A 576716-nucleotide genomic window follows, 5' to 3' on the forward strand; every position below is an offset into this window, starting at 1 on the left:
ATTTATTGGAAAACTTTTAAGTATGTTTGGAAGAACTTGGTATGTGAATCAACTTCAAATGTAAATTTTATGAAATCTATAGCTCGAGTATTTCTAATGAAAATTTAGCATGCACTTTGAGATGTAAGTGCAAAATACGTGCTGGAATTCAAAGACTTAGTATGAAAACAACGTATATATCTCAGTACTTTTATATTGATTAAATGTTGAAATGATAATATTTTGGGTTACATAAAATAAATTAATTTCACCTTTTTGTTTTTTTTACTTTTTATATTGTAGTTTCCAGGAAATTTAAAGTTACATATATAGCCCACATTAAATTTCTACTTAGTAGTGTTGTTAGGGTATATCACTAATATTAGAAAAGTAAGATTGTAAGATGTATGCATTTTCAACTTTACTAGATGATGCCAAATTGTTTTCCAAAGTAATCATACCAATTTATACTTTCATGGCAAAGTATGAGTATACCTGTTGCTTCACATTTCTGTCAACATGTGGTATTATTAAACTTAAAAAAACTTTTTTGCCAATCTGGTAGTGTGAAATACTACTAATTGTAATTTAATTTGAATTTCTATGATAATCAATGAAGTTGATCATCTTTTTAAATGTCTATGCAATGACTTGTTTCTTATTCTGGGAAATGATCGTTTATGCCTTTGTTCATTTTCTTCTTGGGTTATTTTTCTCATTGATTTATAGAAATTCTTTATGTATTCTGGATACTATTTTTTTATTTGTTATACAGTGTTAAATATATTTTCTCAGTTTGTGGCTTGTTTCTTCCTCCCTCTATAATGTTTTGACCAACAGAAGATCTCTTTTTTAATCTAAAGGAATTCACCAGCCTTTTTCTTCCCTGGGTCATAAATATATTCTCCTTCACATTTAAGTGTGAGATAGAGAACCAAAATCATTTTTGCAATAAACTTAACCAATTGTCTCCAACATCATTCATTGAGTATTATCTATTTCCCCTTACATAGTCACTGCCAGCTCTATCATTTATCACATTGCATGACAGTTTATTTGTGAGCTCTCTGTTTCATGGCCTTATTTATCCCTGTGCCAACGCCATAATATTTTAACTAAAATAGCTTTAGAATAAATCTTTATATCTGTTAGGGATAGTATCCTACCTTGTTCTTCTTCTGCATTGTTTTGGCTATTCTTGGACTTTAGCTCCTCTATTAAATTTTAGAATCAGTTTGTCATGCTCCATGAGTTACCCTTTTGGGATTTTGATTGAATTTACCTGAAATCTCTATTTTGGTTTGGGAATCATTAACATATGGAGTCCTTCTATCCATGAACATGGTTTATCTCTAAATTTATATAGTCCTTCAATAAGATTTCATAATTTGCTCTTCATAAAATTTTATAATTTGTACACAAATGTCTTACACATATTTTTGTTGTTATTTCTAGGTACCTGTTATAGACTGAATGTTTGTGTACCCCCAAAATTAATATTTTGAAGTTCTAACATCCAATGTAATGGTATTGAGAAATGGGGCCTTTAATACGTGGGTGAGGCCCTCATAAAAAAGACTACAGAGAACTCCCTCATTCTTTTCACCACGTGAGGACACAGTAAGAAGTCATTTGTTTGCAACCTGTGAGAAGGCTCTCACAAGAATTTGACCATGCTGGTACCCTGATCTTAGATTTTCAGCCTCCAGAACTGTGAGAAATAAATTTCTTTTGTTTATAAGCTACCTAGTTTATGTTACTTTGTTATAGCAGCCTTAACTGACTAAGACAGTACCTATATTTCTATTGATACTATAAATGGTGTATTTTCTTAACATTTCTGTTTCTTGGCAGCATATAGAAAAGCAATTGATTTATTGCATTGCTCTTATATTCAGTAACCTTTTAGGCTTTTTGGTATTTGTAATATTTTATAGATTCTTCTGTGTTTTGTTTTTTTTTTGTGTGTGTGTGTGTGTGTGTGTGTGGTAATCATATCTTTGACAAATAACTATTTGTCAAATCTTTCCAATCCTCATTCTTTCTGTGTCTTTTAGTCTCAATGTGTTGGCTAGAATTTCCAGAACCATGAGATTAAAAGTCATTAAAGTGGGAATCTCTGTCTTTATCCACATTTGAAAGGGTATAATTTTAATATACTATTAAATATGATGTTTCCTATAAATTTTTCATAGTTGTAATTTATCAAGTTAAGGATATTTCCTTCTATTCCTAGTTTGCTAAAAGATATGCATGAATTAAATTTAACAAATGCATTTTATTTTTACAGCTATTGGGTTGATCTTATGGTTTTCTCCTTTAACCTGTCAAAATGGCGAATAACACAATATATTTCCTGGAACAAACCTTACTTCAACATAATATATATTATCCTTTTTATACTTGCCTTCACTTTGTGTGTTAATTTCCTATGACTGCTGTAACAAATTTACACAAACATGATATTTTTTAAAACCCAGGAATTTATTCTCTCACAGTTCTGGAGGCCATATGTCTGAAATCGATCACTGGGCTGCTATCAAGGTGTCAGTAGGGCCACACTTCCTCTGAATGCTCTTGGGAAGAATTCATTTCTTGCTTCTTACAGCTTCTGGTGGCTGTCATCATTTCTTGGTTGTAGCCACACACTCCAAACCTTTAAGGCCAAATCTCTGCTCTGTCTTCACATTGCCTTCTGTCTATATGTCAAATCTCCCTCTGTCTCCCTTTTATAAGGAAACTTGTGATTGCCTTATGGCCCACCTAGAAAAATCCAGGTTACTCTCCTTAATTTAACCACATCTGCAAAGACCTCTTTTCTAAGGTAACATTTACAGTTTCCCAAGAATTAGGCCCTAATATCATGTTTTTGTGGGGTAGAGGCACATGATTCTAAGATCGATCATATATATTTTTTTTCCTAGAAAATTTTCCATTTTACCGAGGCTTTCTAAATTACTGTTCCCAAGTCAACCGTTCCAAAGATTTTTCACTTAAACTTCTCAAAGAATCTTATGTTAGCTTTCTTAAGTCTCTTCATTGTATTTTTATTTTTTATTTTATTAATTGATGCTCTTAATTTTTATTATTTTCTTCATTCTATGTTCTCTGGGTTTAATTTCTTCCTTTTCCCCAACTTCTATATAATTATTGAATAAAAATACACCCCAATATTTATTCCTGATGAAAAATCTTGGCAAACTAGGAGAAGGAATTGCCCCAACTTGATGAAAAGCATTATAAAATATATACAGCTACTATCACACTTAATGATGGAGGACGGAATGCTTTCCTCTAACATCAAGAACAAAGTAAGGATGTCTCATCACATCTATTCAACTTTATATGGGAAGGCCTAGCCTACTCAGTAAGTGAAGAATGAAGTTTAAATGCACACGGTTATAAAAGGAGGAAATAAAACTGCCTGTTAGCATATGACAGGATTGTATATGTAGAAACTCCCAAAGAATGTACAAAGACAATCTATGAGGAATAACTGGGTTTCAATATACAAGATCAATACACAAAAATCTATTGTATTTCTATGAATTAGTTGTGAACATTGAGAATGGTAATTAAAAACAACAGTATAAAAAAACGAAATACTTAGGGATAAATCTCACAAAAGGTATGCAAGACCTATACATTGAAAATTGCAAAGCACTTCTGAGAAAAATGAGACCTAACTAAACGGAGAGATATGCTATATTCAGGGGTCAGAAGACAACATTGATAAGATTTTAATTCTCCCCAAATTTATCTATAAATTTCACATAATCCCAATCAAGATACCAGGAGCCTATTTTATTTTTCTGGTAGAATTTGACAGATACTAAATTTGATGTGGAAATGCAAAGGGAGAAAACAGTATGGGTAAAGACAGTTTTTAGGTTTATGAGTGTTTGAATGTGTCGCTCCAGAGAAAGAAGCCCAAGGGAAGGAAAAGGGGGTAAAAGAAAGATGTGAGAAAAGATGCTGGGCATAATTGAAAAGTAACAAAGTTGGAGAACTAAAACTATGTAATTTCAAGAATTATTATACAACCTCAGTAATCAAGACACTGTGGTACTGGCATAAGGGTAGACAAATAGATCAAGAGAACAGACTACAGAGTCCATTAACTCACACATATATGGTCAACTGATTTTTCACTAAAGGTGCAAATGCAATTCAATGAAGAAAGGATAGTATTTTCAACAAACAGAGCCAGAATAATTGTTAAAAAAACCCTCGATCTATATCTGATATCACATACAAAAATGAAACATAGACCTAAATATAAAATCTAAATGTAGAAAACTCCTAGAAAAGTACATAGGAGAATATGTTTGTGACCTTGCAGTAGGCAACATTGCTTATATACTACATCAAAAGCATGGTCCATAAAAGCAACATTGACAAATTGGACTCAGGGATTTCATCTTTAAAAGACACTATTAGTAAAAAAATAAAAGAAAAAAGAAAAAAAGAAAAGAAAAAAAAATAAAAGAAGACAAGCACAGAATGGGAAAAATTTTTTTCATATCACCTATCTGATAAAGTTGTATTTAAAATACATAAGAATACTCAAAACACAGACCACTCAATTTTTAAAATATGGGCAAAATGAACTACCAAAGAAGACATACTGAGTGCAAATAAGCTCTTGGAAAGATGCTCAAAATCATGAGTCATTATGAAAGCCCAAATTAAAACGATAATGAGATACTATTCTACACCCTTTTGAATAGCTAAATTTAAAAAGATTGACAATATTAAGTGTTGCTAAAGATGTGGAGCAATTGAAAATATCATATACTGCCTGTGGGAATATAAAATAGTATATTTATGTTTTAAAAGTTTGTAGTGTATTTAAAAAATGACCCAGCCATTTGGCCACATGACCCAGCCATTCCAAACCCAGGTGTTTATCCAAAAGAAACAAAACATATATTCAAAAGTTACAAATAAATACACGAATGTTCATAGCAGCTTTATTTGTAATAACCCCAAACCTGAAATAACCCAAATGCCCAACCCATGGAAAAACACTCAAGCAATAAAAAGGAATGGACTATGTATATATGCAAGAATGTGGATGAATCTCAAAATAATTATGCTGGGTGAAAGAAGACAGAAGAAAGTAGATATTGTATGATTCCACTTATATAAAATTCTTTTAAAATGAAAAATAATCTATAGTAACAAAGCAGATTGGTGGGGGTGGGGCAAAGAGGGGTGTGTGGGAGTGAAAACTTTTGGGGGTGATGGGTAAATTCATTGTTGATTGTGATGGTTTCACGGGAGTTCATGTATATTAAAACATACTTTAAAAATACACATTCTATTGTATGGCAATTACACCTCAGTTGAAGCTATTAGAAGCAAACACTGTGTTACTGTTGCTAGCTGTGGGGAGTTGGAACTCCGGTAAATCTACTTGGTGAATGAGAAAGTACATGTAACCATTTAGCACTTCTGAAACTACCAAAGAACTTCCTCTGAGTTAATTTTGTTAACCTGACTTATTTCGTTGCATTCTATCTGAGACTAAAGTACAGCATTGCGTTAATTGTTTGGGGGTCTATTCGATATATTATTTAAGCTCTTTTTTAATTCCTTTGTATTTCTCTTGGCCAATAAACCCCTCTTCCAAAAAATGTTCAGTGGAAACAAAAGGAACTAGAATTCAAAACAATCTATGTTTCTTTTTATTAATAGTTATTTGATAAAAACTCAGTTGTGAACAAATGAAAACTATTGATTAAAATTAGATATCAATCAAATATATGGTGATGGAAGGAGAACTGACTCTGGGTGGTGAACACACAATGAGATTTATAGATGATGTAATACAGAATTGTACACCTGAAATCTGTGTAATTTTAAATTAGATATCAAAATTGGCAATAGATTTTAATTTTTCTTTGTGTCCAAATCACTCAGTAGCACATGTGATTTATTTCTCTAAAACTTGATTAATTCCGATATTAAAGTGAAAGATATTAACATAAAATTGGAATTTGTAACCCATAGTAAGGAGAAATCGTCATTTGAGCTCAATGTTACCTCAAAACAGTCAAATATCATGCAAATAATGTAAGTTCTAAAAAAAAACCTGTAGCTGGCCATGGAAAGTTAAAAAAAGTTGCAACCTATGAACTTCTCATTTACTACCTACCTGTCTGGTTCGAAAGACTTGTGCTCGCTCAATCTTAGAGATGACTTGCTGTGTTGTGTCTGGGATCTCAAGTGTAGAGACCATTGACTGGGCTATTCTGAACATGATGGGATCCATAACTTCATTTTCTGATTCAGATTCATCGTCTGTCTCATTTTGCATTTTGGTAAATATTTTGAAAAGTTGAGTGATTTTCTTTTATTTCTTCTTTTCACAGAATATAAGCAAATGCTAACAAATGTGTAGAAAAAAGCTAGAAGAGGTTTTTTCTGCTTCCAGGGGTTGTGATTTACCCTGCTACTAATTGGTTGCTAACCATGGTGTTCCATTCCTGGTGATGTCATAATAGGCCCAATTGTGACATTATTGTTGACTCAAACATTTAAAGAGTGCTTAGTATATGCAGAGAACTAGGCATTCTATATGCTGTGATGGTAGAAGGGTGAAGGGGGGAGGGTGGGTGGGAAAAGACTAGACAAGAGGAACGATAAAAGAAATAGAAGAAATAGCCCTGCTTACATGAGCTTAAAATCTAGCTGTTAGAATTCAAGATCCAGTGTATCAAATGTAACTCCCGGTTCTTCTCTCTTCTTCAAGTTTTACTTAAGAATTTTTCAGCCTGTAATGGAATACTTGTGTTACAACTTCCTCAGCTGCCCTTCAACTTTTGCTAGACATGCTGTAACTTGGAAGGTGTTCTTTGAACGATTATCATGCTCTTTGCACTACCTAGTTACCTGTTTTTTCAAGGAACCTGACTGAAGAGGCTTTGAAGTTCCATAGTTGGCTCCAGAAATTGAAGGGAATGCTAGGGCTGCTTTCTAACTGAAAGAGGAGTACTTTGGGCAGCTTCCTTGATTGCAGAGGACGTGAAAGGATTTAGGAGATTGGAGGAATTCAAGGACAGGGTAGTTTTGTTGGCTGTGTAGCTTAAGTTTTAATTTATAAATATATAAAAAATGACGTGTAGCATATATACATATATATATATATATGTATATATATATATATATATATATACACACTATAACATATAGCCATGTGTCTATCACCTGGAATGAATATTAACATTTTTGTCATATGTGCCTCAGATATTTTTAAATAAAAGAAAGCATTAGAGATAAAATTGAAGACCCCTTTGGTGTTCTCCCCAAATTCCTTCCTTCCCCTTTACCCTTTTTAGAGGCAATGACAATCATGAATTGGATGTATTTATGTCTAGTCTATATTTATATGGTTTTACTACAGGTATATGTATTCATAAAGTATATAGTATCATTTTGTAGGTTTTAGATTTTATACAAGTTTTGGATGTTCTCTACAAGAACTTCCTATATTTGTACTTATTGTGAATTTAGTCCTATGTTGAGTCCATGTTGTAAACTTGTAAAGTTAAACAATATATATGTTTCAGGCCTACAGAGAAAGGGAGGCAGAAGATCACCAAGTAGTTGTCTTTTAAAAATACCAGTATATTTAGCGAGAGCAAATTAGATCTTTTTCCTTCTCTTTAATTAAATCCTTTGTCTAAGTTACTCCCTCCTCTGTGTTTCCAAATCACTTTGTAAACTTTCTATTATAGTACTTAACTCATTGAAGTGTAACTATTCTTTGTCTCTATCTACTAGTTGGTGAACTTCTCAAAACCAGATGCTGTACTTAGTTTTCTTTTTCTAACAGTTTGTATATTCTTCCTCAGTTCCTCAACAGAAACTGTCTAACATTTGGATATCCATTATAGTTTCAGATTCTTCTTACGGAAACTTTTCTAAGCCCCAGAATACTTCCTTGTATTGTTAGGCCCACTCTGCCCCTAGTCATAAAATATTACTCCCCCCTTTCCTGTAAATCACAATTAAGTCTATTCAAGGAACTTCATGTTTTCTGAAAGGACGACAATTAAGGAGAATTATTTATTTTTATAAATGTGAGGTTTGATTAAAATACCCATCATTGTCCGGCATTTCTTGAGATTATCAATTAATCCATTTAAGTACTTTGTTGATAATATTAGATTGTGAGACGCTTAAATAACTTTCATTTCTCTTGATTTCTTTACATTGGTTACTCCAATAGGCATTCACAAAGCTGTCTACATGCTTGTCAACTAAACTAATTTAGCATTATTGTGCTCTCTCTTTCTCTCATATTGTTTATGCATCATGGAATTTGTCAGCAACTGGAAATGAAGACTTTTTAAAGCAAATTTAAAATCTCTCTCCCTCCCTTTCAATTTGACAAGCATTTGTTGAGACACTACTATGTGGCTACCATCATCCTAGACTGAAGAATATGATACGGTACTTGTGATGCAACTAGAAAACAAACAAAAACGGAAAATGATTTAAGATAGGATATAATATTATATTCAAGTGCTAACAAGGGACATGAAGAAGAGATCTGTGGGGAGCACAGTCTTTGGGAAAACCTCATGGAGAGAGAAGGTTGATTGACAAATGAAGCCATTCCAGATAGGGAAGACCCTTTGAGCCATGGCTTTGGAGGTGAGTGCTGAGTTTGTACTTCAGGGGAAAAGTGAGGAGATTGGTTTAATTGAGATGAAGTAATGTTGAGTTTCCTGGGGATCAGATTAGGGAGAGTATGAGACACAAATACCAGCAATTTCATGTGGGAATTAATTTGGTACCTAAGTGAAAAAGTAAGGAGATTCATTTGAACTAAAGTAAGGTAGATCATGTGGGATCAGAATGGTCTTGAAAGCAAATAACAGCAGTTTTGGTGAAAGTGAAACCTTCGATTTAGGAAGATTTTTGAAATAATAGAATGGAGAAAAAATCCATTGGAGAAGATCAAGACATGATTATTTCTAAAGATGAGGGTCTGAACTGGGATATAGAAGTGAGGCTGACAAGGGAGGGATAAATCCTACTGGGTATTGTTAAAGATAAGGAATTTGGATCATCTAACAGAAAATTATAAATACAACGAAATTTTAAAAATTGTATTTCATTTGAATTGATGGCAGAACACCAAGAAGAGGCTAGCCAGACTAAGTATTATTAAGTAGCGTTATATTAAGCAGAGATGTGGGCACCCGATCCAAGCGAACGTGGGGCAAAGTTCTTTAAAGGTGTGTCTAGGAGAAACCTGCCCTTCTAGAGGACTTCTGTAACTGATAAAATGGGGATAACAGTATATATTGCACATGATTGTTTTCAGACTAATTCATGTAAAATACTTAGAATGCCAAACACATAGTAAGCATTTAATATACAGCAGCTGCTATGGATATATTTACTACTAGGGCTTTTTTTTCTTCTCTTTTTTTCTGTTATCCACCACCTTTTCGGCAGCGTTGGGCGTTCCTTGAGAACACTTCGCACAAACTCGGCTCTTCCTCAGATCTAGATTTTGAGCTATGAAAACCACGAAATTATTAGTTATCTGTTTGGCAATGGATCAAAGGCAGTACGACTTTTACACCCCCCCCCCCCCCGTCGCACAGAATGGTGCCTTCCTCCGGTCGCTTCCCTCCTCCTCCCAGGGAAGATGATAGTACTTTCCATGCTGCTGCGGGAAAAGGTGATGCAAAAGTTGAGCAAGCCGAAGATTGTCTCTCCTCCCGGAAGCAATTGTTCTTTAGAACCGGAAACAGTTGCTGTTTCAAGGGAGGTGGGACTGGGCGGGTCGGGCCGCAGCGGCTGACGGCGGGGGAGGAGCCGGGTCCACTGCCGGGTGGAGGGGCCAGGCGAGTGTCCTTATCCTGGCGTTTGGGGCTCGGGCCTGTGCAGTTGGAGTAGCAGCGGCGAGAAGGATTGGGCCGAAAGGGGGAAGACATGTTGCTCTTCGTGGAGGTGAGTGGACTCGGTAATCTCGTCCTGCTCCGAGGGGCGCAAGAGTGTGCAGACGCCGGCCGGTCCCACCGCCATGTGACTTTCCAGGCCGTACACGCCGCGGAGCCGGCAGATAGGCTGACACAGCACCTGGGCCGTGCAGGCCTGCGGCTCCACTTTGCACTCTCACAACACTTTCCGAAGCTGTGGGATGTGAGGGTCGGCGTCGGGGAACATCGAAGGGGGAGAATCGAGGCTTGTCGGGTGTGGGGTGAGGATCAGAGGAAGGGGGAAGTGTCCCATATGGACCTCCTAAAGGAGGCAAGCGGGCGGGGGAGGGGGAGAGGGAGGGGGAGGGGGAGGGGCGGGGGCGGAGACAAGGGTAATCAGGTGGGCGCGTGCAGGGGGGTGAAGCGAGGCCTCGCGGGGCCCTCTGGGAGGGAGGCGAGCAACATGTGGGGCGCGCGGGGACGACGCTGGCATTCGGTGGAAGTGTTTTGAAAAGAAAGTTGAAAGCCTCTTTTTAGCAACCCTCACCAAATTTTGTTTGGTCGCAGTCCCTCGGCCTCTGGAACGTTCTGTGGGCGGAAAGTAAGTTACTGTGAACGGAGGAGAAGCCAATAGGGTTTGGAAGCCTTGAAAGGCACCGCTTTGACCTTTTGTAAAAGTTACTCAAGCAGCGGCTGGGCGGGGGGGGGGGTGAGGAGTTGGTTTTATGAACCGACGAAAGCCCTTTACAAGGAAAATTCCAAGAATGAGAGAAACCTAGTCTGCGGGAAGATTGTTTTTTGTATTGTTGTTAAACAACAGAAATACTTGTATTACTTTAAGGAACTCTGTTGGTAGCCTAGTTTGATTTTAAAAGTAGTGGATACCTGCCTTACACAAATACGAGGTTTTTAATTTCTCTTATTTCTGTCTTTCTCTTGTGTGCAGTGAGCATCAGCTGACTGCCTGGCTAATGCTTTGAGTAGATTCCAGATCATATTGTTCTTGCATTGTGAAAACGTCAAACCAGCAAAGCTGCAACTTCGCAACTCGGCACTTGTTAACTATGCCCATAAAAAGAATCTTTTCAATGAGGGAAGGAATTTACAGGTTGCGTATCATGGATCGGGGAGCTGGGGCCAGTCTATGGCTTTTTTCGGAGGAAGGGAGGGATCTTATTCCGTAATATTACGGCGTAAAGTAAATACTTGCTCTCACTTTAAAAATCTAATCAGTGTTACTGGTAAATGTGAGATCTTTAAATTGGGTTTTAAATTGACACAGCTACCTTAGAGTATGTCCAACATTGATAATAAACATTCATTGTAACATTCCAACTAAGTCATAAAAAGACTTAAAATTACTGAGCCCTTCTGTTTACCGATTGTATCCTCACTGTTGTTTTCCTTTAGGCAGAAATAAGAAATCAGATATGATTTTAAGCAGTGCCAGTTTGTGTTAGGAATGTTATGCCGTGCAAATGCTGCAGGTTTTAAGTGTGTATGTGTTTTGCAAGGCAAAAGAAAGCCTGTGAAACTATTTATATCGATATGAATTTCAAAATAAAGTTTTGAGTTCCAAATTGATTCCTTTGGCTTTGTTAAAATGTGAACTTTAATAGTAGCTTCATTTATTGAGTGTTTAAGATCTCTTGTTTCTAAAACAGCAATGCAATGTTTTACAGGTGAAAAAACTGAAGTGGAGAGGTTAAGTAACTTAGTAAAAGTAAAGTAGTGGAATTGAGATTTAGATACAGGTCATTCTATATGCCAAATCATGGCTCTCACTAAACTGTTACATAAAATCAATGTTTCCGTGAATCACTTTTTTGTTTTGTGAATCAGTAAGTGGTTTAAAATTTTTCTTATAATGAGTTTTATAAAAAATTAACAATGTTACTAAATACTTGGGACTGAATATATATTAAAAACAGTAAAAAAAAAAATCCCACTGGTTATTGGCATTTTGTTAACTATTATTTGATCTTTATAACCTCATGGTATAGGAATTATTTTTAAACGTGTGGACCCAAGCTCAGAAGTTTGATGTCTAAGGTCATTCAGGTGTGAATAATGTGAGGACTAAAGTCTGAAGTCTGGCTTCTAGAACATAAGTCTCTGGTTCCAAAATTTATTTTTTACACTTTTCCTCTAAACCAGGGGTTTTTACTCTGGGTTCCTAGATAGAATTGAGGAAGTCCATGAACTTGGTTGAGGAAAAAAAAGTTGCCTGTTTATTTTCACTAGCATCTGATTGAAATCTAGAATTGAAAATTCTTGAAATTTTAATGAATGCCACAAGAGAAATATTTCTATATATAATACAGTTTTTGCAGATAATGTTGAAATATTGTTTATGCTCGTTACTCTTAAAAATGTTATTTAATGTATTAGTAAAACACATTTGTTACTAAATTTAAAAATATCTTGATGACTATAATATATAATTGGCTTATTTTGTGCTCCTGTGTATTATTTCATATATTTAAAAACATTCTGAGAAGAGATCCATAGGTTAATTGGACTATTAAAGAGGTCCATAGTACAGAGAGGTTAAGAACCACTTTACTATAAACCAAATTACTTTGGTAGGATCGCTCTGATCTGGGATCTGTGAGTCCTCTGCAGTTGTGTTCAGAATCTTTTACTTGGAGTACATTTTTAGGCATAACCCAGCTTAACTAGGGATAGATAATAGCACTGATAACAGTAATGCTATAAGAATAATGGTATACGCACGTATTGCGCTTACTATGTATCAAGCTTGTTTTAAGTGTTTCTGCATGTATGCATGTATATACATCTACTCAAGCCTACTTAGGAGGTTAAGTAGCATTATTTTAGAGATACAGAAACTAAGGCACAGAGAATTTTAAAAACTTGCCCAAGATTAAAAGCTAGTGAATGTTTAAGCTGGAATTAGAACTCTATAAATTACTTAGCTATACTGCACTAGAAATCTGCAGGCAGACAAGGAATCCTATTTTAAGTAATACTTAGATGTCACTTTTTTTAACTTGGTCTTACGGACATACGGCTATATTGACTTCAGTAGTTTATTGTCTTTTTCTCACCTCTTCTGAAGGAGACACAATGTCTGGCTTTCTGGAAAGAGGTAAATTTATGTTTGGATAATTCACAAAATTGTGAAACATGTCCCAACATAAATTTTATTAAAACTAATTCTATACGTTTGAAACAGCTTTCTTCTTCTGGCTGCTAGTGAGTTATTTAAATCTTTGAGCACCAAGGAGACAGGTTGCAATTTTTTCATGTTTTTTATGGTTGCTGACATCTTATTCATTTTTCAGATCATTTTCTCCCCTCTAATATTTTCAGCCAGTTATATCTGCTCTAGTTGTTTGGCTCTGTGTGTGTGTGTGTGTGTGTGTGTGTGTGTGTGTGTGTGTTTTAATTGGGTTTCTGTCTCTGAGTTTTTCCCTGAAAATGAATACTTGCAACCACTTATTTAGGTAGCAATGACTTTTATGCATCTTAAGATGCTTTAATAACTCATGCACTAGAATTGTACACCTGAAATCTATGTAACTTTACTAACAATTGTCACCCCAGTAAACTTTAATAAAAAAAGACTAAGAGAAAAACTCATACTTTTAAAAATTGTTTAATTGATCAAATATATGGTGATGGAAGGAGAACTGACTCTGGGTGGTGAACACACAATGGGATTTATTGATGATTTAATACGGAATTGTACACCTGAAATTATGTAATTTCATTAACAATTGTCACCCCAATAAATAAATTAAAAAAAAATGAAAAAAAAATTGTTTTTAATTATGGTCAAATACTCATAACAAAAGTTATCATCTTAAGCATACGGTTCAGTGGTAATAAGTACATTTACATAGTTGTGCAGCCATCCCCACCGTCCATCTCCAGAACTGTTCATCTTGCAAAACTGAAACTGTACACATTAAATAACTCCCCAGTGCCCCCTCCCAGATCTTACATAATTTTAAAAAACAAGTTATCTGATTTCCTAGGTTTTTTGCTTTTTTTAGGTGATAACATTTTACATTTTAGGTTAGCCTTAGTCTGAAAATAGTGGGATATTTGCCTAGATAATTTTTCATTAATTTTATATTACAGTAATCATAGATTACCACCTTTCACTTCAAGCACAGAACTCAGTTTTTAATCCCATTAACTTAAATAATCACTTATAAACAGCTATTGGATATTACTGATTGGAAATTGTTTTTTAATTAAACAATTGTTAGTAAAGTTACATAGATTTTAGGTGTACAATTCTGTAATACATTATCTATATCTCACATTATGTGTTCACCACCCAAAGTCAGTTCTCTTTCCGTCACCATACATTAGAGGAAATGATTTTTTTTAAGTGACTTAGAAAAGAAGAAACTGTCTAAACAAATTGTGAAATGATTGCCAAGAAGAATTATAAATGAGTATAGCTGAGTGGTTTTTAAGCAATTTATTGGAACTTGATGCAGAATTTAAAAATGAATAAAAACATTTTCAAATAAAATATTTTTAGATATAATGGACTGAAAGTGAAGTAGAAGTTATTTTTGAAGTGTGAAAAGTGGAATAAAATGCTCAGAAGTGAACATAAAGATATAAAAGTACTCTATTGGTGCTTTAAAGTACACTATGTGAAAAACCAGTAACTAGAAATATGGGTACTCAACTAATTTGTATCAATTTGGGTTTGTTCAGGGGGAAGTGAACCTTAACACTAGACATGAATGTTTCAAATCATAATTTCTTTTGACAGAGTTGGGTTGTGTTTGTGGTGCTTATGTATTAAGCCTTGTAACAATGTAGGTGGGCAAGGGTTTGACAGACACTATCACAGGATCGTCACAGTAACTATTGTGATGTAATTTGTCCAGTATGTAAGTAGTTGCCTTCAAAAATGACTGAAATTTGTGCTTTATATATTAAATATGTTTGGAAATTATCCAAACTACATGATAATAGCACTGGTGATTGCTATAACAAGTGAGATAGCACTGATTTAAGAGATGTGTAAGTTTTTGAGTACTTATTCCAGCCTTGTTACTAATTTGCTCTGATTCTAGGTAAGCCAAACAGGGTAATAACCTTATTAAAAAAATTTTTTTGAAGATTAAGAGTATCGTTTCAATTAGACAAATAAAACTTTTAAAATAAGGATAAAGATTGCAGTAATATTAAAATAGACTCATTTACATGCAAAAATTAAAAGAATATAAATTATAAAATGCAAATAGGACCTTTATATTTGCTCTTTTGGGAAAAAAATGTCTTTTCCTAATATATAAACATAAGTAGATGTAAGAAAAAGGAACTTTTGAATATCACTTACTCATATTTCCTCCCTTGTCTGTTGCCTTGTCAAACCGTTTGAACCGATCTTTGGTTCAGGAAATACTTCAGTATTTATAAATGACGGGCTCTAAACCAAAGACAAAGGAATACCTTACATAAATATGACTAAGGGTAGGGTATGAGCTGTTGGCAAAAGCTAGACTCCAAGGATGAGGAGTTAAGTGTTGTTTGGTTTCTAGATTATTGAGAGAAGAGAAAAGCATTTTCTGTGTCAGGGCAGAAACATCAGGAGTAATCAGTGTTTTTGTAGCACATAATTGGCCAGTATTATATCACTAGACACCACAAACTACACAACAGGTGTAGTTTGGTCCTAGACAGTCACAGTGCATACCTATTTTGTGGAACAGATGTCTCACCCTGTTTCATCTTGAAAATGTCCTAGTTTGTATGATAATTTTTAATTTTTCAGAAGAGATCAGATTCACTGTGTATTTATTGGCAGTTTTTTTCCATCGTTAACAAAGCGACACAGTGTACATAAGTTGGTACTAAAATATTTGTTGCTGAATTGGCTATGGGAAATGCAAATTTATAGGATTTACAAAAATTTGTAGTCGAGCAAAGTAAGAAAAATAGGATTATCCTAGCCTTTTGAGTTGGGGGAAGGAAAAAAAAAACAAAAGAGCAGTGGTTGAGTAATAATGATAAGACATTTATACACAAGGTTGTATAAAAGTGTGGTTAAGAACGTGGACTCTGGGGCCAGGCTGCCTGCTCAGGCTGGGCCACTTTCTAATTATATATGACCTTGGGCAAGTTGTTTAACCTGTTTCTCAGTTTCCTTATTTGTAAATTGAGGATAATACTAATATATGGGGATAATATTACTATCTATCTCATGGTTGCTAAGAGAATTTACAGTTAATGTAAAGCACTTAGAATAGTATCTGATACATAAACACTGTATATGAGCTGCTGCTTTCATATATACTTATGAAAGATAACTCATCTCAGTTTTGTGGTCATTTTCATTTGAAAGTAACATAGTTTGCTGATTTGACTACACACGCTAGGAATTAAAAGGTGCCCTTTTCTGGAAAGGATTATTTTGTTTTTTAATGTTGATATTAGTGAGATTTTTTAGTTCATTTGTATAGTTAGCCATTTGCTTTATCAGATACCCATTTTGGAGTAAAATGGCTCAGTATTTTGAGGACTAATTAAATTATTTAAATGATAAATATCTACTAATAGGGTTCTTAATCTTTAATAAGGGGGCTCTTAAATCTCATGTAGAACTTTCTAGGGAGAAGTCTTAAGTTTTGATTATATTTTCATTGCAATCTATGACCCCCTAAGTTAAGCCACTAATCAAGAGAGGTCTTAGTTTTGTTTTATTTTTTAAGCAATTGTCAGATGCCATCTACTTGTAGTAATGGGAATTTGGGGATAAGTAATGGATATATGTCTTGTCTTTGCCTCTGAAACTAGAGGACCAGCAGTAATATCTTTTTTGATGAATAAACTTCAGATTTTCTTCCACAGTGGAGAGTAAGTGAATTCTGATTCTTGACAACTTGGAGAGCTTGGGGGAAATGACGTAGGGTGGTCCAGTTACCTTGCTAGGTGTTCAGAGTGGGAGCCCCAGATCAGCAGCAAACTTTCTTCCTCTTCCGCTTCCTCCCGCCCTCCAGGTCAAGCTGTTGTTTCTCAGTCTAGTGTAGGACACAGCTCCCCCGCCCATGCTGGTGTTATTCTCAGTAACTCGCTGGTTGCCAGCTGCTCACGATGGCTGCCGGCCACTCACGCTGGCCACTCATGGCAGCGCACCGTAGCCCACGGCAGCACATAGCATCTCAATGCCGGCCACTCATGGTGTCACATGGTAGCCCACAGGAGCTGGCTGCTGGCCACTCACGGCGACACACCGTAGCCACGGTAGCCCACAGCAGCACACGCCAACCTCTGGCTGCTCACGGCAGCCCAGCTCCAGGGAGAGCTGTTGTTCACAGTCTTAGCTGTAGGGGGTGCAGCTCACTGGCCCATGTGGGAATTGAACCAGGGCCTTCTCCATTAGGAGCCCGGTGCTCTAACCGCCTGGGCCACCAGGCAGGCCCAGCAAACTTTCTTTATCCAGGGGTTTGTTAGAATACAAACCTTCTGGCCCTGTGTCTGGATGCTGAATTGGAATCTGCATTTTATCAAGATCCCTAGATGATTCTTATGCACAGTAAAGTTTGAGAAATGCTCATATAGCATATGTTAATATGTTAATTCATTCTACAGATTTTATTGTTGGCCTTCTGCATGCTAGTCATTGTTTAAGGACTAAAGAGCAGTGACCATGAACAAGGTCACTGCCATTGGGTAGGTTGCAGATGAAACAGTTCAGGTTAGGATAAATGCTTTGTGCTAGAGGGTACTTTTTTTTTTTTTTTTACATAAACTACCATGAATGTTATCTTTTTTTTATTTTTTATTTTTAAACTGAAAATTAACTGTACCTTGGCCCTGCAAAGCTGAATTGACTTCTGCCCTGGGGACCCTACATAGTTCTTATCTGGTGGCTGTTTTCTGTATCTATTTCTTCTGGATTATTAGCCACTCTAGGCGGAGCTGGGACCAGGGACCATTTGGCTTGGTGAGGAGATTTATAATACTCCTTAAGTGTATGTAACTAGTGGTTTTAAAACTTTTCTCTAAGGCAACTGTGATATAGTGGCTAAGAGCCACTGTAGCATATTATTCTCCAGACTGCCAAAGCTCAAATCCTGGCTCTGTCTTACTAGCCAGATGACCTTCGGGCAAAGTAACTTTTTCCTTATCTGCAAAATGTGGATGATAATGGTATTTAACTGAAGTTGTTATGGAGCTGAAATAAGTGTTTCCTAAATGTTTGTTATTATCCTCTGTCAGAATGGGTGAAAATTTCCCAGTTTCATTTTCATTTTTACTTTCCATAAAATACTCCTAAGCATCTTTTGTTAGGACCCTGAAGTTTTATACTGGATAAAATGACAGGTGTTTGTTTTGTGTCTGTCTGTCTGTTTTTTTTAAGTGCTTGTAATTTAGTGGTCCTCTCAATATTGGAGATATCAAAATTAAACTTGGATGATCGATCTGCCATGAAGCAAATAAGTTTAATCAATTTATACACTTTGTTTCTGTTTTTCAGCATTTTTAGGGTGAAGTAGCATGAGATTTCTGTTTTTGATAGTAAATAGGTAAATAAAACAAATACGGTTATGTATATGATCAAAGAGATGGCTTCACCACATTTATGGTGATTTTCCCCTAATTCTTGGTTCTGATAATTTGAAGGTTTTTTTTTTTTGAGAATGCCTAAGTGTTTGCATACTGTGTGTGTGTTGGCAGGTAGTTTCAGTAATCACTTGGACAGTTTTCATTCTTTAATAGATATTTTCTGTAGCTTCAAGGGCTTCTAGTTCTGTGGAAGAGATAAAGATTTTCATGGAGTTCTTTATTAAACTTTAGACAAAAGATGAGTCAAACGTGGTTATCTAGAGTTTAAATGAAAAAATAAGCCTCTGTTCTAATTAAATTGACAGATTCATTATGGTGTCATTTTAAAGTATTTGTTACAGAAAAACATCAACTTTTTTTTGATGGACATTTTTAGTTTTCAGTTTTTCTTTATGTTGAGTAATTTTATAAAGGACACTCTTGTGTATAAAGCCCTTAGGCTAAAATTCACTGTAGTGGGTCAGAGTGAACATTTTTTTAAGTTTTTCATGTCAATATTGACAAATTACTTTCCAAAAGTGTTAATGACAGTTTGTACTGTTGCCCAATTTACTGTATCTCTTTCAGCATCAGACATTCTCATTTATGAAAATTCACTATGTAGATTAAAATGAAATAATTTATTTTGTGATTCTTCAATGACTAGTGTAATTGGACATTTTTCCATGTTTATTAGTTTTTGGGATACTTTTTGCTGTGAATTCTTTTTGCTTGTTTGTGCTTTTCTTATCAGCTGGTAGGTTCTATAAGCTTTCTTCTTTGAAGACAATAGTGTTTTATGTCACTTGCCAAGAGTGATTTTACCAGTTGATATGTCTTTTATTTGGATCTTAAATGTTTCATGATATATTTTCTGATTGTAGTAATAGATGTTAATTGTAAAAAAATACAGAAGAGCAAAAAATGAAAATAAAAATGCTGCTGCCCAGAAGTAATCAGTGATAACACTGATTTTTAGTTTCTCCAGTCTTTTCTGTTTGTACATCGTTTCACAAAATTAAATCATTTTTGTAATAGGATAGGAATTTTTTATTTTTCCCCCCCAAAGTTTCTGTGAACATTTCCATGTCTACTATAATATTTAAAAACTTTATTTTGAAACAATTATAGATTCTCAAGAAGTTGGCCCCCAAAATATACAGGGTGGTCCTATGTACTTTTTACCCATGGACACCTTGCATAACTGTCGTATGATGTAAAGACCAGCAAATTGATATTGGTACAGTCCACAGAACTTATTCAGATTTCACCAGTTTTATATACTGGTGAAGTTAGATACCAGTCTAGTTTTAAGGATATTCTTCAAATGGCTGGACTAAAGTTAGTGAACAAATCCTCTGCAGTTGGGGTCTTAGACCATTTGGGGCTGCTCTAACAGTATCACACTCTGTGTAGCTTATAAACATTGGAAATTGATTTCTGGGAAGTCCAGGATCATGGTGCCAGCAGATTTGGTGTTTGGTGAGGACTTTTGGTTCATAGCTGGTACCTTTTCTCTGTTCTCACAGGGTGAAAGGTGCTAGGGAGCTCTAGGGTTCTCAGAAGGGCAGTAGTGCAATCCGATTTGTGAGTGTTCCACTCCCATACCTTAAGCACCTCCCAATGGGCATCAGAATTTCAACATGAATTTGGGGGGTATGCAAACATTCACATTCTAACAGTTGGATGTTTCTAATTTTCCACTATTATAAAATTAGTGTCGTGAACATTCTTACATATTTTTGTGTATCGTTTGAGCAGACTTTCTGATAAGTAGAATTTCTAGACCAAAATATGTATATTTTTAAGGCTTTTGATAAAAATTGCCAACTCTTAGAAAAGTTGTGTGATTTACAGTGGTGAACTGATTGTTTCTTTTTATAGTTGTGAAAATGGCTTTAAGTAGTTCAATAAGTAGTTCAATAGGTAAAAATGATACTTTGTAATTAGCTATTCTTGCTTGTCCTTTGTACATATTCCCTGTAATTAGCTATTCTTGCTTGTCCTTTATAGTTTTCCCCTGCTTGGCAAATAGCTTAGTAATTTGTAGTTCTGTTGTTTATAAGTTGGTCTTGGAACCTGCCAGACCTTTTCTGCTTTTGCATACCAATAATTTATCTGTACGGTGATTTTATGTGTTTGTTAACATAAATGATAAAACAAAGTACTTAACTATTTTGCAACTTGATTTTTTTCTTTTCACTGAGGAACATGCATTAAAACACTTTTCATATGAGTGTATGTTGGCTTTTACTCTTACCTAGGCTAGTGAAAATATAAACATGCCTAGGGGCGCTGCTTGTCTATATGCCATAGACCACGCGCTTTGATTATTGGCGCTACTAGCAAGGGACACATCATATTTCTGGATAGTATGCTGCTAAAAATCATCTAGTTAATTATTTTGTTGATTATTAAGTGCTTAATGGAATAATACATCCCATCAGTAAAAGGTAACTTTTTTTATCATACTCCCCCACTATTTGGGTATTTATTTATAAATTAAGTATATATGGCATAATATATTTTGTATGTTCAATATTAGCCTTAATCTCTTTTAGTGAATATTTGTCATATTTGGGGCCTCCCAATTTTGGAGCAGATTTCTACATTTGCAGAAGTGCCATGTTATGAGCCAGGGCTGTCTAGGGTACATACTAATCAAAACTCAAATTTCCAGATTGTCGTTTACTATCTAGGGAGATGAAACATGTTACCTCAGACCCGCTAGTCACACACCTACAGATGACTTCTGTTTGAAAATTCACAATGGAAGGAAAAAAGTGTTCTAGTCAAGACTTAATTTTGCAGGCAGGAGAGGCAGTGGAGGTGGTCAGTTTGCTGTGGAGTTACTAGTTGCAAGGTTCTCCAGTGGAGAAGTGGCTTTGGTACTGGCAGTGGTGAAGGTTGTAATGGAATTGAATTTTGATGGTTAGTGTTTGGTGGTGCCAGGGATAGTGATTTCCTCATCAAGCTGTTTCTGCAACATTATTTTGGGTGATGTTATCTTTCCATCAGTTGTTTTCTTTTCCCCCAGCACTTCTAGTGACAGTGACACTATCCTTTAATAAATTACCTTTCTCTAATTTAGCCAGAGTGGATCTTGAATACTGACTGATAAAAATCCTTGATAAGATCCTTTTGATACAGTACACATTGTTCGCATGTCTGCATAGTGACAAATACAAACATGACTTGCTTTCTAAAATTGCTCTGTAGAGATTTTTAAATAGTACCTGGTACCTGTCCTGGCAGGGCTGCCTGGTGATACTATAAGAAAACTAGTTGGTTTCTTCCTAGAGCTAATTCTGATATGAGGTGATTGTGAATTAACATCTATAAGCTGAGATTTTGATGTGATTATTCAAATGATGCTACTTCAAAGGTACTTCTGATCCCCTGCAAAGTTTGGCATTTTATTACTGGTTTTGATGTTATTGTAAAAGTTTTTAGCAGCTCTGACACAAAAAGCCAAGAAGCACTGTGACATAAGACTTCCATTTTAAACACAGATCACTTTAAAAAAAGGAAATGTGCATCAAGTTTGATGGTCTGGCGTGCTAGAAAGGTAATTACAGTTACTAAACATTAATTCACTTTTTTTGCGCATATGCCTATACTATTTTATTCAAATAGACAGTTGGAGATCTACCCTCGCCTGATTTAATAACTGAAATAGAAGAGGAAGACCTAAAGTCTGCCTTCCTGAGCCTACTGCCTACCGTGTTTCCCTGAAAATGAGACCTGGCCAGACAATCAGCTCTAATGCGTCTTTTGCAGCAAAATTTAGAAGTCTTCTTATATTAATTTTTGCTCCAAAAGACGCATTAGAGCTGATTGTCTGGCCAGGTCTTATTTTCAGGGAAACACGGTAGTTGTAAAGAACACATATTTAAATGAACTATTACAGAAACCAAATGGAGGTTCTATACAAATGGCAAGAGGGAAGAAGGAAGTAGTGACCCAAACAAATGAAGCTAGGTGCACAAGGTGTGTTGAAACTATAAGGAGTTTTGGTAGAGTAGGCATTATGTTTTGTAAAATGGGAAAACGGGGGCCAATAATTCCATAATTCCTGGGTGGCAAAATAAAGTTGTATTTTTTTCTGCCATACCATAGTTGCCTCTCAATTGTTGGAATTATACTTCAAGTTAGCTTTATTAAGACAATATTGGTACTTTTTTTAGATATATTATGAATTAGATATTCTTGAAAACTGTTAGGCACGGCCAGAGGAATGAGTTGCTGGAGACCAAAATTGGTCTATTAGAATTTATTTGGCGTGTTTGAGTGGCAGGAGGTCAGGCTAGAAAAGCCTTAACCTCCCTGAGCAAAGAGGTATATGGTTTTTTATAGGAGGAGGTGAACGAGGCTGTTCCCCCCCTTCAGTGCTTCAGGGGGTTTTCGTTGACCGAGGGCTTCAGGGCGTGACCAAGCCCTCCAGCTCCACACCTTGGCCCCAGGTCCCCTGTTGGACCAGGCTGCTCACAGGCCCCTAGCAGATAAAACAAGACAGGATCAAGACAAGATGGCTTTTAAGATAAGGTTTCTGCTCCTGGCCTAAATATGGCTTAACAAAAACAAAATGTTTGTTAAAATATTTTCAAAACATTTTTAAAGGAGAGCTTAAAGCTGGTAAGTAAGCAAATGAAATCTTCAAACCAAAAACATCAAAATACTGATCCAGAGAGATAAGCAGGCGATAAACCCAAGGGCTACCCATCTGTTGATCCTTAAAGACGCAGAGCGCAGAACAGAAGGTAAACTTGGTGGGGGGGAGGGGAGAGCTTTCCCAGAGAAAAGGAAACTTGTCACTTTTAGCCTTGGCTCTGGGTTGCTGGGGAGAGGACTTCCCTAATAATCCACAAATCCTTTGTTGCTAAAGTAGGGCAAAATTCACACTACCTGTTGTTCCCCAAAAAACCCATCTTGAAAATTTAAAGGGATACCAGATTGGTAGTTTTCCTACTACGCAGTCATCTACCATAAAGAAAACGTCCTCTTGTGAAGAGCACAGTTTAAACGTAATGTTTAAAATTCCCACAAATGAAGTTCCAAGGAAAATGGGCTTACACTGTAAAATCATAAAGCATGTAAATAATCGTGAGCATGGTGTAGCAGAAACAACCAATCAAAACCCTCAAAGATTGCAGATAATTGGAATTATCAAATATAGGCTATAAGAATGCTTAATGTGCTTAAAGGAAGGACGATACTGAGGACAAAACATTGTGATTAGATTTGTTTGAGAAAAGAACCAAGAGGAACTTTAGAAAACCAAATATATAAAAAGAGAACTTAGAAACTTACTGGACAAGTTGAACACGTCTTAGAAACAGCTGAAGAGAAAATTAATGAACTGAAAGAAAGATCTTAAATTGCTCAGAATGCAATTTCTTAGAAAGGCAAAGAGATTGAATATGGGGAAGAAATTAGTACAAAAAGATGTGGAACATGGGATCGAGAAGGTATAAAATATTTTATTGGGGTTCCAGAAGGAAGTAATAGAGCAGTTGATGGAAAGGCGGTATTTGAAGGGATAATGACTGAGAATATTACAGAATTGATGAAAAATGCGTCAGATAAAAGAGTTCAGTGAATCTCAAGTAGAATAAATTAAAAAGTTTCACACGTAGACTTATGATTATAAAACTGCAAAACACTTGGCAGAGATTAAGCAACTAGAGATAAAAGAGATTAGGAATGACAGCTAGACTGATTTCTACAAACCATAGGGCAGTGCAGATGTCTGTTAATGGGCTGAGAGGGAATCTGTGCCTAACAAGAATTCTGTATACAGCAGTGGTAGAGGGTGAAAATAAAGGTATTCTCAGATAAATCACAATTTGAGAGTTTACTTAAAAAAAATCGATCAGTGATGTTTTGGGGGAAGAAGGAAAATGATTCCAGAAGAAAGGTCTGAAATGCAAGAAAGAATGATGATCATAGGAAATAGTCAACATTTATGTAAATTTAAATAAATAGTAACTGGTATAAAACTAAAATAATGGTATACACACTCAGAGGCACAAAAGGCACAACATATTTGATTTTAATATAGTAAACTGTCACATTTATGCTGTGATTTGAAAAATTCTTAATAGATGTAATATGCTTTTTTTAAGTTTCTTTTTTTTTTATTGGGGAAGGGGAACAGGATTGTATTGGGGAACAGCGTGTATTTCCAGGACTTTTTCCCAAGCCAAGCTGTTGTCCTTTCAATCTTAGTTGTGGAGGGAGCCTTTCAGCTTCAAGTCGTTGTCCTTTCAGTCTTAGTTGTGGAGGGCGCAGCTCAGCTCCAGGTCCAGTTGCCGTTGTTAGTTGCAGGGGGCTCTGCCCACCATCCCTTGTGGGACTGGAGGAGTTGAACTGGCAACCCTGTGGTTGACAGCCCACTGGCCCATGTGGGAATCGAACTGGCAGCCTTTGGAGTTAGGAGCACGGAGCTCCAACCACCTGAGCCACCGGGCCGGCCAAGTTTCATATTTTTATGACTAAAACTTGCAGCAGTATTTTAATAGAATGCTTTATTAATGAAATGCTTTACAAGGGAGAGAAGTCTCTGATCTGGTTATTGTAGCAGATCATGTTGTTCTTTTCTAGCTCATATCCACGTGTTTATGTACTTTTTGTAGTTGTAATAATTTATGAGTTGTGATCATTGTATGGTAAATACTGACTTCATATTTAAACTCTACATGTCTTTAGTTGGTTATATTATTTCTCATAGGATAACCTGTAAAAGGGAGATACTAGTACATACGGTTTTTGTTTTTGTTTTAAGGAGATGAGAAATGTAAAGCATTCAGCACAGTGCCTGGCCCAGAGCATTGCTTAACACATTTGCTTTTGTTATGGTGGTTATGGGGTTTTTTCACTATGTTGTGTGAAAGTATTTACCATTTTGATGTGTTTCATATTTCATCAACCCTAAAAGATGCACATTGTAACTTCTGAAAATTGAGATACATCTTAAAATATTTGGTGTGTCAGTTTAACAAATGATTTTTTTCCGACATATTAGTGTCCTTTTAGATTTTATGAAATGCGGTAATGTATCTTTATAATTTTTCATGGCTGTGTAGTACTTTACCAGTGAGTGTCATAATTTCCTTTGTCCTCATCTGACTTTGGCTTAATTCCATATCTTGGCTCTTACATTGTTAATATGTAGGAATGAGTTGCACTATTTTATACAATCTCCAGTAAAGAATGAGTTTGCAAATTTTATGCCAACATAGGAATTATTTTTAAGTGCTTTGCTAATTTGATAAATGCAAAATGGTATTTTATTTTCATATTTGTGTACATATGTATGTATTTTTCCTAGAATTTTATTTTACTAGGCTCATTTTTAGTTTTTTGTTGGTTTTATATTCTCTAGTCACCCACCTATCTTTTGTGATTTGCGTGTTTCTTCAAAGCTAATTTTCTATGACATAATAGTTTTTCTATGACATAACTTTTAACTTCACCTTGCAGTTATTTTGATAGAATGCAGTAGTGTTTGTGTAGTGAGGCAGCCGAATTACCTCCTATTCAAAACCAACATGCTTTGTAAAAAAAGATACAGGGTATTTATAATGAGTGTTAATTGCCTTTCAAGTATTAGTACAATTTAGTTCTTAAAGTAAGGAATTCTTACCTCAGTTTACAGCTGAGGTACAGCCGTAACTCAGATGACAGATGAGTTAAGAAATTTTCTCACTGTCATACAATTGTTAATGTTAGAGCTGGGTTTTGAATTCAAGTGGGATTCTAGAGCCTCAACCATTATATGTTTAGGTAATAATTATTAACTACCTTGAAATAATTCCTATTTTACTTTACTAAAGCCACATACTACTCTGCATAACAATTCTATAAGTTAGGAGTATTTCTAGTAGGTATATGGTTCCTTCTCTGTATCTTTTTAATGCATAGATTTTATTCATTTAATGAGTTTTTTTACTTTTTCATTGTATTTATCAAGATTCAGAAGTTCGATTTTTTTTTTTTGAGAGTTGTAGTCTTTATTATTTGCCATTTTCTTAGGTAGAAAAAAACTGGTATTCTCAGAATTAAGGAAAGTGAGAGAGAGGGTAAGTAGTTACATAGATTTTCTTCTATTAAAATGCTTAATATCAAATTAAATGCTGTTTACATGGCAGAAGGCTAGGCTATCACAATGTCTTCAGGGTTTTTTTGGCTATCAGTCAGAAATTAAGCTGTACCTACCTTCCCAAATCGCCTCACTTCTAAAGGCCAAGTGGGGGTACGCTGTGGTGAAGGCAGAAAAGGGGTGTATTGTCGATAGAGCATTTAAAAGTAATAAATGGACTAAAAGGCTATGTTGTTACTATCCTGTATCTGCCAGTTCTAAACAGTGTCAGCGATAGATAAAATACTGCCACTACCATCACCATTTCAGCATGTGTGCTGCTGAAGTAAGCACTCCCACCCCCATTTCAGTCCCAGCCTTGCTCCCAAAATGTGAATGAACCTTGACATGGATTTCAGTTGATGAGCAATCAAAAAATAATGGCAAGCTGTAAAGTGTAACTAAACAATGTTTCATTGGTTCATACATTTAAGTCATGTTAGTCATAGTAGTTGCACAGTATGGAAACTCAAGTAAAAAATGCTTTATTAGATTAAAAGGTTAATAGAGGAATTTCATAGGACATAATTGCATGAAGTACAGTTAGGCCTCCCAGAGTCTTCTCCGCAACCCTGGGGACTGCAGTTCTGCCTACTCAGAGTCCTGCTTTCGTTTGCCATATTTGGGTGTTGGTGATACCTTAAAGGCTGATTTTTTTGTTTTTACCCCACGAGCCAGTGTCAGTTGTAAGAACTCCCTCCATGTCCGCAGAATTTATAACTACCTCCTGGTAAATGGCTCAGTGTGGACCAGTTATTTTTCACGAAAGCTGAATCCCTAGGATTTGCAGGTCATAAGCTTGAATAATTAATTCCTTACCCTTTGCATCCACCCTCTGGTGCCTGCCATCGGGGGAGGAGCCTGTGGCTAAGACGGCAGTTAAAAGTAACTTTCTGGGAAGGGAGTAAACTCTTTTTGAAGGATCAACCCCTGTTTGCTTGAATGAGGTGAGAGAAGTATGTTTTTGTATCCTGTTTTCTTCCTCTCTCCATCTTTTGAATACTCTTCTCCCCACTCTCCATATTATAAGCCATTTCTACTTTTCACCTGTGTCTGTGATTAGATGATGTATGCAAAAGATCACTTTAGACGGTAATACGGTATGTTACATAGTCTTGTTGTGGACATTAAGGATATACAATTTCAGGACAAATGGAAAAGCCATTCTAATGTAAGGCAAACTGATGTTTTTGACTTGGGAAGAAATTTCCAGTGATAGAATCATTCATCCTCACGAGATCTCTGTCACAGCGTGGATGGCAATAAAGAGTATATACTTTGGAAAATCACTCTGGATAATTCAAAAATCTGCTCTAGGTACCCAAACACACTAAAGTCAAAGATATGTGAAAGTTTGAATAAGTTTTATGACATTTGCGAGCAGGTCGATGTAAAAGCGGTATTTCTACATTAACAGTATTTTATAGAGAAGTTTTTTTATTGGTAGGTAGTTAAATTTTATATAGACATTTCAAGTTCATCTACTTAAAAAGACATATTTTCAAGTTGAGCTTAAAACAAAATATTTAATATTTAATCATTATTAAATTACTTAATATTGGAGGTTTTCTTCACATTTAAGTGATGGAAAAGTCTTATATCTAAATTTGTACTTTTAGAGCACTGCCTTTTAAAATTTACAAATAGATCCTTTGATTATTTAGCAGGTAACATCTAAAGGAACTGGTTTAAATCCTAATGCCAAAGTATGGCAAGAAATTCCTCCTGGAAATACTGATGCCACCCCAGTAACTCATGGAACTGAAAGCTCTTGGCATGAAACAGCAGCCACATCAGGGTCCCATCCTGAGGGTAAGTCCGAAATATTTTATCAGAACAAATCACATTTTGGTTAAACATGTGGCCAAACCAGTTTATAGAACTTTGGGTACATCCTTTGATTATTTCATTAAATATATTTATAAGTATTTAACATGTAGTTTGTATACAGTTCTCATATCTAGTATGAATGAATTGTCACTAATTTCAAATCATAGCTGTACTCGTATCTTTGGGTCCAGCATTTAGCTCATTTATAATGTGGTATTTATAAATTAGTTTTGATCTCGCATCATTGGCAATGCTATTTACTCACTCTTTGACCTTTGGCAAATGACTTCTCCATCCTGTGTCCTTCATGTGTAAAACAATACTAATAATAATAACTTTTGCCATAGGATTTCGTGAGAATTAAATGAATAAAGTTCACGAATCTGTCTGATACGTAGATAGTGCTATATAAGTTTATATTATTAATCATTTTAGTTTATCCATAATCATCAAAATATATCTCCCTTGGGAAGAGACATTTTAACTTAAAACCATGTAGACATTTTCCCAACTAGTAGAATTCCTTGAATTCTTGTTACAGAGTTCCTAAAGATAGGATTTGAAGAATTCCTATTTATTTTCACTATGTTTTCTTTCGTACAGGTAATACAGAGCTTTCAGATGATATGTGTAAGGAATATGAAGTAATGTATTCATCTTGTGAAACCACAAGAAATTCTACAGGCATTGAAGAATCAACTGATGGAATGATTTTAGGGCCAGAAGATCTGAGTTACCAAATATATGACGTTTCTGGTAAACTTTATGGTTTTATTGATAAAATGAGAAAGCAGTGTGCAAGTCTTCTTATCATTGTTCTAATAAACCTATGCCGTTGATCATTTTATTTTCTTATTTGGAAAGAAGTTTATGTTAATGAAATATTAGGTGATTGCTATAAATACTGTTTTCAGATGACCTAACAAAAACATTGTAATTGAAAAAGAATATTTACTTTAAATATCCTATTAAAGGAAAGTGTAAATTAAAGTAAAAGGGAAAAAATAGTCAAAATAGTTAAAAGGGACCTAAATTGCAATCTTCCATAGGGTCCAAGTTTCTTGGTCTGTTAGTTGTGAGCATTGTAAAGTTCTATCAATTTTCCCATCACTTTCGTCAGTGTGAAATGCATTTATAAATGTGGGATTGTGGGGATTAATTTTAAGGAAAAGGCTGTGTTAAAAACACGGTCCTATTATAATTCAACTTGTGAATTATATTTTTCTTGCATTCATTTAATTGACAGGGATTAGTATTTGATTGGATTTAAATGTATGGAATTTAAAAGAAACTAAAAATGGACCACAGACCTTAACTGCTTAACTTTATTTTTTTAATTTCTAAAGGGTCTGGAAAATAAATATAACGGGATGGAGAAGTTAGGCATTTCTATCACTGCTTAGTTCTGACTTCTGTGAAGGCATATAAACCTTTAACTTCAATTTCCTTATTTATTATAAATACTTGGACTAGATTTCTAAGGTCTGTTGGCTTGTAATTTGATTTCTGAAGTGGAATGGGGTGGTATTTCCATATGATAATTTAAGGTGATCGGTTCTACTCCCTACTTATGGTCATAATATACCTAACTACTGGCTATTGAACAATTAGTTTAACTGATGTGGCAACCAGTTGGTATTTTAATAATTTTGCTATAATGACATTGAGAAGTTAAATGAAGTTATTGCTCATTTAGCTAGCATTTGGGTGGATGAAGTTTATTTAATACATAGAAATAGATGCTTCTTATGTTCATTTTAATGAAATTAGTTTAATATCTTATATCACTTTGAATCTTGAGTAATAAGATAAGGTAGTGGTAAAATCATGTACAAAACTTATCTTTACATATACATCCTATTCTCTCTGTACTTAAAATAAATTATTAATGCTATTTAAGAATAGGACAGATTATATACTTTGAGTCTAATGTTTTGTGTGAGAGTTTAATAAGAGAGTGATGGTTTTCCAGGCTTGAGTCGTGGAAAAAAAGTCTGAAAAAAAGTCTCATGTTCTGGGTTAAATAATAGAAAGCATAGAGGACTATTACAGAGTTGGTCCGATCCTTTAGGATGTTTGAGTGCTTTAAATATTCCCAATGAGCTCTAAAATTAAGGAATGGAAAGAATATTAAGAGATAGAAGTTTAAAGAATGTGACTAACACCAAGTTTACTACCAATAACATGAATATGTGTGTGAGTCGCTCTCTATACACACACGTATGTTTATACATATATATATATATATATATATATATATATCCCACTTTGTTTAACTAGTTACTGTGTTCAAGTTTAGATTACTGTTACTTTTTTTGTTTTTTGTTTTTCTTTTGGGCCTCGATCAGAAGGACTTGGGCCCGCCACCAGTGGCGCTGAGGTAGATTACTGTTACTTTTGTTCTTTGAGTTTTCATCAAAGAAATAGTTTTCACATTTTTGAGGTATTGTAGTATTTTATAATATGCTAGCCAAGTATGTTAGTATAAATGGTGCTTTGTTAATTATTTGATAAAATTGTTATTAAACTTATGTGAAATCTATCTAAAGAATGAAAGACAGGTTGAAAGAAATTTAGACTTTGAGCTATCTAAATTCTAAAAATAATTAATTATACAGCTGTGATGAGTTTAATTTATGCATATTTTGAAACTTATTCTCAGTTCAACAATGGGTAATGTTTACCACCTTGGTAATTTGGTAGTAACTTTTTCCCTCTTGTTTACTACCACCAGGAGAAAGCAATTCAGCAATTTCTACAGAAGACCTAAAAGAATGTCTGAAGAAACAATTAGAATTCTGTTTTTCACGGTACACTATCATTTTGTTTATTTATTTATTGAACAGTGTGTTTTTCCAGAACCCATCAGCTCCATGTCAAGTCGTTTTCAATCTAGTTGTGGAGGGCGCAGCTCACTGGTCCATGTGGGAATTGAACCGGCAGCCTTGGTGTTATGAGCACTGCTCTCTAACCACTGAGCAACCAGCCACCCTCACTATCATTTTTTTAATTGATAGTTTTCCTTTTTTGAATTGTTTGGTTAGTAAATGTAAAATATCTGTGAAATAGAGTGGAAGAATGATGGTTTTATTTCCTTCAGTGATGTATTTTATATCATTCTTCAGTATACGTGAATGTCTTAAACTAGATTTCAGGATGTCCAAGATGAACTTGCAAAGGATCTATTCTCAGTAGAAAGATAATGAAATTTCTCTTGGAGACTTTTCCTATGAACATACTCAGGTTTAGGGTTCTCAAAACAGTGATTATCTCTTAATTTATATTTTTTCTAGTTGGCTTTTATAACCTTGGATCATAGTTATTTTTAGCAAGGTAGGTGGATAAGCACGGAATTTATATTACCAATGTCTTCTATTAAATAAGGAGTTCTTTCAGGCAAACCTTTTAAGGTGTCGTATAAGACATATAGATATATTTATAGCTTAGGTGTCATAAAACTTCAATATGTAAAACTGCCCCTTCCAAAACAGAGGTTTGGATATGCATGCAAATGTAATGCTTTCTATTTTTCCTATATCTGGTGACAGGTAGTGAACCAGTTTTTCAAGCTAGAAACCTGCATTTTATTAGACTTCATATATTTACACATAATACACCCGTGACAGATTTAATTGATTCTTCATCCTGCATATCTCCCTTTCTTTCCCCTCCTTTTTATTCTTTGTCTTCTTAGTCTAGTACAGGCCGTAGAATAAAAGCAAGAACCTTCTGGCTTTTCTTTTCTCTAGTCAGGTATGCCTATGACACAATTCATTTTCTGTAACATAATTGTAATAGGTATTTTAAAATCTGTGCCCACTAACTGAATCATTTTGTGTCTGCTTATATTCAGAGTTTTTTCTCTTGATTCTCTGTCATAATTTCCTGCCTTTTTGCATATCTTATAAATTTTGATTATATGCTGGACATTACATATAAAAGAAGCTAGAAACTGCAAGTGACAATTTTTCCCTCAAGAAAAGATTTGAACTTTCTTCTGGTAGGCAGAAGCAAATTGATTGCTTCAATTTAGTCAGGAATTAATCTGGGTCAGGGCTGAGCAGCCATTTTAATTAGACTCCGTCCACCTTTAATTTATGTCTGTTCTTCAGGCATGACCTTTTCAGGCTTTTGATTTAGAAGTTGGCAGTTTTCTATTACCTCAGTCCTGAAACACCAAGGGAGATTTAGTTGTGTTCTTCAGAGGTTTTAGATTAGCTCTTTAGCCTCTTATTCCATACAGCTTCAAATATGGCAAATGTTTTGTGGCAGAGACCTATCTATCTTATGTTTGATGCAAGGCTCCTCCTTCCACTGGAACTTCCACACGACCACAGAGATTTTACTCTGCTTTTTAAACCTGGCTCCCGATCTTTCATCATCTTTCTTAAAGTAAACAGTTGTGTGTTGGGGGCTCCTTTAGTTTCCAATTCATAATGCCAGTACTTTGCAACTCCTGAAAGTTCTGCTGGTTTCCCTCTGGTCCAGGATCTGCAAATGCCCTCTGGAAAAAAAGATCATCTTTCTGGAATTTCATTTTGTCCTCGTAGCTTCCACAGCTCTCCTTTATCATTGAAAACATGACTTTTGTAATTTAAACTTTTTTGATTGTTGCAGTGGGAGCTCTTGCTTATCAGGATCAACTACATTCTATTCAAAGCTGTGATACAGTTCAAACCAGCTGGGTAATTGACATTTGTAGCTCAGCAAAATTGCCATTACTACCTGTCAGATATTAGTCATGAATATTCACACTTAGATGTTACATCAATTAATTTGACTTCTGTGAGGTACTGTTTCTTTAAGGATTTTGCACACAGTTTTATTAAGAATAGACCTGCTGAAAGCCAGAGTTGATTTAGGATATAACTTTTTAGTTATGCAAATATTATATTTACAGTTGTCTTATTTTCAAGTTCTTCAAGAATATCTTATTGATTAGGGTGATATTAGCATGTTCCTTCTTTGGTGCTAAAGTGAGTTTAACCTTTACTAGTGTCTTCTTTATTCTTATTTTTCCTTACCAAAACAAATAACCACCACCTGTTGACAATTCTAACCTTAAAAAAGTAACTACTACTCTATTTTAATAAAATTTGAATGGAAGGGCCTTTGACCTTACTCTGCCAATCACTAGGGCTTTGAAACACATTTTTGAACAACAAAGATCCTTCATGGAACCTGTGTTCTGTTCTGGCTGGGAGAACCAAAACAATAAACATAGTAAGTAAGGGAACCAAAACAATAAGCATATTAAGTAATCAACTTAGAAATGTGTTAAGTGATAAGCACTATGGAAAAAAATAGAGCAGTGTAAACAGGGGAAGAGGAATCAGTAGTGCTTAGGTGGTTTCAGTTTGAATAGGGTGGTCACTGAGAAGGTGGCTTTTAGGCAGACTTCCAGCTATTTATAATCAGACTGCTTCAAAGATTTGATGTGAATAAGATATGAATTTGATTTTACTTCAGTTTGTTAAATATGGTTTTATGGGTAAGTTAGAAGTGTTCGTATCTTAAAGAATTTTGTCTTAATTTTAAATGTTGTAAATTTATTATTTAAATTTAAATAAAAAATGAAGCGTGTTTATTAAATCTCCCTCCGCCTTCCTCCTCCAGTTCAAGCCGTTGTTTCCCAGTCTAGTTGTGTAGGACACAGCTCCCTGGCCCATGCTGGTATCATGAGCCTTGCGTTCCCTCTGGCTGAGGCAGTTGGTCGCCGGTTGTCAATTGTCAGTTGGTGGGCCGCTCACAGCAGCCCTGCCGGCTGCTGGCCACTCACAGCAACACACAGCAGCCCAAGGCAGCTCATGGCAGCACTCATCAGCCCACGTTCACAATCTTAGCTGTAGAGGGCGCCGCTCACTGACCCATGTGGGAATTTGAACCGGCGTTAGGAGCATGGCGCTCCAACCACCTGAGCCACCAGGCCTGCCCCAGCTCATGGTTTAAACTGCATATTCTAACATCAATGATAAAGTATTTATTTATAAGCTGGAACTATACCATATATAATATTTTGTAACATACTTTTAAATGTAATACTAAGTTTCTTTCCATATCAGTATAATTCCATAAAACCCCTTATTCAGAACTGTTGAGCCCAATGTATTTGGGGATTGAAAAACTTTCTGGAAGTTGTTAGAATATATCTGTTATATATTATGTGTTTTCATAGTTCACTATCTTATTTCTGATCGCATAATTTTGGTTTCCTAGACTTAATGACAAAAGTGAATAAGGCACTGTTTTAGGGGTGCTTTTAAGAAATTGTTTGTTTTATAGGACTGTTGCTTCTGTTTATTTTTTTCAGAGAAAATTTGTCAAAGGATCTTTACCTGATATCTCAAATGGACAGTGATCAATTTATCCCAATTTGGACTGTTGCCAACATGGAAGAAATAAAAAAGCTAACCACAGACCCTGATCTAATTCTCGAAGTGTTGAGATGTATGTAAATCATACCTTTTAGCTTATTTCAAGTCAAAAAGTTAAATATTCTTTTGATTACTGATCATACAGGGAATTGTTTTTAACTCCCTATTTTTTGCTATTCTATTTCGATAATTTATTTTTAATGACTGGTATATAGCTTCTGTGTCAATTCGACACCTTGGTTGTTCATCTTGATACCCAGTCACACATATTAGCAATTAAATCTGTTTTCTGAGCTATTAGAAAGCTTTGTGTGTCATTTTCACACCCTCTAAAGCAATCTATTTCAAACATTTGAACCCAAGAAGAAGTATATTATACATGGAGGTTCAGTTCGTATATACCACATACGCCACACAACCACACACAACTGAAATGTTAGTTACACAGATTAATATTAAATGCTTGCAGTGAACTCATTTCTTTTATTCTAAATTTATTTTACAACCTACTAAAGAGTTGTAACCTACAGTTTCACAAAACTGCTCTAAAATTTGGTAAAGAATTTATAGTTTCAGGTTGAGTTTCTAAGAATTTTTACTGGTGTTTGTATCTTTTATCAGTATTTCTTGGTAACCGCTCTTATGTGGGTTTTGTTAACTGCTTGATTGAATAAAGGCACATCTTCACTTTTATATGAAATATGTTCTTGGAAATATTTAAAAGTTAAATATAGCAAGTCTAATAATAGACTTACTATATGGGGGTAGAGGGTTTCCATTCTCAGAATGCTAAACACATTTATGAAATATCTGATTGGTTTGTACAGACATTTCTTAAAATGACCCAATCTTCTCAACATAAAAAAATTGGCCGAGACGAGCAGAACCCCTCACCTCTAAGGGCTGGAACCTAGCACTAATACCCAAGCCATTTTTTTTTTTTTTTAACTACTTCCTTTTTCTTTGTACTTGCCTGTTGAGGGACATGTAGCATATTTGTCTTTCTGAAGGGACTGGAAATATTAGGTTGGTGCAAAAGTAATTGTGGTTTTTGTAATTATTTTTAACCTTTTAAACCGCAGTTACTTTTGTATGAACCTAATAAAAGTTTTGACTATATAGTATTGTCTTCAGTATTTCCTCAAAATTGGCATCTAAAAGATGGCTTCTGGGTCTCTGTTGTAGTAAGTAAGTAAATATGTTAAAATCAAGGAAAGATTATAATCATTTGTACATAATTCTTGGTTTAAGTGCTTCTTAAATTATAATTTTTAAAAGAATTTCTTGACATGTTAGAGCTGTTTACATTTCCTAGAGTACGGGTTGGCTAATGCAAGTACACTGGTTTTTGTTCTCTCTTGAAGTAAGGAATTTGGAAATTGTATATAGGGAAATTGCCCTATTAGATAGGTGTTGTATGCTCCCTGAAGGGTTTCTTCCAACTCCAACCTAGTGCCAAGTCACAAAGTAGGTACTCTGAATATTCAAAGAATAGCATTTGACAATGTTTTTTGCATATTAATCTCAAAATATTTTATTGTAACTAATCTTTGATACTACAACTTAATTTCTTTAGGATATTAGCCTCTGCTAATTTATTCAGTTGGAAATAGAAGTGAGCTTTTTAATGGCACTAATGTCTCTATTTGTCACTTTTGAATTAAACCCTTTTTTAAATTTCAGCTTCTCCCATGGTACAAGTTGATGAGAAGGGAGAGAAAGTGAGACCAAGTCATAAGCGTTGCATTGTGATTCTTAGAGAGATTCCTGAAACAACACCAATAGAGGTAGGTAAATCATTAAGCATTGTTAAAGCTAAATATCCTTTACCTTTTAAATTGGAGAAGCTAAACAGCAAAGTATCTCAATGCCCTCATTTCTATTACTGTGACTAGGATAAATACGAATTTGTTGTGTAAATTTTGCAGTACTTGAAGAATGGTGCAGAGGAAGGGAGAAAATGTAATTCTGTGTTCTAAGGAGGGAAGACTGAGTACTGCAGTGGGAGTAACTTTCAAGTTACTGATTCGACTGAATGGCAGTTAAAATATAAATAGGCTCTTTGGGGAATTTGAGGATTCGTCGGAAAGAACAGACTGAGGAATGAAGAAGAAAAATAGGAATAAGGACTAATGGGCCAGGACTAACCCTACTGGTTAGCAAATATAAAGCAAGGCTATAGTTATAAAGATAAAATAGTACAGGTACAAAAATAAAATAATATTTAAATGACACAATATAATCCAGAAATAGGCCCTTTTCTGCAATAATGTGTGTATACCAACATTGTTTAATAAATAGATTCTACTTAGTATTGTGCAACGTACTTTAGTTGTTTAAAGCCTAAGGTTTTATTGCCTGTTTTACAAAGTTAACAGCCATAGGATGGTTAAATAACTTGCCTAAGGACACATGGGCTGATAAAAGGACAGAGTCTGGATTTGAACTTGATCTCTCTGGTTCCAAAGCCTATGTTTCTTAACTACCAAGCCACATAGCTTCACACTAAGTTGTCATGTTAAGGCTTAATAGATTAGACATGGGAAGTATTACTTAGTAACTGGTATATGGTAATTGATTAACCATTTTTAAAAAATTTAGACTCTTGCTACCTAACAAATTTGACACATTAGAAGTTAATATTTTTGTCCAGTATTATATCTCCAGAATGAGTTTCCTAAACTTAGAAACAGTAAGAGAAATTAGAAAAGAAACTCTCTAATTAGATAGAGCTTTCATTTAAAATTATGAATTATATGTCCACAGCAACAAACTGAACGGAAGAGTGCAGAATGGTAAGAGTATTTGCAATATTAAGAAACAATGTAGAGTATACGAGCCTGAACTCTACAACCAAACTGCCTGGATTTGAACTCCAGCTTTTTTTATTTGCTAGTTCTATGACCTTGGATAAGTTATTTAACAAATCTCATCTGTTAAATGGAATAATAGTAATATGGGACCATAAAATTGTTGTGAGAATTGAGTTAGTATATAAAGAGCTTAGAGCAGTATGTTGCATATAAAATACTCCAAGATTAGCCATTATCATTTTTATAATTATTGTAATTCATAGTCTGATTTCTTAAGGAGCTCAGCCACATGAAAAACAGTAAATAAAAGAACGAAATCATCAACATAATGTTCATTTAAAAAAAGTAAAGGAAGTGCAAATGACTAGCTAGGCAGTAATCACTGAAATTGAAATGAAAATGAACGGATTTGGGTTTTGACCTTAAAGGTTCTTCACAAGTGGAATAAATTGTTGATTACTTTAGATCCAGACTTCTTATATTTGGGAAAATAAATCTATGAGCATACCTCTTCCTAAAGAAAAATGATAAAAGCTGCAAATAAGGTTTTAACTAAGATTTCAATAAATTAATTCATTATACATTTTAAGGGAATTACAAATATTTGGAGAATATCTATGGATTTTTGAAAGGTAGAGATTAATTGGTGGCAGACAGTCTAATAGTTCTGTAGATAGTGCTCCAAAAATGTAAATCTGGAGTGGATGGGAATTTTATTAACTGAACTTGGTGTTATTTTAACACTTTCATTAAATGTCACAAAACTCAGCTAGTTGATCACTTATTTCAAATAGTATTTGACTTAAGAAATTTCATCCCGAGTAGAGACGGTGAGTTCAACATTTGAGGGAGTTAGAATACAGGTTAGGCTTCACTGTTGTCATGTTGATTGTCCGATCAGCTTAATAATTGTCTTTTTTTTTTAATTGATACCTAATGGTATTTTGTGGGACAGTTTAACCAAATCAGATTCTTTTGATATTTGGGAATTATTGGTTACTACTAAATTTCTTGAACTCAAATAGGTGTTAGACAAAATGGAGTTTGGAGACATACAAAGCTGGGTTTGAGTTCACTTTGTGGTAGTTGTGGGTAGGTTAAACAGTCTGAGCCACCATTTCCTCAACTGGAAAAGGGAGATGATAAAATCTTGAACACAGGGTTGTTTTCAGGAATAAATAAGTGTCTTACCCTGGATGGTATTTCAGCAGATACTGTTTCCTTTTCTTCTCTAATGTTTTAGGGATTCTTAATGTTCACTTCCAGTTTTTTTCTTTTCTTTTATAAACTTCAAGTTATTAACTGTTAATTATTTCTGAATTTTGGTAACTATCTTTTTCCTAATCCATATATTTGTTGGAATTTTATTTAGTTCAGTTACAAAAATTATGGAAAAGAGAAGACATTTCTGCACAAGAGTTCATGCCTATGAATCAATCTGATGTAGACAAAGCACCTGGATTGAATGAGAATACATGAAAATAGCACCTAGAAAATGTTAATGGAAGGCATACCTTTTTTTTTGATAATGGCAAGACTGGAGAAATTTTACTCTAAGGCAAATGCCCCTAGGAGTGAAATGCTTCAGCTTTGCTGATTATAAAATAAGATTCCATTGCTAAATCACATACAAAATTTATTCTATAACTATATTGTATGTTTTTGTTCCAGAACATCATCTGCTCTCAATAGAAAGATGGGCAGAAGGCATAAACAGTTAACAAGTAACGAAAAAGAAAGGCCCAAATGATATGAAATGAAAAATACAGCCATCGATATATCTTTTAGATAACTAAAGTTTTTCTTTTTCAGGAAGTGAAAGCTTTGTTCAAAAATGAAAACTGTCCCAAGGTGATAAGTTGTGAGTTTGCACACAATAGCAACTGGTATATCACTTTCCAGTCAGACACAGATGCACAAGAGGTGAGGAAAAAAATTTCTCTCTGATTTCAAGTCCTGCTAGTAAAAGAAGTAGTGGTATATTTTGATTGAGAAAATGTGTGCCTTCAGTACTGTTTGTAAAGATTGTTGAGCACTTTGTTCACCTTTTTGGTTTTGTTTATTAATTGGTTTCCTTTCCGATCATCTTCCTAAAGCCTTTTCAGTTTCAATTTAAGAACAGTTTGTTTTCTATCAATAAAAAAGTTAACATAGTTTTAAAATTAATGTGGGAATTGGGAATCATGTATTCAGTAGTTAATATTTCTGATACATATTAGGCCCTCAATATACAACTTCCTTTCTGATTCTTAGAATTTTGATACAGTGATTTTACTTTTAATTTTTATCATGTTCCACTTAAAGATAAGTAGTATTACTTTGAAACAAAAACCTATCTAATGGCATTTTAAAACCACTCACTTTTTTTTTTTTTAATTTTTATTTATTTTAAGTGTGTTTTTCCAGGACCCATCAGCTCAAGTCAAGTAGTTGTTTCAATCTAGTTGTGGAGGGCGCAGCTCACAGTGGCCCATGTGGGGATCGAACTGGCAACCTTGTTAAGAGCACCCGCTCTAACCAGCTGAGCTAACCGGCTGCATCACCCCTCCTTTTTTTTCCCCAGTGCTTCATCTAGGAAAGCTGTCTGAAGCATTTTTAAATTGATATGTAGTGACATTTTGGTTTTGTTTTGAATTTTGTGCGTTTTCAATAATCCATAGTAGGTAATCTACAGTCAATTTTTACTTTTCCATTCCTTATCACCTGCATAATGGAATCACCTTCAGAATTTTTCGTTGTTTAGTTTAGAGAGAGTTGCTAATACCAAACTCTCTTGATAAAATAAAGGTGGCTTTAGTGAAATGTTTGAATGCTAATGAAAATTCCTTTCTGCTTTGTTAATAGGCTTTTAAATACTTGAGAGAAGAAGTGAAAACATTTCAGGGCAAGCCAATCATGGTAAGAAACATTTGTAAGTAAGGCCAGTATGAAACAAAGCTTTTTGTTGTTTGTGTGTTTGAGAATTCAAAAGCACAGATGGGTAATATGTTATAAAACCTGTAATGGTTTTAAAGAAATTTATGGCTCATATGATGTGCTACTTCAGAAAATTAGTTGATGGAACATCAAAATACTTTCTATACAGCAGGTTTTTTTCCGAAGGCAAAACTTCAAACAACATGAAGTTTTAGTTAGGTTCTGATTACAAACATGTAAGATAATTCCAGATCTCAAAATGAGGAGCAGAGATAAGTTTTTAGTAACAAGATGGAAAACATTTCCCGTATTTTTCAACCTCATCTCAATTCACTGCATCATCACATTAACAATCAAACATTTGGGAAACTTGGGAATTGTCATTGGTGTCACTTGCTCTCTGTCTTTACTTGTCTAATCTGTCCTCAGATCCCATGAAATCTGCCTTCAAAACTTCTTTCACTCATTATTACCAGTGCTTAGCCTTGAAAAATTAAAATAGCCATTTAACTGTTAAGCTTTCAGCTTTTTCCCCCTTAGTCTATTCTCCACATTCCTACCAGAGCTACTATCTAAATAGAATACTAAACATGCGCTTACTTTACCATGCTCCTCATTCTGGATGTAATATAATAACAATTATTTTTTGTAAATGCAATGCATTATTCTTACTAACTCTCACTGAGCTCTTATTGAATATCAGTTGCTGTTTTAAGCACTTTATATTGAGAGAGTCATTTAATTCTTATAAGAACCTAATAAGGTAGGTACCCCTATTTTCTCTTACATTAAGGAAAGTGAGGCATGAGCGTCAGCTACCCAGTTTTACACAACTAGTAAGTGGAAGAACCAGGATGAGAGAAGCTTACATTTATTAAAAGGTTATATGTCAGACAGTGTTCTAAGAACTTCACTTATTTAAATCTCATTATTGCTGTGTGGTAGGTGGTATTATTTCCATATTACATATGACAATATCTGCCAGTTGTCATTTTATTTCCTCTGCCTGTAATGCTCTTCTCCATATTCTCTCCTTTCCCTACTTGAGGCTATAAAAATATTCTCCTAGGTCTTTTAATAACTTTAAGGTTTCATATGTTGGATTTCATTTAAGGTTTCATATGTTGGTCTTTGAAACATCTGGAATTAATCTGATGTATAGTATGAGATAGGGATCTAATTTCATTTTTCCCCTTATATGGAAAGGTAGTTATCTCAACACTTTCTTGTAGAGTGGTCTGCCCTTCCACGAATTGTAATGCTGCATATATGAGCTCTGTTTTTGGTTCTCTGCTCTGTTAGATAGGTGCAAAAGTAATTGCGTTTTAAAAGGTTAAAAATAATTGCAAAAAACCGAATTACTTTTGCACCAACCTATTATCAATCTCTACTGATCCAACATTACTGTTTTAATTACTGTAGTTTTATAATATCCTTGTCTTTGTATGCAAGTTCTCCCTTTTTAGTTTTTAGGACTGTCGTGGTTATTCTTAGACCATTACTTTTCCATGTGAATTTTAGAATGTCTAATACCAACAACTAAACAAAAACCATATATTGGAATAAATGGGATTGCATTAATTTATTGCTTACATTGGGGACAATAGACAGTTTTACCCTACATTATTCAATATTGTGGTAATGTTTTTATGATATATTTGTCTATTAATGCAGGTCTTTTGTGTTTTATAACTACTTCCTTAGAGTAATTTTTGTTGCTTCCCCCCACCCCCCATCTCAGTGTTACTGTATGCAACAACCTTACCTAGCTCCTTTGTTATATCTAATGCTCTGTTAGGTCTTTGGATTATCTGCCTGAGAGATCATATCATCTACAAGTAATTACTATTTTGATAATTCTTTATACCTCCCATTTCTTATATCTTACTGCTTTTGCTGAGATTTCAGGTATAGTGCTAAAAGTATGTGTAACTATATACATGTATTTATACATGTATTTCATTATAAGTATTTTTCTCTGCCGTTTTTGTTTATGGTTCTTTTGATTAGCTATCACATAGCAATGTTCTTGCTAGGACAGTCACAGATTCACATTAATTTTTATATTATTCGTTAAAACCAAATGACCTAGCACCCAGCAAGACAGATGCAGGAGCCAGAAATCCTATATTACAGATCTCGATGCCTCAAGATCTTTGATTTTAGGAGTGTCAAGTTCCCTCTAAGGTCTTGATTTATTTCTTTGAAGTGTTCATGCTTTTTTCATTTCTGAAGTTCTGTGAGGCAATACCAGTGATCTTGGAGGACAAAAAGATTAAGTGAATAATGTTTGTTTACCTGTTTCTTCATGTGTTGCTAATTTCATCCTGTTTCAGCTGGCTTTTTATAACTTAATACTAAGTTTTATCTGGGTTTCGTAGAAATGGTACATGTCACGTAGAATAAATATTTATTTCTCTGTATATTTATTATTTCAGAATTTTAAGTGTGAAAGAAGTAGTAGCTGCATGTGTTAAGAAATTCAAACAATATTAAATAAATAATTAAATCTCCGTCTGCTAGATTCCTTCAGTCCTCCTCCCCAGAGGTGATGAGAGAGCGGTTTTTTTCTGTGTCCATCTGGGAATTTTCTGTCTTTACTTAAATGGGAGTGTATATTAGACACTCATCTGCTCCTTTCACTTAATAGGGCTTCAAGATTTTTTTCACTCACCATTGTTTCAAGTATACATACGACATTGTTCATGTGCATCGTGATTTAATTACTCATTTCTCTCCATGTACCTTGTTTCTTTGTTTACAAGTAATAATATTGCAGTGAACATCATTTTTAATGCTTTAAGTTTTTTATTGTAAAATAAAACATACATACAATTCACCATTTTTAAGTTATAACCCAGTGGCATTTAGTACATCACGTTGCTGTGCAACCATCACAAATAATTATTTCCAGAACTTATGCATCATCCAAAGCAGAAAATCTGTACCCATGAAGCAATACTTCCCATTCTCCTAACCCATAGCAACCTCTGCTCTACTCTCTGTCTTTATGAATTTGCCTGTTTTAGATACCGCATACAAATTTAATCATGCAATGTTTGTCCTTTTGTGTCTGGCTTATTTCACTTAGCATAATGTTTGCAAAGTTCATCCGTGTAGCATGTGTCAGAATTTTATTACTTTTCAGTTGTTTCCACCTTTTGACAGTTATGAATAATGCTGTACAACTATCTGTTCGAGTCCCTGCTTTCAATTCTTTGGGGTATATAACTAGCTAGGCATTACTGTCTAACATAATTCTGTGTTTAACATTTTGAAGGGCATGAAGCTTTTCATCAGCAACTGCACCATTTTACATTCCCAGCAATACAGAAGGATTCAGATTTTTCCACATCCTTATCAACACTGGTTATTTTCTGCTTTTTTGCTGAAAGCCATCCTAATGGGTATAAAGTGGCATCTCATGTTTTGGGGATTCATTTCCCTAATGGCTAATAATGTTAAGTATCTTTCCATGTGCTTATTTGCCATTTGTTTATCTTTTGGAGAAATGTTTTATTCAACTCCTTTGTCCATTTTTATATATTTTAATTTTTTTTAGTTTTAAGACTTTATTTTAAGTAAATATTTTAAATATTTACTTTTCAGCTGCTTGTTTTTAGTGATTCAGACTGCACTGAGATTTATTTTTATGAGTTATTCTGGAAATTTACATAAAATCTGAGTCTATGAATTTTTAATTTTCAATTATAGTTGGCATTCAGTATTATATTAGTTTCATAGTGGTTAGACATTTATGTAACTTACGAAGTGATCCTCCTGTTTACTACTCACCTGGCACCATATGTAGTTATTACAGTATTATTGACTATTCCCTATGCTGTACTTTACATCCCCATGACTATTTTGTAACTACTAGTTTGTACTTCTTACTCTCTACCTTTTTCACCCACCCTCCGAACACCCCTCCCATCTGAAAACCATCAGATTGTTCTCTGTATCTATGAGTGAGTTTGTTTTTTAGATTCTGTGTATAAGTGAAATCATGGCATTTGTCTTTCTCTGACTTATTTAACTTAGCTTAATATCCTCTAGGTTCATCCGTTTTGTCGCAGATGGTAAGATTTCATTCTTTGTTGTGGCTGAGATAAATCATATTTAATTGTATATACGTATGTATCACTTCTTTATTCAATAGTCTGCCGGTGGGCACTTAGGTTGCTTCCATATCTTGGCTATTATAAATATAGCTGTGATGAACGTAGGGACACATATATCTTTTTGAATTAGTGTTTTGGATTTCTTCAGATAAATACCCGGAAGTAGAATTTCTGGGTCATAAGATAGTTCTATTTTTAATTTTTTGAGGAACCTCCATACTGTTTTGCATAGTGGCTGTACCAATTTGCAATCACCAGCAGTGCACGAAAATTTCCCTGTTCTCCAACATCCTTGCCAACACTTGTTTTTTGTTGATTTTTTTGATGCTAGCCATTATGACAGGTGTGAGATGATATCTCATTGTGATTTTAATTTGCATTTCTGTGATAATTAGTAATGTTGAGCATCTTTTCATATGTCTGTTGGCCATCTGTATGGTCCTTTTTAGAAAAATGTCCATTCAGGTCCTCTGCCCATTTTTTAATTGGGTTGTTTATGAGTTCTTTATGAATTTTGGATATTAAGCCATTATTAGATGTATCATTGGTGAATATCTTCTCCCATTTGGTAGGTTGTCTTTTCGTTTTGTTGATGGTTTCCTTTGCTGTGCAAAATCTTTTTAGTTTGATATGGTTCCATTTGTTTAGTTTTTCTTTTGTTTGCCTTGCCTGAGGAGATATGTCCCCCAAAAATATTACTAAGTTTATTGCCTATGGTTTCTTTTAGGAGTTTTATGGTTTCAGGTCTTACATTTAAGTCTTCAGTCCATTTTGAGTTTGTTCTTGTATATGGTATAAGATCTACATGATCTACATGATAATATATGATCTAGTTTTATATTTTTACATGAATCTGTTTAGTTCTTCCAACATCATTTATCGAAGAGACTGTCTTTACCACATTGTACATTCTTGCCTCTTTTGTCATAGATTAAATGACTGTATAGGCATGGGTTTATTTCTAGGCGCTCTATTCTGTTCCACTGATCTGTGTGTCTTTTTATGCCAGTGCCATGCTGTTTTGATTGCTACAGCCTTGTAGGATAGTTTTATCAGGTAGCATAACTCCAACTTTGTTCTTCTTTCTCAAGATTGGTGTGCCCATCAAGGGTCTTTTGTGGTTTCATACAAATTTTAGGATTATTTCTTCTAGTTCCGTGAAAAATGGCATTGGTATTTTGATAGGGATTGTATTGACTCTATAGATTGCTTTGGGTAGTATGGACATTTTAGCAATGTTAATTCTTCCTATCCAAGAGCACAGTATATCCTTTTGTTTATTTGAATTTTCTTTACTTTCTTTCTTCAATGTCTTGCAATTTCCTTGAGTATAGGTCTTTTACCTATTAAATGTATTCCTAGGTATTTTGTTTTTTTGAAGCAATTATAAATGAGATTCTTTTAATTCCTCACTCTAACAGTTCATTATTGGTGTATAAAAATGCAAATGATTTCTGAATATTTACTGAATTCATTTTTTGGTTCTAATAGTTCTTTGGGGAAATTTTGGGGGTTCTCTCTAGTATCATGTCATCTACAGATAATGACAGTTTTACTTCTTCCTTAGTTGGATGCATTCTATTTCTTTTCATTGTCTGACTTCTGTGGCTAAGACTTCCAATACTACTATGTTAAATAAAAGTGGTGATGGTGTACATCTTGTTTTATTTCTGATCTTAAAGAAAAAGCTTTCAGTTTTTCATCATTGAATATGATGTTTGCTGTAGGTTTGTCATATGTAGGCTTTACTATGTCAACGTAGGTTCTCTCCATCCACATTTTGTTGAGAGTTTTTATGATAATTAGATGTTGGATTCTGTCAAATGCTTTTTCTGCATCTATTGACATCATGTATGATTTTCATCCTTCATTTATGTTGTATTGCATGTTCATTGATTTATAGCTATTAAACCAACCTTGCATCCCAGGAATGAATCTCACTTGGGCATGGTGTATGATAGGGGTGTCCAAACTTTTTTGAATGTTTTTCACCAAGGGCCATACGCGGTAAAATACACAAACAGCCGGGCCACTCACTCGAGGTGAAGTACGTATTGTCTCACCTGGTTTATTTAAGTAAACTAAATACATTTTTGGAATTTGCTGCGGGCCAATAAAAAAATGGATCGCCAGCGGGCTGCAGTTTGGACACCCCTGGTATATGATCTAGTTAATGTATTGCTGAATTCAGTTTGCTAATATTTTGTTGCATGTGTGTTCATTGGGGTACTGGCATATAATATTTTTTTGTTTGTAGTATTTTTATCTTGTTTAGGTATCAAGGTAATACTGGCTTCATAAAATGAGTTTGGGAACCTTGTTTCCTCTTTAGTTTTTTGCAATAGTTTGAGAAGGATAGGCATATTAATTCTTTGATATTTGGTAAAATTCACCTGTGAAGCTATCTGATCCAGGACTTTGGTTTGTTGGGAGTTTTTTGACTATTGATTTGATTTCATTAGTCAGTTCAGGTTTTCTGTTTCTTCTTGATTCAATCTTAAAAGATTGTATGTTTCTGGGAATTGAGCCAATTCTTCTAGGTTGTCCAATTTGTTGACTCATACTCGTTCGTAGTATTTTCTTGTACTCCTTTGTATTTCCATGGTATTAGTTGTCACTTTTCTTTCATTTCTAATTTTATTTGGGTACTCTGCTTTTCACTTGAGTCTGGCTAGCAGTTTGTCAGTTTTGTTCATCTTTTCGAAGAACCAACTCTTGGCTTCATTTCCCTTTTTCTTTTCTCTGTTTCATTTATTTCTGCTCTGATCTTTATTATTTCCTTCCTTCTACTCACTTTGGGTTTTTTGTTCTTCTTTTTCTAGTTCCTTTAGGTGTAAGGTTTGATTGTTTATTTGAGGTTTTTGTTTGTTAAGGTGGGCCTGTATTGCTATGAATTTCCTCCTTAGAACTGCTTTGACTGTGCCCCATAGATTTTTGGGGTCGTTGTGTTTTCATTTTCATTTCTCACAAGGTATCTTTTGATTTCCTCCTTGATCTCAGAGTTAACCCACTCATTTAGTGGCATGTTATTTAGCCTCCAGGTATTTGTGTGTTTTTCAGTTTTCTTCTTGTAATGGATTTCTAGTATTATACTATTGTGATCAAAGAAGATGCTTGATATGCTTTCAGTATTCATAAATTTATTGAGACTTGTTTTGTGGCTGAACACATGTTCTATCATTTAAAATGTTCCATGAGCACTTAAGAAAGATGTATATTCTACTGCTGTTGGGTGAAATGTCCTAAAAATATCAATTAAGTCCATCTGGTCTAATGTGTCCTTTAAGGCCACTTTTTCCTTGTTGATTTTCTGTCCGGATGATCCATTGATGTCAGTGGGGTGTTAAAGTCCCCTACTATTGTGTTATCGATCTCTCCCTCATATCTGTCAAAATTTGCTGTATATATTTATGCTCCTATGTTGGGTGTATAGATGTTTACAAGAGTTATATCCTCTTGTTGATGATCCCTTTATCATAACGAAATGCCCTTCTTTGTCTGATGTAAGTTTTGCTACCCCTGCTTTTTCCTTCCTTTTGCATGAAATATCTTTTTCCATCCCTTTAAATCTGTGTGTCTTTCAGTCTACATTGGGTCTCTTGTAAGCATGTATAAGTCTTTTTTTTTTAAACCATTCTACCACCGTATGTCTTTTCTTTCTTTCTTTTTTTTTTTTAATGTGAAGCTTCCATTCTTAGCCCAGATATTTAGGGTCTCAAGGTTACCCAACATTTCAAAGTAGTGGAGAAGCCAGGAAAGGAAATCATATATTTCCTTTTTTCTTTTTCTTTTTTTAAAAATTTTATTGGGAAACGTTGGGTTACATTGTGTTTCTCCAAGGCCCATCAGCTCCAAGTCCAGTTGCTGTTTTCAATCTTTAGTTGCAGGGGGCGCTGCCCACCATCCCTGCAGGAATTGAACCGGCAGCCTTGTTGTTGAGAGCTCACGCTCTAACCAACTGAGCCATCCGGCCGCCCCTCCGGAAGCTCAGCGGCAGCTCGTTGTCTTCAATCTAGTTGTGGAGGGTGCAGCTCACTGACCCCCATGTGGTAATCGAACCAGCAACTCTGTTGTTCAGAGCTCGCGCTCTAACCACTGAGCCATTCGGCCACCCCCACCATGTGTCTTTTGGTTGGAGTATTTTGTCTATTTATATTAAAGTCCTTATTGATAGGTATATAGTTATTGCCATTTTATTGTTTCCAGTTTGTTTTTGTAGTTCTTCTTTGTTTCTTATTCTTTTGCTTTCTGGTTTGTTGATGACTTTCTTACAGTGTTATGTTTAGACTCCTTTCTCTTTATGTCTTGTATATCTCTTACAGATTTTTGGTTTGTGGTTAACACGTTGCTTCATTTATACCAAGCTATATTTATAGCAGTCATTTTAAGTTGATGGTTGCTTAAGTTTGATCACATTCTAAAATCACTACAATTTTAACTCATCCCTTCCACATTTATATTTTTGTGATTATTTTTTTACTTCTTTTGTGTGTGTATTTGTGTGTATCCCTTAATTTATTGTTGTAATTACACATGATCTTACTACTTTTGTCTTTTGAGCTTTGTACTAGCTTTACAAATGGTTGATCCACTGTTCAACCACTTTACTTGAACTGTTTGCGTTTTACTGTTTTACTGTTTGCTTTTACTGTTTGCGTTTTACTGTTACTGTTTGCTTTTACTGTTTGCATTTGTCAGTGAGGTTTTTTCTTTCCTATTTTTTTATTTATGTTTTTTATTTTTTCTACCTAAAGAAGTCCCTTTAACATTTCTTGTAAAACTGGTTTTGTGTTGATGAACTACTTTAGCTTTTGCTTGTCTGGAATCAAGTTATTTTATAATTTTCCTTGTGATTTCTTCTTAGACCCGTTGGTTAAGAACCTGTGTTAATATCCGCATATTTGTGAATTTTCCGAACCTGTGTTAATATCCGCATATTTGTGAATTTTCCAGTTTTCCTTCTGTTACTGATTTTGTTCCATTGTGGTCACAGAAGATACTTTGTATGATTTCAGTCTTTCTAAATTTATTAAAAAACATAGTCTATCATAGGTAATGTTCTATGTACACTTGAGAAAAATGCATATTCTAGTGTTTGGAGTAGTTCTTTTAGGTCAAATTGATTTATAGTGTTGTTCAAGTTCTCTATTTCTTTATTGCTCTCCTGTCTCATTATTGAAGGGGGTTAATGAAGTCAGTTGTCATTTCTCATTCCAATTCTGTCAGTGTTTTCTTTATATATGTTGTGGCTCTGTTGGCATATGCATATATGTTTACAATTGCTTTAGCCTTTTGCTGGATTTAACCTTTTATTTAATATAAAATGTCCTTTGTCTTTTGTAATCTTTTTTGACTTAAAGTCTACTTTGCCTAATAATAATATAGCCATCTTAGCTGTATTTTGATTATTATTTTCTTGCATTTTGTTATTCAATGTCTTTGAATCTAAAATGAGTCTCTTATAGATAGCATATAGATGGATCCTGTATATTTTTAATTCATTCTGCCACTCTGCCTTTTAATAGGAAAGTTTAAGCCATTTATATTTGAAGTAATTACTGATAAGGAAAGATACTTCTGCCATTTAGGGTTTTTATTGTGTTTTTTTAGTGGTTCTCTGGTGGGTTACAATTAACATCTTAAATTTATAACAACCTGAGTTGAATAGTGTCATATTCTTATTGTCACAGATTATATCTATATACGTTTATGCCCATTGGCATCGATTTATATTGTTTTAGTTTCCCTTTTAAATCACATGTGGAAAATGTTATATGCCAAAAGTACAATAATTTTCTTTTGTATTTACCTAAGTAATTATCCTTAGTAATGTTCCTTATTTCTTCTTTTGGCTTTGAGTTACTGTCTGGCATCTTTTTATTTCACCCTGAAGAACTCCCGCTAGCATTTCTTGTAGGGTAGGCATACTGATTTTTTTTCTTTTAGCATTTTGTTCATACATCATTTTCCTGATTACCCTTAGGTTTGTGCATAGTTTCCATTAGGTTATTGGGCACATTTAAGATAGTTAATTTAACATCTTTGACCAGTAATTCCAATGTCTGGCATTCTTCAGTATGGCTTTTATCAAATTCTTTTTTCCCCACAAATGGATCATAGTTTCCTGTTTCTTTATATGTTCTTTAATATTTTTGTTGGGCCGGCCTGATGGCTCAGGTGGTTGGAGCACCGTGCTCCTAACACCAAGGTTACTGGTTCGATTCCCACATGGGCCAATGAGCTGCACCCTTTACAGCTAAGATTGTGAATAATAGCTCCCCTGGAACCGGGTTGCTGTGAGCAGCTAGAGGTTGGTGTGGGCTGCTGTGTGCCACCGCAGGCTACCGTGTGCTGCCATGTGTTGCCATGAGCGCCGGTAGCCAGCATGAGTGGCTGGCAGCCATCGTGAGCAGCTGGCAGCTGGCGAGAGCTGCTGTGACTTGCTGTGACCTGCCGACCTCCAACCGGTGACCGACTGCCTCAGCCCGGGGAGCGCAAGGCTCATAACACCAGCATGGGCCAGGGAGCTGTGTCCTACACAACTAGACTGAGAAACAACAGCTTGAACCGGAGTGGCGGGGAGGTGGAAGAAGGGGAAGAAAGAAAAAAAATTTTTTTAAATATATTTTTTTGTTGAGAACTGGACATTCTGAGTATTACAAAGTGTTAACTCTAGAAATCTGAATCTCCCACTGCGCAGATATTACTAATACTTTTGCTTGTTGAGAGCTGTGGCTGTCTGTGACTTTTCTAAACTGTTTTTGCAAAGTGTATATTCCTTGTTGTTTGTGGTCACTGAAATTTTTGTTCCATTATCTCTGCATTCAGCTTGTGACCTGACAAAGATTACTATAATTGTCTGGCTCCAAATAGGGTAGTGATGGTGGTGAAGGGTTTTGGCCTTTTAAGTCTTCTGATAGATGTCACCAAAGGAACCTGCTCCTGCAACGAGGATCAAAACTGAGGCAAGCATCAGCACTGATCCTTCAGGGATCCCCCACACCAACCACAACACACCCCCAATTTTTGAAGGACAAAGTCCCCACTACCTGCTTTGGTACCAGCCAGCCACTCCTGGGACACACACCACTGAGGAATGGCAACAGTAGCTACTTTTTTTCTCACTTAGAAAAGATCAGCAGCCTTCCCTCTATCAAGCACTCCCCTGATTGTCGTGAGTGTCCAAGTACTCTTTTCTCCTCAAGTATTAATTCATTGGAAGTACTTACCCCTAGAGCCTAGCCTGCATTTTCTACTGTTTAAGTTTTTGTTTATATTATATATGCAAATACAATCATGTGCCACTTAGCAGGGATAAAAAAAAAAGAACAAGTCAGAAGTGAAGAATGGAAGAATGCAATAACTGAAATGAAGAATGCATTTGATGGAATCTCATTAGTTTTGGTTTGCATTTCCTCCATGATTAGTGATGTTGAGCATCTTTTCTTGTGCTTATTGGCCATTCGTATATCCTATTTGGAGAAATATCTGTTTAAGTCCTTGCCCATCTTTGAATTGGCTAGTTATGTGTTTGAGTGTAGGTTAACATGATCCTCTGTCCCGTGTTTCATGCAAATTGGTAGCTAGGTGTAGAGGCTTGAACAGAATTGGATTTGATTTCAAAGCCATGGAAAGAGAGAACAACAGCACATAAAATATGTCTTTGTGTCTCTTTTATGCTAGCTGTTACTGATCATTGACTAAATCTATTAATTCATTAAGGGTTACCAAGTGGTACTATTTCTATGCTATCTTTCTTCCACTTATTAGTTGAATACTTTTACAAAGAGAAGCTTGCCCTCATTTTCATTGCCCTGAGGTACAGCTCACAGGTGAAATGCGTGATAAGTTTGTTCCAGCTTTTATTAACAGATTTTGAAAATAATGTGTTGATTACTTAGCAACTTTCAAAATGACTGTTAAGATGTTGGTTTGTTTTGGGGTTTTTTTGTTTTGTTTTTGAGTATTTGAACATTTGGTGTGTTTATTTTCCCTGTTTATTGATGAAGTCTGGTCTTTTTGAGTTAACTCATGAGTCCTTTTGTCAAGTCCCTATTAGTTTTCAGTGGTTTGCTTGGTCTTTACTGTGATAAGATGGTCCAGGCTTTTGTACATTTTGTGTCAAAAGCCTGGGGTAACTCTCCAAAGCCCCCATGATACTTTTATGGGGAAATGATACTTTGCAGTCCACTGACTAGGCACAAGGAGTGCTTGTGATGACTGGTTTGGTCATTGTTTCTAAGCTTTTTTATTGAACAGAGCTATGAAATAGGTGTTTTGATTTGATGTATCCCGTAATCACATACAAAATATCAGAATAATACCAATAGCAATATAATTTTGTAAATAAATTAAGAAATTTTCCATACTTTTCCTTGTGGTTTATTCTTAAGGAACATTCATAACAGTTGATTTTATTGTGGTTCGAATTCACTTAGGATTTCTCTGTTATATTATTAATTGGATGCACATTTAGGTTTATTTTGCTTTTACAAATTAGTTTTTTAAAATTTTATTTTCAATATGGTTTAAAAGTAAAATATCTAAAACAGTATATTCACACACATATATGTGTGGATGCAAGTATATTCATATCCCCATCTCACTTAGCTAAAGAATAACGTATAATACAAACTCTTCTCCTTGCTGTCCCTCTTAAAAAATACTCTGTATATTCTGGAAATCACTTCATAATAGTATTTAGAGCAGTTCCTCAGTTGTTCTTACATCTGCGTGTTACTCAGTTGTGTGCATGTACTGTGGTATATTCAACCATTAATGGACTGTCACGTGTGTGTGTGTGTGTTGGGGAGAGTTTTTGTCCCCTTCCCTATTACACTTAGTGTCAGTAAGTAGCTCTGTGCGTCCTTTAAAAACAAAAACCATTTGGTCAGTATATCTTTTGGATAGATTTCTAGAAGTGGGATTGATGAGAATATGGTAAATGTATTTGTAGTTCGGAAGATATTGCTAACTTTCCTTGCTTGCCCATCATCAGTATATTAGAATGCCTGTCTTGCCACAGTCTTACCAACAGAATATGTTGTCAATGTTTTGGACTTTTGCTAATCTTATACATGAGAAATTTTAATTCATTTTAAATTGCATTTCTCTTCTGAGCGGGGTTTAGCATCTTTTCAAATGTTTAAGAGCCATTTGTCCTTTTTATTCTGTGAACTCTGTTCATTTCTCTCATTTTTATATAGGCTCATTGGGCTTTTTAATGTCTTTTTAGAATTTATAAGGAATATTAGCCCCCTTGTCAGTGATAAGTTGCAGTTAGTTTTACTGTGTTTAGATTTTTTTGGTTTTAGTTTGTTTTTTGTGATATTTGCCATGCAGAGATTTCTTTCATCAAAGCTATCATTTCCTTTTCTTTTACTCTGCTGATTCCATAATAGGCAGAAATAATGTAGTCATGTAAAATATGTTAGAAATTTAAATTATATTTATAAAAATATATACACTTAGTATTTTGTGACGATAATGTATTCCTCTTGCTTCTAGGCAAGGATAAAAGCCATCAATACGTTTTTTGCTAAGAATGGTTATCGATTAATGGATTCTAGTATGTATAGTCAGCCCATTCAAAGCCAAGCGCAGTATGCCTCACCGGTCTTTATGCAGCCTGTATATAACCCTCACCAACAGTACTCAGTCTACAGCATCGTGCCTCAGTCTTGGTCTCCAAATCCTGCACCTTACTTTGAAACACCACTGGTAAGTGAGATTCTTCTAAATAATACAATTTTTCACGTAAGCTGAAATGCAAAGCAATCAGCTAGAGTAGTTCCTTTTTTTGTTGTTGTTTTTAACGTGTTGATATTGGTTCTTTTCAGGCTATTTTAAGTAGTGATACGCAAATGTATGCATATGACTAAGCATTGAGCTATTGGTTCCTATAATGTTTATTTAGATTTTGCTGAGTGAATTAAGTTAGAGACTGGATAAATCCTGAATGATTTTAATTGCTTTTAGTTTTGTGAAACTTTTTCAGAGAAAAGTGTCCTTTATTAAGTAACGAACTAGTGATTTCTTGTTCTGTAAATCAAATGATACTTGAAGTAAGTATTGCAAAAGTGTATAAAAGTAGCAAATTATGTTTGGCTTGTAAAAGAAATTGATGCTAGGTTAGGTCATCAGAAATTTCTTAATGACCTTCACACCAGATTTTGCCTTTACCATTAATTGTTTTTAAACATTAAAATTTTCTTTTAGGCTCCCTTTCCCAATGGTAGTTTTGTGAATGGCTTTAATTCACCAGGATCTTATAAAACAAATGTTGCTGCTGTGAATATGGGTCGACCATTCCAAAAAAGTCGGTAAGATAAAAATCATGGCTGGAATTCATTGTAAATAATTCCCAGTAGTTCTTATAGAGTAACTGTGTGCATAGGAATGCTTACCTGCAGACTCATTAAGAGGGGTTGTTTCTTCTTCTTTTTCTTTTTCTTCTCCTTCTCCTTCTCCTTCTCCTTCTTCTTTTACAAACATGTGAATGATTTAATGTAGAATTCCTGAACACACTTTGACCTTAGAGTTGATAATGGGTATAAAAATGAGATTGTGCACAATACATACTGTTGGTTTTTTTTAAATAATAGAATTGAAAAAATATTTCATGGCAGTAACATAAAAATCTGGTGTCTAAATGCCATTTAGTGTGTTAAGTAGGTAACATTTTAGAGAACAAGGTTTTTTTTGAGGATAGAAATGTTAAGTGAACTGAGTGATAAATGCTAGGAATGTGAATTATTTGGGATTTTTAAGAATTGAATTTTTGAAATAATTTCCATGAACTATAGTGTAAAAACAGGTAATAGCTAACAGTTATTGGGCGTTTAATGTCTGAAGCTCTGTTTTATGGGCTTTACATATTTATCACAGTTAATTTTCATAACCCTATAAGATAGATAGTGCCTATATCTATTTAAAAATGAAGAAATTGAGACATACAAGATTAAATATCGTGTATCTACAGGCACATAGCTAGTAGCTGGCAGAGCCAATATTTGAGCCCAGGTAGTTTGACTCCAAAGCCTACACTTACAACATGCTGTTCTAAACAAACTATTGACAACTCTGGAAATTTTTGTTATATCATGTAGTGTATTGATATGTCTCTTAAGTAGTATTCTTTACATAAACAACCGATAATCTCAATAACTTGGTGTATATTATGGCTTTTGACAGTATGAGAGTAACCAAAGAAAAAAGACACTATTTATTTAATAGTGTCACGTTTGTTATTTTTTGTTTGCTTATTTTGTGAGCCTTCTGGGTTTTGTTTTTGTTTTTATAAAATTATTTCTTTTCAGTGGCCGTTTCTCTTGACAGATCTTGTTTTCCCAGTTGATTCTTTTTGGCAAGGAGACCACATAATAGGGTTTGTGGTCTAGAAAAACCACATAATGTTTTTCGAAGATGACTTCTAGGAACTTAATCCTTTTTGTAAGGTTTTTCTGAAACATGCCTCACTGGAGAAAGAAGCCTTTCAGTATTAAAAAATGATCTTCTCAGTGGATTCTGGAAGCATTCATATATACTATCCTCTAATAGTCACAATTTTCATTTTTTTAAATTTTTTTTATTAGTTTTAGTTACACGAGACAAAGTAATACTTAGACGTTTATCTTTTATATCCCTCACATTGTGTGAACCCCCCTCCCCCCATCCACTATACCTCTGACATCGCACAGAGCCATTACATTTCCACTGTCTCTATTCCTAATGTTGTACTCCACCTCTTGTAAGTATAATAGTCACAATTTTTGTACTCAACTTTAACTGACACAATTGGTTAAAACATATAAAGATCATTTTTAAGTGTTAGGAAAATTTTACCAGATAAAATTATTTTGCTTTATGAAGTTTCAAATGAGATCTCTTCATATTGTAACAATGAAAGGTTTTTCTATAAGCAAAGGATTATTTGTGCTCTTATCGATGACTCTTGTTTGGTAATACACTAGCAATTAACTGTGAAATTCAAGTATTACTCTCAGTGAAGGGTAAGTACAGTGAACCTTAATTATACACATCCTATTGTTCAAAAAAAGATTATTTCGTTAGAGACAAGGATGTTTATATTTGGAAAGACCAGATTGTTACCATATAGTTTGTTTTTTTTAAGATTTTATTGGGGGCAGGGGTACAGGACTTTATTGGGGAACAGTGTGTACTTCCAGGATTTTTTTTTTTCCAAGTCAAGTTGTGTCCTTTCAATCTCAGTTGTGGAGGGTGCCATTTAGCTTCAAGTTGTTGTCCTTTCAGTCTTAGTTGTGGAGGGCGCAGCTCAGCTCCAGGTCCAGTTGCCGTTGCTAGTTGCAGGGGGTGCAGCCCACTATCCCTTGCAGGAGTCGAACCGGCAACCTTGTGGTTGAGAGCCCACGCTCCAACTAACTGAGCCATCGGGGAGGCAGCTCAGCTCAAGGTGCCGTGTTCAATCTTATTTGCAGGGGTCGCTGCCCATCATCCCTTGCGGGAGTCAAGGAATTGAACTGGCAACCTTGTGGTTGAGAGCCCACTGGCCCATGTGGGAATCGAACCGGCAGCCTTCGGTGTTAGGAGCACGGAGCTCTAACCGCCTGAGCCACTGGGCCGGCCCCGTTACCATATAGTTTTAACTCATTTTGCAGATGAAGAAAGTAAAAGTTGAAGAGGACAAACATCTTACTAGGGTTACATTACTAGTTATCAGTGTAACTGAGATTTAGAACATTTCCTTTTCCTCTACCATAGCTGGTAAAGTTTCTTTAAAAATAATTAAATTAGCGTAAATGACAATTTGCAGTTTTCCTTGTTTGGAGATACAGATTTCTCATGATTAGACATAGTAGCTCTATAAAATACATATATATGATTTCACATTTCTTTAAATGGGTAAAGTTTGCTTTAAATTGTTAATAGAATAGACATCTTTGTTATGAGGTTAGACTAAAAGCAATTTTTAACTAATAGTTAAAAATACTGATGTTTTCAGGTGTTTGACTTAAAAATACATTGTGTTCACTGTGTTCCTTTATTGTCACATGTCTTTGTCTGCTGTGCTTTCTTGGCAAAGGCTGTGAGATTACAATAAGAAAGCCCAGAATGACAGTCAAGCTATCATTGCTTTTATGGAGGTGTACCTATGGTTTTGAAGATACAGGGCAGGTTTATTATAATTTTTCTTATTCAAAACCATTTGTATACAGTTATTTTCCATATTTAACCAATACCGGTTGTTAATTTTTACAGAAATAGTACGTGAATACTTTCTTATAAAAATGCAAATATTACAGATGAAACTAAAAAAGCCTTTTGACCCTCAACCCAAATCCATGTTTCCTCCTTAAGAAGTGACCACTGCCAGACCCTCCTTTTTACTTACTTATCAGTCAAGGAGAAAGTTTGACAGTTACTGTATTAACCGTCTAACAGTTTAACCTTATAACAGCCCTATGATGATCAGTCGACCTACTTAGAGAGAATAGGACTAACTTTCAGAAGTCCGGGCATTTTTCTACCTTACTTCTTCTGTCACTTTACTTCTTCTGTCACTTTACTTCTTCCTTTCTATCTTTTACCACTCCTTTCTTTCTTTTGCCCGGACTGAGATTGTAAGTCCCTCTCAGTGAAGGGTAAGATTATGAGATCTGAGGGCTGTTTAAACCTAGTAACTTGTCCATTAGGTGTTTTGAAATGCAATGAGAAAATTTAGGTGAAACTTTATGAATAGATCATGGAAGCAGCATATCTATTTAATGAGGTCATTTTTCAGATGTGATGGATAATATATTTTGAAAATTATTTTGTGTTAGTTGACATATGGTAATTTTCATTGCTACTAAAATCTATTTTGTGACAGAAAGTAATTAACTGGAAAAGAATCATATTAAACTCAGCTCAACTTTGTAGCCTGAGTTTTAGTTTTAAGTTTTAATAATAGTAACCTAAGTTTTTGTGTTCTGTAAAGAGTAAAGTAGGAGAGCTGGAGATCCTGTTGGAATTAATGATTAATTGTTGGGCTTACAATTACGAGGTTTTAAATCCGTGTTTAGAGAGCCAGGAATTGGCAATGTGTTATTAATATTATGAATTTGTAACTATGAAAACAGACTGTAAAAATGAACTATATAAACTGCTAACAAGGGACCAAATATAAATCTCATACTTCCTTGTTTAATCTTCTGTAGAGCCAAGATCCTCAGTTGCTTGGACTTTAGATGTTTTCACTATTGATTACACTGCATCCTCTCGCCTTCATCCTACCCTGGCTTCATCTGCTTACAGATTGTTAGAGTTGGATGCTTATACACGTCATCCAAGATAGAAGCTACTTTTCTTAGAAGTATGCCATGCCTTAATTCATGAAGTTATTCATGAATCATTTTCATGAATAAAAATACATTATTTTCATTGTATTTTTTTAGTTTTTTTTGTCCAATGTATGGATCTTTGTTTGAACAACAAATTTTATTTGGTGAGGGATGTTTATTAAGAAGCTGGGGTTTTAATATATTCCACCTTTTCTTAGTGTTTTTTCATTGTCACCGCCTAAAAGAGCCTTTGTAGACTTTTTTTTCCTAACATCCCCCTATGAAAATTTAATAGTAGAGATTATGGCATATCTATTTATGTAATGTATGTATATCTGTGCTTTATACATGAAATGAGGAAGAATAAGATTCCCCTCTCCCCCCAAGGAACCAATATTTACTCCCATTTGGGAGTGATGTTGCCCAATTGAGAAAGCATGGCCTAGAATCATTAAGTTTAAAGCCTGCCTGATTTAGATGTGTCAAATCTGCAGCTTGTGTCAAAGAAAACAGCTAAAATCCTAGTTATATTCTGAATGTTGATGTCGGAGTAGTTTTATCTTGAAGAACTTTGGCTCTTCCCCCAAGTCCCTCCAAATGACTTTGTAACGTAAGAATTCTTTGCCTTTTAAAAATAATACATCTGGGACAGAAAAGGGTTTACATGACAGTTTTATGTTTAACTTAATTAATGGGAAATTAGGATGTGATAGGAAGCAATTTTTAACTTGGTCTATTAAGAGTTTCTACATTACGAGGAAAGATTTTTCTGTCTGGCTTACCTTTTATGTATGTAATCTTGTATTTCTTATAGTGTGAAGCCTCATTTTAGGTCATCAGGTGGTTCAGAACACTCAACAGAGGTCTCTGTGTCATTGGGGGATGGACCATTAAACAGAACTGGTTCAAGGAACTTTGCAGCCGAACGGCATAATCCTGCAGTGACAGCGCATCAGGAGCAGAACTACCTGCCAAAAGAGACCCCCACTTTGCAGATTGAACAGAATGGGGACTATGGTAGGGGCAGGTAAGGAAATACGGTAATATATAGGGAAATGAGGTATATGAAAATTCTTTGATCATAATGTGAACTTCTGAAAACTATGATCTAATGTGGGTTTTTTAGACTTACTTATAGGTGTATGCTAAATAAATAGTGTTACATCATACAGATTAGTAGTTTTTTATAATTATTAAGAAATTTAAGAATGTCCACATAGAATATAGCTGTGAGTCAGAGGTTTATAAAGTTATTCTGAAGTCCTTTGAGTTCACTGAGGAAAGAATGGCTTAGAGAGAGAAAATCCCATCTGCGTTATAATTTTAATTTCTCATAACTTCTAAACTGTGGGAATGGGGTTATATATTCCTACCCTGCCTAAACAAAACAAAAAAACTGAACCCTAATATGCTTCTGGTGTGGAAAGAACACTTCTAATAAAAATGTGCCCACCATATGTGGTGGTGGTGGTGGTGGTGGTGGTGGTTGAAGTTTTTGGTAGATTAGCGCAAGATCCCTTCAGAAGACTGTATATTTATTTTTTAACAATAACGGAGATTTAGAAAGTTTAGATACTTTAGACATTCACCCATCTTTGACAGAATGTATAAATTTGAAGAAATTTATGAATTGTCCCTCCCACCACCCCCTTTTTTTATCGTTGTTAAAAGGAGAACTCTTTTCAGAGGTCGAAGACGACGAGAGGATGACAGAATCCCAGTAAGTGGTTTTTACTTTTAATTACTTTTATTCAATTTCTTTTTTTTTTTTCCTCCTTTTTGTAATTTACTATGGCATTGACTTGGGGTCTACCTGTCTGGGTTTTTGTTTTATTGCTTATAGTATTCAGCAAAGATAAATAGAGCCTGTGCTTAACCCTGAAATATATACCCCTACCATACCCACCCTCCCACCCTTTAAAGGACATACATAGTTAGGGATTTGGCCTGTGTTGCTCACTTTTTAAAAAAAATTACTTGAATACCTAATATTTTATATTTGGTTTAAAAATTAAAAATATGAACAGTTTAACTTTTTACTAATGGACATTTAAGTCATTTGAATATTTTGATCTTACAAACAGTGCAACAATAACCTTATACAACCATCAGTTCCTATGTGTACAATAATATCTGAAGGAGAATCTCTAGAAGTTGGATTTCTGGGTCACAATTTAATATGTTGCTGCCAAATAGCTTTCTGTAGGGATTGTGCCGATTTTCACTCCAACAGATAGTGAACAGAAGTCCCTGTTTATCCATAGCCTTGCAGAGTATATGATTTTTTTTGCTCATCTGATAGGGCATATCATTCACTTTTAAAGCTCTGTTGGATGGTGTTAATACTATTTATTAATCGTTATTTGAAGGCAATTTTTATGTACTGTTTATTATATCCACTAACCTTATAAAACAGCTTAAAGAAAATTTGTTATGGTTCTAGACATATTCTTATTTGAATCTTAACTTACCTAGCTTCAAATTCGTATTTTGATTTTTTTTTTTTGTGGTTTGTTCATGGTGACTATTTACCATCTTTTAACTGAGACCAAAAGGAGTTGAGAATAAAAATGGTGTAGAAAGATACGGAGATCTCAGGAAAACCTTGCCTAGAATTTACAGACATATCATAAATGTGTAATATAATGCTTATTTTACATGCATAAGTAGTGAATTATATACCTGTATAAGTAATATACATGTAGTTTACTAGCTGGTATACATATAATATACAGATAAATGTAAATATATCACATAAGTAGTGAAAACATACACATTTTCAAAGAAGTAAACGTATTACATTATAATAAAGAATAGTCTTAGGTCAAACTGTGAACTCTTTAAAACAAAGTTATTTTTTCATGTATAGCTTTCTATACCATAGGCATAGGCAGCCATGAATCTTGAGGCAACAGTTTTTAAGGATACCATTTTAGCAGGCCACGTCAATCCTCAAGTGATTCTAAACAATTGAGGAGACTTGATATCGGCTTGAATTCTGTTTAATACATTGAAACTGTCTGGATTGAGGACTGAAGGTTGAGATGAAGAAAAAGAAGATAGGCATGCTTTCCAGTAGGAAGGGCAGGGGTGCAGATGCCCTTGTGCAGGATGGAGATCTTAGCTAGAGATAAAATTTGAATTTGTAAGCTGACGCGTAGAGATTGAAGTCATAAGAGTAGACAAGGACATGGCAGGGGACTCTGTAAGAGAGTGAATGATTTTTTTTATGAAGGCCAAGAATGGAGCGTGGTAGGCCAAGGATGGGGGCATAGTCGTTTTGGACTATAAAATAAGATTATTCATTAATGTTCGAAGTATTTAAGCAAAATCTGAGTGAAGATGGCTGATAGGCTAATGGACGACTGGGTGTCAGGTGAAGGTCTGGGCTGAAAATATTTAAAGTGTGCAACTTAATGATTTTTGGTAAATTTTCAGAGTTGTTAAGTCAAAAGACCACCAGAAAGTGAACAAGATTGTTTTAAGTGTTGTTCCCATATACATAGTAGTTGAAGTCATGGATAATGGATATCACACAGGGAGAGTATGGAAAGTGAGAGAGGTAGTAACCATATAGAAACCAAAAAACCATCAAAAGAAGTGGGCAGGGAAAGAAAAGCACATTATTGTCAGACTTGAGAATCAGGAGAAATAGCGGTATCACAGAAGCTAAGGGAAAAATGAGCTCCTAAAGGAAAAGAATGTGTACCATGCCAAACGTTATAGTGAGGTCGGGAGGGAAAAAGAATGTCAGCTTTTGCATTGTGGAAGGCATTGGTGACTTGTCAAAGCGGTTTTAGTGAAGTGATGAGTACAGAGGTGAAGAAGTGGGAGAGGCGGTAGAACAAGTGAGAGGTTTGTCGGGATATATAGGATGGTAGGTGAAAGGGAAAGATGAGATTTTCATGGAAGGATATTCTCTCTTTAGACTATGTGGAAGGAGAAAAGATGATGGCCAATTTACTTGAGGTAGGGTTTTTTGTTTTTATTTTGTTACGAAAGGAGGTATAGTAAATACAGAAAGGAACAAATAGTGGAGATTGATTAGAAGGCTTAGGAGTGGGGCAAAGGTTGCAAAAGAAACAGCTGACTAAAGATAAAGTAGGATGGTTAAAGACTAATGAGAGTTCGACTGAGATGAGAAGCCAGGAATTTATAGGGGAACAATTCTGTGCATTAGGGTAGAGGTTGTTTTTTGAAACTTTCACCTTCTGTGGTGCAGGATTAGAGACTGAGACAGACACATGACCTGTTTTATGATTTGTGTCTTTTAGAGACCCCATCCTTCAACAGCTGAAGCTAAGGCTCCAACACCAAAGTTTGACTTACTAGCCTCAAATTTTCCTCCTTTGCCTGGGAGTTCATCAAGAACACCAGGTGGACTTGTTTTGGAGAGTAGGATGTCTGATGTTGTTAAAGGTGTCTGCAAAGAAAAGGTAAACACTGAAACGCCTTATGGGACTATGTTAACCTATGTTTTCAAGGTTATTATTAAAGTTTTATTTGTACTTAAGTATTTCTAACAGTTTTTATTCATGAGATTTTCGGCATGCTTTGAGTATTATAAAAAGATTTATGATAAAGCTACACAAGTTTCAATAAAATGTTTCTTCACTTTTGTATGTCTTTGTATCAGTCACTCAATTTGGTAGAACTGATGACTGGGAGCTGAATGGAAAGGCATTTCCACTTAAGTGCCTATAATTCACCAGTGCCGTAAATGAATTCTAAGCTCGTTTGGTAAACTCAGTCTTATTTTAATAGTACTTATACATAGTAGATCTAGGCTTAGAATGAAAATAGTAGTCTCCTGCAACAACTTTCAACTCGAGCTTTTTCTCCTGACATCTCTCCCTGTATTTCTAATTAACATGGTTACACTGCTGTTTCTTGACTTTTCAGTTTTAGATGTTGCCTATGAACTTTACATTCTAGAAGCTAAGGATTGAGCTCTCTGAAACCAACATACTTGGCTCATCCTTGCAGTACATTGTACTTCATCAGATCTAGGACACCATCAATTATAAGATGCCCCATTATTTTAGTATCACTAAAAAAGTGAAAATCAGTGCCAGTTAGACTACGACATACCCTCATTTATAAGTCACATCTCAATATTACATATTTTCTTCCTAACTGAGCCTCACAGTCTATGATTAGTATGTCTCCTGTCCTACACTCGGTGACCTGCGTACTGCTGTGTTCCTGGGACTTCACCGTCATCCTGGGAATTTTCCTTATTCTCCTTCATTGGATCCCCTCTTTTTCTGACTCTTGTTTTACTTTCCCATATTGGTGGGTCACGTCTTCCCAAGTTTACTGAATAAATGGCTTTTAGTATTTTATCAGCACCACTCTCTAACTAACTGAGCTAACCAGCTACCCTGGCTTTTAGTATTTTAGATGTTAATTTCTAGGGCTCTTTTCTTGTTTTCCTTGTTTCAATTGTGGTAAAACACATATAACATAAAATTTACCATCTTACCATTGTTAAGTGTGTATACTTCAGTAGTGTTAAATACATTCACATTGTTGTGCAACCATCTCCAGAACTCTCTTCATCTTACAGAACTAAAATGTGCTACCCATTAAACAGCAACTTCATTCTTGCTTCCCTCAGCCCCTGACAACCATAGTTCTACTTTGTTCTATGAATTTGACAGTTCTAGGTACCTCACATAAGTAGAATCATGGAGTATTTTGTCTTTTTGTGACTGGCTTGTTTCACATAACATATTGCTTTTGAGATCCATCCATTGTTGTAGCTTGTGTCAGTTATTCATTCCTTGCATCATGCAATAATATTCCATTGTATGTATGCAGTAGGTCCCCTCCTACATGCAATTTCACTTTCCATGGTTTCATTTACCCACATCAATCACACTTCAAAAATATTAAATGAAAAATTCCAGAAATAAACAAATCGTATGTGTTAAATTGTGTGCCATTCTGAGTAGCGTTCCTCCGATGTGAATCACCCTTTGTCCAGTGTATCCACGCTGTATATGCTCCGTGGCCGTTGGTCACTCTCGGTTATCAGACTAACTGGCACAGTATCACGGTGTTTGTGTTCAAGTAACCCTTATTTTACTTAGTAATGGCCCCAAAGTGCTAGAATAGTGATGCTAACAACGTAGACCAAAGAGAAGCTGTAAACTGCTTTCTTTAAGTGAAGTGGTAAGTACAGTACAATAAGATATTTTGCAAGACAGACCACATTCACAAAATTTTCATTACAGTATATTATTATAATTGTTATATTTTATTATTAGTTCTTGTTATTAATCTTTTACTGGGCCAAATTTATAAATTAAAAAATCATATACATATAAAATAACAAATTGTATATAGGGTTCAGTACTATCTGCAGTTTCAGGCATCCACTGGGGATATTGGAATATAGCCCCTGTCGGTAAGGGGGAGACCACTGTTCTACATTTTATTTATCCATTCACCAGTTGATGAGTGTGTAGGTTGTTCCCACTTTTTGGCTATTATGAATAATGCTACTATGAACATTTGTGTATAGGTTTTTTGTGCAGACATGTTTTCTCTCTTGTTTGCGTTCCCAGGAGTGGGATTTGCTAGGTCTTATGGTAACTACATCTAATTTTTTGAGGAACTGCCAGGCTATTTTCCAAAGGGGCTGTACCATTTTACATTGCCACCCTCAATGTATGAGAGTTCCAATATCATCACTAACATTTGTTATTGTCTGGCTTATTGATTTATAGCCATTCTAGTGAGTGTGAAGTGATGTTTCTTTGTGGTTTTGTTTTGCATTTCCCTGCTGTTTAATAATGTTGAGCATCTTTAATATATGCTTGTTGGCCCTTTGTATATCTTATTTGAAGAAGTATTTATGTAAGTGCAATTTTTAAAAAAAGCTTAATATTTCAATTACAGTTAACATTCAATATTATATTAGTTTCAGGTGAACAGCATAGTGGTTAGACATTTATATAACTTACAAAGTGATCGTCCCCCCCTCTCCAATAAGCCTAGTACCCACCTGGCACCATACATTCTTATTATAATATTATGTTCTTTATCCTGTACTTTCAGTGCAATTTTTAAATCTGCTTTTACTTTAAGGATAATGAAGAGTTGAGAGTTAGTTGTCCAGTGCCTGCAGAGGATGAACAGACAGATTGTATCTCTGCCCAGCAACTCAGTATGAGTACCAGTCCTCCCTGTACAGCTGAGCCTCCTGCATTAAGGTACAGCTTTCAGTATATGACTGAGGACTTTTTCTTCTGATCATTTGCTCACCTGTCTCTGTGTGCTATGCTAAGTCTGATGTCAGCTCTTTTTTTCCTTAGCACAACTCAGCAAGAAAAGGATTTACTAGAGGATTCCACTGTTCAGAAGGATGTTCTCACCCAGACGACAGTATCAGTTTCTTCCCCAAGTACTGCAAAGCCATCAAGGACAAATACTGCTTCCCCCTGTAATAGTAACGTAAATGTAGCTGTAACTGTGGCCCTGCAGGTAACCTGATGAATTTAGTTTTATGTAAGGAAAAAAAAAAAATAGGGTAAATAATGAGAAGTTATTCTTTTCCCGTAACTCTTTGCTAGTGCAGAGTCACTTGGAAATAGCCCAAATTGGGTCTCCTGAAGCTAAAGGAGTTTAAAGTCACTGTGAAGAAATGAATTTTTAGCCATGTTGAGGGAGTGAAGAAGTTAACTATTCATTCTGTTTCTTTTGATTGCTTTTTCTCTGATCATATTATGGTTAAGTGAAGCTTCTTATGTTGTGTATATCCTTTTTGGGCTAGTGTAAAGGTGCCTTGAGCCTCTTGAAATTTTTTTGTATAATGATTAAATCTATGGAACCCATGAGGGACCACTCATTTTTATTCACTTTCCAGAATTATTTTTATAATTAGGAAAATACAGAAAAGCGGGTGTGGGCGGAACCCACAAAATTTACCTATACACCTTTTATTCACTGATACAATAGTAGCATTTTGGTGTACAGCTCTTTATTTTTTTTAGGTTAAGAATATTTTATCTTGTCATTTAATATAATAGTGTAAAATAACAGCTACCAATTATTAATTGCCTACTGTATTCCAGGACCACTGCTAAAGACCTTTTACATACCTGATCCCATTCTGGAGGACCCCGTTGTCCTCCTTTTTCAGATGAGGTGGTTAGGACTTTTAATTAGTCTCCTATTAATATATGATTGGTTTCCAGCAGCTCTGCTGAGATTCTTGTGGAATCCTTTTCAGGGTTCTTTGTAGCCAGGGAAGAGAGAATGAAGCCATTTCATTTTGTCATATAAATGGACCGTTACTAGTTTAATCTGTCCTTCTTTGTTAGACATTTAGGTTGTATTTCCAGTTTTTTTCATCACTATAAATAATGTGACATGAACATCCTTCAAATACATTCCTTAAGTAAAATTATTGTTCTGTACATAAATTACTAATGTTTTTATCATTTTTCAACAAATGTATTTTTTTAAAAAGATTGTACTGATACACTTGGATAGCATTGTATATTAGTGTGCCTTACTGATTTGCTTGTGGTTAATACTATCCTTTTTGTATTTTAGTACTTAGAGAATGTGTACCATAAATCTTTTTGTTCCTTATCTTCACTTGAAAGGAACCCCGAAAGCTAAGTTACGCTGAAGTGTGCCAGAAGCCCCCTAAAGAGCCATCTCCAGTTCCTGTGCAGCCACTACGAGAACTCCGCTCCAATGTAGTGTCTCCCACCAAAAATGAAGAGAATGGAGCTCCTGAGAAGTCCATTGAGAAACCACATGAGAAGCCAGAAGCAAGGGCTAGTAAGGATTATTCTGGCTTCCGAGGCAATACCATTCCTAGGGGAGCAGCTGGAAAAATCAGGGAACAGAGACGCCAGTTTGGCCATAGGGCTATACCTCAGGGAGTGACTCGACGTAACGGCAAAGAGCAATATGTGCCACCCAGATCACCAAAGTAAAAAACAAACAAACAAACAAAAAACTATTCAAAAACTTCTCTCTTCCCATTAAACTTGGGCCGCCGTGGCTGTACTGAACTGTTTTGGAGGGGAGCGGGTAGCCAGGAAGGAAACAGGAGAAAGTCTGTCCTTAAATCATTATGGATTTTGGAGTTGTGAGCAGTAGAATCCCAAAATTCATCTCTAAAGTGATTTTAAAGTGCTGGAGGAGTCCAATCAGTATAAATATATATATATATATATATACATATATAAAAATATAATTTTTCTATTTTGTTTTTGATTTTAATTTGCAGAGATCTTCTGCCTGGAATCAATTTTGAGGGTTCAGATTTAGCTTGGGGAAAAACATATTACACATCCTTCAGTATAAGAGATGAGGGAGTGAGAGAAAATATTTTTTGAAGAAACATTTCTGTAAAATTAGAAATTACTTTTTTTAATCTATTTAAAGTTTGGCTTGGAGAATGCCATCTCTGCCTATATGGCCTTGTGTTGCAAAGCAGATCAGTGGCTGGGGTGCCTGTTGCGGTGTGTGTGTGTGCACGAGTGATTGGAGCCAAATCTGTTGTCATGTTAGTAAATGATTTGAAAATTGAATGTAATACGTACTTGAGTAGATTTTTTTTTCAGTTTGAAATGTAATCTCTTTTTGACCTTACTAATGTTTCATGCAACATGAAGCTGTTAAAACTCTGATTGTACTTGGAGATGACTACCAATCAGTTTAATACTCAAGGAAAGAATGGGGGTTATTCAGAAAATTGAAAATCTGTCTTAGAGTGGATAGGTCGAATGGACTTTAGAAGTTTAAACTGCTCTGTGATTTTTTCCCCCCTAAAATAGGAAACAACTTTTTTTGTTACTTCATTTGTCAGTGTCTGTTCTTTGACTACCAACCCCCAAAAGCAAAATAACCAAACACCTATGTAATTGTATGTTTCTAACTGCCTTGACCAGTCAAATCTCATAACTGTTCTAGATTTCTGAATTGAACAGTGAAGTATTTTACTCTTCTATTCAAGTATTTAGAACTTTAGATCCCAGAACGGTAGGGCAGACTGACCCTACAGTAATTTATTTGTGTTAGAGCTAAAGATGAAACATTGTAATTGAGTCTCTTACAGTGTTAAATAGTATAGAAGTAAAAATAATTTTTTTAAAGACTTAATTTGGGGGTAACTTTTTGTATTTACAGTGTATTTATCGCCTTTCTTCCTTCCCTTTCTCCAAAAAAAGAAAATAAAAAAATAAAAAAAATACAGTTTGGAATTCACAGAAACAGAACCAGCAAGTCATGAGATTTTTGAGTTAAGTTGAGAAAGATAGTTGAAGAAAATTAATACATAATTTCTCAGTGAATAAAGTTGTAGCTCTCATATTAAATAGGCAAGTTTACATGCTGGTATTTAGAAAATGGCTAAAATGTTAAAAACCATGTTACATTAATCTGTTTTAAGTCATACCATTTTCAGAGTTCTGTGTAAAGTGGGTTTTTTTTTTTTTTAAGGGATAGTTTGTAATAGTAATAACTGTCCCTTATATTAGTGAATTACATATGTACAAATTGAAACTGTAAATTGTGAACACTGGAAAGCACCATTGTGACATAGAGTAAACATCTTAGTAATATATTAAAATGAATGTAAATGGAAGTTAAAATTACATTACTGTGAAACTCATCTTCCAACTCTTAAGTTAAGCTTTGGAGATTTGTATTAGTACGTAACTGTTCAAAGCTTTGAAAACACTGCACATTTATGTACACGCCAGAATTACCATTTCTTTGTAACTTATTCAGCTTGGCAATTGCTTCTGATTTGGTGGATTGATAATGTGGTGTAATATATTTAAGTAGTTTGGAACTATTCATTTCTACACACTATTTTTTTAAAATCATCTAGATGAAACATACAATTAAACTGCCTGTGCTAAACATTTGGGGGAAGTTTAGGTTCTTTTTTAAAAAAGTATTAGTAATCATTGACTACATCTATGATAAAACTGCTTATTTTGGTTTACTTAGATAATAATGCTGCAGTTGGTGGAAACGATAAACATTTAAAGTGTTAACACTCTGTGAATGCATTGGATTTAAGAGAATAAACATTTTATAAAAATCACTTGGCAAGGATTATAAACTTAATTATTGCACTTGAAACAAAACATTTTTTTACAACATGTCACAGAAGTGGGCTTGTATTATTTGTATGCTTGTGTGACTTACCCAACTTCTAAAAACTAAATATTCTAATTGAAACACAATAAAAGAGTCTTCTTTTTGAAGAAAGCAAGTTTGTTCTTGCTTTTTCCCAAATGTTATTGAAAGTAGAAATTTAATTTAAAGACATGACCTTTTAAAATTTCTTATAAAATATATAGTTTTAATTTAATTTGCATCATTACAGCTAATAGCTCCCATTTTGATGGGATGTATAGGGCAGAATTTGTGTGTGTGTGTGTGTGTGTGTGCGCATGTGTGTACAGAAAATATATATATTCACAATATGTATTTAGCATTTATTTTATTACAGCAGATTTCAGGTTTGTATCTAAATGATGCCTATGAGTTGTGTGAAACTGTTGGCTTTTTTCCCTGCATTACTCTGTAACTGATAAGGGTTGGCCATTCATTGTAGTTCAGCTATTTATTTGGTGGTTCTTTAGAAGGAAGAATTTATATGTCAAATTTTTCTCTTCATCCTTTTGGCTTAACACTTCTTGGGTTGTTGAAGGCTAAAAGTATATGCAAATGATACTGATTGTATGGTACATTGATCTTCTGCCATAGGTCTTATTGCATGAAGAGAAGAGTCACAGAAGTTCTCCGCCTTGCACTTCATAGAGGTGTATAGAGAGATTGCAAAATTATCTCCATTTCCTCTCCTGATTATTAAGGTTTTCATGATATCTAGGGCCTATCTCTAATCTGAATAACTTCGTTTTTGCAAATGTAGACACTGGCATTCAAAAGAGTGATCCGTCTAAATTTTTTTCAACTGGATTTTGGGAGAAGATAAAATCTTTCAGTAATAGGGTTTATTGTTGTTGTCATCTTATGTGCTTAATTTGCATGTGATCAAATGACATGCAGTTTTTAATTTATTTTTGGTTCCTAAAATTAAGGTAGCTTAAATATTGTTTCACATTCCTTTTTCTTTTTTAAATAAGCAGGTTGGCTTTGCAGAAAGCTTAATGATTGAGTATTAGCATCTGCTGGAACAGAAAATAGTATTTAAAAGTTACCGAATACTTTCTCTAGTTTTAGTAGTTATGGCCTTAATATTTGGTCTTTTGGCTTACATGTCCACTGGTTTCACTTTGACAGTTGAACAGCACTGGGGTAAAAGTCTGATGTTTGTGTTGGCCATGTATGTTAAGCATATTTTAAAAGTATCCAGTTTGTTTTTACAGAGACGATAAAATGCAAAAGAGGACAATATATATTCCTTTTGAGGGATTTTTATAAATTCTTAACTATATAATGGGGGATTTTTTTCTAATTTTTTATATTTCCTTACAATTTGGTGGCTGTTAATTTAACTTTAGGCTTTTGGTGTATGCTAATTTAGCTAATCCGAGCTTCTAACAAGATATATAGACATTTCAGTTCTCATTAGCTGACTGAGGACATTTTAGAAAGTTGAAAGAAAATTTGTTTTCAAGTTGAGAGTAAATTCTATTTCAAAATACACCTAATTATTAAAGTTTTTTTTAAAGCTGAGAACTTATAAATTGTCGAGTAGACGATTCCTAAAAGTACAGCTCAGATACCAACAAGCTGTGTATAAAATAAAATGGTTTTCAATTTTGCAGCACAAAACACTGATTGATTAGCATATAGTGGAAGAAACATCCACATTAATTTTTTTTTCTCATTCAGGTGTCCCTTGAGTGACATCTCTTAAACATTTGCCTTGGGGGTGGTCAGAACCAGTTATCTGGCTCTGTTTTGTCCATTACTTAGGTATGTTCCTGTTGTCAAAACCATCCCCCCCAAAAATGGTGTAACACATGCTATTATGTTAAAATGAGTACATCCTTGTTATTTGTATTTTTGTTTTCAACATTGCCAAGGTGCTATGGGAAATTAAAGTAACAAAAATTAGAAAAAATAAAATTATTTAAAAGCAGAACTGGTTTCCTTTTCTCCAGGTGGTTTGTATCTAATGACTTCTTGTTATTTACTTTTCGATAATTTTATATGTTGCCCACTCTCTCTTTCTAGTTCCATTACTATCCTGGTCTCAGTTGGTGTTTTGTTTTTGGGAGGGGGGGAAGCAGGATGTGTGATATTTCATGTGTAAAGTGAGGGCAGAGAGCTAGAAGATTCAGCATTGATTCTGGGTTTTCTTAAGTTGTTTTTGTGTCAGAAGCAGTTATTGAAAGGGAAAACAATTATATGGCAATACACAGCTTAAGGATTTTGCCTTCATTGGGCAGGCAGATTTTGGGCTGACTTGAGTATGTAAATTCTGGGCTTTTAAAACTTTCATTTCCAAGAGAAAACCATTTAGGTTATCTTCTTCAACCACGTCTTGCTTTGATGGTATTAAACCCTTCAGCTTTAGCTGAAGGTTTTGGGTAGCTTTTTAAAGGAAAAGTTCACTGGGAAATGTAAGTAGGTCTGTTAAGCTTTTTAAAACTATGTAAGGCAAATATGGAAAAGCTTAGTAAATCCCTAGCTTTTTAACAGCTGGTATCTAAATGTGACAGCTCAACTTTTATCGAAAATAATACAGTAGCCCCCTCTTACCCACAGCTTTGCTTTCTGTGGTTTCAGTTAGATGTGGCACTCACGTTCAAGAAATATTAAATGGAAAGTTCCAGAAATAAACAATTTATAAGTTTTAAATTGCATGCCATTCTGAGTAGCGTGCCTGTGATATGGATCATCCCTTTGTCCAGCGTATCCACGCTGTATATACTACCCACCCATTGGTCACTCTCGGTTATCAGGTCGACTATAGCCGTATCACAGCGCTTGTGTTCAGGTAACCCTTATGTTACTTATAATGGCCCCGTAGCGCAAGAGTAGTGATGCTGGCAGTTGGAGTATGCCAGAGAGAAGCCATAAAGCGCTTCCTTTAAGTGAAATGGTGAGGACAGTACAGTAAGATATTTTGAGTGTTATTCTATCTGTATGTGGTTCATTAGTAGCATTGACCTTTAAACAGTTAAGACCTTTAATTTGCTAATGAACAGTTGATTATTTCAATGAGATAGTTAATATTGGTGAGCAACATGACAGGTGTACAAGTGTTACGTGCTAACAAAGCTTTAGTGCCTTGTGTCAGTGTGTTCGTTTATTTGGCCAAGAGAGGGGGATACATTACTTAAATTTCTTTATCATATTAAGAACACAATGTAATTGTGTATTTTTAGTGGACTAATAACCGAATCGGTAAACTTAATTTTATGTAGGCTTTTGTGTTGTATTTAAAATGAATAGGTTTATCAAGATTCTCATTACTGAGGTTCCTAATATATTTAGAAAATACTAACCTAAGTATGTCTCCAAGTTTAAATTTCAGTTATATACCTGGCAGTTTTTATGAAAAGTTTAACATTACTACTATAGGATTGTGAATTTCCTTAAAAGTCTCTGGAATAAAAACTGTCAAGAGTGTCTTTAGGTTGTATAAGAATTTAAGGGAATTGGGATGTTTTCACTTTCTTCATAATGCTCCCAAATAACGACCTTCATTTTCTTCTGGTGTTGTGTAAAGGAGCAAGCTATCTATCTTTTCAAATTCATGTTTTGCTAGCTGTTACGCATATCTTTGAAGCTGCTTTCCTTCTCCTGTTTCCTTTGTATACCTAAAGTATCGGACTTACTAAACCATAGTAGGACCCCAGCATCCCTTTAATATTATGTAGGCTGTTACTTATCTTTACACACTTGTATTTTTGAGTGATGCATCTAAGTTCTAATTTTGATTTTTTTGCATTCCAAAGTTTGCCTTTATAAGTATCAATGACCTTGTCAAACTGAGGGTTTTCACTTAATCATTGAAGCTAATCGTGGTGGGTGAAGTATTCATTCAGCCAATATTTGTTGCTGTTATATTCCAGGCAGTGTGCTAGGCAGCAATGGATTCCTGCCCTTACGGTGCTTAGCATGAAACAGTCATAATTACAAAATTAGACCAGTAGTAAAGATGAAAGCTGGAATTAGAATCTATGCAGTTGGAGTGGGGGATGAATCAGGGGTAGAATGCTTCTCCAAGAAACAGGACAGATACCTGAAGGAGTAGTAAGTTAAGGAAGCAGGTATTCCAGATGAGGGAACAACCTGTACATGCCACCTGTGAGGCACTGGAAGAATTGTAGGGTCCTATGGATTCAGCGTGGGGAACACTGTTCCATCTTCCAAGCTGAGGCTGAAGAAAGTAAGAGTCAGACTACTGAGATTTTTAATTTGTGCATTATGGAGAAAAGATGAGAGACTGGTTAGGTTATACCTGAAGATACAGTTGGAGCGAAGTAGAATATTTGAGAAGCTTTTTAGGAATAGGACTTGAATGTATTAGATACGGAGAAAGAGAGGAAGGCATCAGAATCATAAATTTGTGGTTTTGGGACTGGATGGAAGTTTGTGCCGTTCACCATAATTGGAAACATTGGTAACCTTTTGTGGGGAGGGAGATAGGAGTATAGTTTTGAGATGGTTATGCTTGTTCTTTTAAGTCCCAAAGACATAGTTTATCTCTAGCATAGGGTGGTTTTCATTAGATTACGTTTTCTTTGAGGTAATTTTAAAAGTGTTAGGGACAGGGCGAAAAATTACTTGATTTGTATCTGCCTTTGTTTCCCTCAATTGTTTCCTTAATTCCAGTCATCATCCTCTCTCCCATCTGGACAGTCTCCAGGCCACCAACTATTGTCATAAGCACTTGACACGATTTTATTCAAGACGTAATGTTTTCAGTCCTCACCAGTAAGGTCTGTGATGTACTGGGGAGGAATAAAATGCATTTAGTTTGTCATTACTGTTAATTACCTCTAAACGTTTTGTTACAGAGTTGCCATTTGCCTAAAAGACACAATTCAAGCATGCCTCCACCAACCGGTTTCGAAGAAATAATGTAACACCCATAAACATGGCTTGAAGGTTATAGAATTTGAATGTGTATCAAACTTGCCCCTCCACCTTGATTGAATGAAATTATAGGCTTTCCATAGGTATAGCCAACTCTGCTACTAATCTTAGTGTTTTTAGACCAGTCATGTAATTCTCTCAGCTTGGTTACTTAGCCGCAGAATTGGGGAGTAAAAGGAAATACTCTTCGAAGGTTCCAGATGTAAACTTAATATAAAATTAAGTTTTTTTATCCTTCCACTGTATTATTTTCTTGTGGATATATAACTATTTGTGCAGCATTCCAGTTTTCATTAGTATTCAACCCTTCAGAAAATACCCACAAACTAACTTTCTGTGATCTTAATTGTTCCACTTATGACCATTTTGATCTTACATATCTATTCTAAAGGTACTAAGTGCACAGAATGCTAAAATTAGGAAATTCCTACCCTTAATAATTTTAGAGTCACGCGTTACAAGCCAAAATATTGCTATAAAGTGTTTTGAATTAGGAATACACAGGAAATAGTGGCCAGCCCTCCTGGTGGGAGAGGGCATTAACTCGCACGTTGAGTCTTGATCGGTATGTGTTGGCTAGGTAGGCAAAGGAAGAATGGCTGGCATGCTGGAAAAGAATGCAGGTTAAGAAAGGCAAGGAGGCGTGACAGTGTGGCAAATTCAGCATAATAGTTTGGAGTGAGTGGAGTGTAGATTTCCATAGAGTGGCAAGAGAGAAGTTGAATTTCATTTGTAGTTAAATCGTGACCAATCGTATGCTAAGAAAATGAGTTTTCACTTGATTCTGTAGGGATTGTTAACCACTGAAAGTCTTTAAGCAGAGAATTATGGTTAGATTTGAAATTGAGAACACAGTGCTGGTGGTGATGTAACTATTGGGGAATTTTCAAGTGAGAGATGTTTTGAATTAAGGGGGCAGCAGTTAAGATGGTGTGATGGGATGAGTAATTCCCACAAAGATGTCCACATCCTAATCCCCAGAAGCTGTGAAAGTTACTTTACATAGCAAAAGGGGTTTTGCAGATGTGATTAGGGATCTTGAAATGGGGACATTATCTTGGATTATCCACATGGGTCCAATATAATCAAAAAAGTCATGTAAGCAGGAGGCAGGAGGTCCGAGTCAGTACATGTGACAAAGGCAGATTCAAGTGATGCACCCGTGAGCCAAGAGATGTGGCAGCCTCGGAGTCGGAGGAGGAAAGGAAGAGATTCTGTCCCGAATCCCCCAGAAGGCACCAGCCCAGGCAACAGCTTCGTTTCGGCTCCATCAGTCATTTCAGATTTCTGACCTCCAGAACTGTACGAGAATAAATAAACCTATGTTGTTTTACTACTAAATTTGTGGTAATTTGTTATAGGAGCAATAGGACACTAATCAGATGGAGAGAAAGGGGCAGATCTATCATTTTAAGGAAGTAGAATGGACAGGAACTGGTATCTGGTTGGATGTGAGAGTGAGGGACAGATTTTAGGGTGTCCGTGAGACATGTCTAGTAAGGAGCCTGACGAGTCACAAATGAATAAGAATAGGACTAGGTTACAGAAACTTGGCCCCCCAAATTTAAATATCAGTGCCATTTTGGCAAGGGTGGGAGGAAACAACAGTTCTTGTTTACTGCTATAGGAGTATAAATTGATAAAACAATTTTGGAGAGCAAGTTGGCTGTATTTAGAGAAAGGAATAAGCATACCTTACACTGTCAGGATTTCACTTCAAGTTATATACCCTGGAAAATGACTGGACTACAGAACGTTGCAGCTTTAAAACAACAACAAAAAATAAGCTGAAAACAATGACCATCAATAAAAAATTATATTTTGTGATGGAATAGTATATATCACTCGAATGAACTGGAACACTGCTATGTGTCAAAGTGTCAAACGTTGAAAGAGCAAATTAGATTGATGTACCTTTTTTATTTAAAAGGTTTAACACCTTTCTAGTTTTAAAATTACATTGTTTATGTATACCTCTAGTCAAAGTATACGAATGTTTGCGAATAATACCAGCTGCAACATGGTGGATACCTTTTAAATAACCGTCTTTGGGGAAGGAGGAAGGAAAGTGAATAACGGTAGTGATGCTTATATAATAGGGTCTTCAAATGTGTCAATGTCTCTAAAGGTCTGAAGCAGATACAGGTTGTGAGGTGGGTCCACAGGTATAATTCTCTACACTTGGAAATGTTTTTGAAATGAAAACACATTTTAAAAATGTGAAAGGTAGAGGCAAAGAATTTCCCAAACTATACCCAAACTATTCTGGCATTAAAAGTTTGGGCAAGAGAAGCAGGAGAAAAGTATTCAGGAAATTGAAGGAGAAAGTTTCAATATATAAGACGTTCAAAATAAATGCCACATGAGAGAGATGACGGAAGAGTCCATTGTATTTGACAATGGGGCCGTTACTGATAACCGTTACCAAACTGATTGAATAGACTGAGTGGAAGCCTGATAATAGAGGGTGGGAAAGAGGTTGGACAAGAAGTAGAGGGATGCCAGTGGCCTACTTTAAAGCGCCAACCGGGAGCTGGGTCCGAGCGCGTAATCTTACACTAGCCCTTAGGTCTCTTTTCTCCCCTCACCGCTCTGCCCCACTTTCTCCTACCATGGCTAGTCTACTAGCAGTACGGTGGCTTGTTTCTCAAGTGGGCTCTCTCCATATGACAGGAAAGATTAGCTAATAGCATGTTTACCTAGTCCTTGCAGCAACTTCCAGATGATACAAGATTCTCTTACCCAGTATTCATATAGCAAATCTTTCACACAACAGGATAAATCACCCTCAGGAGTTCTTTTTATGATCTCACAGCTTATGATCTCCAGAGATCAAAAGATGAGATACTCCCAGCATCTATATATCTAGATATAGTGTGTCTGTTATTGCTAAAATTGTATTTCCTTGATTTCTGGTGAGTTTTTAAATGTTTTCATATGTTTTTGGGCCATTTGTTACTTTTTTTTTCATTAAGTTGTCATTTTTTGTTGTTTACTGGTAGAGCTTTTCTATGTTCTGATATTTCATTGTTAAATATACTAGAAATATGTTCTTATCCATAATTTTAAAAATTTTAACTTCTATATGACGTCTTATATTTTTAATTGTTTTTGAGGCCACATCTATCAACCTTTTTCTGTACGACTTGCTTAGGAAAGCTTCCCCTATCCTGAAGTTATTAAATATTTTCTCTCTAGCTTCTAGTACTTGAATCATTTTGGTTTTTAAATTTTAGTTTTTAAAAGCATTATTTTGAGTCAGCGCCTCTTGAGCCTTGCCTTTGCTCGGGGCCCGCTCCACACTCTTTGGAGTATACTATCTCTTCTAATAAACTACTCTTTCACTGCTTTAAAAATAAAAAAAATAAAAATATGGGCCGGCCCGGTGGCTCAGGCGGTTGGAGCTCCATGCTCCAAAGGCCAAAGGCTGCTGGTTTGATTCCCACATGGACCAGTGGGCTCTCAACCACAAGGTTGCCCATTTGACTCCTTGACTCCCGCAAGGATGGTGGGCTGCGCCCCCTGCAACTAACAATGGCAACTGGACCTGGAGCTGAGCTGCGCCCTCCACAACTAAGACTGAAAGGACAACAGCTTGACTTGGAAAAAAAAACACAAGTCCTGGAAGTACACACTGTTCCCCAATAAAGTCCTGTTCCTCTTCCCCAATAAAGTTTTAAAAAAATAAATAAAAAATAAAAAAATAATAATAAAAATAAAACATTGTTTGGGGAGGTACATTATGAAAAGTATTTAACTTATTTTTTCTGAATAGTCATTTGTTTGAAAATAATCTTTTGTTGAATATTTGATCTTCTTGATTTGATGTGCCACCTTTTTCATAAAAGAAATTATACATGAGTCTGTTCCTTCAAATATGGATCAAATTCCTTTTATTCTATTCCTGCACTAACAACACCTTGTTTTAACTTCTTTAGCTTTTAGTATATCTTGTTATTTGAAACGGCAAATTGTTCCCATGACCTTTTTGTTGTTGTTTAAAATGCCTAGCTATTCTTGCAATTTTTTTCCTTTAATATGAATTGTACAATCACCTAACAAATTTTGTTTAAAGAATCCTGTTGGGTTTTTTTATGGATATTGCATTGCACTTACAGAAAATTTTGGGAGAACTGACTCTACAAAAAATTGAGTTTTGCCACCAAAGAATATGCGTGTTTGGCTTCTCTTTCATCATGTAGACTTAATTTTTACATAGATCAATCAGTGTTCCTTCATGACTTTGGTTTTGAGGCTTGTAATTTTTTTTATTATGTTTTGATATCTGGTCAGGCAAATACCCCTTTTAAATTTTTTATTTTTAATTTTTCTTGATTTCTTTGGAACATTTTATCTTATATTTAAGCTTTAGAATCAGTTTGTCAAGTTATGATTTAGAAAGTTACAATTAGATTTTGATAGATTGCATTGATTTTTATAAATTATTTTCTGTGGATTGATACCTTCGTGATATTGAGGCTTTCTGGGAATAGGTAACTATTATTGGGTTACTTATTATTATAGGTAACTATCATCATTGTCGTCTTTTTTTCCTATTTAGGTCTTCTTTTAGATCATTCAGTTAGCTATTACAGTTTTCTTCATTTAAGTCTTGTACATTTCTTGCTAGGTTTATTACCACTTGTATTTTGTTGTAACTGTGAATGGATTCTTCTTTCAATTGACTGTTGCTATAAGACAGGAAAGTTACTTATATGTTGACTTAACCTTAGCCACTTTATAAAAACTCTCATAACTATTCTGATAGACTGTAAGCTCTATAAGAGTATGGACCTTTTTCAAACACTGTATCCCTAGCACTCTAAACTCAATATGTTTGAATGAATGAATGATGGTATTTTAGTTGATTCTTTTAGACTTTTGGGTAGACAGTATTTCCAATTTTTCAACTATTACAATTCTGAGACTTTAAGATTGCTCTGTAGGTTCATGTTTTGAAGTACCTTTTCTCCTATATACACATTGATATTAGATAAAATAGAGATTACAAAACTATGACCTTATGGAGAAACAAATATTTATGCTTAAAAAATGTTTTGTTATGAAAAGTTTTAAATATATAAATAAGTAGAATAGTATAACCAACCTGCATACTCCTGGCACCCAATTTCTGTTAGGAGCTCAGCCAGTGTTGTTTCATTTATACCTCTAACTTCTTTTCATTCCACCCCTAGTGGGTTATGAAACAAATCTTGGGCATACCATTTAATCCATAAATATTTGAGTATGTTTTCCCTTTGGAAATTACTCTTTCAAAAATATATAATCACAATGCCATTACCATATGTAAAAATATAACAATAATTCCTAAATAGCGTTTAAATTTTCTTTTTTCTCACAAATGTTTCTTTTTAAATCTCTGATTTATAGGCCCCACTTTCATCTGTTTATTTTCTTGGTAACTCATTTATGATTTATGAACTTTAAATGTAGAAAAAGCTAAAACAGCATAGAACCAAAGTTTTTGTCCTGGGGATTTGGTGGCCAAGAACAGGCCAAATAGGCCGAGTTTAGATCCAGCAGGGTAATAAGAACTAAAGTTCTGCATGAAGGAGAGAAGAATCAAGCACCAGGCTCATTGCTTGAGATGGGGTTGTAGTCAGACTCCCAGGTATGAATAATGGCAAAAAAACAAACAAAAACAACACTACCATCAACAACCAAAAAGCCGCAACAGCCTGCTGCCACCTGAAGAGTTGTCTTCAGTGAAGCTGTAAGCATGAGAAAGTGGAAAGAAGATGGCGTGGGTTTGAGAAAGGGAGCTGAATCAAGCCTCTTTCTCTAAGCCTGGGGACTACTTTGGCTATATCGCCGATATTATCATGGCAAGTCCTTTGAATAACCAGTTTAAGACATGGTGCTAAATGGGCTCCAGGAGTCTGGATGAAGGCAAGTAAGATTGTTAGGGAGTGGCTCATTCACAAGAAGTGAGCTTATAATCCAATTTTCCAAAACACGTTACAATCAGAATGGCAGAATATGAACCTCTGTAAATCCACTCCTCCATAAGAGCTAGTTTATTTTGTTATTGCTTGCCAGAATTTCACTTAAGATAAGAAAAGATGCCTTTTAAAGCACACCTCAGCCTCCCCCCAGTAATATGTCAAAACACATTTAGGAGAACCTTCTTCCTAATATTTTCCCAAACCTTCCTAAGTTGAAGAGAGCCTATTGTATACCTTCTGTTTTCCCTATGGTGTCAGATGGGCATAAGAGCAATGAAAATCACATTAATCACGTGATTTTGGTTCATCTCACAAAAACCTTTTCATTTGTGCAATGTCTTCCAGTTTATACAGGACTTTCTTACATGGTTTCAATTCTAGGTAGGTTTTATGTAACCTAAATTTCCCCAGTATTCAGTTTAGGGGTACAGGTAAGAACTTATTACATGAATGCAAAAATTCTATTGCTTTTGCCTGTAAGTGACAGACTCCCTGACAAGATTCTTCACCCATCTTAGGCATCTTTGAGTTTCCCAGGAGGTCGATTGTTCCAGGCTGCCGCCTTCTGCCACCACCTTCAGGATTCTGTGGCTGTTCCTCTGTTCCAAGCTTTTGTTTGCTAGCCTTGACACTGCCACTCTCTTCTGAAAGTATAATTAATTACCCAAAAATCTAGCAGAGTTCCCAGGATTCCCTTCATATGTCTCCCTTATCAGGGAGGAACATCTTTCCCAGAATCCTGCTCCCTCTCTCCCCAAAAAGACTTACTTCCCTTTAAGTCTCTTAGCCAGGTTGGGGTGATATATGCTAATACCTCAGCCGCAAAGGAGGCTGACTATCGGGGATTTTCAGCCTCTATGGTGGTAGGTAGGCTCTCTAGACAAAATAGAAAGGAGAGGGAATGACCTTTGGGTAGACAGCTTACAGCCTCTGCCCACAGCCTCTGCCACAGCCCACTCAATTCTGGCAAACTTTTATTCCATTATACACAGTTTAAAATGCGTATGATTCACTTACATGAAATCTCATCGCCTCCCTCAAAGGGAACAATCCCAAATATCATGCAACTACCTCCTCCAGATCCAAGTCCAGGAACTGGGACTATGCAACCTTCTGGTCTAGAGAAGATTTCTCACAAACCAGCAACCTGGAGTCACAAAACAAGTTAATTGTCTCCAACACATCCAACAGACAAATATTTCTTGAAGGGTGTGGTTCTCACACCAGTAGTGTCAGCGTCACCATGGAACTTGTTAGAAATGTAAATTATTGGGCCACATCCAAAACCTACGAAATCAGGAATTCTGGGTTGGGCCCAGCAATTTGTGTTTTAATAACCTTTCCATGTGATTCTGATGTGTGCTAATCTGGGAAAACCATGGCAAAAGACAATGCTGGATAAGGAAGTGTAAGTACAATAAGGCTCTCATTCTGAAAAGGAAATATGCAGTAGACACTGTTCCTGAGCAGATATCATACCCTGTTTTTATCGACTTGCTGTGTAACAAACCCACAAACTTAGCAGCCTAAAATGGCAACCATTTTTTTGCTCATGGACATGGACCATTTGTGCTGGGCTCTCATTCATGGACCTATGATCACTGGGCAGTCTACGGCCTCAGTCACATACTTCACAGTTGTTTGGGTTTTGCCTTGAGCGATGAGGGTAACTGGGCCATATCTCTCCTCATCTAGTAGTCTAGCTCACGCTCACTCACAATACAGTGGTCTCGGTTTCCAAAAGCAAGCCCCAATGCCTAAGCACTTTCCAAGTCCCCATGCCATGTTTTCTACTGTTTCATTGGCCAAGGCGAGTCATATGATCAAACCCAATGTATAGGAGGGGTCTAATAAGTGAATACAGTAGTGGTGGAGGGTGGGAAGGAGGGTGTTATTGCAGCCATTTTTGCAAAGAGTCTACCACACTGCCTGACAGAACTAGGGGGGATGCCTTACCTTAGCAAATGGAGTACATGTGTTAGTTAGCTAGTCTGGTGGCCTCTAATCTTGGTCTCTGGGAGTGTCTTAGTTATCCATTCTCCTTCATTGGCCTGCCTAGGATGAGCGTTAGGTGTATGTCCTTCTTGGGGGCTGTAGAGTTTTGGCAGTTTTCCTTGGGGGCTGTTTTCCTATAGCTGGGAGTTGGGAATTCAGGAATAGCTTTAAGTGTTGAAAAATGAGAGGTAAAGTCAGATTTGGCGAGTCTTTGGCAAAACGTTTGCTACAAAAACTTGGTGGGCTTCTAGACTAATCGTGTGCTAATAAAGCAAGGAAAGATTGGGTCTAGACCTGAGCTGCCCAGTATGGTAGCGACTAGTCACAAGTAGTTATTGGACACTTGAAATGTAGCCGGTCTGAATTGAGATGTGCTGTTCCTTTTTACTTTTTTTTTAATTTAATTTTTTTTATTGGGGAAGGGGAACAGGATTTTATTGGGGAACGGTCTGTGCTTCTAGGCCTTTTTTCCAAGTCAAGTTGTTGTCCTTTCAATCTTAGTTGTGGAGGGCGCAGCTCAGCTCCAGGTCCAGTTGCCGTTAGTTGCAGGGGGCACAGCCCACCATCCTGAACCGGCAACCTTGTGGTTGAGAGCCCACTGGCCCATGTGGGAATCGAACCGGCAGCCTTCGGAGTTAGGAGCATGGAGCTCTAACCACCTGAGCCCCCGGGCCGGCCCCCTTTTTACTTTTTAAGGTAGCTACTAGGAAATGTAACCTTACTTACACATGTGGCTCACACTGGATTTCTATTGGACAGCACTGGTCAGTCGTAAAGCCTGAGAACGTTTACCTCACAGCTCTTGTCCCTCTACTCAGCGAATACTTCTTTCAAGATTTCTTCCCTAAGACAATTTGAAATGAATGACCTCAGGGGAAGAATACCTCCCTAAATCTATTTTTTTTTCTGCCAGGCTTGCATTTTTTCCCTCAATTTACCCCCTTCCTATGACAAAGACTGTTCAATGAAAGGTCTTGAGGTCCTTCAGAGATCTACAGCCCCAATGTTTTCAATGTTATGACCTGTTAAATCTCTTATGTTTCTGCTTCTGTTCATCCTAGCTTTAATTTGGGCATTAAAGAAGTTGGCTTTCCCAGCCCAACAAACCTCCACTCTGTCATCTGTTAATATGGATTACAGCCTGAAAAGCTTCTAAGCAAAGCCAAATTTCCCCACCTGTCCTCGGGTGGGACATCTTCAGACTGTTTGTCTCTTAAGAATTTACTGAAAGCCACATCAAACAGTCAAATTCAGGATTTCTCCCCAAATCCTGAATTTTTCTGATAATTTCTCCTAGCAAAACAACCCCAGTCTACACATGATCTGTGTCATAATTGTTTACTAGACAATTTGCAACCGCACTCAGCCATTTCATAGTTGGCTCACCTGTAATAGCCCATTTTTGGTAACAAATTCAGTATCAGATGAGAAGCTTTGGGTTGTATCTAACAGAATATTCAACTAAAAAAGTTTTAAACCTCTTTTCTCACATAACAAACAAGAAGCAGCTCAGTATAGTTGGTTCTATGGTTTGTTATTTTATAATAACAGACCAAGTCTCTCAAGTTGTAGGCGAAGTGTCTATACTTCTCTTAGCTTTCCTCTATGGTTGCAAGGTGACTGCTGTGAACAGGACAACACCCAAAGACAGGAAGGAAATAAAGGAGCCGTTTCTCCTTGTGCATCCCTTATCAAGGAGGAAAATCTTCCCCAGAAGCTCCCCTCCCAATAGTTTCTTCACTGGATCACACACCTGCCAAGGAGGGTGGGAAAGTGAGTATTGGCATATTCAGCCTTAATAGGGGTTGGGGTGGTCTGCTGACAAGGAAAAAGGGGTAAAAGGCTGTTAGGAGGATAAACAAGAACACCTGCTAGAGCCCTTCTTGTGGTAGTCTGTTGCTGTAGCACAAACTATCCCAAACTTAGAGGCATAAAAGAAAGGGTGACCGTTTTGTTATGTTCACAGTCATTTGGACGGCATAATAAGGATAGGGTGTTTTTTTCCACATTGTTTGGGACCTCCGCTAGGAAGATTCAAATGTCCAGGGGCTGGAATCATCTGGAGGCTTCTTCACCACCCTGGGCTTGGATGCTTAGAAGGCTGGGCTTAGCTGAGACGTTGGGCAGAGCTGCTCACATGCCGTTCCATGTGGCAGCTCCCTGCATGCTGGGTTCTCAGCGAGTGTCCTAGGAGGGAGGATTCAGAGGGGTTTGCTGGAGTGGGAGTATTCCAACACAAAAAAGGGAAGCTGCATGGCCTTCTGGAACCGAGCCTTGGAAATCACATAGTATCACTTGTGCCATATTCTACCTGTCATAGCAATCAGAAGCCCCTTCAGATTCATGGAAGGAGACAAGGCCCTCGCTTTTTGATGGGAGGAATGTCAATGAATTTGCAGCCTTTTAAGAAAACTGCAGCAGCCCTCGTGTAAACCAGAGGACACACATACGTATATTACCACAAATTCTTACAGTGTTGCAGTTAAAAGGAATTTTCAAAGTTTACCTTCAGCCATGCTGTCACATTCTTCCTTTTTTCAAGCTGAAATTCTTTTCTCAACTTAAAAAAATTTTTTTCCTTCCATCCCATAAATGATACAAAATACTGTCTAGAAACTCCTAATGGATAGATGTTGGGGCCCGTTCTATTAAAGAACCACTTCTGGATCAGCATGGAAAGGAAGTAAAAACACTGGAATCCCCCAAATTGTGAAGGGGAGATTTGGCATTAAAAAAAAGATTCAATACTGTTATAGAAAGAATATGAATGACAATGTAAAGCATCTGCCTAGTAGTTCCTGGTAAAAGCACACAAATGTTTGGATCCTTTTTATATTGAATTAAACTATTAATATTTTTGGAGTACCTACTAAGTTATATACACTGAGGAGGATAAAAAGATAAAGAAGTGTAAGTTTACCTCTTGTAAGTCTTTAGAAGTCTAGTCAGAAGGAATCGGATTCTCCCTCCATTGTCTTAATTGATGGAATTTGAAACAGAAACAAAGAGCTCCTGGCAAGTGGAACCGGGGAATTCCCAAAAAAAGAAGGGGCCTGTGTTCAGGCCCTTTTAAATGGGTAGGTGTCAATTAGGGCAAAATGGAGTTAGGGAAAAGACAAAGGCATACACTACTAAGAGAAGAGAGGTGGAAAAAGTATGGCCTGGAGCTCCTGAAAACTCCTTCTACGTGAGTTTGTAAAAGGTTAAATTAAATGCTGCGTGTCCACCTCATCAACACCTTATGCGGGTCTTGTGCAGAATTCGGGATAGCGGGCTTGGGCTCGTCGTTTCACGAGTTTCCCAGTAGAGGGCGCCATAAACACGCGAGTCCTGAGTTTGACTTGGCAAAGGAGGCGGTGCGTCCTCGGCCGGGAGGCGGGGCCGGGGTGCTCACGTGACCCTCGCTCATGGCGGCAGCGGTAGCAGCGGCGCTGGCGGCGCTCGGCGGCCGGAGCCGGATCTTGTAGCCCGGGTGTGGACCCGCGTCAGTCCGTCCCTCCTTCGGCCCCCTCTCTTGTCTTCCGGAGTGTGGCTGGCGGAGCCGGGATGGCGGAGCGAGGCCTGGAGCCCGCGCCGGCCGCGGTGGCGGCGCTGCCGCCCGACGTGCGGGCGCAGCTGGCGGAGCTGGAGCTGGAGCTCTCGGAGGGTAGGAGCCGGGCGGGGGGGCGAGCGCCCGGGCGCCGCTGCGGTTCGCGGCGAGAGGGAGACCAGGTCCCTGCCGCGCGCCCTGGTGGCCGTGCGGGCGAGAGGGGAGGAGGGTGCCGGAAATCTGGCCCGGGCTCTGGAGGGTGTCTTCCCTCCTCTCCCACCCGGGGAAGTGGCTTTCCCGTGTGGGTGCATCGTGTTCTCTGGGAGGGGTCACGCGGGGGCTTGGGGGGAGAGAGGGCCTCCCCAGGCCCGGGCTGCTTCTGCGCTCCCTGCCCCCAAAACGCGAGACAAAGCTGCGCGCTCCGCTTCTGCCCGGGCGTCGGGGCTCGGTGGGGGTGGGGGTCAGGCTGCCAGCGGGGGGGCTGACAGCTTTTTCTGTGCTCTGCCCTTGTCGAGGGGAGGGCCCCACTCCTGTCCCTGTCCCCCTTAGCCCTTCGGAAGAGGAGAAAGACACAGAGGAAATCGGCAGCATTTCTTCTTCCTTCTTTAACAATGAGAGATGCCTCCCCAGTGACAGGAGTAAGACAGAAACTGGGTGGGCCCGTGAGGGTCTTCAAGGGATTAGAAGCAGAGGCATTAACCCAGAGAGAGACACACGGTGCTGCTGTGAGACCACCTTTGTCAGAAGGGTTTTCTCCTGGTGCGCGTGTTCCTGCTGAATTTTCCGCATCTGATCACCTTTTGGAGTCTTTGAAGGAGGGAGGAGAGGTTACATGCCAATCCTGGCCGGCACCCTCTTTCTTTTGACAATGGATTGGTACAGGGAGGGCTGGATTTATTTTGAAAATTAAAAGAATGGAATAAATCAAGCCACTGTTCTTAGAAAAGTCCCTGGGATAACAATGAAACAGTGCTGTGTCGCGGGCATGTGATCAGGCTCCTTGCGCAGTTGTGAGCAGTTCTCCACAAAGTTCCTGTTTTTATCACAAGCTGCCTCACACACAAAAGCAGTATTTTGTCCAAGCTTGATGTCAGGGCTGTGGTGGTGGCCCCAGAGTCGCATATTCTTAGTGAGTTCCTTGCCAAAGGCCCTCTTCCCTAGCATTTTTCAAGTGGATTCAAAATTGTTCATTGGAAAAGAAGAATGTGACACGTTCCCTGGAGAGTTCTGACTTTGTTCACTTATCGAGACATTATCTCCCCCACCCCCATCCTTTACAATGAAAAACCATAAGTACATTTGTGTTGTAAATCCAGTTGGGCATGGAAAGAAGTAATTATTAATAACGCTGTTAGGTTTTCCCAATGTATAGGGAAGTACTCTTTTCATTTGCACTTAATTACAGATATTATTTTTCAATTAATCAGTTGGGAAGTTATTCTTTGGCCAGTTCCCAAAATCAGTGGTAGTGGATGAGTTTGTTTCTGTGACGTGTTTAGGGCATTACCATCCTGTTCTGCCTGGCAACATACTTCAGTTTTCTCCTAAAGCATTGTCTTTCAATCTGTAATGACTTACATTCAGATCGACTTTTGAAACAGTTATTTTACAGTAACGAAGCAGCTATCTTTGATTAGCCAGAAAGCGAGAGGTTTGGCTGGCTGTTTGCGTCAGAAAGAGATTAAAAATAGGAGTTGATTGGTTTTACACCGAGAGGGAAATCCTGGAAGCTCCTTATTCTTGGTATTTCTGCTTCCAGCTGATTATTGTTTACTTCTCTGGGTGTTTCTAGAGATGATTGTGAGGAACTATTTCTAGGACTCACACTGATTAGCTCACCTCCCCTCCAGAGAAGTGTGTGAAACTCATACACTCTGAATGCCAAGGCTTAAACATTTCTAAGGACAAGTGCATGGTTTGTTTTCCAGTGCAGAATTGTTTTGGTTGGCATATGACTTAGTCCAAATTGGTTTCTTACAGATTTATACTACATTATCCTGTATTTCATCTCTTTTAGCAATGGATAACTAGAAAAACATACAGTTGGAAACCCTTGGGCCTGCAGTGTCAGCATCTTGGCCATCTGTTTTTCTCTGTTTTGCTCAGAGTACAGAGGATCATTGCGGAGAAGTAGATATTTTTAGGAATTCAAGTGAAGTTGAAACAACCCAACAGCCCCCAAGTCTATAGCATGGTGTTATTGGTGATAGCTGTAGCATATTTGGAACCAACCTTTGTTTGTTTGTTTTACATTTTCTCTACAGTGACTGCTCTGACCAAAGTACTTTTTTCTTCTTAAAAAAAAAAAAGAAGGCACTTTGAACTATGTGTTTACCGTGTGTGCTGGCTTTGGTGCACTCATTCCTTGATTTTATTCATTTTTTTTTTTCCAGGTTTAGGCCATTGTTGGTCATAATTATAGTGATAGTCTGAGTTGTCTACTGTTAAAGAATTTTCTTTGTGCTCGCCTGTATTTTCAGCTGCAGGCGTTGGTCATACATGAGCTGACTAACCCTGTGCTGAAATGCAGGTCTGTGCCCCCGGAGCCCGTTTGCCGCAGAGTGCTGTGCAGGGCTCCGGCTGGGGCTTTAGGCAGGTCACCGCGGACTTGCTGATGAAAGCCTCCCGCTTCTGCAGCAAGAGGCAGAGCCTGCAACTCCCTGGAGAATCACTGAAAATTGAAGTTACCGTAATCACGAGCTTTTCTATAGATGAATCGAATAGGTTGGAGTTTTCTTACAAGTATTCCGTGGTTGAAAATTTTTCATGATTCACATATATTCTCATATTTATTATATGTTTAACAGTAGGCTCTTTTGTCTGAACTTTATTCGTGTTTTAGTGAAGTATATGTACATAAAGAAGACTAGTGAGAATTATTTGTTTAAATCTGTGATAATATCTTATATTTGTGTATTGATCTTATGTATTATGTCATTTCACTTGACGATGACTGTGATTAGGTAGAATAGATATTACCACCTCTCCCATCTTTTCCTCTTTTTTTTTTTTTTGATTTGACAGAGGGGGAAAGTTAGACTCACAAGGGTTAAGTGTTTTGTCTAAAGTTGTGCATGTAATAAGTGCCATTATCCTAAGCTGCCATGTAATTATGGTATCTGTTATCACTGAAGGATGTAAATATGTTGACTGTTATTGCACAAGCTATTGACTCTCGATTTTATTCTAAGGAAACACCACAAAACAGTTGTATGCCACAATTCCAAATAGTCTGCTTGATTCTCTTTCTGAAATCTCTTTCAAATCTCTCATTCATGTATTTGATCCACACATTTATTTGGTGGCTACTGTGCGCTGGGGATACAGAGGTAGGCAGGGCACTCTATTGGCTTCCAAGGAGTGCCGCGTCTGGGAGGGAAACCGCTTAAAAATATCAACAAAATGTATGTACATGAGACCATGATGGAGTTTTGTACAGAGGCTGCCTTCTAAGAAAAGAGGAAACTATCTGCTTTGTTGTTGTGAAAAAGAAGCAACAGAGTACGATAAATAAGAGAGTGGATTGGGTAGCTAGTAGAGAGGCCTGTGATTTAGCTTGTGCAGTTCATTCCTAAGGGTGAAGGAAAGAAGGACATAAATTCCATACTTCTGTGGCATGTCGGAAGGAGTGCAAGCCTTCAGTGTCTGAGAACAGGCCAACGATGACAACTGGAGAGGTATTTAAGATAAAAGAATACTTACAGGAAGGGATCCTCCCTTTTCTTGTTTGAACACTTCTGAGCACAAACACAACAAACACAGGCACATCCTCCCTTTCTCCTGTTTCATCACCTCTTGCCGGTCCTTAGAGCTTGGTACTGGGTCCACCTTCAACGTGAGGGGGATAAGAGAGGGCCAAATCCTAGGAGTTGAAATAAATCCTCTTTAAGAGTGGGGCAGGGGTGGCCAGATGGCTCAGTTGGTTAGAGCGCAACTCTGAACAACAGGGTTGCTGGTTCAATTCCCACATGGGCCAGGGAGCTGCGCCCTTTACAACTAGAGTGAAGACTACGAGCTGCCGCTGGAGGGGCAGCCAGATTGCTCAGTTGGTTAGAACGGGAGCTCTCAGCAACAAAGTTGTCGGTTCGATGGGCTGCGCCCCCTGCAACTAAAGATTGAAAATGGCGACTGGACTTGGAGCTGAGCTGCGCCCTCCACAACTAGATTGAAGGACAATGACTTGGAGCTGATGGGCCCTGGAGAAACACACTGTTCCCCAATATTCCCCAATAAAAAAATTTTAAAAAGATGGGGAAGAGGTGAGGGAGTGGAAGAAGGAAAGGATAAGATGCTGAATAGAGAGGCTGACAACTCGAATTAAACCATCAGACAACTGGCAAAGCCCTCCTTTACCTATAACGGGAAGGTGGGCCACTTCCCCTAGCTCTGTAGTGTAGTCATGAATTCGTGGGATGTACCTTTATCAGAAAATGATATCGAAGCAGTTGTTATACCTGATGCTGGCAGCATTAAGGAAAGCAGGTGTGTGGACTTTTAAATAACCCAAAGTGGGCATTACCTAAGTGATCTACCTCCTAAAACTTGCATAAGTGTATTTTTTGGTGGGCTATACTTGTCTTATGTTGGGACTCATTTTTAGGAATTGCTGTCAGAGCCTGTGGCACATTCCTTTGAAAATCCTCATGGTGGCAAATTTTAATTCTCTGAGGGTGGAGTTTCATTTTATGGTTACTTGCAGACAAGTGGAGAAAAGCTGGTTGATGTTATTTGGAGTCCAAACTAATTGAGATTGAAAAAACTAGAGTGATTATAAACTGACTTTCATCATGACTGTCAAAAAATTAAAATGACTGTGAACTGGTTTTGAGGGCCATTCCCGAAGAGAAGTGACAGACAAGTTCTCTCTGTTGGAAGAATGATTTGCCTTAACTGTAGAGGAGAACGTTTATTTGGACACCTTAGTTCTCGTGTGTGTTTTGGAAAACTAATCTTGTAGCTTGACAGCCCCATGGCGTTGAGCTGGATTTCTGAATAAGAGAAATCATTAGCCCTTCACTCTTAGCCCAGCCCTTGGTGGATACTTTCTTTCCTGGCCTTTGGGAGGATTAGTATCTCAGGGTTGGTAGCTAAAAAGGGCCTTCCCACTATATTTGTATTGTAATTGCTATCGTTCTCCATGGTCTCCTTTCATGATTAATTCAGGAATGCTTTTTGAAACATTCCTTCCTGCTTGTGTGCAGTTTCTCACAATTTTTTAAGAGTTCATCTGAAGTACTACCTTTTTAATAAAGCTGACCCTGACCGCTGTGAGCTCTCGAGCTTCAAACCTCACAGCATTTACAGTTTATATCATTTTTGCCAATCATATATTTTTTAATTTAAATTGTTTTTCATTTCACCTCAATGTAAGCTCCTACAGAGGTCGTTTACGTCCTAAACTTCTTTAAATAATTCCCCAACTGTTTCTGTCTTGTATTGTTTCGGGAGTGTAATAAATTTCTGCTCACTTCAATTTGACTGGAATTGAAATACAAAGTCTCTGTCTTGGGGATTTGATTTGGCACCATGCGGGGTTGTGCAATCATTTGAGAGGCACAGATTTTGGCATCTGATGGGCCTGGGTCCAAGTCCTGGCCTGTCCCTTATTAGCTCTGTGACCTTGGACAGACTGCCTAACCTCCCTGGTTTTTGTGTCTTCAATTCTTAAAACAGGAATGACAACTTCATTAGAGTTGTGAGGAGTGTTAAAATGAGATCATAGGAGAAAAGCTGAGTGTAGTAGGTGGCATACACGTAATCCTAATTGTTTCTGGTGGTGAACCGATGCACACCGACTTGGCTGTTTTCAATATCGTGTGTAACTTAGGAATACGTGGTTATATACGAAGTGATGAATGGAATCAATTTGCGTATATATTTTTTAAAAGCAAGACTTTCCTCCGTCATCAGGTGCCCCTGTCGGCACCCTCTACCCTTAGCTCAACACGTGTTGGGTCACTGCAAGCAGTTGACGAGAGCTGAGAAGAGTAGCTGGTTTGTTTGATGCAGACATCTGGCATGTGTACATTTCTGAGCCTGTAGGTTCCGGCAAGTGGCTCTGAAATTTAAGCATGGTTTCTGAGACTCAAGCATATCCAAGTTATGAAAAAGCACATGTACCTTCCAGTACGTCTTTGTTCTTCCTTTTTTAGTCCTCCCTTTGTCCTTAGTGAACAAATCCTTTCGGTTCCTCCTTCAGAAGTTCTCTTGCATCCTCTTTTCCTTTGAGTAGCATTTACCACCAACCATTTACTGTCTTCTAGCTTTAGACTTCAGGGTCTGATTTTTGTCTCCCTTCACCTCTGGGTTGATCTTTCATCTTTTGAAAATACTGCTTTTATCTAAAGCCGTTGCTAAATCCAAGGCTTTGCCACTCATTGTCTTTAAATTCTACATTTTCTAAAGGCAGGGATGTTCTTCTATATCTTTTATCCCTGGAGAGTTTAAGATAGTTTTGTACACAAATAGTCCATCTCTTTTTGGTCATTGAGTATATTGTAGAGGTTTAAGTGAGAGGTGTTTTTTTAACCTTTGTGCTTCTAATGAATAAGTTGCTTTCCCCTGTGGATGCTCTTCTGTGAACAAGATCACTCCCGAAAGGCCATCTCTTTGGAATTCCATGGCCTTACAGATGACAGAATCTTTGGATACACGGGTTGGCTTCAGTGGAATCGGAGACGCTCTGAAATCACGTTCAGAATTTTGAGTGTTAGTGCCTTTTTGGGCGACAGAGTCTACAGCTTTCATCGGTTTCTAAAGAGGAGTATGAAGCAAAGTTACAAATCAGGTCTATCACCTTTCATTCTCACTAGCTTGTAAGGAAAGCCAAATTCCCTCAGCTTCCCTCCTCAACACTCACCAACTTAATCTCTATCAGTTCCCACCCTTATCCCCTTTCTTTTCTCAGAGGAGAAATCCCCCTTCTCTTCTACAGTGTATCCCTCTGGCTGTGTTCTCAGTCCCATCTTCTCCCCCTCTGGGATCTTGGGAGCTTCCTTCATTGATCTATTCAGTCATAGTCATTTGTCTTTGTTTCTTTTCTCATCTTTAGCCTCTCACTTAACACTTGGCTCTTGGCTCCTTCCCTTCAGCCTGTAATGAATATGCTGAAGAGTGTCCTATCTTAAAAGCAGCGGCTTCCCACAATCTCGTATTGGAATCTGCTTGCTCTCCTGTGCTTGTACTCTCCCTCTCATCCATCCTAGAAGCTGTGGCCTGCAGTTCCTTTATCTTACTCCTTACCTTTGCTTACTCCTCAGTCCGTTGCTTCTACCTCATCAAGTCTCAGAACCAACTGCCTGCAAGGCCACCAGTGACTTCTATCTGGCTGAGTGGTGGTGCCCACTGGATACGGCATCCTTCTCTGCAGCACTGGGTACCTTGGACCATTATCTTTATAAAACTCTCTCCTTCCTTAGCTTTTATGGCATCACTTCCTTCCGTCTCCCTAACTGCTCTCTTGGGTTTCCTTTTCTGTCTCTTCCTCCTGATGTGGGTGTTCCTGATACCTGTCATTAGCTTGCCTCTTTCTTCACAGACACTCGCTGAGTCATCTCATCCATGCCCCAGGCTCCAGCTGTCATGGCTGCGAGATGCCTCCCTGGTTGGTATCTCTCGAGCCCTGACTCTCCTCTGCTCCAGACACCCCCTTGGTTGCCCCGGGACAGCTGTAACTTAGCAATCCAAAACTGTACTCCTCGTTTCAGCCCACTCCACAAATACTCTCTACTTCAGCATGTTCATTCAGCCAGCTCAAACACGGGGGGGGGGGGGGGGGTTATCCTTACCTTCTAATGGATCACTGACTCCTGGTGATTCTCCTTCTTCCGCGCCGTTCACAACGCTGTGTTCAGGCTCTTATCTCTTGCTGAGACTATTACAGTCGTCTCCTAACTCGTTGGCCTGCCTTTAGTCTCTTCTTCCATTCCGTGATGGAATGATCATTCTGAAACAGATCTAATTGTGTCCTTTTCCCTGTTGAAAAGTTTCGTTGGCTTTCCTCATCCACAGGGTGAAGTGCAAGCATACTTTGTGTACCAACACCTGCTTGCCTTTTTAGCCTCATTTCTTGCTCCTTCCATGTTTTTTCTCCTTTCTAGCCATGCTGAATGACTTGTACTTCCCTGAATGTGCTGTGCTTTTTTCACTTCCATGCCTCTGTGCACGTGTTCTTTCTCTGAAAAATGCCCACTCTGGCATGTTTTTCCCCCGTTTTCTGTCTGGTTATCTTGTATTCCACTCAATTTCCTGTAAGAAGCCCGCCTATGCTAAGCTTTCTTAAGCAGTTAAGATCTCTGTATAAGTAGCCATCAATTATTGAGCGCTTATTATGTAACAGGCCCTGTGCTTAGCACTTTACATACCCTGCCTGGTCGGTAAGTAGGTGTTGAATAAATAGCTCCTGTTATCACAGTGATGAGAGGGCTGAGCTAGCGAAAAGCACCTGAGCATTGAGGGAAATGCAGTGTGTGCTGCTCTGTGACACGTGACCTGATCTTTCCCTTTTTCCTCACCAACAATAGTAACATTCTGAAACGAATGGCAAAGTGGAAAGAACACTGGACTTGAGTTATTTAGAACTGGGGACAAGTTCTGCTTCTGCTGTTTACTGTATGACTTTGGGCAAGTCTTTGAAATGTGCTTCTAATCCTAACAATTCCTCAAGATAGGTGTGTGATTTCCATTTTCTAGAGACTTGTTAAAGAACTTGAAGCCTGAAAGGACCTGTGCTGGTTTCAACCCAAGTCGGTTTGGCTCCAAATCCCATGGGGTTTCCACACTGCTATTCGCCTCCATCTTCCTGAGTCATGTTTCAAGTAGTTTTGGCAAAATTCTCTTCAATCTTAACTGTCGGCCCTCACTTTTCTTAAGATACAGCTTCCATCTTTGGAGTTTTGGAGGTAGAGCTCCCTGGAGGGAAAATAATTGGAATGTTCTATCCTGTTCTCAGAAAAATAGATGGGAATAGGAATGAGGTTGGTTGTTTCTGACCTTGCTTTGCCAGAACCAGTGGGGTTAGCACTCTAAAACATACTGGGAGAGTTTCCTTCTTGCCAGCCTAGCTTCCGGCAAGATGCGACTTCTCTATTTCTTAAAAGGACAAAAATTACTGGGTAAACTCTTATAAGATTATTTATAAAGTGAAAGATAATTTTATGTACTTACATTTTTATATGAAATTAAATTTTCTTCCCTGAGCTGAGATGGGGGTGATGAGAAACTGCAGGGGAAACTCAGGACGAAAATATTTTGGAGGCTACACAGGACAGCCCTAAATGGAAATCCACAGGGCGAGTAGCTCCTTTGGAAGGTCCTTGGTGTGCCCTAGACTTGAGCTTCTGGATCACAGACACAGAATTGTGGTCACATTCTGGCTCAGAAGGAGTTTGTAGTGGTGGTGGTGTTGTTTTTCCCTTAGGAAATTTAATGTTGAATTTTAAAATTAGTATAAATATTTCTGTAAATGACATGGTACTTAATGGATTTTTCTTGGAGTTATTTCTTTTGTGAAGGAATAGTGCTCTAATATCTCTTTCATTTCAGAGCACTATTGCTTTTAGGGATAAATTAAAGCATCAGTAGGGTTTTCTTTCTTTTTAAGGACCATGGAGTATGTTGTCTCAACTTATTCGTAGACTAGAACTTAGGTCAGGTCAAGCCCGAAGTCATAATGGTGCTGACCAGTCTTGTCATGGAATTTCCATTATAAAAATGAACCAGCAGGAATCATTAGGTAGATGCTTCTGATAATTTCTTGTTTTGTAAATCTGTGAGTGAGGCAAATCGGCTGTCTTAAACGTGTTTTTTTTTTTTTTTTTTTTTTTTGAGGTATGATTGACATCCAACGTTAGTTTCAGGTGTACAACATAATAATTCAATATTTATATATATTATGAAGTGATCACCACAAGTCTAGTTAACATCAGTCTGTCACCATACATAGCTTACACATTTTATTTTCCTGTCTTGAAGTTTTAAAGAGTTGTCATTCTTCCCTTAGTGCATGTCCTTTCTGGTTTGGAGAAACTTTTTTTAAATTGAACATGTAGAAAAATCATAAGTATAATTTTTTTTCCTCCCATAGCTCTTGGCTTATTTTTTTTCTTCAAGGAGACGAAGGAAAAAACTGGAAGATGAACTTCACGTTTAAAAAATTCAACTTCCTTGTTAGTTGGTTCTCAGAGCCCTGCTCTCCGATGTTACTCCTCTGTTACAGCTATTTTTCAAATTACCTTATTAAAGTTATGAGATTTTATTTGCATAAATATTCTTAGCTCCCTTTGTAAGCTGCTTGAGGGCAGCACACAGCGTCCTTCACATAAGTGCTGCTTAGTACTTACTCATCTCATGAATGAATGTAGACTGTCATGAACCTCCCGATCTGTTCATATTTCCTTACCAGTTTCTGACAGACTCTGCTGCTACAGTCTGACTGGTTTCCTTACTCTCTTTTTCCTAACAGGCTCATTTCCGCTGCTGTGCTTTGCAGTGACTGTTTTTGTTAGGACTGCCTTTTCTCCTATGAAAATGTACCCGTGTTTCACGGCCTATCTAATATCTCCTTCATCATAAAACCAGCTGACTGAGATAGTCCATACTAATCTCTTCTATTTTTAGGCTTTGTTGTATGCCGTTATCCAGTTTAACACTTAACTGACCACTGTTTATTTGTTTCATTTATGGGTTTTTGTTTTTCTGCCTCCTCAATTAGACTTTAGGTTTCTTGTGTAATGACAATGTCTTATATCTTTTGGAACTTTTAAGGTGCTGAATATATCAATAAAGATGTATTGAGCACATCTATTTACAAGGTCTATCGAGAAAATGAGAGATATATAGAAGGCAGTTACTCTGTTTTCAAGGAGCTTTCAATCTAGTAACTTTTCAACGAATAGCTGTCTGGGTTTTAAAGATATTAATTTAGGTAATTGTCTTTTGAGCACTTAGAAGCGTTTTTATTTTCGACTTGAGTGATAAGATATCATTTAATCCCAGTTGAAGTGATTCTGGGAAGATGGCAGTTGGAACATGTCTTTACCACTCTCTTTTTTGAACTCTGTTCAAATAAAATAACAACTTCAAAGCTTAGAAAATGCCAAGAATTGGAATGGGAACTCATGAAGGTAAAGTTATAGGACTTGGAGGATAGATCCAGAAAACCTAAAATGCAAACAATGAGAATTATTAGGAGAATTAAGTAATAAAACGCAGTTTTTCCTCAGCTGAAAAAAGATTGCAAATTGAGAAAGACTGCACATTGAATGAATTCTCTGTGTTCCAGGCAAGATTGATAAGAAAAGGCACAAATCTAGTCATATTCTGATAAAATTACTGAATTCAGTGATAAAGAAAAAAACCCAAAAAACACATAAGCTCCTAGATAGAAACAGTAAGTTAAAACAACAACAATACAGACTATTTGCAATAGTACAGCTTTGATGATGGTGTAAGAAACCATCAGAGAAAGGTCTACATTCCAAGAATCCTAGCTTCCAGATCTTATTCAGGGAAAAGAAAACTCTATGTTTTGTGAGTTTGCACGTGTTCAGAGATTATATCACCCATAGACTAACCTAAGCAATTACCCTAATCAAACAGATAATACAAATAGAGACCCCAAAATAGGAGTAGAGGAAACAGTGGTGGACATTGGACTTTGAAATATATACGTTATATATTATATATACTGTATATGTGTTATATATATAATCACATACATTGAGAGTGACAAGGAATATGTAATATAATGCCAAGTAAGGGTCTTTGAAATAGAAAAATACTGCAAGAGAAAACCTACTTGTCTGAATGAAATATTCTCAACGATTTCTGCAAAACTCAAACACTGTGGGACCGAATAGTGTGGGGGTAGGAGAGCATTCTTTGGTATCACTGGGATGTTGGCTGGGGGAAGTGTGGGAACGAACTGTGTTCGTGAGGAGAAAAATACTTTATTTATAATAGTCTTAAAAATGATAAAATACTTAAAGATCACAAGAAAGGCACAGGATCTGTATTAAAAAATTGTAAAATCTCAAGGATATAAAAGCAAGATCTGAAAAAATGGAAATACATGCCCTGTTCCTGGATGGGAAGACTAAATATCAGAAATTTAATGGAAATCAGTTACAGCTCCAACGGAGACTTCTTTTGGAGGTGGGGAATTAGATGAAATGATGTCAGCATTCATATGGAAGAATAAATGTTTTAGAATAGCCAGGTATTCTTTAGACACAGAATAGTGAGGTGATGCTTGCTTAACCATGTATTAAAACAAATCCTAAATTACTTAAAGCAGTATGTTATTAGCATTTTCCACATAAGGATGAACACACAGAATAAAGTGCCTCAATCCTTGTACATGGAGGAAAAATAATTATGAAAACGTGAAAATTTCATTAGCTTATATCAGCTGTTTATCCAAGTGTCTCAAATTAGAAAAGATCTTAACATAAGTTGACTAGTACCATAGGACATCAGAAATACTGAAAATTTTGATGTTCCATTTATCTCGCCAAGAGGAGCACATTGGAACCAGAAAGAAAAGTTCCTTCCTTTTGCAGCGTCTTTCCAGTGCCCTCTCTATATGGACAAAGCTTAACATCATGGCATGTGGCAAAGGAGAAATATTTAAAGGGCCCTAAATTGATAAGAGGAGGGCTGGGAAGTAATAAATTAAAGTATAACTGCCATACAATATCCTCTTCCTTCCAGTGTACGTCATAGTGAGTTGGTATTTATATGCAATGTGAAATGATCACGACAGAAAGTCTAGTTAACATCTATCACCTTGCAGAGCTGTCACAGTATTGTTTACTATATTCTCTATGCTGTACATTACATTCCTGTGACTTATTTATTTTATAACTGTAAGTTTGTACCTCTTAATCCCTTTCACCCATTTCACCTGTCCCCCCAATTTATTTCCCCCTTTGGTAACGACCACTTTGTTTCCTATATTTTTGAATATATTTCTGTTTTGTTTTGTTTTTTAGATTCCACATATATGTGAAATCATAAGGTATTTGTGTCTCTCTGCCTGACTTACTTCACTTAGCATTAATACCTTCTAGGTCTATCCATGTTGTCACAAATGGCAAGATTTCATTTTTTTATGACTGAGTAATATTCCATTATGTGTGTGCACACACACACACCACATTTTCTTTATCCATTTATGTCTTGGTTGTTGCCGTGTCTTGGCTATAGTAACATAGTGCTGCAGTGAACATTGGGGTGCAGATATCTCTTTGAATTAGTGTTTTTGTTTTCTTCGAATAAATACCCAGAAGTGCAGTTGCTGTATCATATGGTAATTCTATTTTTAATGTTTTGAGGAACCTTCATACTGTTGTCCATAGTGGCTGCACCAATTTACATTCCCATCAACAGAGCAGGAACATTCCCTTTTCTCTGCGTCCTTGTTACCTCTTGTTCGTTATTGTCTTTTTGGTATTAGCCATTCTGACAGGTGTGAGGTGTGAAATCTTTTTGTGGTGTTGATTGGTATTTCCCTGCTGATTAGTAATGTTGAGCATCTTTTCATGTACCCGCTGGCCGTCTGTCTGTCTTCTTTGGAGAATAAAAGGGTCCATCTTAATTTTCCCAGAGCCGGCTATGAAGGGTAGATTTGAATCTGAGAAGCAATCAATCGATAACTAATACATCCTTGATTCCTCTTTCTTTCAGTCCAACTCTCCATATCTAGTTCCTCAGTAAGTTTTTGGTGCTACCTAGAGAAATACCCTAAATCTGCGTCTGTGCATGAGTAATAACTGCTCATCGCCTCGTTACCTCATCTCTAGCCCCAAACCTAGTGTTCCTGTTTCCTTCTTTCTGATTGATTTTCCACATGGCAGCTACTGTCAGCTTTGCTAAACTACAATTAGATCATGTTGCTCCCCTGGCTTATGACCCTTCAGTGGATTCTCTTTGAAATTCAAGCTCCATTCCCTGGTCTCTTCAGTCCTGTCTCCTCATCTGGTCCCCGTCCCCACTGTGCTCAGCCACCCTGCCTGACTCTCCTTTCTCTCCTTCCTCTTTTCCTCCCTTTCGCCGTCCTTCTTTCCTTTTCTCCTTGCTTCCCTCCTTCCCTTCCCTTTTATTTGTTTAGCTGCTATTTATTGAGTGCCTACTATGTGCCATATAGATACAGGCAATACAGCAGTGGTTCAAGTAACAAATATCCCTGTCCTCAAGCGACTTACATTCTGTAGGAATAGACAGAAATATAAAAGAAATATATATTGCTTATTAGATGGTAAAAATTTCAGTGGAGAAAAATTGCAATGAGGAATACAGAATACTGGGGCTGTGTCACTGGATACAATGTAAAATTAGGGTATTCCGGGACACCCTCATCATAAGACTTGAACACACCTTAGGGTGTGAGGTGTTTCCTCTTCCTTGGGCTCGCCATGTTGTTCCTGCCTCCATGTCTGTTCCTTGCGATTCTTCTGCCTGGAACGCTCGGCTGCAAAGTCTGTGCTGGCCGACAGCTTGGCCTCCTTTCCTGGAGTTTTTGTTTAAATGAGCAAATCCCCCTTTTCTCCATCTCATCTTTCTTTTTACTTTCTTTCTTTCTGTTTTACATTTCCTACTTATTGCCACCATTTGAAATGATCTTGTTCATGTATTTATTTGTTTATTATCAGATTCTACCCCAATAAAAATGTTAATTCCGTGAGAGCAGAGATATCGCTGTCTTGTTTCCTGTTGGATGCCCCCGGCCGGCATAGAGGACTCTCAGGAGACACTTGTTCAGTGAACAGATGGATTTTGCAGGGAGAAGATTCCAACGGGATTCCTTAGAGGGGGGCAGCTTTATAGAAGAAAGATGTATGGGCTCTGTCCCCAAGGCCTCTGCCAGGAAGGAAAAGGGACTCAGGGGCTCAGGATGTTTCCTGGCATTTGGTTAGTTTCCAAAATATGTTAGTTTTTCCTTTGTTTCCCTTACCCATTTATCTGTGCCCTCTAACTTTCCATGTGACTTTTACAGCTGGATGATGTGTGACAACTCTATTTCATCAGCCTATCTGGCTACTTTGCTTATTCAATTCTGCTGATATTTATTATGCAAATGCTTACAGAAGAGAGGGCCTCAGGCCGGGAACAGTGCTTGTGTGGGAGCTGGAGCCTCACCGGCCTCAGAGCGCCTTCGCTCCCTGCTTGGCGGACGGACGTGTACCTCTTGTGTTGTGTTGTACTCTGCCCTCGCCTTGATTCCCTCTTTCCTCTACCTTAACCGGATGTATTACCCACGGGATCCGAGGCATAAGCCAAGTGGGTGGGTTTTTCTGTAGACCAGATATTGTAGGTAACCTTCATTTTGGTTTCACTGGTTGGTCCTGGTTGGGAAAAACCTATTTCCCAGGCCTGCTTTTCCAACATTTCTCTTGGCCACATTACGTTTTTTGGAAAATGTTGGAAAAACCAGGGAAACGAAATACTTAGCCACATGGTAAATACTGGGTTTGTTGAATTAAGTCAGACCTTTGATTTATCCTAGCATTTGCCAACACTGGGGCTGCCTACATTTCTGAGGACATTTACAGTCCACCCATAATATGCTTGACTATATACATACAACCTGTTGTTTTTCTCTCGGTGCCTGTTTGAGTACCTACATCCAAGATATTGTTCAGACACTAAATTTATTGTTATTTTGCACATAGGATAAATATAGTAAAATCTCAAATATTTCATTTGTTATTCTATAATGAACTTCAAGTTTATTTTTGTGGCTGAGCAATAGAACTTGTGAAACATCGTAGTTATGATTACTCTATCTAGATTAAAAGGAACTTGATTAAAATGATTATCATGTTGAAGACATGACTAGATGAGTATTAAATATTAATTAACAAAAAATCACCATTATCAGAAGTCAGTTGCTCAGAATTCTGAATTTCATTTGATTATCTTCTAACTTTTCCTTACAGGTGTAGAAAAGTTTTTCATTAGAGGTGGGTATTCTTTCCTGCCTTTTTTTTTTTGAAATCAGTTTTAGTTGTTTCAGTTTTCTTACCTGTAAAATGTGGATAATAATAATATTTACCTTACATGATTGATATGAGAAGTAAATCAGTTAATACATACAGTGATTAGTGCCTGGCGCATGGTAAACACTGTAAGTCTTTGTTATGCTACTGTGCTGCTGTGTTATTTTATATTTTCCAAACTTCCATCCATACTGTTATAATTAGTAAAGAGTAACAGAACTGGGTATATGAATCTAAATTTGTTTTCCAGCGTTATCTGAAACGGGATGATTCTTAAATCCTCAGGAATAGGTGAGTTCCCCCAGGAAAGAGGGCTTAAAGTGAATAGAGAGGAGTAGGCAGTCAGAACCCTGAGGAATGCTAACGTGGGCAGTGGAAATGAAAGTCTGCGAAGAAGACTAAGAAGTGGCTGGAGGGTTGGCAAGAAAGCTAGAGAAGGAAAATCAGGAGAGTTGCAGGGTCAGAAAGGCAAAAGAGGGAAAGATCAAATGTTGCTGCAAGTACAAGAATGGTAAGGATTAAGGTGGATTCATTGGTTTTAGCCACAAGTGGTTTATGAATTTAGTGAGAGTGGTTTTAACGCAATGGTAGGAATCGGAAGCCAGATCATAATGGGTTAAGGAATGAATGGGAGGAAATACAAGAATTTCAGAAACAAAACAAAACAACTTTCAGTAAGTTTGATGAGGTTAAGACGGACTAGACATGACTGTAGTTTTTTGTAGTTATTTGCAGAGATAAGATATTATAACCAGTATCTTTCTTGCATTACGTCATAAAGCATGCTTGTACAAATACTGAGGGTGCTTAGGTGGAAGACGTTAATGCCCCCTGACAGGACTACAGCCTGTGGAGTATTCTGGGCGGAGTCCCTGAAGTAGAATCACTTGGGCTCAGATTTTACAGTTGAATAGGAATTGGGGGGGCAGACAGACAAGGGAGGGGTGTACTTTGGGTTTGGAGAAAGGCATGGGTCTGTGACTCACTGTAGCATGTTTGAGGGATTATAATGACTTAGTCATCACTGGAGCAGGAAGTGTAAGCTTAGTAGGTCCAATAAGCCTGGGCAGGTGGGCAGGGCCGAGAGCATGGCAGGTGTGGGCCTTAGAATCTTAAATTGTGTCCTGTAGGTCCTTGCTTCCCAGCTGGGTTTGTACGGATGTGCGAGGGGTACTCAAAGCTCTAGATGATCATGGTATGTACATCTTGGAGTATGCACTGAATGCATACTGAATGCATTTCAATATGCATTGAATTTTAGGGAAATGACTGCTGTATTAAAAGATGAATATATTATAATGCGGGATTAGAATCTAGGATAAAATATCATCTTACATTATAAAATGAAAAAATAATACATTTTGCCCTAGTGGCTGGCTCCTGCAGCTGTGCTTCTCCTAGCTCCTCCATTTCCCAGAGCTTTTTTCAGGTGAGCGTTTAAAAAGCATCCACACAAGTCATGGGGAATCCTGGAAGAATTGTAAGCTGGAGTGGATGACATCTGTATTTGGTGGAGATCAGCCTACAGGGGGAAGATTTCAGGCTCCTGTGTCACATAACCAGGGGGTACCATACCCATAGGCTACAAAGTGAAGTAGCCCTAAATTGACAAGAGGAGGGCAAGATAGGAGGAGGAGACTTAGAAGGAGGCTACTGAAATGAGCTCGGGGGCTCTTGAGTAGTTTTAGGGAAGAGGGAATGAAAAGAGGTATTTAAGGAGACAGAATTGGTGAGACCAGTGTGGAGAAGGAGGAGGGCATATGATGTGATAGAAGAACCTAGATTGACTTCCAGATTTCTGGCTTAGCATCTTGAGAGGAATTCACACCATTTCCTAAAACAGGAAGTAGAGGAAGAAGAACCGTTTTGGCTATGGGAGGAGAGTTTCAGTGTTAGTGAATCTGAGGGGTCTTTGTGCCATGCGAGTGGAGACCCATGGCAGACAGTTGGCTCTGTGTGTGTGTGTAGCTCTTTAGAAAGGCCTGTCCTGAAGCTACACAGTCAGTATTCCTGAGTGGGCCTCACTGACAGTGGAAGCCCTGGGCATGGCTGAGGTTGTCTGAGGGGAACACGGGGAGTGTGAAGAGGCTAAACACAGAGCTCCAGAAGCACCGCCCCTTGGGGGGACGCAGAAGAAAAGGAACCTGAGGAAAAGTGCGCAGAGGTATGTGTGGCCAAAGAAGGAGAAAAGCAAAGCAGCAGAGAGTTTCAAGAAGTGCCTGTCGCTGCAGAGTTTAACTAAGGGTGGACTGAGGAACGCCGTTGAGGAGGCCCTTGGTGGAGACCTTTGCCTGGGCTGTTTTAGAGGTGTTGGGGGTGGGGTGAGAACCCAAGGTGGAAGAGGAGGTAGAGGCAGAGGCTGGCTGTGGTCAGGGAAGGGGAGAAAGGACAGTAGCTAGGGTGTTTATCTTTTCTTCCTTTCTTTCTCCACTAGAAAGTAAGGTTGCATGAAGGCAGGAATTTCCTTTTATTCACCACTCCGTCTTCAGGGTAGAAAAGAGCTCCTGGCATGTAGTACGTGCTCAAAAAGTGTTTGATGGCTGAATTAATGAATTATGTTAAGAAAGGAGAGACTTGAGCATGTTCATCTGTGGGGTGGAAGGCTGAGGGGCCTTGGAGAGCAGGGCTTGAAGGTCTAGAATAGAAAGGACCTGATGGAACATGTTCTCTGTGAATCAGGAAGGCTTGAGAATTCCAGCATCTCCAGGCCATCATCCCGGATACCAGGAGGAACTCCTTTTCTGCTGAAACAGAAGGAAAGGAGGAGAGGATGGGAGCAGAGACAGTTATTTATAGGCAGAAGAGGAAGTTGAGCGAGTTCTCTCCTGATGGTCTTACGAGTATTATCTGAGTTAAAAATAAATTAAGGCTGAGTATCATGTACATGTCCTTGAAAAACGCTTTGTGAAGACGTACAGAAGAGCCACCCCCATTTCAGCAGCTGTGCTCCCGTGGAAAGTTATAGACATCACTGTCGGCACACACAGCCGTGGGCAGTGACATAAAGGGTGGATGAGGTAAGGGTGCACCAGAGAGGATGAGTCAGCAGGTGAGACAGGAGGTCTCTAGTGTCAGGTGTAGACGTAGGGAGTGCCCATGAGCTGAGAGCAGGGAAGAAGCACCCGTGTGAACGCCGTTGCACGCTGCCCTGGACACGGCAGAAGATTGTGCTTGGGCTCTTAGGGAAGCAGGAGGAGGAAAGGCTGTGCAGAGGCTCGCTTTTTCCTCTTGGAGAGAAAATGAACAGAAACTGCAGCCTGGAGTGAAGTCGAGTTCCTCTTTGTTAGAAACAACTCTGGTTCTAACCAGTCTGGTTTTCCAGTGACTTATTTCTGATTCATTTGACAGGAAACGGCTTTCCCAACTTTTGACAACCTGTTATCTAAAATGATTTGTCTGTGTAGAAGCAGAGGTGGTAGTGAGAAAGAGGATGTGACTGTCATAGTGAGTGTTCAAGAAGCTGGAGCCATGTTTGTTTACGTTGTCAGCTTTTACTTAGAATTAAATAATATTACAGTGTCCTTGTTTTTCATTAGCAGTTATTTAATAAGTTCTCACTTGCTCAGAATTCTCTATTTTCAGTCTAGTCCAAGACTACAGATTTCTCAGGCACTTTCTGAAAGGGAAAATAGAGTAGTAAGGATGGGTTTGATAGAGTCTTCTAGAAGACGTTAGTTGGCATTAAAGAACCCAACCAAGCTGATATTTTTTCTTTTGCTCTTAACCTTAACATCCATTATTGCAAATCGACCTCTGACAGTTAAGGCAGAGATGGACTTGAGTTCCTGGCTGCTTTTGATTTTGCATTTCTCACACGTTAAGACATGTTCCCTGTAAGTGATCAGAAAGTCCCTTTAGAAAGGGCTCAGAATCTAAGGGTATAAATATGGGGTTTTGCTTAGAGCACATTGTGAATTCTAATCACTTACTTACCTGCTCTATCAGGGCAGACAAGCTCATAATGTAAAAAGCACCGATCATTCTTGGGAGATGGAGAGAAGTAACTTTCCTCCCCTCTTCTGACAGAAGGCGAAATCAGAAGTTGGCTAATACATGCTAACTGGAACTTGGTATCGTCAAAATTAGCTCACTACTTAGAATTCATTGTTTGTAAGCCATCCCACTTCTGCTAAGGAAAAACCCGTGCATTTCTACCTTACTCCCCAAAATACTAAGTTTTTTTCAGCTATAAGATGAATAGTTAGAACTCCACTTAGGCTTTTATTTGGGGGAAGAAAAATTACTTCATCAGCATTTTGGGGAGAACCTAGGGAACAAGAGAGTCTTTTGGTCAATATGTCATCAATAAGCTGAGGACGTATTTCTCATTTTTATGGAGAACTGAGTTGTAGCCAGATCCTTATTTTCCTGGAATTCATATTACATATGTGTGCGTGTGTCTGAGAGACCATGTACGAGACTTTTGAAAGAGACCTGATGTCTGGACCCTCTGCAGATTCTCATTTCTCTTGATTTTTATGTGAATCAATTGGGAAAGCATCCTGAGATGAGAGACGCACGTCAGAGGCAGTGAGTGAAGTGACATGGAAAAGATCACTGGGTTCAGGTTCCATTTCTGCTTTTTACAAGCTTTGTGATCCCAGGCAAGTTATTTAACCTTTTCTAGCCTCTGGGAAACGAGTGACTAGATGACAGAAACTCATTCTTTCCCGCTCTTAATTCCCAAGATGACTTGTGAGTATGTTTAATGAGAACATCTGAAAAGGATATTCCAATAGGAATTGGAAATTCATTGGGACAGTTACTATTGAAAGAAAATCCATGTAGAGTGAGAATCATCATCAATGCCCAATTCATAGTCAGTCAGTGAAAACCTATATATTGAATTTTCTTAAAGCAAAGTATACATTGTATTATTCAGGATGCGTACTGTGTTTTTTTGACCTAGTGTCGTGTGCTGCTTTTATGGAGATAAAGACAACAACGTTATAGCTGTGGAGAGATGAGGAGGATTAGATGAGGGAATACAGATGATTGCATTAGTCAGTTCCAGTCCCAGGGCTGAATCAGGCTACATTAAAAAGTGACGAGCACATAGAAACAATGAGTGTAGGCTTCTCATTTTCAAGTTGGGAAAAAGGAGTGAAAGAACAAAGGCAGATTCAAAGGAGTACTTACTTATTTTACTTCATTATTATTTTTTAATAATAGAGGCCTGGGGAGGCCTGTATATAGGCCTGGAAGAAAAGATTGAGTTGGCTAAGGAGGTTTGGACACAGATTAGAGCCCTGGAGAGTGTGTGAGGGTGAGTGAGAGCAGCATGGAGAGTGTGTGAGGGTGAGTGAGAGCAGCATGGAGAGTGTGAGGGTGAGTGAGAGCAGCATGGAGAGTGTGTGAGGGTGAGTGAGAGCAGCATGGAGAGTGTGTGAGGGTGAGTGAGAGCAGCATGGAGAGTGTGAGGGTGAGTGAGAGCAGCATGGAGAGTGTGTGAGGGTGAGTGAGAGCAGCATGGAGAGTGTGTGAGGGTGAGTGAGAGCAGCATGGAGAGTGTGTGAGGGTGAGTGAGAGCAGCATGGAGAGTGTCAGGGTGAGAGAGCAGCATGGAGAGTGTGAGGGTGAGTGTGAGCAGCATGGAGAGTATGAGGGTGAGTGTGAGCAGCATGGAGAGTGTGTGAGGGTGAGTGTGAGCACCATGGCAGGACTGCGGCCCTGCTGGAGTAGAGGGAGCAGCATCTCTCTGTCTGAGCTAGGAGGAAGGGTTTGGTTGAAAAAAATTGATTTGCAGAGAAGAGATTGGTGTGTGATTAAAGGGAAAAGATTCTTCAGAAAGAGGACAGCATGGGGTTTTGAGAAATGTGAAAAGAATTAGAGCAGCAACTGTAGGGGAGCTTGAGAGGGATTCATGAAACAATGAACGTGATGCCAGTGTGAGGCCAGAGCCAGTTTGGTCGGCATGCATTTGGAGTGGACACAGTTACGTGATGTTTTTGTAGAACTATGAGATCACCATGTCATACAGGTTATAGTGGGAATGTGGGTGGTCCCAAGGATGCCAACAGGACCTGGGGGCCAGAGGAGAGTAGAAGACAGGTCGTAAAGATGGGAGTATGTCCGAGTAGGGGTGGGCTGCAGGACCACAGCGCCCTTGGCCATCGGACTTCAAACTGTCCCACACTCCTGATCACTGAGCATTCCTGTATCACGTGTATGAAGCAGGGAAAAAGATGGTCTTACTTAAGGGTTTTGAGGTGGGAATAAGGTATGAGAATACTTGTAAGAATACTGTGTGTTTTTTCCTATTAATTAAAAATGAAAAGTGGCATGAGAACATGGTTGAAAAACTAAGTCAACTTTAGAAGGTGTCTTGATTCTCCGCCATGAAATTTACCCATTTCTAGTAGTTTTTTGCTTCTGAGATTTTGTAGTCATATTGTTCTTATATTATCAAAGTGAATAATGTTTATACTATTGTTTTGTGTAACAAGAAGTCGTCTTCATGCTATGCACCTAAATGTTTATATTCCACAAATACCGCTTTTGCAATATCATTATTAAATAAATAGTACTTACTTTAGAACCTAGGAGTGCTATTAGATATTTAGAGAAGGGATAGTAATGCTGTATCACCACAGCCCGTCCTCAAAGAGAATGAAGAGAATGGCACAAACAACAAGATCTTACTCAATCCTTTTTGAATTTCTTTTTAGCTTTCTAGGCTTCTTCTAGGTCTTACTCAGCTGCCATTGTTTCTCATACTTTAAGTTGTCATTTTTCTTGTCTTTTTAAAATTTGGAGTAGTTATTTTTAACCACTGTATGGGGTGCATGAGTATTAAACTTTTTAAATCCTTGCCTTTTAAAAGTATCTTTATAGCTCATTTGATTGTCATTTCTTTGAATGTGACCTATTTTTATACAGTCTGTGCACCACTTGACTGATACCTTCTGAGAAATGCATCCTTAGGCAATTGTGTCACTGTGAGAATGTCATAGAGTGCACGTACACAACCTAGATGGTACAGCCTACTACACACCTAGGCTGTATGGTACAGCCTGTTGCTCCTGAGCTACAAGCCTGTACAGCGTGGTACTGGACAAAACAACACGAGATTAAATCAAACACAAGAGGAATGATGCGACCAAGAGAATGCAGACGTGTGAGGCTGCTGCTGGTGTGACACGGTGTACTGTTTCACAGCAAACCTGAATAAGTAGAACATACATTCTACAACAAAAATATAGTACAGTAAATGCATAAGCCAGTCGCATCGTTGTTGGTTAGCAAGTATTATGTACTCTACATACTAGTATGAGCTATACTTTTATACAACTATCAGTGTGGTAGGATTGTGGCCACCAGCACGCCACAAACACGTGAGCAGTGCGCGGTGCTACTACGTTATGAAGTCTGCGAAGTCACTAGACGAGAGGAATGTTTCAGCTCCATTATATACTCTTCTGGGACCACCGAAATGTCATTATGCCATGCATGCCCATATTCTGGAAGTTTTTAGGATTTACTTTTTGTCCTTGGAGTTCTGAAATTTTATAGGATGTGTCTAGGTGTGTGTCTTCTTTTTCATACTGTTCGGCACTTCGTAGACTCTCAATTTGTCTTTATTGGCTGTTTTTCTGCAGCTTAGAGGGATTTTTGTTTTATTATTTCTCCCATGTGTCATATTTTTAACCTCTTTTGTGTTTGCTCTCTCTCTTTTTGAAATTTATCCTAATAGCAGTTTATTATTGATTTTTATGGACATGATAGCTTTTTGAATCTCTTAGCATGCTAACTACAATTTTTAAAGAGTTCTCTTCTAATTGAATATTTCATACAGCAGGTCCTTGCATACCATTGTTTCACTCAACATTAATTCATTATAATGTTGATGGGAAAATCAATTTCTGGCTGGGTCCACTATGCGGAGTGTGCACGTTCTCCCTGCGTCCCCGTGGGCTTTCTCCCAGGACTCCTGGTTTCCTCCTACATCCCAGAATTGTGCATGGTTAGGTGAATCTGCTTATCTGAATTGTCCTGGTCTGAGTGAGCGTGGGTGTGCGTGACGCACCTGCGCTGGAAGCACGTCCTGTCCAGGGTGAGTTCCCGCCTCGCACCGTGAGCTGCTGGAGTAGTTTCCATCCACCCGCAATCCTGAACTGAAATAAGTGGGTTAGAAAATCATTATCTTACTTGTTTTTATTAATGTTTCTTAAATGTACATATATAGCTCACGTTTATTTCAGTGTTTTCTATTATAAATGTTTTGGGTCTTTATTTAGAAGTTTGGCTATGTTTTTGTGACCAGAAGATGCTGTAGGAACTTAACTCTTTTTTATTTTATTTTTTTTAAATTGGGGATATTGGGGAACCGTGTGTTTCTCCAGGGTCCATCAGCTCTAAGTCGTTGTCGTTCGATCTAGTTGTGGAGGGCGCAGCTCAGCTCCAAGTCCAGTCGCCATCTTCAATCTTTAGTTACAGAGGGCACAGCCCACCATCCCATGCGGGCATTGAACCTGCAACCTAGTTGTTGAGAGCTCGCACTCTAACCAACTGAGCCATCCGGCCGCCCCTCTGGAAGCTCAGCGGCAGCTCGTTGTCTTCAATCTAGTTGTGGAGGGCGCAGCTCACTGTCCTATGTGGGAATCGAACCAGCAACCGTGTTCAGAGTTCACGCTCTAACCAACTGAGCCATCCGGCTGCTCCAGTAACTTAACTCTTGTTTATATCAATTAGCCTATGGCAAAATTGGTTTGTTTTTTTTAAATTGGTTTTATTACACATCATTTTGCTTGAAGTCACAGTTTCCAAGAACTTATTGATGACATTAAGTGAGGACTTACTGTATTTCCTTTGGTGCAAGTTCTTCCAGTGGTCCATCTTGGCCTATTTATTTCTGTTCTGTTTGGTTTCCTCAGGTGTCATGTAATTTGTGGTTGTTCATGGTTAATGTGAGTGACTCTGTGGATTAATATAGTTAGTTGGTGTGGTTTTCTTCTGGAGTGGAATTGTGCTTACTAGGTATTTAAATTTTTAGCATGGAATATCACATACAAAAGAATATATACAGTTGACCCTTGAACAACATGGATTTGAAATGCATGGGTCCACTTATTCATAGATTTTTTTTTCAATAAATACCTGTATTGTTCTTGATCCACATTTGAGAGCCTACGAATGCGGAGGGCTGGCTGTATTCATTGATCTACGCTATTTTATATGGGAGACTTAAGCAGCCTCGGATTTCAGTATCTGCAGAGGTCCTGGAACTGGTCCCCTGAGGATACTGAGGGACAGTTTAAGTTTTGGGGGAGTTAAAAGTTGTACATGTATTTTTCGATTACAGGAGTTGGTGCCTCTAACCCCCGTGTTGTTCAAGGGTCAACTATATTATGTGTATGTACAGTTTAAGAAAGTGTAATAGGGGGCGGCCGGTTAGCTCAGTTGGTTAGAGCGCAGTGTACTTAAGAACAAGGTTGCCGGTTCGATCCCCACATGGGCCACTGTGAGCTGCGTGCGCCCTCCACAACTAGATTGGAGCACTACTTGACGTGGAGCTGATGGGTCCTGGAAAAACACATTTAAATAAAAAAAGTTAAAAGAAAAAAAAGAAAGAATAAAAAAGTGTAATAAACTGTCCAGGATTTATTTAAAACCTTAAAATTCTTCTGAAGGCCTTATGGGCTGATTACTCTCAGTTTGCCCTCAAATATAACCATGATCCAGAATTTTGTTACTCCCTAATTTTGCTTTATAGTTTGTGTTTATCACTAACAGAATATTTAGTTTTGTAAGTTTCTGAATTTACGAGTGAATCGTGCTGTATTATTTGTTGACCTTAAACAAATAGCCAGGTATTTTTTCACAAATGGGTTTATTCAGGAACAACAAACAATTGCAATTTGGGACATGTGATTGGTCTAATGGTGAACCAGGAGCAAGTCCAGAGAAACAACAAAGGAGAGGAACGCCCTTTTATAGACTTGGGAGGAGCTATTGTAAACGAAGAGTCTATTGGAGGAAACTGAAAGTTCAAACTATAGTGACTTTTCATTGGCTGGGCTGTTACTGGGCAAAGAGGAATCTTCTCTTCCTTTTGCTGAGGTGGTAATGCAGTATCACCTCCTGTCAGGGATGTAAGGTGCATCTCTTCCTGTTGGGGTCAGTACTATGCATTGAGTGACATGTGTGGGTGGGATTCTTTCTTCTAGCTTTCACAACCCCATTTTAAATGGGGTTTCTGTTCGTTAATTTTCACATACTCTTTTGTGACTTGCTTCTTTTTGCTGAACATTGAGATTCATTCTTGTTGATACAAGTTATTGTAGTTTGTTTGTTTTCCTGCTCTAGCATTCTGTTGCATGGATTCACCTCCGTTTATTCGTTCATTCACCAGTTGGCAGATACTATAGTGGTTCCCAGTTTTTGCTTTTTTTAAAGATTTTATTGGGGAAGAGGAACAGGACTTTATTGGGGAACAGTGTGTACTTCCAGGCCTTTTTTCCAAGTCCTTTCAATCTTAGTTGTGGAGGGTGCCGTTCAGCTTCAAGTTGTCCTTTCACTCTTAGTTGTGGAGGGCGCAGCTCAGCTCCAGGTCCAGTTGCTGTTGCTAGTTACAGGGGGCGCAGCCCACAATCCCTTGCGGGAGTCGAGGAATGAACCGGCAACCTTGTGGTTGAGAGCCCACTGGCCCATGTGGGAATCGAACCGGCACCTTTGGAGTTAGGAGCTCGGAGCTCCAACCGCCTGAGCCACTGGACCGGCCCAGTTCCCAGTTTTTTGCTATTGTAAACATCACTGCTATGAACATTCTCATATATGTCTTTTATTTTTAAATACACACACACACACACACACACACACACACACACACACACACACACCTACCTTTAGTCGTGGATTTTCGAATGAGTATTTAAAAGTCTAGAATGAACTAGAACAAAATCCCTAGGTAGGAAATTGTGAGAGTGATTAAAAATTATTTTACAAACTTCTTTGTATTTTCCATAGATCCTTAAATATCCTTGGTTTTAGGTTCTGGAATTAAAAAAAAACATACACACTTTTTCTTTTGGGGAATATAGAAAATGGTAAGGGTTAAATAAGATAAATTTGCATTAATAAATATGGAAAAGAATCAGTACAGCTGTCATGTGTTAACTACAGTTTTTTCAAGCTTAATGATTTTAAGGGAGCCATTGGCAATGCCATTTATATCAAATATGTCTATTTGTAAGTACTTCTAGGCTTAATGTTTCTGTCAAGTTTGTAACTTTTTAAACTTCTTTTCTGTATTTTCCTTTTAATCTACTATCAGTCATCAAGTTTCTTTTGTCAGCATTATGTAGAATAAGGAGACTCATCAAAAACTTTTACTATCTAAGGAAAAAGGACACTTTTTTTAAAGGAAAAAATATTTTTAAAGCATTTAAAATATTTAAGAGATTTATTATAGGTTAATTGGATTTTGGACTGTAAAGTTTTGGGTTTTAGTTTTGTTTTTAGTGTTGTGCTTTTGGTAATGATATTTGGTACTCTGCCTAAATTATATAGGCCTACTTGGGGTGACAATTTTTCTATACCTCGCTGACTCAGAGCTAAAGGTGATTGAGCAAACAGAGGCAGTCAGAGTAACTGATCACAGAGCTCAGGGAATTTATACTCAATTTTAATTGATAACAGAGCTGATAAATTGGCCTTAGATGTAAGGAGAAATCCATTTTAAATAGCTCTAAACTTTGTGGAACAGTTTTATTTCACCTTTATTTAAAGATCCGCCACCCCCCTGAACATCACTCATAGGCCTCTGGAGTTCTCTCTCTAAGGCAGGCATCGTCAAGTGTTTCCTGAAGTACAACGTGGCAATACATTTATTTAAATATATTATGGGAGTTGGTTGAAATTTTCTGATGATCACTATGGTAATTACATTTGGATAATGGAACTTGCTTGAACACGAGGAACAGTAAGCAGTTTTTCTCAATTTGGTTTATGAAAAGAATCTAAACCTCAGTTTTTGGAGGGATCCCAGAGGCCCTCCTCACTTAAACACCATCTCTGCAGCAACATGTACTGTACAGACTTGAGAAAAACTTGGCCATGATGCCAGTCTTAGTTCAGGAAAGTCAAGTTTCAGAGTTAGGGTGGATGCAGAAGGTTTCTTGATAATAGCTCAGACTTATGTATGGCTCAAGAGATTAAAAAGTAAAAATTGGGGTTGATGCAACAACAACCCACTTAACGTCCATAGTAACTCCTAAAATGTGAGCACTTCATTTCCTGTATCATCTCCTTTTCATATTTCACCAAACAAAATACTCAGGATCTTTCTGTGCCCTCCTGTGGGAAAGCCTTTTAGAGACTGTATTGTGGTCCTCGCTGACTTAAAAATAGTTGTGAGTATGTCATAGAGCAAGTTAGTTTTTCCCATACAGGATATAATGCTCTTATTCATTGCTTAGACCCATCCCTCTAACAAAATTTAGAGTCTGGAGGAAAAAATGGGGAGAAAATGACCCAAAATATTGTATTCAACTTTTTGTTACTTTTACCATGTACATGGTTTGAACACGAATCAAAACCCCTAAAAGTGCTTAGAGTGTTAGTAATGGTTGTAGTTCCAGTTTGAAATTTGCATCCCTGCAGCGTGAGGACTGAACTGCTAGACTTACAGTTGGAGGGAAACTTTTTTTAATCCATGGTCACAAATAACTTCTATTTGGAGAGCAGAGAAAGGCAGACTAAGAGAAATACAAACAGAAAATGTTACTGCTCTATTGTGGGTTACTGTAGCATTTTATATTCCCTTAAATTTTGGCCAAGACTTCTACCAGAATTCTATAAACTTGAGAGGTATGTGTGATTGCAAGTTGTCTCACCTTTCTAGGTTTGGAACTTTCTGGAATCTTAATTCCTTCTACTCTCTAATCTGTAGTGACCTGTAGTGTGGGAAAGTGACACACACACACACACACACACACACACACACACACAATTAGGGCAAGCTAGAAAATCTTACAAGTAGAATGGTAAAAAGCTGCAGTGGTCTTGGAATTCATAAACATGTTCAAAAACTAAGTTTCTTTCATTTTGTAGAAGTGTATTTTGGTAATAGTTTTTCCTCTCTTCATTTTCCCTTATGAAAGGAAAAAAATTGATATTCCTAAGTTATCAGTTTTGCCCAGATCTGTGCTATGTATAGTGTGTTATGTTCCTGTCCACACGACGGGAGGGTGTGACTGACTCAGAGGGATGTAAATGATCTTATTATACTAGAGCTGCAGCCACACCTAGAAACCCTGACAACAACAGGGCCTGTGTTTGATATCCTCACTTGTTAAATCCTGTCTGGATTTTAGTGTGTCATATGTGTGTTGTTCATCAGCAAAGTGGAACAGGTGCTAGAACAATTACAAAGCTTTAATCAGACTGATTACACCATTTCTCACTTTGGCCATACAAAGAAATTGAAACATAACCAAAACAAATTTCTAGTTGTTTCTTGTATTGTTGGTTTTCATTCAGTGGTTTCAATGCTTCAGATTCTCCACGGAGATACATTTCATAGATAATTCATTAAGGTTAAGATAATCTAAATGTCTGTGGCAAATTGTTAGTGTTTTTAAAATACCTTTTCCCCTCATTATAAAAATATATGCTGAATGGGGGAAAAAAGGAAACTAAAGAAGAAAATGAATATTTCCTTAAGCTTGACATCCAAATATAAACAGTAATACTATTTAAGAAAATTTCTTTCAGTCACTTTTATATTTAGATATCTTTTTTTCAAAAATTGAGGTAATACAGTAAATTCAGTTATATCAACTTAAAAAAAGCTATTCAGCACATTTCCTATTGCATTCTTTAAAATCATGCTAACTAATATTCCATTGCTTTGGATATACCACGTTTGAATATTCACCTACTGTTGGAATTATAGATAGCTTTCAATTTTTCTACAGTGAACTCTGTTAAAGTAAACTTTTAAATTGAAGTATAATTTAACATGCAAAAAAAGAGTCTACATAATAAAAATGTAGCTTAGTGAATCTGTAGTGAATTTTTGCAAAGTGAACACACCCATGAAACTACACCCAGGTGAATAAAGAGAACACGAATGACCAGCATCCAGAGGTGGTGCCCTTTCCCAGTTATCACTGCTCCAAAGTAAACCACTGCTCTAACTTCTGTCATCACTGAGTGGTTTTTTCTGTTTTTGAATTACACATAAATGGAGTCCTGTATGTTCTTGTTTGTGTCTGCCTGGCTTCTGGGCAACATTCTATCTGTGAAGTAACACCTATGTTGTTACTTATAGCAATAGCTAATTCTTTTTTATTCTGTACAGTGTTTAATTATATGACTGTGTCACAATTTATTTTTCATTCTGCTATTCATGGACATTTGGTTTGTTTTTTGGCTCTTACGAATGTTCTTATATACGTCTTTTGGTGCTCGTATGTTGGATATATACCTAGTAGTGGAATTGCTTGGTCATAGGTACTGGTATGTTGTTTTTTAAAATTAGTTTCAGGTGTATAAAACAAAGTAATAGACATTTCACCCCTCACAAAGTGATAACCCCCCAATTTGTTGCCCCCTGACGTCGTATATATCTATTACAATTCCATTGACTCTATTTCCTATGCTGTACTCCATATCCCACGACTATATATATATATTAAATGATAGCTGACGTACAATATTATTCAGCTCCAGCTTCAGGTGTACACTGCAATGGTCAGGCACCTACACTATCCCTGAAGTGGTCTCCCTAATAAGACAAGTGCCCATCTGACAACCTACAAAATCTTTACAACATTATTGATTATATTCCCCAAACTGTCTTTCATATCCCCGTGGCAATATTGTAGCTATCAATTTATGCTGTCTAATCCCTTCTCCTTCTCCCTCACCCCACCCCTTCCTTCTAGCAACCACCAGTTTTTCCTCTATATCTGAGACTATTTCTGTTTACTTTGCTCATTTATTCAGTTCTTTAGATTCCACATATAAGTGAGATCATATGGTATTTGTCTTTCTCTGACTGACTTATTTCACTTAGCGTAATGTTCTCTAGGTCCGTCCATATTGTTGCAAATTTTAAGATTTCATTCTTCTTTATAGCCGAGTAATACTCCATTGTATAAATGTACCACAGTTTCTTAATCCAGTCATCTACCGATGGGCATTTCAGTTATTTCCATGTCTCAGCTATTGTGTATATAGTGCTGCAATAAACATAGGAGTGCATAAATTTTTTCAAATTAGCATCTTGGATTTTTCTGAATAGATACCTAAGAGTGGAATTGCTGGTCATAAGGTAGTTCCATTGTCAGATTTTTGAGATACCGCCATACTAATTTCCAGAGTGGCTGCACCAACCTGCAATCCCACCAGCAGTGCATGAGGGTTCCCTTTTCTCCACATCCGCACCAGCACTTGTTTGTTGATTTATTGATGATTGCCATTTTGACTGGGGTGAGGTGGTATCTCATTGTGGTTTTTATTTGCATTTCTCTGACGATTAGTGAGGTTGAGCATTTTTTCATATGTCTGTTGGCCATCTGTTTGTCCTCTTTAGAGCAATGTCTCATGTTCTCTGCCCATTTTTTAATTGGGTTGTTTGTTTTTTGGTGTTGAGTTGAATGTTTTATAAATTTTGGATATTAATCCCTTATCAGATGTGTCATTGACAAATATGTCCTCCCATTCAGTATACTGCCTTTTTGTTTTATTGATGGTTTCCTTTGCTGTGAAACAGCTTTTAAGTTTGATGTAATCCCATGTTTGTATGTCCAGTTTTAATAGATATCATCAAACAGTTTTCCAAAGAGTTTATACTAGTTTACACTCCCATCAATGATGGAAGTGAGTTCCTTTTGCTCCTGTACTTACCAACACTTGGTATTGTTCTTTTCTTTTAACCATTCTAGTAAATATGTAGTACTAGTGGTATTAATTTGCATTTCCTTGATGCAAAATGTATTCTAATAACACTGAACATCTTTTTATATGTTTGTTGGCCTTTTGGGTATCCTCGTGGGAAGTACTTGTTCAAGTGTGTTGGCAGTTTTTAAATTGTGCATGTCTTTTTCTTACTGATTTGTACACCTAAGTTCTTTGGTTGTATGCATTGCAAATACCTTCTCTCTGTGACCTAACCTTTTATACTCTTAATGGTGTCTCTTGATCACACAGTAAACTTAAAAAAGTTGACAGTGTTATTTTGGAAAAGCTGTGCACACGTCATACCTAGCTAGAGGTCACTTGCTTGGGGAACAGTGCATAAGAGGATAATAAAATGTGGTCAGCTTTGCCCAGCATGGTCATGGTTTGCCTCCCCTGCAGTGCCAACTGTCTTACAAATAAACCTGGGACCTTGGTTGCAAGGGGAACCCGCCCAGCACGTGTATGGATCAGTGAAAAATTTTCCCTAACCCTGGGAGACTACTAAAAGCTCAATACCTGATTATATTGGCTTAGTAGAGTCATGTTTTATAAAGTATTGTACATACAAGTTAATGCTTAAATTGCCTGCAGTGGCTTAGGATCTCGGTATGTTTTAATCTATCCATTTAAAAAGAAGGGATTATATAAACAAGTAAAAATTGACTTTGTTTTTCTCCAGTTAGAATAAAATAAGACTTGCAAGCCAAAAGTTAAAAATACAGGTACTGAGGACAAAAAGACAGAAAGTATCATTTAGTGGTTAAGAACTCAGGTTCTGCAGTAAGTTGGAATTCTAGCTCTTCTGTTTGGCAATATAGGTATGTTATTTAGCCTCCTTAAGCTTTAGTTTCCTTATCTTTGAAATGTGCATACTAGTAAACCTACCTTGTAAGGTCTTTGTAAGGATTAAATGAGATAATTAATGATGTCTGACCCATAGTGAGAGCTTAGTAAGTGTTTACTATTATTAGGAAGTAAAGGATAAAAAACAAGATTAAAAACATTCATATATTTGTAAGGACAAACTGAATTTACATATGCTTTTGGGAAAACAGAACTTTTAAGGGAACTAGAATAAAAAAGATACTAATGATCCCAAAGGGTTAAAATTTTATATATTCAAAAACCGGTTTATCCCGCTTTTCTTCCTTTTGGGTTCAAACAAAGTCATATCTGGGTTTAAATTCCCTTTCCTGCTGTCTAAGCTTTTGTCCTCTGTGGGCAGCTCTTCCAATCAACATTTGGCAGTAGACACCAGGAATTCATTTTTTACAGCCCAACCACGTATACTTTTTTTTTTTTTTAAATAAATGATTAAAAATACGTAGTACTTGCCTTGTTTTTTTAAAAGGTTTTCTTTGCTGAAGTTTTTTTCTGTGATTTATTTGAAGGACAATGTGGTGATCCTAGAATTAGTTACCTTCTTTGAAGGCAGAGAAGTAACACATAGAGATTGTCTCCTGGTTAAGAATTCGTTCTGTTCTTTCTGTGATTTGAGGTTCCCAAAAGAAAACAAGTAATGTCTTACAAAACAACAAAGGGAACTAGGGACTAGTTAAGTGTTTCAATATTTCTTCTGCTATAGATTTCTAAATGAACAAAAGGAAGGAACAAGCTTCATGAAAATTGTTTTGTACTGTTACAGACTATCCAGATTAGTGCTTTAAAAAAACACACTTTTGATTATAAACTATTGCAAACATTCACAAAAGAGAAAATAGTATAACAGATCCCTGTGTACCCATCACCCAGTTTTACAGTTATCAGCTTATGACCAGACTTAATTTATTTTAAGTCTTAATTTATCCCTACCATCTTCAGCCTCACCCACATACTATTTTAAAGCAAATCCCTAACATATCATTTCATCCATATTTCAGTATGTATCTCTAAACAATAAAACAAAAACTGAAAAAAAAAAAAACCCTACTCTTAAAAACAAAACCAAAAAACAATACCATTATCACCAAAAAAAAAAAATAATCTGAATTTCCTCAAATGTTCAGGCATGTTTCTCAATTGGCTCATTCATTTTGTTCTCTTTTAAAATTTGTTCGAATTTGGGTGGATCAGTCCTTTTTTGGCTCTTGGGCCTTATTCCTGTTTGCAGTATGCTGTATTTGGTCATTGTATTTAATGTGTGGATATAAACCTAGGATTTTGAGTAGGGGACTAGCGGGGAGTATAAGAATCTTATATGAGGATACAAGTTAGTAGGCCAGTTTGTGTCTGATTTTTTGAACAGGAGAAAAGTTAGTTCAAATCGGGCAGGGGATAGCTGCCATTCTTTAAGTCTCACCCAAGGAGTCATCTGTCCTTGCTGTTGCCACCCTCTTATCTCCCATCCTCCATACTGTGCCTGCCTCTGCCTGCCCTACTTCCCTGGATAAGTTTACTGATATCTGAAATATTTTATGCTTTTGTTTTAAACCTTGTTCTGACCCCTATTCAGGTCTTTGCCTCACTGTATTGTAATTATCTATTATCTTTGCTTGCTTTTTCTCCTTATCTGAATGTAATCCCTTTGAGGGCAGTTACTTCTTTGTTTATAGTTAACAATCCCAGTACCTAACACAATTTAGATAGAGTTAGTATTTAGTAAATGTAGAATTATAAAGTAGGTTTTCTTTATTATTGTTATCATTTATGACAAGATTTCAGATTTATTATAACACTTATTTGTGTTAAAGGAAGTCATGATGACTAAAAAATCTTCTGTTAGGTATTGCCCTTGGCTCTTTACATGAATTTTCTCTAATCCCTACAATAACTCTACTGGGAAGATAGAATCCCCATTTTATTTTTGAGGAAACAAGCTCAAGTTTGGGGGGGGAGTAGGGGGTGGGGGGGGGAGTGATGTGAAACCTAGCCCATAGCCTTTGCCTCCTGAGAATAGTATTCAGTAAGGGGCGGACCAAGTTGGACGTCAGTTACCAGAAGGCTGTGTAAAGCAGTTTCCAGGAAGGAACTGGGGAGATAGGAAGTAGACCAGGAAATAAAGTGGGGGGGGGGTCCACGCAGGAAAAACTGCTTAGTTAGACATTAGACTGGAAGGACTGGAGCAGATAGGAGGCTGGAGAGGGCAAGATACAGGCAAGTCACAAACTAGTCTGGGTCAGATCTCACACACATGGAGTTCTAGCAGCTAGTCCCCTTAGTACAGTTTGATGTTACTTGCTGGGCTAGGGGTGGGTCCTCAAAGTGAAACAGCACACTGAACGGAGCGTGCGAGCCAGGAACCAGGAATGCCTAATTAATATTCTCAGCTGCATTTATGGTTCCTGTCACATAGTAGATACTTAATACAGGTTTTTAAGTCAATGATGAATTTATTTCTAATCTTTTAGAGTTGCTGACATGGAAGATATTCTGAGAACACTGTAATTTTGTAAAAATACATTTTATGTTCAACAGTGTTCAAAAAGGGAGAAAACAGGTCAGCTTGAGATTTGGGACAGAAATTTGGGAGAAATACTGAATTTCATATTTGGACTTTGCGAAGAAAGAAGGGGTAGGATAGCTGAAGTTAATGGCTTGGTACTTGGTTGCCCATATAATTAAATTCAATAAATGCCTTTTGAACACCTACTAAAGTGCCAAGACAGTGTGCCATATATTGTGCTATTCTAGTAATATAGAGATAAATTAGATAGCACCCTCTTTGGAAACTTACAGTGTAAACTAGAAGGAGACACAGAAAACAGTCACACTTATCATTGGTGCTATTGTGAGAATATACCAAAGGAAGTGCGGGAACACAGAGAAGTTCTATAGTAGTTAGAATTAGGTTCAGCTGAGATGGACAGAAAACCCAACTTCACGGTGGTTTAAATGAGGTAGAAGTTTGCTTCCCTCTTATGTAAATGTTCGGTTAGGTGGATAGGGGCTAGTAGGGTATTGGATGATGTTAGGCTCTCCGTGTTGTTGCTGTGCCATGTGTGGCCTCAACCTCATGGTCTGAGATGGCAGCCTTTTCATTCACTTAAGCAGCAGGTTGGGGAAAGGACTGAAGAAGGGGAGGCAAAGAGCTGTCTCTTAAAGAAGGTCCATGGAAACTTGTGCTTACACTACACTGGTGAGAGCTTAGTTGTCTGACTCCTGCCCCCTCTCCCCCTGCGTAGCTTGTCCAGGTGCTTCCCTGACTTAAGAGAAGGGGCGGATGAATTTTGCAGATCCACTGTCTCTGCCACGGTCCCATATTTTTCTTTTCTGAGAAGGTAAAATTGAGAACTGAGGATGGATGATCGGGGATTAGCCAGGTGAACAAATAAGGAAGGCAGAGGAGGCCTGGGGATGGATGGAAGAGAGATTGGCAATTCATGTAACTTCAGGTCTTAGGTTGGACTTCACCTTTGGGTCGGTAGAGGGGACTGGCCTCAGATGCCTCTACAGAATCATTGAGAGCTGGGTCTGTCACTTTCAGGAGTTGTATTTTATTTAGTAGTCAGTGAGAGTCATTGAAAAATGTTAAGCAAATCAGTGACATGGTGAAATTTCTATGTTAGAAAGGTAGCTCTTGTTATTTCAAAGACAGATTTTAGGCGTGGTGAGCACTCTTCAGCTTAAGGACCACTTAGACAGCTGTTGGAGTGGTCTAGGGAAGAAATGATGAGATGAATTGCGAAGTGATCACAACAAACTATTTTTAGTTCCCCAAGCATACCAAATGTTTCTTTTCTATTCTTTTGTCCCTCAATTTTTAAAAACCAAAGTTACATACCGTAAAATACACTGTTTTAAAATATACAAATCAGTGGTCTTTAATATATTCACAAAGTTGTTCAACCATCACCACTATCTAATTCCAGAACATTTTCATCACCTCATAAAAACACGTATACATTAGACTCACTCCCCATCCACCCCTCTACCCGGTCCCTGGCGACCAAACTTATTCTCTATGGATTTGCCTATTCTGGACATTTCATATACATGAGATCACAACAATATGTGGCCTTTCGTGTCTGGCTCCTTTCACTTCACGTTTTCAGTGTTCGTCCATGTTGTAGCGTGTAGCAGCACTTCATTCTTTTTTTGTCTGAATAATGTTCCATTTTATGGAAATACATTTTTTGTTTATCCATTCATCGGTGGATGAACATTTGGCTTGTTTCCTTTTTTGAGGGCCATTATGAATACTGCGTCTGTGAACATTCACTTATAAATTTTTGTGTGAACATATATTTTCAGTTCTCTTGTATATATACCCAAGAGCGGAATTGCGGGGTCATATGGGAAACTCTATGTTTAACTTTTTGAGGCACTGGTACTGTTTTCCAAAGTGGAAACAGTTCATGTTACCATTTCACATCCCCACCAGCAATGTATGAGGGTTCTAGATTCCCCACGTCCTTGCCAACACATTCCTATCTTTTTAATAATAGCCATCCTAGTAGGTGTGTAAATGGGTTATTTGCCTTTTTAATGTTGATATGTAAGTTTTTTATGTATTGTGGGTACTAAACCCTGTTTAGGTATATGGTTTGTGAATGTTTTCTCCCATTTTGTGGGTTCTTTCTTGATAGAACAAAGTTTTGAACACAAAAGCTTTTAATTTTGATGAAGTCCAATTTATCTACCTCTTTGGTTGCTTGTGCTTTGGGTGTGTTATCTAAGAAACTGTTGCCTAATCCAAGGTCACAAAGATTTACACCTGTTTTCTCCTAAGAATTTCATAGTTTGAGCTCTTAGACCTTTAGGTCTTTAATCCATTTTGAGTTATTTTTTGTGTATGGTGTGTGGTAGGGATACACACTTGTTCTTTTGCAGACAGATAGCCATTTGTCCCAGCACGTGTTTGTGAAAGACTCTTTTTTCCGCCATCAAATTGTCTTGGCACCCTTGCCAACAATTAGTTTTGAAATAGGAAAGTGAGAGTCCTCCAATTTTTGTTCTCCTTTTTCAAGATTGTTTTGGCAGCCAATCTGTTTCTTGCTTTCTAACTTTTTATTCTCTTTGTCTAGAAGACTTATTCTCCTCTTGTTTTCCTGGAGAATTTTACATGTCCTGCAAGATTCAAATCAGCACAACTTCTCTGTGAAGCATTTTGTTTTTGCCTTTGCTAAACTGATTGCCCTCTCCTTCAAGCCACCACTTTCTGTCTCTCTCTTTCCCGAAATGCAGGAACTGGCAGACCAGGGCCAGAGGCCAAATGCAGTCAATTACCTTTTTCCTTTAATGACCCAGGAGCTAAGAATGGTTTTTCAAATTAAAACAATTTTACATTTTAAATGGCTATGGGAGTACTTACTTAATAGCCTCTATTTTTTTCTTTTGGCCAGTAAAACCTAAAACATTTACTATCTGGCCCTTTAATAAGAAAACATTTGCCAATCCTGCAACCACCATACAAAGTATATGTAATATTTTACATGTCTCTCAATTAGGATTAGCTTGTTAAGGGGAAGCACTGAGTCTTGTTTATTTTTCTGTTGGTATTGCCTAGGAAAATACTTGGTATTATGGAGGGGATTCAGTAAATGTTTTTTGAATGAATGAATAGCATGACACAAAGTGGCATTTTTTAAATTTTTAATTTAATTAATTTTCTAATATCTTTTGCATTTCTTGCCTCATCTAACTAGTTATATTTTCTTTGTAATTATGAATTATGTAGATTTCAGAATGTCTTTATACCTTAAGCAAGACTTACAGGCTATTCTTGTGTAACATTTTATTTGTTTGTTTTTGTTTTTTTGTTTAAGGAGGGCGCAGCTCACAGTGGCCCATGAGGGGATCGAACCGGCAGCCTTGTTGTTAAGAGCACCGTGCTCTAACCAACTGAGCTAACCGGCCACCCCCAACATCTTTTAACAGAGAAAAATTAGAGTACAGGTAAAGCAAGATTTATGGAGAAACTGTATAGCAAGTTAGAAACAAAAGCAGAATTCCTCCTCTTGGCTTTGTGGTTCCTTCTGTGGAAAAGAGGAGGACAACTGAATAAAACTGTCAGGCCTGTCGACTTTGTGCCCACTCTGCGCAGATCCCGTTATCTTATCCTATCCTGGGCCAACTATATGTGCTTCCTTCCTCAGATAAGATGACGACAGTTCATTGTATATGCACACTGTGCAAACAGTGTGGTAAAAGTTGGTCCTGCCCTTCTGGAAATATCATTGACTCCTATTAAATGAGAGGCATCACAGCATACTGCGGGCATACTTTTTCCTTCCTGTCATTATAGTACCTGTTTCAGAGAATTCTGAGGCCACGCCCGAGATCACTGAATGACAGTGGCTGCTCTTGTTGGAGGAGAATGACATGTATGCCACCTGTGGCACCTGACTGATTTAGATATTTCCAACACTTATTTTTAGGCAAGTTATTTTGTTCCTTGGGAGTCTCAGTTTCCTCATTTGGGAAATGGTCCCAGTACTACCTCTTTGATGTACTTGTTGGGATTAAGTAGGGTAATGCATGTAAAGTACCTACCCAGTGCCTTGCAAATAATAGGAGCCTAGCAAGTGTTAGCTCTCAAATATTGATACTTGTAAGCCAAAAATAATTGTGTCTTGGCCCCCTGTCTCACTTTTGGGGGTAGTGGAAAAAGAAACATGAGATGTCTCTTTTGAATTTACAACCGGCTTTATGTATGGATAATTTAGAAATGCATTACTTACAAAACAACTTAAAAATATACCACTCTCCGTTTGGCTTTGTTTTCTACTTTACGGAAGCTTCTTAATCAAAGGTTAACAATTCACCTTGGCTTATTTTTACTCACTTCCTTTCCTCCTTGACGTTCACAGTCACCAACTTTGTTGGAGCCCTTTTATCCCTTAGCTTTAGTGAAAACACCACTTTCTAAGCAATCAATTTCACTCCTTTTTTGGGGGGGATGTTCTTTTTATAGAAGTGACAAGCTTATATATTTACCTTTAGCGATTGATTATCGATTCTATTGGTAAAGTTTGGCTTCAAAGGATGGAAGGTTTCTGGGAAGTAATAATTTTCCTGAGTAATTGAGTGATGACCATACAGCACTAGACAAGAATAATTTAAAAATACTTAATGGAAATATTAATTGGTATCATCTTTTTTAGAAGATAATTTGGTAGTAACTCAGAGCAGGGTTAATTTTGTATAACTTGGGACCGAACAATTGCACGTCTGTCAGTATCTCTCACAAAAATAATATCATGAATAGTAAAAATATATGTAGTGAGATGTTAATTGCAGCATTATTTGTAAGAGCAAAAGTGGGAAACAACCTAAATGCTTGTCAATGGAAAAATAGTGAAATTATGACTCATTTTTACTATTCATTTGTTTAAAAAAATGATCTCGATCTATATATGTCCTGAGCTCAAAACGCCTATGATACATTAAGTGAAAGTAATCAGGCCGTGACAGTTTGCATAGCACGATTGCATTTTTGTTTAAAAACAGTATATATGTGTTTAGTTTTTTTTTTATAAGTAAAGGAAAAAACACCTTAATCTTTTTTTTTAATTAATTAGATTTATTGGGATGACAATTGTTAGTAAATTTACATAGACTTCAGGTGTACAATTCTGTATTACATCATCTATAAATCCCATTGTGAAAAACACCTTAATCTTAATGCTGGTTTTTCTCTGGGATTGAGTTTAGAGAGGCAGAGGAAGGAGCTTTCACTTCTTATTAGACGTACTTCCAAAAACGGTGATAATTATTGGTGACTTATATTTTTATATGTACTTTTCTGTGATTTTTCAAATAAAACAATCTTAAGAAAAATAATTAATGGAGAGCAACACGGGGCAGATACATATCCAAATAGCGACTTTCTTTAAAATTGTAGATTTTTATATGCATACTCATGTATATACTTACGTGTATTTATATATACTTGCACACACACACACACACACACACACACACAGAGTGACTACAGTTGGATATTCAATTAAGCTACAAGATGCATTGCATTGATGTACATTTTAAAGTGCAAGATACAAGGACATGTTTTTTCACACATCACAGTGTACAATGATAGTTTTTATGTTCTTAAATTCTTCCAGAATTTGTTCTGGAGATGTACACACAGTTCTCTAGTGTTGCAGTAATATGAGTTCAAGTTTCTCTAATGCAGGTTACAGCTTGTTCACGTCTCCGAGTTAAAGTTTAAATTTTATGGTAATTAACCAACTACATGACCTTTGAAACAGCAAAGAAAGTATTCCAGAGCAGTGAAACTCAGGACAACTGCTCCGGGTTTGGACTGTAAATTGGAATTCCCTTCTACTGACCAAGTCAGGGATGAGCGTGGTGGCTGTTTAAAAAGCTGTGTGATTTTTGAATTTTATGGTAAAGAGGACATTGGTAGCCTGTTTAAATTCTTTTTTTTTTTAATTTATTTTATAATGATCTCATTTACATGTAGAAATATGTAGCTTACGTCTATGTGCTCTTCATTTCATTTCACTCTGAATAATTTTAAAGAATTGAATTTTAAGATGTGTTCTTTTTTAGATGTAGACATTTAAGCTCCTTACGTAATGAAGGAAAAGCCCTATTCCAAATTTAATAATCGAGGTACCTAGTTGTGTCAGATTTGGAAATTTTCTTAAACTTCCCTGCAGTGTCATTGGCAAGTTTAGATTTTCTAGGCCCTCTTCAGTTTGCAGGTTCTCCAGGCTTCAGTTTTCCTCCTTCTCCTCCCCACCTGCGGAATAGCAACTATTGGCTCTGTGTTAGTTCTTTGCCTAGTGAAGGAAAATGAGATTCCTAGAAACTGCGGGCTTTGTTTTTAGACCTGATTAGGTTTCTATGTAATGGATAACATTAGGTTTTCAAAATTTCCATGAGATCTCTTGGGTTTTCAATTTAGTGTTAATAACAGCGTACTCAGGGAACCAGCTTGCTTTTTGAGCCTAAGTTTTCTGCAGATTTGGACAGTTTCTTCATTGATTTTTTCCCCCATTCATGTTTTTCGTGAGACCATGACATTCACAAGTGAACTGAGAAATTGGAAGTACTCAGAATCTAACTGCTATGAATGTTTAATGAGAGACACCCAGTCTGAAAGAACGATTAGACTCTTAAGATATTAATTCATAATCATTAGTATTAATATATTAATAGCTCTATAAAAGTTTCCCATATTCCAGGGTTCCTGAGAGGAATGGTCTGCATACCTAACAGGCTTTTCCATCTCTCATGATTCATTTTACCTTATTGAAAACTTATTTTAACCACCTCACCCCAGTCAGAATGGCTATCATCAATAAATCAACAAACAAGTGCTGGCGCGGATGTGGAGAAAAGGGAACGCTTGTACACTGTTGGTGGGATTGCAGATTGATGCAGCCACTATGGAAATCAGTATGGCGGTATCTCAAAAATCTGACAACGGAACTACCTTATGACTCAGCAATTCCACTCCTAGGTATCTATCTGGAGAAATCCAAAACTCTAATTCGAAAAAATTTATGCACCCCTATGTTTATTGCAGCACATACACAATAGCCAAGACATGGAAACAACCAAAATGCCCATCGGTGATGACTGGATTAAGAAACTGTGGTACATTTATACAATGGAGTATCATGCAGCCATAAAGAAGAAAGAAATCTTACCATTTGCAACAATATGGATGGACCCAGAGAACGTTATGCTAAGTGAAATAAGTCAGACACAGAAAGACAAATACCATATGATCTCACTTATATGTGGAATCTAAAGAAAAGAATAAGTGAATGAACTAATCAGAAACAGTTTTGGAGACAGAGAGGAAAAACAGGGTTGCTAGATGGGCGGGCGGGGGGGATAAGGAGAAAGGTGAGGGGATTAGGAAACAGTAACCACAAGATGGTCATGGGGTTTTGAAAATTAATTTGGGGAACATAATCAATAATGTAAAGATTTTGTAGGGTATCCGATGCACACTTGTCCCGTTAGGGAGACCACCTCAGGGAAGATGGAGATGCCTGATCACTGCACTGGACACTTGAAGCTGAAGCTGAACAATAATGAATGTCAACACAATTTATATATATAGACATATATATGTATATATTTACAAGAGGTGGAGTACAACATTAGTAATAGAGACAGTGGAAATGGAATGGCTGTGTGCAATGTCAGAGGGATAGTGGATGGGGGAGAGGGGTTCACACAGTGTGAGGGATATAAAAGATAAACGTGTAAGTATTACTTTGTCTTGTGCACCTGAAACAAAAAAAAGAAAAGAAAACTTAAACAGAAGGAAATGTGTAGGCCTGGGTGCACCAGATTTTTCTAAAGAGTACTGCTTCAGTGGGAAGGGAGTGATTTGTCAATTAGTGCTTGTGACTGGCAAGCTGCAGGCAGCACGCTGGCTGACGTGTCTGCAGTTAGTAAACACCACTGTCCGGGCGACAAGTGCTGCTTGCACCCGTCTCAAAGCAAGTGACAAATTGTGATTTTTCTAGGGATTCCATTTGGCTACAAATTCAAGGCTTAGCAGTAGTGTTTTCAAAACAAAGTACTTTGACGACTAGACTTCTTTGTTTTGAAGTCTATGGTCAAAAGCAAATTACGTAATGTATATATTCATAATAGCTTCTATTTATTGAGTTCCTGCTTTGTGCCAGGCATTGTGCTAAGTGCCTTACGTATATTATTTCTGCAAAAACCCTGCATGGTAGCTATTGTTATTTTTATTTACACATGAGGATTAAGCATTGGACTTTTTATTAAATTTTTTTAAATAATAGTGTTATTGAGATATAATTCATATGCCATAAAATTCACACTTTTAAAGTAAGTGTACAATTTAGTGGTACTTACTGTATTTACAGAGTTGTGCAGTCATCACTGCTGTCTGATTTTAGAATATTTCCATCAGCCCATAAAGAAACCCAAACCCAATGAACAGTCCCTGTTCATTTCCCTCTCCCCCTGCCTTAGGCAACCACTAAACTACTTTCTGCCTCTTGTGGACTTGCTTATTCTGGATTTTTCATATTAATGAAATCATACAACAATATGTGGTCTTTTGTGACTCCTTTCACTTATCCCTTTTCTTTTTAAAGTATCAATCATACTTTACATCCGTCAGGGTAATTGATTCGAAAGAATGAAGCAATAATAATGTGGGAGTAATTCTTTTATTATTGTTGAGTAATGTGATATTTTGAGTATGTAGATTTCCCAGATGACTGATACCATCAAGTGCATTTTAAGAGCAAAAACTATTTAAATTTGAGTCATGGATGATGGAAGTCAACCTAAACTGTGTGACATATTTCTCTAATTTCTTAAGCATAGAATTAAACCCTTTACTGATAACTTGGGGTTCATTATTTTGAGTATTTATTGCCCTGTCCTGTATAACCGTGGTGTCCTAGGGCATTTGAGGTGTGGAAGACTGCTCTCCTCTCTACCGAATGGCTTCTGCTTGCTGTGCTTTAATAGTTTCTGATACTTCTGTTGGAGATCAGTTCATTTACTTTAGATTTGAATTTGATTGCATTTTTTTCTTAGTTTTTCCCACTTTGAGCAGTGCGGGCTCATAGTAGAAAAAATTAAAAATCATAGGTAAGCAAAAACAAGATGAAAAATTGCTCATGTATTCTACCACAGAGATAACCATTGTTAATATTTGGTGTGTATCCCTGAAGTCATGAGTATGTCACAGGTTGTCAGTTCTTAGGGCAGGGCTGCAGTCGCACTCATCTTTGTACCTCCCAGAGAACCTAGGACAGTGCCTTGTAAGCAGCCATAAATATTTACATTGAATTGATTCACGTGCCTCAGACGGCCTGTGTTATGCATTAGGCCTCTCTTCTCACAAATTTGCCTCTTACCACGTGTGTGCTTGCATCTCACCTAAGCCTTTTCTTTTTAATATATTTTTTATTGTGATTAAAAAAAAAGCATAAAATTTACCATCTTAACCATTTTTAAGTGTACAGTTCAGTAGTATTAAGTATATGCACACTTTGTGAAACAGTTGTCCAGAAGTTTTGCATCCTGCAAAACTGAAACTCTGGCCATCAAACAGCTCCCGTTTTCTCTTTCCTCCTGGTTCCAGTCCCTGGTAACCACCGTTCTACTTTCTGTCTCTGTGAATTTGACTACTATAGATACCTCTTGTAAGTGGAATCGTATAGTATTTGTCTTTTTGTGACTGGCTTATTTCATTTAACGTCATGTCCTCAAGGTTCTTCCATGTTGTAACATGTGATAGAATTTCCTTTCTTTTAAAATCCGAATAATAGTCCATTGTATGTATTATCATATCTTCTTTGTCCTTTCGTGTCTTGATAGACACAGGTTGCTTCTACCTCTTGGCTATTCTGAATCATACTACGATGAACGTGTGTGTGCCAAGAATTTTTTCAGACTCTGCTTTTTATTATTTTGGTTATATACCCAGAAACGAGATTGCTGTATCACATGTAGCTCTATTTTCAATTTTTTGAGGAATGGCCATACTATTTTCTGTAGCAGTTGCATCATTTTACATTCTCGTGAACACAAGGGTTTAAATTTCTCCATGTCCTCGCCAGCACTTGTTATTTTCTGTTTTTCTGACAGTAGCAATGCTGACGAGTGTGAGGTGATATCTCATGTTTTTTATTTGTACATTCCAGACTGTTAGTGATGCTGAGCATTGTTTTATACGCTTGTATTCATAGGCTCTGTCATCTTTAGAGAAATGTCTATTCAAGTCGTTTGCCCATTTTTTGATCAGGTTATTCATTTTGTTGTTGCTGCTGAGTTATAGTTCTTTTTATATTCTAGATATTGACTGCTTATCAGATATATGATTTGTAAACATTTTTTAATTTCAGCTTTATTGAGGTATAATTGACATATGAACTTGTAAGCTATTTAAAGTATACAAGTCCATCATAGTGATTTGATATACGTATACATTGTGAAAGGTTTCCCCATCTAGGTAATTACACACGTCTGTCTGTCTGTCTGTCTGTCTATCTATCTATATTTTTGGTGAGAACATTGAACTTCTACTCTTAGGTAATTTCAATTATACAATACAGTGTTATCAACTATAGTTACTATGTTTTACATTAGATCCTCAGACCTTATTTATCTTATAACTGAAAGTTTGTATCCTTTTACCAACCTCTCCCTATTTCCCTTACTCCCCCAACCCCTGGCAGCTACTTTTTAACTTTTTCTATGAGTTTGACTTTTTTATTTTTTAGATTTCACATATAAGTGATACACAGTGTTTGTTTTTCTTTGTCTGGCTTATTTTACTGATCATAATGCCCTCATGGTCCAATCATGTTCCAAATGAAGATTTGTAAATATTTTCTCCCATTCCTTAGGTTGCCATTTTACTCTGTTGATTGTGTCCTTTGTGGGAAAAAAAAAAAAAAAAAAAGCTTGATGTAGTCCCTATTTTTGCTTTTGTTTCCTGTGCTTTTGGTGTCATGTCTAAGAAATCATTGTCCATTCTAGTGTCATAAAGCTTTTTTCCTATGTTTTTTCTAAGAGTTTTATAGTTTTAGGTCTTACATTTAGGTTTTTAATCCATTTTGAGTTAATTTTTGCATATGGTGTGAGATAAGCGTCCAACTTCATTTTTCTGCATGTAGATACGTAGTTTTCCAGGCATCATTTGTTGAAGAGGCTGTACTTTCTTGGTTGAGTGATCTTGGCACCCTTTCACCTAAGCTAGTTTTTAAACTGTCATTTTATGTGTGTGATTGTTTCATTAAATCTCTCTCCCACTGTATTGAAGTACATACCAGGTTTCCCCGAAAATAAGACCTAACCGGACCATCAGCTCTAACACGTCTTTTGGAGCAAAAATTAATATAAGACCCGGTCTTAATATAATATAGGACTGGGTCTCGTATTAATTTTTGCTCCAAGTTCGGCTAGGTCTTATTTTCCGGGAAACACGGTACCATGAGGGCAGGGATTGTGTCTATTTTACTGACAGTTGTATTCCAACACCTAGCACAGGGCACTCCGGCACTCAGTATTCATTTATTGAGTAAGTGTTAAGCAATCCTGAATGTAACAAGAGACAAGCTTGTATGTTGCACGTATTTTGAGAAACATTGCCAGTGTGTTGTAAGGTAGGACTGAATTATGTGTCTAGTGGCACGATCAGTTTCTTCTAAATAGGAACGTTATTCTGACAGACAATATAAAGTCTTTTTAAAAATCTCCATAAACGAGGGCTTTTAATTCACTTCTGTTTTTCTTTATTCTGAAATTTTTATTGAATTTTATTGTATTGTAAATTTTTATTGTATTGAAGCTTTACATGCACATACTTTTTAAAGAGTTAAATGCATTTTCTAAGATTTCACCAGAAACAGTAGTCCTCTGCTCACCCCTTCCATGCAAGTTCTTCCTTCCCAGAGGTACCTACCTCTTTTAACTGGTTCTTTTAGGTTTTACCTTTAGACCTTTAAATAACATGCATTAATTACTTCTTGTTCTTCAGGTTTTTTTTGCATTACGTATTATTGGCTTCCCACCTCAGCCACCCACCCATACTTTCCATACCATCATCCTCTCCATATAATTATAGCATAATTTTAGTTAAATATTAGATTGATATTCATTATTTACATTATTGTGACTGGAAATGCTGTGGACAGCTAAATCATATGCTTTATCATGGTTATTTCTTTTGTGTTGACTGGAATTGTTAGGTGTTTTATTTGCTTATTTTCTATGTATTTGTCATTGCTGTCTGAGCTCTCTCCTGCTTGCATGAATCTCCGCTCTACATGATCATTCACATGAAGTATTCGGTCACGGCCTTCCTGGAGTCTCCTGATCTGTGCTGCTTTAGGTGGGTTGATCCTGGCTGTAGCACGACAGAATGGACCGCCCTTCTCTAGCTTCCTAGGGCTTTCCTTTGCTTTGTGTGTTGCTTCCTCTATTTTTGCACCCCATGTCTTCATCTTTTGGGGGGTGTACTCCTTCACTTTGGCTGAGTGCATCTCTGAAAGACATCTCTATGTGTCTCTCAGTTTTTCAATCTGGGGTCCTTTCCCTCAATTGTGCTTGGTGTCCCCATTCTAAAGACCTTCTGTTTTGCCTTCTAGATAATCTGTAGTCTTCTGCTAGGGGGAGGAAAGGGCATTCTCTTGGCTGCATGGAGAAAGGGAGAGGATCTGAGTCTAACTGTTCTTAAACTTTCAACAAATCTTCCTGTTTATGACTTACTTTTACCCCCATTTCGAGAGGGAACTGGTCCAACCCAGTCCTGAACCATTCATATATTCATAGTGTAAATCCCCCCCCCCCCCCCCAGTTATGTAGCTTTCTTGGGTCTGCTGTGAATCATCAATTATCCACCTGCTTTCCAAATTTCAGGATTTCGTTGCTACTGCCTCTTCAGTCCTTTTTTGTCCTTATGGGTTAATGCTTACTTTTTTCCTCTTTAGGGCTATTTAGTGAGGTGTGGGAAAGAACAGAGGCTGTGCACGTGTGCTGCCATCTCTGACTGGAAGTTCTGAACAGCCTGTTACCTCTACTCTGCCTCTCAGGCTGGTCTTCTAGTCACCTTTCATCTTCTTGTCGCCTCTGACTTCCCAGCTTTTACCATCATCTTGTTCCAACCCCAGATAGCTTTACTTATTTTTTCTAGCTTATTGGACCATTTGCCTCTCCTTGTTTCCTTTTACACCACACTCTTTGCCCCTCATGTTTTCTTTACTTCTAGGTGCCTCCACTAAGCAGAGTGACCCTTTTCTCCCTTTGCTTCTTGTCAGTTTCCCTGCTCCCCAGCATACAAATCACATGGATAGGTTCTAGCCATGTTTTGTTATCTCATCAAGAAACTATTCTGAACCATAGCAAAACACACACACAAATCTTTAGAAATTAAATCTTTGTTGATTTAGCACATGTCCTGACTTGGCTTTTCTCTCATTCTTGCTACCCTTTATCCTGTATCACGTCTCTTTGACTTCTCATCTTTATACTAACTACACATCTATTGATAGATCTTCCTCCTTGCAGGGTTTTGCAACTAGGAAGAAAGATAGTTAATCTTAAATAAAATAAACATTATGAGTAATAGAATAAACATTATATTAGGAGGGCTGAATTTATTGTCCTAAATGATATTATGCATTGTACGACTTTCTGAATTGCTAATTCTTGATCCTTTGTCTATAAAGTGGGGAAATAATCTCTTTCTCCTTTATAGGACTTTGCGAAGCAAATGGGATAGCTAAGCAAAAGTGTGTGGGAAACTGCGAAAGGATATGTAATTTGTGTGCCCTACTCATCTGCCTTCTGCAGGTGTCCCAGGCTGAGGTGTGGGAGAGACTTTCTCGTGTGTGGTGTAGGGACACACCAGTGGGACCAAGTAGATCCCCATGTGGCATGGTTGTGGCTTGGGGATCTCTCCACTTTTGGATGGAAGCCATCCCAGCTCTGTCCTCTTAGTGTGGCAGATCTGAAGCTCGGTTTTACCATTCCTGATAGGGACACAGGTGTTCTTACAACAGCGGCAGGGTCTTCCTAGGCAGAGAACATCTGTAAGGAGTGCATGACGGTGGCTTCTTCCTGCTGAGCTGGGGCCACAAGGCTACTTTGGGGGAGACATTCCCTTAGGGACTTGCTGGAGCCCGTGGCGGGCAAACACCAGCAGAAATTTTATTACCATTGTTGTGACCACATCTATATCCACGGACTGCTTAGCACGGGAAGAATGTAGGTTATATAAGCTCTGCGATTCTTTTTTTTTTTTTTTTAATTAAATTTATTGGGGTGACAATTGTTAGTAAATTTACATAGATTTCAGGTGTACAATTCTGTATTACATCACCACCCAGTGAACACACCCATTGTGTGTTCACCACCCAGAGTCAGTTCTCCTTCCATCACCATATATTTGATCCCCCTTACCCTCATCTCCCACCCCCTCCCCCCTTATCCTCTGGTAACCACTAAACTATTGTCTGTGTCTATGAGTTTTTCTTTCTCATTTGTTTGTCTTGTTCTTTTTGGTTTATATACCACATATCAGTGAAATCATAGGGTTCTCTGCTTTTTCTGTCTGACTTATTTCACTTAGCATTATACTCTCAAGATCCATCCATGTTGTCACAAATGCTCCTATATCATCTTTCCTTAACTCTGCGATTCTTAATCAATTGATGCTAGCGTTCTTTTTGTTTCTCCTGAGGTTGAGCTTGCTCCTCCGCCATATAATTGGCACTGCTGATTTGTTTAGCTAACCATTTCTTTAGATGGTCGTGTTATAGATAGTAAAAAGTGAACTTCAGCATAATCCAATATAGTCACAAATTTTAGGATTTATGGAGTTTTATTATATAAATTAACTCAATGTAGGTGAAAAAGTTTTTACGTATTGCATGGTTTCGATCAATCTCCTTGACTCTTAGGGGTAAAACAAATAATCCAAAAAATTAAATAGTTCTAGGAACAGCAGTGCTGGCTGAAGACATCAAGGTGATTTAAAAGTTGCTGTAGTAATTGAGGGTAGTAATTGAGAATCATGCACTCCTAGAATTGAAAGGAACCTTAGGAATTGTCTTTTCTGACATTTTTTATAGATGTGGAAATTGAAGTCCTTCAAGATGAAGTATTTGCTTGAGGGTGCACAATTGGCAGCACTGTATTTCTGAACTTGTTTTCTACCAACAAGGAATATCTCAAGTCACTGAGAGTGGAGATAGAGGACAGTTCAGGAAGCTTCCATTTAGAGATGGCGGCGTGAATACGCCTGATAGCTTCTGTTCTCTCTCATACTTCCTTTACTAAATGATGTAAAAGAAAGAAAGAAAAGTAATTCACAAGGGCAAAACAGAGCTGCGGAAAAGACTGCAGCCACAAAATCCTGAAATTTGGAAAGCAGGTGCATAATTGGTGACTCACAGCACACCTGAGAGAGCTGAATCCTAAGTGGAAATGGGGGAGCAAGGTGATTTATACTTTGGATATGAATATCCAAAAGGCTCAGAAATGGGCGAGACCAGTTCCCTCTGGAAATGGGGGGTAAAAGTAGGTTACACACAGAAAGATGCATTGAAAGTTGCTTCAGAAAGGTTAGAATCTCAGGTCTCTCCCTTCCTCCATGCAACCAGGAGAAGGCCCTTTCCTCACCCTAGCGGGAGACCACAGATTTATTTTCTAAAGAGGGTAAACTAGAGGGTCTCCAGAATGGAGGACACCAGGCAGCGTGGAGGGCAAAGAGAGCGTACTGTTAAAGCACTTCAAATTCGTATATCATTCTGTCCATACCCAGTATTATATATGAGGTTGATTTAGTTCCAGACTCAGAACGTGGGTGATTAGGAGGCCCCCAACCTGCACCCCTGCGAGAGACAGATTTCTTATTGACTGTTCTTTCACTGAATGACTCATTTACGTTTTTGGATAACATTTCAGTTTTCCTTTCCTTCCCTTTCCTGTAGTTTAGAAGTTAATCTTCAACAGAAAAGAGGAAGATGGTGTAATGAAGTTTAAAAGGTTGAAGGGTAAATGTTTTCTTGGGTATGATACCAGATGTACTCCAAGTGGACTAATCAGCAGTTGGTGCTTAAAAACAATGATTATTTTACTAATCCATAGATTTTTAGCACTTGCAAGGCATCTTAGACGTTTTGGCCAGGGTGGAGGGTGGAGGTGGACTACAAAGAAATCTGAGACATATTCTTTGCCTTTGTAGAAGGGATGTGATGTTCAGTCTTTCATTTTTCATGTACTTGTGTAAGATTGGGTAAAGAGTTCGTTAATGTCTATTAATCTTAGACATTCCATCTCAAAATGATTCAGTGGTTTAGTTTCTTCTTTTTGAGATTCATATGACATTAGGCAAGTGTCTGGTGAATAAACTGTTTTAACATTTTTATGGCTGAGTATTTCCTGAATTTATCCTATAGAATAAAACTTTAGGAAATAGCAATGCATATGAGAGCACATTCCTCTAACCCCCATGCAGATGAGGTTGGCAGGAGATCATATGTGAGTCATCAGCTTTTCCCCTGTATTTACTCAGTATAGATTGTTTAAGAAAAGTTAGACCCCCACCCACCGAGCTCCTTTTCTTTCTTCTGCTTAGCCAATGGACTTAATGTTGGTGAATATCTGAGATTTTATTTTTGTTGTTGTCCTTCATTAACTGTACTTAGGGGCCATCATTTTGAATTGGAGACATTCCCAGATTTTTAAAGAAAGCTGATGGGTGTGTTTTTATAATGTTTTGTCATAATATTTCCAGACATTAAAAGGTACAAGAATCTTCTGTAGATGTTTTCTAGTGCTTCCATATACAGACTTTTATTCATTATCTCCATCTCAACTTGTGGCTTTCACATAGGTAAATTTTTTTTTTTTTTTAAGAGAGCAACAAATCTGTCTTTTTTTTTTTTTTTTTTTGAAGAAAGCTACAAATAACTTCTGTGGAACTCTTCAGAGTAGAATAAGTTAAATTAGCACACCCATAAACTCATTGTGTCTAGATGACGGAATACCTTGATTTATGGAAGTGGTATTCCTGAGGGGTTGTCTGTAAAATAATTTTTGTATATGTAAATTTGTTGTGTAATTGGGAAATCAATTGACTCTAATGTAATACTATATAATCTTTTGTAATTAGTGGTCTGTTTCCCTTGGAGGTGTTCTTAATCTAGTCATAAGGGCCTATGCTTTTTTATCTGTGTATTGCTAGGGTCATTAAGTGCTTGTTGATTGAACTAAAGAGAGTAAATAATATAATGTCATAATTCAAATATTTAGAATCACTTTCCAAAGTGACATGTGAATTGTTTTAGTTATCTCTGTTATCTCTGACCTTGACTACCGGAAAAAGAGGTAGTGGAAGGAGGAGGAAGTGTCATAAGCTGTTCTTCCAGATCCGGGAGCAAGTCTTAAATGGTGGTTATCATACATGATTCTAGAATACAAAAGGCTGTGGGCCATGGTGAGGGAGCGTGTGTGGTAAGAGGGGGGCCGCACATGCTTAAAAGCATAGAGCAGCGCTTTCCCGTTCCTTTTCAGCAATGCTGTTTATGTATGTACAAGTTATGGAGTTAATTTTCTTTAAAAATATTCTCAGATATTTTTAATAGTCAGATTAACCTGTCACCTGAATACAGTTCATTACTATGACTTAATGGCCATTGTGTGTGCGATGCAGGGGAGAGGAACTGATTGTAATGCAATACTGAAATGTTAGCCAAATAAATACTTAGTCACATTGGTGCCAAGGGAATAATTTTAACGCCTATGGATCACCAACTCCATCTTAACTACCTTGTAAAATCAGTATCTCAGTTGACTTAGCTGCCACAAAGGAACCTATCAGGCTTTAATACAGTTAGCTGTGGAGGGATTGTTAACATTTTTAAGATTGTAAACCACAGCTTGACTTATTCAGGGAACCAACAGAAGACCATGGCATTAATTTTCATTCAGGTCATTTGTTTGGTCGCTGCTGGTGTTTGGCTTCAACATATGTTTATATTTTGTTGAGATGTAATTTCTTCCACTTTGTTTCCTATCATTTTTTTTCTAAGCTATTGTTCTGTGTACCTTAACTTCTTTGATTCCTAATTCTTGAAACTCTGACATGACGTGGTGAATTTATTTTTCAGTCCTTAGGTGGCGAGGATTGAGCTAATCATATATCTCAGATCACAGCACACCATCAGTGGGTCTGTGTAAGTCCTTTCTCTTAGCTTTTAAAATTCATTTCCTTTTTGCCTTCACTTCTCATTTCTCTTCCCAGTCCTCCACAGTTAACTGGTCTAATGTGTTTGATACATATCCTTGTATTTATATGTATTTTTGTGAATACATGCTGTTTTGTGGTTGTGTGTTATTAAATTGACCCAAAAGGCACTGTACTGTAGTTTTGGTTTTGCTGCTTATTCCGCCAACCGCCTTTACTGTTTCAGGGCTGTCTTTGTTGCTATGTATACGTCTAGTTCTTTGTTTCTAACTGCCGTCTACTGTTCTGTGAATGATTTGTTCTCTCAGTGATGGACACCCCGATTACCTTCAACTCCCCACTACCACACACAATGGGAGGAACAAACAGCCGTGCGCGTGTTCTGTTCTGGTCCTGCCGGAGCACTTCTCTGGCCTACGCACAGGAGCGGGTCCCCGGCTTAGTTTGATTAAGCTCTGCCAGGTTCGGGTCTCTGTCAGCGTGCTCAGAGGATCCGATTTCTCCATCTTCCTGCCAGCACTTGGCTTTATCCACCTTTCTCAGTTTTGCCTATCTGATAGGGTAAAGTGGTGTCTTCAGTTGTTTTAACTCGCATTCTCCCATTACTAATGAGTTGCAGCACCTCTTTGTAACCACCAGGGCCATTTAGAATACCCCTTCACTGAATTGCCTGTTCATATCCTTTGCCCATTTCTTTCATTTAGGGTTCCTGTTTTTCCCTGGTTGATTTACAGCTGTCTCTTGTCTAGTTTAGAATATTATTACCGTGGTGTTTGCCTCTTCCCAGTCTGTCATCATATCTTAATCCTGTCACTAGTGCCTTTTGTTGAACAGAGCTCACTTTGATGTAATCCCAAGTCTGTAATTTTTTACCTAATGGCTTTCTGGCCTTGTTAAATGTAATACAAATTTTCTGCATTTTTAATTGTATATTTCATAATTCAGCCTTTCACATTAGGTGTTTAATCCATGTGAGTCCATCATTGTACATGGCTTTGAATAGTAATCAAATTTTATTTTCTCTGTGTAGTGAGACAAAACAGTGAAACAATATTTTTTAAATGCTGAAAGAAAAGTACTGTTAATCCAGAATTCAAAATTCAGTGAGGATGTTCTTCAGGAAGAATGTGAAACAAAGATAAAGAAAGGCTAAAAGAATTTGTCAACAGCAGTGAGAACTTTTTGTATTTATCTTCACAATTTTCCTGTAAATCTAAACTTGTTCTAAAATAAAAATTTTATTCTTAATAATACATACAATTTAATTAGGATTAATTTGAGGGAGAAATGATATATTTTTAATATATATACCCTATGAGTTTTAAAGATAGCACAAAGCAGAATAATAAAAAGTTGGTACTAATGTGAGAAAAACCAAATATACCTGATAAAATAAACTAAAACTCTTACAGAGAGAGCCATGAAAATAAGAAACATGATATATAAAATAGAAGAACTCTGATACCACAAATTAATTCATGGGGTTAGGAAAAAAAGAAGAAACGAATGTTTGATCTATGTTATAATTACACTTTTAATGGATCTGTAATAAATCTTGAATTATATATATTAATGAAGATCACCAGTGTCTCAAAGCCATTTTTCCTTATTTATTAGTCAAGGAGAAAAGTATAGTGGTGAAGGTAGTTTAGATTTTAGTGAATGTGATCACTGTTTCTTATTTCTCCCAGGGTCTGCTAAATACTAAGTCCTTATTGTAGCTTATCCAATGGGGATGTTAATTGGTATGTTAATTACTGAGACAGTAAAGAGAGTTACTAAACATGTCATCTGTAAAGAAATTCTAGATCATGGGCCATTCTCTCCTCTCTACCCTCTACAGTGTAAAAGTAAATCTCTACTGTATATTGGGCTTTTGGGGAGAATTTTGTTTCATTGGGACATGTTAAATGGTATTTTGTTACTGAAAACCAAGACCATGTTATGTGGTTGGTAGTATCCTTGTCAGCCTACATTTGAAAGTGGGAGAGAATGTGCATGTGACGTCCATCCTCTGAACTGTTGGACCCCTTGTCTTGGCCTGCTGTTCTGTCACAGTTGTTTGGGCCCTAACGGAAGACTAAGGCTCTTAACTCCCGTATAGGTTATGAGAGGTTGCCTAGCCTCACGGTTGACTGTCAGGTTCTTTTTTGATTTCTCCGTATTACCTTTTACCAATTCGTGGCTAGAGATTCAGGTCTCTTTCCCAAAATTATACTCCACTTTTAAATGAACTATAGTGGTTGTTTTAAAAGTTACTACTATATGTCTATCAGATAAATGTTGGTTTCTTTCAAGATTTTGCCTTTACACTTGTTTTTCTAATTACTATTGTAAGAGTTCTATAAATATCAGATAAATACTGGTTTGTCAAAAGATTTTGTTTTTATATGTTTTTATATTTAAGTTTAAGAATCCTCCGAGAAGGAGTAACAACTGAGCTTCTGTGTTGACACCTGCCCCTAGTTGTTAAAGTTAGAAATCCTTTGCAGTTGGTTATAGAAACTTGTCACCTTTGTGAAGTCCTCTGATTCCTTAATGGGAGATTGAATAGTTTGGCTGGGTTTCTGCTGTGTCATGATTCCTTTGTCACTTCTGAAAATGAACTCATTTAGTAGAAGATTTTCCAAGTCCTGATTAAAAATGAGAATGTATCTGTTATTTAAAATCTTCAGTATCTTGAAAACAGATCTTGGAAATTTGTCTCTTATGTTCTGTAGTGGTGAATAGTATACATATTAATTCTCTCTCTCTCTAAATACATACATTTAAACACCCAGTGTGTTCTAGATGTATTAATTGGATCAATACATATTTGAGCACTTATTAATGCGTACATTGTTCTGCATGACACAGTTGCTGACATTCTAAGGTATAAAGGTAAAAGCAGACAATATGTGGATATTTGCAAAAACAAATCATGTTTTTAATACCTTGGGTTACTTGAAGCCTTCCTTTGAATGAGCAGCCTTCAATTTGTAAAACAGAAGTTTGGCTTCATTCTTTCAACCCAGCTTTTATCGACTGCTCACTGTTTAGTAGACACTGGGGACAGCACAATGGCCGTGACCTAGTTCCTGTCCACAGAGAGCTCACAGTCTAGTCAGGAACTGATTTATAGTAAAACAGAAATTAAAATTTGGTTATATGCTGAGGTAAATGGTAATAGAGATAGGAAAAGAATGCCATGGCAACAAAGGGGAAGAGTTGGGGAAGGATGGAGTTGCCAGGGAAAGCCTCACAGAGAGGCTTTTGTTGGCAGCCTCTCAACTTTGGCTGTAGGTGGATAGTAGTCAAATTCTCCGTAACCCTTGGAACCCAGGCCTTTTAATTATTCATATAACGTTACCGTACATCTAGGACTGAGGGTTTATTTGAAAGATGCATTTGTATTTCCAATTGAACCTTTAGTGTAACTAGCCCTTGAGAAAAAACTTTTATGGATGCAGCTGTATGACATTACTGATGTTTGCTCTTTAGTTTCTTACAACACAGCTACAATTTCACTGCTTTGCTTACGTTGCCTTTCCTTTTTAACACAAAATATTTCTTACTTTCTCATTTGTTTTCATTCAGTCTGTACAAAGCAAAACTTTTAAAAAAATCACAAACTTGGACCTACTGTTTTATCATCCTCACGTGTCTTCCTTTTCTCTTCAAAGCTGTCTGTCACATGCTGATTAAGTATTACCCCTAAACTAAGACCAGAGTTACCTCAAACTTTGCTGAGTAGATGGCTCCTTTTTAAAAAAATACACCTTTACAAAGGAGATTTTAAAAAATGTTTTAGTGTATGTATTTTGACATTGAGAGTATTTCTAGAAAAATATGTTGCCCTAAGCGGAACTGAAAGCATTTGTTAAGGGTTGCAGGCTTGTGGCATGCTGGGCTGGTGGGGTGCTGAGAGTGCTTTTGCAACAATTCGATTCAGCAAACATTTACTGAATGCTGTGACCCTCTGACAGATAAAAAGTGAACAAAACACAGGCTCTGTTTTGAAGGGCCTCCCACTATCTCTGAATCTCCTCTCTTCCATTCTCCAACTTTGCCATTTCCCAGAAAATAGAAATTAGAGCTCTAATTTATCAAGTCTGTAAGCTGAAACGTCTACAAAATTAGTTTGCTTAAAATATTGGTTGTTGATTCTTCTTTGTGCCACCAGAATTTAATATGATAGGAAACGTTTTGGTGCGCCAGGGCCTCCTTCCATAGATTCCCATTTGTGGAAGTGGCTGCTTTTCCTCGAGCATCTGGATCCAGCCCCTCTCGTGCTGTGACTCTCCATGGACATTATTACATCGGCTCTGAGCAGCACCAGGAAACAGCTGAGAGGTGGAGAATATGCCCAGTGTCAGCAGCTTGGCTAGGGGATGCTGTTGAAACAAAGAACGCTCCTGGCACCCAAAAACTGTTTAGACATGTGCCACCCTAAATGTGAGCTCTGGCAAGTAAAGACACATAGGGTATTCTGTGCTTCCATTTGTGCAGCACTAAATGGTTAAGCGTCCCTTCAGGCTTCCCCCTAAATCTACCGCACACGATTAGCACATAATCCAGAAGAAGTAAATTCCATAAAAATCTCCAAATCCAGCTGGTTATCCAGAAGCCAGAGTTCTGGCTTCATCAGCCACAACACTCAGTTCTGTTAAACAGATAACTACTTGAACATTGAGTGTGGGAAGCTTTGTGCTGGGTACTTCAGGGTGCAAAGAGAAGAGGAAGATAGAGTGCCTGTCAGGTAGCTGACGGACTTAGCAGAGCCCCCTCTTCTAGTTGGTCCACCTGCCATCCCATTGTTAAGTCCGTTTCTTCCTGGCCTACCTGGTCTGCAGCCGCCTACAACTCAGTGTTGTCTCACACTCGTGCAGTACGGTTGTTACAATCTGTGTAACCTTACCCTCATGTGCAGTAGGTGTTGGAAACAGTGGAGATGTACTTTGAGCCCTGGACAGTATCTGCTGTGATTCGCAGAGAAGACCATTGGAGGACTAATCACGTGTCATAGTTCATACAGGCAGAACCGAGATGGACTACAAAGAGTCCAGTTTCTACAGAATGTGTATTTTCCCTTCCTCAGACTGAAAATAGCACAATATGGTATATACCGTGTTTCCCCGAAAATAAGACCTAGCCGGACCATCAGCTGTAATGCGTTTTTTGGAGCAAAAATTAATGTAGGACCTGGTCTTATGTCACATAAGACCCGGTATTATATTATATTATATTGTATTGTATTGCATTATATTTATTATGTTATATCCTGGTCTTACGTTATATTATGTAAGACCTGGTCTTACATTAATTTTTGCTCCAAAAGACACATTAGAGCTGATGGTCCAGCTAGGTCTTATTTTCAAGGAAGCACGGTAATAAATAGTGTGGGCAGTATTTTGCATGAAATCACTTAATTTACTTATTCAAAAATTTGTCTTCTCAAGTATTTTAAAAGTGACCAGAGATAAATATTTATTAATTTTAAGTACTTGGAGGGCATACTGAAGATGTGTTTTTCTTAAGAATAGAATTGGGCTATGATTTCCTTGACTATGTTTGATGATATTAAGGGTTCTTGGAAATTTTTTCCAAAATCTTGCAATCTGAAAGTGGATAAAATGTTTGAAGTTAATTTCATCTATAATTATATCTTTAATGGCGGTAGTCTCTTGCTTGTTTCGTAATATAAACAAATGTGAAGTACAACATTCTCACTGTCAAAATACCTAAGATACTCTGTCTAAAAGGAAGATGAGAAGCTAATGTAACCTCTTTATAAGTCTCGAATTATTTTACCAGGATTATATTAGATTAATTAGATTAAGTTAGATTGGTGTTTATTTAAACCTGATGTTAGCATCTAGAAAGGAGGGAAGAGCAATAAATAGCACTTCTCTACCCAGTCCAGGTTTTGAGTAAATTAGAAAAAACTTAAAGGAATTATGAATAGCGGCCATGATATTGCTTTTATTATTGATAAAGGCAAAGTAAAGGAAGCAGTTTAGTATTAGAGCTAGATCGGCTTGCTAACTGAATTCCAGACATAGGCAGATCTACGCCCTGGATTGGGCATAGTAGTGCTGGATTGGAGAAGGCCTATGTGGTATACAAACCTTCCACCCAACCCAACTCCTGCTGGCAGCTTGAATGAGGGAGAAGGGTACAACTAGGTCGACTGTTTATTTTTCCCCTCAGACTAGTTGCTTCCCTTCCCAAGATAGAATCATCTCAGTGGCAAAGAAATGCCAGAGATGTTACACCTGGTGGACCTCCATTCGTGGAAGGAGACTTCAGAAGTGAATGTTCCCCTCTAGCTCTTGGTTCCTTCCTCTCTGCCTGATTTACATGAAGAATAGGTTGGTGCCATGGTAGGAAACAATAGCATAACTCAGCCAAGGAGTAAACCTTTATTTTGTGAAAGAGATCATATAACAATTGGCCTCTTGAAAATTACAGTGAAGTTTGTTTACCAGAATCATGGGAATTGCCTGTCCTTAGGCAGCCCTCACTGTCTTTCTGAAACGTCTGTGATTTAGCATTATCTCCTGGGTAATAAAGGTCCACAACTTTGTTTTCTGCTGTCCTTTAGCATTTAAAAATATACCTGCCTCTCTGTTCCTCTTTGATAGTTTTCTTCACAGATTCCTTTAGTTCTCTCCCACCCCCAACCCTAGTGTTTCCCATGATTGTAGCCAACTTTCTTTTCACTTGACACTCTTACCTTGGCTTTCAGCCACTTACACGGTTTTAACTGTTTTGTATCCTGATGATTTACAAATCTGTTTTCTACTCAACCCTCTGTTCTGAGCCCCACATTTATATATCCATCACTCTATTTAACAGTCCCAACTGGGCCATCTAAAACTAAATTTACCTTCTCCCCGCACCCTCTTCAACAACTCAAAAACCCTGCCTTTTCTTTTGTGTTCCTAGTCTTTGTGAGTGGTACGTAGGATGTCACCTCAGGCTCTACCTCCTTCCTTCTTTATTGCTTATCTCGCAGGTCAGGGGTCAGCAAGTGGCTACTGGGGTCAAATCAGACTAGAGACCTATGAGCCAAGAATGGCTTTTACATTTTTAAGCGGTTGTTTAAAACAAGCAAATATATGTATTTGTGGCAGAGACCCTATGTGCCGTGCAAAGCCTAAGTGTTTACTATCGCGTCCTTTACAGCAAAGTTCGGCTACTCTCGGTGCTAGGTCAGCAAGTCTGTCACGGTCAGCGAGTCCTATGAGTCCTACCTCCAAAGCATCCCTTGCAGTTGTTTCCTTCTTTTTGTCCCCACTGTCTCCCTAGATCTCACCTGCCCTGTTTTTAGCCTTGGACTAACAGGTAGCCTTCTAACTTGTCTCCTTCACCCCATTGTCAGCTTTATAAAACACAAATCTAATCATCTCTCGTTTAAAATCTCGCTGTGTATTTTGCCCCTTTCTCTATTTTCTGCCTGTAACAACTTCTTCACCCCTTAGTGCTCTGCCTAGTTGTTGCCTTTTCCATTAAGCCCACGTGTTTCCTATGGAGTTAGGCCTCCTTTCAGCTTTGTATGTGGTTCTGTTACTGCACATTCCCGACTGCATTCTGAGCACTCGTGTACCACTCCGCCATCCCTACTGCCCTGTGCACACCTGAGGGCAGGTGCCATGCCCAGTTCATTTTATATCCTCTTTACCTACCGTGTTTCCCCAAGAATAAGACCTAGCCGGACAATCAGCTCTAATGCGTTTTTTGGAGCAAAAATTAATATATGACCCGGTCTTATTATGTCATATCATATTAAAGACCCAGTCTTATTTTACTTATATCATATTTTGCCTACAGTAAAATAAGACTGGGTCTTTAATATAATATAATATAATATGATGTGATATGATAATATGATGTGATATGATATAATACTGGGTCTTATATTAATTTTTGCTCCAAAAGACACATTAGAACTGATTGTCTGGCTAGTCTTATTTTCGGGGAAACACGGTAGTGATATCTGCTATGTTGTAGAACTATACTAAGTTAACATTTATACTGGGCGCTTTGAGGAATAGTTTTTATTCCTAATATGAAAAACATTAGAAGTCTAAAGTTTGAGTTGATAGGCAGAATTTATAGCTTGTAGATTTTTGATACAATCATGCTACATTCTATTGATTTCTCTATTTCATAACTTTTAAATAGTAAATTATTTTTTATTTTGAGCTAATTGTACGCTTACATGCAGCTGTAAGAAATAATACAGAGCTCTCAGTTACCTTTTACCCAGTTCCCCCAGAGGTAACGTTGCAAAACTAGGACAATATCACAACCAGGGTATTGACATTGATAGAGTCAAGATCCAGAACATTTCCATCCCCCTCTCCTTGCCCTTTTATAGCCACATCCACTCCCCCTTCCACCTTTGCTCCTCCCACCCATCTCAGCCACCACTAACCTGTTCTCCATTCCTGTAATTTTGTCCATTTCAAGAATGTTATGTAAGTGGAATCAGAATATGTCAACTTCTGGGACTGAATTTTTTTCACTCAGCATAATTCTCTAGAGACCCATCCAGGTTGTTCTATGTATCAGTAGCTCATTTTCATGCTGAATTTTCATATCTTTTAAAAGATGAAGCAGTTCCCTATTTATATATCACTGCTTAAAAGGCTATTTAAAAATTTTACCTTGTGTTCTTTATCTACAGCAGTGATTTTCAAGCTTTGTACTCTTAAATTATTGAGACTGAAAGAGCTTTGGTTTATGTAGAATATAGCTATCATTATTTGCCATATTACAAATTAAAACTGAAGTAATTTGTAATATGTAATAAATGTTTTTAAAACATTTAATTCATTTAAATAATAAATCTATTATGTTATCATAAGTAACATACTTTGAGAAATAAAACTATATTTTCCAAAGCAAAAAATATTTTATGAAAAGAAAATATGAGAAGCACTATTTCACATTTTTGACTCTGATGTCTAGCTCATATCTCATATCTGTTTCTTCGTTTAAGCAGTTACGATAAATTGTTTTGGTTGAAGTATATGAAGAAAATCTGGCTTCACATAGCTATTATGTAGTTGGAAAAGTCAGGAGTATTTTAATAGTTTTATCAGATAACTTGATGTACTCATTTGATAATACACCCAAACTCAAGTGATAGTTTATTAAAGGTTAATTACAATTAACCATAGAGTTAACTTTTCAAACTATGTCATGTTAAAATCTATTTATCTGTCTTAACAGAATGGATCTGTTACCCATGTGTGATTTTGTTTTTTCATCATTCATTGGTCATTTGGAAAAAAATCGAATCACTGAGGTGTTCACATCTTCCAAATTATGACATATTTCATTATTAAGGATCAAAAATTATCTTTGTTGATATCATCTCCAATCTCATAAGAAAAGTGCTAAGTATTGGGAAGCTGTCAAGCTCAAATTTTCCAAAATTTTGATTTTTGCTTGAAATCACTCTCAGTTTGCTGAAATCTATTATTGTCATCAATGCTGCCAGTGACAAGCTCACTTTATTTGTTTCAAAGAAAATGTCCCCCAGATACATCTGAATAACCACAGTTTGTCTACCATTCGTTCTTTCAAGTAGAAATGGTGTTAAATAAAAGGGTAGCCAGTAAAGCTCACAAATTATTTATGCCCATACTTTTCATTGAGATACCAGAGAATTTTAAGAAGATGTGGACTCGAGGGTCAAGATGTAATGAAACCAGTAACTTCCTGTCAGTGCATGTCCTAGGTTGCCACCATCTTTATTTGTGCTAAGGCTCTAGCAGTTTTATTCACCATTGCATTTACACCACCCGTGCAAATAATTTGAGTGTAAAGTTTGAGATCCATTGTTATAGATAAAGTACAATAGGTAAAAATTTCAAATAGCCTTCCACACAGTAAAAAAGGCAAGTAATGTCTTTTTTTAAAGATTTTATTGGGGAAGGGGAACAGGACTTTGTTGGGGAACAGTGTGTACTTCTAGGATTTTTTCCAAGTCAAGTTGTCCTTTCAGTCTTAGTTATGGAGGGCGCAGCTCAGCTCCAGGTCCAGTTGCCGTTGCTAATGGCAGGGGGCGCAGCCCACCATCCCTTGTGGGAGTCGAACTGGCAACCTTGTGGTTGAGAGCCCACTGGCCCATGTGGGAATTGAATCGGCAGCCTTCAGCGTTAGGAGCATGGAGCTCCAACTGCTTGAGCCACAGGGCCGGCCCGCAAGTAATGTCTTAATATCATTATTAAAATATTTTTTACTTTGTGGGTTTCCTTAAGTTCTTGAGGGACCCACAGAAACCCATGGAGTAGATTTTGGAGAGAGGCTGATTTACAATAAAGTAATTTCTGACCTGACTTACTTCTTTCTCTCTAATTTCTTCTCTTTGCCTTTACTTTTGCTAAGTTAGAGCCTGTAGGACAGCTCATCTGGGTCAAATACCATTACTGGTCATATCTCTGCTCCCAAATGGCAGCCTCAGCACTGCACTAGACAAATGCTGGGAATGACCTTGGGCACAAAGGAGAAAACTGATTCCCAGCCTCACCTCTGCCTTGAGGGACAAAAGCAACAGGGAAAGGCTGCAAACCTGCCAGCCTTGTTGGTTTGCTCTGTGTGCAGTCAGAAATTGGTCACATCACATGGACCTGAGTCCGCAGGAGGACACTAACGATGAGTTAAGTGCTTTCCTTCGAAGGAGTCTGTCAGGCTCCAGGACGGGCGAGGTTGTCAGGCTAACACGGGCCGTCCATAGGTCTCTCAGACCTACACACTCCAGTCTCAAACCTTCTGAGTCATATCATAGTCTTCACATTCTGATTATCTCCAGGAAAGGGCCTCCAGTTTCCTGGCTGTAATAAACCTTAGGAGTTAAGAGGTGTTCCCTTGTGGGTCCTCTAGATGCTCCCTTTTGTAACTTAAGTTCATTTCCTTTAGTTTGTTTTTAGTAAATACAAGGAGCTGATAACATGGCTCCTTGTGTTAATACTTTCTATGTCAAAGACTTATTTTCTGTATCTACTTTGCCCTTTCTTTCCTCTATTTTTAACTCTATTCCTTTAGTCTACGGTTCTGAGCTGGGGCAATTCCCCATCTTCCTCCACTCCTGGGAGACATTTGGCAATATCCAGAGATGTTTTTGTCTGTCACAATTCGGGGGGATCTATCCCTACCTGCATCTAAGGGATAGAAGTCAGAGGTCTTGCCTTCATTTCAGCAAAATCACTCATTATGTTATTACAAGATTTTCACAGAATTTGTGTTCAAATGTTAGGAGCATCCTACAATGCACAAGACAGCCTCTAGCAGCAAGAAATTATTTAGCCCAAAACATCAATGGTACCAGTCTTAACGAACCTGCTTTCGTCCTTCCTTGTAGTTTCTTAGCTCTTTGTTAATGTTTTTTGCTGAATTAATAATTCAGTTTTACTTTGTATATTGTTGAGAATTGTGGTTTTATTTTGGAGAAACTATTTTGATTATATTCAGAATCACTAAAGACTTTGGAGGTAGGTCACTCTTTTGAATTACGACTTAGTGTGTACCTTTCATGGTTCTGCATCATTAGTTTCTAAACCTGAGTGAGTACCACTACCTGATGAATTTAAAAAATACAGGTTATTGGGCCCCAACTGAGTTTTTAAAAAACTCCTCCAGAAAGTCCTAAAATTAGCCAGATATGGAATCATTGAAACAGTTGTGTGTTCATAAGGTAAAACACTGATGGACTTTTCGGTCTGTTACTGCGAAGAGAAAGCGTTCTTTGCGGCTTTCAGAGATAATATACACCCTTCTGGGCAACCAGTTCTGTCAGTAAAACCAGTCAGGTAGCCCTCAGATTGGCAAGGCAATCGGATTTTGGTTCTTTCACGCCAAGTGGTTTCCAGTTCATCTTCTTTGCCACAGGTTTGGTTTTGGGGGGCAGTGGGGGGAGGTATGGAGTGAAAAGAGATGTGGGGAGGGGATGGAGAATTGCTAGTAGAATCAAAGAAATACTGCCCACCTTACATCCCGGGGGGATGACTCAGTGCTGATTTCTCCTCTGTAGCATCCACGTGCTACCCACATGCACCACAATGGTTAAGTGTCCTTAAAAGCCACTTCTGGTATAAATTAGCCTGATCAGAGCAGCGGGGACACTGGGAAGCACAGAGGCTGTCTGCTCCATTCCCGCTGTCAAGGGTGCTCTGGTCCCGGTCCTGCCTTTACTTCTTGTCAGCTAAAGGGGAAGTTGCTGAAGGTGAGCTTGTTGCAGTGGTTCCATGAGCTGTGGAAAGGACAACTTTGTTGAAGAAGGAATGAAAAGATAACTTTTATTTTACTTTTTCTTTTCTCTTTTGAGGCCAGAATGTTGCCTTAAATAGTGATGGAGGCAGAGCTTAGTGTGAGAACCAGGAGAGCCTGCGGCTGACCCCCAGCCAGGCACCCCGTACCCCCGTATCCCCCAGGCTGCATTGGACCGGAGCAGGCCTCCCACAGGAAGACCTGAGGTGTGGTGGGGCAGGCCTGGTTCTGAGAAAGCACAAGAGAGAAGGGGAGTAACTTTCGAAGCAGCAAATTTTATTTGGAAGGATAATAGCTTCTTTTCCCTATTAGTTGTTAAAGAAGCAAACTAGAATTTTGTGAAACTTTGGAATATTATTTTAAGTTTGTATTGGAAACATAAAATAAATATTGGTTCTATTTTAGGATTCTGGATTTATAAGAAAATATTGTTTTTACCTTTTTAAATGGAGATTTTGAAACATACCAGTGTAGAAAGACTAGTATATGGAATCTCTGTGTACCCATCACCCAATATCATCAATTACCAACACATGGCCAATTTAGTTTCGTCTATACTGCCACCCATTTTCTCCCTCCACCCCCCAATATTTTTAAAAATATCATATTCTGACTGTGATCTGTACCGTGTAGGTGGATGAAGCAGGCTAAGGGAGTGAAGGGAGCAACACTGTTCTACACAGTGGTCAGAGGACACCTTTGAACAAGGATTCCAGTGAAGGGAGAGCAAAGTGTTCTAGGCACAGGGAACAGCGGATGGGCCCCAGAGTTGGAGCAGGCTGGAGCCTTGGAAGACTAGTCAGCAGACATGGGGCCGCCGGAATGGGTGAGGAAGGGTAAGGAAGAGAGCCTGATTGCTTGAGGTCTCACAGGCCATGGTAAGGGGTTTGGTGTTTATTCTGCGTGTGGGAGCTTTGGAACAAGGTAGAGGCAGGATCTGATTTACATTTAAAAAGCATCATGCTGTCTGCTGTGTGGGAAAAAGTGCAGAGGCCAGTGAAGACACAGCGACTGCCCAGAAGTTGACTCCAATAATCTAGACCTGAGACGATGATGCCTTCGTAATTATCTTGGGTATTGACTTGCTTCTTTTCTAGAAATGTGTCTAGAAATAGAAGCTTTATGACGTCAGGGATCTTCTCTGTCTGTCCACTGCAGTTCCTGATAGCTAGCACAGTGCCTGGCCTTCAGTAAATATTTCTGAATGAATGAATAACCTCTGGCTTCCCACATAATCATGGCTTTCTGTGAGCCTGTGCATTCTGGATGTGGCCTGCTTACTGTGTCTCAGTGGGCTGCAGTCTTTTCTATGTGGGCTGTTCATTGAGGGAATCCAACTCAGGAAGTGACCTCTAAAGACTGCCAGCCTCATTGTGGGTGATCATGTACCCTGTTTCTGGTTTCACTGAAATGGTTTTAAAAAAAAAAATTGGAGAAGAGTTGATCATTTACATAAAAACAAACTAAGATTTGCATTTAAAAACTTATTTCAGCTACAGTCCTGAGTAGAATGACTTGGAGGAGGCTGGTGGGTGGATTCCATATTTAGAGAATGTAGAGAGACGGGCAAGTCCAGGCAGGAGCTGATGGTGGCCTGGGCTCAAGAGGTGACCAAAGAGATGAGGGAGAATGCCAAAGAAGTGTTGGGACTTTCCCAAACTTGCACAGAGCTGAGGCTGGAACCCAGACTTTGTAATCCAGCATTTTCATTCTACCACTTCTCTTGATACTTTAAAAAATATCTTAAAGAAGGCAGCTTCTTAAAAATGTTGTGGGCCGGCCCGCTAGCTCAGGTGGTTGGAGTGCTGTGCTACTAACGCGGAGGAGGCCGGTTCGATTCCACATGGGTCAGTGAGCTGCGCCCTCTACAGCTAAGATTGTGAACAATAGCTCTCCCTGGAGCTGGGCTGCCCTGGGCTGCTGAGTTGTGCGGGCTGCTGGAGGCGGGAGGGGAGGAAGCAAAAGAAGGGGGAGAAATTTTAAAAAAAAGTTGTAATGTGTGGATATGTGTGATGTCAGTGCGTTTAGTTAAAACAGATTGCTTTTTTTGGGGGGGGGAACAGGACTTTATTGGGGAACAGTTTGTACTTCCAGGACTTTTCCAAGCCAAGTTGTTGTCCTTTCAATCTTAGTTATGGAGGGCGCAGCTCAGCTCCAGGTTCAGTTGCCGTTACTAGCTGCAGTGGGGCGCAGCCCACCATCCCTTGCTGGACTCAAGGAATTGAACTGGCAACCTTGTGGTTGAGAGTCCACTGGCCCATGTAGGAATCGAACTGGCAGCCTTTGGAGTTAGGAGCAAGGAGCTCTAACTGCCTCAGCCACCAGACCGGCCCAGATTGCTTTTTAAAACAAAACAAAAAAAACCCCATCTTGCTTGCATGTCCATCTTTGGGCAAATTCTCTGGCAAGAACTTGACTAGAAAACAGGAGAGGGAATGATATTTTCACTGTATATACTCGTATATCCTTTTGTATCTTTGGATTTTGAACCATGGGTGAATGTATTATAAAATTAAGTAGTATGTTAATTAAAACTCAGGCTAGTCTGCTTTTAGGTGTCTCTGTCTTCCAGATGCAGCCACTTCAGTTTTACACCTGTGCACTTTCGGCAGGTGTCTTTCTTCACTTTGGAAGTGTATGTGGAGCCAGTTGGCATCTAGATAAAACCAGAGATTGACACAAAGTCGGGGGCCCCCTGTCTCTTCTCTTACCCTTTCCCTTATCCTTTTGTTCATTCATTTTGTTCAAGGTGTACAACATGATGATTTAATATTCGTATTTCCTTGTCCTCTTAGGTTCTGTGGGTACTCTGTTATTGACTCTGCCCAGGCTTTACACCACCCTCTTGTTTCACCCTTCCCTTGCTATATAGACTTATTAATTAGTCATTTACTTAATGACTAATTATTGCTGAATTACCTTTTTAAAGCCCCTCGTTCTTTTAGATACTTTCTCTGTTAGGGGCTATGGAGGTATCTTTGACGGATAGGGAATATTTTTCCTGAGGAAGTTTGGTAGCTTCTGTCTAAAACCATGGCTAAAATAAAACTAACATCTTATTTTAATTAATAGAGGTATGTAGAAATGACTTATGCCAGATTGTGATAGCCTAGGAATTTGCCAGTATTGTTCTACTAGTTCAGTTCTTGTCTCTCTGATTTCAGTTTTTTCTTCTCCTTAGGGTCTCTGTGCTTTTTAGATCTTATATGGAAACAACCCTAAAAATAGTCTAACCTTTTACCATTCATTTTTGCCTGCTGAAAAGCCACATATACTTTGCATGCCACCTGTGCTTCTCTTTCTGCTCTTGCCACTGGTTCCTTTAAGTTTTCCATTTACTTGTCAGATATTGCAAGTGTTCTGCCTACATTTCGGTTTGGGGGTCCGTCTCAGAGATTGAAAGGACACACTGTGTTATACTTTAAACTTTGTCCTGGTTGTGTTTGAAAACTAGGTATAGAAAAGAAATTTTAAAGAAAATTGTCTTTTGAAGATCATTTGCTTTTACAAAAATGTAATTTATAAGCTTAGGATTTATTTTGGTAGTTAGCTATAGAGTACTAATGGATGGAAGCAAAGCTAGACTTAAATGTTCAGTTACCCCGTCCTCCCAAAAAGAAAACCAACCTTGAAATAATATGTTGGTGAAATTTTGTTAGTACTTCTATTGTACTTACACAAGATTCAAAGTTCCCTCGTACATTTTTAAATGGGTGTACAGTAGATATTTCCTTAATAGTCACTCCACTGAAGATCGCGAGGACTTTTTTAGGGAATGCTATCTGAAAGATATCTTTCTATCCCCTGGATTACAAACCTCTAGTGGGTGGGGAATAGGCACCCCGTAGCAGGACCATGTTACCTAGAATTCCATTTTAACCCAGCTGTTGGGTTCTATGTTTATAGCCCATACTATCCAACTGGATTTCATACCTGTTTCTGTAGATCAATATAAGTTAATTGGGGATGGGGTCTGGTGAAGTGAAGGTAAGCATTAGGGTAAAACTTCTTATGTTCAGAACTTTGGTTTCCTCACCTTTACAGTCATTTGGTTGAATGAAGTGATTGCTAAGTGTTTTATTAATTTAAAACTGTGATAATCCTACTGGTTGCCTTAAAATGGCTGATTTTTCTTAGCAAGTAAATGCCATATTGTGTTATTTGCTGTTTTCAATAAAATAAGGTAAACTGGTGAATTAGAGAGTGCTGCTTTCTCTGGGGTAGTCAGGAACAAACAGCCTTTCTGAAGAGGTGACAATTAAACCTAGACCTAGAATGATGAGAGAGACCAATTCATGAGAAAGTCTGGGGAAAGTGTGTTTTAGGCACAGGAAATGATTGGTACATGATCCCAGAAGTTGATGTATTTGAGTGTGAAGTTTGTGAGTGAGAAGAATAGTGGGCAGTAGGGTCATAGGTATGAGGAAACGGGCGGCATATTGTAGGCTCTTGTGGGCCAGGGTATGTTCTTCATGTTACCTAAGTTTTTAACAATTGAGTGGTTTAAGCCATCGGGAAGAAAAGTTAGAAGAGGTGAAGAGGAGAAATTGAATATTACAGTGAAAATATATGCTAATCAGGAGCTAATTATCTTCCAAGATCCTCATGCTGCTTTCTTTCTCTTTTCTCTCTTCTCTACCTGGCAACTGGTGAAAATGAGGAGGTGGAGGAGATAGGCAGAATAAATTTACAGTGTTTCCTTCTCTCTTTAAAGATGTCACTTGTGGCGCCTGGTGGGGAAATGATTGTGGGTTCATAGTGGTGGCCCAAGGAGTGAATCGTGGGTTTGCTATCACACCTGTTACTTGATAATTATTGGGATCGTCACTTCCAGTGACAACATTTTCTTTTTTTTTTCTCCTGACCATTTATTTTTAAATTAAAGTTTATTGGGGTGACAAGTGTTAGTAAAGTTGCATAGGTTTCAAGTGCACAAATCTGTAATACATCATCTGTATATTATGTGTGTCTACCACCCAGAGTCAGTTCTCCTTCCATAACCAAAACATTTTCTTAAAAACAGGAATTTTTTACTTTAATATAAAATTATAGATTAATCAAGTTTTGATGTTATAAAACTTTAGCCTATTTTTGGACCAGAACCCAGATAGGAAACTACACGTACAAGTGAGGTATACCATCTTTTTAAAGAGTAGCAATTAAATACTTTGTCTCACTTCTCCATGTACTTTGAAGGCCAAGAAGCTGGGGGATAAATCTGATGCCCAGCTGTTGAACCTGACATTATTCTTAGTTTTTATTGATTTTTTTTCTTTTTGTTTATCCATCCAGTATGTGTTAAATTTTTTTTCTTTACTAGGCAGTTACATTTCAATCTGAACTAAACTTTTCTTTATACCTCTACAACCTTTCCTCATTATTTTCTGCACTTGCTGAAATTACACCCTGTAGACTAAGAGGAACTTATGTATGTCTCTAGACTTAACATCCTGGTATAAGACCAGAGCTGACTTTAGCCTTCTAGAACGTGTTGACTTTATGTTAAGCACAAAGCAGGAGCTCATTAATGATATGTTCCAACCTTGCAAATGATTCCACCCATTTTGCATATGAGACCTAAGGCCACAAATGGAGATGATATGTGGGCATTATCAGGAAATCTGTAGTTCCTGTTGGGAACACACCCTTGGTTTCATTCAACTATGAGGTGTTGGAGCCCAACCAACCCTTCTCTTCTGCCTCAGTCATTAGAGCTCAGAACCAAATGTCTTCCTTGGTTTGAATCTGAACCATGACATCTTTTGTTCTTTTCTCTTTGATCTGATTCCCATACCTATAAAGATAGTATTTAACCTCAAGGGATTTTGTGAGAATTAATTTATGCTTAATTTTTAATTCATGAGGCCTCTAGAAGAAAAGAAACTCTTTTTCATTTGGCTGATGTTTAGGCCAAATTTAGAACTTAGTAAAATTTTCTTCCAATTTGTGAAGTAAAGCCAATGTATATTAATGTGAAGCTTGGTACATGTATTACCTCGTCATGTGATACAGATTAAGACTTACATACTTAGCATAATGCTTTATGTTAAGTGTGAAGCAGCTTAATGATCAAATTATTAGTCTAGAGCTCAACATTAACTGTCAAATAGGAAAAGATAATCAGAAAGATTTAAATAATGTATTTAAAAAGGTCAGCCCAGTTCAAATATAATGTATATTAAATAAAGATATTTATAGTTTGATATGTGACAAAATGTTTTGCTTGTCTATCTTGGTATTATATCAATTTAGGTGTTTTGCTGTTTTTATTTTGACTGACTGGTTTTTAGATAAGATTATCTAGTTTATGTTAACATTATAAAATAACAGGGTCACCCCTCGTGTGTCTTGAATGACAAGTCTTAAAGGGCTTGTCTTTCGGTATCCGGATGCACTGTTGAGCGGTTAGCTGTAATGTAATTCTTTTGGTCTACTTTGACATTTTCTTTGTATTGAGAAGGAGGAGCTTTAATTTAAATAACATGATATATTTAAAAAATTACTTTCATAATACCGTTAAGTTAAATTGGCCATGTAAATGATCGTGGAGCTCAGGTTTAAGGTCTAAAGGCCGCTGTCCGCTCTAATGAGAGTATAACAGGGCCGGCGTTGGTTCTGTGTGTGAGCAAGCCACTGGGGCGCATCGCTGGTGGGTTTTCTGTCCCTTTGTGTATCGGAGAGTACATTTAGAACTGGAGAGTAAACCCGGAGGTTTTTAACAGAAAGCATCAAGTACACAAAGATTATACTCAATGTGGCCATTGAGGAGAATACTACAGCCATGTTGCTCAAGTATGTTTTTTCCTTACTTCGCGACCATTGAATTAACCAGAAGGCTGTATATTTACATTATAAAATAAGCCATTTATTCACAGGAGAAAAATCTCCAGATGGACTAAAGTAAAAATGTCTGAGAAAGAATCAAATAAGTGGTCTCTGGCACATGGCCTTCCGGGAATGTATGCAGAGCTCCTACCTCCTTCCCCTTCACTCTGACTTCCACCCTCAAAGAGGCGGACTCCAGTTCAGCTCCCAGAACATAGTTCTTTCCTGCTGTGTTTTAGGTATTTGCAGTGCTTGGTAAAGCTGAATAGTTTTGTAGCGCTCTGCCAATAGGTGCTACCATTTTACACAGAGTATGCCAGCTTGAGAGCGTCGTCGCTTTAAGACTGGTTCACTTAAAGAGAATTCAATCTCATTTATCAGGGTTTTATATAGCTTAGTACGGAAAAAGAGGCATTTGGCAGGGATAAAGTTGTTTTAGAAATATAAAATCATAAGTAGAAATGAAAAAGTGAAAAGTTGGGAGAGGGTCATAGAGACAAAGTTTTGACTGTCTGAGTTCTCTCTGTTTTGCATGATGGTGAAACAGGTTCACAAAAGCAGCCAATACGGGTAGCTGAAGGACAGTCATTACTATGCATGGCCAGTCTGGGGCTGTTGAATCTTAGAGCTTTGACATGTGTCCCAGACCAGGAAACTTGCAGTGTTGACTTGGTTTGGATGATCCGAAAAAAGTTTTCATTTGGAACTAGAATAGACGCAGGATTCAGTAACTAAGGAGTTGGTCAATACAGGGTATTTAGATAAATCTGATTTGCATGTTTTTTAAAAATAGCTATCACTTGTCTGTTTTATTTCTTTGAAACTTGGTTATTTTTACTTTTTGTGATAGAATAGGTAATACTTGTTTCAATATGGTCAGATATTTATATAAGATCAGTAAAAATTTCCACTAATCTCTTAAAAATTATCTAAGCTAGTTTTTTTTTGTTATATAGGTAGCTTAAAACTCACACATTCCTCCAGTCTTTTGTGACTCCTATTAACTTGCTCTTTAGGCAAAACTAGCATGTTACATACAGAGATGCCCTCTCTGTAAGCAGAGACTCCACTATTAAAACTCTTCTGCACTTTGTTTTTCGCTCAGTGTATCGTAGGGAGCTTTCCATAGCAACATATGTAGATTTACTTCATTCTTTTTAAGGGCTGAGTAATGCATATTAGAATGGGAAATCCATTACTTATTTGATAACATCATAAATCACTGTAAAAATTATTTTAATTTAAGCAAAAGTGTTTGAAAATCTGGCATCTTATTACATTGGAATGTTTGGATTCCTTGTCAGCATTATGGTATTTATATGGAGTCTCTGAAATTATCTGTTGTGCTCAGAGAGTAGCTATGTCACAATCTGGTTACTCTAGAGAGGGAAAAGGCTAAAAGTGAGAAGGGAAAGGGTTAATATAACAGTGTTAGGCAGTGCTGTGGTCTTCTGTGCTTGGAGGAGTGTTATTAAAAAATGAGCATTGCTTCTTTGAGTGGTGTTGGGATGGATGATGTCTGATAGAGAGTTTGAGAGGAGGGGGTGTCGTGAGAACTCATACTGGGAGTCAATGAGGGGCTTCTGGACCTTTCCTGAGCCGTCCTGGCCTTTGTCACAGATGACACAGTGTAATGAATGCTGACTCTTGTTTAGCTGAAATGGTAGGGTGCTTTAATAATATTTTAGAGCTTCTCTTTTATAATGATCTTTCCAGTCGTCTTTGTGAATATAAAATACATGTTATTTACAGTGAATGCTCACATTAAAGGAGAGAAGGTTGCAAACTGAATAGTAAAGTTCTTTGGTGGTTATACTCATTGGCTTAGTTTTTTTCAGCCCTTCAGAGTTTCCTTTATCACACTGGCAAGTATATTTTTCTACCTCCCACTGTCATGAAGTGAGCACTCTTGCAGAACATGGTCTCACTTAATTCCGACGGGTTGGGTCCAAAGCAGCCATGTGACTGACTGATGTAAGAATCAGAAATAACTCCAGTAATTTCTAGATAAGAGTTTTGTTTATTTTCCTTTCTCTGATATCATCAAGTCATCCACACCTGTGTATGTCGACATAATGAAGAAAGGACTGTTTCTTTTTTCTTTAAAGGAAGGACAAACTGGGAATCCTCATGATTTATAAAAACTGGGTAGTCTACTTAATTAAGGTGATGATGACGACAGTGTCTTGGGGACAGTGGCTAGAGCCTGCATCACAAGATGTGCTCTTCTTGAATTTAGTTTTGTTAAGTAGTCTTAATCCTGGATTTGCACACTTCAAGGGAATCTTAACACAAGTCCTTTTGTCACCGTGCTTCCTGTCCCTCCCACACAATACCTTTCTCCTCCACCCCTGCCCCCAACCCCTCTCTCCTTAGAGACTTTGAGAACCTATTATTTTACCTGGCTTTTCAGCTGCTTCTCACATTGCTTTAAAATGTATCCTTGTACAACTCCGGATTCTTCCTGAATGCCACTGCTTCATGTCTCTGGTCATCTATAAATGGATAATTTTACAAGACAGCCTGCTATCCTTTTCTCCGTTGTCTAGCAAGAATGAAAAATACCTCCTTTCCTCCTTTTATTCTTTCCTTCAGATGCAGCTTTGATGAGCCTTTACTAACATCTTTCAAAAGGTTTTCAGATGTATTACTTTACTTTGCACTCGCTCCCTCACGCCCTCCCCACGTCCCCACCCCACTGTGCGGAAGATAAGTTGGACATTCATATCTGTATTTTACAGGTGGGGACACTCACAGGGCTGGAAATGATTTTCTTGAAGTCACAGAGCTACTTGGGAATGGAACCATATCACGAACAGGATCATTTTGTTCCAAAACTAATGCTTTTAACACTGTACTATACTGTCTACCTTGTACAGTTAAAAATTTTTTTTCTAAACAAAGATGGTTCTTTTCTCCTAGAGGACTTCTTAGTAAATATCCTTTTTGCCAGATATATAATATTCCAAAATAATTTTTAAACTGTTCCTAGCTGTTGAACATTTAGATTTTTCAGTTTGTCACTATAAAAATAACATTGAGTGAACAAATTCTTGTCTTTTCTTTTGGGTAGATTCCTAGAAGATGTATTGGGTCAAAACACATAAACACATTTTAAAGACTCTTGAACCCTGCACAATTGTTTCCCCTGAGGGGTCGTTCTGATTTCGTTATTTCTTCAGATTAACCAGCTATCCATGTCACAGAAAGCTTGACAGGGTGTAATTATTGCCTTTGCCTAGGGAGATTGGAGTCACTGGTTGTTATTTATTAGTTTAACTGTTATCATCAACACCATTTCTACAGAAAGTACCTGTTTTCTGTGATGGCAGTAGGAGATTTTGAGATTATGATCTTTTGTATTGTTTTGCTCTTTTCCTGGTCGTGTAATTTATGACAGCAGTTCTGTAAGGACATCCGTATTTACGTTCACATTCAACTGCTTCCATTTCCTGCAGCTCAACTGAACAGGAAAAAAAATTGAAATATTGGGAACCTTTGTTTTTAATTAGCAGGCCGCCTCAAATGGCTGGAAGATGGTGTCAGTTTATAGAACCAGAAAGAGCTATTTGCACGGTGGTTAGTAATTAGCATTTACTTACTCGGGGTAGGAGACAAGTAAACACATTTCTGGCCCTCAGTGTTGTACATACAGCAAGGACAGTTCATTTAGTCATCTTTGGATGTTTCAAATGATTTCTAAAACCATTCTTTGGCCCCTGGTAGGTAGTATCTGATGAGGACAAACATATTTACTTAGAATTCACTGTTTTAATTATTAGCATTAATACTACAATAAGTTGATTGTTGTTTTCCACAGAAAAGCCTTAGTGGTAGTGTGTGTAAATGTGGGTGTTAAATAATACTTCACAAATGAGAAAACAAATCTCCCTGTTATGAGTCCCAAACTCGATGTGCTTCCTGTGCGCGGGAGCAGCCCGGTAACAGTGAGGTGGAGATGTGCTCCCTGGAAGCACAGGCTGCGACAGGCCTGACAGGAGCAGCGACACCGGGTCCTGTGGGCCCCGCCCGGCCGTGTTTGCTGCCCACAGGCGCACTTTTCCCCGCCTCACCCCCCACCCCCCAGTTGGGTCGTTCAGGACAACATTCACCCATCTGTGTAGATAACCATTTTGATTACTTTTTAAATCAGTGGCTTGCTTTGAGAAATGTTTCTATAAAACCCAGGCATTTCTATTTATCTTTTTTAACCCTCTCAGAAAATTATTTTCCAAAGATGGGCGAGTGTTTGAGAGAAGCCTGATGTTTGCTCTGGTGTTGAAGCTTTAAAACGTGTTTAAAATTTTCAATTCATTGATTTGCATAGCTGTTCCTCTTCCTGGAAGATTCCTATCAGAAGGCTCTACCCAAGGTATATGGCTGCCTTATTCAGGTTTTGCTCAACTCTCTCATTCTCAAATGAGTTCTGCCTGATTGTCCTATTTGCTACTACCTGCTGTCCCCTTCTGAATCCCTCCTTGCCCTGCTCGCCTTTTTCTTTTCCGTAGCAGTTTCCACCTTCTCCCATTCTACGTGATTTGTCTACTTACTATGATTATACTTTATTGCCTGTCTCTTCCTCCAAATATAAGCCCCACAAGGGAACCCTTGCTTGCTTTGGTCCCCCAAGTGCCTAGACCAAGGCCTGACTGCTGGTAGGCAATTATCACTGGCTGAAGGAGGGGCTCGTAACTCGTATGTGTGTGTGTGTGTGGCTAGGTGTACTCGTATTTATGTGGACCCGCAAAATGTGTGGAACAGCCTTCACTTTAAGTATGTTTGCTTTTGATATTTTATGTCAAATATATTATGTATTTGGCATTTACCTCTTAACCAGTTCAGCGAACACTTCTCTTGCTTCTTCGGTAGGCTGTTGTTAGTAAGTGACAGAGCCAGGAATTGAACCAAAGCATCTGGCTCCAGATTTGGGGCACTAACCATCGTGCCACGTTGCCTCACAGTAGGCTGTTTTGGTTGGCCTTGGTAATGTTTCTATACACTCTTACTATATCTCGCTTTATATTTAACCTGTTGTTTGTATCCTAGCACTTCAGTCTTACCCTGTCTCATGCCCAGTTTCTAAAGAACCCAGATCTGTTTGTACATGATTTTGGTGCTAGGCATCGTCGTCACCCGTGTTTTCCACTGTCCCGTCTTGGGACAGCTATTGCTCCTATTGTCTAATTCAGTGTTCTGATCCTGTGATCAGAGAGCCAAAATTCTCTCACTCTTGTTATTGGCCGCTCAGGGCTGGATCACAAAGAAGCTCTTGTGGTTCTGGAAATCCCCTTTGTCAGCCTTGAGCAGTTCATGTATTTTAAGCTTTAAGCTTGTATATTAATTTATTGAAGGAGTTTGTACCTTTTCCCTCTTAGGAATCCATTAGTAGAAAGAACAGAGGCAGAAACAGAGCGGGACTCCGCACACTCACAAATGCTATGGTAGTACCAAAGTTTATGTGATTTAATACATACGTATCTCAGCAGTATAATCAGTATCTAAGTTAAAATTCAATGTTTAATCGAGTGATGTCGATTTAAAGAAAAAAGCAGGCAAGATCATGCCTTTTTATAAATTACCAAAGAGTACAGTGTTGCCTTTGATATGTCCAGATCTGAAAAGAGAACTAGGCAGCATGGGGGGCTGGGCAGAGAGAATATCACGGCGCGAGAAGTGGGCACTTGGTTATGTCTCCATCTGACAACTGTCTAATAAAAAGCAAGTCATTGGGAATTGGGTCTTTTAAGACAGGATCAAGTCGTTCCGAGAAATTTAGCCTGGAAAGAAGAGGGGAGAGCTGTGACGTGGCGTACCGTGTTAGTGATGAGGAAGATTATTGGCTGTCTTCCGATTTTTAAGCTAGTTGGTTCCTCAGGCTGTTGAGCCTGGTTCCAGTTTTCTGCTAGGCGAGGGCCCAGTGGAGGTCGTTTCTCAGGAACTGCTCAAGGATAAATCCGCACGATGATAAAGCCGTGGCCTGGTCCCAGGCTTGGCCTGCTGCGTTAGAAGAACACTTTGGGGAAATGTTGACCTTGGCACTGACCAGGGCACCAAATTCTTTGCGTTGTTTTGCATCATGCAAGCTCCTGCTGTATTGTACTCTACCAAATAGTGAGAGTACACTGAATACTCGGCTAAATACAGAATAAACTTTTGAAATAATTAACTGCAGACGAAGTAGGCAAAAATTATTTATAGAACAAAAACCTTACTCCATGAATCCTTTACATAGCAATGTTTCTAGTGCTCCCAAATATGATTGATTATATACACCTTTGAGAAACAAATGTATTAACTATAACAAGGAACTCTCTTGGCAGTATACAAACATACACCCAACCTCACTCCGTTTCCTTGTGAACTAACATTATTAAATGGCAGTATACATGTATTACATGCACACTATATAATACAAGTAAATGGCACAGTAGTAAACTATTTTTTATGGCTGGCCTTTGAAATAGTTCTCTTTTATTGATTTATAACTTGATCGCGTTGTTGACAGATGAAGTGGACTGTATGATATCAGTTCTTCGATATTTTTATAATTTGCTTAATGGTCTGGTAGTGGTCAATTTTCATAAACGTTCTATTTGTTTAAAAAGAATATGTCTCAGTTAGAGTTCTACAAGAGATTTAAGTGCTACAGAAAAGTGAGTGCCTCTTCTCTGTTCTCCCAAGTGTGGTACATAGCTGGTATTATTTTAGATGTCCGGAAGTTAAGCTATCCATTGTGTGTAATGAGTAGAAAGAAATAAACATGATGAACTGCTAAAACTTCTTATAAATGACTTAGAAGTTTATATGCACATACCCACGAATGCAGTCTGTTTTCTAGATGACAGCATCGTTTGAATAGTTATGATTTGATTTATTACATTTTAGATACAGTGAGGTTTTTTTAAGAAGCTCCATTGAAATAAAATTCACATGCCATACAATTACCCATTTAAAGTATGCAATGTAATGTATTTTAGTAAGTTCACAGTGTTACGCAACCATCATTACAATCTACTTTTAGAACATTTTTATCACCCCCAAAAGAAACCCCATACCCGTTGGCAGGTACTTCCCATCTTCCTCCCCCCTCACCCCTAATCTATTTTTTGTCTCTATGGATTTGCCATAGAATAAAAATGGAATCATATGAAATGTGGTCTTTTGTGACTGGCTTCTTTCACTTAGTGTAATGTTTTCAAGGTTCACCCATGTTGTAGCATGTATCAGTACTCCATTCCTCTTTATTGCTGTATAATATTCCTATTTTGGATATACCATGTTTTGTTTATCCATGCGTCAGTTATGGGCATTTGGGTTGTTTCTACTTTTTGGTTATGAATAATGCTTCTAAACATACATGTATAAACTTTTTTCTGTGAACGTATATTTTCATCATGGAAGTGTTTTTAGCTGATTTTCAACATAAATATCACACACTGCAAAAAGGAATGCAGTCTACATGAAAACCCTTTCATTTGTAATTTGTTCTGAGAGTTTGATGGTTGGTGGTAGGGGCAGACTGGGTGGAGAGAGGAACTAGCATTTATTGAGGGTCCATGCTGGACTACTGCGCTCTGCTAGGAGCTTTATGTACATCGTCTCACGTAATCCTGTTAACAGTCCTGTGAGACAAGTTTGGGTTTCCTCATTTTATAGATGGAACAAACAAGGACCCAGGAACCTTAAATAACCTGTCCAAAGAGACATAGCCGATGAGTGATGAGCCCGGCTTACAGTATGGATGGATGGGTCTGGCTTCCAGCATCACATAGAAATGGAAGATCCATAAAATTTTAAACATTAAAAACATTTTTTTTTATGGCCAGCCTGGTGGCTCAGGCGGTTAGAGCTCCGTGCTCCTAACTCCGAAGGCTGCTGGTTCGATTCCCACATGGGCCAGTGGGCTCTCAACCACAAGGTTGCCGGTTCGATTCCTCGACTCCCGCAAGGGATGGTGGGCAGCGCCCCCTGCAGCTAACAGCAGCGGCTGGAGCTGGGCTGCGCCCTCCAGGGCTGGGATTGGGGGGGCAGCAACTTGACTTGGAGGAGGTCCTGGAACTGTGCACTGTTCCCCTCCCCCAATAAAATCTTTAAAATAAATTTTCTTTTAAAAAGTATAATCTTCTTTTACCAAATCAGCTTTTTCCAATGATTTATCTTTCTTTTTTCCTTTACCTGATGTTATTTTTTTCTATTACTGAAAAGAACATTTCTCTATACCTATTAGCCATATATTCAGTTGTGTTAAAACCTTTTGGCTAAGGTGAAGGGTTTTTTTCCCAAACAGAGTCTTATACTGAAGCATGATTGAGTATAATCAGTAAAAACAGCGTTGGTCTGGTCGAAGATTGGAGAATTTCCTGGAATTACTAATGGCTCTGGTACAGCAAGCTTTTAGTCTGAAAACAGAGGGAAAGCATCATTCCTCACACAGCTTGCTTATTTCCAGGCTGTAGTCCTTCAACAATTGGCAAATTAGTAATTGGAATTTGTGTTCACACATCTATTTTTAACTGATAGTTTACCTAGATAATATTTTGATGGTGGAACTCAGCATGTCAAATGGGTGCTGTTTAATTTCAAGAATAAAAATAAACGCAAGTACAATGTAGAAATGCCGTTTTGACTGTGCTAAAACCTTTCATGGAAACAGCATGTATCAGATGTATTAACACTAGCACAATGCATTGATGAATCCAGTTCAAGGCCATTGATGTCTGTGCTTTGATAATTTTATGTTAGTTTTAAGAGTTGCTTTGCAATATTCTGATTTCAAACAAATAAGCCAGATTTACTTTGTGAGAATTCAGCCTAGATCAAAATCTCATTGGTATAAGACTGGGTGTGAAAAAAGATTTATCAAGAAGATTAACAGTTAAAAGTTTATAAGGGTATATCTCACCTTGGTAACAGTTAAATTAGTTTTTTAAGCGTTTTAGTACCATCATTTGTGGTGCTGGTGGGGATACCAAGTGGCAAGGTGACTGGAAATCATCTCATTTACTGTTTATTTTTGGGGTTACGGTTTGACTACATGTAACAGAGACCCCAAATAACAGATACTTAAACAAGATAGAAGGTGATTTCTATGTCATTTAATAACCTGCACTAGTCTGGAATCTCTGTTTCATGAGGTCTTCGTGCTTCAGGATCTTTCTGTCTTGTTCCTTCACCATCCTTGGATCTTGGACCCAAGATGGCTGATTACCACAATCCCATTTCAGCCATCAGGCAGGGAGAAGAAGAGAGGACTTGCCCTTTTCCGGTAAGAGCAGGACCTGGAAGTTGCACGCATTCTTTCTGTCCAGACCACATTTGCTGGTTCTTAGTTATTTGACCACAACTAGCTGTGAGGGGATTGGGAAATGTGGTCTTTATCCTGAGTGGATGTTTTGCCCAGTCAAAAGTTTTATTATGGAAGACAAAAGAAGAGATGATGGGGAGACTTGTTTCTCCTTAAATCCCTTGGCACACAAACTGCTTATGCTTGGGGTTTTTTTCTTTATGCTTGGCTTTTATAATGATATTTCCTCATCTTTCATGTTTTGTTAAAACATTACAATTACATTCTTTAAAAAGCTTCATTCTGCAAAAACTGCATTACAAAACACTTGTTTCAAACGGGAAAGAGAATAAGAAAATAGTATTTCAAATTGACAAAGGCAAACTTTTTAATGCAAGAATTTTAATAATCAAGTTTTTAAATTTCTAAGTCGATAGCTATAACACCTAAATAAACATAACTGAATATATTTATCATTTGATTATTTGTAGCTTTTCTTCTTGAATAATGGCTTTTTTTTTACCAGTACTGTCATTATGAGGAATGTTTATTCTGCTTAATATTCACATTTCTGTATAGTGACAGCATTGAAAGTTTGTTATTTTTTCTATATTATATTTAGACATGTGGCGGTGTTTTGTCGTTGTTTGCGGGGTGAGGATGGGGACAGAATAGGGTGCTGGGTTTTCATTGTTACTGAGGGTAAGTAGCAGTAATGTTTTTTTCCTTTTAATTCCTAACTTTGATTGTGATTAGAACATTGAAGTACAGGAAATATCTGTTCAAACTCTGAAGTATTATTCCTCGCATTGTTGTCTTTGCTATTTTAGGAAGGAATTTGTTGTTCCTTTTTTTTCCCCCCTCCAAGTGAAACTGCAGGAAAGAAGTAGATCTTTAGGTAATGATATTGGAGATTTAAATATCTCTAGGGAACAGCAGACACACATCACTGAAAGAGCCAAACCGTACTACCTCAGCCAAACCAAAAGTTATATATAGCTCCTAAATGGTGGTGGATAGGTGTTTATAAAGTTACAAGGCATTTATAAGAATCCTTAGGCAGCTCATCATATTTCTTTCTTTAACTCTACTTTTTTTACCTGCTAAGGATATCAGCTCTTGGACACTACTGAAATGCCATGATCAGCTGTTACAAAGACCATTTTTATCCTTTTGCTCCTTTCCCCACCCTTGCTCAGGGAGCCTCTTTTCCTGAGTATTATTAACATTTAACATTTAACATTTATTCTTTTGCTGAGGCTGCATTGAGGGGCGTAGGTTGTTTTTATTTAATCTTTAAAAATAGAACCACCAGCTATTTTAAATTTGCAACCGTAAAAGAGGAACCGGCAACAGCATCTGGCTGTCTTTTATGAATGTCTGATCCAGGGTGTACCCTTTTGTGTTTAGGAACCCTCTTTTCCTTCCCACTTCTGCTGCTGACAGTTTTTTTCTCTCCCTCTTCCTCCCTCTGTCTTCTTCCCTAGTAATCCATTCCTTCAATCACTCTTTTACAGACCTGAGTCCCCCCTCAACTTCCATTACCAGGTACCCCAACGCTGTTCCCTGCACCAGCAAAGATCTCTTCATTTGTAGCCTCTGTCGCCACCCATGCTCCCCCCACACACCTTTAGGAAGAAATGCCCAAGAAATTTCAGTTTTTAAGTGTTTAAAATGTAAATTAATCTTCAGTTTTACCAATTCTTTATCACTTTTTCATGGCTTTTGTTTTTAATAGTTTCTGTTTGTTTGTTTGTTTTGGTCCTGAGTAGGTTCAAAGTGAGCAAAGAAGGGCAGGTATGGAAAGTAGAAGAGGAGAATTAGCTCAGCAGGAAAGCTTTATATAATACATCCTCCTGATCTCTTTTCCCCAATTCCTTTGACCTCTCCTTTTGGAATCCTGTTATTTCATCCTAAGGGTGGTTTGTTCTGCCATCCCAAGATGAATCTTGAGTGTACTTCCCATAGAAACTTTAAAAAGTTATAGAAGTTAGGTTGACAGCACTGCAAATCAGTATTCAACAAGTATTTATTATCGATTGATTCTTGATTAATTGACTTGCTAGCCTGGATCCCATCATCCTGCCTACCCTTATTTCCAATTAAACCCTACTTCTCAGTTATTCACACCATCAGCCTTTCCCCAGGGACTGCTGGAGAAAATCACAGAACTGGACATTGGTGCCACTAAACTTTCTGCCCTCCCATCTCCCTGAAGCCTCGGCAGTGCCCGACACCCTCCACATTTCTTTAGGTAACTCCCTCTTCCATTTGAGTAGCAGATGTCATTGAGTGACTGACTGCTAGAACTTTGCATGTGTTATCTCTTTAATCCTCGTAATAACGTGTAGGTTCTATTATGTTTGTCTTACAGTTGAGGAAATTGAGGCTTAGAGCGGTTAACTTTTTCAGACACAACTGGCTAACAACTGGCAGCGCTGGGACTGCCTTCTGTATCCGCTTCAGAGCACGGGCCTCCCCCCATTCCCCTCGGGCACTCGGTATCTTTCTTGAAACCCCCTCTTCTTCCGCCTCTTCAGTCCCTCTCAGCAGAGTCAAGGGCCTGGGACTGGAGGCAGCCCACCCGGTGTGAAGCCGGCTCTCCCTCAGACACTGTGTCCTGCGCAGGTCACTTATGCTTCCAGTGTCTCCCTCTCTCACCTGAAAACCGGGACCAATAATAATGCCACCCTGTGGGACTGTTTTGAACAGTAAGTGAGTTAATACATGTGAATGCTTTAGATGACTGGTGCCTGGCAGGAGATCAGTACTAAATGAACGTAGACGGGAAAATAGATGAAAAACCTTTAGTCTCCCTCCTGTGCAGAAAGAAATGGAGGGGTCATCCGGCCAGTGCCCTGCCCCTAGTGCTCGCCCAACATCAGCAGGTACTGACACGTTCTCGGCTCCTTCCTCAGAGAGAAAGGTATCAGTAAAGCCCTATAATACTTCCAACTTTTGATACATCTTGACAAACAGAAAAGAATATTTGTTCAATACAATGGGATAAAAGGGCTGTTGGTCCCTTCAGGTGACTGCCCCAGGGTTTCCAGGTCCTCTGAGCTCTGCCAGGCTGCTCCAAGGACCAAGAGTGAACCTTTCCACACCGGTAAAGCCGTCACAGATTAAGGGCACAAAGTGTTCTCAGAGTGGACTGGGGAGGCCAGGAACTAACCCCCTGAGGTAATCCATGCCCCTAGCTCTTGATCTCCTTCCTTCTCATCTTTCCAGGAACTACCTGGTTCCTTTGCTGGCTTTGATGGTGTTACTCTCCTGCTTAAAGCCCTTCAATGGCTGTCTCTTTCATTTAAAAATAGAATCCCAGCTCCTTCTGATGGGCTCCAGGGCGCTGTGGGATCTGGGCCCGCCCTCTCCCCGCCGCATGTCCACGCGCTGTGCTCCTGCCCAGGCCCACGCCACACCAAGTCATCACAGGGGATGTGCTTAGCCCACCCCTGCAGGCCCCCAGCCCCCGTCCCCGGCTTTTGTTTCAGTTTTCAAAATATTTGAACGTGTTCAATTCTTGTAGGACTCGGCTGAAATATCACCTCCTCAGAGTAACATCCCCCACCTGGCCAGACGAGGTCGTTTCCGAGGTCTGAGCCTGCCTGCAGGTTTACGCTGAGCAATGCACCTGCGGAATTCTCCGGGAAGCCCTCAGGCCTGGACAGCCCCTGTGTAGCCCTTATCAAACCTGTAATTGTCATTCATTGTATCATGGTTTGGGGATGTCTCTCTCTGCTGGAGGAGACCCTACACTTCATGACCACGAGGACAAATTCTGGGACCGTGTCCACCTTCTGTCCTACACCTCTGAATAGCGCTTTGCAAACAGGAGTTCTTAGTATTCATTGGTTGAAGCAGTGTTTCAGCCTCTTTCTGGTAGCTCTATGTAACATAAATATACGTCCATCTTTAAGAAAAGGGCAGAAAAGACTCACTCTCCTTGACCATGTAAACTTCCATAGCTACTGCGCCTGTCTCGCTCAATTTACAACAAGCATGTTATATGAAAGACATCTGTTACTCTCTCTCCACCTCTTATCCATTCCTCAGTGCTCTAAATCTTTTTCCTCTACTGTTCCTTAAAGCTGTTCTTAACTGGGCCACTGGTGATCTAGCTGCCAATTCTAGCAAGTAGTTTTCAATCCTTATGTCACATTTGTGACAGTGTACGTTATTCATCTTCTCCTTCTCTCTTTCCACTCCCTTCTCTCTCTCCACTCCCTTCTCTCTCATTCCTCCCATTTTTTCTTGGTCTTCCGCTGTGTCCCCGTATTATCTTTTTCCTCTGCCCAATCTTTAAATGTTAGTTTTCTCCAGGATTCCTTTTCTGGCCTTTTCTTCTCAGGCTGCATTCCTTCTGATGACGTCATTCACACCCAAGCCTTCAGCTGCCACCTCCTACACTGATAGTGAAAATCTCTGTCCTAGGCCTTATTTTTTCTATTGCCTGATGGATATCTTCCCTTGTTTTTGACTTGCCACACATAACAGTGCCAGGCCAAGTGACATTCATTAAACATGGACCAAAAGCAACCTTAGCGCTCATTTGATCCTCCTGCCTACCGATGAGGAAACTGAGGCCCAGAGAAGTACAGTGGCTTGCCTGGGAGCAGAGAGCTAGTTTGAAGCACAACCGGGGAGGGAAAACATGTCTCCTGACACCTGGAGTCTGAGGTTATTAATCTATGCCAAGCCCATAAAGATAATCAGTTTTCTGTCTCAGGGCCCTGTCTGTCCCAGGGCCCTTTCTACCCTGGCCTACCTGAGTTGCTTATTTTCTGATCCACATCCTGTAGCAGTGACAGTATTCTCCCTACTTACATTTAGCCATGTGCATCTTTGGTCTCCAGAGTAGTAGGATTCAGCTGCCAGCAAAAATCTTCATCTGTTTAAAAATTTTTACTTTATTCCTGCATTTGCAAGAGGGCATACTTAGATTTTTGATCACTTGTTAATTTTTTTCTACACCATTGATTAAGAATGCCTGGCACATGCACTGTCCAATTCATATTCAGTAATTGTTACTTATTGCCTAGTTTTTAAAAATTATTCTGATGAATGCCAGAATAAAGGCAGAATAATTGAATATGCCTTGCTGTTCTTGCAAGAAACAGTTTTCTAATTTTCTGAGGAAAATTAAAGATAGAAGTCGGTAGAAGCCATAAAGAAAATTACCTTTTTTCCTGACTTTTTTTTCCTGGGAGTTTTTCCCCTGAGCATTTGCGGTTCGCCCTAAATTAAAATAACAACGTCCATAGTTAGATGTGTGTGCTCCTGGTTCATGCAAAATGGTACTGTTTTATTCACGTACATTTACACACATTCATTCTAACTAATCTCTGCTCATTTCTGGTTGAGATATTTGTACCTCCTCTTTGATAGCACTTTTCCTTCTTTTAGAGTGTTAGCACCCAAAGGCACTAGCACAGCTCCCATTGGCTCTTACTGCTGAGGATTTAGCCCCCTAACGTGTCTTCAGAGACATGTAATGGAGTCTCTCCTCCTCCTCTTCTTTTTTTTAAAAATGAAAACCTACCAACTCAGAATTTTCTAAATAACCCTATTAAGGAGAAAGTTATTGTTAGGACGTAAGGGTGGGGCTGGGGCTGGAGGGGTGTCAACGAAAACTAGTTGAATGTGTGCTTTGTGCCAGGGACTTTTGCATTTATTCTCTCATTCAAGATTCATCCTAAGCACTCAAGGTAGGAGTTATTCCAGTTTTACCTATTATGAAACTGAGGCTGAGATGTTTAGTAACTTGTCAGGGAGCCAATAAATGGCAAACTCAGGGTCCCAACCCAGGTCTGCCTTCGGCTAGAATCTGGGCTTTTCCTACCAACTGGTCCATTCCGGGGATTCCTCCTGCTCTGTTTAAACATTCAGGTCATTTGTATAACAAATTTCTTATTTGCAGACATAGTTTTTCTAATGGACAGATGAACATACCTTTTGCATTAGATGGGTTGATTTAGCCAGCTGCCTGATGGTGTCGTCAGACTTAGAGTTCAGTTTCTCAGTGTTTCAAGTGTTTTACTCTGCTGCTTTTTATTTGTTTGAACTTGCTTGGTGCCTTAGGTGAAATACCATCTGTAAGAAGTCATATATATTTGACCTAGAAAACCGAACCGTGCAGCCAAAACAATTCTATGATTTGAGTTTTGGGAGAAAGCATTCTGGGCTTATTCTCAAGTTCTTGACGTGGAAAATGTGTAGTTATTGTTTTAAATGAGGTGAGAGGACATCTACTGAGGATGGAAATTTGAGTGTCCCGAAGTTAATTTCCTTGCAAGTCTTTCATAAGATTAGTAAGGTTGAGTTAAAAGAAGAGAAATTATAACTTTTATAGGCTGCCATTTGAAGATATTTAGAACCACTGGTGGGTTTTCTTCTCCAAAAGAAAAATTAGATAAAATGAAAATTTTCATTGTTTTTCAACAGATTGAAATATTTTAACAGGTTTATTTCTGGCTCAGCTAGCTATAAAAATATTGTCTCTTTTCACTCTCCTTTCAACACAAGAGTCATTCTACCTATATGTAGAAAGAAACTACAGAGAGTTTTTAAAAAAAATTCAAGGTTTTTAATTCTTTGTTGTCCTCTTGGCCACTTTCAGTTAAGATATGGCATGAAAAATAGGTAGGAAAAGACAAATGCCCCAATGCTTTGTCACTGGTTTCAGGGGTAAGGCCATCATTTCGTGTGACTGTGAGCCTTTATTTTGTATTTGTGAGCTTTTATTTATGTCACTTGTGGAAGGAGGAAGATTGGAGAATAGGTGTCTGGTACATGTAATTCATTGAATGGAATTACTGTTGTAAGGAGAACATGATAACATTTAATAATAAAAATTTTTCCTTGTCTTCTAGCCAGTGTCTCCTGGATTTGATCCAAATCCTCTGCCTTTTTCAGTTTTGCAAAGATTGACCTCATTCACACTCTCAGCTATACTCTTGGCTCTTTCTTTGTGTGTGTTCTTATATCCCCATGTACCAACAGCCATAACCCCAGCCCTACTCGCCGTCTCTGTCCATAGCCAACATGTACCACCTTCCTGGTTCAGGATTCGTATGCAGAGGATAGGTTTGTTCGGTAGACTTACAGATTTGAAGGTGATGAATATAGAACGTTTTCTTCTTCGTTTCATTTCTTTCCTTCCTAATGACTCCTTAACAAAAAGGAAAGGCCATATTGTCTGTGAGGTGAAGGTTAGTCATGATGTCTAATGACTTCTTGCTGACTATTTTATAACTGCCCTTGGATACAGTTGCCACAGCTGGCTGTCTCATTTAAAGGATGATTAAGAGATAATCCACACAGGGTCCTGTTGTGGGGTGGTGGGAGTTTTCATGCCTTCTAGAAGGTTGTCTGTATTTTGGAGTGAGTCATAAGAATTGTTTATCCCATGTTGTTCATTTTATGAACACTGGGTTAGTTTTATATTTTCATTGCATCTGATTAGGGGGTCACCTACAAATAAACAATGAACAAAGGACAGATAATAAGAGAATGCCAGAGACCCAGATTCTAGTCTAGCTGTGTATCCTTAAGCAAGACATTTATCTTTTCACATCCCAGTTTCTTGTTCTGTTGTAAAGGTAATATCTTTTGTTTATTGAAGAGGATTTTGAGGCAAATTAAACGAATGGATGTCAGAATATTTTGAAAAGTTAGAATGATGGTTGTGTTATATAGAGACATTTACCGAAGAGGGAAGAGGGCCGTAAACTGGTGGCCTATGGGATAAATATCAGCCCTAAATTCCAAGTGTCTGAAGATTCCATGTCAAGGCACAAAGAGTGGAGTCTCCTGTTTGGCTGGGCCAGCATCCTGTACGTCAGAGATTGAATTTACAGCTTTTATATCTTTCTCTTGGCCCCAGCATGCCACTCTCCCCACAGCTGAGGGTTCCAGAAACTGTCTTCGTCCTCACTGTCTGTCTCCTTGGATAGTCGTCCTTCAAGACTCAACCTAAGATCATCTTCTGTGAAGTTGTCTCAGTCTTTCTGAAGCCAAATTTGGAGCTCCTCTCTGAAAATGAATATAGGGTAGTTTTTAAGAAGAGGGGCCCTGGGGGCAGCCGGTTAGCTCAGTTGGTTAGAGCACGATGCTTGTAACACCAGGGTTGCCGGTTCGATCCCCACATGGGCCACTGTGAGCTGCACCCCCACAACTAGACTGAAACAACTACTTGACTTGGAGCTGATGGGTCCTGGAAAAACACACTTAAAATAAATAAAAGTCTAAGAAGAGGGGCCCGGAGCCAGGTCTGCGTGGATTCAAATCCTGATCATAGCAGTGACTAGGTATGACTGTGGCAAGTAGCTTCAACTTCCTGTGCCTCAGTAGCTTCACCTATATAATGGGAATGGTGATAATAACACCTTGTAGGGCTGTTGTGAGGCTCTTGGAACAGACACTGATACGTAGTAAGCCCTCAAGGTGTATTTATTCTTATTGAGTATTATATTTTATCTCCATTATTTTTGTACTCCCACTGGACTTTGCGCATAATCTCTAGTGTAAGGCTTGTCACTTTTTCTGTAATTATTTGTTTAGACCGGGACCTTCTTGAAGACACAGATACTATTGTATTCATCTTTGCTTAACACTGCATGTCATCCATTCAGTGCTCAAAACTACTTCTCATGGCATCTCCAAAGTCCCTAGCCGTTGCCACCTCTGACTGAATAGGTGTGGCTTTGAGGCAGGGCTGCAGTGGCACGTACCTTTTTATTTCAATTAGAGCAGAAAGAGTTTATGGCTGGAGCTGTAATCTTCGCTCTGTGTCCATCAAGTTCATATGTATAGAACCTGGTGACCCTCCAGAATTTCCCAAACCCTGTGTTTATTTAGCACCTAATCGCTCCAGGTGCTTGCTGCACAAGGTCATATATGAAAATTATTTAACATTGCCCTACCTCTCTCTGGGAGATAAGAATCCTAAAAGAACTACCAAGCATGGCCACATCCACACAGAGGAAAAACCAGTAAACCACTAAGTGACTGTATCATGGAGAGTTTATGTCATATTTCTGATATTGGAATGGAAGGCCAGACCCAAAGAAAAGGTCACCCCCTCTCTAAAACTTTTCTTTTCCTAGCCAGGCAGAGATCATGATGCTTTCTTCTGGGTTCCACATTGCATTTGCTGTGCATCTCTCCCATGGCACGCATGCAGTTTTAGTAATGCTTATTTGCCTCAGTCTCCTTTCTGGGGGCATAGTTCTGACTCCTACCCGCATCTGGCCAGTAGTGTAGGCTTAGTAGGCTTTCAGTAAAAGGTTGTTGATATTGGTACTTTCTGTAGCCCAGACTCCATACTACTAAGTCCTTTTAGTCACAATAAAAACTTTGCAAGGTAGATACTATTGCTCCCCATTTTACAGACATGGAAACCGAGACTTATCAACCGGTCAAGTAACACTAGAGTCAGAGCCAGGAAGTAGGAATGCTGTGCTCCAGATGTGGTCTGTCAAGCTCAGGCTCTTAAATTCTTCTCCGCAGCACAGTGCTGCTGCACTGACCAAATACACACTCGATGGCCACCTGATTCATGGGACTATTCCTCCTATGCCCGCTGACCTAGAGGCTTGGCTTGGCTGGGAGGCTCACACACACCTGCTCCCAGTCCCTGTCAGTCTGCTTGAAGATGATTTGTGGACTCCTTGTGCCAAGCTGCTTTCATTAATCCGCGGTGGTGAGGAGAGAAGTTGGGAAGACATTTCCTTTCTGTTCTGCCCCACACATGCATCTTTCCACATGCCTGCTATTGGCGATTCAAGATTGTGGTAGTGCCGAAGCAACGCTCTGAAGTCATGTGGGTCCCCGACTGCTCCCGGCTTGCCTCTGGGTCACTTCTTCTGAGGCTGGGTCCCTGCACACCTGCCAGGCACTGCAGACCCCTGGAAGCGAACACGTGGGTGGAGTGGAGAAATACGGTACCCTAGTGGGAGGGGAAGGCTAATCCTCCCTTTATTTGTTCAGTTCTCAAAAAAACTTGAACAACAGGTTTAACTTAGATCTGTGCCATTTAATGCAGATTTTATACAGGTACAGTGGTGGCACTCCTTTTCATTGAATGCCAGATGGCAAAACAAATCTGTTCTGAGGAAGAATGCCGTGGTGTGACTGGTGTCTGTGAGCTCCTGAGGTTCCCCTGCTCCCTCGCTCCCTGGAGCCTGTATCACCCACACAGCATTCTACCCCTCCTCTCTCTACCCTCCTCACATTAAGTCAGCAGAACCACCTGGCACACTCCACACAGGATTCTTTCTTGCAGCAATTTCCAAATGTGCCTGATTTTTAAGACTTATTGGAAGACATTTGTTAGAAATACAGGTATCTGGGTCTTAGTCCATCCAGACTTAGGGGGTCAGAATCTTCCTCGTAGGGGCCTGGGAATTTGTACTGACGAAGTGATTCTTAAAAATCGGGGCAAGGGGTGGCCGGATGGCTCAGTTGGTTAGAGTGTAAGCTCTCAACAACAGGGCTGCCGGTTCAATTCCCACATGGGAGGGTAGGCTGCACCCCCTGCAACTAAAGATTGAAAACAGTAACTCGACTTGGAGCTGAGCTGCGCCCTCCACAACTAGATTGAAGGACAACGACTTGGAGCTGATGGGCCCTGGAGAAAGACACTGTTCCCCAATACTCCCCAATTAAAAAAAAAAAGTTTAGAAAACATTGTTTTAGTCCAGCAAAAACTGCTTAACTGCAGGTGGTGAGAATGATACCAGCACAGACTACAGCTGGGCAGCGACAGAAATGTGGAAAAACAAATTCAGTTACGTGGGGAAACTAAATTCCTTCTGTTTGGTCTCACTCTCTGGCTGGAGGATACAGCGATCCCTCGTGGAGTTTTTTCAGCTGTTAGTGCCCAGCTGTGTGTGTACAGCTCCTCTCTGCGGGCAGGCTAAGTGTTGCTTGTCTGGCTACCTTTGAGGTCTAGCTGTCAAGTTTCAATAAACTTGGTTCCCTAAATTTCTCTCCCTGGGCCTTGCAGCAACTGCTAACGTAAAGACCTCCTTTTCTCTCATTTCCAGTTTTCCGCCCAAGTACACTTCTCTGTGACTTATTGTTCTCTCCCTGCCTCTATTTTATTCATTCATTCAGTCCTTGGTTCAACAAGTGTCCATTGTGCCAGGCTGTGGGCGGGCTACAGAGAGGAGCAAGGCACAGTCCCTGCCCTCCGGGCACAGTCTAGTAGGGACACAGACATGTAAACATAATTAAAATACCAGTGCTGTGCTAAGGGTTCTCATAGAAGTATGTGCAGCGTTGTAGGTCACCAGGAAGAAGTGACCCACACATGGTGGCAGGTATCACAGAGGAGGTGACCTGTGAGAAGGGCCTTGTAGTCAGAGAGAAGGGGGAGGGCATATTTAAGTTAGTAGATGGCTCCTCACCGCGGTCCTCATATTCTCGCTGTACTTCATCTTCTCCTATGTCTGCCTGCTGTCTTCGCTCAGTCCTGGGTCTAGGGGAGCTGACATGGCTTAGACTCTCTTGACTGAGATGGTTGATTAATGTCCAAGATACAAGGTGTAACCGTTTGTCCCACAGTCATTTATTGACAGTGAATGAGACTCGGCACTGAAGAAAGCTTTTAAAGGCCTTTCACTTTATCAGAAGTGTTCTGAGCCAGCAGAGCTGGTGTCTGTGTCCTCTAGGGAGTGGGTGTGTGTGGGGGTGTGGGGTGGTAGGGGAGCTTGTGACTGGGGAATAAGATAGGAGAATGCTCTATTGTTTCTTTTGCCAAAAACGGCATGATTTCCTGTTTCTAAGAAGGTTTCCTTGGTAGGTTCCCTCATCTCTGATAGTTGTGTGTATTGTTGGAACATTGTATCCCCCAAGGTTCTAATATCAAGCCTTGCACAGGGTATATAGTCTGTAAATACTTGCTGGATGAATAATGGAGTAAATAAATGAATAATGGTGGTATACCAACATATTTCAGTGAGGTCCTTATTTTATTTTCTGCATTATTCTTGGAAATTTCTCCCTATAAAACTAGTAGGTCAATGCAGTAACAGCCAATTTAAAATATCTTAATGAACAGATGGATGTAGTTTGCTAATTTGACAAGATTTGGTTTTTATTTCCAAGAAATGCACTGTGGATTTCTCTTATTTCACTAGAAATAAGAACAGAGATGAAGGGCCATTGTGATTAAATTTGTTCAGTCTAATAAATAGTCATGATTGCAGTTTAAAAATATTTATTGTTTCTTGAAATAATGGATGTTCGTTGTAGAAAAAATAGAAAATACAGGCAAGCAAAAAGGAGAAAAAGCTAAAACCAGTTGATAATCTTGCAAGCCGTAGCTAACCATTGTTAATATATTGGTGTGTAAAAATCCACATTTTTTCTATGCACATGTATGTAAAAATAGTTATTCTAAAAGTTGAATATACTGTATAGGCTATTTAGTATCTTGCCTTTTTTCTGTTACATACTGTGACCATCCTATCTTGTTAACAAATATATGTGTACAGAGCCATTCATTCTTAAACATATATGTTTGAGATTATACAAATCATTCAGGCTTCTTTATAAATCAACCTCTATTAAAGTATATAGAACAACTGAAACCCCATAATCCTGTCCCCCTAAGAATAAATATTAATTGTGTGTGTGTGTGTGTTTGTGTGTGTATAGTGTTCCAGATTGTTTTCTGTATATACACAAATATATCTATTACTATTTTTTTCTTTTTTACAAAATTAGACCCTATTATACCTGCTGTTTTGCAGTTTGCCTTTTACCCTTAACATGTTTTAGGCACCTTCCTGTGCCAAGGCATTTGAAATACCTGTCTGTTAATGTAGAATTGGGTGTCTCATTCTCAACACTACTGACATTTTGTGCTGGATAATCCTTTGTTATGGGACTGTCTAGTGCATTTCAGGATGCTTGGCAGCATCCCTGGCTTCTGTCTCTTAGATGCCAGTACCACCCCTTCCTCCGGTTGTGACAAAAATGTCTCCAGACATTGTGAGTTGTCCCCTGGGGAGCAAAAGTCACTCCTGCTGAAAGCCGCTGATACAGATGGTCTATAATATAAGTTAAGCATCTAGAGTCCTTCCAGTTTTTTCATTACAAAGAATGGGTCAGGGAATATTCTTATATTGATTTTTGTGCAGCTGTGTGAATATTATCATTGAATAAATTCCTGGAAATTTGTAGTTGCTGAATCGAAATTTTGATAGAAATTGCCAAGTTACTCCACAGAGATTGTATCAATTTACTTTTCAACTATATCCTGATGACTCCAAATCTATATCTCTGCTGAGTTGTACATCCATCCATCTAACTGTTAACTGAACATCTTATCTTGTGTGTCTCATAGGCCTTTCTTAAGCTCAACACTCATTTACTGCAGTACACTAATGTGGCTCTTGTTGCTGTATTTCTCTGTCAGAGAATATCACCACCATCGGCTTGGTTGCTCAAGCCCGAGAAAGCTTCTTCTCCACCTTATATCCAACCAGTCATCAAATCCTGTCCAGTTTTCCTCCCTAATGTCTCTTTTAATCCATTCACTTCTTTCCATCCCTTCTACCATTATCTTTAATTTAAGCTACTACTAACATGCCCCCATCACTAGTAGCATTGGGACAACAACTAATCTCTCTGGCTTCTACCCTCAGTCCCATTCTCCTCAGAAGGAGTGAACTTGCTGCACTCTGCAATTGTTACTCGCCTCTGAAGCCAGTCTACCATGCTACCTGTCCCCCATCTACTCCATCGGTCAGTTGCTGAGGCCAACAGCAACTGACATTCATCTCTCTCGATTTCAAATCTCTGTATCCATCAAAATATATGTTCCACCCCCCCGCTAATTGACTAATAAGTAAATGTTGTAAATTTCAATGTACAAATTGCTTTTTATACTAAATTTCTACTTTTAAATAGTTTTCTCTGACTAAAAGAATTATTTTTTGGAAAACGGTGTTCTATCATGTCACATTACCACGTGTGTATATATATATTCCTCCATCTTTGAATGGCCTCTTCTTTTCCTGCATTTCTCATTCCTTTTGATCCTGCTCTCTACCCATCCAGTTTCTACCCTTTCTTTGGTACCTAGCACATCTCTTGATACTTCAACCACACATTTTCTCCTCTAACAATTAGGTTATTCTTATTGCATTTGTTCTGTGTGTATTTTTTTGTGCTTCATGTATATTTTTTTATTTAACATGCATATAAAATAATACAGATCATGAACCAAGGGGAGAGGATGTAGGAGTTAGCCCCGGGTTCCCACACAGGTACTAGGGTACAGAAGGGCCTTTCAAATATCCCATCCCAGTGCCTGAACCTTGACTTCTCTCCTTAACTATGACTTTTGATTTTACGTGTATCTATACAGCAATAGAACTGAACTGCATTCATTTGGTCAAACAGAAACTTTGGAGAGAAGATCATTTATCTGCTGGCCTTGCAGCATTCCATTTTGGGGTATCTTAAATACCAAGGAAACGAGGGGTGCCTAGGAACTGGGAACCTCTGACACAGTATACAGCATATTGCTGTGCTAGATTAGTGTAGGGACAAGCTCTCCAATTTTCCACAAGAAGTCAGCTTCAAGCCTGTGGGAAATCACACACAGCAAAATGCCTGGCAAAGAACTATACATTTTTGTCCTGCTATCTATGTGGTAATTCTGTAACACTCTGTAATTAATTTTATTTTTGCAGTGAACAGCCACAGTGTAAGAATAATGCATAACCTATTTCTGTTTCTTGCCATTTTAGGGGACATCACACAGAAGGGATATGAAAAGAAAAGGTCAAAACTCCTGTCTCCTTACATCCCGCAGACACAAGGTAGGCAGCAAGAAGTGGTTTAAACCTTTTCCGTGTTTTTTCGCCAAAAAAATGCTGTTTTACAAGGAAATCTGTCTTTTGTTGGTTCCTGTTTTTTTTCCTCCCTTCTTCACCGTGGGAGAGGAAAAAACGGAAGGAAAGAAAGGAGGAAATGAATCTTAACTGAGCATCTGCTGTGTGCTAGGCACTTTTAAAATTCCCAAGGTCATCAAATCATTTACACAGAGCTTGGGTGGTAGTGTGTCTGTGCATAGCTGACATGATTCAGTGGTAGAGAATTCCAGGGCATGTAAAAACTGCATCTCATTTATGCCTGAGCATGGACTGTGATGGAGAGGAGCGCGGGGCAGCAAAGATTAGAGGGAAGGACAAATTCAGTACTGCAAGGCAACGCAGGGCTGCAGTACCTGGCGACTTTGGGTCAAGAACCCTAAGTACATTTTTAAATTAATTCACAGCCTGACTTATTCCTTCTGTAGAGAAACTGGCGTGTTCTTTACGTATCAGAAAGTCCTGAGTCACTTTTGTGCTTAATTCCAGAGGGGTTCCTGTAACCAGGCAAGGCTGTCTCTCTTACGTCATCATAGTTTTCACGTTACTCAGATTTCAGGATTTCCTTTGATAGCCTATTTCTGCTTTAATCACTTTTACTATAAGGAATTTTTTCTTTATTTCTAATCCTCCCCTCACCCCGCCTTCCCCCCCCACCCCCAATCACAGTCCATTTCCATAAGCCTGTTCTTTGTGGAGCTAATTGCTTTTGTTTCTGGATTATAAATGCCTTGAGGACTTTGCATCCCCCACAGTTCTAATACCAAACCTTGCACAGGGTATATAGTCTGTAGATATTTGTTGGATGAATAATGGAATAAGTAAAGGAATAACGGTGGTACACCAACATAGGTATTTGTTTTATTGCTGCATTACCCTTGGAAATTCCTCCCTGCAAAAACAAGTAGGTCAGTGTAGTGACAACCAGTTTAAAATACCTTAATGAACATGAATATAGAAATGAATTGAGAGAGAAGAGGTAGAAATTGGGCCAGGGACAGCTAATGAAAGCCAGCTTTGCTGAACAAGACATGACAGAGAAGGGCAGCGCTCAGAGCTTAGATGTGGCTCTCGCCCATGCCACCGAGGCCGGGAGATTGACTTTAGTCAAAAGCAGTCAGACGCTGGAAAAATAACTCTGTAAGAAATGTAACGATAAAAAGGACCATGACCTATCTGTAGTCAGGCTACAGAGAAACCACTGAGACATACTCAAGTGTGTGTGGTCAACACATTCTTGCCCTGGGGGAACCAAATCACAAATGGAAAGGTGCTTAGTGAGTATGATTTGACACGTCCGATGCTTCCTTGCAGTCGGTCCAGAGAATGTGATGTACCCACCTGACAGTAGGGGTGTTCTTGCCGATTACCTCATGGGTAATCAGAAGCCATTGGATGGTAGTTCCTGCAGCTTTCTGCTACCAGACTTCGCACTTGCCACATCTGTGCCCATCTTGTTTACCTTCTTCCTTCTGGTTAAAAACGTGATCAGCCCCTCTTAGCCAACGACAGTCCTTCCACTGTACTTTAAGTCCCATCCTCTCTCCCTCCTCAGAAACCTTGTGCTGTCACCCAGTGCCACCAAGGGTAGGGCAGTGAGAGTGGCCACCCTCAGTGCAGACGACAAGGTGTGCAGGATCTGGAGAAATTGGAAAAGTAGTACTAACACCAACAATGAGTTGTCTGCTTTGTTGTCACATGGTTGCAGTTCTGAACAGTCGATAGTAAAATGCTTGTCCTGCTGAGGCAGACAGTGCGTTGTCCCCTCGGGGTGCCGTCGCTGTCAGTGCCCCGTGGCTCTGAAGAGTCACTCTCTCGCTCCGAACCAGATTCTCCCCTTAGCAGCTCGTCATGCTCATCACTGTCCTGGTTTTAAAAGTCCTCCCTTGTCAGCCTCTTCCATCTCCACCGTCTGTCTCCCCTTTATGATCAAACTGCTCAGAACTATTCATACTTCCTCTGTTTTCTCCACTCCTACTCACTCCTCAACGCATTCCAGCCTTCTTGGAGCCATCAGAAGGGTACCGCAGTAGTATTTGCCATTCTACCTTTTGAAACTTTCCATGAGGAAAGAACACTTTCCTCATGTTCTTACTCCCCTGTCCCCAGTGGCTCTTAGTCACCCTTGCAGGCTTCTCCTCTTCTGTAGAGTGTTGGGGTTCTCAGGGCAAGGCGCCACGCCCTCCTGCCATCTCGCTCGCTCATATCAGTGCTTGTCACACTTAAGCCACGTCAGAATCACCGGAGGGCTTATTAATACACAGATTGCAGGACCCCATTCGGGGTGTCTGGTTCAGTGGAGTCAGGGTGGGCCCAAGAATTTGCATTTCTGTCAAGTTCCCAGGTGACGCTGAAGTTGCTGATCCAGGGACCTCCACACTCTGAGAACCAGCGCTCTGTTTGCCTAGAGTATTTCAGCCATACCCGTGGCTTTAATTATCGTTTAAAGACAGGTACCTCCCAGATGTGTATCTTCAACCCAGATCTCTCCTGAGCTCCTGATCCATAGATCCAACCGCAGACTTAGCATCTCTATTTATGTCTTAAAGGAGCGTCCATTTCAACACATCCAGACTAGCCATTAAATTTATGACTCGTGCACACCACCCCTCCACCACCACCAACCCCTCCCTACACGTACACACACATCAAACAAAAACTGAAAAACAAGAAACCAACTGAAACGACGGCCAGCCTGCTCCAGTTCTTCTCTTCTATAGTTGTTTCCTCCTTCTGAGTAAACAGAACTCACAGGCATAATAAGCCCAACAAGTGAGAGACTTAAGAATCATCCCTAGCATCTCCATCCCTTCTCTTGTCTGTCACCCAGTTCTGTCAGTTTTCTGTTTCTTCAAGAGCCAGTTTTGGTAAGTTTAATATTTTTAGGAAATTATCTATTTTGTTCAAGTTCTTAAATTTATTATTTTTGTTATTCACACTATTCTCTTTATTTTCAAAGCCTTTGCTTTGTTTATATTGTTTACTTGTATCCTTTTTTTTTCCCCTCTTGGTCAAGTCTTCTCAGAAGTTTGTCCTTTCGAAGCACAGGCTTTCGATTTTGTTGATTTTTTTTTCTTCAGTATGTCTTTATTTTCTGATTTATCATTTTCACCTCTGAAATATATATATATATATATATATATATATATTTTATTATATTCTTTTTGTTTACTGTTTAGTACTTTTTCTAAATTTCCTGAGTTGGATGCTGAGATTTTTTGTCATTTTTCCTAAGATAAGAGTTTCTTAATTTCACTGTGGTCAGAGAACATGCCTGTAACAAAATGAAGTCTTTGCTATTTGTTAAGACATGTCTAGCATTTGGCAAAATCTAGAACTCATCTGTTTGTGTTTTATTTGTTGAGTGGATGGTTCTGGTCCGTTAATTCAAAGTAGTTAATTGTGTTGTTCAGATCTTTTCTATTCTTGCTAACTTTTTGACAGTTTGAGGTATCAATTCTGATAGAGTATGTTGAAAAATCGGTATCATTACTGAGGGTTTGTCAGTTTTCCCTGTAGCTCTGTCAAGTTTCGCTTTATAGGTTTAAAGCTATGTTGCTAGGTACACACAAATTAAGAATTATTCTCTCTTTGTGAATTGTTCCTTTCATCATGAGTAACTCCCTTTGTCCCTGTAGTATTTTTATCCTAAGGCTTTTTCAAAAATCTAAACTGTCTAGAATTATTAGACATCTTAATTCTTCTCCAGAAGAACACAAGGACTTTAAAAATGCTTTAGTGTTGACACCATCACTGCCCAGCTTACATTTTAGTACCCCCTTGTGTATATACCCCCTCAATTATCAATTATTGTTTTATGTAGTTAACGGTAGTTAATACCATTTATTCACTATTCCTTTGTATATCTTACTCCTTCCTCTCAGTTCAGTCTATCTTATGGTAGTTGTATATTTTAGTGACGTCTCTTAATGGTAAATTCTCTCAATTCATGTTTATTACTTTCTTTGCTCACCTTTGTTCTTGAATCTATTCATGTCTTTCCCCAAAAGGGATTGGTAGTAGGCCTGCGTAATCTACATTCCATAGGTTCTGTAGCAAAAGAAGAGATTACCCCGTGGCCTATGTACCCCTTCCATCTTTGTAGATCTCAAAAAAAGACATTTAGTTTGATTTTTAAAATGGCATTGGAATGAAATTTGTAAACTTAATGAATTACATTAATGTCTGATATAGAATTAAATTAAATGAAAGTCAATTTTACCACGTTTGGTAGGAGTTTCCTACTCCTTACTTCTAGAGGGATTCAACCTCATCCAAACTCTTTCCATTACCTTGTTAGATTTCGTTCACTCCAGCTGGGAGACACTTCATGTGAGGGTGGCTATCTGAGTGTAGTGTATACAACAAGTAACATCCTCCACTATTCTCTTCTGAAGTAAAAAACTAACACTGCCTACAGCACTGTATTACTAGAACAATTATGTGCACATGCTTATCTAAAAATGTATATTGTCTAAACATTTTGTGAATGATTTTCTGTGTGGAATTGATTTGGAGTTATCTTGGGTTGCCTATTTATGTATATTTTAGATTTCTTTTCTCAAATGTTACACAAATATTTAAAATAGGACTTCAGAAAAAAATTAACAATGTAACAAGGAGAATGGGGAAATATGGCAGGGAACACAAGATTATAGAAAATACTTAGAAATTAGTGGGAATTGACTAAGGACAGTTTTGGTTAATAATAAGCGTAATGTAGTTCACTAGCATCACAGGGATTCGATTCCAAAACCACGGTATGACAAAAATCTGATGTATCAAAATTACCCTTGAAAATCACGTAAACCTCCCAACTTTGGAACTGATTGTTGTTTCTTTAGTTAAACAAAAACCCAACTTTATCTGGTAAAGGGTTATGCTATATGAAAAATTCCTATCTTGATAAAGGTTAAAATCATACTCAGCGCCTCAGGATGCTCGCTTATGAGAGGCTTGGGAGGAAAGAAAGTGTGGTGAGTTCACATCTCTTCATTCTGAGCCATATGCACTTTGAAAAGAATAGCCCATTGAACATCTTTCAGTAGTTGGAAGCTACTAGAGCCTGGGTATAAAGCTTCCCACATGCCTCAGTTAGCAGACTTAACGGGGAGAAGGAGCCAGAATGCAACTCTCCTTTTGGCATGGCCCAAAGAATAGAATTTTAAAACCCCACATATTCTAACTCCTCTGTAAATTAGTCACTCTTGGAAACCTTGGAGTTGCAGGAAAATGGAAGGTTTTGTGTTAAGGGAGGCGGCTCCCCTGGGCTGATCCCGTGATCTAATCTTTAAGATGCCACTTTGGATACAAGTAACTGATGATTCCAACTTGCTTTGATAGGAAAGAGTTGATGCCAATGATCACAGGAGTTACTGACAGAACCTCGGACTAACACGACACATTTACTACGTGCCCCCTGTGTCCCAGGTCCTGTTGAGACACTGGGAGGCAGACTGGCTAGTTTGCCCGAGACCCTCTGGCTGGCCTGGCCTCCTCAGCCTATTGGGCGGGGTGGGGGGTTGCTCAACTAGCACTTCCACACAGAAGCCTTCCTTGACTAGCCCTATGGAAAGAAGGCCCCACTCCCGTCATCTGAGGTGCATTTTTAGAAAGCTCTCTCTGTCCCATAGATTATAGTTTTGTTCTTGTATCTTACTCCCCCCTATTGAACTCTTACGGTCTTTAAAATCAGGAACATTCTTTTTCTATTATTATTTTTATAATTATTTTTCATGTCCCCAGTTTCTAGCATTAGGGCCTGGCATATAGTAGGTGTTCTACAAATGTTTGTGGAACTGAACAGAAAGAACATTTGGAATTTCCAGTACCTCCTTTCGTAAATATCTGTGAAGATGGAGGTGTCGGATAAGGAAAGAAGCAGATTACTGTACACATTGGGGAGTGATCGATTGGTCATGGCAGTTAGTTTCCACCCTCAAATAATCGTTTAGTTTAGATCTACTAAATTTCAAGAGACTATACAGAGTCTGGTGATTCTCATCTGAGATTTAACATTTCTCTTTATTTAATTTTTATTTTACAGTGAAATTAATCCATCTATTTTAAATAATCTAATGGCGTTAGGAGGTTTGTAACAACAACATTAAGCAGTGCCCTCTTCTTCCCTCGATGTATCTTCTTTCAGCTCTTTTAACTGTTCTGGCACTTACCTCTCTGTATAATCTAAGCAGCATTTTACCAGTATGTCTTGACTATTTTCAACTTGAGGCATTATTTATTCATTTCTTACTATAAAAAATTAGAGTTTTCCTCCCTTACATGTTCTTCCCTCAGCCACACAGGCCCCACACACTTCCTTTCCCTCTTTCCCCTTCCTTCACATCTCCCATCTTATACTCATTTTGGGCGGTATGTTCAATGTATTACTTTTTTTGTTGTGAAGTCAGCATTCAGTGTTTACATTGTTATGATTACATAAATATTGTTCAAAGCTAAGTCACTTGGCTTATTAGGATTACATTTCCATTCTTTTTTGCACAGTTAATCTATCAGTTTTTTATTATTTTCATAGAGACAACTCTTGGTGCCATCTCTCTTCCTGTATGTATTTGAGCCAGTTGTTTTCTTGCCCTTCTACAGGTCTTCCTGAACATTCTAGTGGCATTTTGGGAAGGAGTGCGGATAGATTAAAGGGCTCATTTTTAATCAGAATTCTTCATGCTACTATTTCTATGTAAGGGTTGTTCACAACGGTTTAAAGATAATTTCTATCAATCTAAAAGATCTCAACGACCTTAGTGCCCCATTTGGCAGTTCACCAGCAAGCTGATCATACATGGGGTCTCCACAACAGCCCATTAAGGTGTTGAAACTAGGAGGGGCTGAGAAAAGCCCTGCCTCAGCTCTTTTGCCACTCCTTCCCCTGGCTTAAAATTGCTCTTGAAGTTCATCAGTGGTATCTTATTTCTTGGACCCGCATCTTTTGCTTTATGACATTACTGAAGCTTCTGATTTTGATGGCATTGGGGTGAGCATTCCATTCTGTCTTTGACCTTTGTGTATTTGTTTTTTATCCTTTGACTTTGTTCTACTATCTTTCACTTAACTGTGTTTGTCTCCTGCTTCAGAGTAGAATCTCACCTTTTACATGTTCCTTCTTGGCCTAGTTTCCACATTATTTTTACCCCAGACCCTTATCTATTGCCCTTTTAGGGGCTAAGACACACCAGTTTATGAATATGGTTATGTGTTGACATTCTCTAGCTTGTCCTGGTAAGAAGTTCTGGAGACCCAACGTTTTCCCCAAACTTGGATTACTCTTGTGATTGCTGTTTATTCTGCTAGAGGGTATTTGTTCCCTAGTATTCCAGTATGTGTACACACACACACACACACACACACACACACACACACACACGCTGCTTTTGTTAGTTGTTCCACACCCCTTTCACCACAGTTCTTCTAAATTGAGTCCTGCCTTTGAGATTGTGTGTGTATATAACTGAGTTAAAATGAAACAAAAGAAAACCCTTGTGTTTTATCCTCTCTCTCTAAAGCCTCTGATAACTCCTCTCAAGGATAGAGACCTCTGAATGACCCCATGTAATTATATGAAAATTGTTAGAGACACAAATGTTTTTTGCATAAAACTTGTATGGTTTAAGATACACAGATAAATAGGCTTTTCACTTTAACATTTAACCACATCCTTTAAATTGGTATCTCTTCTTTTTTTTTTGGCCGTTGTTTTTCCTTGCTACTCACTACCATTGGTAGAAGTGAGGACACAGACAAGATCTTAATTGTTTATTTTAACCAAAATATTGGGTGCAGGCAATAAGACCCGGAGCCAATTACTGCCAGAGATAACAAGATGAATTGAGACCAGCCCCTAGCCTCAAGTTATTTATACTGTAGTGGGAGAGATAAGACAAGGTATGGTATACAAATCAGGATCATAAAAGATAAAGTAAAATAAGCATGTAAGAAAGTTCTAAACAAAGTATTGTGGAAATTCAAAGGGACATGAACTTAAAACCAGTTCTGGAAATCAGGAACAGCATTTTGGAATGCTGTAGAACATTTCCAACCATATACATATTAAATAGGCTGCGAGCCTCTGTGGTTGTGGGTGTGGAGTGCGGGTGGGGTCTATTTTATTTTATCCCTTTTTGATTTAAAAGTTCCTTCCCCAGTGAGGACCACAGCATAATGGAAAGAACGGGGAATGTTTTATTCCAGTTCTGCTCTTTCATTTGCTGGGTTTGGATAGTGTTATGGTCTCCGTGACCTGGAGTGCATGTTCCAGTCACATCTGTCCCCACGCGCCTTATCAGAAGGAAGTCCACTATCTTCTTCTGGGGGTTTCTCGTTCCTCCTGAATTGTCCAAGACTCCCTGGGATATAGATAGTGCAGAAGGAATGGTGGTCAGTACAGCTTCACACCCAAGATGGCTGCTGCTTCTCAGCACCTCACGGGGTGCTGTTGAAAATTGCTTCTTACCCTGTGACCCGTAATGCTGACCTACTGCTAAGCCCGCTTACTGCATCAGCCACTTGGCTGGCAGCTCAGCTGAGATAGCCACTTGGATTCTCAGGGCAGAGCTCTTGATCCTGTGCTCTTTTAGCCCCATGCACAGCCATTTTCCTGATGCCAGGTGGCCCAGGAAGCTCTGGGTCAGGATCTGTTCAGATGCCGGCCACTTCATAGACCCAGAACCCCCAACTTCTCTCCCTCTCAGAATCCACTCCTAGGAATCAGGCAGGTGGCCCCTTTTCCAGACTCTAAATGCAAACATTCTCATTCTTTCCTGCCTTTCCCCAGGGAGTGAGGTTAATCATCCATCCTTCTGAGGAATGCTCTCCTCAGTGACTCAGGGTGCTTTAGCTCCCAGGGCATAGTCTCTGAGTAATTCAGGGTACCCTCATCCACCCTTCTTGGGCGGGGTGGAAGTGGTGTGGAGGAGGTTCTATTTCTAATGATTCAAGGTGATTATTGACACATTCTCAATATAGAGAAACTAATAATTTAAAAAAGGAGAGGGAGACAAGGAATCTTAAAAAAGAAAAACAGATTTAATCTGTGGTAGGTGTCCCACTTCCTTACTGCTATCTATTAGATACTGTTATTGTGACGATAAAATGGGATGGTGTCATGAAAGTTAAAAGAGCCATAAAAATGTATTATCATTGTTATTCTGTCATTTCCTGTTTAAGTCCCTTCAAAGGCTACTCCTTTGGCTCATGATAAGTGACTTGACCCTGCTTTTTTTCTCCAGCCTCATTTTGTATCATTCTACCTCGTGTGTGTGCGTTTGCCCCACCCATCTTTCTTAGACATTTTGAGGTTTTTCTCCCTCACTGGACTTCTACAACTATTATGCTTTTGTATAAAGTGGCTTTTCCAATTCTGCTTGGTTAAAGCCTACATCAGTGTCTCTTTTTAACAGATCTTCTCTGAAACTCTAATACAGATTAAATTCCCCATTATGTGGCCTCAGAGAGCCTTGTTCTTTTCCCTTAATGCACATCTCACGATGTAAAAGATATACATGAATTGGTGATCACCTATTAATATATTTCTTCTCTGGACACCAGCACCAACCAAGAGCAGTGAGCATGTCTGCTCTGTTCGCTCTAAAAAGTTGAATTATTATGTTACTTGGTTCTCCGAGCACATCCTGTCTCACTATTACTCTTACAGGTGAGGCTGTCTTTTAAGTCATCAGCAGAGTTGAAAGATGAGAAGCTGAGGTTGGCTTTCTCCCATCTTCCTAAATGGAAATTTTGCATAGTTTTATACTTCTAAGTCGCAGCTTCTTTTTTTTTCGGTTATCATTATTATATTCAAACAATAGAATCATAGAAGACTCTCTACGTAAATTTTTTACATGTTTATCATGGAGAAAGAAGGCTTTGTGTTGTAGAAGAAATTAAAAATTCTGGGTTTTCTTAAACTTACTGTTAATAAATGTAACATCACTCTTTAAACATAATGGTGACCCCTAGTGGATATTTTGTATAAGAGACGGAAAGACCAGGAACACTGTGTAATCAGTGAGTAATCTTTTTCTTTGGATCACATGTATGTTTCACACTAGAATTTAGAAGTTTTGAAGAATACTTGATTTGTCAAGTTCACAAGTCTCGTTCCAGTACTTAATCTGTACTGAGTGCCTTTTAAAATTACTTTGATTTTATATATAACGTTCTGTAAACAAAACAATGAAATGGTAAAGAACTCCAGAGTACCTCATCATTCCAACTACTTAGGGGATTTTATGACCCATCTGATCCTCATAACTATATGTAAATCATTTTAACATGCATAGTTGTAATCATATACATAATATTTTATATTCTTGTATGACTCGATATCATTCCATTTAGACCTTTTCATGTGTCTGCATAGTCAACATATGTCTCATTTTTCATGGCATATACTATGGTAGTGAAAATATACACATCTTACTCAAAATAGAGAAATCTCTATTTTCGGGCCCCAGGTAATTCCTGAGATTTCCTTAGAGTGTGAAACCCTGGCCAGGGAATGATTCATCTTGAAGCAGCACTGTGCCTGCCCAGCTAACGCTGGGCATGCTGTTAGATAATGCCCTGCTGTGCCCCCCGCCTCATTGACCAGACCCCAGGTACACTGTTTCCTGCTCCCTTCCATGATAAACTGTTGTTGCCCTGGCAAGTAAGCTAAGGTGGGAATAAGGCTTCCAAAACTCCTTTAATCCAGGGAGGGCATCGTTTTCTCCCTCTCACCTCCAAATATGCATTGATTTGCCGATTGCTTTAGGGGAAAGAACAAGGAGCCAGCTGATTTTAGAAGACTGGAAAATCCTGCTCATGGTGTCATAATTTATCTAAGAAGCTGCAAACTGAATATTATTTTAATTTATTTTAGTAAGAATCTGTTCTATATGGTATGACCTTCAAATTAAGAAAATTCAATATTTTAATTTTCTTCTTTACACTTAACTATTATCTTGATGTTTTAAAATGAACATATATTTTATATTTGAAAAGAGAACTTTTCTAAATTACAGAAACTCAGTAAAGCCTATGGAAGAATATATAAATCATCCAAAATTTCATCACCTACAGAAATTGGTATTTACATTTTACTGTATTTGCTTCCAGTTTTTTCAGTGCATAGGTAAAATATATTTGTAAATCATATATTCCACAAAAGTAAACTCCAGTACATGGGGGAAATGTTTATAGGAGTGATTATTCACATTCAAAAAGATTAACTACAGGGCTTCATTATTAAGCTCCTCTGTTATACTTAAAATTCCTAGGAATTCATTTTACTCTGTTTTTTTCCTTTTAATTCTCTTTTAGGTAGCCTCTCTTGCACTTGAAGGAGGTGTAGTACATATTTGAACCAAAATTGTGGTGTCAGAAATCCGTGTTTTTGTGGCATTATGCTTTGGGTACCTGAGGAATGTGCACTGAGCAGCTTGTCAGCTGCTTATTGAAACTGCAAGTCGACCTTTTGGTTTCATTTCTGGCAAGCTCCCACAAAATGTTTGTCATGATTTTAGACCCCAGGTCTAAATAGACTCCAGGTCTATTTTCGGGTCCCAGGTCCTGGTCTGCTTGGAGGACTAAATTCCTGAAGGAACTAAGACAAACATTACAGAGCATCATCCGAATGTTGCTTGGTCAATAGCGTGTTGTGAGGCCTTTTTTTTTGGTACCAGTTCAGTAGATCTCTTGGCTAAGTAGCATCTGACTTTTCTCATCAGATGTCGGTATTTGTGTTACATTTCCTTGGGGTTTGATCTGTGGTAACCTCTAGATAATCTGAATGAAAATGTTCATTCTCTAATTCTTCTTCATACAAATGTATCAACTCCCAGTTCCCCTGTCATCTCCCTATTATTTCTTTGTGTCATTTTAAAAATTTTTTAGCCCACATTTTCTTCTTTCTCCTAATTTATTACATTGAACAACACAAAGTAAAATCCTAAGTGAGAGAGGAATGGTAAAAAATACACAAACTATGTCCATGCTTTGTGAAACGAGAATCCATATTCATTCCTTTCATACTTGGCATTACTAATGTCTAATTTGGAAGCACCATGTTTCTGAGCAGGGTGCTTTGGTCTATCCTAGCAAATCTGCTTATTTAATTTTTAAAAATCAGTTAGAGGTAATTTAGTTATATACATCAACTGTGACACTCCAAAAAGTAATACAAAGCTAGTGTTTTAAACTTAATGCTCTATCTGTTTAAGTCAAACCATTTTCTCTGTGCATATTTGCAAGCGAAGTAACTCATGTGTGCTAATGTGATTTCCTTCCTGTACGTATCATCTGACCATACAAATAAAAATAGCCCCTTTCTATTTTTTGTTCTCTATTTAAGGTTCATTGGAATATATTTTGAATAACTTCTCTAATGAATGGCTGAAAACTTTATTTGGAGGGGCTTTTTTGCAGACTCTTTCACATGAAGGCAGGTGATTAAAAAAAACCAAACTACTGTCTAGCTGCTGGGTGTAAATCCTGAAGCACTTAGATACTCCTGGTAAACTAAATTATTAATTCTGGTGGCTTTCCTCTTAAGAATCTGGGGACAGTTTTCATAACCCTTTTTATAACCTTTTCTGGTTGAAAATCGGTGGAGTTAGACAGACCTGGGTTTGGATCTTGGCTCTGTCATTCCTTGGCTCTGTGACTTTGGATAAAACAATGCACGTCTGTTCCTTTTTCTGTGACGAGTTGAGAGTAATAGTGATGGCTTTGTAGGGTTGTGGTGAGGACGAAGATAAAACGTGGAAACTTTCTGTGTGCTTCTAATAATACGTGTGCAGTGCCCCACACTTACATGTCAGCTTTTATTAGTATACACGGGGTGGGCGGGCTCTCTCTGCAGTGGGCCCAATCATAAGCCTTTCAGGCTTTGAGGACCAAGAGGTCTGTCGCCTTGACCAACTCTGTCTTTACCGTGCGAAAGCGTCTGTAGGCAGTATGTCAGCAGATGAGCATGGCTGCGTCCTGATCAAGCTATTCATAAAAACAGACAGGGGCTATAGTTTGTTGATTCTTGTTCCAGAGTAATAAAACTAACACATGCTACAAGGGTTGAAGATGTTAATAATTCAGTATAGTTCTCCTGTGAAATTGATTATCAAGATAATTTAGGTTGATTAAAAGCTTCAGTTTCCAACCCTAGAAATTACCTTTCAAAATCTCAGCGATAGCGGGCTGGCTGCTTAGCGCAGTTGGTTAGAGCGCGATGCTCATAACACCAAGGTTGCTGGTTCGATCCCCGCATGGGCCACTGTGAACTGTGCCCGCCACAACTGCATTGAAACAACTACTTGACTTGGAGATGATGGGTCCTGGAAAAACACAAAAAAACTCAGTGTTAAAACATGTTCAGGTCAGTTGATATATTTTATAATAAAAATCTCAGCTACCGGGAATCATCAAAAATAAACATGTCTAGATACATAAAAGCACATTAATGGAGAACATCCTAAAATACACTTTTTTGCCTTCTTAAAAACAGTGTATACAAAATAATCTAGCCATTTAAAAAAATAGAAATCGTTATGTGTTAAGATTTTGTGGGTCAAGGATTTGGCGGTGATTTTTACGCTCCACTTGGTGCCACCTCGGGTCCCTGGGTGCTTTTCACCTGGTGTGTGGGCTGGTTTGGAAGGTCCACCGTGGCTTCACTCATCCAGGTGCCTTGGCAGGGGCACATGGAAGGCTGGGCTCAGCTGGGATTGTCGACTAGAGCTCTTACACGTGGCCTCTCGCGCATGCTAATCGTTTCTTTTTTTTGAAGCGATATGACATTGTCTTTATGAGCCCCAGTTCCTATAGTATTGTGATACCCTCAGCCTTTACTGAGGTGTGTGGGACTGTCGCTTGCTCTCCCTAGACCACTGTGCTTTCGGTCTGCTTTTTTATTTTTGGGCTTTATAAGCTGATTTTCAGCTGTGGTCTGGAGCAGTACATTTGCTGTATAGGTGACATTCTCACTATAGTAGGCACTTAATTGCTATGTGTAAGCTGCCTTGCTGGACACAACTAAGTGCTATTAAAGAAGTTTACAATATGCCTTTAAAAAGAAGGAAATCCTGCCACACGTGACAACATGGGTGAACCTGGAGGACATGATGCTGAGTGAAATAAGCCAGTCACAGAAGGACAGATACTGTACCGGTTCCGCTTATATGAGGAATCTAAAATTGTCGCACTCATAGAAACAAAGTAGAATGTGGTTGCCAGGGGCCTGGGAGTGGTGCGGGGTGGGGACTGGGGAGTTGCTACTCTCATGAGTAAAACGTTTTCTCATACAAGATGAGTACGTTCTAGAGATCTACAGTACAGCATATGTCTATAATTAACAAGACCGTCTTGTGTGCTTAAAATGTGTTAAAAGGGCAGACCTCACGTTAAATGCTCTTACTACATTTAAGAACAGTTGTGTCTTAGGAGCTAATACCACTGGGGGGAAAAGGCAGTAAAATATCAGAACTTAAGGTGTTTTTTTCTTCTGCTTATTTTACCTGCTTATTTCTCCCTTCCCCATATTCTTGGTAAGACAGTAAATGTTGGGAGGGCAGAGAATGGGGACAGGCCAGGGACTGGAAAGGGACGGATTCGAGGCTGACTCCAGTCGGAAGAGGGACTAGTCGATATGATTTGAAGCTGTGTTTGCATAGTAAGCACCCCACTTTTGCTTAAATGATATGTTTATTTGGATTAACTTTTATTGTGGAAGCTAAAGTTCCCTAAGCTCTTCTCTGTACCACTGTGCCAGGTTAGGTGGTCATATATTTCCTCCGTCACCTCACCCCACCAGTTCTTGGAGTCTCTGGAATGGCTTATTCACTTTATATATATCTTTTTGCTGTTTCTCTCCTATTCACCTGTTTACAGTGATGGCTCTAAAATGACATTTTTTAGCCTGGTGTCTTTGTATCGTTTTTCTGTGTGTATATTAAAGCTTCTCTAACCCTTTACTGTAGATGGGGTAATAGTACCTACTTCAGAGTATTGTGGGAATGAAGTAAAGTACTCAGAAAATGTTGGGTAGTATTATCAGATAACCATCTTTCAAACTTCCTTTTTTAGAAACTGATTCAGCAGTACAGAAAGAACATAGAAACCAGACACCTGCTCCATCTGCAGCTCAAACTTCCGCTCCTTCTAAGTACCACCGAACTCGATCTGGGGGAGCCCGGGATGAACGGTACCGGTCAGGTGAGAAGCAACTGAAATGACCAGTGGAATCATTTTTACTGACAGTCTGAACTGTGTCTCCTGAGAGCTTCTAGTGTTTGTTTTGTTGTTTGTCCTTGAAGCACCAACAGGTCTGTTAGTTCATTCATCACTTGTTTATTGAGTGCCTATCGTATGCCAGGTAGAGCAGATACTCAATATTTGCTGGGGGTACAGCGTCAAATGAGCCATTTCTGCCCTCAAGGGCCGGGATGGGGAGCCAGACAAATACGATGTGAACAAATAACCGAGAAAGCAGAGGCCAGGGTTGCCTTGGGGGGTAAGCAGGGAGAGTTCAGTGGACTGCTTTGGAAGAGGCAGGTCCTTCTGTGTTTGTCAGAGCTGCTCATTTAGTCTTATCTGATGGAGCCGGAGAAAAGCTCAATAATGAAATTTCAAATTGGTGAACTCTTAACTTTATCTCTTCTGACCCAACTAGTACCCATGGGAAGGGAAAAGGCAGCATGCCGTGGCAGGCGGTGGGGAGCATGCTTCTGCAATAAATACCATGTCCAAGACTGATGAGCAGAGAAACGCATCCCAGGCGCTCGGGAGGGAGGACGTGTGGTGTAGCGAGCGCATCCCATGTCCATCTACTGCCCAGTATAGTCTCTGCGGCACATTTATTGTGCTGGAAGACAAACTGCAGTGAGATTTTTCTTTCTCTAGATTTTTGACTCCCTTGTACCAGCCAAGGTTACCTTAATCTTTTCTTGAGTTAAAAAACAGCATGTATATCACATCCCCAGAAACTGCTGTAGAGAAAACGAGGAAAAGGACATGGCTGCAGAGCTGTCTCAGCCATTTTGTGAGCTGATTTTATTAGCTGTATATTTTCACACACTAGTAGAAAAGAATGAGAAGAGTTCAATAAAAAAAACCTAGAGGTTTCACGCCACCCCAGAATTTCCCTTCGTACCTGACCGGGTCTTTAGTGATCCGGGGAGCTTCCTCAGAGAATAAGACATCTACACTGGTCGTGGCAGAGAGACAAAAGTTAGCCAGGTGCAAGAGGCACAGCATCAGAGAGTAGACCTGCAAATAGTTCATTAAGGCCAGAACGTAGACTGCAAGGACCCAGAAGGAAAGAGGTGGGAGAAGAGACTGGAAAGATTGCCAGGGACCAAATCTTGAGGAATCATGAACACCACGGAAGGATTTTCAGCAGAGCAGTAACACGATCAGATCTGTACGTTCCAGCAGCTCACTCCGGCTGCAGACCACGTGCTCTGCCGCAGCTGTGTCCAGGGCCTGGCGCAGGGCCTGACACAGATAAGAGCTAAGTGGATAATTGGGAGAAAGGGAGGAAAGCAGTAGTTGGGAGCTAAGGAATGGAGTTGAGGGAGGTAAGGATGGATGTAGAAAATCACCTCAGAAGCCCCTGTTTGTGGCCAGGCCCCAAGCCCCATTTCCCAGGCAACTCAGTGCTGCCTCTGCAGCGTGTTCTGACCCGTTGGTCCAGAGGGTTGTAGCCTTCACAGCTCTCATCCCTGGCCTTTGAGGAGTGTTTACCTTTTTTTTTCTTTGTTTTTACAGCATATAGTAAAAGAACTAGTAAAAAAACCAAAAGATGGTTCTCTATAGTCTATGACCAAACTGATCACGTATAGGAAAAGGCTTTAGTGAGCTCATTCACTAGTGTACAATTTTGACCTTCACCTAGTAAAACCCAACTGTGACCTCTAGCCCCAGTTTTTTAATACCAATTCTTTCAGGTTTACCCCAAATATCAGCAAGTGTAGTCTGTGGATCAGATACCAGTTGGCAGACTGCTCAGTATCTTGGTTAGGTGCAGGGCTATTGAAGAAGGTTTAATAGTCATGTTTGGAATGTTTGTCTCGCTGAGACCTGTTTTAAAACCCTGAAGATACTGAAAGCTATGAGAGTACTGCAATACTGTCATGAAGGGGAACAGGGAAGAGGAAGCATGCAAGCATGGATTTTGGTGAAAATCACATTTTTTCAATGTATTAGGAATTGTTCAACTAAATAGCAAAGGAAAGCTTAGCACATTCTGAGAATTGTGGCTTCCATGAATAAGAAGAACCAACAGTTGTAGCAGAAGAAGAGCAAGTAAGTTATAGAAATTGATGGGAGTTGAACTTCACCTCTTTGTCACTCCATTCATAGGAAGGGTTACATGTACAAGCCTCATGTAAAAATAGCTGAAGAACCTAGGGTATGTTTAGTGGAAATCACAAACATTCTGAGTAAAGTGGTGGGTACTCCAAGTATTTAATACTAGTGTCAGAAAGTTCAACTGGAAAATCCTCTCTTAATTGGTGGAGGCTTATTAGCACCTACAACATTTCAACCAATCAAATCTAAATAGACTTAGTGTTTCATGTTTCAGATTCGGTGTAAAGAGCTTATATTTATTCAGAGTTTAGATCATCTGACCTGATTCTACTCTCTGTGCTTAGCCAAGACGGTCTGACGTTTCACAGACACTGATTTAGTACTTCTTTTTCCTGCACATCAAGGCATGATGCACCTTTCTGCATACATGTGTTATGGTAACAAATAAAGAAAATACACAATTAATGCCTGAGATGCAAAGTGATGTGATTGTAAGCCATTCTAACAACTCCTATAATGTTAATCTTTTGAGCAATTAACCATATTAAAAAACAACAACAAAGGACATTAAAGGAGTATTTGTATCACTTTATTTAGCTGAAACATTAGTGATACCTAGAAAATGATGCCCAGCTCTAATTAGCGCTGGAAAATGATACCCAGCTCTCACATGCTTCTGGCAGAAATGTCCAAAGTCAGCCGTGTCTGGGGACTGAACTTGGGGAGTAATTTCTTTATCAGAGATCAAGGTGAATTGTATGCTGGTAAATGAGTCAAATCCAGTTAAGAGAGCTGCCTGTTCTTCTTAATAAGAGGCTTTGCTAATACAGTAACTGCGAAGATCACCTTTTGATGTGGGTGTATGGACCAGGGCTTATCGTGTTAGAAAATAGATAGGTGCTTCGATTTGTTCTGTGGTCTGATGCTGTGAGTCTTCGGGGCAGAGAACATGCTCCCTAATCCAGATGTCGTGGGCCTTCTGAAGCTTGTTTAATGTGAATAATTCCCTGGTTTTAGCAAGTTTGCTATCACATGTTAATTATCCTATGCAAAAATATACTTTCGGAAATGCATATTTAATTATTAAGTGTGAGCATTTGATTTGCTGTTGTTCTGTTGTTGAGAAAGTGCTTTGTCTCCGTGTAAGCAGTTAGTTATATCTTTTCCAAGACAGTTAAGAACCGTATTTCATGTAATGTAAGAAGGATGCTTTTCACATTTTAACAGATCTGGAATCAGAATATTCTTTATATAAGATGGCATCATAGATTCCATTAAATATCTTGATTCAACTAAGTAAACCTCAGGGACACTAACATAGTATAACAAATATCAATGCAGTAGAAAATGATTTCAGAGCCAGAAGTTAGTACTGTGCTCTGCAAAGTGGTAGCACACTTTGGCAACATCTTTTAAACTTTACATATATAGTCCCTTTGACCTAGAAATTCCACTTCTAGAACTTACTTTATATAAACGCCTACATATGTGCACAAAGATACACACGCGTGTACATACATACATACATACATACATACAGATATGTCTATATCTATCTCTGTATGTACATATACATATATAAAGATGTTTGTCATAGTATTGTTCATAATAATACAGCAGTTAAATAAGTTATAGTATGTTCACACTATGGAATTCCATGAAAGCTGATTTTTAAATTCCAGGCTCATAAAAAAAAATGAGGTAGATCTAGATATAGAAAGGTATACAAATACCAGATACTATGTAGCATATGATCCAGTTTTGTAAATATTAATAACAATAATTACATATTGTTATTACACAGACACAGAAACCTGGAAAAATACGTACCAAACTATTGAGGCAGTGGTGGGTCTAGGGAGAATTTTCACTTCAGCATTATATGTGTTTACATCTTTTGCCAATATGTATATGAATTCTTCCAGGTTTTTTTATTGTGGTGAAATACAAAATACATATAACGTAAAATTTATGTATATTAATTTTGAACAAAAGATAATTTTTAAAGTGATAGCCCGGGATAAATGATTTAAAGCCTCAAATCAATTATTGCTCTTCCTGATTTTGCTCTAAGTATGGACTCTTCTGACTTAAAGTTGGGAGAACAGTAACGCCCTCTGTCCCCCTAATTGAGAATTTCCTGTCTCTGTTCCAATCTGGTGTCTGCCTCCTGTCACATTGGCTAACAAGATGGTTGCCACTGGTGCCCCAGGACCATTTATGTCTATATTAATACACTTTCTCGTACCAAGGAAGGCAAATTGAGTTCAGTTCTGCAAGCATTTCTTGTAGACCTCCTATGAGTCCAGCACAGTTTAGATGCTAGAGAAACAGATGAAAATACAGGAATCCTTTATACAAGTTACAGAGGCGGCATAGAAGAGGGGTGACAGGGGAGGGAGCCTTGGCACTGTCAAGGGCAGGCTTCATGGAGGTGGTGAAGTCTGAGCCATTTTGAAGTATGAATAGCCGTTTGCTATATAGATATTCCAAGCTAACAAAAAGCATAATTTGTAAAGGCAGGGAAATGTGAAATGCAAAATTAAAATTGCATTGCCTCTCTCCATCAGCACAGAGTAGTGCCAAAATTAATGTAATATCCTAATGTTTCAGAACTTAATAGTTGGTGCCTCTGCCTTAATTGAAAATGTTAATGTGGTTGGTACCTTAGAAATCCATAAAAATGGCATGACTGTGTGTAGGCTTGCAGGTAACTCCTTGAACTGTACTTCCTTACTCTATGGCCTAACCTACCCGTGCATCTGCCTTCTTATCTGTCCATAGCTGTCTGTCTGTCTAAAGTAATGTCCTAACAGATAAGGTCGCTTGGGGGTGTCTGTTCTGCCCCTGGTCCCTGAAGCCCAGCTGTGCCACATACGTACTCTGTCGTAACTACTTCATAAAAGCACGCCAAGGGTAAAAGCAGCTGCTATAAAACTGCAATATAGCATTTTCCACTTATCTTTTTGGGGAAGATGGTAAAAATGGTTCAGTGTTGTCCATACATGTGGGGAAATGGACACTCTCCTACCCTGTTGGTAGAAATGTTATTTATTTTATTAATAATGAGATTGGACATTGGGGGATGTGTCTATTATCAATTTGTCCTTCTGTAAACTACCTATTCATTGCCTAACCCTATTATTTTAAAATTGGGTGGTTGATTTTTTTTCCTTATTTCTTCTCTTTAAATCCTAAGGATGCTAACATTCAATCTTATTAATTAATTATAGGTCTGTTCAGATTTTCTGTTTTGTCATGATTCAATTTTGGTAGGTTGTTTGTTTCTAGGAATTTGTGCATTTCTTTAGGTTATCCAATTAGTGGTATATAATTCATAATAGTCTCGTAATCTTTTTTACTTTTCTGGCATCCGTTGTAATGTTTTCTCTTTCATTTCTGATTTTACTTATTTGAGCCTTCTCTTTTTTTCTTGTTAGTCTAACTAAAGATTTGTCAATTTTGTTGATTTTTTCCAAAAAACCAACTCTTATTTTCATTGACTTTTTTTTCTATTTTTTTTTATTCTCTATTTTGTTTATTTGTGCTCTAATCCTTGATATTTCTTCCTTTTGCCAACTCTGGTTTTAGTTTTTTTTCTTTTTTAAGTTCCTTCAAGTAAAAAAAGGTTAAATTGTTAATTTGAGATCTTCCACTAAAAAAAACAAAAAAAACTTTCACAGGGCAATAAACCACCACAAACAACGTCAAAAGACAAATGACCGTATATTTGATCCGTTTACCCTCATCCACATATATGGTGATGGAAAGAGAACTGACTCTGGGTGGGGAACACACAATGTGAAATATAGATAATGTATTACAGAACATACACCTGAAACCTGTGTAACTTTACTAACCCTTTATTTCTGTTTATTGTCATCCCAATAAACTTTAATTTTTTTAAAAAGAAATCTATTAAAAAAGACAAATGACAAACTGAAAGAATTTCTAACATGTCTCAGAAATAAAGGGCTAATGTTTCTTACATAAGAACTCTTAAAAATTAAGGGAAAAAATAAACTCAGAAACCCTACTGAAAAATGGTCAAGTGATATGAACATTCACTTCACTTACAAGCAAACATTAAATGACCCTTAGATCCTCGTAAAGATGTTTAATCTCATTAATGATGAAAGAAATGCAAATTTAAAGTATACTGAGATATCATTTCTTAGCTACCAAACAAAGCTAGACAGTACACTCTGAAGGTGAGGCTACGGGGGAAAAAGACCCACCTATACATCGCTGACAGTACTGCAATAATATGATAAAACTGTTGGAGGAGAATTTGGCAAAATGTAACAAAATTAAAAATATATTTATTTGTTGATTTCGGAGTCTCACTTGTAGAAATTTACCCTAAAGATATACTCTTATCAGTATAAAATATATTTGCAAGGCTCTTTGTTGCATCATTATCTGTGATTGTAAAATACTGGAAACACGTCAATGCCCACACAGAGGATAGTAGTTGACTAAACAATGGAGTACAATGGAGTGCTCTGCAGCTATAAAAAAGAATGGCGATCTCTGGTATAGAATGATCTCCAGGATATGGTAAGTGAAAAAAGCATAGTGTAAAAATGCATATTTGTTATGCTGGCTTTTTGTGTGTGAAGTACAGGGAAATGAGAAAATACACACATATCTGCCTATTTTGCAAAAAGAAATATAAGAAGGATAAACCAATAACTGGAAGAAGATTGGTTACCTTAGAGGGTGGTTTGCATGTAGATTGGGCCCATTCCTTGAGAAAAGGAAATTGTTTCTTGGGAGCTAGGAAGCCATCTCAGTTGTTGTATCTACCTCAGGATTTTGTAAGAGTTAAAAATAAAAATAAAATAAAAACAGAATACAAAATACTGTGTACAGTATGATCTTATTTTGTAGGAATGTAGAGTGATTTTGGGGGTGGGGGTGGAAAACCAAGAGCTCTGTCTGGGTATGTTAATTTTGAGATTGTAATTAGACATTCAAGTGGAGAGCTGAATTCTTCTGTGGCCAAAGTGGTAAACAAGTAACGTCCGCCCTTACATTTTAACACAAATGATAAATAAAAATCACTGAAATGTTCCCTTTTCAACAGTTGAGGCTGTGATAGGTCAGCCCCCAGAAGTAAACATTTGAAGAGCCAGGAGCTAATAAATGCAAATGTTTAATCTTTCAGATATCCACACAGAAGCAGTTCAAGCTGCACTGGCAAAGCATAAAGAACAGAAAATGGCTTTGCCCATGCCAACCAAAAGGCGGTCCACATTTGTCCAGTCTCCTGCGGATGCCTGCACACCTCCCGGTAGGTTTATCAGAACCTTTCTCTCTGACAGTTGTTCCTGAAATAAGTTCTACTTTTTCTTTTCTGAGCTAGGAGCCGGAACTCTCTTCTCCTCATCAGAGGTGTATACATGTACACACTGAACGTGGCAGGTTTTGCTTGTTGCTCTGTAAATAACACACGACACAAAGAGGCCTTAAGAGTAAAGCTAAAGAATTTTTTTTCCTTCTGAATTTCCAGCATATCCTTGCTGTAACCCCAAACTTGTGTAATCATAAATAGATACAGGCTAAAGCTTAGGGTCTGAAAAAAAATCCTGCTGTGGTTAATAGCTATTTTCATTGACATCCAAAATATGACCCATAGTCATATATTTCTTTGTCAAATTTATACTCCTAAATCAGATGCTTTGTCTCTGCAACAGCCATACGAGTAAGTAGATTTGGGGCAAAATTTGGTATATCATTAAAGATAATAGGAGAGCAGTTATGCAAAGTTGTAATGGACCTGAAAAGTGTGTGTGTGTGTGTGTGTGTGTGTGTGTGTGTGTGTGTATGTGTATTGATATATTTTGTATACATTTATATATTTTTAAGAATCACTTTCTATAATGGGGTCATGAGATAGCAGGAACTAAGTGTCTTCGTCCCATCCACGTTCCCCAGACTTGGAATCCTTACTCCCTAATGTAAATGTAACAGTTATAACTTCATATTGGAGGGGCAGCTATAACAACTTTTAAGTTGTCTTATATCTATACAGAATCTTTCCCAAAGTTTTTAAAAACTTTTTAAAAAACCCGTTTTTAGGTGAAATCCCAGCCCAGATCTCAGTATAGGCCTGAGATTAGAGACAGTGAATTTATGTTAGAGCCTCCGTGTCGTGTCTGTGTCCCCATCGTCATGTTACTGCTAATGAAATCTCTGCGTAAAAACCTCCCCATGCTGTCTTAGTCTAAACTCCTTACTGTCTTTGGGGAGATTCCCAGGAAGGTTACATTGTTGTGGTTGAGCTGGCTTCACAGCTGTCAGGTTGAGCTATTCATACTTTTGTGATTCCCTGGTCCAGGTTCATATTAATAGTTTTCTCCTAGGTTTTAGCTAACTTCTGAGCGCATTTGGGTGGGCTGTGGGCTCATTAACTGTGTGTGCTTTTTGCTTTACATCTGTGGTGTCAATATGTTTCGAGAGAAATAGTTCTGTGGCTTCAAGTGTTTCTCAAAATGTAACACGGGCTACCTCTGGCAGACCATCGCAGTAAGACATTTTGTGTCTGTATTGAATGGTGCGTACTTCCAGCCCACTCATTCAGACTCTTGGATGGTTTCCCTTCGGCGTTCGTACAGCACCAGTTGGGTCCTCCCGGACAAAGGGGGCTCTCAGTGAGTAGCGATTCCTTGTTGGCAGCGTGTGCTACAGTGCAGCTGAGGATTCAGTTGCAGTAAATGGCAAAGGGTAGGGAGCAATATGACTGGAAGTCCTTAGAAACAATCCTCTCCAGAGCTGTATTAAAGAAATGCAGTTTCAGAGTAAATAGTCTGCTCTCATGGTTTCGGGTTAAATGTGAGACTGCAGCAAGGGATCTTGAGAATGCTGAGAAGGAATGGAAACCTTTTTCATCCCCTTTTACAAAAGTCAGTGCCTGAGGGGAATTCACGGACTCGAGAAACAAACCGTGGCTGTTCGTGGCTGAATGAGACCACAGTCCTTCGGAGTTCCCTACAAGGCCTCTGTATCTCTGAGCGCTGAGGTTCTACTCTGTCTGCAGCCTTAAGCATGTGGTGTAATGTTCTTCATCACTTACATGTTTTAATAATTTCATGGTTGTAAAGACTCGGTCCTCTCTCCTAGGATCTTCATTCAGCAGAGCAGAGTAATAAAAAGGTTTCATATCTATCTCCTGTTTTGGGGAGCTCTGAATCGTATCGGAGAAACCTGAATGTGCTCTTAGGGACATCAGTGTTGCTGAATAGAGGAGAAATTCTCTCCACCGTGGAGAGCACCCTCCCGGTGGTGTCTCACAGGGTCCCCACATGGAGCTACAGCCTAACGCTCTCGGTCAGCCGTTACACACATGCCTAGAAGTACTGTGAGGAAAGTGGGAAGAACTGTATCATTAGGTGTCTGTTAGCACCATTCATGTGGGGGGTGGAATTTGCTGTTCCCAAGTTAGGATTCGGAATCCATTCTCTCCAAGCTTCTGAGAGCCACCAGTTAGAGACTCAGTTGTCTCTGATTCCCACTGCAGTTTAAACCTATATCACTGTTTCCTAGAACCTCTTCCGGTCTAACCCAGGGATGGCAGGTAGGTTTTATCTTGCATATTTACTCTAATATCCCCTGAAACAAGGCTGCACTCAAAGGATGGGAACTAAGAGAATTGACACTAATTATTGCCTGTTAAAGACAGCTGTAAAAATGACCTTGCTGTGACTTTGTTTCTAGAAAAATTGTGCCACTCTTGCAGGGCAAAATTCACCTCGAATTTCACACTCTGGTCAAGGACGTTTGACTGGTCACGGCCCTCACTCTGCACGTGCGTCCAGGGTGAACCTAGTTCCTGGGATACCTGCTTGAGCACACTGGCCAGTCTGCTTCTGTGGGGGGCACTCAGCACATAATATAGAAATTACTAAATTGATGACAATTTAGAGCTATTTTTGGAGGGATTTAATAAAAATGATTTAAGGAGTAAAATATGTCATAAATCTTGGCTTCTTAATAGTATCATTTAGTCTGGAAACTATGGTAAATAGTTGGCATGGGAAATAATTTGTCTTGTTCATAAATCATGCTCAAGTAATAAAGTGTCAATCAACCTAAAATTTGCTTATTAATATATACACTGATTTCTATCTTATGGATTGAAAAATTTAAATTCTCCAAGTTGGTAGCAATCTGTGGTTCTTTTTGTGTCCGTGTCCTTTTTCAGAGTCTTTTAGACTGCTTGAATTACTGCCATCCAGTTCCCTTTATGTGCTGAAATCATTTACTAATGTCATGAGGCAATTACCTCAGCTCTCTCTTTGTGGGGGTTCTTTGTGTAACCCTATTATTCATTCATACGGATAAACACAATGCAAAAACTACAGCATACATTTTTCCCCCTCTAAGCTTTTTCTGTATCCGTGTGGACTTACTGTATTCTGAGGGTGCCTGAATGACCAAATAGACCACATAATGATCCCCAAGCACAGTAAGCTATTTCGACTGGCTTGGGTAGAATGAAACTTAAATTTAGATGTTTGTTTCACACAGGGCCCTGCTTGAAAATGACTGTAGTAGTAATTCATAGGGCCAGGAAGGAGAATTTTACCTCTCTGTATTCTGTGACACCTGTGGACAGACTGGGGTATCGTTATACTTTTAACATACTTTAATAATGCTTTATGGAATTACAGTATATTACAGTATGCAAAGGACTTTCACATACCCATGGCCGTCCGGCCTCACTTGCCCCTCGTAAGTGCTCTGTGAAGCAGGAAGGGCAGATTTCTTTAGAGATGAAGAAACAAACAGGTTCATACTCACTAAGTGGTTTGCCCCAGGTCAATTAGCAATTAGGGGTCAGACTTAAGTCTTCTTGATTTTGTTTTTCACTCTACTAACGCCCCATCTTTTTTTACTTACCAGATACTCATTGTGTGCATGGTACTGGAATGAGTATTATTCCAAACAAATTGAATAGCTGTTGCCTTCCGTGAGCATATAGCCCAAAACACGTAACAGTCAGTTAATTTGAACTTAAAAGAAGTTACCTGTCTGATTATTAACTTGGGGAGCTTTTCCTCAATATTCTAAACCACAAAGTAAACAGCTGGCAAATCAGACCTTTATAAATGTGCTCTAATTAATAGATTTGAATCATTTTAATAGAATACTTTCATTATTGGTATGGGTTATGAGCAGTGGTCCACAATTACTTGGGAGATTAGTAATATTCAATATTCTTTAAGCCAAAGCACAATATAAACCCACTTTATCAGATTAAATTTGATTGTTTTAATAGCTGGTTGTAAAATGTAAATTTTGCCAATAAAAGTAATTTCATAGTTACCATTCATTGAGTACCATTGAGTAGTACTTGTCAGAGGGCTACGTTCTTAACATATATTTTTTCATGTTTAGTTCTCTTGATAATCCTCTGTCCCATTTTACAGATGAGAAAACAGATTTAGAGAGCCTCAATAACTTGCTCAGACTTCTGTTTCTAGCCGTGTAGTCAACTAGAAAACCTGAAAATTCTCTCCTAGAAAGAGGGGAAAGAAAATTTCCCTTTAAAAATGTAGGTAAACTATAACCAGCTTTTTATTTTTTTTAAATAACATACAGGAATAAGAGAACATGATCACTGAAAATCAGAGTGGTGAGATGGGGTGCACTTTGGCTGCATCAGTAAATTAGAGACCCAAGTTTTATTTACCATAAGGGTAGAAAAGATAAAACCTTGGATATATATAAAGTTGGAAGCTTGGATTCGAGATCTCTGGAGAGGTTTATATCTTCAGCAGAAGAGTGAATTTGAAAAAAATTAAACTGCCAGCAGAAGAAGATGTCAAGAAATCTTGCCTTGTGTCTGGCTTTGGAATAATGGGGGCAGGGACTTCCCTAAGAATTTGTGGTCAGTGGGTACAAATTTTAAATTTCACTATTGCCCCTGGTAAAACCTTGTGTTAAAAAGTGAACTCACATAAAAGGCTGATGATAACCCTCGGGCACAAAGGATTTTTGGAAGGATATATCCTCAACCTAGGGACTTGGGATTCCCACAGATAAAGATCCACTGAGTAAAAGCAAACAGTCCCAAAATAGAAAACACTCACCATGAGAGAGAATCCCCCAAGGAACAGAATTAAGGTCCCCTAGGACTGACTAGCCCAACAGCTATCAGTTGCAGAGCTAAGATTGAAACTCACAGCAGTCAGACTTTTAGCCCATTCTCTAAGCTATTCGGCATGTTGCCTCTTGTTCTCCCATATTGTTAGTAAATATTTTCTGGAAATTTGGGAGTTCTAATAATTGCGTGTTTGCTCTAACTTTTCAAATAGGCAGTAAGTGTGGGGGGGGGAACCTCTCTTCTCACCCCATTATTATTTGTAATATTAATTAGTTTTGTAAACTGTTTTTTCATAGATGTGGGCAAATACCTAGAAAAACAGTTTTTGAAGATTCCTGATAGGTAGAGTGACCCGAGAGTAATTATTAATAGTGAGTGTTCTTTCTCCCAGAGGTACCCCAGTTTGGATGTTAATGGTCAGGCAGCTCATGGACCTCCTGCCAGTTGGATTCCACATAGTGATTTTCAGCCCCAGCTGCTCTCTGTACACAGATTATTATGGCATGCTTCCGAAAGTCTCCCTAACACTTGTCTGTTGAATCATTACCCACCCCAGCAGGGTTTGGTGCTAGATTAAGCATCTCAGAATTGTAGCCCAAGGTTGGCTTGCTTTCGGAACCAACCTTTCCATCTTCTCTTTCATATATGCTTTTATTCTTAGGCTGCCCCCTCTTGGGTCTCTAAAGATTCGTTTCCCTTAGCTTCAAACTTTTTCCTTGCCTACAGAGAAACGTCCTTTGTCTCACGTTCTGTTGACTGACTGCCAGGTGTTACTATCCTCTCTCTCACCGAGGCATCATTTTCACCCCCACAATTCTTTTTAAATTCATTTTTTTACAGCTTTATTGAATTCTAAATGCCACAAAATAAACAGCCCATATTGAAAGCGTATCTTTGCTAAGTTTTAACATAGCAAAACTGTGAAACCATCACCACAGTTAAGATCATGAACATATCTATCACCCCCAAAGTTTCCTCATAATCCCTTTGTGAGGAAGGGATTATATAAACCCACCTTTCCCTATCCCCATGAGATAGCCACTGGCCTGTTTTCTGTCACTATATGTTAGTTTGCATTTTATAGAATTTTATATAAGTAGAATCATGGTACTTCTTTTTTCAGAGAAGGGGGAAAGGTTTGGTTTGTTCCACTCAGTGTAATTATTTTGAGATTTTTCCACGTTGTTATGTGTATTAGTACTGTTGTTCATTCCTTTTTGTTGATGAATAGTATTCCATTGTATAGATATACCACAATTTATACATTGAGTTGTTAATGGATATTTGGGTTGTTGCCCATTGTTAGCTATTACAAATAAAGCTCCTATGAAGATTCATGTACAAGTCCTTGTGTAGCAATATGCTTTCATTTCTCAGCAGTGGAATGGACATGGTAGGTGTTTAAATTTAATTTATAAATTAAGTTTATTAATGAGTAAACATTTTCAGATATAATAAATGTATTTTCCACTATGAAGAGGGTAGTCATTTCCACACATGGCTAAAGACTAAAAGTGCTACAGCAGTTAAGAACAATTAGTAAATTCAGGACTTTTCTTTCTTTAAAATCAACAAGCTAATTGTTTGTGTTTCCACATTGGTTACAAATGGACTTTAGGCATCTGGTGATCAGTATTAAATAATGCTGTATTAAAATCACACCAGTCATAAGCTGAAGGGCAAACCATGTTTTCAGAATTATTTGCGGTTGTGTAGGCCTATTGTATTCATCATACACAAGAGCTTAGGCAAGGGCCTTTAGTTATGACAGGTAACAGTGTGCGTTTGTGTTCAACCAGAGCAGAATCAGTGGTAAAATGATAGCATTATTTCTATTAGTATTAATTTAATCTTGCCCAAATTTCTACTAATTCATAGCAATTTCCTGGGTGACAGTTACTTAAAAAAAAACACGCTACCAAATAAACATACAAGTATTTAAGGGAGCTTGGTTTTCTTTTTAAAAGGCTCTAATCCCAGAGCAATGCTTATATTTTGTGTGATCCTAACACATGATCAGCTGTAAGCTTTGCCCAACCACAGTTCTGCATCTGTGAGGTCACAGAGGGTGGGTTATTTAGGGAGGAGAAGGGGAACTCATGTCTATTGTTCACCTGCTGTGTGCTGGCACTGCTGGAGGTGCTGTACATTGCCCCGTTTGGTGGTTTCCTGCTGCGCTGAGCATAAAGGCAGGCTTCCTTAGCATGTCTGCCTCAGCCCTTAGCAGCCCAGCGCTGTCCACTTGTCCAGTCTTGTCTTTCATCACTAGTTTTGCATTCTGTGCTTCAGCTCATTTCTTTCAGATCTGCAAATGTGCCTTGTTTTCTGTCCCCCCCCAGCTTTCTCCCATGCCGTGCCCTCTGCCTGAATCTTCTCTCTGCCCCCTCTGTGCTCCTCGTAACTAATTCCTGCTTACCCTTCCGGCCTGGCTTTAGGTCTTCCTTGGGCCCCTACCTGCCCAGAACTCCAGTAAGACTTTAAAGAACAGGGACTCTGTGTTCTTGCTTACCCTTTCATTCCTATTGAACTAGTGTAGGGCTTAATAGTATCTGTTGACTGGCTGAACAAACAGCCAACCTTCTCAGATGGATGATCATTTTATCCCCAAATCACAAAGTTAGTAAGTGGTGGACCCCAGAGTTCAGATGGAAAACAGACACCAAGGCCATGTTTTTTCCACTACGCTCAGCCAACCGCCCCGGTTGCAGTTGCTGAATACTGAGGAGGACTGGCGGGCAAATGAGGTAATTGAATTGAAACAATACACCTAATTACATAATTGATCCAATATAGAAACATAATGAAGCCAATTTTCCATAAACCTAATCATCAAAACACTGCTTTTACTATCTTTTGAAAATTGGGTTATTCTGATTTTAGACTTACACAGATTAAAATAAATGATTCAATAAAGGCAGCCTGCAAATCTAGTGGAGTTTATGGGATCCAGAGATATACTACCCTGAAAATACATTATTTTTAGGATCAAATTCACCTGTCCCATGTCCCCCTCCCCCCCCCCCACAACACACTTTTCTTTAGCATATTTGCAAAGACAGAAATCTCTGTCTCCCCAGGTACAGCTGAAATGTTAGAATAATTTATGGAAAATATGCAGAACGCCTTCCTTAAATAAAAGGTTACAGATGCTGTTACTTTCTCTAAGTTTTCCTTTAGTCGCCCTCCTTTTGCATTATAGATCTCGTTCCGCTTTAAAGAACCTCGTTGGTTTATCCCTTGGGGTCTGGTCACTGTCTACCTGTCCAGCCTCATCTGTTGCCCCTTCCCTCCTCAAAGTCTGCTCCATCTCCATAGAAATGCTTGAACTCCCCAGGTAGATTGGTGCCCCAGGAATGAAATGAAACCCTCGCTTACCCTATTTCTTAGCATTCATTGTATTCTTGTGAAACACTCTGTGGGGTTAGTGTCCCCTGTACTAGACTGTAAGACTTTTTAGGGCACTTACTCTCTCATAAGAACTCATACAACTCAGAATCCCCAGAACCTCACATAGTTCCTGGTATGTGTTGTAGTTATGCAGTACTTAAAAAAAAAAAAAATCAGTCTTAGGCCTCAGATCTCCTTCAATATGAGATAATAAGTTGGAGGTAGTCCAGAGCAGGAAGCAAGGATAAACTTTCTCTCTTGCTTTGAACCTGCAAAATTTGACTTCTAGATTAAAGTAGTCTTTTGTGGTTCAAATTTGCATTGTCGGGTGCTACGTAGCAGTGTTATCTCTTTGGCTCTCTGAGCCAAAAGAGAGAGTGGACATACAGTTTCACCTGAGTTACAGGAACGTGTTCGGCAGGACTAACTACAGACTATTCAATTTTTTAAAAATTGAATGAAATTCAACCCATAGGCTATACATTATAACCCCCGAAATAAACTAAAAGGGTTTGTTTCACATCAGACCAAATGCGTCTTTAACTTGCATGGCGTCAGCTTAGAGCCCTGGAATGAATCCCTGACTTTTGCCTCCCTTGGCTATCCTATATTTGGTTGAACTTCTCTTTTTCTGTTTTTTGCAACATACTTTTCTAATTTAGGCCTTATTTTCCTGAAGTCAGAGCCAGGCCAAAATCAGACATCAGTGAATTTCTCATAATTCTCTGACTGGGAATTAAGAAGAGAAACACAGATCAGTGCCCTGTCCTGCCATCTTCAGAAAGCTTACCTGTGCCAAGCGACCAGCTGGCTTTTCCATAAAACCATGAATGTCTCCAAGCTGAGCGTTATTTCTTAGTGTACATCACTTCCCCAATACCTAGTTCACCGTTTGGCACTTAAATCGTTGGAGACAAAAAATAAGTTTTTTGTATCTCCCTATCAAGATCATTTCCTTTTAAGTAGACACGAACCAATGAATACTTGTCAAAATCAGTGTAGCAACCTATCACAAGCTTCTCCAAGTAAGAGATGGAGGAAGATACATAATAAGTACTTCAGAATTATTTGAACATAAATAAGTTAAGCCAACAGAACTAGATACGGATTCATCTCAGAACAGAAAAACAGTGAATGAAGTTTAAAAGTTCTAAGGATTTTCTTTTTTAATAACTTCAAATTACCTGTAGATTTAGACTGTTTGATTTTTGCAGACTTTAGTCCATAGACCTTTCCTTGAGATTTTGGAGAAACTTTACATACTAGTTTACCTTGAGAATGCGAATGTTTTGCTGGTGTCAAAATTGAATGTGTGATCAATGAGCAAGAACTGAAAGGTCTCTGTTCTAGGCAGGATCGAGAACAACTTTTTTTCTAATTCCACACAGACACGTCTTCGGCCTCCGAGGATGAGGGCTCTCTGAGACGCCAAGCTGCGCTCTCTGCTGCCTTGCAACAGAGCTTACAGAATGCTGAGTCCTGGATCAACCGTTCAATTCAGGGATCGTCCACTTCTTCATCCGCATCTTCTACGCTGTCCCATGGAGAGGTCAAAGGAACCAGTGGGTCTCTAGCTGATGTATTTGCCAATACTCGAATAGGTAGGAGCTGGATCTACCCAAGAAGCCCAAATTATGTTCCATTTGGCGCCCAGTATCCAGGAAAGAGTTTATGATTTGTATTAGGTTTTTCAGAATGGCCTAAAAGACAGGGTCAGAAAGATCACGACAGTTAATGGAGCAAAGAGGGAAACACCAGCAATACATTTGGAATGGTAGCTATCACCTGCATTACTGGTACCTAGTACTGCCCACCTGAAGCCATAGCTATTTCCATACGCAATACTCAAGCCGCAAGATATAACACCAGTCTTAGCGTGGGTTTATCCCTATTGGAGACTATTCCGTTAGAAGTGTTGAAATATGTAACATCTTAGGTTCTCCCAGGATTGTTGTCTATGTTATCTCAAACAGAAAACATTAAACCTGAGCAAATTCTGCACCAAGACAACATCAGTGAGGCCGTTTTTGTCGAGAGCATGAAGACTGGATTTATTGTCCTTGCTGCTGTGTTATTGCTACAACCAGAGTGTGCAGCCTGAGAATGTGGTCCTGAGCTGCTCCCGCGGCCGGTGCTCCTATGTGGGGTGTAGCTTTTGCTTGGCTCTGCTTTATGTTTGCGTGTGTGTGCGTGTTCAGAGGTTGTGACATCTGCAGATGAAGATACAGCTCGGATCTCGGCTTTGGCTTAATTGGTTGGTACACATTGCACTAAGTGATGTGTATGAACATCGTGTGTCTGTGATACTTTTCCCTTTTTTTTTTGACAATCGGTTGTATTTTGGTGCCTCAATTTTCATATCAGTGACCTTTCTAGACATCTTTATTTTATTTATTGGTTTCTGAAAAGAAACGCTTAGAGAATTTTCAATTCAAAGCCTATAGTTTTTAAAGAAAACAGCTACCTCGAGGGTATGATTGCCCACACTTAAAAGCCAAGTGCCACCAGCAGTGACTCATCCCGCACTCTTAACTCTACCCTGTGACTCACTGAACTTCCTAAAGCGGCCAAGGGGAGCATGCTCAGCACCTCTTCTGTTTGGGAGGAAGCAGCCACCTGTGGGTCAGGTGTGAGAGCAATTTCAGTTGTTAAAGATATTGTCTTGATACCCATTTAACTTTGTCTGAATTTTTGTTCACAAGATGATTTCATCTGACCTCATAGTTTTCTATTGCTTCTACTAGGTGAAAAGTCATTTATCCAGGTACTCACAAGAAACTATTTTATCCAACATTATTGGCTTTTGGATGTTTATTTTAAAAGAAGTAATTCATGTTTCTAATAGAAATTTTTGAAAATACAGATAAAATAAAAATAAAATAATCTATAAACTCACTTCCTATGGATAACACTTCAGTGCAGTCTAACACTTCTAGACTTTATTTGCATACACGAGTAAATATGTAGGGTTTTGGTTTTAGTTTTTGCAAAAATGAAATTGTACTAAACATAATGTTCATAACCTGCTTTTCTTAGCAGTGTATCACAAACATCTGTTTTATCATTAACATAGAATTATACTTTTTTTTTTATGGTTTCAGATTATGCCACTATATGGCTGTGCCCTGGTTTATTTAGCTATTCCCCTATTTTGGACATTCAAGTAGCATCCACTTTTTTGCTATTATAAAAACTGGTGAAATGAACATCCTGGAACATACAACTGTGCATTTGTCTGATTATTTCCTTAGGATGTATTTTTAAGTGGAATTGCTGGGTCAAATAAAAATGTCTGTTTTTAATGCTTTCTTACCACATTATCCTATAGAAGGGATATGCTGCAATATACTTGTGCTAGTAGTATATTCAAAACTTTAAAAACTATTAAACTAGGAATTACAGACTTTGGGGGCATAGAAACGTTACTTCCAAATTGAATTTAGGAATTGTTTATATTATGGTTTTTTCCTTTTTCATAGGAAAAGTTTTGAGTGGCCTTTTATTACTCTTGCGATATTTTTTTTTTTTTTTACTTCTCCAGATGTTTTCTTCTAAGTTTTTATAACATGTCCCTGTTTAACGGCTCTCTTTCAACTTACGTCATTCAGTTTCTCTGTGTTAAGAATCTCCCAATTTATATCGTGCAGTTTCTTTATATTAAGAATCCCTACATGAAGCCGATTACAAGAACACTAATCATGTTTAGAGCAAAGGAAGAACCTTGTCTGTCAAGTAGATCCAAGTTGTTATACCTCTGGGTAGTTTTTATAAATGTTAGAAGTAGACTTACCTGGTTTTCTTCATCTGGAAACTTGAGCAGTCTGACCCACTTCCAAGGCACGATTTCTGTCTTCAGTGGAAGAGAAACTATTACAGATAAACCAACATAAACATGAAGAAATGCTTAAGAGACTAGAATATTAATAGCCATATGATCATATTCATGTTAGTTTCATTTTGAAGTCACTTGCAATTTTTATTTTTTTATGATCATTTTTCTATAACATTGGATTTCTACCAGTCTTTCTGTGTAGAAAAGAATGTTTTTGAGAAACATAGGTCATGGGATTTGATCTTACTAAGGCTACTTGAGTTCTTGAAAATAATAATTTTGGAACACTGATAGCCCTAGCTTAACTTCTTGCTCTCTCATTATACCTTGCTAGTAGAATTTGATTTAAAAGGTTGTTTTACAAGAGCTCATGCCCTATTTGCATAGTTTTCTTGTTGAAAAACAAAAAAGGATTTAAACATTCTAATTTTTCTGCTAATGTGATACAATTCCAAATTTTGTTTTCTCCCCCTTAGAGAATTTCTCTGCTCCCCCTGATGTCACTACAACTACCTCCTCTTCATCATCATCTTCCTCAATCCGCCCAGCAAATATTGACCTGCCCCCCTCGGGGATAGTTAAAGGCATGCACAAAGGATCCAACAGGTCCAGCCTTATGGATACAGCTGATGGTAGGCGTTCCTTTTGGTAGCTAAGTAGGGGATATTAGCTGAACTGGAACAATTCAAATTAGAAACAGCAGCACCTGACCTGTCCAGTAGTTGCACAACGACACTGCTGTAAACCCACGAACACAAGTCACGTTTAGTGCCTTCTTCTCACCAGCCTGCACTGTAGCAGCACTGGACTTGTTCAGGCTTAGTCTGTACTGGCAAAAGATGCTTTGAACAAAAAAAATGGAGTATGGAAAAAGAAAAGAACACTGTAAGAGAAAAGGGGGAGTAGATGAAATCTGTAAGCAATGTATTAATAAAAGCACCATGTTTGTTCTCTCTTGTCATAAACTTGGTATGTACATATTTGTACCTATTTGTCCCACTTAAAATAGAATGAGATTGTGAGCAAAGGCCAAACATCAGTAGAAATAAAAGCTCCTAAGAGAATTGAGGACTTAAAATATCCCTGAAATCAATTAATTTTAACTTACCATTTTTTCCCATATAGGTGTTCCTGTCAGTAGCAGAGTATCCACAAAAATCCAGCAGCTTCTCAACACTCTGAAACGACCCAAAAGGCCTCCCTTAAAAGAATTTTTTGTGGATGACTCTGAAGAAATTGTGGAAGGTAGTAGTATTAATACCCAAAACACATATTTCGTAAACAGACATTTCTTAAGCAATTACTACATGTCAGGTACTGTAGGATTTAAGGATGAACAAGGTATCGTTTGGGGTTGAAAAAGTTCATAGTTCTCTGCTCTTTTCCGCTAAGGATCATTTATATTTTAGATCTCAGATGAAAAATACGGAGGGAGGGAAGGCAAAGAGATAACTATGGAGCATAGAACTATCCTTGGAAATATGCTTTTGAAATTACAAACTTTTCTAAATACCTAATTTTAAAAGTTACTTATATTTGACATTATCTTAGAATACAGATGTCAAACGTGACGTCAAAAGATTGCCCAATCATTTTTTATATAATTTATAACTTATTCCTTTTGTAAAAAAGTTTTGGTGAAAAAGTTCATAAAAATAGTCACTTTCTCTTCCTTGATATTGTTTGCAGTTTAGGCCAGTGCTAAAATGTATACATGTAAAAACAGATTTTAGCCCTTAAGTATGTATCAACTAATATGGGAAGTTGGAGAAGGGAAGAAATAGAGGAAGTAATAATGGTTAGGGATGCCTTCATAGAGAAAGGAGTAGTAATTGGTGATTATTCATTCAATAATTTAAAAAAAATTATGGATGAAATCGTGATGGCTAGAATTTAATAGGAAGGATTGAGAGGGGAACCCATCAGGGTATAGATGAAACAAGTGTGGCCATTGGATAATTACTGGAGCTAGGTGACAAATAAGATCTACCTGACAAAAGCTTTTGTCAAAAGACCTAAGCCTTGGTAGCTTTGCAGTGCATTTTTACATCCCGAGACGAGCAGGCTTTGATCACATCCGACCTGTTAACGGAACTGGACACATGAGTAGAGTAGATGTGGTGTTTGCCCTCTATGTGCAGTGGGAAGCACAAGCAACCTGACGTAGGAGGTTAAGATGAATTTCTCTTTCTTTGGGAGTGACTAAACTCATTAAGCTAAGGACATCTTTCTTGATACACTGATGTTCAAGGTGCTCATGCAGTAATAGCCTCGCCAGTCTTTTTAGCACTGTGTATTGCCCAGGTAAATGAAGGTCAAGGCTTAATAGGAATTATACTGGAACAATTTTCATTGTCAGAATAGAGCTAATAGCTTTTCACTAATTATAAATAGGCAACAGTTGTTGATGTGAATAATGATTACCTTTGGAAAGAGATACCCGTATGTCTTTGAAAGTCTGAAAGAGTGTGCCCAGGTTTTGCATCTGCCCAAATCTGCCATTAAATTGAGCTCTAAAATGCAATTTATTTCATATTTCATTGGCCCATCTAATACTTGCTGCTCATTCTGTCTGTTCTCCCTTCTGTGCTTCCTCTCTCACCTCCAGTTCACCTGGCTAATTCCTGCCTCTCCTTTAAGACTCAGCTCAGGTGTTACCTGCTCCATGTGGGGGACCCCACCCCCTAACCTGGGTGATGTGGCCCTCTTCTGCCTTTTCTCTACATATCTCTGTCGTGCCCTGCTCATGTTTACTTTGCTCTGTGTGTGAGTGTGTGTCCCCTTTGCATTCTAGATACTCCTGGAGGGCACATAGGCTCTGTATTCCTTGCATCAACATTATTAAAAACAGTAAATGTTCAAAAAGGATATGTGCACTATTTATTTTCTCCATGTTTATCACATCCTGTGCACATACTTGGCACTCAGTAATACTTGATTTTTATTCCATGTGTAAATTATGTTTCCTGCTGTGAAAATGTAGGACATTTTTGCTTTTTATTGTTTGGATACTTATTTATTGTAGAAAAATTAAGATGACTTTAATTTTCTCTATATGAAACAATATGAAATATTATTCACTTCCAGTTTCTGGAATGACCATGTTTATAACCTAGAAATTTTTTTTCCTCCCCCAAATTCAGTTCAATTTCATTAACATCAATCGAGCAACCATACATATTACGCACTAGAGGCAATAAAAGGAATAAGAACCATGCCTTCTCTCAAAAAGCTGTCAGTTGGAGGGAGAGAAAAACGTGTACAGTACCGAAGCTCTTGAGATCCTCAGTGCTTTAAAAAGCGTGGACTACCACATAGTGTAGGAGCGCTGAGGGAGGAATGGCTGGGATGGCTTCCTGGGCGTATGCTGGTGGAGCTGCATCCTGAGAAGGATGAGTACCAGCTCCCTGGGCAGCAAAGGGATTGGCCGTATGTGATGTGTGCCAGGGTACACAGACGTGGAAGCAACATTCGTGCCCATTACCGGTTTGAGTCTAATACTGACCCTGTGGTACAACTGTTACTGTCCCCATTTTACAGCTGAGGAGAAACGAGGCTCAGTTCACATGAGGTCACACTAGTAAAAAGGGAGTGTAAACTTGGGTTTTCTGACTCACACTTAAATGCTTTTGCATTAAACATAATCCTGGTGAAGTGGAACCTGGCTCTTGACATTGGACACAAACAAAAGATTGAAGAACAAATGTTCTAAAAACTGTAAAACTGCTGAAAGGAATTTATACTTTGTGCCTTTCTTTATGTTCAGTGATTTGCTTTGTCAGGGTCAGGATTTGTTTGTTGCATAAAATATATTAAATATGATTTTATAATTTTGTGGGGAAAATGAATCCATTTTGTGGATTACCATTTCTAATGATGTCTTTTCTCAGAGTGAGTTCAAACCAGATAAAGATGAAGGGAAAAGGAAACTATATTTGAGATTAGAGACCTAAATTGTGTTAGTTGGTCTTTGCACTTATTTCAGATTTTATTTTCATAACCCATTGGGGGTGTTTTTGGTACAGTACCTCAGCCAGACCCCAACCAGCCCAAGCCTGAGGGACGGCAGATGACCCCGGTGAAGGGCGAGCCCTTAGGAGTCATCTGTAACTGGCCACCTGCTCTGGAGTCTGCGCTTCAGCGCTGGGGCACGACTCAGGCAAAGTGCCCCTGTCTGACTGCACTGGATGTGACGGGGAAACCAGTTTACACTCTGACCTATGGTGAGTTGACGGGAATCCAGTTCCTTCCTTTCCTCCTACTACGTAGTTCTTCAGATTATCATGTGTGGTGTTTTAACCTTGATATGTAGTAGTTGCTGGTCCTTGTGTTTCAGTAGGTCTTTCCAGTTATTTTCATTTGCTAACGTGACATTTGCAAGCCAACGAATATTTAAAAGAGCAAAAAGAAGAAAGAGACTTTGTAGATCCACTGATGTTTTCACATTAGGAGAGGATTTTAGGAAGACATGTGGGTAGGATTAATGGTGTATGGTAAAAACCATATAGTTTTATCCAAAAATTACAATTGATTACTTTTTAGATCTGTGTCATTTACTCCATCCTGCCTCTTGCTTATGATTGGCACAAAATTCTATAATGAACAAAGAATCAGTACTTTTACATTTAGTTTTGCACCCCAGCTAAACTTTTCACTTTTCTTTTGTAAATAACTTTTTAAAGTAAGTTGTTTTTCTTTCATAAATCCTTTAAAAAATTAACTTCTCTCTTTAAAAAACAAATAACAAGGATGGATTTAAACTGGGCTGTGGGAATTTGTACTAATTTATTCAGATTCCTTTTTTCCTTTAAAAGTAGAACACATTGTCTATAAACCTAGATACTGAATAATTGTAGAGGGAAATTTGTTTTTATTTAAAGAATTGTGCAGATTGAAATGAGTTCAAACCCTAGATGCCCCTCTGAATGAGTTACATGTAAAACAAATATCTATTTTAAATAACATGATTTCTCTTATACTTTCTCCATAATCTAAAATAAGAATTTCTAAGGGTGGTTGAGGGAAGGGAGCAGGAAGAGGAGAAGCACAGGCTACCTTCCCCATCCCCGCAAAAAAAAGAAAATAGTTTTTAGCCTTCGTTTCAGAAGATGTATGTTAGTTTCATCCATATAACACTTAAGGAAAGCAGTCAGCTGACCCAGTCTTTGCATGTTTATTTAACATACTTCAGTATATCCACGTTTCACAGTTAATTACCATCTTATTGTCTGTTTTCACTGAAGTGCAGTAGTAGGAAATGCTTAATTATTCGAGTCACCCTTTTGCTTTGCAGTTACTTCAAGTATCTAATATGTAAGTGGTTCTTCAAAAAAAGCTTAGAATAATGTAGTCTTCTGATTTTCAGTCCTGTGATAAAAAATTGTGTCCTTCCTTTAAATGTGATCAGTTCACATCAAACTATTTCTAAAGATATTCAGATTACTTTAGAAAATAATTTGAAAAGTTATCTAAATGAGAATGAGCTTCCAGTGATGTTTTCTTTTTGTTTGGAGACAGGACTGGCTTTCCGTGAACTAGAGTGAATGTAGTTTTTTTGTAGGGGAGGCTCTCTGTGTTGGGGTGATTCCTGTCTAATGCATCATTTGGAAGTAGCCATTGTCTTACTAAATATGCTTAGGAACTGAGTGCCCTCTTGCTGAGGTAGGCCTGTGTTTTTCTATATGACTGTTTTCTTTTCTTTTTCCAGGAAAGTTGTGGAGCAGAAGTTTAAAGTTGGCCTACACACTGCTTAATAAACTGGGGACCAAAAATGAACCTGTATTAAAACCTGGAGACAGGGTAATTGGCTTTTTCATTTTAGGGAGGTGATGTTTTATTGCTTTCTAATATGCACATTCTGAATTTTTAATGTACAACACAATACAGCACGATTTCTATAAGTCATACTAGAAAATGAAAATGTTTAGGTTCCAACCCAGGTTAGCCCAGTGCCAGGTGATAATTCTTGCGTTCATAGATTGAAGGAAATTCACATGTCCCTTTCTGTAGCTGCTAATCAGTAAACTCTTGAGCTGCCAATACAAAGAGAAACCTAAGTCTTTCTGGAAATAAATATTTCAATATTCAGACAACAAAAACAGCAATAAGGTTTACTCTGATAATTTTCTTTAAAAAAGTGTCCCATAAAATTTTTAAAACAATTTTCTGTAGAAAGGAAGGGAGACTCATGCCAGTTCTAAGAAGAAACAAATTGACATCATTTAATTTCTTCTTTATTTGGAAGAGATATTTAAAAACGTGTGTATATATATATATATATATATATATATATATACACATATATATATATAGAAGGCTTTTTTTCCTGTTAATGACTTTCTAAATATAATTACCCCTACTATCAGACATTACTTTCATTTGGAATTTATAGAATGAAACACCAACTACACAACAGACTTCTTTTTAGGGGGCTTGTGATTACAGAGTCTCCTAAACTAGCCATTAAAAAACATTGTTGCATTGCCGAAGGACACCTGAAGGATGACTTCTCCTTAAAATGTGACACATGAGTGTTTCCTAGTCCTCACTGAACCCTAAGAAGGGACTTCCGTGTGGTCCAAACAGCATGGACATTTGTGTGAAGGAAGGAAATGGGTTGTCTAAGTGTCTTATGGAGTTTGTATTGTCTTAGAACTCGAGATGATTCAGAACTGAACTTACCTTGGGAGTGAGTTTAAGAGAATTTGAAAGCAAAAGAAGGGAAAACAAGAGTCTGGTGACATGATTAAGTTTCAAATGTTAATTTATAAATATCTAAGCAAAGTAACAAATTCCCCAATGATAGTGACTTCTGTGCTTTTGCATTGCTTGAGTAAATTAGGACGAGTCGGTTATCCCTATGATGTATCACAGGTTTTGAACATGTTACAGAGGTTTTACTATTGATCTTTTTTGTAAATGAATTAACTTTATATCCATAATGGTTTCTGCCAGTATTGCTTATACGTACTATCAAATGCCTTCACTAGAATACTTTCATTGTTGGCTTTGTGAGGGAGGGTTAATGCAATGAGTTTGTTGAAGAGTAAGAAATCTTAGGTTGGCCCTAGGATGGTAACTGGGTCACTCAATGCTTGTAGGCTTTTTGTGAGATAGAGATAAGGCTTATTCTTTAATATGCTAGCCTATCTAGAGAGATCCATTACATTTGTTTTATGGCTTTAGCCTGCACTGAAGTAAATTGCCTTAGGTTTTACAAGTAATTAACTTACTACATAAGGTGAGTTGTTTACTGCTAAATTACCAATAAAATTAAGTGAAGAATTCTTAATGATGATGATGAGTTACATTGTAGTTCCCAAAATGTATGTGGTATAATCATGGGAATGACAGAAGTGTTTTTAGATTTGTGCATCCTTCTGAATAACTTAATTTCCTTTAGGCTATTAAATAGTTTGATTTACTGTGTTCAAGATAGATGTTTCATATATAAATGTGTGTCTTAGAGAGTGACATTGAAAGCATTAGTCTGTTTTTATTTCTGTTATTAATGTCATTATGCATTTCAGGTAGCCCTGGTTTACCCCAACAATGATCCAATCATGTTCATGGTGGCTTTTTATGGATGTCTCCTGGCGGAAGTGATTCCAGTGCCTATAGAGGTACCTCTTACCAGAAAGGTAACATTGCTAAATTTAAGAGGAATGTAGCCTGATGTGACATGGCAGGCATCGGGTTCCTGGATCGATTGACTTGGTCATGACGTTAGAAACACTCTGTTTTCCTAAGTACTCAGCTTCGCTTTCGAAAAACATGCAAGTTATAGAAAATTATTTATTCATATTTATAACTTTTGTGAAAATAACATGGTTTTAACTAAGATAGAATATTTATCATATTACATAATCACTTAAATATCTTGGGGACATACTTGACTTTTCAACAATTATATTTTAACACCCTTGCTTCAGAGACTGTAGATAATCCACATTTACAATAGGTGAGCCTTTTGTAAAGGGAATTACTGTAACTATCGATACTACCTAGGATTTCCTTTAAGGCAAAGGGTGATTCACTAGGGTACAGGATTTTACTTTGTCAACACTCAACACATCAACCCTACTGAAGTGAAGTGTATGTAGCAAATTTCCAAGTTTAACCGAATGATTAATCCGTGAGCTGTTTGACCCTAATTTTCTCATGCAGTTTATTGTTGAAAGTTGATAAAGACAAATATGACTGGGGGTTTAGAAGAAAAAAGTTAATTTCTGAAAGGAATAAAAACAAATTGGTAACATCCTTGAAACTCTGGTTGATGGGATATAGTATCTTTGAATTGTTCAGGAAATCATGGAGTTGTTCTGATATTATTAAGTTGACAGTGTTTGCGTGGTTTCATAGTGATACTTTTAGGGTGACATTTTAATAGAAATACTTTAGACTGTATCTTTTGTTGTTTACTTAGATGTTGTTGTGAGGCTCAAATCTACCTTTTTAAAAACAGAATAATGAGCATATGGCTTTGGGAATAATCGTCCATTCAGTTTCATTATAAATTTGGACATTTGGTGTTGATTTACATTATTAATTTGTTCTGACCTGAGTTACTTTGCTTTTGGATTTGAGGGTGTGGCTAGGTTAAGACAACTTAACCATGTTTGCATTTATTTCGTTTGCCTGAAATTAATCTAAAAGAGGAGCATTGCTGACTTTGAATAAAATGGTCACATTTGGTTGGCAGAATTCATCATTAGCAATTATAAAATATTTAATTTTATAAATATTAAATTTTGTAATAAATTAATAAAATATTTGATTTGCACTCAGGAAATCATTGTATGGTAGAAATTATTTATAAGAACATATTGTCACTGGATTTTGACAATTGCCAGGTGTCAGTGGGGTTCCACGAATGTTGCCACACAAGTGCCAGAGCATTACCGAGTGTTAGATCTGGGGCCTGCGTGTGCTGCGTGTGCTCACGTTCACTCCCCGAAGGTGCTCATTATCTTTTCTCCACAGGATGCTGGAGGGCAGCAGATTGGCTTCTTGCTAGGAAGCTGTGGTATTGCCTTAGCTCTTACCAGTGAAGTTTGTTTAAAGGGGCTGCCAAAAACCCAGAATGGAGAAATTGTACAGTTTAAAGGTTAGTAATATCTGTACCTGAATTATCTGTTAAAAGCTAAAGCTGAGTGCTTTAATTTAATAATGGCTAATTACATATTTTCTTATTTAATTCTCACAATCTTATGAGTAGGTACCATTATTATCCCCATTTTACAGGTGAGAAAACAGACACAGAGAGGTTAAGTAACTTGCCCAAAGTCACAGCTAATAAATGGCAGAGCAGCGATTTGAACCCAAATCTGATTCCACAGCCCACACCCTTAACCTTTATGCTGATGGTTGGAAAAAGCTACCACTCTGTTCATTAAAGCTAAATGCTACATGTAGAGACAGAGAATAGACCACTAACCTCAGTGGACTTCCACTGCCAAATGGACCTCCCAATCCTGCTCATCACGTGATTCCCACATGACCGCCACATGATTGGCACATGATTCAAGGTAAAGTCAAGGCCTAGAATTTAGCATGTGGAACAATTGTACTTTTGAAAGAAGGTATAACTGTCTAGTGATTTATCACTAAAAGCTAATAAAAATAAAGTATTTTACTGATTATAAAATGACCTTGATTTGGTCTCTTCATATTTAAAATGACCAACTCAATGTGAATTCCTTCCCTTATGGCTTAGTCAATTCAATTTTTATTTTGGGTTTGATTTAGGTTGGCCCCGTCTCAAATGGGTTGTAACAGATTCCAAGTACCTTTCAAAGCCACCTAAAGACTGGCAGCCCCACATCTCACCTGCTGGCGTAGAACCAGCATACATTGAGGTAAGTGCTGAGACTAGAAAATATATTCTGGCTTTTCCTCTGGCTTCAGATGCTATCGTACAAAGTTTAAAACTAACATTTTGCAGTTTTAATGTTAGAAGATCCTCCTAGTTTGTTAGATTTCCATCTTTTGGCTTGTAAAATGCCTTGTAGTGATCGTCTATTCTAATTATTTTTTGACATAAATACACATTCAGGAGAAAGACAGCAAAGAAATTGATCTTTGCCATGTAAGAGAGTTAAAAAAGACTTAGAAAAGTACAAAGGTTTAAGAAATGATTTACTGGCAGAGAAACTGGCAAAGATATTTCTCTGCTGCTTGGTTGGTGGGTGAGAAGCAAGAGACTGGAGAAATGTGGAGGGAAAATAGCTGTGCTTAAAAAGAACAAATTTAACAGATGAAAGATAAAGAGCAAGAAGAAACAAGTGGCCAGAGGGTTTGGTATTGAAAGTCATGTAGGACCTTGATTGACTGCTTGCTTGATTGACGGCATGATCCTGTTGAGGGATGAAGTCCTATAGCATAGAGGCACCAGGCTCAGTGCTTTACATGCATCACCTCCGTCACTTCTCACAAGTGTCCTGTGAGCTGGAAGCTGGTATAAACCTGCTTTATAGATGAGGAGGCTAAGACTTAAACAAACTTGAGTAACCAACCAAAGGTCATGTGACTCAAAAATGGCAGAGCTCAGACTCAAACTCACATCTGTTTCATTCTGAAAGCTATGCCCTTGACTACTCTGCATCCTGCTTAAGACATACTAGTAAATGTTCACCAACTATTTGCTCAATTAATGAATAAACAAATCAATAAATTTTTTCAAAAAGGTTTGGGGAAAAATGTCCACCCAACCTTGAGCCCTGTGGTGATAACTTTGGCTATAATAGGGAAGATAGCGGGCGGTAGCTCTGAGAGGCGATGTCAGATGCAGGGAGGGTTGCTTTTAAAGATGGAGAGATCTGAGTATGTTTAAATGACAGACAAGTAAGCAGGCGATCAAAAGACCAAATTCGGCGATCAATTCATCCCCCATCATCTCTCGGTGATGTCGTGATTCATCATTCTATCCTCCTTAAAACTGCTCACTGGCTTCTCTGATTACTCTCCTCTGTCTCACTGACCACTGCTTTCGATCTTCTTTATTGGTTCTTCCTAAAAGATGAAGGGCCGTTCGTTACGTGGCCCCTGCTTAGCAATCTGGCATCATGCAGAACTGTCACCTTCTACATTTCTAGGCTTCTGCTATTCTGAATTAACTTACAGTTTTCACTTGGCACCCACAGGGCATTGTTCTGAGTTTAAAGTATCTGATGAGTAACAGAGTAGTCAGCAGCAGAGTGATCAGAATAAATGTGTTGTTAAAAGACTTATCTGGTTTGGTAGGGTTAAGAAAGGAAACAAGTGGATTATTAGCTTTCATAGCTGCTCAGGTGAGCTCAAGCTCCTCGAGGTGATGGAAATAGAGAAGTGTGGGTGGAGTTGACAGCCAGTAAGGATATAGAAGAGGCAGGACTTGGAGAGGGAGGAGGCAAGAAAGATTCGGGTTTCTTACCGGGGCATGTGGGTAGATGGTGGCACCCTTCACTAAAATAGAAAATATAGCCAGAAGAGATTTCACGGGTGAGGGTGAAGAGTGCAGTGTTGGAGCCACTGGATGTCACAGGACTCGGGGGTATTCAAGGGGAGCAGTTGACTCTATGAGTCTGGATCTCTCCAGAGAGGTCTGGATTGGAAATAGAGAATGGGGAGTCATCAGGAATACAGCACCCTGATTGAATAAAGTGAAAAGAAAAGAGGAAAAACAACTTTCAGGGAATGCCAACATTTAAGGGATGAGCACAGAAAGGGGAAGGAGAGGGTGGAGAGAGAGAATGAATATGAATAGGAGAGAGGAGTATCACAGAAGCCAAGGAAGAAGAAAGTGTGAAGAAGGGAAATGTCAAATGTTACAGAAAGGTCTCATAAACGATGCATTATGTCCTTGTGATTTAACGATCAGAAAGTTGCTGATCTTGGTAAAAATCAACTTGAATGGAGAATTGAGGTTAAAGCAAAATCATAGTCGATCGATTTGTAAGAGTGAATAGGCTATTTCTAGGTCGTCCCTTCCTAAACTGGTACCTTTAACTCTTCAGTGCTGTGCTAGCCCTGTGTTTGATACTGGGCTTCTGTTAATGCGGCTCAAGTCGCTTGTTTGTTTTAGCTTCTTTAACAGCCACTTCACACTGATGACTAATTACACTTTTAAGAATTTAACATATACTTTTGCTGAGCTTTGTCATCCCCAATCCTATCTTTGTGTGATTAGAGTTTGGGGCCCAAATACACAGCCTCAAATATTCATATGAAACATGTTAAATTGAGCCCATTATCATGACTTATCTGAGTTTCGTTTTAGGATTCTAGTTTTGTCATTTGAAATAAAACCCATTTCATTGTGTTTCTTATGTTTTTGTTTCTTTGTACTTTTTTTTCTTTTTCTAGTATAAAACAAGCAAAGAAGGGAGTGTGATGGGAGTTACAGTGTCCCGCCTTGCAATGTTGTCTCACTGCCAAGCTCTGTCCCAGGCCTGCAATTATTCTGAAGGTCAGACTTCATCCCATGACTGCCCTCATTGTGAGCTTCAGATATGTGTGACTATGAGCAGAGTGCTCAATGATTGGATTCCAGAGTGAAATGTTCTAAAGACACATTTTTGGCTCGCTTTTGCTTTCTTCTTTTTCACAAATATGCCGTAATTTAAAGGAACTGAAATTCTGGGCAAACCACATATGTGAAGTATGATTTCTAGAGTGCAGAAACAGAAAACTAATTAAAACCATGTGTTTATTATTAGCTGCGGAATGTCAGGTATCCATCTTCCATGTATTCAGAGCTGCCATGTGTTTAGAGTTGGAGTCAAAGAAATTCAGCTACCAACAAGCACAAATTAAAACACAAAAATGTATTCTGTAGAATGCTTAAAAGTGTATGTGTGTGTGTGTAGATAGGTAGATATATATGCCAATATTTTTTATTTTCTTTAGGAAGTATAATTTTTTCCATGTGTTTGTGAAACTTCCAAAGTTTCTAAAATAAGCACATGTTCCTTATATAATTAGGAAAAAAGTATTACTTGCTTAAGTCATAAGGAGTTTCAAACTCATTGTCTTTCCTGTGGTCATGTCACCCTGTGATCAGTCCCCAAGCAAATATGAGGAGATCCTCAAATAATCAAAAGACTGAGAGTTTTTAGTGATCTCTTTGAAAGTACCAACTCAGCTGTTTCATAGAGGCAAGGGACGTGATTTTGCTACTTAACACTGAAGATGATTTCCTTGATTTTTTCCCCCCTGTGTTTTCTATTTTAGGGGAAACAGTAGTAAATGTTTTAGACTTTAAGAAGGACGCGGGGCTGTGGCATGGCATGTTTGCGGTAAGTGACTCCGCATTACGGCCTTTCGGGTAAATGTGATTGTGATCCAGGTCAGTGCGCACGCTCTGTAACCACAGCATCTCTCGGTACTTGTTTGAAATTTAAGCCCCCCCCCAAAGATCGATAATATTTTCCAGAGGAATTTGATTTTGTAATGCAAGTGACAATCTTTTTGAAAGGAGAATGTAATTCTGTTTTTTCTTCATTGTGTGGTTGGGTATACCCCTCACATGATAGTGTGTGGGAGAATTTAGGATCAGTAATTTTTAACACATCTGCTCTGATGGCTTAAAGCCTAAAAGATTCTACAAACAACTATATATTTATGATTTTTAAAAGTATGTTTGAGATTTACCTCCTCTCCTTTCTGAAGAAAGGATTGCATAAGTATGTTAAGAACTTGACAACTGTGAGTAATAATATCTAACCTTTCTATTGGACAAAATGTATTGAATGACTCCATGCTACAATTAAATAGAATAACAAGGTAATAGGATTATTTTCAATAATAGAGGAAAAAGCAGCATGCAGTAAGACTTCGAGAAAGATGAGTTCTTCAAGGCTATTTTCATCAAAGAGGGGACAATTGAGTTGGATTTTGAAAAATGGGTAACATTTAGCCATATAGAGATGTTTTTGTGGTGAAGGTAGAGAGAGGGGACATTTCAAGTTGGAAAAGCTACACTATGGAGCTTGGCGATTAGGAGGGCAGAGAGAAGAGATACAGGGTCCTAGAGTTGAGAAGGGTCTTTGCGAGCATCTCCAATTTCCTTAATCATTACAGGAGTCTGAGAAAGAGTAGAAAATGAAGCAGGGGGAGGAGGAGGAGGAGGATCCCTTTTCACTCAGGACCCCTTTAATTAGTAAGAACTTTACTCCTTGAGTGTACATACCTTCTAGATCTTTTCTGAAGCCCTTCCCATTTTGTATTTTTATCAGAGGTTAAAAATCCCTTGCGAGGGGTTAAAGGGACGTGTGTGAAGAATTAGTTATAAACACCATTCTTTCCCTGACGTCCAAAAGTTTGTCACCATAGCTAGAAACTGGGGGGAGGGAAGAAAAAAAGGTTAACAATGGCGTCTTGGTTTCTTTGGACCACTTAGGTGGTGAGCAAAATGGCCAGCCTAACTACCAAGACTGAGTTACTCTGCCGGGCTGGGTCTCTTTGGGGACAGGAGGTCCTGGGTATGTTCATTTGGGTGGTAGAAGAGACACCGAATTGCCTGACCCCTTGACCCCTCAGCACACTCAGCTTTATCTACTCAAATACCCAACAGGTCCGGGCATGACCTCCTGTAAGCAGCAGGGAAACTTCGATTTCTTGTTTTGTAATACCCAACCCTTTGTGGTATGTGGCAAGCATGAGAGTGATGAAAGCACTTACTGGGTTGGAGGACTATTTGGCAGTACCTGTTAAATTTAGAAAACATATATACTATGACCCAGCAGTACCACTGCTCTGTATCTGCTCTAGAGAAACGCCTGTGCATGTACCCAGGGAACTGAGTATAAATATGTTCCTTGAAACATTGTTTGTAATAGCAAAATAATTGTCAATAATAAGGGCATGCCTAAATAAATTATGGTATAGTCTATAGTCTAATAAACTATGGAATACTATGCAGCCGTTCAAAAAGAATTAGGTAGATCTCGTATAGACATGCATAGAGTTAGCTCTAAAACAATTTAAGTGAAAAAAGGTACGTAGCAGATATGTGTACAGTATGACGCCTTTTATGTTAAAAATGCTTTCTGGGGGTCGGCCCGGTGGCTCAGGTGGTTGGAGTGCTGTCCTCCTAACGCTGAGGTTGCAGGTTCGATTCCCACATGGGCCAGTGAGCTGTGCCCTTTACAGCTGATTGTGCACAACAGCTCTCCCAGAGCTGGGCTGCCATGAGCAGCCAGAGGTTGGCGTGGGCTGCTGAGTGCTGCGGGCTGCTGAGTGCTGTTGTCGGCTACCATGTGCCACCAATAGCGGCCAGTGGCCAGCCTGAGCGGCCGGCAGCCGGCAAGAGCTGCCATGAGCTGCTGTGAGCAGCCGACCGACGACTGGTGACTGACTGCCTCAGCTGGGGGGAGCGCAAGGCTCATAACACCAGCATGGGCCAGGGAGTTGTGTCCTACACAACTAGACTGAGAAACCGGCTTGAACCAGAGTGGAAGGCGGAAGAAAGGGGGGGGAAAAAGCTTTCTGTTTCTATGGGGACAAATATATATGTGAATACATTTTTAAAAAGGACAGAAAGGATACATGTCAGATTCATAACAGTGAATCCTCTGAGGAGGAGAGGGAACCAGTTTTAAGGGTAGGTAGCAAAGGAGACTTCAACCTTATAGTTAATATTTCAGATTTTTTTCAAAGAACATATATTTGAGTATTTATTACACGTACGATTAAAATTGTTAACAAAATATCAGTTCAATTTTAAAATGCTATGTATGTATTCAGTATTGATTGCTTGTTTGTCTTTCTTTGCCTTTCAGAATGTAATGAATAAGATGCATACAATTAGTGTACCCTACTCTGTTATGAAGACTTGCCCTCTCTCTTGGGTCCAAAGAGTACATGCCCACAAAGGTAGTTAACCACAGCACCTAAGCTTTAATTATGTGACTGTTTGAACTAAGATTTCGGAGATTTTCAAATGGTCCTTCTAGAGACATAATTCTATACCTTGGTAGCTTGACAAGTTTTAGAGTTCAATTGCTAAAATTTTATCTTGTCAATTTCATCTTGCATGATATCCTTTCTTAAGAATTAAGACGAATTTGCCTGAATTTGAGTCCTGAATTAGATTTATTGAGTGCTTTGGTGTTCAAAGCTTCCTTGGCTAAGATATGTGGCTCCTACACGTCACAGTGAGCAAAACATTTGTGTGTCCAGTGGTGGCTACTGCTTCAGAGCACCTGGCATAATTTCTTTGAAATCTATCTTGTTTTCTCTTAGTAAAAATCCTGATCCCTAAAATAAGTAAAAATTAAATATCTACCAAATTGAGTGTGTATGTGTGTGTTAACTTGATCCCTTTTGTTTGTAGCTAAGGTGGCTTTAGTAAAATGTCGAGATTTGCACTGGGCTATGATGGCACATCGGGACCAAAGAGATGTGAGCTTGAGTTCCCTCCGGATGTTAATTGTGACGGATGGAGCGAATCCCTGTGAGTATTTCTAGAGTATGGTCTGGGACTATCCTTTCCTTTGGTAGGTTGAGGTTTTTGCTCCCTTTCTAGAAACAGTTTTTAAACATTTGTGTTGAGATGTATGTAATTCACATGCCACAAAACTCACCCATTTAAAGTGTACAGTTTAATAGTTTCAGTATATTCAGTTATGCAGCCATCACCATGATTACATCATTGTCCCAGAGAGAAACCCCATGCCCATTAGTAGTCACTCCCCACGCCTCCCTCTCTGTCCCCTAATCTTAGGCAACTTCTAATCTATTTCCTGTCTCTATAGCTTTACCTATTCTGGACATCTTATATAAATGCAATTGTACTATGTTGGTCTTTTGTGTCTTTTCTGTCACTCACATGTTTTTAAGGTTTGTCCACATTATGGCATGTGTCCTTACTCCATTCTTTTATATTGCCATATGATATTCCATTGTATAGATATATCACGTTTTATTTAGTCATTATTTGATGGATCCATACATTTTTAAATCTACTCCTTGCTTACTCATTTATATCCTTCTCCTATCATGTAACTAAAAGGAATGATAAGAAAGTGACTTGGTATAACCAAGTGTCTGGACTTTATGTAAGGTCCCCTAGCAGCAAATCGAGTTTGCAAAAGCTTTCAGAGATCTGCCGTGTTACCTGCTTTTCCCCACAAGCACAGACATCCCGAGTGTCCACACAGTAGGATCAGGTAAAACATTAGATACTATATACTCTTTGTCATAATGGATTTCTGTCAGTAGTCATGTTAATCATCCTGGTATAAAACACAGATGTGGGACTGACCTTAATAAGAAACAAGACAGAGAAAATCACATAGACGAGGGTGGAACCAAGCCCGAGTGTTAGTACTGCATTGGCTAAAATAGGTACTTCATGAAGAGTTAGTAGCTCCGTTCCAAACTGGCCACAGTGTGTCTCTGCTATTGATTGGCCGGTTTGGTAGGAGAGACTTTATTCCAAGTTGTAACTTTAAATAGTTTCAGTGACCTTTCATGGTCTGGATGAGCATTCATGTGTCCTTGAAATGTATCAACCGTCTTACGGGCACAGTAACATGTTTGGATGGAATTAATGCTGTACAATGAGAGTTCTCATGAGAAACAAATGCGTCAGCTTTTCACTCTTTACCAGTTTTCTGCAGTAATGCAATCATAATTTCAGCTTTCAAGTTGATCTGTTCCAACTCCTTAGGGTCTGTGTCGTCCTGTGATGCTTTTCTGAGTCTATTCCAGAGCCATGGGCTGAAACCTGAGGCTATCTGCCCGTGTGCTACTTCTGCTGAAGCCATGACTGTCGCAATCCGCAGGTATTGTTCAGAACATAGTGCTCTTGATGTGTGTTACACCTTTGATCAAATGTGCAGTATTTACCAGGCAGTGACGGGGTGTTAGCTAATTTTCTGCTTCATAAGCCTAAACGTGAAAATGACTTTGTGAAGCAGTTTGAAGCATCTCACTTATTTTTCCCACTCTTGCACTAAGTGGAACTGGTAAACTGAAAATTTAATTATTCTCATCTTGTATTTGTGAATTAGTTCTTTTTTTGTGTTGTCTTGCTTTTTAGAATCCTTAATTATCATCCTAGACTAGAAATAGGCTATTCTTAATTATATTAGTTAAATATAAGCATAAGTATAGAAAATACATGTATATGACAGTAGACTCCTATATACTTGTCATATAATAGCCCTAAGTGCTAAGTTGAAATAATATGCTCATATGTATTTATTTATCAACTCTAGACAATCCCTACTAATTCCCTGCTATGAAGAGGAAAATTTATCTCACCTATGTGATCTCCCTTTCTCTTACTCAAATCTTTGTTATATTATAGTTTGGGTTCTTCTTTTGGCTACCTTTGTATTTTTAAGTAACAAACGTGCCCCTGTTATGTTTTTAATCAACATTTCCCAATATCTTGCTTCAACTTAAAGAGAATTATTAAGTCTGTGCTTCATGACATCTTCTTTTTCTGTTTTTAATTCCTACCTTCTGTCAGCTATACTTTCCCTTTTTTTTTTTTTTTTTTTTTTTTAGTTTCAGGTGTACAAAGCAACATGATAGTTAGGCATTTACACCCCTCACGAAGTGATGACCTGCCTCCCTCAAGCTACTACCCCTCTGACATCCTTATATAACTGTTACAATACCATTGACTAGCTTTTTTATCTTACAACCACCTCCTGTGACTATACATATATGTACATATATATATATATACATATATATAAACACACGTATATATGTATATTTAATGATAGTTGACATATAATATTATTCTACTGCAACTTTAGGTGTACAGCATAGTGGTCAGGCGTCTACACAGCCTATGAGGTGATCCCCTTGATAAGTCCAGTGCACATATGGCATCCTAGATAATATTTACAACATTGTTAATTATACTCCCCATCTTGTATTTCAGATCCCCATGACTATATTCTATTTACTAATTTGCACTTTCTAATCCCTTCACTTTTATGTTGCAAAAGATACCAATGTTTATATTCTGCTCTGCAACCCAAACCAAGGCTTAGTGCATGGTTCACAGGTTGATTTTAGAGGTTAAAAATTGATAAAAAGAATTAATTTTATTATGATACCAGATGTGGTTTACAGCCATCCAACAGGTATACAGTGTTTGTTTTTTTGATTTTTACTAAATGCCTATAATGTGGCAGGCACTGTTTTAGGCACTGAAGATGTATCAATAAACAGAAAAGTTCAAAAAAAAAAAAAAAAAAAAAAAAAAGAAAATACATGTATAGTACGCCCTAGACCAATATAGTCTTGACAACTGACTAAAATTTACTTTTTCCACCTGAATGAAAGTTGACTATGCTTTGTATATGTGAATTTGATTAATTTGGTATGTTTTTGGTAGAGAAATTAAGATTTGTGTGTGTGTGTGTGTGTGTGTGTGTGTGTGGTAGCCAGAGTAAATTTACTTTCCTACATAGTCATACTTTTCTCTTGATATTTAATTTGCCAAATTTGATGAGTTTATTTTGTTTTCAGGCCTGGAGTTCCAGGAGCCCCTTTGCCGGGAAGAGCCATTCTCTCAATGAATGGACTGAGCTATGGGGTAATCCGGGTCAATACTGAAGATAAAAATTCAGCACTGACAGTCCAGGATGTAGGACATGTGATGCCTGGTGGTGAGTTCTCAGGAATACCATTTGGTTTTTCGCAAAGATTTGTCATTAGAGATGGTAGAGAATGATAAAATATGAGGAAAGAAACCAAGAATCCAAAATTTAGACTTCATCACTTAGTTTCTCAGAGGCTCTCTAATAGTTAAGTGATTAAAATTATAGTTACCTTTCAGCAGTATTGTGTAATTGAATTGTGAATGCTAATGACGGTTGTTCACATGGAAAGGTAAGTACTGAGTGACATCAGAGTCGTCTGGTTGTCTCTGTAACTGCCAAGCTAGTGGGACTGGCAGGAAGTCAGAGCACACTGGTTCCGTGACTATTTGAGTTTGATCTGCCTGGGGATAAATTAATTTAACCTGTTTCTTTGGACTTTGCAATCATTTTAATATGTCATTATCTTTAAACTCTTCAGTCTGCATCTGTTGTATGTTTTATTTTCTGAATGTTAAAAAATTGTTTATCATCAGAGTAAAAGATGGAAATTTCAAATATACCTATAGATTTTCTATTTTTAACATTCTTATTTGATGTTCTTACTTAATGCTACTCGGCGAATACGAAACTTTTCTGGGTTCACAAGGATGAAGCTGATATTTTGCAAAGGTTTTCCAGGATCTCCCCCTTCATTGTATTTTCTGTACACTAGGCATGATGTGTATTGTGAAACCCGATGGACCCCCCCAACTCTGCAAAACAGATGAAATTGGGGAAATCTGCGTCAGCTCCAGAACAGGAGGCATGATGTACTTTGGACTTGCTGGTGTGACCAAAAATACATTTGAGGTACATGATACTAAAATTTCACCTGGAAAATGTTTGGCGAGGGTGTCAGTAGGGCAGATGGGATGTATTTTCCATGGGATGATGGGAAATAGCATAATGTAGCCGCAGGCTGAGAGCATGCACTCTGGAGCTAGACTGCCTGAGTTCAAGTCCTAACTCTGCCACTCACGCATTGAACTGGGGTGAGTTGCTTAACCTCTCTGTGCCCCGGTTTCTTTATTTTTAACATGTGAGTAGTCACAGTACCTACCTTATAGGATTGTTGTGAGAACTAAATGAGTTGATGTTTATAAAATGCTTAGAACAGCACCTGACATCCAGGAAGTACTGTTGTTTATCTGTTGAATAAATAAAGAGTAAAAGGCCTCCTAAAAATTCCTCTGGTGAATATGCCATGATTTGAGTTCTATAAGTCCCAAAATTTAATTTTGAGAGTATACAGTGAGAATGGTTCCATCTGTCAAGCGTAGACTCAAGTTAACTGAGCTCGTAAAAATCTCATGTAAACCAGAATGCCAGGTTACTAATGAAAAATTAAGAACTGTCCTATCATAGGGGCAGACTACTCCCATAATTCAAACGTTCAGGCAGACAAGTATTAATTGAGCACCTTCTATGTATCTAGCACTGTTCTAGATGCTTGGGGTACATCAGGAGAACAAACGGAGCACCTCAAACAGCTCGTACTCTAGCATAACTAGCACATTGTCTTCCTGCAGGCAGCTCTGCACGTGAAGCCAGATTGTAATGAAAGTTTGCCTGGTGAGCCTGGTAGTCAGACAGGCGTAATGAATTTTCTGTATTTCATCATTGGGGTTAACTTGCCTCAGGGTACCTTTTAGGGAACAGATAACTCCGGTTTATGGGCCATGTCCCCCCTTCACACAAGCTAATATGACCACTGCCAATTTTCAGTTTCTTAAGCTTCCTTTTTCTGTAATCTAGACTAGTGGTTCAACGTGGCAGGGCACATCTGTCTACCATCCCATTTGAAAATCAGTGCATGTAATTATGTAATAACAGATGTAACTGGTGTTCCCTACATGAATGGTGTGGTATCTGAAAAAGGTTGAGAATTTGTAGGTTGACCATCAGTTGTGTTTACACACCCTGAAATGGTATAATATAAATTACTAAATGTCTATCTGTTACTGTCATCATCATTACTGTTACCGCTACATTCTCGCCCTTCCATCAAAGATTGTGACCAAGTCACCTAGATGGGAGCAGACAGTCATCAAATCTTCAAGCATATGTTTACTGCTAGGTTTACTCACAGGTGACTTAACTACCTCTGCTGAATGTGTATACATTTTACGTATTGAAATCTTGCCCTATTTCTCTTATTTGAAAGTGCTTGGACTACATATATTTCCAATACCTCAGTTTTTCTTTATTGCTGCATTTACCTTACTATAAACAAGATCCTTAAGTAATGGTTGAAGATACTGATAATATTTTATTATGATCCTTTTCTATGAGAACAGCTGCCTAATCAAAATTCTTAGATTTAATACCACACTGCTAGGTCCATAGTGATGAAGACATTTTGAAATCTGCAGTGTAAATGTAATGATACTAATGTAGAATAAAAATCCTAACCAAAAAGGGAGAAAACTGTTGCCTTGGTTTTGCAAATTAAAGTTTCTAAAAGTTTTCTTACTGGGTTCTTATTTTAAACCATGAGGGATAAGCTGAGAGATACAGAGAACATTTTAATAGTTGCCAGATGGGAGGGGGATTGAGGGGCAGGTTGAAAAGATGAAGGGATTAAGAAGTACAAATTGCTGGCTACAAAATAGTCATGGGGATGTAAAGTACAGCATAGGGAATATAGTCAGTGATATGGTAATAACTGTGTGTGGTGCCAGGTAGGTACTAAACCAGTTGGGGGAATCCCTTCTTAAGTTATATAAATATCTAACCGCTATGCTGTATACCTGAAATTAATATAAAATAATATTGAATGTCAACTATAATTTAAAAATTTAAAAAATGGGGGGAACGTGAGGGGAATAAGAGGTTCAAATCTCCAGGTATAAAACAAGTTATGGGGATGTAATGTACAGCATAGGGAATACAGTCAATAATATTGTGATAGCGTGGTACAGTGTCAGACGGTTGCTGGACTGATCATGGTGATCACTTCTTTAGGTATATAAATGTTGAATAACTGTGGTGTACCCCTGAAACTAATATAATATTGTATGTTAGCTATATTTTAATAAAAATCTTAAAAAACAAAACAAAACCCTGAGGAGTTTGCCAACATGATTAACATTTGACTAGGACAAAAGACCTAGTAATGACTGGTCATAAAATAAAAGTGGATTTTAAAAATAAGCCACTGGTGAGAAACACTTCCACACCACATGTAAGAGCAAAGAGCTAATTTTCCATTCCAAACTTACTATTTGGAATAGTAAATCGCTATTTAATTTGAAGCAAATGAAACTTTCTGTGCCTCACTTTCTCATCTGTAAAATGGAAGTAATAATCTTGTTTCATAGGCTTGTCTTGAGGATTAACTATAAAGCAGCTGGTCTTGTAGCTGGCACACAATAAGCATTTAATAAACGTTAGCTATTGTTATTTTTTTCCCGGTATAGAGAAAAAAGAAATCTTAAAAATTAAAGGGGAAAAAAAAACCCAATCAAATAGAACAAATAAACAGGAGACATGAACAGGCTGTTTATGAAAGATATACAAATGGCCAATACACAAACAAAATTCATTCACATTTCTAATAAAAAAATGCGATTCAAGTATCAGTGGATATTTTTTTTGCCTACCAGATTGGCAAAGTTTGGAAAAAATTGATAATACATAGTATGAGTCAGAGTATAGGAAGACACATTCTGATACGGTATTTGGGGGAGTGTAATTGATATAATAGTTTTGTAGAGTAGCCTGTTAAAATTGAAAAGACTCATACCTTATACAAATGCCCAAAAATATGTACAGGAGTATTCAGTAAAGCACTGTTTGTAATAGTGGAAAATTAGAATGACCTACACAGCCAAGAATACTGGCTACTTTATAATAGTTATTAATTCTAATAGTTTCCTGAATACTGATTCTGGGCCAGGCACTGTGCTTATGTCTGCAAATCTGTTTTACATTCCCTTAATCCTTACCCTAAGCCTGGGAGAGGCAGTGGGAGTTTCATTTCATGGCCAAAGAAACAGAGATTTAGAGAAGTCCAGGAACTTGCCCAAGGTCCACATACTAGTAAGCAGCAGAGCCAGCAATTGAACTTACGTTTGACTCTATGCTATCCTGTCCTCCATGCTATTTTTATGGTACAGAACTATTGTACAAAGGGAGCTAGAGAGTCTAGTACCAGCTTGTAAAGCTATCCAAGATAGATTCTATGAAAAGGCAAGTTGCAAAGCAGTATATATACTACGATCCCTTTCTCAAAAAAAAAAATCTTAACATGTTAATATATCATCGTAAAAAAGTCCAGAGAGATAAACAATAAATTATAAATATTTGTTATCTCTTAAAGGAGTAGGATTTCTAAACACAAAACAAAACAAATGAACAAACAAATAAATGGATAGGATTCCTGTATTCACTATTTATATAATTTTAGTTTTTCAACAAGTAAGTATTACTCGTTGTATATCATTTTTTAAAAGATATCTAAAATCAAATACATTTTTAAAGAAAAGGCTCAGATTTTCACTTTCTTCCTTCTGTCTTTTAGGTGATTCCAGTGAATTCTGCAGGCTCTCCTGTTGGGGATGTGCCATTCATCCGGTCAGGATTGCTGGGGTTTGTAGGGCCGGTAAGTGATGCTTTCATGTTTGTTTTGGTTCATCTGATCCAAACATTTGGACTTTAATTCACAGAGCAGAACAAAATTCTAATTAATCCAAGAGTGTTTAGGGCCTCTTAACTTATGTAGAGCAGTTCCTGTAAGAATTATATATGCATTAATTGTTGATTGCTTTCATTACCTAACTTCATTTGACTCCTTCAAATTGATACCTTATTTTTTATTTTCAAAACTCTTTTCACTTATTCTCACTGTCTTTCTTTAATTTGATTAATATGTTTCAATAAGTTAGAAGAGTGCTGAAAAAGTCACCTTCAGTAGCAAAGGGAAACCATAATAAATAGTGTACAAAGCATTTTCATGTAAATTATCAGCACTCCAACTTGTGTAATAGTAAATTCTTCGAAGGAAAACAATTTGTTTTCTAGCAAATAATATTTACAGTCACTGGTTTTATAGAGAGAATTAAGATACAAAACCTGTTCTCAAAGAACTCACAGCTAGCTTCATGAGCCAACAAAGAAGGCAGAGAGCCAGATCATAAAGGGCCTTGCATGGAATAATGGGAAGTTTGAATTTTATTTTATAAGTAATAGGCATTCATTATCATAGTTAAGCCCATATACCTCCTGCCATCTCTAATTACCTCCTTACTCTTTCTTTCTTCTCTTAACAGCTTGAGTTATATAAGAAAAGGCCTAATTTTATTTTATTCCTTCACCACCATTTATGGGGAGCAGTGGGGTGGGGGCATATCTCTAAGAGATTCACTCTCCTAGAAAGAAGTCTACACTGTCTTGACTTCTTCACTCAACACCAAGAAATTCTCAAAGACTCAGCTCCTTTTAGCTTACCACTTCACTGTTGACGTCCAAGATGGAGCCCTAGCCGTCACCTCTCCATTCCAGGAATCAGGAAAGAAGAAAGGGCACAGTCCTACTGTCTCTTAAGGAAGAGTCCCTGAAGTTGCTGAGCAACACTTCCACTTATATCTCATTGTTCTGAACTAGTCACATGGCTGCATGTAGCTGTAAGGGAGGCTGAAGTGCAGTCTTTATTTTGGTCAGCCATGCCCAGCTAAAAATTTTATGTGTGAAAGAAACAGAGAAACGGATGTGGGAGATTAGCAGTGACTGTCTCATTCTCTTTATTTACTTCTACCATAGCACTTTTCAGACTGTGTAGGAAATGGCTCGTTCTCTTCTGTCTTCTGTGATGGGCCAGTGGCTTCTTGAGATTAGAGGTTGTGTGTTACTTCCATAGCGTAGTCAGTGGGTGGCACTGATTGTACATCAATGAGAGACATTCACATGGAGATGACTACTAGATAATGACTAAATGTAAATGGTCTAAGAAATTTTGGAATTCTGTAATGAATGGAAAAGTTATTTTATTGTAAATGGGTCTGGGAGAATTATTAGTAATAATTACATTAAATAATAAATAATACAGTTATTTATACAGTGATGCTTTTAGGGCATTGACAGCAGACTTTCCTGCAGCTGTTATCTTACTGGAAAGGAGAGGCTTCTACAGTGTTCCTTTGACTTTTCTTTGTTAGCCTATTTCTGATCTTGCCAGATAGAAACAACATTACCCTTATAAACCTGAAATAGCCATTCTCACGTTAAAACTGTTTTAATCTCTTCCTGATTCCAGTATTAAATAACATTTTTCTCTGCATCCATCCCATGAATAAATACAGAAGATGAACTAATGCATAATCATGGCTGGGAAAATAAACTGTGCTTGTGTGCCATCCTAGTTGCTTTCTTATAAAATTCCTTCCTAAGAATAAATATGAATGGATTCTCTTATATACTGTAAGACCCCATTAATTGTAAGATGTCACTTATTTTTCCACCAATTTCTGAGATGTTGAGATGTGAAATACTTTCTTAGAATTCAAAAAGTATGGTTTTTTTCCATATATTTTTGATGAGGTTTATTTCAAGGCAGGAAGTAAAATGTCTGTTTTACTCTTTAAATTATGTAAATCATTGTTACCTTTCAGGGCAGTTTGGTGTTTGTGATTGGAAAAATGGACGGGTTACTGATGGTTAGTGGTCGAAGGCATAATGCTGATGACATTGTTGCTACTGGATTGGCTGTTGAATCAATAAAGACTGTTTATAGAGGAAGGTGAGTAGTACAAAGTTCAAATGTTAGAATTTTCAGTGGACTCTAAATATATCTTTATAGTGTGATTTGAATTGTGTTCTGTAGATTCCCTTTCCAAGTGATTAGGTTATTTTGGTTAAGCATAGCAGACACCAGGCTTTGAATATCTGTCTTAAAATGTTGGGTTCTTTGGCTGTAATTGAGGGGAATAAGACATAACCATATTCTCTATTTCAGTTTTTAATTATTGCTGTTTGTTGAGTCCTAAGGACTGATTCCATATTCTATAATGTTGAGCTTCCTACATTCGTTTAATATGGAAGTCGTCTCATTTAGTCTTATGGAGAGAGATGCTACTCTGCAAGAGTTTTATACCTAAAAAATTGTTTCTCTTACTCGTCTCTTACTAAATTATTATATCATTTTAATCTACAAATTGACACAGTACATAAGTGCTCATTTCAAATTCCATGGATAAAGTCAATTAGATCTCCTTTTTTCTTTGCTTATTGATTCAAGAAAGGGTATTTGACATCCTATTCAGTAATTTACAATCATGGATATATGTCACTAAAGCAACCTTGATGTCCCTTTGTTTTTTGAAGAAGAAAAATTAAACCAATAGAGAACCAGTTCCTGAAGTGTATAGTTGTTTACAATGGTGTGGCTTCCTATGAGGTGTAAGGGGCACTAGACCTTCTGTCTTTGGTCACAGCTGTCTTCACAGCACTCAGCACAGTGCCTGGCACACAGTAGGTATTCAATAAATATGTGTGGGACGAAGAAAAGGAGGGAGGGAGGTGGTCAGGCATGCTGCCATATTCAATCACTTCCCATTATTTCATGCATTCATTCATTCATTCAACAAATACCTATTGGGTGCCAACTGTGTGCCACTGTTCTAGAGGCTCAGGGTGTGGCAGTGAACAAAACAGGCCTCGTGAAGCTTACATTCTCATTGGGAGAAACAGACAGTAACCACGTAGGGAAATAGGTAACATGTGAGATGGTGATAAGAGCTATGCAGAAAAAAACACATGGGGGTGGGGGCGTGCTGGCCAGTGTGGACGGGGTGGTGTGGGAATGCCTCACTAGTCAGGGGACGTTTGAGCGGAGACCTCACTCAGAACCCCGCCCACCCCCTTGGCCTACCAGGTCCTCCGTGACCGTGACCGCCCTGGCCTGGCTCTGACCTCTCCCCACCACTCTCTGCTTCACCACTCTGCTCCAGGCACACTGGCCTTCTTGCTGTTCCTCAAACCTGCCAAGCTCGTTCCTACCTCAGAACCTTTTCGCTTTCCGTTCCTTCTGCCTGGAAACCTCTTCTTCCAGATCTCCGCGTGGCTCGCGTCCTCACTTCATCCAGGTCTCTGCTCCAGTGTCCCCTCCTCAGGGAGGCACTCCCCAAGCACCCTGCCTTCATAGCACGCCGCACACCACGCCCCGCGCCTGCTGTCCTTTCTCCCGGTGTATATTACACCGTGACATTACAGTTGTGTGTTCTGTCTCTCTGGCGCGCAGACTCCACTAAGACAGAGCCCGTGTCTTATTTATCACTGTGTCCCAACCTTCACGACAGTGGTGCTTACTACATGTCTCTTGAGTCCTTGTTTTGATAGTAATGATTGTGACGTTTTCTTTTCTAAACGACTCATTCCTGGGTAGTGTGGTGGGGATGTCTTTTCTCTGTATTCCAACTGAGCAAAGAAAATAGGACTGGTTGTGAAGGCAGTCCTGATGCGTTTGATCTGTCTCTCTTAGAATTGCTGTGTTTTCTGTGTCTGTATTTTATGATGAGCGCATTGTGGTGGTTGCGGAACAAAGACCTGACGCTTCTGAGGAAGACAGTTTCCAGTGGATGAGCCGTGTCCTGCAGGTGAGAACCCCGGACGTGTCGGGCGGGCTGGCCTTCTGACAGGTGGCTGCAGCCACTGCTTACGCACTTTCTTTGATGGACTACTTATGTCACCCTATTTTTATTTTTATTTTTGCCAATCACTATTTAAATATCCTGGCTACTATTAGCAAACGCAGGTAATTAACACCATTTCTCCTTCTGGACCACATAGTATTTTTCTGCTCAGGTTGCCAAAAACAATTAAATTGATTTGTCTCAGCAAATTCTTTCACTTTTTTGTGCCTGAGTGTTAAAACTCATGGGAAAGTTTTAACTGTCCATGTGTGGGACACATTTTTGACAGTTATCAGTTTACTTATTAACAGCTACAGTCTTCCCACATGGTATAAGCGGTGCTTAGAGTGCAAGGGATCCGAGAAAATACAGGCTGCTGTTCTTGCGTTGAAGGGGCTTTGCTGTGGAGTTAAAGATCTAGGGAAATAAACCATTAGGGACCTGAGCCAAAAGAAAGATTTGGGCTCAGCATGAGGGACGTGTTCCTAGAGGGGGCAGGCTAGAATAATGAGAAGAGCTTCGGCTTCATTTAGAATCGCACTCTGATTCCCAGCTCCAGTCCCATCCACGCATGTGCCTATGCAGCTTACATCACCTCCATGAGCTTGTTTCCTAACCTGTAAGGTGGGCACAAAATCATCTAATTTACAGAGCTATTAGAAGGATTAATTGACAGTAATTAGATAATTAGTTGAAATATTTACTGCCTGTATTCAGTAAATGATGATGGTGATTATTATTAATAGCAAAAATAATAATCATAAAGATAATCTGCAGTAAAGAGTTTAGAAGGGCCCACTCTATCTTAAATAACATTCCCTTTCACTCTCTCTCCCCTCACTCTTCTTTATTTTTCTACTTAGTATTTATCACCATCTAAGTATGTTTATATTTATTGTTTTCTACATCCACTGTAAAATAAGCCCCATGAAGGCCAAGACTTTATCTCTTTTGTCCCTGCTCAGTCCCCAGCACCCGTTACCTATGCCAGCACACCATCACAGTAGGCTCAGTAAATGTTTGCTGGTAAATAGAGGGCCAAAGAAAGCATGGGCTGTCCTTGCCAAAGCAACTTCTCTGTTATTGGGAGTGTTCCCAACGTCTAACTTGACTGCTTGGGACATTGGATTTATTAACTGCCAGTTAGTAGTAATGTTGTGGAAATGATGCAAGCATCAGATGAGTTTTAAGGCTAGATGACTTTTAAGATTTCTTTCTATCCTCAGGATCTGTGATTCTGAATTATTAGCTGGTATAGCATAGGCTATTTGTAGTGGAAAATCAGAGAAAAGAAAGAGAATCTACTGAAGGTAGACTAGACAGAAAAGACTATAAAGAAGGTGAGACTGGGCTGATCTCTGATAGATGGCTAAGAATCAGACCTTCAAAAAATATTTTTTATACTGTTCATATTTTCAAACAAATAAACTGCTTATTTCATTCAGAATGAACTTTGGAACATAATGGTTGAATCTTGTGGTGAATTACACATTTCTTCCTATTATAGGAAACTGAAATTCCCCAAGACGTTTGTTACTTTTCCCTAAAAAGTAACTATAGGAATTACATGATGTGCTAACTTACTACTCCAAATTCTTATCAAAGTCACTGGAGGTCTGATTTGAGCATGAAATACGAGGGCACTGTTTTCCCTGTCTCTTCTCAGCTTGGGGCACGTGGATCCATAGTAGAACAGAAAGGCCATCATACGTTCTAGTAGGTAGAGCCCAGAGGTTGTTTAATTCCAGGTCTCTGTATAATAAATTAAATATCTAACTCAGCACCTTCTAAGGAAGGTGGTCAAGAGATCACTTACCAGGCAGTGTATTTTCAGTGGGGAATCCAGGCCACATTTGCTAACTTTCTGTGTATTCTCAGATGCCAGAGACTTAGGAACTGCCAGACTTGCGATTCCCCAGTTGTCTCTGTAGATTAGTAGTAGAGTCTGAGAAATATTGATTTTCAAGTTTATTCCTTTGACCTTTTACCTTGTTTCAATAAAAGGTCTTGTTTGTCTTTATGGCTGTTGGTGTACCCTTCTAAGGCTGTATCACCTTTGCAGTTAATACTGGTTAATGCAGTAGCGCCTTCTCAGCTGGTATGTTTGGAACTGGTAAGTTTGGTTGGTCAGTTTTAAAAGGTGATTGATGCAGAAAATCATAAAAATGAGAAATTCATCAAGTATTACATTTTCACACAAAACATATAAATGTGCGTTTATTTCATGTAGAGTAGTATGACTATGGGTACGATTTGAGTTCCAATTCAAATTATTTCCATAAACTACATCCAAATGCATTGTCTTTGGTTTCTGGTTTTATTTTCTTTCAGTTAGGCTAGAACATGAATATTTGAAAAGGGACTGTAATGCATAATCCTTACCTTTTAGAATTAACTTGTCTACCTATCGGCAGAAGATTTTTAGGCACTCATCTTTAATGAGTCTTTCCAAAGCATAACTCTTTCTGTCATCCTGCACTGATATTTTATCAGTTGATTTAGTAGTTAATTAAATTATGTGAATAGAATAACAAGAACAACTGGCATAAAAAGTGTAGAAGTGAGCACCGCTGCTGCACGCAAGCACACGTGTGTGGCAGGTGCACCGAGGGAGCTGGTGACTGCCAGTACCTCGTGTGTGGTGGGCTTCGCCCAGATGCTTTGCAGAGGGGAGTCCTGCTAAACTAGTGAGCCACTTACTCAGGGGCCTACTTACAGAGCTTCTGTTATGTTCAGCATAAACTTTCTTTGCCTCTATTTAATTGAGCTATTTTGGACAGCTAAAATATTAAAAGAACCAAAACAAATTTCTAGGTGTGTGACATTATCACTCAAGAGAGAATATATTGAGGCTTGCAAATCAGTGTCCACCTCTTCCGTTTAGATCATATCTTAACCCTTCTTCTGTTGACCTCTGCCATCACTAAAAGGATTAGGTACCTTTAGATGTATAAGATCTTAATAATCTACCAGATTCTAGACCTAGAATGGATGGAGAAAGAAAAACCCTAGAATAGAGTAATGGATTATGTTAGGAGGGTGTCAAATGTATTAAATTAATCTCACTGAATATTTTTCTTTGTATTTTTCTAGGCAATCGATAGCATTCATCAAGTTGGAGTTTATTGTCTTGCTCTGGTGCCTGCCAATACATTGCCAAAAACTCCACTAGGAGGGATCCATATATCTCAGACAAAACAACTCTTTCTGGAGGGATCTCTACATCCGTGCAATATCCTCATGTGTCCACATACCTGTGTGACCAATTTGCCAAAACCCCGGCAAAAGCAACCAGGTAATATGCTGGCCTCCAAGACATAATATTAAAATCGTAATTTCAAGAAGCTGAGTTCTTTCAGCATGATTTCTTTTTCTAGAATTAGACGTTACAAAGATTAGTAACATGAGAATAGTTAGCAGCTGACCAAAAGCAGGGAGGACTGAGACCCCGCAGAATAGGTTTCTCTGAGTTTACTATTGGCTTCCTTTTCTGAGTAATTCTTCTTAGTAGTGCTCCTTTATTTCCCCTGGATATAAGGTGTGAAGTCAAGATGATCAGAATCCCACTGTGGAAGTAGAATAAAGCAAGTCCTACAGGGAAGGTTCTAATAACAAGAGTGGCTGGTATTTATTCAGTGCTTACTAAAATCCACATATTAGCTAAGTTTTATATTTTCAAATGTGATCCTAAAGCTTTGCCCCCAGCTGTGAAAAGTGAAGTTCAGAAAAGTTAAGAATTGTGCCCAATGTCATATAGCTAGTTAGTGGCTGTGGTGAGAGTCACACTAATTGTCACAATTAGTGTGACTCTCACCTCCACACTCTGAATTACTAAGTTATACTGCCTTTCTGTTGGGACTCTCTTACCTAGAGTCATCCCTCATTCCTTTGTAGCTTTGGGGGTCTGATTTGGGCCCGGAACACCTCTGAGGGGCAAGAGACTTAATTTAGAAATTTCCTGGATTGTAAACACAGATGAATAGCATGTTTGGCATTTGCCATATTCCTACGAATTCGAGATGCAAGTAAGAGTGTGTGAATTGCCATATGGAAAAGAGAAATAAAACAGTGAATTTCACTCTTTTGCCATATCTGGACTTTATAGATCCTGCTGCCATTACACACACACTCATAACCACACACACAGTGTACAAATACATCAGCACATGAGCCTCCAAATGTGGTAGGAAGAAAAGATAAAAGTGGGAAGGTTAGGAAGGAAAAGGGAAGCATGGCCTTTATATTCTGTAAGACAGCTTTGGCTGAAAGGTAAACTTGTATAATAATAAAACATAGGTAAGCCTCTGACTATCTAGGAGTCCCTGTATTTTAATAACTCTGCCCTGCAGTAGTTATTATTTCAGTGGTCTGGTGGCTAAGATCTTATCACAGTTATTCATCTAGATGTTATTGTCAGCTCACCAACCAACCTTATCTTAGTAACAGTGTGTATAGGACTAAAGTATATGTGATATTTATCAGTTTCTACTACTGGATAGAAGAGTTTATGGAGGTTAATATTCGAAAGGGGCAGTTAACATCAAGAAATCTATACATTACCAATCAAGAAATATGTAAAAAGGAGTATCTTCATATTACCTGCCTAAGTATCTGCCAGTTGTATAAAATGCAACTCTTCTCCATCTCAAATCCTATTAACACTGAAGTCCTACATTCATTGTAATATGAGTAAAATCCTATTTTAAATAGCATTTAATCTAAGATGTAACAAAACTTTCATGTCATAGTAGATGCTTAAATGATGCTACTTAGACACATAGTAGATGCTTAAAAACATTCCTTTGCTAGCCAAATTTCAACCAATTTTATTAAATGATAAAACCTGTATACAAGATTAATTCCTAAGCCCACATAAGCGTAACATCCACCTGTGTGCTGAAAGCATTAGGTTTGGACTCTATATTTTTGCTGTCTATTTTGATTACCTGCTTAGGTCTTAGTCGGATACATGTGGGTCAGACCAAAGCAGTTTGAAAATCATGGCGGAGACGAGGTGGAGATGATGTGGGGATAGCATGACAGGGTGGGGTTTAAGAATACAGAAAGTAGAGATGGGTAGGAGTGAGATTTAAAAAAAACAAAAGGGGAAAGGAAGATGAAACAGTGTTAAGACAGCCCAGTGACAAAAATGTCATTGAGATGCCTGTTGGAGCTGTTGTGTGAAGAATGGGAATGTGTTAGGACTGGTTTGGGCTGCAAGTTTCAGAAAAACTTAATAGCAACTTCATGCAGAGCCAGGCAACCCAGCACTAGGATGGCAGCTCCTCGTCATTATGGCCCCCGCTTCCCATCTTTTTGCTCTGGCATTGTATCAGTCTATTGTTGTTACAGATAAGCTGCATACCAAATCACCCTAACACTCAGTGGCTTAAAATAAGCAGCATTTATTTTTCACTCACGGGATGTGGATCTGCTGAGCGTGGCTTGACTCCAGTGTAGGTTGGGTTCAGAACTGTTCCACGTCATGCGACCAGCAGCTCTCTGGGCCGTATTTTTCTCAAGGCAGATGGCAAAAGCAAGGAGGCAAACCAAACCCTACGAGCACATTTAAAACTGCTGTTTGTGTCTTGTCTTCTAGCAGTTCATTATCCCAAACAATCAGACCATGCCCAAAGTCAGTGGGGCAGAGAGGTGTCCTCCGTCCTACAGCAAGGACAGTAGGGCAGGGACAGAGCGGAAAGGGAGGATTGTAAAAAAGAATAGGCTGCCGCAGCCATCCTGCCTCAGGGCCCACTTAGGCTCCCTGACTCCAGCCACCATTCTTGCATTCCAGCTGGCAGGTGGGAGAAAAAAGCAAAGAAGGGAATACCCTCCCCCTTTAAACATATTTTCTAGAAATCACATATATTTCTTCATCTTATATAGTTTTACCCCATACTTATTCCAGGCATTTGCCCACCTAAAAACTGGGTGCTTTTAAGGAAGAAAGGGAGAATAGATATTGCCGTTGATGACTAGCAGTCTTTGCCGTAGATATTTACAGTTTTGTGGGGAAAATGAAAAGGCATATTTACAGGTACAGCAAAGTGTCAGTAATTAGCCTCCTAGATATTATTGCTTTCAGTTATTTTTCGCTCTCTGTGACCTGTAGACTCAAGAAATACACACAGAAGGACCTAAAGAAATTGCTGCTGAATTATTTGTGTTGTTTTAAACTTTCTAAAATGTCACACTTTTATTTACTTTGCAGTGTGAATCCAGGATTGGACAATTTACACAGTCAAATACACAGAGTCCCTGCCTACATAAAAACCTGTCTCCAGCATGCTGTATCCATAAATCACATAGTGTCTTAGGAAGGAATTTTGCATATTATACTTAAAATTGCAGTAGGCCTTTTGTAAACTAAGTATTCAGCAGTCAGGGTGTTGGAGTACTTTACCCTTTTTAAATTTTTTATTTGATTAAAAAAATTGTAATGTTTTATTTTGAAATAATTTCACACAAAAAAAGTTGCCAAATATTACAAGGAATTTCCTTGTACCTGTTACCCAGCTTCCCCAAATATTTAAAAGTGATTCTGTGATTTAAGTGATTTTTTTCCCCCCAGCCATTTCAATATATTCAGGGTCAACAGATTTGGGCAATAAAATATATTTAATATTTATCTAAGCATAGCATCAGTATTATTAAAAACTCAGCTGGTGATAAATTTTGTTATCGTTTAGCCATGTTCTTAGTCTGGCTCGGTAGAGTCTTAAATCCTTAAATGATCACGAAGAAAAGCATACAGTATGCTACCACTTTTTTTCTTGAGAGAGGAGAACTTCTCTTTTTACTTTGAAGTGTCAAACCTATGGAAAAGTTAAAAGAATAGTATAATGAACACCCACCCACATACCTTCCCCAAAATTCACCAATTGTTAACATTTTTTTACTGAACTCTTTGAAAGTAAATTACAGACATCGTGACACTTCATCCCTAAGTGTTTCAGCAATATATCTCCAAAGAACAAAAACAGTCTCCTAAAATTTTCCTAATCTACCATAATGCCATTATCCTATTAAGAAATTTAACTTTAATATAATGCTTTCATCTAATAATACACAGTCTATATTCAAATTTTTCCACTTGTTTATTATAGCTGGTTTCGAAAAAATGCAGTATCTAGTCATGGTCATACATTGCATTTGGCTGTCATGTCCTTTAATTTAGAAGCTCCCAGCCTTGTTTTATCTTAAAGACGTTTAAGATGGATGTTTTTCTTTTTTTTCTTCCAAGTGTGTGTGTGTGGTTTTTTTTTCAAAGATTTTTTTTTATTGGGGAAGGGGAACAGGACTTTATTGGGGAACAGTTTGTATTTCCAGGATTTTTTTCCAAGTCAAGTTGTTGTCCTTTCAATCTTAGTTGTGGAGGGTGCCATTCAACTTCAAGTTGTTGTCCTTTCAGTCTTAGTTGTGGAGGGCGCAACTCAGCTCCAGGTCCAGTTGCCGTTGCTAGTTGCAGGGGGCACAGCCCACCATCCCTTGCGGGACTCGAGCAATCAAACTGGCAATCTTGTGGTTGAGAGCCCACGATTCCCATGTGGGAATCGAACCGGCAGCCTTCGGAGTTAGGAGCACGGAGCTCTAACCCCCTGAGCCACCGGGCCGGCCCCAAGATGGATGTTTTTCAAAAGTCCAGAAAAGTTGTCTTATAGAATGTCCCACAATTTGGATGTCATTATTCACTTTTAATAAAGCACTTCGGATGTTCCTGATGAACTCACTCAATCATCGTAGAGGGCAGATTTCTTTCCAGCCTAGATATTCATTACTAGTAAGCCCACTTTTAGAGTTGTATTGTAATTGGAGCAGATGAAATTATTTATCATAGGAACCAACTGTCACCTCCTCAGAGTGAAAATGTTCCTATACCCAAGCTGCAGGAACCCGCCTATTCCTCTCCACCCCACAACCCCCACCTCACCTGTGATCCTATTCTGTTTTTTTATTTATTTGTATATGTACTTACTGGTTGCCTTTCCCTACTAGAATTCAAGCTGTTTGTTTTGTTTTCTCCTGTGTTTCCAGTGCTTAGAAGAGTAGTCTAATCAGTTTGAACCAGTTTGTGTCAGTCTGGCAATGCTTTAGGGCATGTAGCTTGAATTACCACCTCCAAAGAGTTGATTTTTGCCCTTACTTACAGGTGTAGGCCCTGCTTCTGTGTTGGTTGGGAATCTGGTTGCTGGAAAACGCATAGCACAAGCTGCAGGAAGGGATATCGGGCAAATTGAAGAGAATGATTTAGTAAGGAAGGTAAGTGTTCTTTAAGTGTTGGTTTTTATTAGTGAGTCAAGGACAGAACTTACACTTGTAGCAGATGGTGGATGTGCTCACCCTGATTCTTTTTTCTGCGTTTTGACTTTAGCACCAATTTCTGGCGGAGATTTTACAGTGGCGAGCCCAGGCAACTCCTGACCATGTACTCTTCATGCTGTTAAATGCAAAGGTATGAAAAGTTCGGTTGTGTATCGAATCAGCTGAATACTGTGGGTGATCGTAGGCGCTCTTGATCACTTTCTCTCATCAGAAATTTTCCGTTGCTAATTTTGCAGGAGTTACTGCTTTCTCTCTGTTTTGACATGAGGATAAATTGTGCAATCACTTCAAGGTTGAAATGAAACTTCCTGCAGTGTTATTAATACTGTCTCTTCTTGTGTTACAATCAAATCATCTTTATTCAGTTCTGATAGGAACAGTGGCGCCAACAATGCAATTCCGTAGATCTACAGATGTATAGAATGCATTATGTCATGTCACTTTTTTACCCGGTTTGACTTTTAATTCTTTGATTTCTGCCAGGAAGAAAGTGACTTTAGGTCAACATTTTAAAAACCAGAGTTATTTTTGGTAAATACTTAAATGATTTATTGCTAACACACAAAAAGCAAATTGAAAATTATTCAAGAGTGCATTTAACTACTCCTTTCTAATGATGGTTCACCAGAATATTATATTTTTTAAGTTATAAATTCTGTGGAAGCCTGCTGAGATCTGTTGGTTTTAATGGTTGAGTCAGAGGCTAAAAGTTCTGTGACCATGACCATGGCATATAACAGTTTCTCACCAGCAGGGGGATGTCTGCATGGCCTATTGGACTCTCTCAGGGGACTTCCCAAAGTGCCCCCTTCTGCCCTGGCCCACCCTTAGATTCTGATATATTTTACACACACACACACACACACACACACACACACACACACACATCTTTGAGAATTTATGCAATTATGAAACTTCATGAAAGGAATATGCTGTGCATTTTAGTGAAAAGTTATTAAAAACCTTAAGAACCACTGCTGTGTGGTAACAAATTTTGGGACTTCCTTGCTCCATCTCTACATGAAGTGGGCTTCTCTTCAAGCCCATGGAATCATTAGGGTCCTTTCATTTCAGTAAGAAGATGTCAATCCAGCTTACTTTCCATTCCACTTGCAAGCTTGGCTACAGTTCAAGTTACTGCCCTGTGAAATCCGCACTCCAGACGTATTTGTTAGTGAGCATAAGTTTAAATTTGCTTCTTGATTAGAGAAGTATGTGGATGACTAAAGGACATGTATGTAGTTCATTTATTCTTCTGAATATAGTAACATTTTACCTCGGATTAGGCCAGACTACCAGAAAGCTTAGTCACCATGTAACTCATGCCCAGAAAATTGTTTTTACTGAAGTTTATAGTTTGCTGCTGTACCATGGGTGAAAAAGAAGAATGTTGTAAGAAATGGCCTTGTGAATTTAACCTGACTTTAGTCAAAGGGATATTCATTTTGATGTTATAACCCTAATGTCCAACAATAGACAATTGACTAAATAAATTATGGCATATAAACATGATGAAATACTATTTAGCCATTCAAAACAATGTTACAGAAGAATATCTGATGACTCAAAAAATATACCTAATGTATAAAGAGAAAAAAATAGGACCTAAAACTTTAATAATAATAATTGAGTACTTACTGATGACCTTGTTCTGGGTTCGTTATATTTCATAGTTCATTTAAAGGTTGAAGAAATGGGCACAGAGATGTAAAATAACTTGCTTCAGTCATAGGGTTAATAAGTAATAGGACTAGGAATTAGCTCTTTCATTTGAACCCAAACTGGCTTCAGAGCCCACATTCTTAACTAAGACACTGCACAGCCTCTCACAAGTAGTATAAAATGATACCTTTTTTAAAGTGTTGCTTATGAATTTATGTATAATATATACTTTTTTAAAAAAACCAGGAAAATATATACCAAGATGTTATTAGTGGTTCCATCTTATATTTATTTACCTATATTTTCCAGATTTTCTATACTGAACATGTCCTATTTCATATTACTGCAATTTAAAAATTATTTTTAACAGAAACAGTTTAGTAAAACTTGTTTTCATCATGAGATTTTTTTTTTTTTTAGGTATATGATTATAGTAATTAAGACCATGTGGTATTGTCATGACAGATAAAGAACAGTTTGTCATTATCCAGTAAAGTTGAAGATAGGTTTACCCACTAATCCAGCGTGTCCATTTCTAGATCTGTACGTGACCAAAACTTACACACGTATGCACCAGGATATGTACAAGAATGAGTGTCCATCAGCAGTAGATTGGATGAATAAATTGTTGTGTGTTCATACATTTAAATATACAGCAACAGTAATGAATGAACTGCACCTAGGCACAGCAGCACAGAAGACTCTTAAGATAATGTTGAGAGAAAGAAGCAATGTACAAAAGTATATACAGTACAATTCCATTTGTATAAAATTCAAAAATTTCATGAGGGATAAAAAGATAAAGAAAAAGAAATCAGCAATTAACATTAAAAAGTCAAGATAGTGTATGGAGGGAAAGAGAAGGCTGGCCTGGAAGACTCATGTGGGTGCTTTGGCGCTGATGGAAGTGGTGTTTTCCGTGTCATGATGGTCCTTATACAGATGCTTGTTCTGTAATTTTTCATTAAGCTGTGCATTTATATTGTATGCACTTTCTCACGTGTGGGAAATTTTTACAAGGGAAAAGGGGTTCAAAAAGCCCAGCTCAGTGAAACTTGAATGGATAACAAGGGTATTTATGAAGACCTACTGGAGAAATTACTCTCAGGATCAGGAATAGTCGGCCATCTTCTATCTGCTAATCTTTTTTATCAGCTAGTGACTCTGACTCACTGTTACTGTTTTGTTTACATCTTTGCTGTAAGAAGCTCAGAACCAGATTTGTGCTTTCTGCCCAGCAAATGTGCATGACCGCATGGCCAGCATTTCTTGTCCTGACTTCACTCCTGCCCACATCCTACTTTCGTTTCCTTTATTTTCCCTTTACTCTTATTTCCTCATTTAAATTAAAAAAGAAAAAAATTCCTATGGGTCTTTAAAGCTGACTTAAACAAGAAAGACTATAAGTTAGTGTTGATATTCCCTAAGTACCTTTAGGCATTGAAAAAGAGAAGGAATGCCACACATGTCTTTTGGCATTTTTATTATTCTATAATTTCCTAACTTCATAATTCTATTAGAGGAATTTTCACTGGAATTGATAACTAGCTAAAAGTAATCTACCAAGGCACGAGCCTTTCAGGTGTAATGTCAAACTGACTATACTTGTCACTGTTTTATTTTCTTCACGAGCTTTGACCTGCTTTCCTTCATTCTGTTTGAAGGGCACCACTGTGTGCACAGCCAGCTGCCTTCAGCTTCATAAGCGAGCAGAGAGGATTGCATCAGTTCTTGGTGACAAGGGCCATCTAAATGCAGGCGACAACGTGGTGTTGCTCTATCCGCCTGGTAAGTGTTGGGTTGGTAGACTGGACTTAAGATCCGTTGCTAGCCTGCAAACTAAGAAGACAGCAATTTAGGGCCATCGTATGTGACCATGTAGGCTGTGCACTTACTTCTCAACTCCAGGGGTACCGTGTACGTGGGCTAAGGTGTGAACCAGGTCTCACTCCCTGGAGTTGTGCAGCACAGTGGCTTGGCTGGGACCACGTCTCTTGTATTGACTTGTATTTCCACTATCTAGCATAGTGCCTGGCTCTAGGGTAAATAATGAAGGAATGAAGACTCCCTGACCTTTGGACACCCTCAAAAGAGATGCTTTGGTTCTAGGAGTATTCAGGAATGGGACCATTTCACCCAGTTTCCAAAAGAATGTTGTACGTGCACTCTTGACTTTACAGTCTTCATATGATTGATGTTTAGTTCTCCTCAATTATTGCTGCTTTCACCTTCCATGCTCTAATACAACAGCCTTCTTTTCACAGTAAGAGGGACTCAGAATTATTGGGTGACAGTTTGGTGTAAATATTCAAAATTTTAGGTGAAATATTTGAGTTGTCCCTTTCTTTATTCCTCTTCCACCTAACCCTCTCATACATCCAGCCTTTTTTGGTGTTTTATCTCCCTTACTTCATTTTGCTCTGTGACTACTATGCTATTTTATTTACATCACTATTAAGGTTTCTTAGAAGGTCATCTGGTAAAGGAATCCCTCGTATGGTGTTCCTGTGAGATTGTCTCCCACCTACCAGTTACTGACATGGAGGTAGAGGAGAGCACTTCCTGAGGAGGCCTCCTGCCCGGTCCTGGTACTTGCAGAGTGTTCTTTGTATCCAGCCACGCTTTGTCGCCCTAAAACTTGCACCCACGGATGGAGCGAGATCTCAAAGTCTAATTGCTCTTCCCATAGTGACCTTCTAAATATTTAGAGAAAACTCAGGTGTTCCTCATCTCTCTTTTCCCCATTCTTTTATTTCCCAAGTTCACCCCTAATTTCTACCGTTATTTCTCCTAAGTGATACCAAGTAGTGAGATCCAAATACCTTCTCTTTCAAGGGTTTTCTTCTGAATTCCTTTCTTGTTATTTATTCTTGGCTTCTTTCTATGTATTTTTTTTTCTTTCTATGTATTTTTAAGTTGTTTTATATGCTTCCTCCTTTACCTTCTATTCCCTCTTAATTTAAAAAAATTTCCTCTGCTAGTGTCTCTGTTAAATTATGATCTAAATAATTTGTCTGGCACATGATGTGATGAACTCATTTTTGGAAGACCTGCCTTTTCATTTCTCAGTGACCCTAGGCAGCTAAGTGACTCTGTCTTGCAGGCATCGAGTTAATCGCTGCATTCTTTGGCTGCCTATATGCGGGGTGCATACCTGTGACCGTCCGACCTCCTCATGCTCAGAACCTTACTGCCACATTGCCCACTGTCCGCATGATTGTGGATGTAAGTACCCAGGATATCTTGCCTTGTTCTCATCTCACAAAAGCCAGAGTCAGACAACTAAGGGTCCTTACTAATTTTCCAGTTCTATTGAGTTGGGAAGTCAACTCTCTCTCCTGAAAACGATCTTTTTCTTTAATCTGACCAAAGCGACCAGCATGATTCAGTGAAGTAGAGAAAATGGTTATGGGTGCAGTACAAAATTGTGTGAATTTATCATGAGCATTAAAGAGGTGATGAAGTTTTCATTAGTAATTCTCTATAAAACTAGTTTTTCCCCCTTTTGAAAAAATGTTATAATATTTTTTTCTGCACAGTAACCAAGGTAATTTTTTGTATGCCAAATTGAATTCTCCCCAGTGTCAGCTCACCTTTATTTTGGTTAATTTTATAAATTCAGTATATATACTATTATATATATATATATATATATATATATATATATATATATATATATATATTATATATAATAGTATATATACTATTTGGTATAGTATTAAAAAGTGTTCAAATCTTGCTCTGGAGGTGATAGAAGTTTCTACAGGATGTGAAAATTGAAGAAAATAAGAAAAATCTTTATTGCATCATATCCTAATGTACTTTAAAGCAAAGAGTTACAAAATTCCAGTTTGTGGAACATTTGTTTCTTTGAGAGCTGCTGCTCTGTCAGCAGCTGGAGCCTGCAGCTTAAAAGCTATGTTCATCATAGATGATTTTATTACAAAGTTCCGTTCAGTAAAATGCCCTTGTCATACCTGCAAGGTAGGCCAGAGCAGCAGAGGGGGAAGTTTCCTCTCTGACAGTTTATGGGGAAGTGAGTCACTTTGTGTTTCCTTGTGCGGTGAGGAGGAAAGCTGAGTTTCTGCGAGAGCACAGAGTCCCTCAAACTCAGAGTATGTTCTAGGTCTAGTTAGTTTTACTATTGACTAGACTGTTGCAAATACTTAACTTCTTCAGAGATGATCATTTGACTTCTCTTATTCCTTGAGCACAGCTAAATCCTATTTTTATTTTATTATGGTCTTCCTGAAACCAAAAGATTGTGGGATCCATACGGAGATTGTAAGTATGGAATCTTTGAGAATCGCTGTTATAAACAAAACCTGCGTTGTGAACAAGTTCATTGCTCTGAGGTGGTTAAGTGTTATCAGGAGGACATTACCAGAAGGACAAATGTACAGGGAAACCCTGACCTCCATTATCCGATGTGTGTTCTTTGAAAAACTGATACTGCCCTGTCCAGTATGGCGTGTGAGCTGCTTTTAGCAGCAGCCAGAGCCTGTGGTGCTATGTGGGAACTAAGCCTCCTGGTGCTTATTTCTGTTCATTTGTTTTCTAGGTCAGCAAAGCAGCCTGCATTCTCACCACACAGACCCTAATGAGGTTACTGAGGTCCCGAGAGGCGGCAGCAGCTGTGGACGTGAAAACCTGGCCAACCATCATTGACACAGGTGAGGGGGAGAATTTTCCAGAGCTACTGAGGAACAAGAACATGTACTCCCTGAAAGTTCCTAGATTCTCATGCCAAAGATGTTTACACAGCTCTAATGTCCTAACACGTTCCCTCTGCTAAGACAGAGGCAAAACTTAATACCCAGTCAGCTTGCGTTGCTCAGAGGCTGGATACTGCAATAGCCAGATCCAGAAAAGCAGATCACAACATGCTAAGGACTCGCGAAACAAGAAGTATCTCGCTGTTACACGTGGCATCATGAAAAGGTGGTTAGGTTTTATGCTGACTATGACCACGTACATGTAAGGCCATGTAAAATGTTGAGAAGATCTGATGTAGTCTAGATCTAGATGGAATACAGTCGAGACAGCGTTGGACTAGGAATCGGAAGGCCTGGTTGTAGTTCGAGGTTCAGACTCATTCTCTGTATAACCTTGTCTGAGATGACCCTTTCCTGAAATACTGCCTACCCTTGCCTGACCCATATTTACTGAGAATATTAAGTGCGATAGACTATGAAAGTACCTTGAAAACCATAAAGTGCATGAATTTTAGATGATCTTTCTACTAAAGAAGGGGACAAGACCCAGAGCTATGTGGAGAATGGTGGGATAGGCGCGAGTGAGTTGTGGAGTCAGGCAGACGGTTTTAAATCCTGGTATCAGTTCCTCTCTGAGTATCCCTACTAACTTGGGCAAAACTGTCTATAAAATGGGCGTTGTTTTAACTACTTCATGGGATGGTAAAGAATAAAATGATGTAATGTAAAGCAACGCACACATAATCATGATATCTTTAATCAAGTCCCTACTATGTGCCAGGCACCTAACATGTATTACCTAATTTTATCTAACATCAACCCTATGAGATTGGTGCTGTTTTTATCCTCATTTTACAGATAAGAAAACTGAGGCGTAGGGAGGTTACATAAGTAGTAGCACTGAAATTCACACCCAGTTAGTTTGGCTCCATTCCCAGCCTCTTAACCATTGATTTCCTCCCTAAGCTGTTTTCAGTAAGTGCCACATAATGTGCACATTATTATAGGAACATTACATGGGTTTAAATGCAGGGTGACATGCGTTTGTGGTTATTGTGGGCCAGATACTGAACTAGATTTTTTTTTTTGCATTTGTTACTTGCGGACATAAGCACAGTCACGTACACATACCGTACATAACCCAGATGGGTTGTGTTGGTGTTAACAATACAGACTTTCCATGGTTATTGGACTCGCGCACATTTCAGGAAGACCTGAAACATGGGCTGTGAGACAGACACCAGGAAGGTTTCTTGTGGTGTCTGAGCGACCCTACCCAAACCAAGGTGGGAGATAAAGAAAGTCTTCTGTTTGACCAGAGATGGTCACCCGATGATATGAAGCTTTGAAAGTCAGAGTCGGAACTGTGTCTTGATTCAGAAAGCCAGAGGAGCCGTTGGAGAGCCCCGGTGGGGGCCAGAGACATCCTTGACATCCTTGGTTGGGACATATTTAGAGAGCAAGTTTGGGGGGCAGGAAGAGGTATATAAATAAATGAGCAAAGGAAAATAATCCTAATTCTAGGTTATCATTCTAAAATCTGCCATATCAACTTGGAGAAAATCAACTTTTAAAGCAGTCCATGATTGAGAGCTCACACAGTGCTGTGCACACTAAACGTTAAAAAATAAGTAAATAAATAAACATAAAGCAGTCTTTGATTAACATAACATGTGCTAACCTGTAAATAATGAACTGTGACTTGAAATCAACATAACAACTAAAGGTTTTCGAGCATTGAGTCAGTTGTTTTCAGATTGCTTTATATTAATTAACTTCCCAACAATTCTGTGTGGGTAGGTATTATTACCAATTAGAGAAAAGAAAACAGACAAAAAGAGGTTAAATAACTTCAAGGTCACATTGCTGAAAAATGGCAGTGCTGGGATTTGAGCAGCAGCAGTCTGCTCCCTTAGTCCGTGTTGTAATACCCCTCACTAACCTTCTAGTAAATACATTGGCCTGATACAGATTTACTTTTTTGTATTGTCTAGCAATGTCCTCAACCCCAGCCCACCTCTAGGAGTGACATACGTGAGCTGCTTGGTTAAATACGAGAAGCCTAAGCTTTAGCAAATCCCAGAAGCTAAATTTGGCCGTAGCAAGGCTGCAGCGAACCAGTTGAAGAGCAATGATTTTCATGTTCCAACATAGCTGATCGACATTGAGTTTTTTCTTTTCCTTGCAGATGACTTACCCAGGAAAAGGTTACCTCAGCTGTACAAACCACCCACTCCGGAGATGTTGGCGTATCTTGATTTTAGTGTCTCAACAACTGGCATGCTTACAGGAGTGAAGGTAGAGTAGTTTGGATGTATTCACTCACTCAGGGCATGCTGGTAAAATGCCAGCACTGCAAAAAAGAGAGATGACCACTACCCCTGGGACTTTAGATGTACAGGCCAACTGGTTGTACCCGAGACCAGTAGGCGGAGGATCAAGGGTCCCTGCTATATTTAAATAAAAGCATCGGCTCTTCCGGAATAAGTTATCCCAAGGAATTTGTGTTATGCCATGTCCTGAGCCTAGCATAGAAGCTAACAGATAATAAGAATTAGAGTTAAAGCCACTATGAAATCACAGATTCCTATTCAATGAAACAGTATTGACTAATGAACAGAAATGTGTTACCTCAAGTTAGATTTAGAGTATGCTTTTGAACCAATGAAAAATGTACATCATTTTGAGGAGTTTGGGGGAATTGCAACTTCTCAAAACTCTTGTTGGAGCTGTTTTTCTGCCTGTGGGATGCCAATTCCATCCTGTTCATGTTCCTTACTTTGCAGATGTCCCACGCTGCGGTCAATGCCCTTTGTAGAGCCATCAAGCTCCAGTGTGAGTTGTATTCTTCTCGGCAGATCGCCATCTGCCTTGACCCTTACTGCGGACTTGGCTTTGCACTCTGGTGTCTCTGCAGGTAGGAATGGAAAAGCAAAGAAACCATGCGTGGGGGTGTCTTTTGGAGCTATAACCATCTCATCCTTCCCTTTGCTTCCTTAATTTGGTAAAGTTTCGATGAAATGCTGCCTTTCCCAGACTTTGTGCACCGCATATATCTCTGATGTGTTTAGTCTTGTTTGCATTCCCTCTTTTTCTTTTCTGTTAGTTTCATGCCTCATACAAAAGGTCAGTGATCTTATTACCTGCTCTGTGTTCCATCTTGTAATCCTCATTTTAGAAGCAGAGCCAAGTAGAAGGATGATACTTGGGTGAAATATGTCGTGCTTTGACAGCCAGAACACACCCCCTAGTCTTGGCAGGAAGGAATATAATGAGATGGGATGACAGTATGTGGTTGGAGAGTAGCATGTCCATCCTGGCCAGATTGTTTCTTGTAAAATAGCATGTTGTCAATCCTCCCACTGTCCACCCAGGGACCTTACCTCAGACCCACATTTTCTCCTCCTAGTGGACATCTCCATGAGTCCTTCACAGACGTGTCCCACTCAACATTCCTTCTGTGTCCCCATCTTTGTTAGGATGGGATTGTTCACCTAGGGACCCAAACTAGGAACTTGAGCATTACCTTCAACTTCTATATCTGTATGTCTCACATCTAGTTAAATGTCATGTTTTTTGGCTAAGTTGTTCCTAAACCTTTACATAGGAATTACCTAGGGGGGAAAAAGTATTGGAGGGGGTGGCCGGTTAGCTCAGCTGGTTAGTGCATGGAGCTGGAGCTGATAACACCAAGGTTGCCCGTTTGATCCCCACATGGGCCACTGTGAGCTGTAAGCCCTCCTTAAAAAAAAAAAAAAAAAAGTTTCACCTTACTGAGGTGGCCGGTTAGCTCAGTTGGTTAGAGCGTAGTGCTGATAACACCAAGGTTGCCGGTTTGATCCCCACATGGGCCACAGTGAGCTGTGCCCTCCTTAAAAAAAAAAAGATAATAAATGAAAAACAATGGGCCTTCCCCAGACTTACTAACTTAGAGACCACAATGCCAGAATATTTTTAATACAGGATTCTTGGGCTCCTGGTAACTCTGATCTATACTCAGGTTTAGGAAGTTGAGGATTCATGGCTGTAGACTGTACATATCATAGGTGACCCTGCCATTTCTTCCTTTTTATCCCGGCTGCACTGTCGGGTTTCAAGACCTCATCATCTCTTACCTGGACTGTTGCGGTCTCTGCTAACTGTCTCTCAGCCTTTGATGTCTCATGTCTCCAACCCCTCCTCCATGTTGCTAATTTTGCCCCAACCTAAAGCTGCAATGACTGCCTGCTCGGTAAAGTCTAAATCCTTCATACAATGGTTAAGCCCTTTCACTGTTTGACTCCAGCTCTTCTGGCCTCATTCTCACCACCCCCCCATGCATCCTGTGCTCTAGTATTTCACACTGGGATACTATTTCTGACGACCTTAAACACACCATGTAATTTTATACCTCTGTGCATTTACATATGCTGTTCCTCTGCCTGGAATGCTCTCATCACCATCCCCACATCCTCCCGTGACTGTCAAATTCCTGCTCATTCTTCAAGTCCCAGCTCAAATGTCACGTCATTGAGACACCCCCAACCCCAGCTTCCCCAGTTTGAATGACTTGCTCTTTATTCTATGATCTTGATGTCCTTTACTCACATCTCAGTTGCTGTGTGTACCACAGTCTGCTTTATTTTATAGTTATTGTGTCTTGTGAATTGTGTACGAAAAGGCTGATTCTCAGACCTTTATATCTAATGGGACTCCACACTGTCCTTCATGCTCAGTAAATATTTGTTGAATTAATGGTGTTCTAACACATCAAGATATCTAGGATGAATTGATAATGTCACCTCTTGCCTTTCTTTATTGCAGTGTCTATTCAGGTCACCAGTCCATCTTAATTCCTCCTATGGAGTTAGAAAACAACCTTTCCCTCTGGCTCTCTACTGTCAACCAGTACAAAATAAGGGATACTTTCTGCTCCTATTCAGTAATGGAGCTCTGCACCAAAGGGCTTGGAAACCAAGTGGAGGTGCTAAAGGTAAGAAGCAGCTACTACAATAGCCAGTCCTGAGAGGTGTTCAAGAAACAGGCCAGGCGTGATGATACCGAGTAGGGGTAGACATATCTGCTTGGTTTTTTTCTAGGCAGTCAGACGGGTGTTTTATAAACCTCAGGAACTTTATCCCTTCCACTTTCTAATTTAATGCACTCTTTCAGAGGTTAATCTGAGTCTTCCTTGTGGAGAAGAAGGTGAAACTGGTTGGGAGGCTAACTGGAAATGACTTTATGTAAAGGTGAAAGGGAACTATGACCACCAGTAGGATTTTCCCAATAGAATTTGTAACGTCAGAGCATTAGATAGGGACTGCCCCCAAAGACAAGGGCGCCTCATTCACGTGTATCCAGTTCTCATGTGTCTGACTGGCATGTGGGAGAGTCAGAAAACACTGAATTTTCTTTAATAGAGAGAGATGACCTTAAGAAGGAAAAAATGAGACAAGAGATTTGATCTCCAGTGTACGAGATTTCTTTTCTTCTCAATCCTATCTCTCCAGTTTAAAATAGGGAGAAATCTAAGGTACAGAAATGGGAGGGATAAAAATGGATTGCTGAGGAACCTAAGATTTTTAGATGAAAGAGAAAAGCAATAGAGAATGAACACATTTAGCAATGGGTAATGACTTTAGTAGAATGCCTTGGCATTTTCTGAACCCTTTTGTCTTTTCCCTGGGTGTCTGAGGTGAGACTAGACAGTTCCTTGGCTTTTCCTGACGAAAGAGATAGAGCAACGACCCTCCCTGTTCAGTTCTTTCATGACCCTGCCGACTTCAGCTCACACGCTTGGTGTCTTACAGACCAGAGGAATCAACCTCTCCTGCATCCGGACGTGCGTGGTGGTGGCTGAGGAGCGGCCCCGCGTTGCCCTGCAGCAGTCCTTCTCCAAGCTCTTTAAAGACATTGGTCTGTCCCCTCGGGCTGTCAGCACCACTTTCGGATCAAGAGTTAATGTCGCGATATGTTTACAGGTGACTATCATGAAATCTTGCTTGGGAACAAACAGAAGGGGAAGGTGCTCTGGAGCAGAGGCTCCGAACAAAGCCAGACCACCTGGCGTGAGCCAGTCCACCTACTTGCTGTGGCACCGTGGGCTTTGCATTTGGACTTGGCCGTGCCTCATCTTGCTGGTCTGTAAGATGAAGATAATATTATTGCCCTTCGCGGGTGGTTCTGTGGAATCACTGAGTTACTTGGAGCCATGGCCCACATTTGAGCAGTAATGTAAATGTTTACTCTCAGTGTAGTGCTGTGGTCCAATGATAATGACTGAAAGTCACTGAGTCCTTTGTGAGTGTTATTTACATCTTACCTTCTGTTGTTCTGTCTGCTCCATATTTTATAACGTTTTCCGCAAAGGAAGCACATATAAGCTTCTGTGCTTTTCTCCAACCAGATGGCAACTTTGCCATGTTATTATTCTTGGTGGGTAAAGAATGGAAAAGGGACTGAAATAACAGAAAAGAACTAAGTCTGATTGTGTGTAGCTTGGAGGCTGTTAAAGTAAATATAGGCACAGACGAGAGTGAGAGTAAAAGAAGGGGGCATGCATGGCTGGATACTTTCAGGTCTTCTGTGACCGTGGTCATGTGACTTTCAAGTAGCATCATGATGCTTTGACCTTGAAGCGCGATCATGGGCCCCTTGCTGGCAGCTTGTGCCAGTGTTGGTTTTGAAAACCCCGTGAGTGCTGGCCTGTCTCACCCCTGCGTTCAGTCCAGGGATGATGACCCTCCTCAGCCTGGTAACCTTTCAGGGCTGCTCTGGCCCCTGTGAGGAGGCTTCAGGCCCACTCTCCTGAGGGAGGAAAGGAGAAACATGAGGCCGTGAGTCTCTCTCTCAGGTGTGGCGTGTACCCTGCCTCGTGGTTGAAGACAGGGTGAGCTTTCAAAATAAGAGTTTAGATTTTTCATGGATATGGCTAAATTATTTCTTGATTTGAAAATGTGAAATATGGAAATATAGTTCATTTTAATTTTAAATAAATAATGCATTGATTTCTTTTTCTTTAGGGAACCTCAGGGCCTGACCCAACCACTGTGTATGTAGATCTGAAATCCTTAAGACATGACAGGTACTGTAGACTTCTTGTGCTCATTCCCTACTATAGTTCCTCAGCAGAAGAGTTCTGAGGCCCAAGAGCCAGCCCTCTGCCTCATCATTTGGTTTCTGTCTTCCAGGGGAGGATGGGAAGAGGGAAGGGATTTGTTTTTATTATTAATACTTGATAAGATTTACATTTATAAGAAGAAAGCTTTAATTCTCACAGCTGCTACACTGTTCTTTAATATTAAGGTGTAACACTTAGTTCCTGCCTGCGTGAAAGTATTTTGTGACATTTGATATAAATTAAGCTAAAATGGGTAGGCTCTTTCCTCTGAAAGTTTAACAATAAAAGATGGGACAGATAAGATAAATGAGGCAGAGTAGGGTTGTTGAAACAACCCTGTATCTGGACCCCACAAGTAAAAAGTCCTTCCTCCTCATCAGCTTACAGGAGAATTTTAGCTGTAGTCCAAGGTGAGCAGCTGGCCCGAGGGCTTTGGGACCCTGTCCCAGGTCCCCCTGACTTGGGCCGTGTTCACTGGTGTGCCCCTGGCACTGACCCAGCCTTCACAGGTAGCTCATCTCCCAACTGCAGTGGTTCTCAGCCTGGAGAGATTTTGCCCTGCAGAGGACGTTTGACAGTGTCTGGAGACATTTTTGGTTGTCATAACAAGCGGGTTGCTACTGACATCTAGTGGGTAGAGGCCTGGGATGTCGCTAAACATCCTAGAATACATGAGATAGCTCCTCACAAAAAATGATAACAAAACCTTATCTGACCCAAAACGTCAGCAATGCTGAGCTTGAGAAACTCTGTTCTAGCAAAAGAAGGAGTGGCAAATCAGAGGTCTTGGGAAGTCAGTGTGCAGCTATAGTAAACATGGCGCAGTCATTTTTTAAAAACTCATATGTGGTGAACCTGGTTCTTCCGCAGGGTTCGTCTTGTGGAACGGGGTGCCCCCCAGAGTTTGCTCCTCTCAGAGTCTGGAAAGGTAACTTGTTCTGTTAACCATTGTTGGGAAGGTGGCCTGTGTAAAGAAGTGGTTCATTTTAAAGAAACCTGAAGCCATGTAACATATTACTACCCAGGGCAAGACTTAACTGAAATCTGGAGATAACTCAACAATTTCAACTGAGCCAATACTTTCAAATTCATATGGGTATACAGATAAGAATACTCAGTTTGAACTTTCTGAATTTCTGTAGATTTTTAAAAATCTGACTGACATGTTATTCTTATTTGACAATCCAGCAAAATTCAGTGTTCATTATATTCAAGGTGGAAAGATGAGCAACACTTAAAAAGAACCAGTTCTCTTTATAAACATTACAAGGAGAAAAATAGGGGGGGCAGATGGGGAGTGTGGTTTAGGGAAGACATACACATATTTATAGTTCAAAGAGAAATCAAAATGGGGAAGAGATTAAAGATCTTCGAGAGTCATTATCTATGGGGATAAGATTTCTTACATGACAATGAGGCTTTAACATGTTCAAGGAAAGATTTAGTTATTGTTGTAGTCCATTTGGGCTGCTCTAACAGAATACCATAGACGGGGTGGCCTGTAAACAACAGAAACATTTCTCAGTTCTGGAGTCTGGAAAGTCCAAGATTGAGGCACCAGCAGATTCTGGTGAGGGATTTCTGGGTCCTAATGGCCTTGTCACTGTGCCCTCTCATGGTGGAAGAGGCAAGGGAAACCCCTGGGTCTCTTTTAGAAGGGCATTAAGCCCTTCATATGGGCTCTGATCACTTGCCAAAGGCCCCGCCTCTTAATACCATCACATTGGGGATTAGGTTTCGCAATCCTAGTTGGGAACATGCATTCTATAGCAATTTGGAACAATTTACTAAGGGAGCTAGAAGATCAGCATATGCTTTCAAGTTTCTCATCCCTTTAGTGATGATGCCTCAGAATCCCTTCTAAACTTTTGGAAGGCTGAGGAAAAAAATGGGAAGGAAAAGGGATCCTGCATAACCTATCCAGTGGTGGATCAACCCTGTGGGGAGCTGACTCCAGTTTCACTCTTCCATTTAAACTCTTCGGAGTGGACTTGGCTTGATCTTACCACATTGTCAAATCTTCATCTGGCTCAGGGAGCGGTGGGGCACCTCAGGAGCTTTAGCCCAGTGCCTGGCCCTGACTAGCAGGAATGGTCTTTTCTCTTCCTTCCTCGAGGTTTTCGATGGATGAAATCAGATAATCATTGCAGGGTTTCTCAGGTAACTGCATACTCTAGAAACCCAAGATGAGAAGGGAGGTTTAAGGGACAGAAAATGGGGACAGAGTCCCTGAGCCATCCTCTCAGCCAACACTTGTTTCTTCCTTTTCCCTCCTGAGGCACATCCTGGGCATGTGATGTCTTTCCATTTTCCTGCAAAGCTGCCACTGGATCCCCTCTTGCTGTTCCAGTTCCTCTAACTCTAGCATTCACCGTAGACTGGAGCAGAGTCTCTCAGGAGACCCCTCCTTCTGCCATTTCTGCTTCAAGAGGCTTTACTGCCCCTTGTTACTGCCCCATTAAAAGACAGATCGTGGAAAGGGCAATTACATGGTTAAGTAATTCTACAGATTCTTACTGTGATGGTTCTGGTCTGCAGTTGCTTCTCTCTTTGAAGAGAAGGTAGACTGACTGGTTGGTTCCCTGGTTTATTTTTTTTTCCACCAAAAGAATGGTTTATTGGGGAAAAGAGAAAGAAACGAGGTCACCCCAGGAGTGTGCAGATGCACGCTTCCCACTGGTGCTCCAACCTGCCGCGCACGCGAAGGAAAACACCCCTGGTTTATTTTTGACTATGAATCTTACTGTACCTCTGGTCTCTACTGAGGACGATCCTGTGAGTGCCATCTCAGTTAGCTCCTGCCTTTGTGCAGGGGAGGAAAGGGCAGGTAACTGCATTTCCTAGAGGTCTTTAGATTAAACTGAGCCTTCGTGTTTTCCCCTTTGATTCTTAGATTTTACCTGGAGTGAAAGTGGTTATTGTTAATCCCGAGACCAAAGGGCCTGTTGGAGACTCTCACCTTGGAGAGGTAAGGATAATTTTCCCCTTTACTCTGAAAAGTCAGCAGTGAAAAACTTGAGGGTTCATGTTCTACAAGTCAGTGAAACTGTGGATTTAGCTTTTTCCCCATTTTGAATTTTCGTCTTTTAAAAGAGTTTTATTTAATCTTTCTCCATAAGGCAGGAGACTGAAATGGTCAGAAGGGGAAAACTGAGACCGGGGTAGAGAAAAGATTTAGGCACCCAAACTAGAACTAGTCCCAGATTTGTCCACTGACATTCCATTAATTGAAAAGGAAAATGGGCAAATGCTACCTCTTTCTACCTATTAAGGAGCCACAAATAATGAAAATTTTTAAATTCATGCAAATTTTATATTCTATTCCAAAATGTATCCATTTTTGCATTAGTATAAATATGTTTTTAAAGTCTTAATTTTTATCCTCCCAAATCTTTGAGGACACTGATGTTACGTCCTGTAGCTCACTGAGAGGGGAATTGTAGTTTCAGGCGCCAGGTGACCTGGGCTCTGCCACTTACCAGCTTCTCAGTACTGGGCAAGTTACTTGACCTCCCCAGACCTCAGTTTCCTCACCGTAAATAGTAATTGCACCTATGTGGTAGAATTGTGTGACAATTAAATGCATTAGTACCTGCACCTGGAGTGCACATGGAGCGGTGCCTGTCACATAAGGAGTTCTCCATACACGCTAGTGCTGTTACCATTGGTAGCTCTCTGTGTTTACATGGTAAAGTCACACATCCTGCATTGTGTCCCTGAGGGCTTCACACCTTAGTTTCAGAAGCTCAGAAATGATCCCTTGATGCCTTTGTGGGACTCTGAAAAATGAGCCAGGGAGGCAGTGTGGCGTTGAGGTTAAGGGAATGGCCTCTGCCACACAGGCTTGGGTGTGAGTCTCCTTGTTTCTGCATTTTAAGCGAGTTACTTCTTGTTTTTTCATCTGTAAAATGGGGATAACTATAGTGCGACCTCCATTGCCATGCCGTATTTGTCAGGATTGATGGAGATAAGGCTTATAAATAAAGCACTTCACTGTTCATCACATTTCAAGTATTTCAAGTAAACACTTGATATGTTAGCAGCCTTTATTGGTGCAGTTGTGTTTTCGTTAATATAAAAATGAAATTGAAAAACTAAAATCATCTGTCCCAAAATGAATTGACACACAATACACGTTCCTGATGAAATGTGACCAGTGCCCTTTTCTTGTTGTAGATTTGGGTCAACAGTCCCCATACGGCCAGTGGCTATTACACCATCTACGATAGTGAGACTCTACAAGCTGATCATTTCAACACTCGTCTCAGCTTTGGGGATGCTGCTCAGACGCTCTGGGCTCGGACAGGATACCTTGGTTTTGTTCGCCGGACCGAACTCACAGCAGCCACTGGAGGTACCTCCTACAGCACCTCTTCCCTTTTGCCCGGCTTTGCGTTTCGCTCATGGCACTGGCTGGCCTTGCTCAGCCTGCCTTCGGATTGTGGAGACTGTGTATTTAATTATTCCCGTCTACAACTCTTAGACACACGTAGAAATTCATATTCATTTGAAGTAAGACTGCCCCTGAAAAGTACCTAGGAGGCAAGCAGCCAGGGCACCACGTCAGCACCCCGAACTGTGGGTTAGCACAGTTGTAGTCACGGAGATTGCCTGATGAGGAGTGACTGCCTCTGGCAGAACACAGACCCCCAAACCAACTCCTGGGGCAGGTATTTCGTCTTTTCGCTCTTTCCCTCCTGCATACCAGTTCGGGAGCAGGAGGAACAGCCCCAATCCCTGATGGGCAATCAGTGCAGAGGAGCAGTCGTGCCTAAGTGCTCCTCTGCCTCTTCAGTGTCTCATGTGGATTCAGGACTGCTTGGCAGGGCTATTGGGTAAGCAATCCCTACCAGTCATCCTCTGCCCAGTTGATTGTCACGGCCTCACTGCCGTCTGCCTTCCGCCCATCTTCCTGGCGGCATGAATAGCCATTGAAAAATACCCAGCCTTAACTGTATCATGTACATCAAGAACCGGTACAGATAACTCACTGGACTTGAAAGGCCTGAATCAAACCAGGTCATTTCTCCTCAGTTCCTTACAGTTATTCCATACCGACCGAGGTCCATAGTTTCTCCATATTTCATGGGGAGACAGCATTACATACTAGAGAAGAGGGAGGTATCCTTTGCCAGCTGCCCGGATTTTGAAGTTTTCCTCTGCCATTTGCTGTGTGACCTTGAGTGATCAGTGAACTTCTGGGTTTACCACGTGGAAATTGGGAATGATAATGTTTCCTGCCTCATGGAAATGATGTGAGATTAAGTGACATGATGCATTTAGGTGCCTAGAACAGTGCCTAGCACATAGAAAGCGCTCAGTAGGCATTAACGACTGTATTTCTGTTGTGGTTTTGTTATTACAGTCACCGCTTGTATGATGGGATCTCCTTATCCTCTTTCTCCATCAGCTTCTAGAATTTTATTTTGCTGAATTTTTCTTTGTTCTTTTTTTTTTTAGAAACAATCTAGGGTTTTTGCTTGTTTGTTTCCCCCTTTCTTCCTCCCCCCACCCCCACTCCGGTTCAAGCCGTTGTTTCTCAGTCTAGTTGTGTAGGACACAGCTCCCTGGCCCATGCTGGGATTGTGAGCGGTCGGCCGCTCATAGCAACTCACGGCAGCTCTCGCTGGCTGGCAGCCACTCACGCTGGATCTAACTGATCACGCTGGCCACTGGCTGCTCATGGCACGGTAGCCCACGGCAGCACACAGCAGCTCACGCTGGCTGCCGGCCACTCACGCTGGCTGCCATGTTTTGCTGAACTTTTCAGAAATCTATGTTTTCCTGAAAATACTGCATTCAGTAGATCCAGCAGCAGCATCTCTTTTACAAAATGTAATATCTATATAGATACCAACCATATAGCCTTGTATATAGAGTGTGTGCATAAAATCTTTTTTAAAAATGAGATTTCTGCAATGTCCTAGCTAGATTACAACTCTATTAACAACCAGAACTGGTCTCTCCGTATTCTGTAATCCTACTCCTTATGCCTGGATTCCTTAAAGGTGTCTGGACACAATAATACATGTTAATTTCTTCTCTGTCTCAGATCCTCTCTCCTCTCTCCTCCCCTCCCCCAGCCATCATCTGGCTAATGCCTGCTTACCCTTCAAAGCTCAGCCTGGCTTCAGCTTTTCCAGGCCTCCCCTGAACCCTTGAGCAGAGCTCGGGGGGTACCCTCTGCTCCTCTCACACCTTGTGCATACGCCTGTCACTGGGCTTACCGTGTTAGAGTGCGATACCTGTGTGTCTGTTTCCCCCGCTAGGCAGTAAGTATCCAGAGCAGGAATCATGTTTTGTCATCTTTGTCTCCCAGCACTTGGCACAATTCCTGGCACATAGTAGTGGTAATAATAATGGTAACAATAATAGCTAATTTTTTAGCACTTACAATGTACCAGGAATCATATAAACTACCTTACATGGATGATCTCAGTTAGTCCTCATAGGAGACATTATCTTGTCTCACAGAGGAGGAAGCAGGATTCAGAGACTTAAGTGATTTGCCCAGAGTTGCACAGCTGGTGAGTGATGGGGCCAGGTGAAGGGGCAGACCGCCTGAACCATGTGCTCTTACCTCCAACACTGTATCACACTCAGTATGTGTCTAACGAACCAAATTTCTTTTTCTTTCTGTCAGAGCGTCATGACGCCTTATATGTGGTGGGCGCTCTGGACGAAACGCTGGAGCTGAGAGGGCTACGATACCACCCAATCGATATTGAGACCTCAGTGTCTCGGGTCCACAGGAGCATCGCTGAATGGTAAATTCCCCCACACAGTAGGCTTCCTGCTTTAGTTGTAGTATCAAGCAACCTTGATCTAAGTAGTCAGCCATCTGCACCAGGTACCACCTGCAGACATAGAACTCCAAGGGGATTAGGAAAGTAAACAGACTGATTCTTGTCTTGATGTGCCGTATGCTGTGGCAGACGAGGCCGTGGAGACACTGAGACAGGCTCTAAGGAACCTCTGTGGAACTGAGTCCCTTTTAAATGATAGACTCTTACCATTGGAAAGGATCTAACTGACCTTCTGCCTCTAGAAAGTCAGTATAGTATGGTGGAAAGAACTATAACTGCAAGATCAAAAAACCCAGCTTCAGGACCTGGCTCTCCCATGTAGGCTGCTTCTCTAATCTGTAAAGTACTTTGTCACTTCCTGTGGGAAGGATTGGATGAGAATGTGTTTGTAAACTATAATAGTAAGCAGATGAAAAGAATCATTATTTTTATCTCATCCATTTCCTCTCAGTACAGGAAATCCCATACATTATTCCTGAGAAAGGATCATCCAACCTCACGTTGACTTAAAATTCCTTAAAATTAAAACTATCGCTTTTTCCTATTGGCTTTCATTCTGGATTGTTGACAATACAGAATCCATCCAGTTTCTTTTCTACACATTTGTCAATGTATCCTTACTCATTGTTTTTTGTTGTTGTTTTCCCCCTTGCTAAATAGCCACAGTTCTTTTAATGATTGCTCATGCTTTCCAGATGCTTGTCTAAATATGTTCTCACTTGGGTCAGAGTCTCTTTCCAGACCTGAATAATGCCCATGAGGTATAAGAACAATGCAGAGAAGCTGGATGCCATAGTTACCCTCTAATTTTAAACATTCAATTTTTAGTGCAACCAAATATTGTGTACATTTTTCTTTAATGATTGAGCTGTTTGTTAAAGCAGTTTACCACTGCATATCACAAGTCAGGCCATACCTTCTAACCCAGCAATCCCACTCAATGTAAGGCGACTTTTCTGCCTTATGGCATTTTTATGGCATAAACAGGAGAGACACTTGTGTGAGGCACTACGCTTAGATGAGGCAAGGCCAATGCCCTTCCTGTTGGGTACAGGAATATTATCTTAGTCAAAGCTCTTAGGTTGCAAATAACAGAAAGTCTTTTAAAAAAACAACAACAAAAAAAAACAAGCAAAAGAGAGAGTTAATGGAAAGAATACCTGGCTATCTCAGAGGTCCCTAAAAGTCTCTGACTAACTCTGGATCTCAAGAAAGGTAGAAACAAGGCCATCAGGAACCACTTGTCCTCTTGCTTTCTAGAACCATGTGGGCATCTACTTCATTCTTTCTCTTCTCCCTGAAGAGGCATTTTTTGTGCTTCTCAGCACACTTGCCTGCCCAGAACTTTCAAGTTCACATGTCCTCAGTTCAAGTGACCAGCTAACCACTTTCAATCCCACTTCCAAATCCCTAAGAGATTTTGGATGGCTCAGCTGTGACTGTCAGGGCAAGGTTATACATTACACACGTGGCTGCTAGCCTTCAGGTTGGAACCAAGTTCTCAGGGAAATGAGGATAAGTCTTGGGAAGATATTGTAAAATATGACTGGTAAGTGTGATGACATGTTAACTGAATGTCATTGAAATTTCAGTGCCGTGTTCACGTGGACCAACTTGCTTGTGGTGGTTGTGGAACTATGTGGCTCTGAACAGGAAGCCCTAGATCTGGTTCCTTTAGTGACCAATGTGGTCCTGGAAGAGCATTACCTCATCGTTGGCGTCGTGGTTGTGGTGGACCCAGGTGTTATCCCGATCAACTCCAGAGGAGAAAAGCAAAGAATGCACCTCCGTGACAGCTTTCTAGCTGACCAGTTAGACCCCATCTATGTGGCTTATAACATGTAACCAGCCTTGTGGAGATGACAGGGGGCCACCCTGAAAAACCACAAGGACCAAAGACCGGTAACTAGGAGCAAGCTTTCAAATGATGTGAAATAAGCTGAGATGGCGACATTATATCATTCATCTCATCCTGTGGGATTCTGCGATCACATGACACAGGAAAGGGGAATTCTGTGGTAGCAAATGAAAAAAGTGTTAGCAGTCTATTAGTCATGAGCTTTGACATAGCGCAAGCAGCACGTTACTAAAGCAATTACATGCATGTTACATATTTTTCATCTGTTGTATATACTTGTATTTTTATCTAATGCCATTTTAGAATTTTGTAAGGGAATTTAATGAATTCACGTAGAGGGGGTAGTCTGAGTTACACAATTCCCCGCTCTGTACTGTATTTTGCCATTTTACCGTAACTAGACATTCTGCAGGTTTGTTAACATGGAACTACTCAGCTTACTTTCAGTTGACTCTTGAGCAAATCGGATAACCCACTGAATATGAGAATTACTTTATATGTATAATTCTTGACTGTAAAACGTTTTGACCAGTGTTTTAAACATGTAAATAAGAATACACATAACTTAGCAAAAAGAAAAAGAAAAAAATTGAAGAATTGGCTTGTATAGTTTTAACAACCAAAGTAGAAACATTTCTACTTGGAGAGAATTTCAATATTCTCTTAATGCAGTGTAATTGATAGGTAACTAAAAAGTGCAAATTGTTTGCAGGTTTTGCTGCACATTGTACTATGTCTCTGTTGGCTGGTGAATTTTATAAACTAAAGCTGCCTATGTTTCTTTTTAAAGCTTGCATTCCTAGAATCAGCTTAAGCTTTTAAGAATTCAACCTGTTTCTACAAGCTGAAAAATCTCAGTTTAAAAATCAGAATGTTATGAAAAAGCTAAGATTCATTAGATCTCACCCTACTCAAAGGAACCACAATAACTTACTCTGGCCCCCGGTGTTGAAACTGTCTTTCAAACTAAGAGTAACTACATAAGAATTTAGAATTTCCTCTTTTTCCAGGCCTATTGTAAACTGTGTCTACAGTTTATACATATAGCTTCTCTTTTCTGAAAACTGAAGAGTGTCCTCTCTTCTTCCAGTTCATGACAGCTGGGATTTTAAGAACAAGAATGATAGGCTGGGAAGGTAATGGGATCAACGTCACTTGAAACTGTAAGGCCACCTAACTATACATCTCAAAACTGACCAATTTGGGTTGCCAAAATAGCCAAGCTTCTGCTGAAATGGGGGAAGTCTAATGTATGCAAGAAACTCTTTTGAAATAACTGTGGTGCCCAGGCCAAGCAGACTGAGCCTGGGACTGAGTTTGGCCTCTGGCTCGTTTTCCTTTCTTTGGTCTGATACTTCATATTTGAATATAGTTGAATTTTATTATTTTTTTCTTACAGAAATATTTTTAAAAATTAAAAAAAAAATCAAAGTGAACAGAGTTAACATGTTAAATCAGAATGGTTCTCTTTGACCCACTCTGGTCTATTGTGTAAATATTTATTTAGACTATTTTAATAATACATATTATTTACCCCACTGTAACATCATGTAAACTAAATATGTTTTTAAACAATTTTTAAGACTTGTAATTACCCTGAAAATAAGGTTTATAATGCAAAGACCAGACCTTCGCCGTGGCAGCACTCCTGGCTGCTGCCCTTCCACAGTCTGTGACTCAAAGCCACTATATGATTCCCTTTTACATAATCCTCTTTTCCTCTCAACTCATTCTCCACAGAGGGCAGACCTCAAGACATTTTCCAGTTCCAGATCTGTTTTTCAACATTTTGGATGAAATTAGTTTACATATGATGGAAGGGGTTGTAGGATGTACAGAAAAAAGCACTTACATTGCAGCAAGAAATCCCAGTGACTAGCAATGGTTTGGTTGGCAAAGAAAACAGCCTGCTGATTTGGAAAATAAATTTTCTTAAAACAGTTCTTACTGATTCACTAAAAAAACAAGGGACCCTGAGGAGTAAATAGTTCTATCTCCATAATCTACAAGTTCTAAGATAAAACATTAGGCAGAGTCTGTCCTAAGGTTTGCTCTGATCATTCTTACTACACAAGTTAGGGTTCTGCTAGAAGTATCGTGTGAGGCACATCTGTCATTTTAAATTTTCTAGTAACCACATTTTAAAAAGTCAAAAAAGAACAGGTGAAATTGTTTTCATATATTTCATTTAACCCAGTGTACCAAAAATACTATGATTTCAATGTGGGATCAATATGAAAAATTAATGAGATGTTTTACTTCCTTTTTTCCCTATTAAGTCTTTGAAATCCAAAGTGTATTAAGCACATCTCTGTCCAGACTCGCCATATTTAAATTATTCCGTAGCCACGTGTGGCTAATGGCTACGATATTGGACAGGGCAGGTCTATACTCATTCCTTCAAATAAGATAATCATTCATCTCAAAGTGTGGCCATCACTTCTCGGCCTTTTGGCTAAGATCAAGTGCAAAGTATGGCCAATTCCCAGTTACTTAGGGGCTGATTATCTAGTTTTATAGTTCTCAGGCTTCTGATTTATCTTGAGTTTGTGCTTTCTGGCTTGTGGCTGCTTTATTGATCTTTTGCGTATCCCCTAAAGCCAGAATATGCTTGTGGAAGAAAGAAAGCTGAGATGTGTCTTTGAGAAGTCCATCAGTAACTCTGGTAAAATACCTCTAGAAGGGAAAGAGAGGCCAGTCGTTAGCTTAGAGGTGTTTGGGCCTAGTCTGTTGCAGACTTGGATAAGAAAACTTTCTTGATGACACAGTGCTGTTACTCTTTCCGCATTAACTACACACCCTTTGTGGTAAAACTGATTCTTTGAAGACAGGCCCAAAAGGACATCCTTGCCAAAACTCTGGAACACATTCTCTGGGTTTTTATGCCTGCGAAAAAGAAAAGTAAATTAATAGCAAGCCCCCATTTCAGTGAAAAGAAATCTATTCATCTGAAAGTTTTTGAGCCTCTTTCTGCCTCTCAGCAGAAGTAACTGAGGTAGATCAGGAAACGGGTGGCCTCAGGAAAATTCCTAGGCCCTAGGGATTCTTAGAGCTGCACAAATGCCATCTCCGGCATCAGTGAGACCCTGGGAAAGACCAGCATGCTAATGGGCATCAGTGAATCCACAGTCTTTACTACCGCCTCATAAAGGGCCCTGGTTCTCTCAGTACCAAGTTCTTTCCTTACAAAGCTGTGCTGCCTCAGGCTGTTTAGGGACCATTACCTGTCTGTAGGTCATGTGCGAATGTCTCCTTAACTTTAGTCCCTGGTCAATGCTTGCTTAATGCTTTTGTTGGAACAACAAAGGGCCTGAGGCCTTAGGTTTTGGTTAAGGTCTCTGCCCCAGGCATGGTGCTCAATATCTTGGCCAAAAAAATTCCTTTCCTTGAATATCCAGGAATCCTTTAGACTAAAGCAATGAGGACCTAATACCTCACCCTCAAACTCCAACGTGATCTATGCCTTAGTGTTGTTTTGTTGTCTGCTTTGATGTAAAAGCAAGAGTATTTGGAGCAAGAAGCTGCAGTACTCCAAATACACAATAGGCCTTTTCTTTATCACTCATTCATTTCTGGTTTAGGTAGAGATGGGCCATGTTATTTGTCCAGAGGAAGAGAGTGTAAAGATATAAAAATAATTTTTTAGTCCTAAATACTGTTTTGTTTACTTCCTGTCAAAATATTTACCAGTGTCAAATTCAAACTATAGTACTGTGTAATTATGTATAAAGTTTTTTTTATTTATTTGAAATTAGACTAGATATACATTTTTAAATTTAACATCTGGCTGGACAGTGTTCTATTAATTCATTGAATGTGTTTCCTTTGTCTTGTGTTAATAAATATTGATGCCTGATTGTGTTTAATGCTTCACATATTGGGAGAATTCATAAATTTTAAATTTAACTTCAGATGGTAAGACTCAAAGATAGCTAGAGTGGGCTAAGGAAAATCAACACAGAGATCGCAGCAAACCAGTATTATAAAAGGAGGCCAGGTCAAGGAACAGTAGAGAGGCATTTTGAAAACTAAGAAGCCTTTACTCAGGAATAATTATAGCTTCATTTTCCTCCTACCCAGGTGGCATTTGGTAGTTTTAAACCATTGATTGTAAATTATATTTTTTTTCTAATCTGTAATTGGGCTGGATTTCAGCTTTCCCTAAAGTAATATTTCATTTGCTCTTCCATTTACTGATTTCAAGAAACTTGATGGGAACCCATCAAATTGTGCGTGTGCTCAGACTCAAAGTGCTCCTTGAATTATGGACCAAGCTATTTAAGCTTGGTCCAAGCTGAGAACATTTTTTTCATTTAACACACATTTATTGTATCCCTACCCACTAGGCACAAGGCTCGACAATAAGAACTGAAGTTAGAGGAAAATATCAAGTCACTGCCCTCGAGGAAATACAGGAAAACAATATATTAGGTTGATGCAAAAGTAATTGCGGATTTTGCAATTATTTTCAACCTTTTAAACTGCAATTACTTTTGCATCAACCTAATATTAGGGTTCTGCAATTACTTTTGCATCAACCTAATATTAGGGTTACAAATAGAGGTGGACTGTGGGAGCAGGTAGGATAGGTACCCAATCCAACAAAGAAGGAGAATAATGAGGAATACATGCTAGAGAAGGTAACATCAGATCTGAGTTCTGAAGGATGAAACAGGTAAGATCAAGACAACAAGGAGGAAGACAGTTGCGTATTCTGGGAACTGCAATTCATTATTAGGATATAGGTTTTGAAGGAAGAAAAGTAAAAGTTACCTATGGAGGCTTGAGCCAAGGATACATCAGTAAGGGCCTTTTCTATCATGCTAAGACTTTTGGACTTTTATCCAGAAGGCCAAAGAGGGCCAATGAGGTATTTATAGCAAGGGAGTAACATGCTCAGATTTGAAATATAGAAGATTATTCTGGTAGTCATACAGAAAATGGTTTGGTATGAGTAGGGAAAGGGCGGTGTAACCTGAGGCAGGGAGACCAGTTGGGAGGTCTTTGCAATAACTGGCAGTGATTGAGCAAGAACACTTCAACCAAGGCGGTGACAGGATGGAGAGGAGAGGCAATGTGCAAATTTGGGAGACAGTAAGATTTCAACCATTGAGTATTTGGGGTAAGAAAGGAAGAATCCAAAGTAACTCTTAAGTTTCTGACGGGGAGTTAGGTAGATGTGCGGCCATTTACAGAGACAGGGAACAAAAGAAGAAGAATAGATTTGGAAAAGAAGATGCTGTGTTCCATTTTGGTTATGTTCATTTGAGGTGCTGTGGAACATGCAAGTGAAGGGGTCCAATAGGCAGCTGAATATTTAGATCTCTGCCTCAGGACAGCTCTGGCCAGGAATTGGATATTGGAGACATCCTTCTAAAAGTGGTAGTTGAAGCCATGAAAGTGGATGACATTGCCAAGGAAGATCAAGTAAAGTGAGAAAAGGATCAGTAATGGGAGCCTTGGGGAACGACAGCATTTAAAGGCTGGTGGAGGAAAAAAGTCTACAAAAGGGAAAAAATAAGGAGAGAGAGAGAGAGAGAGGTGAAACCAAGAAAGAGCATGGGCATAGAAAACAGCAGGAAGTGTTTTAAAGAGGAGGGCGTGGTCCAGTGCCAGAGGCTCCCATGAAGCTGAGTAACCTGGGGACTAGCTAGCCTCCGCTGGTATCTAGGCAATCACCGCTGACTGGTCAGAGCTGATTTCACTTGCAGCTCTGGGGGCAGAAGACAGAAAACTGGTTTAAGAGAGGAGTGATAGGAGGTGTGACTGAACCGGCTACCGTTTCCAGAAGCTTTATCTGTACATAGGAAGGAAGAGATGGGATAGTAGTTAAAAGAGGGATGTAGATGTGGGAGAGGCTGTTCAAAGTTGGAATAGAATATTCCTGTGCTGGGAAAGCCAGTGGAAAGGGGAAGTTTCCAAATGTAGCAATGAGAAATAATTGGCAAAGCAAGGTTCCTGAGGGAGGGTGGAGGGAGTTTTAGGTTTCTGTTTATTTCCTCACTTCTGAAGTCAAAGACCTGTGCATCTGGTTTATGAAACTTACTATTCAGATAGAACAGTGCGCATTGTAGCCAAGACTTTTTTTCTTCATCTAGTTATTCCTCAGGGTTTAGAAGAGGGGTAGGTACAGCTTGTGACACTTCCATGAGAAAGAATCAGGGATGGTGTTTTAGTAGCAAGACACTACAGGTGGAAGAGGAGCCAAAGAAGTAGCGGTCCATGCCCATTTTGTAGGTTTCAGTAAAATTTAGTTTCATTTAATGGTAACATTTTTCAGTTCCCCTCTTTTACTAATTAACATTTGTTAAGCAGGCTGTATTCCAAGGAAGAATAGACATAGAACTATCCTTCCAGGCACTAATGTTCTTCTGGATTCCAGAATAACTGACGCTGGGAAGGTTAATGTCTGAGAACCTCTTCCCCACTCCGAACCTTGATAGTGTACGGTGCTTTCCTATAGTACATTTTGATTCTTTAAATAATGCAGGGACCCGGGCTCCGGATTACCCTTTTCCTGACTTTGATAAGAAGAAGACAAGCTTAGGGAGGTTGGGTAATAAGCCTCATCAAAAATCTAAAGGCCAGTTGACCTGTTTCAGCTTTTAATAGGTAGTCAATGTTTGCTGAGTAACCATGGCAAAACGTTCGTGGGCTCTTAGGCGTGTCTGGCACACAGTTGTCTATTCCAACTTTGAACAGCCCTTCCCACATCTTGAGCTTTAAATCGTATTATCTGGCCCTGCAGCTCAAAACCAGGAAGGGGCTCTATCTCCTAAGTCAGTTTCCTACATTGGAGGAAAACTAGTAAAATTTGAGAAAACCAGTCAAATTTGAGAAAAAGTCGGGAACTTTTCATTTTGTCAAGCGCATACCAAAAGGTTGATCATTTGTTTATTATCACTACAAAGCCATAAAAGAACATTTTGCAAGGAAATGGATAAAGAAGGGATGATGCATTATTCTGCAAAGCATAATCCCTTCTCCAGAAAGGTAGACATATTAAAAAATATTTTTATAAGTTTCTGTGACGTATGAAAATGACGGCGTAACGTTTTATTTCACAATACTCCTTTGTAACTTTTTTCTAAAGTTTAACAGGTAAATCTTCAGTGTGACGTTCAGTGTGACCCTCGCCTCATTTAATCAATCTGCAGAAAATCTTTTCATGTGGGATAAAGTATCCAACTCTTAACGCCACTTTATGGGGTTAAAAAGTCTGGGTGAACTTAAGCTGAGGACAAGCCTATCTATGCTTCAAAATCAGTTCTCTCTACAAGAAGCGGGGGTGGGTCAACGCCGGGAGCGATCCGGAGCTCAACTAAGAGCGATGCCACCAAGCGACTCAAGCTGCCCAACGCCGAGCGGCCTCCTGACACCACCGAGCTGGTGGTGATGGCCTCCGAGAACAAACGCGTGGGAGGAGTGCGGGCGACTTGCACCGACTCTCGCCGCAGGAACACATTCAAGCGGCGCTACTCGCCATTCCGAGGAAACCCGGTACAAGATGGCTGCGCGTCACGTGAGCAACGTGGTGACGTAACGTCGGCCCGCACGGAGGCACCGCCTTAACCTCACCCCCCCACGCTCCCTCAGTTTTGCCCCCCTCCCTTCCCCGCCCCCGGTCTGGTGCAGATCATGCCGCCAGTGGCGGCCCTGACTGCCGAGGAAGCGGTAGCCTAGGACGGTTGGCTAAGTGACACTGATTCTCCCCGCCCCGCCAGACGCTTGAAAGAGAGGCACGTCTCCCGCCGTTCGAGGGGGTGGGGAAATAGTGAATTCGGATCCACCTGGGAGGGGGGAGTGGAAGTTCCCGCCCCGGACAGCGGCAAGGCGGCAGCCACAGGTAAGCGGGGGACGGGGGTGGGAAGTGCTCCCGAGTCCTCGCGCAGGGGGAGGGGACGGGGACGCGGCGCGGCGCGGACGCCGCGCCGGGTGGGGGTCGCGTGCGGGCAGCGGCAGTGGGGGAGGGGCGCGGAGGGCGCGCAGCGGAAGGGGGAGGGCCTGCCCGCTGGTCCCCGGCGCGGCGCGCTTCCGGTTCTCGCGCCCTGGCCGCGCTGTGCCCTTTTAGTCATCCGTCTACTTCTTCTGTTATCCCGCCCCCCACATCAAAACAAAACCTAAGACCTCCCGCCGCGGGGTGACTTCCGCCTCCGAAGCCGCCCCTCCGCGGCTCCAGGCGAGCGCCGTCGGCGGAAGGTCTCGGGGTTGGAGCGGGGGTAGGGGGAGGGCGGCGTGGCCTTGGGTCCGCGCCTTCCCGCGGAGCGGGGCCGGAGACCGCTTCTTTCCTCCCGGGGGCGCGCTGGGAGCCCTCGGGGGTCGGGCCGCGCGTGCGGGCTCGCGGGGGAGGCCAGAAACAGCCCTTTCCTTCACGGACCTTACGTTCGAGTGGGGAGACTGTGAAATACACAGATACCAGCACACGAGACAGGAATGGGAAAGTGTAGCCCGTGAGTGACGTAGGAGAGTGTTTACCTCTGTTTACCTCTCGTCTGTTTGCCTCTGGACAGACGGTCAAACCCAGGAGATATTCGTTTATTTCCTCCTGTATCGTAACACTGAGGATGGTATTTCACAACGTCCACTACGCCGTGGAACTTACAGCTTAATCTGCTTAAAATTATTGTAGCTGTTAGATAACGTCTAGTTATTTCGTTACCTTTTTAGGAGCAGTGAGCTAATAATAGTCATTGAGAGCCTTTATGTTCCTGAGGCTTTTTCTATATAGATTTGGCAAACATCTTTGTCAAACTGGCCTCGTTGGTGATAAAGTTTGTACACTTTGCTAAATGCATTTTATACCTAGAATTTTATTACCAACAGAAACGTGCAGTTTTATTTGCTGTTTTTTGCTCTAGACTTACAATGTGCACTTACTTCATTGTCTCAAGTAGAATAAATTCTGTTGTCCTAAAGATGAATGTGTTAGTATATTATTTGTAATTATCGTTTACGGTTATGTTTGGTCTGCAATTCATCTGTGCAGCATCACTGTGTCACCAGTAGGTGGTAGTTCCCTCTAAAAATGCTTCTCCCCCACCCCATGTGTCATCCTATTTATTTATAATGAATTTCCAACTCTTTTAAGTCGGGTGTTTTCTTGTGCCTGAATTGTCCTGTTTCTAAAGCTGGGTTGAAGTAATTGTCTAAAGATATTTCTTTAACCATTATTTCTTACCAGTTTTAAGTTAAACCCATTGATTTATTCAGTAATAAATGTGCTATAAAGCACATTAAAAGGTATTAGTGCTATGTTGGGAACAGCATGTGGTGTTTGACTCCCAGGAACTTGCATTCTGGTGGAGAGACAGAAAGCAGGCAATTACAGTATTGTGATAAGTGCCCCGAGAAGAGGGGGAACATGTGCTGTGGGTATATATACACCGCCAGAGCTTTTAGACTAGTCTAGGGAAGTCACGAAAGTTTGTCATGAAGAATTACTCATAGGAATAGGCTGCAAGAAAAGGGGGGGCTAGTGTTTCAGGCGGAGGGAATAGCATATGTGAAAGCCTAAAGGTGAGAGAAAGCAAAGCAGGCTGAAGATGTGAAAGAAATTTCAGTGTGACTAATAGGAGCAATTTGGAGGGGATATCATGAATTCAGTTGTGGAAATGGTGAGCAAGAGACTCCCTGCCCTTAAGCTTATCATAGTTCAGCATCCTCTATAGGTGAGGAAACTAAGACCCTCTTCATTCATCGAATGATGTTTACTGTTCACGGTAGGCATGAGGGTCTCTGCTGGGCACCGAGCATACATTCATTCACGTGGTACAAGCCCTGTCCTACATGCCGTAAGACTAGGGGAAACAGACATGCCAATAAACACAGTTCAGAGTGTTAAGTAAACTCATTAGAATGATCCGTAAAGCACAGTGGAAGCATTAAGTCATGAACATCATGTTTAGGATGTAACTTGAAATCAGTACAAATTTGCCAAATGGACAACAAGTTGGGAATGTGAGCATATTCCTGGAATAAAAGAACATGGATTTTGGATTAAAACAGTTCTGGCTTAAGGTCTTACATTCACATCTTAATGTGAGATCTACAATAAATGACTTTTTCGAGCCTCAATTTAGGGAATCCAGGAGATACATTTAAAAACTTAGTTCAGTGTCTTTGTTTACAAGTTTTCTCAAAAATGCCATTACTTACATTCTCTATATCTCAGCAATATCACAGCCTGCTGCGATTTCTCAGGTCCCCAAATTCATTCCCATTGATGGCACTTTTGAAGCTATTTTACTTCCCCCTTGTGATTCTGCCCTACTTGGGGTTATCTCATGTTAAACTTAAGCTGCTTCCTGGGGTTTACTTTATTTTTTACTGAAAATGCCTTTGTACACATAAAATTTATTCTATGTTGAGCAAGTTTTAAACAGATTGTTAATCTTAACCTCAACTTTAAGAATAATAGCTAAAAATAAGTGAACAAATAGATTATACTCATAACATCTTTAAAAAATACAGAGTATGGTTTATAATTAGATGAAACTATAAAGGTGTTTTCATTTTGGGGAAAAAATGGTGATTAGTTGATGCCTCTTTAAAAAAATCATAGAAAATACATTACCTTCTTTTCCATAGGAAATGTGGTTGTAATAATTGTCCAAAGTGTTATTTGCTGACTTTAGCAGCTTTTACTAGGAAATGTGTGTTGTTTTGTTGATCATGTTAGTTTCCATTAGATATAGGATTTCTTCTTGATATTGTTATGAGATTGGGGGAATCAGTGAGTCACAGAGAAACAGAAAAGTATCATTTCCAGTAATTTAACAAGGTTTTAAAAAAATCTTTTATCGCGTCAATGCTTTAGCACTACATTTTTTTTTTTCTTTCTTTGCCCTATATTCTAACTTATGTCTTCTGAACAGGAGTGTTTAAAAAGCCTATTTCAATAGATATAGTAGAAAATATCTAATTCCATCTTTGATTCTGTTTACTCTGGGATTACACTTGTATTAGTATAGATTAAAAATCACTGCACTTTTCTTGAAGAAGGGACTATCCGAGGTCTGATTAAAAGGTATGGTGAATATTTAAATTAAAAAAATTATTACAGTAAAAGACACAGCTATAAATCCCCCTCAAAATACTTCTTCTCACTTCGAACACACTTATCCCATCATTCTTGCCACTGTCTGAAGCAGTTCTGGAAGTCCTCTTTCGTGAGTGTCTTTACTTCATCTGCCATCATGACAACGCTCCATGCCACACATCACTTCTGGTACGGCAATTTCTGTCAAGTAAAAACATTACGGTGTGTCTTCACCCACCTTATTCACCAGATCTGGTAACATGCAACTTCTGGCTCTTCCCCAAAGTCAAATGACCATGAAAGGAAAACATTTTAAATCAGTTCAGGACATCAAGGCAGCCATGACAGCATAACTAAAAGACACTCATGAAAGGATTTCCAGAACTGCTTCAGAAAGTGGCAGGAACTATGGGATAAGCGTGTTTGAAGCAAGGGGGCGTATTTTGAAGGATTAATGGAAATATGTCTTTTATTGTAATAAATTTTTTAAATTTAAACATTCATCGTTTGGGGGTTTTTTTTTAAAGATTTTTTTATTAGAGAAGGGGAACAGGACTTTATTGGGGAACAGTGTGTACTTCCAGGCCTTTTTTCCAAGTCAAGTTGTTGTCCTTTCAGTCTTAGTTGTGGAGGGCGCAGCTCAGCTCCAGGTCCAGTTGCTGTTGCTAGTTGCAGGGGGCACAGCCCACCATCCCTTGCTGGAGTCGAGGAATTGAACTGGCAGCCTTGTGGTTGAGAGCCCACTGGCCCATGTGGGAATCGAACCGGCAGCCTTCAGAGTTAGGAGCTTGGAGCTCCAACCGCCTGGGCCACCGGGCCAGCCCCCTCATCGTATTTTTGATCACTTCATACATAGGCTGAAAAGCAGTTGAAAAAAGAACAAAGGAAACACTAGATGAATTATCAAAATTAAAAGTTTTAAAATAATCATAGGTAAGTAATATTTGCAAAGCATTCATAACAACATGATAGAAGTAAAATTTATATGAATAATATGGTTAATAAAAACACTAAGTTCTTGTGAATGGATGGACAAATAATCTGAACCAGATAGCTCACAGAACTAATGAAGAATTAAAGAAATGTAATATATCGTTTTTTACTTACCGTGTTAGTAATGACTTTTTAAAAAATTCCCATTGCTTTCTTATGCTTCTGAAGGATTGTAATTCTCTGAAAACTTAAATATTCATACTCCTTGGTCAAGTAATTCTTCTTGGAATGTATGTCATGGAAATAATTTTAATTACAGAAAAAGCTTTATATACCAAAGATATTAATCACAGTATTGTTTTGCTTGATTTAAGAAAACAGGAATTATGTACCTTCACTGGATGGAATATTATGTAGCCTTTAAATATGCTTATTTAAAACCTAAAAAATATTTGTGATAAATGGAAACAGGATACAAAATTGTACATACAGTATGTTTCTAACTTTTTAAAAGCTGTGGAAAAAAAAAGACTGAAAAGAAGTTAGACAATATTGTAGTTAAGATTCTGTGATTTTCTTTCTGTTGTGTATTCTCCATATCAGGGGGAAAAAGACTAATGACATATTTAGAGGGAAAAACACTTTGTTTGAGGTGATTTTATACCTTTTCTCAGTGAGTGAAAACAATAGCTTTAATCCAGATGTTAATGAATTTGTTTTCCGATCTCCAAAACGAAAAAAGAAAGAAAATGAGGAAAGAATATGTAGGCTTAAACTTCAGTTGTTAAATCAGTGATGCTAGGGTGCAAGGATCTTAGTTGCCCTCTGTCTCTCTTTTAAAACATTTTAAATTGTGGTAAAATACACATAACATAAAATTTACTATCCTAACCATTTTTAAGTACACAATTCACGAGTGGTAAGCACATCACATTGTTGTGCAGCCAGTCTATAGAATTTTTTCATACCCATTAAATCCCGTTAATGGGTATGAAATAATAACCCCGTTCCCCCCCCCTGCCGCCTCTGGCAACTACCATTCTATTTCCTGTTTCTATGGGTTTGACTACTCTGGGTACCTTAAATAAGTGAAATCATACAATATTTGTCTTTTTGTGACTGGCCTGTTTCACTTAGCATAATGTCCTCAAGGTTCATTCATATTGTAGCATGTGTCACAATTTCCTTTTTAAAGCTTAATAATATTCCATTGTGTTTATGTGCCAAATTTTGTTTACCCGTCCATCCATCGATGAACATTTGGATTTCTGCCTCCTTTGATTATTGTGAATGATACTGCTATGCAGATTGGTGTACAAATAGCTCTTTGAGACCTGCTTTCAGTATTTTGGATATATACCCTGAAATGGGACTCTTGGATCATATAGTAATTCTATCTTTAATTTTTTGAATAACCATTATACTGTTTTCCACAGCAGCTGCACCATTCACAACCACAATGCACAAATATTCCAATTCATCCACATCCTCGCCAATGTTGTTGGTTTTTTTAAATTTTGTATTAAGCATCTTAATGGATGTAAGGTGATACTCATTGATTTGATTTGCATCTCCCTAATAATTAGTGATATTGAGCATCTTTTCATACATTTGCTGGCCAGCCTTCTTTTTTTTTTAATCTTTGCACATAACCATAAAAACCTTACATTCTACCCAGTTTTTTTTACCAGTCTCTTTCTAAGTGGTGCTTCCCCCATTTGACATAATCCGTCTCATATAACCATTTATTCTCATTCCTCCCCAGTTTACATATCCTGCAGCTGATTGAGATTTTTGGAACCTCCTTAGGTATAGTTTTATTTATTTGTTTGTTTATTTATTTATTTATTTACTTTGTTCAATTTTCACTCAATAATTCTCCATATAAAACTGTAGGTGCAATTAGGAACTGTTCCCTAGAGTGGAGAAAGGAATGTTGTGTCCATGAACAGGAAGACTGTCATACTTCTTGAGTGGGATAACACTTGAAAATTTAGTCTCGGGGCCAGCCCAGTGGCTCAGGTGGTTAGAGCTCCATGCTCCTAACTCCAAAGGCTGCCAGTTCGATTCCCACATGGGCCAGTGGGCTCTCAACCACAAGGTTGCCAGTTCGATTCCTCGAAAAAAGGCCTGGAAGTACACACTGTTCCCCAATAAAGTCCTGTTTCCCCTTCCCCAATTAAAAAAAAAAAAAAGAAAAGAAAATTTAGTCTCAATAATTTATGTACATATGTGCCATTTGTTAAATTTAAAAATGTTCATGTGGATCAAAATTCAAAATATTTAAAAGAATACGCAAGGAAAAGTCTCTTTTCTATCTCTACTATAGCTACCAATTCTCTTCCATGAAAGCAACTGAGTTACCAACTTTTACACAACTGTACATATTCTGTAGCACTTTTTTTTTTAACCATTTTTAAGCTCTTACAGTTAGATTTCTACACACCCAGAGCAGAATTGTGGAAACATTTATTGAGTCTGGATAAATTGAACTCAGCCCGTAGTATATAAAAACTTTGTCTTGTTCCTCTGAAAAAAGTATGCATATTAAGAAATGTCTTAAGATTTTTTGAAAATTAGATTAGAAAGCATCTTTTAACTGACTTTTTCCCCCTTACAGTTGATTATGGAAGATTCCCACAAGAGTAACACTTCAGAGACAGCACCCCAACCTGGTTCAACAGTTCAGGGAGCTCATATTTCTCATATTGCTCAACAGGTAAGGCAAGGACCAGCCAAAATATTGAGCCAGTTAGGAATATTTTGTATGCAAATTAATCAGTTGTTTTACATCTCTAATTACTAATGTTCAAAAAAGAACCAAGCGAAAAAAATTAAAATGTTGAAATACGTATATGGAAGGTAGATTTTATTTAACCATCTGTCAAGATCATTCAATTTTATTTTCTTTTAGACAAAGTCTATTTAGTGGTTTTTTAATAACTATCTACTTTTCTAAACTTGGAGAAGTAGATTTCATTTTATGTGTTGCATGATTTACGTTTTTTTCAGACTAATTTTGTTGCTGCATAAGAAAAATGAAAAATTACTTGGCTCGTTGAGCTAACCTGAAACAAACTAATAATTTCAAGAGGTAAATCATCTTCAATTCAATACATTTATTGTGGATATATAGAAAATATTTTTGTTGAACTGGAAAATAGGCATATTCACTTGAGGATTGAAATTAACAGGCATGTATATTGCAGAACTGATTATATTTTTCAAATTTCAAATTATCTGAGCCATGTACCTGACCCACTTCAAGGAAAACAACTGACAGTATTTGTTGCCAATGATAAGATTTGAACTTTCAGGCAAAAATTAGAATTTTGGGGCCAGCCCAGTGACTCAAGTGGTTGGAGCACCAGGCTCCTAACGCGGAGGTCTCCAGTTCGATTCCCACATGGGCCAGTGAGCTGCGCCCTCTACAGCTAAGATTGTGAACAACAGCTCTCCCTGGAGCTGGGCTGCTGTGAGCAGCTGGAGGTTGGCGTGTGCCCGGGCTACCGTGTGTCGCTGTGAGTGGCTGGAAGCCAGCAAGAGCTGTGAGCGGCTGACTGAGGACTGGCGACCAACTGCCTCAGCCAGGGGAGTGTAAGACTCGTAACACCTGGGCCAGGGAGCTGTGTCCTTTACAACTAGACTGAGAAACAACGGCTGGAACGGAGTGGAGAGGGAGGAAGAAGAGGGGGAGGAATTAGAGTTTTGGAAAACTTGTACTCACCATGGTGAACTTGACAGCTTCCCGGTAGTTACAGACTTTTTAATTACAAAATTGTTTTACAAAGTCATGTGTGGGTATAAGATCCATTCAGAGTGCAAGATAGACCAGTGGATTTTAATTTTAACATAATACACAGTTCAGATTGTACATTGCAAACAACCTTTAAGAAACTGCAACCTGTCGAGTTTTTGATGTAGTAGCAAAGAATATCCAGTTACCTGAAAAGACTATTAAAACACCCCTCAGTTTTCTGACCACGTATCTCTGTGAGGGCAGACTTTCTTCATATACCTTGACCAAAATAACATATGGCAACATGTTTAATGTAGAAGCAGTAAGAGAATTTTCTATTAACTCAAATATTAAAGAGATTTGCAGAAATGTAAACCAATGCCATTTCTCTCAATAATTTTCAAGAGGGGAAATTTAGTTATATTAATGAAAATGTGTTATTTATGCTAACATGTAGTGGATTTATTGTTATTTGTAAGTGAGCTGTTAAATATTTTTAAAATTTCTGTTTTAAATGTAAGTGTTAGTAGATAAAAACCCGCATAAATAAAAGTTCCTTGGGGACCTCAATTTTTAAGAATGTCAAAGGGTCTTCAGACCAAAAAGTTTGAGAACCAAGGACCTACAGGGTCAATCCTTCAAGCTTTATGCATCCGTCTCTATTATTTGGCTATATCTGTGAAGATTAAGAGTATCTTTTCCAGATAGTGATGGGAAAAGGAGGATGGAGTCTTTGGTTACCCTTCTATTATTTGAGCCCTTCACAGAAATGTTTTAATTTAGTTGGCTTACCTTATATATCTTATTTTGGTTAGATGTGAATGTTTTCCAAGTTTCCTCAGAAACATATTTGCAGTGAGGTAGAATAAGTACATTTTTTTTAAAGTATATTTATTTATTTATTTATTTATTTATTTATTTATTTATTTATTTTTGTTGCTGAGAGCCCACTGGCCCATGTGGGAATCGAACCAGCAGCCTTCGGAGTTAGGAGCATGGAGCTCTAACCGCCTGTGCCACCGGGCGGGCCCCAGAATAAGTACATTTTTAAGTGATAAATAATTTTACAGTGATTTTAAAAATACCGTCACTGACATTGTATCCAAAATATTCTTGTGGCTTGACTGTTAGACTCTAAATTCTATAAGGAAACAGTATCTAATACAGCAGTACTTAGTCATTTAGTATAAGCTGAGGATATAATAATGAACAGAAGTCTCAGCTCTCATGGAACTTACTTTTTTTTTTTGGTAACTTTTTTTTTTTTTTTATAGATTTTATTGGGGAAGGGGAACAGGACTTTATTGGGGAACCGTGTGTACTTCTAGGATTTTTTCCAAGTCAAGCTGCCCTTTCAATCTTAGTTGTGGAGGGTGCCGTTCAGCTTCAAGTTGTTGTCCTTTCAGTCTTAATTGTGGAGGGCGCAGCTCAGCTCCAGGTCCAGTTGCTGTTGCTAGTTGCAGGGGGCACAGCCCACCATCCCTTGCGGGAGTCAAACCAGCAACCTTGTGGTTGGGAGGACGCACTCCAACCAACTGAGCCATCTGGGAGCTCAGTGGCAGCTCAGCTTAAGGTGCCGTGTTCAATCTTAGTTGCAGGGGGCACAGCCCACCATCCCTTGCGGTAGTCGAGTCGAACCGGCAACCTCGTGGTTGAGAGCCCACTGGCCCATGAGGGAATCGAACCAGTAGCCTTCGGCTAGGTTAGGAGAATGGAGTTCCAACCGCCTGAGCCACTGGGCCGGCCCAGAACTTACATTTTAGTTTTGGGGAAACAGACAACAAAACAGATATCAGTCGGCAGTTTCGTGCTTTGGAGACTAGCAGAGCAGGGTAGGACAGAGGGACTTCTTGCTGGGGACAAGGGGACTTGCCTTTTTTTATATAAAGTGGTCAGAGAAGTCCTGTCTGTGGAAACGCTTCTTCAGTTATATGGACCAACAATTGTAAAACTCAGACTGATACGTGCTTGGTGTGGTTGAGAAACAGCAGGGAGGCCAGTGTGGTGGGAGGAGGAGGGATGAGGAGAGAGCAATACAAGGTGAGGCAGAGAGGTTTGTGGGGAAGGGGAGAGCCCCAAATAAGGTGGACTTGGGGTGCCACTGTAAGGTTTTTGGCTTTTACTCTGGGTGAGATGGGGAACCTTTGGAGTGTCTTAAGCAATAACATCTGACTGATATTTTAATAGGATCACTGACTGCTTCGTAGAGTGGAAGCAGTAAAACCAGTTAGGAGGCTGTGAACAGTAATGTGCGTGAGACATAGTGGTGGCTTGGACCAAGGTGGTAGCAGTGATGATGCTGAGAGAAAGTTAGATTCTCAATGTAATTTGGTTGTAAAGTCAGCAGCGTTTGCTTTTAGATTTGATGTGGGTTTTAGAGAAAAAAAGGAATGAAGATAGACTCTACAGTTTTTGGCTTGAATAACTGTAAGAATGGAGTTGCCATTTATTAAGATGGACAACACTGGGGAATGTTTTTCTTTTCTTTTTCAGGGGATTTTGGCAATCAGGAGTTTGGCCTGTTAAGTTTGTGATACTATCTGTATTAGTTTTCTATGCTGCAAAACAAATTGGCACAAATTTAGTGGCTTAAAACAACACACAGTTATTATCTCACAGTTTCTATGGAGTCAAAGCCTAAAGTTGAGGGTGGAGTAAGAACAGTGCGAAAAACTCTGGCAAACCAAACCCCATTCGAAGCAGAAAGTCACACTAGAGGAATTTGAAGCTGGTAGTACGCTTAAGGTAATCATAACAACAAAACTCAAACCCAGCTCAATTCCTGAATAAATTGACTCAATCCCTCCCCCTTCTAACCCCCCAGTAATAGTAGAAGAGGAGGCACGCCCATCTTCAGGCATAAATACTATTTCCTTAGTCAATACCATCTTACACTGATACCCATCACTCAGGCAAAAATTATGAAACAAACAAGCGAGAAAAATTATCCCACTGTCAAAATATAAAAATAATCAATAGGCTCAGGATGACCCAGTTGTTAGGACTATCAGATAGTGAATTTAAAATAACAATGAATAACATGTCAAAGGCTCTAATGGAAAAGGTAGATAACATGTATGAACAGAGGGTAAATTTCGGCAGAGAAATGGAAATTATATGAGTTGAATGGAAATGCTAGAAATAAAAATTGTGATATAGGTGGAGTATGTTTGGGGTCTTATTAGTAGACTTGACCCAGCCAAGGAAAGAATCAATGAACTTGAAGACAGGTCAACAGAAATTATCCAAACTTAAAGAGAAAAGAGTGGGGAGAAAAACAACAGAACATCCAAGAGCTTGGGGACAATATCTATTCAACATAAGTGCAATTAAAGTCATGGGGCTAGATGAGATTACTGTGGGGTGAGTATAGTCAGAAGAGGTCCATGGGTTTCACTCTGGAGCTCTAACATTTGGAGTTAGGGGAGGTTAAAAAGGGGTAGTGAGTGAGGTAAGAGGAAAATCAAGAGAAATTGGGATCTTGCTAATTAAGAATGAGGTTATAGTCAACTGTAAAATGCTGCTGGTAGGTCAAATGAGGAGTAAAAATTAACTAATGCACAGTAGATCCTCATTCAAGGATTCTGTACTTGTAAATTCGCCTGCTTGATAAAATGTATTTTTAACTCCAAAATCAATATTCAGAGCACTTTTGTGGTCATTAGTGAACACTTAAGAGTAGTGAAAAATTAGAGTCACTTGATGCACACTTTACCAGCTGAGGTCGAGAGGTAGTGCTCTGTCTTATTTTAGTTGTAATTCTGTAAACAGTTCTTTTTGTGGTCTTGTTAATGCTGCGTTTTTTGCATTTTTGTGCTTTTTGTTGGTGATTTTGCTGGTTAAAATGGCCTCCAAGCATAGCGTTGAAGTGTTGCCCAAGTACAAGAAGGCTGTGCTGGACCTTATGTAGCAAATACATGTGTTAAGTAAGTTTCATTCAGACATGAGTTGCAGCGCCATTGACTGTGAGTTCACTGTTAATGAATGTATTTAAATAAGGTGTCTTTAAACAGAAACACACATAAAACAAGGTTATATATTGATTAGTTGAAGAAAATGTGCCGGGAGGTTTGTAGGAACTTAACCGTTTATTTTCCCTGGAGCAGTGATTCAGAATTTGCTAAATCAGTGTACATGGTGACTTGATGAAACATAACTACCGTAAATAATAAGAGACTATTTGGCAACAGGGAGTTAATTGATAACCTTGACAAGAACTACTTCAGTGGGAATGGAGATAAAAATCTAATTGGATTCAAGAAAGCATGAAAAAAGAGAGAGGGGAGAGAATGAATTGACAAACTCATTGACCACAAAATGAATAGACAACTCCTTCAAGGAGTTTTGCCGCAATGGAGCTAAGAAGTGCTGGAGGGGGTTGTAGGTTATGGAAATTTTATTTTTATTATGACTTTTTAAGATGGGAGGAATTAACAGCCTGTTCACATACCAGTGGGAATGATACCGTAGAAGGAAAATTTGATGTTACAGGCGAGAGAGGACAATCCAATGATGTCCTTAAGGAGGGGAGGAGATGAGAATGAGTCTCCACGGAGAAAAATGTATATAATATGAGCACCACTGTATCATAATAAGAAAGAAAGGAAATACAACTTAGATGAGTAGATTGGGAATGAGATACCCTGAAAGTTTTCTTTTTGATAATGTCTTTGTTTCTCAGTGAAATAAAATGTTTTGAGAAGATAGGGAGGAAAGAGGAAGTATGAAATAGTCTTCTGGGACAGGAGGAGATGGAAGTGGACTAGGGATGGGTAGCACGATTGCTGGAGAGCATCAACAGTCTACTTGAGGTTACTGGTCATGGATTTAAAGTGAGACCATTAGGCGAGATGTGTGTTTCTGTCCAGTCAGATTCTGATACTTGCATGCATGTTACAGGTGAGTTAACTAACAGGGTTGCTGTTTCGTCCAGGGACTCCAGTGAAGCAAGGAAAGAACCTTGGAGGTGTATGTGATACAGTGCTGGACCGTGTAATTGAAACTGTAGTAGGAATGAAGTGGGGACTTGATAGGGTCAAAAGCAGGAAAAAGATAATAGGCTCAATGGATTCTAGTTTCCTGTGGGGTCCAAGAATTGTGGAGAGTCCAAATAGTAGCCGTAGTGAGTTGAAAACAAGTGGTACTCAAAGAGAGGGATACTTGAGATGATGGAGGGGTGCATTTATTGATAATGATAAGGTTTAAGTAAGTGGTTCTCAACTGGAGTGGTACTGCTCCACTGAAATGCCTACAAAGATGGAGGGAGGGGTTGCCACTGGCATTTAATGGGCAGGGGCCAGAGATGCTAACTGTTCTGCATTGAGCAGGGTATTCCTGCACATGGAAGACTTGTCCTGCCCAAAATGCCTGTTTAGAAACCCTGTAAGGTGTGACAGTGGAGGGGGTGGCTGAGGAGGGTAGAAGGCAGGACTTAGAAGGAGAGGAATGAGAAACAGAGGTCCCGGGCATGGAAGGTTACTGGGTGTTGCGTATTGAAATCGTCACAAATTATATCAGGATTAGTGTTGGAGAGGACCGTGATTAGGGTGCTGAAGTCTTTAAGAAATGAGGGGACGTGACTGCCACATGGACTGCTGCTCTGAACCTCAAAGTGGGGAGTTTTCAGGGAGGACTTTGAAGGGACAGTGGTCTGGAAGTAGCAGTGAAGAGCACAGGAAACACAGGCTCCTGGTATGAGACGTGCAGGAGTGAGCTGGAGGAAGGGCAGTGTTCTTCCGAGGAAGCCACGGTTACTTTCTGGCAAGAAGGTGAAGGGCAGAGACTCGGTACTTGTTGAATTGATTTAATTACAAATATATGTAGATTGAGAAGCTGTCTTGCTCTGTGGAAAGAACATGGATAAAGACCTGGCCTGCGTCCTTACTTTGTCACTTATGTCTCTGGAACATGGACTAAGGTACTTAATTGGACTTTTGATGTTCATCATCTGGAAATGAAGGGCATCAGACTTGGTGATCTCGAAGGTCTGTTCCAACTCATCACTTGCAGTAAGTCTCATATTGTAGAGAAATTTGTGTACTTTAACTCCGTGTGAATGTGGAAAACCATGATGATAGTTACAGTTAACATTTATTGAGTGTCCATTGTGTGCCAGGTGCATTTCTAAGCATTACATGTTTTAATGCCTTCAAACGTCCTATCAGCCTATCTTGCTTTTATAATCCCCATTTTGGAGGTCACACAACTAGTAAGGCTAGAGACATGATTTGAATTCCATCAGTTTCACTTCTGTCAGTTTGGGTTTCCTGGAAGCAAACGATGAGATGGAGATTAGCGTGCAGAAGGTTTATTAGGGAGTCCTTTTGGGATTGATTATCACCTTTATGAAGGGAAAAAAAGGAAGAGAAGGAAACAGGATTGAGCAAAGGGAGAAATTGGACTGTGGTTCAGTGTCAATGAAGGCCTCCACCGACCATGTAGAGAGCTTTGAAGCTGAGATAGCTCTTAAGAATTGGGATAAGGGGCCAGCCAGGCCTTTTTATCCCTGCAGGCACCAGTCTGTTGCATCTTGACTGACCTGGGAATGGGTGTGTGCAGCCTCATGCAAGTGACTCTCATCAATTCCAAAGAGAGCTCACAACTGAACACTATATTCCAGCAGCTGTCCTCCAGCAGCTGGGGAATGAGTCTTGTACTAGTGAAAGGGGATCTGAGAGTTACATAGCACCTACTACAACTCCATAGTCTATAATCACCAGTCCTTTGTTGCCTCCAGGCAGAGGATGAGGATAAATGAGGATAGCTTAAGAAATTACAGATAGGCTTAACTCCAAAACACTTTTAACACAGATTGATCTGCATTCCATTCATATTTTTAACATGAGAACTTGACCTAAGGTTCATCCAGGGATAAGCTAAGAATGTGTGTGTGCAGATCAGTGCTCTCAGTAATTCTTTCTTACCTGGAGATTCTCCCTCTAATGCCTTGGACATTCTTTTTTCTTTTTTTCTTTTTTTTTGGGGGGGGGGAAGGGGAACAGGACTTTATTGGGGAACAGTGTGTACTTCCAGGACTTTTTTCCAAGTCAAGTTGTTGTCCTTTCAGTCTTAGTTGTGGAGGGCGCAGCTCAGCTCCAGGTCCAGTTGCCATTGTTAGTTGCAGGGGGCGCTGCCCACCATCCCTTGCGGGACTCGAGGAATTGAACTGGCAACCTTGTGGTTGAGAGCCCACTGGCCCATGTGGGAATCGAACCGGCAGCCTTCAGAGTTAGGAGCACGGATGCCTTGGACATTCTTGATCATCTGGGTTTTACTTTTTGATCAAGGAAGATTCTCATATAGAGTGAGTAAGAAATCTAGGTGAATTTATTTGGATGTTTCCAGCATGGATAGTATGGGGGCGTAGAAGAATAATTTTTCTTTTTTATTTGCTTAACAGGGTCTTTCACAAAGCCAAAAGTTTCAAATTTTGATTAGTGTAATTTGTCAATTTTTCCTTCTTTGGATTGTGCTTTTGGAGTCTCAATACTCTTTGCCTAGTCCTAAATTTCAAAGATTTTTTTCCCTATGTTTCTTCCTAAGAGTTTTATAGTTTTATATTTTACATTTAATCCATTATCCATTTTATGTTAACTTTTGTATAGATTTGAGATTTTTTTGTTTTTGCCTATGGGTATACAACCGCTATAGTACCATTTGTTGAAAAGAGTATCCCTCCTCATTGAATTGCTTTTGCACCTTTGTCAGAAATCAGTTGGACATATTTGTCGATTTATGGGTTTTCTTTATTGTGTTCCATTGATCTATATGTCTGTCCTTCTGTCAATACCAGTGTCTTGATTACTAGGCATAGTAAGCCTTAACATCAGGAAGAATGATTCCTCCCATTTTACCCTTTTCAAAATTGTTTTGGCTATTTTAGAGCCTTTCCTTTTCCATATAAATTTTAGAATAAGCTTGTCTATGTCTATAAAACCTATAGATCAGTTGGAGAGAATCGACATCTTGTTGAATCTTCCAATTCTTGAATACAGTAAATCTTTCCAATTATTTAATCTCCTCTGATGTCTTTCCATAGCATTTTGTCATTTTCAACATACAGATCCTATATATGTTTTGTTAGACTTATACCTAAGTATTTCATTTTCTTTGGAGTAATTGTAAATATTGCATATTTTCTTTGGAGCTATTGTAATGATTTTGAATTGTGTTGTTTTTGTGTTGATTTTGAATTTCAGTTGTTTGTTGTTAGTATTTAGAAATGCAGGTGCATTTAATATTTGCACTAAATGCAAATATTAGTTCTAGGAGGGATGACTTTTTATTTTTATTTTTTAATATTCCTTGGTATTTTCTGTGTGGGCAGTCATGTCATCTGCAAATAGAGATGATTTTATTTTTCATTTTCCAATATACAGAGGGTGCCAAAAAATGTATACACATTTTAAGAAAGGAAAAAAACTATTAAAATTGTAATACTCAATATATACCAATAACAAAAGATGAATACAAGTCATATGTACACATTTTTTTGGTACCCTGGTATGTATATTTTATTTCTTTTTCTTGCCTTATTGCACCGGCTACAACTTCCAGAACTGTGTTGAGTAGAATTGTGAGAATGGACATTCTTTCTTTTTTCCCAATTTTAAAGGGAAAGCATTCATTCTATCATCATTAAGTCTGATGTTAGCGGAAGATTTTTTTATAGATGCTCTTTGTGAGTTTGAGGAAGTTCCCTTCTAGACCTAATTTTTGGAGAGATTTTGTTTTTGTTTTGTTATTTTTCTTTCATGAAATGATGTTAGATTTGTCAGATGCCTTTTCTGTATCAATTGGTGTGATCATAATACATTTTTTCTTCTTTGACCTGTTGATGTTGTGGATTGCCTTGATTGATTTTAAGATGTTGAACCAGCCTTACATACCTGAAATAGCACTTGGTTGTGATGGTATATTCTTATTATATGTTGCTGGATTCTGTTTGCTAATATTTTGTTGAAGATTTTTGCATCTACATTCATGATAGTGGTCTGTCATTTTCTTCTTTTTTAATGTCTTTGGCCTTATAAAACGAGTTGGAAAGGATTCCTTTCTCTTCTCTTTTCTAGAAGAGATTGTATAAAAATCAGCATAAATTCTCCTTTAAATGTTTTGTAAAACTTGCCAGTGAAACCTGGGCCTGGAAATTTCTTTTTTGGGAGGTCTGTTCAGGCTATTTCATGTTGGCCGAGTTTTGGTGGTTTGTGGTTTTCAAGAAATTGATGCATTTCTTCTAAGTTGTCAAACTTATAAATACAGAGCTGTTCATAGTGTTGTCTTGTTACCCATTTAATAGCTGTGGGGTCTATGATGATATCTCGTTTCTTTACTTATGTTGGTGATTTATGTCTTCTCTTTTCTTTGTCAATCTTGCCAGAGGTTTATAGATTTTATTGATCTTTATTACCCCAAAGAACTAGCTTTTGTTTTATTGTATTTTCTCTGTTGTTTTCCTGTTTTTAATTTACTGATTTCTGCTCCTATGTTTATTATTTCCTTCCTTCTGCTCGCTTTGATATTTTGTTTATTTTTTTCTAGTTTCTTAAGGGAGGAACTTATATTGCTAATTGGAGATCTTTCCTCTTTGTTAATGAAAATATTCATTGCTATAAATTATCCTCTCAGCACTGTTTTAGATGCTTCCCACAAATTTTGATTTGTTGTGTTTTCGTTTTCATTCACTTCTATGTATATTTTATATTTCTTTTGATACTTCCTCTTTGACCTGTTGGTTAATTAGGAGTGTGTCATTTAGTTTTCATGTATTTAAAGATGTTTCTGTTGTCTATTAATTGATTTCTATTGATTCTATCAATGATCAGAAAACGTTGTATGACTGACTACATTTCTTTTAAATTTGTTAAGGTTTGTTTTATTATCTAAGGAATGGTATCTTGGCAAATATTCTGTGGGTGCTTGTAAAGATCATTTTCATTTTGAAAGCAAATTAAGGGTTATTAACCGCAAATTTTCTCAAATCATCTATCCATTTATTTTGCAGGTAGTGTGAAATGAGATGTTTTGTTGAATGGATTGACTCTTAGCTTGGGCGAGTATGACAAAATGTATTTATAAGGAATATCTAGTTTCTTCATTGGGATCTGAGAGTAGATATGACTTACAAATATCATACTGTAATAACGTTTTACCGATTAGTAGACACATCAGGATAATTTAGATATGTCATCTTATAATAACTGCTATAATAATAGTATTATAACACTCTGGACTTGGCCCATAAAACTGTTAGATTACAGCCTCAAATTACATAAAGTAATATGATTGAACTAATTGACCACAAGGGTTCATAATTTAAGCTAACCACTGTATATGGAGAAGCTTACATAAGAGGTCCCATCCCGACAATCGATGATAAGAGATGAATGTTCCCCAAAATACAGAGTGAACGTTGTGATATAAAACTGAAGTGTGGTGGTTGCAAAACACTATTGTAATGTGTAAAGATGGAGTGGGTGAGATGACTGAAATGTGTGGCTGTTGGAAAGCCAGGAGATCTTGAATATGAGAGTTTTCAAAGGTAACGTGAGTATACACAGTAGCATTTTCTGTTGATAAAAGACGCTTTTGTGGTAATAGGACTAAGAATAATTGTTCCTTAGGAGAAGATTTAGTACACTGTATCACTTACAACTATTCAGAGGAACCAAGACCAGCAAGTTTCTGTCCTTAAGGTTAAGATTCCAACTTTGCTGAAATCATTAAAAAAATAGTGAGTTTGTATCTCAAATTTTTCATATTCAGTGCATTTTTCTAAATAATGATAGGATTTTAAGTACTTGTTTTACTTGAGAAGTAATTGTATGGTTCTTTGATATCTCTTCCCATGAAGTAGTAGAATGTGTATGATTTTGGTCACAAAATTGGTAAGTCAGGAACTAATTTGCAATACAACTATGCTGTCATGGAATCGATGGTAAATTTAAAAAATGTTTACTGTGCACTTCAACGTATATTCTGCAGTCGTTGGATGCAGAGTTTTATGTATTTATTAAATCAACTTTGTTGGTTGGGTTGTTTAAATCTCCTATGTCTTTATCCTTTTTGTCTGCTTGTTCTGTACCTGAGAGAAATGTGTTAATCTTCCATTATGATTGTGGACTTGCTTCTAGTAGTCCTTCAGTTTATGCTGTGTGATTGTGAGTGTGTCGTGAGGCTATATTATTAAATTAAGGTCAGTTTTGTAATTACTGTATATTCCTGGAGAATTGTCTCTTTTATCTGTGTCTTTATTTCTAGAAACGCTTTTTACCTTAAAGTCTAATTTGATACTATTTAGATTTTAATTCAGTAGTATCTTAATGACATCTTTTTTCCTGCACTTTCAAACTTTTGGTGTCCTTTTGTTTTTAGGTGTATCTCTTGTTAACAGTACGTAGCTAGATTTTGTTTAAAAATCTAGTCTCCCAGACTTTTCTCCTTCAGTTTTTAGATGTAAATTTTGCTTAATGAACATTCTTGTACATGTTTATGCTCCACATGAATTTCATGGTTATAGGGTGCAAACATTTAGTTACAGAAGATAACTGCCAGTAGTTTTACATACTTGTGCCAATTTTACACCATCACCAGAAGTGTATGAGAGCGCAGTTGATTCATTTAAGTGCCCAAAGTTGGCATTGTGAGTTTAAGTTGTACCCATTCTTATTTTATTTAGCATAATGCCCTCAAGGGCCATCCAAGTTTTCCCCAAACTGCAAAATACCACTTTTTTTTAATGGCTGAATAGTACCCCATTGTAGTCTTCTAGACTTTCAACAGAACCTTTGTCCATGTACTTTTAACATAATTTCGGGAGTGGGGGTGGAGTGTGTGTGTGTGAGATACTATTTAGACCTACCACCTTATTTTGTGCTTTTTGACGACATGTTCCATGTTTCTTTTCTCATCTTCCTTTGAATTCTTCTCATTCCATCCCACCATCACTTGTATTAATTTGGACTGTACATAAACTAGATGACAGTTTTTTAGTGATTGTCCTAATTACAGCATGCCTGCTTAGTAAAACCTAAAGTTAATACTGTCACTGTTCTCTCAGACGATCCAGTGACCTTAGAACATTTATTTCCATTTATCCTCTTTCTAATTTGTTAGGACTTAATTTATTTTTCTCTCTTTTAATCCCGTAAAGCATCATAATTATTTTATGCAGTAAACATTGTTTCCCCCCACATATTTATCACCTTTGTTGCTCGCCGTTCCTTCTTACATGTCTAAGTTTCCATTTGAAATTACTTTTATCTTAAGTATATGTTTTAGAAAAACCTCAACATTATGGACATTTTGGGCTTGTTATTTTTTTGTTGTGGGGAACTGATGGCATTGTGGGATGTTTAGCAGCGTTCCTGGTCTGTCCACTGGATGTCAGTAGCTCCCCCCATGTGTAACCCACAAGAAGTCCCCAGGTGTTGCTAGCTGTTCTGGAAGGGCGGGAAGATTGTTCCTGGGCTCTCTGTTCTGTTCCATTGATCTGTGTGTCTGTTTTTATGCCAGTACCATGCTGTTTTGATTAATACAGCCTTGCAATACAGTTTGTTATCAGGTAGCCGAGAAATAAACCCACACCTATTTGGTCAATTAATCTATGACAAAGGAGAACTTCTAGCAAACCTGTCCAACCTTTGCCCTCTGGGGATACCTTACCTTTATTATTCTAGACAGCAAACAGATCTGCCCTTTGCCCTGCAGGGAGATACTAATTTGTCTTCCAAATCTTCTCACCATAAAAACATCCTTGAAAAGATAGTGCAGAACAAAAGTTGTCAATGCCTTTGCTCAGAAGACTCATAGAAACACCAGACCCATAGAGAATTGTCTCTCAACCAGAAGGATATATCTCCTCTTTGTTCCACCTTCGCCCTGTTTCTCGCTTCACAACATTTTTTTCTAGATGACAAAACTAGACAATTTTACTGTTTTACTTTTGCCACACATACCCGGTCTCTTTCCACACACCCCCATGTACTCTCATTTTGGTGTGAATTTTCTGCTTTTCAGCCAGGCTTTTAAGAACAAATAAATGCCATATGTTGTGACATGTGTCCTGAAACAGTATATTCAAATCTCTTGAATTGGTATCTTTGTGATGGGCTCTGAATACACTAGCTATGTCTGTTGTGTCTTTTTTATCTTGAAGATCTAACGCAGCATCTGCCCATGTAAAACATTTGTTGAGTCGTTATCTGTTTAATCCAAACTCAGTCCTGATATTCAAAAGATAATATTGCTTAGATTTGCTTGTCTACACACACACGATTCTCTAGAGTAGTGTTTCTCAAAATATGATACACATTCCACCACTGATGGTATTACAGATCTCTTTAGATGATGCATGGATGAACATTTTTAATGTATTGAATTCAAAGATATCAGTTCTCTTCATTTGAAAGTTAGGGCATTGGCTGGAACAAGATAGGTGTCAACAATGAGAATGGCCCTACTAAAACTTAGAGCAGAAAACATTCTCCTTGGCCCTGCTGGCCTGAGGTCCTGAAAGGTTTAGTAATTTGCTTAGCCTCACAGAGCTAGTGAGTGCCTTTAGCTGAAATTCATCCCAAGCTCGTCTGACTCCAAAGCCTGTGTGCCTTCTGGAATTAGAAGACTTTGAATTCAGACTCCCGCTGAGTAGAGACTTCTCTCCTATGCCACTCTAGCTCCTCACCCTCCCTTCCCCCAGTCTTGTAGTCCAGGAATCCCTAGGCAGCTGAGGAGTAGGCTAATTTTTGCCCAGTTACTTGTATAAGAGGAACTTTGGGCTCAGCTACCCCATAGAGTGAGAGGAAATCTCCTGTAGCTCCCAGTTTAACCAGAGCAGCTCCAGAAAAATCCCTTTCTTTCTACTTCTAAAATCTCCTAAGAGGAGTTCTGTGTTTGGAGCCGTAGTGTACTAGCAGTTTCTCCATCTCTAATATCTAGAACTGCACTGTTCAATATGGTAGCCACAAGGGGATATTTCAGTTTTAATTACTTAAAATTCAGTAAAATTACAAATCAGTGCCTCGGTGACACTACCATTTCAGATGCTTGATATTCACGTGTGGCTAGTGACTGGTTGGTACAGATTATAGAACATTTTCATCATTGCAGAAAGCTCTGCGCTGAAAAGGAATGAGTGGAGGCTGCCTTTCAACCTCAGGTTAAAATTGGAGGACTAGCTCTTCATTTCCTCTTTTGAGAGAGGTCTCAAAATTTAGATTATCAAGTTTGAGGGTGGGAGTGGGAAGACACCAGGCTTGGGAGCCTGAGTGACGAGATTAGAACAGTGATCATAAGGGGGAGGGACAGCTACAAGCTAAAACAAAGGTGCCTTTTCTCCTTTTCCACCTGCAGACCCACAGTCTGCACCATATCACAAGGATGGCTGGAAACCCTGGAGGAATGATTGCTTTCATCCTTTTAGAACTGTAAATTAATCCCATCAAGGCTCTCTCCTCATTAACTAAGTGATTGGCTTAAGTTGGGGTCCAAAAGGTAAGGGGACTTTTCATTTATTATTTGTGAGTGTAATTGTAACTCTAGAGCTAGATTCTTGAGATTTGTGAATTCTCTGTTTATTTTACTCTTCAATTTTTGTGTCCCCATATTGGGGTACTGTCAAAGAGAAACAGAACTGGACATTTGTTAATGGCAGTCAGACAGATTTCATTCAGACTAATGCAGTAGGGAAAAGAGACTCCAGCATAAATTGAGCTCAGCTCTTTTGAAACAAAAGGTGGGTGGGTGGCTTCTGAAGCCCAGGGGCATGGTAAAGGAAAGGTGCCTCTGTTTGCTAATTGGTGCTTAGACCCCTACCCTCCCAGACGGGGAGACTGGGGCCCTACTCCTTCTTGATTCTGTTCAAGAGAAAGACATTTCTGGGTTGTAGAAGAATTACGTCCTAAAGGTTGGAGAAGGGATTTACAACTGCAAGTTTTCTAAAGTATATGCTCCAAGAAAAGTGAGGTCAGGGACCTGTAGTCAGGTTTTTGGCTGGAACAAACAGTGAATTCTTTTGGCAGCACTGAGCTTTCTCTCCCAGACAGGCGGGGGTGGGGGGTGGGGGCATCCTAGGGACATGGCCTTGAGCTGGTAGAAGCTGTGCTGCCTGAGTTTGATCATGTTCTTGGAGGTGTGGGGAGGTTGAATAGAGTCATTTGTTCTGAGAGTTTACATTTCTCAGTAGCTGGATAAAATTTTACATGCAAAATTTCATAGCTTGGGCATTTTGGGGGATGAGAGACTGGAATTTAATCCAGTCTTGGGAAGGGGAAAAGACCCTTCAGTGAAAGGAAATAAGGCATTGTTTTGGGGGCCTAGTGCAACTAGGGGAGCAATCAGGAAGGTGACTTTCAGGACCTGAGAAGCAATCTTGGATTTTATTTTGTGATTTAAGTCCAAGATGAATGGTATGAACCAGAGTCGTTTAGAGGAAGGCAAGAGTTCTCTGTTAACTGAAAATACCTGAAAAAGTTTCTTGGAAGAGGTAGAACCTGAGCTCAGCCTTGAGGGATGATGGGTGAGCTTTTCTTGGTTTAGCATTTTAATTGTGGTATTTCTATGAAACCTTATCTGATTTCCACAGAAATAAATTATAATTTCATGATTCAATTATTTACTTGAAATACTTGATTTTTATTTAAAGATAGTGCCCAACGTTGGTATTTCTCTTACTTTTTGACTCTTGATTGGTTTTCAATCAAATCTCTTCAGAATAACATGTTCTAGAGAGCCTCCACATTTTTGCACAGTCAATTCCTCTGCCCAGAATGCCTTTCAACCCCCTTCCCCATACACACCTTCAGGGAATTATCCATCCTTCAAGACCCAGCTGAATAGCACCCTTTCTTTGCTCCCACAGTACAGTACTTTCTACTTTTCCTCCTATAGCTCTTATTCTATTTGTTGTAATTAGTTTGTCCTCTCAGTCCCCTCGTGCGCTCTCCGGACCACAGAACATACCTAATGTTTGGTTAATAGGTGTGGTTAAATATAATAAGCTCTGAAATGTGTTTTCCGGTGTTAAGAACTCTGGTATCTTATGTGCATAGGTACAATATATATTTTGTTAATTGAATTTTTATTTGTTCTTAGATGTCATTAAGAGGATCTGCACCAGTGACAATTGTACCTCTTCCTGGAGACAAAGTACAGGTTCAGGGGGTCATCCAGACAGCTCAGTCTTCTGTAATTCACCCACCACACGTGCAAACGGTACAGAAATTCAAAGACTTAGTGGCTGAGAGCGGGGACTTTTGTACCCTGAGTCTTCGGGCACATTGAAGTTGCTGTCGTTATTAAAATGCCAAGATAATAAAGTTGTCCTAGAAATTAGACTATACAACAAATAAGGCAAATAGAAAAGTTTTAGAATTTCTAGTTTCATGTAATATACTACCCAGTGAAAACAGAAGACAATTTTGGAAGAAATTATTGCTTACAACTTAAGGAAATTACTTTGAGAGAAAGCACTGTTTTTTTTATCCCAATGATATCTGTTATTCATCAAAAAGAGAATTCTGAAGCAAGGGTGATGATATGAGCATATTAGCAAAACAGGAAAGTCTCTACCTTGTGCTTTATGGAGGTCAAATAAAACAGAGTCCTCACACACTAGAGGAAAGTTCTTATATCTACCTTCATGTTAACACCTAACAACACTAGGATGGAAAGAGCCATCCTGGGTTCCTTTTCTTCCTATTCTTCCTCCATTTTATCTTCTGGCTCTTGTGAGTAGCATAGTGCTTTCGATCATCTCTCATTTTTTGAAGCAGCCATCCTAGAAGAAAAGCTGTATACCTCATTTTCCATCCTGAAGATACAGTAGCTACAGTGTTGTCCGCTACAGTGTTGTCAGCTGCATCTGTATGTGGTTTTCCTCTATGAAAGGTGGCTGCTGCGTGGCTTTTTGAGTTTTTGTATGAAAATTTTCTTCTTATTTGCTGGTGCTATTATTAAAGAGAAATGCTTGCTCTTAGTTATAAGTAATCATTAGTTTTAGAAATTTCTTTGAGTTCAGTGGGAGGCTTTGGAGTCAACTTAGGAACAGTGAAAACAGTTGAAGGTTTAGATTAGAAATGGTATATCCAATGGTGCTTGAGAACACATAAAAGTGACTGATTTTTTTATTATTCTGTTAGTATTCATTACTATTACTACTTCTTAATTATAGGTTATAACCAGCTCTGTTCTTTTCTATAAAAAAGATAAGATTTAATGTAAGCTATAAATAAGTAGCTGTGCACTAGAACTTGTTTTGAAGGAGATTATAGAATATAAAACCAGCTTCTCTGGAAATTTAAGATCTAAGTCTGAATAATTTAGGGGAAGGCTTTCTATAGATAGTAATGTAGAGAATTGATTTGTTGTGTCCTTTCTAGAAGCGTGTTTGGATTATTTTATTTTTTAAAGTGAAGATAAAGTCAGGTGTAACAATGCAGCTTGAAACACGTGGGGAAATTGAATACATTCTAAAAATTGAAAGTAACTTGTTGTAAGATATTGTAAGATAATTGTTATCACTTAAAACATGCGTATGGTTATTGTGTTGACATTGTTTTAAAGGGTTTATTATTACTAACAGTTAACATTTACTGTGTCTTGTTGTGTGCCTTGCACTAAGTTCTTTACATATATTAAGTCATTTAATTGTGAAGTGAGGCAAAGCTAATTACTACAGATTTTTAAATTGCATATATTTATACCTGCCCTTGCTGGTGACCTCCACCTTTTTAAATCTAATGGTCTATGTTGTCTTTCTTTACTTCACCTGTTAGCACCATTTGATACGGTTGGTCATCCTTTCTCCTCAGTACACTGTCTTCTCTACTTTTCCAAGGACACCTCACTCATTTGGTATTCCATGGGGAAATACCAAAATACCAAGTGGGGAATACCTCACTGGGGGCTTGTTCTCTGTTTCATTTGCTCGTTCCTCCCCCTTCTTCCCAACCTCGTAAGGTTACTCTAACCTCGTAAGGTTAGTGTTTCTGGGTTTTGTCCTTGGTCCTCATCCAGTCTTAATGGCTTTAAGAACTATCTAAAGAGCTATGACTGCCAAATTTATCTGTAGCCCAGACTTTTCCGCTGACTCACAGGCTTGCATATTCAGCAGTCTCCTCAATGTCATTATCGAATAACTAGATATTAGTTGGATATCTAATAGCATTTCAAAGTTAGCATGTCAAAAATTCAAATCAGATAGCATTAATGATAAAAAGACTTTGAGTAATGTGCATCAGTGTCGAAAGAGGGCAGAGATCAGAGATTGGTCTTTACAATGCTAGTGAAATAGTATTGCTTTATTTGGGGGTTATACTCACTTCTTAGTTCTGAGCACGTTGTGCTGTATGCTCCTTTAATTAGTTTGGGCTCCTGAAATAAACTTTCTCCTTTTTCCATTTCCTTTTGTTCCTTTCTTTTAGACCTTAGATTTAATGACAGGGGAGTTTGGGTGGTAGGAGAGATCATTTTAAATTCTTTTTCCACCTGCATTGTTCATCATAGTAAAACCAGTTCTGTTTTTTAGGTATCATCTTTATCAGAAAGTGAGGAGTCTCAGGATTCATCGGATAGTATAGGCTCCTCGCAGAAAGCCCACGGCATCCTAGCACGGCGCCCGTCTTACAGGTGAGTACTTGCGCATGAAACCCTGCGTGTGGTGTGATACAGAATGATTTCTGTGGTGCTGTGCAAAAGCAAACAACATAAAGAGGGAGCATCTGTTTGTATAGGAAGGATTTGTTAAAAGAAATAGATTCGAGCCAGATTCTGAAGGGCCCAAGTTGCTCTGCTGAAAAGGAATTTAGACTTATCTTTTGCAGCGTATTAGATTTCCACATTTTGTTTTGCATAGTTAACTTTAATGGCACTTTAATAGCAAGTTATGAAAGAAGGACTATAGATTTTAGGAATTGAATTGCTTTGTCTTCCCTTTCTTAACTTGCTAACCCTGGGCCTTTGCTCCTTCTGTGTCCCTTTGCTAAAGTGCGTTGTTCTATATTCTGCACAATTCATGCATATACTTGAGGCCTCATTTCCTCCTGAAGCCTTTTCTGATTGCCTTCTCTCTGATCCCCCAAGACCAGGTTAGGGCTTTCTTCTGTGGCATCCTTTTCCTGACCCCTGTTATAATCCTTATCCAGTTGGAATTCCAGTTTATTTAAAGGCACAGCCCATGTATTCTTTTTTGTGACCATTATTTGTTGAATGGAGAGCTGGAAATAGTACAACTAAATGACAGAAAGCTATTAAAATAATCTGAGTGATTTCAACTGGGGATAGCTTTGGAGTGGATAGATTTGAGACACTTCTGTAATATTAGGTTTGTGCAAAAGTAATTGTGGTTTAAAAGGTTAAAAATAATTGCAAAAACCGCAGTTACTTTTTCACCAACCTAATAAAATTGAGAAATCTGGTGACTAGGTGGTAGGAGGAAAGGGAGACAAAAGGATGAAACCCTGTCTTTGAGACATATAAATAAATGCAGTAATATTTTAGATGTTATAAAAGACTGTACTATATATATGGTATAGTCATTCCTGCCTGGTGGAATGAGTGCGAAAGACTTCATAAAAGATGTGATTAGCTCACCATCAATCTGATAAATTTTGAGAAGTGGGGCAGGAAGGGGTTTTATAAGGCAGGAAAAGTGCTGCTTAGGTTGGGGGAGCAGTGGAATCAAAGGCAGGTTGGCCTGTTCAGGGAATTGGGAATTTAAGGTGCAGGGAGGAAAAGGACGTAGCAAGAAAAGGTATACAGGAGTCAGATTGCTTAGAACCGTTACAGAATGGAAAGAAATGTACAAGGCAGAAACAAGTAAGACAGCAACGGATCTTCTAGTTCACAAGTTGGCCTCTGTATACAGAGGGCAAGAAGAGACGAAAGAAAGAGACAGACCACTCCAGACTGGTCGGTAGCAGGTTTAATAAGCAAAGGAAGTTACTTACGGGGCTTCTCTTAGGAGATTGCAAGAAGAGTAGATCCTCGCTCTGTCTACTAGAGTCTTACAAGTTGAGTTCAGCCTGCTGGCTGCTGCAGTTTGTCCCTGTTTCCAGGCATCAGCAGGAATTTCCTTCATTCTTTTCTATAGGCCGCCACAGGAATAGAGGGCATTTGGAGGCTCTGTATACTCTACTGGGTCTGTTTCTGTCATCTCTGCCACAGTACCCAACCCAGGCTTTCCAGGGTTAGACTCATCTAACTCACATGGTGGTCCAGCTTGGGAGCTTTAATCTGCTCCACTAGTGTTGTTGCCTTCTCAGAGGTGGCATGCTGTTCAGATCCCCAGCCCCATATGGGCCCCTTTTTTCACCAAGCTCTTATAAAGGAAAGAGGCAGGTAGGGAATAAAAGTCCTTAAAACCCAAATTCCTACAAAGCTTTGCATGTCCTTCTAGTTCTTAGGGGTCAAATAGGGTTTTACCTTATCAATCACCACTTCTGGGCAGCACATCTTACCAATCAAACAACTCCCCAAAAACTTACGATGGTGCCTGGGCCTTGAATTTTCTGCAGGTTCACTGCCCATAGCCCTCACAGATATTCTAGCAAAGTCTACAGAGTGTCCTGCAGCAGAGATAAGTCTTCACATATTAATATTATATCATCAGTGTAATGGCCCCATTTTACTGATGTGGGGGGCAGAACAGGGACATGCTGTGGGGCTGGGCACATAGCATTGGGTAGCACTTGATAGGTCCATGACTGCCCCTCCCACGTGAAGGCAAAGTGAGCTCAGTTATTAGAAACCTGTATTTGTCAGAATCTTTCCTATGAATCTCCTTGAAGATGAAGCACTTTTGCAGATACATTCTCAAAGCTTCAGAGTGAAACAGTAACTGTCTATAAATGACAAAAGACAAAAGACTTTAAAATGGTCATGGTTAAAGTTCTCAGTAAGTGTTCATTATAATGCAGTTGATAAGGACACTTGGTTATTTCTGTCACATTTTAAAATCATGACTGATCAGAATAGGTATCATCAACAAGACAAATAGTAACAAGTGTTGGAGAGGCTGTGGAGAAAAAGGAACCCTCATACACTGTTGGTGGGAATGCAGACTGGTGCAGCCGCTATGGAAGGCAGTGTGGAGGTTCCTCAAGAAATTACAAATAGAATTACCATATGACCTAGCAATCGCTCTCCTGGGTATCTACCCAAAAAATCTGAAAACATTTCTCTATAAAGACACGTGTACTCCAATGTTCATTGCAGCTTTGTTTACGGTGGCCAAGACATGGAAACAATCAAAATGTCCTTCGATAGATGAATGGATAAAGAAGTTGTGGTATATATACACAATGGAATACTATTCGGTGTTAAGGAAAGATGATGTAGGAGCATTTGTGACAACATGGATGGATCTTGAGAGTATAATGCTAAGCGAAATAAGTCAGACAGAAAAAGTAGAGAGCCCTATGATTTCACTGATATGTGGTATATAAACCAAAAACAACAAAAGAACAAGACAAACAAATGATAAAGAAAAACTCATAGACACAGACAATAATTTAGTGGTTACCAGAGGGTAAGGGGGTGGGGGGTGGGTGATGAGGGTAAAGGGGGATCAAATATATGGTGATGGAAGGAGAACTGACTCTGGGTGGTGAACACACAATGGGATTTATAGATGGTGTAATACAGAATTGTACACCTGAAATCTATGTAAATTTACTAACAATTGTCACCCCAATAAATTTAATTAAAAAAAAAAAGAAAGGAAAAAAAAAAATCATGATTGATGACATTATACCAGGACATACCAGATTTTTAGGAATTTAATACAAACACACCCTATAGAAAGTTTAGTATCACTTATTTGACAATACTTTCCATGTGATTTAACATGTCAAATGAGTTTAATTAGTTTAACATCTATCCTATAATGAGAGAGAACAAATATTTTGAGATGTTCTAGGGACCGTCCGAAAATCCCAAAGTTAGTTCAAGGTCAACAATACATCATTTAGAATTTGATTCTTGGGAAGTTTGTCAAAAACATCAAAAAGTTTTAGAACACTTGATTAAATAAGATCGTAAATCATTGTGAAATAGTACTTACTGATCTGTTTAACCAATGTGACAATTAAAGAACATCAAAGGCAGATACAGACAATTACATACTTATAAAAAAACACATTGAGTCTTCTCTTTGGAAGAGCTGTTTTTAAGTAATCCTTACCAATTACAGACAAACAGTCCAAGAAAACCGTGTCCTTTTAGCAGATGAAAGAAAATTAAGTTTTATTTATTTTTCAGTTACAGTTGATAGACATTATATTAGTTTCAGTTGTACAACATAGTGATTAGACATTTACATATCTTATGAAGTGATCCATCTGACACCATACAGTTATTACAGTATTATTGACTATATACCCTAGGCTGTACTTGACATCCCCATGACAATTTTTAACTGCCAGTTTGTACTTCTTAATCCCTTCACCTTTTCCATGCAGCTTTCCAATCCCCTTCTTACCTGGTAAGCATCAATTGGTCTGTGTATCTATGAGTCTGTTCCTGTTTCATTTGTTTTTTTAGATTCCACATACAAGTGAAATCATATGGTATTTGTCTTTCTCTGACTTATTTCACTTAGCATGATACCCCTAGGTCCATCCATGTTGTCAGAAGTAGTACGATTTCATTCTTTTTTATGACTGAGTAATATTGTATATCTGTACATCATCTTTATCCAATCGTCTATTGATGGACACTTAGGTTGCTTCTATATCTTGGCCATTGTAAATAGCAATATTTACAATAAATAGTGAACATAGCGGTGCATATATCTTTTCAAATTAGTGTTTTGAATTTCCTCTGATAAACACCCAGAAGTGAAATTGCTGGATCATAAGGTACCGTGTTTCCCCGACAATAAGACCTAGCCAGACAATCAGCTCTAATGTGCCTTCTGGAGCAAAAATTAATCTGAGACCTGGTCATATTTTACTGTAATATTTTACTATAATATTAGACCGGGTCTTATATTAATTTTTGCTCCAGAAGACGCATTAGAGCTGATTGGCTAGGTCTTATTGTCGGGGAAACATGGTAGTTCTATCTTTAATTTTTTGAGGAATCTCCAAGTTCTTTTCCATAGTGGCTGCACCAATCCGCAGTCCCACCAGCAGTGAACAAGAGTTCCCTTTTCTCCACATCCTCATTAATACTTGCCGTTTATTGATTTATTGATAGCCATTCTGACAGTTGTGAGGTGATATCTCACTGAGGTTTTAATTTTAATTTCTCTAATGATTAGTGGCGTTGAGCATCTTTTCATATCTATTGGCCATCTGTACATCCTCTGGAGAAATGTCTATTCAGGTCCTATGCCCATTTTTAATTGGATTGTTTTTTATTTCCCCCTGGTGTTGAGTTATATGAGTTTGTAATACATTTTGGATATTAACCCCTTATTGGATGTATTATTGGTGAATATCTTCTACCATTCATAAGGTTGTCTTTCCATTTTGTTGGTTTCCTGTGCTGTGCAAAACCTTTTTAGTTTGATGTAGTACCACTTGTTTATTTTTTCTTTTGTTGCCCTTGTCGGAGGAGACATATCCAAAAAGGTATTGCTAAGAGTGATGTCAGAGAGTTTACTGCCTATGTTTTCCTCTAGGAGTTTTATGGTTTTGGGTCTTACATTTAAGTCTTGAATCCATTTTGAGTTTATTCTTCTATATGGTATAAGAAAGTGGTCTAGTTTCAGTTTTTTGTGTGTATCTGTCCAGTTTTCCCAACACCGTTTATTGAAGAGACTGTCTTTACCCCATTGTATATTCTTGCCTCCTTTGTCATAGATTAAATGACCACATAGGTATGGATTTATTTCTGGGCTCTCTGTTCTGTTCCATTGATCTATGTGTCTGTTATGCCAGTGCCATGTTGTTTTAATTACTACACCCTTGTAGTCTAGTTTGAGATCAGGTATAGTGTGACATCTCTAATTTGTTCTTTCTCAAGATTGGTGTGACTATTTGGGGTCTTTTGTAGTTCCATACAAATTTTAGGATTATTTCTTCTAGTTCTGTATAAAATGCTATTGGTATTTTTATTGAGATAGTATTGAATCTATAGATTGCTTTGGGTGGTTGGACATTTTAATGATGTTAATTCTTCCTATACATGAGCATGGTATAAATGCTTTCATTTATTTGTATCTTGTTCAGTGTCATAGTTTTCTGAATATAGGTCTTGTATCTCCTTGGTGAAATTTATTTTTAGGTATTTTATTTTTTTGATGCAATTGTAAATGGGATTGTTTTCTTAATTTCTTGTTCTGATAGTTTGTTATTGGTGTATAAAAATACAACCAATTTCTGAATATTGATTTTTGTATCCTGTACTTTACTGAATTAATTTATTCTAATAGTTTTATGGTAGGATCTTTAGGATTCTCTATATAGTATCATGGCATTTGCAAATAATGACAGTTTTATTTCTTCCTTTCCAATGTGTATGCCTTTTATTTTTCTTGTCTGATTGTTGTGGCTAGGACTCCCAATACTATGTGGTGGAAGTGGACATCTTTGTTTCAAAGCAAGTAAACAGAGCTCTTTTACAATCTAATTTTGGTAATACACTGCAGAGGTAGGAAAATATCACATAATACCTAACATATATCCATAGACTTATAGACCCATAGACCTAAACATATAGACAGATACAAATGGACTTCATTCTTTCACCTAAAACTTTTGCCATTAATCAGGTATACAACAATACATAACTCTCTAGTTTATAAATAACCACTGAATCCAAATTTTTTCAGGAAGACAGAACAAGTTAAGGTTACTCGCTTATGTGGTTAAAGTTTTTTACTAGTATTTGCTGAGAAGACTTTAAAGATTTGTGTTTGCCCTTGTAAAGGCTTTGGACAAGATTTTAGGAAGGAGCTTCTACAGTATCTTATCTGTATCTTAAAAAAACCTCTTCACCCCCTATTTTTCTTAAGTCTGTGTGAGTAGTGTTTTAGTTATCTCCTGGGGTGTGGACATTTCAGACATGATAAGATTTATAACTTCAAGGGACAGAGACAGAATGCAAGTTTTCTCCTAGGAGTTTGGGGTGTATGTCTGTTACCAGAAGTCTAGTGTAATTACTATTTATGATGTTCCTTTGCATTAGCAGTCAGGCAGCATGGGGCCCTTCGTTCGTTTCATTGTCAATCACCACGCGTCCTCTCCATTGCTCTCACTTTCCCAGGGATTTTACCTCTTGGCATCCTAATCAGGCTTTGTCACAGTGCTGGGATCTTAATCCATGACCCTTGTGACTCTTTTCTTTGCAAAATGTCACACTAAGTTCTCTAGCTGATTATTCTGCTCTCCCTCCTTGTCTGCTAGTCCCAAAGCTAGCAGAATAGTGGACATCTGTATGCCCTTCTGTAACCTCAGCCCTTTCTCAAACTTTTTAACTTGAATTTGAGCCACTAGTTGGGCATCAGTGACCAGCTGAACTGCCCACAGTGCAGGCCCGCCCACTGCAGCAGCCATTAGTTTCTCTTCTTTGCCACAGTGAGCTATGTGCAGTTTCTTAAAAACATTTTCAGGATTCCCCATGCTCATGCAGTGGTCCATAAGCATCTGACATATGAACCACCCGTTCCCACGTAGAGGTCTGTGGCCATCTTGGGATGTCCCCCCACAGATGCCTCTTTCCCCAGGCCCATTTCTTTGGTCCTCTGGTTGGCTTGTCAGTTGTTAGTTGGCATACTCGCCCCTGTACACAGAGGGCAAGGGGAGACTAACGAAAGAGTCAGACCTCTCCAGGTTGGGAGATGACAGGTGTAATAAGCAAGAGATCTTTCTTGTGAGGTTTGTTTTGCGTGGCCACAAGATGAGTGGATCTCTGCCCTATCACCAGAATCTTAAAAGATTATATAGAGGCCTTAACTGGCATCTGTATAGTCATATAGACCATCCAGATACTCTCAACACCACCTTACTCTCTCAAGGCTATGTCCTTGGAACAGCTCCCACTGTGAGAATGGTAAGCAGAGCATACATTCCAAGGACGGGAAAGGATGAGGATTTGATTGCCCAGGTCCAGTTTGTGGGTCAACAGGCAGTTACATCCTCTGGATCTACCTCCTCCAAGTCTGTTGAGGTCTCATATTCATTACCATTAGACTGCGTTAGTCTGTTAATAGCAGTCACCAAAAGAATACAGTTTAATTTCCAAACAATGGGGTTCTCCTAGCACAAAACAATTAGCTGGAAAAAATACTTATTAATGCATTGTGCATTTATAGGAAATAATAGAAACCTCTTATCACCCTCCCCCAATAAACATAAAAACCATATATACACAAATACATAAGTTGAAACCAGAATGGGAAGCAGAAACAAGCATGAAAACCAAGGTACACCCATTACTGTAGGTCTACTGCAGGAAGGTTGAATCTGAGATTTCTGTATTAACCTAGAATACCTGCAGAGGACTAGAACATCTGAAAGGAAGCTTCCCCAAATTAAGCTTTCTTGATTACCACAGATTGGGATCAACCACATATGAATTCACAGCCAAACATCATCAAACATACAAGGAAATAAACCATGATAAGTGAGAATCAGTAGAAACAATATATAATAAACTCAATAAATACAGAAAAAGTATTTGATAAAATTCAGCACCTACTCATAAATTTTTAGCAAATAAGGAATAAAACTGGGTTTCTGTAGCACACATTGACTTTGAGAGCTGAAGTACCAATAAGACAGACCATGGCCTAAGTACTAGACCTGGTGCACACGTGGGCTAGATCTGAATTGCACTGCAGAGGCGTTGAAAACTGAATTGACTTTCAAACCACAACCCACATAAAGCTGGTTAGAACATACAGCCTGGACATCAGGTTGATATCCTGCTAAAACAAGAACATAAAAAATTCTCCATAGGAGTTAAATAAGAACCCAGAGTGTGATAATCACAATATTGAAAATGTCCAAAATTACTTGGCATACAAAGAATCTGGAGGGATCTAATTTCCATGGGACAAGACTATCAGCAGATGCCATCTCCTGGATGACACAGATGTTGGAATTATGTGTCAGACTTTAAAGGAGCTATTGTTAAAGTGTTCTAACTAGTATAGGTGAATTCTCATGTAATAAATGAGAAGATAGGAACTCTCAGCAAAAAATAGAAAAAGAAAACCATATAGAAATTTTAGAACTAATAAATACAGTAACAAATAAAATCTAACTGGATGGGTTTGATAGAAAAATAGAGATGAGGAGTTATTCAACTTCAAAGATAGTTCAGGATCTGAATAGATTGGAAAAATTAACAAATTCCCAGGGACTTGTGAGACAGTTCCAAAAGATTTAACATTTGAATCACAGGAGAGGAAAAAGTACATTGCATAAAAAATATTTGAAGAAATAATGGCTGAAATGTCACCAAATGTGGTGAAACCTAGGATAAACACAAAGAAATCCCCACCCAGATATAATCAAACTGCTGAAAACTAAAGACAGAGAAAAATCTTGTGTACAGCCAGAGAAAAATGACATTATTTGTAAGAGAACTATATGAATGACTACAGACTTCTCATCAAAAACCATGGAAGCTGGAAGGAAATGAAATAGCATTTTGAAGTGCTGGAAGAAAAGAATTGTCAATCCAGAATCCTGTATTTAATGAAAATATTCCTCAGAAATTGATGTGAAGTAAATATTCTCAGATGAAGGAAAACTAAGAGAAATCATTGACAGCGGACCTACTCTAAAATAACTGCTAAGAAAGTTCTTAAGACAGAAAGAAACCTGGAGGGTTAGGAGTGAAGAAACAGCAAGCTCTGGGCAAATATCCTGAGATAGGGAGCCACTGCAGATGAGATCCTTGATCTGACTGACATTTTGAAAAAGATGACTGGTTGCAGTGTGGAGAATGGACTGTAGCAAGGGAAGGGCGGACCAGGAGGACCTGTGGAGGCTGTTGTGCCCGTCCGGAGGAGCTGGTGGCTCGGACCGCTGCCGCAGTGGACGTGACGAGGGTACGATTCTGAATACATTCTTAAGATAGAGACAGTGGAAGTTGCTTATGCATTGGATGTGGGTTGTGACAAAGAGAGGATGTTTATGGAGAACAGAGTTGATATTTGCTGAAGTGGAGAAGACTTCCGGGGGGGGGAAGGATGTCTGACATTAGATTTTAGATGTGTTAAGTGTGACGTGCCTATTGAATAGAAGTATTCAGTACATTCTTGGATGATAGGAGGATGGAGTCAGGAGTGAAGTTGGGGAAATATTTGAAAGGTCATCAGTATGCACAAGGTATTCAAGCCCATAGGACAGAGATCACCAGAAAGAATAGAGAGAAGTCATCCAAAAAACTGCTTCCTGAGGTTCTCCAAGTTTGAACCAGGAAGATGAGGAAGAATACAAAACCATGGCAAACAATCTAAATGCTTTGTAGTTAAAGTAATATGGGAATGATACACAATAATTTAGATAATGGTATTCTTTGAGGGTGTAAAGGGAAAGGGATTGGTGGTAGCATTTGATGTATCTGTAACTTAATTCCTATGAAAAATAAGATAACCTGAAGCAAATAGGGCAAAATATTAACATGTATTGATTGTTGGTATGTGATACATAGGTGTTTTATTTTCTATACTTCTTTTATGCTCACAATGTTTCATAACTTAAAATGAAAAAGAAATGGGCATAGTATTCCAGAGTTGCATGCTAGGCTAGCTGCATAAGACCATGCGGGCGGCTTGTTAAATGGATTCTGGAGCTCAGTCCTACCTGCTCACTCAGTCATTACAGGTACCAGACAGGAATCTGGATTCAGTAAACTCCCCAGGTATTCTGAAACAAAAGCAGGATTAGGAACTCCTGTGACTGACTATTGTACAAATGCCTCACACAGTCCCCTAGGACTGCCACCTCCCTGTTTTCTGTATGGAACTTCTGTTAATACAGTCTACAATTGTATTAGCTCTTTATGGGAAAAGTGTCCAGAGTAAGGAGGCAGGGCTGGAGGATGTTAGAAAATAGCTGAAGGAACAAATTGTTTGGCTTCAAATAAAGATCTGTACTTGTCAAATACTGCAAAATAGGGCATGAATATAGAACGAGGGTTAAGCTTAAATTTCTCTAGTTTCACTGGGTGGAACCATCTGTGGGTCTAAATAAGGAAGGGCTCTAACTTCTATAATTGAATGGTTTCCTTTTTGGAAGTTGTGGATGCCTTATTCCTGATAGTTAGAGGCTGTTAGGAATATAGAGAGAGAATTCTTCATGGGCTGGGAGGTTGACATCGATAACATGAAAGGTGCCTTTTAATGCCAAGGGGTTTTCTCCTTTGTGATTCTTTTGTATTGTTTTCACACAACTACATTTCAGTTTTCCAATTTTCTGCAGTGAACATGGAATTCCTGAATATGCTTTTTTCCCCCTTTTTTCCCCCCAGAAACAAATAAGCATTATTTGTGTTTTGGAAGACCTTTCTTTTCAGCAAGGAAACTTTTTTCATCCTCTTAATTCTGTCCTGAGTCCCCTTTTATCAAGTTTGAGGGTACCTGTGGGATCTTATTTACCTCTTCTTGTTAAAATAGGCAATTTTATTTATCACTAGTACGCTGCCTCTTTATACTATTTCTAATCTTATTTCTTTCCAAAAACTGTGGGCTTCTCTTCCACTATAGAGGTGAAAGTTGAAAAAATAAATTTGATCTTTTTAAAAGAAAGTCACTGATACTAGTTGCCCTGTTTCCCCGAAAATAAGACCTAACCGGACAATCATCTCTAATGTGTCTTTTGGAGCAAAAATTAATATAAGACCTGGTATTATATTTTATATTATATTATATTATATTATATTATATTATATTATATGTATTAAAGACCCAGTCTTATAGTAAAATAAGACTGGGTCTTATATTAATTTTTGCGCCAAAAGATGCATTGGAGCTGATTGTCCACCCAGGTGTTATTTTTGGGGAAACACGATAGAAAATAAATAGTACCTTGTTAATTAATGAAATACCTCACAATAGGGCCGTTTCTCCTGTAGGGGAAAGTGCCATTTTATACCTCTACAAGGGCCTTGCACATTGAAATGCACTGTATGATTTGTTCAATGTTTCTTTTCAGATAGTCTTAAAGTAGAATATAACTAGCCTGCAGTACATCATAATGATAGCATTTGCTAGACAAAAGCATTCCTTGACACATTTTATATATCTAGCAGATTATTGTACTTCTAACCACAGATTTCAGAAGGTTTATTTAGCAATTTCTTTTTGTAAAGCCGTCCTCATTACCAGCATTAATAGAGTTCTATTTTTCACAGAAAAATTTTGAAAGACCTATCTTCTGAAGATACACGGGGCAGAAAAGGAGACGGAGAAAACCCTGGAGTTTCTGCTGTCACTTCTATGTCTGTTCCAACTCCCATCTATCAGACTAGCACCGGACAGTACAGTATGTATAGGAATAAATTTACACCTGATAGACATACCAAAACTAACTTTTCCATGTAAAGAAGTGGCGTGTAGGAAGACTACCATACTATAATAGTAATGACTATAAAAGGATAATATTTTGAGCCACAAATAATGCAACTACTTTTTCATCATTATCTGATTTACTCCTTACAACAACTTTATGAGATATGCAGTTACCAATTTATGAGGGAACTGAGGCTTAGAGAGTTAGATAATGTCCCTAAAGTCACACTACTTGTAAATGATACACTTACTTTGGGGTATAAGTCTGAGTTTTTTGACAGGTGCATGGAGTTGTCTAATCACCACAATCAAGATATAAGTCCATCACCCCAAGAAATTCTCTTGTGCTATCCATTTGTAGATAACCTCTCCCTCCACTCCCAACCTGTTCTTCAGAAGACTTATTGGCTCTTGCCACAAAATATATGTTCCATCTGACCACTTCTCAACATCTCCAATCACTATCACCTTGGTTTACACTCATCTCAATTACTGCAGTAGGTATCCAGTTGTCTTGTTTCCATTCTTGCTCTAATAGTTTCCCATACTGCAACCAAAGTGATTTATTTAAAATGTTAATTAGATCATACCACTCTTGCTCAGAATCCTTCAGCGACATTCCATCACACTTAGAATAAGTCCTACAAGGTATTACATTCAGGCCTTGCCTACCACTCTGATCTCATCTCCTTCCTGCCACTTAATGGCATTCTGGCCACACAGACATTCTTGCTGTTCTTCAACACAAGAAACTTGTTTCTGCCTCAGGATCATTGGAGTTGTCATTCCCACTTCCAGATCTGCACATGGCTTGCATTCTCAACCTGTGCTCTGCTAGTGTCACCTCCTCAAAGAGACCACTCTTTAAAATACTAAGAATCCCTTTAGTTCTATTTATATTTTTTATTAAAAAAAATATATATATTATTTTGTATTTTTATAGTATTTACATGTAATTGAGGAAGAAATCAAAATACACCTAGAGACAAATGAAAATGAAAGCACAATGACCCCAAATCTGTGGGACACAGTGAAAGCAATCCTGAGAGAGAAATTCATAGCAATATAGGCCTACCTCAAGAAACAAGAAAAATCGCAAACAATCTAATTGTACACTTGAAGGAACTAGGAAAAAAACAGCAAATAAAGGCTAAAGTGAGTAGAAAAAGGAAATAATCAGAGCAGAAATAAAATAGTCTTAAAAAACAGTAGAAAAGTTCAGTGAAACCAAGAGCTAGTTCTTTGAAAAGCTAAACAAAATTGATAGTAAACCTTTAACCAGACTCATCAAGAAAAAAGAGAAGGACCCAAATAAAATCAGAAATGAAAGAGGAGAAATGACAGCTGACACCACAGAAATACAAAGGATTATAAGAAGATGCTCCAAACAATAATGTGCCAACAAATTGGACAATCTGGAAGAAATGGATAAATTTCTAGAAACATAATCTTCCAAGATTGAATCAAGAAGAAACAAAAATCTGAACAGTCTGATTACTACAAATAAAATCAAATCTGTAATCAAAAACTCACAACAAACAAAAGTCCTGGACTGGATAGCTTCACAGGTGAATTTTATCAAACATTCAAAGAAAAATTAACACCCATCCTTCTCAAGCCATTCCAAAAAATTCAAGAGGAAAGAAGGCTCCCAAGTTCTTTCTATGTGGCCACCATTACCCTGATTCCAAAACCAGACAAAAACATTACAAAAAAAAGATAATCATATGCCAATATACCTGATGAAGATAGATGCAAAAATCCTCAACAAAATATCAGCAAACCGAATTCAGTAATACATTAAAAAGATCATACACCATGATCAAGTGGGATTCATTCTTGGGATGCAAGGTTGGTTCAACATCCACAAATCAATTAATATGACACATGCAAACAAGATGAAAGGTAAAAATCATGATCATATCAACAGATGCAGAAAAAGCATTTGATAAAATCCAGCATCCACTGGATTAAGACTCTCAGCAAAGTGAGAATAGAGGGAATGTATCCAAACATAACAAGGGCCATATATGACAAACCCACAGCTAACATCCTACTCAGTGGTGAAAAGCTGAAAGTGTTTTCTTTAGATCAGGAAGAAGACAAGGATGTCCGCTCTCATCACTTTCATTCAGCATAGTACTGGAGTCCTAGCTACAGCAATCAGACAAGAAAAATAAAAGGCATCCATTTTGGAAAGGAAGAAATAAAACTCATTATTTACAGATGCCATGATGATATATAGAGAACCCTAAAGATTCCACCATAAAACCATCACATTAAATGAATTTGGTAAAGTAGCAGGATACAAAATTAATATTCAGAAATTGATTGTATTTTTATACACCAATAACAAACTATCAGAACGAGAAATTAAGAAAACAATCCCATTTACAATTGCATCAAAAAAATAAAATACCTAAAAATAAACTTAACCAAGGAGATACAAGACCTATATTCAGAAAACTATGACACTGAACAAGATACAAATAAATGAAAGCATTTACACCATGCTCATGTATAGGAAGAATTAACATCATTAAAATGGCCATACTACCCAAAGCAATCTATAGATTCAGTGCAATCTCAATAAAAATACCAATAGCATTTTACACAGAACTAGAAGAAATAATCCTAAAATTTGTATGGAACTACAAAAGACCCCAAATAGTCACACCAATCGTGTTTTTTTTTTCAGTGTAAATTTATTTATGTATTTATTTATTTTTTAATTAAATTTATTGGGGTGACAATTGTTAGTAAATTTACATAGATTTCAGGTGTACAATTCTGTATTACATCATCTATAAATCCCATTGTGTGTTCACCACCCAGAGTCAGTTTTCCTTCCATCACCATATATTTGATCCCCCTTACCCTCATCACCAACCCCCCACCCCCTTATCCTCTGGTAACCACTAAATTATTGTCTGAGTCACACCAATCTTAAACAACGAAGTTAGAGATGTCACGCAATACCTGATCTCAAACTAGACTACAAGGGTGTAATAATCAAAACAACATGGCACTGGCATGACAGACACATAGATCAATGGAACAGAATAGAGAGCCCAGAAATAAATCCATACCTATGTGGTCATTTAATCTATGACAAAGGAGGCAAGAATATACAATGGGGTAAAGACAGTCTCTTCAATAAATGGTGTTGGGAAAACTGGACAGATACACACAAAAAACTGAAACTAGACCACTTTCTTATACCATATAGAAGAATAAACTCAAAATGGATTAAAGACTTAAACATAAGACCGAAAACCATAAAACTCCTAGAGGAAAACATAGGCAATAAACTCTCTAACATCACTCTTAGCAATACCTTTTTGGATATGTCTCCTCCGACAAGGGTAACAAAAGGAAAAATAAACAAATGGTATTACATCAAGCTAAAAAGGTTTTGCACAGCAAAGGAAACCAACAAAATGGAAAGACAACCTAGTGAATGGTAGAAGATACTCACCAATAATACATCCAATAAGGGGTTAATATCCAAAATTTATTACGCACTCATATAACTCAACACCGGGGGGGGGGGGGGGGGGGGGAACCTATCCAGTTAAAAATGGGCAGAGGACCTGACTAGAAATTTCTCCAAAGAGGACGTACAGACTGATGGTCAATAGACATGAAAAGATGCCAGTAATTAGAGAAATGCAAATTAAAACTACAGTGAGCTATCACCTTACAACTGTCAGAATGGCTATCAATAAATCAATAAACAAGTGTTCATGAGTATGTGGAGAAAAGGGAACCCTTGTGCAACATTGGTGGGATTGCAAATTGGTGCAGCCACTATGGAAAAGAGTTTGGAGGTTCCTCAAAAAATTAAAGATAGAACTAGCTTATGACCCAGCAATTTCACTTCTGGGTGTTTATCAGAGGAAATTCAAAACACTAATTTGAAAAGCTTATGCACCCCTATGTTCACTGCAGCATTATTTACAATAGCTAAGATATGGAAGCAACCTAAGTGCCCATCAATAGATGACTGGATAAAGAAGAGATGGTACAGATATACAGTGGAATATTAGTCATAAAAAAGGATGAAGTCTTACTATTTCTGACAACATGGATGGACTAGGGGTATTATGTTAAGTGAAATCGGTCAGAGAAAGACAAGTACTATATGATTTCACTTATATGTGGAATCAAAACAAAACAGAAACACTCATAGATACAGAGAACAAATTGATGCTTGCCAGAAAGGAGAGGAATTGGAATGCTTCGTGGAAAAGATGAAGGGATTAAGAAATACAAACTGGCAGTTAAAAATTGTCATGGGGATGTCAAGTACAGCCTAGGGTATATAGTCAATAATACTGTAATAACTGTATGGTATCAGATGGGCACTAGACTTATCGGGATCACTTCATAAGATATATACATTTCTAACCACTATGCTGTTTATTTTAAACTAACATAAAATAATGTTGAATGTCAATTGTGATTGAAAAACAAAAATAGTTTTTAAAAATAGCACTTAATAATATTTAATACATCTAATGTTAGTTACTACTAGAGAGCAGGTAAGATACAGTGATACAGTATGAAGACTTTTTTTTTTTTTTTTTAAGATTTTATTGGGGAAGGGGAACAGGATTTTATTGGGGAACAGTGTGTACTTCCAGGACTTTTTTTAAGTCAAGTTGTTGTCCTTTCAGTCTTAATTGTGGAGGGTGCCGTTCAGCTTCAGGTTGTTGTCCTTTCAGTCTTAGTTGTGGAGGGCGCAGCTCAGCTCCAGGTCCAGGTGCCATTGCTAATTGCAGGGGGCACAGCCCACCATCCCTTGCACAAGTTGAGGAATTGAACTGGCAGCCTTGTGGTTGAGAGGAGGCGCTCCAACCAACTGAGCCATCTGGGAGCTCAGCGGCAGCCCAGCTCAAGGTGCCGTGTTCAATCTTAGTTGCAGGGGGCAGAGCCCACCATCCCTTGCAGGCCTCGAGGAATTGAACTGGCATCCTTGTGGTTGAGAGCCCACTGGCCCATGTGGGAATCGAACCGGCAGCCTTCGGAGTTAGGATCATGGAACTCTAACCGCCTGAGCCACCGGGCTGGCCCAACTTATTTTTTCATTATGTAATGTATTTGAAATTTTTTCCATGGACACACTTATCTATTTAAAAATCTTTTTAATGCTTCTTTTGAATAAATTTACAAACTATGTTAATGTGTCCTTCTACTTAAAAGTTTGTCATCGGTGCCCTCTTTTAATGCTCCAGAAGGGCTATGACAACATTTGCAGTTAGCATGGAGTGACCCATAGAGCTCAAAATGTGTTTTGACCAGTTATGTTGTACAGTTTGAGATTAAGATTAGTGCATCTGAACTGTAAAATTTTATAAAGAAATGTCATTTTATTTATTTTACAGATAGTTCACTCAGTCAGCACTTAAGTGGAACTGCTTTCAAGCCTATTTTAATAAACTTTTTTTCACCAATCCTTTGCAATTAGTGTATTGTATAGCCTTACAATAGCTGTGTTCTCTCTTTGGTTAAAGTTGCCATTGCCCCAAATGGAGCCTTACAGCTGGCCAGTCCAGGCACAGATGGAGTACAGGGACTTCAGACATTAACCATGACAAATTCGGGCAGTACTCAACAAGGTACAACAATTCTCCAGTATGCACAGACTTCTGACGGACAGCAAATACTGGTGCCCAGCAACCAGGTGGTTGTCCAAAGTAAGTATGCTTAAGCGTCTGTGCAAAGCATCCCAAAGTATTTTCAAAGCCACTTACAACTTAACTCATTCTTTTTGACCATATAGCTGCATCAGGAGATATGCAGACATATCAGATCCGTACCACGCCTTCAGCTACTTCACTGCCACAAACTGTGGTGATGACCTCTCCTGTGACTCTTACATCTCAGACAACAAAGACAGACGACCCTCAATTGAAAAGAGAAATAAGGTTGATGAAAAACAGGTAGGTAATAAAATTATACTGCCAGAATGGGTAATGTTTTTGCAAATCTCAAAACATAACCAGATGTTAACTGGAATTGTATATTAGAAATGAAGAGAGAGATTTATTATATCAGCTTAATTTTACTGAGTATTAGATTACGTCTGGTTAATTTTCAATGGATTAGTAAATCCCATTGCTCAATCTATTTAATATGTGGCCTAGAGTTCTTCCATTGCTATTGTGTCCTTTGAATAGCACAATTAAGCAAAGCTTTTCAAACAATGTATTTTGTTCTTGGGCTGACAAAGTTAAATGAAAATAATAGGTTGCTGTTTGACATTAACCACAGCAAGAGGAAAGAATTAGTGGTAATCTATGTAATACCTCGTTTACTTACTGACATAGAAATGCTCTTAAAAATCAATTCTTGAGCAGTTGTTTTAACCCCCAGAAACATTCACTTTCATTTTAAATGTATTTTAAACATTGCTGTATGCACTCTATGTATGTACATCAGGCATGAGAAATCACTGGTTCTTTGAGAAAAAGAATGTAATGGGTAGTCTGCAATGTGTTCAAGGGAAAAAGAAAAAAGATACCAATAAACTATATTAGGAACAAAAGACGGTAAATTACCACAGATACAATAAATTTTTAAAATTACAATAGGATTCTATTTTCAGCTCCTCACCAATAAGTTAGAAAATTACAGTAAAAGGATGATTTTCTAGAGCAGTAAAAATTACCATAAAAGGAACAGATGGATGAATTTAATTACTTCAAGATAAACTGTTGCTTTACTAAAAACTAAGAGCAAACATCACTGTAAATGAACTTTGTAACAAGGCAGGGACTGTTTTGGAGGTTCCAACCAATGCAGTAAGATAGGGAAATGAAGTAGGTTATGCAAATATTAGAAAAGAAGAATTGTATTTGTTTGCTTATGATATAATTGTATAGGAAATCCAAAAAACGTATTAAAAATTACTAAATTGAGACTTCTGTGTCTGACAACATGACTTTGGCTACATAATATTTTTAAAAGCTTGATGAAATATAAATACCGTCCTTTTAAATGATTGGATGAGCCCACAGGAAGGTCAGAGAATTCTGCTGAGATTAGGCATGAATCAAAAGCACAAGACATGGGGTTAATAAGCACTGAAGCAGCCCCTGTATAATCGAGATAAATTCAGGTCTTTGTGATTGGTATAGTTTTATTACGCAGAGGGGACTAGGGACAGAGCCTGGGACCTGTGCAGGCTGGGAAACTGGATCACAGATTATTCTTCATGAGGTAAAGACCCAAGAAGTGCTACACCCATAAACTGAGAATTGTAATTTAAAGACGGATCAAGGTCCATAGTGCCCTCAATTGCTTGGAAGAAAGCAACCTCAACACAGGCTTTAATGAATTCCCATACATTAAGTTCTAACAAATACAAATTGAAAAATTCATAGACTACCCAAGGAATTAGGCCTTGATATGTACCAAAGCCCAAATGTAATTTTCACAGAAATTTTTGAGGTATAAATATTATTTTCTTTTTTGTTTGTTTGTTTTGAGATGAGGAAACTGAGACTTAGAGAGGTTAAGTTACTTGCCTAGGTTATACTGCTTAGTAAGTGGTAGAGGTAGGATTTAAGCTCACAGGTCCAGGTTTCAGAGTCCAACGTCTTAGATAATACTACACTGCCTTTCAGGAGTAAGCATCAGCAAAAAAAGCAGACAACAGAATGAGTTTTGTAAAGTCTTCAGTTTTATAATGGGAAAAGGAAAAACAGTATATATGTTTAAAGGAAAAAGAGGATGTCATTGAAAATCAAAGATGAAGAGACTATAAAAGTGATAAAAATTGAAAAAGAAAAACAAGGCTGTTATTATTAGCAAAGATATATTCACCCGCTTAGAATATCTAGGAGAATCATCTACAAACTATTTATTTGAAAGCTTAAAAAAGAACCAGTTTGTACTGGAAACCCTCCCTTGTCGTTTAGTAAAACAGGAAAAGGCTGGTGGGGGGAGGGAATATAAGAATTTAAATGAAAGAAGTAAAACTATTACTATTTTTATATGATTGCTTTTTTAAAAATACCCAAATGAACTTACAGAAAAATTATTAGAAGTAATGAGTTTTTCAGGTTGTTAGATATAAACGGAGAAATATACTATGTCCACACATACGGAAACTCAGTATTATAAAGATGACTATTTTTCCCCCAATTGATCCATAGATTCATTGCAGTCCCACCCAAAACCCAAACAGTTGTTTGAAGAACTTGACAAGTTGATTCTAAAATTTATAGAAGAGTAAAGGGCCATGAACAGCCAAAATATTCCAGACAAGAATCAGGTGAGGAGATACCAAGTTTTATTTAAAGCTTTGGTAATTAGTGTGGTATCAGCATTGAGATCAACATAACTTCTATCTACCAGAAGATAACAGAAAGCAAGTGAAAATGTAAGCTTCAAACCTATAGAAGTTATTTGTAACATATCTAACCAAAAAACATTTGTTTGAAAAAAATAGAAGGATCAAAAATAAGAAAAGTACAACCCAACAGAAAAAAAAATTGGCAAAATACATGCATAGGCATTTCTCAGAAAACACACATAGTTAATAATCACGAAAGATCGCTTACCATTATCAGTAATTAAAGAAATGCAAATTAATACCACACACTTAGATACCATTGATCCTCACCCAATTGGCAAAAATCTTAAAGTCTAACCAGGAGCTGGCAAGGATTTGGAACTCATATATTGCTTATGGGAGTGTAAATTGATGTAGCCACTTTGGAAATGAATTGGTCGTATCTTGTATAGTTGACCTGGATATGCTCTGTGACACTGCTGTTTTACTCTGTGTATGTGACCGAGAGAGACTTTTGTAGGAAGCATGCATAAAAATGTTCATAGCGGAAGAAATCAAGAAACAACCCAAATAACTATAAGTAACAGAATGGGTACATAAATTGTGGTATTTTGTATTTATACAACAGTATTCATACAGTGTAATAGTGTTCATTTGTAATGATTAAATGAACAATCAATTTAACATGAATAAATATGAGAAAAGTAAACTTGTGAAAAAAGCAAGTTGAAACAATACATAGTGTGATATTTTACAATATATTTTAGAAAATAAGCAAACTAAATAATATATAATTTAGGGGCATACATATGTACTAAAACTATGAAAATAAGCAAGAGATTGAAGCTAGTAATTGCTTCTGGGCAAGAGGCAGGAGTATGGAATGAAAATAGCATAGAGGGTCCTTCAACAGTATAGATACTTTCTCGTGTGTGTGTGTGTGTGTGTGTGTGTGTGTGTGTGTGTGTGTGTGTGTGTGGTTTAGGTAAGGGCTAGGGTTAGCATTAGGTTTAGGATAAGTGTTACATTTAGGGTTAGCTAGTTGAGTCAGGATAGGTGTATGTTTAGGGTTAGAGTTAACTTTGAGGTTAGGGTTCAAATTAGAGTGGTGTTAGGTTTAGGACTAGGATACGGGCTGGGTTAGGGTTAGGGTCTCATTTTGAGTTAGGCTGAGTGTTCAGGGTGAGGGTTAGGCTTAGCGTTGGCTTTGTGATTAGGTGTAGAATTTGGGTTAGCTTTAGGTCAGGGATTGGGTTTCAGTTAGTGTTGGGGTGAGGGTTAGAAGGAGTCTAGGGCTGGGATGCGTTAGGGGTTAGGATTAGGGTTACTGTTAGGTTTGGGGTTAGGTTTAGGGTTAGGTTTAAGATTATCATTAAGGTTAGGGTTAGCCTTGAGGTTAAGGTTTGGGTTTCAATTGGGTTTTGTGCTTTAGGCTGAGGTTTAGGGTTAGGATTAGAGTTAGATTTGAAGTTAGGATTTGGGTTTCAAATAGGTTTAATGTTAATATTAGGGTTAGAGTATGGTCTGTGGTAAGGGTTAGGATTAGTGTTAGGTTTTGAATTAAGGTTAGGTTTGGATTAAGGTTGGAGGTAGCTTTGAGGTTAGGGTTAAATATAAATTAGGGTTAGTGTTAGGTTTACAGTTAAGTTTAGGGTTATTTTTTGGTCTTTTTAATTGTTTGATTTTTCGAGTTGAATAGTTTCTCTTACTGGGTATTGAGTTTACATGTAAAGATTTTATTATGCTACATAACTTACATCTATACGACAGACTTGTGTGTGTACTACTTCATAAAAATTTTTTAAACTATAGTAATTTATAAGGAAATTTAGTAAGGTGTTTTTCTACTATGAATTACCATCTTGAAAATAATGGGAGGTAATATTACATTAATATTAGTGACAAAAATCTTAAAATACTTAGTAAATTTAACAGGAAAGGCATAGGGTCCATATTTTTTAAATCTTACTGAGAAGTAAAATAGTATCTGAACAAATAGAAAAATACTGTTTCTTGATGAAGACAATTAATATAAAATGTCAACTCTTCCAGAATTCAAATATAAATTTCATGTGATTCTCTATATATCTTTATAAAATTGGACAAAATAAGCTAAAAGTTTACATGAAAAAAATAAATATCCAAGAATGGCCAAGAGCAGAACGAGGTTATTTTGTCTTATAAGGCATTGAAGTGACCCTAAAGCCACTGTAATCAAAATTTGGTATCAGCCAAGAGGCAGACAGTAACATTAACAAGTGGCATAGAGAGGCCAGAAATAGCTTGTTGTGCTAGTTAAATGCCCTTGTAAAGGATGGCTTATTTAATAAAAGATAAACAATCAACTCCACATTTGGAAGAAAATTAAATTGGACTCCTATTTTTAATACCATGTACAAAAGTAATTCCAGATAAATAAAAACTTAATTGTGAAAATTAAGCAGTAAAGTCTTTAAAATAAAATGTAGAGGGAAATATATAGTGCATGACATTTTAATCTAAGCCAAGAAGAAAAAGAGACTAAAAAAGGGCATTTATGGCCCAAGAATAAAAATAACAGAGGTCGAATGATAGATTAGAAAATAAGTTAAAAACAGGTAAAGGATTAATACGTATAATGTATAGAGAGAGTTGTGCATTAGATTGTTTGTCTTTCTAATAATTTCTAATTGTAAAATGGGCAAAAGGTATGAAAGGACAAAGGGTATAAAAAGACAGTTTACATAAGAGCAGATCCAAAAAACTGACAAACTTTTAAAGATGCTCAATCTCACTAGTTCGGGAAAAGAAAGTTAGTTAACAACAAAATATCTACATGGCAAAAATCTGTGTACCAATATAGAAAATATAGAAACATCATTAAAACAATGAGTGTTAAAAAGCAAATTGCAGATAATATCTACAGTACATAGTATAAAAAATACTCAAAATAGTACTTTCTACTTCTGTGTGTGTATAAAACTTATATGTGACTTCATAGAAATATTCTAAGAGGACATGTACAAAATGGATTATCAAGCACTGTTTGTAATTAAAGCTCAATAAATAAAAATTAATTGCAAGAGGAGCCATAAATTTCACTCCTTGGTATTTATCCAAGAGAAATGGGACTTGTTCACAAAGAAACTGGCACAAAAACATGCATAGCAGCTAAAACTACAGACAGTCCAAGAGAAGGATCAACAAATTGTGGTGATATTCATACAGTGGAATATGCCCCAAAATATAAAAGAATAAACCAGCATGCAGCAACATGGATGAGCCTCAAAAATACAGAGGAAAGGAGACCACACACAAGACTACATACGGTATAACTGTTATATGAAGTTCTGGATTAGGAAAAATTTCATCTATGGTGATCAGAATCAGAACAGAACAGCTTGGGGAGAGGACTGACCAGGAATGGGCATGAGGGAACTTTCTGGGACAATAAAAATGTTCTGTCTTGGTACTAGGTATGTGGGTTATACAGGTACATGCATTTGCCAAAACTGAATTCTACATTGAAGATCTGTATTTCACTGTATATAGATGCTACCTTAATTTTTTTAGTTAGGAAAAAAAAACAGGGAAAATTAGTAAAGTGCATTTACTGTTTAAAGAAAGTGAATTTTTTTCTAACATTGGCTTTTAATGCTTATATTTAGAGAAGCTGCCCGAGAATGTCGCAGAAAGAAGAAAGAATATGTGAAATGCCTCGAAAATCGAGTTGCAGTCCTGGAAAATCAAAATAAAACTCTAATAGAAGAGTTAAAAACTTTGAAGGATCTTTATTCTCATAAAAGTGTTTGATTCTTAAAGAAGATACTTTGTGGACTTGTCTAAAAATTAGGTGGATTTTTTTCTTCTTAGTGGAGTTTTATAAATTAAAAGGTCAAAAATGCAGCTTTTTTTTTAGGCTTTTGCAACTCAAAGATAAATACATTATGTAAGAGATCTGTTGTGACAGAGGGTAAAGTGGAGAATGACCTCAAGGAAGTTACTGGCACAACTGGAAGCTTTAAACATTAAACACTCAAGAGGCAGGACATGAACTTTCATCAATTTGAATTTTCTAAATAGCAATCATTGTTAATAATCTAAAATCATAGATAAAATTGGTAAATTGGTAAATTGAATTTCTTAAAATAAATCAATTTACCCCATAGGTTTGCATTTCTTACTATTTCCTAAAACTTACTTTTTGCAGTTGTGTGTGTGTGTGTATCTTATTTCTGCCAATAAAGTCTAAATTACAAATATAAGAACTAATACATAACTAATATAAATTATGTGTCTGATTACATATACTGGTTCTATTGTCAAGTTTTCTAAATGAGCTTTTAAGTTTGTTTATTGGACTCGAGAGTTTTTTGAGAGTGGGTTAAACTATTTTTGAGGCCTTGTCCTAAAAGGCACCTAAGGTACATGGATAGAGTGTGGTGATTTTGTAACATTTTTTAATCAGAAAGAGAACTGTTTAAAAGTTTGATACTTTTAAATAGTTTGTTTTTTGGTTATTCTGGGAATGGTGATTTTCTACAAAGATATAATTGTTTTTTGATTCTATATCCTATATGCAGTTGAATATACATTACTTATTCTGTTGTGCTTTAATAGAATGGAATGTTTACAGGCCCTTGAGGTAATATTAGAGTATTTTTTTAAAACCTTCTGAAGATGCATACCAAAGTTTTCCAAGAGGATTTTATAATCGATTTAATGTAAGGTTTATCAGATTCTAAAATAGTACGGTTATTAAAGCCATTTTATGTTAGAGACTATTTTGTAACGTAGTGAATGGTACATTTATAAAAGTGACTGCCAATATATTTTTATAGCTAATCTTTATAAATTCTAAAGTTGAGTTTTTAATGATTATTTTAAATGTTTATATAGTTTGTTTAGTAAAAAAAAATATTTTGCATCTCGAAGTATCATTTTTATATTATGGGAAGTAAAGTTTCCAGATACGGCTAATATTTGAATTCTCAGTTTTGTATGCAGTTTATCCAGAGTTCAACAATGCTGTCAGTTCACCAGTATTTGTCCTCTGTATTCCAATTAGTGTACACTTTGAAATTGTACTGCAAAGCTGTTGTGCGCTTCTTACACAATATATATCATATCGTCTACGAAATTAAAAGACATTTGATAACATTAAGGTTGCTGAATGTAAAATGTATTGCTTGATATATAAATGACAAGCTTCCTGATAGCCATTCTGTTAGTTATATTAAGTATAATGTGTTTCTTTCTAGCTTTAAAATGGGGATAAATTTACAATTCTGGTCTACAGTCTATTTTAAGAGGGGATATGCTTGTATGTTTTTACTCAGAACCAATTATAATAAACTAAAGGTAGCGAAATTTTTTGTTCTACAAGTGTTTAGGACATGGTTAAGGAGCTGGTTACCTAGAAATCTTAACCCAGTTGATAAATTTGTGATTAATCCTAATGAAAAATTTCATTAACAGGGTCTTGTAAATTGAGACTGTTTATTGGCAGCAAATTATAACAAGTTTGATCACCAGTGGGATTACTTATATCACTTCTTACCTTGTAAAGCCAGAGTCTTAAATTAGTGGTCTATTAAGTTTGAAGAATAGAAGGTGGTAAGGGGTCACTGGGTTATTTCAGGAGATTTTTAAAAGGGTAGATGTTATGCTTGGCTGCAATAGAAGATAGTCTAGCTCTTAGTGCCTTAACAGCTGGGCATCCACAAATATTTGTAAACTCTGCACTGCCTGCAGACTTCTGGTGTAGGGCCTTGCTCACTGGATCAAGTCACCTGGCCTAGCTGTACGTAACAGACACGAGCAAGCCTCTGAGGATTCCATGAGTGCATGCCATATATTATGGCTTAGAATTAGATAGTTGTCACAATGGCAGTTCACATTCCCAGAAAAGATGCTATAAATGATATAAAGAGTGAAATTTGACTAAGGGCTTGATAGCTAATTTAAAGGAAAGTCACAGTATAGTGAAACAAAATGTCAAAGTATATCAAAATCTAATTGCAGTAGTCATCTAACGTTATTGACTCAGATACAACGTAGCTTTTCATAAATACTGCTTGTTTTTACTATAAAGCAAAGTAAAGGAACACTTACATCAAGTGTAGAATTCAGAAGCCTGTTCTAGGGAAAGTTTAACAGGAATCTTTGAGGGGTAGTCATTTAGAGGAAGGTTTAGGCCATTTAACTCCTTTTTTTTTTTCTTAGACATAACTTTCCCCTTCATCAGTGTCAATTTTTTTGCAGCAAACGGGCACTAATGATCAACTCTTTGCCATTTCATGGTTGAGATCCTTTTTCTCAAAATTGATACATGTACTAGTTTGCTGCCTTCATTAAGTAATATTTAACAGTTTTTAACTGGTAAGTTATGTATATATGTATCAGTTTAAATTGTTATAAATCCAGGGGTATTTGTATACATAAGATACACAATCATGCCATTTCCTTAATAACTACTATTTATTGAGTGCTAACTATGCACCAGAAACTATTATGGTGTTCATTCATTCAGCAAATATTTATTGAAGGCCTTTTGTATGTCAAGTATTACTAGGAAAAGAATGATGAACAAGGCAGTGTTATAGCTCTTGTGGAACTTAAGATCTTAATGTCATCCTGTAAGACTGGCACTTGCCTAAGATTATATAAGCATTAATAACTAGGAATCTGGGATTTAAACTGATCTTTAACCTTTCAACCTAAAATAGTGGTCTCTTCCCCACTCCTACCCCCAACTGATACTTTATTAAACTCTAGGGGGACACTCTTGTGCTCTTGCAGTATCCACACAGTCTAGGGTAGTGCTTGCTTGGTCACAGGAGTGCTCCATGTTTGTTCAATGAATGAGGGTTTGGGGTTCAAATTCACTAAGGCAGAGGTCTGATACTTGAACAAGTTCACATGTTAAATAAAACTAGGGTGCAGATCTAGGTCTCTGATCATCTCCAAAGTTTGTGGCCTTAACCACCAGAATATACCTTCTGTCTTATCTGTGTTGTTGAAAAGTCTGAAAAGCTTTGTTCCATTGTACAGTAAGTCCTCACTTAACATCAGTAGGTTCTGTGATTTGAAGCAAAACAATGTGTACCAAAACCAGTTTTACCGTAGGCTAACTGATTTAAACAAGAGTTAGTTCTTACAGCATCTCATCAACATTAGAATGAAAGTATGTCGAACAAAAGACATTCAAGGACCTGCTACATCTTTATGTACCCATTATAAAAGATTTTGAAAGTTCTATTTAAATGTATCCACTAGATGGCAACCTCCATTTTAAAATCACAGAAGTTTACAAACAACTATATAGAAAACTACACTAATTAACATCAAATCGTTGTACACCCACCATCCAGAATTAATAAGAGTTAACATTTTATCTTGTGTATTTTCTGAAGAAAAATACACAGATGAACTCCCACCTTTCAGTAGTCCAATTCCCCTCCCTAAAGGAAACCACTATTATGAATTGAATGTTTTTGTATTTACTACATGAATCTATAAACCCAGGTCATATTGTAGTATCTTTTCAGAAGCTCATAAATGATACCTTAATAATAGACCATTCTCTGAATGAAAGGTCAAGCAGACAAGGAAAACTTAGGACTTTAGCTATGGTAATTTAATACTTTTAGAAAACAACTGAGCATCAAAGCATTTGTTTTTTCAACTGACAGCTCTCAGATTTTAATACCACATCTGGAAAAGATTCTTGCCAAAATTTTTTTTTAATTTAGAAAACATTGCAAATAACACTTAAACTAAGTTTATAAAACACTAAACAAAACCTGACTTGGACTTTCTAACAAGTATTTTTAAAAAGAAAAAAGGCCACATCACTTTGCCAAGTAATCAAATACAATTTCTATGAATTAACTGTACAAAGCATTGTGCTTGGTGAAGCATACCAGATAAACATGAAACATGAGTCTGCTTTCACAAGCTCAAACCACTTGGGGACATGACAAATAAAAGAACAAAAGAACCCTCTACTTTTCACTATAGCATACAGAGAACATCTAGAATTCTACACTCAGTAAAAATACTCAGCAATCCAAAAGACAGGAAAGAAGAGAAACAGGACAAATTGCCCAAAATAAAATGGTAAAAATTATATGTATCAGTAATAATAAATGTAAATGCACTGGGCTTTTCAGTTAAATATCAGATTGTCATGTTGAATTAGGAAACATAATCCAGCTATATGTTGTGTATGAGGGGTAAATTGAAAATTATAAGGATACAGGAAGGTTGAAAGTAAAAGCATGGAAAAATTTACACCAAATAGTAACCAAAGGAAAGCACTTGTATAGCTAGATGTATATTGAACAAAGTAGGTTTTTAAGGGAAAATTACTACTTGGAACAAAGATGGTCACTATAAGATTCAATTCACCTGGAAGATAAAACACATCTAAACCTGAATGCTCCTAATAATACAGGGTCAGAATATTAAGCAAAATGCAGATATATAATAAGAAAAAATTCTCAATCTTAGATTTTTTTTTTTTTAACTTTCACTTAAGTGTGTTTTCCCAGGATCTATCAGCTCCAAGTCAAGTAGTTGGTTTCAATCTAGTTGTGGAGGGCACAGCTCACAGTGGCCCATGTGGGGATCGATCCGGCAACCTTGTTCAGAGCACCACGCTCTAACAAACTGAGCTAACCAGCCACCCCAATCTTAGATTTTTAATATGCCACTCATAATGGAACCAAAAAGCTGGAAAATAATCATTAAAAACACAGGTTTGGGGGCCGGCCCGATGGCTCAAGCGGTTAGAGCTCCATGCTCCTAACTCTGAAGGCTGCGGGTTCAATTCCAAGAATGCCAAGTTCAATTCCTCGAGGCCCGCAAGGGATGGTGGGCAGCGCCCCCTGCAACTAAAATTGAACGCGGCACCTTGAGCTGAGCTGCTGAGCCTCCTGGATGGCTCAGTTGGTTGGAGCGCATCCTCTCAACCACAAGGTTGCCGGTTCGACTCCCGCAAGGGATGGTGGGCTGTGCCCCCTGCAACTAGCAACGGCAACTGGACTTGGAGAAGAGCTGCACTCTCCACAACTAAGACTGAAAGGACAACAACTTGACTTGGAAAAAAGGCCTGGAAGTACACACTGTTCCCCAATAAAGTCCTGTTCCCCTTCCCCAATAAAATCTTAAAAAAAAATAAAACATAGGTTTGAACAATTAAAAAACTTGACCTATGTATTGAATTCCACCATTGTAAGTCACCACTGTAAGGCACATTCTTGTCTCAAGTCCCACTAAGAAAGGAAAAACACTGCCAGCTAAACTATGATATGCCATTGAGGGCCACATGCATACTGATTTCCGAGATGTTTAAAAGTGGAATGTGTGTCTTACAATCAATGAAATTTGATGTAGAAGACACAGCTAGAAATAGTTCTTTTTTCAAAGCACATGAGTGCTTACAAAAATAGGTTACTATGTTGGGCAATAAAGTAAATCGTGACAAATTTTTGAAGGATAGGTTTCATGCAGACTGTGTTCCATTGACCTCTGGTCTATCCTTTCACCAAAACCACATTCTTGATTACTTCTAGTAAGTCTTGAAATCAGGAAATATGACATCTTCGGGTTTTGTGTTTTTTTTCCCCCCAAAAAAATTGTTTGGCTATTTAGTTCCTTTGCCCTTCTATATACATTTTAGAATCAGCTTGACTGTATCTTTAAAAAAAAAAATCCTGCTGGGATTTTGATTGGGGTTGTGTTAAACCTATATAAACATGAGGTGTGATCAAAAAACACAGTGAATGTTTAAATTTTTAAAAATTATTACAATAAAAGATACATTGCCATTAATCTCCCTCAAAATATTCCTCATTTTGAACACACTTATCCTATCATGCCACTTTCTGAAGCAGTTCTGGAAGTCCTCTTTCATGAGTGTCTTTAGTTACGCTGCCGTGGCTGCCTCGATGTCCTGAATCGATTCAAAACATTTTTCTTTCATGGTCATTTTGACTTTGGAAAAGAGCCAGAAGTCGCACGGTGCCAGATCTGGTGAATAAGGTGGATAAGGACACACTGTAATGTTTTTATTTGACAGAAATTGCCGCACCAGAAGTGATGTGTGACATGGAGTGTTGTCATGATGGAGGATGAAGTAAAGACACTCACGAAAGAGGACTTCCAGAACTGCTTCAGACAGTGGCAAGAATGATGGGATAAGTGTGTTTGATGCAAGGGGGAGTATTCTGAGGGAGATTAATGGCAATGGGTCTTATACTGCAATAATTTTTTTTATTTAAATATTCACCATATCTTTTTATCATATATCATAGATGAATTTGGGAAGAATTGACATCTTAAAAATATTGAGGCTTCCAATCCATAAACACAATAGATTTCCATTTATTTAGGTCTTTGATTTTTTTTAAGTGTTTTGTAGTTTTCAGCAGAGACCATGCACATATTTTGTTAGATTTATACCTAATTACTACTTTGTTTTTCTTATAGCTACTTAAAATGTTTAAATTTCAGTTTCCAATTGTTCCTGGCTATTAGAAAGAGGCCTTCTGTCCTACAACCTTACTAAATTCACTTATTAGTTCTAGGAGGTTTTATTAAGAGCTGTTTTGGGTTTTTCTGTGTAGATAATGTCATCTCTGAATAGAGACAGTTTTATCTCTTTCTTTAAAATATGTATGCCTTTAATTAATCTTGCTTTATTGTACTGCCTAGGGTTTCTAATATGATATTAAATGGGATTGGTAAGAGTGGCCTTAATTTGTTCCCCAAATTTGTTCTTAGGGGCAAACCACTAAGTCTTTAAGTGTAATATTAGGGTTTTGTTTGTTTGGTTGTTTCGTTGCTTGCTTGCTTGCTTGCTTGGTTTGATTTGGTTTGGTTTGGTTTGTAGAAGCCCCTTCTCAGTTTAGAAGTGTTTCTTTCTAGTCTTAGTTCATGAAATTTTTTTATCAAGGGTAGATGTTGAATTTTGTCATGCTTTTTCTACATCCATTGATATGATCACACAACTTTTCTTCATTAGTCTGTTTATATGGTAGATTTTATTGACTTTCAAATGTTGAACCAGTCTTGTATTCTCAAGATAACTACCACTTGGTCATGTATAATCTTTTCAATATAAGTTTGGATGTGATCTGCTAATATCTTATTAAAGATTTTTATGTCTCTGTTCAGGAGGGATATTGATCTGCAGTTTTTTGTTCTTGTAATGTCCTCGTCTGTTTTTAGTATCAGGGTAGTGCTGGCTTCGTTTAATGAGTTGCTATTAAAGAATTATAATTCATATTTTAAGTGTGGTGATGCTGCAATTATGTTTTAAAATACTGTATATTTTTGAAATAAATATTAAAACGTTTATAGATAAAATTATACAATTCTTGGAATTTATTTCAAAATAATTTTGTGATGGCTACATAGGGTTTATTATTCTATTTATATATATATATATTGACTTCGTACCAAAAAAATTTAAAAACTAAATGATGCTAGCACTATTCACATAGAAAAAAAAGAAAATTGAATTCCTACTTCACACCATACACAAATCAATCCCAGGTAGATGAAAGACTTAAGTATGAAAGACAAAAACTATAAAACTGTTCAAGGATAATGTAAGGAATAGCTTTATGACTTCAATTTAGGGAAGGATTTCTCCCCCCCCCCAACTTGTTCCGCCTCCCCCCCCACTCCGGTTCACGCCGTTGTTTCTCAGTCTAGTTGTGTAGGACACAGCTCCCTGGCCCACGCTGGTGTTATGCATGGTCTTCTTTCAGTCTTAAACCAACTGTTTTCATATATACCAGCAATGAACAATTATAATTAAAAATTTCAAATACAATAGTATTTTTCTTTGGTACCCCCAAAATAAAATACTTAGGTATAAATCTAATGAAACATGTACAAGGTCTATATGAGGAAAATTACACATCTCTGATAAAAGAAATCAAAAAACTAAATAAATGGAGAGGTATTCCATGTTAATGGATAAAAGACAATATTGTCAAGGTGGCAGTTCTTCCCAACTTGGTCTACAGATTCAGTTCAAGCCCAATCAAAATTCGAGGAAGTTATTTTTGGGGATATCAATAAACCGATTCTAAAGGTTATACAGAGAGGGAAAAGACCCAGAATAGACAGCACAATATGGAAAGAGAGGAACAAAGGTGGAGGACTGAGTACCAGACTTCAAGACTTACTACAAAGCTACAGTAATCCAGACAGGGTGGTATTGGTGAAAGAACAGAAAAATAGATCAGTGGAAGAGAACAGAGAGCCCAGGAATAGAACCACATAAATATAGTCAACTGATCTTCAAACAAGGAACAAAGGTAATACAATGGAGCAAAGATAGTCTTTTCAACAAATGGTGCTGGAACACTTAAACATCCACAGGAAAACAAATGAATCTAGACACAGGCCTTCTATGCATCACCAGAATGAATCACAAACCTAAATGTAAGACACAAAAGCATACAACTCACAGAAGATAACAGGAGACAATCTGGATGGTGCTGCGTGCGGTGATGATTTTAGATGCAACACCAAAAGTATGAGCTGTGACAGAGCTGACAAACTGGACTTCATTAAAAATAACAATTTCTGATCTGCAAAAGACATGTGAAGACATGCCACAGACTAAGAGAAAATATTTGCGAAAGACATATCTGATAAAGGACTGTTACCCAAATTATACAAAGAACTCTTAAAACTCAACAATCAGAGCACAAACTGATCAAAAAATGGGCCAAAGATTTTAACAGACGTCTCACCAAAGATGACATACAGATGCAAACATACAAAAAGATACTCCACATCATAGGTAAATAGAGAAATACAAATTGGAACAACGAGATACCACAGCACACCTACGAGAATACCCAAAACCCAGAACACTGACAACACCAAATACTGGCGAGGATGTGCAACAGTGGGAACTCGCATTCCTTGCCGGTGGGAATGCAGAACGGTACAGCCACTTTGGAAGACAGTTGTGTGGTTTCTTACAAAACAAAACATACTCTTAACATGTGATAACAGTAATTGCACTTCTTGGCATTAACCCAAAGGAGATGAAAACTTACGTTCACACAAAGCCTGCACACGGATGTTTGTAGCTATTTCATTCATAATTCCCCAACTTGGAAGCCACTAAGACATCCTTCAGTCAGTGACTGGATTGGTCAACTGTGGTCCATGCAGACAATGGAATATTACTGAGCACTAAAGAGGAATGAGTTACCAAGCCATGAAAAGACATGGAGGAACGTTAAATGAATAGTACAAAGTAAAAGAAGCCAATCCGAAAAGATTACATACTGTATAATTCCAATTATATGACATTCTGGAAAAGCCAAAACTATGGAGACAGTAAAAAGATCAGTGCTTTTCAGTGAGTGGAATCAGTAAGACAAAGATAAACAAATAAAAGACCTAAATAGGGACTTAATATAAAATAATTAATGAATCTCCCCTAAATATATGAAAATATAGTCACATATTCAAATTCATTCAAATCAGGGAAATGCAGATTGAAACCAGGAGTTCTCAATTCATACCCACAAGATTGGTAAAAAAATTAAAAAGTATTGGGGATAATATGAACAATGGGAACATTTATGTGCTGCTAGTTGGAGAGTATATTAGTACATTTTGGAAAACAATTTGGCACTTTTTAGCAAAGGTGGTGATATGAATTCTATATGACTCAGCAACCCCAGCCTGGTATACAGACCAGAGAAGCTCACGCTCGTATGTAGAGTAGTAGTAGTTGTAATAGCAAAAATTTGGAAACAATTCAACTGTCCATCAATAATAGATTCTGATGTAGATAAATACATTGTGGCATTTATACTCCATGTATATGGTAAAATTAAGAAGTGCAGTTAAAGATAACTACATGAATGAATGTCAAGAATCTAATACTGATGAAACCCAGCTAGCTGTAAAAGCCATGGTATGATTCAATTTATATGAAGTTCAAAACATGCAACACTAAACAATATATTGTTTTCAGCAGTGTTATCCAGTAGAAGTCTCTGCAGTGATGCCAATGTTCTCTAACGTTGTTGTCCAGTTGGTAACCACATGTGGCTATGGGGCACCTAACATGACTGAGGAACTGAAGTTTTATTTTATTTAAATTTAAACTTAAATTGTCACCTGTGCCTAGTAGTGACCATATAGGACAGCCAGGTTTACAAAGAGAATCAATGGAATAATAAATACAAAATTCAGAATATTGGTTAGTTCTAAGAGAAAGAGAAAGGGATTGGATCAGGGAGGGTACACAGGGAATTTCAAAAGTAACAATCATGTTCTTTCTCTTAAATGGGTATCCTTGCATGTTATTCTTTATACATATACTATACTATAAATACTCTTTCATAAGGATTAAAATTTAATAAAACAAAATGATAAACGTCTAAGTATTACTTTGTCTTGTGCACCTGAAACTAATAAAAAATATATATTAAAAAATGTAATAAAACAAAAATAGTGAATGCAGTGATGGATACATGGATGTTTATATTGTTGTTATTACTTGAAGTCTACATAATAAAATATTTTTATTAAATAGATTTTCTAGGGGCGGCCGGTTAGCTCAGTTGGTTAGAGCGTGGTGCTGATAACACCAAGGTGGCCGGTTCGATCCCCGCATGGGCCACTGCGAGCTGTGCCCTCCTTAAAAAAAAAAAAAAAAGATTTCTAACACGAATTCAGCCATTCCCCAAGTGGAACAGGGGACAACTAAGAAGAAGGAAACCTCCTCCAACTCCAGACCCAGTCAACCCTGCCCCCCTACAAGTCCCCAGCCAACCCCAGGCCCCATCCTCCTTCAGTGGTAGGAGAAACAAGATGTATTACCTGTTGCTGCATAACAAATGATTCCAAAACTTAGTGGCTTAAAACAACAAAAAAGTGTTGTGTCAAACTGGGTCAGGAATCTTGAGTGTGGCTTAGTAGGGTCCCTCTGGCTTAAGACCTCATGAGGTTGTATTTAGGGAGTTAGCGAGAGCCGTGGTCTCATCAGAAGGTTTAAGCCGGGGAAGGTGTGTTTCCCAGCTCACTCATGTGGTGTAAGATTTGATGCTTCACGGCTGTTAGACTGAGGACTTCAGTTCCTCATTGGCTACTGCTGGAGGCCACTTCACAGGGCCACAGGGCGGCGCACAACATGAAAGCCAGCTTCCCTCAGAGCAAGACAGCACGGACAAGACAGGAGTCACCATCTTTTTATAACCTAATAATGGAAGTAATAGGCCATCACCTCTGTCACTCTTTCTATTTGCTAAACGTGGCACTAAATCCAGCCAACACTAAAGAGGAGGGGACTAAACAAGGGTGTAACTACCAGGCAACAGGGCTAACTGACAGCCATTTTGGAGGCTGCCTACCACCCCAGAGGATATTCGTTGTCTGATGGGAGTACGCCATAAAGGAAGTGAGTGCAGGAGAGAAGAGTGAAGACCTAGAAAAGGCAGACGAAACCCAGGCACAGAACGCTTGCAGTCACGGGTCCATTGCCCTGTCATGACTTGGCTGCATGCACCTGTTTTTGATCAGGATCTATAAAAGAAACCTGTTGAATCTGTTATCTCTCACAGCAAGACCCGTCATCTGCCCTGCTTACAAAGCCATTCCCGATCTGATCACATCCCCCACCCACAGAAACACGCCTCAGCTGTTTCTCCTCTTTCAAGTGTCACGTCCCACTGAAATATTTGGGGAACAGGAAATTTGTTTCTTGTCTGTCCCTGCCTGGGTCAGTTCACGCTGTAACTTCTTTCTCCAGTAACACCTGCCTCCCATTCACCGATTTCAGCTCAGCCCTGAGCTTCTGCCCCCTGTCCCCCACGTTACACCTGTAAGCCCCAACTAATAGCCTCCTTTGATTAACGCTGCCAACCACAGCAACCTCAGAGGGATGACGTGAGCAAAGCCGCTGCCCTTTTCCTGACCCTACTATAATTTCCCCACAACCGACACTTGTTACTCAAGGTGTGGGAGGCAAGCTTCAACACAAGGCAAGATAGCAATGATAAAACAACTTAAAACCAAACTTTAATTATCATTGTTCTTAAAAACCCTGGCTCAACCCACCACAGTGAAAATCCCAGACATCTTTCTTGGCTCAGACGTCACCTTCTGCCATGTTGTTGGACTCTGGGCTGCCTACTTCTTTCCTCCCTCTTGCCCAGCTTTCTTTACACACTGAAAATGTTATCTTCAATACACGGAGCAATCGGCAGCCTTACCCCTAAGTATGAAGCAGGCTTCACGACTACTATGGTGTATCCAAAACCCATATCAAACGGCCTTGCTAAATGGAAGAAGGGCCATACACGTTGGTTCTGGACTCAAAATAGAATCAAATTAAATACAAAACCAGGAAGAAACCTTCAACTTAGTATTTTTCTCTTACATATCCTGATCAAAAAATTTTTTTTCTATTATTCATGTATTTATTATATTCTTCTTAGAACCAAATACCACTTTTTCAATGGTCTTCACTAACATAATTCCAAACACTTTAATCTCTCTTCTTGGTTGAGTAAATTCTGGAATTTCCCTTCATCTTGGACATTCATGAAGGTCTACGAAGAGGCTGAGAGCCTTCAAGTAATCCTTCCACGAGTCTCTTAGCTGTTCTGTGTGATGAGCAGAGAATCCTTTGATGGGTTATATGTCCCGTTTGTGATAAGATCCGGAGGAGAACTCAAAAAGTGCGCCCCGCTGCCACCATTCCTATGACGTCACATTCCTATGACATCAAAAATTTTAAGGCACAGTTTCTTTCTTTAGTCTCTAACACAACAAAGGCACAGTTTTATTTTAAGGCACAGTAAAATAAAATTATACACACATTGCATTCTTATTACTGTGATCATTCATTTTACTGGGTTAAGGGGCGACCGGATAGCTGGTAAAATATTATTTCTGGATGTGTCTGTGAGTAAGTGTTGCGAGTGCCTGTAAGGACAGTTGCTAACATTTCAGTCTCTTCCTGAAAGGCAAGGGGACATTAATCCCTTGGCAGGGCCCTATGTCCCTGCATGGTACTTGTGACGCGAGCGGGGGACAAAGTCCCAGCACACAGGTTCAGATAGAGTGAGTAACACAGCTTTATTTGGGAGCCAATGTCCCTCCAGAGGCCAGTGCTCTGGTAAGCACAGAAGGTTATACAGAGTAGAACAGAATTTAATAACAAAGCAAGTCCCAGATTCAATCGAGATGGAGAAGGTTCCTGGACTGGGAAAGGCGAGTGGGCCCACAACGGGTCTGAGACAAGCTGGTCTTGCAGGGAAGAACTTCAGAGGGTCCCGGAGTATTGCAGCTTGCACCTCACAGAAGGTTTCTGCTGGAGCGACCAGTCAGACTTCTCATGGCATTGCTCTGGAGTTCTGCTTTTATCCTCTTGTCCTTGGATTTGTTTACTTCTTAGGTGATAACCAGAAGTTGTTTGCCAGGAGTTTTTTTTACCTCTTAGATGATAACCAGAAGTTGTTTGGTAAATGTGTTTATCACTCAATTTTGTTATGCTCAGTTTCACACAAAAACATGTTTTTTACTTCACTCTTATCAGTCTCACACATGTGCCGCCATACTCCTGTCCCTACCAGTAAACAACTTGTTTTGCAAACCTCAATCCAACATATATAATACATTTTATATGCTCTCTATAATACATTTTATATACAGTAAAATATACATTTGAATTAGACTGAATAAAGATGATCTACCCTCACTAATGTGGTTGGGTATCATCCAATCCAATCCACTGTGGATCCAAATAAAACAAAAAGATGGAGAAAGGGCAAATTCTCCCGTTCTTCTTGCGTTGGGACATCCATCTCTCCTGTGCTCCCATATTGAGATCCTGGTTCTCGGGCCTTTGCCCTGGGACTGAATCATACTGTTGGTTTTCCTAGTTCTCCAGCTTGTAGATGGCATACTGTGGGACTTCCCAGCCTCCATAATTGCATGCCAATTCCCATAATAAATCTCCTCTTACACATCTCTATATATCTTATTGGTTCTATTTCTCCGGCAAAACATGCATGGATACATATTATTGACATTAAAAATAAAAGTTATTTTATCAGCAAAAATGGGTTTACTAAGGAATAGCAGAGAATTGCAATTTGAGACAAGTGAGCTATGACAAAACCATAGGCAAGTCTGGAGAACAAAGGAGAAGCATATTCTTTTATAGAGGAAAAGAGAAGTTGGGAGGAGCTGTTAGGAACTGGAGGAAAGTGGGAGTTCAAAGAGTAGTGGCTTTTTGTTGGCTGGCTTGTGACAATCTCTCAGTGGCTGAGCCATTGCTGGGGAAAGAGAAAATCTTCCTCTTCCTGCTGGGGTTAATAGAGTAGAAAACATCTTCCTGTTGGAGATGCAAGGAATGTCTCTTCCTGTTTGGGGTAACCAATGATGAGTGGAAGGGTGTGAAAGTTCCCCCTTCAGGCCTTTCGGACTCCAATTTTGGTTGAGGTATCCTTTATGAATTTTCTCAATATCCATGCCTTTGCTTATGCTGTACCTTGGCCTAGCCTATCTTCAATACATCTCCTCCCTCTTCTTGACCTTCCCTCTCAATCTAGGCCCAGCTCACATCCCCCTCCTACAGAGAGCCTTCCTAGACTGCCACAGCCCACACCAATCCTTTGTGTCTGAATTGGTACTAGACCCAGATGTCACAGTTTATTTCTTTGTTCCCCAAGTGATATAGACACAATTTTTCTCTGCTAGCCGTGTTATAAAGTTCTCTGGGTCAGAGGTCCAGGTCTTAACACACTTCAGCAGTGTATGGTACATAGTATGAGGTTAATATCTATTTATTCAATGGATCGATTAACTGGAACCATTTGTCTACACCCTCTCCCCACAGTGTTTGGAATGTCAAAAGGACATCTCAGGGGTTCAAATAGGGGTAAGGAACAATGTATCTCTCAGGGAATGAAGCATGTGTGGAGGGTGCAGTTACCTTCAGTCAAGCTTTGTCCTCAACTTTGCAGGTCCTTAAATTTGATTTTATGATCTCACCCTGAGATACACTGAAGGCCAGTACTACACATTTAACAATGAGATCAATCTGTATTATAGAAATTGGGTTCTCCCAGTGGCGATGCTATCTCGACCGCCCAACCTCTCTACGTGTGATTTGCCCTCCGCTTTGCCTCTCCCTGCCCAGCTTACCCGCCTTCCTTCTGGAAGCTTTCCCGGCCCTGAAAGCCTGAGCTAGTAGCACCCGACTGGTTCCAGCACCTCCCCGCCCGCCACAACAGCCCTACTGTACCGTCCGGGCGCGCGGATCAGGCCTAGGAAGGTCTCGCCTACCGCCGAACCCCCAGGTCCCGGCTGAGGGCAGGACACCCCACGAACCCCTGTCCAGTAGGTGGCCGCCAACGAGAACAGCTCTGGGGAGCCAGACTCACTGGGGCAACTCCGCCGGCCTCGGGGCCGCCGGCCCCTGACGCACGTCGCCTGCTGGCGAGCCCGGTCCTCCCCGCACACCTCGTGGCCCGGGCCACGCGCCCTCGCCCGGCCGGCGGGTAGAAGTGCCTGCCGCCGTCTTGCCCAACGGGAGTTCCAAAATGGGGCGCGGGCTCCTGAGTCCTGCGCTGCTGTTTGTGGGGAGCTTGGTCTTCTACTCAGAACACTACTCGGGCTCAGAAAGGAGCAGGCGCGGCCCCTCTGAGGGACAGGCCAGTGGTCCGGGGTGGCCTGAGGCCACGCGTGGGAGGCTCAGGCAGCAGAAGGGGCTCCAGGCCCAGAAAAAGGAACGGTGGGCCGCAGAGGGCAGTATCTGTTCATTCCTTGCTTTGGACGGTCTTCCTGCGTTTTCCCTACTTCTGTAGTGTTTGATTTTGAGTCTCTCCTTTTCCATGGTTCCAATTGCCTATAACTGAAAATCCACAGACGTAAGCAGTCCGGTTATAATGATGACAGAAATAGCAGCAGTGGTAGTAGTAGTAGTAGTAATACTACGCCATGCATTTGTGTGGGGTGTCTACATGTACTCACTCCTCAAAACGTCCTGGGGGCTGTCATTCCTATTTTACAGATTAATAATTCATTGGAATTCAGAGTTGAAAGGGCTAGTAGGTGGCCTTCTCACACTACAGTTGAGAAAAATTAACCCAACAAGTTAAATGGCAAGTATTAGAACTTGTAGCTCTTCATTCACCAGTTCCAGGCTCTTTAATTGCCATTTCACGCAGGGAATAATATGATACGTGGCCAGAGAAACATCACATTTTCATACTTTGGGGGAATAGAGTTGTAAAATTAATGAACCATGTTTATTTAACGTCTTTCTATTTGTACGTAATCAGTTAGGGCATGTTTATCTTAACCTTTTTCCCCCTCGAAATATGGGCATGCTTTACGTATTTGCTTGCATTATTAGTTTTAAAACAGGAATTTAAAAGATTATATTAATGTGTTAAGATTAGGAATTAATATATATATATATATATATATATATATATATATATATATATATATATATATTATTAGATGCACACTTCAAGCAGTACGTCATTTTTATTTTTAGATTGTGGAATAGCACCGCTTGCAGATGTGTTCAAAGGGTCCCGGGTTATAGGGGGCACGGATGCTCAAGTTGGTACCTGGCCCTGGATAGTTAGCCTGCAGATCCAATACGGCAGAATTCTTCTTCATATATGTGGAGGAAGCTTGGTGAAAGAAAGTTGGGTCCTCACAGCTGCCCACTGCACTAAGGATTCTAGGTATGTATTCAGAACACAGCTCCTATTATATTCTCTCAGGATATTTTAAAGTGGTGGAGGACCATCAGAATGCAGTCATGTTCTAAATAAATAAATAAATAAATAAATAAATAAATAAATAAATAAAAGCAACCAGTTGGGGGGAAAAAAAAAGAATGCAGTCATGTTCAGTTAAGCTGTATGTTTGCAAGTACCCACAATGCCATGTATGTACTACACTGAATAGCTGTTGCCATTGATCCTTTAAATTAGAAGTCAACATTTGTTGTAAAGACAATAAGTATTTTAGGCTTTGCAGGCTATACAGTCTGTGTCGCAACTATTCACCTCTGCCACCGAAGAACCAAAGTGACCATAGACGATACACAATTAAATAAGTGCGCTTTATTTATGAACACTGAAATTTGAACAAAATATTATGTTGTTAGTTTGGTTTTCTTCCCAACCGTTTACAAGTGTAAAAACCGTTCTTTGTCCATTAGGTGTATAAAAATACTCTTATTTTTATACAGGCCAGATTTGACTTGTGGGATGGAGTTTGTTGGACCTTGTTTTATTGCTATTTTTTTAATCGCTATAAGAGTTTATTTAAGCCAAATTGAATCATATGCTCTTGTCAGACCTTGCTTCAGATAATGAAACTCTTCTTTTAGCATTTAAAATTATTATATTGTAACCATGTATTTGTCTTTTTCACCATTAGATCATGAGTTAATTTAAGGCAAGGACTACATGTTTTATTTTGTATTCCTGGTACTAATATAGGACTTGGCCTACATTATAGAGGACATAATAAATGTTTATTCACTCTGTGGATGATGTCAATCTTGGAGAAATGGGATTTACCACAGTTAGAATAGAACTTTATGACCCTCCTAACCATTTACCATGAAGCTCTAAGACAAGTCCTTTGAGAAACCAAAGGACCTGTTATACCTGTTATATAGTCTCCCTTTAGTCTTTCATTTTTAAGAGAACAGCTGTCTTGGAGAAGAATGAAAAGTCTTTAAGAGGAACTAACAACTTTGAAATTCAATTAAGGGCAACTGACCTGTTTGGTAGGTTTTAATATGTATGTTATATTTTTTAAACATGGATTTCAGTTCCATAAATTGGTTTTTTAATGAATAGAGGTTGTTGTTTTTTTTAAATGGGAAGATACTAAGGTATAAACCAAGGGTATAGAAACAGATGTAGGAAAAAAGCTTCAGTTAGGAATCAATTCTGTTCTTTCAGGTGTGGGTATCTTAACAATTGTTTTCTAACATGCTTTTCTACAGCTTTCAAATCTTAAACCATGGGAGGGAAGGCCTGCTTGTCATGGTGTGAAAATTTTTGGGAAATCTCTTCTTGCCTACTAAGTCCTAACATTGTGCTTTACTGGTCTGTTCCTTTGGCTTGATGGAGAACAATGAGTTCAGACTGGGGAGACCTTATCCTAGTATCCCTAACACTTTGTGCTGCAGTGGCTTTAAGTACATTTCCAAAACCTACTACTGTGTTTCTCCAAAAATAAGACCTAGCCGGACAATCAGCTCTAATGTGTCTTTTGGAGCAAAAATTAATATAAGACCCGGTCTTATTTTACTATAAGACCAGGTATAATATAATATAATATAATATAATATAATATAATATAATATAATACAATATAATATAATATAATATAATATAATGAATAGAATAGAATAGAATACCAGGTCTTATATTAACTTTTGCTCCAAAAGACGCATTAGAGCTGATTGTATGACCAGGTCTTATTTTCGGGGAAACACGGTAGATGTATGACCGTGGTCAAATGATGCAGCTTTGTTATACTGTCAGAGAATCTTAGAGTTCAAAGAGGCATTTTAAATGTCTAGTTCAATCGTCTGTCCTATATACGAATCCTTCTTACGATATTGAAGTAAAGGGTTCTCTAGTCTGAAAGAATTACTGCTTCAATGTATTGAGCCAGGCATTTTTTTTCATGCGTAATTTCCACTAATCTTTACAACAACTCTTTGCTGCAGGGAGACTCTGAGACTTGAGCATTCTTAAGTACCTTGCTCATGATTCCATGGCTGAAAAACAACAAAATCAGGGATCAAATCCAGGTTTGTCAGAATGAAAGCCCACACACATAACCATAACTATACCATATGGCTCTCTACTTGAAACACCTCTCGTGGTAATGAACTGCTACCTCGAGAGACTCTCGTTTCAATTTCAGACAGCTTTAATTCTTAGAAAGCTTTTCCTTATGTAGAACTAAGTGTCTTGGTTTTCATTCTCCCTTCTGAAGCCATATATATTAAACCTAATTCCTCTTCCAAGCATTTGAAGATAATGTTCATATTCCGCTTAACCATTCCCAAGACTAAATCTTATTGATTTTACCCCTTTACTGAACAGACTTTTACTGAATATGTGTTATATACTAGGGACTGGGCTAGGTGCTAAGGAAGTAGCCATTACTGAGGCATAGTCTCTGTTTTTCCTCCTCAAAGGACTAACTCTGCCATGTTCTATTCCTGTCCCTCCCTCATTTCCTAAACTGTCAAGGTTTCCAACCTTGACAGTTTAGGAAATTATTCTGTATTCCTTCTTATAACAACCACTTATCAAAGACCTACTGTTAGATTAGGTACTGTTCAAGGATGTTATATATAATTGTGTATTTAAAAAGCCCTCCCAGTAACCCTCAGAGATAGATATCATTATCTCCACTTTACTCTTACATTTAGGTCTTTCTCTATTTTGAGTTAATTTTTGCTTATGGTATAAGGTAAGGATCCAGGTTCATTCTTTTGCACGTAGATATTCAGTTTTCCCAGCACAATTTGTTGAAAAGCCTGTGCATTCCCCATTGAATTGCCTTGACACTCTTGTAAATCAATTGAGGGGCGGCTGGTAAGCTCAATTGGTTAGAGAGCAGTGCTTGTAACACCAAGTTTGCAGGTTGGATTCCCACATGGGCCAGTGAGCTGCGCCCTCCACAACTAGATTGAAGACAATGACTTGACTTGGAGCTGATGGGTCCTGGAAAAACACACTGTTTCTCAATATTCCTCAATAAAAAATTTAAAACAAGAAAATCAATTGACCACATAGACAAGGATGTATTTCTGCTCTCTATTCTTTCCCTTTGGTGTATACAGCTGTCCTTATCCTAGTACCACACTTTAGATTACTGTAGCTTTGCAGTAAGTTTTGAAATCAGAAATATGTGTCCTCCAACTTAATTCTTTTTCAAGATTATTTTGGCTATTTGGCGATCCCTTGATATTTTATATGAATTTTAGGATGGGTTTTTCTACTTCTGCAAAAAACATCATTGGGATTTAATAGGGATTGCATTGGATCAATAACTTGCTTTGGGGGTAGTATTGTCATTTTAGCCAAAGTAAGTCTTCCAGTCCATGAATGTGAGATATCTTTCCATTTATTTATGTTGTCTTTAATTTCTTTCAGCAATGTTTTGTAGTTTTGGGTGTATACAACCTGTTTTTTAAACTTATGGTCTGAATATACATTGAAATAAATAATATAAATTGAGTAAGTTTGGAAAAGAAAAGAAACATCATTATTTCAAAGTAGCTTAAAGCAGTGATTTTTTTTTTTTTAAATCAAAGTAGAACTAGGACTTTAAAATATTTTTACAAACTTTTTAGAGTTTGCCTAGTCCACTTTTAAGAGAGCTGAATATCTCCTATTTTCTTGGGATAAATTATAGGAAATAGAACTGCAGAGTCAAATACAATGCAACTTTTTTTAAAAAATAAAATTTTTTATTGGGGAACAGTGTGTTTCTCCAGGGCCCATCAGCTCCCAAGACTAAATCTTACTGATGATTGTACCCCTTTATTCAACAGACATTTACTGAATATATGTTATATACTAGGGACTGGTCGTTGTCCTTCAATCTAGTTGTGGAGGGCGCAGCACAGTTCCAAGTCCAGTCGCCGTTTTCAAACTTTAGTTGCAGTGAGCACAGCCCACCATCCCATGCGGGAATTGAACTGGCAGCCTTGTTGTTGAGAGCTCAAGTGCTAACCAATGAGCCATCCGGCCGCCCCTCTGGAAGCTCAGCGGCAGCTCGTTGTCTTCAATCTAATTGCAGAGGGTGCAGCTCACTGACCCATGTGGGAATCGAACCAGCAACCCTGTTTCCAGAGCTCGCGCTCTAACCAACTGAGCCATCCTGCCGCCCACAATGCAACTTTTATAGGCTACTGATACATGCTGCCAAAATACCCATCTATTTTCCACAATGAATAAGAGTATGTTTGTTCCTCTGACTCTTGTCTGTAATGTGCATTATCATCAAACATGCACACTCGTGTGCACGCACATGAGCACAGACACACTCTCTCTCATACATAAACTTTGCCAATTTGAAGGGTGAAAAGGAATTTTAGCAGTTGTACCATGTTTCCCCAAAAATAAGACCTATCCGGACCTTCAGCTCTAATGCATCTTTTGGAGCAAAAATTAACATAAGACCCAGTATTATATGATCACATCACATCACATCACAGACCGGGTCCTATATTATAGTAAAATAATACCGGGTCTTGTATTAATTTTTGCTCCAAAAGACGTATTAGAGCTTATGGTCTGTCTAGGTCTTATTTTCGGGGAAACACGATAAACAACTGTTTAAAAAATAAACGTTCTTTCTTCCCAATCAAATTACAGATGTAACAGCTATTGTATGCTTGGGTTTTGGCCTACAGAAGATTTTTTTTGTTTCTTTGGTTTGGTTTTTCTGCTTGTTTTTTGTTTTCTTAAGACTGTGAAGCTCCATTAGTTGCTTCTTGTTTTTATATTTAGTGTCATGGTCTATAAAGTCCTATCTCATGTCATTGTTATATACTCATCTATATTTTCTTTCTGGTTTAATTTTTATAATTCTCATGCTAATTTAATACCCAAATATTTCAATCTAAAATTTCAAAAATGTACACAAATAGAGCATAGTTTAGTGAACTCCCACATACCTATCATCCAACTTCAAGTTATTAACTCATGCCTGATCTTGTTTCATCTTTATGCTTACCAACTCCCCACTCCAATTATTTTGAAGCAAATCTCAGACATATCACTTTATGTATCTTTAAAAGATAGGAAGATTTATTTAAAAGATTTGTGTGTTTAAAGTTTAACCCATTTTGAATTCATTTTGTTTTTGGGGGATTTAGTTTTATTTCACTTTTCAGACTAGTTATTTAGTTAATTGTCCCAATACCATGTATTGAATAATTCATGCTCTGTCCACTAGTAAGAAATTCTACCTTAATCATATAAATTCTCAGGTACTTGAATCTGTGTTTGGACTTTCTGTCCCACAGATTTTTTTTCTTCTTTCCTACATCATGGTATTTAGGTTTTTATTTGATGTGATTTTATGTCACATGAATGTAGGATTAAATTTTTTTGTTATTAATCTAACATAAGAAAAATAAAACTAGTGGGAGATTAAGAATATTTACTTAGTTAAATGAACATGTTTATAATAAGAACATTAACTTTTTTTTCAGAGATCCTTTAATGTGGAGGGCTGTGCTTGGAACTAATGATATACATGGGAGTCATCCATACACCAAGATTATAAAAGTTAAAGCAATCATCATGCATCCAGACTTCAATGTGGAATCTTATGTAAATGATGTTGCGCTTTTTCAATTAAAAAAAGCAGTGAGGTATAATGACTATATTCAGCCTATTTGTCTACCTTTTGATGTTTTCCAAAATCTGGACAGAAACACAAAGTGTTTTATAGGTGGCTGGGGAAGAACAAAAGAAGACGGTAATTATAATCTGAATTTTATTGATACAAATTCTTCTGATTATTAGAGACGGTGAATCCTTTCATATATTTCTTTATCTCTTTATAGCATGAGTTTCAACAATAGGTCTTCATTTACCAGTGAAAAAGAAATGTCTCTTTTTCTTGTAATTTTTTCTTGCTTGTGGGAGAAAACAAATTATCTTCCAAAGCAGAAATAGAGGTTTTCTCTGGTTAGACATGCCAAGAGGCTTGAACCTTTAGACATTCTCAGAGAAAATGATGGTTCTGAGTGTTTCTTGTAGTTTCTAAGACTCATCAGTGATAGAGCCAGCTCTGTAACAGAATTGCTTGTATTAAATAAGAAGCTTCTATATGTAAAGAATCGACAGTGTTCTTTCTATTTAATGCCTTGTTTAGTATCAAACAGGTTAATTGCCATGTATTTTTTTTTAAGTACACAAAGGGGCACAGATTGTTGATTGGCTGAACTCATGGAAGGAATTGAAAAAAAAAAAGAAGTGGAAGACACTCTGCCTTTGGCAATAACAACAGCTAACATTTGGGAGCGTTTTCCATGCGTCAAGCCCTCTTCTAAATACATTATTTTATGTTATCTTCCCAATATTCCTAGTAGGGGGTTAATGCTATTAATACCATTTAAAAGATCAGGAATTGTGAATCTTAGAAGTTGAGGAGCTCTGACTCAAATCTAGATCTTTTTTATTCTAAACCCTGAATATTTAAGTACAGCAGTAAGTATAAACTGCTCTTGATGGAACGAAACTCTAGTTAGCAACATATGAGATCAAGTGCAGAGACTCTTTTTTTTTTCTATCCCTCACAAAACCTAGCCATTTAAATATTTGTGGATTATTTAGACAGGATAAAGATAAATGTATGAAAGATGTGTGAATTATTTTTCTTTTTTTTTTCCTGTGAATAGTTTCTAAGGAAGACAAGGAAAGCAACATGGTGCCATGTAGGGAAAAGAGCATGGGCTTTAGACTCACGGACCTAACTCTGAATCTTAGCCCTGCCATGTACCATGTTTCCCTGAAAATTAGACCTAGCTGTACCATCAGCTCTAATGCGTCTTTTGGAGCAAAAATTAATATAAGACCCTGTCTCGTATTATAGTAAAATAAGACTGAGTCTTGTATTAATTTTTGCTCCAAAAACGCATTAGAGCTGATGGTCCGGCTAAGTCTTATTTTCGGGGAAACACGGTACTAGCTGAATGACCATTGGCAACTATTGAATCTTTAACAATTAGAACAATAATAGGAGCAGCTACTATTTATTCAGGACAAGGTACTTAATAAAATGCTAAGCATTGTAATGCACTTCTCATTTAACACCCCCAACAATACTACAAAAAATAGTATAACATGCATGAATAAACTGAGGTTTAAAGAGGTTAATGTAATAAGTTGCGCAAAGTTACACAGCTAAGTAAGGAGCCAAAATTCAAGCCCAGGTCAGCCTGCCTCAAATTTCATGAGTTTCCACTATTTTAAGTAATATCTCACAATGCCATACATTTTCATGATGTAAGACGAGAGTAATACCTATCAGAAAGGTGTTTCAAGGATTATGTTGGCTTTCCATCAGTGTGGTAGATTATATGCACACAACAACCTTTCCACTGAAAACTGTTACAAAGGGAAAATACGTAAGTAAGTCAAAGACTGAGTGTGAAGATATAAACTTATATAATGGAGAACCAAAGTTGGCTTTCATCTTGAGGGTCTTTGCCAAATTAGTAACATTGATTATTGATTTCTGTGGTTTCATGGGACTTGAGAGGTTTGAAGAACAAAGCCTGCACAAGTGGATGTGGGGAAACTCCCATAAAGCTGAAGCCCCAGGGCTATATTCTCAGAATGAGTCAGACTCATGGTTTAGCATACAGTTTATATATACATAGTTCATTTCAAATATGATAGAGGTAAGTTGAAAGCAAAAGGATGAAGAAAGATATACCAAGGAAACATTAATCAAAAGAAAGCTGCAATGAACTTCCGGTCAAGATGGCAGAATAAGTAAATGCTGTGCTCACCTTCTCCCACGACCACATCAAAATGAGAACTAATTTATAAAACAACTACCTTTGAGAACCACCTGAAGACTACTAGCTCAATAGAACTCCTATAATAAAGGATATACAGAAGGAGACGCATCAAGATTGGTACAAGGGGCGGAGACAAGGAACGGGCAGGTCCCACACCCACATGTGGCGGTTAAGAATCAGGAGGGATGTCTCAGCAGCAGAGGTCCCCTCTGAGAAGCACCCCACACTGGGTACCCAGCCCAGACCACCAGTGCCAGGAAGAGGAGTCCCCGCAACAGCTGGCTGTGAAAATCAGCAGGGACTCAGTCCGGGAGAGATGATGGCTGCTGGAGACCCAGGCATCCTCTTAAAGGGCCCGTGCACGGACTTACTCACTGACAGACTCACTCACTCTGAGCTCCAGCACTGGGGCAGCAGCTGGAAAAGTGTCAGGGACATATAGGGAAGAAGTGAATTGTCTGGCTTTAAGGTGTGGGCTGGCGGGGCAGCTCTCACCAGGACAGAAGCGCTGGCAGCAGCTGTTGTTCCTTTTGTGAGCCCTTCTCCAACCTAGCCTGCAGTTACAGGCAACACAGTTCGGGCACAGGCCCGAACCTCTTTCAGTGGCTGTTCTTCACAAGCAACTGGCTTCAGCCTGAGGGGTAGATTTCACAGCAGCTGGATTCAGCCTGAGGGGAAAAGTACACCACCCCCCAACAAGCAGTTTGGGCTGGCCTCAGTGTGTCCTGCATCTCTTGCTAAGTGGCCCCAAGCCCAGCACTAGTGACCTTGGTCCACAGCATAACTAGCTGGCCTTGGTCCACAGCATAACAACTCCCAGGTGCCTCCAAACCCAGCTCAGGCAGATAACCAACCAAAGTTCACTTTGTAGCTCCTACCAGATGGCCCCGGGCCAGGCATAGGCAGTGGCTGACCTGGGCCTGCACTGGAGCCCCTCTCAAGATGCTCCAGAACCAACACACCTGGTTGCCAGCTTCAGACTACAACTAGCACCACCCAATTCGCTCCACAAACAACATACCCAAAGGATGGACTTGGCAGGAACCGAAGCCCTGCTCTGTGGGGTCAGCCCCTGCACAACAGCCTGTCCACCGTAGTCATGGCCAGTCCACACAGCCAGTCCACCTAAGGGTAAATACCACCCACTGGTGTGCTACCAGCCATCAACGCTCAACTAAAACAGGAGAGCATGCATACCTCTGGAGCCCCAGCCCCAGTGACCACAGAGACTGCACCACTGGACCGTATAGGACACCTACTCCATAAGGCCACCCGCCAAGACTGGGAGACATAGCAGATCTACCTAATACATAGAAACAAACAGAGGGAGGCAGCCAAAATGAGAAGACAAAGAAACATATCCCAAATAAAAGAACAGGACAAAACTCCAGAAAAAGAACAAAATGGAGACAAGCAATCTATCAGCTACAGAGTTCAAAACACTGGTTATAAGGATGATCCAGCAATCACATATGTGAGCATTTAGCACCGAGAAATGAAAACATATGTCCACACAAAAACCTGTTCAGAAATGGTCATAAATTCTTTTATTTGTAATATCCCCAAACTGGAAAAAACCTAATTGTCCTTCAATAGGTGAATGATTAAACAAAAGTTAGTATATCCTTAACATGGAATACTATGTTAAGCAGTTAAAAGGAGTTAAGTATTGATACATGCAAGTACTATAATAGTTCACAAGGGAATTATGCTGAGTGAAAATATGAAAGAAAGTAAAGATCAGAAGGCTAAAATGAGAAAGTCAAATATACACCTAATAAGAATGCTAGAGAGAGCAAATGAAGAGAATAGAGGTGAGGCAATAGTCAATGAATTTGGGTTGACATTTTTCTATAACTGATGAAAGACATGAATCCAGATGTAGTAAGAACAATATGAGCCAAAACAAAATGCAGTCCCTTTTTTATACATTGTAATGAGGTTGTAGAACAGAGAAAACCTGAATACAGCCAGAGACAAAAGGTAAACCAACAACAAACCTTATAAAATAATTATAAACTGGCTTTCAGAAAATTTCTCAATAGCAATAATGACAGTCAAAATACAGTGAAATATCGTGATCAAAGTACTGCGAGAAAATAACTACAAACCTACAACTGTGTATCCAACAAAACTGTCATTCAAGAATAAGAGTGAACAAAAGCTGAATTCACTACCAATGATCTTTTACCAAAGGAAATAAGAAATATACTAGAAAGAAATGAAATGATGTCAAAATGGTGGTATGAGATACAAGAAGTGAGCAAAGAAATAGGTAAATATAAATAAACATTGTATGCATACAACAGTGATTTTCCACTGGGGGCAATTTTGCCCCCAGGGGACATTTGGTAATGTCTGAAGGCAATCTGGTTATCATTGAACGGGGGTTAAGTATGCTACTGGCATCTTAATGGGTAGAAGCCAGGGACGCGGCTCATCATCCTTCAGTGCACAGGACAGTTCTCCCACCTCCACAATGAAGAACTATCTGACCCAAAATGTCAATAGTGCCAAGATTAAGAAACCTTGGAACACAATAAAAATAACATGCAATTTATAGAATTTTTTAAAAAGGCATTTAAATACTGGGGGGGAAGCATGTATTTCAGAATGGGTGATGAGATTTAAAGTGGTCCCAGGTCCTGTATTATTGAGCAGAAATGTTAAGATACTGGTTAACATTAACTTTAAGCATGAAGGGTCAAATTTCGATAACAGAAAGAGAGGATATAACTTGTAAACCAATAGAAAGAAACAAATGGAGTGAGAAAATAAAGACAAAATCTGAATAAAAATAATCAAGAAAGGAGAAACAAGACGCATAGGAAAAGTTAGAAAAATAGAAAGTAGAAAACAAGACAGTAGAAATGAGCTCACAAACACTCATAATCACAATAAATGTTAATGGACCCAATCACTAGTTAAAAGACAGATAATTGGGTGTCAGCCAAAGATGGCAAATTGTGCAAACTTGTGTGTGAGCCTTAGCGGCTGAGGAAGACCAGAGGAAGCGCCGACTGCTGGGAGGAGAGCTTAAGGCTCAAGATGGAAAATCATGAATTGGATGATACTGTCGAGAAAAACCAAATTTTTGATATCATAACCAGAAAAATGAACCAACTTCCAGAAGCAGAAAGGGACCCACTGAACATGGATCGACGCATGTTGGACTTCATGCTGCTCTCTGTGGCTTAGTAGCAAACAGTCTTTTTCAGCTCGGATAGCTGCAGGATTACTAATGGCAGTGATCCCATTTTTGACAGCGAATGTGTCTTACGTGGGTTTTATAAGTTTACTGTTGAATACAGGTGATTTGAATTGTGAAACCTGTACCATAACACGGGGTGGATTAGTTGGTCTTGTTTTTGGTGGTCTGTACCCTGTTTTCTTGGCTATCCCTGTGAATGCCGGTCTAGCAGCCAGGCATGCCTCAGCCCTGCTACCAGAGAAAAGAAACATCTTAACCCTTGGATCAGAGTTTCTAAGCCCGTCTTTAGGAAGACGTTATTTCCCATTTTGCTCTAGACTTGGTTTGCAGCATACCTTGGTTCTAGACAATATAAACTCTATAAAGGCTCTTCAGTTGCCTGAACCCACCCTAGAAATTCAGTGATTGTTAAGCAAATCTGCACACAAAAGTAAAACTGCAAAAAGAAAAAAGAAAAAAAGAGAGAGAATTGGATCAAGAAGCAGGAAATCCAGCTTAGTTTAGCAACAGATACCTAAAATATAAGGATATGGAAGAACTGAAGTAAAAAAAAAATAGGAAAGAAATACGTCAAGTAAATTATAATGAAAAGAAAGCTGGTATCACTATGCAAATAGCAGACAAAGTAGATGTGAAGATAAAAGAATTATTGAGGATGAAGAAGGTAGAACCTTCTTTAGAAAAGTTTCAACTCACCAGGAAGATAGAACAATTCTAGACTTGTGAGCCTAATAAATAGGACCAAGACAATATTAAGGTAAAACAGGTAGAATTGTATAGCGAACATTATAACTCCCCTATGATAGTAGGAAATTTTATCGCAATTCTTTTGATTATTGGCATACCAAGCAGATGAAAAATTAGTAAAGATTTAGAATATTTGAACATAAATAGCAAGCTTGATTTAATAGTCAAATCAGAGAATTCTGTACCCCAAAACCAGAGAATTTCATCTTTTCAAGTACAGATGGAACTTTTATAAAAATTGACCACTTACTAGGCCATAAAGCAAATCTCAAAATTCAAAGAACAGGTAGCATACACACTTTTATATACTCTGAGTACAATTAATTTAGAAACAAGAAGAAGGATGGGAATTGTGGCTGTAGCGGCATGAGGATGCTGGCAAATCCTCTTCCCCTAAATAAGTCTAAACTACACAATTGTCAGAAGCAACCATTTCAGAGCCCTGGAAATCAACCAAAGTACGCAACAAGTTGAAAACTATTCCATATAAACAGCTAGAGATTTGGGTAAAAAGAATTTGCACTTTTCTTGTTTGTGGCTGCTTCCAACTCTCCTCTCAGATCAGTCAGTGCAATAGTTTTACCAGGGCCGTGAAGGATAAGGATCTTGCTGCCAGAGGAGGACAACTGGATTGGGAGCAGCAGTTGAAAATCTAGGCCAAGACCATTGTCAACAAAAATAGTGGACTCAGCAAGAAAGGACAAGAGACAAATGGGGAAAATCCACAGCTCTGCCAGCCTGGGACTGTGCTCCTAGATGCAGCGAGCAGTGGCACAGTCTGGCATTTGACAGGAAGATCCTAAACATGAGAGACCTATAGAATGGCTGGATGAACTCTCCAAACATCCTTGGCTTACTGAGAAACTGAACGTGTGTGGGGAAAATCCGAGAGAGCTCAGCATAGAGTGGAAGCTGAGGTAGAGCTAAAAACTGACTGAACTTGCACTTCCCAACTCACGCACAGACCCACCAGCAAAGGAGGAAAGCCCAAATCACTGAGTGACCACTAAACTATGCAGACACCTGGGCAAGCCCTATGAAGCCAGGCTAAAAGGTAAAAATCAAAGTTAAAAAAGTGAGCAGAGACAACAGTCAGACAATGTGGGGAGATGGATTCCACAATTAAAGTCCAGACAAATTATTTTTAAAATGACAACAACATTGTTGAGGGTGAAATCAGAATCCAGAGTTGTTGCAATACACAAAGATTGGACAATTAAGTTTGTGAACTCATCCTAGAAAAAGTGCTACATACCTCATTGCTGAATATCACTACAGTCACCTTAGAAGTACTCCTCTCGGGAAGCTATGCACTGACACCAACGCCTAGTCCACCCTTCAAAGCAATTTAGGAACTCTTTTTCTGGAATGGCCATCAGAGCTGTTGTCATATTACCCTTGATGTCCTGAATGTCATCAAAATGTCTTTCCTTTATTTTCAGGTAAAGAAAGAAGTCATTGGGGGGGTCAGATCAGGTGAGTAGGGAGTGTGTTCCAATACAGTGATTTGTTTACTGGCTAAAAACTCCCTCCCAGACAGTGCTGTGTGAGCTGGTGCATTGTCGTGATGCAAGACCCATGAATTGTTGGCAAAAAGTTCAGGTCATCTAACTTTTTCACGCAACCTTTTTAGCACTTCCAAATAGTAAACTTGGTTAACTGTTTTTCCAGTTGGTACAAATTCATAATGAGTAATTCCTCTGATACCAAAAAAGACTAGCAACATCATTGCACCAAATTCGCGAACTTAATTGTCAGATCTCCTATTACTTAAAGCATCCAATTTTCAACAATATACTCAGTGAAAAAAGTAGTCAATAGAAACTGACTCTGAATAGGCTCAGATGTTGAATTTAGCAGACAAAAGCTTCAAAGAAACTCTTTAAATGTGCTCAATAAGTTAAAAGAAACTATTGCTCAAAGAATTAAAGAAAAATGTGATAACAATGACAAAATAAGGAATGTCTATGGAGAAATACAAGGTATGACAGTTTTACGTAATTGTTGAATCAGTCACTTTTGAAAGAAAATTTATTCGACATGAACACTGTAAATCACTGTCAAAATGCCTATTTTCCTAAATAACTTTTTGGTATTTTTTTTGTTAATAGGTAATCTTACAAATATGTTACAGGAAGCAGAAGTACATTATATTTCTCGAAAAATTTGTAATTCTGAGACAAGTTATGGGAATATAATTCCTCAAACTTCATTTTGTGCAGGTGATGAAGATGGAATTTTTGATACTTGCAGGGTAAGACCAAATAATTTTCCTTAGAAATATTTTCTAAAGCCAGAGGGAACTTAAACAAGGCCTTAGATCGCTTTCTGATGAAGTCTTAATTACCAAGTCTAAAAGCACGAAATTCATTTTTTCTTTTTAACTATGCCAACAATCTAAATTCTCTTGCTTTCCTGTTTCCTTGGTTTCTACAATCATGGTCAACCTTAGACAAAATTTGCACTGAATCTTTCTTCTTTTTCATTCATCACCACTTCTGAGATATAATTTATATATATCTCACCCATTTAAAGTGTACAGCTCAATGGGTTCTTAGTATATTAATACAGTCATGCAACTAGCACTATAATCTAATTTTAGAACACTTTTGTCATCCCAAAACCTCCATCCGTTAGGAGGCACTCCCCATTCTCCTCCCACCCACCTCCAGCTTTCAGCAACCACTAATCTCTATACATCTGTCTATTTTGGAAATTTTGTATGAATGGTACCATTCAATATGTGGTCTTTTGTACTGGCTTCTTTCACTTAGCATAGTGTATTTAAGGCTCATCTATATTGTGTCATGTATTAATACTTTATTAATTTTATTGCCAAATAATATACCATTGTATGCACAGGCCACATTTTATTTATTCATTGATTAGTTGATGAACATTGAGTTATTTCCACTTTTTGGCTATTAAAATGTTACTATAAACATGTGTATGTTTTTATGTGTAGGTATGTATTTATTTCTTTTGAAAATTTCACCTAGGGGTGAAATTGATAAGTCAACGTTTAACATTTTGAAGAACTGCCAAACTGTATTCCAAAGTGGCTGCACCATTTTACATTCTCACCAGTGATGTATGAGGGTTCCACTTTCTCCACATCCTTGCCTGCACTTGTTATTGTCTGTCTTTTTTATTACAGCCATCCTTGTGAGTGTGAAGTGGTACCTCATTGTAGTTTTACTTTGAATTTCCCTAATGACTAATAATGTTGAGCATCTTTGCATACGTTTATTAACCATTTACATATCTTTTTGGAGAAATGTCTATTCAGACCCTTTGCCCATTTTTAAATTGAGTTATTTATCTTTTTATTATTGAGTCATAAACATTCTTTCTATATTCTGGATACAAGTCCTTTACCAAGTATATGGTTAGCAAATATTTTTTCCCATTCTGTGGCTGTCTTTTCACCTTCCTAATGTAGCACAAAAGTTGACTGTTTTATAAAGTCCAATTTATCTACTTTTTGTTTTAAATCTTTCTTTATTCCTCTTTTCTTTATTACTTCTAAACCCATATGCACTTCACTTCCAAGCAATACCCGTGCTCTGACCTTTTCCTACTCATTCTGATTTCTGCAATCCAGTTTATCTTTCCTGTGTCCTTTTCCTTAAAAATCTTGCTGAGTAAAATTGTAAAGAATCCAATCTAATTGAATTGCATTCATAATAATAATAATATATATATATATATATATATATATATATATATATATATATGTATGTATATATATTCAATACCTTCCTTATAGAGAATTTGAAAACATCTTAGAAGCATAGTCTTTAACCTTTAGGCACTGTCACAGTTAGCTCAGTGTCCTTGTGGTTTTGAGTGATTAACAATCCTTAGTAATAGTGTTTCAGTTGCTACATTGACAGTCTGGTATCAACTATGTGGGAAATTTGTAATACTATCGAGAGGCTTAGCCATTTATTCTTGATATCCTGTACTAGCCCATGTCAACACTTAGAAAGATTTCCATTTCTTACAAGATGCCAGTTTACTCCTCTTGTCTAGCGAGGAAACCACACACACACCTAAAAGATTCATTCAAATATCTTCAAGTTATACCTTTCACAAACAGCATTAAGCAGTAGAAGTATTCTAAGAGACAGCATTTACAATATTTTGCACACATCTTATATTTCTCCTGAATAATTGCACTAAAAAACTCCAAACAATTGGATTTATAGTATTCTGGTTCAAAACTAGGCTGATTGTAAGTTTATCCACCAGCTATGTTTCCTCTAAATACCAGGCCAGACTGAATATAACCAAATTCCTGTTTGAGTCAGAACATAAAACTGAAAATCTATTGATCTTAAATAATTTAGAGGTATATTGAAAATGTATATTTATATAAATGTATGTTTAATGTGATTAATTTATTCCAGCTTTACTATTATATAAAGACTACTAGAAATAACTAACACTATTTTGGGACTTTTTTAATAGGGTGATAGTGGTGGACCATTAATGTGCTACTTACCAGAACATAAACGATTTTTTGTAATGGGAATTACCAGTTACGGATATGGCTGTGGTCGGAAAAATTTTCCTGGTGTCTATAGTGGGCCATCCTTCTACAAAAAGTGGCTGACAGATCACCTCTACCACAAAAGCAATAAAGGCATATTTAACATATATATTCTACTTGGACAGGTCCTTGTAGCCTTGGGTTCTGTTATATTACTAACAACTCCATAAAGAAATTCTAAAGAATCTTTATTTTTCATCATGTCCCTTTCCATGTCCTATACAATGAAAATCATTTATTCTTTGGGCAAGTAATTGCCTGCTTTAGAGTTCTTATGTGGACATTTTTGGAAAACAGGATTGTGACATAGTAGACATGTGATTGTAAATTTGGCTGAATCACATGCGTCTTGGATGTATGTTGATTGGTTTACTTTATAATCATAATTTTTCATTTGGAATACTTTCCTAGAGTTTGTATAAAATATTCGGTTTAAATATATACTTTATGTATGTAAATGCCAAATAATAAAGAGTTTATAATTAAAACTGAAGTGTTCTCTTGGTAATCAAAACTCTTTCCTATTAAGTTAGATTTTATTTTATTTGAACACATTTGTATGATATATGTATTTTTTTGAATTATCGTCTTGTTTCTGGTTCTCAAAGGATATTTGGAAAAATAAGTATTTTCCTATTATTTACATTCTAATTAAAACTATTTAATGTGAATACTTCCTTTCCTATACCAAGAGAGAACTGTGGTGTAAACACCCCAAAATAATTTACCTTTTATTTAGAAATGTATAAAATGACTTTTCTTTGCAACATTATAATGTACTTCCTAAACCTTATTTTCTTGAAGCCCATGCTAAAAGTTTGCATTCCTTGGGCCCTCTGAATTAACTGTGAGGAGAGCTGACTGAAAAGCAATTTGGGTAAAAAAGGGAAGCCAACCTGGGATAAACTTCATGATGACTAATCTAAAAAATGAATTATCAAAACAAAAGGAAAAGTTCACTGAATTAGTATCTACTACTAATCAACTGACCTCTCCCTTGAACTTTGGAGAACTCATGTAGTAAAGGAGAAATAGTTATTTTCTCATCCTTTTCTATCTACCACCAGCTAAAACCAAGTGTTTATTGTTGTTTTGTTTTGTTTTGCTTTGCTTTGCTTTAACCTAATTTCGGGATTTAATTGAAAGTAAGCATGAGTTTTCCACCTGTTCATTTCATTAGGGATCATTACTGGTTTAACATGCAAGGGGTAGAAGACTGATATTTATGGGCTTGTGAGCAACACTGAGAGGACTCTGTTCTTCCTTGAAAGAGGTCTAGATTATCCATTGACAAGGTCTTATCTGGAATTCGTTGGTAATGCACGTGTAGCAATCAACGTGATGCATTAAGTCTTATCCTATGTATACTACCTAAGTGTCATTCAGATTCACTTGACAGCCCCCACTATTAATACAGGTGCTCCTCAACTTAAGATGGGGTTACCTCCTGATAAACCCATTGTAAGCCGAGGAGTATTTGTAATTGCCTTCCTCGTCTTCTCACCGGCAGCAGATGGGCACTTTGTAGATGTGATGGGATTCAAAAACACAATATCCAAAAACACTCTGGCACCACAGGATACAACACAAAACCTTGTGACCACGTGGTGACTGGGAGCTGTGATCGCTGTCGCTGCCCAGCCTCACGAGAAAGTATTGTACCACATATCATTAGCCCGCGAAAAGATCAAAATTCAAAGTACAGTTTCTACTGAATGCATGCTGCTTTCACACCATTGTAAAATCTGAAAACCGTAAGTTGAATCATCACAAGTTGGGGACCATCTCTACTAAGAAACTCTTCTAAAACGTACTGACAGAATTCAAGGGTACGCTCTTTCTTTCCACTTCAAAGGTATGTCCTCATTGCTCTTTAGGTCTGAATTTCTAATCAGGCAGGAGCTACTACCAGCAGCTTCTTATCTTTTTACTCAGCTTAATTCACTTACTTCAGTCATATAACATTTCTCTCCAGCACAAGAGACTTAGAGTATGGACATTATAATCTAAGACAGACTATATTTCAAATTTCATTTCATTTCATTCTGTTACTTAGTAGCTACAAGAATTTGAACAATTATCAAAACATACTTACAGCATTGCTGTAATTGTTAAATAATTTGATTATATGAAGTTCTTAATATAGTGAAGGTGCTCAGTAACTGGTTACTGCTATTATTACCCCATCCATGATTCATATGACCCTTTTCATTATATAAATCACTATGCTATTGGACAAATATCTCATTATTTTCATCTGAAAAACTTACTGGAACAAAAGACTTTTTTACTTATAAAGTCAAATTTAAAACTACAATGTTTAAAAAATAAATGTACTTTATTTTTCTAATTCCCAAAGTATTGCAACCTCATTTTTAAAAATTGAGAAAGTACAGAAAATAAGTAGAAAGAAAATCATCCATAGCCCTGAAGCAGGACCCAGTTGGCATCCCATAGTAGAGGCCTCTCCATGTCCCTGGTTTCACGTTTCCTTGACCTACTTATAGCTTAACAATAGATTATCCCCCTATGGCTTAAACTCAGAATGCCCCCGTCCCACCCAGTTCCCTGTTTCAGAAAATTACTCTCGAAACTTATGATTAATACCCTTAGGCTTATTGATCACAACCTACCAGGCTACTCCCATCACTGTTACTGGGTTGCTGACTCCACCATAGAATCACTTGGCCACAGGGAAGGCTCCATGCAGACCTCCAGAACCATCTAGTAACCCCTGTAGGAATGCCCAGATTTTCCCTTAAAAACCCCAAATCGGTCTGAGAATGTTAAGGCAGTTTCTGGAAGTGTTAACCTGCTGTCTTCTCAGATCACCGGTGCTCTGATAATAAATGCTTATTCTAGGACCCAACTCCAGTGTCGGTCTATTGGCTGAGCAGCGCAGGCAGCACAAACCCTGGACTCGTCTGGCCTCGGGTTTCAACCCCACTATGCATAGAAAGCTACCATGAATCCTGATAGTTCACTTATTGTAATGAGTATTTTTATAAACTCTTGTGAAGCATTATTTTACCCCAGCTATTTTGAAAAATGTCAGTCCTATAAAAAGTTGAAATACAGTACTGTGATTGCCCACCTTTATTCTCCAAATAGTAGCACCTTGCCCTGTTTGCAGGCTTTCCTTCTCTCTCTACACACACACAAACGTCCCTACTGTTTTTATTTTTGGTTGAACAATTTGTAAGTAAGTTGCTAATGTCATGTTACTTCATCCCCAATACTTCAGCGTGTATCTCCTAAGAATGAAAACATAATCACAACACCATTATCACACCAAAGAAACTGAACATTGATTTAATAATAATATCTACTATAGGGACTTACAGAATTCTCTACATTCTGAATCTATCAGAATTCTTCATGATTAGTCAGATTAAAGGTTTCTGACAATGATACAACATAGATAACAAACATGCTTCCTACGGCATCAAAGTTACACACACAAAGTCAGTTTGTCCCATTATATGCAATGCTGTTTGATCACTTTGACAAAGTGGTATCTGTCATATTTCTCTATTGTAAAGATACCTTTTTTCCTTCATAATTAATTAAAAACTTGAGATTATCTGAATATACTGTTCCTCAACAAATTTAGACCCAATGGTTTTAACATCCATTAATGAACCTTGCTGAAGTCAATTATTACACTAACGGTTTCAAAATGCTGGCTTCTTAATTTTTCATTTTTTCTACATTTAGTAGATGGTATTTTTCTGCAAAAAAAAAAAAAAAAGAGCTTTCTTCCTGACTCTTCTTCCCCCCCCCCCCAGCATTACGATGGATTCACAGGCTCCTTTTTAAAATTAGTGTGTAATCCAAATGCCATCATTATTATTCTTGGTGCTCAGATTGTCCCAAATTTGTCCAGTGGAAGTCCATTCAAGCTGGCTTCTACGTTCTTTTGACATTCTCCATTATCCTTCAAGTAGACCTTTCTAGCACAAAAAGGGGTTCCAAGCTAAACTCTTCCTGACCCATATCTAAAATCACTCATCTCTCCAAGAAGTCCTGATTTATTCTAGTAGGGAATGGTTTTAGGAACTAAGTATAAGGTATAGTCACTGCTACTAAGTTGTCATTAAATCTAGGTTGCTTAAGTGGACAGGACTAAGAAATGCATTTTTTAAAGCATGATTTTGAGACAGGTTAGTTAGCTGTTGTTTGTTAGGTAGATAGGGAGGTCCCTGGTGGAATAAGCAAAAGACAGCCATATCCTGAAATTCCAGATTCTGAAGTAGCCCTGAGGTTAATAAGTTACCTCATCAATTCCTTTTGGCCGGAAAAACGGAGCAGATCTGATAAATAGGAATGGGTTATTTGGTTAATCCCTTCTGGATGGGCAAACAGGACAAACCTGATAAATGAATTCCATTAGAAGGCGCCAGCCCCCTTCCCCAAGCAGGCAGGGGAAGGTATAAAAGAACTTTTGCTTTATTCACGAAACCCCCTCCCGCTTGGGAGCTGTAACCCTTTACTTTTAGTAAACTATCCTCTTTTGCAACAATCCGCCTCTTCTTGGTCCATGCTTCCATTCTTCGGTTTCATAAGACAGGATCCCAGCACTCACTCACAGAAATTCCCCACATTGTTTGGAGACTCACAGAAAAATCTCCTACATCAGTTATATGATAAGTGTATGTTTAACTTTAGTAGAAGTAGCCCATTTTCCAATGTTATTGTACCATTTTACATGCCACCAGTAATTTGAAAGTTCCAGTTGTTCTGTATTCACACTAACATTTGGTATTGTCCCTGTTTTAAATTTTAGCCATTCAATTAATGGCTGTAGCATGTATTTGTAGCTTAATTTGCATTTACCTGATGACTGATAATGCTGAAGATTGTTGTAGGATTATTATTATTTTTGAGGATTGTTATTATAGTCTTTAATTTCCCTCAGCAATGTTTTATATTTTATTGTATAGGTCTTACTCATTTTTGTTAAATTTATCTCCAAATATTTTATGATTTTGATTCTATTTAAAAGGCATTTATTTAAATTTAAATTTCCAATTGTTCCAATCAATGCCATTGGTTTTATCTGTTGACCTTGTAGCCCGTAACCTTGCTAATAAATTAATATCACCTTTTCTGTAGATTCCTTAGGACTTTCTCCACACATAATCTGCAAATAATGACTCCTTTGCTTTTTTTCTACATGGCTTTTATTTGTTTTTCTTATCTTATTGTACTGTTTAGAACTTTCAGTACAATGCTGAATAGAAGAGGTGAGAGTGGAGAGTTTAGCCCTATCTCCTCTTAGAACCACATACAACTATCCAGCAGCAGAAGAAGGAGGAGGAGGAGGAAAAAGAAGAAGAAAAGTTTTTCTTAAGCTATGGAGAAATTGGAGCCCTTGTGCACCATTGGTGAGAATGTAAAATGGTGCAGCTGCTACAGAACACAGTATGGGTGGTTCCCAAAATATGAAAAATAGAATTACCATATGATTCAACAATTCTACTTCTGGGTATATAACCAAAAGAATTGAAAGCAGGTTCTGGAAGAGATATTTGCACACGCATATTCATGGCAGCATTATTCATAATAGCCAAAAGGTAAAATTAATCCAAGTGTCCATTGACAGATGAATGGATAAACAAAATGTGGCATAATGTACAAGGGGATGTTAGTCAGCCTTAAAAAGGAAGCGTATTATAACACATGCTACGACATGGGTGAACCTTGAGGAAATTATGCTAAGTGAAATAAGCCAGTCACAAAAGGATGAATACTGGACGATTCCCATTATATGAAGTACCTAGAGTTGTCAAATTCATAGACACAGAAAGAATGGTGCTTGCCTGGTGCTGAAGAAAGGGGAGAGAGAAGAGTTATTGTTTAATGGGTATAGAGTTTCAATTTTGCAAAATGAAAAGAATCCTCTGAATGGACGGTAGCAATGGTAGCACAACAATGTGAATGTACTTAATGCCACTGAATTGTGTACTTAAAAATGGTTAAGATGGTAAATTATATGTTAGGTGTATTTTACCACAATTTAAAATATAAAATAATTAAGGTAGTTTTTATCCGACTAGGTAAAAAAGCAAGAACCAACTGCATGATGTCTACAAGATGTGCTTTAAATATAAAGATAAAAATAGGCTGAAATTTAAAAGTTGGAAAGAATAACCATAAAAAAGTATAAGGAGTTTTTAAATGCATATCAGATAAAATAAACTTCAGGACAAAAAGAAATTAAAAACAAAGAGGGACACTTTGTAATGTTAAAAAGGCAAATATATCAGGCAGCTGTAACTATTATAAATATATATTTGTGCCTAATAATGGAGCCTTAAAATTCATTTCTCTAAAGAGGACATTCAGATGGCCAACAGACAGATGAAAAGATGTTCAACATCACTAATCATCAGAGAAATGCAAATTAAAACCACAGTGAGATATCACCTCAACCCTGTCAGAATAGCTATCAATATATCAACAAACAAGTGTTGGCGAGGATGTGGAGAAAAGGAACCCTTGTGTGCTGTTGGTGGGATTGCAAATTGATGCAGCCACTATGGAAAACAGTATGAAGATTCCTCAAAAAATTTAAAATTAAGCTGCCATACCACCCAGCAATTCCACTTCTGGGTATTTACCCAAAGAAAACAAAAACACTAATTTGAAAAGATATATGCACCCCTGTTTTCATTGCAGCATTACTTACAATAGCCAAGATATGGAAGCAGCCTAAGAGTCCATCCACAGATAAAGAAGATAACGGTGTGTGTGTATGTACCGAGGGTGCCAAAAAAATGTACACGTGACTTGTATTCATCTTTAGTTATCAGTATATACTGAGTATTACAATTTTAATAGTTTTTTTCTTTCTTAAAATGTGTATACATTTTTTGGCACCCTCTGTATATACACATATATATATATATACACACACATATATGTATATGTATACACACACAATGGAATATTGCTCAGCAATAAAAAGTAAAACTTGCCATTTTAAGACACCATGGATGGACATTGAGGGCATTATGCTAAGTGAAATAAGTCAGTCAGAAAAAAAACAAAAACCATATGATCTCACTGTTATGTGGAATCTAAAGAAAAAAAGGAACTCATAGGTAGAGACCAGGTTGGGAGTGGCCAGCAGTAGTGAAGGTGGGGTAGGCAAAATGGGTGACACTGTTAAGAGAATAAAAAGACAAATCACAGAGTAGGAAAAAAAATTGCAAATCACATGTTTGATAAATGTCTTAGAATACACAAATAATTCTTGATACTAAATAAGAAAACAACCCAGTTTCAAAATGGGCAAAAGACATGAACACTTTACCAAATAAGATACACAGATGGGAAATAAGCCCATTAAAAGCCTACTCAACATCATTAATCATCAGGGAAATGCAAATTAAAACTACAATGAGGGACCACTATGCATGTTTGGAACGGCTAACATTAAAAAGTCAGCCATACCAACTGTTGGTGAGGAGGTTGGACAAATAAACCTCTTATACACTGCTAGTGGGAATATGAAATAACACAACTGCTTTGGAGAACAGTTGGGCAGTTTCTTAAAAAGTTAAATAAACACGTTCTACTCATAGGAATTTATCCAGCAAAAATGAAAGCATATGTCAATACAAAGACTCGTATACTAACTTGTTGCGACCTGCACAACACAAGCCGTGGGAAGGCAAGGGAGGCGGCGAGGGTTAAACTAGAATAAAGAGACAGAGACTCATATACAGATAAATCACAGAGGACCAAGGGACTCACAGCCTCAAGAGATGACAGTATTTATTGATTACAAACAATGAACATCACATGATTAGAGGCAGGGTCTGTGAAACTCGCACACCATTTCAAAAAAATGATTTCAATACCCAATTATTTGTCCCAAAGCAGCAGAAGCATGTCGTCCCAAGATGACTGAGGTGCGGTGTGCACCACCTGGGGGAGAGTCTCTCGCGGTGAAACTGTGCCATGAGCTGAGCAGAAAGAGCTGAATCTTATCGCCCTAACGGGCCTCTCTCACTATAAGGTGAGAGGGAGGAGCAGAGGCAAGCAGCAGTTTCCCACAAGAACAAGAGGAAGAGGGGCAAGGCTCCCTCCTATTATTTCTTATAACAGCTCATTGGGGTCTCAACGGGGTCCCGCCTGGCTTGAGTTGTCCCTCCCGGGAAGAATCTTACTCGTCGTTGACCGCAGACCCTTCTCTTGAGGACCAGATGGAGAGACTCAGGATATTATAAAGTCAATCCCAGAGAGGCACAGTCCCACAAATTCTTCTTTCCTTACCAAAAGGTTGGGGAAGGGACAGACGGCAAGGCTGCTATGTGTCCACACTAACTTTCACAGTAGCTTAATTTGTAACAGCCCAAAACTAGAAACATCTCAAATATACATCGATAGGTAAATGGATAAACAAACTGTTATACATCCATACAATGGAATACGACTCAGCAATAAAATCAATAGATACAACAACGTGGATGACTCTCAAAATAATTATGCTGAAAGAAGCCAGACAAAGAGTAGATACTGTATGATTCCATTTACATAAAATTTTAGGAAATGCAAACAAATCTCTAGAGACAAAAAAACAGCTCAGTGGTTGCCTTGGGATGAGGAGGGCAGTGGGGAGGGATCACAAAAGGACAAGAGGAAACTTGGGGGTGATGAATATGGTCATTATCTTCATTGAAGTGATAGTTTCATGGGTGTGTATATGTCAAAACTTATTAAACTGTACACTTTATGTACAGTTTATTGTATGTCAGTTCCAACTCAAAAAAAGCTGTTAAAATGGAAGAGATATAATATTTATCAAATATGTGTAGGGCATAACAAACAAGGAAACAGCAGAACATCCATCACCCAGTTTAAAAATGTAAATGTAATTTGTGGGGGATGTAAATGTCTATTACATTGTTTCGTACACCTGACACTAATAAAAAAATAAAAATAAAAAGTAAAACTTTTTCATGTAACCATTATTTTTGAAATTTTCCCTGACCACCCTAAAGCTCAGGCTTTCTTGTTAAAAACAGATGGATGTTTGAAACTATTTTCTGATTACTTGAGGCCCTCAAAGGTGAATATTCTGTTTTTATCTAAATTAGCTGAATAATGTAGTAGTAGTTGTGCACAATTTGAAGTTAAAACTTGCCCTTTAAAACCGGGCAGCCCAAAACAGTGACTTAAAAATAGTTTTGCTGAGTAATGAAAGTTGAGCGTCTCAGCCCAGAATGCAAAAGGGGGGTGGCAGGGGGCCTTACTAACTGTGGCAAAGTAGGCACGTCCTTTCACTTTCCTTTTTAAAAAGTGGAGTGGGCAGGGGAGTGGGGGGGGACAGAAGGGGAATGGGAGGAGGGGACATTGTAATAAAGGGGACTTGGCAGCTCCTAGTCCGGTATGGTTTAACCAGGCTCCACCCACGGATTGTTTTCTTCGTGGAGGTCATTGGAGGACCCCATACAGTGTAAGTGCTTGTAAAACTGCAGCTGGAAACTAGCAGTAGTCTCCAAACCCAGAGACAGAGGAGCAGAAATAGATTTAGAATAAAGGGATTGTAATCACCTTTCCTTCTAAGGAAAAGCTGGGAACCTTCTCGTTTTGCTTCATGGAAACTAAATTATGAGTCAATGTTTGCCAAAAGTCTGTTAATGGGGTGAAACGGCCTTCTTGCCCAGGACTGAGCTCAGTGGCAGCTTTCTACTCCAGTACACCCAGTTCTCCGAAGCTGATTGGCCCTGGAGTGTGGCCAGAAGCCTGCCTCCTGCATTTAAAGGAAGGAGTCAGGTCTCCAGACTGATCTGTTTTTTTCGTTTTCTGGGTAATGGCGCTTACCATCTTTATCCTCCAGCTGGTGATCTACATCCTGGCATTTCCCATGTACCTGCTGAACTTTCTGGGCTTGTGGGGCTGGATATGTAAAAAATGTTTCCCCCACTTCTTGGAGAGGTTCAGTGAGACGTACAATAAACAGATGGCAAGCCAGAAGCAGGAGCTCTTCAGCAACCTGCAGGAGTTCCAGGGCCCCTCCGGAAAGCTCTCCCTGCTGGAGCTGGGCTGTGGCACCGGGACCAACTTCAAGTTCTATCCTCCTGGATGCAGGGTGACCTGTATTGACCCCAACCCCAACTTTGAGAAGTTCTTGATCAAGAGCCTTGCGGAGAACCGACACCTGGAGTTTGAGCGCTTCTTGGTGGCTGCCGGGGAGAATATGCGCCTGGTGGCCAGTGGCTCCATGGATGTGGTGGTCTGTACCCTGGTGCTGTGCTCCGTGGAGAGCCAGGAGCAGACCCTGCGGGAGGTGTGCAGAGTGCTGAGGCCGGTGAGTGATGGGCGTGAGGAGGACTGGCTAGTAGGTAGCAACTGCTATGACCAAGGGCAGTACTCTCACTTTCAGGTGGATCAAACACTCTAACGTAAAAAGTAAAACTACTAGAGAAGACACTGTTGAATTTTTTAAAATCTCAGAACTGGAAAGAAGCTAGAAAGGGAAAAGTTGATAAATCTGAATTCATAAAATTTAAAAACTGCAGAGAAGAAAAGTACTATAAAAGAAGTTCAAGTACAAGAACAAACTTGGAAAAAGTATTTGCCAGGGATGATAGACAAAGGGTTAACTTCCTTCATATTAAAAAATGTTACAGGTAAAAAAAAAAAATCTTATTGGTTTTCTAAATCAATAAGAAAAACATCAGAAATATAGGCAAAGAGCAGGAACAGAAATGTAAGTAAAAATAGCCAATTACCTGATAAAAATGCTCAGCCTTACAATTAAAGAACAAATTAAAGCAAGATACCATTTTTACCTTTTATCAGACTTTTAAAGTCAATATGGTTTTGGAGTGGGTTTAGGAGACTGGATACCCTCAGACACACTGGAGGACATGCCCTCTTTGGAGGGCAATTTCATAATATCAAAATTTAAGGTGCACGTATTCTTTCATCCAGTATGAATTTATCGGATAGCTATACTGCACAAATGTGCAAAAAGGGCCGGCCCAGTGCCTCAGGCGGTTGGAGCTCCGTGCTCCTAACGCCGAAGGCTACCAGTTCGATTCCCACATGGGCCAGTGCCAGATGGCTCAGTTGGTTAGAGCACATCCTCTCAACCACAAGTTTGCCAGTTCGATTTCCCCAAGGGATAGTGGGCTGCGGCCCCTGCAACTAACAACGGCAACTGGACCTGGAGCTGAGCTGCGCCCTCCACAACTAGGATAGAAAGGATAGCTTGACTTGGAAAAAGTCCTGGAAGTACATGAAGTACACACTGTTCCCCAATAAAGTCCTGTTCCCCTTCTCCAAATAAAAACAAAAACAACAAATGTGCAAAAAGTCATCCATATGCAAAGATACTCATTACAGTATATGTAATGACACAAACTGGAAAAGTCCATCAATAGGAGGCCATTGAAGTAAATTGTTACAGAGTATAAAGGAATTCATGTGGATTTCTGTTAATGGGAATAATAAACAAACTATTAGCAGTGGTTGCCTCTTGGGAATGGGACTGGATGTGGGGGAAGAATTACTTTTCATTTTATACCTTTCTGCATAGTTTCAAATTCTTAATACCTATATGTAATTTTCACATATTACCTTTATTATTAAAAAAACTAGTTTAAAATGGTTTTGTTCTAAATATAGTTGAACATAAATAAAGTATGGGTACATTAACATTTGAATTTACTATTCAAGGAGAAAAGGATGTTCTGTAAATCCCCAGTTTTCTTTTCTTTTTTTTATTGGGGAAGAGGAATAGGACTTTATTGGGGAACAGTGTGTACTTTCAGGATTTTTTCCAAGTCAAGTTGTTGTCCTTTCAGTCTTAGTTGTGGAGGGCGCAACTCAGCTCCAGGTCCAGTTGCCAGTTGCTAGTTGCAGGGGGCGCAGCTCACCATCCCCTGCGGGAGTCGAACCAGCAACCTTGTGGTTGAGAGGACGTGCTCCAGCCAACTGAGCCATCTGGGAGCTCAGCGGCAGCTCAGCTCAAGGTGCTGTGTTCAATCTTAGTTGCAGAGGGCACTGCCCACCATCCCTTGCGGGACTCGAGGAATTGAACTGGCAGCCTTGTGGTTGAGAGCCCACTGGCCCATGTGGGAATCGAACCGGCAGCCTTCGGAGTTAGGAGCATGGAGCTCCAACCGCCTGAGCCACCAGCCGGCCCCCAGTTTTATTTTCTAATAGAGGAAGTTCCTCAGAAAGAAAAGGACATGGAGTTAGGGTGTAGAGGCGATGATATAATTTTATCTTTGGCTCCAGGATAGGTCGACATTAAAGTAATAAATGAAAAAGATTTGATTCTTATACCCAAATGCTGGCTTCTTGTGTCCTAAGCCTGGGCACTAAGTAGGCCTGGTTAGTAGATGTTTCTGCTTACAGTGTTACTAATCTCTTTTTACAGATTTGTTCTGTATTTTCTAAATATTCTAAAATAAATATTGGTAAATATTGGTAAGGCAGTGTTGCCAGCCTCTGGAGCCTAACCACTGAATTCAACATCTAATTCTGACATTTACAAGCTGTGTAACCTTAGGCAAGTTGCTTATTTCTATGTGCTTATTTTCATAGTTCCCTCATTGGTAAAAATAGCAATGATAATAATACCAAATCAAAGTATTGTGAGGATTAAGTGAGCTACCATGTGATAGGCATTAAGGATATAGCATGTGGCATGCAGTAACTGCTTTAAGTTTTAGCTATTAGCTATTACTATGTATTATTTTTATGATCAGAAAATAAAAGTGTGCATGATGCTTTAGATTGGCAGCTCTGAATAAAAATTTGACAGAAGACGACACTATGGACCAAAACGGTGTTTTAGTTAGTGATTATCTAACTAAAAGTTATCCATGTCTTCTCATGAAGGTGGCCTCTGGGGCCACTGAACTCTGAAGCTTCAATCACCTTATAAATATGTTTTCCCAAAACTAAAATCCTTGAAATGTGGGGTTTTTGTGTGTGTTTTCTTTTCTCTTTCTCAGGGAGGAGCTTTTTATTTCATGGAGCATGTCTCAGCTGAGCCTTCAACCTGGAGTTACTTTTGGCAGCAGGTCCTGGATCCTATTTGGTACCTTCTGTTGGATGGATGCAACCTGACCAGGGAGAGCTGGAAGCCGCTAGAGCGGGCCAACTTCTCTCAGCTGAAACTGAAGCACCTGCATGCTCCGCTGTCCTGGGCGCTCGTGCGTCCTCACATCTACGGATACGCTGTGAAATAGTGCGCGTGGGAAGTAGAGCTGAGTGAATAGCTGAGATAATGCAAGGCTTCAGCTTACACTTAAAATACGAATTGGGAGAAGAGAAACCCTTTTTTAGGTAAAGTGCAATTTCACCCCTAATAATGTACATTATACCCTACTTAACCATTTTCTACTGTCTCCCAGAGAATCAAAAACAAAACAAAACAGCCTTGAACTCTCCTTTAAAAGGAAATGGTGAGCTTTCGTAAATGAAGTCTACCATTATTCCCAACCCTTAGTTTGTTCAGTAACTTCAAAATGTTTCTGTCTTACTTAAATTGTTACCTAACAGATTTGAATTTCACCCCGTCTTTGAGGGCTTGGTGGAACAAGCAGTTAAATCATTCAAAAGACTCTGAAAAGGGAGAAGAGAAAAGATCTTAGTAATTCACAGACTGAATAAAGAAATACAAGTAGCTGAATATCCAGATTGCACAGATTTTTTTAAAAAAGAAATCTGAATCTATATGTTGTTCTTAGTGTCACTGGGATGGCATTCAAAAGTAATAAACCAGGATGCCACGTCTGGTTCTGTCACCTGTCATGTCTTTTATTCCAGTATTCCACCAAAGTTTTTTTTTCTGGGTTGGCCCAAGAGCAGCCCCAATATTTTATGTATATGAATTATTTTTTTCTTCAAAGTTTGTTTTTCTGCATTCCAGTCTTCATAAGATGAAGATTGTACTTGACAATTTAGTATATCCATGAAACTATCTGATGCAGTTAAGGTTCTTGGGTTCATTTTCGCTATTATCAGCATATACTTTGCTGAATGCAGTAAATTGTAGGCAAAGAGAAGACCCGCTATGATTAGAAAATCTTATATAATTCGGTGCATTTTGTACAAGCCTTTAGAAACAGGGCAACCCAGTTTATACAATGGAAAGACATTTTATTGTTTTTCTAAAGGAACTCTTTGGAGACCCTTGAATAATATTTCTATATAGAAAATGACTGCTAACACTATATGTCACCAATTTGAACTTCACATTCTTAATTCTGGTGACATTAATAGTTACCTTTCCACTTCGGCAACTTGGGGATTGGGTTTACTATGTTCATTCAACAGAGAAAATTCTGAAACCAATGTGTAATTTTTCACTGAAAAGGTGAATCCAAATAAAATGAATAAAAATGACTAGCAGAAAGATTCCTACCCTGGAAAATTACTTTGACACAAGCCCAGATACAATCTATGTTCATAATTTCTAAAGAAAGTGGAGTTTGAAAATATCCTACTTTATTAAAAGTAATCTTTTCATATGCTTCATATTTTCATTGCACTGCACCGGCGACAACTATACTCTGGCTCCTTTTTGGACAAAACTCTTATAATTAATATTACTCTTTATAATTGATATATAATTGATATTATTGTTTTTGAAACATTAAAATTCTATCTAGTCATCCATCAAAAAAAAAGAACAAGGCAACCTGTGAATCTGTAAAGAAGGGGACAAGTATTTTCTTGGATTATTCTGATCAAATTTACACTCCTGTCCCAAGATGATTTCTTTTTTCCTTGTAACCATGTAAACTTCTATAAATCATCACAAATGCTTTGAAAACAAGTGTTGGATTGATCAGTCAGAGGGTTTAAGAATAGGATTTTTCAGTAAAAGTTTGCGTGTATTTTAATAAATTTAGTATATTTTCTGAGATGATTTTGTAAAGGGACTAGTTTAAATATTAAATCAATCACATTCACACATTCTAGAAACAAATAAATGATTTATATATTTACTGGCTTGGTTTCATTTTTCTTAATGTCTCAGAGTCCTTTCCTTCACTGTGGAAATTTAAGGTTTTAGGTTGGTGCAAAAGTAATTGCATTTTTTGCAATTTTTTTAACCTTTTAAACCGCAATTACTTTTGTACCAACTTAATTGAACACACAGATTGTTCTTTCTACAGCCAGTAACTATAAACACAGCTAGCAGATTTTAGGAAAAGCAATTTTGGAAGCATCAGCATGGGTTTTGAAAAGTTCAAGTCCAAAGACTGCATTTGTGAAGTTCATAGAACAGAAGGAAAGAAAGCTATTCTAACTCTCCTGAATGTGAGAATAGTTATTGTCACCCTGAGGTTAGGACACTTATCTAAGGCCTTGAGCTAGGGAACATGAATCTCCTCCCTCTACAGTCTCCCCATTGGCACATTCTATCAATTCCCTCTTATCTTAGTGGTGTGCAAATATTCTCCTCGCTTTCTATAGACAACACTGAGGTGTAGAGAAATAAATGAAGTTCTTACATTCCACAAGTTACGGAGTAAATTTTACAAGCCCTAATTCCCCAACCCACAAAACCTGGTTTGACCATAATTGCCAAATTACCTTCTCACCGCTTTCCTCCTCAGGCCCAGAAAACATATTTATGATCATTCCAAGAAGCCGAGGAAGTGACTCATGCCCATGTAAAATGGAAAGAGAAAACAGGCAAAAACACGTCCAGTGTCTTGTAGGTCCTGTGTTGGTTAAGTGACAGAACTCCTAATCCAAAAAAACCCTAAGCAAAAAAAGGACTTTACTGACTCAAATGAGTGAAAAGCGTAGGGACAGAAAGCCTCAGGCAGAACTTGAGCAGGACTCAGTAAAGTTATCAGGAGCCAGACAGTGCCTAGGGCTACGTCTGCCTTCCCTTCTGCCTTGTCAGGTGGTGAGGCTATGGAAGTGAGGGCAGACTTCATGCTCCCAGGGCCCAACACAAGTTGGAAAGATCAAGTTCACTTTTGCAAAAACTCCAACCACAGTTCTGAATTGCGTCTCAATTGGCTTCGATTGACGTGGCTGGATCACAAGCTCATCCCTGAAGCAATCCTGTTTAGACAAGATGGATTATGCTGATTGGCTTATAGATTACAGCGTCCCCTCCCTGGGCCCAGCACACGCAGATCAGTGTACTGACACAGACAGATGTAGCTCAGCCAGATGAAAAGAGGAATGTGGAAACGATGCCAGGAAGTCATACCACAAATGCCCAGTGTAAATTCATCAGTGCTTTTTGATCAGACCTCTGTCTGCTTTGCTGTGGTAGATTACACAGTACCTTGCTTAGAACATGGGCTTTTCAGTAGGATTAACTACATGTCATGAGGGAAATAAAAAACAAAAGGACACTGGCTTTGGCATCAAAGGGACCAGAGGTCCAAGTTCTCTGTCATTCATTGACTGTGTGACCCTGGGCAAGTGACTTCTCTATTCTCGCTCATCTGTTAACAGGGATAATATCTACCTGAAGGGTTATTGTGAGGCGTTGAAGGGACGCACTTGGGGTTTAATAAATGTTGAACTTCATTCAACAAATACTTTATTTTTTACTGGGGAACAGTGTGCTTCTCCAGGGCCCATCAGCTCCAAGTCTCAACAACTATTAGAGTCCTGAATAAGCTAGAGCTGGTCCCTGGTCTCAGGGAGTTACCATCGTGATAAATGCTATCTATGAGGGACAAGCGGGCGCCAGGAGAATGGAATCTGACCTATCCAGAAGGAGGAGGATCAGGGGCTTCCTTGAGGAAATGACATCTGAGCTGAATTCCAGAAAGGGAATTTAAAGTGTTTCAGCCTAATGGAACAGCTTGTGCCACAGACAAATGAAAGGAGGAAATACAACATGTTCAAGGAACTGAAAGAAAGCAGGAAGGACTGGGCACCAAAGCCTGAAGGGAGGCTGCTATTGAGACAAGAGAGTTAGCATGTCGCTAGATAGACAGGGAGGTCCCTGGTGGAATAAACAAAGACAGCATATCCTAAAACTCCAGGTTTTGAAATCACTCCTTTGCTCCAGAACATAATGTAACAAGGACTTGAGGTTAATCATAAAATTCCTTTTGGCCTGACAAATGGAGCAGATCTGATAGATAAGAGTGGGTTACTTTGCTAATTCCTTTAGGATGGGCAAACAGAACAAACCTGATTGACGAATTTTATTAGAAGTCGACAGTTCCCTTCTTCAAACAGCTTCCCTTCCCCGAAAAAGCAAGGGAAGGTACAAAAGTAAGAGCTTTTGCCTCAGTCACAGGGCACCCCCATTCGGGACGCCTCCCGCTCGGGAGCTCTGACCCTTTGCTTTCAATAAACTATCCTCTTTTTAAAATTCTTTGCCTCTTCTGGGTCCATGTTTCCATTCTTCGGTCTCACAAGACACAATCCCAGCCTACACCCAGAAACTGCCGGCAGATCCAACATCACCTACATAATTTGGGGACTCACAGGAAAATATTCCTCCATCACTATCTCCATCAGCTTCTTCCTAGTTTTGTTAAGACTCTAGGCCCATGAGCCTAAAACTTTATTTTTTATTTTTACTGGGGAATATTAGGGAACAGTGTGTTTTTCCAGGACCCATCAGCTCCATGTCAAGTTGTTGTTTTCTATCTACTGGTGGAGGGCGCAGCTCATTGGTCCATGTGGGGATTGAACCAGAAACCTTGGTGTTATGAGCACTGCGCTCTAACCACTGAGCAACCGGCCCCCCCACACTTATTTTAATAACTACTTTTAAAAAAACATTAAAATTTCTTGTATTTGTATTATAAAACATTCTGTTTCTAAGTGTTCTATTTCTTCTGAATTCCTACATATTTCACACTTGAATAGAAACAAGCAAGCATTGCATAATAGTTCCTTTTGTACTATCGAGCCTTTGGTCTTTCCCTTTGGTATTGCCTTGGAAAACACAGAAGTAACAAACATAACTGAAATTCTATTCTTGTTTATCTGTTAAGACAACTGAGAGTGTTAATGAATCACGGTGGCAGACAATGTCAACAAAAGCAAAAAAGAAAACTGTTCAGTAAGTGTCACTTTATCTTAATATTTAAAACCAAACACATTCAGGCCACATTAAAGAAAAAGCAGAATTCCCTAAACCATGGACCCACCAGAGAATCAAGGGCAGAGGTCATGTTGACTGAGGACACAAGAAATGAACGCAGATTAAAGGAGGGAAGGCAGTCTTTGTGACAGGGAGTCCACTGTTTTCCCTTAATGCTGGCATTTTGGAATAAACCTGCTTTTCTTTTCGAAAAAGAAAGAAGAAAGGCGAGAGGGGGGGGGGGGGGGACTGGCTAATATTCTCAATTTGTAGTTAAAAACACCAATTTTTTTTAATACCTTGCACATCAAGCAAGGTATTATTTTGTTTCTAAAGGAAACTATTTGGGAACCTATAGAGAATTACACGGAAACAAGGAAAATTACCTTTAAGACGGGATTGTAACGGTGGCTAAATCTTCTGTTTTAAAATTTGGATTTCTGGTCTTTTTGAAAGCTTTCTTTTTCTTCTCTCCTTACTGATTCTGCTTCCTACACGTTTACTATGCAGACCATTTTCAATGTTTCTATTTACTTTGGCCCAGTGCAGGCCCTGTGACTTGGGAGAGGTTTTGCATTTGTATGGGAACCACTCCTGGCTCCAACTTAACTCTACATAACACATGCAAAGGTTTCGATAACCAGCTTAACTGCACCGTCCCCCACCCCAACGGACAAAGCTCAGTAGAACATTCCACTACAAGCCAAAGAGATTTACATCCCGGTTAGAAAATACACTGTTAGGCCAGGAGCAGAAACCGCCTTAGGCCCAGAGAAACCACCCGAATGTGCTGAATAGAAACCATCTTATTTTCGACGCCATCGTGTCCTGCTCCCTGCTTGCTTGTGATGTATTGAAGAGGAACAGCCTGTTTACCTCCCCCTATAAAACTCCATACCATATAAAACCCCCTATAAAACTCTTACTCAGGGAGTTTATGGTCTTTTCTAACCTGATCTCCCGCAGCTCAAACATGCCAAATAAATTCAAATAGACTACTTTTGGTCTCCCGCGACTCAGTCCTCTGGAAGTACCTAACAATTTGGTGGCCTGTATGGGGAGCCGCCTTCGTCTACCCTGCTGTGTCTTAGCTAAGTCTTCCCTATTTCACCCTCCAACTCGGTCAGATTTGCAGCCCCAGACTGAGCGCCAGGCCTGACCATGTCCCGGGCCAGGACCCTGGTCAGCCATGGGCAGGAAGGGCCGCCTGCCCGTCCCCCACCCCACTGGGCCCTGCCCCTCTGCTGGACCTGGGGAAACCGACAGCCGGACGTCCTGCCGCTTACGCTTGTTCTGATTAAGAGGGTCTAGACTTGACCTCCTTTCTTCCCTCTATTCCCCTCCTTCATGACCATATGATTAATTATCTCCTTCAGGGCATGAAGGCAGCCATTCAGAAAGCTGTCAATTATGAAAAAGTTAGGGAAATCTACCAGGACCACCATGAGAACCCAGCTGTTTTTCTCTCTCGCCTTTCAGAGGCTCTACAAACCTGTTAACACTAATCCCGACTCTCCAGATGGCAGAACTGTCTTAGCCATGCATTTCATCTCCCAGTCAACCCCTGATATCCACAGGAAGCTTCAGAAACTAGAGAAAGGTCCTCACACCCCACAAGCAGATATTTTAGAACTGGCCTTTAAGGTCTTCAATAATTGAGACAAGGAGAGTAGACAGGCCCATACCCAGGCCTTACAGATGGTTGCCACAGCAGTTTCCCAGGCCGTTAGGCTGGGCCAGCTCCAAAGGAAAGAACCGGGACCCCAATTCTCTGCACAGTCTAAGCAACCAGGTGCCTGCTTTAAATGTGGCCTCCCGGGACACTAGAGCCCCTTTTGCCCTAACCCAAGGCCTCCTAATAAGCCTTGCCCCCTATGCAGCCATGGTGGCCACTGGAAATCGGATTGTCCTCGAGCCCCTCAAGGCTCAGCAACATCCGCTTCCTGGCCCCAGCCAAACATCACGCCTGCCACGGCACCAGCAGATCAGAATAATCTTTCCCTCTTGGGGACCCTCAGCACCCATGAAGATTGAAGGAGTCTGGTCCTGTCACAGGCCCTCCATCTCCACCATATGCATGATGGAACCTCAGGTAACTCTCTTAGTTGCTGGTAAGGCCATCTCTTTCCTTCTGGACACGGGGCCACTTACTCGGCACTCCCCGAATTTCTAGGCAAGCTCTCTCCCTCTCTCGTCTCCATTGCGGGGGGTCGATGGGATACCTTCTCACCCCATGGCTACCCACCCCTTATATGTTCCCTGGAGGGACATCCTTTTACTCGTTCCTTCCTAGTCCTCCCCCTCTATCCCACTGCTGTTTTAGGGAGGGACATCCTCTCCAAATTTCATTCCACTGTTACTCTATATACCCCTTCTTTGGCTATCATTTTTCTTGGTTTACTAGTAGAATCATCCCCAGAACCCACCCTTCCTTCCCCTTCTAACCCACCTGACATTGATCCCTCAATATGGGATTCCTCTCAACCCATTACTGCCACTTACCACCAACCTCTTATTATCTCACTCAGAGATCCCATCCCATTCACTTTCCCGCTAAAGCTCAATATCTTATTCCTGATAAGGCCTCCTTGGACTCAAACCTCTCATCTCTGAGCTCCTCCAGGCGAAGATTCTCCATCCACTTCTTCCCCTTACAATACTCCCATTCTCCCAGTCAAGAAGCGGGACGGGACACACTGCTGTGTTCAAGACCTTCGAATTATCAATAAGGCGGTTATTCCCCTCCACCCTGTAGTTCCCAAGCCATGTGCCCTTTTATCCCTCATACCTCCTGACACTCAATATTTTACTGTCCTTGCCTTTAAGGATGCTTTTTTTTCTATTCCTTTACATCCCGATTCCCAGGGCCTGTTTGCTTTTACCTGGACTGATCCTGATACGAACTTTTCTCAACAATTAACCTGGACAGTCCTTCCTCGGGGCTTTAGGAATAGCCCCCATCTTTTTGGCCAGGCCTTAGCTCGAGACCTAACCTCCCTTTCTGTTCCTGGCTCTATGATTCTCCAGTATGTTGATGATCTCCTCTGTAGCCTTACATACTATCTCTACTTCCCATACCCACCTGCTCTTTAATTATCTAGATTCCCTAGGTTATTGTGCCTCCTGCCATAAGGCCCAACTCTCCACCCAGACTGTCACCTACCTAGGGTTCTGCCTTTCCCCAGGTCGCCAGGAAATCATTACACAACGCAAAAACCTGATTCGCTCTATCCCCTTCCCCTCCACTAAACAGGATCTTCTCTCTTTCCTTGGCTTGGTCGGATACTTTTGCAACCGGATCCCCAACTTTGGCCTCATTGCCAAACCCCTATACCAGGCTGCCGCCGGCCCCCTCCAGGAACCTCTCCTATTTCTTTTAGAGATCACCTCTGCTTTCTTTCAACTCCAGATAGCTCTCATTTCCACCCCCACCCTTGCTTTACCTGACCTAACTAAGCCTTTCTTCCTATACACTCATGAATCTTGGGGGCTCGCTCTAGGCCTCTTGGGTCAGAAATCGGGCCCCAATCTCAAAGCCGTCACTTACCTATCCAAACAACTAGACCCCACTGCCCGGGGCTGGGCCCCTGCCTCCGTGCCCTCGCTGCCTCTGCTCTCCTCACTTTAGAGGCTTCCAAATTTACTCTCAACCTATCAATGTTTTCTCGCCCCATTCAGTCCTTAATCTTCTTAATAAGACCCCTTCCTTTCTTGGCTCTTCTTGCCTCACCCATTATCAATGTCTTCTCATCTCTCCCCATATTACTCTTCTCCAGTCCCCTGCTTTCAATCCCTCCACACTTCTTCCTACTTCCACCTCTGTGTCTCATTCCTGCATTGAGGAATTCAAATCTTCCCGACTTCTTCACCCTGACCTTTCTGACAACCCCCTTCCTGATCCCGACTACACCTGGTTTGTTGACGGGTCCAGTTAACATTTGTAACAGAGAACGCTATTCAGGCTATGCTGTTACCTCTGCCCATGAACTCATAAAATCTTCCCCTCTCCCTTCCAACACTTCTGCTCAGAAGGCCAAACTTATTGCCCTTACCCGTGCCCTATCCTTAGCCAAAGGATGCTCTGTCAACATTTATACAGACTCTAAATATGCCTTTCATACTATCTATTCCCTTGTTGCAATCTGGGCAGAACACGGCTTCCTTACCTCCCAAGTTTCCCTGTAGCCCATGGCCTGTTGCGACCTGCACGACACAAGCCGTGGGAAGGCGAGGGAGGCAGCGAGGGTTAAAATATAATAAACAGACAGAGACTCATATACAGTTAAATCACAGAGGACCAAGGGACTCGCAGCCTCAAGAGCCTGGAGCCCCGAATCGGGTCACTGACAGTATTTATTGATTACAAACAATGAACATCACATGATTAGAGGCAGGGTCTGTGAAACTCGCACACCACCTCAGAAAAATGATTTCAATACCCAATTATTTGTCCCAAAGCAGCCGAAGCGTATCGTCCCAGGATGACTGAGGTGCGGTGTGCACCACCCTGGGGGAGAGTCTCTCGCGGTGAAACTGTGCCATGAGCTGAGCAGAAAGAGCCTGATCTTATCGCCCTAATGGGCCTCTCTCACAATAAGGTGAGAGGGAGCAGCAGAGGCAAGCGGCAGCTTCCCACAAGAACAAGAGGAAGGAGGGGCAAGGCTCCGTCATATTATTTCTTATAATAGCTCATTGGGGTCTCAACGGGGTCCCGTCTGGCTTGAGTTGTCCCTCCCGTGAGGAATCTTACTCGTCGTTGACCACAGACTCTTCTTGAAGACCAGATGGAGAGACTCAGGATATTATAAACTCAATCCCAGAGAGGCACAGTCCCACAAATTCTTCTTTCCTTAGGGAAAGGTTGGGAGGGACAGACGGCTAGGCTGCTGTGTGACCACAATGGCCCCTTAATCCTCAAGCTTACGGAGGCTCTCCAACTCCTACTTATGCTTCCGTTATGCACTGCAAGGGCCACCAAAAGGGCTCGGGCCTTGTAGTCATTGGTAACAATCAGGCCGACAGAAGGCACGCCAGGCCACCCTCCTCAGCTCTCAAGAGCCTGTGATCCATCTCCTTGCCATCTCTGAACTTCAGCCCACCTAGAGTTCCAATGAAATTACTTCCCTTACCAGTCAGGGAGCATTTGGCAGAGCCCCTGACTTAATCTCTACTGGCAAACTAATCCTGCCCAATGGCCAGGCTTTAGACATCCTTATGGCTTTCCCAAACTCTCTTCACATTGGACAAAGACCCCTACTCACTTTCTTACGTCCCTTTCTCACTCACCTGCATCTTTCTTCCCTTTTAGCCCACATCAGTCAGGCTTGCTCCATTTGCCGCCTCTCCAACCCCCAGGGGGCCATTCAGTCTCCCCCATCCTTCCCGGCCCATTAGGCTGCAGCCACATCTCTGGCCAAGATTGGCAAATTGATTTCACTCATCAGCCTTGTATCCGCCGACACTGCTATCTCCTCACCTTCCTGGTGCTTTCCCCAGATGGCTAGAAGCTTTCCCCGCATCTGAAAACTACTCCACAGTCACCCATACTCTTCTCCACCACATAATTCCCCGTTTCGGCCTCTCTTCAATCATCCAGAATGACAATGGTTCTAGTTTTAGTTCCCAGATCACCTAACAAGTTGCCACCTCTTTTGGTATTCAATGGTGATTGCACGTCCCGTATCATCTCCAATCCTCTGGAAAGGCAGAAAGGGCTCACCTTACCCTCAAAACTCAGTTAACCAAGCTGTCATTAGAACTCCATCGGGACTGGATTTCCCTCCTCCCTATTGCCCTTTCCCACCTCCAGGCTGCCCCCCACGCTCCAACTTTCCTCAGCCTGTTTGAACTCACGTATGGTTGCCCTTTGCTCCTTGGCAACATACCCCCTTCTTCTTCACCTATTCTGGGTGATTATCCCCCTACTCTTTCTCTCACCTGGCACCTTCTCCACTACCATGCTGATACCTTCCTCCCCAAACCTCTGGCTGGAATTGAAATTCCAGCAACGCCTCTAGAACAGGGAGATCGGGTCCTTTTGAAGGCCTCTCCCAGACAAAGTCCACCCCCTCCATCCCAGATGGGAAGGAGCCTATCAGGTCATCCTAACAACCCCCACAGAAGGTAACTGTTAGGGATACCTTCTTAGATTTATCTATCCAGGCTCAAAAGGGTCCCAGAGCCAGTAACCCTGGACCTAGATCAACAGAAACAATGGGAGCTGGACCAGCCAGAGGGAACCCAGCCAAACAGCCCCGGCCGAATATTTATACCTGCATTTGGACAGGGAATACAAAGGTGACAACACATAAACAACAGACCACATGAATGACAAGACCTCACAGGTACCAGCTGTGATATCATCTTAGAGGATCTCAGTACTGGTCTGGGAACTGGCCTTTGACAAGCTTACAGGAGGATTTTTTAGTCCTATACATCAACTGAGATTAAGAACTACTTGGAACTCCCTCCATAATCCCCAAATCCTTTTATCCTGGCCTGTCAAAATGCACTATTGCCTGCCCTTATCCTCCCCAGCTTTACTCCCCCGTTTCTACTGTCTCCCCTCCCCCAGACACACTGGGAAGACAATGTTTTAATAATTGCCTCTCGCACTGTACCCGCAGGGGAAAATTTAACTAGACGCTGGATCTGTGCCATACTAAGCCCGAAACACCTAGATACAATATCCATATCAAGGTTTATCCAATTACTAACCACTCTCTGATCCAAACACTAAACTCCTCCCAGAATGAGAGGCTCCCCTCCTCCTTGAGAGTTCTATGGGAGCGTAACCCTCCCCTCTGCTTCCGACTAACTCCGTTATATATAGAGCTTTTAACTTCTCCAAAACCTCTCTCACCTGCCCCTGGGGCTACCCACAGGACGTCGAGGTGTCCACCTCCAATGCTTGATAAATCCCCCACTCTGGTTCAAGCCGTTGTTTCTCAGTCTAGTTGTGTAGGACACAACTCCCTGGCTCATGCTGGTATTATGAGCCTTGGCCTCCGCTGGGCCACTGGTTGTTTGTTGGTTGCTCACAGCAGCTCTCACTGGCTGCCAGCAGCCCAGCTCCAGGGAGAGCCATTGTCTACCATCTTAGCTCGCTGGCCCATGTGGGAATCAAATCGGCAACCTCAGCATTAGGAGCACGGTGCTCCAACCACCTGAGCCACCGGGCTAGCCCAATAAATATATCTTATATTTTATTACAAAAGCCTATGCTTTTGAAGTTGCACAATATGTTCCTGGATTTGCTAGTGAAGTGTTAGTTGCTTGCTTTTTTTTGTCAGTAAAAATTAAGGTTCTGAAGGTTACGCCTTTTCTAAACTGACCTCCTGCCACTCAAACATGCTAAATAAATTCTAATAGACCAATTTTGGTCTCCCACAACTCATTCCTCTGGCCGTGCCTAACAATCACCATTCACAATTTATCATTCGTAAAAGTAAAAATCTTGGAGATCTGTTCAGGCTGGGCTTGCAATAAGATCAACATGCCTTTGCCTAGAGCCTTACTACATCCATCCTTGGAAGAGGAAAAGAAGAAACATAAAAAGAAACGGCTAGTTCATAGTCCAAATTCTTATTTTATGGATGTGAAATGTCCAGGTTGCTACAAGATTACCACGTTTTTCAGCCATGCTGAGAAAATGGTTCTTTGTGTATGTTGTTCAACAGTGCTGTGCCAGCCGACGGGGGAAAGGCCAGACTCACAGAAGGGTGTTCATTTAGAACACTAACGACGCACGCAACTTCCTGAATTTGTTATATCACAGAAAGCCTTATCGGTTCAGTAATTCTAGTTAATCTAACAAGACAATGTAATTACGTTTAATTTTGTAAGTATACAACAGTGATCTCTCCTATTTTGATGTCAGTTTTTCAATAAAGTTTTAGTTATGGGCAAAAAAAAAAAAGTGAAAATCTCTCATGTTGAATAATCCTAACTCACGCTGCGTCCTCTTCAGTCTTTCAAATGTATCTGACACTGATGTCAACCTTCTCCTTGGAATGACCCTTTTATTCCATAACTCTAGTAGCTAATAATAAAAATTTCCATTTTACTATGTGCCTTCTTTATGCCAGGCACCAACTTTTTTATATAGTACTCATAATTCTACAAGGCAGGTATAATTATCTGCATCTGACAAAGGACAAAGCAGACCAGTGGATGTTACATGACTTGCTCAAGGCCACACAGTGGTCTTCCCATGTAGTTTACCTGCCGTGGAAGCCCAGGCCTCCTCCCAACACCAAACTGCTTCTCCAGGTCTTCAGCATCAAAGTTCCTGTAATTCTGTCTCCACCTTCCTCCACCATTTCACTGTGAATGACTCATTCAGTCTATGTTCAAACACTTCAGCCTTTCTAATACTTTTAGGCTGTGAACTGTCACCTGTGTGAAAAAGATTCCTAAACCTCACACTTTGGCCATTCCTGTGATATTTAGAATTTAACATGTCAAAAACAGAATTCACTGAGTCCTTCCCTAACTAAGCAACACTTTCCAACTTCCTCCATACCTATGATTATTTTCCAAGCACCATATAAAGTGATGCCCTTCTAGAGAGCATTCACTGGCTGTTTCAGGAAGCTTCCTCTTTGAGAAATCCCTTAGCACTCACTAAGGCCCACTGGTGTGATGTCACGCCACCAATCTCTTCTTCCTTTCTTCTACACGCCAAACATGGCAGGTGCTCAAACAGTATTTACTGAGTAAGTCATCATCAAGCCCTGACTGCTTCTATATAGCTCTCAGGTGGACACTTCTGCTGCATTTGCACGGCCACCATCTTAGTCTGAGAACTAAACCTGGATGATCGCATCTATAGATTAAATGGCGGTGGCTGCAATGACAAACCATTTATGTGGGAACTTGTGACTGCATGGCTCAAGGATATGACAGCAAAGTAGCTCTAAAGTGAGGGGGAGATAGTACATCTGAATATGATGATAGAAAAACCACTCCTTTTGCAGCTTAATCCTCTTTGTTCTTTTACTCAGTTCACCCCCACTAGCATAACATGAAAAATAGAAGCTCAGCAAACAACTCTCCTGGGGTTCAAAGAAGTGGCTTCCTAGGCAGGCACCAATATCTGATCCAAATCATAACTCTCATGCCAGAAAATGCTTCACACTGGCCTCCATCACCCCTGTCTTTGTGCTCATAATTTCCCGAACTATTTAATCTGGTCATTCCCCCAACTCAAAATCATGAGTAGGTATCTACTCAGCATAATATTGAATTTAAGTCACTCAACTGCATTTAGGGCCATCTGTCAACTGACCCATCAACACTTTTCCCAGTTTTTTGGTCCAGTGGGAAAAGCATGGGGTTTGCAGTCAGAATATTTGAATCCAAATCTCATCGTTGCGTCTCACTGATATTTTATTCACTTAGTATACAAGGATAACACCACCACCATCTCCTAGGAGTCTTGTGAGGTTGAAATGAGATAAATGCAAAAGGTGCTTTGTAAACTGTGTAATTGTTAGTGATAAGCATTGGAGCTTCTTCCCACAGCCCCTCACTCTGGTCAGTGCTCCATCTCCGTAAGCGTGTGTGAGAAGAACAGAATGAAGTTTACTTTTCTATCAGAAAAGATATTTTACATCTATAAATGTGGTCCTGGAATTCCAATCAAATGGGTTGTTATACACTGTCGTGTTTTCTGGAGATTCAGTATATTTTTTAAAGAAATCTCCCATGAAAATATTATTTGGCAAAGCTCTCATTTTTGCAGGGCAGCCGGGTGGCTCAGTTGGTTAGAGCGCGAGCTCTTAACAAGTTGCTGGTTCAATTTCCACATGGGATGGTAGGCTGCACCCCCTGCAACTAAAGATTGAAAATGGCAACTGGACTTGGAGCTGCGCTGCGCCCCCCACAACTAGGTTGAAGGACAACGACTTGGAGCTGATGGGCCCTGGAGAAACACACTGTCCCCAATATTTCCCAATTAAAAAAAAAGGCTCTAATTTTTGCACCGAGCAAAAGTTTGGCCCCGACATGAGATGCACCTGTTTCAGCTGCTGCAAATAACTTCTAAATGGAGTGCTGTGGGTGTAGACATACTTTTCTGAGTCCCTCAAATCCACACGATGCTATATACCTGAAACTAATATAAAATAACATTGAATGTCAACTCTAACAGAAAAATTTAAAAGGGGGAAAAAATCAATAATGTTGTGATAGTGTGGTACCACGTCAGATGTTGTTGGACTTAGTATGGTGATCACTTCTTTAGCATAGGGAATATAATCAATAATGCAACATAAGACGGGGGACTGTAACAGTCGCATAATATATTCCATTTTGAGATTTGGACCTCTGATATAATTCGATTTAACAAGCGTATTTTAGCTTGGCCCTTTTTGAAAGTTTGCTTTCTTTTCTTTGCCTTCCTCCCCTCATGGCAAACCTTAATGACTCTACTAGACATTCACGATGCAGACCAGTTTCAATGGTTCTGTTGACTTCAGCCCAGGGCTGGCCCTATGACCTGGAAGAGGTTTTACATCTGTAGGGGATCCAGTGGGGCTCCAATTTAAATTGACATCCATATGCAAAGGTTGCATAACCAGTTTAACCATACCTGCCCCCATCCCGATGAACAAAATAGAACTCAACAGAAGATTCATTACAGGCCGAAGCAATTTACTTCCTGGTTAGAAAATACTATAAAATTTCAGATGAAACAAAGACTCGAGGCAGTACTTTCCAGCAGACTTCCCAGCTAAGCCTCCTTGCACTTTAATTAATCTTTCTTCTGTATATCTGCTTCTCTCATGAATTCTTTCACAACCCACGAGCGAGCAGCACAACAGTAATAACTGCATAGTGCTAGATGGTACTGTTGAATAACTATGACGTACACCTGTACCTAATACATGTTAGATATATTTTTTTTATTTTTTAAAAAATTTTAATGGGGAATATTGGGGAATAGTGTGTTTTTCCAGGACCCATCAGCTCCAAGTCAAGTAGTTTCAATCTAGTTGTGGAGGGCGCAGCTCACAGTGGCCCATGTGGGGATCAGACCCGCAACCTCGTTGTTAAGAGCACCGCTCTCTGACCAACTGAGCTAACCCACCGCCCCCTAATAAAAATGTTTAACAAAATAAAAACAAATCCTTCAAATCTTGGCTCCCCTTTTACCTGTCAAGTTAAGCAGGTAGTATTAAGACTGTAATAGAAGCAGCACTTGGGTCATATTTATCTCACCTCTCAAGTTATGGGAACAGATTATTAACTCTGATGCCAGAGGAAGAGTTTTTTCAACGTTATTGTCCAGCAAAGCTTAGGAACAAAGAAATCTAAAAACCTTTTTTAAAAAAGCAAAGGCTGCAATGTTAAAATATACGAGGTCTGACAATTAAGTTTGCGAACTTGTTGCAACGATGTTGCTAACTTTTTTTTGATAACAGAGGGATTATTCGTTATGAATTTGCACCAAATAGACAAACAGTTAACCCAGTTTACTATTTGGAAGAGCTGAGAAGCCTGCGTGAAAAAGTTAGACGACCTGAACTTTTCACCAACAATTCGTGGCTCTTGCATCACGACAATGCACCAGCTCCCACGTCACTGTCTGTGAGGGAGTTTTTAGCCAGTAAACAAATAACAACTATTGGAACACCCTCCCTACTCACCTGATCTGACCCCCAATGACTTCTTTTTATGTCCAAAGATAAAGGAGATATTGAAAGGAAAACATTTTGATGACATATTATATTATTATATTATACCCGGTCTTATATTAAAAGAAGACCAGGTCTTATATTAATTTTTGCTCCAAAAGACGCATTAGAGCTGATGGTTTGGCTAGGTCTTCTTGTCGGGGAAACACAGTATGCCTTCCTTTTTCCTCCCTTACTTCTGTACACATGCCTCCTTACTTGCCTTAACTGGCCCCAATGGAGCCCCATTCCCTCCAATTCCCTCTGTGCTGCTCCCAGAGCCTAAATAAAAAAATCACTTACTGCCTGAAATCCTTTGATGGCTTCTCATGGCTTTCAGATTAAAGTTCAAAATCCTTAGCTTAAAATACAAGGCTCTGGTCATCTGGCCCCGGTGGCAGGGCAGCTGGATCCTCTTCAAGCCACTCCCATTCCGGCTTCTCTACATTGTGCTGTTTGGGCCGTTGGCCTTTGTGCCTTTCCACAAGCTGTGCTCTCTACCTGAAATACTCCTCTCTCTTCACCTAAAATTTACTAGTTCTCTAAAACATCCCATTCCTCCAAAAAGAACTTTATTCAGTTTGATTTGTAGGTCCTTTATCTATGCTCGTACGGGCCCATGCCTCTTCCTCCTATTTTCTCAATGTACACTCATTGCTGCTTTACTCATTTGTCTCCCCCTACTTGACTCAAAGCTTCTTAAGGACAGGGTATGTGTCCTAACTCATCTTTGTATCTGCAGCACTCAACCTTTGTTAAGTTACTAGCCATTTGCTTCCTCTGTCACCACCCTCAGGAGAAAGTGCAAAACCCGTGAGACTTTCAGTGCTGCTCAGAAATCTTGTCATTTACCCTCAGCTGCCACAAAGGCCAAACCTTTACCATACTCATTTCCATTCTCTTCCTCTCAGCAGGTGACATCACTACTCGTTCCACACGGGAGAAAGAAAAAAACTTGACTGAGAGCCATTGACTGGGAACAGAAATTGAAGAACCTCACAGGTCCCCTCCCAGGGTCTGCGAGGTGATCCCTCTCTCACGTCTTGCTCCTGCCGAGTCACACTCCTTTTGCACCTTCACTCTCCCCATCCAGCAATTCCTTCCCCCGTGTTCAAACACCCTCCTCCAGTAAAAATCCACTATACCCTCCCCCAGTAAAAACAAAACAACACCCAATAATCTTAGCTTTGCTTTCCCCTAAAATTACTACCTTCTTTTCCTCCCGCCATTGATCTGCTTCTTAAATATGAAGGCTTCAGCCTGTGGAGGAGCTGTGTAATGTCTACTTCTGGTCTTTCTTCTTGAGATCTTCTTCCACCTCCGCGCCTTTTGGGAATCTTTTTCTCGTGAGTCTTCCTTTTATTTTTTTTAATTTTTATTTTTTTAAAATATTTTGGGGACTGGATAGGGTTCCTAACTTATTTTTTTATATCATTTATTTTTAAAAAATTTTATTGAAAAACGGTGTGTTTTTCCAGGACGCATGAGCTCCATGTCAAGTCGTTTTTTCAATCTAGTTGTGGAGGGCGCAGCTCACTGGCCTATGTGGGAATCGAACCAATGACCTTGGTGTTATGAGCACTGAGCTCTAACCACCTGAGCCAACCGGCCATCCCCTCTCATGAGTTTTCTCAACTCTCTCTAGCTACTCCATCTCAAACTCCTTTGCTGCCTTCTACTGCCCCAGGATTCCATCTTTAGACCTCTTCATTCCTACAGACTTCCCTTAGTGGGATTTCAACAGAGCTATTATCCGCAATTTTATGTCTCTGCCCTCTTATATGCTTTGGGGCAGACTGTCTGTGTAGGAGAATGTTGGGCACATGTCAGCTAATATTAGTTTCCTAGTAAAACTACTCTAACAAATTACCACAAATTTAGTGGCATAAAACAACACAAATGTAGTAGCTTACAGTTCTGGAGGACAGAAGTCCAACATGGGTCTCACTGGGCTATAACCAAGGTGTCAGCAAGGTTGTTTCCTCTGGAGGCCCTCGGGACAATCTGTTTCCTTGCTTTTTCCACCTTCTGGAGGACACCTTGATTCCCTTGCTCATGATCCCTTCATCCATCTTCAAATCTCTCTCTGAATTTGACCTGACTCTCTTGTTTTCCACTTTCACTTATGAGGACCGTTGGGATGGCACTGGTCCCATCCAGATAATCCAGGACATCTCCCATCTCAAGGCCAGCTGGTCAGCAACTTTCAATCCATCTGCAAACTTAATTTCCCTTTGCCGTGTAATGTAACACATTCGATAGGTTTGGCGGATTAGGATCTGGACATCTCTGGAAGTGGGAGAGGAGGCCTTATTTTGCCCACTACATCAGCTAGACTGGAAAAGGAAAAAAGGCTAAAGGAAACATGTAGATGATAATGGGACCATCAGTGAGGCACCAAACTGGTCTAACATAGAGGTAAGATGAGACTAGTGTGGAATGGCAGAATAGCTGCGGAAAGAATTGAATGAGGGCTACAAAGGGACAAAATGCTGTCTCTTACACTCTGGGTTTCAAAAAGAAAAGTAGGCTGCATTTTATAGGATAGTTCACATATGTCCCTAACAAATCTCCCCATCTCAAAATTATAATTTCTATTTCTAGAGCCTTCCCATATGATCCCTTGACTCAGAATCCTTTGATGAGTCTGAGGCTATTTTCCAACCCTCCCCAAACTCATCACAACTTTAAAATTATGAAACCCAACACAAAATTTTTTTAAAATATGCAATAAACATATGAAAATATGTTCAATTTCACTCACAATGCAAGAAATGCTGATTCAAACTGTGAGATACTATTGCTTACGTGTCAGGTCGGCAAAGACTTCAAAATCCCAACAACACATTTGGTGGGCAGGCCTTGCAGAAACAGACACTTCTATAGGAATGCAAACTCTTGCAGAATTTGGCAATATCTAGCAAAACTGTGCCTTCATTTACCTTTTGACCAACAATCCCAATTCTAGGAATTTACCCTGAAGGTACACTTCCAACAATATGAAAATATGCACAAAGTTACTCACTGTAGCCTTGTTTGCTATGTTTCCAAGCTCGACGCTCATACAATCGAGGACTTGAATAAACTAGTAATTTTGCACAGTGAAGCACTATGCCGCTGTAAAGCAGAATGAGGAAGGAAGCAAGCGCTCTATGAAGAGATATGGTCTAATATCAAAGACATTAAGTAAACAAAAGCTATGTTAGCTAAAACTATAGTGCGGGACCTTCTCTGTAAAAAAGAAGGCTAAATAAGAAAATACATATCTATCTGTTTATTTTTGCAAAAAGACACTTAGGAAGAATAAACCAGGAACTAGTGGGATTGGTTATCAATACTGAGTGGGTGGGGGGACAGTAGAAGTAAAGGGAGAGAGAAGTGACACGTTACCCTCTGAATAGTTTTGATTTTTAGAATCATGTTTATGTTTTATACAAAATATGGAAAAGAATGTCTTACATAAAATTAAGAATGGGGGGACCCTAAAATAGAAAAATAAAAAACACCTGTTTGCCAAATGAATACTAACCACGTTGATGCAGGGGGAAAAAAATCAATCCAAGTAGTAGCTTTTTTCCAAACAGCTTTATTGAGATATAATTCACATGTCATAAAATTTACCTAAAATATACAATTCAGTAGTTGGCGATACATTCAGAGTTGTGCAACCATCATCACAATCTATTTTTAATGCATTTTTCATCAACCCCCCACCCTTCTTAAGAGAGTCCGTAACCGGTAGGAGTCACTTCCTTTTTTCCCCCACTGCCTTACAGACCTAGACAACCACTCACCTACTTTCTGTCTCTATAAATTTGCCCATTCTGGACATTTCCTATAAATGGAATCACACAATTTGTGGTCTTTTGTGACAGGTTTCTTTCACTCAGCATATTTTCAACATTCATCTATAATGCAGCATATATCAGTACTTCATTTCTTTTTATGGTCAAATAATATTCCATTGTATGGACACATTTTGTATATCACAATATGCGGTTTGTTTCCACTTATTGGCTATTGTGAATAATGATGCTGCAAACATTTGTGTTGGCATGTTTTTGTGTGGACATGTTTTCACTCCAAATGAACTGAAGACACTATTTCGATTGTATTCTTTCTGACAAAAAAAAACTATAAAAATATTTAATAGGCTTATTTTTCACAGAGGTGTTGGTTAGAAATTCTGAAATTACTTTTGTATATTCTACAGCTAAGCAAATATAGTCATGCACCGCTTAACAAAGGGGATACGTTCTGAGAAATGCCTCATTAGGTGATTTCATCATTGTACAAACATCGGAGTACACTTACACAAACCTAGATGGTACAGCCTACTACACACCTAGGCTGTATGGTACAGCCTGTTGCTCCTGAGCTATAAGCCTGTACAGTGTGTTACTGGACAAAACAACATGAGATTAAATCGAGCACAAGAGAAAACTATACAATGAAGAGACGCAAGGGAAGCACAAGATGTATGAAGCTAGCTACCTATGTAATGCAGCATTTTGTTTTACAACAAACTTTTGTTTTAGAAGTAGAAAGAGTACACTCTAAAATAATAAAAAGTATAGTATAGTACAGTAAATACATAAACCAGTAGCATAGTTGTTTTTTATCATTACCAAGTGTTATATACTGGGCTATGCTTTTATACGACTGGCAGCGCAACAGGTTTTTTTACACCAGCGTCACCACAAACACGTGAGTAATCCATTGTACTAGGTTAGGACAGCTATGACATCATTAGGCAATAGGAATATTTCAGCTCCATTATAATCTTATGGGACCACCATCATATATGAGTATGACATTCTATCATTGGCCAAAATGTCATTATGCAGCACATGACTAAATAAATATACTGAGGATAGTGGGAGTCAGGCCTCTCTCAGAGAAAGGAATCACAAATATGAAAAGGGGAAGACTAGAATGAACCCTGTGGAGTTGGACTGAAATTGGAGATACTACTAGGAGCTGATGGTTCTAACAGAGATAGATATTTAGAAATAGAAATACAGGCATAGATATAAATCCTAACTCTGTCTGCTGAGAGGGCCTAGAAGTAATGATACTCCAGTAACAATAAGCATCTCCAGGACCCAGAACTTGGTTTCTAAATACAATTCTCCAATAAAATGAATCAGGACTCCTGGAAGAAATGGCTGATTTCAGGGCTGCCGGAAAAAGAGAACAATCTCAGCTTAGAACAGCACATTATGCCAGGATATAAAGAACTGTTCGAAAATGAAGAAGTCATGTCAACAGGAGGTAAGAGCCAGCTCACAGGGTCCAAATCTGGGACAGTCCGACCATCAAAATAAATAATTATAGTAATGGATTATAAGCTACTGAATAAAATATAAATTCATGAGTCCAAACTGATACAAATGAATAATTAAATAGGAAAGAAAACAGTTCCTTATAGTAGAATGCCAACTGAAAAATGTAAAAGAAATGATGGGTTTAGAAAATTACCATTTGGCAAACACAATAGTAATTGATTCAGGCAACAATCATCATGGATGCTGAAGTTAATGGATAAAAGTCTAATAAATAACAGGATGTTTGCATAACATTAAAGTTACACCTCACAAAATACTAACTAGAAAGGTGAAAATAGTAACTTTACTTAAAATTTGCAGACATCACCTTAATCCAACGGACCAAAGCACTGGTGTGCGAGACCTGACTCACCAACTCAGAAGAGGCACATCTCTTCCCAATTTTGTGTTCACTGATGATATGACAGTAGCTTGAAACTGACCATAGTGGGAGTATTTGCACCATGGAACTCAGCAAGTGTTACAAATCAAGGCTTTTTCCCCCCTGGAGACCAGTTTAGACATTTATCAGCATAATACTGGGTAAAGTTACTACCACCAAACAAGCTGACTCTATGTACCTGATATTACACACAAAGAAGGACACAACATCACTTTGATGGTATTCTGCCCAAAATGAATAACCTCAATCTAACGTTGAGAAAGCATCAGAAAAAAACCAAATTGAAAGACATTCTACAAAATAACTGGAAGGAAGGAATCATCTCTAGAGAAGAATGACAGAGCAAACGTGGCTAAATGTTAACAAAGGAGTGTGGGGACAGAACCCCAGAAAGCAGTTTCCAGGCTCTCCGCCTCATGTGGAGAGGTGCTGGCTCGGATAGTAGATAGCCGTCAGCTGTGGCTGGTTGGCCATCAGCTGTAACCATTGAGCCATTGGCCACCGATGTAACTGCCGCGGCTATGGAGGGGAGCCGAGGAGAGTGAAGGAGGAGACTGAAGGAGAGTGAGGAGAGTCGGTCGGTTGGCAACAAAGCGGACAGCAGATCGCACGTCGTGCAAACCCAGCGTCCAGTGAGACCATAGTGGTATGACTCCCCTACTATGGCTCCATGGGTGTTCCTTTTTGGCATCACCATATCCTGTGTTCTTATGTGGGGAGCGGGAGCAGAGACCCCACAGGGTACCCCGCACAACAGGAGAATCTGGGTACCAGACATCGTTCTTTGTACCATTCAAGAAACTTTTCTGTAAGGCTGAAATTATTTGAAAATGAACAGTTATAAGGAAAAAACCATGTATGCTACCTGGTCTTCGCAGCTGTGATTGGAAGGAGGCAATAGGCCAGGACTTCGAAGCCTCAGGGTGCTCAAAGGTGCCCAGACACAACAGAAGTGAAGTAGCAACCACCAAACCACTGTCATGCGGGGTCTCTGGTCCCGCTCCCCACATAAGAACGCAGGATATGGTGAGGCCAAAAAGGAACACTCACGGAGCCATAGATAGGGGAGTCATACCACGATAGTCTCACTGGCAGCACTATAGTCTCACTGGAGGCTGGATCCACACGACCAGCAACCTGACGTCCACTTCTCTGCTTGCCAACCAACTAACCAACCAACGCAGCCGTGGCGGTTATATCAGCGGCCAACTGGCCAACAGGCTACAGCTAATGGCCAACCAGCCACAGCTGACAGCCATCTACTACCCAAGTCAGCACCCTTCCACGTGAGGCCGAAAGCCCGGAAACTGCTCTCTGGGACTCCGCCCCAAAGCGGAGAAATATTGAGGAACAGTGTGTTTTTCCAGGACCCATCAGCTTCAAGTCAAGTCACTGTCCTTCACTTCAATCTAGTTGTGGAGGGCGCAGGTCACTGGCCCATGTGGGAATCGAACCGGCAACCCTGTTGTTAAGAACTCCTGCTCTAAACAACTGAGCCATCCGGCTGCCCCCCACTAATGTTGTCTTTCAAAGACTAATGTTTGTGGTCCAGGTGCTGTTGTTTCCAGCAGGGACTGTGAAAACCTTGGCCAATAGCAGCCGGCCACTCCTCCTGGAGGAGGGGTGTTTCGGGCTCTTCCATTATCTATCAATTAGCTGGAAATTGAGTGTAAATGTGTCTCAGCTCTACAAAGCCTGTTTTGATCTACTGCTGCCTGCTCAAGGAACACCAGGAGACAGACATCAGGTGGTGGGGTACGCCAAAGGTACTGTGCTTCTGCCACTTACCGGTTACATTTTCTGATGAAAGCTGATGTGTAGGATGAAGCCATTGTATTTGAATTTTGAGGTGAAAATAGTGAGTTGCACGGCTAACAGATTGAGGGGCTGCTTAACATGTTGATTGTGATTATAGCTACTCCTGCAAGTTTCCTCATTCATCCTGTGTAGACAAGAAAGATTATTTCCATTGTCTAGTATAGCACCTGGCGCGTGGTAGGTGCTTGGTAAAGATCAATGACTTTATAATGCCCTGCACATTCTGCAGAAATGGGTTGATCATTCTCCCATTACTTGTAAACCTGGATGCATTTTTGCCTATGTTGGCAGAGCCATTGTTCTTTAAAATGATATTCTGTAAAAGAAACTCTGTGTTCTTACTGTTTGTGGAAGAAATTCTGACGTTCCCAATGATCTCAAATGCTAAGCAGTGAAGAGACTGAAAAACACAATTATGATCGGTGTTTTCACTCTGTATTCATGGAATCTGATTATCATTACCTCCCTTTATGTTATTTTTCTTTTACCTCCCTTCACCCCTCCAAAAAAAATGAATGAAAAGATCCCATAAAGAAAAGGGTGAAGGAAAGATAACTGTTTATTTCAATTGAGCAGACACAGGTAAATGAAGACAGAAGAACACAAAATTAAGGGTACATTGGGAGAGGGTAAATGGATTCTTTTTAACAATTCACAGAAACCACATTATTCCCTACTGTTACCAGTGGATAAAATGTCTTCAGATAACCAGTGGTCAGCAGATGAGGATGAAGGCCAACTATCCCGACTGATCAGGAAATCTAGAGACTCCCCCTTTGTTCCCGTAGGTGAGTACAAGCCTTGAGCGGATACAGGAAACTGCTTGTAATAACACATTAACATTTTCTTTACCCACTATCTTTGAGAGATGAAACATTTTATGTAATTTTTTTTCAGATAATTGAAGCTCACCCCCTCGAAGCATGAGTAACACTTACAGAACAGTTTCTAGTATGTGGTAAATCCCCAATAACTATTAGCTATTCTTATAAAGCATGAGATTTTATGCTATTTCACCCATTTTCATTCAAGATCTACCTAAGATTACTGGTTCCCAGCCCACCTAAATGGAATTGATTGAATGGACTTAACTTTTCTGTGATGACTCAGGACCAGCAGCAGCAGCCTGGAAGTCTATTAGGGACTTTGGAGACGTAGTTGTCTCTTTGTCCTCAGTAACTCCAACCATTAAGTTCTCGTGTCTGAGATTTATAGATTTTTCTGTCTTCCATTATTGTTGGGTACCATCAAACACTTCTGCTTCTGATGTTCTCTGGCACTAGAAGCTAGACACCCAAGCTTAAAAAAACTGAGTCAATTCAGAGTAAGAAGCTCTGAATGACAGAAGCCTACCTGTACCCTTGAGAGCATGAACTTTGTGGCATTCATGTTCAGTGGCCCTTTCCCTGGCTTCCTCATGTGTTCCAGATGTTGAGGTTGATGGTTAAATAATCTCTAGATTAAAGAAGTGGTATTATAATTAGATCTGGAGTCTTAGTCTCTTTATTTTTTCCCAACACATATTTTCAACAAATGCTACATGTATGTGGGCTTTTTTAAAAAACCACAAAATCTGAGCACCAATATTAAGTTTTTAAAATCTAAGTTTTCTCTTTCTTCTCTGTTGGATGCTTCAGCTGCCCCAAGCATTATTGTTGTAGATTGCAGCCATGCCTCTTTCCCTGTGTTAATTTTGTCTGGAAACTTTTAAAATAACTTATTTAAATCAGACTTATGTAAGTTTGTGATTAATTTTATAAAAACCTTCTAAATAAGTATAACTCATGTTTCCACTAAGGGTCACTACAAATCTAGCAACTTCTAAGTGTCATTATTCACATATCAATAAGAATCAAAATTTTACTTTATAGTAATAGTCTGTTTGGAAGTTTCATTTAAGACTTGTAATGGCACCCACAAGAAATGAAAACATATAATTTTAGAGTGATTTATTCACCTTCCTTAGCATTTTTAACTAGAAAAACAATTCAAGAACTCAATGCCGCTTGAAAAGATCACAATAATGAACAGAGATTAATCACTGTGCCTGTTGTAAATTACACTGTTTTTCCAGAGACATTTCGGGTGATTAAAGTAGAAAGATAAAAGTGTTTCCAGCTAAATTCAATTATATACAAACTACAGAGACACTATCTGGAAAACAGTATAAAGGTTCTGATTTTAATCTCTAAAAAAAGCAAAACCAGTTTCAGTAAGAACAGAACCTTGATTTGATAAGGGAAGAGAGCCAAGTTTTTGCTAGAAAAATAATGATAAAATTTGAGTATATATTATTGAAGTTTGTTAGGCTATCATTATTTTAATAATATCTATATTTCCTGCTATAGAATGGAGTGTTCTGTGCAGATAATTTACAGGACATTTTTATTTGTTATCTTTAACAACTTCCATTGTTATAATCTGTTTATTTTAAAATCGTCTTACGATCACTGTTAAGATCTGTGCATATATTATATGTATTTAAACTGTGTTGGTACATTGGTTTTTCTTCTTTCATTTAACATTTCTTATGTATATTTCTGTGTATTAGTACTTCCTATAATTTTAATATTTTTATAGCTATGTCAGTTTTTCCTCTGTTTTGGCCATTTGGGTTGTTTTTAGTTTTTGTGTCAACTTCATCACTTTTCTTTTGCTTATTTTCTTGGAGTACGTAGAATTTCCAGGTCAGGAAGCACATTCAGTTTAATATCACTTATAGATTTCTGGAGTTCTTTCCATAAAGATTTAGCTAAACTTACAAAGCTTTCAGCATTGTACCTGTTTCTCAAATGTGCCTACCATCATCATTTGTTGATTTTGCTGTTTTTATATATTTGTCAGTTTTATTTCCACTTCATTTATTGCTAATCAGCCTATAAACCATACATATGCATGTTATTATTTACTGATTCTTATTTCTACTTAGTACATGGAGACTAAAAGAATAAATATAACCTCACTCACCTACAGAAACATACATGTGCCACATGGTTAATCAAAACTTGCTACCCTATATAAATATCAATTGCATTTCTACATACTAACAAACACATGGAAACTGAAATTAAAAACATAATACCATTTACAATCACTCCAAAGAAAAGTAAATGCTTAGGTATAAGCTTAAGAAAATATGGACAGAATCTGTATGTTGAAAATTATAAAATGTTAATGAAAGAAATCAAAGACCTAAATAAATGTACAGATTGTGTGTTCACAGATTGGAAGACTCAGTATATAGTAAAGATGTCATTCTCCCCAAATTGATCTATATGTTTAGGGTAATTCCTATCAAAATCCCCGCAAGGATTTTTGTAGACACAGACAAGCTTATTCTAAAATTTATATGGAAAGGCACAACTCCTAGAATGTTAAAAATATTTTTTTTAAAAAAGGGGGGGATAAAGTGGAGGAATCACCCTACCTGATATTAAGGCTTACTGTACAGCTACAGTAATGGACACAGTGTGGGGAGGGAGAGACGCATAGATCAGTAGGATAAAGGAGAGAACCCAAAATACAGACCTATACTTTTATTGTGCAAAAGTTTTCTTTATTCCTATGTCAAAATATAGCATTTGTCTTTGTCATTTTAAGTCTACCCCACCTTTTTTTAAAATAATTTATTTTTCAATTACAGTTGACATACAATATTATATTAGTTTCAGGTGTACAACATAGTGGTTAGACATATGATTTAGGAAGTGATCACCCCAATAAATCTAGTACCCATCTGACACCATAGGTAATTATTACATGATTGACTATATTCCCTATGCTGTACTTTACATCCCTGTGACTATTTTGTAACTGCCAATTTGTACTTCTTAATCGCTTGCCCTTTTTTACCCATCCTCCTAACCCCCCTCACATCTGGCAACCATCAAAATGTTCTCTGCATCTATGAGTTTGTTTTGTTTGTTCATTTATTTTGTATTTTATTTGTCTTTGTCTGACCTACTCCACTTAGCACAATACCCTCTAGGTTCATCAATGCTGTTGCAGATGGCAAGATTTCATTCTCTTTTATGGCTGAGTAATATTCCATTGTATTATGTACTACCTTCTCTTTATCCATTCATCTACTGACAGACACCCAGGTTGCCTCCATATCTTGGCTACAGTAAATAATGTTGCAGTGAACAGATGGATAAATATGTCTTTTTAAAATTAGTGTTTTGGGTTTCTTTGGATAAATACCCAGAAGTGGGATTACTGGGTCCTTCTTTGTCTCGTTATAGCCTTTGTTTTAAAGTCTATTTTGTCTGATGTAAATATTGCTACCCCAGCTTTTTTTGATTTCCAGTTTTATGAAATATATTTTTCCATCCCTTTACTTTCAGTCTGTGTGTCTTCTAATCTCAGGTGAGTCTGTTGTAGGCAGCGTATGTAAGGGTCTTGTTTTCTTATCCATCCAGCCACCCTATCTTTTGATTGGAGAACTTAATACACTTACATTTAAAGTAATTGTTGATAGATATGTAGTTATTGCTACTTTATTATTCTTATTTTTGATCTGTTTTCTTCTTCTCCTTCTCCTTCTTCAAGAAGTCCTTTTAACATTTCTTGTAATAATTGAGGTGATGATTAGCTTTTTCTTATCTGGGATACCTTATCACCTTTTATATGTTATGAATATGCTATTCTATTTTCTTCTAGTTTTTGTTGTTGATTTTTGTTTTCACATTTAATTCTAACCCGTCCAGAAGTTTTTTGTAGGGTCTGATGTGAGATACAAATCCAAGTTAGTTCTCTATGATCAATAAATTGTGCTAATGACATTTATTTAATAATTATTCCTGTATTTCTTCTGTGGTGATTTTGATTTGTCATGGATTGAGTTCTCAGGGTTTTAAATCTCTTTACAGAACCTTTCCTATTCAGTTGATCAGTTTCCTGTTTCAGAGCCAACTGCACAGACTCTTGGTTGTCACAGCAGCGTATTCACCCTTAACATCTGTAGGGAATAAAGAAATATTTGTATGGGCTTCTGGAATCTTCTAGAATCACAGTTCTTCCCAGAGTCACATAACACTTGTGCAAATATTCATACCTTTTCATCTCTCGTTAAAGTTTAATATCTCACGTTTTACAGAAGATTCAAGTTTTTATCACTTTACTAGATATACTCCTTATTTGATAACAAGTAGAGAGAAGTAAAGCCAAACACTCAAAAGCTATAGATGCTGGGCTGTTGGCTGGTTCACTCACTAAGTGACTTGCCCCAAATAAAAGCCTTGAAGCATACACATTCGAACTTAGAAATGACTAGACAAATTATACTATATGGTTCAGGTTTTTCTGGGCATAGGCAAAACGGCAAATATTGAATCCATGAACAGCATGGGTCCATTTTTTAAGTCTCGTGGATCAAATCTGGCATGGTTCTTTTGAAAGTATTCGTTAGTATTAGTATCTTGCCTGCTTATCTTCCAAGTCCTGATGCTTTGGACAGTCTTTTATTCAACTCTCTAAGCTCATGGAAATTCGAGCCTGCTTCTTATGTAACCTCTCCTTTTTTGATTCACAGGGATAGCAGGCTTTATGGCTGTGGTGTCCTATGGTCTTTACAAGTTAAAGTACAGAAGAGATCAGAAAATATCCATTCATCTCATTCATATGAGAGTTGCTGCCCAAGGATTTGTTGTGGGAGCTGTGACTCTAGGTAACCTGCTTAAATAGTATCTTGTGTTCAGCTGTCTTTGAGAGTATTTGTATTTACTTTATCCATTCATGTTAGAAGATGAATATCGGGTCAAGATGATACAATGAAGGAAGAATGGTAAGAAAAACAATGATCTTTAGGTTGCTGCCCAATTATAGGCTTACTTTCTTAATATTTTCAGCACTGAAGAAAACCCCAACAGATAAAAGGTACAAGCTTCCAGTTATAAAATAAATAAGTTATGGCATGTAATGTACAGTATGGTGATATAGTTAATAACACTGTATTGCATATTTGAAAATTGCTAAGAGAATAGATCGTAAAAGTTCTCATCACAAGACAAAGAAATTCTGTAACTATGTATGGTGACAGATGTTAACTAGACTTATTGTGGTGATCATGTCACAATATATATAAATATCTAATCATTATGTTGTACACCTGAAAGTAATACGATGTTATTTGTCAATTATACCTCAATTTAAGAAGAAAAAAGACCAGTAGAGATCTAGGTTATGGGTTCTGTTATCCTCAATAATAAAAGGAGGAGTGAATAGTTCGTACCCTATATAACTCAGCTAAAAGCAGTAGCTATAGACCCCAGCCTTTATTGCTTAGCTAAGAGCAACATAGCTCCCAGCCTATTTGAACAGTCGATATCATTGTTAAAATAGTTTAACTGGGAAGAAAACATTTTTAGAGCTCATATGTCTAATATCCTTGTTCTCCTTTTATTCCAAGTTTTAGCAACAGGCAAATTTTTATTTTTATTAGTCTATAAATTAAGCAATCTTTACATGTGACATGCGAGTCTAGAACAAAATACAAGAAACTTTACTACAAAGTTACAGCCCTCACTCTCATCATTCAGCAACCATTTATTGAGCACTTGCTACTTGCAAGGCACTGATCTGGTCTAGACATATAGACATGAGACTTCGTCCCTACCCTCAAAGGGTTTAGTCTCCTTAGGAGAGAGACCAAGCACAGAAGACAACAGAAAGTCATAGGTACTATGACAGAGATAGCACAGTTTGCTGTGTAAGGCCAGCACCAAAGAGGGGCATTTAACTACGGCTGAGAGTCCAGGGGAGGCTTCTCTAAAGATGGAAACTGTGGGTGGCTGGTTGGCTCAGTTGGTAAGAGCACAGTGCTCATAACACCAAGGTCTCTGGTTCGATTCCCATGTGGGCCAGTGAGCTGTGCCCTCCACAACTAGATTGAAAACAACAACTTGACTTGGAGCTGAGCTGCGCCCTCCACAACTAGATTGAAGGACAATGACTCGACTTGGAGCTGATGGGTCCTGGAAAAAAACACTGTCCCCCAATATTCCCCAATTAAAAAAAAAATATATATATATATATATATATATATATATATATATATATATATATATATATATATATATATATAAACTGTACTATGAGCCAAGTATGTGGAGGAATTAAGTAGGCAGAGAAGAAGATCAGCATTCTAGGCAGAGGAAATAACAAAGGCACAGAAGTATGGCATATTAGTGGAACTCTACAGTTTGGTATAGTAGGTGAATCAGTTTGCTGAGAGAAGCAGAACTACTATCGCTTTTCCCCGGAAATAAAACCTAGTCGGACAATCAACTCTAATGTGTCTTTTGGAGCAAAAATTAATATGACCTGGTCTTATATTGTATTAAATAAGACCCAGTCTTATATTATAGTAAAACAAGACTGGGTCTTATATTAATGTTTGCTCCAAAAGACGCATTAGAGCTGATTGTCTGGCTAGGTCTTATTTTCGGTAAAAGTCGGTAGTAGTAGTATTTGGGCTTATGTAATTGGGAAGCTCTTGCTTATATTATCAGTAGCTGGGGCCTGAAGTGGGCAGGTCAAGTGGTTAGAAAGAAAATATAGCTGTAATGTGGCAGAAGCAAGAAAAATCTGAAACCTACAAGGATGAGCTGGAACACAGGATGGACTGGAACCCTTATGAATTTCTCATCATCTCTAAATTCCATTACGGGAGTGACAAAGAAAAAGCTGATGCCCTTTATTCTGGGACTACAACATGGACCTGGCCAAGGAGTGAGAGAAGGTGAAGGAGGAAATGCAGCAGGAGCCACGGTAGCTGCACTCCTGATTGCTGCCCATTCCAACAAGATGGGTCAGCAGATAAGCAAAAATATGGTGCAACAGTGTCTTCCAAATATAAAAAGACTTTGACAGCCTCTTCACTTCTGCCTTCTGAATCTCATGTAAAATGTCTCTTGGGCAATAACTTGGGGAACAAAAGGAAAGGAATTCTGGAAAATTTAGTTCCAGTTTAGCTAAGTTGACACAATCCATATCCATCACTGTCCACCGCTTGTCACCCTGGCATCCCTGTGTTTGTGCTGCATGTCTCCGAGTGGGCTCAGACCTCGGAGACCCTATGAATGGGTGGTGTCCACAATGCCCTTTCCTCAACAGCCTGCTGAGCTCCTGGAGACTCATGCCTATGGCTTCTTTTATGGAGTCAATCCATCCCACATTTGGTCTTCCTCTTTTCCTGCTGCCTTCTATTATTCCCAGTATTATTGTCTTTTCCAAAGAACCCGGCCTTCTCATGATGTGTCAGAAATAGGAAGACTTCCATTTTGTCATATTTGCCTCCAGTGATGTTTCAGGCTTAATTTGTTCAAGACGAACCCACTTGTTCGTCTTTCTGGAGGTCCAGCGTATCCGTAGAGCTCTCCTCCAACACCGTATTTCAGATGAGTCCCTTTATTTCCTGTCCGCCTTCTTCACTGTCCCACTTTCACATCTGTACATAAGTAACTGGGAATACAAAGGTGTGGATGCTTCCATATAAACCTCTTTTAATAGACTTAACTTTCATATAAAGAAATGGCAAAATCAGTTCTCCCTTGTATAACAAAAACATGCTAATTCTCTCCCATGAGAAGATACAAAATCCCTGTATCCATCTTTGAGTGATGTTGATTTATCTTTGAGCTGAGTCACATTCCCCTTTAATATTCTGGGACCTAAATCCTGAGATATAACATTAACTACTATTAACACTTCTGATATTGGATGGTAGGTAAATGGAAGAGGTAAATAGAAAAACAAATTGGTTAATGTATACATAAACATATTCATATCAAAATAAGGAATAGTCATAACTATCAGTCTTTGTTTCTGCAACTGGTCAGATGGTCATGGCTGGTATTATAACTGTTCTTTCATTAGCCATTTCATACTCCTTTTGCCTTCAGCAAGCACCTTGGCTATTTATTCATGGTTGTTTGACTGGTGTGACCCAAACCTTCATTTCTAAATAGTCTGGGTCATTAGCCATCCTGCCTGTATTGGGTGTAGCTTTCCACTGTGTTTAATCTCAAGACGTGGGAGTACAAAGAAATGCCCAGAAAATATCATGCATGCCTCCTTATCTACCATTGCATAGCAGCAATCCAATTTCCCCTTGATAGTCAGGTCAGATCAATGTAATGGACTAATATGATGTCCTGTGGCATGGAGAGATGATCAGGATCTCTACAGACTAGATTATGGCCCAGGGCTGGAGAATTCACACTGAGATTGGACAGTGAAAGTATACTGCTGGCCCTGCTAGGTGAAAGCAAACTGCTTCTGGTGATCTTTACTAAGAGAGATATAGAAAAAAGCAATAATCCAGATTAAGAGCTGCAAATCAAATAGCAAAGGTTGTGTTAATTTGCTCTAGTAATGAAAGCACATCTGGAAAGCAGCTGCAATTATAGTGATCGCCTGATTAAGTTTGTAGAAATCCATTGCCATGCTCCCAGATCCATCCGTCCTCTGGCCAGCTGAATGGGGATGAAGTAGAAAGCACCACCCTGGCATCTTTAAAGTCCTTGATGATGGCAGTAATCTCTACAAGCCCCTGAGAAAGCAGCATTGCGTTTGTTTACTATTGTGGTAGGTAAAGGCCAATTAGAATGGCTTACACTTGGCTTTCCATACCATAGTAGCCCTCACTCCACAGGTCAGGAAACCAATGTGAGGATTCTGATAGCTGCTGAGTATGTCTACTCCAACTACACATTCCAGAACTAAGGATATAACTAACATACAGTGGGTTCAGGGACCACCAGACCAACTGCAAAATAGACCCACAGCAAAACTCCATTGACCATGTAACCTCCACAAACTCCTAGTTTGACTGGTAGGCCACACTAATTATCCAGGTATTCGTATCAATTCAGAACCAATACTTAACAATCTCCCACAAATGTGATTATTTCCCTTCCTCGTGCACAGGCATCCTGGTGAATGGCCACAGGTCCCTCTGGGGAAGACTAGGAGATTCATAGTACTTAACATTTGGGGCTATGTCACAGGGTCTTTCCTTAAGGAGATCTGACTTCTCCTTTATTCAAGGGATTTTGGGTCTGTGAATTGACTAAAATCCAGGAATTAGTTGAGGGGCCATGACTCCCCACTGGGATGACTCCAGTTAAACTTTACCAAACTAATAGCTTTTTTTTTTTTTTTTTATTGGGGAAGAGGAACAGGACTTTGTTGGGGAACAGTGTGTACTTCCAGGCCTTTTTTCCAGTCAAGTTGTTGTCCTTTCAGTCTTAGTTGTGGAGGGCGCAGCTCAGCTCCAGGTCCAGTTGCCATTTTCTAGTTGCAGGGGGCACAGCCCACCATCCCTTGCGGGAGTCGAACCGGAAACCTTGTGGTTGAGAGGACATGCTCCAACCAACTGAGCCATCCAGGAGCTCAGTGGCAGCTCAGTTCAAGGTGCCGTGTTCAATCTTAGTTTCAGGGGGCGGAGCCCACCATCCCTTGAGGGACTCGAGCAATTGAACTGGCAACCTTGTGGTTGAGAACCCACTGGCCCATGTGGGAATCGAACCGGCAGCCTTCAGAGTTAGGAGCATGGAGCTCTAACTGCCTGAGCCACCGGGCCGGCCCCCAATAGCTTTTCTGCTTATACACTGCCCACCATTTTCAACGTTAGGGACACCACAATCAATTAGCCAATGCCAAGATCTTGGTGGCTTAGACTATTCTGATTACTGCTTTGACTGCTGCTCAGGACAGTAATCATGCTTTCCTTGTCCTTGTCAAGTAAATGCTGCTGCATGACCTCTGCCACCACCGGACCTCATCATCCCCACTGAATTCAGGGAGCCCCGCAGTTCCCATTGCCATTTCTGGCTTACAGAAAATAGTCACCATAAAACTCTGCAGGGATACCAAGGCTCCCTTCACAAATGTATTTATCAGCCTTGGTGAAGGGGGTAGAGATATTTAGGGGGTGAGTGAGCAGGATAAATCTACTCTAACATTCCAATCTCCCTAAGCCGCTACAGCAAGGTTTCTCAATCTCAGCACCACTGACATTTTAGACTGGATTATTCTTTGTTGTGGGGCTGTCCTGGCATTACAGGATGTTTAGCAGCATCTCTGGCCTCCACCCACTAGATGCCAACAGCCCCCACCCCTGCTGCCCCCAGTCTGACAGAAGTATGCCAAGGAAGTTCTGGCGTTTCAACTCCATTTAGTGGAGATTTCCTTTTGGTCCAAGTTTCAGTCATTCTCAGACACGGATGGAAGGACCGTTCCTACTGGCAAAAGAGGCGCAGTAAAACACAGGGGTTCAAGGACCCAATGTCACTGACATCTGCTCATATGTCCCCAACACTGTTGTCAGGGTCCCACTCCTTCCAAAGCAATGCCCTCATTTTAACATAATTGACTTGGTGAAGTTGGGAGTTTGTGTGGTGATTAGCTACTCAGAAGATTAGTTCCTGTATATTTTTCAAACACAGCTGCCTTAGGACTACAAGAGTTAAGCCTTTGTTTTTGGAAAATCATAAGCTTTCAGGTCCTTCAGAGGACCTGGAGCTAGGAATTAAAATCCCTGAGCCTCTCGTTTTGTTTTCCCAAGTTCTCCTGCACACTTAGAAGTAACCCAGCTCATGATGCTCCTTATTTCCACTACATATTCTATGGAAGTAAATACTCGATCACCCAAAGCCTGGCTTTCTATAGGCACCCGATTAAAGAAATCTAAGGCGGTAATTTAAACAAATGTTTTGCTGTTGCATGCTATGGAATGCTAGTAACATCGTCACCACTGGGGGGAAACAGCCATTATTAAAAATCTAATTAGACCCGAAAACCAATTCCAGATAATCCAGAACCAATTCAAAGGGCCTATTCTCATGGTTATGTTCCTCTAGAAGCTGCCAATACCAAATGCTGTATCAGTCAGGGTTCAATCAGAGAAGCAAAACTACTCGAGATGATATATACAAAGGAACTCATTATAGAAATAGGATCTTAAGCAATTTGGGGAGCTGGTTAAACTATCCACGTTAGGCCTGTTGCTTATGTTTCTCATGCTGGGGCCTGAAGTTAGCAAGGAAGCAGTTGGGAAGGAGACATAAACCGGAATCTGCAAGAATGCACAGAAACCCACAAAGACAGACAGGAATTTGAGTCAGTCTCTTACTGACTCCAACTTTGATAATGCTGTGACCTGTAGAAGCTACACCCTCTATTATAGAGCTAATCCGCACCTGGCCTAGGAGCTAGAGAAGATAAGGGATGAGATGCAGAAGGAGCTGGAGCATCTGTGAACCTGAATGCTGCCCAGCAACAGCGAGATGCGCCCACAGATAAACAACCACATGGACAGCTGGAGTAGCGCCGTGTGCCCTGCACCAAGCCTTCCACATGTAAAAAGGATATGGCAGCTGCTTCCACATTCACCTTCAAGTCTCAAGCAAAGGGTCTCATGAGCCAAACTAACCCAGAACTATGCAGGGAAGGGAATGCTGGAAAACAGCTAAAGCAGAGCTAAACTGATATAAAACAAATCCCCAAATGATTTTCATGGTTGTGATCTGAGGAGTAACAAGTGGGCCAGCGAAGGGTTTAAAAAGAAGTAAAATAGAAAGGCAGTTTAGAAAGATGCCTGCTTTATAGACAGATCAGAAATAGGCAATGTGACACTGTTTAGGGATGCTGACAGACAGTCACACTGTAACAACAAGGAAGAAAACTTATCAGAAAACTCAGAACAGTGGTTACCTATGGAAAAGAAGGAGATGTGGTCAGAAAGGAAACCGGGAGGCTTCTGGGATGCCTGAAATATTCTATTTCTTGAACCATTATTACAGGAGTTCACTCTCCAACTACTTGTTAATCTGGTCATTTAAGTTTTATGTACTATTTTCCTGGCATATTATATTTCACCATAAAAAAAAAACGTTAAGAGAAAAAGGAAAATGATTAGAGATGATTTGCAAAGGAGGGGAGCAAAAAAGACAGGAAAGTTAGATGATGAACTGGATCTGAATTAAGGCAGTGGAAATAGAGAGGAGGAGATGGATTCTAGAAATAATGAGGACTCGGCAACTAAGTGATTGGGAAAAGGAAGGAGGAATCAAGGTTGCTTCCTAGGTTTGTCGTTTGGGCAACCAGATGGAAAGGTCTGCCTTTCTCTAACATAAAGAAGAACAGCTTTGGTAGGAGGAGTGCATATTGCACAGAACAATAAGAGCTAACACGGAAGGCGTACTTATGACGTGCAAGCCACTCTAAGTACTGTTGTGTATCATCATCTCATTTAATCTTAATACCTATTTTGACACCACCTTAGTGTACTCCCATACAAGCCAACACTCATGCTAGCCACCGGAAGCTCACATCAGACGCCACAGGTTTAAGAACACAGTTCCCGGAAAGAGTGCCCTCACTTCAGACCCCAGCCTTTGGGAGTCCCCAGGCCACCTGCACTTCTGACCAACTGGCTACAAATTCAGGGGTTCCCAAGACTCCCTCAGGTTTATTTCATGCGAACAACTTACAGAACTCAGGAAAGCGGTATACTTACAATTACAGTTTTATTATAAAGGATACAAGGATACAAATCAGGACCAGCCAAATAAAAGAGACACATAGGATAAGGCCTGGGAGGGTCGCAAGCTCAAAGCTTCTATGCCCTCTCCCTATGGAATCAGGGATGTCAGCCTCCCAGCATATCAATGTGTTTACCAACCAAGAAACTCCACTGAGCTTCAGTGTCCAGAGCATTTATTGGGGCTTTGTTATGTCACCACGGTTGACTGAATCACTGGCCACGTGACTGAATTCAATCTCCAGTCCTACTCCCCTCCCGGGAGGTCTAAGAACCCTCTGGCCACATAGTTGGTCTTTCTGGCTGACTAGCCACATCTTGAAGCTACCTAAGAGCCCACCTAATGAGTCATCTGATTAGCATAAATGCAGGTATGATCCAAAGGGCTCCTGAAGAAACACTCCTGTTACTTGGGAAATTCCAAGCATTTCAGATCTATACCAGGGACTCTGAACAAAGACCAAAGTCTTTATTAAACAACAATACTCTGTGAGGTAGGTACTGTTATTATCTCATTTTATAGATAAGGAAACTGAGGCTCAGAGAGGCTAAGTTAGTTGTTTGCAGTCACACAGGCAATCCACTCCAGAGCCTGAACTCTTACATTATACTGACTGAGATGGCAGATGTCTCCAAATTAGAGTCCCCATACCCTAGGACATGTATAGGAGATCCATGGGGATGTGGGAAGAAATATTTTTATCTTAACTACAAAAAAGCTCTACTAATATACAGACTGACCATAGCACATTTATACTGTTCATAAATAAATGCACATCTTGAGGGGCATGCTCAACATATTTACTTGTGCACCATTTAAGTTTGGAGACCACCTCCCTATGGGATATGGAAATATTACATATGGTACAATGAGTATATATGGGTCTCACACTCAGAAGACAGATCTAACTTAGAGATCTAACTTGCTTATCAGTGAAGCAACATGTGTGAATGAGGTGAGAAAAGAGTTGAGATCAGAACTCCAGAGAAGACCAACATTTAAGAGGTAGGCAAGAATTATCTGTATCTAAGAAGTACAGGGAAATGAGTCCTGTAATTCGCTCTGAATCTGAGAATGTTATTTCCACAAATACCACAATTATTCAAGTTTAAATCTTTTTTTGTCTTGAATTTTATGCATCTGTGATAGTTATCACATGATTTCTTTAGAAAATTTTGCAGACACCTGCCTCACTTTGCTATCACGTTGAAATGAGAACTTACTTTATCCTCCATGCACTCTGAAGATATTAACAAGCAGTGTCAGAAAGGGAGGGAAACTGAAGTAAATAAAGGATTTAGTTTAGACAATCTACTAGATAGCTGATGCCTTGATAACTGATATGGATGGGAGGGGGGATGAGTTGTAGTTTAATTCTGTGACTCCTTTGGGACATTTGCTGACATCCCTGGAATTCATTGAAGCAGCCCCTCTGTTCCTCAGGCTACTTCCACCTTTCTGCATGGCCCTAAGAGACCTCACCTTGGGGAAGACATACATCTATTTGCCTAAACTTATAGTGATTTTACCCACCAGATTGTAAATCCCTAGAAGCAGGGACTGGATCCATTAGTTCCTGTTTTCCTCAGGATACTACTGAGTACAAGTAGACACTGAACAGATAGATGTTTGCTAAATTGAGGTGCCTATTATTTTTATCTTAATCTCTAGCCATTTTCCTTTTTCACCAATATTTCAAAATTCAAACTTTAGGGTGACATAATAACATCACAAGCTCAGATTTATACTGATCTTAAACGGCTCTTAGTTTTAAAAAAAATTTTTTTCTGAAACCATTTGTATGATCCAAGTCAAAAATTAATAAGATAGAAGGTATTTTGTTTGTTTTTAAATCGTGGGCTAGTTTTGGGGAAAGGAAATGCAAGTAGAAGAAATTCAGTGTTTGTTTCCCATGGATACTCTATTAACATAGATCTTTTTGTTCCTAGGTGTTCTCTATTCTATGTATAAGGATTACATCAGACCTCGATTCTTCAATGTGTCCAAAAAATGAAGCTACATACAAAAAAGACAAGAAGCCTTCTGAAAACTATTATGAAGAATGAGCTTTCAATATATAGCAAATTATACTGCATAAGTCTTAGACAGAATTCTCATTGTCTTGTATAGTAAGTTTTGATGTTTTAAGAAGCTGATTTCCAAACCAACAATTGTAGTCAACTCAAAAATATCTTTGTTGATGTCTTTCAGAACTTATGACATGATTTTTTAACTTTTAACATTTTTATTTCGTAGTTAGTGCCAGAAAATAATCTATATTATGTCAAATCAATCTGAAAATTAGGAGTTAGTTATATCGTGGCTACAGAAAAATTTTCTTTATCCATATTAAATACGACAGTCTATTTGTTGCTTGATTCCCTTCGAATAGGGCAAGGTAATTAAGGCTTTCATAAACTCCTTTTTAGAATGGGCAATAATTACAGTTGGAGAATGGTCATGTTATTTAAATTTGGTTCACCACTGTGCACCTTACTATTATATAGAAACTTGACTATTTTACCACAAACATAAATGTTTAACATTTAAATATCTGTGTATTCATTTGTACATTTCTTGTAAGTACAAAGGTAAATTGCTAAAAAAAATAAAATAAAATCCCTTTGCTCCCAGATGGCAATATTGTGGGGGTGAAAACATTTAGTCCAGATGTGCTATTGCTAATCTAGTATGCCACTGTAGAAAGCACAAGAAACCAAAATAGACATAAAATGTTAAGTGTGCCTGTGGCTTCAAATTCCTCTGTACCTGCCCTAGGGTTCTAAAAAAAATTAGACTTTGTTGAAGTCATAAATGTCCTGACTCAGATTTGCTCCCTTAGCATCTAAGCCTAGGAAAGAAAAAAAAAAAAAAGATTCACTAAAATAAAATTGAAAATGCACTGTACGAAAAAAAAAAAAAAGATTCACTAAAATAAAATTGAAAATGCACTGTACGATGGTACTTATTTCCCTTTCCTTAATGTTTACTGTAGTGAAGGGTTATTCTGACAGCAAGGTGAAGTTAGTATTTGAGGAAGGGAAAGAGGTCGGAATATCTGAAAATATGTCTGCATTCTAGATCTTAACCCACTGTTCTGTGTATTATATATACTTTTCTCCACTGACGCAGACTTATTTTAAAAGTTGTCATTTGTACCTATAATGAGGTTCTTCTGGTGCCACCAACAAGTACACATAGTTTGGTCAACACTCTCCTCTTTGGAAAATAGGCAAGGAAAGAATCCAAGTACTTCATCCCACTAAAGTATACATTCCAGCCGCTGGATCTAATATGCCCTATGAAGATCAGGAAAATCGACAACAGCTGGCATAGAATGTCATCTGATAGACACTCTGAAAAAGAAATGTCATCCTTCACGTTGATTATGCAACGAAAATATTTCTAATCAGGCTACTGGACAGACTACACTCTCTCATTATATACTCAGCATTAAAACTAGATTAACTGAAGTATTTAATTAGAAATGGCTTTTCTCACAAAACCCAATAGATTCCAGAATTTTCTAACCTTACTCTGAGAGAACTAAAGTAATGTATTTATGGCTTGAAAAAAAGCAATGCAAAGTATTTATGAAGAGTAGCTCCACATGAGAACTCATAAATTGTATTTAAATTAAAATGTAAAGTCAGATGGTTGCTGGACTTAGGGTGATCACTTCTTTAGGTATATAAATGTTGAATAACTATGGTGTATACCTGAAACTAATATAATATTGTATGTTAGCTATGCTTTAATAAAAATCTTAAAAATATAAAATGTAAAATCATATATAAGTTAAATAAGCAGGATGTTCATTCTCTCCCATTAGCTTGGATAAGAGGGAGGGTTATTGCAGGAAGACCCTATGAATAGGTGACGTACAGTACCTGAACTGGCACGATACTTGCGGGGCAAAGCTTTGGTGGCTTAATTTCATAATGTTCCAAATTAAGAAGGCATTGGCTACTGCAACCCCTAATGCTTCACTTGCTAGTTAAACTATTTCCTGGGCTTGGATGTGCTCTGCCTGCCTTTTATATTAGATGATACACAGTTATATTAGATGATACACAGTTACGTCGCAGCAGCTGCTCAGTAACAATTATTTAATTGTATTTTTCTGACATTCTGGGTATACAATGTCAGAGCCTCCTTTTACAAATTAACCCCATAGTGTTAAACTCCAGGAACTGAGTGTAAGCATCTATGTTACTCTTCAAATTGAATATATTAATATCTATATAGGCACATGATATAAAAATCCAGATCTTTAAATCATAAATTAGAGAATGAGCAAATGTTCTTAATTTACCAAAAAAGTTTAGCCAAGACTCACTTTTTAGACATCGAACTCTTCTACTGGTTTTAGTATAAATTAAGTTTGCTTTGTTATCGAATTTTCTGATTATAGGAGTTGTAGGACCTGAGGGGTATACTTAAAAATTTTTGTAAACGCTCATCTGTTCCTAATAACATACAGTGAAAAATGGAGAAGAGCTACAGAAATCCCCTAAATATATAATCTCTATTTAACCAACCACTTTTTATGAATGGCATTTTTATGAATGGCAAAACAATATTTTTTTGCTTTTTTTCTTTTCCCAAACAGTATCTGGGAATGAATGCAATTGCCCAGGGAGGAAGGAAAATCCAACAAATTGATTCATCTAGAGTTGCTATCTGTGTATAAAGAAACCGAAACACTGAAACTCATTTTCAAAATCTTTTTCAAGTGAAAGCTGCTAGTTGATGTTAATTTAGTTTCATTTTTTAAATCAGAAGGACTCTAACCTAGGTTACTAGGCTGCTGGTCTTATCAGAAGTTTCGAGGGCCCCTGACGTAGTAATGAGGGAATTTTAAAGTACAGTCAGAAAAATCCCTGTCTCTTAGACGGCCAAGTCATTATAAGTGAAGATAGGAAATGTCTGGATTTTTTTTTTAAGTCTTATTGAAAGGTACTAAGTTTTAAAATAAGGCAGAGAGGTCAGATATCTAACTTTCATGTGAAAAGAGGAAACTATGCTCAAAGTCACAAAAGGCTGCAGGATTTACAAATTTGATGCTTTTGGGGCTGGAAAGAAATGAGCAAAGGAGTATATGCCCCCCCTAGAGCATATCCTATTAAAAGTGGATAGCTGCCATTCAGTTCCAGCCAACTGCATTTCCATGCAGGAATGTGAAGTCAGTTTTGAAAATCTTCTGACTTTTCAATCAGATAATTATGCAAAAACTTTCTATTTTAAATATTAAATTTTTATTATAAAATTTTTAAGGAAAAACAATCCTGGTTTGGAAGAGGGGGTTAAAAAAAAAATCTGTAACCCACAACTAGGCAGGCAGTTTGTGTCATGTAATCTTCCAAGCCCCAGTCTAGTTTAATCTCATACTACTACCTGGTATAAATACGTTAAAACATTATTTTTAATCTCCTTAGCATTCCCTAGGAGATTCAACATTAGAAATATAAGCTACTCCTGGAAATAAGCTTTGGACCTAGAAATGGTACTGGACTATCAGCAGGGAAAGTGGGAAGAAAAGACATGGTAGGACTATACAAATATTAGGAAAAAAAACTAATACCTCCATTATGTTCTGTTGGAACTTACAAAGTTCAGTGTTAGAAGTTTCTTCTTTTTATACCTAAAACTTGAATGCTAGAATGGGCTGAGTTACAAGGCATCATGGAAACTGATCATTGGTTAAAGTATGGTTTCTGGATCTTGTCACTAGGTATTAAGCTCTTTGGAACATACTGTCATTATCTCTGAAAAAATTTCAGGAAAAGCGACAAGAAAGACAGTAATAATTATAAAGCACACCAATATCCAGGATTAAATATGACTGCCAAATATAATACATGTTTTCTTTAGAAATGATGTGCCAGTATCAGTAGTTACTAAGGGTCTAATTGATTAAAATCGAAGTGAAATTTAATTGGCCATAGTCAAGCACCACTTTAAAAGGCGAGTCAATTTGACCAGTTCATTCTGAAAGAGAACATTACTCCCTTTCTTTTCTCACTTGTGGTCCAGACAAAACAAATATCTGATTTATCTGAATAATGTTTTAAAAAAATACAAAAGATTAATTTTTATAAACTTAAAACTCTACCCAAACTGATATGTTCAGGTTTACATAAATATATACACATACCATGTTTCCCGGAAAACAAGACCTATCTGAACAATCAGCTCTAATGCATTTTTTGGAGCAAAAATTAATGTAAGACCCGGTCTTATTTTACTTATTTTTCTCTTATTTTTTGCATGAAGGGTGCATTTATATGATGCAAGGGTCTTATATTAAGTTTTGCTCCGAAAGACACATTAGAGCTGATTGTCCAGCTAGGCCTTATTTTCAGGGAAATAGGGTATATATTCTTAAAATTCCAGAAGTTAAGACACAAGCCCATAGGGGTGTGTGGCCATCATAGGCCAATCAATTAACTCTGGCTGTTGTAGGACTATTGTGAGTTGGGTGGGTCTTTGACCTACACTTAAAGCTGTCAGCTTTTAACACCCTTCCCATGAGGAAATCTTTGCCTTTTGTTCAAAACATTTGAACAAAACTCACCTCTGAACTAACAGAGCTATATGAACAGGGCACTGGCACAAAAGGACTAAGACAAAGTGGCTCTTATACAGTCCGTGAGGCTATAAGTCATCTAGACACAAGTGAGTCAGCATCCATGGAGTTCAGGAGGTAGAGTTCAGGCTGAGCTGTCAATCCCAGATGGTACTAAGGACAAAAAGATGGAAAAGGGTTAGATTGATTTGCAAGTATTTAAATATTGAAATTGTACATTTCCACTGTCTCTACTCCTAAAATAAAAAAAATTAAAAAAAAATATTGAAATTGGCATTTAAGTACCTATAAATAGCATATTAATACAGGCCTTCTTTCAGTACTGCTACATTGATTTTGATATCCGCAAAGAAATGGCTTACAGATACATGGTTTATGGTATGTAAAATAATAGCTAGGAGCTGGAATAGTTAAGCATTTAGATAGGGCCAGATGCCTTTAGCCCAATCCGCACTGTGACATTCTTGTGAGACACTTTGCCTCAGGGAAGGTGCTTCTGAGCAGGATATTAAGGGCAAATGCTCTGAGTCACTGAGTGCTTTTGTATTTTAGAATTGCGGTATGTTAGAAATCACATTTCAGATGGTCTAAATCCTGAGCCTGTTACTCTTTGGCACCTGAGCCGTTTTTCATTCAAAACAAACAAAAAAAACTGGCATGTCCTCAGAGGGAGATGACCTATGGGTCCCCAATGTTTGTCCGACTAAATCAGAATCACTTCAGTTGCTTTGAAAACACATTGCAAACCCTACTGCTGGAGATCTGAATCCAGATGGTTTGTGTTGGGACCTGTGAAGCTGTATTTAACTTTTTCTCTCCTCTGCATACTCTGTGGAACAATCACTGAGTCTCATTTTAGCCCTAGTGTTATTACTCAGGGCTTTAGAAATATTACTGCTCATTGGCACAATAGCCTGTGAGTGAATGCAGAATGCAGACTGTAAATCCATAGGAAAAAAATATTTCTATTATTGTATAGTGGAAAAGGCACTGGAGTTGGGTTCAAGCTCCATCTTTGCCATTTCCTGTGACCTTGAGCAAGTCATTCGTCCTTTTGAGCCTTATCCTACTTATTTGTAAATGGGAATAAATGCTATCTTTGCAAATTCCAAGTACAGTAATATACTATCGCATGTTAGTGTTCAATAAATATATTACAAATTGCCCTCAATACCTCTCAGCCTCATGACTGTAAAGATGAGTTCAAATGGAGCCCAAGATAAGACTATTCTCAACTAATGGGCTAGGAAATTACTGAGTCACACTGGCCTTAGTGGAGAAAAACAGCTCTTCAAAGACTTCAGCTTCCTTATCCACTTTAGGGTTTTACATCTCAGGTTTAGTAATCAAGGGCAACTGTCAGACAGTATATTGACAATTCAGTATAGCCTTTTCTCTAGTGAGCTAAGGTGATGGACTTCCTCATTATTTCGTAACAAGTGTTGCATTAGTCCCAGATCCCGAGTATGTCACCTACAGAACTCCTAATTGGAGAAGTTTGTCATATTACTGAGACATTGAGAAATGAGGCGAAATGGTACAGAAATAGGCTAGAGGTAATGCAAATGAGTAAACTTAACTATTAGTTCCAAATTATTGCTGGGATAGGATCACAGAAAGCCCTACCCATTTTCTATGCCTGCCAGAAAGCATTCAGTTTGTTTTTAATTTGGCACAGGCCACACAAAACTAGTCAACCAGTTGGCAACTTCCGAGCTAAAACATAGTCTACTACTAATCAGAGTATCAAGCAAATGCTTTGATGTGTTGATGTGTCTGGTGCTGCTAAACACCAAAGCTTGGTCTTAAATTTGCACGAAGGGTGCACTATAGATTATATAGGACGGCTTGGTAACAATAATGTGGGCCCTGGAGTTAAGCTATTCAAGTTCAAATGCCAACTGCTAACAATGTAAAATTCAGCGAAGCTATTTATTTTTTTGGCCTGTCATTTGTCTTAACTACAAAGGTTGATCTTCTTGTTATGAGAATTAAGTGAGATCATGAGTGCTCAGACCAAGACTACACATAGTAGTGTTAGCCGTTTTAAAGCTAAGGTGCCAGGAAAAGCTGACACATTTCGATTCGTTGGTCCTAACCAATAATGGTACCAGAGGGCGGAGCTAAAGGGAATGTTTCAAATTGGGGCCTTCAAATTTTTATGCATTCTATTTTAGTTTTAAAACTAAGCCCAAATTAAGAAGGGAGAGCTGTATGAGGAAGGACATGGAGAACAAAACTGCCAGATACTTCCATGTTGTTACTAAGTATTCAGCTTCTGTAAGACAGGGAAAGCTTGCAATGAAGTTCTAGTGACAAATTAAGTTCTGACTTCCTGGGACAAATTAAGTGCTGACTTCGATTTTCCTGTCATGTGTCTAGTGACAGGGCTAGTTCACTGTCACTGAATTTTATTTTTATTAAATGGTGTCAATACTTTCATTTATATCAGGTCTGCCAAAATGCTCATTCATTTTCAAGCTAAACAATTTTGGTTTCTCTTTTCAAATACTCCTACTTTTTACTGGAAGTATATACAGAATATACAAGGTATAATCAAACAATATGGTGAATGTTCAAATTTTAAAAAATTATTATAGTAAAAGACACACTGCCATTAATCCACCTCAGAAAACTCCCCCTCACTTCAAACACATTTATCCCATCGCTCTTGCCACTTTCGAAGCAGTTCTGGAAGTTCTCTTTCATGGGTGTCTTTAGTTGAGCTGTCATGGCTGCCTCGGTGTCCTGAATCAATTCAAAACATTTACCTTTCATGGTCATTTTGACTTTGGGGACAAGTCAGAAGTCGCATGATGACAGATCTGGTGAATAAGGTAGACGAGGACACACCATAATGTTTTTATTTGACAGAAATTGCCGTATACCAGAAGTGATGTGTGACATGGAGTGTTGTCCTGATGGAGGATGAAGTACGACACTCACAAAACAGGACTTCCAGAACTGCTTCAGAAAGTGGCAAGAACGATGGGATAAATGTACTCGAAGCGAGGGGTAGTATTTTGAGGAGTATTAATGACAATGTGTCTTTGACGGTACTACTTATTGTGTTTAATTTAAACATTCACCATATTTTGTGATCACACCTCATAAAAGCCTATTTCAATGGTGAAACAAGACTACGGGTAGAAAAATGTTCAGTTTAGAGCACAGAAAGGCAGAATTATAATTTTTATCAAGTTTAAATATGGCAGTGATGTGACTTTGAGCAATAACAAAACTATATGACTAAGTGGGTAAATGGAAATTAATGTTTGGAGTCTGCAATTCATCAAGTCTTCTAAGAACTAAACCTACTTATCTCGCTATCGGGGATACTAACAGTGTGGGCTTAATATGACATTCCAGGTGGCAGTTGTGTTCCGGTATTTCAAAGATGTTGAGACCCCCGTTAATAAAGTATTTTCAAGGTAAAAAAAAATACCCAGGAAACCAAATTGGAAAAAGAAAAATGTTTTTAATTACAAACCAAGTTTACATATTGTTAAATGGTCACCAAAAGCTCAGTTGTAACCACTCCTAAAACCACTAGCAGGACCTCACAGGAGCCAAACTGCAGCTCTTCCCCATCCCTGTTAATTCCTCGTATGCTGTAGCAGCACAATTATTTCATGTCATATTTATGGAGAACAAGGACCAATTTACATCAAGTACAATTGTATATCCTTACACATTCCACACAGGATACTGCCAGAACACACCGCACATGCTGGCACTGGAAAACTTAAACGTTCTAAACATTGTTGACTGCACCCAGAGTACAGAGTACAGACTGAGGTCCACTATCTGAGAGGATCAAATGGAAAACAGTATGGGAGTTTTTAACACTATGACAAACTACACACATAGTGTTAGAAAATGCCTTTAATTGGAAGAAATTTTCCATCATTGCAAGTCATAAATATAACTTCTAAAAGGAGACTAGCAGTTTTCACTTGGGCTTCTAAATATCTGTGACTCTGAGAATTGACTGGGTCCACTCAGACTCCAGGCAAAGGTAAATGTTACTATATTGTCTTTACAAAGAATTTTTTGGTCAACCTGGCCTTTACCTACTGTAGCCAGACCTACTGCAGCTTTAGATGTCAGTCCCCGTATCTTCGCGGGGAATGATGGTAGGGGAAAGGGGCGCAGATGAGGAAGATCAGTTAGGGAAATTTGTCTTTCGTGATCCTGTGCTCTATTACTTGAGGGGCTAAGATAAAGGTATTGTCAGTGAAACAGCAGTTTACCCCTAATGCTTTACAGAAGACAATCTATCCAGTCTACACTTTTAACTGCGTGCAAAATATCAGCCGTAATGCCTTTAGGTGCTCAGATGAACAAAGAACACCAATCCACCAGGACTCAGAAGGAAAGCCCCCAAAACGAGAAGTCCTTCAGTGCCATTGCCATTCTGTTCTCACCAAGTCAACAGCTACAAAAGACTTGATTATTTATCTCCACCAGATAAATGTGATTTGATTTGAGATAACCACATAGTCTCAAGTTCCACGTGTAAAAATGTCGCCCGCGGCTGAAGAGCAGCAGCTTCACGCTGAAGGGACCCATTTCCTCTGAGTCCAGAGCTCCACCATCTGGTCTCCAAGTTTTTCCCTCTGAGGGAATGGCTGGAGAGAGGCAGCCCAGTGCAACCTTGCTGAGAGACAACTTTGCAAGCACAGTGGTACCTACTGGCTTGCTGAGAGAGCTTTGTATCGGTTAGATCCACAGCTCCTGAGACTGCCTTGCAAGTCGTCTTGGGCGACTTCACACACTTCAGAAAAACATGATGCTTCTGGTAGGAGGTGGCTTTTAGGAATATAACAGATGGCTCTTCTTCTCTTTCAAGTCTTTTCCCTTTACCCAAAGTCCCATGAGAACATCAGTTTATAAATGCTACCGGCTTTTCTACCACCACCCTCCTGGAGGAGGAAGGTGAAGGTTTTACAGCTCTATGTGCTTGACAGCAAATATGAGGAAAGCTCTGTGTATTAACATGAAAGTAACAAAAATCAGGACTCCCAACAAAATCCTGGTAAGCTTTGAATCTCTGAGGAAAATCTTCTAAGTGATTTTCGAGGTGATTAGTAATCACCACCCACAGGTTGAGTTTTGCTCTTTGTCCTTATCCATTTATCACCTTCTTTATGCTTTCTCACCCCTCTTAACTTTCACTAAGAAATTTAAAGTCAAAATAACTTTAAAAACCTGATAGAGGTAGATGTCTCATAATTTTATATTTAATCTGGTTGAGATTTTTTTTAATAATTAAAATAATTGAAAGGGTATGTATAAGTATTTCAGCCTTTGAAAATCCATGCTATTTTAATAAACAAATTTGCATACCCATTCTGTCCTTTTACTATGAAAAATTTATTGCATTTTCCAACTTTTTTTTTTTTGTTTTTTTTTTTAACATCTAGCCTGGTTAAGAACCAAGCACAGAGATTTCTCTCTCAAACGGCTAAAACAAGCTGGCCCTTGGGCAGCTCCTGAAGAGTGTAGTGTTTGTTGGAATGATAGCAGCAAACTGTCAGCTTTTCAAAGATCCTACCTAATCCAGTTCCCAGGTTAGGAGGTCAGGAAGGAAAAAAAAATTCCGCCTTTCAAACATATATAAAACAAAGTATTCCCCACCCAACAGCTGAGTCCTACATGCAGTCTGTGCAACGGCACATACTTTTGGCTACGTTCACACAGTAAACCATAGAAACACACTGGCTCTGATGGCTACCTGGACCAGACAGACTGATCCAATGTTTACTTAGCATAGTCACTGGTGGTTTCTTCGGTCAGGACTTTAGAGATGCTTACCGTGCGCCCACAATCCAGGAAGGACATGCCCAATGCAATTAAACATTGCCAGATCTGAAAGACAAAATGTAGTCATCATTCAGCAACCTCTCTGAAGAGTCCTCTTGCTCACCGTGACTGCTCACACTGCTCAGATGCAAACCTCTCTTCCTTGAACGTCCAGCTTTGCCTATCTTCTGTCACGATCACAAGGTTGCACAAGTCATTCTCCCAGCCCACAACCCCTTCAAAACATCCCGGAATCTGCCTTCCTTGGTGAAGTTTTTCCATACTAGCTTCAATACTAAGTTCCCTCTGCTCCTACTGCTTCGTGTTTGTAGCTTATTTCTCTTACTGGACTGGGAGTTATCTGAAGACCACTTTTCTTCAGTCCTCCCCCATTCCTCACGATGAGTGGAATGACTGACAGACTAATACAACTGAACAGTATCCTGAGCTGCTCTAGGAGTACATGTTTTGGAGCTAAACACCAATAACCCACGCTAGCATCAGCCCTCGGCCTTAAAAATGGGTCTTCAGCAATCTCAATCATCTCAGGCTGACTTAGGACAACTTAGCAGTTTCATAACCAATTTACATGAAGGAAAAATTCCTTTAACTTGTACAGTGAATTTTTAAAACAATTCCTGTCAAGGACATATTCAGTTACTTGGGTTTCCTTGGAGTAAGTCCCTAGATAATAGGGCCAGCAACGATCTTAGTATGCCCAAGGTTTACTGCCGAGGAAAAGAAAAGGGATGTTTCAATCCAGGACAGTTTTTCAATATTCACTAATGTGATTTTCTCAGTCAAGTACCTAAATGGTGGGACTTTTGGTGGTACACTGGCATGGGGACCAGGTAAGTATTATAAAGATCAGCAGTGGGTTTCCAGCCTCCATCCTTAACCATTCTTAGTAGCGACATGGTATAAATTCTGTCCCTAATCCTTAAATTAACCCTTGCGTTTTTCAGAGAAACCTGCATAGAACAGGGAGGTAGATTTGTTATTGTCGCTATAGTCATTTTTTATTAATATAAGTAATGTTACAGAAGATCTGGAAAATAGAGAAAAGAATATATCCATAATCCCACCATGCTAAGATAACTACTATTACCATTTTTACATAATTTATTCTAGACTTTTGACAAATTTTTGATTACCTGGGTATACATAATTCTACACTCCTTTTTTTGTAGTTAATGGTTTTGTAACTATTATTTTTTAACAACTCAAGCATAATGCAGTGAGAGAACATCACTTTTTACTTATTTCCTTATTAGACAGCTATGAAGTGGCTCCAGCACCATCCTGTACCACTCTCTACTTTCCATCCTGATGCTCTTCTTTCAGTTCCTACACTCTCTTGTAAGGAATTGAGAATGGAAACTAGACATAAGTGTCAGAAACAGAACAATGATAGCCCTTAGGAACCACATGTTATGGTTAAAAATATTGTTTAACCAAAAAAAAAAAGTATAGCGTTGGTGGTATAGTGGTGAGCATAGCTGCCTTCCAAAAAAAAAAAAGTATATATAGTTTAACCATAGATGATTTTACAATTTCATGTAAATTACCTCAGTAACCTGGAGAGAGTGCTGTGTACTCTTGTTGTCGCTTTCATTTCTGCATGTTAGGCAGCCCCACCTCTGCCATCCCTGTTCCCTAGGCCCCTACCCCCTCCCAACTGGACTTACCAAGTAGAACACAAAGCTCAGGTAAGCCACACTGACCACAGCAGCCACCACATACAATATCATGTGCCCTAGTTCCTGGACATAAACCACGACAAAGTACATGTTGATGGAGCAGACGATAAGGACCAAGATCCCGCCTGCGATCTTCCAGCCTCTGTAAAAGAATCAGCACAGTCACTGGGGAACAGCCCACCTGCCCACAAACAGGAAAGGACACTGCATCTTACGGGGTTGGCAGGACAGCAGTAAGAAGCATTTCAACGTGAACTGAAAATCGTTCTTAATATGTCCCAGATTTGGTTAAACGAGCCAAAGTTAGACACTGATACGGAGAAAGAGGGAAAAAATACTACTAAATAACCCCTATTATTTAAGTCTCTAGAAATGCACCAAGTCATGAGAATACATAGATTTTATTTCAAAAATCCCCACATTCTTTAAAGATGTACATAAAATGTACTACCGTGTTTCCCCGAAAATAACACTGGGTCTTGTATTAATTTTTGTTCCAAAACACCCATTAGGGCTTATGTTCAGGGGATGTCATCCTGAAAAATCATGCTAGGGCTTCTTTTCCGGTTAGGTCTTAATTTCAGGGAAACACGGTAGTGTGTGCCTTTATCATTCAGATCATTTAACATGGAATTAAAGTGCTTTAACTTCAGTGGCTGAAGGCGAAGGGTTAAAGCCCTAAAAGCTGAAGTTTCTCCCCCACAAAAGAAAAATTTGCTCGCCTTCCTTTACTATGTTCAGCCTCCATTTTCTAAGCCAAAGATTGAGGGGGCAGCTCTAGCAACCACCTCTCAAACCCCTATGACTCACTTTCTGACTGGCCTATTTGATGAAGGTACCCTCCCCCCACGCGCGCACGCACACACACACACAAATCTTTGGGGAACTGAGAGGAATAACTCACATTCCATTGGCAAAATCACTCATTACTGGCCGCAAGCTCGTAAATGTGAGGATGGGTATGAGCGCAAAGGGAAGCTGGAAAAGAAAGTACGAAGATCAATGGGGCAATGGGGGTGGGGTATCCTTGTATCACCCCAGAGAGCAGCACTGATCCTACCTCATCTACTCCATGAAAAATTATTCCTATCATCCCAAATGCTCAGGCATTATGTTGAAATCTGCAGAGCTGTCATTAACCTAGCATCAATTATGATCATTAAGTGTCTACAAATATTTGTATCTGCCTTCTTATCTTCTTAATCTCCATAGGACCTAGAGCCGAGTCCTATATGTTATTCAGTATTTTCTTGGATTAATGAACAAAAATTTTGTGTTCTACATGTAATTATAGTTTATAATTCCCATTCAATAGGCTTTTAAAACAAGTCACTTCTGAAAGCCTTTTAGATGCCAGGGATTTCATATACATTTACTGCAGACCAAGACCACACGCCTTTCTTCCTCTAAATTTCCCCAGCACCCGGCACCAGGCTTAGTCCCTAAGGGTAATACATAAGACTACCTGACCAAATGGGATGTGAGCTTTCACAGCTCCCTCCTCACCTGTAAGCTCTGCAGAACGTTGAGGAAGTCATTCATCCCTGTTAGATGCTCCACATCTTGGAAGACGGCAACAAGCAGGGTGGGGATGATGGCAATAGAGCGGGTCAGAATCACTCGGGCGAAGCGCGACCACTTCAGGTTCAGAAATCCCTGGAAGAAAACACGGAAGCAGGATGAATGTCTGGAACAGGAAACAGAAGGATTTGGAGAGGTTCAGGAAAACCTTAGAAGCATGGGATTAAGAAGTAACAAAAGCGCGACTTCCTTCTCCTCTAGTCTGTACCAATCCAAACAGCACATACCTCCATGACGAACTGGCCGGAGTAGGTTCCTGTCATGGTGGAGCTCTGTCCTGCAGCCAGGATCCCCACTGCCCAGATGTAGAGTGTGGCAGGCCCGAAGTAACACCCCAGAACAACACCCTGGGAGAGGCAAGGGAGGAAGATACGCTGTGTTGGGGAACTGCTCAGACAGCATCCCAAACAGCATTTCTCTCTCTTCTCTGCTATGCACCCATGCTACGCGGGCCATGCCCCAGAAGCTGGAGTCAGGTCCTAACCTCATTCTAAAAGCTTTTAACCTAAATTTTGCTACACGGTCTTTTATTCCTCAGCCTAGTCCTTTCTCTTCTCTAAGCTCCTAAAGCCTTCACCCTCAATCTATAACTTAAGTATATATATAAAAAAAAGTCTACACTGTATTTCCCAAATTATACTGCTTAACACACTATTCTGGAAAATAATAGGAGTGAAAAGAAAGGTTAAATAAATTTGGGGAATACTACATACATACCTATTTTGCTCTTGGAGGTTCACAATGTAACTAGCATAAAAGGAACGGAGGCCCCAGTAAAGAACACTTTTACTAGGGACACTCTTTAATCACCTCAATTAACATCCGAGAGAACAATATACTTTGAACAAACGTTTGGGAACTGCTGATACCATTCTTTATATTTAAAGAAAATTTAAAGCTGATCCTCTGTTCCTTCCTACAGAGGCTGTCTAGCCTCTGGACCTCTGAAATAAGTGACACTCTAAAGAAGATATGCTTAGCTCTGAAGTGAACCCACACAAAAGAGCAGATACTATGTCAAGAACATTGAGTCAGGGGCAAAGAACACAAATCTGAATAGGTTTACCCCTTTGTAGATGTCCACAGCCAGTGTTGAGTTGTCATCAGGAAAAAGGCCAGTATGGGGACTGCTGCTATTTCTACAGACTTCAATCTGGAACACAAAGCAGTTTAGGAGCAACTTTTATTTCCAAGGCAAGGACCGGATAAGAAGAGCTCCCTACAGATCACGCGCCAGTCATCTGAGACATGGAATGGAGGTAAGACACTGGATACAGGTTGTGATAGGAGCAGAGACTGGCAGCAATGATCACTCGTACTCTTCCTTCATAGTCTTTTTACACCCCCAGGACATCAAAAGTATTTACTGAGTTAGAGTGTGCACTGTTGGATCATTTTAAATAATGACAGAAGAGACGGCCCTTAAGAAGGCTTCAAAAATGAGAGGACACCCAGAATAGAGTCCTCAGTCAAAGCAGAGCCCGGAGTCTGAGATCCTACGGATGGTGATCAGAACTAAACAGGCAATCAGGAATTGAGGAGACAGAGAATTCAAAATGACCTAACAGTCTCTTCTAGCAATAGTTTCTGTTCTGTTTGTTGATTCCTCCCCCTCTGTCCTTATCACCAAACGGCAGAACTGGCAAACAGGCTGGCAGGTGATAAACAGGAGACAAAAGGGCCCCAAAGTGGAAAGCTACTAACAAAAGAGCATGAGGTCATCTTTAGTCTGAGGCAACCTCCCTTGTCAGCCACAAGCTGGGAAAAAAGGGTCTAGACTTGGTCAGCCGCCAGACTGCACCCTGACTAGTGCAGTGATTTAGGGGGCAGCACTGCGGCTAGAGATCTATTTCCCCTGAGCTCCAGGTCACTGTCACATCCAGCCTTCACTTTACCCTCACATTCACCACCATTCGTGACGCTGGCTTACTTACCACCTGCTGGTTGGTTTTCCCAAAAAATGCTTCGGCAAAGACAGAGACGACAAAGACATTGATGATGAAGGAAACAAAGAGAGCAATGCAGGATTCAATGAAAAAGTACTTATTTGCTTCTCGAACTTCCTGCTTCTTGGCTCGGTTTACCTGTCTGGACTGGGGAGACAAAAGCAGCAGTCATTTTTTTGACTATTTGGAACAAGTTTCCAAGTAATATTTCAGAGGTTTGGAGACAGTTGGAAGGGCAATCGACTGACCAGATGAAATGTGAGGGAACTCGCTTTCATCCTCATTCATTAAGTGAGTAAGGACTTCATGACTCTGACGACATTGCACATTCCCCAAATAGGAAATAGTGACTAAGCGACTACTGAGCTCTCAGTTATTGTGGCTGGAAAAACCGCTGGCCTACAAAAACAACCTGATTTCAGTCCAAAGGGGCATATAGCCTTAATTACAAAGGTCTCTGAAATCTCCCAGCAAACTATCATTAGAATGGCTGGTAAAAGGTTGGTTGGGCGCTTCGCTCCCAATCTCCTCAAGGCCCCCAGGGTCTTGAGATTAAAACACAAAAGACTTGATGCACTTTCAGACCTTTTATGAAGAACTTTAGTCCCAGTTTCTCTGTGGGGTCAGTTATCTCTGGTCATAAAACAGAGTCCAAGTGTGTGGAGTTTATAAACGTCCAACCATGCAAAAGTACCTTGCTCCTTTAGGGCTCTAACAGTTATAAACTTAGTATGTGTCCCTTGCAACTACAAGAAAAGATCCCATGAGCTATCCAACAGGCCAATGAGATAAGGGCCTTGCTCACCTTGACTAAGGCAGAATGTAGGTACATGTTGTGTGGCATGATGACAGCTCCCACGATGCCCACGGCCTGCTGGATCTGTGGAGTGCCACAGCCTGAACAGGATGGCAGGAACATGCCCTTGAGTACATCGCTCTGGTTGGGTCTCACTGTAATATACTGCATACCAACATAACAACGATTAGCCTTTCCTGGAATCTGAGACCGAGAGAATAACATAGTACTCGGAAACACTCATCCTTTACTTCCTTCCTTATGACTCCTTCAACAACTACCTAGGATAAAGAGGAATACAGAACCATCAAAAACCAAGCAGCATAAAGGGCTTGCCTGCTGCCAGAGGTCGGAGAACTCAGGACAGGGGTATCTGATATTTTATATCATGTTTTAGATACACGAAATAGATGTGTAGAAAGTTCTAAAGAAATGGCTGCTAAGGGCCTTATTGATATTAGCTTCAGAATAACTCCTATGAGACGGACTCCAGAATATAGAGTCAATTCTTAACTACCCACACTTATGCTTCTGTTCACCCAAGTTCATCTAAAACTCACTGCTTGGCACTAGCACAAGCTGACTCATTCATAGACACTTTTCATACAGAGTTTGTCCAGGTTCAGCATTTCCCTTGGAAGCCTTAGAGCAAGCTGCACAATCTACTCATAGATTAGATATGTTTTTAAAAGTCTAGCCAGGCCAATAAACAGAAATCAGTTTATAACAACTGGACCTGGAAAGGTGCTATTATTGTACATAATGGTACTGATTTCTAGGAATGTCTGGGCTGAGACACAAACCAGGAAACATCCACTATATTCCCCATAGTTCATTAACTATTGCAATACAGAGAAAGTTCAAGCTGCAGTTGGCATAAACCAGAATGAGCAAAAACAGAACCCCTCTAAGTTAATAGCCAAGAATCACCTGAAAAACCCCCCAACCCTCTCCAAAGCTGTTCTGTTGTCAGGATGGCTAATTTGGAACAAGGGAGTCTAGTCTGGAAAGTTCTAGGAAGTCTAGTCATGTTTGACATGAGTTCCTGCAGGCCTTCCTGGAGACCAGTCTTTGCTATAATCTTCCTTCAAAATTGGCCCAGGCTTAATTGGCTTTTTCTTAACACATGCAATACAATTAAATCATCCCAGCATTATACTGTCTTTCATAAATAAAAGACCAAAAAAAATTGTCTTAAAAGTTCATGATACCCAAGAGTAGGAGGGGGGTGGCAGAAGAGGGAAAAAGGGGTCAAATATGTAGTGATGAATTATAGAAACCTGTGTAACTTTACTAACCAATGTCACCCCAATAAATTTAATGAATAAAAGAAAGAATTTTTTTTAAAAAGCTCATTAACATCCTGAACACTTGCCTCATATCCAAATGTGAGGGCCATAACAGTGATGAGAAAGCCAAAAAATGCCTCTAGCTTCCGCAAGCCTAAAGGGGAAAATGCAGCAGTGAGCTCACAGAAGGCAGACTTCCCCGTCAGCTACATGATGGAAAGGTACTTTCTTTGACTGACCCCTCCATTCTCCTCTACTTACCATATTTGTCCAAAAAGAGAAATACAAAGGTGTCTGCAATGGTGATGAGAACTCCAGCCCACAGAGGAACTCTAGGTCAGAGATAAGAAATGGAGATTAAAGGAAAGAAAGGAAACCCTGAGAAGCACTTTCTTCCCAACAGCTCCCCATATATACAACATCTGGAGAAACAAGGACTTGGGGGACGGGGGACAGTGGCAGGAAGCCAGGCCTTGGGTAGATTAGGATCAAAGCACCAACCGGATTAGTCATTCAAACTTCTATTGTCTACTACGTCAGACCTTTAGTATACAAAGCTGAAAAGTATGGGTCTTACCCCTCAATGGGCTCACTGTCTAGTGAGATAAACTGACATACAAGTAATTGTAATATACAATAATACACAAATAAAATACATACTGTATAACAGACATATGTATAACCCAACATTAGAACATGGAAGATACAGAGCCTACATCTACCAAGAGAGAAGGCGGTTCCAGAAAGGTTCTACAGAACATATAATCAACTTGCATTGAATCTTGAAAACTGAAAATGAGTTAGGTTTTTGTTTTTACATTTGCTTTGAAATCTAGCAAAACATTGATTACTTTCTAGAGGAAAAACCCCCTCACCTTCCTACAGACAGGAGATTGATAGCAATGGCTGAGCCAATAACTTCCTGCATATCTGAGCCAATGATAGCCAACTCCACCATCAGCCATAGGATAATTCGTGGAACCTAAACACCAAAGAAAGAAAGAGATGGTTCTAATTAATCATCTCTAAGAACTTCCCCCATAGTTTGGAATTCACATGTTGGAATTGACCCATCAACAGTCCTTTACAAGCCTTCGTCTAGAATGAAGTACCAGAACTTGCTTCCTCTTGACCCATCATTGCACTGTGGCTTCTAGCCGAAAAAAGCCAGGGTGCTTCTATGTGACAGAGCCTATGAGCCAACTTCAGAGCTGATCCTAGTTTTTTCTCTTTCCCTTCCATACAAGAGAGGAATGGAATTTCTACTCATTAATTTCCACTTAATTCCCAGCCTAAAAACAACCCTAAAAGTCTTAGGGGAAAATGAGGATGCTAATTTGGTCAAAATACTGTCCAGGAAAGAAAATGACTGCAGAAGAAAATGTCTATCCTAACTACAGCTGAAGAGACAAACCACACGTGAAAAAACTGGGGTCATCCTTAATAATAGAGAAACAAGTGTAAAGGGACAGATCTGCAAAGGGACTCAAGGCAAAGTGGTTGGAATTGGGTGGTGTGACACCCAATTAGTGACAGGACACTAATCTGGTCACATAATGCAGGTGAAAGACAAATTTAGTTAATGCTGGCTCACTGAGGCCAGAAAAAGAACACCTCCTACTACCCACTATCCAAAACTCTGTCACAAAAAAAAAAAAAAAAGACATACATAAAGAGAAGCTAAAAGAAATGATAAATTACCAAGGCTTTTTTTGAGAAGCATTAGAAAAAAAAAGGTAAGGATACTTTCTCACTGCCAGGAAGGAGATTAAACATTTAGGACAAACCAGAGGTAGATCAGCAATATCTTATCTAAAGATGAAACTAGGTTAAAGCTGTCTTCCAGGAAGCCTCCATGCCTGTCTTAGTTGGCAGTAAGCAAGGCCCAACATGTTCAGAAGGAAGCTGTAGAGGACAGGGTAAGTTGAAAAATAATTATTAGCAAAATCCAAAGATCCTGCACGTATAGTTTGTAGTAAAAGGAAAAGAAAAAAAAAACAAACTTTTTTCAAATTGATGGCAAAATCAAACAAAAAGGGAACTATGCATAATGCAAAGTGATGGAGTAATACAGATGTATGAATGAAAGTGCTTAGAGAGCACCCTGTACCTATCCACGGGCTGGGCAGTACTAGATACCAGAGGCAGAGTGAATGGTAAACGTTTATTCAAACAGCATTTTGCGACGGAAACTTTCTGGGGAAAAAATGAATCTCAACTTTAATTTTGAAGGAGCGCAGAAACATGGCTTGGCAGCAAGAAGGGGCTAGAGAATTTCCTCTGGGACCCCAAGTCCTCCACTGTTCCAGTGTACAGCAGCAGGCCCAGCACACATTACCAGGCACACGGATTCCCCTGATTTGAGTGACAAACAGGACAGACCATTGCTCACCTTGGGATACTGACGGTGACATACTTCAGCAAGATGCAGCCCAGTGACCACTCCCAGTCTAGCTGCAAGGCGCTGGAGCAAGAGCCCCACAATGGTGGCCAACAGAAGAACCCAGAGCAGCTAGAGAAGAACAAAATCCCACCATAACACTCATTAGACAACTGATTTTTTTGTTTTTATTTGGTTGTTTGACAGTGTGAATGGGAAACACTATATCAGGAAAGAGCCCATGTCAGGAATCAAATGACCTAAGTTCTTCTGTATCAGGTTCTGTACATAACCTGGTAGGTCTCCTTTACCCCTCTGAGCCTTAGTTTATCACATCTGCAGTTTCTCCTTTGTTCAAGGAAACTGAGTAGATGAAATAAAATAAAAAACCAACTATGTAGATAAAATAAAATAAAAAACCAGATGGGAAAGTACTTTTCACCTAAGTGTCAATGCCAATGACATATCTGCACGTAGGCCAAGAGGCTGATCTCCAACAGGCACAGAAGAAAAGGATATTGAGGGTGTGTTGTGTATATTTAAATGGGATGGGGTAAGATGAGACCTTTACCTTAAACCCAGCCACTGCTCCAGATTGCAAATCAGATTCAATGTTTCCTGGATCCAGGTAGGCAATGCTCATAAGAAAGCCTGGTCCCGTGAAAGCCCAGAGTTTCCGAAAGCTAAAACAAGAGTACTATACAAGAGGAAAAGAGATCAAACTGATTATCACCTCCAAACTACTGATCTAATTTATCTACTATTTTATCACATAGAAAGCAACAATGTCAGCTTCAGCAGAACAAAGGATTTAGGATGTTGGTTTTTGGGTGTGTCCCAGTTTTGCAAAGTGATGGACTTTTTTACTTCCATCTTACCCCCTTCTTATCAATAAGGTGGCCACTTCTTTGTCCAAATAAGAGCCCTTCCCTACCCTGCTCTTTTCCATCAGCCTCTCATTCTAAAACTGGAGTAACAGTATCAGTAGCACCTGTGCCCAACCGCTACACAAATGGGGAAAAAGCCATTGTGAAAAAAGGAACATAAAATTCCCACTTTCTTGATTGAAAATTGCTTACTAGTTCAACTTGACAACTGTGCTGAAGGCCCATTTTCCTTAACAGCTTCTCTTTTTCTGATTACACAAATTCAGTCTTCAGAGACTGCTCGCCAAAAGACCTGAGGCTGCTGATTGTGAGTTGCCCAGCAGACTTTTCACTCACACGTTTTCCCTACATAATGCTTTCCTCTGAGAACCTGTCACTAACCTCCTCCTCGGGAATGGTGATCTTCTCATCAAAGTAGGTGGTGAAGGGCTCGTCTGAGTGGCCGGAGGACTGCGGAAGGGAGGTGTGACTGTAGGCGGGGTTGATGGCACCAAGACTGGCAAAGTCCCCATGGTCTTCAGAAGAATCATCTGAATGAACAGATTTGAGAAGAAATATTTTTTAAACGAACAAAATACACTAACAATTCATCCTTAATAAGACTGAAATGAAATCTTTTTAATACCTTAATTGCACAAGACCAAACTGACTGTATCTCAATTTATTTCTAATATTTCACTTTTGTTTACGTTTTTAATAAATTAGTTTTTGAATAGGCAATACATTCATGTGGTTGAAAACTCAAGAAATGCACAAAAGAGGGTAGAAAAGCTCCTTCTCACCCTCTTCCCCAGTAACTCAGCTCTAGATCAATTTTAACACTAATCTCATAATGGTTTTCCTACTTTCATATTTCTATTCCCACCTGGCAATTATCAGAACCATTTCATTTTCTTCTAAAAACACTGATGTCTAGAGCTCAAAATATAACATTCCCAGACTAGCCCCACTGATAAGCTGAAATTCTAACGTTTAGAAAAAAGAAACTAGGTCTAGTGGGACACAAACCACCCCACCCCACACCACCCAGTATTTGGTAGGACTGACTCAAAGATTCATTCCTGGACATTATACTTCCGTCAGGCTTCTCAAAAAATGTGGAAGTTGCAAAATCCTGCCCCAGTCCAGGCTAAAGTCTGAAGCTGCAGGGCAACCACCAAGCCGGAACCCTTTGCTTTCTGACTAAGGCCTGTGATGAAGAGCTCGTGACAGGAGAGCTCGTCTCAGAAGGACTGTATCAGTGTTTCCCTGAGTCTGGCATTCTGCAGTTAGTCTTCAATGCGGGGGGACAGAAGAAAAGGGCTAATCTACCAAAAAGATACAAAACCCAGTTTGCTGCAGCCCTTAAATGGCTATTTTGAACCACAAAGCTCTAATCTCAGTGTTTCCAAGAAATTCTTACAGCCTCCAATTACAAAAACAAAAGCTTTCTTTCTACAGGGAGCTGACACACTTTGCCTTAAGTGGTCCTAAACTGATGAGAAATTTTATAAAAAAGGAACGGAAATTCTAAAGGGGAAATTTCGAGTTAGGAAAGATTAGTCAAAGTAGCCAAAAAGCTCTAATCAAATACACAGTCTAAGGTACTCATTCAGTATTTTACTGCTCTATACACATCTGAAATGCCATCGCAGCCAAAGCACCCTAGAGGTTTTTATGACAGGTCAGTGAATAACACTGCCCTTGCAAGCATTACTTGTAGCTAATCTTGGCTCATCTCAGAACTGGAAACAAGATATGAGGCAGGTCTCTGCAGTTATAAATCCATTTTCATTTATGGCCTAAGTCACCAGATGGTGACTTTTGAATGGAGCAGTTCTCCATGATGACATTGTTGGCTGGGGGAGAGGAGACGGGGAAAATTTTTGTTGGCATCGACAACAAGAAGGAAAATGTGGTGAATTTCTGTTACTGACTTAAGCCTAATTCCAAATAAAAATTAGACAATCACACAAAACTGTAAATTACCATCTGGCATCTTCTGTTCAGGACCCAACACCATGATGTTCTTTGAACAAGATTCTGGAAAATAGAAAAGGGAAGGAGAGGAATTAGCCAGAACAAACTAACAAGTTCAGAAGCAGCATTCTGTGCTCTGTATGACCAAACCTTTACTATATAAAAAGAATAATTCTTCTACAGAATTAGATAACCTTGAAAAGAATTAGTTTTCAGAATATGATTAAGAGATATTTAATAAAAAATGTAAGTTTTAGTCACGTTTTTGCTGGCAAGACTTTAAAACAAAATTGAAGCAAAAGGTATCTCTGGGAAGTAGGCAAATGCTTTTTAATAAGCATCCACAGAGAGGCTGGTAGGCAATCACTCTCCACCTCTGTCTCTAGGTTAACCCAAATATTTAAAACCAGACTGATTTCTCCCCAGTTTTATGAGTTTTTTAGGACAGAGACCTATAACTGTCTTTGACTTAACAAACAATTTAAGCTTGAGGAACAGAGTGAAGGAATAAAAAGAGTCACTGTGGTCAAGCTGCTAAATTAACTTAAAGTAGGCTGAATAATTGAAAACAATTATTCTTGTTTTAACTGACTCTGGGAACTGAAGCTTTTGAACTTTCCAGTCCTGTGTCAATAACTGGATGTGTATTAGTGTTTGTGCATTTAATGCCTGGACATACATTTAGCCTCCAGTTACCCACTGGAATCACCCCAGAAAGAAAATGTTCCATTGTCTAAAACACTGGCCATCTTGGACCAACTGGGAGCTAAGAATCCAGGACTGATTCTTCTCAAGAATATGCTTTTAACTATGAATCTCTCAGACTTCTTTCTCTTTGGGAACACTCTGGGTATCGCCTAGCAGTGTTTCTGGGTGGCAAACCCTAACGCCCTTGAATAAATCTGTCCTTTATTTCTAGTCAAAGCCTCCTGACTCTATGAGCTTGGTCAATAAGCTTATGCAAGCTTCAATTTTCTGGAAATGGGAGGGAGTGGGAAACACCTCACCAGCACACTGGTAGTGGAGCGCCACCATTTTCTCCTATTTCCCTGAGGAGAGACTTCAGTTGTAATGTTTCAGGTCTCTTTCCCCAGCCCTTCAACTCTTCATTGGAAGAAACTAATAGCCCTCCCCTCCTGGGCTGTCCCAGAGAGCTGAGGCACCAGGATGACTGACTAGTCACCGTCTGCAGGATGCCAGCACTTCTCTTGGTCCTACAATAAGCAACCTGCGGGGGCTGGGGGTGAGGGGTGTCTTGGATGTCCAGCATTCTGTTAGGTTAAGTTTCACCAACCACAGATCTATGGTGTATTCTCCAGCCAACCACACCAGTAACGCTGATTTTTAAAAATTTTGATCTACTGATTAAGGAATCTACTTCTCAGTCAATCCCAGATTTAGAAGGGAAAAGATGAGGTAATATTTATTGTTACCACCCCCACTTAAATCCCAATAATAACTATCCTATTGAAAAAGTTATGAAGCCTCCCCTTAGCTATCTTTTACTGTTTAAATAGTCTTTTCCTACTCTTGTCCCTTTGTTGCTCCCATCTGAACAGTCGTTTACTTTCTTTAGAAAGGTTATCTACCAACATATTCTGTACCTATCTTATAGAATGATAGAATTCAGACCTAAAGGGGGGTTTCAGTATCTATCTATCTTCTGGGGTATAACACATACCACCACTGCCTAATTTGGAAAACACAAATTTTTATCTCTAGTCAGCAATATCAGGTATTTTGTTATAATGAACAACTAGCCATGTTTCTCCTATCAGGTTTTGAGCCTCCACATGGCTAAACACCAGCCAACAGGCCCCAATAACACTAACTAACTAAATCCAACCCCTTTCGGTCAGTTACAATAGCACCTCACCTAAATGGGATTTACACATCTGACCATGCACAGTAGCAGTGGCCCCTTGGATTCCAATCACAGAACAGCCCCTTGGCACCACCCAGAGCCTTTTTACTTTTATTTTACATATAATTCTAAGAAGCCAGGTTATCAGGTTATCCTAACCCACAATAAATTAGAAACCACAAATCAGATCTCAGACTATGGCTCTTACAGGAAAAGGTCTTGGGCCACTTGATATGAAGCAAAGAGCCCTTCCTTACACTTCGATCAGCTCTACGAACATTACTATTATTAAGAATATTATTATTATTTTATTAATTACACAATTAATATTATAATTAAGAATAACTCAAGTTTCTTAAGTGTGGCCTACTCAAGAACTGATTAAATCAGATCATTTTTATAGTGCTGAATGACATCCTAATTAAGAAGACACAAAAGTGTTTAACAAATTTGAGGAAGACTCCTATCCAGAATAGGCTTCTTAAGTTGTATTTAAAAAGAAAACAATTGAGACAGTAGTGTGTTTTTCCCCATGCCTATAGTATGCAAAGGTGATATGATAGTTCAATAATAACTTTGGACAGAAATATGTATTTTATGATAAAATTTTAAATAATTATTAGTATTCTAATTGATTATTTCCATACTAATTACATACAGAGCCAATAACATATGAGTCTGATCTTCTCACTGAAATCTCAGGTATGTATTATTCCCAGAGAGAAAATGGATTCTTGATTCCAACTTTCTTATCAAAATTCTTATCAACAAACTACAAGCTACATCGTTTGCAATATATACAGAACATAACCAGTGAACAGAGAGGGTTGGTTATGGTTAGTATGCTGCAAGTATTTAAGTCTCTGTGAAAACTTAAAACCCATGTGGAAGTATTAAGTGAATATTAAGAGTTTTTCTCTCTAGGACTATACCACCAGGCCATTTCAAACATCTAATTACATTTAGGAAAAGATCAACCGAGATACAAGCAACCAGAATCAACTCGGCAATACTTGGACAGTTATGATTAATACTGCTTTGCTATTCTAGCTCGCCCCCAGGCATAAAGTATCACCTTCTCTTATGGCCAGTAAGTCTCCTTCTATCAAACAGCACCGACAACAGAAAAAATGGCACTCGTGATTAAATGTAATATAACTATTTTATCTCATTCTTTATCAAAAGTTGTAAGACTATTTTACAGGATAACAAAGCTAATAAAATTATATTTTCTGTCTAAGATGTCAAAAGTCTACATATCCTTTGACCCAGCAATTCCACTTCTAAGAATGCATCCTAAAGAAACACTCACATAAGGAAGTATGTGCAAGGATTTTCCAGGACAGCCAGATGGCTTAGTTGGTTAGAGCGTGAGCTCTGAGCAAGAGTTGCCGGTTTGATTCCCACGTGGGCCAGTGACTAGATTGAAGACAACAACTTGAGCTGAGCTGACGGAAGGGTGGCCAGATGACTCGGCTGGTTAGAGCATGAGCTCTCAACAAGCTTACCGGTTCAATTCCCTCATGGAATGGTGGGCTGCGCCCTCCACAACTAAGATTGACAGACGACTTGCCTTGGAGCGGATGGGTCCTGGAAATACGCACCGTTCCCCTTCCCCAATAAAATATTTAAAAAAATTAAAAAAGGGTATTTTCCAAAGCATTGTTTGTAGTAACAAAAACCCCAGCTATTATAATAATAGGGGACTGGTTCATTAAATGACGTACATCCAGAGGCAGCTATTATAAATCAGGCAGATCTATAGGTATTCATAGAAAACCATCTCCAAGATATGTTGTCAAGCAAAAAACCCAATTTATAGAACAGTGTGCTATCATTTATGAAGTAAAAAACAAAACAAAACCCCCAAACCACTCCTGTACAGACCACAGGACAACACACCGAAAGCGGGTAACGCGACCCCTAACGCGAAGAAGTGGGGGAGCACAAATGACGTCAGGTAAAAGGAAGCGCTCTCACTGAACATGCATCCTACACCTTTTCGTACTCAACAAATTTTTGTACCACATGCATGTATTACTGATTTTTTTTTAAATGTAAAGGTGATACATAGGTATGTAAAGGTTCCTTCAGCTTCTCACCAACACTTCATGGATGCTCAGCTGAACTCACTCTGGTGGTTCCTGTAACGGATGATCAGAGATCTCCAGCTGTCCACTCGGCAGGCATCTATCGCTTTAAGCTTAACTTACTACTTGGGTTTAGTGCCCAAATAGTCATGCGCTGAAATTACAGCTTGGGAGTTTCACCTGAATGCAAAAAAGTAAAAGCCACCTCCTCAAGAAAGCATTTCCTGATTTCCCAATTCGGGTCAAATGGGGCTCCTCCATGTTCTCCCCAAGTCAGATCACCTGGGGCTTACCGCTGTCGTTACTCGTAGCACATTATCTTGAAATCAGTTATTCTGATACTATTCTAGGAACTTTTCTATCAGTTTGAAATTATATCAAAATAGTTACGCCCTAAAACACATACTAGATATAATAAATATTGAACATCTACTTAAGAACAGTTCTGTGTGTTTCTTAGCATTTCCAAGAACTCTGGAAGAAAATTTGAATAGGTCGAACCTGTTTTTAAAACTGCCCCAAGAAATGAGTATTAAAATACATATAACTTAGACTTTTTTCCCCTATGGTTAAAAAAAAGCTTGAATTAGAAATATTTTTTTTTTCTTGCAAGATTCCCCTGTAGAAAGCAAAGGCACTCAAAACTATTTCACTGATTTCAGAACTGTGTTCAATGTTGCAAAGGTCTCCCTAAAATTGTAAGGTTTAGAGAGGAATGTTTTTGAACAGTCCTCTATTTCTTCCCTCCTTTTTCCCTCCCTTCCTCTATATAAATAAAGTCAAAGACAGCATTAAGTAAGAAAACAACTTTCACAGAGGCAAACAGAAAAGTGTCTGCATGGAAGCAATTGATGACATAAACGAACAGGAATGTTTAAAGTGGACTCCCTCCTGATGCTTCCCTCAGAATGTTCAGTGCTAGCAACACGCTGGTGACAAAGTGGAAACTGCCAGATGCACAGATCAAGGCTTTAACAAGTTGTGATTTTTTTAAAAATTGCATTTGTCCTGGAAAAAACGTTAAGATTTCCAGATCCTTCTAAAATCCCCTCTTCCCTAAAGGTCTACTTTAAGGCTAAAGTACCTGATATTGCTACTAAACCATCATAATTACTCCAACACCTCTGTTAGAGTAATAATAATGAAGGTGAGCGCCTACCCCTGGATGACCGGAAGTCAACAAAACCCTGAAATATTCAAGTGGTTCAAACAGAGCTCAGCGTTTTCTGAACCCTATGTATTTTAATAAGGAAAATTACTAGCCACTTTTTTTAAAAATGAGAAATTACTGCTTCCTCTATTTTTCCATTCCAGGTTAATGGAGATGCACCATATTCTGAGTCTTCCCATCAAGGACATCCATCTAATTATAATTAGCTCCCAAACTCTATGTGTCCCCATTGAGGGTGAGGGGAAACAGCTTAGAAAAGCTATGTGAATTTCTAAATTATTCTTCAGGATGTGAAGCTTGGAATTATTTTCTAATTTGGGTAAGTGTATCCTATTTTTCTCTTATGAAAATGAATTTGATGTAAAATGATAAAATGAAAAAAAGACAGGTTGAAGACAGATTATAATCTGCTTCCTCACAGAAAGAACAAAGAGAAAACCCCCGCTGGTGTTAGTCAAAGAAAAAGGCTTAGAAACTCTATTCCTCTCTACCTAAGTGGGTAATATCAGAACGTCTTCAACCGAAAGCCACCCAAGCATGCCCAGTTCATAAAGTACAAACAGTGCTGCTATTGTACAAAGGGTTTAATATGAATCAAGTCCTCTATATGTGTGTCAGTCTCATCCCCCTGGTCACCCCCCCACAATGGACACTGAAATACCAGCTTCCATTGCCCTTCATTTTTCTGACTTTGTGTGCCATTGAAATAATCTTGTTTAGTCTACCAGAGAACAATTTCAACTCCACCTAAAGTATGCTTTCTTACCTGAGTTGGACTGTTAAGAATCTGTTTTATAGTTGAAAGAACAACTTGACATTGAGAACATCTAATGATAAAGAAAGAAGAAGACGAGAAAATTAAGCAGCAAGAAGAGGAGAGAGGGAGTTAAGATATGGGGAGAAAGAGTACAGTTGATAACGAAACCGGCTGCCTGGGTGTGAAAGACGATAAGTTAGGAGAAATGTGGACAGACTGTCAAAAAAAGTACTGATCTTTTAGACAAAAGTATCACTCCTCGACCAGACTTCAGAATTAGAAGGGCCTGATGCTCGTGCTAAATAGAACTCTTCACTTTCTCTGCTCAGTGCTCAGGCTTAACCAGCTTTCAAACCTCCTTTACTGCTCACCTGTCAGGGTCACTGAAAGTCCTTCTAGAAAATTAGCTTGGTCTTTGTTCCTCTCAACTCTCTCAGGAGGAGCTTCCTCTGATTTCCCTAAACAGAAGTTGATAGCAGTGTGTCTTCCTTTGGGGGACCAGCCTGGCCTAATGGCCTGACACATCTATCCTGGAACACAACTCCAAGCTCTGCCCACCATTTCAAAGACCCCTTTATACTAAAGTAAGAAAGTCTATTACATCAGTATATACCTACTTCTGGCCTCAGGAAAAAATTGTTTTGCCTTCATACTTAGCTTAAGCAGTTTTTTCCTCTGACAAATGTTAAAAAATGATTATTAGATTACTTTCACCTTATTTATTCCAAAGACAGATATTGGCCCCCCTAATATAGACTGGCCTTACTTTTAAGTACATATTTTCCTCGGCATTTCTTAAAGCAAAGAAAAATTATGTGTAAAGAGACAACACATACAAGATTCTGCAGCTTCATACATGCCTCCTTCTGCTCTTTGGAAACTGTTAAAATTTTAACTTGTCATCTTCTCCTTTCATTACCTAGGAGTTTTAACACACTTGATTATCAGCATTAAATGGGACCAAAACAAAAAGAACACATACATGATGACCTACTACAGTGTTTCCCCAAAAATAAGACCTAGCCGGACAATCAGCTCTAATGCATTTTTTGGAGCAAAAATTAACATTGTATTATACCCGGTCTTATATAAGACCAAGTCTTATATAAGACCGGGTATAATACAATATAATATAATAAATATAATATATAATGTAATAAATATAATATATAATAAATATAATATAATAAACATAATATAATATAATATAATAAATACTGGGTCTTACATTAATTTTTGCTCCAAAAGATGCATTAGAGCTGATTGTCTGGCTAGGTCTTATTTCCGGGGAAACATGGTAGCAATAAGCACAAAGGCAGTGAACCCTAATTTCCCACTTTAAATCTTTACTGGAAACTTCGGTCCTTACACTAAAAAATGTAAGTTACTCTGACCTTAAATTAAAAGCAGAAATTAGACAAATATACTATTATCCTTCCTGGCCAACTCTTTTATACTCCACCCTGATTTTATTAAAATATAGCCATATACATATGTTGTTTTATCCATGATATTCCTGATAATACCTGGAGGGCTCTTCAGAGTCAATTAATGTTAACTGTTCAATAAATGTGTTAAATTATCAAAAGAATAAATGGCCTCTGGATGAGACAAGGATCTCGATCTTCTAACTCCTTCTATTCTGCACATTCAAATGCTGCCTGACTTTTCCAAAATATTTTATTCAAACCAGAGTCAGATGATAAGGATGACAGTCATATCAGGGTAAAAGGCTTCTCTCTTTCTGTCTCAACCACCCAACTCTTTAAAAATGTCACTACTTTTCCTCCTTATTCAACTACAAATAAAGGGGTTTCACAAAGACACTGTCCTCCACTCTCACCAAACCAACATCCAACCCTCCGTAGGCACTATCTTATTCCAAAGCTAAATAACTAAACTTATATCATCTGTACTTCAGTCAAATTGGGCCAGCATACTGCTAGAACAAGCAATATTCTCTTTTGTAAATTAAAAGTTTCTCATTTTGTGATTCGTTCCCAACAAAACTACATGTATAAATAGCAGCTTCCTTGAAAGAGAATTGAAAGACTAGACAGTCTTCCATTAGAGCCTTCCAGACAGCACCAAGAGAACGTAAGAGGACTTTTTAAGCTCAGAGAAAGGGCATACATCTGTCAACAGACATTTGTGTTTATGTACATGGTGAGGAAGCAGGAAATAAAGATGTCTTTGATTCCACAGCACCCACCCAAGCCCTGAGCATGAAAAGTCAAACAGAAAAGCTCTTACTTTGTGAATACCATTCTCTAACCTCAAACCTTCACTTCAGAGTCAAAAACTGAACCCAGGCTGCTTAGTAGCTCTGTAGAGTAATCCAAAGAACACCGCGGATTTCCTAACAGCAGAATAAGATTAGATTCATACTAAGCTTCCCTATTCATTAACAAGAAGTGCTGCCAGGCTGCCTAGAAATTCCCCTTCCCGTCCCAACTTGGCCATTCCGGAAACATGAGAACTATGCTGCAATCGTGGCCTTTTTGGTATTGGGTCCAAAATAAACTGTGCCTAGATCCCAAGACTGTAATTGCATAACTATTATCCAATGAAAAAGTAAACAGCCAAAGAAGTTCTCAGGTTTCATTTACCCAACACAGCTATCACAGACAGACCTAGCATGGTGCTAGTGTCCAACCTTATTTAACGATAAACACTCAGCAGAAAACCTCTAGTCACGCCTAATTTATACTATTCACTCCAATCAACATTAATGACGGGTGGTAAACAATGAACCTAAGGGTTCACTGGCAATAAGCTCACAGGATTCTGACCATAGGGTAAGGAATAAGGTCAGAATTGTTTAGTTGTTTTTGTTCTGTTTTAAGGAGGGCACAGTTCAGAGTGGCTCAGGTGGGGACCGAACTGGCAACCTTGGTGCTACCAGCACCATGAGCTAACCGGCCCCCCCACGGTGGGTTGTCATTTTTAAGGGAGAAGTAATAACAAAACTCCCACATGTCAGGTACAGTTCTAAGCACTTTATGTGTATTAACTCATTTAATGCTCACCAACAACTCTATAAGATTGACGTTATGATCAATCTCCATTTTAAGTATGTGGAAACTAACAGAGAGGCTAAGCCACGGCTCTAAGGTTTACACAGCCACACCGGTCAGGCCTCAGATTCCACGGGGGTCGAGGCCAACAGTGTCCCGTGGTGTCCTCCGCACTCACTACAACGATGGCCAGCACACGTTGCTGGAAGCCTATCCCCCCTTGCCTCTCCTTGCCTACAAGTTTTGCTTTTGCTTTCCACTTTGAAGAGGTGTCACGTTCCTTTAACTTCACAACACTCCTTTGCAAGCAATGGACAACATAAGAATTACCTTCATTTTACCCACAGGCCACTCAAGCCCAGGTGTCTTAGCTTCTCCGATGGCGCTCTTTCAAACCGTCTGATAACATGTGGCAGGGAATTTGGGAAAACCAACAGTGGAAAGGAAAGCCAACGCAAAGTACCGCACCTAAGCGACAGCTTCACCAGGAGGTGCGTACGAAACCGAACAGTCGGAGAGCCTCCACCGGCTCACGTCCCGTCTGCAGCCGCGGTCCCCACCAAAGTGCCTGGGTCGGGGGGCCGCACAAACAGGCCTAAAACCAGTCTCCACGAAAGCACGCAGCGGCCCGGCCCGACCCTTCACACAAAGACGCTCCATCTTTGTCAGCTGCCCAGAAACGAACTTGTTGCTGCTGTGGGGAGCCCAGGAGGCGGAGAAGGCGGCCTCGAGGACCTTGCCCCGTGCCCTCGGCCCGCTCAGCGCAGAAGCGGGTCAGCGCGCCCTGGATCCCGCGTAGCGGCGCGGCGCCAGGTCCCCCCAAGACTTCAGCCATTTCTCGCAGGACTGGGGGGAAAGCGGCGAGGCCCCGCGAGCTCTGCCGTTCGCCCCCGCCCACCACTCGCCACTCCCGGCGCCTCCTTCGAATCGTGCGGCCCCATCAGCACACCGCGCCCGGCGCCTCGGGCCCTCCCTGCCCGCACCGGCCTCGCAACCCCGCACGGCGCCCGCGCCCCTGACAGGCCCGACCGCCTTCTCCCGGGCCGTCCTCCGACCCGCCCAGCGCCATCCCCGCCCGCGGGGGCGAAGCGGAGCGCCCCCGTGACCCCTGACCTCGCCTACCTTTAGCCTCACCAGCGCCGCAGCCACCTGACAAGCGGCCCCCGCGCCGCCGGCTCCATATCCCGGGATCCAGCGCCAATCCGCCCAACCCCTACACGCCCCGCCATTGGCCGACGGGACCGCAGCGGCACATTCCTATTGGCTGGATTCTTCGTATTCCCAGTAGCGGCCCGCGCGCGTGGCAACCCGACTGAGAGTCCCGAAGCTCCGCCCACCCCAAGGTCATGATGTGGGCGGGGCCACGGCGGCCCGGGCGGGGCTGCATCCCACGAAGCAGGTGCTTGCGCTGGTCCAACCCACAGCGTGCGGATTTGGAGGCTCCCACACCTCGGGGCTCCCACGCCGCAGACAGGTAAGTTTCCTGCCATAGTTCGTAGCGGCCCCACGTTAGGGCAATCAAGCCCCTTTCTTTTGGAGACGTGGTTCTGTCATGTACAGCTCCACCCTATGAAGTAGAGCCTCCTGGCAGGACCATTTCCTTTCGCTCTCGGATATATCTGTGCCCCACCAAAAGCACCCCACACATGGGAGGAACCTCGAAACATCAGCTAGTACAGCCAGTTCGACCGCATCAGATGCTGTACTCCCAAGCCTTGGTAACGAATTGCTTTCCTCCTTCCTACTCGGTGGCTCAGTTCTTCCCCTAAGTTTTATCTTCACCCACCCAAGAGGAATCCCACTCCACCCCAGCCTCAACCTCACACCCCAGAATCTTTCTCTGAAGATGACTGTCAGATTGTCAGATGAAGTAGTTCTTTAGAGGGGAGAAAACAAATGATCTGACAAACCACCCTAATATCCTACAATGTCACTTAGAGCGACTACAAACATTCTTAGACGCCTCCCCTCCGCTTACATGAAAGATAACCAAGCTGTAAGCCTAGAGAGGAAAAGCATAAACCCCTGCAACTTCTGTCCTCATGTAAAAACTGCTAGGAGAAAATTCTACTAGTTGGTAAGAGTCCAAGACAGAGAAAAGGAGAGTGAATTGCAAAAAGAAAAATCCAAATAAAGTACAAAGTAAAAACAAACTCAGGGACCAAAAAAACAGTCGAGCATCGTCAGTTATCTGGTACAGGCTGGTTTGCACACAGAATTTCTCCTGGAGAGAAAAGAAAATGCACAAATTAGTTCTCAGAATCTCTCTATAACACATCTGGGGAGTTCCAGAAAGCCCCTCCAGAGGAGAACCTTTCCTTTGAGAACCTCTGCTGCAATTAGAAAATAAAATGGCTGGAGCCATTCTTGTCGCTCTTCCAGGTCTGCTCAGCTGGGCAACTTCCCTGGGCTGTTGCATACTTGCCGGTTACTTACTTAGCTCACACGGTGGTGCTGCCTCCATCTTACGCTGCTTCTTCATTGTGCAGAACAAGTTTGACTTCTCCCAGTGCTGGCTCCTGCCTCTCTGTAGGCAGACAAGTGCGCCTCCCTTGGTTAAATAGGAGCACTTTAGGCTGCTCTGAGCAACAGAACTCTGATAAAGATATGGCAGAGAATTTCGAGAAGCAAACCACACCCTTCAAAGACTAATCAAATTTCACCTTTGACCTGCCATGAAAGGAAAGCATCATATACCTGCCACTCTTGGATATTAATGAACAATTAATTGAGTCTGAGAACTAGGAACCTAAGATTTCATCTTTTCCATTCGGCAGGAGCTGGAGACGGGCCTGTGAGTGCCAGTGTCTGAAGGAGGTGGAGCACAAAGAATTGCTTTCCTTCAGGACGTCACTCCTCTTGTAGTGAAGCTGGTTTGGGCACTTGTACCAGGGCTGTTTTAGGACTCTGCTCCCCTAAGATGTAAGCTGAAACCAATTAACCCCAAGCCTGGCAGTCCACAGGTATTTTCCACATAAGTACGTGAGCACTGATGCAATTATGAGGAGTCTCAGAGTGTAGATGAAAATGCCACCCGGCCTATCCCTTGGGATCTTAAGGACCTGCTGCCATTAACCTAGTCAATCAGTGGTCCACAGGTGACAACAAAGCCACACAAACCCAGGGGCTCGGAGCCCAATGAAAACAAAACAAAACAAAACAAAACAAAAAAACCCTCTGAGACAAAAAAAAAAAGTCTTGGGCAAGCCCAGAATTTCTCAGTCTGAGAGCAGAGGAACTGAAAGAATGAAGAAAATTTGCCTCAGGCAAATAAATAGCTTAATAGGCCAGCTGGAAGCTGGAAGGGAGAGGCCTTGAGTGGGTGAGGAGAATTGAGGGGGTGGGATATTAGAAGGAAGGAGTTGCTGCCTTCAGAAAGTTTTCTGGTAGCTTTAAAGAAAATCTGCTCAGGACCATAAGAAGATATGCAAATAGATTTGATAGAAATAAATACCTTAGAACAGAAAAACAAAGCAATGATTAATTTGTATTAGTCAAGGTAGGCTTCCAGCAAGTGGCTCTGGTTCCTACACAAAACAACCATAGAGTTGGTAGAAGGAACTAAGGATCTTCTCCCAGCAACCCAAATTAAGATCTCTTTACTCCAGGGGTCCCTCAAGCTCTGAGTCCTATCATTACAAGTTCCCTAAGGCAAAACTGCGTTGGCCCCCTTCACGGGGAAGAAGTACATATGAAATCTTCCAACTAAAGTGTTGGAGGAAAAAGCTTTATTTTAGTTTAGGAGTTCCAAAACTTGGAATGGATTTTACAATGAGACTCTACCGTAGCCGCACTGTTTCCTTTACTCAGCAGTTTCTCCCAACATTCACTCCCTACTCTTGCCTTTTAAGTCTGCAATTCTCATGTAGTAACAGACAATATGAATTGAATTCTTATTATATGTTGAAGAGGAGCAGAGTTTGCCCCGAAATATGCCTTTTTGGGATATTGATAATTTTAGGCTGGTTAATTTAACTTAATTTGTTTAATTTTAGAGTTTATTAAACATTCAAATATGACCACTAGGCATTAATAGTGGTAGGGTTTTGGTCATGTTCATTTTTGTTACAATGTTATATATAGTTCAAATTGTTTATAAAGTAATATATAAGTAATCAGAATGAAAAACATGACAATGTCATTTGACCTTTATATATTCCAAAGGTACTTTGTTCTAGTTATGTACTAGTAGGTAGCAAATAAAAATTGACTTATTCACAAGCTTGCCTGAAAAGAAAAATAAATGTGATCTATTTGCTCCAGTGTGATGAATAAACACAAATAAAATATGCTATTTTTTGCTTTAAAGGATAATTGATATAATGGCATATTGGTGTGGATGCTCCGTTGTTGCTTCTAATTATAAGTATTCATATTTCAGGTTATGTTTTTTGAATGTGTTGATTTGACATAAAAACAATTTGTGTTCATAAAGCCAAAGTTCTAGACTGGTTAATTTTAAGAAACAGCAGACTTGGGAGCTCTGAAAACCTAGTAGAAGTTACCCTTTGTAAAAGGACATTTATAGGGACCGGCCCAGTGGCTCAGGCCGTTAGAGCTCCACGCTCCTAACTCCAAAGGCTGCCGGTTCGATTCCCACATGGGCCAGTGGGCTCTCAACCACAAGGTTGCCAGTTCAACTCCTCGAGTCCCACAAGGGATGGTGGGCTCCGCCCCCTGCAACTAAGGTTAAACACCGCCCCTTGAGCTGAGCTGCCTCCCCGAGATGGCTCAGTTGGTTGGAGAGCGGGCTCTCAACCACAAGGTTGCCGGTTCGACTCCTGGAGTCCCACAAGGGATGGTGGGCTGTACCCCCTGCAACTAGCAAGGCAACTGGACCTGGAGCTGAGCTGCACCCTCCACAACTAAGACTGAAAGGACAACTTGAAGCTGAACGACACCCTCCACCCTCCACAACTAAGATTGAAAGAACAACTTGACTTGGAAAAAAAAAAAGTCCTGGAAGTGCACACTGTTCCCCAATAAAGTCCTGTTCCCCTTCCCCAATAAAAATCTAAAAAAAAAGGACCTTTACATTTGTGGATGGCCAATGATGAAAGTAATGTCCAAAGTAGATCATAAAGGGTAGAAACATGAGTGTTAAGGAAGTACAGTGAACTAGAGAAGGGTAGGATTTGTGGACGGAAAAGGGGCCACATATTAAACCTGACAAGCTCAGGAGACTGAAAATAACCACACAAAATGGCATAAAATGGCATAAGCATGAAAAATTTCCTAACTAAGTGGGCCATGGCGGAAGTCACATCTTTAGCTTCCTTCATAAAGTTAATCTGTGCCTTTAAATTGGCCTGTTGTCTTTTTGCACCTAAGATAACATCTTTGGAATGTCAGTAATCCTTTTTCTGGACCAGAGCTGGAAACTGCAAAATTCCTCATTATTATGCCTGTCTCCTGATTCCATCTCTATGTGCTATAAAAAGGGAACTGTTAACTATCCTGTACCCATCTATGTAAAAGAAGTATCTGTCTCTCCAATTTACTTTTATCTAATCCCAGAGATTTTCCCCCACCCCCGCTTGCTTTCTCCCACCCCCTTAATCTATCACCAGTGGATTTTTATGTAACCTTCCTCCTTTGATTTTATGTATAAAATAAACTGGAAACCGCCATTTCGCAGTGCATTTTCTCAATCCATTGAGATTTTGCTTCCCGGCAGTTGTTGTCAGTTTGGCTCAAATAAACTCTTATAAACTTTCTCTTAAGCTGGACGTTTTTCGTAGACAGATTTAAATCCGCATAACAATCTTACCCTTGTTTGCTCTTTTCCTGTTAATCTCCCATAACTGGCTCACCACCCCCAACATCTTCTGTCTTTAGCTAAAAGTGGTATCTAAGGTGATGGCTCCCCCCATCTGGGGGAGTTAGTCAGTGTTCCTGGGTCTCTCCCATGTCTACAAGAGGTACATATGTTATTAAACTTTAATTTGTCTTTCTCATGCTAATCTGTCGCATGTTAATTTGATTATTAGTTCAGCCAGAAAAACCTTGAAGAGTAAAGGATAATTTGCCCTTCCCGATAGTATTTAACATGGTGCAAATATGAATTAATCCTCACAATAAATTTGTGAGGCAGGGAGTATAATCTTCCTTTTGCAAATTAGAAACCTGAGTCTTAGGGAGGTTAAATAACTAAACTAAGGACACACTGCTAGTTAGTAGTAGAGCCAGGCTTTCGTGGGGGAGGAAAAATATTTCATCTACCGCTCAAGGTTCTTTTGGATGGTCTAATAAACATGAGACAGATTAGCAAGAGAAAATAACCAAATTTAATACATACATATGTATGGGAACCCCGCATACTGGAGAGAGTCAGAGATCTCACATGCATGAGAGGTTTAGCGACTGAAAGGGAAATTGAGGTACATATGACCTTCTGAGCTAGGGATGAGGCCATGCACCTTGGTCCTTCAGGTCATTGCAGGGAGAGCACGTGTTCAATAATTGTTAGTTTGCCCTGCCATATCAGTAGATCAAAATCATTTCTGGTTTTAACTCTTATCATGGGCCAGGCTCCTAATTTAAATTGTAGATAGTTATGGGGTAAATGGGTAGGGTAGAAGCTTCTCTTGAGCCTGCAGGGTCTCAGTTGCCTTTAGCTCAAAATAATCTGTGTACCACTAACGCACACCTGAGGTGACTTGGTCTGAACCCCTACACTTTGAACACAAATCTGTTAGACACAAGAACCAGCATTCAACCTACCACATCATACTATCTACATCTTATACACCTAAAACAATTCCCTTCCATTCAAATCGAGCTAAAAATTTCTCCCTTCATAAAATCCTATTAACGCAAATTCACTGAACATTCCTCATTATCACAATAACCAACTCATTTCTATATAGATGTTAATATGTATCTGCATCATGTGTGCCCTTTATTTAAATAGGAGACTTCTCCTACCATGTTTACCTTCCACCACGCTCCAAGTTTCTTTTTTTACTATTAATTTCCCCCCCCCCTTCTTCCGCCTCCCACCCCCACTCTGGTTCAAGCCGTTGTTTCTCAGTCTAGTTGTGTAGAACACAGCTCCCTGGCCCATGCTGGTGTTATGAGCCTTGAGCTCCCCCCCACCGGCTGAGGCAGTCTTGCCGGTTTTGGGCCACTCTGACCTCCTCAGCATTAGGAACACAGCGCTCCAAACCACCTGAGCTACCAGGCAGGTCCCTCCAAGTATTCTTTTTCATGCTTCTGAAACAACTGCTTGGAGCTAACTCCTACCACCGCTCCCTTACCTGGACAACTCCTCTGTGATGCATTCCCTGACTCCTCCAGGCAGCATTAGCCCTAATTCTGTCTGCTACCCAACCACTTCTTATTTGACTCCAGAACTAACTCATTCTGTGCATATTTGAGAATCTACTAGGCACAGGCTGGGTGGTAGAGATACACAAATAAGATAAGCACAGCCCCTTACAGAGTTATCATTTTTCTGCCTTCTCCCACTAAATTGTTAGCTTCTGTATAGAGGAGATTATCTTATCTTCAAACACTTGGTGCTAACAAAGACCAGGTATATAGGAGGTGTTCCATAAGCATTATCCCATTTTTTAATATGTTATGGCTGTCAGGCTACACAGAATAATAATTAGGACATATTTATGTATATGTCCTTACATTTATGTATCTATTTCCAAAATTGAGTCTTATCTATTTCCAAAATTGAGTCTTATCTATTTCCAAAATTGAGTCTTATCTATCTTAAAAACATTCCTCCTTTGACTCTGCTAGCCTGATAAGCTATTCCTATGATAAAGGCTGCAAAGCACAGGCAGGATCCCCTTTGGGAATGAAGGACTAATCACCCCAGCCGTCTGCGGTGGGAAGGCTGCTTGCTGGCCGATGGCCTCAGATGTCATGTCATGCCCCTTTCTCAGGCAGCCCACATTGAATGACTGATCATCCCTCTCGCCCCAACCAGGGGACACCTTGCAGGTTGGCTGAGCCTTCGTCCTGCATCACAGTTTAATTCCTGCACAAACTTGCTTCTTTCCCTTCCCTTAATGTTGATCCCAAGGTCACTTCCTGATAAACCTACTGTTTCCATCTCAGAGTCCACTTCCCTTTTTACTTATTTCCATAACCCAAAATCAGTGTTTCTGAAAAAGTGTTCTGCACTCACTCTACTTCCTTTAATACACACTTATTTTTCCACCCTTTGTGATCCACCCTGGAAATCCCGTTAGCTAAATGATCCTCATTGGCTATCTACAGTGAGAACCCGCTAACTCCTTGCCTTTCTCCACATTCAAAATATTTACTGTACCACTCCTCTTCCAACGGTCTTTCTTTGGCTTCCATCACACTGTGCTCTTTGGGCAGTTCTCCCAGTTCAATTGCTCTCTCTACTTGCTTCAGTTGCCACTTTTCTTCTTCCTACTCCTTAAATGTAGACATTCTTTAGGTTCAATCCTTAGTCCTCTTCTAATTACATATAATCTCCCTACAATTTCAATGTAATAATACTGGGGACCCACCCAGCAATAGAGACATTCATGGGACAGGTTGGAGTAACAGAAAGAACCTCTTAAGGGTAAAACAGACCTGGATTCCAGGTCTAGCCAGCTGGGAAACCATGGGTAACCTATTAAATCTTTGTGTTTCATTTTTTTTAATCTGAAGTAGGTATGATAGCGACCTCATAAGGATTCTCCCTCTGTTTGTTCCCCAAATGCACCAATGTTCTCCCTTGCCTCTGAATTTTCACATGTTGTGCCTATGCTGGAACATTCTTTCTCTGCCCAGTCTTCACCTACCTAACTCCTACTCATCACTGATGTCTCACTTTAGATATTCCTTTCTCCCAAAAGCTTTCTGTGATTCCAATGTCTGAATGAGGTATATATTCTATATCGTCCTGTGACATCCTGACCTATATTCTTGCCTTTGCCATAGCACTATCCCATTCAATTGCTTTTGCTGTTTATTTGTATCCCTCCTTGAGGGCCAAGACTTTTTCATGTTCACCCCCGTGTCCTCAAGAAGGACTGAGGCTGGCAACATCCCTTCACAGCCATTGCACCTTCTTGCCGATGACTCTCAAAGTCCACCCTCTGGAGCCTCTTTCCCTGAGCTCAAACTGCCTCTTGAACTTGCTCCCTGGGTGTCCAGCTAGGAAGTCAACATTACCATATCCCAAACTATCCTCTCTACTCAAACCAGTTGGGTTTTCTTTTTTTGTTTTTTGTTTTTTTTTTACAATTTCCCTGTGTCCCCAGTTTCTGGAACTTAAAAACTGAAACTCATCATGGATTCTTCATCTTCCCTCACATCAAATAATGCCAATTACTAGAGCCTACCTGCACAAGGTCCTCTTTTTTCTATTTCAACTGCCATCTTCCTACTTAGGCCTCTACAACTCTAACAACCTCAACCTCCCTCTGATCAACCTGATCATTTATTTCTCTAGAAATTTCCACTGGCTCCCGATTGCCTGTAAAGGAGAAGGGGAAGGAAGCTCACTTAATTGAGTGCCTACTTCATGCCGTGTGGAGGATGTTTTACATTATCACTTTTTTTAAAAACATCATCACATTTAAATACAGAGTAGACTCTTCATCTGACATTCAAAGTTCCCCACACCATGGTTCTAGCTTTCTCCCACCTCTCTACTATGTAAACCCTTCATTCTGGTTGAATTTCTTATTTTCTCTTTCCTGAACACACCCTTTGCTTTGGCTCCTGCTGTAACCTCCACCCACACTTCTAGTGTTGAAATCCTGTCCATTTTTTAAGACCTAATTCAAATGCCATCTGCTCCTTAAAGCCTTTCCTAATTCTCACAGGATGTGACCTCTCTGCTCCCGAAACTTAGTGCTTCTTTTGGGCTCAGATTTTTCATTAATTATTTTATTCTCTCATTTCTGTCACTAGATTGTGGGCTTCATAAAGATAGCTATACATTACCGTGTTTCCTCAAAAATAAGACCTAGTCAGACCATCAGCTCTAATGTGTGTTTTGGAGCAAAAGTAATATAAGAACCGGTCCTATATTATATTATATTATATTATATTATATTATATTATATTATATTATATTACATTACATTACATTACATTATATTATACATAAGACCCGGTCCTATATTATATTAAGACCGGGTCTTATATTAATTTTTGCTCCAAAAGATGCATTAGAGCTGATGGTCTGGCTAGGTTTTATTTTCAGGGAAACGGTATTTTTATATCATTCACTGCACCTAGCAATATACTTAGCACATCATTAGCACTCAATACACATTTGTGATGTTGAACTGTAGCTTGTATTTGACTTTACATATATGTGACCTGTAACAGTGCTTTTCAAACTGGGTCTCAATGCATTATTGGATTATAAAATCAATTTAGTGGGTCACAATCAGAATTTAAAAAATGGAATAGGAAATATCAGGGAATCTTACAAGTACTCAGGCAGGTATTATTTTGTGAAACTTTAATTGTGTGTGTGTGTGTGTGTGTGTTCTGGGTTGATGTAAAATAAATTTCTTACTGTAGCAGTCAAATAGGAAAAACACCACTGTAACACGTATGCATTATTTCAGTCAGCTGATTACAAGCCCCTTGATGAAAGAAAGTAGATTTGGCAAAACTCTAACCTTCAAACCAATGAGCACCAGACCTCTACTCTGAGTCCCACATTCCAGGCAGCTGCCCTGGGAATTAAGATAGATTCAAGGCAAACAGCAAGGTCCTATCTTTTTTTTTTTTTTTTTTTTTTAAAGATTTTATTGGGGAAGGGGAACAGGACTTTATTGGGGAACAGTGTGTACTTCCAGGCCTTTTTTCCAAGTCAAGTTGTTGTCCTTTCAGTCTTAGTTGTGGAGGGCGCAGCTCAGCTCCAGGTCCACTTGCCGTTTTCTAGTTACAGGGGGCACAGCCCACCATCCCCCGCGGGAGTCGAACCGGCAACCTTGTGGTTGAGAGGACGCGCTCCAACCAACTAAGCCATCCGGGAGGACGCGCTCCAACCAACTAAGCCATCCGGGAGCTCAGCGGCAGCTCAGCTCAAGGTGCTGTGTTCAATTTTAGGTGCAGGGGTGGAGCCCACCATCCCTTGCGGGACTCGAGGAATCGAACTGGCAACCCTGCGGTTGAGAGCCCACTGGCCCATGTGGGAACCGAACCGGCAGCCTTCGGAGTTCGGAGCAAGGAGCTCTAACCACCTGAGCCACCAGGCCGGCCCCAGCAAGGTCCTATCTTTAAATGAGCTTCTCTTCTATTGAGAGAAAAAAGTAAATACATTCATGAAGAAACTTTACAAATACTTAAGAAAGCAGCTGAAGAGCCACAAAAGGCCTTGGATTTAGAATCAGAAGATTTACATTGGCGTTTTTCCTTTGCTATTTATTAGCTGTGTGATGTTGGATAAATTGTTTGATTTCTCTGAGCTTGTTTAACCAACTAAAAGAATAACATATACCCTACCTCACATAATTGTGTTAAAATTAAGTGATACATACAGGCAAGATTATTTCATAAATTATAAAAATGTTAAAAGTTTTAGGTAAAAACCTGCATGTATCATTCTGTCACCAAGTGAAAATTGAAGTAAATTATACTATAGCTAAATGTGCATTAGGCGTGATATGTGTTTTGTTCTTTTTGATTGCCAGTGATAGAAACCCAATTCAGACTGATTAGGCTCAAAGGGAAGCCAATCACTTACATACTGGGGAACCCAATGGTACAGGCAGCTTTGGGCCGGGCTGGATCTGGGGACTCGGGTAATATCACCAAGTCACTGTCCACCTGTCTTTCTGTCTAACCGTCTCTCCATCTGGGCTCTGCTTCAGTCCCAGTGTGGTTTTATCCTTTTATCCTCAGACAGTTTCTTCCGCGTGGTGGAATGGTGGCCACCATTCGCTCTGGGCTGACATGATCCCCACAGTTGGCAGCAGGTAGAGTATCTCTTTCCTTATAGTTCTAGCAAAAGTCTTAGGGAGGGCTCTGACTGATACCTAGCTTGGGTCATGAGCTAAGTCCCAAACCAAAAACAGTGGCCATGGGTGCTGAGGACACAATCTGACCCTTGGAGCTAGGGAATTCGGTCAGCCCTACCTGAGGCACCTGGACTGAAAAAGAGGTTAGTGAGGAGTCTTCTCAAGGGTTGGGGTCATAGATTCAGAATAACCCTGGTTTCTAAAGCTGAATAGGATTAGTTTAGAAAGAGATCTTGATCTCTTCTATTTAACTTCATCATACAACATTAGAGTAAGGACACACAAACACATGTTTATTCCATTTCATTTCATTCATTTAATAAATATAGCATTGAGGATCTACTATGTGCCAGGTACTGTTCTAGGCACTGGGATATAGCAGTGATCAAAACCATATAAAGTTCCTGCTTTCCTACATTCTGTGGGAGAGATGAATAATAAACAATAAGTATATCAGGAAGTGACAAAATTCTATTAAAAATATAAATTTAAAAAGCAAGGTAAGAGATACAAATAAATAGAAACACATACCATGTTCATGGATAGAAAGAATTAATATAGTTAAAATATCAATACTACCTAAGGCAATATATAGATTCAATGCCATTCCTATCAAACAACCAATGACATTTTCTCAGAAAAGAACATATAATCCTAATATTTATATAGAAGTATAAAAGACCCCAAATAGCCACAGCAATCTTGAGAAATAAGAAGAAAGTGGGAGGTGTCACACTACCTGTCATCAAATCATACTACAAGGCTATAGTAATCATAACAGTATGGTACTGGCATAAAAACGGACACATAGATCAATGGAACAGAATAGAGAGCCAGAAATAAATCCATTTATATATGGTCATTTAATCTATGACAATGGAAGCAAGAATTTACAGTGGGGTAAAAACAGTCTATTTAATAAATGGTGCTGGGAAAACTGGACTGACACATGCAAAAAAATGAAATTGGACCACCTCCTTACGCCATTACGGATTAAATATTTAAATGTAAGACCTGAAACCATAAAATTTCTAGAAGAAAACACGGAGTAAATTTGCAGACATTACTCTGAGTAATATTTTTATTGATATATCCCCTTGGGCAAGGGAAGTAAAATAAAAAATAAACATGGGATTACATCAAACTTAAAAGTTTTTTCACAGCAAAGGAAACCATCAATAAAACAAAAAGGCAGCCTACTGAATGTGAGAAGATAATTGTTAATGACACATCTGATAAGGGGTTAATATCCAAAATTTATAAAACACTCATTCAGCTCAACACCAAAAACGCAAACAACCCAATTAAAAAATGGGCAGAGGACATGACATATTTCTCTAAGGAGGACATTCAGATGGCCAACAGGCCTATGAAAAAATGCTCAATCTTACCGAACGTTAGAGAAATGCAAATTAAAAACTACAGTGAGATACCACCTCACCCCAGTCAAAATGGCTCTATCATAGATAAATCAACAAACAAGTGCTGGTGAGGATTTAGAGAAAAGGGAACCCTCATGCACTGTTGGCGGGATTGCAGGTTAGTGCAGCCACTGTGGAAATTAGTATGGAGGTATCTCAAAAAACTGACAATGGAACTACCTTATGACCAGCAGTTCTACTCTTAGGTATCTATCCAGAGAAATGCAAGACACTAATTTGAAAAAATATATGCACCCCTCTGTTTACTGCAGTGCTATTTACAATAGCCAAAACTTGGAAACTTACCAAAATGACCATCGGTAGGAGACTGGATTAAGAAACTGTGGTACATTTATACAATGGAGTATTACTCGGCCATAAAGAAGAATGAAATCTTACCTTTTGCAATGATATGGACAGACCTAGAGAACATTATGCTAAGTAAAATAAGTCAGTCGGAGAAAGACAAATACCATATGATCTCACTTATATGTGGAATCTAAAGATCTGAATAAATGAGCAAAGTAAACAGAAATAGTCTCAGAGATACAGAGGAAAAACTGATGGCTGCTAGAGGGGAGAGAGGTGGGGATGAGAACGAAGGGGAAGGGATTAGCATAAATTGGTAACTAAAATATTGCCACAGGGATATGAAAGTTTGGGAAATATAATACTGTTGTAAAGATTTTGTATGGTGTCAGATGGGCACATGTCTTATTAGGGAGACCACTTCATGGGCAATGTAGATGTCTGACCACTGCACTGTACACCTGAAGCTGAAGTTGAATAATACTGTATGTCAACTATAAATTTATAGATATAGATATATATAGATATATATATGTATATATGGTCACGGAATATGGAGTACAGCATAGGGAATAGAGTCAATGGAATTGTAATAGATATATATGATGTCAGAGGAGCAATAGATTGGGGGAGGGGTGAAATGTCTAACTATTGCATTGTTTTGTACACCTGAAACTAAAAACAAAAAAAAGGCAAAGTAAGGAGTAGCAAGAGCCAGGGATAAGAGATAAAGACTATTTCAGAGGGGATCATTAGGGAAGGCCTCTGTCGTGTGGGCCGGCTCTGCTCCCGCTCCCCACATAAGAACACAGGATATGGTGAGGCCAAAAAGGAACACCCACGGAGCCATAGGTAGGGGAGTCATACCACTATGTTCTCACTGGAGGCGGGGTTCACACGACGTGCGACCTGCTGTCCACTTTGCTGCCAACCAACAGAATCCTCGATTCCCCAACGTAGCCATGGCAGTTATATTAGTGGCCAATGGCTCAATGGTTACAGCTGATGGCCAACTAGCCACAGCTGACGGCCATCTACTACCCGAGCCAGCACCTTTCCACATGAGGTCGAGAGCCTGGAAACTGCTCTCTGGGGCTCTGTCCCCACAACCTCTCTTGGTGACTCTGAAGCATAAATCTGACCGAAGTGAGAGGGCAAGTCACGTGAATAGTATCTGGGAAGAACTTACAGGCAGAGGGAAAAGCAAGTGCAAAAACTCTGAGACAGGTCCAATAACATATATATTTGCATGTGTATGTGAATCCTTTATTTTCCTATATTAAAACATGACAATGATATTATGACAGTAATAGCAAATTGCAAAATCCTTGAAGTCTTTCTAATATTGATTCAGCTTGGTAAGACATTTCTGAATCTTGCTGAATGTGCAAATGTGCCTGGAAGCTCAGTAAATGGTGCCGGTTGAATCATGAGCCACGCACCAACCACAGTGAATATCAAGACTTATGGTAGAGATCCTGGGTGACCCTGCCAAAGCTGGGTGGGGAAACTTTCTCTTCAGGAGTTTCCTTACCTCTGTCCTTTTGCTCTAATTGCTGTGGACGTGCCAGGCAGCACAAAGCGGCTCCTTAGGGTGGTTCCTGCTGATGCTGGGTAAAGGTCCCCTTGTGCAGAGCCAAAGACTAACATAAATTAAAAACTCCTCTGATCTTAAGCCTTAGCAAGGGTTATGTTGCCTGAAAGAGGAAAGCTTGGGGTGTGGCATGTATATTGAGGGTGGAAAGGAGCGGGAAAATCAGAAGGCAGGCGACCCGCCCTCCCTAATTGATCCATGCCATTTCCCTGAACTTGGAACCCCTATAACCAATCCCTGTTAGGCCCTGCTCTGCACCCAGTGATGTCCTTGTCTTTGAATTGCACTGACTTCTTATGTGTTTGATGTTAATGCTTTACCGTCCACAGTAGCTAGATTGGTCTACCATTTTTTTAATTGTCATATGGATATGTGCTTTGCTTATCTGTTTATATTAATTTTCATAGAATGTTAATTCTTACATCATGTTCATGAATAATACATTCTAATGTATTATTAATGTATTATCTAGTTCAGTGTCTACCTTGATTGCTCATTGCAGGCAGGCACTGATAAAAGCTTTTTGATGATAATTATTACTACATTAGAAATCAAATGATTAATTAGAAATCAAAAGCTATTTCTTGTCATTTGGAATACCGCTCCTTTGAAAATGCAAACCTGTCTTATAGGTCTTCTCTCACAAATTGGTTTCAGCTGGACTCATCTGAAACTTTCAGTTTGATGGTGAGGATGGGTTCTAGTCTTAGATTCACTAACAACTTCTGTATAACTCTACTATATGCCTCAATCTTCACAATCTTCTAGAAGTTTCATAATCTTCTAGTGCAAGACAGAAAAAGCTCACAGGGCTTACAGGTAGGGCAGAGAGGTAAAATAGGAAAGTAGATGTGGAAGGGTTTTAAAAGGAGGACATAAGGATGCTGTCCGAAATCTACACCTCCTTCTTTCCAGGGCCAGCCCTCTGAGACACTTTTTCTCCCCCATGGATAACTCTTCTTCCTCAGGTTCTGAGTGTGAAGGGTGAGGAGGATGAAGAACCGCCCTTGCATATCATTTTCTGCAGAGATTCCTCTTAATGACCCCCTTTACCTCATGTTTGCCACTTGTTTCTTCTTTACAGGCTTTCAAAGACCTACTTTTCTAAGCCTGGGCCTTATTTATATTCCCATTCTGTTATTTCTAAGAAAAAGATCCAGCGGAAGGAGGTCAGATGCCTAGAATGCTCAAGATAATCAGTAGAGGGAGAAATGTGGTGAAGACTCAAATGGTTAAGTCCAGAAATTTAGAAGACAGAAGAGGAAGAGGCAAAAATAAACTCCAGGTGAATTAAAGACCTAAATTTATAAAACAAAACAAAAACTTCAAAATTATCTGAAAAAATATTATAGAATATCTTTATGATCTTAAGAATTTCTTAAATCAAATTATGCAAAAGCAGAAGTCATAATGAACAATTTTGATAAAATTGACTATAACAAATATTAAAAACCCCTACATAAAGGACATCGTAAACAAGGTTAAAATACAGTGACACACAGGTAAACAGGAAGTAGATACCTGCAAACATGTATCAGAAAAAAAATGGGTATCTACCATCTGTAAAGGACTCCTACAAACCAATAATACTAAGATAAACAACCCAATAGAAAATGGACAAAAGATATAAACAACCAGAAGAAATTCAAAAAACCAATAGTACATATAAAAATCGACTCTCTCTAGAAGAGAAAAATACAAAGTAAACTGACAATGAGATTTATTTCACATCTATTGGATTCGTAATGAAGTCTGACCATTTTAAGTGTGGGGGATGTCGACACAAGATACCTCCAAACCAGAGTTTATTTGAGCCAAACTAACCACCATTACCAGGAAGCAAAATCTCAAGTGCTCCAGAGAAGGACAGTTGGCGGTTTCTTTTGTGCATTTGGAATTAAGGAGGGACCTTAAGGAAGGTTACCTGGAGGTGAGAGAAAGCCAGGTATAGGATAGTTAACAAGATCATGTGCTCCCTTGAGGGTGTTTATGTTTGGGAGGGCACTTGAAAAGAGGATTACTTCTGGCATTTCAAAGGTGTGTTACCCTAGAAGCACAACAACAATGGAAAGGCTTAAAACCTTTTAATGAAATAGTAGAGCCTGGGGCATGACCAGGCGCAACGACCTGCCCAGTTAGGAATGTGTGAGCAGATCACCCTGTCAGGTTACTGTCAGTTAGATTTATTACAGTGCCCCTTTTCTTCCACAGTGAGGATGTGCTAGGACTTTAATATCCTGTAAAATTGACACAATTGCTTGGGAAAGCAACCTGATGGTATGCCCTCAAGTTGAAAAAAGCACATATCCTTTGATCCAGAAAGTCTACTGCTTTAGAGCAGTGTTTTTCAGTCCATTAGTGGGTCATGTCCAGTATTTTACAAACATGAAATAGAATACAAAATATATGAACTGGGTTTTGAAATAAAATGGATTTCTTACTATGAGTTATGGTTAAAAAAACAATCTGAAAACACTGCTTGTTTCATAAGAGAAACTTATAAATAAGAACAAGGAGACATCTTCGAGGATGCAGTGTTCGTAATAATGCAACATTGAAAGCAATGTAAATGTCTATCGGTAGCAAATTGATAAACAAATTGGAGTGTATTCATGTGACAGAATGCCACAAAGCAGGTAAAATGAGTGAACTTGCTCTATATCATCACATGGATGAATTCTGCAAAGTGGAGGGAAACAAAACAGAAAAGTGCCACATGAAACCACATTAAAAATGAAAACATTCATTTTTAAAATATTACAGAATACCATACAGGGCGGCCAGGTGGCTCAGTGGTTAGAGCGCAGTGCTCAAAACACTAAGGTCACCGGTTCAGTTCCCACATGGGCCAGTGAGCTGTACCCCCCCCACAAATAGATTGAAAACAACGGCTTCACATGGAGCTGATGGGTCCTGGAAAAACGCACTGTTCCCCAATATTCCCCAATTACAAAAAAAATACACTATTTATTGACATAGTTTTTTATATATTCAAAGTATTAAAAGTGGACAGATATAAAGAAAGGGGTTACCCAAAGGAAAAAAAGGGAATGGGACTTGGGAGAAAATAGGTATGACATTATTTATTGATTTGGGGTGGTAGATAGGTGAATGTTATAGTATTCTTTGTTCTTGTCATTTTAAAACATTTTTAGCACATAAGGAAAAAGAAATGCAATTAAGAAGTTGCAATCTTGCTCAGAATTCTGAAACAGTATCATAATACAAAACATTGGTTACTAAAATCTTTCATCCTGGATTTTTTTTTTCAGTGCCTTGGGAAGAATAACCTGCCCCAAACCAGTCTGTCAAACTCAATGAATTAAAATGCATCTAACGGTGGCAAATCACTGCAGTTATTATCTCTACTAGCAAGAGATATATCTATCTCTGAAGATTCTAGTCTTTCTTATCTTTGCACATGCTGTTCCTTTTTCCCAGAAGCCCTTCCTTGCAGTACTTGTCTGCCAGTCAGTCTCCAATTTATCCTCCGTGATCTAGTTCAAACCTGATTTCTCTTCATCTGGATGTACCACCACCAGAATTTATCAATTTACTACTCCTTCCATTAACTCTCACTATACTTTGGACATTTTTCTGTTACAACACCTATCACATGATAGCACAATTATTTTTGAATGTCAATCTTCTCTACTAAACCTCTGAGCTTTTTGAGGGAAAGGCCTGACCCTTATTTGCCTTTATTTTCCTGGAACCCAGCAGAATGGCTACAGAGCAGGCCCTCAAATGTTTGCCAAATGAACAGTAAATGCTGAGGACAAGCTAAATTTGGGGGAGCTCAAATCTGGTTCTCATTTATTGCACCACAAATCTGGGACCACTTAAAGATGGCCATCATTTTGGGGAAGTCTGGTGGTTCCTCACTATCTCTTGTCCAGGTCCTTATAAAATAACCTTATTGATGTCCTTAACCTCCAGTCTCTTTCCACTGGAATCCATCCTAACTCCAGACTGATTTTTACAAAACACCAACTTTATCTTGTCATTCCCTTGGGCAAAATGCATTATTATTTCTTACTACCTTTCAAATCAAATCCAAATCTCTAATCTTCACACCTGAAGCCCCCACGCAAATCTAATCTCCACATGAGACCCTCAAGGGTCCTGCCTCACTTTAATATTCCAAACAATCTCTCAATCATTTTATAATGTGAACTATGCTAGGCAGGGATGGAATCTTTATCTGTCTCACCTCTGATTTATCCCAAGCAATGAGAACAAAGCCTGGCCTGGGGGAGAGGTCCAATAATTGTGGAATTAATGAATAAAAGAACACAAAATATAAAGCAACTTCCTTTCTGAGAAATTACTTTGAGAGGAAAAATATTATCTTATCTTCAACTATATATTTATTCATTTAATACGTAATAGGTACCTCTTGTGCCTGGGGCCGTGCTAGGGATTATAAACACAGTGAGCTTAGAATCACATGGGGAAGTCATTAGAGGGATAACGCCACTGTTAATTAATGATCATTTTAAGTACTATGAAGGGTACGTACAGCTAGCTGCAAGATGAGTGACAGAGGAACCTAATGAAGTTAAGGGAGGATTAAATGAGTTGCTACACGTAAAACACTAAAAACAACGATGGCGCATAGTACCCGCTCGATAAATGTTCGTTATTATTACCATTTCAGCTAGAACCTGAAAGACAAGCTAGGAGGACGGGAAAGAGGGAAGAAACTCCAAGCAAAGAGCACTGTGTGCAAAAGCCCAGGGACAGGAAGTGGCTTGGCCTACAAGGAGAACCGAAAGGCCAGTATTTCTTAGCACAGAAAAGTAAGGGGAAAGAGACACCACGAGATATGAGTCTGGGAAGGTAGGCCAAGTAAGGGAGGCTGAACTGTACCCTAGGAGTCCGAGAAAAGTTGAAAGCTTCTATAAAGGGGAGTGACAAGCTTAGCTTTGCAATTTTAAAAGCTTTCTCCGGCTACGGCATGGAGAACTGGCTGGAGAAAGGCCACAGCAGATGACAGCGAATCCAGGAAGGAAGCTGCTCCCGTCCTTTAGATCAGAGGCTTGTAGCTGAGACGACGGTCATGGCACAGAAGAGGGAAGGAAACTGGATGATTGAAGACCTAGAAGGCAGAACCAACAAGGCGGTTTCTATCGGGGCCAGGGGCACTAAACCATTAATACATATTGAAAATGTTCCCGCCATAGTGCTTCACGGCAGGAAATGGCTCTGCTCCACTTCATCCTTCCGGGCACACAGTTCCTTCTCATCTCCGCAGAACTCTGACCTTGTCCCCTCTTTCCCAATGGTCTAGAATTTCAGGACGGAACTGTCTTTAGAAATACACCGTAGTTGACGCTGCCTTGGAAATTGCCTGCAGACAGAGCTCCGTCTTTAGTTAACGTTGTATGCCGGCCACCCCACCCCACCTCCCTAACACTCGTGGAGAGCCACCACTTCCAGAGCTGTCCCTGACCACGATTGTCAACGGCCTACGCTAAATGCAAAACGTGTGACAGACATGGCAGCGCTTTCACAACCCTCTTCTGCTTGGAGCTTCACAACACTCCGATAAAACCGGTACTATTACAAAGGAAATAAAGCCCAAGAGCTAAAGTGACAACGTCCAAAGTCACACATACATTCAAGGACGTGGCAGTGCTAAGACCTCCCAGCTGCCAACGGGGTACTCTCTCTACCACCTTCCAAGGAAGGTACATATTCACAGGTACTCAAGAAGACTTAACTCTTGAAGGAAGCCAAATGCCACTCCTGGGAATCCTTCCCAGTTTGCTACTAATTAATTCGTTCAAAACGTTCTCGGGGGCACCGACTACGGACGTCCCAGGCGTGGCCCCCTAGTGTTGGGAGTCGGGTACCGCAGCGAACCAGGCCAGACGCTTGCGCTCAGTCTAGCTCAGGCAACGGGCCAGGCAAGAAAACAAATGTATACACGGTGTAAGTTATAAGTGCTCTAAAAAAAAAAATACACCGGGTGACAGGAGAAAAAGGGTGTCCTTCGCTCAGAGAAAGTCTCTCAGAAAACTGACAGGAGAGACCCGAGCTTGGTCTTGAGGAGGCGCTTAACGAAAGGGATTTTCCCACAAACCTAATTTGGGAAACGCCGACAAAAGTAAAAAAGCGGACTTAGTTCGCACAGGGGCAGCTCCTAAGCCGCCGACTTTCGCCGCCCGCCGGTGACCGGCAGGGGACAGTTCCCGGCCCAGTCAGGCCGTCACCACTAGAGGGCGCCGCGGGTCTTCCCAGGGCCCAGCAGGAGCCGCGGCCCCAGGCGCTGCCCAGTGTGCGTCCGGCACCTACCGCGTCAAGGCCCCGAAGCCCCGGGTACGGACAGAGGGCAAGGGCGCCTCTAGGGAATCGCGAGGGGTCACTAGGCCCTCGAAAAGAGGACGTCCTCAATATCACAAAGCATACCGCTGGCACAAGCCCTCGCTCCCTCGGGGACAGCGCGCTTCCGGCACTTTCACACCAGGAAGTACTGACTGCGTCCAATCCTAGTCCTTCTTCCGCACTTAGTCTTTAGCGCTCGTTCCGCGCGGGGTTAGCGCGGGGCAGGCCGTCTATGGTTACCAATCAGCTCTCAGGGAAGGCGCATGCGTCGTCGAAAGAACGCGACTACGGGGAATGTTGACCTGAAAAGGATCCCTTCTCTTTTCCCCCCTCCCTCGCTGAGAAGATGGCGCTCTCCAGGGTGTGCTGGGCTCGGACTGCTCTGTGGGGCTCGGCGGCCACCCCTGGACCTTATGTCACCCGAAGGCTGCAGCTTGTTCGCTCTGGACTCGACTGGGGGGGCCCTCGGTGAGGGACCTGGAGAGAGAAAAGCATTTTTGCGTTCAGGCCCTTCCAGTGTTTCATCCTTGTTTGCGCGCTCTCTCTGGTCAGGGTTCCACGCTTTGGCCTTGGGATTTTTATTTTTCTGCTCAGAAGTCGCACCCCGATCCCCGCTAGTTGACCTGGCTTCCTCTGAGTGCTCCATATAGTCTGAATTCCCCTCGTGTCTTGAGTTCATCTTTCAGCCTCCTTTTTTCGTCTCAGGTTTTACCTCTACTTACCTCGATCCCACCTGTAGCTTTATCCGGCCACTCTAGCCTCGGGCTCCAGACTCCAGACGGCTCCTCGTCATCCCTGCCTGCCTGGCCTCTCCTCTGTCTGATTTGTTTTTCTCTGATGCTTATCTCTTCTTGATCCCAAGATCTTCCTTGGATTTCCAAGGGTTCAGATCTTAGCGTACATTCTCTGAAGCCTGTCTGTGTTTACATTAGGGACACCAGATGTGCAGGGGCTTCTAGGACTGATTCCCAGATAGTCTCTGATCTTCCTTGTAGGTCTTCAAAGCTTCACCTTTCTCCAAAGGCAGATGTGAAGAGCTTAATCTCTTACGTGGTGACCAAGACAAAAGTGATTAATGAGAAATATCATCGTTTTTTGGGTCGTAATTTCCCCCGCTTCTATATCCTGTACACAACCTTCATGAAAGGTAAAAACAAAACTGAAATTCAAATCACTAGAATCGGCTCTTGGGCAATGTCAGCGAGTTAGAATAAGTAAGATAATTTGTAGGTTTTGCTATGGGAGTGTGAGCTGGGATGTCTTATGTTTCACAAATGCTTGAGCATTAAACTAATTCTTATAAGTTAGCATTTCTTGAGGATATTCCTAGAAAGGTATGCGAAACAACTTCTCATAACACCCAGTGTGAATATAGGTACTTTTGCAATTTTCTGAACCATACACCTGACTATAGTAGAAATTCTTGGTGGTGCACAGACCTGTCCTGTGATTTGTCAGTTGCCTTAGCCCATAAGAAAATGTTTAATGCTTGACACAAATCCTCGGTAGCATGTTGTAGAAATAGTACTATAATACTTGGTTTCTGATTGTTTCGGTTCAAATCAGAGCTCCTCTAGTTAGTAGGGGATGATATAGTGTATGGTATAGTGTCAAGTGTCCACTCTGGAGCCAGACTGCCTGGGTTTAAATCCCAACTTGTCATGGGCTGTGTGATTAGACTATTTAACCTCTCTGTCCCTTGGTTTTCTTATCTGTAAATTGGGGATAATGATGGAACCTACCTGTTCACCACATGGTTGTGAAGATTAAATAAATCAGTACATTTTAAAGTATTTAAGGCCTGATTCGTAGTAAGTGCTCAGTAAATGCAGCTATAACTATTATACTCTATATTTTTATCATAACACCAATTACAATAAACTACCACGTTGTCAGTTTTGAATATTATCGTAATTATTACTAGCTTCATGGACTTTCAAAATTGCTTATCCTTATTTGTAAAGTGGATATAAGAATGCCAGCTTTGTCTACTCCCAGGTTTACAACTAGGATCAAATGAGAAAAGGGCTTGCAAGCATTTTGGTTGGTTGGTTGGTTGGTTTTTTTTGGTTGGTTTGTTTTTAAGCCTTTTATTATGTTTATTATGCAAAAATTTAAAGCTATTCAGAACTAGAGAAAATAATATAATGAGCTTCCATGCACTCAACCTCACTTCAGCATTTAAATGGCCTTTAATCTCATTTCACTTATATAAATGCCTTCTGTATTATTTTGAAGCCAACAGAGACATATCATTTTATTCATAATTAGGAAAGCATTTTTAGAAGCTAAAGTTCTAGATAAATGTAAGAATTACCATAGAATGAAGAGAAAAATGCAATCATAGAAATATGTTGAATTACCGTAATTATAAAAGTATTCTAGAAAGGAGGTAAGTTGCTATCTGGTTGGAGAATACAGAGTTAATTGAACAAGACTTCCCGAGGATAGGGATCTTTGTATTTTTATTTTAAAAAGGGAATGAGTAATGGACCAGAAGAGGGAGACTACTTCACAGTAAATCACAGAAGGCCACTTGACTAGAAGAAAAGTGATGTGCTGGGGGGGAAAAGATGAGAAAAGAGATATGGGTTGGCCTCACAAGGGTTTCAAATGACCTAGTTTGAAGCTTTGATTTAGAGCGGTGTCGGGAGGGACAAGTATGTATGTTGTGGGTGAACATGGAGGAGGAAGCTGTGGTAAGATTCAAACTGGGGTAACATCACACTCTGTCCTCTACTTTAATGAGGCAGGATTGCGGATGTTATGGGCTGATGCCAAAAAGGCTAGAAGAATAAAGGCAAATATGTGGAATCACAATATAAAGTTTCATCAACTTTCATACCGGGAGATGGAGCATTTGAGACAGGTATGGGCCGGGGGCAGATATCCAGAAGTTCATGGTGAGGTGATTAATGTTAACCAGAATCTCAACTTTTTTTCTTTCCTATCTTGTTCACCACCAATCAAGCTTTTGCCCTTTGCCGTGAGATTAAAGTGTTGAACTAACTGACAGCATCAGATTATTGATCAGAATTGAGTTCTTTTAGAGTTGTAGCCCTCCAAAACAGAATTCCATAGAGTTTGTGGCACACTTTCTGAATACAATTTGTAAACACTAAAATCTAATTTGTTTCTGAACATAAGAAAACCTGCAAGTATCCAAAAGGCAGCAGGAAAGCAGTATTTGGTGGTGACTTGACAGATAGTTTTGAAACAGTAAGAATCTAGGACCCACTCTACAGATCAGGAAGAGCTCACCGAGGGATTTAGTATAATGTCAGGCCCTGTACTAGACATTATTTGGTTTACAAAAGTGAACAAATCAGGGCTTCAGGCCTCAAGGAACTTAGCAACTAGAGGTGGATAGAAATAACCTTGATCCTTCGCTGGGCTATAATAGAAGTTTACTGTACAGTGGGGTGGAGGTCCATTGTATTAAGAACTTGAATTAAAACTGCATCTGTGTTTTTTTTTTCTGCTTAGTTCCGTCGAGACATCACCAAGTGTTTTTTCCTAGGTATTGTTTCCATTCCACCCTTTGCCAACTACCTGGTCTTCTTGCTAATGTGAGTATACACTTCTGTCTTCCCAGCATATTGAAGATATATAGATTTTTTTTTCCATTACAGATTATTCTAAGCAGAATTTTGTATTTCAGAAGCTAGGCAGATTTTACCAAATCTCCTCTTCCAATTTTTTTATTAGCCCAAGGTTCACAAAAGCCACTCAGTAACACCTGAGTTACTGGGACAACTGTAGGTATAGGTGACCTAGACTCTCCCTATCTCTGAGCTGCCCCTTCATGGTGTGAAATGAGATAATGACCTTTTCCATCATCCCTGGAGGCAGCAATCCACTCCCTGAGAGGCATAGCAATGTGGGACAAATTCTTTTCTTCAGGAGAGAAACGCATTTTATTTTCTGATAACGTAAATCTTTATTACTTTACTTTATATCCAAAATGACACTTTTAAACTATGACCTTGTGTGTTCTAGTTATCTATTGCTGTATAACAAACGACCTCAAAGCTTAATAGCTTAAAACAAGCATCATTTTCATGATTTGTGGGTCAGGAATTTGGGCAGGCCACAGTGGGTGATGGATGCTTCTCCTCCATGTGCTGTTGACAGACATCCCTCGGTGATACTGTGTTTCCAAAAATAAGAGCGAGCTGGACAATCAGCTCGAATGCATCTTTTGGAGCAAAAATAAATACAATACCCGGTATTATAATATATCATATCATATCATATATCATATCGTATCGTATCATAGATCCGGTCTTATAGTAAAATAAGACCAGGTCTTATTTTAGTTTTGTTCCAAAAGATGCATTAGAGCTGATTGTCCAGTTAGGTCTTATTTTTGGGGAAACAGTAGTTAGCTGGTGAATGGACTAGTCTGGATGGTTTGAGGTCACTCTTATGTCTGGTGCCTTAGCAGGGATGGCTGCAAGATTGGGAGTGTCAACCAGAGTGCCCACATGTCGCCTCTTTATTATGGTGGCCTCAGACTAGTGGGACTTGTCACATGGCAGCTCAGGGCTCCAAGAGTGAGTGTGTCAGCAAGTAAGAATCTGCATGACCTTTCGTAACCTAGCTTTGGAGGTCACAAAGTCTCACTTTGGATCTTTTCTATTGATTGAGTCAATCACCCACATTTTCTTTTTTTAAAAGTTTTTACTGGGGAGCAATGTGTTTTTCCAGGACCCATCAACTCTTAAGTCAGGTCATTGTGTGTTTTTCAATCCAGCTGTGGAGGGCACAGCTCACTGGCCCATGTGGGAATCAAACCGGTGACCTGTGTGTTACGAGCACTGCGCTCTAACCAACTGAGCCAACCGGCCGCCTCCCCTACCCCCCACCCCCAATTTTAAAAAGGTACATAGACCTCACTTCTCAATAAGAGGAGTGCCAGAGAATTTGGAGTCGTGTTTTCAAACCACCACACATGTAAAAAAATGAATTGAAAGCAAATTTGCCTTTTCCATATTTTATACACGTAAGGACTGTGCTAATGTTTGAGGTTGTCAACATCGGATACAGTGTGAGCTCTGTAACTCTGTCCAAAATATGTTCTTAACGTGCTTTAGTTCTATAGGAGTCATTTTATCCAATTGCTGCGTGCGAGGCTCTTCCACTACTGCTTTCTGTCTCATACCTTAGTAATGTTGCTTGAAATTGTGCTTCAGTGTATCTTTAAACCGTGGTCTAAGATTCATTTGCAAAAACAGAACAGTGAGGTAGAGAAACAGTATCTCCAACTGTGTCTAGTATTCATGTTTGCCAAATGATTTCTTCGCTCACTTTGAAAGATGCCAGTTTCAGCAAGTGACTTTGTGATTCCTTTTCCTCTCAGGTACTTGTTTCCTAGACAACTACTGATCAAACATTTCTGGACCCCAAAGCAACAAACTGATTTCTTAGATATCTATCATGCTCTCCGGAAGCAGTCCCACCCAGAAATCCTTTGTTACTTAGAAAAAATTATCCCTCTCATTTCTGATGGAGGACTCCAGTGGCATATGACAGAGCTGTGCACCAAGGTATTCCTACAAATTAACCCTTCCTACAAACTAGGAATCTTGTTAGGTCCAATTTACTCTAAAACCAGGTAAGAGGGCTCGTCAGGACCTTGCTAACTTCTACCAATCTCTTAACCTCTCCCAGATACAGCGTGGTACCCACCCAGCAATACATGACATCCTGGCTCTGAGAGAGTGTTTCTCTAACCGTCCTCTGGGCATGAACCAACTCCCTGCTTTTCAAATGGTGAGCACTTTGAGGCTTTCTCTTTTCCATAGCCTTACCTTGCTTCTGGTCTCGGCTTTCGGTGATACTGTGTTGACTTTCTGTTTTGTTGTGTCACAGAAAGCCTTGAGTCGAGCCATGCTTCTCACACCTTACCTGCCTTCTCTCTTGTTGAGACACCGTTTAAAGGCTCATACCACCGTAATTCACCAGCTGGACAAGGCTTTAGCAAAGCTAGGGATTGCCCAGCTGACTGCTCAGGAAGTGAAATCGGTAAGAGCTTGATTGCAATATCAACCCCTCAATGGTGGGCATTTGAGTTCACGGAGCTGGGAGCTTACAGAGAGCTCCTTGTCTTGCTTGTTATAGCAAAACCCAAGTTCTTTATTCTCTCACCTCATTTCTAGGTCTTTGTTCCTTAGTGAACTTAAGTGGTGGGGAAGAATTGTTCACAGTAATTTTGATTTATGTTTCTTATAGCCCTTCAAAAATCAAGGACATTACGCTTTGGACCTACGTTCTAGATTATATAGACCTTTTTGCTTGTCATCATGTGCTCAAATTGCCATGATGGAAGATTTCTTGGGATGAGGTTGTAACTTATTTAAAGGAGATTTGGATTATCTGTGGGTTTACACGTCCTTGGCCTCCTGGCTGTGTAATCATTAAGGACCATTTCTCTTCTGTGTGTTACAGGCTTGTTATCTTCGTGGCCTGAATTCAACCCATATTGCTGAAGAGAGGTGTCGAACTTGGCTGGGAGAATGGCTGCAGATTTCCTGCAGCCTCAAAGGTAAGACAAATCCCTATGGTCATGCCACAAAAATCCAAGGCATTTTGTATTTTATTCCAAGATTATTTTGGAGTTAATTATCAAGTGCTGTGAGACCCTTGTCTAACATATATGTCTAAGCGAAAGGGCACAGAGTCGCATGCCTACAGAGGCTAAGCAGGTCATGGGGTAGACTGCAACACAAGAGGGAGTAGTGGGGACCGCGGGGGCACAAGAGTGAGTGCGTGCTTGGCCAAAGCAGTTTCTTCACCTCAGCACTAGTGATTTTTTGTTGAGAGGGCTGCCCTGGGCCTGACAGTGTGTTTAGTGATGTCCTTGGCCTCTGCCCACTAAGTACCAGTTGTATCCCCCCATCCCAGTGTTGACAGCCAAGAATGTTTCCAAGCATCACCCAATATCCAGGGGCAAGGGGAGAGCAAAACTGTCCCAGTTGAGAAGGACTGGATAAAAGGCATTCAAATGCCAAACAAAAACATTCAATTGGCTAAATAAAAAGTCTCTAAGGGTGGGTATTAGGCCCGTGGGTCTCCTGTTTGGAACCTTTGACCAGACTTTGATGTTTCCTAAGTCTGTGAATATCAGGGTAGGCCCACTAGTCTCCTGGGAGCTGAGAATGTCCCCAGAGCACCAGCTCCTACCAGAGGAATCTCGAGGGTGACAGCGGTGTTTAGTACCATTACTGTCTGAATTTTCTACTGCTGTCCCACAAGAGCCAAGAAATGAGGTTGAGTAGATAGGACTATATGGTAGAAGGAAAGGACATTATACATGCAGGGGCTGGAACAGAGCAGGGGAACTTGAGGACAATAATCTTTTAAAGTCACACCTCTCTGCCCTTGGTTTCCCACCTCTGACTTCAAGTCCTGGACACCAAGGCAGTTAGAAGGCAAACTGTTCCCTGGCCAAACCATTAACATTGATGGTGTTTTCAGAAGCTGAGCTGTCCCTCTTACTACACAACGTGGTCCTGCTTTCCACCAACTACATTGGGACAAGGCGCTGAGTGAACATGGAGCGGATGGCATTGTCCTGAAGTCACACAGTGCAGCAGAATGGGACCAAACAGCACTTGTCAGCAACCTGTGTGCACTGTTAGATGTGAGAGCAGAGGAGCAGGAGCCACAGGCTTCAGTGTGGTACCCGTGTGGAAGCTGCAACTGAAACAAACCCCCTTACCACAGGTGGCCCGTGGGACGTGTCATCCTTGGAATTAACTGGAGCTGCCAGAAGCCGGTGTTCTGGGCTTGTACCGTGATACATTAGGTTCAGATCCCAGGAAGTGAGCTTTTGCCCCAGGTAGGAATCCTCCTTTGGCCTAGGACTTACCCAGTGCTGTACCTTTCCAGCTGTTTTTGTTCAAGGCAGTATCTGGCCGGTCAGGGGAGTAGCACTACTTAAATTGGAGCATTTACATGCATGTACCTCTGTGCTCCCCTCAACCCTTCCTGAGATGACCAAAATGGGGAGTTTTTTTTGGTCCCAGTCACTGGGCTAACCACTCCATTTCCTTTTCAAATCCTTTGACTACTTTTTTATTTTTTAGTGAATGGCTTACGGGAACATTCTAATGAAAAAGATAAAATACAAGTGCTTGTTGACACCTTCCCCAGGGTTTTACAGCCTTCACACCCCCTTGTCTTAATTTCTGGGCTGTGCTACAACCCCTGTGAGTCTTAAACTCTTTGCTACCTCCACTATGGGGCAGCCATCCAACTGTAACTAACAATGGCTGCCTCCTCTGGGCCACGGGTCAAACCCGTCAGGCACTCATTACTGCCCCGCCGGGGGCACCAGGAGAGCCCTGCATTACTAGAGTAAGTTGGGCTTAGCTTCTGTGGATGTATATCCGTGACCTGTAGTTAACTTACTGTGGAAATGCATGAAACACTGTTTTTAAACCCAAGAGCCTGAAATCAGTCCCTGGAAATTACTTACACATCCTCTAATCATTTTGCGAAGGCTCCTTCACAAGACTGACATAACCTAACTAATGGGGAGAGCATTGGTGGGAGTACAACTTTCTGATGGAATGCAAGTTATGAATTGATTTGAAGTTGATCCTCTTGATGGATTTTAAATGGTAACTAGGAATGGAGAATTTCATACACGTTTGTGTGTATACATGTGTATGTATACACAGAGGGTGCCAAAACAATGTATACACATTTTAAGAAAGGAAAAAACTGTATTAAAATTCTAATACTCTATACCAATAACACAAGATGAATACAAGTCATGTGTATACATTTTTTAAGGACCCCTGGATGTGTGTGTGTGTGTGTGTATACAGTATGGAATTAGAAAATGGGCCCCAAGAGAAGGGACTGCAGACAGGGAAAAGCTCCATCAGGGCAGGATCAAGGCCTGCATCAGCTGAAGGGCATAAGGGCATATGATGCAAGTCAAGCTCTTGATGCTCCAGAGAAGGTTCTCTTTTTCCACCATGAAACATTTCTATTGTTAACATTAATCCCTTAACTGACCTAGTTTTATATACAATGTTGGAGAAGCATCCTTTTTCGAACAAGTAACTGAATTGTGGCCTGCCAAGATAAAGAATAACACATAATTCTTTTGAATATTTCTTTAATATTACATTTAAATATTCTCTTTAAATACAGCATTATCACAATGTAAAGGCCCTAAAAGGCAAAAAAAAAAAAAAGTTTTCAGAGGACCAGACAAGCTTTGGATTCACATTGAAAATACCACCTGTGTACAGTATATGAGAAAGGAAATTGGAAAAGAATAAGAGTTGCAGTAAGAAGTCATTTATTTTATCTACGACTGGACTGAACCATATTGAAACTATCTGCTTCTGGATTCAGAGGCCTAGCTTTTCTAGCAATCATGAGCTATAATTCTGCCCAACTCAGGTAGCACCAGAAATGAAATGGACTAGGTTGTAGAAAAGGCCCTTTACTTGATAAGACAGTTAATGCTAAATGTTAATATTTAGCATTTAAAAGCTTGGGATCAGTGAGTCAGAATTGTAGTTAATGAAGGAATGGACTTAGAGTAAGAAGCTAGTTTCTTCAGAAAAATCATTATCTTGGGGGTTGGCAATGAGTTTAATAGATTCAAATCTTGGTTTGATCCCAAAGGCTAATGTGTTTCTTACTGAGCGGCTGGAATCCACTTCTAGATTAAGAATCCTTCCTAAGGAGGCAATGTAGAGAGCTCACCCTCCCCTTCCAGCATAGACTTTCAGATTCTTCTCCGAGTCAAATTCCCAATTAAGCTTCAATCTAAGATGGGCGAGTGCAGCTCAGTTTGGGATAGCATCCAGATCTCAGGTACTTCAGACTCTCAACTCTGTTTTGTGAGACTAGAGGGCAGAGAATCAAGACCTATGTACTTAATTAAGGATTCTTCCAAATGTAAAAACCAGCAAAACAGGAATGAACACGAGAGGCAGAATGGGTTAAAAGATGTATCTGTTAAGTACACAGACTTTCAGGCTCAGTTTAGAGATTTTATAGGTGAAATGCTGCTGTGACATACATGAAGTTTGCTTTAAGACACCAGGACCTTAGTATCTTCATGCGCAAGGTAAGTAGGAACAGTTGTGACCCCACCAAAAGTTTTTCACTTTGTTCTTTCCTGGTTCATAAATCACACCAGAAGCGAAGCATGGCATAAAGGACGCTATAGAAGAGTACTTTGTTCCCTACTGCCTCCATTTGAAAACAGAGGCAAAGATAATTTTGCTAATAAAAAGAATTCAGTGGTGTTCAGTGGACCACATCCAGGAACATAAGCTGGACATAAAAGGAACAGGAACCGTATCCTCCCGAAGGAGGTAAGAACTAATTTTGGGTCCCACTCTATAGACCTCAAAGGTTAACATCAGAACTGGAATTCTTTGGAACCTGGAAGTTGTATGTAGCATTTAAGAATTGGTTTCGCTTCCAATTTTTATCAACATGGAGAGGTCCAATAAATATGTGCAGTTCTTGGGGGTGAACTGGAATAGTATAAGAACTTTCTAACCCTGTATATCCAAGAAGGACCACAAGAGTAGACATAGGAAAAACAAAAACTAGGTGGTGACCTTAGATTGCCACATCCTATATTCCTTTTAAAGCTCAAATCTCCCAAAAAATGGGAAAAAACCTGGGTGAAAGCAAACATGGCACCAATTCAATCATCTTCTTTCCAGACAGCAGCCTGTTCCTACTGCCTCCTTTGGACACAGTTAACGCTCCATAGATGCCTCCCATGGACCAGGTGCGCCCAGCCGAGAGCTGCCTGACAGAGCTAGTTAGACCCACACAGAAGACTCAGGCTCTTTATACCGCGTATCCCCAGCCAATCTAGTTCTTCTTCTTTAAAGGAAAAAGGGCGGAAGGGAAGAAAACAAAAGACAAATAGACAAATTAAACTCTAGTACCTAAGAACATGAGAAAGAAACAATTCAAGTTATAGACCAGGAATCCCCACTGTGGGGAACAGGTCAGAGAACACCAAACATGTCAAATATTAACTTATTTTCCAAATAGGGGTCCGGGAAAGCAGGTTAAATGTTTGTAAGTCCTGGAGGTTTTGTACAGAAGCAGAGACCCTTCTACCCACTCCTCTCTAGATTCAACCAGGTGACATTTCCAACTGTATTATTATGACACACCAAAATGGGGTATCAGAGTAACCCAGGAAAAGGAGCTTGTACCTCACCTGGAGTCACAGAGAGGACAAGGGGCTTTCCCATGCTGTTCAAATTGTGTGTTCTGGTCCCTACATAAAAAATAGCTGCATGAATCACCTGGTTCCTCCTGTGAGATCCTAGTTCTCTGTTCCGATGGCCCAGAAAGCTCAGTACTCCGGCTCTACACAGCCTCTGCCCAAGACTGTCCCCAGATCAACCTGGGGCTGGTCTCCTTGGTTCTGTTTACCCTTTAAAAATACTTGTACAATCCTTTCCCACCCGTTCCCCAGAGATCCCAATAAAATAACATGGGAGCAGCAGCTGCTTCTACAGTTTTGTTTTGAAATGGTGTTAGATAAAATAAGGGAATAAATAGAGAATGGGTAAGAGGCAAAATCTCCGTCTCCGTGTCACACTGCCAAAGGGAGTTCTAGGGAAGACTCTTCAGAGCGCCGGTCCTCGCTCTGCTGGGAGGTCTTCTCCACCGCACAGGCCTCGTCATTGTCTGTGCGGAAGGGGAGGTTTGAGGGGGACCAAGAGGGGCGGAAGTCTTCATTCTCCAGCTCCTCAGGGTTACAATCTTCGGGCACGAGCGCTTCTAGCGTGGATGTTTTCCCCACCTCTGGTTTACAGAGGGCGGCTGGGTCTGTGGGGCTACAAGCCACCAGTGAGGTAACAGGGAGAGAGAAGACATTCAGATCCTTCTCCTTGGGGAAAGAGGATGAGACTTCTCCCGTACTGGGCTCTCCTTTCACCCCCAGGACTGGCCTCTGCTCCACCTGATAATAGACCAGGGGCCCGCTGTTCAAGTAAGATGGGTTGTTCACTGCTGAAGCAGGTGGGTGGTCCGAGTTGTCGGCAAAACACAGAACAGAGGAGCCTGGAGTCAGCTGAGCCTGGATGAGGATGGGGGCTGTGAGGCCTGGGCACAGCTCGTCGGGAACAGCTAGCGGCTCCTGCAGGATACACACGCCCAGGCTCTCGATGCTGGCGTCCAGACTGGCACTGGCGCCGCGCGAGTCTTCCTCCGCCCTGAGCCGCTCCAGCTCCTCGGCGCTCTGCAGGTGCATCACCGCCGTCTCGTTCTCAGCAATGAACTCCTGGAAGTCCTGGGTCTCGGCGCTCTGCGCTGCCGTCAGGCTGCAGCTGGCAGCGGGGGAGGGCTCCTCGTCTGGGGCTGGCAGGCGGCTCACCTGCCGCTTGCTCTCCAGCTCCAGCTTCATGATGGTGTGCAGGTAATGAGTCCGGACCCGGATTGGATTGAATTCAATGCGCCCCGCCATGTTTCCACAGCCATCCCGGGAGCAGCCACATGGAAAGGACATGCGATCCACCTGAGGAGAGGATAAGAAGTTGAGGCAAGATGAGACCAACAGATGTAACAGTGGGGCTAGGTGACATTAGCTGGCAAAAACAGGTAGTTGGCATTGGAGATCTTGCAAGAGAAACAACCAATTCAAAGCATAACATGCTAAGTGAAATAAATCAGAGAAAGACAAATAGCATGTGATTTTACTTATATGTGGAATCTAAAAACCAAAATAATTGAACACATAAAACAGAAACAAACTCAGAAATACAGAGAACTGATGGTTATCAGAGGGGAAGGGGGTTGGAGGGCTGGGTGAAAAAGGGGACGGGATTAAGAAGTTCAAACTGGCAGTTACAAAATCGTCACAGGGATGTCAAGTACAGTGTCAGGAATACAGTCAATACTATAGTAAACATTTGTGGTGTCGGGCGCACTAGACTTACCGGAGAATCACCCTGTAAATTATATAAATGTCTAACCACTATGCTGTGCACCTGAAACTAAAAAAATATCGAATGTCAAATGGAATTGAAAAGTAAAAAAAAGGTAATAAAAATAAATTTAAAAAATTAAAATGAAAGAAAACAAACAAAAAATATAACATGCAGTGTGAGCTAACAGAGCACTAGGGTCTGATAATTATATCAGGTGTTCTGATAATTGTATCAGGAGTTCTGATAATTATATCAGAACACTTGCGTGCGTTTTAAGTCCGGTGTAGCCTTACTTGTCTCTCTAGGGTTTTTTTTTCCTCTTCTAAAAAAAAGGAGACAAAGATCATATCAAAGGGCCAGTTATAAAGATAAGAGAGATGCCGCTCTGAAAGCCTACAGTTCTCAGCGTAGAAGAAATTTATGTGCCTCAGAGACTTTTCCAGAACTTACCTGGTTTATTGAGAAAACAAAAGGCCAGGGCCTAAGCCTCCTGCCTCCTGCGATAGCAGGCATGGGAAAGGGAGAAGACAACCTAGCTCATCCAGAGCCATCCATTCTGGGGAACTAAGCAAAAATGCCTTAGTTTGCTAAGATGCTATAATGAGGGTTCAAACAAAATTACAGCCAGCTTTTCACTATCTGCTTCACTTTTCCACCAGGTTGACCACCTGAAACAGTTATCAAGATAATTGACCTAGGCCAGGGATATCTGGAAAGATGTTTTCTACCTCATCTCCCTTTTGTGTCCCCAAAAGGGAAAAACAAAGCAGCCCATACACCAAAAAAAAAAAATATGAGTAAGCAAGTAAATATATACAAATATACAATGTCTTCTATGATGTCAACTTATAGAACTCTCCATTTCAGTTCTTAGGAACAGTCCCATTATCAGGACCGTTCTCAGGTCTGTGTATAACACACTGATTCATTATGGGTCTGGAAAGCGGGACTTGGGCAGATCCACTACAGCTATTTGATACCTACCTAAGAAAGAAAAGTTTGGTCAGGGTAAGTTCAACTGGACTCAGCATGCCATTCTCAGTATACGAGTTCCAGACAAACTTCATTCTTTGGGATGATACTGCTGTTTTCACTTGAAATGTGTCTTCAAAACTGTCCCTTATCAGAGGGCCAGCAAGGGGATGAGGCTTTCTATGTTTTAGAACACTATGAATTTAAGCTCTGAATTAAGGCCAAGTGTGATCCTGAATGACAGGATCCAGGAACTATTTTGATTTTTACAAAACTGGAGTAGAGGTACTGTGAATAAGTGTTTGTAAGATAAAACCTTAAGGCTTACCTTACTTTTCTGCCTCCTTTATCTCAAGGAATCAGTCAATATTTAGGGGACAGAAGCTAAATGATACAATCACTAACCTGTTCCTCCGTTTGCTGACAGCTGCTTTTCATCACCCTGAGGTGTAAAACCAAGACAAGATCACTAGTATCTCCACAGCCTACGAATCCTGTCGTGCTGGTTTTCTTAGTTGGTGGAGGAGGGTTGTGAACTGGGGAGTGTTCCCAGTTTTGGGGAACCCACCCCTGGAGAGGAAGCCTCCCATGTTCACGGGCATCCACGCCCCACCTCCCTGACTCTGGTGCAGATGTGCCACCTCAGGTCAACTCAGACTGACCTGGCATTTAATCCCAGCTTGACTACAGGCACATGCTTCTGGGTCACAATACAGCCGACAGTCACAACCACACTCTTCCCGTGACAGGCGGATGGCTCGAAGTTCTTGCTTCTCCTCGGCATCAATGCGGTGGACCCCAGAAGCCCTCAGCAGGGCCCGTCGCCGTTTGGTGGGTAGAGGTTGCAGGAAGAAGTAATCATCCACCTCCACGTTTTCCACATCAATATCTTCATCAGAAACATCATCCAGTGTCAGGCCGTCGGCCTCCACGGACTCCACGGTCCCATTCTTGGTCAGCTGCCGAGAGACAGGAAGGAAAGGTTAGTCTCCAGAGTATTATCAGCACGAGCCTCCGACAGGGAGCATGAGTAGCATGGCCCAACTGAACTTCCTGCAATGACAGAAACAGCCATGCTGTCTTATACAGCAGCCCGGCACGTGGCTGCGGGGCGCTAGAAATGTAGCTCGTGCAACTGAATTATTTTATTTAATTTTAATTAATTATAAATAGCCACATGTGACTACCATATTGGATAATGTAGGTCAACAGAATAAACCTAGAGCAGGAAGACAGGAAGCCTTATGCAGTTCTACCACCACCACGTCAACACAAGGGACATCATCTTTCTGGATCCAAGTTTCTCGAAACCTCTGCCTCATCTTCCTAGAACATAATCTATTCCCACAAATATACCCTCCCTTCGCAGACGTGTGTCGCTTAATTTCAGATAACTGCCGTCTAACACGGAGCAGCTCTATCAGTGGCTGGATGTTCCTTGGGTGTATAGATCACCTTGCAAAACACCTTGCAATTTGCACCCCAAAGGACTCAAAACCACATTTTGGGAAGAAGGGTATATTAAAGTGTAGTACAAGGCTACCAGGTCTTTGTCAATTAACCTGAATCCCCACAGTGAGAATACTTATCTGCATACCCAGAAGAGCTTCCTTTTACTGGGAGGAGAGAAAATGAGCAAATTATTAACAGCTATCAAAGAAAGCCCTTGCTTCCAATCCATGGCCTAAGGAAATATATTCTTTCTCCTTTAGAATCCATTTTTATTTGATTTCAAAGAAAATCAATGTGAGGAAGGGCGGCATGTATACTACTAGATGTACGATCTACAGGCAGAAATCTGGGCTCTCTGGGCTAAGAGGGATAGAGAGCCAGGAAAGGGAATGTTAGTAGGACAGGCTGAAGACAATCCGTGGTTGACTGCATTTTGAAAACTCACTAGAGAGTTCAGGTAAAGAAAATGAGGCTTCAGAATCCTCAGGGCTCTGGAAGCTGCTAGCAGGATGAAAGCCCTGGCGCTGGAGGCTCTGGCTTATTTCATCAGACAGTCAGAGTAGTGCTGGTAGAGGAACAACTCCTCAGAGAGATGTGATGCAACAGACCTGGGTAATAAGCTACACACCTGTTTTGTCTGTCTGGGGGGAGGTGGTAGGAAAAGGAGAGAAATAAAATGGTACTTCCGGGGATTCCCTTGTCTACCATTTCTGTACCAGGCAGACCAACTACCTTAAGGGTCCTTTCCACAGACCTTAGGATTGCTCCTGTCTATTTCACCAGGGTTGGCCTTTTAATCACCCTCCCTCCTGCTATCAAAGGAAAGAGATTAGACATGTTACAGAAGGAATCCCTGGTAGATATGAGAGTTTAATGTTATGCTAGAGGTGGGTATCAGTAAGAAAAAGTCTTCTAATCATCAAACGGTATTGGGACAACTGGATAGTCTTTTGAAAAAAAATAAGGTTAGAGTCCCAATTCATATTATTTATAATAATGAATTCCATATGGATAAAAGGCAAACAAAGGAGTAAAAGTATTAGAAAAATTCTTGCTAACTAAAGCTGCAGAGTACCAGCAGTTTTTTTTCCCTTTTTTTCTGTGGCAGTCCAAAAGGAAAACAAGTATTAGACGGCATATGGAAGATGCAGAACATATATTTCTGACACCAACTGCCTCCCCTATAGAGTGCTCAAGATAGGAAAATTTTCTAAGAAAAGAGTAAACTGGACCTGGGGAGGTCCAAATAAAGGTTTTCTTTTGACATGGAAAGATGTATTAGATGCCACCACTGCTGGAGCTCCCTGAATCTGCCAGTAAGTAGGAATCCTGTAGCTCACACTTGAGTTTGCCTGGCTTTGTTTCTAGACCTCCTACAAGGGAGGCCACAGAAGAGGACGGTATCCTCATTTGACTGGTCATTCCTTTACCAGATTTAGGAGAAAGGTTTCTTCTTAGGGAAAGGGAAGAAAGCCTTCACTGCAAATGATGAGAACAGTGTATATTTGTCCAGCTGTTCCTATAGCAGCAGGAAGGTAATGGGGTCAGTGGTGGAATTCCTCAGACAGAAGAAAGGGAAGCTTGAATGTCATTCTCGTTAAAAAAACAGGTGTAAGGCTTTAGGAGTGGGCTGAGGAAAGTAGATATAAAGCTCTCAAAGGGAGAAAGGAATGAGAGATCCAGTTAACCTATATCCTCTGCCTCCAGTTCTCCAACCCTACCACATTCTAGTGTCTCATTAGGATTTTACCCACAACCCTGGCAATAATGCAGCCACCTGTTCTAAGGCCCACAAGAAACCTGGCCAGGCCTAAAGCAGTGGTCTCCAAATTTGGAACTAGAAGCTCTGGGGGAAATTTTGCAGTCTGGTGGAAACTGTGGCTGTAGAGTGCCAAGCAGTGCTGAGAAAGCAAACGGGTAGCTATAAAGAGCCATCTGAGATGGGTTTCTCCCCGCCCTGCTCTCCTCCTCTACTTGCAGAGGTGCTGTGGCATCAGATGGCAGGCACAATACTGTACAAATCAAAATAACCATTTGGTATGCTGTTGTTTACACCTAAGACTATCACTTAGAGGTGATGGAGTTACAGAAACAGCAGGATCCTTTCAGACAATGTAAAATCTCCAAAACCTGTTCTGTGTAAGAGGCAATCATCTGACAAGAAACTGAAACACTGTACCTCCTCAGGTTCTAAGGGTGGCAAACTTGAATGTCTTCAGGTATTCACATTTTAAACTTTTAAAAAATTGGTTGAGGGATACGAGTAAGGAATTCTAGAGAAGTCATGAGACACAAAAAGAAGGGTGTCTCAGAGATTTGATTCCAAATCTCAGACATCTCGTTAGAAAGACCTGGAAATCTACATGCCAAGGGCAACAGTCAAATAAAAAAACCCATAATAATAAAAAGTCAATAGACCTAGATGTTTTCCCACTTTATTTTGGCACATGGGAAGTACCAGCCCCCAGCCCCCTAGGCACCTTCATCTTCTTGGCATGGAGTTTCTCCTCCTTCAGATGCTCACGAAGAATCTCCCGATGGTTCACCTCCTGCTCTTGAGCAAACTCACAGAGTGTGTAGCTGCGTACAGAGTTATGGCGCTGGGCCATGCCCAGAGAGCTACCACCCTGGCTGGGCACACTGGTGAAACCCTGGCGCCGGGCAAAGTAGTATACAGTCACCTGGTCAAAGCGAACATTCTTCCTCCGCAGCTGCTTCTGCCGCTTCAGGATGGATGTAGCTGAGAAGGGAGCACAGAAGAGTTTTATTCACCCAGAGATAGCCTGTTTGGGGACCTCATTCTTTCTCATCCATCTAGGCTCTCAACTCTTCTCCAAAGCTGCTCCCTGTATACCTAGAGACATTTCTAATTTTCAAATCATAAATGCGTAGTTGGAAGGGAGCTTGAATAGCAGCTGGTCCACACAGTGCCTCTAGACTGATTTCACACAAACAGACCACAAAATCTATTTTCAGACATCAGTTGGGAAGAGGTAATCTTTTTAGGATATAACAATCTATATAGCTTTACTGTCCAACACAGCAGCTACTAGCCACACGTGGCAATTTAAATTTAAGTTAATTAAAATGAAATAAAATTTAAAACTCAGCTCAATTATACTAATCTCATTTCAAGTGCTCAATAGCCACATGTGGCTAATGGCTAATAGTGGACAATGCAGATATAGAAATTTTCGATCATAGAAAATTCTATTAGACAGTGTTATATAACAGGATAGCCAATTTCTTCTGTAAAGGGCCAGGTAATAAGTATTTTAGGCTTTGCAGGCTGTGAGGGCTCTGTTCCAATTACTCAATTCTGCCACTGTAGCATGAAAGCAATCATAGACAGTGGGTGAGGCTGTGTTCCAATAAAACTTTATTTACAAAAACAGGCAGTGAGCCCAATTTGGCCCACAGGCAACCCCTGATCTGTAATATTAGTTCTTTCCAAGAAACTAATTGAGCCAGAAGAATTAAGAAATCTGGAGTTGCCCCAGTTGTCCAGGCTATAAGCGTTTATGTCTTTCTAGAGCTACCATTTCACGAAACTCTATGGGCTCTGGTGGGAAAGGGTAGAATCCTGGACCCCTCCTCCTCCAATTTAATTCATCTCATTGTGGGGACCCACAAACCAAGCAAAAGTAAAATCAACTAGAATAAATCAAAACTTAAGTCTATGATATTAAAACAATGAGGTTCTCCAAAGAGCAAGGTTGAGCCAAGAGTGGGAAAGATTATTAAGGGCATATTCCCAGACTGGATAATAAAGAGCTGCAGTGGACTCTGACGCTTGGGGACGTGGCTACACAGGGCTGGTGCGGCTCACTCACGTGTGAAGCTGGCAGTTGTAGGCGGATTGAGGCTGTCGCAGCTGTCGGCACTGTCACTGCTCGAGATCTCATCATCGGAATTGGAAACTGATGAGCCCACATCCACATCATCAAACTTCCTCTTGAGACCCGAGCCCGTGAATGCATCCATTGGTTTCAAAGGGGTTCCTTGGGGAGCCCACCACGTTGGCCCCAAAGCCCCTGCTCACCACCAGCTAGCCAGGTGCATTAGGATTCTGGCCAGGGGAAAAGAGGAATAAACATTCCTGTCCTAAGACAGACCCCTCCCAAGTCTATCAACATAGCTCTCCAACTGAAGACAGAAAGCACCTGAGCTAGCGCTGACGTCTCGTCTCTTGAGATGAGGTCATTTCTCTACCGATTCCAGCCAACATTCTCCTATTTTTGTCTCCCCTCAGCCCCATCCAGTCTGTCACTCTTCGAATAATGAGATGAATAACAGCAGCACCTTTCCCAGCGGAGAGAAGGCCCTTGGTTCCAAACCAGCTGGGCTCTAGGATTCATTAGCCGGGAGGGATAACAGTAGCAGCTCCTCTGATCACACAGGAGAGCTCGCCAAGGGGCCAGTAGCAGGGACTGGGGATCAAAGGCAGAATTAGGCTGTGCCTAAACCTAGACTAGATCCAATTATTTTTCCTAGTGAAGATATAGCCTGGCATTTCCCAAAGTGTGTATACGAAATAAACGAATTCCATGGACATTACTAGCTTTTATAGGGAAACAGGACCTCTGTGTTAAAATAGTTTAGAAAACTGCTTATGGGAGGAACTCTTAAGAGGCTTTTAATATGCTAATGAGCATGGTGAAGGGTAGGAGAAAACAGTTGCAGTGTTTCACACACCTGATTATGGAACCCTTTGTTTTCCAGAGTATTTTAGGAGGCAAACAATCCTTGGAACACACTGGGAAATACTGCTCTAGGCTCTCAATTTCAAAGTACATAGGCAGCCAGGGAAATGCTTTACCCAGATCTTCACAAGTGTAAAGTGTCTCACCAGGCTTCTAAAAAGGTCAAATTTGGTTCTAAAGAATGGACTGAAGATTAGAATCTGCACTGGCTTCAAAACCCAGAATCTTTCCTAAACTCATACTGCTCCATAAAATAGGGCTCCGCTGGTCTACCATCTTCCTCTGTGCAAGGAAACCACTTTCCCACCATTGCCCTCCATAAAGAAACCAGCAGGGGGAAAACAAGTAGCAGAAGAAGTGACAATTTACTGTTTACATCAATATGGCAGGTAGTCTTTAACACTGTCACACAATCAGGGAGTCTGGGATACAAATCTTTCTCCTTCTCCGTCTCTGGAATTAAGTTCCCAAGGATATGAATCTGCTCGACAGCAATGCTGTCAGAGCCACAGCGACATGTGATGATACGAAGCCTCCCTGCTTTGCCTCAGTAATGCCAGAATCTCCCCAGACTATGATCTCACTAGTTGCTAATTATGCAGCAGGAATAACAACACTGCCCAGAAAGACGGCGCTGCATTACTGCAGAGCGGTCACCCAGAATATACTGTGGTGTCGAGATGCCTGCTACAGAGCTGTTTTCCTGGACTGTCTCTGGGAAGCAATTTGCCTGCTCTCGCATAAGCTCTACCTAGCCAACCAGACCGATAAGTACTTTAGAGGTGATATTTCCACATCTATCCATCCAGATCTCATCAAAATTCTGCCTTTAAGTCACAAGATGCAACTATGAATCCTCAGCGGTATAGGACAAGGGAATTCCTGAAATAAATGTGGCCAGGGAGGAAAAAAATAATCAAGTACTTGCTAAGAATTGTAATTAAATTAAAAAATGAGCCCAAAGTATCGATTCTGTTCTTCAGGTTACTGAGTTTGCCATCAGAGGTCACATTCCTAGGATATGGTAAGAATGGAGAGAGCCAAGGACTTTTTATGGGTTAAGATTTCAGATGGGTTTAAAGGTATCTATTAACTAACAGTTTTTATTCCATTCTGTTACCGGGACAGGGAGGGAATGCTTTGCAACTGAGTACTTATGTGGGTGGGATAAGAAGAGAGATTAATGTTGACCACTAAATTTAATTTTCCTCCCCACTTAAATTCTTTATCAACCACATGAAAACAGACTGAGCCGAAAATCTGCTTTCTCAGAAAGGGCTTAAGTCCAGCTTCAGTTTTAATTGAAATCCAGCTGGTGTTGGTACTAGGAAAGTTGCCTTTTCCTCAGCCTAGAAGCCCTCAGAGATTTATGACTGGAAGCGAACGTGCACTTCTGGTTCTTTCCTGGGTCTCCCTCTGCTTCCAGTAGTGTTGGTTCCCTTTGAATATTTCTCTTTAAGCTCTACATGAGATTGGGTCTGGTCCAAAACTATCTTTATTATCAAACTTCTCCACTGTCTTCACCCAGTTGCCCTCAGGGTTATCAATTCTCTTAGGTTAATTTTTGTGCACGCTGGTGCAGCCAGGATTGCTGGCTGCTTGCTCCATTCTCCTTCGCCCTTTGATCTATGTCTTCCCTCCTTTCACTTCTGGAATAGTGTTTTCTGGGCAATGATAGGAAGTAGGTAAGGAAGAAAAAGAAAAAAAGACGTGAAACTTAGGAGAAAACTATTTTCCTTAAAACACCTGAGAATAATCTATGGCTGTATGTGTAAATAATGTCCACATTGACTTAGCTCTCTTCACTCTACCCAGGATCTGTTGGCATCACTTTCTATGACATTAACCCATTAAAAAAAAAAAAATCCATTGATTTTGTCCTGACAACCCAGCTCTTTGGTGTGAACCTGACTTGTTAGACAAAGGTGTTCACTGGGCACCAAGAACAGACCTTCCAGCCCTTCCACAGTGGCCTGAAGAGATCTTCTTTTGCAACAGCCACAACTAGAATAGGTTCCACACTTTCCAATGTATCCCATCAACCTCCTTTCAAACCACAGTTAGAAACCAGTCATTCCTACCTCTCTCAACTCTTCATTCATTGGCAAAGGATCAAAAATGATGAGAAACACATACTCCCAGTACTTAAACCCATGCAGAAATAATCAGGTGAGACTGGCAATGCAGGTCATAACTGACAGTTAACTGTCAAAGGGAGCACCTCAAACAACAAATGCTTTTGAAGAAAACAATGCAAACCTCTATGAAAGCTTTTAAATGCCAGTAAAATGAAAGTTCAGCTGCCACTTTCTGGATACATGCCTATGGTCTTTTCTCAAGCGTGTCTACTGACCATTTCCCAAAGATATGTGAAATAATTCAGATTCACAGTTTGTAAAGATAGTAGACTAGCATCAAATAAAACAGACCTACGGCATATGTGTATTTTAGTACTAGATCTAAGCCTTTTCAGACCTGTGAGGATTCCATTAACAATCTCCCCAAACCAACGTGAGACTAGCAAAAGCGGGACTCCACCCATACACAAAATTTTGTGGATGCAGAATATATTTCCAAAGTTTAGGTCATAAAAGCCGTCTCTCTTAAATGAGTCGGAAATAATAAGACAACGTACTTCTCACAGGAGAAAGCGACGCCACTTAACGGGAACCCAATCTTCTCCTAAAGGTCAAAGGACCAAAATCTCTAGTAAGTGTCTCAGGGCTACCATCTGTAGCTGGGTTAGAGGAAGGAAGGCTTGCTGCTAAGTGTGACCTGTCTTGTTTCTCCTTTTACGCTATATTGTGGTAGATTCTCAAATATGAATTTTGTGGATCTATGTGTCCCTGTGATTACCAGGATCATGAACCTTTAAAGCACTCAAGTAAAAATATCCTGTTTAAACTAGGTATTACCAGGAAGTCCCCCTCCAACCCTCGCTCCCTGGTTTTTAGCCATTCACTGGCACAAGGTTAGAATTTGGCTTTCCGTGTCTACACTACAAGCATATGGAGGACACGAGATCTTTGTGGGAGAACTGGAACATGATGCTGCAGGGACCATTAATTCTCAAGGATATCCAGTCATTTATAACACTGGCACCCACCAACGTCCTCCTGGCTTTGGAGATCAGCAAGATGTAAAGTCGGTAAAGAAAAGGAAAATCGGAATCAACTCTGGATTTACCGTGAACTGTAAATTGTAGGACAAGGGGACACTGTGTCTCCTGGGGATAACTTCTAACATTTCATTTTGAAGAACGACTTGTGTGTCACAATGCCACTCTAAACCCCTTTAAAAAGATGAATCAAGACCATGGCACTAAAAGGGATGGATGGCAGTCAGCTGCGTGTTTGGGCCTGTGAGAAAGATCAAGCTAGCAACCAGGGCAAGTGATGCTTTCGTTTTCAGACACAACACCAGAAAAATGGGGGACATCAGGAACCTGAGCAGAAAGGACATGTCAAGTCACCAGTTCCCCTTAACGGACACCCCCGTTGAATCCTTCAGCTCCTGGCCCATTTCTGATTCCTGCAGACCTTCCCGCTCATTCCAGTCTTCTGCAGCCCCTGCCCAGCCTTCCCATCCCTTCCTGCCTGCTACTCACAAATTCCCAACCACTCCTCCCACATTTTCCTCTATTCCTCCTCCCCTTCCTTCACTTCCCTCCATCCTACAGCATCTCCACTCCATTCCGAACTCAACCCTCATCCGCAATCCTGCCGGCTTCCAGGGCGCCCATCAGTCTCCCACGAGCTGCCCCCGCGTCCTCCGAGCCCATCGCTCCCACGCCTCTCCCTACTCTTTCCCTTCCCCGCGGCGCCCTAGCTCCCCGCCCCCCGACCGCTCCCGACCAAGCCTCCCTCATTTCTGACCCCTCCATCCGCGCGGCTCTGGCTTGACCACTCCTCCACAGCCGCCCGAGGGCCGATCCCGAGAAAGGACGAGGCGGCACCCTCCGCCCCGCACCCCCAGGCCCATTACCGGCCCCGCCGCTGCTGCCTCCTCCCGTGATGGTCTCTGCCGCCCCCGCTGCTGCCGCCGCCGCCCTAGCCCGGTGGGAAGGAGGGAGGAGAGCGCGAGTCCCGGGACCGCGGCGACGGTCGGGAGTTCCCAGGGCGGCAGGACGCGGAGGGAGGGTGGGTGGGCAGGTCGGCCGGCAGGCGGCGGAGGGCAGGCGGCTCCGGCGACTCAGGCGCTCCCGGCAGCATCCGCCCGGAACCGCCCCGGCTCCGGCTAACAATAGGCTCCGGCCGCAGCGCTCTGGCTCTTATAGGCGCCTGCACGTCCAGCCCGACCCCCGGGGCAGGCTGGGAAATGGAGTCTCCGTGCCGGCCCCACGCCCACCAGCATGACGGGAGTTGCAGGCGGCGATCGGCGCAAAACCGAAACTCCCAAGCGAACAGGTTCAGGAGGCTGTGTCTCTGCTGCAGGGGACCCTGGGAAAGCGAGTTTAGCACCGCTGCAGCCTTTTGAAGAAGAGGAGAGACCTCAGTCACAGATCTCCAGTGACTAACGAATTCTCCTCGAAAGCTACCCTTGTCCTTTCGCCAGGACCACACTCCCATGCCTAAAGAACATAATCCCCCTATCCTCACTCCTGGGATCTTAGTCTTAAACAGCAGTACGTGCTGCAGCCTACCCAAGGTATAGACAATACAAGCAAGGTATTGAGTTATCTCAATATGTATTGACGGGTTAAGTCTTTTCTTTCAAAGACAATTTTACATCATCTCTGATATTCACAACTTTGCAACCCATTTTTATGACGGGAAAAACGAAGTCTCAGAAGTTATATGCATTCGCCAAAGACACCCACCCTTGGTTTCCTATCTCTGAGAACACTGCGTGTTTCTTCCTTGACCTACAAGGCCTTACAAGCTACACGTGCATCCTCTCGCCTTACCACCCCCAATCCTAGGTCATCTTGTTTCCTCCCCTCCCTTACTCTGCTGTAACACTGGCCTCCTTACAGTTTCTTCAACAGGACAATCACACTCTCATCTCAGGGCCTTTTGCCTAGAATACTTTCACCAGCTAGCTATCATTCTTTCTCCCTCACTTACCATTTGCTCAGATGTCCCCTTATCAAAGACATTCCCTAATCAGATTTCTAAAATGGTGCTTCACCTTAGTCTCTATCCCCTTGCCTTATATTTCTTCTTAGCATTTACCACCTGACATATTTTTCAGTCTTCTCTCACTTGACTAAATTCCATGAGAGCAAGGAATTTGTTTACTGTATCGTCACCTCCCAGTACAAAGCCTGGTATTTGACATTTAGGAGTTCAGTAGATATTTACTGGATATTGTTGGATTGATGGATGGCAGGAATTTAAACTCAGGTTAGGCTGGTTCCAAAGCCTAGCGCACTTTTCATTGCAACCAAGAACTATGGAGCCAGGTCTACTGGCTACCAAGCCATCTTGGTTTTAGAATTGAGAGATTGGGCAGCTTGGAAAAAAAGCCAAGAATTACAGTCTTCTCCTCTAGGTGACATCAGAAACTCTAAGAGGCTAGGAAACAACACTGTAAAATGAAAAAGCGGCAGATCACAAAAAAAGCAGTCTTTAGGGTACCATATACTGATCATCTCATCTGCTGAAATCTAGGTGTGATATAACATGTGATCAAGAGCATGGATCCGGGGGGTGGTCGGATGGCTCAGTTGCTTAGAGCGCGAGCCCTGAACAACAGGGTTGCCGGTTCGATTCCCACATGGGATGGTGGGCAGTGCCCTCTGCAACTAAACATTGAAAACTGGACTTGGAGCTGAGCTGCACCGCGCCCTCCACAACTAGATTGAAGGACGACTTGGAGCTGATGGGCTCTGGAGAAACACACTGTTCTCCAAAAATCCCCAATAAAAATAAAAATAAAAATAAAGAACAGCCACAAAATAAAGTCTTTGCAGTTAAACAAAATAGACTCCCATTTAAAAAAAAAATCATGGGTCCGGGAGCCGGAAGTCTTCAATATAAACTCCAACTGCTCCACTGGCTAGTGGTGCAACCCTTGACAAGGTATGTAACTTTCCTGTGCCTTAGCTTCCTTATCTGCAAAATGGATACAACACTATGTATCCACTATGTATCCACTATGTATCTCGTAGGGTTTTGTGAAGATTAAATAGTTAATATAGTATAAAATGTTTACAACAGTGCTATGTAAATGTTCATGATTCTGTTTTTCCTTGACACACAGAAGACAAAAAGGAAGAGAAGGCCCTAGACCACTCTGTAGAATCAGTGAGCTGAGTAACAAAAACCAACCTAAAAGTCATGGGGGTAGGCTAAAAGAGTCTCATATGCCTACACATCTAGGGTTTGAGTAGTCATGGAAATTTATCAGGGTACCATCAGTCTCTGTGCACAAGCTTTGTTGGTTAATGACACCAAACTAGATGACAGCCAAAGAAAGTTAAAACATTCTTTAAGATATCAGAATCCAATTTGGCAATAAACTCTAGATCAGTTGAAATATCATCTGGACCTCTAACAAACGTCACAACTACTTACCATAGTCACTTAATTCACCATATTTCATTGTCTTGATAGAATCACTAGGTAAGTTACCTCAGTGGTACCAGTTGGCTCATAATAACTGCAATTCTGCCTCCAGACTAAGCAGGGCCTATGGAGGTCAAATGACCAGGAATCTCAAGTATAGCAGAATAGAAACTACAAAGAAAAGTAGAAAGAAATGCTAATATTAATATGTAAATAATAACATTGGACATTCAATTCTAAATGTTGCTGCTTTGTTCCAGACCATGCTGCTACATATTTATGGACCAACTCAAATGCAATCACTGATGGGTGCTGTTTTAGGGACAAAAAAGTCAAAGCAAAATAGAAAGAAAAGACATACGATCAAGAACAGTAGCTGCAGATAAAAACCAAAGGTCAGATTTCCTGTCCTGGGCAGTGTTTATACATCTGTCTTACAGTTATGTTTACATGTAAAGGCGATCTTTACATGTAGTCAATAGTATTCGAAAATCTACTGAGCAACTGAGTAAGTGTATTAAGTACAAAATAAATGTTTCATACTCATTATCCTTTTCAATCTCCCAACAACCCTATGAATTAAGTATTATCTCCTTTTTAAGATGAGAAAGTTGAAGTTTAAGAGAATATTTTGTTCAAGGTCACATCCAGGAAAAACAAGACCTGGGATTTGAACAGTGGCTTATCTGAGACCAAAGTATATACCTTATGGACTACTCCTTACCACCAAAAGATAAACAGGAATACATTCTCCAGAGGGTGGGGTGGGGATTGAAAATGAATAGGTCAGAGGATACTTTGTGCTGAGCTTCACAGATAGACTTAAGATAAAAATGTAAGGCTTTGTTTTAGTTTTTAGGATAGGAAACTTGTAGATTTAACCCCGAAGTTGTATGTTACTTTATAATATACACTTAATTATAATCCAGATCTAGAGACAGGCACCTCTTTGTGACTAATTCCATCCCTATTAACCAAAAGAGATCAGTATGTGCAAATCTGAGGAAAAAGCAATTTAAAAACACAATGAAAAAGCTGTGTTTTATCAAAGATTTCAAAAAGGACATACAGATTGATCTACACATACGTATAACACACACTGAGAGGCTCAGTCCTGACACACACTCTGCCTATTAAAAAGGGAAAGAAACAACCAGGTTTGAGGGGGTGGACGGCAGGGGTGAGTTTAGAGAGGGCAAGCTTAATAAGCCTAAAGGAGGTGAATGAAAGTCTAACGCAAAGTTATAAAGATATTTAGAGAAAGATACTATCTATATAAGTTACAAAGATGTCTAGAGAAAGATACTATCTAACTCCTTAAATGAAAAATCAGACATCAGAATTCAGAAAGAAAACAGGATTTTTCAGTGACTGAGGAATGTGTATCTCATTTTATGCAAATATGAAAACAGATTCACATAATAAACTAGTTCCTAAAAGATTCCATATAGTACAAAATAGTACAATAATGTACTAGTATTTTTAAATAGCAATTGACATTAATCCAATTGAAAACTTAATTCATATGTAACTTTTAAATCTCTGAATTTGAGACTACAAATGTTAGACTTAGTTGCAATTTCCAAGATAACTTGTTCAAAAGGCCTATGCTCATAAGGAACAACAGAGAGGAGATCTGGAAATGAAAAGACACAAGAACAAGGAGGAAGTGGAAATAGATGGAAGTTGAAAGTCAAAGGTAAAATACAAGATCATTAAAAAGTAATACTAAAAAAGGGGGAGGGAATGAAATATTAATTATACAAAAAAGACAGGTGCTGATAGTATTAATCTCACACCACACGGGGCATCTTTTCCAGCTCATTGCATTTTGCAGTGGTAAATAAATTCTTCCTCAGTTAAGTCTTGGAGCTCACATAAGGAAACAAAAACTTAATCACAAATTAAAAATAAGTGTTCCAGAAGAAAAGCGTTAGCCCACAACTAAGAAAATAGAGCATTTTTAGGAGCAGCAGCAGAATGATGCAGGATTACACTATGAGTTAATATATAAATTATGCAGCTAGGTGGGGCATTTGTGCCGTTCCTGTTGAGATTGGAGTTCTTCTAATAAACCAGTAGAGGCAATAACAGATCAAATTCCTAGAGGAACCATCCATGGCCAAGGAAGCCAACTAACAGTTCAGAAAAATGATTCAATGGCTCAACTTTCGCTTTCTAGTCATAAGGTACCTGGCATTGTTAGGTACTGGCCAGTTTTGAAAAAGCTACAGTGAAGAGGGAAGAGGCTTAGTCCTGACTTCAAATATTTGCACCCCAAACTTGTGTTACTTTCAAAACTGAATGCAGAAGTTTCATTCAATCCTTCATGGTCGTTTGCAAGACAGCCCGAATTTCTGCAGCATCCCTATGCAAAAGGTTTTCTCAGAATACTTGGGGATACAAACGATTTTCTTCAGAATACTCCTTCATAAGGCATGAATTAGAAATGGCTATAGTTCCATATGCCAACCCTCCCGTGCTCCTCCAAATCAGTGAGGAGCTCATGATATACCCTCACAATAAACTCAGGGCCTGACAGTGCCTGACTTCCAGGAATTAGAACATCTGCCCCCTCACGTGGACCTCACTTTCTCGGGTCTTTCAGTCTCTAGCGGCCTTGTATTCGTTGTACTGTAATCTCTTTCCAGACAAGATCACCATTCCCATTTCCCCTTCCTTTAAACGGCTTCTTAAAGAAATCATTTATGTGGGCAAACATTCTATTGGACCACAATATTGGACAATCTTATTACTTAATAGCCATATTTCATGTAGTAACTAGTACTCAATCCTCAGAGTCCTGCAATGAACTCCTTTTTATTTCCCAATCGCTCCCTTTTAACTATCCAGTCTTTATACAGCAGATTGTTCTAGATGGACCCTATTATACTTCAAGGGAACAGTACAAATAATGTTAAGTCAAACAGGCTGCTACTCTACTTCTCAGGAGGGCCTAAAATCTAACCATTCTCCTTCTCATATACCCTCACTCTAATGGAAACAGTAAACCATCTACTTTATTTTAAATATCAAATGTCACATTGCTAAAAAGGTAAAATCTAGCAGATTTTACTTCTAGGAATATATCTTAGAGATACGTGCAAAAAATTATGAAGACACAGGTTCAAATGAAGACCTAAATGGCATCACAGGGAATGACCATTTTTAAAAAATGATGTAGAACTATAAATTCTAATATAGTTGATATGTTAAACACAAAAAGAAAATTGTAGATCATTAGTGTTACATGAGCCCGCTGAGTATGTGTGTGTGTATGTATCAGGAAGTGAACACGCGAGAGACAGACAGATATTGGGGGAGAAAACGTTTTTGCAATGATTACCTCTGTAGAGTTGGTCTAGGAGGTAAGTAGATATAGTAATACCCTTCTTTATTGTTTAAATTTGTCACTTCGTATATTACTTTCATAATGAAAACCCTAGTTTTAAACTTTCGTGTAATTGAAAGGATCAGTAGTGAACAAATCCAATTTTTAAAGCAAGCTGAATAATCACAATGTTCTATCACTATACCCGTTCTTACCAATTATATAGCAGTGGCACGATAAGTATTTTTTAGAGCTAAAAAAGCCTGAGATTTTCTGATTAAAGATCTGTGATTACAAACTTGTACAAATTTATTTCTATAAATTTGAAGACTACTCTAAAGAAAAAATCCCTAACTCCACATCAAAATTACTAAGTGTAAATATATTAATAGAATTCTATTTATCATTTGCAATAAACAAGAATCACAGATTCAGATTTAGAAGGGACCTTAAAAGTCATGTAGTCCAACCCTCCCTGCCTAATATTCAGACAGAAAAGGGATAAAAACAAAATTAATAGGAGCCTGCTGAGGAGACAGCTGGACTTCCCTGAAGATGAGAACCAGTCCTAGGAATATAACAAGAAATGTTCCCCGAAAACGGGGACACCTGGTAATCATTGACTAAAAACATATTTTGGCCTAATATGTCAAGTTGCCCAGGTTAGTTTTAAACAAGTTATTTGACTTAATTTTCAGTTTCAAAGTTTTCAATTTGTTTCCAACCAAAAGAAATCAGACCATGTTGCAGGTTGATTTTAATGAACAAAAATCTCTGTATAAAAACATTTAAATTTTATCAAATGCTTTAAAAACACACACACAGAGATCCAAATCCAATACATAATCTTTGAACATATCTTTTTTCACCTCAATATAATGTGTAAAGGGATTTCTGGGTAAAACTTTACATGTGAAAAAAGAAGACCCATAGTCTTAGACATGTACGTACATACACGTACACACACACACACACACACACACACACTCATTCTTTAAGGAAGAACAAAAATATATAGTAAGAATGTGAACGGAATTGGAATGAATTTCTTGTAAAGCTTAAATAAAAGAACACTCCATGAGTAAAAGAACTTTCTATACCATGAGCAGATGCAGAGAGGGGAAGGAGAAAGCAGGGGTTAGCCTATCTCATTAATAAATAGTTTGAGAAGGTCATTCGAGAACAGTGAACATTGGAAATTACAGAAAATCCCTCGTTTTCACCTCCTCAAATTCTGTGATCTGATAACTGATGATGCTTACAAAGCATCTGTTTTGTGAGCCTTGATTTGTTCATCATTATTTAGGTGTGGTTTGTCCTTTTCAGTGGTTGATTCCTCAGTTCTCATTCAATGTTATGTCCTACTCACCAGAGCAGTCAAAGTAAGAGAAGATGGCAAGAACAGGGCACTTAAGGGTGGCAGTAATGGATGGCGATTAATAAGAGCCAGCCTGCCTGGGTTGGATTTCAACATCACTACCTGCTAGCTGCTTGTTACTTAGCAAGCTACTTGACTACAGGTCTCCATTTCCTCTTCAATTAGGGATCATTATCACCTACTTCATACAAGATTATAGAGAAGATTTAAACAAAATAATCCATTTAAAGAATTTATCGCACTGCCTGGAACAAATAAATGCTCCATAAATGTTAGCTAAAATTACTATCAGTTAGAGAATTACAGGGGAACCAAAAGAAAAATTATATTCTATCTCTGTATTTCTCCTCTTTGATGAGGTTTTCAGAGGCCAATTGTAGTGAAAAGCCAGTATGTTTGATGCAAAAGAGATTGAGGATCTCGTTTTATGAATATAGATGTTCACTTTTATGTTAGAAAAAAATTACACGGCTCCATATCATAAAATTTAACATCTTTCCATTAAACATCACACAATTCTCATCATCATTATGCCCTACATACACCCCAAATGATGTGGAGTTTCTATTGATATTCAACAACAACAGGGTCCAGAAATTTTAACTAAGAGATAGCTGCAGAAATGCATGTTGGGCAGTAATCTGTGGGTGCCCCAAGAGCTTGGGCCAAAACAGATGGCTGGGATCCTGCCTCCATGGCCTGGTCTCCCCTGGGTAGGGTTCCTGCAGACCTTCAAATCTCCATTTGTGACCCCTTCAAGTGGGGAGTTTCCAAGAAGTGATGGAAGCAGCAGCCACTGACAGTTATACCTACTTCAGTATAATATGATAGCTATCACTGGTTTCTGCTGTAAAAAAAAAAAAAGAGAGAGAGAGCGAGAATAATCTTTAGTCACCTCTGAAACACAGTAACGGGAAAAAATATGTTAAAGTTCTTTCTAGAAAGAAAAAAAAAAAACAAAGCAGAGCAAACGGCAGTGTACTTATTATCACAGAATACTCATAATAAATATGCATTATAAAAACATGACTCAATTTCCTAATTTGTCCACGGAAGGTGGAATAGAATGGCAGTCATCAGTTAGACTTTGTCTATTCTGATAATGGCAAGAAGCCAATTCATACAAAGGAACCTCTAATAACGTCACTTTCTCCCCTTCAAATATAGTGGTTGAAACTCTCTCCTCAAAGAAGTATACGAAAAGCTCTTAAACTCTTCAGAGAAAGGTACTTGTCTTACTATTTTATTACCTTTCATTGTGTCCAGAATAAAACAGGCTTCTTCCTGAAAGTTCTGTATCATCTGGAAAAAAGCAAGAAAATTTGCTGATCATTAAAAACTTTGGTTTGTTGTATTTCTTTTCCCTATGTGGCTTTTTATTACATTAGATTTACGTGAAAAGGAATCCTTTGTTTGTTTTTTCCCGTTTCCTTTTTATTTAAAGGCTAAGTATGTAAAACTGTGATCTTAAAATTGGAGTATGCATTTTCCTGTGTTAACCCCAAGACTTTCCAAGAGGTACATAGACAACAACAGGCCCATATGGGAGAAGTGACTTCTAGTCCTCCAACTTCCGTGTCTACTCTTTCCTGAAATTGCATGAGAACCAGTTTCAGATTCCTTTCCCACTTCCTTTTCTCAAACTCCCTTTTCCCATTTTATAAAATAAAGGCGTGAGTCTCACCCTCCTGGAATCCTACCAAGATACATTGCCCTGGGGCATAAAAGCTTCTAGGATGCTCAAGTGTTAACTGCAAATGTAAATTCCAATGACTGGGTAACAAACTCTTTGTGGAGGTCACATGTTTTCTAAGTCTTTCACCAGAATTGAAGAGTGTCCTAATCACAAACTGTCAAATGATTGATGATTCAAAATAATTTTTGACAACATCAACATGTAAGTTTTGGCTCATAACTCAGAAGTTCAAAAAAAATAATAATCCAGCAATGGTGTTACAGCAAAACTGCACCCATTCCTGTCTATCAATGAATGAATGTGAATCAGGTTCCACAGCACTTATTATCTAGGAAAAAAAAAACAGGATGGAACTGATACTGATTTCATTCTAGCAATCAACAGGCAATATTGATGAATTAATTGTGTGTGGGGGAGGAGATAGGGAATGAAACAATCCCATCCATCTCATTAAAGACGTACTTCTAATAAATGTTTTTCTTAATGTTTACTAATTACTTATCAAAACATATAATACATTTATGCTGTTTTAATCAACTGTATAATTACGGTGATAATTCTATTCCGAAGAAATAACTTTTCAATTTTTACTGAAACAAATTTTTTTGTTGAAACCAATTTTTGTTTCAGAGAAATATGGTAAGATAAGCAATAAAAGATGTTCAAGCAGAAAAATAAAGGTTATGGTAAGATAAAATTCAACAGGGGAAGTGAATGGAAATATAAATTCAAAGAAACAAAGAAATGATATTCATGTATTTTTTTAAAACGTGGTGGTATAAAATCACTCTTGTATTTAGGTTACATGGAATACAGTTAGAATAGTGATACAACCATTTCATTTTTACGTGACATATAATATGCCCAGAAATGACATGTTTTGCAACTATTTAAATTCCAAACAAAAAAGTTTAAGTCAACCTAAAACTGTGCCAGGAGGTACACGTTTTTAAAAAATTCTTTTAGGAGGTAAGCAAGCAAAGCTGTTTGAAAACCTCTGGTCTAGAAAGCAGAGCACTGTGCTTTGCGGACCTGCTCTTGCCCCTGTCCCATGCCCGACAAATTAACTGGCATCCGGTGGTTCTGCTGTCCTGAGAATCTACCTCATCGCTAATGAGCACATGGATGCCCGTTGGCCCCTGCTTGTAGATCTGGCTGATCTGGCAAGGGGAAATGCTGAAAAGCTGAGCAATTTTCTCTGTCAGTTCAACAGCTGTCAGTTCTTCTAGGTAGATGGCATGGTACACTGCAAAAGGGAGAGAGCAACAGCAGTCAGTACAAAGTTCACCTGCACTTAAAGGTAACCTCTAGGAATGCCCACTTTTCTGAAGGACCCAAGAGTCAAATCCCGAGTTCAAATCCTGACTCCAACACTTGCCAGTGTGTGACCTGGGGCAAGTGACTTCACATCCCCCCTAAGCCTCATGTTCCTCATCGAAATGTTGGAGATAACAATAAAATCTACTGCAAAGGAGATAATAGATGTAAAAACGAAAACATGTGAAAGTACTGAGAATAGTGCCTGGCATGTATTAGGAACGCAATAAACATTAGGTATTACTATTCCAGCAAATGCTAACAAATGCCGTTCGATAGTTCCCACCACACTGCTCATAAGTCATTTCTTCACCTTTCTTCGTATCTGTGTGGGTCTGTCCAGCATGACCTACCAAAGAAAGTACCATTGGAGTCTCCATCCTCATGCTTCTGCTGCTGCTGCTGCTGCTGTTGCTGCTGCTCCCGCAACTGCAAGGATTCCTGACAAACATAAATGGTTAGCCTTGGGCGCACCATCCTAAGGAGAAAAAAACAGCTGTTAGTCATACGTTTTTCATGGTAAGCATACTTTAAGGGAGAACTTGTGTATTTACATTAATACTATAGAGCAGGGGTTGAAAACTGGCAGCCCATGGGCCAATGCAGCTCATTTGCTTTTTTTCTTTTTTTTTTTTTGATCGAACTGGCAACCTTGTGATTGAGAGCCCACTGGCCCATGTGGGAATTGAACCGACAGCCTTTGGAGTTAGGAGCATGGAGCTCCAACCACCTGAGCCACCAGGCCAGCCCCATTTGCTGTGTTTTATTAGCTCCACATTGGGGCGGGCGAGCGTGTGTGTGCGTGTGTGTGCATGTGTGTGAGTGACACAAGGCATCATATAAACCTCTGAATTTTGGGCTTTTCTTGAAAAATCAGATCTGGCAATCCAAAGCCTCATTTGTTTTCCACAAGAAAACAAATCAGCTGCTCACCTTCCATGGTGCACACGTTCTTCAGTTCACCCCAGACTTGACTGTCATTCATTTACATGTGGCCTCTGTAGTCATTAATGTTTGTAACCTTTGATGTAAAGTTTACAAATACAGATGTTCCTTAATTTCAGTGGGGTTACACCCCGATAAAGTTGAACACATCATAAATTAAAAATGCATTTCCTACACCTATCCCACCAAACATCACAGCTTAGCCTCGCCTACCTTGAACATGCGCAGAACACTGACATCAGCCCACAGGTGGGCAAAATCAGCTCAGGAGAGAGTACCGTACTGCTTATCGCTAGAGCCCCAGGAAAATACCAACATTTAAAATTCAAAGTACGGTTTCTACCATATGCGTATCACTTTCACATGCTCCTAAAGTCGAAAAATCTTAAGTCATCAAAAGTCAGAAACCATCTATATTCAAAATGTGTGAACCACTGTTTTATGGGTCAGGTTCAAGATATCTTTTAGGGGGTCCACACAGTGTGAGGGATAGAAATGATAAACTAAGTCTAAGTAGTTCTTTGGCTTGTGCACCTGAAACTAATTAAAAAAGAAAACGAAATAAAAAATATGGAAAAAAAAGATATACCTTTTATTTAAAAGCGCCAATATAGTAACCTGGAGAATCTTATTTCCCTCATTATCTTCTCCTAAATAGCCGAAGCCTTCTTTCTGTTCTTATTTCTTAGATAACCATGTTCAATTACCCCTTGATCTGATCAGCTTATTCCTTCCCATTTCTAAATGCTCTTGAGATAACATTTAAAAAGAAAAGATTCAGTCTTTTCCCTCAAGTCATCGACACCTGAATTTCACCTTTTTCCTTAAAATTTTCCAAGATTACAGCTAACCTGAGTTAATATCCCTTGTGATGTACACAAACAAAAATACTTCACAATCTATTTCATTCTGTAGTCACTGACTTGGTTCTAAGGCATTGACCTGTTTCTTTTTTCCATCAATATTACTAGTACCTATTGGAAATTGGAAATCACAAATTGGGACTACAAATTACTCTGTATTATAGGTAACATTTGTAAGCAGCCACTTACACAATTCCTACCCAGACTTAAGAATGATCTCTTTTCTAGCTAAAGGTGACGTCAGGGCCTTTACACCTGTTGTCCCTTCCCTCATAAGACCCCAGAGCTTCCATCCTTCTAATAGCTCAGTTTAAATATCCCCTCCTCAGAGAGAACTTTCCAGACCAAATTCTGGGTACTCTACAGGCCACAACATTGTCTTTGTTTGTTTTCCTTCAAAGCATTTATCTCTAGCCGAAATACTTACTATTTATATCTTTATCTCTCCCCACAAGAAAGTAAACTCCATGATAATGGGTTCCCTGTTTTGCTCACTAAATGTATCCCCACAGCCTAATGGCTACTAATAGGGACAATGAATATTTTTGAATGAAAAATCTACCTGGAAAAAAGAAAAAGAAAAAGAAAAAAACTACCTGAAAATGAAAAATGGGGTATCATGAGGAATTCCTTCAATCAGTGTGGGAAAGGATACTTTTCATCTTTGTTTATTTGAAACATAGCTGGCATGCAAAAAGAATGTTTTGACGAGATGTATTTAGCTATGCAGAGCACTGTAAAGAGTCCCTGAATCCAAATCCACTTGAAATCCAACCTCACTGATATTTTAACACTAATTACATACCGTCCTTTTAATGCATTAAAAAGTCTGATTCCATCTGCAGGGCCACAGATTTGGATCACATCATCTCTAGTTAGTTTTAATAAATCTGCCCCTGAAATAAATATAAGAAAATGGTGATAGAGGAAAAGATTCTTTGTTAATGACTATTACAATGGGCTCTGTTGCAAGGACACCTCGTTACTAACTAGTATGTTACAATCCATAACCTTTTGTGTGGTATATAAGGCCCTCCACAACCTGGCCCCTGCTTCCTCTCCTACCTCAATTCCCACCCAATTATCTTCTCTACTTAACCCTATGCTTTCATTATACTGATGATGTCTAAGGAGCAAGTTGTACTTCCGGCCTGAAACACCCTTCCACTGTCTGCCCAACAGACTCCTCCTCATCCCTCTTGCATCATGCCTTCCCTAACCCCAGGCCCTCCCCGAAACGTCTTACTTTCTACCTACTTAATCACAACTACTTGTTCATCTTTTTTCTAGGGCATTTTTTTAAAAACTTTTATTTATTTTAAGTGTGTTTTTCCAGGATCCATCAGCTCCAAGTCAAGTAGTTGTTTCAATCTAGTTGTGGAGGGCGCAGCTCACAGTGGCCCATGTGGGGATCGAATCAGCAACCTTGTTGTTAAGAGCATCTTGCTCTAATCAACTGAGCTAACTGGACGCCCTGTCTAGGGTTTTTTTTTTTTTCTTTCTGTTTTTTTTTTATAAGGATGGTGCAGCTCACAGTGGCCCATGCAGGGATAGAATTGACAACCTTGGTGTTATTAGCACCACGCTCTAAATAAATTAGCTAACCAGGTCACCCTATTGATTTGTTGTGGTTTTTTTTGATACTACATGATAAATAATCAGGAAGTAGGTCTTACCCTTTTGTGCATTCCTACCATACTTGGTACACCAAAGGGGTTAAATAAAAGTGAAATGTGCAAGTACAATACAATATAGTGAAATAAAGGGGAAAATTTCAGACTACCTGCAAATGCTCCTTGATAAAAGACTGTATATGGAATATACATTTTTAAAGTGTTGTAAAGAATATGTTAGAATTAAAGTGAATTTAAGAGGTCTTTCTTTTTAAGTATTTCACAGCACAACTGTAGCTGGTGAGGAAGTCTGAAGGGTTCTATGAAATTCATTTAATTAGAAAAATGCACCAAGATATTCTCTCTCTCTCTCTCTCTCTCTCTCTCTCTCTCTCTCTCTCTCTCTCACACACACAAAACCTCACATGCATACCAGAAGGCCCTAGAATATAAAAGAATATCCCTTGCTGGGGTAAATAAAACACAAGCAAATTTAACCTGAGAAGTTTGTAAAAAGCCTTGTGAATGTAGAAAAACGGTTTCGATGCAACCACTGCTGAGCTTCCTGAGGTGTGGTTGTTGGCAAGAGGTTCTGAAAGAGAGAAAGCATTTTGTTGGAAACTAAACAGATTCAACTTAAAACAGGTAAATGTTAACATCATTAGGTAACACATAGCCAAACACACCCACACTCAGACAGGCCTAGTTTGCTTGGAAGCTGTTCAGACATCAGTCTTCTTTCTCTAACCATGCAAGGTGCCCATGGAATGCCATCCTTAGCTTCCCCACCAGACTGGGAGTTCCTTAAATACAAGGGTCCTGCTTTACTTGTTTCATATCTCCGGTCCCTAGCATAGTAACTGGTCACAGTCAAAATTCAATAAATGTTTGTTTAATGATTAAATGAATACTCCTTAAAAGTTGGGTATTTTTACTGAATTGCACAGTCATCAAAGTATTATTAGACATTGTAAATAACTGACATTTAACTTTAGACTTACATCTGTTACTGGAGGGGGCGGCTCTGGCTGGTGGTTTGGTGAACCATTTCTGAAGAAACATTTATAATGAAAGGATGAGTCCATGACACACACTAGGGTTCATCATCTCATTCTTCATCCTCATAAAAAGCCCTAAGCTAGAAATTTAACGGAATCTCTTCTTTCTCATAAAACATTCTTACTCTTGGACCCAATATTTCTACTGTCTGTTAATTTAATGTAAAGGCTTTTTTTGTGTGTGGGGGGGGTGAGGGAGAGAAACCGTCATTTACAATATTTTTTATTATTGGAGAAATTGAGAAAAAAAAAAATCAAGATTCCAATAAGTTGGGACTGATCAAATAAATTGTGGCATAAAGACTATATAACACATTTATTAGAATGTAAACAAAATATCAGAATATAAAAGTAATACATTATTATTGCATTAAATATATAAATGTACAAACATATACAGGAAAAAAATCAGAAGAAAATTTATGTAATGCAATGTGATCACACACTTTTTATAATATAAACACAATTAATTATTTTTAAAGCAACTTCAGAAATCAGTGCTATCTAATTTGTAACCCAAGGGTTATCTCTACATCCTCGGTCTTTCTCTGTACTTCCTTTTGCTTTATAGATTCTCCCTCTTCCCTGATGCTCATTTCTTTTATGGGAGAAAATCTGAGCCTAATAATGAAGTACATGACAAAGACAAGAAGGGGAGGGGGCATAAACTCTTAAATCCTATATAATATTTAAAGTTGCCTAAGTAGTCTAAATAATCCATTTGGGTGGTAAGAGAGTTTTCGTTCAAAAAAGATCTTTTTCCTCTTTTCTTTTGGCCTTAGCTGCAAAATTCAAATTCAGTACTCAAATTGAGTGATTAACTTATCTCAGGGCCCTAGTTATCTATTCTTTCTACAATTTCTACCTATTTTTATTGTTAATTGTTACATTTTGAATATTTAAGCTACCTTAATTAAATACTTTCAGAAGGAGGTTGAATATAAAGCCTACCTTAATTCAAAAATAAGCATTACAACCAAACAGCATACTCACACATTTCATAGCCTATTTGAAATTTCAATATGGCCTATGTAGACTATGTGCTAAATGCTAGGATTAGAAGACTCTTTTTAAAAAAAAAAAAAAAAAAAAGAAGACTCTTTTTTAACTGGAATAGGTAGCTGTACCAAGTTTCAATTATCTCTGATGGTAAAAGACAATAAGGCAGGATTAAATGTAGCCCAAAGATAGTATCAAAACTTTATTTTAGCTATCATTTTCAACATTATTCTCCCAATTAGCAAAGATTCATGACAACTAGGTTTTAGGATCCTTCTTAATAACTAGCAAAACAGGTATAAGTGTTTGTACAACTGTGTTTCAATTCCCAATGACCATGCTCTGGTCAAAGCATGATCAGGAAGTGAAACAACCACAAGCAAGCAGTAATAGGGAGAAGTGAAAGGCCCAGAAAATCAGTCCCCAAATCACTAAAAACTGACCATAAATGTGATTTTCTAACGGGAGGAAAAAAGAAGAGAAAGGACTATATAAAACTCTTTCAGTCTGTTTTGAAGGTGTTCCAAACCTCAGTTACTACATAAATCCATCAAAGACTCAGCAAACAGAAGTACGTATTGATTTGGAAAGATCTTGTTTATAGAAGGACAATGAAAAAATGCACATTTAGGACAAACACAAGCCCATTTCATTTCGCAGACTTACCCTTCCCCAAGAGAAAAACTGCTGTGGGAACTGTTGAAGCCAGGTGATGGAGAATTATTGACATAAGTGATTTCGGGCCATGGAGAACACTAAAAAGAAAGGACAACTTATGTTCCTAAAAAATACGTTTGACCTTAGAGTTCCACCAAAACACTGTAACTTGAATAGCACATCTTGTTTAATAAAAGTAAATCTTAATTCCTCAGAAGTCCCCATAACTAAGAGGACAAGAACGTTCTGACCAGGAGGGAAGTGATTTATTTATAATTGAGATATAGACATACAACGTTGTATTAGTTTTAGGTAAATTACAAGATAATGATTTGATGTATGTATATACTACAAAATGATTGGATCTTTCTTAAGAGTAAAAAGTACTGATTGAAATTGTCACCAAAAGAAATCCCTTTACCTCTGTGAGTATAGTTGTCTCATAGGACGGTTGATACTTCTCCTTTTCATGAGGTGTTCGTTTTTCCATTTTCTCCCTATCTGTTTTTTGCTTTCTGTCTGCACCTTTGGGCTGAAATGAGAAATACTTTGTAAAGACAAGATGCATCATTGCATCTTAGTCTGAAAATAGTAAATTTGAAGTTTGATGGAGTTGAAAAAGAATAAGAGCTCTCTAGCTACGGACATGGAAAGATCTCTAAAGCACATAGTTAATTGAAAGAAGCAAGCCTCACAAAACAGTTCATACAGTATAATACCATTTATGTTTGAAAGAAAATGTATGTATACCTATGTACATGTGTATATTAAAACACAGAAGAGCCTATGTGGAGGATAGTGGTTACCTCTGGGGAGAGATTGGGGAGTCAGGGTAAGAGTGGCAAAGGGGGACTTCAGTGTCACTCTCGGAATACTTCCGTATTAATGCATCTTGTGCAATGAGAACCTGTTTATCCATGTGATAAAAATAAATAAAGACCAAAATAAGGAAAGAAGATCAAGTACGAATACAACCAAAACCGTCAACTTTTCATAATTTTTGTGAGCTTTTGTAAGAGCTTGTAACTTCAATAGGCTTTAAGAATAGTCAAAGAAAATCCATGTTTTTGCTTCCAGCTCTCTTTTCCAAGTTCCGCTTCTCCCACACCCATCCCTATTTAAATTTCTTTCCCAGGCATCTCAGTAACTATTTCGATGATTCTAGCTTAGACTGAGTTTTCATCTTTTCGAAAAAAGACAAGTTGGCTTTCTGACTTGGTGACTAACGTTACCACTGAAAGATGAGGAGGAGAGCTCCGAGGACCAGCATCATGCCTGGGAATACCTTGAAGACTTTGATCTGGCAGCTGGCTGAGTGTAAGTGCTCAGTATATTCCCCGTTCTCGTTCTCCTTGAACGTATCGATTTGTACTCGGAATGGCACTCCCTTTTCTCCGCCGTGTTTCCTCATGGTGAACTCTGTGCTAATGCAATGCACCTGAAGAGAATACAACGTCTAGCTTTCAGTACCGCTAGCTAGCCAAACCAGTCAACAACATTTATTGAGCAACTAACAGCAAAACTTTTAAAAAGCATTATGAACACCTACAAAAAAACTCTGGACTCTCTTTTTGATCTTGAAGAATTCATACTCTGATGGAGGAAATGAGGAAAACTTAAATGATTTATAAATGCAGACCAAACCTACTGTAAAACTGCTTCAGAGAATATAGAGTTAACATGAAAGAGAAATGATTTCTGTTAGTAAAAGTTTCCTGGACTTTTAGGTAGATTTAGAAAGCAGAGACACAGTGCATGCTGGGAAAATAGTAACTATGAAAGCTTACAGGCAATAGAGGAAAAAAGGTTTGCTTGGCTACTGAATAAAATCTAAGACTTTCCTGAATCGAATGGTGGAATCAACCCAATACTAGCTTGGGTAAGTTATTAACTTCTCTAAGCCTCAAGGACTACTCCTACTTCACAGGATTATGGTTGAAAGTCTTAAATAAAATCATGTAAGTGTTTATTTAACACAGTGACGATCTCATGGGACGTACACAATAAACTATTAGCTATCATTATGACAAATAAAAATATTCAAGGAATCTACCCAAAGGACACAATCAGATACGTGAATCAAATTTTAAGTATAAAGATGTTCAAATTAACTTTATAGATAATAGTGAAAATTTCAGACAATCGCAGTGCTAAATAACTGTTAGGAAAGTTATGTTACATCCAGAATAAAATATTATGCAGCCATTAGCAAGCATTTCGGGGCGGGGAAACAAATAAATAAATTGGGGAAATTAGAAGAAGGAATTCAGAAACTCTTCATTGCTTTCAGGCAAATGTTGAAGAGTCTGCACTGGATAGTTAGACTGGAACCCCGTAAAGATTTCCAATTCAACACGTTTTATCCTTTAAGAAACAAACAGTTTTCTGTCTGCACAGAAACTAGTAGTAAGAGTAGTAAGAGACGCTCTTTGTAACTAGAATCCCATCCGCAATGCCTTACCTGAATAAACACAGATGTCCTCTTTGCAGGGTCCCACAGGAACTCCACTGTATTTAGTTGGTTTGGATTAGCCCTAGGATCGATTATACCCACAGACATTGGGATATCTGAGAAACAAATGGTAATCATTGAACAATTCTGAGTGCTACTGGGTTTAAATAAGAAAGCACTGATTCTTATACAGGTATTATGGTCCCTAGCTATCAGTATTTTTATGTAAACCTCTTTTTGCCAGTGAAAAGGCTTTGAATCGAGCTAAAACTGACCTAAGTACTTTGATTCTGAGTATCTTTTTTCCACTTTTAAAAGACAATTCAAAAGCAGTTTGCTTTTAATTTGCCAAAATTCTATTTAAAGATAGATTCAGTCTACACACTAGCTCTAGTGTCATGAAAATTGTAATTTATAATCTGCTTCATTTATAATTTTAAGATTGGTGTTAGTACTAGAAGTACACTAGGAGCACTGCTGCAGAAAGATAAAGCAGAGTGTCTGAATAAAGGCAGAAAGCATTGTAGCACCGATAGAAGTGGGCAGAATTTAACATAAAGATTGATTTGGACTTATGAAGTCATCAAATAATTCCGTAACAGTGACACATCTTATACTCAAGAGGTAAGCAAAAATGAATGGGCTGTAGAACTTTGCTTTCCATTCCATATAGCATACATGCAAATATCATTCCCTGATTTCTCCTATTACTATTCAAAGTAGGAGATAGGGCCAGGCTGGTATTGTCATAGCTGTGTTATAACTATACTACTGTTTTAGTATCAATGATTCAAACAAGAAAGCGTCAAGTGGGTCCCACTCCAGTGTTAGTTGTGTAGGATTCATCCTAACCAGTTTATCGAATGGACAGATATCAGGGCATCTGTATGAGAACCAGTGTTTTCTCAGGTAAAACTAGTAGTACTTAGATTTGTTTAACTATGTTTACCGATAGGAGATAATAACCAGTAAGAGACAAAGACACAGATGCTGGGATTAAAAGTACGTTGATGAAGAGACTGTATGTGTGTTTGTAAAGATCCTACCCTTATGTCCCACGATATAAAAATAATATTCTACTCTGTTTAGCAAAGTCGGAAAATCTGAACTGCAAACCAAGAGACATAGATTCTAATCCCAGGTCTCCTCCTTGAGGTAAAACAAATCACTAACCTAGCTCTCAGGGATTATTAATAAAGTAAAAGAATTTGCAGAATTTAGGGGGAAAACCTGGCCCCTTTCACATATTACTCCAAACAAAATATCAGATCCTGAATAGCCACAACAATCTTGAAAAATAATAAAGTTGGAGGTCTCATACTTCCTGATTTCAAAACTTATTACAAAGTTAGTTATCAAAACACTGTGGTATAGCATAAAGATGGATAAATGGAACAGAAAGCCAGAACCTACACACAAATGGTAAAATGATTTTAGACAGGGGTACCAAGATTATTCACCAAGTCTTTTCAACACATGGTGTTGGGATAATTAGATATCCACATGCAAAGAATGAATTTGGACCCTTACTGTACACCATATACAAAAATTAACTAAACACTTAAGACCTAAAACTATAAAAGTCTTAGAAAACATATCAGAAAAAGTCTAATGACATTGGATTTTGCAATGATTTCTTAGATATGAAAACAAAGCACAGGAAATTTAAAAAACAGATATACTGGACTACATCAAAATTTAAAACTTTTGTGCATCGAAGGACACTACACTATCAACACAATAAAAATACAGCCCACACAGAAGGGGAGAAAATATTGCAAATCAAATGTCTGATATGGGGTTAACATCCAGAATATATAAAAAATGCCTACAACTCAACAACAACAACAACAACAACAAAACAACCAGATTCAAAAATGGGCAAAGCACTTGAACACACATTTCTCCAAAGATACACAGTCAATTTGAAGGGATGCCTTATATCACTAATCATTAGAGAAATGGAAATCAAAACCACAGTAATATACCACTTCACACCCATGAGGATGGAGATGAGAGGGGGGTGGCGGGGGTGGGGGAGGGGGAGAGGGAGGGGAGGAGGAGGGGGAGGTGGAGAGGGAGAGGGGGAGGGGGAAAGGGAAGGGGAGGGGGAGGGAGAGGGAGAGGGAGAGGGTTCGATTCCCACATGGGCCAGTGAGCTGCACCCTCCACAACTAGATTGAAGACAACAAGCTGCCGCTGAGCTTCCAGAGGGGCATCAGGATGGCTCAATTGGTTGGAGCCAGGCTCTCAACAACAAGGTTGCCAGTTCGATCCCCACATGGGATGGTGGGCTGTGCCCCCTGCAACTAAGACTGAAAAACGGCAACTGGTCTTGGAGCTGAGCTGCGCCCTCCACAACTAGACTGAAGAACAATGACTTGGAGCTGATGGGCCCTGGAGAAACACACTGTCCCCCAATATTCCCCAATAAAATTTATTTTAAAAAAAGAAAGGAGATTCTGACACTACATGGATGAAACTTGAGGATTATGCTAAGAGAAATAAGCCAATCACAAAAAGGCAAATACTGGATAACTTCACTTATTAAAAATGGTTAAAATGGCAAACTTTATGTTATGTGTATTTTCCTACAACTAAATTAAAAAAATAAAACACAAAATCACCCTGAAGTAATGGATGCAACTGTTATGGAACTGAACTGTCTACACTTCCAAATTTAATTTTGGTGTCATCATACAATAATTTTTTAGGCTTAATCAATAGCGATGTATAAGTTCATGCTAATTGAGCCCCTGAAGCATTCTGAATCACAGTGAACATCAAGCACAGAAAACCAGTTCTCAGACCATAGTTCTAGGCATTTCCTGGGCAACAGATTCTCTTAACTCACCTATGTCAAGAATTCTATCTCCAGGCCGGTTCCACCTCCAGCCCTCCAGCTGCTGGTGTTCAGTGTATTGTAGTCGCCTGTCGTGGAACACTACGCGGAATATACTCTAAATGGAAGCAACAAAATCAAATGAAAATACGGTCCCTTAAAAATCCCACACAGAAAATTTGCAGGAGTCACCCGCAGTTTCTAGACACAACCTAAAATTATTTTTAAGACCTGTTTCACTCTAAAACTCATACCATACCAAACTATTTCACGTTTAAGTTTATAATTGCTCACATATAATCTTTATAGTTAACTGGTACCATATTTAAAACTGGGCTTAACCATCAGTCCTGATGGTAATTAGGTAGAAAGCAGCCCTATGGGAAGCATTTCTGCGTGCCTCTGTTGTTACCATGTGATATTCGGCTTGGCTCTTCAGATGCATGTGAAAAACTCACCAAGTCCCCTGCTTGCTAACCCCGCATACACACTGCGAACACTGAGGGGAGGTAGGGGCTGCTCGCATCCATTTCCCTTCTGTTCCTCTTCCTTCGTGGAGATGCCTATTAATACCCTTCTTACCACCTTTCATAACTGCTGAGCAAACTACGCGGTCCCAAATGGCAGCCTAGGCTAAGGACACCACTATTTTTCAATAGTAGCTTCTGTTTTCCTTGCTACCAGACCAAGTATCCAAAGAGACACAGGAGCTTCTCTAAAGATCTCAAGGAGGGTACTTGATTCCACTTGAAAAGAACTTCACGGAACCAGGAGACTACCCTGAGCTGCAGTGGTAAGCCTTCTGTTTCTGCAGCTCTGAAAAATCCATGTGAATAGGGGGACTCCCTCTGACCCCAAAGAATTCACACCACAGTTCACCACTCTGCTAGCAAATTGTAGCAGGGAAGAGAGAGCACCAAGCCCTTATGGAAGCAAAGCAATATGACAAAGGGTCAGTAAAAGGATGTGCAGAGGAATCATTTACTCATTTTCTTTTACCTTCACCAACTTGCCATTAATTTCTGGAAGTTCTCCAAGTTTCCTGTTGTCTAGCATTCGGATTTCATAAGACTGTCCTAGAAGACAAAGTACGTATTACATTCATCATAAATTAACTTTGCAAACTTCAGAAAGAATAAAATTCCGCTGGGAGGAGAGTTTCGCATGGTTCGTTGTGGTGGCAGTGAGTTGAATTTTAGGACAGCGGTGTTCTCTGACAACAGTAAGTTTGGGGCCACCTCACTTTGTGGGATAAGCTGAGGGGCATGAGGGCGGAGGGGTGTGAGTCCCGGGGTTGGAGGAAAGAACTGTCAGGCGCCAGTCCAGACTCTCCAGCTGGTGGACCTGGGCTGCGAGAAGGGGCGGGTGAGAAGGGGCGGGTGTGCGGTGGACCCAGGGCACACGGGAGGGAGCTGGTGCCTGTGTGCTGTAAAGATGAACAAGAACCCCCTCAGTTCCATGACACCGCAGGGTGTGGCGTGCTTCCCTCTCCCCTGCAGGCAGACTAAGGCACCCAAGGGTGGACCCATGTGTTTAGAATCTGCTCGGTGCTGGGGCATCTAGAAAATGGTACACCAATGTCCTTGAAATACCATGAAGAGTATCCCTCTTTTGGACAGAATTGGAATTACTGAATGATTCAAGATTCCTCTTTCTCCACACTCCCCTACCCTCCCCAAAAATGGCATTTTAGCAACTTTTCTGGAGCTTTGCATGAAAAGCGATGTTAGATTTTGTGCTGGTCCCTTTTCTCAGGAGTTCAATGTAGCTGGAAGCCAAACTACTCCCTGAGTTCAAAACCTGCTTCTTCCATTGTGTGACCTTTGCAAGTTTCTTAATCTTTGCCTCAGTCGCCTCATCTATAAAATGGGAATAATATTTAGTAATCCATCTCAGAGTTGTTGATAGGATTAAATGCCTTAATACACATAAAGCTCATAAAACAATGCCTGACACTTGTATGTTAGCTGTCATCATCATTACTGCTATATTGCCAGCAGAACTAGAGGTGACACGTTGTAGAAAAGGTTTTCAAATCACTTAAGGCTAGAGTAAAACTTTGTAAAAACCCAGTTCATCTTAGAAGAGTAGAGACAGAATCTTATACAAGTTTGTAGCCCCCACAATATCTTGCTTAGGGGTGATAGTTGTTAAATGCAGGAGCTTTCTTAGAGGCAGGAAAAAATAAAACTTGGTTGACTACACAATAGTACAATGTTATCAGTATTAGTAACAACGACTATAATCCTTTACTATATGCTCCCCATAGTGCTAAGTGTTTTCATACATTGTATCATGTAATGTATGATATTATACATTATATTATACATTATATCATACATTGTATCATGCATCATGTAACTGATACAACTCTCTAAGGTATTACCAATCCCATTTTTACAGATAAGGAAACTGAAATGTAAAGAGTTTAAGCAACTTGTCCAAGGCCATACAACTGGCAAATGATAATGCTGGGTAGGGTAATACTTCTCAGACAATGGGGGAACATGGATTAGAAAAAAGAGGGAGATGGGAACTAAAAATGGGCAGGTAGACAAAAGAAGCCAGTAACATATATCAAATATGACATCAAAATTCAAATCTCTGACGTACGCCTTTAACTTTGACAGGTCACACTAGAAAGAAGTATTTTTTACATAAAGTGTACCTAATTAAATACCATGAATCCAGCAGGTCTGTAACAATACTAACAAGGACGCATCTAACCTTGATTGAGATACGTCAGGGTTTCATCGTGGAGTTTCACTGCTGGAGAAGTGGCAGCGCAAAGCACATACTGAAAAGGTAGGATTTTATTCTCATTATCAGGAGGCAAACTTGACTCTTCTTGCTTAAAAATGGGTAATGCGAGGACATCACTAAAAGAAAAAAAAAGACTTTTGTCAACGTATGACAGTGATATGAAAGTACCTTTATTGTAAAAGGCAAAAGATTTATACGATCTGAAGAGAAACCAGAGTATAAAGTACCTTTATTGTTGAGACAATTTAACTGCCATTTGCTTTGGAAAACCATACACGTTACTCACTTTGGTGGCGTTTCTTTCCAACCATTCAGTTGCGATCACTTGCTGTGACAGCCCCCTGACCACAACAATGTGAGCAATGACAGGTATTCACTGCTAAGACCACCTAAATGTCAGAAAAGAGCAGTTCTTGGAAACACAGACCGGTGTTCCTAAAAGGGCTCTGAAAATCGTACATAGCCTTCCAAACATCTCCCTTTAGGACACTCTGCAATGTGTGTTCTCAGTAAGGCACCAACTGCAGCGTGTGCGCAGAGCAGGCCTCCCTCGTCCACGGTTCTGACATGGTTTCAATAACCCACAATCTAAAAATATTACATGTAAAATTCCAGAAGTAAACACTTGCAAGTTTTAAGTTGCACACCATTCTGGGTGACGAAATCTCGAGCTGTCCTGCTGTGTCCCATCCAGGACCAGAATCATCCCTTTGTCCAGCGTCTCCATGCTGTATGTGCTACCCACCCATTAGTCACTTAGCAGCCATCTCAATTATCAGACATTTTGAGTGAGTGACAGTGAGAGAAGGGGGGGAGGGAGCACTCCAGGGCATTCATATCACTTTTATTACAGTGTAATAAAAGATGTCAAACCTTTGGGAGACTGTTGCCATACCATTCTTAAGTACATCACATCTGATGATTCCTTGAAAGATTAGTGAAGATTACCAGGAATCAAGGCAAATAGGATTTTGCAACATAGCAACAGCTCAACCTTTAGGAATGTAGGGTGTTTTTTTCCTTCTCAAATGTCAAGTGCCTAGCAAGGTTAATATATAGCAACAGTTCCTAATCATCTCCATGTAAGGTGGCATTACACCTAACCAATCATGACTGTGCAAAAGACTGTCATTTCAGGCTGGAATTCAAAAATTGATTCTAAAGTTACCCCTAAAATTTACTCAAAATAGTACAGCCAAACCAAATACACAAACCTGTATTTTCTCGTCAGAGATTTTAAGATCTAAAAACCTCAAATATATCTGAATTACTCATGTTCTTGGCACACTGCATTTTCTTTACTCTGCTGTGGGAATAAAAATACCATTCAGTTTCACATTCCTAGAGGTGGAGGTTAAAGGTCACTGGTAACTACAGTTCCAGGCCTCTGCTTTTACCAAAACAATAACAAATTCAGCAAGAAACAATTTTGGAAATACAGAAGTCTGCTCCTTCTCCGAGGTAAGCTGAGCGCAGATTAGGAAAACCCACTTTGGTGGATTCTAAGTAGTTGCTACCAATCTATAATTTGGCATTTTATATTCTCTGATTGCTTCATGCATTTAATTCATTCCAATGAAATATAAGCTATTGAAGGAATAACTTCTCTTATATGTGCTTAGTAAATATGTGTTGGTATGATTTACATTTTTGTTTATTTGTTTGCATTCTCCCAAACACTCGGCCCTAATACCTTGCAGTCATTTCGGAATTCGCAACATCTCACAGTATCTCTGATCAAATATAAGGATACAGAAATCTTACCTGTTAAAAAAATAAGTTGAGCGCATGTTAAAAATATGCATCGCTAAGTGGAAATCCACACCTGAGAGTGGAGGCACAGCAGAAAGCATTTGAGTGGAAGTAACAGAGGAACAGAAGCAATATCAGGAGTGATCTTTCCTGTATGTAACTGAGATTCCCTGAAGAGCTGCTTCGTGGTCCTGTCCCGAGGTATAAATTACCCTTTTGAGATAAGGCAGCCTCTGAATGGTCTACTAATTTACAACTATAGTTTAACCTTCTCCCTCAGGCCTACCAGCTGTTGAATGCCCTCTTCTAGAAAGAGCCTAGAGCATAGAAAGAGAGAGGTTTGATGAGCTCTATCTTGAGTAAGAGAGGCAATTAAACAGGTGTATATAGCATCAAAGGAAATTAGAAACTAGCTAACTCGGGACAGTAAGATGTCATGAACTTCTAACTTCCCTACATATAACCCTAATTTAGACTCCAGCATGATGACAATAAAACATTTGAAAAACATGCCAGTATCCCTATGTTGGTTACAGCATAAAAGAGCAAGCACTGAAAAGATTACACTCTACTCTGATGTCAGCTTCGAAAGAAAAAATATCCAGTAAATAAATGGTCATAACTGATTTGCTTGGATTTGTGGACCTGGGAGGACACCTGGTAAGGAGAGAGAGGCCTGTGAGTTTTGAAATGAAGCCAGTGAGTTGTCCCGATTACCAAGTAATGGTGAAATTATCTTACTTTCTTGGTAGGGGCCCTCTGTCACAAAGTGATAAAAGATTCCTGCACCTTGAACATCTAGTGAAAAATCTCATTCAACTGAAAAACAGCATATATAATTAAAAAATTGCCTTGCTAATTATTCTATCACCCAGAAGGCAGAAGAAATGAGCAGAATTATATTCGGAACCTAATTTGACCAGGAAGAAGAAACTGATCAGAAAGGAGGAAGTGGTGGGAGCCTCAAAAGAGAGCAACCAAGCCCGATAGGCAGGAAGTCGGACAAGGAACACAGAGAGGTGTGATTCCTAGACTCTCACACAATCTCTTTACGCAGAAAAGGCCAGAACCAGAAATAAGAAAATACAAGAAAGAAAACAAAATCTCACCGATAAAGGCAAATATACAATAATCACAGTAAATCGACCACTTAAAAAATATGAAGGTTAAAAGACAATAGTAGCAAAATTAACTATAACTACAATAAATGATCAAGGGACACACAAAACAAAAACATAAAATATGACATCAAAAACAAAAAGTGGTGGAGGAGTAAAAAAAGAAAAGAATAGTTTACGAGTATTTAGGCAGGACTTCAGACGTTCAGGACTAAGAGCCATAATCAAACTAACTCGTTTTCCTTTTTTTACATGATTTGATCAGTGAATGATGTAAGCATAAGTATTTCTAGATTTCAGTAACGCACAAAATAAAGTCTCTTGACATCCTTGTTCAAGGTGAAATATAATGAATTTTACAATACTGAAGTGGCTTTACAGATAACTAGACAACTGTACCTAGAGAGCAGATAAGTTTAGAAGGTTTAGTGGTATGCCACAGGACCCCAGAGAAACTCATCGTCCGCAACATTTTTTTATAAATAAGCAATTTGGATGAGGGCACTGAAGAGGATGATGATCAAATATGAAAATAACAGGAATCTGGGATGGGAAAGCAAATATCCTATAGGATAGAATCAACTTGTAAAGTAATTCTAACTGGCTGGAACAAGAAGCTAAATCTAACAGGATAAGACCTAATAAGGATATATGTAAAGTCATGCACTTAAGAATTAAAAACAACAAAATGGCTCACTATATGTGAGAAAGACTACGGCTTTAAAAAAATCTATTTCAACGAGATAAACTGCATGTATCTGCCAAAACCGCTGATATAAGGTTTCATTAAAAACAAAGTGAAGGAAATGACATTCTTGTCTATGCAAATCAGACTTACACTTGAATTTTGTGCTCAGTTTTCTGAATGTGGAACTTCAGAAAGAGTACTTTAAAAATCTAAGAAAAGAGATGCGAATAAGTGAAGCGACCCAATGTCATGTCATTTGAAGAGTAAGTAAGTAAACGAAATGAGGCTGTTTGTCTGAAGCAAAGGCTTGTTAGGTCTACTCTACAGATTCAACTACCAGTTCAGGGTTGAAAGAGTTGGCCTCTTCAAAATATCCTCCAAATCGATTCTATGATATTATTATTATAAAAGGACCTAAATGTTTTGAGTCTGTTAAGGTTTTAGAAGCTGCACTGGGACAGGCCTAGAGATCTGATGTATTATTAGAAAACACTATTTGGTATATAGTACCCTCCGGTAGACAGGAAATATCACTAGTTCACTGCTATTATAGTCCAAAGTATGTACTATTGCATCTGCTAAGGAAAGCAGCAGCCAAATGATAGCTATAAAAGCCTATGTACTGGGGTTAGACCAATTGGCTTATAAACCTGTCTCTCTATATATACTTTTAAAATTTCATTTCTACCTTTGTGTATTTGCCACGACAAATAAAAGACAAATCATAATAAAGGCACAGATAACATCTAGGCATGCTAAACCTTCTATATACCAAGTCCAAAAGACTCACCTTTGTAGCATTTTCTAGTTAAAAAGTCTAACTGTAGACTTTGTAGCATTTTCTAATACAGACAATTCCTAAAATGATATTCTTTTTTTCCACTTTAAATCAGATTTTTTTTTTTTACTATGTATTGAAAATAACATTTTAATAGTATACTGTAGTCCTCCCATTACAGTGAATTTGGCACCTTGAAAAGATGTTACACATTTTTTTCTGTGTCTTAGCCACTTGGAACTGCTATTTTTATTATCCTGGTGAAAAAAGTTCTGCAGAAAATCATGGAAACAGACATAGGGAACCTGTGGCAATATTACAAATTTCTAAGGAAACAACTGCAGTATTAATATGAAATTCAAAATAAAAATGATATTCTTGATTAAAGCCAAGACATAAAAATGTTTTTAATTTTTAGAGAAAGTACATCTTATCCACTTGGGCAAGGTGATTCTAATGAACTGTGTTCTCAGAATACACTCTTCTAAACTATTTATGAACTACCGTGCTTCCCCGAAAATAAGACCAGCTCTTATACTAATTTTTGCTCACAAAGACCCATTAAGGCTTATGTTCAGGGGTTGTCACCCTGAAAAATCATGCGAGGGCTTATTGTCCAGTTACGTCTTATTTTCGGGAAAACAATGGTAGCTACCGTGTTTCCCCGAAAATAAGATGTAGCTGGACCATCAGCTCTAACGCATCTTTTGGAGCTAATATTAATATAAGACCCAGTCTTATTTTAACATATATAATATCAGACTGGGTCTTATATTAATTTTTGCTACAAAAGACAAGTTAGAGCTGATCATCCAGCTACATCTTATTTTCGGGGAAACATGGTAGTAGTAAGAGGAATACAACTGTAGTGTGGTATTGATAGCTCCCTTTTTAAAACGAACACTTCAATCATTCATGCAAATACTCATTGAGTACCTAGAGTGCCAGACACTCTTATACTAAGTACTAAAAACCACATACCAATTTTTAAAAATAAAACAATTTTATTTTCCGTCTTTCCTTTTTTTTCTTTCCCTTGGTCTTCCAGGTTTCAGCAGTAGTCAATAAATGGTACATCTCTGTAGTTCTTACTAATTTTTTAAAACAAACTTTATGATATCCTCTACTCCCCATTCTATATTAACTTCTCCCTAACCAATTTGTAATTTACTGAGTTTTTTCATTTATGCCTAACTTACAGCTAAACAGTTGCTAGACAGTTCCTATCTAACTGTAATAGGACAAATGCTGAAAGAGCTTGGGAAGAAATGAAATCAAATCTAGAGAATCCAAATATAGCCTTACATTTTCTATACCAGAAACATTGCATGCGATTCCATAACCAGGCTGCTAATCGTCTCTCTGGTAGCTCATCTCCAGGGATGGCTCCTGACGGTCAGCATCTCCTGTATTCAGCCCTGTATGCGGCCCTCCTTCCATCTCGCATCTGAACGTGGGCTGGTAAACTGCTTTGCCCAAGACAGTGTGGAGGAAGTAGCAAAGTACCAGTTCTGGCCTAGGGTCTAAGCTTTAAGAATTGTCAGCTTTCACTTTTGTGTGTTGGGGAACCCTGACCTGCCAGGCAAGAAGTCTGGCTACCCTTCTGGAGAGAATGCATGGATTGGCAACATGGAGAGGGAGAGACCCTGAGGCTATGTGGAAAGAGAAAAAGAGACAGAGACAGACAGACAGACAGATAGATATCAATCCAGTCACCCCAGGGTCCGAGAGCCCAACACTGGCACGTGAGTGAGCCATCTTGAATATTCCAGGCAGGTCTCCAGGCGGCTGCGGCCTCAGCTGACACCACATCAAGCAGATCTGCACAATCAATGCGTGGGCTCCTGAGAAGTGAAGAGCTGCCGCTGTTTGAAGCCACTATATGTTAGGGGTGGTTTATTAAGTAAAAGATAAAGAAATAGGCCCCTGTTCCAATATTTCTAAATAATTCTTTACCACAAAACTTAATAGTAGTGGTGAATATGTAAAGGAAGATATTAAATCAGCCTTACTTAGAATAGCTCTACCAAAAGAGAGAGAAACCAGCCTCACACACAGAAAAAAATAAAAGGATGCATTCCAAAAGCCACTGTGTGGTATTTAAGGATAAACAACAGAGCTCGTCTAACCATCTCAGAACACAGTATGACAATTATGCTATACTTACACCACCTTTTAAAACAGCAAGTCGATGCCATAAAAACTACATTGCCAATAAAACATACATATTTTCACTCTTCCGGTAAAGACACAGTAGGAAAGAATTTGAACATTATGGCCAGATCCAAAGAATAAGCAACCAGGTATAAGACAAACAAAAAAGTATGTGACAGGGACCGGATGGCTCAGTTGGTTAGAGCACGATCTGTCAACAACAAGGTTGCTGGTTCAATGCCCGCATGGGCTGGTGGGCTGCGGCCCCCGCAACTAAAGATTGAAAATGGCGACTGGACTTGGAGCTGCGCTGCGCCCTCCACAACTAGACTGAAGGACAATGACTTGGCCCTGGAGAAACACACTGTGCCCCAAGATTCCCCAATAAAATAAAAAAATTAAAAAAAGTCTGTGAGAGAAGGAGAGAAAATAAATGTGCATGATGATCAGTCTGGCCCAATAAGGGAATAAGACAACCAACCACTTCTTTTCCTCCACCTTCTCACATTCTCTGGTCCTGTGGCTTTCAAACTTCTTTGAATACCACCAACATGAAGTCATTTTTCTATTAAGGCCCAGTACACACATACATATGTTTGTGTGTCTACAGAACTGAAACAAGTTTGAAAAACAATACTTAAACTAACTCAATAAAAGACAAGTCTTCCACATCAGACTGTACTTCAGCTACTTGAGAACAGGGCTTTATCGACTTCAATAGATAATTAAATACTCACAGAGACTCGCACAGAGCGTATGTACAGCCGATAGTCATCAGAAAAGGGACGCTTCCTCCAACTCAGCCTTATTGGGTCCCTTTTGGCTCTCTCAGTTTTAAACTCATATAGTACCTCACTCTCCATTGCAAAGCAGCAAACAATGCTGCTAAATCTAATAGCCAACACATTCGTACTGAAGACTGTCTTCAATGTTGCAATCCAAATCCTGCTTTTTAAGACAGAAAACATTTGGAAATAAAATAATTTAAGCCACCTTCTGCCATACTTGAAGACTGCATTACTAAATTAAAGGAGTCAGGTCTGTATGGAAGGCACGTAAATACCAGTGGTTCTCAACAGTGGCTGCATGTTAAGAATCACCTGGGGAGCTTTAAAAAATCCCTTCCAGGCCATATCCCATGCCAATTAAATCAGAACGGGGAGGGAAAGGTTGGTGAGCTTAATTACTTAGCCTTGTGTCTTAATAAGCCAAGGTAACGGGTTTGCTTTCGCTATGTCATCTGTGGTGACCCCCTTTCTCTACCAAGACCTGATTTTACAGAGGTGAGCCGTCTTGACACAACACCAACGGTAAGAGAGTTGGTTCAGCAGTTATAGATAAGACCCCTTTACCGAGCACGGCATCATACAAAACTATTCTACAAACACTTGTTTTCCTACATTCCCGTTCACTGTCCTTAAGTATTACTAACACTCAAGGAAGCCTGAGTGAATTATTTAAAAATATATAGCAAAAATGATGTGATTCAAAGAGGCCTAGTATGTTTCTAGTAGGTGTTTTATACAACTCGGCTCTGAGTAGCTTACCTCTAGCCCCCTCCAACTTCAAACCTGGATGAAAACACCGTATCTAGATTTTATGCTGATGATGCTCCTGGTAGAGATACTGGTCATCTGACAGTCTTTCTTTAGGAATACTGTTTTTGGAACTTTTTTCCAGATCTCAATATGGGCTTAATGTTCTTTAAGCACTTTAAGAAATGTTTCTAGGTATAAACCATGCTTCAGCACAGTTATGAGAGTCCAGAAGTTTGAAGAGTTGTCATTAGATACGTCTCCAAGTTTATCAAAAAATGAAGCTATTAATAATTTCTTTCCCCCCCAAGTCCTTGAGTCTCCCTCATTTCTACTCAGCTGAATTATTTGCCAATTCACGTATTTATTTCTATAAGCAATGTGTTTTTTACTTTCCTTAAGATTAGAAAGTCACTGAAAACTTCTCATTTCAAATTTGTCTCCAAGCCTTACTTACTCGTATTTTGGAAGTGGAAAACTATTTGACTAAATGGCAGATACTTGTAGAGAGTTTGTGAGATATTAAAAGTTTAATCAAAGAAATCTGAATCAGCACAGCTCTGCCTCAGGAGATTGGCCGGATATAGGCCGGCTTTTCAGTTTTTTTCCTTCATTACAGGATTAGCTCTCACCAGCCTGCAAATCTAATTAAAACACTGCTAATGGAAAACATCACCTGTGGCATCATTAGTATCAGGCTCTTTTATGAAACTTCTGAAATCACTGACCTTTCCGATTTATGGCAAGGTGATGAATGGCAACCTGCAATGATATTCATGGGTTACATATTACAGTCCAGGCACTCGGACAATTTTGATATAGAAAGAACTCCCACTTCAGTATTCAAAGAGCTGGTATCTACCATCATAGTATGACCTAACTGGGAAAACAACAAGTTCTGTTTCTGTTTTCCTGTGACGAAGGGAAACCACACTTAGTCCTGCCCGTACTGTGCAGAGCCTCAAAGCTGCTTTTCAGGTCCAAAATGTCTGCCAGTGCATTCTTTCTTTTTTTTTCTTTTCTTTTTTTTGCAGGTAAGCTGCTTTCCGTCTTCACTGGCAAGAAGAATCACTCACCAACTTTGGGGTTCTTCTGCCTTGCCCATTGCATCCCCCCTACCAAACCTAGCTTCAAAGCCATACAGTCTCCATAGTCCCAATTCCTCCCTGCGGTAAAAGATAGTCACAGGCATTTTTCTGTTTTTTTTTTTTTTTTTAAGGCTTCAACTGATAATAACTTTTTGGGAAAATCCTAAAAGTACCAGAACACTAGTCCTATGAAATGGTAAAAAGGCTTTAGCTAAATCTTTCCCCTGTATGCTCACAGTGGGAGGGCTTATAAAAATTCTGCTCCTTCAGAACACACCTCTGATGAAAGCCCTTTCTTGCAAAATGGCCAACAAAGTCTACGAAGATGTCCCCAACTAGGCCTGACGATGCAATCAAAGCAGAACTATTATTTACTCCCTTTTTTTATAGGTAGACAGACAGATAATTAATTTACATTTCTAGAATGTGCAGAGCAGAAGATACCCAGTTCACTGAGCTTCAACCCTTCTCAGGAATGATAACTAGTTTTTTATCAATATCCTCTAACTGGCAGCCAGAATAACCTTTTTGGTTTGTTTTGTTTTCTTATTTATTTTTTGTTATTAGTTTCAGGTGTACAAAACAACTTAGAGACTAGAAATGTACACACCTCATGAAGATAACCCCACCAAGTCTACTACCCATATGACACTGTACACAGTTATTATAATACTATTCACTATATTCCCTATGCTGTACTTTACATTCCCTGACTATATATACTTTTAATTATAGTTGACATTCAATATTATTTTATATCAGCTTCAGGTGTACAGCGTAGTATTAGGCATTTATATAATTTATGAAGTGATCCCTCCAATAAGTCTAGTAACCATTTGGCACTATACATAGTTTCCACAATACGGTTAACTATATTTCCCTTACTGTATTTCACATCTCCATGACTATTTTGTTACTACCAATTTGTACTTCCTAATCCCTTCACTTTTCTCACCCAGCCCCCCAATGCCCCTCCTCTCTAGCAACCATCAGTTTGTTCTCTGTATCTCCAGAGTAACCTTTAAAAATGTAAATTTAAAATGTCACTACTCTGTTTGCAATGCTTCAGGGGCTTCCCAATGAAATCAAGATAAAGAGCTAGCTCCACCGGGCTCCCAAGACCCTTTTAAACTGGACCAGGTTTAGCTTTTCAGTCTCCACTCTTATTATACTTCCTATTTCTCTTTCCCTTTTTAAAAGTTCCAGAAGACAAACTGTAGTTCCTTTTCCTTGCTCTCCTCACCTCCACTCCAAATCAACTGCTACCACTGATTTTTTTTTTACACATAAATTTGCATTTAATCCACACAATCATGCTTTGGGGTAGGAGGAATTGTCTCCCCCTTTTCATCTGCCAGTTGAAGAAATTGAGGCTCAAGTAATTTGAGCTGTTAAATAATTTGCCCAAGGTTACACAGCTAGTAAACAGCAGATATAAATCCAAGTTTAGTCTTCTATTCATTCAATACACTTATAAGCACTTATGTGCCTGGCACAATTTTAGGCATTGGAGAAACAGTAAACAAATCAATTTTATCCAAGTTTTATCCTTCTTTATTATCACTCAATGCCTGGCCTAAAGCAGTACCTGTTCAAAACAGTCGTAAGGGGGGGAAAGTAATCAAAAGTTCCCATTCAAGGCTCCAAACTTATTTCTAAAGATGGTGCACACCAACATTTGCATGTGTCTATTTGTGCAATTCACACTAATAGAATGATAGTATCCATTAACTGATTTCACTAAAAAAAGCTTACGCAATGGTTGATTTCCCTCCCCGGAAGCTAAATTTCCAGATTTCTGCCTGGCTGATTCTTTTTAATCATTCAGGTCTCTGCTAAATTCTCCTATCTACAGAGACATTCACGGTCACTCTACCTAAAGTAGATCCTACATATATTCATCATGAACTTCTTTCTGAAATTTCCTTGTCTGTCCATCTACTCCTCCCCTGAGAATGCAAACTCCAATAGTGCAAGGACCTCATTTGTCACCCTCATACCAACAAGGTTTAACCATAGTAGGTATTCAATAAATATTATTTAAATAAATGATTAAAATAATAATATGCCCATTAGTAAATCTGAAGCTTTATAATTAGGCTACTCAGCAAATATGAGTGGGTTATACTTGTGGATGAATAGTCCAAAAAACGCGGCTATAATTTATAATCAAATCTGTATTGAGCACCTGGCTATTACAACCCCCTGCGAAGAACTCCTGAGTGTTTCCATGTTACTTGCAATTGCCTCTTCACATACAATTTAACTAATTAAACCTCTCATACAACTTTTTTAAACATCTTTCAAACCTATATACCATTGAAACCATCTTATCTTTTGCTCTCGACACAATGAAGGCAAACTTCCTCCTCCTAGGAAAACTGATCCTTACCCAGACTTGGAATCCATCTATTCTTTATCCCCTTATCTCAATGCAGGTACTAACCATCTCCTCTATTGGATTCTACCCATTACCTATAATCAATCATGTTTGAGTATCTCCCATCTTTTTTTTTTAAATCTTCCCATAACGCCCCCCTTCAACTACTGCTGCATTTCTCTGTACCTTCACTAGAAGTCTCTATATAAATAGAGTCTGCGTTTCCTCATCTCTGATTCATGCCTCAAACCATGAGAGGCTTTCACGCCACCACTCCATGAAAAGTACCTGTCATGATCACCAATGTCTTCCATGTAGGCAAACTCAATGGTCACTTCTCAGGGATCATCTTACTTCCATTCTCAGCCGCATTCAACAAGCTGAAACTCCTGCATTTGCCACTCTCGCCTCTGGCCTCCTGAATATCCTTTCCTGCTTTTCCTCTTACCTTACCAGCAGCATCTTCTCAGGTCCCTTGTGGCAACCCCTCTTCCTCTATAAGACGTCAGGACTTGACTTTGGCTCTTCTCTTTCTACACTCCCAGATGATCTCATTAATTCCTATACACTCCCCAACATATCTACTAGATCCAGCCTTCTGCTTTGAACTCCAGATTTGCATATTTAAATACCTACCTAACATTGCCTCTTTGATGTCTCAGGGATATCACAAGGACCAGGCAGGTCCAAAGGGGAACTCTCCATCCTCCAATAATCTGCCCAGCCTAGCTCCCCCGCCCCCACCTCTTGTATTGGATGGCAACACGATCCATTAAAATGCTCAATCTAGAACCCTTAGCGACATCTATATAGATACTTTTCCCTTATCCTCATGTCCATTAACAAGACCTATGAATTTTTATCTCCACAATATATCTTGAGTTCATCTTTTTTCAGTAAAGCACTGGAATTAAAGGGGCAAGTTCTGGAGTTAGACTACTAGAATTTAAATCAAAGCAATAATAATAGCTAGCATTTATTGAGCATTTACAGTTTGCCTGACACTGTCCTAATTATTTTACATATGTTAACTCATTTAAACTTCCTAATAATCTCATGAGGTAATGTTGGAAAAATTGGATATCTATATGAAAAAAAAGGAATTGGATGCTTACCAACAAAAATCAATTTTAAAAAAAAATCCATTCTCAGTGGATAAAGACTTAAGTATAAAAAAACAAAACTGTATACCTTTTAGAAGACAATATAGGAGAATAACTCTATGGCTTTAGAGTAGGGAAGAATTTTTAGATAAGACATAAATATCATATACCATAAAGAAAAAAAGTAATAAAATACACTAAGAATTCTGGAACTAAAGACACATAAAGGGAATCGATGAGCCAACAAACTGGAAGATGATACCAGCTACACATATAACTCACAAAAGATGAGTATCCAAAATATATTTAAAATTCCCATAAATTAATATAAAAAAACAACACACTTGGATACTTCTCAGGATAAACACGAATGGCTAATAAACATGTGAAGGTGCTCAGACTCATAAGAAATCAGGAAAATGAAAATTAAAACCACAATAAAATCCACGCCCAACAGATTGACAAAAATTAAAACACTGACTAAATAAAGTATTGGCTAGGATGCAGAACAACCAAAACACTTAAACTCCAAGTATATCAGGAAAAACAATAAGCATTATCTTGTATGAAGATGAACAAACTGCCTAATCTAGCAATTCCATTATTCCTACATTCCTTCTGTCTGGAATATCTTCTTTCTCCATCTTTGCATAGCCAAATCTTACTCTTCTTTCAGATATCACCTTCAGGACGTAGAAGTAGCATTTCTACGTTCTGAACTCCTATAGCACTTTTCTAAGTGTTTTTGGCATATCAGTTTCTAGCCTATGTCGTATCTATTTATAGAGTCTTATCTATCTTCTCTACCAAATGGGAAGCAAGTAAAAGACAAGAACCTGTTTTTCTTTTAATTGCTGTAGCACTAGACGTAGCACCTGCATGTGTGAGAGTATGGTAGACTCAAAGCTACAGAACCAAGCTGTACAAAACCTAGCATGTAGTAGACTCTCAAATATTTGTTGAATGAATGAATAAAAATCTGCTTAGTGACAATAAATCAACCAAGACTTGCTATGTATATAACACATGAACTAGCAGTGAAAGGAAAAATCAGAACACCAATCCCTATATCCAAAGGACCAAATTAATTTTTCTCCCAGATTCTAGCCTGATGACACCTAGTGAGCGAGTCAACTACCAACTACAAACAACTGCAAACAAAGCAGATAAAGAATGAGGGCAGGATGGGAGGAGGCAGATGGGAGTAGGAGAAAGAATGGCAACATTGTTGGATTGGAGGTCATCTTCCATAATTATAAGACGGCAAGAAAACTATAAGAAAGTAAAGAAAAAAAATCTATGGCTCTTCAGTAAAGAGACAACAAATGATAGGACACCTTAAAAAGATGAAGAAAGCTAACCAGCAACAGATTATGCGGTAGACACTTTATTCCTTAAATTTATTATGCAGTATTTTAGACACATAAAAAGGTAAAAAAAAAGTATAACGAATGTGTACCTGTGTGCACTCCACTCAAGAAATAGAGCACTAAAAGTTGAAGCCCCTGTATCCTTCCTCAAATTATATCCCCCTCTATCTCCCAGAGACAACAGCATCCTAAATTTGGAGTTAAACATTCTTACACATTTCGTTTTATTTTTACAGCAGTGCCATCTTTTAAAACGCAGTGGATAGACTTTGCAGCAAAGAGAAGAAGCTGGTCTAAATACACTGTCCATCATAAGAGACTCAGAATGAAAGGGAAATTAAAGGACAGTCAGTAACAACTGACCAACTCCAAGACAAAGAAAAAGCTGAAGATTTGCAAGATGGACAGGTGATAGTTAAAGGGGAAAGAAAGGGAAGGAAAACAGTAGAAAAAGAACAGTAGATACAGACAAGATGGTCAGAGAGGCACTCCATGTGGAGGAGCAATGCCAGAACTGAGGCTTTTATTCAAAGTGAAATGCAAAATCATTGGAAGTTTTCAGGAGACAAGTAACATGATCTAATCTACATTTTAAATAAAATGATCATATAATTTATCATTCAAACAGGGACGCTTTGGTGAGTAAAGGAGGACGCTAGTAATAGTTACCTCAGGTAACTAACATCAACAAGACTTTAATTTTAAAAGGTTGCTGCATGGAGCCTGCCTGAAGGGGTTCTTCTGGCCACATGTGGAACAATATGATCAAAATATACAGTGACAGTAAGAGATGATAACCTATTGCATAAAGTAAGAATCTGTGAAGATACATTGATAAAAATAAACAATAAGAAGGGAGGCTCTTGAAAGCCACCTAATAAATGTAGAAGGAAAGACATAATTAGAAAATCAACGTTTAGCAACCATCATAAAGACAATCGATTAGGGCAAGAATCATCAATAAATGCTAACATTGGTCGGTGAACGTTTGGAAATAGGATACGTACATAGTCTCAGAGTATCTCCCCACAAAACACTTACTAATTACAAAAGGCGAAATAGTAAATTTACAATGGAGAAAATTGGCGTACACCACCTTAACGACATGGTCACAGTTAACATTGCCAGTAACGGGACCAATGAACAGCCTGTGCACCCTAATATGACACACGAGAACTCAGCCCCACTTCGTAGGTATCACTACCCAAAGTGCATAAATCTAATCAGGAGGCAACAACAGACAAAACCACACGGAGGGACGCTCTACAAAATAACTGGCCTGTCCTCATCCAATTGTCAAGGTCATAAAAATACAAAGAAAGACTTAGGAACGCTTCAAGATTAAAGGAGACAGAAGAGATATGACAACTGAAACAATACATGATCTTGGATATTCTTCTGCTATGAAGTACATTAGGACACTTGGCAAAATCTGAATAAGACACAGAAAAGGCACTGGACAAAATACAGCAACACCCTTTCAGGATAAAACCACTCAGCAAAACCTTGAAGACATTATGCTAAGTGAAATCAGGCGGTCACAAGAGGACAAACATACATGATTCCACGTATATGAGATTCCTAGAGTAGTAAAATTCACAGAGATAGAAAGAATGGTGGCTGCCAAGGGCTGGGGGAATAAGTGATTCATGGGTACAGAGTTTCAGTTTGGGATGATGAAAAAGTTCTGACGAAGAACTGCGCTGATGGCTGCACACCAATATGAATGTACTTCATGCCCCTGAACTGTACACTTGAAAAATAGCTAGAACGGGAAATTTTTTGTTATGTTCTAGCACAATAAATCTATCCCTCCTCCTCTCCCTCTCGGCAAACCAGGACTAGAAGGAAACTTCCTTAACATTAAAAAGGAATTTATGAGAAGTCCACATCTCAAAGGTGACAGACTGAAAGCATTCCATCTAAGATCAGGAACGAGACCAGGACGCGCCACTGCGATTCCACACTGTCCTGGAAGTCCCAGCCAGAACAATTAGGCAAGAAAAAGAAATAAAAGGCATACAAACTGGAAAAGAAGCAAAACTATCTCTACTTGCAGACGACATGATTCTACATAGAGAAAATCCCAGAGGATCCACAAAAAACTACTAGAGCTAATGAATGAATTCAGCAAAACTGCAGGATTGGAGATGAACACAAGAAAGCCGTTGTTTCTATGCATCCCAAATGTCCATCAGTGGATGAATGGATAAACAAATTGTGATATATACATACCATGGCATATTACTCAGACAAAAAAAAAAGAATGAAGTACTTAAGTATTAATACATGCTGCCATGTGGCCGAACCCTGAAAACTTATGCTGAGTGAAAGAAGCTAGACACAAAAAGTCACACGTTATATGATTCCATTATATGAAATATTTAGAATAGGTAAATCCATAGAGACATAATGCATATTAGTGGTTATAAGGGAGAGAAGGGAAATGGGGAGCAACTGTTTCATAGGTACAGAGTTTTGTTTTGGGGTGCTGAAAATGTTTTGGAACTCGACAGAGGTGGTGGTTGTACAACATTGTGAACACCCGGACTGCCACTGAACTGTTCACTTTAAAACGGTTAATTTCGGGGCCGGCTCAGTGGCTCAGGTGGTTAGAGCTCCATGCTCCTAATTCCGAAGGCTGCTGCTTTGATTCCACAAGGTTGTGGGTTCAACTCCCGAGTCCCGCAAGGGATGGTGAGCTCCGCCCCCTGCAACTAAGATTGAACACGGCACCTTGAGCTGAGATGCACCTGAGTTCCCAGATGGCCCAGTTGATTGGAGCGCATCCTCTCAACCACAAGGTTGCCGGTTCGACTCCCACAAGGGATGGTGGGCTGCGCCCGCTGCAACTAGCAACTGGCACTGGACCTGGAGCTGAGCTGCGCCCTCCACAACTAAGACTGAAAGGACAACAACTTGACTTGGAAAAAAGGCCTGGAAGTACGCACTGTTCCCCAATAAAGTCCTGTTCCTGTTCCCCAATTAAAAAATATATAACTTATTTTTAAAAACCCCAAAAAAACGGTTAATTTCAATGTGAATTCCACCTCAATTAAAAAAAATCAAAGGGTAAGGAATTTTTAAAAACACTAAATTTAATCTTTACTTTTTTAATAACAGTTCTATTAAATGCAATTCATTATGTCACATAATTCACCCATTTAAAGTATACAATTCAATTATCTTTAGTGTAGTCACAGAGCTGTGCAACCATCACAAGTTTAGAACATTTTCATCACACACCTACTGCCACCCCAAAAATGGTACCCATCAGCAGTCTCTCTCCATTCCCTCCTCTCCCATAGCTCTGGTTAACCACTAATCTACTTTCTGTCTCTAGAGATTTGCCTATTCTGTATATTTCATAGAAATGGAATCATGTTGAGTGGTCTTTTGTGACAGGCTTCTTTCTATTCAGCATGTTTCCAGGGAATCTCCTGTATTTTAACTATAAAAAATCTGCCATGTATTAAAATGTAAGAAAAAATGTGAGAATATTAAAGAACCACTTATGAAAAGAACATACTGAATACAATGGCAGATCAATAATCAAAAACAGAAATCTAGTTAAGATGAATTTCTATAAAACAAACCATTAAAATAAGCAAAATAGAATAAAACAAATATATTACCAAAAAAATTTTACAAAACAAATTGCTTGTCAAAGAAAACGTTTTCCCTAAGGAAGGTGTTGGAAAAACAATCACAAGGTCTAATTAAAAGGAGAAACAGATAGAACAAAAAACCATTGCTTTTGTCTATCAAAACCTCTCTAGTCAGTGTTTCTCAAAATGTGGTCCCTGGGCTACCTGCATCAAAATCATCTAAGAACTTGTTTTAAAACATCGGATTTCTGGTCCGCACCCAATCACCAAAGATGGAACCCTGGAAACTATTTTTAATAAGTATTCCAGATGATTCTTATGAATACTAAAGCATGAGAACTAATATCTTATTAACACAAATTAATGCAAATGAGTAAATGTATGCAAGATCTAAGAGAACAGTGACAAGAGCAAAACGCATGAAAAAAGGAGGTGAAAAAAATAAAATTTTGGCACATTGTGTTTGATGTTTGAAAATGATGTTTTGAAAACTCCTCTGGATTTGATGATGGCAAAAAATTCTAAACGTGCCAGCCATTCTTACTAATACCTGTGAAACCACTCAGACACAGAAAGCACTCACCAGTATTAAGGTCGCACAGTAGAGTGCACAGTAGATAAACCAATGTTTGTTGACAATGTTTACTTTTATAACAAATACAGTTATGTTTAATTATCTCTATCCTGAACTCTGATAATCTAGGCAAAAACTGAGCATTTTGCTGTGGTAATCTTTACATGAACAATAGCATAAATTGTCAAATATTATGTCAGATTATGGCATGCAAGCTCAGGGTATAGACATGTACTTTCGGACCAAGTTAATCTCTACTTTTATGGTCAGACTCATGTAAACAAGAACAGGCAAAACTAGAGTTAAATTTCTCAAGACTAAAAGCACTGTGATAGAACTCAAATTTCCCTGAAAAATCACTAAAATTTGCATGCACGGCGAGCCTTTATTATTCTAACTGTAAGCAAAGATTCCTGAAGATGCAGTATTAAGTTCTAACTCATAATTTTATTTCATAAGGGAAGTCTACTTTGGTTTAACAGAGATAAAGAAAGGATGTTTACATTATGTAATTCTCAAAGGATCTTACTATCAGAATACACAATTTGTCCACTTTCTCCATAAAAAGCATCTTTCCCAATTAAAGTGTTATGTTCTACAGTCTCTTTTGACTCTCTTATTTAGCTTACCCAAATATTTAGGTTCAGACGTTTCAACATTTCCAGACATGATTCTTACACATCTTATAAACGAAACAAACTATAGTGGGGGAATGAAGTAGCTAATGTATGCAAATACACTACATGGGAAAGTTATGTTGCTTTCAAAGAATATTTTTATTTACTATCACCATTTGACTTGACGGTCTAGAAGCATTTAAAAGCTCTGTTTGACAGTTTTTCATTTTACAGGCCTTGTGCAGGCTATGATACAGATGTGCGGACTTCTTCACCAAGGTCTCACATTTCCTTCCAACAAGCACTCAGCCAATATTCATCATCACCGCCAGCTCCCAACTCCTCAGCTCCCTAGACATCCCTCCCATGTTCAGTGTGGCCTCTTTTTCACGTAAGTCCAGTCCAGCCCCCCCACACACACACACTCCATCAGTCTCCAAGACTCCCACATTGGCACAACAGCCTCTCAACATTCATCTGGTTGCTAATCAAGGGCCAGTCTTCCTTCTTCCTCTGACTGCGGACATGACACTGCCTAAAATCTCTTGCTCCATGTCTTCCACAATCCTCACTACTCAAAGCGACGAAAAGAAACAAGTCCCTTTTCCCTAACCGCAGACAGCTTCTTTAACTCGATACACTCCCACCAACTCCCCCCGACCCCCATCCCTATTCTCTGTCCTTTCTTTGCCTTTGTTACTCAGAAGGTGCAGGGTCTGGGAAAATCTCACTCACCTCATGCTATAGGCACCAGCACCCAGTTCCTGGCCGATCCCCGACAGACTAGCATCAAAGTCCTGCACCAGCCCGGATTCAATCACTTCATCCGCCAGAGGCAGCTTCAGAGCCCAGGCCATCCTGGCTCCTTCCTTGCCCCAGGAGACACCGTTTCTTGCACAAAGATGAGTAGTGTGATTCTACCCAACGGGGGCAAGAATGCAGAAAACTCCAAACCAAGACCTCCCACTCAGGACCCACCAGCCACCCCCCAAGCCCGACCCGCAATGTCCGCACACCTAACCTCCCGTACCCTGGGCTCCTTGTTCTGGGCTGTCCAGACTTCCAAAATCCCTCCCACCCAGCTCCTTGGAGCCGTGCGAGGGTCCCGCCGCTTAATTACTGCAGACTGCCCGGACGCAGCCCTGGACTCCCACCCCTTTAGTCGTGGTGGTCACTCGCCGCTTCCCGGCGGAGCAGCAGCCACCCGCGCCGACCCAGCGCTCCCACGCCGCTTTCGCACCTTTTCCTCCCGCCCCCTTCTGCTGGGAGCCCCCTCCCTCCCGGGGACCCAGTGTCCCCTTCCCCTCCAGGCCTCGCTTCCGGTCAGCCCCAAGATCACTTCCGGTCACCCCCACGGCTCTTAGAACTACATCCAGGTTCCTGCCCGGCCGAATCCCTGTCCCCCGCAGCCCCGCAAGCCTCGAAACATGGCAGGAGAAAGTCCAGCACGGACTTGAAACCCAGACTCGCCGAGCTCCGCCGCCGCCCGCCGCCCCGGCGCCAACCAATCATGGCGCCCCCTTCCTTGGCCGGCCCGGCGAACGTGACGTCGCCCTGTCGCTCACCAATGAAAAAGAGACTTCGTCGGCCTCGGCAGTGATGATAGGTTAGTTCAGCCGTGGCTCCCCGCCCCGAAGATGGGCTGGGCGATCTGGGACAGGACCTGGCGTGCGTCAGGTGTCTCAGTTTCCACGCCCTCGCTGTGGCTGCCCTGGGTCCTGCGCCCGCTAGGTTCTAAGTCCGCACCCTAAGGCGCGGGTGGAGCGTGTGCGCTGGTTTTCCGAACCCACGGACCCGACCGTTTCCGAGATGCTCCCTACGTGCGCTCTTTTGCTCCCGGAGTACTCTCCTTAAGCTCATCTCCCTGGAGGTCACGACTCTGCTTACGTCCCACTTCCCTCTGTCGTCATCCTATCTTCTTCATTCTTCTTAGTGCATTAGGACAACAAGACATAAGAAAGGTGAAAATGTGGTTTTTAAAAGGTGGCCGTCTGAGGATCAGCGTTTGGGCTGGCGTCTTCCCTTACTAGTGTGGTGACTTCAGAATAATCGCTTAATCTCAGTGAAATTACGCTTCCTCATTTGAAATGTAGGGATAACCATGCTTGTTCCACCTTCCTACTTTGAGGACCAAATAATAATGTCCATTGTTTATTGAGCGTCATCTGTACACAAGGAGCTTAATTACATTATCAGTCATCCCCAAGACAATCATGTAACGAGAATTATAATTCTAAAGGTAAGTGTTTTACCAACAAGCAGAGAGAGGAGGCTAAGCACTTAAATTGGCCAGAGCTGAATTGATGCGCCGACTTCAGAGCCTGACGTTTTTCACAAGACATTGCCTATAGGTGAAAGTATTGGTTCATTGTTGTAGTCCATTGTTGAATTTTTTACAATCTTTCTTGAATTGAAATATTGTATATATCTGCCTTTTCCACTAGACCATGATCTATAGAGAATAAGTCTTTCTCAGGCTTGTGCTCTAAATATCTCCTAGATAGTTCCTGCATTCAGTAGGCCTTTTTAAAATGTAAAAATACTTACTGAATTAAAAAAAAGAAAGAGGTTGACATGAAGTTGACAGTATGTCCCCTGTTTCAGCCACAGGCTTCTCTTTTTGAGGGCTCTCGGCTTACCCATTTTCTTGCCTTAATAAGCCCTGACATCCAAGTCTTGGTTCATTCCTGTGACATGCAGTATCTCTTCAAGTCATATTTTCTTACCTTGAGGCAGTTTTATCTCAAAACATGCCTATGGGTTAAACAAAAAAAATGGGTCCTGGGCTCAGAGACCAAAAGAGAGATGTCATAATCAAAATTCTTTGTATTCAAGCATTGTATCCTTGAATATTTAAAACATCTATTAGGTAGAAAACCATGCCTTGACGGACCAACAGCTCCATGACCGGATGCATAATCTTGGGGAAGTAACTTTACATCTCTGAGCCTCAGTATTTTAACCTATAAATTAGTGAAAGAAGGTATTAACTTCTCCCAAAATTACTGTGAGGATTAAATAAAGTGCCAAGATGCCTCATAAATAATAATTATTCAATAAATGAACTCCAGTCTCCCACTAGCCCATTTCTGCTTCTCTTAAGATTGGGTTGGTATTATTATCCTATTTTAAAAAAATTAACTTACATTGTATGGTATGTTATGGTTTTAGTAGTACTTTAACATATATTGTCTTATTTCATCCTCATAGAAGGTTTTGTTTCTTTTTTTAATGTGAAGAAACTGAGACAAAGAGAGGGCAGAGTGATCAAGCTCTATATATAACTTTTTAGAAATTTTCCTGAATATTACTCTGTGATTCAGCAACTTCACACTACCCTAGAGAACTCTTGCACATACATATCAGGAGACTTGTATGAGAATGTTCATGGCCGTATTATTTATAGCAGCAAAACAAATGTCCACCAACAAGAAAAAGGATAAACTAGAGTGTAGGAGAATATTACACAGCACTGAAAATGAATACAGCTACTCTCAAACACATGAATACATCAATCTTAGAATTGTGGTGGGAAATGCAGAAGTCTGTACAATGTGACATCACGTTATAAAGATCAAACCCCAGAAAAATTGAGCAATATACCATTTAGGGAAATACACATACATTCCTTTAAAAAGGAATGAAAGGATAAATGCAACTCTAAATGGCCACATTAAGGAAAGGCAGGGGAATGGGCTAGGGAAGGAACTCAAAAGTAGCTTCAACAGTGGTAATAGTCTATTCAAGGTGAATGGTAGGTCCATGGGTGATTGTTTCATCATTATGCTTCATAACTTACAAAAAAATCTATTCTTGAATTTGTAACAAATATTACATAAATTAGCAACTGAGCCAGGAACTACAGTCCAGGTCCCTGATTCTCTTAGCTGGGCTTTGTCTACAGTGATAGAGTACCACCTCTCTGCTGGTGGTACAAGTTCCTAGGAATCGCACAGATACAGAGCAAATAGTAGCTAATAAGGACAGTCTCATGTTTACTGAGCCCTTCCTAAGTGCCAAGCCCTGACTAGGTGTTTTATGTATATATTCTCATTTCATCCTCACATCACCCCTGTAAGGAAGATACCATTACTAGATTAATTTTTAGATAAGGAAACTGAGGCTTAGAAAAATTAATTGGCTTGTCTAGGGTCACTCAGCTTGAGAGTGGTAAAGTCTGACTGACTGACTTCGTAGTCTGGGTATCTAACCATCATGCCACCCTGTCCCTGGGGATGGTTATAACCTTAAAAAGATCTTCCTTCCTGTTCTTTTCAGAGATGAATTTGAAGCTTGTGGAAGTGAGAATATTGAATTTTCAGAAAATTTTGCCCATGAGGCATATTGGAGGAAGGATGTTTTCTCATATACAGAAAAATAGCTGAAAGGGAATGGATTTAAAATAAAACAAGGAGTATTCAGATTAGATGTTTGGAAGAGATAACTGTGCCATATCCAGGAATATCAATGGAACCTTGTTCTCTTGGAAATATTTAGAAAAAGAAAAACATGTATTTCTTGGAAATGTTTGAGCCTACGTTTAAATTCTGAACCAAAATAGAGACTTCACAAAGGTTTTCCTTACCTTAATTCTGATTAATTCTAAAGTAAACAGGTGAAATGAAAGGTGATTCCTAAGTCTTGGCCTGTCCCAATTGGAATGCAGATCAGCCTTGAGATTTATGTCCTTGAGCCTCATTCCCGAGGGGAGAAGATCCTTGGAATTCTATGACAGGGAGGAGTGGACTTTTTCCTCTTCCCCTTTCCTCAAAATAACTAAGAGTGAAATTAGAGTGCCGGGGCTGGAAACTCAGGGATTCCAGGAGCAATCCTAGGGGCTCTGCCTCCAAGAAAACATCACCAGTGTTTTCCTGGGAATCCAGCAACACTTACCAATAAACCAAATTTTTGCAGTTGTAAATCCACCCCACAACAAAAATCATGGCTCTTGTTAGACAGAATAAATATCACTAATTAACCAGAGAACCTGTGGCTCAGAGTTCCAAATTCAGTATTCTAGACCATTAGGTAAAGTTAAGGCTCATTGTGAAGGGTTCTTGTCCCTAGAATAGGTCCTGCAATTAGACTGTTTAGATGGAATATAGCAAGGTTTACCCTGGTGGGTGGAAACATGGGAATCCTACCAAAGAGATCGGGAAAGACAGCAATCCCCAGGTCCCACCCAGTAAGTAAGGGGTAAGGTTAAGCACACAGGCTTTAGACACAGCCCACCTGTGTTCAAGACCTGATTCAGTTGTTCACAAGCAAAGCAACCTTTAGTAGATTCCCTGTCTTTTCTATACCTCAATTCCTCATCGGTAAAATGGGTATAATAATAGTTCTTACTTTATAAAAAATTATGGTGAGGATTAACTGAAATAACGGATGTTGAGTGCTTAGAAGAGAGCCTAACACAGTCAGTGATCAGTGAGGGTTAACTGTTATGATTGACAAGAAGGGGACCCTAGCACCTGTCCTACCTACCTCTTGAGACAAAACAATTCTCTCAGAGGCTTGAGGGCTCAAGCTTCCTGGACCAGTACCCATCCATCCCCTAAGCTTCCCTTCTCATTCATTTACTCAAGTCAGTCATTGTTGCTGGGAATTAATCACTGGGCTTTTTCCTCTAGGTACAGGAAGAAATAATTACCCAGGCAGACATTTTTCAGGGGCTGACCATTTAGCTTTAACTCTACATTTTCCTACATCCCACAGAGACAGCCCATGAGGCCTAGTCTGGCTTCTTTGAAGGACCCTGCAGTTGAGAGAAAAGGAAATCAAAAAATTTCACACCCACGCAGTTCCAAGGAAGCTCAAGTTCCCTTCAACTCTCATCTTGAGTTCAGAAACCAGCCCACATCTTCTCTAGTTCATAAAATGCCAGTTCTCCCTTCACAGCTGTCCACAGCACGTGGAATATCTGAGATACTGTGATTTATAAGAAATACATATGTTAAAGAGAAAACCCACAGGCCCAAAATAGCATAATTTATGCTAAAAGCCCATGATAGCAAGTCTAGATTTAATAACTGATCTCATTGCAGTTTTAATCTCTCCTAGAAATGCAATCATGTTTTTTGTTGTCTCTCTTGGAAATTGTATGGGTCCTGGGGAAAGGAGGCAGGCAGCCCCTGCCTCCTGCTGAGGGGGCCCCACGCTCTCATGTTTCCTGTTACCATTGAGGGGGCAGTTCACGTGCTCAGGGAGGCCAGGAAGGCCTTGAGCTTGGATGGAGCACTGAGGCGAGCACTAGGCCTAGAGCTGGGGAAGGAGTCCAGGCCGTCGGGGCCAGGACCTGGTGATTCAGCAGCAAGTCCAGCAGGTTGTAGTCTGCGAAGGAGCCCTGGTCGCCTATGATGAAGGCCTGGTTCTGGGACAGCAGGGTCTCAAAAGGCGCCCGGGCCGATCCTTCTCACAGTCCTCGCTGCCGGCCTCGTAGTCGGTGGGGATGACGGTGCCTATTTGCAGTGCACGCTCTCCATGCCGTCATTCACCATGTCGACCAGGGCTGCCTCCCACTGCTCCTTCCCGTACAGCCCGAGGGAGCACAGGATGGCACAGGTGGCACAGGATGGCATTGGACAGGTAGAGGGTGAAGTCTCTGTCCTGGAACTTGGGGAGCTGCCCGTACAGACAGGAGGCCTTGGGACCTGTAGCCAGGTCTCCTTGGTCACCACTTCTCCTTCCAGCTTTGGCACTGGTCAGCCAGCCTGGCCTCACAGCACCCTCGAACACGGAAGTAGACAATGGTATAGGGTGGCATGGTTGCTGTGTAGACAAAAGTGGCCTAGAAATGTGATCTTAATTAACCTTAACCAACCTGGAATTTTCATCAAGCACCAATATGATAATGTCATGTAGGTTCTCTCCATCCCCCTTAGAAGAGGCAAGCCAATAAAAACCCTCCCCCTTTTCTTCCCCTAAAGAAAAGATGTCCTGCTGCAAAAATAATGAATTCTTTCTTTTCTTTCCCCATAACTCCCTTGCCCCACCCTTCTTCCTATAAAATCCCTCCATGTTGTACAACCCTTGGAAGCGCCCTTCTGGTTGTTGGATGGGAGGCTGCCCGATTCCTGAATTGCTGAATAAAGCCAATCAGATCTTCAAATTTACTCTCTTGAATTTTTGTTTTTTAACGTGTATTTGGTCATTTGGATGACCAAAATATATTTTTCATATACACTTGATCTTCTTCCACAGTTCCTGGCTCACAGCTCCCCAGACCCATGGAATTTCCTAATCTGTTAAGAGCCCTGGGAGTTTCTTTAGTTATACCATTTGGTCTCTGGTCCTCAGTTCTTGAAAACCCTCAGAGCCATAAAGGTGAAATGGGTATTTTATTTTCATAATAAGGCTCTTTCCACCCCAACTGGGTTTATGTGAATAAAAGCGACTTTTGGAAAGCACCTAAGGGTGGGGGCTGGTTGCCAGGGGGACCAGCAACCCTTGAATAGAGGGTTGGAGCTTGTAGTCCCACCCCCTGATTTCCAGGGCAGGGAGAGGGGCTAGAGGTTGAATCAATCACCAATGGCCAATGAGTGAATCAATCATGCCAATGGAATGAAGCCTCCATAAAAACCCAAAAGGAAGGGGTTGGAGGGGTTCTGGGTGGGGGAACGAGAACACTTCCTAGTGCCTCTGTGCTGGGCCCCAAGCTCCACAAGGACAGAAACCCCTTTGTTCAGGACCTCGTCCTATGTATGTCTAATCTGGCTGTTGATTTGTAGCCTTAATATGCTTTGTAATCTACTGAGTAAATAGTTTTCCTGAGTTCCGTGAACCATTCTAGCAAATTCATCAAGCCCAGGAAGGGGGTTGTGGGAACCTCTGATTCACATCCAATCCATCAGCAGCACAGGGAACAATCTGAACTTGCAGGTGGTGTCCCGGAGCCTCCAATGTGCGGTCAGTTGGTCAGAAGCACAGGAAATAACCTGGACTCCTGAACGGTGTCTGAAGTGGAAGACGGTCCGGTGGGACTGACACCTTTATCAGTGGAAGCAATGCTATTTCCAGGTAGATCGTGTCAGGACTGGGTTGAATTCTTGGACACCCTGCTGGTGTCTGAGAATGACTTGTTGGCTTAGGGAAGCCCACCCCCACACACACCCCCACCACCACACACACACATACACACATGGGAATTGGGTCCAGGAACCCAAAAGAACATCCTACACCTGGAAACAGAAACTACAGTTTCTCCGCAAAGCCACCTACCTCTCTTCCTGTAAAAGCTTCCTGGGCCGACTGCCAGAAACCACACTCAGTTGGTCTGAGCCACTGACTTCTGGTGGGAGCCAACTGTCCTGTCAGGTCAGGTGCTACCCAGATTCCGCTCATTCCCACGTGTCAGTCTGCATTCTGCCTAGCTAAGCAGAATCCTCTGTCCCTGCTCTTCCCCAGGAGCCTGAAATTAGGGTCTCAGCTCTTTTTATTTCCTTGAAGGAGAGGATAAGAAATACATTCAGTCATCTAGCTGACATTTATCAAATACCTCGTGTGTGCCCCTGGCCTGGGTACTGAGGAATCACATTCTAGTGTGGGCAGCTAGTGTTAGGGTTACCTATGCAGAGGTAAGTGTTGGCTTCCATTTAACATTTTGCCCCATGACTTCAGAGTGCTGTAAAGCTCCTCTGATCTTGAAGCCTTATGTCAGAATCTTAGACATCTATTGTCCTTTGGTTAGAGGTAGGATGATCTGGTACTCAGCACAGTGCCTGACTCAGAATGCTGGTTGGGTGGAATCAAAGGTGATGCCTTGTTCTCACCAGTTCAGATTATGTAGCCTGGATGTCATCGATACCAGGTAGGTGGAAGGGGGAAGAGGGAGGGCTGCAGGGGAGCATGGCATGAATCTATTCCCAGGAGGCAGACAAGCAAAGAGAGAGACTCTTATTACAGCCATGCTCTCTTAGCTGTAAGCTCAAGTATCAGGCCTGTCCCTAACATTTGCAGGCTTGGAGAAGAGCACAAAGACCCACTTTATCTAAATTTTATTAAGTATAAATCAAGCGAATTGTGAATTATCTAGCCACCTGTAATGATAAGTGTGTCTTCATAACGACGTGCAAGGCCAGGTTTGAATTTAAACTTTCAAGATTCTTTTAAGTTCTGTGCTAGAATATTCCCCAGACCTGGCCCCTGGCCTATAGCCTGCCTTCTCTTCCCCCTTGCAATCCCATCTTACACTGCAAAGGGCTTTGTGTATATGTATAGACACTCCAGCCAGCATATCCATGTTCCGTCCACCCAGCTCTCTGAGAAACAGCTGCCCATCGGTCACCTCTTGGGCCTAGGAGTGTGAACACCAACAGGACATCTGTTTTGGGGACTCAGAGAAGAGGGGCAAGAAAGCGAGGCTTGGCAAGATATTCTGGGATTCTCAGTATTAGGAGAGTTGTCTAGAATGAGAAAGGGCACATCCGCTTGACCCTGCACCCCATGGAGAGGGTCATGGCTGGAGGGCTGGGGGCAGGGCCTCCTGAGCTGGGAGTCTGGGGCACTGGCATTCGCCCTCTTGCCATGGGATTTTCCAGGCTACAAGCTCTCACAGCAAAGGCAGCTCACTGACACTTCCCTGGCCTCTCACACGAGTTCCCTTATAGTCCCACCCTGAGAGGCAAAGGAGAAACAAGTAGACCAGTACAAAAGAAAAATACTGTTTATTCCACACAACTACATCAAGTGCTTCTCCCCTCCCCACCCCTCATTCCAACCCTCAGCAGGTTTTGCCCCGTGTCCAGAGGCCAGTCAGAACCTCAGTGTCGGAGCCTGGCCTATGACTCAGGAAGGGAATCTAGGCATAGGAAGGTGATTGGACTTCCAAGGGCACATAAATGTCTTTCATTCTAAATTCAAGTGTGTTCCTCAATCCATTTGGCCGAATTCTTTCCCTGGACTCCACCTCAATAAAATACCATGTGTAGTGCAGGGTCCAAGGCCCCAGCTCATTCGCCAGGCCATAGAAAGTTTTGGTCTTTCTTTCATTTAAAACAAACAAAACCACACGTAAACTGCGAAACCAGTTCTGCCCTTTCTCCTGCCTTTCCACGGCAAAGGAGCCAAGGAGCCCTGGCTTTACGTCCAGAAAGGTGCTTTCAAACCAAAATTTATATCAACTCTCTTGAGAGGCTGATGCTACCAAAAACAAAACAGAAAACCCACCTCGGGCCACAGCTGCTTCCCAGGAACCCTACGGTGGGGAAGCAGGCTGGTGAGCTCTGCTTTGGGCACACTTCAGGGACCCCCTATCACCCCTTGCCTGGGGAATTTGGCCTGCAAATATTCTGCCCTTGGTATCATTCCACTGAAAAGATTTACCCATCTGTCCTGCAGAGGAGAAAATGGTTTAGTTCTAGCTCAGCCTTGAGAAGACAGATTTAGACGAGGGAGGAGCTGAGAAAGCATGGCCAGGCCTAATTTAGACCAGCAGTGCATTATCGTTTTCCTGCCCTGACACAGGGCAGATGGTGTCCTGCATATCCACTGCCACGGACACACCCTGGATTATATGCTACACCCAGAGTACCAGCCGCGACCCAGCTGTCTCCCCAAAACAAAACAAGAAAAAGCATATCTGAATGCAAGTGTTGGAGGGTGAAAACCTGAATCTCTCTAATTTATTGAAGTGTAAATCACCAAATCCTTAATAAACTCTGGTACTTCATTACTGAAAATTTGTTTATGATGCCTCTTCCTAGTGAGCATGTCATCTCATTGAGACAGGCTGATAACCCTACACTTGAGTGTGGAGCCTCCCCCTTGGAGACATTCTCTCCCAGGGGCAGGCAAGATGCCCACCTGCTTCCTCACTCCCACCACACTCTGGCAGGTTTGGTCACAGTGCAGTGGGGCGGGAGTGTGTGTGTGGCAATCTGACACACAGCTGTCCTCTAACTGGCAGGGCTACCCAGAGGGTGGGCACGCGGGCACTGTAGGGCCTGGGAGGGACCAGTCGTAGGCAGGAAAAGAAACAGCATGCCAGAGGAAGCACAGCTAGGAGGTGGCTGCACCAGGGGCCAGCGGAGGCAGATGTGCCCTCGCCTGGCAGTCACCTCGTCAGAATACATCACGTGAGGCGCAGTGGAGGGCAGCTGCTAGAGACCTGGCTCTGGAAGGGCAAGAGTATTAAAGAGAGGAGGCGGCTGACTGCTGTGACTTGTGGCCCTTTAGAGATGCTCTACACTTGCTCTACACAGCAAGGCTGGGCTCACCTAAGCAAACCTCTCAGAGCTCTCCTGCCTTCATGGAGTCACACGCTGAGTTCCGGGGTTGTCCAGCCACAGCGAGGCTGGGAAACTCACTTAGCAGCATGGATGAGATGCCAACCTCCAATGTGCCATAGTTACCCTCTTTAGAGGCCAAAATCATCCTGCTCTAGGAGTATTCTTGGATCAGCAGAGCACTGGCTGGGGTGGGGGGGTGCTTACACAAACACAGGGTCTGAGACTCTGGACAAAATAAGATTTCCCCTCCAGCATCCAAGGCTCAAAGTTACAGCGAAAATTAAAGTTAAATCATCGTCTGCAAGAGACCTTCCTGGGCTGCCATCAGCTCTTTTGGGATGGTGGCCTTTTCCCCAGGGCCTTGCTGTCTGGTTTATTGTTTAATTTGCCCCTTCTGAGAAAGCCCCAGTCCAGCGTTGGGGGAGAGTGTGATGACAAGAGACTCAGAGTCCTTTCCTCGTTTTTCTCCAAAGTGCCTGCTTACTTGGGCAGTGGGATTTTCCAGGCTGCAAGTTCTCTTAACCCACACTGTTTTGGGAGAAAACAGTCATGGACAGAGATCAAACTGAAATCTTGGAGGATGGCCTTATCTACTAAGTTCCCAACCTGCCATAGACCCAAGGTCAACTCCAGGACAGCTAGAGTTCACTGTTGCTTCCTTCCAACATGGATTACAAAAGAAAAGTTTCTGCTTTAGTGCAATTTTCCCCCAAAGGAACCAAGGAGAGGTGGCAGAGGAGGTGACATGTTCTGGCCTCAGGGCTGTGGAACCTTCTGACCTTGAGGTCAAGGCAGACAGTGAGTCTGGCCTTCTGAGCAGCTCATCACATTTCTCAGAATTGTGTCTCTTGGGCCCTTTCAGGGGACAGTGTGCCTGTAGGCAAAATGGGGTTCTACGGGACAAGCTGCCATAGCTGCCACACTCACACAGAGGAGCAAAAGGGAGTAGAAGGTGGAGAGAGAATGCCATTGCAAACAAGAGGTAATGGCCAGTCCTTAGGGGCTGCTGCAGCCCTGCCCCAAAGATGGGGAGTTTCTGGTTCCCAACCAGAATTCACCCTTCAAAAACCATATTAGCAAAGTGCTTCTTTAAGTGACACCACAAATCCCCTCCCTTGGTGTGACCTGCCCTGAGCCTGGCACTCTCAGGGGGCCCCTCTGCCCTCCCCATCATGTGCGATACGTGGGGGAGAGGAGGGAGGCAGCTGCTGCACATGCGCACAGCAGAGCCTCAAGACCCAGGACAAGCACAGCTGCAGGTGGCAGAATGACAGGTGCCGTCACGGCCTCGGGTGCAGATAGGTGTCAAGGGACAAGTACAAAGTGCTGAACACAGGGCTGGGGGCCGAGCCCTAAGGGATCTGGAAGACGTTCAGCTTGCTGGTGTTCTTGAGCGTCTGGCGCCGATTGCAGAACCAGACCCGCACAACCTCCCGGTCATAGTTGAGCTCCTTAGCAATCTCGGTGATTTCCTGGCCAGTGGGCAGTGGGTTCTTCTCAAAGTAGGCATTGAGAGCCTCTATGGCCTGGGGGGTGAAGGAGGTGCGGCGTTTGCGTTTCTTGGAGGGCTCGCCTCCCACGAATTCCATCAGGTTCTGCTGCCCTTCCTGGTTCCGAAGTTCGGCCTCATTCAGCCACTTCTCCAGCACCGGCTTCAGCTTCTGGGCACTCTTGGGTGTGATGTCCAGTTTCTCGAACCTGTAGGTGACCCAACCCAGGAAGGGACAGTGAGGGTGTCTTACTGCCCACACCCAAGTGGGCTCTCCTCACGGGGCTGCCCCACAGGCTGGTCCCCATGCCACCACCCCAGACGCCCTGGCTTGGTCGAGCCCAGCCTCCTCAGACTGTCTTGTATCCCAGGTCATAACAGAGGGGCTATTTCCATCGCCTCAGTTAAGTAGTGCAATTAACTACAACTGCTTTATGAACAACCGTTCTGGAACTTTCACACCCAACTGAGTGAGGAGGTCCTTTGAGAGTCATCTTGAGAGGCCTCCAGAGATGACAAATGGATGTCATGAGTGCTGTCCTCCTCCAACTGCACGCTTTTTGTAATGTTTTTATTGGGGAACAGTCATCACTGGCCCATGTGGGAATCGAACCGGCAGCCCTGTTGTTCAGAGCTCGTGCTCTAACCAACTGAGCCATCCGGCCATCCTCCAACTGCACTCATAGCAGCATCACTGTCAGACTACTCTTTCTGGCTGAGCCCGGATGTGACTACAGAATTCCCAACATGGCAATGAATCTACTAGGCACTGTAGTCTATCTAAGGAATTGGAAGGCAGATGAAACCTTTCGGCCATCCCTGAGCAATGCACTCATTCTTGTTTGAAACCCTCTGCTACCCCTCCCATGATACTGGCACCAGAACCAGTCTGTACGCTGCACACAGAAAAACCAGCTACATCACTTTAGAGTCACGCCTTACAAGATGGGGAGATGGGAGCATGACAGGCATGATGGTGGAGTATAGTTGAGAGCCAAGCCAGAACTGAAGTTCCCACTTCTTCATAAGCTGCACTCCTTTCCCTTTAGAATTCCTGAATGGATTAGGGTCTTGAGTTCCCCCCAAGAGACCATAGAAATGCTCGGGATTGGAGGATAAACATCAGAGTGCCCTCAGAAGGACTGGATCAGTCTCTGGCTACTTCAGGTATTCCTATCTACCCTTCGAAGAAGGCAGGAGCAAGGGAGCGTAAAGGAGTCAGATACCCAGGTCCCTGTGAATGCCTAGTGGCCCAGGTGCCTGAGCAGGCCCTGACTGCACAGGCCATCTTACTTACCGACAGATGGCTGACTGGCTGTAGGCTGGGCCTTCTGTTGCGGTCAGAGCCTGACCCACCTGGGTCTGTGTGAGGCCCAGGGATAGCCGCCGGATCTTAAAGTTCTTGGCAAACTCCCGGATCTCTTCTAAGTTGATCCCATCCTCATCCAGACTTGGGGTATGTGGCTCTAGGCCAGAGGGAGGGACCAGGGTGAGTGTAGGACAGACAATCATCACTGCTTATCTAGCCCATTGGCCTGGCCTGGTGCAGAGGGATGAGGACATTTAGCAAACAGCCTCCACACCCTTAATTCCCTCATTAATCCCCAAGACAAGCAAGATGGGGGAAAGGGGCCTGGCCCAACCTATTTGGAGGTATGGATCTGTTTTCAAGTTCTTCCAGCTCTAACTGCTTACTCACCCCACCCTCCCTTCTTCTGGCCCCCAAGCACACCTGTTGCCCATTCATACTCCTTAATTATCACATAAGAGACTATAGGAGAGACAGCCAATGGCGTGGCTTCTCAGAAATGCAGCCTCCACTATCTTCATGCCTAGAATCCAGCTCAACAGGAATGGGAATAAGAAAGTCAGTCCCTGGTATCGGGCGCCTGCCCTTCACCTTTGGACTCCAGGAAGTTTATTAAGGAGAGCAGCATCTAAAGGTTTGGTGTCTGAATAAATGTCTCTCCCCTTCTCCACAACTTCCTCCAGGAGTCACTTACTGGACACCAACTGGCTGACAGTGGGCGTCTCCGAGCAGGTAATTGGGATGGGAGCAGAAACAGATGGCTTGGCTGCTGGGGCTGGGCTGGTGATGACCACAGCAGGCTGGGGCATGACTGGCGTGGGCTGGATGGGCTGCACCTATGAGAAGAGAGCCAACAAGCCCCAATTGCCCACCTGTTCAGCTCAAGGGGTTAGAGTCCCTGTATGGACCAGAGGCAGGGCAAAAATGGACATGAAATCGCCACTCATCCAACACACTCCTACCTGTGTTCCATCAAAAAGCAAGACTAGAAACTACTTTTTAGCACCCACCCAACGATAATGACCTCCAAAATAAGCACAGCAACATGTCCCACCAAGCTGGAGCCTCAGAAAGTTTCAGTACACTTTATCAAAGCCCCAACAAGTGTCCATCCTTGATATAACTGCTCTCAAATCTCTGCCCTCAAAGGAGAAACCTAAACTTGATTCTAGAGCCTCCCAGGCCCCAAATGTCCATTAATAGGGACCCAGCGAATGACATCTGGGACCTCCCTACAGTGAGATAGTGTGCAGCCATTTAAAAAAGAGAGAGAGAGATCTCTTAACTACTAACATAGAAAGAGCTCTGAGTCATAACGCTAAGTGGAAAAATAATCAGGTGAAATGCAGTTTTTGTAAACTAATTCCTTTAAAAAAATACAAATTTCCAGGAAAAAAAAATATTGAGGCATATAAAGCAAACTGTCAACAGAAGTCATCTCTGGATATGGAAGTAGAAGGGATTTTTACTTTTTCACATTACACAATCTTGGAATTTTAAAGAAAAATCATGTATCATTTATAATCAGAAGAAACTATAAATATATGAAATTAGTATCTTTGTTTTGTTTTGTGTTTTTAAGAGCTTCCTGCAAAGTTGTAATTTCTCTCAGATGGGTCCTGTTCCCCGGATTCTACATCCTGGCAGCTCTCAAGTCCACTCCCTTTCCCTTCCCAGGGACGTAGCCTTCGTTCAGAGCTCCTTGTCTCTTGCTTGAACTGTTTAAACTGCCTCCTAATGGGTCACAAGGACTCAAGTCTCACTACAGTCCAGGTTTTGGCTCAACCTGGATAACAGGGATTTTGTGTTTTTTTTTTTTTTTTTTTTTTTTAAAGAGGGCACAGCTCACAGTGGCCCATGTGGGGCTCGAACTGGCAACCTTGGTGTCATTAGCACCACGCTCTAACCAACTGAGCTAACCGGCCAGCCCCAACAGAAAATGTTTTGAATGCACATCCACTCAGCCATTTCTCTGCTAAAAACCCTCCCACGACCCCTTGCTAATAATAGTGATAACAACAAAAACACCATTTCTCCAGCGCTTTCTGTGTACCAGTATTAATGGCCTATGTGTAATCTATCCTTTAACACTCATAATCTTCTGCAGTTGGTCCTTCTGTAATCTCCATTTTACACATGAGGCTAAGAGTTGTTCACCAAGCTGGGAAGCGGGATACCACATTTGGGAACCATGGGGCTCAACATCAACTGGGAACTTGTTAGGAAGGGGTATTCTTAGGCCCCACTCCAGATCTACCTAATAAGAATCTCTGGAATGGGGCTTGGGAATCTGCATTCTAACAAGCCCTCCAGGTGGTTCTGACCCATGCTCAGGTTTGAGAACCCCTGCTCTGGAACACTACACTTAGTGCAATTTCCTAAAGGTTCTATATTCTCTCATCCAACTCCTTTCAGATTAGTTCAATGTCCCTTCTCTACGAAGCCTTCTCTATGAAGTCTGTCAAGAAGTCCCTTCTCTGTGCTCCCTCATCATCGTGTTTGCCAGGCTCCCTTGTAATTGCTCCAATGCTAGGCTACCTAAGGCTAGGAAGGGTGTCTTATTCATTTCTGTATCTTCAGCACCTGGAATAGCGTAGACACTCAAAAACTGCTCCTAGAATGAACAAATGAATAATCCAAGCCCCAGTGCAGAGTGGAGGAGTGGAAGGATGAAGGGGGAAGAGAGAAGGGATGCAGAACTAACCTTCCCTGACTTCCGGCAGTTTGTGCACCCTGGAGCTGATCAAGGCCCGGTTTACTTTGACCACCTCCTCCCTGGCCTTCTCAGAGTGGCACTGGCCTCTGAGGGCAATAGACATGTTTTTGGTGTGTGTGTGGGTGGGCGGGGTGAGGATGATGCTGTTTCCATGGGCAGAACATGTGTGACTCACATGGGCTTTCTACCCTGGGACCTCCCCTCACTTTGGGGAGGTGCCCTGCGTTCCCAGGGGCTTCAGAAAATAATCTTGTCCTGCCCGCGGTCTGAGAGAGGCAGCCCATGCCAGACAGCACTGCCTGCCCCCACCCCCCACCCCAGCCCTGGTACCTCACTCTTAGCAGGGGACTCAGGCGTGCTTGGCTTCCGGACAGCCACTGGTGGAGGCAGGGGGCTGCTGGCTAGGGTCGCGATCACCTGGCCCTGGGCGTTCAGCAGCAGCTGGGGGGTCACAGCCTGGACCTGCAGGCTTTGGGCTGGTGCTGGGGCTGCCACGCTAGCCGAGTTCACTACCCACGGAAGTGTTCCAATAACCTGGGAGGAAACAAGGCACGCACCCTAAGTGTGAGGGCAGTGTCCAGCTCCACCCTCAACCCAATTCCCCATACTTGCAGAGAAAGGGACTTATCTAAGGATGAATCACTTAACCCCTCTAAGCCTGTTTCTTCCTCAATAAAGTGAAGAATTCACACTTCAGGGGCTGCTTCCTTTATTCTATCTCCAGAGCTGTGGGTGAGCACGAACAGGTCTGCACGTGGAGTCACAGACCTGCATGTAACTCCCTGCTCTCCCCGTTTAGCTGTGTGACTTAATGTCTCTGAGCCTCGGGCTTCGCCCCTATCAAATGGAAACAGAAGTCTCCACCTAATACTAGATCTGTACTCAAAACGAAGTGAGATCACGTATGAGGGAGCACCTAGCACAGAGCACTTCCATCAATGAAGTGGGTACCTCTAGGGCAGGGAGGTGGCTATGCCCCTGCCTGGCCTCAGCACCAGCAGGAAGCTGCCACATGGGTGATATGAAGAGCAGCCTGACACCCTGTTTGAGTTTCTGTGACCCTCAGCCCAAGTCCTGGGGCCCCAGCTAGCTTTTCCACAGCCCTCAGCCTTCAGCCCTGACTTTGACCACTTGCCTGTCCCTGAGCGTTGGTGAGGATCTGACTGCCGATCCCTGGCATGCTGGGAATGGCGTTGGCAATGACCGGAGTCGTAGTGAGGGAGCCCAGGATCTGGGTCTGTCCCCCGAGGGAAGCAGCACTGATCTGTGGGTGGAGGAAAAGCCTTGCTCAGAGGCTGAGGGGCAAGAAAGCGCCCAAGGCAGAGGGAAGGGGGCTCAGGGCATTGGGGAGGTGGGGTTGCAGGGCAGATCTAGGGCAGTTCCGAATGTGGGTGGCAGGCCCATGTCCACCAGCTGAATAGTATCCAGGGCTAAGGGAGGCGGGGGGTCAGCCAGGAAGGGTGGGGCCTCAGCCGTGGAAGAGTAACTGGTAAATCGTTCAGGCCAGGCCTGGAAGGGTAGAAGGGCCAGACTGGAATGGCTGATGTGATTCTAGTCACATCTAACAGTTCCACTGCCAAGCCAGGAGCCACCCTGGATGGACATTGGCATGGGGCTAGGAGCCTCTAGCTCTACCTTAATAACAGCTCACACGTTTGCAATCCCCAGACATCATCCCACCCACCAAGGCTGGTCCAGTGGTTCAAGTTCTGGAGACTTTGCCCAGCCCTCTTGGCAGAGGTTGTCTGCTCTTGTCTGGGAAGGGCAGGCTGGCAGCTGCAAAGAGAAGGCTTCAGAGGGAGCCCATCTCTGCTGATGTGTTGGAAAAGAGCCGTATTCAGGGGGCTGATCCTCTACCTCCTTCCTCCCCTGGCAGTTCCACCCTTGGCCCAAGATTGGGTCCATCCCTGGTTAGCCCTGGTGAGGGCAGCAGCTTACGATTCCCGGGCTAAATGCGAAGCCTGCAGGCTGCACGGTGATCTGTGGGGGGGTGTCCACTGGCTTGGGGGTGGGGGCAGTAGCGGTGGCAGCAGTGGGCTGCGGTAGAATGGCAGGTGTGGTCTGTAGCAGCGGTGGGGTCTGGAACAGCGTCTGGGGCTGAGCTGGTGGCCGGGGCTGGGCGGGCGAGGAGGCCTGTGCCGGTGGGGTGGCTTGTACAGGTGCCGGAAGAGCGGTGTTCAGCACGGCAGCTGCTACGGAGCAAGGCAGAGACAGAGGTGCTCAAATGCCTAGCAGCAGCCTAGAGCAGCTCCAATCCCAAGGGATCTGGCACAAGAATGAGCGGGGGTGGGGCACTGGGGCAGGGGGAACAGGCCGCTGTGATTCCCTTCATCTTTGCAGGGGGCAGCACATGCCAACATCTCTCATCCCCCCCTCCCTTGGGTCTGGAGATGTGTAGGTTCAAAACCAGATGTTGTGTCTTCTTGCAGTCCTTCTCAGGAGGCTGGTCATGGGGTGCATTCTGGCGTGAGGGGAGAGGGGCAGTCTCAGACAGTTGGCTGAAGTAAGAGGCCTGCTGGGCCAGCATGGTGTCATGGCCTAGAGTCCCGAGGTGGTGCAGTATCTCTGTGGCTGGGTGCCTGGGACACCGGATCCAGACTCCAGGGCTCTCGCCCTGGGCGAGCTGCGAGTTCTGAGTCCAACATGGCAAGCCCATGTGCAGGAATGGTAGTGTAAGGTGGTGGGGGGCCGGGTGCAGTCCTGGGGAGAGCTGCCGTTACCTTGGAGACCAGCTAAAGGTGGTTTGAAAATTCCCCCCGTAGGAGAAGCAGAGGTCAGTCCTGGGAGGGCAGCCACGGTTGCTGTAGGAATTGTCCACACGGCCAGCCCCTGCTGACCAGCCACTTGACCTGCAATACTGATGGGGATAAGAAGAGGTTGAGTAACTGCCCCTGCTGGAACCATAACTCCTGTCAGAACTGTGGCTAAGTTTTCCTGAGTCAAGACCTGCAAAAGCAAACAAGATTTCAAAAAAGAAAAGAAAAAATAAAAAATCAACATTGACAGCGCAAACACTGGGTCTCTCAGACCCAGTTGAGCACAAACAAAGCATTCTGAGGGCAGTGGGGAAAAGGCCACATGAAGGGGGGGAAGAGATAAGCCCTAGCTGGAGGCCCAACCCTGGGGGATCGTGTGCCTGGACTGGACCATCCTGCCTTCAGAGAAGCCGCCCAAAGCGAGGACAGGGCCTGGCCCTGATCACAGAACAGCGAAGGGTGCAGAGGCCTCTTCTACTACAGTTTGCTGCCTCCCAGGCCTTCCTCAGCCCCTGCCCACAGGACCAGCACTTGGTGGCCAGAAAGCAGGGGGTGGGGGCTGGTGGAACCAAGTGGTCAAGGGTCCACAGACGCCTCTGGAAGCTCTGAGGGAGGCTACCCTTGATGGTTGCCTTGGAGACCTGTGCATATAGCATAAGGTCACAGGGAGCTCAGCACGTCTGGAGGATCCTAGAGGCAGCTTCTCACTGTGCTCGGGCTGCCCCTCTGGCTCTAAATGAGGACTCTATGAACAATGCATTAACTCTTCCAGGCATCCACTGGAGGGGCCAACAAGGTATTCACTCATTTAGTCATTAGAGAAACAGAAAGGCCTGTGATATGAAAGAGTTAATGTAATCTCTACCATCTTTGCTGCACCCAAGGAGATTACCGGGCAAGCCAAGACGTACTTTTCCCAGTGGTCCCGATCTGGGACAGGGGAAAGGCGGGGGTGGGGGTGGGGGGGGTGCCTAGCAGGGGATTCCCTCCCCCAAGCCACAGGCCCTTCTCCATCCTGCCTTGTGAAGTTCCCAGAACCCATGACCACCCCATCTTGGTGGTCCCATGACTTGCTCCTGCCCATTGCTCTGTCCAGCTCCCCAGGGTGGCTCTTACCTGGGGGGCAGCTTGTACAGCCAGTGGTGTTAGGGTCTGCGATGTCTGAGGCTGGCTTGGGGCTTGGTTGAAGGTGACGAGAGCAGGGGCAGGGCTTGAAGGGATGCCCGGGAGTGACTTCACTTCACATGGCATTGAGAGAAGGAAGGACAAAGAGTGAGCCCGATGTGAATGGAGGAGTCACTGGACTAGAATGTCTTGTCTGCAGTGACAACTCTCAGTCCCACACTGTATTTCTGCATAACCCGAGACCAATCAATGGCTTTCCCTGACCCAGGAGGCAGCTTCCCAGATGCTATTGGTAGTGAGAATAAGAGGCTGGAGAGCGCTGTGCCAGACTTGGTAGGACCCCTCTTCTCACATTTAGATTTTTAAAATGTAGGAATGTAGGCCTATGCACAGTTGGCTATCAGTCTCTGATTTCCTGGCTCTATAGGACACTGTGACCTATCACATAATCAGTAAAGGGACCTGAAGTGAACATATGTCAGGGAGGGAAGGAGATAGAATCAACAGGAACAGCTTCCCTTGGTTCATCCAGCAACTGGATCATTGCTCACCCCCACCTTCAGGCTGCTTTCTGGATTCAGGTGCTGCTTGGGGAAGGGGCAAGGATTCTGCAGGGGCAAATCCTTGAAATGACAGTCCTTGAAAATTGGACATGTCTTTGCCACAGTCAGGGTTACAACGGCTCTCCAAGCCAAGCAGCAATTCGCTGCTAGTCTCGGGGATGTGAAGTCTGGATAAGCAGCTTTAGTGAACTTCTAAAGGAACTTCCTGGGAACCAGGGCTTTTCACCCAGGTTGTTGCTTCCTCTTGTTGCCTTGATTTAATCAAGTCCTGGGGACCCCCTACCAGGAAGCCAGACGCCAGTGAGGAGAGGACTTATTATTTAATATATGGTGAGGCATTAAAAGGAATCTATTGGGTGATGGGTATTAGATCAGTGGCCTCTTAATATTGGCTGGGCATAGATTTCCAGGCTCTCATCAAAGCTTACTGAATCAGAACATCTGGGAGTAGAACCCAGTAACCTTTTCTCTTTTTTCTTTTTAAAAATTTTTAAAATTTTATTTTTGAATTTTTCAGTTGTAGTCGACATGCACTATTGTATTTATTTCAGGGTACAACATACTGATTAGATATTTATATAACTTACAAAATGATCACTGATAAGTCTAGTACCCATCTGACATCATACATGGTTATTACAATATTACTGACTATATTCCCTCTGCTGTACCTTATATTCTGTGATTGTTTTTATAACTGGCAATTTGTCCTGCTTACTACTTTTTCTTCTTTTAAGCTCCCTTGTGATACAGCACACAGCCACACTGAATAAACTAACCTTCTAACCCTGCATTCCCAGCCCATGGTTTAATCCAACCTAACTCAGGACCATACTATTTGCAGTGCATAATCAAAAAAATTCAGACTGTTCAAGGAATTGAAGAGACAAGCAAGCAACAACAAAAGCCTTATAAAATACTAAGAGAAAACAAAATGACAGAATTATCTCCACCACAGAGGGGAGATATATTTCCAACTGTTGAAAAAAAAAAAAAACAGAGAAGATTAGGATAATCTGAACCTCGGAAATTTTTAAAAAATGTTTTGCTTGACAAAATGTAATGAACTATATAAAAAGGAAAATGAAAAAGGGGAATGTATGGTAAAAGCTTACCATCTAAAGAAATGAAACATTCATTTTATTAGAATACATTTCCAAAGTAGGATCAAGGGGTCCAAGAGTGCATACATTTAGGGCTTTTGTCACTTCTTGCTAGATTGCTCTTCAGAAAGATTTAAACCAATTCATAAAATCATGTACCTATTTCTCCACAGCCCCACCCAATTTAGCTTTTATCACTATTTGTTTTTCTGGCTTAACAGGCATGTAGTACCTTATGACAAGTTACTTTGTTTTTTCCTCATTGACAGCAAGTTTTTGTATTTTTCCATGTGCTGACTTCTTCCTATGTAAACAACTGATTTCTCTTCAAAAGGATTTGAGTGGACTATATCTCAAAAGAAAAAAATTTTTCAAAGGACCCGTACAAAGACATTCAAAGCAGCATTGGTTATGACAATGAAAAACCAGGCAATCGGCAATAGCCCAAACCAGAACGGATATGTGAATCTAGGTTGATAAAAGAAAAGGGTGTCCGAAATAACATGGTGGTAGGTGTCACCCTACATAGTCTACCCTCAGCTGTAAAAATATGTGTATGTGACAGGACTGGGCAGTCATTCAGACTGCCATAAATCAATAGATTTTCTTTTTCCATCCTGGAAAAGCTTCCTATTACTTAGTTTTGTTTTAAGAGGAAATGCTTCTTAATATTGCATGTCTAGAAATGTCCCATCAAGGTCACAATCTAAGCTGGCAGCTTCTTAGGAGGTACCATCAAAATACCTCCCTTATCTGCTTGACAATGATTAAGATTCCTTTCCAGAGAAGACTTTTGTGAAAGACTTAAATATAGCAACTTCTAGAAGAAGATGCAAACTACCATAAACATGCTAAACGTAAATAATTGATTTAGGATCTACTTCCGAGGGCAGGTTTCGAGAAGGAGCAGAACTAAGGAATGAGATGTAGAATATAGATAAAAGGGTAAAAAGGGAAGTGGAGGCACTGTGGATAAACCTGGGAAACCTCCCATATTTTCTGAAAAGGGGTTCCATCCCCACAATGGAAAGCAGTGGAAAGGGCACTGGCCTGTGGGAGCAGGTAATGCCCATTCTGGCCTGAACATGGAAGCAGCACGTTTCCAGGCTAGGGGGAAATGGTCATATCTCTTGCCATACCTTTTTTCAAAGGGGGAAGAAATAACCCAGGTTACTATGGTCCCAAATGAATCTGCACACTGATTTCCAGGTAGAACAAGGGATGGGAGGTCTTGTGGTTTCCTTATTAAGCAGTTGCTGATTCCCAGAAGCCTGTCTGTTCTCATTTGCGGTCTTCTTGGCCCACCCCCACCAGCCCAGATCTCCAATCTAGGGAAGGGAAGATAAGCAGAAGGCAAGGGGAGATGGATGAATCCTGGTATTCTGGGGGAACTGGCAAGGGAGGCCCCAGGCTTCCTACAAAAAGAGATGTCTGTTCTGCAAGGTGTTAATGAAGAAAGTCAATGAAAGGCTTCCCTGTGGCCAGAGAGCATTGCCTGGTACAAGTACCAGCCTCTAGAACAGCTGTATGCAGGGTAATTAGGGGAGACAGTGTGGCTGGCTCCCCCAGGGAACCACAGGAAGGGTCTTGGGTAAAGCAATGCCTGGTTGGGGTAATGACCTCATACCAGTTGCCTCTGCTGTGGTGTCTGGGTTTTCTGGCCCAGCTTCACCAGCTTGTTCATTGGCTTCAGCAGGGCCTCCACTCTGGGAGCCCTTGGTGGCAACACTCTCCAGTCCTTTGCCTTCTTCCTCAGCAGGGATCTGGGCATCCACGCCGACTTCCAGCACACGGATGGTCTCATGGCCTGACATCACGATGACCTGCAAACAGGACAGCGAACAGTCCTGGGGGTGGGGCTGATATTAGAGCCGCTTGGGGACCAAAGCTCTGGGTGTGACTAGGGGAGCGAGGAAAGGGCACCTTAGGATGCAGACCTCCTGTCCCAAGGACTGCGTGCTCTATGAGAATTCCAGAGCCTGGGGCAGGCTGCAGCTCCCCAATTCTAGAGAAGGAGCTGCGAGGAGAAAGTAGGCCCGGGTGATGGGGGAAGGGCCTGACATAAACTGGAAAAAGTGCCACAGAGCGAAACTACTTGGGGATATTTCTATTTGCTCCCTTTCTTGAACTCAGTTCAGGGAGTGGTAAATGGCCTATCCCACAACCTTGTAAGGACGTCCTCTTGGCTGCTACGATATTGGTGTGTGGCTGTGCGGGCCCCTAACACAGATAGTATCCACAGCGTAAGTTCAGCCAACAAGCCAATCCCACTTTATGTCCTTGAAACCTTACAGAAGTTCCCTCAAAGATAATGGGATGGAAAACAAATGCTTTACAATGTTGAGTAATATTTTTAAATCATGATTTCTTGATTTCCAAAACTCTGGGGTAAAGGCCAAGATTTCCTTGCAAGCTGACTTCCTGAAACAAGGGTCAGGAATCCTGAAGACATAGCCTCTCGCCCCACCCCCTGGACTGGAGCTTGTGTCCTGTGAGGCTGTGCCTCCAGTTGAGCCATCTGTTGTGACCTTGCTCTGGCCTTGAAGGGAGCCTCCATGCCTCAGCAATGCAGGCAGCCCCTGGGCCTCCTCAAGACACTTGAGTGTCTTCCGATGCTCAAACAGCCAGCATGCAGCAATACGTCTGGCACTGAAATGCTTCCAACTGGGCCATGCAAGAATCAGGGACACTCTGTACACTATAGAAGTCTGCGTCCAGCATCCCCTACGCTTGGCCTGCACCTGAAGCCACACCCACAACACTCCTTAGAAGCCTGAGAGTTGGATCCAACCAGTGACTGCTGGAAAAAGCGATAATGTGACCCATCAAAGGAGCTGGAGTGAGCTAAAACCCCACAAGCAGTTGCTTTTCTGACTCAAGCTTGACCTATGGAGGGACTTCATTCCAATCACATTTTAGGAAATGTTAATCTTTTTTTTCCTCATTTAAAAAATTACTTAAGTGGGCTGGCCCGGTGGCTCAGGCGGTTGGAGCTCCATGCTCCTAACTCCGAAGGCTGCCGGTTCGATTCCCACATGGGCCAGTGGGCTCTCACCAAAAAAAAAAAAAAAAAAAAAAAAAAAAAAAAATTACTTAAGTAATAAATGGTTGTTGTAGAAAAATTAGAAAATATATGTAAGCAAGAAGAAAAAATTAAGAGCAAATTACCTGATGTCCAAATCTTTCCATATGTAAGTTTATATATATTTGTACGTTTTAATTTCACTTTTTAGTCATCAATTAAATCCCCAAACTAAACCCCTGAGAAATCCTAGCTGGCAATTACATCTGGACGGGTGAAGTGACCATGAACTTTGGTAAGAAACAGATAATAAGGGGTTCTGTGGGGTCTTCCTACTTGCCCACCTCTTGACCCCTCACCCTCCATCTCCCAGCTCTTCCTGCCTCAGAAGATACCTGCTCATTGACAGTCAGAGAAGACTCTGGGCCAGCTCCTGGATCCATGGTCACTTGTCAGGGTGGGGGCCGCCCACACCTAGCACATCCTGTGGGGTGAGATGGGACGGGAAAAACAAAACCTGATGTGACACAGTAATACAATTTCCATGCCATCTCAAAAAGTCAGAAGTAGAATTGCAGGACGAGAGAGAAGCTAAGTTCTCCCAAGTACAATTTGTAGAAGTAACGAAACAGGATTCTAGGGACTTGACAGTGTGTCGCTTCCTCCAGCATCTTAGGAGAACTTAATTCAGGAAGAACCAGGGTGACAAGATGAAAGAGAGGGCTAGGCATCTGTCCCTGGGAGTGTCCAGTCCCCTGGGACACAGAACAGGGCTAGGCATCTGTCCCTGGGAGTGCCCAGTCCACTGGGACACAGAAGACTCAGCAGAACCCAAGGTGACTTCTGACCCAGACACTCAGGACCTCAGACAGGGACAAGGGGCCCACTGGGTGCCTGAGGGCTTCTCAGAGGAGGAGTCTGAGCAGACTTCCTGGAAGACATCTTAAAGACAGGAATACATTTTAAAAATGGTCTCAAACTTTAATGTGCATGCTCATCACCTGGAGCATTTATTAAAAAACACAGCGCTCCAGCTGTCCCCAGAGTGCACATGTCCAGAGTCTGATTCAGCAAGTGGGTCCTACAAGAATCAGCTCTAAGGAGATTCTATGGCAGTGGCTTTTCACATTAGAGCAGGACAATGTCCCAGATGGTAGAACAGCCTGCCAAATGCAGTAAGGAGTGGGAGAAGCCCTTGTGAGAACAGGTTGTCTAGCTGGAGCCACAAACTATACACTTATAAGAAATAAAGGTAATGACGGGACAGATAGGTTTGGACACTTACACAGAAAAGAAGGCAATTATTCATTTTGAGTGCCCGCTGTGCTTAGCATTTTAGGTAACACTAATTCATGTATTACTCATGCCAGCTGGGGAATGGGGGCATTATTATCACCACAATGGATGAGGAAACTAAGCTCAGAGAAGTGTTCTAGATTCTTCATCTTTCCTTTCCTCCTCCTCTTCCATGCCTGGGTCATTTGTTCACGTTCCCCCACTCCCCGACACTTTTTTTTTTTTTGTATTTTTATTAAATGAGATAAAATCCATGTAACATAAAATACGCCATTTTAAGCATTTTAAAATGGACACTCCAGTGGAATTTAGTACATTCGTAATGTTGTGCAACCATCACCACTGTTTAATTCAGAGCACTTTCATTATCCCTGAAGGAAATCCCATACCCTGGCAACCACCGTATGCTTTTTCTCTATGGATTTGTCTATTCTCGGTGTTTCATATAAATGGAATCCTACAATACGCAGCCTTTCGTGTCTGGCTTCCTTTACTTAGCAGAATGTTTTAAAGGATCATCCATGTTGTAGCACGTACCAGCACTTCATTCCTTTTTATAGCTGGTTAACGTTCCATTGTATGGGCTTTCTATATCCTCTAGGGATGTCTCAGGGACAGGGAAACAAAGATTTGATTTCCAAGATGGAAAGTCCATCAGAGTCAACTGTGACTTCACCCAGCATTCCACAGGCCTGGGCCCAATCTCCCACCTCCCCATACAAGTGGTTCAAGAACACAACCTATGCGTACAACAGCAGAGAACAATGAAGGAAAATAAGAACTTCATTTAATCTCTGTTACAGAGTGGTGAAACGTCTTAGAAAATGAAGCAAATGATCAGAACTTTTCAGAGAAACCAGTATCTTCATCAGGAGAAAACTGGAATTTCAAGAAAATTTTAAACACATAGACAGTGAATTTGAAAAAAACACGAGTTGAAAAATACCTTCAAGAATATGAATGCAAGCGAATCCAAATCGCTTGATACTGGGTCGTGCAGTAGTCTCCAAAATGAGTTTGTGAGTCAGTCTTTCCAAATAAGAATTAAATGAAGAAAAGGCAAAATTGGTGAGGCACGTTCAAGAGAACAAAGACCTTTTTGGGAGGCTAACACTACAGTAGTCAAAATGTATAAATCAAAGAATGACCAATCTCAGTAACAGTTGTTACTAAAGAAGTGGAGAATCTGTAGCCAGCTGTTGCTTTATGAGTTGCAGTCTGCCATATCTGAGGAGAACAAGAAACTCAGTTTTACTCAGACCACAATGGGTTAGATGATAAATTGCTACACTAAAACAGAAATGAGGAAGAATTTATAGATGTTTAATTCATTATTTTTCTCTTGAATGTCTTTGAGAATCACAATGTAATCAAAAACATACATTTTAAACCTAGAGAAAGGTATCCTGTGAACACCAAATTCAGTTATTCTGTTTTATAAATATAAACCAAGTTCTAAAATGAAAATTTAGTATTTGAATACATTTTCCAAAGAAAACATTTAAAAAAATATAAAAATTTTCGAATAATGGTAACAAAAATAATTTGGACAATTCGGGTTAAAGCTGAGAGGGGAGCCAGAGCCCAGCAGAGCCTTCTCCTTTGCCTTCTTTGAATTGAGTTTGGAAAAAACCTACAGCAACCCTGGCGAGGCACCTAGCTTGGCTAACAGATGGCTCACTTCTCCCTGGGTTTCCTGCGCTAATGAATGAACTAAGGGCACTGAGGCATTTTGCCCACAACCTGAAAATCCAGAGGTCCAGGACCATCCAGGACTTTCAGTAGAGGGGACTGAGGTGAGTTAGAGGACCTGGTTTCATTTATCATTCTCCTTTGGGAACTGCTTTAGGCTTAGGGCAACATTTCAAGACATCTAGGAGGAGCACTGGGTAATCGCAAACAAATTAGAACCCCCTAGAATATCCTGAGATCCTACTATGAAAAATCCTGAAATGCTTCATCCTTCATTTCTTCAACAAATATTTCAGTGGCTACTATGTGCGGGGTGTTGGGGATACAATGAAGGGAAAAACACATTCCCTAGCTTTGTCAAGGAGTCTACAGTCTAATATGGGAGTCAAGGAAATAAAAAGATAACTACAATACAGTGATGATGTGTCATGGTGGATGAATAGAGAGTCGTAGAGGATCCACAGAAGAGATACCCAATGAAGTGTGTGTGTGGTCCTTTCCCCCTTGTTTCAGAGTGGCATGTGTTTTAGACATGAAATTGTACGTACAAAGAATCTTGTGCCATGTAGAGGAAAATGGAACATACATGGGATTCAGACTTTTAATTCAGACTCATTTCTGTGGTTTTAATCACTCCCTTAACAATTAATATGGTTGAGGTTTTCGAGGTGTAAAACACCTTCTCATTATACAGTCATTTTTTAAAGTGGAGGGTACTCAGCGTGAAGTTAGTTGACTCCAAGGAATGGAGGGTTGAGCTGAAATGAGTTTTACAGGTATTCAATTGAAAGGAAGTCACATTTGTTATGGGAAATTACCTTTCAAATTTTTGACATTCTAATTCTCTCAGACCAGGCTGTTTGTAGACATCAGCATCTCCAGCTCTATGTCACTTTGATATTTAAATTATGCGCCCACTTACCTCCTGCAGAGCTGCCATTCAAATAGGCCACAAGGCAGGAAGCAGGAGATTGGTATAAAGTGGTAGCTGGGGCTGAGCTGAATGGAGCAGACAGTCCCTAGGTGGTCTCCCCGTCTGACAACCACCAAATCTAGACCTCCAGCTGGGAACTTCAGACTCATACATCCCACAGCCTGTGGGTTGCTCATATGAGCTCATACTCAACATGTTCGAAACCAAACTCGTGATTTCCACCCCAAGTCTGCTCTACCTACATGCAGCTTTCCCCATCTCAGCAGATGACAGCTTTATTATCCTTCCACGGATGCTCAGGCCAAAAACCTTGCCATCATCCTTGCCTTCTCTCTTATATCTCACGTTTACTCCTTCAGCAAATCCTGTTGGCTCTCCCTTCCAATATGCCCAGATTCCCCCCACTTCTTATCATTACTACCCTGGTCCACACAGCCTTAGTACTTGGTGTGAAGGAACACCACAGCCCCTCCTGCACTCAAGTATTACCTGCCCCGTTCTTAAATTGCCAGACTCTGGGCAGCCTGCCACCTCTTTCAAGATGGCTTTTCTGCATATCCTCCCACACTTCTCCATTTCTGGCCCCAGGACACAGATTTCCCTTCCCACCTGCTGAAGAATAATAATCAATGATAGTTTATTGGGACTCAGGCCCTTTACACATAGTATTATAGTGAGCACCCTCTTGAACTTTCACAATTTCAGCTTTGATATTTACTAACTGTGGGACTCAGGATGTATGGTGTAACCTCTGTGCCTCAGTTTCCTCATCTGTAAAAATGAGAGTAATAATACCTACTTCACAGGGCTATTGTGAGGACTGAATAAACTAACGCATGTAAAACATTTATATCGATGCCTCGCACACACGTGCTTAGAAAATGGTAGCTGTTATAAAAATATACATACATTATCTCGTTCCAATTTGGTGTATCATTTAAAAACCTAGGTTCATCACTCAGCTTCACCATTTCTTAGCTGTGGGACCTTGGGCAAGGACCTAACCTCTCTATGCCTCAGTTGCCATATTTGAAATGGGTATAGTGTTGTAGTAAATTGTATATGGGTTCAATAAGTGTGGACTATTCATATTCAGTTCTGACACCAGCCCCTTGAGACCCTGCAACAAATAGATATGAGTACTAAAGCTTGATCAATTGTGACTGTCCACAGGCGAGCAGGTTACTTCTCTATTTTCTCAGGGATAAATAACAAAAGAGCTTACCTTAGAATTACTGTACAGAACACTAGAGACAATTAGCTATCATTATCCCCATTTTTATAGATAAGAAAGTTGAGGGTCCAAGAGAGGTAAGGGTATAGGCTTTGGAGGAAATCTAGATTCAAATCCTAGATCGGCCATGAAATAGCTGTGTGATCTTGGGCAACTGATTCAACCTATCTGAAATGTAATTTCCTTATTTTTAAAATGGTGATTAAACGGGCAAGCCTTATGTGGTTGTTATAACGATGATATGAGACTGCGTAAATAAAATGCTTAGCATGGTGCTTGTATTACGATCCCCATTTTTTTATCTACAGGGAAATGGAGATTGAGAGAGGTCAGGTGACTTGCCCAAGGGCACAGTGGAGTCAGTGGCTGATTTAAATTTCAAGGTGTGTCCCCCTACCCCCCACACCTCCTGACACCACACCAAGGCTCCTTCAGGAAATGGGAGGAAGGCTGATGGTGACTGTTCTGGCCCCCAAGGATCAGGATACACTGGGAAATGGCAGCTCTCAGTTCTGCTCCAGACCCTCCCCCTCAGACCTGAATCCATGAGCAGAAACGAAGGCTTGCCAAGCTACTGACAGACCAGCTAGGCATACACATGGGCCAGAGAAAGGGAATGTGAAAAAGATAGGAAAGCAGCGAACAACTTAATTTCCCTTTCCAACCTACCATTTGTAAATTGGACACATATAGTCAAACAGTAAAGACTAGCTTAATAAGGACAAATTTCCACTTAGTTTCTCCTCCTGCCCCCTTTGACTTGTGCCCACACTTGATTCATCCCAGGCAGGGTGAACGGAGAGAGCAAATGAAATGTGAAAAATGAAAAGTAGGTGTGTTCCCCCACTAGACTGTAAACTCCAAAAAGGCATGTCCGCTTACCATCATAACAAAGGGTTAATGAATAGGAGCTGAAAACATAAATGAAATCACATTACTTAGCTTCCTCATATTTCCTCCCTTCTCCCTCAAAACACATACCCTATTTCAATTTATTTATTTATTTATTTTTGCCCCCATTCCCAGTACTAAGGCAGCTTAAAAATGATTCAAAGAAGTAGTGCTGAGTTCTGCAGAACCCTGATCACACTTACCCCTTCCTAATGTGCCTGTCCAGCTCCCCTTTCCCAAGCCTTCCCTCCCTTGGCCAGTTTCTCCCAGGTCTCATTCTCTCTCCTGGCCTCACTGACCTTCATTTTGACACAGAAAGAGCTTAGGCCTTAAAGGCAGAAGACCGAGACTGAGTACTGCTTCTGCCTTAGGTAACCCCTCTAAGCCTCAGTTTCCTTAACTGTAAAGTGGGGCTAAATTATAGCACCCACCTCATGGATTACTGTGAGGAGTAAATTGGTAACATTCACTTAAGTCACTTAGAATAGGGCCTGGCACACAGCAAAGACTATGTAATTGTTACTGTTGTTGCTATTATTTTTATTTGAAGTAAAGCATGCATATAAAAATGTTTTTAATTGTAAAGTGTTATAAAAAATGTGAAAGATCACTATTATGTCTTTATAGTGAATAAATCTTGGAGAAGGGGATATGATCTTACCCCATGTTCCTTCATAATGCAGAGAACCCTTGGAGAAGCAAATTTCTTCTTACTCACTTTCTTAATTGCCAGGTAGTACCTCCAAGAGAATAGCTCATTGTCCGTCCCCCCCCCCCCCCCGCCCCACAGACACACCACATCACATCACATCAAATGATATTATCTTATTTGTTTTCGTGTTTATCATCTGCCTTTCCTGCCAGACTAGAATGAAAACTCCACGACAGGAGAACTTCTATTTGCATTGCTCAGAGTGTGGCACATAGTGGGTATTTTTGTTGGACCAGTGAACAAATGAATGAAATTCTACCGCAGATATGCAAAGAAGTAGAAAGTCACAGAACTACCACCCTGAACACCAGGACTTCAATCAAAATGGAGTATGTGGAATTAGCCCTCAGAAGGCCCTGCTTGTCCATGTTGGCTGCCTTAGACTTCCAAGATAAGGGAGCAGAGATAAATGTCTTGACCAGCCCTCTACTAGTGGAACAGGGACTCAGAAAGAGCAGAGGAGGCTAAAACCTCTGCAAAGAGCTGTTTTCATTTGCCCAGAAGGCTTCCTAACCACCTTAGATGTCCCCGGCCCCGCAGCAGGAGCTATTTTGTGCAGGTTTTAGGCTTCCAATCACAGCTGAGTGCCCGCATCTTAACGCTCAAGTGGAGGCTGCAGGGCACCCTGGGCTCCCTTGGCCTTGCCAGCTGACAATGCTCAGAGAGCACATATCGGACCCGTTATTATGACGCTATATTAATAATAATGTTATTACATATTTATGAAGTGCTCATACTGTGCTCGAGGGTGACTCCCACCACCGTTCCAGCGACGCCCGGGTCCCTAACCCTGGGTCCCGCCAGTCCTCCCGGTGTACTGTGGTCAAAGTGAATGTGACAGGTCGCCCTGGCCGCCTCAGCTGACCGTAACCGCGGGGAACACAGGCGTCCGCGTTCTCCCGTAGGGCGAGAATTCGCTCCTGGTCGCTACGGGGTCAGTGTAAAGAACGTGCCCTGTAGCCGGCATCCCACCTGGGCTCCGGGGGCAGAAACGGGGAGGGGCCAGGTGCAAGCTCTCTACAGGGTCCACCTGGCGGCCGCCCCTTCCCTTCCCCGGTCCCGGCCGGCCCGCGGGCGGGCGGGCGAGGGCGCGGCCCCAGGTTCCCCGGCCCCAGGCGGGCGGCCGCGCGCTGTCCCACTCCCAGAGCTCCCCGCCGCCCGGCCCAGCATCCTGGCGACCCGGCCCCGCGGCATATTTTCTCTTTATCATAAATATATAAATTATGCTAATTACGGGCATTGCATATTAACCAAACCCGAAACCTCCCCTGCCCGGCCCCCTCCCCCTCCGTGCAAACCCCTCCCCGCCCGGGACCCCGCTACTTACCGGAGCCTGAGCCCCAGCCGCCTTCGCCCCGGGTGCCCGGCGGCCACCGATTAGAGATTCATCTCACAGTCCGGGCCGGGGGGCCGGGGGCCGGGGCCGGGGTGGCCGCCGCCCGCAGACAAAGAAGCCAGTGCGGCTTGGCTGGGCTCGGCTCGGCCCGGGAACCGGTCGGGACCCGCCGCCGCCCCCGGGCCCCCAGCCCGGGCTGGGCAGAAGCGAAGGGACTTCGTGGGCTGCGCTGGGCGGTGGGGGGACGGCCCGGAGCGGGAAGGGGAAGCTGGGGGGGGGCGGTCAGGTATATATATATTTCTTCTTTCCTCCTTTTACGGCCCCCCCTTTTTTCTCCCCCCCTTTTTCCCTCCTTCTGCTACTTGGATTTTTTTAGCTGCTGCGTCATGAGCATAATTTATGCAAAGAGCTTTGCCGCATGCTGCACCGCGCTCGCCAGCCGCCGGGGGCGGGCGGGAAGGAACGGGATCGGGAGCGGGGAACCAGGGATGGGGGCGGGGAGGGGATCCTCAGCCACTACCCACGCTGGGAGGCCCCAGAGGCTCGCTCCCAGGAAAGGAGTGGAGGGTCGGTGGCGCGGGTCACGCAGCCCCCTTCGAGGTGTCGCTTGCGGTCGTTTCATTTTGTAAGGTGCGAGAGTGGGAGCAGGAGCATGGAGTCCGGTCTGGGGACCCTAAGCCACGTTCCCTTCAGCCTAGGGTTGGGGCGGTAACGGCGGTGACTCCCGGCTGCCGCCCTTCCCACTCTAGGTTAGTCATCTGCCCTAAACGTTGAAAAGTCAAATTCTTGTACATTTCCAAGCCCCAGGCCAGGACCCCATTGCGAGATACGTAGGAATAGGAACTCAGATACCGCTCAGCCAGCGTCGAATCTCTGGAGCATATGTGCCCTATCTCCAATTTCAAGGAGGGAACCCAGGCCCGGAAAGCTTCCCTCCATCCCAGTAGCGGTTGTGGGCTGTGTTTTCTAAAGACAGCTCGCCTGCGTTCTTGTCCAAGTAGACAAAGAAATGCAAAAAAATAGACAAAGTTCTGTGGCATGGAGAAAAAACAACGTCTGGTTTGGTGGCGGTGATGGTGGGGAGGGTTTGGTTTATCTAGAGGCTCTGGAAGGTAGGGATGGGGGAAGGGATAAGAAGAGGCAGAGTTTGGGGCTGAGGGAAAGCCCACTGGAAAAGTAGTTGACAAATGGAAGAGTAAGGAGTTCAGAGAACAAAGGGGAAGAAAAGGAATGAGGAGAGAATTGGGGAGGAGAATCTGGAGAAGGTGGATCCCAACGTTGGTCTCCCTAGGCTGTTCCACCCCCTAACCCCCATTTGGTGGTCTTATGATGTAGGCATAGGTGAGAGGTAGTGTGTGAAGAATGGAAGTGGACTCCTCAGCCCTCCCTAGGCTGTTTCTTGGTAGAAGGACGCTGCAGGGATGTGGAGGAGAGGGGAGCAGCACCAGGTGGCTCCAGACCATCACTACACACTTTCCCAGAAAGTTACCTGCTGCTTGCTCTCACCCAGAGGCCCTGCTCACAGAAGCTTCCCTCGAGAGGCCCAGCATCATCATCATTTGCTTGGCCAGCAGAGCTCAGGTTCTCTCAGCTTGATGTGTCCATCTGGGGGTGAGGAGATAGATACCCCTGGTGG

The 576716-nt window shown here is 39.6% G+C and overlaps 12 protein-coding genes, 1 long non-coding RNA gene and 4 pseudogenes across 83 annotated transcripts in view; 12 read left to right on the forward strand and 5 right to left on the reverse strand.

Moving 5' to 3' along the window:
* Window positions 1–773, forward strand: part of LOC308502880 — a 63432-nt gene extending 62659 nt beyond the window's left edge. Inside the window, exon 2 of the long non-coding RNA XR_013994104.1 lies at window positions 1–773. This exon is cut by the window's left edge and continues 1156 nt beyond it. This is a non-coding gene — a long non-coding RNA (uncharacterized lncRNA).
* Window positions 774–9789: 9016 nt separating this feature from the next.
* LARP4 (La ribonucleoprotein 4) lies at window positions 9790–72015 on the forward strand. Of its 13 annotated transcripts, none has more exons than XM_081059145.1 (17): window positions 9790–9954; window positions 28272–28419; window positions 29041–29193; window positions 31172–31247; window positions 34748–34884; window positions 36495–36598; window positions 39437–39547; window positions 40469–40522; window positions 54169–54381; window positions 54880–54983; window positions 59776–59988; window positions 60633–60681; window positions 63236–63397; window positions 66057–66181; window positions 66284–66452; window positions 67580–67760; window positions 70710–72015. In XM_081059145.1, exons 1-17 carry the CDS (start codon window positions 9937–9939, stop codon window positions 70721–70723), a joined length of 2031 nt encoding a protein of 676 aa, XP_080915271.1. In that variant the 5' UTR covers window positions 9790–9936; the 3' UTR covers window positions 70724–72015. The 13 variants fall into 13 exon arrangements, with proteins under 13 accessions (XP_080915271.1, XP_080915273.1, XP_080915263.1 ...); XM_081059147.1 differs by having other exon boundaries at window positions 60648–60681; XM_081059146.1 differs by having other exon boundaries at window positions 9813–9954; window positions 28275–28419.
* A 14369-nt stretch (window positions 72016–86384) lies between these two features.
* On the forward strand, window positions 86385–280437 carry DIP2B (disco interacting protein 2 homolog B). Of its 5 annotated transcripts, none has more exons than XM_081058481.1 (38): window positions 86385–86627; window positions 183156–183227; window positions 198351–198479; window positions 205747–205872; window positions 215463–215675; window positions 218383–218538; window positions 219032–219151; window positions 221932–222129; window positions 223614–223705; window positions 225436–225546; window positions 226889–227012; window positions 227654–227763; window positions 230249–230351; window positions 231116–231180; window positions 233665–233758; window positions 234219–234338; window positions 235557–235671; window positions 237380–237519; window positions 238166–238302; window positions 242015–242095; window positions 244101–244228; window positions 245969–246083; window positions 249213–249414; window positions 254269–254378; window positions 254491–254571; window positions 257768–257891; window positions 259207–259328; window positions 260665–260776; window positions 263007–263116; window positions 263605–263735; window positions 265622–265790; window positions 266608–266778; window positions 267820–267881; window positions 268788–268845; window positions 270811–270885; window positions 272094–272271; window positions 274561–274684; window positions 276316–280437. In XM_081058481.1, the coding sequence occupies exons 1-38, from the start codon at window positions 86528–86530 to the stop codon at window positions 276566–276568; spliced, it is 4731 nt and encodes a 1576-aa protein (XP_080914607.1). In that variant the 5' UTR covers window positions 86385–86527; the 3' UTR covers window positions 276569–280437. The 5 variants fall into 5 exon arrangements, with proteins under 5 accessions (XP_080914607.1, XP_080914609.1, XP_080914611.1 ...); XM_081058483.1 differs by having other exon boundaries at window positions 225436–225528; XM_081058485.1 differs by having other exon boundaries at window positions 86398–86627; window positions 219032–219154.
* A 3419-nt stretch (window positions 280438–283856) lies between these two features.
* Window positions 283857–339108, forward strand: ATF1 (activating transcription factor 1). 16 transcript variants are annotated; one of them, XM_081058902.1, is made up of 11 exons: window positions 284205–284427; window positions 290318–290361; window positions 291173–291271; window positions 291565–291646; window positions 306641–306781; window positions 308381–308500; window positions 310815–310915; window positions 322598–322728; window positions 328271–328453; window positions 328540–328699; window positions 334704–339108. In XM_081058902.1, exons 6-11 carry the CDS (start codon window positions 308381–308383, stop codon window positions 334846–334848), a joined length of 840 nt encoding a protein of 279 aa, XP_080915028.1. In that variant the 5' UTR covers window positions 284205–284427; window positions 290318–290361; window positions 291173–291271; window positions 291565–291646; window positions 306641–306781; the 3' UTR covers window positions 334849–339108. The 16 variants fall into 16 exon arrangements, with proteins under 16 accessions (XP_080915026.1, XP_080915018.1, XP_080915019.1 ...); XM_081058903.1 differs by lacking the exon at window positions 284205–284427 and adding an exon at window positions 288511–288552; XM_081058904.1 differs by lacking the exon at window positions 291565–291646.
* Window positions 339109–350636: 11528 nt separating this feature from the next.
* TMPRSS12 (transmembrane serine protease 12) lies at window positions 350637–368321 on the forward strand (the record flags this gene model as incomplete). The annotated part of the gene is made up of 5 exons (XM_081058965.1): window positions 350637–350827; window positions 351579–351794; window positions 357317–357585; window positions 365708–365850; window positions 368070–368321. The coding sequence occupies 5 exons, from the start codon at window positions 350637–350639 to the stop codon at window positions 368319–368321; spliced, it is 1071 nt and encodes a 356-aa protein (XP_080915091.1).
* On the forward strand, window positions 362684–363254 carry LOC308502720 (transmembrane protein 126A-like; annotated as a pseudogene). Its single transcript has one exon. The product of its transcript is annotated as a transmembrane protein 126A-like (transcript).
* A 9247-nt stretch (window positions 368322–377568) lies between the features above and the next one.
* On the forward strand, window positions 377569–383136 carry TMT1A (thiol methyltransferase 1A). The gene is made up of 2 exons (XM_081058674.1): window positions 377569–378472; window positions 381132–383136. The coding sequence occupies exons 1-2, from the start codon at window positions 377975–377977 to the stop codon at window positions 381366–381368; spliced, it is 735 nt and encodes a 244-aa protein (XP_080914800.1). The 5' UTR covers window positions 377569–377974; the 3' UTR covers window positions 381369–383136.
* Window positions 383137–393698: 10562 nt separating this feature from the next.
* Window positions 393699–393964, forward strand: LOC308501882 (small ribosomal subunit protein eS27-like; annotated as a pseudogene). The gene has a single exon. The product of its transcript is annotated as a small ribosomal subunit protein eS27-like (transcript).
* A 12007-nt stretch (window positions 393965–405971) lies between these two features.
* On the reverse strand, window positions 405972–474613 carry SLC11A2 (solute carrier family 11 member 2). Of its 9 annotated transcripts, none has more exons than XR_013993952.1 (18): window positions 453930–454130; window positions 443918–443971; window positions 442331–442479; window positions 441634–441759; window positions 441075–441194; window positions 439558–439664; window positions 438944–439014; window positions 438769–438836; window positions 437403–437558; window positions 436586–436744; window positions 435718–435804; window positions 434879–434998; window positions 434577–434726; window positions 433975–434048; window positions 433059–433212; window positions 431383–431436; window positions 425554–425718; window positions 405972–406884 (listed from the first exon to the last, which is right to left on the reverse strand). XR_013993952.1 is itself a non-coding variant. In XM_081058647.1 (17 exons), the coding sequence occupies exons 2-17, from the start codon at window positions 443949–443951 to the stop codon at window positions 425641–425643; spliced, it is 1707 nt and encodes a 568-aa protein (XP_080914773.1). In that variant the 5' UTR covers window positions 443952–443971; window positions 474509–474613; the 3' UTR covers window positions 424222–425640. The 9 variants fall into 9 exon arrangements, 7 of the variants coding, with proteins under 7 accessions (XP_080914773.1, XP_080914771.1, XP_080914772.1 ...); XR_013993953.1 differs by lacking the exon at window positions 405972–406884 and adding an exon at window positions 410115–410389; XM_081058647.1 differs by lacking the exons at window positions 405972–406884; window positions 453930–454130 and adding an exon at window positions 474509–474613 and having other exon boundaries at window positions 424222–425718.
* HIGD1C (HIG1 hypoxia inducible domain family member 1C) lies at window positions 406124–421119 on the forward strand (the record flags this gene model as incomplete). Its single annotated transcript, XM_081058675.1, has 3 exons — window positions 406124–406217; window positions 410963–411097; window positions 420926–421119. 3 exons carry the CDS (start codon window positions 406124–406126, stop codon window positions 420988–420990), a joined length of 294 nt encoding a protein of 97 aa, XP_080914801.1. The 3' UTR covers window positions 420991–421119.
* Window positions 452263–457098, forward strand: LOC308502561 (uncharacterized protein; the record flags this gene model as incomplete). Its single annotated transcript, XM_081060494.1, has 3 exons — window positions 452263–452294; window positions 453155–454281; window positions 455585–457098. The coding sequence occupies 2 exons, from the start codon at window positions 452263–452265 to the stop codon at window positions 453933–453935; spliced, it is 813 nt and encodes a 270-aa protein (XP_080916620.1). The 3' UTR covers window positions 453936–454281; window positions 455585–457098.
* Window positions 472886–487107, forward strand: LETMD1 (LETM1 domain containing 1). Of its 11 annotated transcripts, XR_013993956.1 has the most exons (11): window positions 474702–474892; window positions 475420–475571; window positions 477178–477293; window positions 477911–477993; window positions 479787–479973; window positions 480098–480199; window positions 480299–480451; window positions 480875–480971; window positions 482153–482267; window positions 484596–484773; window positions 485134–486008. XR_013993956.1 is itself a non-coding variant. In XM_081058670.1 (10 exons), exons 1-9 carry the CDS (start codon window positions 474771–474773, stop codon window positions 482224–482226), a joined length of 1086 nt encoding a protein of 361 aa, XP_080914796.1. In that variant the 5' UTR covers window positions 474727–474770; the 3' UTR covers window positions 482227–482267; window positions 485134–487107. The 11 variants fall into 11 exon arrangements, 8 of the variants coding, with proteins under 8 accessions (XP_080914797.1, XP_080914798.1, XP_080914795.1 ...); XR_013993957.1 differs by lacking the exon at window positions 484596–484773 and having other exon boundaries at window positions 474727–474892; window positions 481904–482267; XR_013993958.1 differs by lacking the exon at window positions 484596–484773 and having other exon boundaries at window positions 474727–474892; window positions 475401–475571; window positions 481904–482267; window positions 485134–485937.
* On the reverse strand, window positions 486027–498715 carry CSRNP2 (cysteine and serine rich nuclear protein 2; the record flags this gene model as incomplete). 3 transcript variants are annotated; one of them, XM_081058652.1, is made up of 5 exons in its annotated part: window positions 498474–498715; window positions 493620–493855; window positions 492267–492526; window positions 488997–489293; window positions 486027–486950 (listed from the first exon to the last, which is right to left on the reverse strand). In XM_081058652.1, exons 2-5 carry the CDS (start codon window positions 493768–493770, stop codon window positions 486027–486029), a joined length of 1632 nt encoding a protein of 543 aa, XP_080914778.1. In that variant the 5' UTR covers window positions 493771–493855; window positions 498474–498715. The 3 variants fall into 3 exon arrangements, with proteins under 3 accessions (XP_080914778.1, XP_080914780.1, XP_080914779.1); XM_081058654.1 differs by lacking the exon at window positions 498474–498715 and adding an exon at window positions 498365–498452; XM_081058653.1 differs by lacking the exon at window positions 498474–498715 and adding an exon at window positions 493950–494027.
* Window positions 498716–501059: 2344 nt separating this feature from the next.
* TFCP2 (transcription factor CP2) lies at window positions 501060–543203 on the reverse strand. Of its 12 annotated transcripts, XM_081058657.1 has the most exons (17): window positions 542708–542842; window positions 542413–542568; window positions 522877–523028; window positions 521149–521225; window positions 520162–520267; window positions 517317–517423; window positions 516141–516293; window positions 515277–515387; window positions 514865–514953; window positions 513143–513191; window positions 512640–512733; window positions 511334–511424; window positions 509074–509198; window positions 508507–508649; window positions 506958–507009; window positions 506521–506554; window positions 501060–501169 (listed from the first exon to the last, which is right to left on the reverse strand). In XM_081058657.1, the coding sequence occupies exons 2-17, from the start codon at window positions 542532–542534 to the stop codon at window positions 501112–501114; spliced, it is 1563 nt and encodes a 520-aa protein (XP_080914783.1). In that variant the 5' UTR covers window positions 542535–542568; window positions 542708–542842; the 3' UTR covers window positions 501060–501111. The 12 variants fall into 12 exon arrangements, 10 of the variants coding, with proteins under 10 accessions (XP_080914783.1, XP_080914781.1, XP_080914784.1 ...); XM_081058655.1 differs by having other exon boundaries at window positions 501061–501169; window positions 542413–542758; XM_081058658.1 differs by lacking the exons at window positions 501060–501169; window positions 542708–542842 and adding an exon at window positions 543131–543203 and having other exon boundaries at window positions 504334–506554; window positions 542413–542594.
* Window positions 543204–543289: 86 nt separating this feature from the next.
* LOC308501883 (glutathione S-transferase P-like) lies at window positions 543290–548440 on the reverse strand (annotated as a pseudogene). Its single transcript has 2 exons — window positions 547813–548440; window positions 543290–543424 (listed from the first exon to the last, which is right to left on the reverse strand). The product of its transcript is annotated as a glutathione S-transferase P-like (transcript).
* A 2875-nt stretch (window positions 548441–551315) lies between these two features.
* On the reverse strand, window positions 551316–575516 carry POU6F1 (POU class 6 homeobox 1). 5 transcript variants are annotated; one of them, XM_081058365.1, is made up of 12 exons: window positions 575072–575516; window positions 569228–569310; window positions 567381–567469; window positions 565591–565786; window positions 562289–562410; window positions 561137–561362; window positions 560355–560608; window positions 559552–559680; window positions 558747–558950; window positions 556395–556536; window positions 555689–555857; window positions 551316–554600 (listed from the first exon to the last, which is right to left on the reverse strand). In XM_081058365.1, exons 3-12 carry the CDS (start codon window positions 567426–567428, stop codon window positions 554255–554257), a joined length of 1836 nt encoding a protein of 611 aa, XP_080914491.1. In that variant the 5' UTR covers window positions 567429–567469; window positions 569228–569310; window positions 575072–575516; the 3' UTR covers window positions 551316–554254. The 5 variants fall into 5 exon arrangements, with proteins under 5 accessions (XP_080914491.1, XP_080914493.1, XP_080914492.1 ...); XM_081058367.1 differs by lacking the exon at window positions 569228–569310 and having other exon boundaries at window positions 562289–562405; XM_081058366.1 differs by lacking the exon at window positions 569228–569310 and having other exon boundaries at window positions 560355–560605.
* LOC308501666 (swi5-dependent recombination DNA repair protein 1 homolog) lies at window positions 568924–569608 on the forward strand (annotated as a pseudogene). Its single transcript has one exon. The product of its transcript is annotated as a swi5-dependent recombination DNA repair protein 1 homolog (transcript).
* Window positions 575517–576716: the final 1200 nt, after the last annotated feature.

This window comes from Rhinolophus hipposideros (genome assembly GCF_964194185.1).
Source record: "Rhinolophus hipposideros genome assembly, chromosome: 9".
NCBI classification, from domain to species: domain Eukaryota; kingdom Metazoa; phylum Chordata; class Mammalia; order Chiroptera; family Rhinolophidae; genus Rhinolophus; species Rhinolophus hipposideros.

Coding starts and splice junctions, on each gene's coding strand:
- LARP4 (XM_081059137.1), top strand. Junction 34,885..36,494: donor AATTCTCGAAGTGTTGAGAT/GTATGTAAATCA, acceptor TTTAAATTTCAG/CTTCTCCCATGGTACAAGTT. Junction 63,398..66,056: donor AAGGTGTCTGCAAAGAAAAG/GTAAACACTGAA, acceptor TTTTACTTTAAG/GATAATGAAGAGTTGAGAGT.
- DIP2B (XM_081058485.1), top strand. CDS start 86,528: ATGGCGGAGCGAGGCCTGGAGCCCGCGCCGGCCGCGGTGGCGGCGCTG. Junction 222,130..223,613: donor AGTTTACACTCTGACCTATG/GTGAGTTGACGG, acceptor TTCTTTTTCCAG/GAAAGTTGTGGAGCAGAAGT. Junction 259,329..260,664: donor CTGTCCGCATGATTGTGGAT/GTAAGTACCCAG, acceptor TTTGTTTTCTAG/GTCAGCAAAGCAGCCTGCAT.
- ATF1 (XM_081058890.1), top strand. CDS start 291,179: ATGGAAGATTCCCACAAGAGTAACACTTCAGAGACAGCACCCCAACCT. Junction 328,454..328,539: donor CAACCAGGTGGTTGTCCAAA/GTAAGTATGCTT, acceptor TTGACCATATAG/CTGCATCAGGAGATATGCAG. Junction 328,700..334,703: donor ATAAGGTTGATGAAAAACAG/GTAGGTAATAAA, acceptor GCTTATATTTAG/AGAAGCTGCCCGAGAATGTC.
- TMT1A (XM_081058674.1), top strand. CDS start 377,975: ATGGCGCTTACCATCTTTATCCTCCAGCTGGTGATCTACATCCTGGCA. Junction 378,473..381,131: donor TGTGCAGAGTGCTGAGGCCG/GTGAGTGATGGG, acceptor TCTCTTTCTCAG/GGAGGAGCTTTTTATTTCAT.
- SLC11A2 (XM_081058645.1), bottom strand. CDS start 455,289: ATGAAGAAGCAGCGTAAGATGGAGGCAGCACCACCGTGTGAGCTAA. Junction 443,972..455,243: donor AGCACCACCGTGTGAGCTAA/GTAAGTAACCGG, acceptor TCTATTTTCCAG/AATCTTGTTCAAAGAACATC. Junction 439,015..439,557: donor AATCTCCTGTCTGTAGGAAG/GTGAGGGGGTTT, acceptor TCTCTGACCTAG/AGTTCCTCTGTGGGCTGGAG.
- LETMD1 (XM_081058673.1), top strand. CDS start 474,771: ATGGCGCTCTCCAGGGTGTGCTGGGCTCGGACTGCTCTGTGGGGCTCG. Junction 477,294..477,910: donor AGATGGAGCATTTGAGACAG/GTATGGGCCGGG, acceptor TTTTCTGCTTAG/TTCCGTCGAGACATCACCAA. Junction 480,200..480,298: donor AACTCCCTGCTTTTCAAATG/GTGAGCACTTTG, acceptor GTTGTGTCACAG/AAAGCCTTGAGTCGAGCCAT.
- TFCP2 (XM_081058657.1), bottom strand. CDS start 542,534: ATGGCCTGGGCTCTGAAGCTGCCTCTGGCGGATGAAGTGATTGAATCC. Junction 520,268..521,148: donor TTAATGGCAAGTTGGTGAAG/GTAAAAGAAAAT, acceptor GCTTCCATTTAG/AGTATATTCCGCGTAGTGTT. Junction 514,954..515,276: donor AGACAACTATACTCACAGAG/GTAAAGGGATTT, acceptor CTTTCTTTTTAG/TGTTCTCCATGGCCCGAAAT.
- POU6F1 (XM_081058364.1), bottom strand. CDS start 567,428: ATGGATCCAGGAGCTGGCCCAGAGTCTTCTCTGACTGTCAATGAGCAG. Junction 558,951..559,551: donor TCACCAACGCTCAGGGACAG/GCAAGTGGTCAA, acceptor GTTTCCTCCCAG/GTTATTGGAACACTTCCGTG. Junction 554,601..555,688: donor AGCCAGTCAGCCATCTGTCG/GTAAGTAAGATG, acceptor GGTCACCTACAG/GTTCGAGAAACTGGACATCA.